This window comes from Patagioenas fasciata, chromosome 7 (assembly GCF_037038585.1).
Source record: "Patagioenas fasciata isolate bPatFas1 chromosome 7, bPatFas1.hap1, whole genome shotgun sequence".
In the NCBI taxonomy this organism is placed as follows: domain Eukaryota; kingdom Metazoa; phylum Chordata; class Aves; order Columbiformes; family Columbidae; genus Patagioenas; species Patagioenas fasciata.
The window spans coordinates 35,636,140-36,167,947 of record NC_092526.1 but is presented as its reverse complement, the minus strand read 5'-3'; the positions used below and the strand labels follow the sequence as shown (position 1 = coordinate 36,167,947).

The 531,808-nt window shown below is 45.3% G+C and overlaps 5 protein-coding genes, 2 long non-coding RNA genes and 1 pseudogene across 36 annotated transcripts; 5 read left to right on the top strand and 3 right to left on the bottom strand.

Annotated features, from left to right (window-relative positions):
* Nucleotides 1-2,047: 2,047 nt before the first annotated feature.
* Nucleotides 2,048-27,119, bottom strand: LOC136103010 (aryl hydrocarbon receptor-like). Of its 4 annotated transcripts, none has more exons than XM_065840714.2 (11): nt 26,990-27,119; nt 26,725-26,912; nt 14,838-14,944; nt 10,024-10,113; nt 8,962-9,085; nt 8,584-8,714; nt 8,015-8,217; nt 7,779-7,888; nt 6,779-6,920; nt 4,494-6,099; nt 2,048-3,900 (listed from the first exon to the last, which is right to left on the bottom strand). In XM_065840714.2, exons 1-11 carry the CDS (start codon nt 27,028-27,030, stop codon nt 3,745-3,747), a joined length of 2,898 nt encoding a protein of 965 aa, XP_065696786.1. In that variant the 5' UTR covers nt 27,031-27,119; the 3' UTR covers nt 2,048-3,744. The 4 variants fall into 4 exon arrangements, with proteins under 4 accessions (XP_065696786.1, XP_071667474.1, XP_071667475.1 ...); XM_071811373.1 differs by having other exon boundaries at nt 8,584-8,711; XM_071811374.1 differs by having other exon boundaries at nt 8,584-8,711; nt 8,980-9,085.
* A 984-nt stretch (nt 27,120-28,103) lies between these two features.
* On the bottom strand, nt 28,104-50,184 carry LOC136103337 (uncharacterized). The gene is given in 11 exon segments (XM_065841361.2): nt 28,104-30,199; nt 30,201-31,739; nt 32,140-32,281; nt 32,979-33,088; nt 33,488-33,678; nt 33,799-33,926; nt 34,441-34,555; nt 36,398-36,487; nt 39,283-39,401; nt 46,084-46,271; nt 50,031-50,184. Coding segments are annotated over 11 exon segments (2,925 nt in total). The 5' UTR covers nt 50,084-50,184; the 3' UTR covers nt 28,104-29,949.
* A 3,096-nt stretch (nt 50,185-53,280) lies between these two features.
* NDUFA10 (NADH:ubiquinone oxidoreductase subunit A10) lies at nt 53,281-94,358 on the top strand. The gene is made up of 10 exons (XM_065841479.2): nt 53,281-53,419; nt 54,702-54,870; nt 55,484-55,699; nt 56,518-56,604; nt 59,699-59,820; nt 62,381-62,460; nt 65,994-66,048; nt 71,512-71,597; nt 79,365-79,473; nt 93,915-94,358. Exons 1-10 carry the CDS (start codon nt 53,339-53,341, stop codon nt 93,981-93,983), a joined length of 1,074 nt encoding a protein of 357 aa, XP_065697551.1. The 5' UTR covers nt 53,281-53,338; the 3' UTR covers nt 93,984-94,358.
* A 9,940-nt stretch (nt 94,359-104,298) lies between these two features.
* On the top strand, nt 104,299-159,803 carry LOC139828459 (uncharacterized). 12 transcript variants are annotated; one of them, XR_011740069.1, is made up of 16 exons: nt 104,299-104,874; nt 107,730-111,220; nt 111,359-111,514; nt 111,827-111,932; nt 112,756-113,004; nt 119,711-119,804; nt 120,853-132,059; nt 132,707-132,953; nt 134,132-134,199; nt 135,233-135,380; nt 144,937-145,014; nt 146,432-146,621; nt 152,406-152,538; nt 153,654-153,833; nt 154,780-154,878; nt 155,330-159,803. It is a non-coding gene; the product is annotated as an uncharacterized lncRNA (long non-coding RNA). The 12 variants fall into 12 exon arrangements; XR_011740071.1 differs by having other exon boundaries at nt 104,299-107,860; nt 108,847-111,220; XR_011740072.1 differs by having other exon boundaries at nt 104,299-111,220; nt 111,382-111,514.
* An 18,164-nt stretch (nt 159,804-177,967) lies between these two features.
* Nucleotides 177,968-188,762, top strand: LOC139828375 (uncharacterized). Its single transcript, XR_011739892.1, has 3 exons — nt 177,968-178,053; nt 184,841-186,094; nt 188,609-188,762. It is a non-coding gene; the product is annotated as an uncharacterized lncRNA (long non-coding RNA).
* A 46,904-nt stretch (nt 188,763-235,666) lies between these two features.
* On the top strand, nt 235,667-465,785 carry HDAC4 (histone deacetylase 4). Of its 16 annotated transcripts, none has more exons than XM_065840566.2 (27): nt 235,667-235,803; nt 260,251-260,500; nt 320,591-320,662; nt 351,704-351,948; nt 366,049-366,199; nt 370,361-370,481; nt 376,963-377,084; nt 389,416-389,556; nt 392,547-392,659; nt 397,167-397,283; nt 398,166-398,364; nt 401,751-401,980; nt 409,873-410,130; nt 412,025-412,211; nt 418,686-418,819; nt 426,358-426,478; nt 430,695-430,741; nt 438,415-438,522; nt 439,076-439,131; nt 440,121-440,208; nt 441,534-441,653; nt 443,619-443,716; nt 451,990-452,108; nt 453,737-453,870; nt 458,820-458,904; nt 460,045-460,186; nt 460,698-465,785. In XM_065840566.2, the coding sequence occupies exons 2-27, from the start codon at nt 260,479-260,481 to the stop codon at nt 460,735-460,737; spliced, it is 3,270 nt and encodes a 1,089-aa protein (XP_065696638.1). In that variant the 5' UTR covers nt 235,667-235,803; nt 260,251-260,478; the 3' UTR covers nt 460,738-465,785. The 16 variants fall into 16 exon arrangements, with proteins under 16 accessions (XP_065696638.1, XP_065696639.1, XP_065696640.1 ...); XM_065840567.2 differs by lacking the exon at nt 235,667-235,803 and adding an exon at nt 236,292-236,409; XM_065840568.2 differs by lacking the exon at nt 235,667-235,803 and adding an exon at nt 236,838-236,991.
* Nucleotides 462,996-479,095, top strand: LOC136103239 (uncharacterized; annotated as a pseudogene).
* Nucleotides 479,096-495,830: 16,735 nt separating this feature from the next.
* On the bottom strand, nt 495,831-531,541 carry TWIST2 (twist family bHLH transcription factor 2). The gene is made up of 2 exons (XM_065841186.2): nt 530,735-531,541; nt 495,831-496,618 (listed from the first exon to the last, which is right to left on the bottom strand). The coding sequence occupies exon 1, from the start codon at nt 531,244-531,246 to the stop codon at nt 530,764-530,766; it is 483 nt and encodes a 160-aa protein (XP_065697258.1). The 5' UTR covers nt 531,247-531,541; the 3' UTR covers nt 495,831-496,618; nt 530,735-530,763.
* Nucleotides 531,542-531,808: the final 267 nt, after the last annotated feature.

Genomic DNA, 531,808 nt, shown 5'->3' with positions numbered 1-531,808 from the left:
GGATTGATTCAGTGGACCATTGGACGTCAGCGACCTGCAGCTGCAAGGATGCTCCAGTGCCTGTGCTGCAGCACTGAGAGTGGCCGTTCCTCCATCTCCATCAGTGTGCGTGGTGCTGTCCATAGCAAACTCCTTAGGAAGAAAAAGGGAGAAACAGCAGAGCAGAGCACAGAAACCATAAAAAATCTAATTCTTCCAGCATGTCTCCATCAAATTTGAGAAATATTACAACACTACCTTATTTTGTTTTAGAAAAGCAGGTGCCAAGTATGGGTGGGAATGGTCTAAAATTTGATACGGAGAAAAACAAACCTCTGTTTTTTTTCTAATTTCCCAATTGAAAAGACAATGCCAGGGAGCAGTATCAGCTAGATTGTCTTAAAAGACATGTTAAATAAACATTTTATGAATACATTTTATACTTCCATATATCTCTAAATAATTACATATATTTTTATATACACAATGCTGCACAACTTATCTCATAGAAAACTTTGCACTTTTACTGAAAACACCTGAGCAAAGGTCTCATTTCAAACTCCTGTGTGAAAGAGAGCTCCCCTGACACAGCTCAGAGGAGGCTTCTGGTTCTGCACATTGCAGATACCTTCTTAAATCAGGTCATGCAGGCTGAGCAAAAACCTCTCACAGAACTCTGTCGTAATCACATGCTCACACTTCTCCATCAAATTTCTCAGTTCATTTTAAACTTGATTCTGATGATTTTTTTTAATGGAAAAAAACAATAAAGCCCACCTGACCTTCTGATCTCTAGTTAACCCACCCAATTATTTCTAAATATTAACAGAATATTTGCTTTTCCCCCTATTCCTTTAACATCATCAGATACTCCAATCACCAGAGATTCAGCTGATTCTTTTAATACCCCTGAGTACCAGCTCTCCAAACCTTCTGAGATTTAAATATTAAATATATCAGCTGATTTTAACCTACTGGCTTGTTTCTTTTCAGAGCCTGGGGTTCACCATCCCACCCTATCACCTCTCTCCACATGTTGGATTCCCAAAGGACCGAATGGGCGCATGAAGCCTCCTTTCTCTAGAGAGAAGTCACAACCAACCTCCAGGCTGCTCCATGAGCCCTCCGAAATGCCACATCCCCAGTGTGTACAAATCCACAAACCACCTTGAAGACCAGGTGGTATCACCTAATGGAGCTGGCCAAAGGTGCTCCCACAATAAAGAGATGATGCTCATGAAGCAGATGGGCAGCAGATGTGCCCACCACACAGTCCAGCCCTGCCCAGCCCACCAACCTCCCCAGGACTTTGGCAAGTGCCCCAGGCATCTGTGAGGCTGCAAACTCATCCATGGCAGGAGCTGGAAGATGGGTGGGGTGCTCCTGGCATTCCAAAGCCTGTGAGTCCTTCTGGGGTTGGCTGGCTGCACACCACCCCAATGATGGCTTCATCTTCAGTTCTTCCAGGCTACATGTCCTGAAGGTGGCAGTCCCCAGCATCAGAGGGGACAACTATACAGAACCAAGAGCACCTATATGTAGAGGAAATTTTTTTCTCTGGGGCCTGACCATCACCCAGCAGCAGCTCGCATCTCCCTGAGCAGAGGACTTCTTGCAGGCAGGGGCAGCAGGAGAGTCAGAGCCTAATGTCCAAGCCAGGCAGCACGCCAAACTCATGGAAGCTCAGCTGCCCCTTCTCCAGCCCTGTAAGCCTCAGCTGTCACCAAAGGCAGTGACAAAGGTCGCCAGGCTGGGCTCTCAACCTGAATGTGCTCACAGGACCAAGGCAAAGCAGGTACAAGCTAAGAAAGCTCCTTTGTAGGAGCCTTTGAGGGGTTCTGCCTTCCTCTTGTGGAAGGAAATACACAGAAGAAGGTCTTCTAACCACCTCGACTGCACAGCTTGCAACAACCTCCATCACACAGGGGTGAACCCTGTCCTCCTACCTTGCATGGGATGCTGTCCTGGGTCATCCATGGCAGGACACCGGCTCCACCACTGAAACCAGCCAGGTCCAACATGCTTGAGATGGGAAGAGACACACAACCAGCATGGGAGATGTCAGGGCTGAGGTCCGAAACCATTTATTGAAACGAAAAGGATAGAAAGTTCACATGAAATCAAAGTTGGACATGCAGGAGGAGGGATGATGCTTTGACAGGTTTCTTAAAGGGTTGCTGTATTTCTCATCTTTTGAGCAGCCTTTTTGTCCCATTCCATAGGATGCTACTTTGGGAAGGTAAGAGGTTTTTTTCCTTCACTGGAATGGCATAAAAATACATCTGTCAACTTGTATTATATACATACATATGGGCTGTATTTATTTTCTGTGGGAAAATATCACTCTATCAGTATTTAAAGTTAAGTATCATTTAAATTATTTTATTTTCTTTATCTTAGTAAAAACTTTTTTTTTTTTTTTAATAGAGCAAATCTGAAATCTTCTCCTCAGGGTAGGCAGCCCCATTACTTATCAGCAATCTTTTTAGGCACAGATGCAAGCTATGGCTTATATGCCAGCCCGCTCCTGCTGCTTGAGGACGAGCCCTGCTGCCTGTTCAGATACTTCTGTCCCCATCACCCAGGAGAAAAACTGCTTATCAGCCAACCTGGGTACATCACATACCATACAGCAAAACCCAGAGGTCTGGATTTTGCTCATCTGGATCCTTACAAATGTGAACACCTCGGACACAGGGAAATTTGGCAGTGGGGAAGGACCAGTGCAACAGAAGATAACAAGTCAGGGTTCACTTTCTTTATAAAACAGGCAATATCTGTACAGTGTGGCCACAGGCACAGGTGCCTGTCTGGGATGGCAAGAAATTTAATACCAGCAGTGAAAAACTTTCCTTTTTTTTTTTTTCTGGACACGCAAGTCTTGCATCTGTGTTGGATCATGCATGTAAATGCAAAGCTTTGGTGAAGGTGGAAGACACAAGCCATCAGAAACCCACCCATCCTTTGGGACAAGGGCTGCCTTCCACAGACACTGTGGGGACTACCAAACTGTGGGAGAAGAGTGACAGCCATGGAAGCAGCCTGGCTTTCCAACAGCCTGGAAAAAAACATCAAAAATTGCACTCAGTTAACTGCAGAACTGCAAAGACCAGTGCAACGGAGAGCTCGCTCCCTGGCTTCTTGGCAACGTGTGGGATTCACCACATGAATATCACACCTTCAACACAGTGGCCTGGCTGCCCATGCAGAGCGATCCTTTCTTTCCAGAGCAACAGTTAGTCTCCAAATGCCATTTAAAAGACAGCAGCAACCATAAAAGGCCCAAACTTTTCACAGCTGATTCTCTGTAAGATACAGAGGCAGGATGGGCAGACACTCAACCCGCTGGAGAAACAGGAGCAAGGAGGTCGGGGTAGGACGAAACAGCAAGTGATAAACGTGCTCCGAGATCCTCCAGCTGACTGAAGCCTTGGATGCCATGAGATAAAGATGAGGTTGCATGTGCCAGCTGAGCCACATCACAGCCCAGCTCTCTCCCATGCCCTGGGGAAACCTGCCATCCCCAGGCCAGGGACACCTCCACAGGACCAGCACACGGAGCCTCGGCAGGGGTAGGATGGTGGTAAATTGATAAAAAAATAACATTAAAAAACCCCAAACAAACACAAAAATCCCACTGAGCCAAAGCAACTGACACCAAGAGCAATGGCAAGACATATGTGGCAAGGGAAAGGTTTGTTATCTGCAACTTGAAGGCAGCTCCTTCCCCAGGGAATCATCCTGCTCTGTCCAGTCCAGTCTCTCCTAGAGACAGAAGTCACTGCTGGAGGCGTGAGGATGCTCTGGTAGCACTTCTGCCCGGGGATGCGGCTGGCAGGGGGGGACCAGGCTCCCCTCCAGCACCGGGCGGGCACCTGGGAGTCCCATGGGAGCGTTGGGCAAACCACAGCTGCTCTCATGCTAGGAGAAGAGAGAGAAAACAAAGCCTTGAGTAATTTTGCAGCTTTTTACAAGTACTGATTGGGCTAGTGCCCAGAGGAGTCTGGCAGAAGGGGGAGCAAATGCCGACTTATCACTTCATTTCTAGAATGAAGTTCCTCACAGCTCCTCCTACAAGCTCCCAAACTCCTAAACAGGACCAGAGACAAGCTCTTTGGCCGAGCTATAATAGAAGGTGCCTGGTGTGTTAAGTGGAGGAGATAGAGAATGAGAGGACCTGAGCTGCAGAGTATGGCCTTCAGAAAGAAGCAGAAGATGATCTGACAGCATCTGATGGCTACAGAACTTAACACAGAGACTCCTGTGAGACAGCGGGGCACTGTTCCAATAGCAGATGATGTCTGGCACCAAGAAACAAGCTGCTCTTGGGACAGTAATCACCAGGGAAGGGCTGGACAACCAGGGATGCAGGACAGACCCATCCTAGACATCTCACCCTGCCAGGTGATGCTGCAGGATGGGGAAGCATCACTGCAGACATGGGCTCTTCCACACACCCCAGAAAACATCAGCACAGAAAAAAACTGAGCATGAGAGCAGAGCAAAGGCCTTACCCTGTGTCTGCTCTCCCGGCTCAGTGCAGAGGTGTATGTCCCATAGGAGTTCACGGGAGTCTCCAGCAGGCTGCTGATGCTCCTGAAACACTCTGCAGACGAGCTCGGAAAAGGGTGCTGGGGCATGGAGGCACTCAGCTGCTTCTCAGGAATAAGCTGGCATAAGGAGGGTGAAAAAAACCCCGAGCAGGGAGCCATCTCTGCCTGGGACCCCCTGCTGCCTGCAGTTTCCATGCTGCATAATCCATTCAGATTAAAATGTACTGCTGGCATGCCAGGTCCGGGACTCCAGCATCCCTGGTGCTGGGAGATGAAGTCTTGGCTGATGCCATAAAAACCAGGCTGAGTTGGGGACCCCAGGAGCAGGGGAACACGGTCCTGCAACAGGCTGGGGCTGCTGCTGGGGAGGGGGTGCAGAGTGGGGTCAGGGCTGCGGCCGCACAATCCATTCATCGGCGCGTAATGGTGTTTCGGCTGGCTGGGTGGTCCTCCCTGGCACTGGCTGTGCAGGGAGAAGGACTGACGAGCATCCTCTTGGCTGGGATGCATGGCCGGGAAGCTCTCCTCCAGCTGCCGAGCCCTGGGGGGATCCTGTGGGCAGGAGGTTCCTGGGGGTGAGCTGGGTGCCTTGTCCCATGGGTTGCCCTGTGCCAGCTGGAGGAAGAGGAGCAGACCATCCTCCCCAGCTGGCCTCCACTCTAAGCCTTCAGCCAGCTCTCCCTCTTCCTCAGCCAGCTCCCGCAGCAGCGGGGGTGGCTGCCCTGGCATGGTATGGAGGGGCTGTTCCCACAGCTGAGCAGGGGGCTGGCCAGGGCCGATGCTAGGCTGCACCACATGCTGGGGCACATACTGTGAGTCCTCATCCTCCACGTGGGCCTGGTACACAGTGGTGCCTCCACATGGGCTCAGGGATGTGCCTGGGAGGGGACAGACCTGTTGTCCTTCCTCGTGCTTGTTTGGCAGCATAGTGTGGATGTAGGAGAGAATCTCATTGCTGGTGAGGCAGTTGTTCTGGGATGGGGTGCGGTCAGGGTCCATATTGACCATCACCATTTTCTCATCCAGCAGCAGGAGCTCCAAGTCTTCGGCATTCAACCCCAGGCCCTCCAGTGCACTGAACAGCTCATTGTTGGAACAGCTCTCGTCGCTCTTAATTGACAGTGAGTCTAGAGTGGCCAAGAGAGGGTCCTCCTGCTGAAAATCTACCAGCTCCTCTTTGAGGCTGTCCCTGCTTGAAGAAGCTGGAGCAGTGCCCACACTCCAGCCATCTCCTCTTGCATCCAGCAAGGAGGTATCCCTGAGGTGGTCCACGCAACTGCTGCTGCAGGAGCAGTTAGTTGTGGGAGCTGGATGGGAGACATATGCCGCCTTGTCCTGTCGCATCACGGCGCCCAGCAGAGAACTGGGGTCAACACCGTCCTTCTGGGAGCGACCTCTGTGGCTGTGGGAGGTCTTCTTGGGCTTGCTGGTTTTCCCTTTGCTCTGAAAAGGGTCAGGGAAGCCCGGGAGAGGGTAAGCACTTTGGTATAAAAGTGCTTCTCCTGTAGCAAAGGTAAAGGGAAGATGCATGGACCGCTTTCGAAGGTGCTCGCCTCCTTCTTCGTCTCTGCAGGGCAGGAAGAGGAGATTAGGCTTGTATATGCAAAAACACATGCCGCAAAACACCTCTGCAATGGATAATTGTGATTTCTGTAAGCCAAAGCTCCTTTGCTACAAACAGCATGCATGTATCAAGCAGAACCACACACATGTACATTTACATACAAACACACACACACTTTTATATATACACACACGAAAACACACACCTGTAGCATAACCAAGAGGATACTTAAAATGCAAAGGATAATGTAGCTCTGATAGAAGTCACACCTTTGCCATGCTCATCTATGCTGCATCCTCTAGGACAGGGATGTTGGGCTGCTGCCATACAGCAGCCACATTTGAGGTCCTTGCTATTCCTGCACTCTCCTGTCCCTACAGCTGCTGGAGAGCATCCACCAGTCTCCCCAGGTTAAGTCTGGACTGGTACCCAGAACACTGGGGCAGGGATGGGAGGTGCAGGGCACTGCTCAGCACTATCCCAAACTCGTGGCGTAGCCTTGCAGAGGAGGACGTGGTTGAACAGCATCAAAATACAGAATTCTAAGGCTGCTCCTTCAAAAGGCTTAAGAAGCAATGACCAATAGAGCATCCTGCCCTGCCTGGGGCATCCCAGAACCCACAGTGATGCAAAAAGCCAGCCTGTCCCCATCTCTGCCTGGGCTGACCCAGATGGCACTTACACGAGAGGTCTCTGTGTGACAATGATGTACTCAGGCTTGCCGTTCTTGTAAACGAGTCGTGCGTTGGCCTGCACCCACTTCCAGCGCTTCTCCTTCGTCAGCAGGCGGAAGACCGTCAGACCACTCTCGCCCGTCTTCATCACTGCCAGGAGGAAGCACGCGTGCCCAGGGCTGTCAACATGTCACCGCAGGCAGGGCTGCCTCCAGCAATGCTGCTGCTTCCAGCCAGGATAAGCAGGTGGAGTCACAGCAGAGGCATGGCTGGCATGGGCAGGGGACACCATCCCAGCTAAATACCCAAATACCCATCACTACACGCCACCCCAAGCTCCCTGTGGTGACAAGAGCATCACAGCAAGGCATCAAGCAAAGCATCTTCTCTGCTCTGGATCAGCCATCACTACAGAAAAGACATGGACCTGTTGGAAAGGGTCCAGAGGAGGCCACAAAGACAATCAGAGGGCTGAAGTACCTCTCCTATGAGGACAGGCTGAGAGAGTTTGGCTTGTTTAGCCCAGGGAAGAGAACGCTCTGGGGAGATCTTGTTGCAGCCTTTTAGTAGTAAAAAGGGGCCCATAAGAATGATGGACAGACTTTTTAGTAGGACCTACTACAACAGGACAAGGGGTAATGGTTCTAAACTAAAGGAGGGGAAATTCAGGCTGGACATGAGGAAGAAATTTTTTGCAATGAGGGTGGTGAGACACTGGCCCAGGTTGCTCAGAGAGCTGGTAGATGCCACATCTCTTGAGACATTCAAGGCCAGGCTGGATGGGGCTCTGAGCAACCTGATCTGGGTGAAGATGTCCCTGCTCATTGCAGGGGGGACTGGACTAGATAAGCTTTGAAGGTCCCTTCTAACCCAAACTATTCTATGAGTCTATGATCCTATTGGGAGAGAGCTGGTGGGCTTAACACAGCAGCCACAGGAGCTGCTCCTAGCCCAGCCCACTGATCAGCCTCAGAGACGGGCACAAGGAACCAAGGAAGGGACTCTTACTCCTGACATGGTTCTCAGCACAGTACAGCATGTCGGCAGCGTGGACGAACTGGTAGCCGGTGCCGCACATTCGCAGCTCTGCCTCAGTGTATCCCAAAACTATCTTCCCCCTGTGGGAAAGTGAGAAGGCACCCAGCTCAGTGACAGAGCAAGGGTGAGACATCACCCAGTCAGGGGATGGACTGGCAATGATGGAAACCAGCAGCATCACCCCTCAGATCAGCTCTGCTGCTTACTTGGCATCACAGGCCAAGGGGGTAAAATCCAGCTTGTGCTTTGTCCTGAAGATCATGTTCTTGGTTCGGATCTGCAGGATGGACGGTGGCTGCAAGGGGGTGGAGATAGCGAAGAGAGCAAGCTGGGGTGGCAGCACAGATCCATCTTCAGACTTTTTGTTCTGCCCATGAAGGAATTTCAGCCTGCCTTGAAGGTTTAAAGCCTGGGAAGGGAAGAAAAAACTCAGTGTCACACAGAAAACCTGGTGGAGAGAGAAGAGAGGGAAGAGATCTGTGTGGAAAACAAGCCATCTTGCTGCAGAGTTAATGCAAACAATCTCTTGCAGCTTGTCCTTTGCAGTTCCAGTGCTGACTATTAAAACAAGATGCAGAGAAGTTTTAGGTACAGATCAAACGTATGAAAAACAGCAGAAATATCTCCTGTTTGAAACAGGCAGGACCTGCACGTGGCAGGAAGGTGCACTGGGTCTCTCAAGGCAAATTTTTATGCTCCAGCAGTGGCAGAGATCCCATGGGGTGAGCCTGCACCCCCTCCTGCTGTGGAGGTCATGGCACAGGTCTGTACTCACCAGGAAGCCAGAAGAATTATCCAGGAGGCAGCGAAATCGGCACACAAAGCTCCTTTCCAGAAAGGAGGAGTTTTCTGGGGGCAGCTGATCCGGTTTGTAGGCGACAGCAGAAGAGCTGAGACTCTTCCCTGCTGTGGGAGAGAAGGACTGAAAGAGGAGCAAGCAAGGGTCCCCCAGCAAGGGTTGGAGGTCCCCAGCATCAGGGACTCTGGCAGTGCAAAGCACAGCAACAGAAACCCACAGAAAGTTAAAGCATTTGGGATGAACCCATGGCCCACAAGGACACAAGCCCCACACAAGCGATGGCAGGGAACTGGGTACGTGGGCAGCTACACATCTTGTGCCACCCAGGACGCCTGGCTCCCAACCTGCCTTTACCTTCTGCAGAAGGCTCACCCTCGGGAGCGTGGGGTGGGTTGAGGGCCCAGTGGAGGTTGCGTCTGAACTCCTGCTGGTCCTCAGTGTGGATCAGCTCAAAGACGCTCTGGTGCATGACATCTGTCTAGAGGAATAAAGCAAAGTGTGAGCTCTGTGGGCTGCCCCTGGGCACCAGTTTTCATGTCCCACCTGGAAACAGCTTGCCATGGCCCCTAATCCTGTGCTGTTGGCCATATCCCACCCAACTCCCCCAGTGCTCAACTAGGTCGCTGGCTGAATGAGGTCTGACACCTTCCACAAGCGCTGATGCTGGTGGGAACAGGCAGCACATCTGGCTCTAAGGACCACTTCCCCACGTTGGGCCAGACATGCCCATACTAAAAAGCCACTAGCATGAGCAACACAGCTCCCCTCTGACAAAATGTGACAGCTCCTCTTCAAAATCCCAGTGCTGACTGACAGGATGAGATGAAAACATGGATTTGGGAACAAGGCAGCCGCAAAGCCACCCCAGCCCTACACTGTTACCGAGAGAACAAGGCACCTGCTCCGGGACTTTGCTCCCTCTGCCCAGGTGGACAATCCTCATCTACCCCAGGTGGTGGGAAAAGCCAGCTATGCAGGAACAACACCAAACCACAGTAACTAAAGGACTGTAGGCAAGTCCCACTTCCCTGTAAATCTGACCTAGTGCCTAGATAACCACAAAGCATTGGAGCCTTATGGGATCTACCAGGGGTCAACCAGAAGAGTGAGTACCCAAAGACAAACTGGGCAGGGAACCACAGACACCTCACCATGACATTGCACAATGGGGCCTGTCAGCATGGCTGGTGGAAAGCATCTGTGGGCTAGTGAAGTTGCTTTGACACCTCCTCACAACCACGTCTGGCAAGATAAGGTCCAAATCCACAAGACCAAGGAAAAGCCTGACAGACCCCACAAGACCTTGTGATCCCTGCAGAGCTTCCCCCTCACAGGGAACTTGTGGCTATTCTCCACCACTAAGGTAAAAATCCAATCTGCAACCCCACCACAGTGAGTCAAAGGTGTCCCACCAACCTGATGAAATCCCAGATAGTCCTGAATGGTATGCGAGGAGTAAAATATCAGTCCTTCCGATGTCACCACCAGTACAAAGCCATTGAGCGCCTGGGGAGAGAGGAGATAGGCAGGTACGTGCCACACTTGCATCACCCTTTTCCAGCTGGATGGAGAGTTTCGCTCTGCTCGGACACTGGCCACCTGTCCTGGGTGGTCCCAGCTAGCAGGCATTGCACCACTAAGAGAAGGGCGCAGGAGAGGAGACAAAGCATGGGAAGCCCTGGAAGGAAAGTAAGATCTTCCCAATGGCACCTTGCTGTTTTAACACTGGGTGCTGCCCTGGTTGTCACCAAATCCACTGTTTCAGTAGCCTTTTCGTTTTATGTCCTTCTTGCAGGATGGGAGTGTTACCAGAGACCTCCATCTTTGCAAGTCCCCTGTGTATGTTCCTTGCCACAGTGCCAGAGCACACACAGCCAAAACACAGGTTTTTGCAGACCTGATGAGCCTACCCTACCAAGCAGAGGTCAAGGCCTGCAGCTCATTCTCAGATTATCCTCCACTCTACCTCACTTGGGTAAGACAGATAAAAATGGGAATCAACTCTGGCAGAGCTGTGCTTGCCAAGAGAACAGACGGCACCTTCTGCTGAGTTTCTCTGAGGTAGCTCTCCCATGTGGCTGCCCAAGCGTACCCTAATCCAAACTGATGGAGAACTTTGGTTCCATCCCGAGAGCAGTCGCTCAGACTCAGATTCGGACATTTATACTCATCCTATGTGAAGAGCAAATAAAAGTCTCAGAACTGCTTGCAGAACAAAACCAGACACCATCAGGAACCGGTCTGTTCTTGTACTCTTGCGGAAACAAGCCTTTCTGACAATCCTGAATCAAAACAGCGTTTCATGTCGGCTGCATTTAATGTTGACCTGCATCTACCTGGGTTCTTCTGCTCATGTAGTTCCCATTCTCCCTGCAGCCCGGGAGAGTCCTGGCAGCCATGCGTGGCCTGGGACAGTGTGGGACTGGGGGATGTTCAGCGAAGAGCAAACCCACCCCTCCTCACCGCATGCTGCCAGTGTTGGTTGGTCATTCCCTCTTACTGCTTGGCCCACACTGATGGGGATACTCCTGCAGGTTCAGCAGCTCTTGGGAGAAATCCAGCCAGCTCTTGGCCTCACTTGCATCCCTCCTGTCCTCCTTGCATGGCAGAGGAGACCTGGAGAAGGACCATGGTGTCCACATGTGGGCTGCCCATGGGCAAGAAACAAGGCACCAGCCTAGAGGGGTTGCCTCCACTGCCTGCTCCTCCCTCCTGCTATTGCTCACCCTGCGATCAAGGTGGCCAACCCAATGCTGCACAGAGTTTTAACCACTGAAAATGGAAAAGGTGAAAGCTAAAGCATAACAGTTTGCTTTTTGAAGCTGTAGTGGAAAACTCTGATTTCTGAAAAGCCATCTTCTTCCAAAGCAGGAGGGAGGATTGGCTGAGTCCAGTCCCTGGCCTTGGGGGAAAACAACAGAATCACTGGCAGACTTCAGAGTACCTTTTCCTTTCAACAAACACATGATGCATCCCAAACTCATGCCTGGTGACAACCTGCTGCAAGACACTCATCCGGCTTGCACAGCACCGTCCTTCCAAAGCACCACATAGCAGCGAAAGGACCAAACATTGGTGTTTGCAGGAGAAAGTGGTGTCTGCAGCAACCCACACCTGGGATGCACACATTAGCCACAAGACATTCCCAGCCACGCTCCTCTTTCTCTGGAGCTTCCTCTCTCTGTGTGGTGTACAGATTTACACTACACAAACACGCCATCCTGGAGCATGTGCTCGCTCCTGCACGCCCTCCACCCAACCAGGCTGAACGCCATGCTCTGGTTTCACAAAATAAATACTCAAGCTCCGTTGCTTGTGCAGGCTCAAAGCACTAAGCCCTCCCCACAGAAAACAGCAAATGTAGCCATAAATTCAAAGTTTCTGATGCATTTTTAATGCTACGCAACTTACATATTTTATAGTTCACTGGCCCTACCATCCTCTCCTTGAGCTCCAGAAGTGCAAAGTCAACATCCAAGGGTGTGCTGTGTTCCCAGGCAGGAATGGGACTGAAGCGTCTGTCTTCCTCAAGAGGAACTCGTCAGCATAGCACATTTGGGAAGTTATTTGGGTGTTTTTTCCAAGCCAGCAGCCCCAGGGTTGGTAGGGCAGGACACAGGAGAAGGGACCAGGGTGCTGGCTGACAGTGTCCCTTGCACCTGGAGACCCATGAAGGTTAGAAGGTGCAGAGGAGCTCTCCTACTAATTTAAGCCTGCAGTTGCTGTCTCAGGAGCCCTGGCTTTTTATTCCTGATGAAAAGCTGATGTCTGTGAAAGCACTGCTAGCACAGGCACAGTCAGGTTCCAGGGCACCACTCCTAAGCACTGCAGGCACTGCACCAGCCTCTGCCAACCATGATGGGTGAGCCCTGGTAATGAAGAGCCCTGTGCTTTGAAGACCATGTCATCAATTTGCCAGGGCTGGGAGCAGGCCCACAGGAGTTTCCCCTTGACCCTGAGTGGTAGGTGTCGCTCTGTGACTCAGTTTCCCCAGCTCTGAAATGATCCCAATAGACTTCCAATAAACACCTTCAAGCCCACAGTGCTGTCTAAGAGCAAAGGCTATGAAAACACAAGAAAACCACCAGTTTAGCCCTCCAGAAGCTGAACAGCTTTCACAGCTGTGACACCACCACCCAGCCACCTCTCCCTAAGGGCAACAGGTCCCCGTGAGGACACTCCTGCCAGATCAAAGCAGGAGTCCTTTAGAAGGAGGGGTCCTCCTGCAACACTGACCTCAGAAGCCCTATGGCTGTCCAGACCCAAAACCATCCTATACCCCTAAACCTGGCTGCAGGCAGGGAAGCCACAGTAGCCAGCCCTGGCCTGCTTCCCCCACTTCATCATGTATAGACATCACGATTAATTAGGGTCTAGTGTGTAGCCTCAGCCAAGTCCAGCTATTGTTGCTGCCAACTCCTGTTTCATTGTCCAGGTCGATGTTTCTCCCCCCTCTCCTTCCCTTTATTCCAGGCACAAATGCTTTCTCTATTTACTGGGGTTGATCTCAGTGTGTGGGAATCTGCTGTAGAGGTTAATTAGTGCTGCTAAATGCACTTTAACCCTTTGAGCAGCTTTGGAGGCGTTGCTTTGCCATGGCAGCAGCAAGCAACATCTTGTAACACACTGTCCTTCCCCAACTGCACTGACCTGCAGGCTGATTTAATACTGTGTTGCCAGCGATGTGAACCTGCATCACTGCACACCTGGGCAGAGGTGGTCCACCTAGTCCTCAGTCTCACTAAGTAAGGCCTTGGCCCCTTTAGAGGGATTTTCATGCTTAACCCCAGTTTAAGATAACTCCGTTCTGCTGAGATTGCTGCCAGAGAGAGTCTTAGTGAAAAAAGACAGGACAAAAAAGTAAGGCTGGAAAATTAGATGAGGTGAAGGGAAGAATCAGGGCAGACCAAGAGATGAGACAAAATGAAGTTTGGACACCAAAGGTGACAGACCAGGTGGAAGTAATTTTTTAAACACGTAGGAGTGTTTCCTGGTGACACAGAGGTAGGTTCTGAGCCCCTGCTGTGTTCAGCATCACACAGATGGGCCCCTGGAAGAGCCAAACATAAACCCAGAGCTTTTAACACCCAGCTCAGTATCTCTATAAGGATGCTATCAAGCTGATGAGCAAGATATCAATCCCCAGCAAAACCTGCTGAGCACAGTTTTGTTATATCCACAGCAGAAAGCCCTCAGTTTTTTTGTTATTAACCTCATTGGCTTTAGCATTTCTCTCACTAAACATTGAGATCCTGGCTCCCCAGCTCTCAAGTAGGACAATCATTATATTTACTGCTAAGAGCCGAGCGAGCTTTTGGAAAGGAGCTGGGGCTGACCAGCACGCTCGCCCTGTTTGGACCCCGGCCAGGCAGGGATGGGGCTGCAGCCTGTGCCTGTGTGCCAGGCGGGGAGAGGAGGGGAGCCCCACGTCCTCGCAGGACCTCGCTCTGCCAGAGCCTGACCTCTTCTTATTCACCACACACGGTTTGGAGACAGGAGGTCGTCTCCTGGCGTCTCTGAATAAACTACAGAAGCAGCAGGCTCAGCCCAGCCATGCTGCAGTATCACCAGCACTGCCTCCAGCATCACCGAAGGAGCCAAATATGCAAGTCTCACAGAGCTCCCAGGATACATCCATGTTCCCTGTGTATACGGGCTAAACATATGGCCCATCAGCACCTGTCTATGTATGTGGTGTCATGCATTACGGCCTGAAAAAAAGGGAAGACTTCCCTGACATTTTCTTCCCTGTTTTCACCAGCGTTTGGACAACCATCCCTGAGTAGGGCCCAGTGTGCCCAGGCTGAAAACCACACTCAAAACATCTTGCTCTGTTTGGCTCCCAGGTCACACCTATGGCTCATTCACACAAGGGCAGAGAAGCAGAAGAGCTGAATCACTGTGGTCAGAAGTTTAGCACTGCTTCCACTGAGATGGAGGGGATTCTGACACCCAAATGATGTACAGGCAGCAATTTTCTCCAGGAACGACAGGGAGAGTAGAAGCAACACATTTTCTGCCCCAGGGACCTGCAGAGGTCTCAAACCTCTGCTCAGTTAGAAGCACTATGAGCAAAACCATGTAAAAATCCCTGTTTAACCAAAACATCCTGCAATCAGTAACAGAACAGCCTTCTCTTTGGGTAAAATTCAAAGGAGTTGGAAGTGGGACAAGAGGAAAATCCCTTGAAGGCATCTGCCAGGGAGAGGTGTCCAGCGAGGAGCACTAACCTGTAGGAGCAGTTCGCCCTCAGGTATCGCTGCCAAGCCCGGAGCTGGTCCGCAGCCACGGTCTCCATCCCCCTGTGCTTCTTTGGCATCGTGATTCTTCAGAGCAACTGCACAAAGTAAAGGGAAGGGACTTCAGTGCTGCAGTAACACACACACATCACCACCATGAACATCCAAAATGTGGACCTGGCTGCAAAGCTGGGCATGGCACTGCCAGGGGAAGCTGCGATTTACTGCCAGCCCTCGAAAGAGATGATTTTAACAGGACATTTTCCACCCACCCAATACTCTCAACTTCCCTTTTTTTTTTAATTTTCTTTTTCTTCTCACAGCCCATTAACAGCCAATATTTTCAAATTCCCACTTTCCCTCTCCCTAGACCTCTAAAAACCTACAAGCAGAAAGCAGATAAAGCCAGGCATCAGACAGGCATCAGCAGAATAACTACAAGTCCCTGCATTTATCAAGCATTTACCTGCAACCAGCAGCACAAAAGGACAAGTTTAGTGAACTCAGCAGCTGCAAATCTCTCTTACCATTTAACAGTAACAACCATGGAGGTCCCCAGTCCTGATGTGGACACAGGGCTGATACCTCACACCCCTTCTTGCAAACAGCAAGAGCTTGGTACCACACCATGCACAGCCCCCTGGCTCTGGAGCATGGCAGCAGCTTGGGGGGGGTCACTGCACCCACCATTTCTGTGCAATGCTGAACCAGAACACATCGGCTGCTGCATGCCATGACTCTACCAAAGACAGCCGACCAACATCTGTGAAAGCCTGCCCTACGCAAAAGGCATTGAAGCAAAACTCACTCTCTCCCAGCATAAGGAACATGCTGTTTTGAAGGATACAGTCTGGATAGCTCAGTCAATGATGTTTCATTACAGTTCAGCAACATAGCGGGTTTATTCAATCAAATTAAGGCAAGCCACAGCTCACAGTGGGAGAAAAACAACATGGAAAAAATGCACACATGCATACAAATGTAGACAACAGAGATTGCAATCACAGGCAACCTAATAGCAATCGATGCACGATAAATACGGATGAGGAAGCCAGTCACTCAGTTTAACTAAAAGATGTGCCTGTAAATTTTATACTGTGCTCCCCCAAAGAACAAATCCCAGAGATATTTTAGGGTGGATAATACTTAGAAAGTAAGATGACAACAAGCCTGTGCACAGCAGGCCTGTCCAGGAGACAGTGGAGAATGCAGCAAAGCCGAGAAGCTTCTTGCAAGGACCACGAGGACAGAAGGTGGCATTTGGCCACTGATAAACGAACTGCTCCCCCGGTTCCTGGGAGGAAAGGTGTGAAGCACAGTTAGCAGCCACCACTGCAGCCTGCCCTGGCTCCTGCTCAAGAGAGCAAAAGCTCTTTCGAATGTGCATTTCCTAGCTCCTGTGCTACACGTGCCAAGGAGCTGCCACATTCAGATGCAACAGGAGCATCAAGCAGACCCTGGAAGTAATTTATCACCCCATTAAGCTGTCCACGGGAGCAAAGCCATGAGCTGAGACAGAGCAGCAAGTTGGAAGACACCAGCCACCAGCATGTAGGTGAAACCAGGCTGTGTAAGTGTAACCAGCAGCTGCTGGAACTCAGCTCCCCCATCCACATGGAGCAGATCCTGAAGGATCTCAGCACCTGCGTGCAGAAGCTCGCAGGCGAGCAGCTTCCCAGCCGCTGCAAAAGGTGGATGCTCCAGAGGTCTGAAGCTGAACCCAGCAGTGCCCGTTTTCAGGGCAGCCACGAGCAAAGGGACTGATTCAGTCTCCAAAGTGAAGTCCCCCCATTTATCAGCATTTCTCTGCTGGCAAGGCAAGCACAAAGCAAAGGCACGCCGTCCCCTCTTCCATTGCCAGGGCTCACCTTCCATCCCAAAGTCCTCCACATCCTCAGTGGGCAATTGCAAAGCACTAGCTCATAGGTGGGTGGGAGCAAGGAAAGATGCTGTGGTCTGCAGAGCCCCACTGATATGCATGTGAGGCTTTGAGGCCAAAATGCACTTCCACCAGGCACAGGACTATCCCAAAGGTCAACTCTGTTCCATAAGCAAATGAAAAGCATGTCCCAGTTCTAATATTGCCTTTAATTAAAACAAACAAATCAAAACAAAACAAACCCTGATACAGAAGCAAAAGCCCTGCTTCTCTGAGGTCTGGGAAATTCCCCTTGGGCTCAGCCTGTACAGATTATTTCAGGAGGCATGTGAACACCAAGGGGCCAACAACCTGGGATTAAGGTTACAACACACGTCTGTAAAACAGCAGGTTGGTCCTGAACATGCTGGGGTGGACACACACATGCTGCCACATCCAACTGCTGCCCCAGGGACTGTTCAGGGTCCCCTGCCTGGGTCGGAGCCCAAAAACCCTGCACAAAGTCCCGGCCATGGACCGGCCATGGGGCAGAGCAGTGTGCAAGCACAGCAGCTGCATCACCCAGGCGAGGTCCCGTGGTGTGAACAGAGCAGATTTCTGGCAGCGCCCTTCCAGCAACTCGCTTTTCTGATCCCTGGGAGCAAAATGTAGGAGTTATGAATTATTAAGAGTCTTCAGTTCTCCTCTGCTAGCTCCCAGACTGCTGTGCTGAAGGTGCAAGATAAAAATAAAACTGGATGGTAGAAGAGCAGATAAAGGGTGCCGCACTCTACTCAGAGGTCTGGTTTAATGGTTTGAGATTCCTCTGCAAAAAGGAAAACTTGATCACAACCGCTGCCTAAAAATAGACTTTGCTGTCAGCATCTGGGCTGCTCCTAATCTGTGAGGCCAGAGGAAACACAAGTTAAAATCAGAAGATGGCCCACTGTCCTCCATGCAGATGCCTGCCATCAAACACAGCTTGCTCCTGCAAACAGAATCAAAGCACTGGGGCAAGACGCTGCTTTCATAAAAAACAGAACCTCCATGGGGGTTTTCCTTTGACCTTAACCAAATGTTTTCCATCCAAACCACCCAAGGAACCCCAAAGATGATCCGCTCTTGGTTGCAGACATCTCGGGCCAGCTTGCTGCCTGGTGTCCCCTGGCTTTGTCTCTCCATAAATAGCCCCGCGCAGCCCCTCGGGTCAGCAATTCAGCAGAACTGTCGCAGCGCATCAGCCTGACGGAGCGGAGACGAGCCAGAGAGCCGCTGCAGCATCCTCCTCCCCACCGCGGCATCCTCCCTGCTACCCTGGGGAAGGACAAGGCAAGAATGGGGTGAGCTCAGCACCAGAGGAAAGGTGGCCTTCCCAACACAGCACTTGCCTTCATGTTGGGCAGGGAGATAAGGTGCAGTCTTTACCCCCACTGTATAACTGGGGAAAGTTTGCAGGAAAAAAAACCCAACAAACAAACAAAAGGAAGAAGTGGCTTTTCCTGGGCTCCCTGACTCTGGCCACCAGCATCACCTGTGCTGCTGGGAGCTGTGGAAGGAGGAAGGTGAGGAGAGGGAAGCTGGTCAGCTGAAAGTAGCACAGCTTGCACATTTTTCATACTATTTCTTCAAAGAAAAAAAAAGAAAACAGCTTCTGCCAGGACCTGCAGGCTATTTTGCCACAAAAAGCCTTTTAGTGGAGAGGAAGAAAATCCCTGCCTGGCCCCATCTCCACGGAACGAGCTCCCTGCCTGCATCTGCCCCCGCCAGGAGAAGGACGCTTTCTGCACAGTGGTGGTCCACATTGCACAGGTGTCCACATTGCTCACCGGGTCTCTGCTGGCCCTTTGCTGTCACCTCCCGGGGGGAGGATTCCTCTCACCATGTCCAGGACAGCGCTCTCCTCAGCACCCAGCCTGGGAAGCTGTTTCACGTGATGCCAAAGGGACACCTCGCTGGCTACCAGGTTTGCCAGTGAACTCCTGAACCTGCCAGGGCTTTGCAGACCTGAGAAATCTCTGCACCAACAAGTGGGTATTAACATTTTTGAGAGGATATCTCCCAGTCCCCTCCCCTCCACAAAGAAAAACCTCTAAGTGGGAACAGGGTTTTGCATCAGCTGCTGACTATGAAGGAGGAAAATAAGACGACTTGGTCCCAAACCCACTCCAGGCATTAATACAGGAGAAGCAGCAGAAGGAAACCCAACCCCTTCATGGCTTTTCAAGAACAGTGAGGGGTCACATCACTTAAAGGAGGTGAGAAAACACTGAACCCAGCTGCAAGTGATGGCAGGGACATCTGCATGGCAATGATTAGCCTGAGCAGGTCTTGTGGGGGGAGAGAGAAGAGGTGTTTTGGTTGTGGTGCACCCTGCAAGTGTTCTGCTGTAGGGCTCAATGCCCCAGCATGTATCAGTCACTCTCCAGGGGAAGGAGAGATTGGTTGGTTTGTTTATTAATGGAATTGCCTTCTAACCACCTCTCTCTTTCTGTCATTTGTGCCAATTCTCTGAAAAGCAAGTCTTCCACTCACATGGTAGCAAAAATCTCACCATGAGGTATCTCCAGATCATCCTTTCCCACCCACCTCTCCAGCTCCAAGATGCTCATGGGCAGAGGGACCTGCAGCTCTGCTGCTCAGTACATGCACCCTCACATTAAATAACCCCTCAAAACTGTTTTCTTGCACTTTACTGCAAAAAAGAAACAAAATATTGGAAACTTAGGAAAAAAAAAAAAACAAACCTCTTGCTGTTTCTTTTCAAGAAACTGAGGTTGTTTCACTTTTAATCTAAATTTTCAATTTAGAAGAGTCACTTTAACCGAAAAGTGGTTTCCCCTGGTCAGAATGATATTAATGTTAAAATAAATAAATAAATAAATAAACGGATTTCCCTCATATCAGACCTCATGCATCCCCCCCCTCCCTTGCCTTGGTAGGGTCTCCCCCTTGCACTGCTGGGCAGATCCTCCAAGACCTCCCACATCCACCCATGACAGCACCTGTATCTACCCCAAAAAAGCCAAGGAAGAGCCCATCTTCCCTCCTTCTGTCACGACACACGAATTCTGCAACGCTCCAGTGAAACCAGCACAAGAGCTTTCATTTCCACTGGTGGGAACCTGACGGGTGACACAGCTGTGGCTCAGCAGGAACGTGCAATGCAGAGAACAGCAGCATGGTGCTAAAGGAGCAAAATTTGGCCCAAATGCCTTTCCGATTGACACACTGAAACCAGTGGAAAGCTAAATCGCTGTTGTGAAGGCAGGGGAAGCAACGAAACCCCCTCTCGGGCTTCTCCAATGGCATCTACCCTGTCAGCACACCAAATCTATTGCTCTGTCATTTAATCCACATGTTTTACAGCAAGCTTACATGCCTCCGACTATTTTGAGAAGCAAAGAACAGGAACATGCACTTAGTAAAGTAAATCCTATTCTGGAATATTTATATTGCTTCTTGAGCATGAACTGAGCCCTTCTTTAGCCAATACAAAATTGTTCCACCTTCACATACAAGGAAGACTCAGCAGATGTAGCCAGAAGCTCCTCTTACACAAAGTGTTTGAAACGCATTAGAAGGAAAGAGCATCATGGAAACTGTGAGAGAAGCAAGCAGAGATTTGCTGAAACCGGTCAGCAGAGCCACCTCCTATCCAGCTTGCTGAACCACCAGTTTGTTTCTCACTGCTGAGCTGTACAGAGCCCATTTTCTAGCAACTGGCAAATACTTCTTGAGTTTCCCTTTGCTTATTCATAATGGATGCTAAGGATTTACTTACCATTTCATAATACCTGCCACATCTCCCCATTGACACAAATTTCATTAAATAGATGAATTATTTATCCTCTGCCCGAACTGTGCAGATACACCACCTTCCATGAACATGCGCGGTGAATAATGGATGTCCTGTTAAAAGATCTAATTGCAGTTTTAAAAGCAAGGAGGCCTTGACTATGTGTAGCTTTCCGTTGTGTCACCAAAGGCACTTGGGTCTCAAAGGGAGAAGCACATGCAGAGGTTTAAACAAGGACAAAGAGGATAAGGACCTGCCAGGCTTTCCCTTCTTGCAGCATCAATAGCTGTTTGAAACCGCTCACTCCCACTACTTGTTAGGGGGGCATCACCCCAGCACAAAACCTTCACCTGGAGTTTTTTGCCAGCTCTGCTCCAATGCTGGCTCATTATCCAGGCAATTAAGAGAGCAGGGTGATCACAGGACTAGGCTTTATTTTCTTAAACCGTCCCTTAGGCTTTATTGCTACAGCTATCTGCAGTACGTGGCCAAACAGCTCAGGTGAGAGAGCAGATGAAGCAAATGAGCAACATTAGTCATCTCTAAACTGATAAGAGAAACAAAAATATTTTCGAAATCCCTAGGCATAGTGCAGCAAGACTAGGTATAACATAACAGAAACCTAATAGAGAAATGATAGCTCTATGGCGACTAGACATGAGGCAAAGTGCTATGTCCTTGTCTTGCAAGCTGGGAGAGTGGAATCATAGAATCATTTCAGTTGGAAAAGACCCTCAGGATCATCAAGTCCAACCATAACCTAACCCAACTCTAGCACCATGTCCCTAAGAACCTCGTCTGAACACCTTTTAAACATCTCCAGGGATGGTGACTCCAGTGTTTCACTAAATGAGGAAAGACCTACATGACTTTTGCTGAGTAGCAGCACAAAATAACAATATGCACACTCAGGAAATCAGGTCAGAAGCCAACACTGGGGAAGCACCAGGTTGTGAAGAAACCAGGGAGCACTAGAGACCCCTGATGAAGACTCTCAAATACCAAAGATGGACCTCTGGCAAAGGGCGCAGTTATGTAAATAATTCATGTTTAATGCATTAACTAAGCAGTAGAAACAAATGAATATGCAATAGGTGTATGTAATAAATACCAAGAAGTGCAAATCATGCACATGCTTGATTAGAGGAACAATCCTCCTAGCGTCTGGGGCACTGTAATAAAAGAGCCTGCTTTTTCACACTTCCAAAACAACATTAAGGAATCTTTAGCTGATTTTTTTGGTATCAAAAACACCACACATCAATAAATGCACCCTCACCCCTAAGCTGGGGTTCCAGAAGCACATATATAATATAATAACCTACATAATATAAAGCACTTCTCCAGCCTGATTCAATGGCCAGGGAGCAGCTTAGGCACTTTTTAGGCCATTACGCTCTAGCAATAATTGTCTGGATTTGTACCACAGTTTAAAGGGTTAGGCTCAGCCTAACTGGCTGCACATGGAGCGTGCAGGTGTCCTGTGCTACCCCCTCCCCAGTTTTGGTCTGGGGAACAGCTTGGAAAAGCCGTGATGCTTTGTAGCTCTCCCAAACAGCACAATCCCCGTGAAAGCCCAACTCAGTTCCCTTCAAGTCACTGTAGAGTCCTGGCAAAGCCCCTGTGTGTAGGCACCTGGCAATGAGCCACACGGGCACAGGTCTGTGACAGGAACAGGACCACCTGGGGACCCTGAGCTGGCCCCCAAGGGCGAGTGAGTGCTCAAGGGGCTAGCTCTCACTCCCCAGAAGGGCCAGGCTCGCTGCAGGATGAGAAGCACAGCCTGAACAACCTTCCCAGCATGCTGCTGGAACAAACTGTGAGAGATACTTCTCCGAACAGAACCCTTGCCCATTTTGAGGTCTGCCAATTGACTTCCCACCAGGCGTTTAAGAGGACTGAGCAACACAGTTGTTATCCAACAGCCACACATCAAGGCGCTTTTGAGGCATCTTCCTTTTTTGCTAACAAATCACCATGCCAGGTGAGACCCAGCGACAAACCTTCCCCTGGAGCATCTTCCCTTTTTCTCTCCCCCTTCCCAGAAGGCAGGGGAGAAAAAACAGGGATTCCCACCCCCGCCCCCCCACCAACATAAACCAGCAGCTTTTGCCAAGCTCTAGCATCAAGGGGAGGAACGGGGAGGGATTAGAGGGGAGCAGCCGCCAGGCACCGCCGGGCTAAGCTGCTGGTGCTCGGCTGGTACGAAGTGCCGTGCAGACACCAGCTTGGCAGCACCAGCTGCCCAACAGCAGGACACGGGGCACGAGAGAGGAAGGTGGCAGGGGAGAGGTTGCTCGGTGGCTTGGATTTACTGCACCATTCAAGGGCAGTCCTCAGCATCAGGGGGAGAGAGGAAAGGGTTCCCAAACTCAGGGGAGATGCAGATCGCTGCAGCTGGTTCTTCGGCTCTGGCAGCCCTGCAGCACGCTGCCACCTCTACCGAGCCACACGTGCTGAAAGAGCCTCCTGCAGAGCAGAGAGGAAGGTTAAGACACTGAATGAGAATTAAAACAATTTGTCTCACCAAGGGGGAATAAAATAAGACATTTGCAGGGACTTACAGAGGAAAAAGACCTGGATAGGAAGGGATCAGAAAGAAGCCCTTAAGTCAGCTTGCACTGAGATTTGGATAGGACCCTTGATTTGGAAGCCAACTTCAGCTCCTTCAAGTCCTCCTAGTCCAGGGCTGGGCTGGGCCACTAGCCTTATGAGTTCACCTCCCTGGTGGGATAACTCTCCCAATGTCTCCAGCCCTCCCATGGCCTTGCTCCCCCACCTAAGTTCACCTCTATTATGGTAAGCAGCGTTCTCGCTGGCAGAAAGCATTTGTATACACTTTGGGCTCAAAATCCAGCAACGAGGCAAAAGAAACGTGCCTGGACACCTCGCAGAGAACAGCGGTGCTGCTCCAGCACAAGAAAAGTCTCTTACACCCCACCACAGATCAGACCTGGCATGGTGGGCTGTGCTTGCCAACCATCCTCATCAGCCCTGCGCTGTGCCACGGGAAAATCTGCTGACCTGGGGTAATCCCAAGGCATCTTGCTGCTTTATGTCCTAGGGGCCAGAGGGTCCTTCAGATGGTCAAAATCTGAGAGAACCTTCTGTCTGACATCAGGACACCTAACTCAGCCAAACGCTCACCTAAACAGTGTTATTAGTACTGTGCAAGGCAAAAAGCAGTGCCTCCTTCCAGGAGGTGACCATGGCCAAGAACCCTCCTTCCCCAGAGATGTTGAACACACATGACAAACACCTGGCACTGAACTGCTGCCCACTTTGTTAGACTGGAAGGATTTGCCAGACCGCAAAAAAGGAACAGAATTAGTAGACAAACACACACACACCAGTGTCCTTTAGACTTCCAAAGACCTGCAGAAGACCACCACCCGGCATCAGGGGCTTCACAGCAGAGACACCCAACCCAGCCTGAAGAAATGTTTGTGTAGATAAATAACCCTGCTTAACAAAGACAACGCTTGATGATCTCTACGCCATTCCAAAGATTAAACAACAAAACATTGAACAGCCTTAAATCCTCTGATTTCTATCACCTAACTGCAGACCTTTAGGCGTGACCCCAGACAGGCAGAAAGGTAACAGGGATAGTTTCACTTTAGGCCATATAAAGTGTAAAAATCCTTATGCACAAATGGAAAATGTCTTCTTAGAAATCAAAGACCTCGTGGCAGTATCTCCCCAGACCAATGTTCAAAATTCCACTGTTGAGATAAAAGCACACGCAGATGCTTCTTGCACAGTATTTCAGCCACCTCGGTAGCTAAACAGCAGGTTTGCTTCCACCCCACAGCTCAGTCAACCCACCCCAACCTGGGCAGATCAGCCACTTCAACGCAAATGCAGCTACATGTTTAATAAGAGCTGTGAAGCCTTCTCTGCATTTTGAAGGATTTATCATATGCCCAGAAGGTGATCACGAACCCAAAACAAAACGTGAGAAGCTCCCAGAGCTTCTACCTGCTTTTTAATCATTTAAGCCCATACAAACTTCCCTATACATCAGCCATGCATAAATCAAGATGCTGAAATAAACTTAAAAACTAGTTCATTTTTAATCAGCCAGGAGAAGGAGATGTTTCTATCACCCAAGGAAATATTTAAGATGGGGGCTGGAGACAGAGCAGCTGGCATAAACCTTTTGGCTGAATTGCCGTCAGTGGTCATTGGCACCACCTGAGACCTGCTCCAGGAGGACACGCTGCAAAGATGTTTCCCCTCACTAAGCACAGCAGCACGGCCCAGTTTCTGCCCTTGCCTTTCCTTGGTCTTCTTTCAGGGGGTGCTTAAGCAGGGACACACTTGGGACAGCTCTGGGGCGGGCTGGCTGCCCCCAATAAACCAAAAAACGACCCCAAACCCCTGGTGTTTTCTGATCTCACACAGGACTTGTCAGTGTTCAGCAGCTAAAACAGCTTCCTCAGGATCATGTTTCACAAATCTGAGGATGCTGAGTGAGACAACATCTCTGCTCCAGCACAACTTGTCAAGAGAGCAACATCACTCCTGCATTCACACCAAACGGGACTGAATTAACTTAAAATAATTTCATTTTGTAGATGGCCTTGCCCAGGCCTCCTTTTAAATACATATATATATATATATATATACATAAGCCACAGAAGAGAATTGAGATGTTTTTTTAAAGCTGCAGAAGAGACTCAAGGAGGTCTACAATAAGTGCATCTAAAAGGATGATGCTTTCCTCCTTCCTTCCCACACCTGAACTACCATGACCTGCTTTAAACCAGAAAGCGGCAGGTACCATCCCACAGCTTCAGACACACTGATTTACTCAGTGGTTGGGAAGCTGACGCCATGATATCAAAACAGATAGAGTAACAGAAAACAAACAAACAAACACAATTGAGAGAGAATCTCAGAATGGGATTTCCCGGTTTCTTGCAATGCAAAAAAAAAGTAACCCACGGATCCAAGGATGCAGGAATGTCAAACCCCAGCATGCGCAGCCCTAGCAAGATGTTCATGGGGGAGGGGAAATGGTGTCGTGCCCACCCCCCCGAGTCATCCTGTGCTCACTGTTCCCCAGCCCAGCTTGCGTGACATCCCGGCACAATCACCCTGGAAAGCCCCAAAGCAACTCCTGGTGGGAGGCTTTACAATACCAGCGATTCCAAACCCCCCATTTTAAGGAATCGCCACCACCCCTTCATTTTATAAATTCTTCAAGCACCAAACTTTAAATTATTAATGTTTCAGAGGAAGAGAGAGGCCCGCGTTGTGCCATGGAATTCCACCCTGCGCAAGAACAAGTGTGTTTCAGAAATACCAGCACCGTGGTTGTCCTCCTCTGCTTCAGAGCATCATCGCATCGGGCAACACGTTCAGCGCTGCAAAGGTTGACGCAGCAGAGCTCCCCACCGGGGCAAAAACACCACAGAAAACACAGTCAATATAGTAGCAAAAATATTGACCTGATGCTGCAAGGCAAATAACTCCACTCTGAAGCCATTTATTTTCCATTTCACCCACTTGCCAATCCTACCAGCAGTGTTTAAGAGAGAATAGAAAGGGAAAATTTAATAAAAAAAAAAAAAAAAAGGCATTCAACACATTCCGTGATTTGGAGTTGAAAAGAGAAACTGTGGTTTCTGAGGTCATATGCAGTATTCTCAAGCCACTTCTATTTCACCACGAAAATCCAGGGCTGCCTAAATACCCTCCTCTGGGCTCCTATTAATTATAATTACAGCCCAGTAGAATGCAGATATGCCTTTAACACTATTTTAAAAGGTTCCCAGATACACTGCAACCGCATCACAGATAATTATTAGTCATTGTCAGCACACCGCGTATTTCTCCAGTCTATCACAACGAGGGAAAAAAAGTCACTTGCATCATGAAACTTTTCAACCGGGCTGCACAATACACCGCTGCCCTCACAAGCTGTGCCTGCCAAAGCCTGAGCCCGGGATCACGGAGAAACTCTCCAGCCTGAACCTCAATTTTCTACTCCAGCAGAACCCACAAACAAAATCAACTTCATCTGTTCAGATCCCTCTAACTACAAACAAGCGGGAGCTGCGCTGTCGCCCGAGCGCGATGCACCCTAAAGCGGTGTACCTTGAGATTGCAAAGCAAGAAAAAACAGGGGGAAAACAAAAGCACTTTTAAGTGTGTGTGTGTGGGGGGGGAAACAAACAAAAAACCCAAAACAAACAAACAAAAAAGGTGAGCCTTACCACTGAAGAAGCTCTTGGCGCGGAGGTAACCAGCACTGAGTCGTAGAACCGACAGCTTGTCCAGCCCGGCCACCACCTCCTCGGGGAAGGGCAGCAGCCCGGCCAGCCGCTCCAGCTCCCAGTTCAGCCGCTCCCGGTGCCGCTTGGAGGGGTTGGAGGTGCCACCTTCTGCCGGCCCCGGCCGCACCCTGCCGGGCAGAGCCGCGTTATCGGGCGGGCCACGTCCCCACCCCCTAGGAAACCGTCCCCTTGTCCCCCAACTCACGCCCGGGGCACCGGCTTCCTCCGCTTGCGACCCGCGTACATGGCCGGGCAGAGCCCAGCGCATCCCCGGGCAGCAGCCGCAGCCTCCCCGCGGGCAGACGAGCCGGAGCGGCCCCGCCCCGGGAGAGGAGGAGCTGGGGGGGGAGTGGGGGCTGATGAGTGGGATTGGGAGGTGAAGGGGGGAGTGGGGCTGATGACTGTTGGTAAGGGTGGGAGGGGATGTGGGGGAAAGACTGGGTGGACGGGCATGAGGGGCGCTGAAGGGGGACTGAGAGGTGAAGGGGAGGTGTTGGAGTGATGTGGAGTGGCTGAAGGGGAGTGGGCTGACAAGGGGAAGAAAAGGGGCGGTGAGCCCCACCGCCCACATGGGTGAGCGGGCTGAGCTCTTGTGTTACTGCAGTGGGGCTGGCATGCCAGAGTGACTGTCGGCGTGAGCGCACGTGTGTGTCTGCATCTGCACATCCGTGTGCGTAACAGTGAGTCGGTGTGCGTGTGCCCACACGTGCACGGCAGCAACACCCAGGACACTGTGTTTGCATCTCAGTGTCAAGTATGACTGCGCCTGTGAGCTCCACCGCTGCACAGGGCACTTAGGGGGTGCAATGTGGGGACCCTGTCACACCTCTGCTGCTGTGCATGCCTAGAGTGGCTGGGGATAGTGAAACCAAGTGTGTCACACACTTACCTGGGCTGGGCACACACAGCTGCGTGCTCACCCAGAGGCAGGCAGTGTGTGCACACACCAGCTGTGGTCCCCCCAGCTCTGTCCTTCCAAAATGTTCAGACTCACATGCAGCAACAGGGCCAGGCACCAAGCAAGGTCAGAGCACAAACACACGGCAGCAACCATCACCCATAACAGTCAATAGCATCCACACAGCTGCATTCCTCCCCCAAATTAACCTATACAAGGAAAAATACAGCCCTTCCCCACCTGTAATCCCAGCCCCATATCTCCCCAGGTGCAGGAGGAAGGGGTGAGTCAGGACTACCCTCCTCCTTCAGCCACAGCCCAGAGAAATTAGACTTGGGGCTAAGCCAAAAAGGGGGTTTTTTTTGAAAATTTGCTCAGTCAAGAGGGAAATGTTTCAGGTCAAAACAAACCATCACCACTATACAAAGCAAATTGCCTTTTAATATATAACCAAATGCAGGGGGTGAGTTTCAGGACATCTTTTTCTCCTCAGCATCATCTGTCTGCCAACAGCAATACAAAGAAATCACAAAGCGTAAAATGAGGCACTGCCACACAAATAGATGTTATATGCACATACGCAGTATATAAAGAGATAAGACACAAGTAACAGGGCACCAGGATCTGTCTCAGCCCCAACCAGCAAAACCTGGGGGGGTGCCCCCTGCTCAAGGCACACCTGTTGGCACACCCTGGCTGGAGCAGGGCAGTTTCATATCATGTTGCAAGTGCCAGGACAAGAAAGGCTGGTAAGCAGAGTGCATTCTGCTGCTTTTTGGAGCCACTGAGTTGTAAGGCTCTGTATCACAACCAGTCAGCTCCTTACCCCATCCTAGGTGCTCCTCCAGGCCACTTCAGAGGGGTCCAGCACATCTCCAACATTGCTCTGCTCCCAGCCTGGAGCCCCAGCACAGCAAGGCAAAGCAGGGCACGAAGGAGGAGACCCAGAGAGATGAGGCTGCCCCACACCGGGACACTTGCAGTCTTGCTGCTGGGCTAGCCCTGCACTAATTACCTGATTTTACTCACTTGGCAAGCAGTACATGCTTAATTCTGGTGTGAGAGGCAGATGCGGTGCTCAGGATGATGGATGCAAGGGGGGGAAGGCCCTCAACCACTCTGGCCTCTCTGATCAAGTTGGCTTGCCACATCTGGTCTCAAAACAAAGATCCATCCCCCATCATCGCTTTTTTTGTGGGTTTTCCCTGACGGATTTGCACTGCAGTGGGAAAAAAAGTAATTCACCTATTAGGTTAAAGATACAAAAGAACGGGAATTCAACAAAGTGGTGGTGCTGGCCTCCAGGACAACAGTTTGAAGGGCAGAAAATGCATCTGGAGCAGAGGGGCAGACAGCAGTCACTGCATCCCTTCCTGCCTTTCTTTCTTACTGCTTTTGCAAAACCACACAGTCCCATGGAACGGCAGGAGTGAGTGCCCTTCTTCCTCCATCTGATTACACTGTTGAGCACAGGAGAAGGTGGCAAGGACAAGACAATGACAAACCAAAGGGGAGTTTGGCTGGACCTTCCCCACCCTGCTGTAAAGGAAGGTCACAACCCAGTACCTGCTTCTCTCAAACTCCCTGAGGAGGCTGCTGAGGAGCCCAAAATCCCAAGGTGCCTATGCTCTCAGCAACTCCACCTCCCACAGAGACCCTTCAAATGCTGCTGAGCTTCTCAAAGCACTTGGTAACATCCTCTTATCTAAAGGAACTGGGTCACCAGGGACTCAGGAGGAGAGCACAAGAGGGAGGGAACAAGGAGCAGAGGGGCTTGGGCAGGTGAAGATGATGCAGGGGACCGAACAGTAACACAATGAGGGTGGTCCACACATACCAGGTGATGAGGAGACCATGCTGCACCAAGAAACAGCAATTTGCTGCTGTGGTGCCTGTAAGGCCAGCATCTCTGTCTGCAAGATATTGTCAGGAAAGCACAGACTGGCAAGATTCTGACAGACCGCCCCTCTGGCAGGGCTGCCTCTCCCTGAAAACCTTTCAATGGAAAAAAATACAACACAGTTCATCCTAGGCTGCTCGAAAACTCTGCTAGGGCACCTCATTTCAGGCACTGGAAGACAAAATCCTGAGTGACCACAAAGCATAGGGTACCACTCACAGCCAGAAGAGCTCATAACTGCTGGTGGCTTTTCAAAATGTGGCTCCTGGTTCACCGTGAGGCTTTAAAACAGGCTGCCCACAACTAATGCTGTGCCTGCATTCCCCAGCACTGTCCCTTGCTCCATCCACACAAGCTGGTACATCCCTCAGGTCCTGCAGCCCTCAGATCTCACCTTCAGCTGGACCTCACAGGCACAGAGCGGCTGCCCCACCATGAAGCATGCTGATGGGGAGCCAGTGTCCTGTTCAGAGAAGTGTACTCCTGTGCCCACCTTTGCAGGGACAGCTGCTGAGCACCTCAAAACCGAGCCTGGTGAGGAATGTGCTGCTCCGGGGTGGCTCTCACTGGCAAAAGGCAAAGCACCCAGCTCCTGGGGAAGGGATGTTCTAGAGACAGTCATGTCCAAAAAGGTTACTTCCGTACTGGCACTCAGGTAGCGACACAAGGTCCAGCTGCTGGGTGCTGAGATCCATGCTGGACCCCAACAGGAGTCCACTGTGCTGCACCAGGCCTGCCTCACTGCATCCCTGAGGTCCTGCCCCAGCCTGCAGGAACCACTCGCCCTGCTCTCCTTCCCAAGAAAAGCTGGGCTCCAGGGGGAGTATCGGGGGCTCTTTAGGGAAGCCACCATCCCCTGGCAGCTGGCTGACTCCTAGGGGTGCTGATGCTGGTGCAGGGAGAGCAGTGTCCTCATCGCAGAGGTCCCCAGCCCCAGAGAACAAGTACTCATGCGAGCCTTGTGCAGGGCAAGGAGCAGGCTGGGAGGGCAGTGACCACAGCCCAGGCCCTGAGGGGCTCTCGGAGCTGCCAGCCAGCAGATTTTGTGACTCCAGGTGTGTTCCTGCTGCTTCCAGCTGTTCTGGAGCTGTGGACATCCAAGCCTCTGATGGGCAGCTTCCAGGGGAAGTGCTCTGACCCAAAGCATTGGCTGGGTTTGCCTGAACTGGGACATCATGCCACCGAGTCACTAGTGCATTTGAGTGCAAGGGAAGTGGGCAGCTTGAGCCCATCAGCTCACACCCGGGCTGACTCTCATCATCAGGAATAACATTATCTACAGCAGCAGAGGTGGCAACTTTGGTTTGAGGCACTTGCCCAAGGTCTGCCAGCTGAAGTGCAATAGAGGGCTTGCTGCTGGAACCCAAGACATCCAGAACAGACCCCTGCACCAGCCCAGCTGGGTTAAACAGGACCTGCAGTTCTGGTTGAGCATAGCTGACCTCAGATATAACAGAGACTAGAGAGACCCCAGCATTTTGGTCTTGTGCACCAGGTGCCTGGGGCTGTGGTTGTTCTCTAAGTGCTGAATTAGTTGCCCAGCAGTGCTGGAAGGGAGCCACAGCACTGTTTTCCTCATGGCAGGGTGATGCACAGCAGTGCGGGAAGTCCACGCTCTTCCCAGCATCCTCCCCAAGAAGCATCCGCTCTACACAGGAGTTCACCTCAGTGCCTAGCCTCTCACCAACCGCCTGAGCTGCCAGCTCCTCCTCTGCACCCAAGATGAGCAGAACCTCCTCCCACCACTGCAGCTCTGCATTGTCCACATTGAGGCTCTGGGTGGTCTGGCAGATGTTTCCATCCATCTTGCTTTTCTCAAGGAGGGTTTCAATAACCAGGAGGGAGTCGCTGTCCTTAGCATCACTGATTTCCTCATTCTGGCTTGGTCCATCAGACTCAGTGGTGAGATCTGGCAAGGAGAACTGAGGCATATTATCACTGTGGGAGATGGATATGGATGCATCCTGCTTCATCATGGCCCCAAGAGGAGAACCGGGGTCTACCGAGCTCTGCGTCAAGTGAGAGTTTGCCTGTGTCTGCAACTCCTCATCCTGGAAGGGGTCCAGGTCATTCCCATACATGACTGCATCCCCCGTAGCAAAGACAAAAGGCAGCAACAGGTTCCTCTTCCGCAGATGTTCCTCCCCTTCTTCATTCCTTCAGGGCAGAGGGAGAAAGAGATGGAAACAACTTAAGCACCTCATCTGGGCCAGGAAAATCCATGCTCCCAACAGTGAGATGGGAGCCCACAGCCCTGCCCTTTGTAAAGAAAAGGGTGCTGGATTGGACTGGGTACAATACTGCTGGTGGAGGGCTGGGGCTCTGGGGAACCCATGGGGAGGTCTGCATGTCCAAGGCTCACCCCAGGCAGGAGTGAGAGTGTCCACAACCACCTTCTCAGACCTCTTTCACTCCTGCCTCCCTGCTACAGGAGAGCACGTGCTGCAAAGTGCCAACTGTGCAACCCAACCACCCTTTCCTCCACCTGCCCCAAGCAGCCCCATCACCACCCACACCAAGAGCCAGCAAACACAGCCGGAGACGCAGCGATACTCACGACAGGACTCGATGCTGGGCAATGATGCAGTCAGGCTTGCCTCCTTTGTACACCAGCCAGGCGCTGCCCTGAACCCATACCCAGTTGCCCTTCTTGGTCAGCAGCCGGAAAACCATGACCCCAGTCTCCCCTGTCTTTATTACTGCAGCAGGGAAAGAAGAGAGGTGGCATCGATATGGTCACATCATGAGGGCAGGCAAATGGCATGCGTAAGATGCCACAATGTTGAGCATCACCTCGTGCATGTGCTGCAGAGGCAGAAGAGGCAGGACACAGCCAGCACACGATGCTGCATGCTGTGCTGTCCCTGTCTGCTCCCCAAGGAAGCATCACCCAGCAGGGGAGAGACCTCATCGTGGTTATGGCTTCCTCACAAGGGGAGGAGGAAGGGTAAGCCCTGAACTCTTCTCTTTAGTGACCAATGATGGAACCCAAGGGAATGGCAGGAAGATGTGCCAGGGGAGGTTTAGGTTGGACATTAGGAAAAGGTTCTTCACCCAGAGAGTGCTGAAATACTGGAACAGGCTCCCCAGGGAGGTGTCACAGCCCCAAGCCAGACAGTGTTCAAGAAGAGACTGGACAATACCCTCAGACACAAGGTATTAACTGTGGGGTTGTCCTGTGCAGGGGCAGGAGTTGGACTAGATGGTCCTTGTGGGTCCCTTTCAACTCAGAATAGAATCATAGAATGTACTATGACTTTATCACAGCTGCTCCAGACCCAGGACATTTGGCCCAGCAAGGAGCAACAGTATAGGCACGGCCAGAGCTGCAACAGTGTCAGGGAGCTGCAAGGGTTCCCACAAATGCACCGACCCCCATAGCCACCCAGTACTCACTTCTCACATGGCTCTCCGCACAGTACATCAAGTCACCCACATGCAAAAACTGGTACCCGGACCCCCTGCTGCATAGCTCCGCTTCTGTGTACCCCAGGACAACCTGCCCCCTGGAAACAGGGCAGAAACCCAGTGACATCAGGGATGGATCTCCCAGTTGCATGCCACCAGCCACACACGATCCCTTGGCCAGCACCCAGCCAGAACCTCCCACTTTGGGTGGTGAAACTCGCCATCTGGGCTGGCTGAACTGCACCCTCTTCCACAAAACCCCATGCTGGGTTTGCTGGGCTAAAACATGGGAGCCAAGAAGTGCTGGCACCCAGCTAATCTGCCCTCCATGTTACTGGGCAGGGGGCTGCAGAAATGCCCAGCTGTGTACAGACAATAGCATCAGACACCTTGCCATGGGAGTTGCATCAGAACTGCACTGCTCCCAGGGGTTCTGGTTTTCTGTCCAGTGTCTGCAGCCATGGGTTTTCCCACAGGGAAGGCAGGAGATGCCCTACCAGAAATCATTGGCTGTGGGAGTGAAGTCCAGCTTGAACTTTGCCTGGAATCTCAGCGTCTTGATCTGAAGCTCCAGGATGGAAAGCGGCTGGATGGGAGTCGCGATGGCAAAAAGGGCAAGTGGGGACCTGTCCAATGCCTCCTTCCGCTGCCCAAGGAGGAATTTCAAGCGCCCACGAAAATGTAAAGCCTTAGAGGGGATTAGAAAATATGGGTGTGAAGCAAACAGGGTGATGGGAGCTGGCTGTTGCTCCCACCCCTGTGGGACATGCTGGGGGCAGAGGGGTGTCCCATTGCAGGGCTGCGTTACCAGAAATCCCGAGGATTTATCCAGCAGGCAGCAGAAGCGGCAGATGAAGCTCCTCTCCACAAAGGAGCGTTTTTTGGGGCTGGACATGGTGCTGCATCCAGCTGGCAGCAGCTGGTTGGTGGGAAGATCTAGGAAACCAAAGGGAAAAATAAAGTTTTCCAAGCTGCACACCTTGAACTCATGGCCTTGCAGATCTGCTCCTGGTGGAGACTTTGCTGCTGAAGTGAACCCGTGATCTTCACCAAGATGGATAAGACTTTGCCACAGGAAATTACCAGACCGTGATAGCTTCTGGTTCCCGCTTGTTTCCCAGACAAGAGCAAGGCAACAAGCTGCCCTCCACTGAAATTAAAAGTACTTCAAACACTGAAAAGCAAAAAGGCTTGGGAAGAAACATCCCCATCCCCCCAGCATCACAAAAGACAGGATGTCATTGCTGTTGGCTGCTTTCAGTGACAAGTGGCCATGCCAGCCCCTGAGACAGTTCCAAGTCCCACGGGGAGGCTATGGCATGCGCCTCAGCACAGGGCTGTGCTTGGTGGTTATAAATGCCACCAGGAGGGCTCTCCAGCACCAGATGGCCACACAGAGTTGGCTGGATAGTCCCTGGGGATCACCGTTTGGGGCAGCCCCAGCACTCACCATGGGCAGTGTGCGGGGTGCTGCTGGGCACCGGGGCACCGTGCAGCTGTTGGCGGAAGGTGGCTCTGTCATCTGCATGGATCAGCTCATACACACTCTGGTAGATGAGATCCGACTGGAATGACACAAGGGAAAAGGGGTGTCAACTCCTACCGAGCCTGGCAGAGGTGTCTGGGGAAGGACACGGCAGGAAGCTTTCCTTCGTGAGTACTAGAAAGTGCAGTGATTGAGTGCAAAGAAATAAGAAAACACAACCAGCTTTGTGTGCTCCATGGAGAACAGGGACTGGGAACCAGCTGCTTTTGGGGAGGGTGGCTCAGGAAGGAGGAAAAGGGAGCAGAGAGGGCATCTGCCTGGGGAAATTGTGGGAATGGCTCTGAGGCTTTTAGAAGCAATGGAAATGGCCATGTCTAAGTAACCCCGGCTGCTCAGGGCTGTCAACACCACCCACTTCCCCAGTGTCCCCTGGACACAGCTAAGCAGAGCTTTCCACCCCATTCCCCACACCAGCAAGGCTGAGGTTCTGATGTCACCCAGCCCTTCCACAGATGTTTCACACTGCTCTGGCTCCTCATCCTTAACCACAGTCCACTGGAAATGCTGAAGCTTCAGTTTCTTCCTCTGCCACAGGAGCCTCCACCCTTAAGGAAGCTTTGTTTCCCATCTGTGGGGTGAATGCTGCAGCAGCAGCACTTTCCTCACGTGTCTTAACTTCTATCTTAACTTCTAGTATCTTCTCAGGACCAAATTCAGACAAAGAGCCAGAAAGGCTGTGGGCTGTCAGAGGAGAATTTGTTTGTGGGGTACAAATTGCCGGTCTGCAACATCATGCAAGATCCCTCTTAACATTCCCATGCTTAGTCCTCTGCAAATAAATTGTGTTCTTCCACAGGATCAATGTAAAAAAACATTTCAGGTTGATGAAAACATTTTGAGCAAACCAAACTATTTTTCAAAACCTATGTGGGGGAAATTGCTGTTTTAAAAAAAGGTTTTGTAGGTATTTTTTTTACTCCAAACTCACAGGAATCTGTATCCCAATGCAAACCATCTTTCCTTCAGTGGGCCACCAGGAAACACAGACATGCTGATGCTGGGCTGTAAGGTTGGCCGTGCAGCAGAAACACCAGCAAGTCCTCACATCTCCTGCCTCCAAACACAGACCCCCCCTCCTACAGCTTTTCCCATCCCAGTCTTGCATGCTGCAGTGGTCAGCATGGCCCTGCCAAGCCCATGGGCAGCTCAGGCCACCGACTGCCATGTCCCTGCCCTCAGAAACATGGCAGAGCAGAGTCTCCTGCTTCACCAGACATCCAGGTACTTTGAGAAGCCCACTCGCTGCTTCTGACAGCTGTTGTGACTTGGGGCATCAGCCCATGAGGATCCCAGGGAGCTGGGAAAGGGTGCAAAGAGAGGTCAAAGAAGAAAATACAGCAGTCTCTGCAGGCACATCAGGAACCCATACAACCAAATAGATCTGGCAGCCTCATGGTCCTCCTGTTGACTCAGTCCTTTGGCCAAAGGAGCTGGATGTCAGGGTAACAGGAGGCAACACAGTGGATGTGGGGAGAGCACTGTTTTTCCTTGGCATTCCGTGTAACCCACACTACTTCAGGGCACTGACACTACTCACCATCACGATAACCTCAGCCCTCGGTAAGTGAGAGCATATGTGTCCAGCAGTGTGACAACAAAAATCTCACACCCCTCTCACCCACAAAGATAAGAAGACACATAGCCTGCCATTGCTCAGCTTGCATCTGTTCCTACTCAAGCCACAAGCATTCTCGCTGGCTTTCACAGTCCCCAAAGAACATGACTCATTGGAAAACGCACATCAAAAATGGCCCAAGGGAGCTGGGAAGGGAGAAGAAAATAAAGCCCTGGCTACCAGCACCTCCTTCCCAGGCCTGGACTGCACCCATCTGCTTACAGCCAGCAAAAAAGTGGTACCCACCTGATGAAAGCCCAGGTAGTCCTTCACAGTAGGAGAGATGTAGAAGATGTAGCCGTCTCCAGTCACAGCAATGACAAATCCATTGAGTGCCTGAAAGCATAAGTTGAGCCTAGAGTTACTCTAGTTACTCTAGAGTTCAATCCAACTGCTGAAAGATGAACTTGATGGGAAGGGACCCTCTTCATCAACACAGAATCCACACACACAAAAAATTAAAAAATCAAGGCACCTTGTGACCACATGAGGCTCTTAACCCTGGTTACCTGGGGAGGGATTTCTCACTAAGCATGAACAATGATCAAAGGTGGACTGACAACTTTTCTAGACACATTCTTGAAGTCTTCTCACTGCGGGGCATTGTCCCCGAAAACCTGCCTTTCAGTCCTTAGCACCTGAGGACTACAGGGACATTGCTGTCCCTCGGCCTCCTGCTCTCAGCTCCGAAGGTGCATTGGATAATTGCATCGCAATATACGTGAAGTAAGACCAAATTCACAGCTATTGCTATCAAGGATGAGAATGCAGCTAAAACCAACACCCATCTTGAAAGAAAAAGAGGTGGAAAAATCTGGAAACTCAGATTCCAGATTTGTGAAAGCCTTGACATTGCATCTGTGATGCCTGATGCAGCACTCCTTGATCCATATAAGCATGTGGACTGTTTGATACATCATCGATAAGGAGACAGCATCCTGTTCTCATCTGTCTCCCACACAGGACCACAACTTCTCCTCAACTGATTTTCTTCTTGTTCCTGATGAAGATCTCAAGAGGACACACTGCTCTCAAGATGCTTGTCAGGAACAAAACCCCTTGCTCCTCAAATACATCCTCGCATTGAACCACCACTATGAGACACCATACTGGGAAAATTACTCTCCTCTTGCTCATGTTCTAGATGACAGAAGCTAAGGCTTTAAACACAAAGACCCCAAACCTCAGCTGAAAAATATCTTTATGCTCACATCATCCAACAGCTTTAATTCACAAGGCTGGAGAGGAAGGTCCAGCTGCCCACACTGCTGCTTTGGCTCTGCTCACCCTCTCCCCCCATGCAGAAAGGGAGCAGGAGCAATCTGCTGACAGAGCTTGTGCATTTGCCCATTTACAGCAACACTCAGGCTTGCCTGAGTGAGAGGCTGCATGTTGTTTGATAACATACAGATCCAGCTCCCAGCAGGATTGGTCCTTTTCTTTTGTGTGCTGCATCCCCCCCTCAGGGGGCCCTGAGTCAGACTTTTCTGCAAATTGCAGTATCTGATTAAAATGCTCTTTGAGGGGGGAAAAACATGGGGGAGCTCAGCTGGGGGATTTCTGTCACATTAACACCTCACAAGCTCTCCAGATGCCTTCAATCACCCAAATCTGCAGATGTTCTGGTGGCTCAACAAATTGCCATCATACAGTCCATCTCAAACCCCCAGAGGGCACTCGGGAGCAGGTCCATTGTGACACTGGGGCAACCGCAGTCTCCCTCCTGGGTATCATATTATTCCAGCTGTTCCTCCATGACTATCACACTTGAAGACAGCCAAGACCACTCCTGGGAGTGAAGCCCACATGGGAGACTTCATGTGATCCAAGCTTCATCACCAAGAGTCATGCTGGACTCCCAGGAGTCACCGCCTCAGCAAAACCACTCATAGGGGCTCATGCTGGGGCTCTCCTCACAGCAGCGTTCACACCCGCCTGCCTGAACGAAACTGTGGGCATTCACGTAAAGCTGTGCAGGATGTATGGTGCATGTAAAGCACCAGTATCAGACTTTAAGGAGAGCTGAGTATCCATATGCTTTTGTTTGGAGAAATGGAAGAAGGGAAAAGAGGACTCAAGTCCCAGAAAGCGCAGACACATGCAATGTCAGGAGCACAGCCATAGAACAATTAAAGGTCTTGCACAGACTTGCCCTGCAGCCCCAAGGATTGGCACACTTTAAGCTGAGATGGCCAGATATTTATTCAGCAGCCAGCATTTCCATATGACTTTTCTATCTCATCTCCTTCAGCTTACACTTATAAATTACAGCCCAAGCAACAGCATCCTGACCAATTGATTCACCAGCTCCTTGTTCTCTGAAGTTCACTGACAGCTATTTCATTAGCCACATACTGGCCTTTCTACAAACCAAAGCTCCCACCACCCACTGATTTTGTCCACCTCTGTCTCCCAGATCCATCTTCCCTTCTTTTTCACCCACCCACAACCTTCAAATTGAACCCAAGCTTCTTCCATCCCAGGCAGTCTGTGAACTCAGCCTAGGGAGATCATGCAATGGCCCAAATAGGGCAAACAGTTCCTAACAGATGTTTTATCATGCAGCTATCACCATTCTCCTCTTGGCATCTACTAGAACACAAGGAACCAACCATCCCAAAGAATCAGTTCCCACACTGCTGTATGATACCCCTGCACCTCTTGGTTGGGATGGATGAGTTTGTGCACATTGGGTCCATGAGCTATAGTGGGTCCCAAGGAAAAACACCAGGTTTGGGCTCAGTGACAGCTACTGCCTGCAGCTACAGATGCAGACACCACCTGATGCCTTTGGGAGAAGGACACAACCCTCCACCTCAAGCCCTGCTCTGCTCACAGATGCAGTTTATGATACAGCCCATCCAGAGCCGCTGCAGTGTAACCAAAGGAGCAATAGACTACAGTGAGATGTGGGAACGAACAGTGGGAACGAGGACCTGTCTCAAGGTGCTCAGTGCCTGCAGCAACACAACAAAGCAGCTCCTAGCAAGGCAGGGTCTCCTCTTGCCCCACAGATGGGACCCGATGCTCCATAGGTGCTGTACAGTTCAGCACACAGGGACCAGCCGTCGTGTCCAGCGGATGGCAGGAGCCAAAGGAAGACCCCAAACAACCGAGCTATGGCACAATACCTGAAGCAGCAGTTCCCCCTCACGAAGCAGCTCCCTGTTAACCTGCAGGTCCATCCATCCGGTTCCTCCTGGGCCCCTGGGCTGATCCAGCATGCGGTCACCAATGTTCGTAGCTGTGGCTGTGAGTCAGAGGGCAAGAAATCAGCATGGAACGGGCAAGTTGGGAGCCTCTCCGTCTTCCTCCCCACCCCAGTGCTGCTCATGCACATGGACCCAGCTCAGAGGAAGACAAGACCAGTGGGAACTGGAGTAGAGCCCCTTTACACAGCAATGTCCAACTTGCTCAATGCTTCATCCAAGAGATTATTTCTGCTGCTTGGTCCCATTACTGGTACTCCTCACTTCTGTGAAGGTCTGAGGCAGAGATGCAAAGGACAGAGAGGAGGCGAGTGCTGCTGGGCTGCCCAAGCCAAAAAACACCACCCAACACAGTGAGAAGTTTTCAGGTTAGGGCCTCTTAGAGCTGGCATTGGCTTCAAGCCACCCCAGTGCCACAATGTCTGCTTTCCTGCTCTTCAGGGCTGAAAAAAAGACTGTGGCAAACCTTCCCAAACCATCTGAGATGTCATCAAAGCACCCATATTTTTTTCTCCCTTCTTTCCCAACTGCCAAGCACTTCCCAAGGAAAAACAGCCAAAGCCCATCTGGACCATGGGTATGGCTTTAATTTGCACATAATAGATCAGAACAGTTACAAAATGAAACATCAATTCTTAAAAAAAAAAAAATTAAGATCTTTTGAAGGGCTGACTCCTCTTTAATGCATTGAAATGAAGCAAGCTGGCAGGAAAATTCAAAAAGAAATCAAGTTCTTCCAAAACAAAGCTCCAAAAGGGCAGAGAACATTTTGAGAGAATGCATATCCCAAGAGCACATGGTCCCCAGCTCCCTCCCAGTGTCCACCAGTAGCATGTTCAGGGAGAGCTGCAATGAGCTGGGGAGAGCTGCTGTGGGCTTACAGAATCCAAGACAAAACACCTATTTGCTCATTTTGTGCTTTCTAGCAAAGTTATTTCCTGCAACTCTCTCAACAGTTTTAGCAAGGAGCTTTTAATCTCCCAGAGATGCTCACTTCCCCTACTCTCAAACACAGAGTGGTCCATTCTACACAGCTGACCTAGAAAATTGTGCAGAATCCATCTCCCATGGGACACACTGTGATGACCTGGCTTGGGGAGAAGGTCTGAAGCACAAAGAGAAGGTAAGAAACCCAAAGAGACGGTGTCTGCCAATTGCCTTGCCACCAAGCATCACTGCACCGGGGTTGCAAGGTCTGAACTGCAAAGCATGGGTTGTAACTGGTGCTCATGAGTATTGGTGGTAAAGAGCAGCTGGTGTTCACATCCAGTGCAGTCCTCAGAATCCAGAGGCCAAGGAAATGCTGAGGCCGGACAACAAGGCACAATGCATGGTGCTCTCCCACCTAAATAACCCAGGAATGTGTGACATAAGCTCCCTTTACTTTCCTCATCACTTCAACATCTGTGGCTCAGTCTTGTTCTTACAGAGGAGTTCTCTGCTTCAAAAGACAGACACCCTGCTGGGGATGGCCAGTGATGGAGTGAGCATCCAGTAGACAGGCAGGGCTGAGGCTGCCCTCACAAGCCACAGCCACTGCTCGGTGGTCTAGATGATCTAGACACCTCCAGTATCCACTTTGAGGTGGTGTCCCTCTTCATGTTCAAACATGTCATGACCGGGCATCCTTCTCAACCAACCAGTCAGGAGCAAAGTGTCCCTGTGGCTCTTCCCCTCCAAACAGGTGTCTGAACTCATCCTTGCTCAAATTGCCAAGAATCACAGGGCTAGGGAGCAATCCCAAGAGATGCCTGAGCACATCCAGACAGAGGACTCCAGGCCCACGTAATCACCTGGGATACAGAAGCTATTCCCAGTCACTTTTCGACTTGGAAAGGAATTCCAGGCATTTGCTGAAGCAACTTGGTGATCATTTGTATTTTCAAAGTACTGGGACAGAGGCTATTGGCATGCAATGTTTAAGAGAAGGGATGAAAATCCAGCTCTGTCACAAACCCCTACACCAGCCAGAAGAGGCTGCCTGCTGCCAGAGCGATGCCCAAAGACTGGAAGGCTTCCATTTAAAAAGCCAGGGGAGATGTCCTCCAGGGTCAGCACAGTAATGTTTTCAGCATTAATGCCTCAGAAGAAAAGCAGGGAAAGGAGTCCCTGGTTTTGGAGGACCAGGAGCAAGAGCATCGCTTTGGGTTGGCCAGGTTGTTTTTTTTGTTGTGTGTTGGGTTTGTTGTTGTTGGGGGTCTGTTTGTTTGTTTGTTTTCCCCTCTGCAAAGAGGTTTCTAAGCTCTGCACTGCAGAGAAAATACCTCAAACATGAGAAAGAAAGAAAGAAAGGAGCAATCTAATCTCTTCACTTTTTGCTCATCACATTCATGAAGACAAACACAGCAGCACAGCCATGGCAGCTAACATATCCCTTGCTTCTGGCATAGTTTTGTCACTGAAAAAAATAATTATTAGCAAAAAAAACCCTGGGATCAGTTCTGTTCTCATGGACAGAGTTATACCCACAAGAGATAACAGACTTCACCCATGGGAAGCATTTCTCTTTGAACAGGCTCCAGAGATGCCTTGCATCAAGAAACTGGGAGCTCCCAGCTCTTCCAGCAACACCACACCATGTGCAACTGTTTTCCTCTTGGATCAGATCCCAAACCCTGTCAAATTAGCACCAACCTCTGCCTCAGCTGTTTAACAAAGGCAGCATGCCAACCAGAGCAGGCTCACGCCATTCGAGTAAAAAGGCAAATGCCAAACTCACAGATTATAAATCTATCAGAAAAAGTCACCCAGGGTTTTCCCAGCCTCCTGCCGCAGTCACTCCTGAGTGTTCCTGCAGGATCTTGCCCAGGGAGGGATTTAAGCTTGACTCCTGTCACTGCATCAGTTAATTCAGGTCCAGACTCCTGCAGCTCCGGGCCATAATAACAGTAGAGAAGTAGATGAATAAAAAAGGCTAATTTAATGCTGACTGCAGTGAGATGACCTGGTGAAACCTGCTGCCAGCTGCCTCGCAGCAGGGCTTCACAGTGGCAGAGGTGGGAAGGGAGCTGGTGAGATGTCCTAGGCCAAGCCCCTGCTTCAGTAGGGTCAGCCAGAGCAGATTTCCCAGGACCACGAGCAGTCCCCAGCACAGATTGCAAGTGGGGATTCTGGAACTAACCTTCATAACTGCAGCAGTGCAGGGACATAGAATGACTGGGACTGCTGACAGGAAGCACAGGCCTGGGAGGATTCATCCTGCACTCCTCCATAGACAGGGGAATAGATTTTTTACTTTTAACCTGTGACACAGCCTGGGCAGGTGTACATCCACGGTCACTCACCAGCATGTGCCTCCCTGCCAGACTGGTTATAACCACATACTTCAGCTCCACGTATTAACCCTTTGCCTAGGAGAAAGGGTAAGTAACCAGACTCAGTAGAAATGCTGGAAAAGAAGAACTCTTCATCAATATGGCACCAATTAAAGCTGCCTGGAGACAAGGCAACAGGCTCAGGTTGCTAAAGAAAAGAGGCCAAGGCATCAGAGGACAGGGATGCTCACCAGGCGATGCCACGCTCTGCTGCTGCAAGAGAGAAGCCTGTACAAAGCAGAAAGCAGACAACAGCAAACTGGGAGGAAAAAAAAATAGCACAGCACAAGGGCTTTGGTCATTTCCCCCTGAAATGCCTGATGTGATACACCATGAGCAGACTGCTATGACTTGCAGATGATGTGGCTCTTCATCAGGCAGGGCTCAAAGTGAGGTTGACCTTGATGAATCAGTGGGATGATCTGAACTCAAACAAGATGAACTTCAGGGCAGACACAGGCAAAGCAAGGGGAGGGAGTGGGAAATCACAGGCGCAGTGGCCAAATGGGAGTAATTAGCCTGGCAGAATGGGTCTCCAAAGCGGGGACAAGGCTGCCACCGAACATCAACCCATTCAGTGATGACTGCTTTTCCAAAGCAGTTCTCATGCTGGCAAGCACATGGTGAGCACATCCAGCAGGAACCAGTTCTGCTCAGAGGCAGGGGTCCCAGCTAGAGAGCCTGGCATAGGGGTCTCCTCTTGGGGACCAGCATCCCCAGCTGGAGAGGGCCCCAGGAGAGTCCTGAGGGACTGGGCATGAGGCAAAAAGCTAAGAGAGACAAGTTTCTTCAGTCTAGGTAGGGAAAAATCATGATAGGAGCCTCTAAGTACAGAAAGATGCTGATGGCTTCCTGCCTTCCACATGCTCTGCCTTCACTGGGGTCCATCACCCATTCCCTCAAGCCCAAGGCACCCGAAATGACATATGTCCCTGCCCATATGTCCAGACCCCCCTCCATACTATACCATGCTCACACACCAGTCCTGCCTCCCCTAGCTGCAGGGATGATCCCAGCAACTGCCTTTGCAAGCAGGTTATAAAAGCAATCCCAGCAGCTTTTCAGGCTTTATTTGCATCACAGCCTGTAGTTCACATGCTGTCAGCAGGCAGGATAGCATGGTGACTACCCCCCAGCCAGGCTCTGCACCCCTGTTTTCCCTCTCAACCCAGACTTGCTGGGTGCTGCAGAGGCTGGCTCTATCAGTGAGGAGGGCTGGCTGCTGCCTTTCTTTGTACAGCGGCAATGCAGGTTGAGGTTGTGTGAGCACTGCCTTGGACAGAAGGACCTGCTGCATCCTCAAATCAACACATCTTGCCACTATGGCATCAGGCTGCCTACCTAGATACCCATCCTGCATCTCATCCTGTTTCCCAGGTTTGTCCCCCAAAAAGCAGACAATGGAAGAAAACACATTTTGCAAGTTTTGCTCTTAGTCCAATCTTGCCTTTGAGGAGCCCAACAGCATCCAAAGCACATCCAATGCTGTGCATGCAGCAATCATCCCTCTTGCACAAAGGCACCCAGCACAAGACATTCTCCCTTTACAGCAAGGTGCCTCTTCATGCCCCCACCATGTCCTTTGGGGTTCTGCTTCTGGGGCAATGCTTCTGAAGATGTGCCAGAGGTGCCTGAGGAACAACTAAGACCATGAAACAGGCCAGTGCCAGAGGCCGAGTAGCTGGCACCTCCAAGGTAAGAAGAAGGGCCCACCACGCTCACAGCCACACTGGGTGGTCTGCCAGCCAGCCTCAGGTCCTTTGTAGAGACAACACACTGTTGTGATGCTTCAACACTGCCCCATGGAAGGGAGTTGGAGGAACAGGAGGGAGCTGCTCTGGTTCCCACCTGGGAAACCAGCTCTGCAGGAGAAATCCCACCACCACAGCCCCTTGTGTGAGCTACAGCTTCAGGAAGAGGAGCTGAACCATCCATAAAGGATTGCAGAAAAACCCTGGAGCCCCCAGTGCAAATGTTTTCATCAGCAGTAGCTATCTCAGATACATCAACAACTCCTGGAAATCCAGCGGGCAATTGCTTCTGGGAACGGTGAGAAGCAGGAAGGGAGCTACACACCCATTGGGGAAAAACACAGCAGAAAGCCCCTGGTGCCAAGAGCAGAAGAAAACCAGCAGTGACACCCAGCCACAATTGTTCTGCTACAGCTGCTGCCCTGCACCAGGGTCTCCACAGCAGCAGGGCTGCAGAGAGGCAAATGCAAGGAGATTGGTTTTCCAGGCACATCAGCTCAACCCTCCATCCTGCAAAGACAATCTGGGGTCTCTGGGTGTGAGGCATCACCCTCAATCTCACAGAAATGCTCATTAGAGAAGTATAATAGACCCACCACAGCTGAGGCCAGCGGAGCCATGGTGGCAAGCACAGCAGTAAACCACCAATGTATGAGACCCCCCCACCAAGGAAGAAAGGGGAGAAAAACAAGCTAACGAGATGTCAAACCAAACACAGGCCTTAGGAGCAGCTTTGTTTAACCTGCCAACCTCAACAGAGCAGCCCCATGCAACACCTCCTACCCAGCAGAGACAGCAGCCCACAGATCCTGGCAATTTTCAAGTTAACTATAAACTGCAGTTCCAATTAAGTGAGGGAAATGTTGCTATTCAGGACAACACATTGTTTTACCTATTGCTCCCTTCTTCACCATGGGCTGCTGGGAGTAGGACACAGGAGGGTTTTTGGACGTAAAAGAGGGGCAGCATGGCAGCTAATGAGGAGCAGATGAAGGAGCTTTGCAGGAGGTCTCAGCTGCTGGGCAGGCACCCAAGATGCTCCCCTCCACCCACAGTGCCATTTCTGTCAGGCACCCCCTCTGAAAGTGATGGGAACATGGCCCTCTGCTCCATGTGCTGCTCCTGGCCTCCCCCCAGCCTCTCCCAACCCCCCCACCTGCTCTCCATCTCCATAACTGTTTTCTAGATCAAACAAGGTGGTCTCACTTTCCCAAGGATGTTGCTTTTCTGAGACATCAACCACCCATAACTGACTGAAAAGGATTAGATTTGAGTGTGCAGCATCCAAAAATGAAGGAGTTTCCTTCCAAAAGGGACACAGACAAAGCCTGTGGCATGGTGACAAAAGGCCTGAGGAATATTATTGATGTCCCTAGGCAGAGCACCTCCCAGCAACCATTGCCAACTTGTCTGCATTTCTGGAGATGTGGCAATTTCCTTCCTGGTTTTCCAGGGCATTTTCAGACCACTATCTCATATAAAGATCAACACTGATGCATTAACAAACAAGGGTCTGATACCACAATGCATTGTCATCCTATCTTCAGGAGAACCAGCTCTCCATCCCAAGACAAACATGGCTTGGGGTGGGATGTGAGCCATGCAGTGGGGATTGACCCCACAAGCTTTTTCACCACAACACCAACACAGACACTCACCCATCAAGTAGCTCTTCACCTTCAGGTACCCAACAGCTAGTCTGAGAACGGAGAGTTTATCAAGCTGGATGCGCACATCTTCAGGGAAGGGCAGCATGCCAGTCAGCTTGTTCAGCTCCTGGTTGAGTCTGTCTCTGTGCCGCTTGGAGGGGTTGGACTTCACACCTTCAAGGGGTGGCAGTTTGTGGCTGGAAGAGGCAAAGGAGTTTAATCAAACTGGGCCTGTCCAACAGGCTCTTTCCAAACCCATTGTTGACTTTACTGCAGCCACAACAGTAAAACATCAGGTGGCCAAGGTAAGGCCATGTGGCAGAAAGAACAAGCCCCAACATGCCCACAAGGTAATGGCTGGCAGAGACATGGCCATCCCAGCTGGCTACCTTGTGCAGCCTCAGGCATAATGTCCTCCAGCTGGGGTGACTGTCAGACAGACACCTTGAAGAGACAGCTCAGCTGGAGATCACAGTGTTGCTCCCAACTCCTAGCCTTGGCAGGGAATGGGACACCAAGGGCAGAGACCTACAAGCCATCAGAGCATTTCTTGGAGATCTGGTTAGCCTCTTCTACCCACACTGTTCTCTGTCCACCCTTGCTCCTTCTTCCCATCCTATACAGCAGGTCTCTCCACAGCCATGCTCCATGTGCTCACCGCAGGTGACTATGGCAAGCCCTACCTTGAGTTGCTCAGATGACTCATATCAGATGTTCTGCCTGCCCAGGACTAAGCAGCCCTCAGCCAGGCCTTAGCAATGTGCACACTAACAAACAGCAGAACGGAAAGTGAGAAGGTATAAAATCTTTTTTTTTTTTAAATTGAATTTACTTCAGTTAGCTTCTTCTAAGCTTCCCCTGACTGCTCAGAGCCTAAATCCATTGCTTTACTTCCTAATATTACAAAGAAGAGCACACATGGAAGTCAATGACAGCACTTGGACAAAGAGATACTACATAGGGTGATTTAGGGCACAGCATTTAGAAAACAGACTTTGTTAAAAAAAAAAAGTTGCTTTAAAAAAATTTTTTTTTCTTCCAAATTCCTGATGCTTTCAGATGGGTATTTCCAACCTAAAACAACATCTGATGCCAAAGTTAGGCTCTAGGACCAACCTCCAGTCTGCAGAACAAGCAGGGTCCATGAAAGCAGCTCTTGTTTATCTTAAGCTCGTATGAGGACCCAGCCCCATCATCTGCAGGTATTTTACAAGCTACAGCTGAAGTCCCAGCCACAGCAGTAAGAGGTTAATGACTCTAATGAGTCTGGGATGTCACTTTGTCTCCTTTGGTTTTGAACACAGATTTGAATTTCCTAGCTTGAAGAAAAACCCTTCAGACCCCCGCTCTGTATTTGGCTAGATTGCATCCTCTAACATGCAACTCATATTGTTTTGATGTAATTTGTTTAACCACAAACTCCCTCTCCGCAGGCATCCTTGCTTCATAAAGCAGCCTTGGGTAACAGGATCTGCCAGTATTTAGCAGCAATTCAAGCTCTCCCCTCTACTATCACTCTCAAATCTCATCTGGCAGGACTGCTCATGTGTGTGACAAGAGAGGAAATTAGTATTAAATGAAATGCAGTGAGGTGCCTGTTGAATTTTCATTGCAGAGAGCTACCACAGAGTCTTCTAAGCACACATGGAAAACTGTAGCATTTCTCCGAGAAAGCTGTTTTATAGCAAGCATCAGGAGGGATATATCCTGCTTCCCAGAGAGGCTAGGTACTCATCACCAAACTTGTCTGTAAAAGCTGGGCAAACCACACTAGCACTGGTGCTTTTATGTACTCCATTAGCCAGTGGCTTAAACACTTTTGAAATCACAGTCACTCATCAGGGAGGAAAAAATGAAATCGTTTTCCTTTGATTTAGTCTCCCACTGAAAAAAAAAGCGAAGAAAATAATTCTGAATTTCCTCAGCTTTTAAAGAAATGTCCTCTGTCCACTCACTATCCAAATCTAGCCCACAAACAGCCAGAAAGAAAAGAAAATGAGACTAGAGATGAGCAAGAAATGCTGGTCTGTATGGGAGTGAGTACAATGCAGAGGTAACAGGGTCTCTTGGATAGTCTGGCCAAACACTGACAGTGCTCTGGCTGAGACCTATGGGGTGACACAGACAGCAGTGGGACACCAGAAGGCTAAAGGAGGGCACCCCAACATCTGTTCCTGCGTGTCCTCAGCTGTAGCACACAGGGTACTTCACAGCCACCCTCAAGAGGAGGGATGACAAAGTAAAATGCAGGTGAGCATCACAGGAAGCTACATTTCTCCCACTCACTGAAGCAGTGAAGCTTGGTCTAGGTGTTTAAAATCTCCTTAAATTCCCTGCCCTTCAGACTGACTCCATCCATACTTCAGGGCAAAGCTCTGGGTCTCCGCAGGCACCATGCAAGGCTGTCCCAGGGAGCGCTGCTACCCAAGCACAACCCTGGAGTTCAATGAAGCAGCTCAAGACCTACGTAAGAGGCAAGGAAAAGGCATTTTAAAGAGGTCTAAGCCCCTGTTCCCTCTGCAGGAGCTCTAACATGGCACAGGCTTATGAAATGGATATGGTGCGAAGTACGGTGCGGCCATGCCACAAAGTTCATGATGAAGTTGCTCCAAAAAAACCTCTGAACCCCAGTGTAGACAGGCTGGAGCAAAGCCACAGGGCAAACTTAGCTCCCAGCAGGGCAAAGGCTGTGCCACTGCTGCAGTGTTTTCTCCAGCTGCCCTTTGAACAGGGAACCCAGCAAGAAGTTCACCACTTTTGCAAGCTGGCAGGTATCAAGGGATATTAACTATTAATGACAGCAGAGCTGACATATTGTCTCCTAATTCTTACACTTTTTTTTTTTTTTTTAATAAGTAAAAATCCCTGAGCAACCTGTAAAGGGATCAGAGAAATCCCTAACCCCATCCTCCCCACCGGGCTGGCCGTGCATCCCACAGTCCCCAGCCCTGCTCTGCCAGGCCTCTCCCAATATGACCCTGCGGCAAGAGCTGCCCAGGCACTAAAGAAAATGATCTCTTCTGATTCTCAAAGTTAGCCTTACAGCAACAGGTATCAAGGTCCCTTCTGCTCCAAAAACACACCTTCTCCTGCACCTTAAGCAATGCAAATCCAGCCCAAACCCTCAGCCTGGCCACAGCAGACCTACCACAGGGCTGGAATTGTTGCTTTGAGGCAAGGAGAAAGGTTTGAGGCAGAGCAACTACCCTTTATGCTTTCACACTTCTTTAAGACTCCCTAATGAGCACCCAGGGCATGGTCTGGTTCACCTTTCCACCATAAGTTTGTAACCCTCCTTCATCCCAGACCTGGGTTCTGCTCATCTACCTGCTCCCACTGTCCCCAGAAATACATATACACTTTTATTTTCAATATGCCTGATAACCTGAGATTAAACAGGCTGATGTGACTTCAGAGCTCGGATGGGGGAGGCATAGCAGTCCCAAAGCCAGGAAACTCCAACAACACATCGGGGGAGCATTATGCAACAGCTATTGAGCAGCATGCTCATTAATTATTAAGGAATAGTTATATTTTGGTAAATAGTAATTGTTGTACATTTGATTTACACAAGCAATGAAACGTAAGGCAGCCTGCAACTCAAATACCCCAACGAGCTTCCTCACAGGAGCACTGGGGATGCAATACAACTGTGTCCAGGATTTTTATATTTTCCCTCAGTATGTCAGAGCCTGTAAAGTATTACTTCCAATTAACCCTAATTAAAACAGAGCAGCCCAAGCATGCTGTCCCCCTACCTCATTTTCCTCTTCAGTGTTTGCATCAGAGCAGCTTAACACAGTTCCCTACACCCAGTTGAGCTCTCACAGACCCACTTTCTGCTGCCCTGCCTGCTCCTGCACACCTGCCCCAGCTTGCACCACGTCCCCGGCGGCTGCCAAACTATCGACCGGGGGAAAAAGAAGCCTCCCCGGAGCAAGCCCGACTACCCCCACCTCTTCGGCATTGGCTTCTTCCTCTTCCTCCTGGCGAACATCGCGGTGAACATCCCGCTGGCAGCACTGGGATGCGGAGAACAGGTAGCTGTGCCCGGGGCGGGGTTTAAGGAGGATGTCGGGGGGGCCGCCCCGGCCCCTTCCCCGCCCTCCCGGGACTTCGAACCGGCCCATCGACCCGGGTATGTTGGGTCCCCGGTGCATGGGTCACCTGTGTGCAGCAGCTGCTGTGCACACGGACCTCCGTGCCTATGGGTCACCGTCCCCAAGGGGCCACCAAATCCTGGGAAACGCCGTGCGCATGGGCCACCCTGCCGAGGAGCTGCTGTACCCATAGGCCACCATACCCGGAGGGTCATTGACCCAAAAGCCACGGTGCTTGCAGCTCGCTGTGCCTTTTAGCCACTGCACACAGAAGGGCACCAAGTCCTGGGAGCCACCGCGTCTACGGGCCACTTCACTGCAGAGGGGGGTGACAAAGCTGGTGAGGGTCCTGGAGCACAAGTGTGGTGAGGAGTGGCTGAGGTAACTGGGGCTGTGTAGCCTGGAAAAAAGGAAGCTGAGGGGAGACCTTATCGCTGTCTACAACTACTTGAAAGGAGGTTGTAGCATGGAGGGGGTTGGTCTCCCAAGTAGCAAGTGATAGGGCAAGAGGTAAATGGCCTCAAGTTGTGCCAGAGGAGGTTTAGTTTGGATATTAGGAAAAAATTCTTCATGGAAAAGGTTGTCAGGTGTTGGAACAGGCTGCCCAGGGAAGCAGTGGAGTCACCATCCCTGCAGGTGTTTAAAAGGCATTTAGACAAGGTTCTTAGGGATGTGGTTTAGTGCTAGAGTTAGGTTAGGTTATGGCTGGACCTGATCCTGAGGGTCTTTTCCAACTGAAATGATTCTATGATTCTATGAAAATACGACCATTTCTGGACCAGTTCCCTTGCTCCTGTCCTGCTGTGATGCCTGCAGGATAACGTTCAACAGCAGGCTCATGTTTGTGGTCTCCATGCATCATGCTTGGTGGCTGTGACTCTAGCATGGATTGGGCAGAGCTTGACCTCTTGGTGCTGTGGGCACAGCTCTCTTATTCCCATGCAGGTTCAGAGCAGCACGGAATGATGGTCCTCGAGAGTCAGCCCATCCCATTCCCTGGTCACCCCTTCAGCATCCTGGCAGCCCTACAGCCTCCATGGCAGATTTTTTCCTGCCCTCTCACTGCAAATATTCGCCTGACATGCCAGCATGTTGTAGACAGAGCTGTTAAGGATAAAAAGCCAGACTCAGACACATTTTTTTCTGTCTTGTTTTTGTTTTTTAAACCATTCGCCATTTCCAGGCATAAATTCTTGAAATGAAATGTGATCACTTCTTGCCAAGGGGCAAAGCAGGAGCAACTAATGGTATCAGAAATGTCCCAAGTCAGCAGAGCTGATGTCAATTTGATGAGAAGTGTGTTAACACATTTTGTTTATGGCCTTCTGAGACCATGCATAGAGACCCAGCAATTTAGCCGTACTTTTAATAAGGCAGGCAAAGATCCGGCTCAGCCCTGGAAATTGCACTCCAGTGTCTCCACCAAGTGGAGAAGGGAAGCTGTAGGAGGAAGGTGTCCCAGTGCCAGCACTGCAGGCCAAGTGCTGTGGGTCACCATGGGGCTATGTCAGGGTGACACAGAGCCAGGGCAGGGAAATGGCATCGGGTCTTGGAGCTGAGACACAGATGGGGAGTCATGAAGATGCCACAGAGGCTGGGGGGGGAGCAGGGTGGGAGGATCCCAAGAGCTGGAGGTAGTTATGGAGCTCACAGTCACAGGCAGGCAGGGTTTTGAGGAGCAAAGGGAGGCAAGATCCAGGGGAGACACAGAGGCAAGACCCTGCAGCACCTGAGGACCAGGGTTTGTGGTGGAGGCAACAAGATGATGAACTGGAAGCCAAGAGGGACTGCAGCACAGGCTGGACCCATGCTGATGGGACACAGCCCCACAGCCTTTGCTGGATGGGGGTCAGGACAGGGCTGGAAGCGCAGCGTGGTCCTAGGTGCATGGGAGACACTTGGTACGGGGCACAGCCACCCCTTTCCACCCTGACATCTCTTTGATCCTTCTTCCTTTCCATTGTTTCAATAAGGCATATCCAAGACCTCAGTCAAGAGCTGAGCATTAGGAAGTCAGAGTATCCGGTTCATTCAGAGGTCTCTCTGCAGTTTTTCTGGTCCCTGACCAACACGGGAGGTCAGGCTGGCTGGGCAGATGGATCTTTTCAGATGCAAAGCAAATTTGCTCCAAAAGTTTCTCAAAGCAGAGCGGTTACATATTCATCAATGGCCTGGATGAGGGAATAGAGTGCACTGTCAGCAAGTTTGCTGATGACACCAAGCTGGGAGGAGTGGCTGACACTCCAGAGGCTGTGCTGCCATCCAGAGACCTGGACAGGCTGGAGAGTTGGGCAGGGAAAAATTTAATGAAATATAACAAGGGAAAGTGTAGAGTTTTGCATCTGGGCAGGAACAACCCCAGGATCCTGTATAAGTTGGGGAATGACCTATTAGAGAGCAGTGTAGGGGAAAGGGCCCTGGGGGTCCTGGTGGACAGCAGGATGACCATGAGCCAGCACTGGGCTTTTTTGTCCAGGGAGGCCAGTGATACCTGGGGTGGGTTAGAAAGGGGTTGGTCAGTAGGTTGAGAGAGGTTCTCCTGCCCCTCTACTCTGCCCTGGTGAGACCACACCTGGAATATTGTGTCCAGTTCTGGGCCCCTCAGTTCCAGAAGGACAGGGAACTGCTGGAGAGAGTCCAGCGCAGCCACCAAGATGCTGAAGGGAGTGGAGCATCTCCTGTGTGAGGAAAGGCTGAGGGAGCTGGGGCTCTGGAGCTTGGAGGAGACTGAGGGGTGACCTCATTAATGTTTATAAACATGTAAAGGGTGAGTGTCAGGAGGATGGAGCCAGGCTCTTCTCGGTGACAACCAACAGTAGGACAAGGGGTAATGGGTTCAAACTGGAACACAGGAGGTTCCACTTAAATATGAGAAGAAACTTCTTAATGGTGAGGGTGCCAGAGCCTGGACCAGGCTGCCCAGGGAGGTTGTGGAGTCTCCTTCTCTGCAGACATTCAAACCCGCCTGGACACCTTCCTGAGTAAGCTCATCTGGGTGTTCCTGCTCTGGCAGGGGATTGCACTGGATGAGCTTTTGACGCACCTTGCAGTTCCCAATACTTCGTGATTCTGCGTGAGCCAGGAGGGCGGGGCGGGTGACGTCATCTTTCCGCGCCCACCCTCTTCCGTCGCGGCGGGGCCGGCGGCGTTTCCTCGGCGCTGCGATGTCCTTGTCGCTGGCCAAGCTCGGCCCGGCCGCGGCCGCCGCCGCTCGGGGCCGCCTGGGAAGCGCTGTCGTGCCGGCGGTGAGCGGGGCCGGGGAAGGGGGAGATCCCTGCGCTCCAGCTGCCGCTGCTCTGGCTGCGCAGCGCGGCCAGGCGGGCTCACCTTGGGGTGCCCGGGCCGCTCCGGCCTCCCCCGGAGCTGGCGGCGGGGGTGGCTGTGCCGGTGGCGCCCGCTCTCCGCTCCTTGGGAGCGCAGCTGGGCCCCCTAGCCGGCCTCTCCTCGCTCACAGCGACCTTGTGGTGCTCGGAGAGGCCGTGTCCCTGGGGAGCGCTGGGACGGGCACGGGGAGGCTGGGCTGGGCTGCTCCTTACAAGGGACCGTCCAGGGGTAATGAGTTCAAACTGGAACACAGGAGGTTACACTTAAATTTGAGAAGAAACCTCTCAGTGAGGGTAACAGACACTGGACCAGGCTGCCCAGGGGGGTTGTGAAGTCCTCTCTGCAGACATTCAAACCCGCCTGGACACCTTCCTGTGTAACCTCATCTGGGTGTTCCTGCTCTGGCAGGGGGACTGGAGTGGATGAGCTTTTGAGGTCCCTTCCAATCCCTGACGTTCTGTGATTCAGTGGGCGAGTGCAGGGGCTGCGGAGAGGCGAGGTTTAAAGTAGAGGTGCGAGTAAATACCTGAGACCAAAGTATGATGATGCAGTGATCTTCAGCACATGAATGTCACATTTGGTGGTGGAAGAAGAATAATAAATAAAAATAAAACTTCGTGTGTATAAGTGAGGTCATTGCATTGCTCAAAATAAGGCCTGTTCAGTTTTTACCAGCGTCTCTGGGCAGCTTTGCTGAGTAGGGTTCAGTAAGGTGTTGCCTTCAGCTTTACAGGCCAGGTGGATGTTTCTTTCCACCTTTGTCCACAAACTGTCTTGTGCAGAAATGAAGCTGTAACTCTCCTGAGAGACCAGGAGAGGGTTTAATGTTCGTATCTATACAACAACAACCAAACAAAAGCGTGCTGTAATGTCTTTCTTGGGAAGACAGGGCACATCATGCGTCTGTGCCCTCTAGGAAGTCTGGGACATTTCAGTCATTGTGTGGGCTCAGAGCAGAGTTCTGGCAGAGCAGTCCTGTTCTGATACTGAAAATAATTCATGGCTTCTGGCTTCTCAGCCTAAATGCTGATTCAGTTGCTGAGCTGCACTGACAGTGCTAACTGTACTGTATGAAAATTATTAGATGTGCGACTGTATATTCTCCTGCATGTGCAGAAGTTCTGAAAAAGCTGCATGTTGATCATGCCTAGTTTGGCTAAGAAAACTAAAATATGCTGCTTTTGTTGTTGTGTTTTCTTTCAGGCAAGAATTCATATCAGCTCCAAGCAGAATTTGCAATATGGTTGGCTGGCTTACATGTTGGGAGACAGAGCTACAAAAAGGTTCACTGAATACAGCAAAATCTTTACAGTGGAGGGAAACTTATCTTCTGGGAAGGGGAAGCTTGCAAAACAAATAGCAGAAAAACTAGGTACATATTTCCCTATTTCTACAATAGTTACTAGAATTTGACAGTACAATTGTGATTATTTTATAAAGATAGTTCACCAAACCAGCAATTCTTGACCAGCAAATTATTAGCCATGCTGCAGCTAATGTGCAGGTCTTATGGATACAGGGAGATTAAATTGTTGGTGAGGTTTGAAATGGTGATGGGATGCTTGTCAGATTTGTGGGATACTTGTGTAAGTATGATTTGTTGTGAATGAAATTTCACTTCTAATGAAGTCAGTTTGCTCACTGAGCCCCCAGCTCTGGTAGAGTCACTGAGCACCTTGAGGGGCAGGATTTTCTGCATGGCTGTACGCAGCACATCAAGGTGATTCGAGGGTTGGTGGCAAAAATATTCTGCTTAGAACAAAAGCTCATAGCTTACTGTGTAGGTAAAAGGTGGCAATACTTCAAATTAGATTTTGTCTACCCTCTGTGATGCGATTGACTAAAGGATTTCATATGCTGTTTTCAAGTGTTATTTAATGTAGAGCTATGTGGTTAAATGAGCTGAATAGATGTTTACTGTAATCAAACAAAACTTGCTATTATGACTGGTGTTCTGTTACGTGTTTTTTTTTTTTTTTTGTTAGGAATGAAATACTTCCCAGAAGCAGACATCCATTACCTAGATAGAATCACAGGAGATGGAACATTGCTGCCTGAGAAATTTAATGGCTTCTGTAACCTAGAGAGATTCTACAATGATCCAAAATGCTCTGACGGACACTCTTACCGAATGCAAGCTTGGCTGTTTGGTAACCGTGTTTTACAGTATGCTGATGCGTTGGAGCATCTGCTGGCCACAGGTTAGATTCCACAGTGAATAAATTCCATTTATAGATAAACTTATGAGTCTAAGTTTTAAGTAAGCTGTTCTGAAGTGCTTTGCTAGTATCTGCATTTTTAAATGAAAGGTTGTTATGTTGTTAAGCTTTTTAGCTTTTCCCCCTCAGTGTGTACAAGTGGATAGTCCATTTAGAAAAATACCCTGCATATTTTGTGAGAAATATATATATATATGTGGTATATAATATCTGCTCAAGGAAATATGCACCAGTTACCAATTTCGTTAGTTTTAATGTGGCAATCCTTGATTATTATTTTCAGAAAGACATTTGAAACATACTAAGCTGGGAGTGGTAGGAGCCTTCTTGAAACTCTCTTCACTCTTCCTGATGGTGTAGTTTGTTCAGTATTTTTGATTTAATGAAATACTGGTTTTGTGGTGGTATTGTCACAAGGCGAGTGTTTTCTAGTGATAAAAGATTTCCTCCACCAGCACTGATCTGCCTGTTGCTTGTGCTTTAATAAGTGTTTTCCAAAAAAGATGAAATATGTGAATGCCAGAAAGTAGCAGACACAAATGTAAATGTATTCTTTTAATACAGTGTTGCTTAGCTACTGTAGTGATAGGCATGGTAGGAGAATATATGGGTGAGACAAGTGTGTTCAGCATACATATCTAGTATGTTTGTGTAAGGCAAACTTGCTCTGTTGTTTTAAATAAAATTTCTAGAAAAGCGTTCAGAAAATTGACCGTAAGAGCAGTACTGTCTTTAATTTTACACATTGGTGCCAGCAGCCTCTTGGGGCCTTGCTAACCGGAACCTTCTTTCAATTGCAGGACAAGGTGTGGTGATGGAACGCTCTCCCTACAGTGACTTTGTATTTCTGGATGCAATGTTTAAACAAGGCTATATTCACAAGCGATGTAAGTTACTTGCATGCAAAAGGATGTTATTTTGTCATAATCTCAACCAGAAGTGTGGAAGGTTAGTTTCTAAAAAAAAAAAAAAAAAAAGCCTGCTGGGAAGATGGACTCCTTTAAATATTCAGAATTGTTCATAAGGTGCTTTGCACCTTACTATTCTATGCATCAAGGACCAACCTCAAGCCATGAGACCTGGAGTTTTAATTCAAGGCTTTGGTTCTGCTTGCGTGTTAAAGAACACGTATTCTGTGTGTTGCTTGTGTCCTGTCGGCTGGAGACTCCTGTAGTCCCCTGGAAGTGTGTGTGAGGTTGCTAATGGAGCCTTCAGGCAGCCCCTGATCTTGGACCATTGGGTGGGATGTAAATAATGGGTCAGCAGAGTTTGGCCTACTTGTCTTAAATGGCCACCCCTCTTTTGAATATCAAAGAATGCAGATGTTGCCCTTGCTGACAAGGGCAAGGAGGAAGGTCCAAGAAGCTACAGGCCAGTCAACCTCAGCTTGATCTGCAGGAAGCTGATGGAGCAAATCCTCCTGGGAGCTGTTTCCAAATATAGGGAGGATATGAAGGTGATGGAGAGGAGTTGTCATAGTTTTATGAAAAGGAAATCATACCTAAACACCTGATAGTCAGCTCCTCATGAAAGGCTAGCGCAGTGGATGAGCAGAGAACAATGGATATTGTTTAGCTTAACTTAAGCAAGGCTTTCCGTGCTGTCTCATAACCTCCTCATTGACAAACTGATGAAGTATGGATCAGATGTGTGGGTAGGAGATTAAAAAGTGGCAGAACTGCTGGGCTCAAAGGGTCATGATCCACAGTGCAAAGTCCAGCTAGAGGCCAATAACTAGTGGTGTATCCCAGGGGAGGATACTGGGGCCAAACCAGGTTTAAACTTTGTTTAAAACATGGATGACAGGACAGAGTGCAGCCTCAGCAGATTTGCAGGTGATGCAAAATTGGAAGGGGAATGGTTGACACACCATGTTTTTGGTGCTATTCAGAGAAACCTGGGCAGGCTGGAGAAATGGTTGGATGGTAACCTCATGAAGTTCAACAAAAGGGACTGCAAAGTCTCGCACCTGGGAAGGAATAATGGCAGGGATACACCAGGAGACAACTGTCTAGAGGGTTTTGTGCAGGAGGACCTGGGAGGTCCTGATGGACACCAAGCTGAACGTGAGCCAGCAATGTGCCCTTCTGGCAAAGGATGCCACCAGCATCCTGGGCGTTGCATGAAGGTTGTTGTCAGCAGGTCAAGGGAGGTGACAACTGAATTTGGAGTATTGTGCCCAGTTTTGGGCTACCAGTTGAGGAAAGATAAGAACTTACTGGAGTGAGTCTAGCAAAGTGCCATGAAGTCACTAAGAAATTAGAGCATCCAATGTATGAGAGGCTGATAGAGCTGGGATTTTTTTTGGCCTGGAGGAGAGGAGGCCCAGGAGGATGTGTACAAATACGTGGTGGTATTTATGTGTATAAATACCTGATGGGGAATAGTATTGGATGGAACCTCTCTTTTCTCAGTGGCACCTAGTGAGAGGACAAGAGGCAAAAGGGCAACATCTGAAATAAAAGAAGTTTCATTTTTAAGGAGAAAGAAGAAGAAAAAAACCCCCACAAAACAAACAAAACCAAAACAATCAACACCAACCCAAACATTTTCTGCTGTGAGGGCAGTAAAACCCTGGAGCAGATTGCCTGGGGAGGCTGTGGAATCTCTAACCTGGAGATACTTAGAACACTGTGGGACACAGTCCTGAGCTGCCTGCTCTAAGCAGTGTGGTTGAACCAGATGACCTGTGGTTGTTTCTTCCCACCTGAGTGATTCTGTGGCTTGGGGTTACTGGTACTGAGCTCCTAAACAGTGCAGTGTTACTGTGCTGATGCTTGTGAGCAGACGTGTGGAGTCTCCATCCCTTGGCTAGGAATGGGGCAGCGAGGTGACAGGAGACCAGCCGCAGCCAAAACACGCAAGCTTATAGCTGCACAAGAGTTTGGAAGTCTGGAGAAAATAGCTGTAAATCCCAGCCTGCAACTGACCCCTAAATAAATTACTGTTGGAATTCTTCTTTTTGCCTGTTCTCAGCAAATCTGGCATTTTGACTACTCTAGAGGTGAAGGTAATTGTTTCCCTGTCTGCCTCGTGTTTCTGCTGTCTTGTTTGATTTGACTTAAATTTAGGAGGTGGATGTTTGGTTTTTACGACCTGCTGTAAGTTGCAACTTCTGCTGAATGAATGTGAGGGCTGGTTATAATGAACTGTATCTTACTGCTCTCTGTTGGTGAGGCAAATGAGGCCCAGCAGCCCACAACTTATATTTAATATAAAATTCCAACAACAAGTAACAGATTGTACTGAAATCCTTTAACAAACATCTTGATTAGAGATACTGCTGCTTACTGTGGTGCCAAGCACAGTGAGCTTTTAATTTTTCATGACTGTTTGAATTTGAAAGCCTGACACTATCTTTCTAGCTACATTCATGAGCCTTGTTGAAGAAAGCTTGCACTTGAGCTAGGTTTAATGGAGTCTGTGCTATTCATGCCACTTAAATTTGAATAAATGTTTCCCCTGAACTTGTGTGGCTTCCTAATTACCAGATACTACCCCAAACATGCTTTAGGTTATTGATGTGGTAGAAGAACCCAGTTGCACAGACCCAACCAACTCCTCTTGCATACATTTTTCTGTATGGGAAGGTGAGGTTCACCAGTCCTGTCTTCCAAAGCAGAGTCTGGTTGTTATATCTCAGATTCTTATATCTCAGTGCATGTAGCTTCTTAGTTTGTGTTTTACTTTGTTTCTGAAAGGTTTTCTATTCTAAAATCTTCCTGAATCCTATTTGAGGAAATACCTACCTTAAACTTGCTGTATCAGTCAAGAAGAGGAGACTACAAATACACAGGTGGGGGGATGTGATTTATTTGCAAACAGAATGCAGTAAAAAACACTCAAGAAATTATTGCACATTGATTACCTGACAGGAACAGCATTAAAACTATAACCTGTTGCACCTGTCCTCATTTGCAATGTGTGTGTTCAGCTGGGCTGCCTTGAGCTCCACCCTGATTCATTTTGGTTTTTATACAGGTGTTGATCACTACAAGGAGATTAAAGAGATCAGCATTAGTGAGTTCCTGCCACCTCACTTGGTCATTTATATAGATGTACCTGTTCCAGAAGTGCAGAAGAGGATTCAAGAGAAAGGCGAGGTAACTTTATCTTTTGCCACTATTACTGCCTGTTAATGTGTGTATTTGTGCCCTTATGTGTGAGTACTGTGGGGTTTGCTGCAGAATTCTGCTTTTCAAAAGCCTCTCAGTCTCTTAAGTGTAAGAACTGTGTGTTGGTGATGATTGTGTGGGTATTCTGGTATGCTTGCCCTAAAAAAAAAAACCCAACTGAGCAAAAACAATTTAAAAAAAAAAAAAAAATCAAGTTTTTTGGACTGCATCAGTATGCTGTCAATTCGGTAATAAGGAGCTTTGTAAAAATCATCTGCCCTTAAAAACCAGCCTTTGTATTTATTGTTTCAGGAGTCATGTCCAGGTAACATGATTCTTGCAGTGCCATTTAAGATTACTTCTGCTTCCTGAGCGCCACAAGCCCCTGCTGGCTGTCCCCTTTTCCAGCTTACTGCTGTTTCAGACCTGTGCTGTTGTTAATGTGTGAGTGACTTGTGATCAACAAGTTCAGTTAACTTTCTGAACTTAAGAAAATGACTCATTGACGTTTATGTGTTAACACAGTGAAACTGCCAGTTTTAAACTTAAAACTAATTTTAAGTATTCCATGACACAAAAAATCCAGGGTGCTTTCTGGCTGGGACATTCTCACTTTTGGTCTCAAACCCCTTTAATGCTGGCACAGTTTCTCTCCAAGATGTCTCTTTTTAAGTCATGGCATTGGATGGAGACTACTGTTAAAAAGAAACAAAAATTAACTTAGTTCTGTACTATTGTCTTCAAATTACCTCTCCTTATATCAGCATATTTGATTACTGGGTTATTGAAATAGTCTTGGATCAGAAATGCTGTTGGGTACTTGTGTATAATGATTAATCTGAGTAAAACTTTTGTTTTGGGTTTTTTCTTCCCTATTCTGTGATATTTGGACATGTGCTTGTAACTGTTCTCAGATGCATTTTGAGAATTGATGTTTACCTTGTCCTTTGTTCAAAGACCAAGGGAAACTGTAAAGTGAAGCATTTAGCTGTGGAAAGCCTGAGAGGCTCAAAGGAAACTTTGATTTATTACTAAAATTTCTCAGATCTCTCGATGCTTGTCGATGCCTGCTTCTCCTGAAGCACGTGTGCGTATGTTAGCGTGCTGGGGTGAGCCAGTAGCGTTGTGTTCAGCAGTTTCCTGCTCATTTAAGAGGGAGGCTGATGATTGCCAAAGGGAGGTGACTTCAGAGCTGCAAATGGAAGGCTGCCCTTGCTGCTTGGTGACCTGCGTGGCCCAAGTTGCTTCGTCTGCTGGTTGAATAACTTTCCCCTTCTGGCCTCCAGCAGTTTAGACCATGACTCTATGTGCCTCTGTGCTTTAATGAACAAGATACTTTTGTGTAGGGAAACCATAGCTTTTTTGTTTTATCAATTTCAGTGACAAAATTAGAAGCTTCTTAATGTATCGTGGGAACCTGTGGGTTCTTTGCCCTTGTGAGCATAAAGGTCGGTGGCATTTTTGAGTCCTGGTAGAAATTGCTGATGTAACTTGTAACTTCCTTGGGGCAGTGACTCTACTGAACACTGGTTCTTGTTTGGGGATGGTATTTTTGGGAATTCTGCCTTCTCAACAAATGGAGTATTTTATTGGTATTCTGCACGCTGTTGTTGCAAAGTGCTGGAAAAAGAAAAGCCCTCCAGTGGGTCCAACGAGCAGAGACACAGATCCTGCCAACATAATGGGCATCCTAGATGAACATTTCAAGCAGGAAATGTCATTTTAATTTTAGGATTGAACCGAAGGAACACATGGTAGATTAGACAAATTCCTGGCATTTTGTAAATGTGGCATTAAAGTGAACTGTATGGAAGATGAACTGTTGAATAGCAAGTGTGATAGCTATGAAATTTTAAAGAAAGGTGTTTAGAGTTGGTGGTTGGAGTGGATGGTTGCCCATGCACTTACCTGAAACTGTGGAAACTGATGCACGCTTGCCCCTCTTGTTGAAAAGGAAGACTTGGACCATCTTCTCCTATTTTCTTGATGATTGTATATAACTTATTGAATGTGCAGGCAGCTAGGATTGTTCACTCCTTGGAAAGCTAATATTTTTGAGGCTGTTGATGTTCTCTTTGTTTATTTGAAGTTGGGGAAAATTAGGTGATTCCTGTAACAAACTGAAATAAATGAGAAGGGGGGTTTTTGTTTGTTTTTGTTTTGGTTTGGTGGGTTTTTTTGCTTTTTACAATCTTCTGATCAGCCTACTGTTTCTTCCTAGATTCACTAACATATAGGAAGAATCTTATTCATATGGCTGATCATTAAAACCATGGACATCATAGTACAGGGCAGAGCAGCAATTAATGCAGACTAACTTGTTGCTTAGGGTACTGTAGATATTTAATGCCACGTAAGAAATTCAGAACACTCTGAATGTCTTAATTCTTGAAACTTTCATTAATGTGTGTGTTCCCTTGGATGTTTGACTGCCAATACAAGAATGAGCTCTAGGCAGATGGTGTAGTAAGGGCCTTCTGCTTAGGCTGGAACTGCACTGATAGGAGAAGAAAGAAAACTCATAACACTGTTTTCTGTTTGGTTTTAGCCATATGAGAAAAAGGTGTCTGCTTCGTATCTGCAGAACATTGAGGATGCTTACAAGAAAACCTTCTTACCAGAGATCAGGTTAGCAAAACAAAATGTTTTGTCTGTTAAGTCATTAAGGATTCACAGAATTTTTTTAACTCAAATCTTTGTCAATATAAGCAAATAAAATCATGTTATGTGAAAAGCCTCCTTTTGCTATGTGGCACAATGTTGTCTCCTAATGATGGTGTGTTGCGTTCATGGTATGACAACTGTGTATACTTGTGTGTAGTTACCTCTGGCATTTGAGAAGCCTAATGCCAGTGTTAGAATATTGGAAGACTAGAAATTAAATATTTTTAGGTGTAAGCTTTATAAAGCAGTGTTTTTTGACTCTTAACAGATTCAGAGTGGGAAGTGTTGTATAATAGTAAATTGATTGGATTTCATTAACTGACCGACCTAATATGTTACAAAGCTAATGAGACCTGGTCTGCAGTATGTTTTTCTCATCCTGCTGTCTTGGGGCATTGCAACTTTGCTGTCATGGAGTCAGATAAACGGAAGCATAAACTTTTTTATAGTTACAAGAGCACTTCAGGAGCAAACCCAGGAATCTGCTCTGTTTGCTCTGCAGAAACAAGTTCTGTCTCCCTTTCTGGTAGTATTCTGTATGTGGTTGGTGTCAATATCCTTGCTTCTCTCTTAGCTTGTAACAGTGACTGGAGTACTTTCTTGAGTGAAGTCCAAAATGCCATAGCTATAGCTGTGTGTTTGCATAACCTGAGGAGAGTGTGATGCAATATAAGCTTTTCTCAGGCCTTTTTGGAGAGTTTTGAATTTTTCTCTCCTAAAAACTCCTTTTAGTTGTCTCATGAGGCATACACCTGGTAGCCTTCTGCATTTGGAAAGGATTTGATGGACTTGTTTGTGCTGGTAAACGAAGGCTGCACTACTACCTGCTCTTTTCTGGGCTCCCATTTCTCTAGCTGGGAAGCAAGAATGTGTGCACTGTAAACTGGAGATGAGACTACTCTAGTTTGTTAGCTGTCCCAGTTCTTACCAAAGAGCTCTATCAGAAGTCAAACTGTCCTAAAAATCTAGAAGTATGTATATGTAACCTGTCTTGGTCCCTTATAAACAAATAAAGAGCTTTCTGGAAGAGAAACTCTTAAAAGTCACAGAGCCAGGCCTGCTTCTCATCAAAATTATCTATAGTCATGCAAGTTCGGTGTGTGCATGAAGCTGATTGAGTTACATTTCAGTCAAAGTAGATGTTCAGGTATTCAGATCTTCCCTTTGCTTCCATGCTTCGTCTCCCAGGTTATATCAGTGTAATTGTGCTTTCAGCAACTGGACTGAATAACTTTGTATTGAGTTTGTCATTCAGACAGGGCAGAAGTTGTTGGTGTGATGTGTGGTCAGCTGCCTCCCAGCGTGTCCCTCACAGGTTAGCAGCGGCACATGGCTCTTGGAAGCAAAGAGGAGCTAAGGATGGAGAGGGAGGCTGGGAAGGCCTGGGACTGTCATCACCCTGGGGGCAGAACTGTATTGAATTTACTGGAGAGGAGAAAAATGCTGCTTGTTCTTTGGATCAGATAGAGTCCCAGAAATGTACTGTGGTGTTTAGTGAAGGCTAAATCCTAGACCTGGTCCTGCTGTGATTTCAACTCTTTCCCCTTTGTCTGTGCATGGTCAGTACGCTTGTTAAGCAAACACCCTCTGCTTGGCATCCTCATCAGTGATGGGCTTGTCAGATCAATCTTTGTGCTCAGATCTGAAGAAGGACATCTCTATCCCCTTGATGGGGAGGGGGGTTGCGAATGTGTGAAACTTCAGCCTTGTGCATCTCTGGACCTCACTGGTGACTTGTATGTTGGATAAATATGCACAAGCTTCAGTTGTCTTTAACTGCTTGTTTGCTGGATTGCAGAGAGATGCAGTGAAATAAATTAATGCCTGGCTGTCAGTCTCTAGGCAGACTGAGAAGCATTTGATTCCCTGACTCTTGAGGATCACCAAAATCTGGTTCAGACAGGATAAAGAGAGTTATTATAGGCTGCTGAACAGACTCCCGTGTACTGTCTGTGTTCAAACTTACGTTTTCTTGTTCTATTCCTTTTCTTGAAACACAGCAGGAAAAGAGTCTTGTTTCTTACTTAGCAAAATTCCTGTTATCTTGTTCCATTTAGTTGGAGCAATTTGATGCTGCTTAAAGTTGTGTGTTTTCTAGTGGGTATTTGGCTGTCTTAAAACTGGTGCTTGCTTTATAGTCTGACAAGTTCATGGCAGGTACTACCTTGTGATTTTGAACAGACAGCTTTTGGTTGTGTGTGGGTTTTTTTGTTTGTTTTGTTTTCTGGACCAAAGCCCCAAGATTGCTAATGTTCTCTTTCAAATCTGATACTGCTTCCACTGAGCAGCTGTTTTCTCTTAATGAAAGCCCTAATAATCTGCAGAGTATCAGGTGATTTGATCTTCATTGTTACGCAATTGCCGGTATAAGACCCCGGTGAAGACTGACCTCTCCTTTTAATTACCGACAGTTGATATTGAAGATTTGAACGTGGTGCTACACTGTCACAGCAGCTCCCTTTGAAAGGAGACCATTTATTTTATTTCTGGGACTGAAGAGTCATTCTGAAGCTTTCAGCTATGTTCTCCAGTTGAGAACAAACTCTTTAAGTAGTTCCCTTACTAGGAGCACCAGTTGAATGGCTGCCTGTAAGAGCTTGGGGGTTTGGAGGAATAAAATGTCTTTTATTTCTGGATTCTTTTTCCAAACCTGTTTTGACTGACCAGTGCTAACGCGGAGCAGGAAGTAGTTAAGACTGCTGCGGTTATAAGGTATTTTGATAATGTGACCTCTTAAGGCAACTTAGGTTGCCAACCTTAATCCTGCTTTAACTTGGAACTGGTTGTGCTAAATAAAATGTTTGCAAATCCTTCCCAGTGTTCTTCAGCATTGCTGTGTGTTTGTTATACTGTGTATTTTCTCTTAGGTTTTTGTTAGCTAAAGGAAAGATCTTCCAGGACAGCTGGATCAGGTTTGGGAACAACTCTTGCAGAGAGTGGCTGTGTGTGTGTAGTAATGAAACATGTTCATATAGGAACTCCTGTTGTGGCCCTGCTGTTATCTGTTTTAAATTACGGATGCTACTGCCTGTGTTGTATTGGTTCAGTTAACTGAACGAATGTATTCTTCTATTAAAAATTACCCACAGGTATTAATGTACTTGTAAAAAGGATGGTCTACTGAAGTTTTGGGTTAGACTGGTTGAAAATTTCACTTGCCTTCAAATAGATTGGGCAGTGGTAATTTGGGCAAGTATTTACATAAGTCAAATGGAAGAAAAATCATAGGTGGGATTGTGTTGTTTTGGATTTTTTTTGTACAAACTATGTAGGTACCACAGGCCATTTACCCTTTAAAAACAATTTCCCAGCAGGGAAGAAGCAACTTACAGGATTTCTATTGCAAGAACTCTGAGAGCATCTTGAAAAATTGTAGTGATTCTGGTTCTGTGTTTGTGCCTTTTAACTTCATTTCCGCTTCATTTTGGAGCAGGGGTGAAAGGATGGGGAGAGCAGTTGTATCAGGGAAACTAATATATTTTTCTTCTTCTTTGCAGTGAGACCAGTGAACTTCTGCAGTACACAGCAAACGAGGCAGAGGATGTGGAGAGGGTAAGAGTTTGCTCTGTATATATATATATATATATATTTCAACTTCCAACACTGCGATGTAAAGAGAATGCATTATCCTAGATGACAAACTTTGTTAACTAGTTAATCCATTTACTGTTTGTTGCTACGGCAAAGATCTGGATGGGTCTGTAGTAGAATATTGTAATGGGTGTCATTTTGTCAGGAGAGTGGAAATCTCAACCCCCAGCCCTTTGGCCAAGAGACCTGGCTGGCTGAGCAAGCAAAGACCCCTGCAGACCACATGATTATCACTTATGATTCTTTTAGTATCTTTTGTCTCATGTAACTTACGCTGGGTGTTTCCAAACTTGGTTTGTTTTCTAAAGCAAATCCTGTGAGGGGCGTGGAAACAGCATTTCCAGAGTCCCTGCCAGGCTGTGCGTGTTTGGCTATTTGGTCAGGATCTGTGTTTGAAGTGCCTGGTGGGATGGGCAAGGCTCAGTTTGGGAGCTAATGGCATTAACCCAAAGGTACGTCAGCTCCAGCATTCAGCTGAGACTTTGTGTACCAGTATAAGGTCTGTCCCCGTTGTCTTTTGCCATTGCTCAGCTTCCTGTGATCCAGTTTGGTGCACAGGTTTCTATGTGATAAAATAGCTGTTGTTTTCTAAGAGGTAGTCATTATTTGGTTATAGCAAAGAGCTGGATAACCAGAGCTGTTATAAGCTTTGTAGCCCTGGGTTATTCATCTGTATGAGCTAGCACATGGTATCCAAACTGCAGTTTTCTCTCCAAAGGGTTTTGCCAGACATATTAGCCCAGAACCGAGTCAGATAAGATACCTTCTCATTGCTAGAAATGAGCCATCTGTTATGTGGCAGGATTAACGTGAGATCACTGCATCCTCCTACTCGACTGTGTTATTTTTTTGGAGTAGGTGTAATAATCTGCCTTATTTCGGTAAACATTCTTGCTCATGAAAGGTTACTAGGATGGCAAGAGAAACCTTTTGCTTCCCCATGGAGCTTCTGTCCTGTTGGAAAGAACAACAAGGTTTTTGTGATTCTGGACTGTTCTGTACTGGGCCCGTTTCAGTTCTAGTGATGAAAGTTACACAGTGAATCCCTCAAAGCTTACTTGAATTCTGTAGTAACAAAAAGGATCTCAGCTGCACTACAAATATCTTTTTGGATATGTCTTGCTGATTTTAATATTTCTGTCCTCTGTGTTCCTTGTTTGAAAGCTCTGATAATCCTCCCAGAGTCCACTTAATGCTCTCCTTTCCTCTGTTGGAGGAGAGAAGAAATGTGAGGCTGGTTATGTTGCTTTTTGCTTCAGGAAATAGGTCCAGATCTTTGCACAGCAGTACGCAATTAATTCCTAAATCAGCTGGGAAGAGAGAAGTGGCAGGGTGATTACTCTGAGATGGAAAACTTGCTAGTTTGGTGAAGGGGAGAAGTTTGGGAAAGTATAACAAGCTCTAAAAAAACCCAGCATATTTGAACACCTAAGTGTCACGTGAGGCAGCTTATTGCTGCTGTGCTCACTCACTGATGGACTGGATTTGCCTGAAGTCTGATTAATTTTCTATAGTTTTCTTTTCATCTGACCAAAACAGTGTTCATAATGCACTGGTGTTCTAGCTGTTGCTGAGCAGTGCTCACACAGCATCAAGGCTGTTTGTTTCTCATTCTGCCCCTTGCAATTAGGCTGGTGATGTGCAAGGGACACAGCCAGGACCCCTGACTAGGACTGACCAAAGGGATATTCCACACCATGTAACATCGTGGTTGGCAATAAAACCGGGGCAGTTTTTTTTCCAAACTAGTTGTTGCTGAGAGCAATCCTGGGATCAAGGGGCTGGATAATCTCCTCTGTCTTTGAACTTGGTTCCTGCTGTTGGGAGTTGATGATGAATCTGTTTCAGCTGAAGTCCGCAATAAACTCTCCTCTCTTAAGCCTGACTTTGGAGAAATGAAGTGTGAATTTTAATTGGCATTGCACGTGACAGTAGCCTGCACTTAATATCCTGGTGTTCCCATGCAAAAGCTTCGTGAAGCAGAAAATATTGATAAGGACTTTCCCGGCCCTAAAAATTTAACCCCCATTAACTGCATTGTTATGTGTTTCTAGGCCTGTGATCTTTACCAGCCGACAATATAAGTGAATCATTTTGTATCATTTTCAGGAAGGGGAAAAAGTACTGAAGAGCGTAAACCTTCACATTTTACCCTAGTCCTGAAATTGCTGTTTCCAAATAGCTCTTGAATCTCTGAGGTTTTAGTTTTGTGAGTGCCCCTGTGAAAAATAGAGAGTGCAGCCTCGTTGTTCCCATGTGCATAAAAAACAAAGTATTGCTTTAGTGCTCACAGAGTAGGGGTGTCCTTGCTCCTTTGGTAGGTGAGGCACAGAGCATTCAGCATTCTTTGTCACAGGCCACACACCTGCAGCCCCAGGGAATATTCAGCTTTGCAGTGAGAAGCATCCTCTGTGGTAAGAAGGATCAGCATCCCAAGAATAGCATGTTCTCTGTCACGTTTTTAGATTTTAATCTTGTTTTTAAGGGACAAAAATAAGACGATGAAATGAAGAAGAAAACAGAGATCAGGATGGGTAGGAGAATACGGAGTAATTATAGTTAGTTTTTTTTCTGGATAACATAAAATAAAGGATAAGATGTGAGAGCCATGGTGTTTCAAGAAGGTAGCCACAGATGTTTGGCAGAAGAAATAAGATGAGAAGATGGGGAGTTATTTGCTTGTTTTCTCCCCTTCCTTCTCTGTATGTCTTGAAGTGGTCAGAATAAAGCAGTTTGTTTCCTCCCTAAATATTTTTGTAGTAAAACCCATTGCTGGACACTTTGTTAATCATCTAAGTCATGGTTTATTCTCAGACTAAAGCTCTTATTGCTCAAGTTAGAGAGTCTACCAAGCTCAGCAGTCTCAGGTCATTGCTGTACGTGGAGTCTCCAGAATGCACTGCTGGAGTTCTGAATTTGCTTGGACAAATCTGAATTAGAGGAAGGGTTATTATTTTGATGTCAAAGTACAAGATGGTATCATTGTCATTGTTAGATGGTATCTGTAGAGATTGGTACTCTTCCCACTTCAAAGAATAAAGTTGGTTTTGTTTCGTTTAATTTTGTTTTGTTTTTTTTTTTTTTTTCCCTTCTGTTCAGCCTCAGTTTACTATTGGAATGAAAGAGTTGAAATTTGGAAATAAGGTTTGGCAGGAGGGATTTGGCTTTGGTTGGTAGGGTGTTTGTTTACACAGGTGTATCCTGTTGATATATAGCAATACTTACCTGTTTGTGAGCTTCAATCTAGATTATTTGCTGTGATTTGGGAGCTTATTTTTCATGACCTTATAGTTTAATGGCTTTGAATTGCTTAGGGCAGACACAACTTAGAAATTACTTTTCTTCTGAAATGCGTTTTAAAAAGATCATTATTAAAAGTTGTGCTGCAATCAGGTTTCAGTCATTCATTTGCTGCTAATTCCTAGGGGGTGCCAAGGAATTCTTTATAAATTAAGAAGCTGTTCTTCTAGCCTATTCGGAGTCTGATACTACTGTTAATGAGCTGCTGGGCAAGATACCTTCTGATATGATAAAAAGAGTGTGCGAAACCAATTTGGATACAGATTTCTTTTTCTCTGCAACATATTCTGAGTCCTATTGTTGGCAACTCTATTATTAGTCCTGTTGTCAAGCATAGCGGCGAGTTTTCCAAAGCTTTGCTGTGGAGTAGAAAAGCAATTGCTTTTGCATAGCTGAGGGGAAGTATGGTTGAGGTTCGGCTTTTAAATTAAATAATTAAAATAAATAATGGATATTTGAACTGACTTACCATGCACCTCTCTTCCTCTTTCCATCATTGAATGCTTATCTTGGAGAGTTATGTTGCAGCAGTTTGATAGGAAGAAGTTTCTAAATACAAATTTGAAAACTCTTCTAAATGTCTGGTTGGGTTTTCTGTAGTGTTTTTTGAAGATGGAAACATTTTTCCATCAACAGGTAGATTTGTCATCAGCTTTTTGTCTTTATATGAAAAGTAGGTTTTCTGTGCTCTCAGCTACAGTATTTGGCTTGCCAACCTTGCCTCTTTGTAAGACATCAGAAATGGTTAAAGAGCACATAATTTGCTTAAAGTTTAAAATATGCCTTGGTATTCTCATGTCAACCATTTTTTTAAAGTCTTTATGAGCAAAATTAGTCTTTAAGAAATACAAATCCCTCACGGAAAATGAAAATGCAGTCATATCTTTAAGCCATTATTTCTTACCATAGAAACATAATACTGGTAATAGAGTGGACCTTTATAGTCAAAACTACTTTGTAATAGGACTTTGTTATTGCCTTTTAAGTGGTAATAGATGGGATTTAGTGTTTGCTGTGATTGCAGGGAATAATTATAGTGGATTTAATGTACAGTAACAAGTAGCATTTTTCATGTATTCTTGTATCACTTTGTTACTGGCATCTGCTTACTTGTTGTCAATGGATTGACAATGTGTCATTACATTTTTGGTCACGACCTCATAGCTTTTTATCCTTTCCTTCTGGAAAAGGCCTCTGAAAAGTGATGTTTGGAGCTGTTAACAATCCATTCCTTCCCAAGATTTGCAGTCCTGTCTCCCCTCGTCATGCACCTGAAGTGCATCCTCCTGACACTAGTTCAGGTTTCCTTCAGATCTAGTCAGTCGTGTGCGATAACCTCAGGCTCACGTTAAACAATTACCCAGTGGACCAGCAAAGATCTGTTGGAGCCAGGCTGTAAATGAAGCTCAAATACGGGATTGATAAGTTTGGGGATGCTGAAGGAATGATTTGCTGAGATGGCGTTACCTGTGTGGATGGTTCTGGGTGCTGAGCTGTGAGTTTTCCCTTCCCTTTCTGCTCGGGGTGCGTGCATGCCTGGGTAAGTCCTGATGACTGATGAAATTGTGAGCCTTTGGGCTTCCATCGATACTACTACTTGAACTGTGTTTGAGGTTTTTTGAAAAAACAAAACCAAACCAGACTTCCTACGTAGCTTGATGTTCTTTGTTTACAACAAAAGAAAGTTAAATTTAGACTTACTTCCATTTCTTCCTCGTTCTGCCTTAGGGTTGGGGTTGTACTTTCTTTGCTTCCTTTGAGCCCTAATGGCAGGTTGAGGAAGAATGTCTTGGATCAGGTAAAAATTTGGAAATAAGGCACCTCTCAGCGAATTTATTCCCTGCCATCCTCTGCTCGCTGAGGCCGAAAGCTGGAGCTGCCCCCCTTGTGTCTGCCCAGTGCTTATGGCACAGCCACCACCTCCAGAAATACAACTGCGAGATGATAGGTCAGCTCTACACATTTGCATTGCTGGTACAGCTTTAGCAATGAAGCCTTTTTGCTGGTTGACTTGTTTAATAATACATTTTGATTATTTCACTGATTTTTGGGGGTGCGTTCATTGATTTTTGGATGTTCTGATCAGACCACCTCTTACTGTGATTTTTTTCCTTCTGATCCCAGGTAATTGAAGACATTGAGTACCTGAAGTTTGACAAGGGGCCGTGGCTGGAGCAGGATGATGTTTCTTTCCATCATTTGAGACTTTAGTAAGTATGATGTCATCTAGTAGCTGAACATTATTTAGCATCAGATCTCAGGGGAAAATGGTTAAAGCCTTGAGTTTTTAGAGAAATGTTTGTATATTTGCCCTCTGACTTTTTCTTTTTGGTCAGAAATCAGCGGTGATATCAGGCTTTTGTAACATTGGTGCTTGGCACTGTAATATGGTGTGATGTTATTCTGTTGCTGCTAATTGATTAACGAGAGACTCCAGACAAATAGATCCTCTTCCATTAATGAGGCACAAGAACTCCCCAGGCATTTCCAGAGTGCTGTGGCCCATAGGGAACATATTTTTGTGAGCGCTTCTGTTTCTGGGAGATCGCAGAAAAGCATTTCATTTTGAAACAGAGCATTTATGCTGCTGGCATGGTGGTTTTGCTGCTGCGTTGCAAGCATGAAGTCTTTCAACAAAGCTTGTTGACAGAGCAGCCTTGTAGCAAGTTTTGTATGTGGTGCTGTTGAAATTAGCTGTGTTTATACTGTTTTTTTTCTAAAACTAGACTAATTTTTTGCTCTGTCTGCTTTTAAATATCTTTCCAGTCATCAAGAAGCCTGCTGAGCAGAGTATGGGGGGCGGGAAGGAACTAAGCAAACTTGGATGACGGCTCAATATTTTTTTCTCTTCCTTTCCCCTGACTCCCAGTGAATAATCCTAAATAGAAGATTTAATCGTAATTCACAGAATAAAGTATTGCAGTTCTGTTGTTCATTTTCCATAACAACAAGGGATTGTAAAGTGTAACAGTTGAAGGGTGGGGTTTTTTTGGCTTTTTTTTTTTTTTTGGTTACAGATCTTTGTCTGTCTAGTTGGATGTGAAGAGATCAAACTCAAATAGTGGAAAGTGCCTTGCTGGAATAGAATGAAATTTGATTAAATAATTCTTTGCAAGCACTCCATGATTATCTGTCCTACAATGCAGCTGTGGTGTGCTACTGGTTGGGCTGCAGAAGTCCCCAGAGCAATGCTGAAAAGAGAGCCCTCCAAAATACATTGAACCCAATTATTGACATGTGTGAAGGGAGATCAGACCTACACTCTCATCCATATGGTACAGATGAGGCATCAGGAGTCCCACTCTGAAATCGTGCTGATGAACAAAATGTTCTCTGAATAGCCTTATATAAAAAAATATATCTACATTTGTAAGGCTATTAATAGAGATGACCTTACACTGAAGTGGGACAGGCTTCCCATTTTGCTGGAATTGCAACTGCAGGATAGTTACTACTAAAAGAAAATTTAATTGTACTTTCATATTTCTGTTTATCTCAGCTTGTTAGAAACAGAGGGATTTTAAAAATGGAATATTTACCTCTGAATTGCAGTCATTATTGTGACAGGCATTGGAGTAGTAAGTTAAGCTTTTTTGCAGGCTTCTGATATTCTTTAGCTTTTGGGTTTTTTTTTTTTACTATTTTTTCAAATGCTTCCTAAAATTAGAGGTAATGTTCCTTTTCTATGGCCTTTCTATCAAGGGGTGAAGATCTCAGAAGAGCAGTGTCGAATGGTGTATAAGAGAAATCAGTCGTAATTCAGATGTCCTTTAAATAAGAAGAGGTGTATTTGTGTGATAATTAAAGGATAGCATTTGGTGTCTTAGACTCCGCTAAACTAGCAAAATCAGATCTAATTTGAAAGAGAAAATACAGTTAAGTTGCTTGTTTTCTTACAGTGTCATACTGGTACAGGTATTGAGAAAGGATTAGTAGTTGCAGAGTTAAGGAAGGAGTTAAAGGAAAGCATAAAATTGAAGAGCAGTGTATTAAGATGTTGTATGAAAATTCTACTTTTCAGCTGTAGAAGGGAATGAATTGCATTGTTCAGGACTCAATTTTTCATTGAACCATGAGGGAGCTTGAGAGGGTATCCTGTACAAGACTCTTGCCGTTGTAGATAATACAAAATCATTTATTTTATTGGCAGCGTGTGTCTGTTTTAAGTTCTTGCACTGCAACAAACTGCTAAGTTAAGTGTTGTTATGGTTTGGATTTTGCTGTTTTGCCTTGTGTTTGGAATAGCATTGCTGAGATAGCAGTGTATTTGGACATCTGATTAATGTGCTCGGTGTTTGCTTTGAATCTTCATTGGGTCCTGGGGTTTTAGGACATTGATCAAATGTGTAACAGCAGATCCTGCGCCAGTTTTGTGCTTGTTCCTTGCTCAACTGAATGAGGAGTTTGTGGGCAAAATGCTGGATAGCCTGGGAAAAGAACACCTTTAAAACTTTGAATAAAAAAAATGTGTTAAGTTTGAACATGGTCTTTTCTCATAGTAGCTGCAGAAGTGCAGGACGGATCTGAGTCTGTCGCAGCTTGTACAGGCTTCACTCATGAAAACATGTCAGGCCCAGTGCTGGAGGGAGGACAAAGGCGTAAGAACCGAACAAATGCTGCAGGGTGTCAGCTGCATTTTCTGCTGCGTCTCTCCGGGGTTGCATTTGCATCCTGGAGGGTCAAACACCAAACTCAGGTGCTGGTTCATGAACGTTAAAGCTGATGCTTTCCTCACTTTTTTCAGTGCCCAAGTAGAAAAGAGCTTGTGGTACCCAGCCTCCTGCAGATTCACAGGTGTTGCACGTCCACATAAATTCTAGCATTTAGCATTTTAGTGTGTTCCAGGTTCTGTATGCTGGTGCATGCTGCCCTCTCCTGGGCGTTTCTGGAAGGCTGTAGCAGGTATTTATCTGCTTTTTTCCATCTGCAATTGCATTTTGCAGATTCTGATGCTGTGGAAGGGGCAGCATGCTCTGACCTGGAACTGCAGCAGAAGCCAGGGTGTTGTGGTTGTAGTCCTGCCCTGGCTGTTGGCAGTTCTACCTCTTCCACCTTCATCTCATAGCAACATGTCTGAGGAAAGGGAATCGATGGGCAGGGGTGAGGGTAACTTTTTAATTGCATGTATATAGGGTCTAATGCACAGAAGCCCCAGCAGGGCCTCTGTAATGCACTGTTAGTGCAAAGAAGTTAATCAAAGCAGTGAGCCGCACCCATATATAATCAGACGCATAATGATACCTTTTATCTCCCTGTCTTGCCCTTGAGTACTCTTTCCCTTGCCCTAATAGTAGTGTGGTTGTGGGGCTGAGGCATGTCTTGGTAAAAGGTTAATGTGTATATTTGTGTATGTGAGCTGGAGGGATCTCCCAGAGAATGCTCTTCAGGTCTTTCCTTCCTCTCCATGTGCTGAATCCAACAGAAACCATTCTGCTGGCTTTTGAAATGTCTCGAGGAGTCCCTCTGTTGCCACTGCACCGTCTCGAGCGCGTTTCTATCTGTCCCCTTCCCAGTGAAGTTGTGTGTGTCTCTACATGTATTGCAAAATCATCTGTAGCTTGTGTAATGTTGCCTGTGTTGCTTTCCCAGCTGTTGGGGGAAGTTTACTGCTTTCGTCTTGTTTCATCAGATGAATCTGCAGCCAAATCTTTTATATCCTCACAGCTCCTTCAGAATTTGCTCGGGCAGAACATATTTTGTGTGGACAAATCTTTGGCTTTTTTTCAGCTGCCACTGATTTCATTTATAAAAAGATGGGTATTGGCATTTGTTTTATCTTGATGGAAAGGGGATCTGTGTCCATTTGGAAGCAATCTAGCCATGAAATAGTTTGCCACTTTCATCTGTTCAGTTTTGTTCGTTAATAACTATTAGTGTACCACAAACCCTGTGTAGTAAATCCTCCTGCATTGTATTTGGCAGGACACCAAACAAACCTTTTGAGGTTGTTACTGAAGGATCTTGTACATGCAGTAACTAGTAATTTCTGAGTTCTCTTAACGTTTGTTTAGCTTCTTGGAGCTATTGCTGACCCCAGAGCTTGGCTCCAATTTCCTTTCTGTACATTTTGCTCTGGTTAAATGAAAAGTTGCAAGAAGGAAGCCTGAGAGTGAATGAGGGAGAGTGACCCTTCAGCTCTGTTCCATGGAGTGTCCTTCGCAAGGGGAAGAAGTGTCTGTGTTTGAATGCCTGCCTTGTCTGATTTCGGATAGCGAGGTTAGAAGTGCAATAGGTGTACTGGACTTGTTTCTGAAGCTCTTTGTCATAGAGACTCCAAAAATCTCAAACCATTCGTTGTAAAACTCCTGGCACTATTAAAAACTACTTTCCTTTAACAACTCTTGATTCAACCGGAACAGTTCTTTGTAATTTCCTCTTTGCAGTGACTTTTTTTTTTATATTTGAAGAGCTGTTCTTGCATCTCCTCACCTTCTCTTGCAGACCTGTTTTTCTTGGAAAGCTCTTTTTTCTTTCTTGGCATTCATGGTGGGTGTTTGTTCACCAAGGGAGTGGCCAAGGTTCACCTTGGGCATGGCATTCTTGTCCTGCTTAACCAAACAGCGGAAGCCGAGTCCGTTGGGCAGAAGTAGGTCTGTACTAAGGAGGTAACAGGGTCTGTACTAAGGAGGTCTAAGCTCTGGAGAAAATGGGCCAGGGAGAAATGACAGGCAAGGAAAAACACATGGGGAACACACTGCCCATGGCTGTCCTGTGTGCCTGCTGAGTGAGCGCAGGAGCGGAGGTTGGTATGGAAAGAGCTGGTGCGGGAACCATCTCTCCCATCCAGCTCTGTGCACCTGTGCTGTGAGTCAGGAGCGTTTTTCCTTTCCCCTGCTCTCGCAAGTGTGGGCAAAATTACGAGCGTGTCACAGGCTCACTGGTTCACTCACAGGGGCAGGGAAACCAACCTCGGCAGGGGTTGAGGAGCCCTGGCCAGGGTTATAAGGGTGTGAATAGCAGAGGAATGAATGCCACCTACTTGCTCAGTTTCAAACCTGGAACACAATAACCAGCTGGTGAGAAGCTGGTTTCAAGGTGTGTGAGAAAACATTCTGTTTCCTAGTGGGACCCACCTGCTGTTTCTCAAGTTACTTTTGTGTTTAAGTGCAGAATTTAACCTGATATGCTTTTGTGCCTCTTACACCAGTGAATGCTTTTAGGTGGGAAGCGTGGTTTTCTAATTCTATGTATTGTCACTTCAGTTTTTGTGACTCTGACAACGTCAGTTGTTGAGAAATTGAGGCTCAGGCTATGCAAACTAGGTTTTTTGTTTGGTTGACTGCTTTATTTTTTTTCCAAACAGTCTACTTCCTTTACCTTGCCTTGCACCTTTAGCAAATACATTCATAAGACTTTGTAATGTTCATTGTTGTAGGCAATCTTGAGACTTTGTCTTAAACATAGGTGGGGAAAGAAAAAAGTGAAGTTACTTGTGTGTCATCAGGTTCCCTGAAAAACTTGTGCATCCTTGTTGTAAGCTGCCTGTAAGGGCAACAGGCCTTCCTCCTTGAAAAAGAAGCAGGAATGTGTTAGTCCCAATTCCTCAGTACCTGCTCATGCATGTCCTGCTGGACATAATGTGGAAGCGGGTGTGTAATAGGTACTTTTGGAAAAGAGATGAGCTACCAGTTGCTGTAGTATATTTACAAGTTCCTTTGTAGCAATGTGAAGTACGCTAGCTGATAGTATTATGGATGGTTGCAACGATAGTGAACTGAAAATCCAATGTTCCTACAGTATTAGGACCATGCAGTCACTTAGATGCTCTTGGTTAAGTCTGAAATGTCACATAATCTCATGGGTAGATAAAGCACATTCTGGGAAGCTGTGCATGATGAGAGCTGCTTCAACAAAATATGTTTAAATGCCAGAAAATAATAAATAGTGATAATTTTGTGCTGGGGGAGAGAAATAGGGGGGAAAAAAAAACCTAAGGAAACATAAAAGGTGCCTGTAAATGCTTCCTGCTGAGCAGTGAGTTAGTTCTGGCAAGCAAATGTGGTTTTGTGGTTACAGACTTTGTTGTGGCAGGTGTCTTTGGGTGGAGCTTTTAATTAGTATTGAAAGTTACTTCTTAAGGTACAGAGCAGAACTGAAGTTGGAGAAGCCATCATGGGTAGCATTAGGTTTGCATTTTTGTTGTTGTGCAGTGGTTTCTTTGGAGGCTGTGGTTGTGAAAGCAAAGAGTTTTTAAAAGCAGCAGGTTTTCCATGTTGGCCAGTAACTAAAATAAATCGTGCCTGAGAATTGTCCTCTAAAATTGACATTTGGCTAAGACTTGTGGAAGAATGGATTAGCTGCAGACTGCTTGACTACTGGACTCAGTTTGTATGTTTGTCAAGTTATACTTCACATATGCCTGCACAAATTTTATCTGCTTTCTCCCACAGACTTGTAAGGTCCAGAACATCTGCTGCTACTTGGCAGAGAGCTGACTCTCTCATTTCTGTAGGAAGAAGGGATGGAGATGTTTATTCACTGATAGATAAGTGGATCTTCCACAGCCTGTGCTGTCAAGTCTGAGCTCAGCAAGGTCTTTAAACATGTTCGGATGAAGACTCTTAGCTCGCTGTCTTGACCACTGCTCATCTCTGCACAGTGCAAATGCTGATTAAAGCTCATAGTGTCGCTGCTGATTACAAGTGCGGTTGCAGGACGGACAGCTTAAGGAATAAAGAGCTGGTATCTGAAGGGCTGTTTTCTGCTGGAGTCCATTTATTTTAGTTCCAGGTTAATTAACAGCGGGTGTTAAAGCTGATTCCTTCTTAGCAGAACTCCAAGAGAGGAGACTCACCAGGTGCAAAGGCGCTTTTCCTGAAGTATGCTGGGATTTACAAATAAACCCAGTTGTGCTATCAGATCGCTGTTTCATGTAACCTCTTCCATCACAACTCAGTTATTTCAAGCTGTCTCGCAGTGGCCCACAGGAGGGCCAGTGTTAGCATCTCATGGAAGGAGCTCTTGCTGTGTTGGTGATGAGGCAGAGGGCTGATTTTCCTGGCTTCTAGCATGTGTAATATACATTTAATACATGTGAAGATAGATAAAGTAGTTGTTTATAGGAAGGTCCTATTGTGGTGTTGTGAAATGGCATTTATCTCTACCCTCTCTCATCTCAATTTTTATTAGATCATTGTATTTCCTTACTAATTTGTCTATAGTGCAATAACTTACAGTGTGCATGTTGGAATATGTTAGCAGACTAGTTTACTTGTTGGAACTGTTCAGTGAGGGAAGGTCCCAAAATTTGTGATTTAGGGAGAAAAATAATTGCTTAAACAGGATTAACTTTGCTTTGTGCAGGGCATATGCTTTATACGTATGTAAATATTTGTAAAGAAATGCAATTTACTGACAGCAGCACAATTTACAGAGTTTCGAGTGTGGAATTTAGGATTTGGTCAGTGTCCACTGCAAATGGATGTATTTTTCCCCAAATGCATATAGATGGCACTGTTGCTCTACATATAATACCAGTATGCAGAAGGTGGCTTTCTAGCAGTTTCTCAGACGTTTTATTTAAAATTTGGGGTATTTGAAAGCGCTGGTGCTGTGCAGCATGGATTTTTGGTGGATGCAATTAAATGAAGTTGATATAGCAAGACAGTGCATGGGATTCAATAAAACCAGTGGTTTTGCCTTGCCTTATATAGGAATGCAAAAGCTAGAGGTGGTTTATGGAGAAGGCTGCCAGGAATGATGGAGCATCTTCAGGGAGGAAAAACCTGGAGGAGGGAATGGAGGAGCAGGGAGAAGTTGGAGCAAACTGCAGGCAAGGGGGTAAAAAAAACCCAAAATGCAGGAACTGTGTGAGGAAAACAACTATGTATTCATCTCATAACTGGAAAACAGCCAAAACGTGTGGAAGGATTTAACAGAAAAGTAGTTCGTCAAACTCAGAATTGATGTTGCTGTCTTTAGGGCAGCATGTGGACTAACTGCTCCTTTTCTTTCTTTTCCTTCTGTCTTCCCCCTAGTGTTCAGGATAAAGATGGAGTGCTGGATCCTGCAGCCATCCCTCGCTTCATTCCAGAGATCACAATTGGGGGAAATGAATATGATAAAATCTACTATGATTATCGATCGGTAAGTAATACTGGAAAGGGAGTAGTTGTATGACAGCCAGGCAGTTGTCCCTGCCAAGGTGTAAATGTGTTTACAACCGCCCTGTGCACATCCTGGATGTCAATCTTGTGCATGGGGATACACATTCTAGAAGTAAATTCTGGATTCTGCCCAGATCCCCACCTTTTTTGAAGTCTAGCTTCCCCACAAGAGGAATAATGAAGCAAATGGCTTGTTTCGTAAGCTGATTTTCTTTTTTGATCTTTAGATGTGGACTGAAGGATAAGCGCTTTTCATTTGTTTTTGTTTCTCCTGCCCTGATTAGTCTCTGACCTCTGAAATCTAAAATAATCCCTTGAGTCAAACAAGAAAATTGGAAACCCATGGCGACTTCTATAAAGAAGACCGCTTATAAAACGCGGAGGGAGGGGGTGTTTTTTTCTGGAGTAGGCTGAGGTACGGATGTTACATTGCTTCTCAAAACTGTTATTGCTTTAAATAGTGCGTTTCTGTACGCGGGCACACATCCAAAGCCTGTTGTGGCCCAGCGCTCTCTTACACCTCATGCAGGCTCCCACACAATGTTTTAATTAGCTGCTTGCCTTTCTGGTTCTGGAGACAACGGCTTCCAGTTGACTTAGCGCTTTGCCCTATCGCTTCTAGTTATTTACCTGGCATGGGGTCCTCTTGCACCATGCGGTGTTTTCCTAAGACCCAGGTATTGTAAACTCTCATTAGAGAAATTGTGGAGCTGATTACAATTAATACTGATTGGACAACCTGAAGTTGCAGGTGATGGTATGTTTTCAAGTTGGCTTGCAAAACTTCTCTGCCACTCTGAAAGACAAAGGAGAATCTATTTAAATTGTTGTAAAACATGATTTGCACAGTCCGAACACTATCATTTTTCTCTTTCTGTTAGTGTACAGTCTCTTACTGAAATTAAAATGTGAGGTGCAGGTTTGTGGACTTGTTTGGAAACTTTGAACCACTAGGGTTTTCTTCTGGAATAGTCAGTTCAGAAGTGCTTATGAGTACTGAACATAACTTGTTCCTCCTCACTTCACTATGCAGTGAAGAGGCTCCTGGGTTCAAACTCTTCTGCCCCATTTGAGGTGTAGCCTTTCCAGCTTGTAAAAGGGGCTGAAACTAAAGGCTGAAACAGCAGAAAGCATCTCAGTGCTCCTTGAGGTTGTCTAATGGGTTTGAAATCTCCCTGGTCCACCTGAGAAATTGCTATCAGAATTTTGTGCTTCTTGGTCTTACTTACTTTGTTAAGTCCAAAACTTCAAGCTCAAACTAAGGATTTTTGGAATCCTTCACTCTAAGAGACGTCTGTGTGTGTGCAGCCCATATTTCAGAAGGATCTGCTGTATGACTTGTCGCCAGCATGCAACATCCATCTGTACTGACGGTGCCTTTCTTCCCAAAGATGATAGGGGCTTTTTGGCCAAAATGTCACTTTGCAGTGAAGCTGGGAATTACTGAGGCTGCCTGACACACAGCTAGATGTGACCTCAGTGCTGTGTGCTCAGAACCAGGGGTAATACTTCTGAAAGCCTTTTTTTTTCTATAGCTGTAGAACAGCACATTCCTCTTTTTGCAGCCAAGAAACTGAGAATACCCTGGCTCATCAAATAGCTGGCTTCCAGGAAAAAATGTGGCTTGCCTTGCAGTGGTAGCAAAGGAATGCTTAGGAGTAGGAATATGAATACCTGGGAAGGAAAGCCGGGCTCTTGGATTGCTCTGCTTGGTGCTAGTTAGTTGACAGCAGAAGCTGAGCACTGTCAGTGCAGAAAAAAACACTGCCAAAATATGATCTCCCTTCTGCAGGCACGCTTTTAGACCCTGATTGAGGAAAGTACTGTGGAAAGTGATAATATCCTTTGGAATAAGGGGGAGTTGTGCATTTCATAGAGCGTTCTGTTACATTCAGCCAATACTAGCTACTCTTTTTCTCTCTTCTGAATGCTTAGACATTTGTAATCCTCCAGGAATGAGTGGGGTCTATAGAGATGGTGCACAATGGAGAAGGTGCTGAGTTTTCTTACTTCCCCATAGCTACTGGAAAGGGAAGCACAAAACCAGCCCCACCTGCTGTTTTATGTTCAAAAGAATTAAATTCTTTGTGTCGGAACTTTGAAGATGTGTGTTTTTCCCTCCAACTTTGTTTAGCAAATGAAGGTGTGAATTTCTTTGTAAGGCAAGGCAGAGCTAATGCAGCATGAGACCAGGCAGAAAAAGCAGATGAACTTATAGAAATACATATCTTGGCTACGAGGTTGCTGGGTCTAAGGAGAAGGAACTGCAAACCGTGTCTATGCAGGGATGGCTACAGCTGCGCTACCACTTTTGCATTTGAACACAGGTAAAGATTTTAGGCTCACATGACTTGTAAGTAGAGACTTAATTATGGTATAATTACAGAACTTTAACTTTTCCTTGTGGGAAACGTGGCTTTTAAAGTTAGCGTAATGATGTTTACCACATAAATACAATGATTTGCGTAGGGGATTTTTTTTTTCCTCGGCAATCCTATAACTAGTTATAAATCCTTGATCATACCAATAGGCAGCTAACTGCTGTGCTTTTCAGAGATGCATGCACACAATTCGTGCTGCCTAATAATGGTGGCTTTCAGGGATTCGCATATCCCAGGCAGAAACTGTTTATTGTTCAAAATACTCATTAGTCAGAAGCAACCAAGAAGGAGGAGGAAACACTCTTCAGAGTCCAAGATTTTAGTATGTGTGCCTTACTGCAAAATAATGAGGTAGCCACATAGAGCTCTGAATACTAGAAACTCGCCTTTTTTATGTATCTCCTCTAAATTTCTTCTGTAAGCGCTCTTTTCACATGTTGAGGAGGTGGCTTTCTGCCTTCTCTTACCATAGAGTCATCTGGCAGGGTTCAGCTGTTCTGTTCAGGCATTCATAAACTTCTAAAGATGCTTTTCTGGCAAGGGAAAAGTAACCTTTTGGTCAGGTTCTGTAGATCAGAGATAAGCGTGTTCATTTTGAAGTGAAGCAACATTATTTTAGGAACTGTCAGACTAGTAAAGACTTGACTACTCTTTTTTTTTTTTTTTCCTTAACAACTGCTATATCTCTCTGCTTTCTTCCAACTGCGCACAATCCCCACAGATAATGCTCCAAACTCCATGTGCGCCCTGCAAAGCTGGAGCACTTAGGCAGATGTGTTTGCAGAGAAAATGAAAACAAATGGTTCTGTTTAATGGAATCAGTGTACTTAAATAATGTACTTATGTACTTCACACTCCTGAATGCTGTTGGCAAGTCCTGCTCGATCTCCTAGGGGTGGTGAAGAAAGGCTTTTTTTACGTGCGTGTTCTTTTCTGTATACATAAAAGTGCAGCTGTCTAAAATTGATATTCAAGCAATCACCTGCATCTTTACCTGTGAAAACAAAGCTGGCTAACTTTAAAATAGTCTTTGCAACCTCTCCCTTTGCTGCAGATCATAGTGAAGGGATCAATATTTCATTATACAAACTCTCTCCTTAAAGATACAAAAAAATAGCAGGCTTGCTTATCACAAGGTATACCAGAGCCTGGAGTCCAGTGCTTACTGATTTATACTTAGGCACTGGAGTGGTGAATTCCTTCACTAGAGCAGGTGAAAGCAAAATGATTAAAACCCAGTTTCCTTTCTCATTAAAAAAGGTAAAGAGCGTTTGTGCCAGCTCACTTGCCCTGGTTCATGTAACCTGGCTCCTCTGTTTGTCCAGTGTTTGCCCCAATGTCTTTCAGCACGAGTCTAAGAAATCCTGAAGGAGAAAAGGGCTGTTTTCACTGGGATGCAAAAAAATGTGGCTCTAGGATTTGTTTTGTGTTCAGGTTTGTTTGTTTCTCCAGGGGTGTAAGATTCTGTAGTGGGAGGAGTATCTACCCTCTTTGTAGTTTGCTGGGATTCCTTAAGTATTTGTGCTGGTGTGTATATTAAAGAAAATGAGCAAGTGCTTGGGTGCACAGATACTTCTTCAGACAAGCCAGGCATGGACACCTACAAGTTCCCTTTGTACTAAGGCAAATCCCATGTCAAAATGTTAACCAAAGTTGTTAATGTAACTTACACAATTAGAAAAAGGAAGTCAGGGATGCATACTTTACCCTTGAAGTAGACAGTTTGTGATGAATTCTTTGAAGAGTTTATTCCATACTCTTGAACTTCAAAGACTCTTCCTATGCCACTTCCAGTTCTGCTGAGTGCATGTGCCTGTAAGACCAGTTTTAGTTGCCATCTTAAAATTTGAAGTATCCTTTTGCTCTTGCACTGCAATGGTGAGCCACATGCTTCCTTTCCTTTTGTTACCCTCTTACTGCTTTTCCCCACCAGGAACTGGCTATTTGCCGATCCTGGCTCCTTTCCTTGGTGATTCTTGTTCTTTGAACCATCTAATTGTGTGATGTCATTTTCTGTGGTGAGATAGACTTTGCACGTGTGCCATATTCACCATGTGAGGAAAGCAGAGGCTTATTTGGCAGTAGTATTGATTCTGCTTGGTCCAGCCTTGTCAGCACAGCTCTATATTAAGTGAAGACAAAATGAATCACTCAGATCTTTCTGCCCAATATTGAACTCATCAAGAAAGCAAGTAAATGTGGCACTGGAAGGTAAGAGAAGGCTCTCATTTTCCTTTTTCCCTTGGTGGAAGACTACTTTTGGAATACAGGGGTGCTGACCATGAGGTGAGGAAAACTTGGCACTTGTCAAAGACTTAGCTACTGCTGGGAGGTGCAGTCCAGCTCTCATAACTGTCTTGGGCAAGTCCCTTCAGCTTGCTAACCTAGCAGGGTTGGGTTTTTTTTAGTTCCTGGACTAGTCTTATACTACATTACCCGACTGACCAGTTTGCTGGGGTTAGGTGAATACCAGAGCCATGGAGGGGAAGGAGCAGCAGTGTTTGGCTGGGGTGGGGTGGCTGCCTTTCCACAGCAGCTGCACCAGCTCAGCTGCATCTTCATAGTCTGCTCCTTATCTTTCTCCCTTCTGCCCTGCCAATGGGAGCGTGTAACTGGTGGTCCCCTGGACTCTTCTGTAGCAGCAAGTGGAGAAGAGGCAACAAATTGGATGAGTGGGGAGTCCCACACTTTTCCCCCAGGCTGTTTCCCTCATTTTTACCAGGATGCAACCTTGCAAGGTGGGGTCCTCAAGTGTGGGGTGTCATGTCTGCCTTGCCTCCAGTTCATTTTTTGTAGGTAGTTGCAGGAAAACAACTGCAACACAGCGAGCTTTTGAGTGATGGGAAGCTGAGTCTGCAACATTAGTCAATGCAGCCTCACAACACAAAAAACCCCCAAGGGTTTTGTGAGAGCACATGTTTATAATGTTAAGATCATAAATAGCCCAAAAGGGAGAACATTAAGGGAAGGTTTTCTCCAGGTTTGATGTGGCCCAGGCTGTGTGTGAAGTGCAGCCCTCACTCGTGACAGCTGTGGTTGCAAGAGGCTGCTGGCAAATGGGGGTGTTAGGAAGTCCTTTAGCTTTGCCATCTTCTCTGAGAGTGCAGAACCCTCCTGGCTTACACACAAATCTTCATTTAAAATACTTTGAGCTACAAAAGAAATACTTGAGCTTTCAGGAAGATGGAGTCTGGATCAACAACATGGAGCTTTTGTGTCAAAAGGACACATTGAGGTTTAATGTGATGCTGTGTGGCAGGGTCCTCAACATCATGGCCTTTGGCTGCAGATTTTGGGTTACAAGAGATGTTACAGGCTTCTGAAAAAAAAACCCTTTGACCAATTCTACTTGCAGGAACAGAGGACATTACCCATGCATACATATAAAGTGCAACTGCTGCAATGAGCATCACCTAAGCCATGAATTGTCTTCCATGGTACTCTTGCCTTTGCAAAAGTAGGAATGTTAGGATATCTGTATTCTGTGTTTGTGATTGTTACCATAGTGGCTGTCTTTGGTCTTCTGTTTTTTCTCTCCTGCCACTTTTTCTTGGCTTACTGGAGGTTGTTTTGGTTTTTTTTTAAGGATTAAAGTCTCCCTTCCTAATTCTTATTTTAATGGAGGTGTTTGAAAGCTGTAATTCCCAGCCCTGTCTGTTCTTGAATCCAGGAAGGAATGAAAACAAGCAGACAATAAATTAGGCAAAGCTGAATTTAACATCTTTTTCTGCTTTATCTCTGCAAAAAATATTCTTAGCCCTTTCTAAACTAACCAGATGTTCCCTGGCTAAATGTTGGTAAGCCCGGAAGAATCTGAAGAATAACTAAAACATAGGAATGGAGTTCTTTCTGAAGGGTACCTGGAAAGAGGTGGGAACAGGCATGTGATCTCCTCTTCCCACCTTCCCACTCTTCCTCTGCTTTCACCAATTGTGAATGTACAGAGAGTGCATGAGAACAGCCCCTCTTCTGCTTTAGAAACACGTGGCTTCTCTTCCCTGCTTCCTTCGAAAGATATTGCGGACAGTTGGCAGGGATATCTATCCCAGATAGAGGGGGAAGGAATCTGAGAGACCTTAGGACTACCTTGGTCTCGGCAGTTGTGTCTCTTTTGTTTTAGATGATGGACCATGCTGTCCCAGGCTCTGGGTACTAATGTAAATCAAAGATGGTAAAATCCTACTGGCATTAAAAGAATCCTTTTCCAACTTGTCACTCTGCCACTGAGCTGTATGAAAGAAAACACTTTGTGTGAGCGCGTCCTCCCTCTCTCAGCCCCCTCTCAATCCCATACCTATGTAGAAATGTGATCCTATTAAATGAAGCAAATAAAAACCAAAGGAAAATAACTTGGGAAAAAAGTCTGTTTAGTGTTGAAGCAAACTGAAGAAAAGTTACAAGTCAACTGTTCCCGTTCCACTCTTCTGCATCTCCTAGGAAACTTTAATTAAAAAAAATCCAGAGGATAGTTTCATTGTGATATCTTATACTGAAAATCATGCTTTAGAACAAGAAAAGGTTTTGACAGATGTGTAAGCAGGTGATTTGGATCTCTTTGTGACTCTCCTTGCTTTGCTCCAGCTTCGTATGGGTACCATCTCCTTGAGTCTTACACTGAAATAAGTCAATCTGAGGTCTTTAACTGCATGTCTGCGGTGGTACCATTCTGGTTGGGATGGCATTAGTATGTTATTTTTCTAGTTTTCTGATAGCTTTTTTTCTGCTGAGAAGTGCTTTTGTACTTCTTCATGTAGAACTGGCATTCCTAAGACCTTGGGTAATGTAACGTAAGGCAAGCTATTGTAAGAAGCTTTTTGCATTTTACCTGTCCAATTAGAAAAGCAAGTCTACAGTTAGTATAACACTAACTGGCTTGGATATAGTTACTTGGCTTTTTCCTGTGGTAGATAACTGGCATTTCTAACTAATTCACTGAGAAAAAAACAGACTAGATATTATTCTGCCAATATGGAGAAGAGTTGCTAGGGCAAGTAGGCACGGTGGAAAACATTTAGCTGTATTGTGTTGCTTGCTTATTCTTGGCTGTCCTGCAAAAGTAAGGCTAGAGATATAAATTACCATTCTTTTTATGGTGTTTGTACTTGTTTGAGTTGCAAGTCACATTAATTTTTACAAAATCAGATTCCTACTTAAACTCAGTTTGGTTTGAAATAAAAAAACACTTCAGCTTTAAACAAATACGCTGTGTCTTCCCTGTGGATAATGTTCTTTCCAAAAGATTTCTGCTGTCTCATCTGTCTTTTTTTAATGAATGAAGGGTAGGACCACATCCATTGAACAACTTCAGCAAATTGGAATTGTTTTAACCTCAATTCAGTAAAGCTTTTGAGTACTCTTACTTGGGCTATAATGAATGCTAAAACAGCATTAAGAATTTTGAGTAAAGAGTGGCAGAAGTTGAGCTGTAAACAAACACCTATTTAATACCAATCATTTGGAAACCAAACCAGATACGCTTTGAATGTGTTTGGGGGCTGTTACGCCCCGACTCCCCTTTTTTTGTCTGTTGCTGTGGGACATGGGAACCAAACACTTCCAGAATACAGACAATATATGAAGCTACATGTTTTCTCAAATTTAACTGTGTCCCAACAGCAAACGCTGGCGATAAACTTCTGGAAGTCAGGATTTCTGCTGGAAAAAGCAGTAGTCCCTGCTAACAGCAGTGCTGGAAGGTGCTGTTATTATGCTTGTTATAAAGAGCCACTAAAAGAAGAGGTTTGGATATTGATGAATGAGCCCATGCTTGCAGAGTAATGGCTCTGTTTTCATGTGCTTTTGATCAGCGCTGCTCAAACTGTGCTATTTATAGATCTATTTTAGCTGTGAAGCCCAGACATTAGTGGAAAAGAGCACAGGAACAGAAGGAAAAATGGTAATTCTTTTTGCTCCTGAAATCTTGGAGAACAAGGCAGACTAAATGGATGTATGTAGACCTTTTCGGATTGCCAGAACTTGCCGGAGCTCTACCTGTACACGTGTGGTCGGGAACTGTTTTGAGGAGCTGTGAAATGCAGCCGCAGCGTATAGCAAACAGCTGGCTGAAGCTGTTTGCTACTCTGCAGCCTACACCACTTTATAGGGCTTTTCATCATGTTTATAGTTTTGACAGACACTTCTGTGGCACAGTTCTTAATTTAACTGATGAGACGATGTTGTTTTCATCTTTTTACTGATGCTCGTTTAAAGTTGAGCGGTTTCATTGTTTTGAGCTGGCTCTACCTTTGAGTACAGCTCATTCCATTAGTTTCATGCTCTGCGCGGTGGATTTTATCTTGTGCTTCTTGAAGTGATCCTAGCTGCCAACTTTAAGTTCTGCACAGTGTAATGCAGCAGACCAAGGCCTGATTCTGTGTCTCATCCCTTTCCACAGAGTGGAAAAATCTGTTACTTGGCAGTGACCTTGCAGGAGCTCACTCTTCTCCTGCCACAGGGATGTGTGAGAGCTCTTGGGCTTGTCTGGTGGAATCTCTGTTCCAGTTTGCTTGTTCAGTAAGCTCTTGAGGGCAGAGACTTAATTCTTGTGTTGCAAAGTGTGTGTCTAGATGATTACTGTGATAACGACATGACTTTTCTTACTCCTGGGAAAGAAGGTTCAGCTTTGGCGTGATGGTCAACTGCCTTCTCTGCTGCTTGGCACTGGATAAACCTGTTGGTGGCTCCATGGGTCTCTTTGGGCTGATGATGGTGAAGGACCTGAGAGGGTTTGAAGGGATTTATTTGACCCTGTATTCTGTTCCTTTTACTTGCCTGTGAAAATGTGTCATTAATAATTAATCTCGTATAATAGGATGTGCTACTATTATTTTTAATTTGGCCATCAAATCAAACCTTTTCTTTGGTCTTACTTAAATGTGATTTGAAGGTAACACATGTGGAGTGTTCTTGTGAATGTGCCAGCCACCTGCAAATGATGTGACCTTGCTGATTTTCATTATTCCAGCTGGGAAACTCACTGGTAATGCACAAGTCTCATGGAAAATGCAAGTCTCTTCCAAGCACTTGCCTGGTTTCCTGTTAAGACCCTCTAAATTTTGTGTTGGCAGTATCCTTCAGGAAGGAGTCCTTCAAGTCATTGGCTTCATTTGATGGCACCTGTATCTTGTACTGGGGCAGACAGTGAATATTCAGTCACTGTGTTCTCTCGGCTACTGGCACGTTCTGTAGAGCTTTGTCCTATCTCCCTGCCATCATGTCTCTTCTAGGCTGGGCAGTCTCCCTGTTCTGGCTGCAGTACTCGGTGCCTCAGGGCTGGCTGCTTGTTCCCATCCCTGCTGTTGTGCTGGTTAAGCAGCTGTGGGCAGAGCAGGCTGAGAACTGGACTTTGGGAGCACTAACTTAACCATTTGTTGTCACCAAAAGCAGCACATCCTACCACTTGCCCCATATCCCCAGATCTCTCCTCGTGCTGCTGCCGTTTTTCTTGGCAGTGGTCTGATATGTGTTTGACTGACCGAGCTTGCAGGATCACTGAAGACTAACCCAACCAGGAGGGACAAACAGCTTCTTGCTGAGCAAGGGGATTGACTGAGCTTGTGGAACGATCCAGCAAAGTTGCAGAGCTGGCTCGGACTGTGCAGCAGAGAAACGAGAGGCTGTGTACTGTAAGACATCTCTTTCTTCTTGTTGCCATTGTGCTGTTTGGTCCGTTCAGCCACACCGTGCAACGTCGCTGCAGCACTTTTCATTTGTCTGTTTTAATCCAGGCTCCTCGTGACATTGAGCAAACGCTTGTTCTGGCAGGAGCGGGTATGCGGGGAGCTGGAGGGCAGGCAGGGGACCACAAGAACAGGCATGGCTCCTGTTGCAGTATTTTTCCAAATGCTCAATAAGTGCTAAAAGATGACCAGCTTCCTCCCCTCTGGGATAGACCTGCATTGTCCTGAGTCGTGCAGCTTTTTTGCTATGGTCACAGCTGTAAAATGTGAGCTTTGAAGAGCCCGTTCCTGGGAAGTCATCTGCGTTACTTGTACCTGGAGCAGATAGTGTGCAGAACAGACATTCGCATCATTCTGCTTGTGCGGTAATTAGAGATTTGTTTACTGTGCCTTCCTCTTCCCATGTTTTTGTCTATTTTGAAAGCTTGGCTGTGACACATCCCAAAACTGGACTGCTTTTGCCAAGGCCCACTGCGAACGATGGAGTATGGATGAATACTTATTATAAAATTTGCTTTGATGTATTGCACATCTTTAACCAAAGACACATGGGGAATTTGTTTTGGACAATGAATTTGAATTCTGTTGGGATTGATATTGTATCTTTTAAAGAGGGCAGATTTACCCAGAAATGAAACTGTAAACTCTTGTATTTTCCCAGAGAGCTCCTGTTGCTTTAATAATCTAGTTATCTGGGAATCTCTTCAAGTATCAAAGGGCCAATTATGTGCTGCCTGGAGAGGACCGGGGAGAGCTGTTTTTATTCTAGAATTAATAGATACAGGCTGGTCACAGCAGGTCTGTTGTCCTCCCTAGCTCACCGCTGTAAATTTGCAGGGCAGAGATAGTAATCATTTATTTTCATCTCACATCTCCTCTTTGCTCAGCAGGAGTAACTCTTAACAGGACTGCATGCTTTCTTCTGATATTTAGACAAGACATTAAAGACAAATTTAAATGAAAAGCCATAGAAAAATGATCACAAGTGGCTTGTAATGGCTTGTGACAAGGCAGGGTAGGGAATATCTCACGAAGGAGGTAGTTGTCTTCCATTAGCTTGATATTTTAGGGAAAGAAGTGTCTTATTTTCTGACTTTTGAATAAAAAATAAAAACATTAAGAAAAAAGAACCCTCCCTCCTCAAAACAACAGGCTTCATCCTGCATTAAATAGCTGGTTTTGTGGTTTGAGTATAGATTTCATCAAGACTGGGTCTTCTCTCTGCAGGGGCAGCTCTCTCAAACAGGATACTCTTACAGTTTTTTGAAAGGAAAAACCATCAGGACAAGTCGGGATCTTCTGTAAAACCAGCGTTTGTGTGGGGATGAGCAGATGATCTGTGCTTAATTATTTGTAAAGGATACCAGCAGATAGCTGATTTTTAAAGGAAGAGTTTTATTATAGCATCTTTGCTTGCTTCAGACTTTCTCAAACACATTTGCTTTTTCGTGGTGGTTTGCTGCTTGATTCCAGTATTGTATCTCAGAGATGAATGCTGTGTTCTGTCTCTCTTTCATTCCTGGAGATGGGAAGAAAGGTACTGGAGATAGATTCTGCTTTTCATAAAATCATAGAATGGTTTGGGTGGGAAGGGACCTTCAAAGCTCGTCTGGTCCAACCCCCTGCAATGAGCAGGGACATCTTTACCCAGATCAGGTTGCTTGGAGCCTTGTCCAGCCTGGCCTGGGATGTCTCCAGAAATGGGGCATCTACCACCTCTCTGGGCAACTTCCTCCTCATGTCCAGCCTGAATCTCCCCTCTTCTAGTTTAAAACCATCACCTCTTGTCCTGTCCTAACAGGCCCTGCTAAAAAGTCTCCATGATTCTTACAGGCCTTTTAAGTACTGAAAGGCCACAATAAGGTTTCATTGGAGCCTTCTCTGCTCCAGGCTGAACACCCCCAACTCTCTTAGCCTGTCCTAACAGCAGAGCTGTTCCATCCCTCTCATCATCTTGAGGGTTTCTCTGGCCCCTCTCTAACAGGACCATGTGTTTCCTGTGCTGAGGGCTCCAGAGCTGGACAAAGGACTCTGGGTGGGGTCTCGAGCAGAGGGGCAGAGTCACCTCCTTCCTCCTGCTGGCCATGCTCCTTTTGATGCAGCCCAAAATACCACTGGCCTTCTGGGCTGCAAGCACACATTGCCGGCTCATGTCCAGCTTTCCATCCACCAGTACTCCCAAGTCCTTCTCCACAAGGCTGCTTTAATCTCTTTATCTCTCCACCTGTACTGTTACTGGGACTTGCACCTCAGCGCAAGTGGAGGACCTTGCACTTGGCCAATGTTCAACCTCATGAGGTTCGCATGGGCCAACTTCTTGAGCTTGTCCAGGTGCCTCTGGATGGCATCCTGTCCCTAAGGTGTGTCAACTGCACCACTCAGTGCAGTGTCATCCGCAACCTTGCTGAGGGTGCACTTGATCCCACTGTCCATGTTGTTGATGAAGATATGAAACAGGACTGGACCCAGTACAGACCTCTGAGGGACACCACTTGTCACCTTTGGGTCTGGGATGTCACTATCTCTAGCATTTCAGGTCATGGTCAGTACTTTCTAAAGGGAATTGCTTTAACACCTGAGAGGTTGAATGTATGTACATCTGTTTCCTCCATAGGATCACTCAGTAGCTACTTTATGCACTGAACCTGTCTCTACCAGGGTTTGTTCCCATGGCTTAGTTATCCTAGTGTGTACAGAGTCTGGTTTATGTTTATTCAGTCTGAAGCTGCACTAAAAATTTGTGTTGCATTTGCAAAGCAAGTTGTTAGGAGATGGGGTTGATGACAGTGTTGTTGGCACATTCGTGGTGAGCCTTTTGTCACATAAGCGTGCTTTTGCTGACCTGATGCAGCCTGCTTGGCCTGGAGAAGCGCTTTCCTCGCCTGCAGAGAGAGCACGTACGCTGTGTAAGGGGAGTCTGCTATTTTAACCATACCAGCAGGCTTCCTCTTGTAGTCCTGTGGCTGCAATCCCTTAAAATGGCTGCTACTTAAACAGCTTCTTTTCCCAAATCTTAAAAGCTGAAGGTAGAATGGCTTGGCTGCTGAATTTCTGTGTCTGTAATGCTGCCCGAGTGGTTTTGTGATGTGACTGCAGGCAACAGCAGGCTGAGAGGGCCAGGCTTGGCTTTTTTATCGTGGTGCATGGTCTGCACAGCTGTGTGCATCCTTTTCCTCCTGAACCCTCATGGAAGGCTTTGGCTGTGGGACATCTGGCTGGCTAGATGGGCTATCAGGAAGGGGGTTGTGTGCTTCAGTCTCCTGTGTCTTTTCACGGACTTGCAGGTAACAGATTATTGTCTCTAAGTATAGATGCAACTCCTTGAACTCCTAAATGCCAAGACACTGTTTAGGCTACTGCTATTCGCTTCCATTTGCTCTGTGTGATAATTTACTTCCCCGTTCTGGTGAGGGTGCAGCCCCTCTAGCTTTTCTAGTATGTCCCCCTCCCAGCACTCCAGTCCATCCAGCCTTTCCCTCTACGGTGCCTTTGTTGGTTTGCTAGACTCAAACCGCTCCTCGCATGATCCTCTTGTGACCTTATAAACCAGCCCAAGCTCTTGAGAAGCTGTCACAAGGAAAGGCTTCCTACTGGGGTCCCTGGTTCTCTGCCGTCTCATGTACAGTGATGTGTAATGAATTGTATGGACGAGTGACTTTGTGTGGCAGCACCGAGGTTCTGAGCCCTGGTTTGGGAGCCACGAGTGCAGAAGGAGCGGTCAGGCTAACCTGCTGTTGCTTAGGTCCCATGGGCTGGTGACATTTGGGTACGAGGTTTGAGAAACTTCAATTTTTTCGGCAAGTAGTGGTTTCTGGCTTTGATTATGAAGATAGGCAGATATTGCTTTTGCTTTAATAAAGTTAAGTTCAGCACTTGAAGGCTAAATATTAAATTTCATTTGGTTTAATTTAATGTAGTAATTAACTCAGTATTTCATGCATGAAATATTTCATGTATTTAACAATGTGTGCCTATTTTAGCGTGAGATTCTACTGACTGATTCAATTCCTGTACTGCATGTTATGATTAAAGGGATCATGTCTTACTAAACTGGACACAGGGGTGTGTAGGGGAGAAGAACTAGGTGAATCCAGGTGGAATGTGCTCTTGCACTGTTGACATATTGGCCTAGTTTTTATATGTACTATGGCATAGTGGTTTTTGTGGCCTTTCCCTCCAGCTGCACGGCTCAAATTTTTCAGAGGGACTGATTTTTCTACAAGTGCTAATCATTGTGTTGTAAAGAAAATATTTCATACTGCGCTTCTGCAGATACCACGGGGCATATTGTAAAGAATCTAAAAATTTCCATAAACAAAGAAAAGATAAATGTTTCTGACTGAACTTTCTGCTTTCTCCAGCTTCCTGGTCGCAACTTTAAGCAAGGCTACAATGCTGACGTTGGTGACAAGTGGATCTGGCTGAAGTGAAATCTGCCTCCCCTTGGAGCCCTAACTGTGATGGACCACAGGACTTGAGTGACACACAGGCTGAGTTCAGTGTTCCTGCTCCGCATCAATTGTGTAGCATGAAGAAATGCTGATTATATCATCTTCAAGCTACAACATAAAGAGAATAGACTCCTAGAAGGAAATCACTTTATTCTAGTTTGTTGTTCTCTGATGAATTCAGGGTACTTTGTCTTTGTGTGATAGCAAAGTGATCAGGTGTTACAGGGGCAGACTTAAGATCAATGCTGAACTTTCTCTTCACCAAGACTGTGGCATATTGTTATACGGGATTATTGTTGCTTTGCTGAATCAAGAGAAATTAAACCTGTATTCTCCTGGCTGTCACAAAGGTAATTTCTTGCTCTGTCATGGATGGTGTTTTATTAGTTTCATTAGAAGAGTGCACATGTTGAACAAAGTGCTTGCGTCATGTTCTGAAAGCCTTTTACTGGATGTCATCATCAAAGCAGGCAAACATAAAGTTCATTGAGAGAAGGAATTAAGTCTTCAATCTCAATTTAAACAGCAAAATATCTGTGCTTAAAAGTATTTTTAAAAATATTCAAAAAGTCCAAGTCGGAGTTCTTTTTAAAGAAATGATTCGTTTGGTATGAGTTAGTCACAGAAATTGAGGCACCTTGGCACTGGTTCAAGGAACGCTGTCCAGATTTAGTCTGCAGTAATTCTGCATTTCCAGCGAGGGGCTAACTGCTTCAATCGCTGGGTAAAAGTGCTGCCGGGCATTCCAGTGTTCAGGCAGCGCCTTTGAATGAAGCAGCCAAGTCTTACCCGTGCCCCTTCCTGTATCAAAACCAGTATTAACAGACTCCTTCAACAAGAGCCTTGGGGGCCTGGTGAGATGCTGAAACAAATGAGCAGTGGGGTAGAAATGTCACTCTTCTCACTGATCCACATTTTGTGGCTTTATAGAGTTTCACCTCCAGTCATGAAAGGACCGACTCTGCTTTGGTGCTGCTGGGCTGCCCCACACTAATGCAGCTGCTGGCTTCGGAGTGAGGAGCAAGTGCTGGGGTGCCAGGTCAGCACCGTGCGTTGGGCTGGGGTGAAATGCAGCAGCACTGCTGGTGTCAATCCTGTGAGGCAGTGCTTACTTGTTTGTTTTAACCATTGCAAGATCCTTGTGTATTTTCACCTTCCAGAGGCTGGCTTTTGAGATATTGAACCTACACATGTTGCAGCTCAGCCCTCAACTGTGTGCTGCTTTATCCCATGTCTCCCCTGTGAATGTGTATCTATCTCTCTGCTCTTGTGTCTGAGGACCTACTGGCACTGCTGTCTTCTGTGCAGTGAGAACCTGAGCAATTAGTGGTAGCTTTTCTTTACCTGTCCAGAGAACCATCTCACAGCAGTGAGTAATGAGCACAGAGATGAAAAGAACATCTGCTGTGGCTTTAGGTTCTCTTTGGAGTAGTCCAGATCTGTTTTTACAGGTGTCCTCCATCTCAGGAGAGCTGTATTCTCCAGGTGCTGTAATTCACTTGGCAATGTGTATACAACCTGATGGTGGATCTCCTGGAAAGGCATTTTGTGCTGTGTGTAGTGCTGGTGAAGCTGTTGTGTGTCACTTTGCCATAGTGGGGCACGGGGGGGTGCAGAGCATTCCAAAGAGCCCTCCCTGCCTGCTCCTGCCACAGGCTGAGAGATGAGCTGAGCTTTGGATGTAAAGGGGTTTAACTCTAGTCAGGAGTAGCAGCATTGGCTTGTATGGCAAAATGCATGTTGAGTATACTTTTTTATGCTGGCTTTAACTCTGCTTTAAAAGTGAAACTGTTTATAAACTTAATCTGTGAAGGAAATAACTTTCCCTCCCCTTACTGTAGGAAGGAGCGTTAGCTGTGTTTTTCTCTTCCCTGCTTCCCACTCCAACACCTCAAAAAAACATCTCCTAGCAAAGCAGCTGTAAAGATTTTGGCTTTTGAAGGGTGTGCTGTGCCAGTTGGATGAATCTGTCTCCAGTTCCTTATTAGATTGGAAAAGATAAAATGGCTCAAGTCCTCTCCATGCTTTTATGTAGGTGTGCGTGTGATCCAGTCTGTCCTCTTATCCTGAGCTCCAGTTGCCTATGTTAACACATGGGAAAGTTTGTCTTGCATGTCATGTTCTGTGCTTGATTCTGCCTGCTTTACAAAGGCAGATTCCCTGGGAATGGCGGCGTTTCACTTACAGCCATTGACCATGTTATATGGGCAGGACCACTGGTTTTCACTATGGCTACAGCTGGTCAGTCCAGTAGTCCAGAGACTAATGCCTCCTTGGGTTCACTTTCTGGTTGCACAAGAGGGGTGAAAAGAGGAGGTAGGAATGGGTCCTGCCACCAAAATGAAGGCTTGACATGCTGCAGCTTCTGATGAGGTTGTGAAGTTTACCTGTCAGCCTTAGGAACCTGTGATTTCATGCCAACACCTGTTCCACTCTAAAAACTTGGGTTACCGCGTTTCAAATTTGGTCTCTTAGCTGTCCTCCTCTGGCCTTTGCTGTGGTTGACTGGTGCATATTTGTACTTTCCCAATATTTCCATTAATAGCTTCCTTGTCAGCAGGGGGACAGCTGAAACTGGGCTGTGACAAGGTCAGTGTCTCTGCTGAAGATCCCTCCACATGTCTGAGCCTCCTCATGCTTTGCACTTAAGCTTGAGGTGTGGGCTTCTCACCTGTGCTTGCCCACCTTGTGCTCTTCACCAGGGACATTTGACCTAGGGCTACAATTAAGAGATCCTGTGAGTTTCTTATTCCCCTTCCTCCTTCAAGGTGTAGCCTTTGTGTTTTAATAGCAGTGAGGTTTGGGTATTAACCACGCTGCTTCAGTTCTATGAAAGGAAAGAACCTCTGCTGCTGCAGTGGAGGAGAGGATGTGCATTGCTGTGCCCCCACCACAGGCAAAGATTGAAATTAATCCCTTCTGTAGAAGAGCTTGCTGAGCAAGTGTAATTTAGGTGCACAATAAATTCCAGCTGGCTTTAAATGCTGTTTACAAAAGACTGGGCAAAATGAATCATTTGTGCAAAAGTTAATGGAAGGAACCAGAGCAGAGGGGAGGTGGGATGGCACACGGTAACCTGACAGGCTGCTCTCCAGAAGTGTGCTTGTTCAAGTTTAGTGTAAGCTGAGCATTTATGGAAAACCTCAAAAGCCTTCAAGGAGATCTTGTAGGAAAAGGAGGTCCAAAGATCAATGACAAGTATTGACTTTGCTTTCTGTGTCCATGGCCTTCTGTCAACTTGCATGTGATCTTGGGCAGGCTCCTTGGAGGTGCATGGCCCTGGGAACTCCCATCTGTGTCAGTCAAAACTGAACCCATCTGACAGTGTTGCTTCCCATGACCTTTCTTAGCTCATATGCAAAATGAGTGTTTTGTAAAACACCAGTTGAAAGATGAAATAAGCATTCAGAGTTGTGTTCTCTGATGCTTTCCTCAGGGCTGAAGGGAAGTATGCTCTAGGTTTCCCTGCTAGAAAGGTGCAGCTCTGAGTCCCAGCTTGTCTTTCTGTAGCACCAGTGAGAAGATGCCACGTCTCAGTCTTGCTGTAGTGGTGAGCAAAGCCTTGGCCACCCAGGACACAGCTTTTCTTTGTTTTTGGTATTGTGGGTTGGAAATATCTATCATGCTAGAGAAAGTAGCTCATGCTAGAGAGCTTTCTGAGAAAGGGAAACTGCTTCCCCTTGTAGTCACTTGGTGACAAGCACTTGATTTGCTCTGACCTTTTTAACCCTGGTGAGAGGGCAGCATTCTTTACATAGCTGCTGCTCAGACAGTGTCATCCTGTGAGCATCGCGGGTGGCAGGATGGTATGGAACTTGCAGGTTCTGCACTGGTTCCTAGCATTAAGCTTTTATTTGCCAAATACAAATTCACGGCAAGATCAAAACAAGCACATTGCCTGCCTGTGCTCTGTAATTCATTCCTCTGCAGGTGCTGCAGCCCAGCCTAGCTGTTTCTATCTGGTGGGACCACTCCTGACTGTTTGATTCCTGCTGGTGTTCTCCATCCTCCCAAACAAAAACTACAGGTACAAATGATACCTAGATTTTAAGTGCCTGAGAAAACTTCATCTCAATTATCTTCGTCTTCAAAGATAGCTGTGCGTTGAAATCCATGGCAGCCGCTGTGGTTCCCTTGGCGAAAAGCAGACACCACACCTCATTCCTCCACCTGCTGCTGGATCAGCAGTTCATGGAGCATGGCCTGGAGACACAATCCCAGACGATCGTGCTGTGTGCAGGCTGCTGTGCCTATGGGAGAGTGTTCCCAGCCCTCAGCTAGGGCTCTGCATGCAGGTGTGAGATGGAGAAACGTGAGTGTGTGGCCAGGGAAGGATCACCGGTGGATCTGGCTGGGTGTGGGATCACACGCATGCCAAATGGGAGCATGTTTCTCCCAGCTGTGTGCTCAAAGTTCTAGCAGAGCAAGAGTTTTGGTTTCTCTGGGTTCCTTATTGCTGCCACAGGTGTCCTTTTAGTGCTTGTGGGGTTCTGGCAGAAAGTGGAGAACCAAATCTTTGGGGAGACAGGGTTGTGCTGCATTATGATGCCAGAATAGCACAGCAGTGCCACTTTGTATTTCAAGAAATGGAATGTGTGATTTATTGAGCCACTGATGTAACAGGTTTGCTCCTTTCTGGTTCCTCCTCTTGCTTATCAGAAGGTTGGTCCAAACAGATGCTGGAAGCTTATTTCCTTTTTAGGAATCAGATTCTTACATACAGAATTCGATGTGGAGTTTCTGTTGTGAAAATGGAGTTGATGCATGCAAAAGATTGATCAAAACAGTGCTAAGATAAAGTAGGCATGGCCTGTCCAGGCCTGGCATGGCTCATGTACATCCCCAGGCTGTGCCCGTTTTCTGGTGCCTGCCATTGTCTCTGGGTGTTTTGGGAGACAAGGTTGATTTTTGTCACCTCAGAGGAGGTGATGGTGTTCAGAAACTGATGGGAGTCACTACTGAGCAGAGTGGGATTTGCCGTTATGACAGATTGCATTTTCTGTTTTGGGGTTCTGGTTTCTGCCTGCTTATGGGAGAGACCTGAACCTCTGAAGGAAGAAGGAACTTGACATAATCCATTGCTGCTTTTATCTTTGTTGGATGTAGATAAAAGTCAAGCTCCTGTTGTCCTCAGTGGCTGACACAGGAGTGTGGAGTGAGTCTGTCCTGGCTTTGCTTTCCTAGAAGCCCTGGCTGCTGCATAAGCTGTTTCCTATTCCCAGAATAAAGTACTGGTTGCAATGCTTAAGGCAGCAGCCATTCAGCTGGTCTGTTTTCTTTTGAGTATTAACATTGATACGTAGATATGGTTTTGATCTTCTGTTCTGAAAGAGCTGCCTACAGCCTATCCACAGCAGGATTGGGTTGGAAATGAGGTACAGGGTTTAGTGGGTTTTGAACTTCTGGCCCATTTTGTGCGTGGCAGACCACAGCCAAAACCATGGCACAGCTTTAATCTTTGCTCCAGCCCCAATTTGCTTTGCTGTTCCCTCTGCTGTGTGGTGCTCTCTGCGAGGTGAGGTGGGTGAGCCAGGCTTGTCTTGCCAGCTGAGATGGTCCTGGAAGTCAGGCTGGTGTGGGTAGGGGCTGTACCTACAATGAGAATGAGAAGCCGAAGCCACCACAGTCTCTGGAAGGTCTCTCAAATCCTTGCTGACTTCTCCCTCGGGTGCTCGCTCTGAGCCCAAGTGAGAAAGAGATACTGCAGTTTGCCAGAAGGGATGTGAGGGACCAAACTGGAGCGAGGCATCAAAGCTGATGCTCTTATTGCTGCTTCCTGATGGTGGTCTGAGTTGAACCAGGTTGTGAGTAATACAGACCAACCACCAGTCCCCATGCAGGACTAAGGGGAGGAGCAGACCCTTCTGACTGGGCATTCAGCTCAGGCATTGCTTTCAGGTGACTTTGTCCAGTGTATTAATTCAAGACATGGGATCCTTGCTGCTTGCAACAGCTCCCTGTGAAGGACCGTGAAAGGTCATTGCTATGTTGGGTGCCCTGTTGCTCTCGAAGTGGCGAAGAGCAGTGGGGTAGGAGGTGAGGGTTTTGGTGTTGTAGGTACCGTTTCCTTACATGTGCTGGTATGTCTGACATATCTCTGCTGACCTGCATGTACCACTGTCATCTCTGAGAAGAGCAGCTCCCAAATCCTGTCAGTGGCTTCAGACCCTGCCACCACTCCGTGGATCGCCCTGTGTTTTTCCTGTGCAAACCAAAGGCAGGTCGATGAGTCTTGGGGCTGCTCCGACGTAACCTTCTTGTTCCCTTTGGGCTGGTGAGGTGGAGTGAAGCACAGTGCTGCCATTTCCAGGGTAGGTCTCTAGTGGCAGGCAGGGGGGACAGGCTCTGATCCGGCAAGCTCCCTCTCACAAGGCCTTTCATGCGGTAAGGCTGTTGAAGGCAGGTGGTGCGGGCTGTTCCCAGAAAGTGTTTTGGCAGCTCTTTGCTTTGAGACACAGCTGGCTTGCTGCATCTGCCAGCGAGGAGCTCAGTGGGAGGGCTGCTTCCCAGCCTTCTGTGGGACTGGTTTTCTTGGTCATGGGGAGACAGAGGTGGATGAAGTGACTTCCCTGGAGCCATGTGGCAAATCTGGGACTGCAGCAGATGTACAGCATCAGTCTGCCTGACTGGTCCCGTGCCTTTGTGGCACAACTGCCCCTCATTCTCCTCCCAGCCATGCTGATAGCTACCCCATGGACTCAACAGTCATTGTTGGAGTCCCTGAGGCTCTGTTTTTCCCCTTGGTGCCTATCTGCATGCAGCATTTTGGCAAGGAGGCATGTTTAACTGGACAACGTATCCGCTCCCTCAAAGAGTTTAATATTAAGCATGCTCTGCTGGCAGGAGCTTTTACAAGCCGTGGAGGCAGTAAAGGGAAAATTACTTTGATACCAAATAAACCTTTTCCCTGTGTGCTCAGATCTGGGCTGTGATACTGCTGGGTCACAAGCAGTTCCCTCATGCTGGAGTTTCCTGGCACAATTCTGAGTACACAAACCTGCTTGCATCCTCCCCATCCTTCTCTTTGATTTGTGCCCCCTGCACAGTTTTATATTACAGCGCTGGGGACGTCGTGACCAGAAGTCTCGACTGACGTCGTGGAGTTGGGTAAGCATCTCCACCTCCTGCGAAGCCTCCAGCATACCTGTCTTGCTGGTTTCCAGTAGGGTGCGCAGGGCTTTCCCAGCGCATCCCATTAGGTGGCAATGCAGCCTGTTCCTTGATGGAGTGTTGAAGGGTGATGACAGCCAGCATGAGGCTTCAGCCTGCATGGGGGAAACTGAGGTACAGAGCAGGGCTGCAGGCTGCTGTGGGGTAGACTGAGGCAGCCAAGGCTCTGAACATGTAGGAAGGGCACTTGGACTAAAGGCTTTTAATTTGGCTTTGGCTACCAACAGAAAGAACAACCCTGGGATTTCCCATCCTCTTCGAGGTGCCCTGTGTCACCTGGTGGATGTGGTCATCCTTGGGCTGACCTTGTCCCTTGCGTGGGCTGCACAGGTTCTCTTCACAGGTGCTTTGGCCTCTGTGTCCACAAGCCTGGTGTTCCCTCTTGCCTTATTCCTTGTTGTCTCCAAGCACAGTAACAGGAGAAAGCACCCAAGTAGCATCAGAGGCACAGAGCATCTTCTCTGGGATGACCAGCCAGTGGGGCAACCCTTGTTCATCCAGCTGCCAGCCCACAGACACTTTCCTGCCTTACAGACTCTGCTTAGCTTCATGCAGGGGAAGGTTTCTGTTCTCCATCCTCAACAAACTTTCCCAGGCCTGCAGAGGATGGAGAGAGACACCTGCAGTGCCCTTGGCCAGGGCACTGAAGTTCTTACTCAAGCAACGGGTGAGTAAACAGCTCATCTGGCCAAGCGCTGACAGGCACGCTGGACCGCGGCCAGGGGACTTCCCAGGACAGCCACTGGGCCAGACAGCAGCGTTACTCATGGGCAACGTAGAACATCACCTGTGAGTGCCCTGCGCATTGGTGGCAAGGAGATGTTTGAATTTCAAACGGGAGCTGGGATCAAAGCATGGAGGTGGAGGCTGCCTGTGTCCCCCCAGGGAAAACACAAGGGACTGGCAGACCCGACACAGGTTGGGGATGTGCTGAACAGCCCAGCCACCACCCAGCTCACAGGCTGTGCATGGCAGGTGCTCCCAGATTCAACCCAGTGCTCTGTCACCCCTTCTTCTGGGCTCCAGTGGGTTTTGCATCCCACTACCTGCTTCTCCCTTGTTTAACTAGCACTTTATCTGGAGATCAGAAAGCACTTGGGTCTGGATCAACAGAGCAGCATTTCAGGGCAGCCCAGCCACGGGGAGTTAAGTGTTATTAAAGTGTGATATTTCATTGCTGTGTAATTAACTTGAGCTGCTTTCGAGCTGAAACAAATTACCTTTAAAGACGGTTTTTGTACCGGGGAGAACTTTGAACTGTATTACCAGCTCTTTTGTCTGGGAGGGGAACAGCCCAGCCGGAGCAGGGAGGCTGCTCCTTGTGTCTGTGGCTGCAGCTCTCTGTGTGGTTGTAGATGTGATAGCATGGCCCGAAACAGCCCACCAGCTTCCCACTGAAGCTGGGTGTGCTAGTGTGGGTGCCTGGCCTCCAGTGTAAACAAAGACAGAGGTTGTTAGCTGTGGCTGTAATTAACCCCTAAAAGGGAGAGCCCAAGGCATGGGAAACTACTGCAGCATCCAACAAGAGCCTTTGGTTCTGCCCTGGGTGTCTTCTCTGCTCAGACATATCCTGACGTGCCCCCTGGTTGGGCTCATGGGTTGGAGGGACTCGCTCCTCGGTCTGCCACAGCCAGTGGGGTGCGTGTCCCATGCTCTGTGTCACCTCTGGGCCCCTGTGACCACCTTTCAGGCTTCAGGTGCTGCTGTCCCCAGGTCTTCCTGAGTTGCTGTGTGCAAGTTATTCTAGGGCTATGAAACTTCATCCTGGCTTGCTGGGAGAGAAAATTCAGCTAAGCTGCCTTATCTAGCAGCTGTGTGTGTTAGAAGGTGGCTGGCTGGCTCAGCAAAGTCCTGATGATCTGGTCGTGTGCAGGAGCCACTGATGCCCTTTGAAGATGGGATAATGAATGGCTCAAAATACAGCTCTGCGTTTCCCAGCAGGATCTCTCCTGCTGCAGGTCCCTAAATACCTTGCAGAATCCACTTAGCCCTTGTTTGCATTTACTTTGCATTTGGATCTTTTTATCTCTTGCCAGCAGGGACCATGGCGATGGTACAGCCTGGGGTCCTGTGCAGCCCAGGCTGCGAAAGTGTGGCCCAGGCTCCTGTGACACACGATGGTTTGCAGCCGAGCTGCTGCCAGATTTCCAGGCAGAGGGTCTGCCTGGGCTCGTGGGGCTGAGCCCTGTGTAGAGGAGTTCTCCCCATCTTGGAGAAGCTGCTCTGGAAGAGCAGGAGGACTCCAGCAGCTGATCTGGGATGCCTCAACTAGGAGCGGCTTAATTGTCTTTGATAAATTCATGAGATCATAAAAACAAATGAAGATGGGAAGTGCTCATGCTAAGCCGATGGGATGCAAGGCAGACACGCTTGGAACTGGCCAGAGTGGATTAAGCTCAGCATCCAGAGGAACTGCAGAGGCAGGGCTGGCCCCCATTTAGCCAAAAAACATGTGCTCAAAAGAGATGGAGGGCAAGCCTCTCAGCTCTGGAGGGTTATCTGGGAGTGCATTGTATCCCTCTCCCCCCACCATGGGACCTGAGGGCTGGGGAGCTGTGAATATGGGTCCCCTACATTTGCCATGTGGCTCTGGCATGGTCCCGTGCCCGTCCCTGGGGGAACTGAGCCACACTTGTCTCTGATCAGAGGTTTGCAGTGTGCTCCCATGGCCTTGGGGAAGGCTGGCTGTCCTCTTGGGTGCCAAGAGGAGGATGGAGGAATTGTGTTTGTGGCTGCTCTGGACCTCTCTGTCCATTCATATGCACACCAAGGGGGTGTTCAGAGGAGTTTTAAGAGCTGCTGTTGCTGTAGATGAAGGTGGGGTATGCGAGTCCCTGTTCTGCACAAGAGACAGACCTTTGGTCCAAATTCTCAGAGAGGAAGCCACCGGCCCAGATCCGATTGTGGCGCTCTGATCTTGCCTCCTCTTTTTCCGCGCAGCAGCAAGTGCTCATCTTGCCTGGGATGCTGGGATGGGTCAGTCCCAGCCTGGGCCCCCAGCAGCCCAGTTTAGAGCTGTGGGTCCCAGCTGCAGTGGGGTTTCGATACCTGGATTTGGTATAGGAGGGGTCACAGGGAGCTTGATCTGTGGTTAAGAGTGATCTGCTTGATCTGGCTTGAAAAAAGGGGGAAGCACAGCCATGGTGAAGCTGCCCTTCCCGAGGAAGGCATTTGGTTTGCAGCTGGCTGGGGCAGCCTTACAAGGAACCAGCCTCGTAACCTTCGAATCGGCCAAGCGTAGTAAGTTAATGATTAGATTTATCATAAAGCAATTTAATGAGAAGCAATATAGCCAAGCGCTTTCCGTTCAGTGACGCACATCCAAATCTTAATAGAAGCTGACAGCCTGACCCTCTTACCGTGCTCTGGCCAAATAAAATCATCCTGATAGTTCCCTGGAGAAAGCAGCCACGGCTTTAATGTGTCTTCTCAAAACGTTTATCTGACCGGCTTTTTGAAAAAACAAAAGGCAACCTGCAGTGATTCAGAGCTGGTTGACACGACCTCCCCGCGCACTTGCTTCGCCAAGGTGATGCAGCTGGAAGATCCTCGGCTTGGGACCGCAGGACAGTGCTTGCTGCGGGACAGCTCGACCCAGCAGGGAAAGCACTGGCCAGCAGCATCTCTCAGCCCATCCAGACTGCGCTCTCGGGTACCCAGAGGCTGCTGTGCTGGCACCCAAGGGAGGTGTTAACGTGCCGTAAGTATTAATAGGGAAACTGCAATACCTGGAGGTATTTGGGGGGCTTTTATTGGCATATGATATTTTGCAGGTAACATTTTATTGCACTAGCTATTTCTGGGCCAAGCCCCTTCTCTAAAGCTTTCCCTTTGTTCTCCCCTCTGCCTCTGTCCCTCTCACTGGCTGTACTTTTATTTAAATATCTGGGCATGTCTTAGGATCTCAGAAGCCATTAGACCTCAAGCAAAAGATCAAACCCTTGATACAAAATGGCACTGGGAAGAAGGGTTGATCTTTCCAAGCCCAAGTTTTAACCTGACTGACTCTGTGTATTCATACCTCCGCATGTTTTCACACCTCCTCAGTGCTGTTTTTGATAATGAACCCCGCTACTGCTGTAAACCCATTTATTGCATCAAAGGGAAGGACCAAACCAGTCCGTGACCTTGGGCCACACCTGATGGTGCCATCTAGAAAGGTTGGGGCATGGGCTGGAGCTGCAGGTGCCCTTACACCTGAGCCTAGCACCTGTATTGAATCGCTGGCTGCAGCTCCATGCAGAGAAGGGGAGCCAAGATCTTCCCAGCAATGGTATGTGGATTTGGGGGGTTGGGCTGGGTGCAAGGAAAATCTTCCAGGAGCAACTGGAAGGATTGAGTCTTGATACCCATCCTTGCGGTGGGAGTGCTGGCTGCCACTGTCGCTAGCAAAGGATCTTTTTCTGATTCAGCCAGGGTGGCATCAGCTGGTACCAGGAACCTCAGGGAAAGCTGCACTAAGTCCTGCAACCCACATCTAGGCTGTTCCCAGAACCTTGTTGTTAGAAAAGATGGCTTGGGACGTCTTCTCCCACGTGGTGTTTCATGGGCAAAATATCCCCAGTGATGTATTTGGTGCTTGTGTGTGGTTCACTCCGCAGGCTTTTTCCATTTGTATGTAGTTTATTTTTTGGTATGAATAACAGAAATACCCAGCGTCAGCTCAGCAGTTGTTTGATCCCACAAGTCCCTGTCCTTGGCCTCATCATATGACACTGAGTTCCCCAAGGCAAATTGTGTGAAAAGATGCTTTTTTTTTTTTTTAATCAGTTCTGAATTTACTGTCTCTTCATTTCTGCTGAATGCCCTGTTGTTCGCAGAGCGTGAATACAAGCTCTGTCCCTGGGATTGGGATGGCCCCAACTGCTGGGCACCAGAGGACCTCAAAGACGCGTTTTCTTGAATGGGCTGATTTTCAGAAGAGCCCTTCAAGGCAAGGCAATTACTCTGGCTTTGTACAGCAACCTTGATCCAGGAGATGGCCCAAGAGGAAGATGGATATAAAGGCAGAGAGAAGACTCACTTGGAGGGGGGAGGGAAGCCAGCCGGATCAAGCAGGAAAAGCTCCGAACCCTTCTTTGTGTTGCTGGACTAATGTGAACATGACCCCATTTTTGCTCTACCTTCGTATGAGCGCAAGTGCTGCTAAAGTGCCTGAGAACCCGTGGCAGAGCAGCGGCTGGGGGTTGTGAGGCTGGTGTTACTCTTGCTCCATCTTCAGCCCTTTCACAGGCTTTTCTCTCCCCTTTGCTTTCCATCTCGCTGTTATCCGTTCATGCAGTTGGAAGGCTGAGCACTCCCTGGGTGCTTAGCAGGGGCTGTGGCAATTACCTGAGAGGTCAAGCATCCCTGGGATCTATGTCCCCCTGTGCTCTCATTTGTGGGATGGCTGCACAAGTTGGGATGTGCTGGGAAGGCAACAACTGCTCAGTAGAGGGTTTCCAGGAGGAAATCCCTCCCAGAGCCGTTGCTGACTCACCTGAGCAGAAAGGGAAACATGCCTTCTGGTAAAACAGGAGCTAAAGACTATCAATTAGAGGAGCAACATATGGCTGATGAATTTTCCATCCCTTGGACTTAGACACCTGGGCATCAGGAGAAATGCTCCAGCCCAGCTGTGAGGCACATGTTAGCAGCAGGAAGGCTGGGGGACAAACCAGGACACTGTGCTTGGGACACGCTTCCCCAACCAGGGCCTGGCAGTGCCACCCAAGAGCAGCAATGCCCCCAGCTCCTCAGCTGGGACTTGCTTCACAAGGACACCATCCTTCCTGGTAGTCTGTGGCCATGTCTGTGTCACCCACCCAGACACGGGGACTGAAAAGTGTCTGCTAAGTGACACCAGAGGTCACGGCTGCAGTGACTGGGTTACAGAGCCTGCTTCTCAACTGGAGCTGCAGCAAAGTTGGGTAGAAAGCCCTGAGGAGCTGGGGCCACGCTGGCAGCCTGGCTGTGGCTTTTGCAGGAGCAGATGCTGGTGAGAGATTTAGCTTGGGAGGTGAGGGGTGATGCTGCTGGACACCTTTGTTGGCTTTTGGCTGTGTCCCAGCCCCGCTCTCCTCTCCTTGGAGCTCCAGGACCCAAACCTGTTGAAACTCATGGCTTTGGGCAGAAAGAACACAGAGGGCATGGAGCAGGCAACGTGCTGTGCAGCTCCTGTACCAGCATCAGGAGCAAATACCGCAGTGACTGTGATGTAGCTGATCTCCCCTTCTTGCTGAAACAGCTGGGGCAAAGAAAACCCAGCCAAATGTCCTCTTAAAAGCGAGGGTTGGGTAGAAGACAGGCTCTAGTTCATCTTCCTGGGTAAACCCTGGCAAATAGTGTTGTGCTCGGAGTGCTGGGAGCCTATGTAGGTCTCAGTTTGCCCAGGAAGGTGGGTTTTTGTGTCTATGTAGTTACTTGCTTATGAGTTGTTTGTGGTTTGTTTGGTTTTGTGTTGTGTGGGTTTTTTTATTTTCCTCTCTCCTTAGAAGCATCCGTGTAAAACTCTTCAGTACTTTTGATCTTTGAGGATTTGTTTTGCTTGATTGATTTTTCTTTTTTATCTTGCAGCTCCCTAACACTTCAGTAATCACAGTAGGAATCACAGCTGTAGACGAAAGCTAAAAGCAACCTGTTCCTCCATAGATCGTGTCACAAGGATGCTGGCAAAATAGGTCTGACCAATGTAGGTCAGAGACCAGGTGTGTGTTGCAGTTGACCAGCATCTCCACAACCCTCCCCAGAGCAACCCCCTATGCCAACCCTGGGTGGGTGAGAGCAAGCACCCACTGGGGAGTATCTCAGTGGGAACTGGTCAGCCCTGAAATAACAAACATGTAGGGCAGGACCTCTCCGTGGCATGTGATCCACCCCACGTGCCAGGAGGAGAGCAGCTGGAGTGGTCACTCTTCCCTCCCTGCGCTCGAACCCCGTGCTCTGCTTGCTGTGAGCAAGTTGTCGAAAGGAACAGAAATGAATCACTGCCAGGTTTGGAGATGTTTCTTACCTCTGTGAAAAGAAAGAAGGCTGATTTGTTTCCTAATTGCTTGTCCACGGGAGCTGAGAGGCTTTGCCTGTGTGGGGTTGGAGCTGGGAGTTTTGCTCTGTTTGATTGCGTGCTCTGTTGCCCCAGCTTCAAAGATCTCTTTGGTTTTCCGCTCCCTTTTATGTCCCATCTCTTGAAGTCACACTCCTGCATGAAGACTCAAACCCAGGACAGCTGAAGGGATCCAAATGCAATTATTATGCAGAGTGTTTCAATAAATTAGCAGTTAGTTTCTTTGCCAGACAGCACTTACTTTTCAATTGGCCCGTGTCTATGTAGCCTGCAGTATGTGTTGGACCTTTAGCCTTTGGGATGTCAGCCTGGGAGGACAAAGCTGGGCATGCTTAGCTGTGACTCAGACCTGGATGGGGCTTTGCGTGGGTTTTTGTCCAGTAAAACAATGATCTGCAATTTCATCTCTGTTGGAGATTTCTGCAGTTCGGATTTCACGAGGTAAAGACGAGCAGTTCCTTCCAGTGAGCTGTCTCTGTGAAATGGGAATGCAAAGTACTGGCCCCCAGAGGTGCTGCTGGAGAAGAAAGATTGGCACAAATATATGTTTGTTTGTTTTTTTTTTTAATAGCCTTTTATTTATTAAGCCACTTTGGAGTCTGATTCATTGCTTTACTTGATATTTATTAGTACTTCACCTGCCTTGAACTGGGAGCGGCAAGCACTTTGATAAATGGATTGCCTTTCCTGGAAGGATGTCCCAACGCCAGCTGATCAGCATCCTCAGCCTGATTGCCAAAGTACCACTCTTGTAAATCAGGGATGGCAAGGAGAAAATCCCTGAGCGCCAGCACTGCGGGGCTTGCTTGGAGGCAGGATGGCAACCCAAGTATTGATGTCCCCATCCCCATGGGGTTCAGTGTTTGGATAAGGGATTGCTCCGCTTGTCTGAGCTCTCTGTTTAATTCAGGGCTGTCTCAGTTGTAATTGCACACACCACTCTACTTTATTCATACTGAGGAGTAGTGTCGCCCGATGGCCTGGCTTAGGGACCAGCTGGAGGAATCAGACTGTGCTTTGTGCGATGGAATACCAATACCTAGTTGCAGTTGTCCATCGCATACAGAAAAGACAACTCCTTGTCTTTAGTAACAGAAAAAGTGCTGTTGAGAAGCACTTGCTGCAGGATGTCCTGGGTGCTAATGGCTTTAATAAAAGAGTTCGTTGGATTGGTGGTAGGAAAAGCCCACAAGGGCTGCAAGAAACCAGAGCACAGACTCAAGTCTGAGAAGTCCCTGGTCTCCTGAATTCCTGGTGCTGGGAGCACAGGCTGGGCTCAGCTGCAGGGCAGGTTTCATGAGGAACACATTAGTGTTTCAGAGGTTTTCCACATGGTGCTGCCAACGAGGAGGTCTGGGCTTTCTACAAGAGGCTTTGCTGCAGTTGCAGCATCAATGCACTGCCCAGGTGTATATGTGGTGCCTTCAGCCTGCTCCAGCCTCCTCTGCTCGCTGCAGAAAGGTCCCTCATCACAGCCTGAAAGGGCCAAGGTGCACAAGGATCATGTAGTGATGTCTTTGTAGGACAGATCCTGGAAACCCCAGCTAAAGGTGACCCTGCTGTCATTGTGTGAACAGCCTCACTGGTCTAGGGTCAAGGAGGCTGGGGACACTTCTCCAGGTGCCTCACGGGTGTGATTGCAGGTTTTCCTGTAATGTCTCAGGTCTACCAGCAGTGTCTAATAAAGATTCTGCTCTTTCCTCAGTCGGGGAGTCAACCACGTCTCTCTTCTCGCCCCCGCTGTCTGCTTTTTGTGAAACTGGCAGGAATCAGGAGCTGCTGAACTTGCTGGAGATGCATCACTGGGGACGGCGTGGGAGGTCGCAAAGCAGGAGAGCAGAGCATGGCCATGTACTGTGCTTTCTCAGCAATGCTCAGGCTGGAGCAGAAAAGCTGAATGAAGAGCCCTGGTATTTTTCTGCAGAAGCCTCAGGATATGATAGGTGCTGTGGCAGTAGGGGGCTAACGCTGCACCCTCTTTTGCTCTGTTAGCATCCTGCCCAGCACAGTGGCTCCAGCCTGCATCTGTGGCTCTTAATTTTCAGGCCTCATATTTTCTCTGCTACCTGGCAATGAGAGCTGGGTGCCAGGCTGTCTTTGGCCCTCCTTGGTAGTCCCAGCAGTCTTCTCCTTGCAGGGTGTCTTTTCTCTTCCCTTTTCCAGAAGAAATAACTGATTAGCACTCCCTAGGAAGCTATTTGAGCAGCATCCTCCGTGCTGAGGTTTGCTGCAGCAGCCATTCTCATGCACCTTGTCCATCCTCTGAGGGCAGTGAGGTGGGTACCACTGCCTGCCCACACCCAGTTTTGGCAGCCCCCCATCTCCAGGGTTCCTGGCTCTCCCCAGCGCTGCATCCCTCCCTGGGCATGAGAAACTTCTGGTAGTGGAGCCTCTGGCACCTGACTGTCCTGGGGAGCAGGCATTGTCCTTCTGCATCTAAAGCCGTAGGTTAATCTCTTTCAGCAAGGAGAAAAAAATCATTTTTGCAGCTCATCAGCTAGCTAACAGCTGGGGATGCAGACGATGCAAGACCACTCCTAATTAGTTGCTTTCCCTTCCTCTTCATTCAGAGATGGGTAAGGGGGAAATGTGATATTCTGTGAAAATGCCAGTCTGGTAGGGAGAGGTAGTATTTTTGCCATGGTTGTTTGGGGCAGCATCTCTATTGAATGTCTAGATGTTGCTATAGAGAAGCTGGATGGAGGCCACCAGGAAACAGCACCTGGGTGAAAAGGGACTGTGGCCCCAAGGAGATGTTCCTGGGGGGCTTCCTGCTCACCCAACTGGCTTGTTCTGGACACTGCGCTGGGCTGGGCTGGCCCCCAGGGCAGGGCTGTTTACACAGGTGTGACACGGGTGGGTGTCACCTGCCCCACTGCCCCTCTGGAGAGGAGGGTTGCGGACAGGAAGATGGAGCAGAGAGGATGGGAAGGCAGGAGAGCTGCCAACGACCCGGAGATCAGCACTGACAAGGACGTGTACCCATGGCTGTCCCTGACACTTGGTGAGATTTTCTTTTTATTAAAAAAAGAATCTCTTTCACTTAGCAAAAATATTTCAGGCCTTTTGGGTTCTTCCCTGTGAGTAAGTATAATGTGAAGAGACAGCGGAGGATTTATTAGTATCTGCTTGCTGATTTCAGCTTTACCTCTGTTGTGACAGAAGATCGCAGCTCAATTCCTGAGCAAGGACTTCATGCAACGTGACCACAGCCCTGGCAGCAGAGCAGATCCTCACCCTTTCCCAGGTGCCTCGCGAGGCAGGCTGCGCCGGCATGGCCAACGAAGCACCGAATGAGGTAAAAATAAAGCAGCGGCAGAAATTGGGATGGAAGAAAACGTTATCTGAACCTTGACAGCATTGCCATGGTAACGGGGGACCTGCCAGCAAATGCTGCAGCGTGGCTCTGCGGGCAGCGTGGCACTCTGTGAGCTGGGCTGGTGGGACAGAGAGGCAGTGATTTTTTTCCCTGGGGAAGCTGGCAGGAGCCCTGGTAAGATGCTCTGGGAGGATGAGAGGCAGCTCTGGGAAACCACAGTCCCTTGAGCAGAGTCTGGTCTCTTCTACCTCCTTCTTGTTTTATTCTGCATTCATGCCGAGGTGCTTGCAGGGAGCTGAAGCCTTGGCCGCAGCCCTGGCACTGCTTCCAGACCAGCCTCGCAGTGCGGACACCTCTACCCAGCTGCTGCTTGACCGCAAAGGCCACAATTAGCGAGGTTAGTCATGCTGGTGGGAAGCAGTGATTCCCCTTTGGGAAAAAAAAGCACCAAGGCTTGGGCTATGTTTTAGTTCCCCTAAGGAGTGAAACCCAGACCTTCTCACATTGCTCATCCAAATCAAAACAATCCACTGGTCCACAGCCTGGCCAGTGCTCTTTGTGTCCCTGGCCAAAACATCTCCTGATCATCCCCTTCCTCAGCTGCCTGTCTGCCAGGCGTTGACTGAAGGCACAGACCCTGTCCCAGAGGGGCCACACAGAGCCCTGGTTCTTGCCTCACAGATGATTGTGGTTGGGCTTCAGCTCTGAAGGCAGCTCTGGGGGCTTTTGTCTTGCTCCAGCACCCTACTGCCTTCCTGGGGGCAAACTGCTCTGTGGCGTTGGAGGGAGACAGCATGAATCAGATCCCTTAGGGCAGCACCACTGAGACGGGAAGACATTTGGCTGGGAGATGTCTCCAGGGATGGGGCTGGTACAGGCAGCAGTGATGGCAAGGAGCAGCCTTGCTGCAGCCTGTGGGCCAGGGAGCAAGGCTGCATGCGGTAACTGATTTAACGATGCTGTGCTGTAATTAACAGCAGTCCATTTGCCCCCGGCCCTGCTGTGCTGTAGAGGGAGAAAAAGCCCTTCCTCTGCTGTCAGTCTCTCATATGCCTGTGGCGTGGGGGTGCTCTCTTTACAGCCATGTGAGAGGCAATGTAGGAAAAGACTAAGTAAAAATAAACCGGGGTAAAAATAGTCCCACGTGTGCCTGCTTTCTATAGGAAGTGAGGGGAGTTTTGACATTAAGCAAAAAATGAGAGTGAAATTTTTCTTCCCAGCTCACCCTGTGGAAGCTGTGGCTGGTCTGTGGGTGAAGGAGAAGCACTTGGGTCTGGTTCAGCCCCTGGAGGATGGACAGAAGTGGGAAAAGTCAGCTGAAGCCAGACATGTGGGGAGCTGCCCAGCTGCACCTACACCCCCTGGGAAGCACATCTGGTCTGATGTTGACGGCAGAGAGCTGGAGTCTGTGGGAGAAGCCCCCAGCTGGAGATGGGGCTGGCAGGTCCTGGCATCGGCTACACAACCAGGTAACCACGTCTGTGTAACGGGCAACAAGAGAAGCTCCAGCAAGAGCTGCACTGGGCACCCCTGCAGTGCTCCTGGTGCACCTGAGGGCACCCCCACTGCTGTGGCCACTGCAAAAGGCAGTTCACAGGCCCAGCTTTAGGTGCAGTTTTGCTCAGGTCCTTCTGTAGCTTCAGGCAGCTGCAGGCTGAACTTTGAAATCCAGCAAATGCTGCTCTGTCCTGAATACAGACAGAGTTATTGCTCACCCAAATAGGGCAAGGTGGAAAAAAGCCACTATTAAGCTAAAAATCTGGGGTGGTTTCTTGGGAGTTTCATATAGGAAGATGCCTAATCTGGATCAAAGATGTCACAGGGTAAGGACTCCATCTCAGCCTGTGCTAATTCATAAAATATGTAATGCACCTCTCCCTTCTGCGTTGCTTCTTCCCTCTTTTGCAATTTCTCTTAGCTGCTCTAACCTTCCTTTCTGCCCAGCTAAGCTGTCTTAAGCTTGAGCAATGCCTCTGGGCTGACCTAACTTTTTTGTGCGCAAAAGGAAACATAAGGATTCATCCTTAATTGCACCAAGGGGAAAAGAAAACGCTAATGGTGTTATAATGGAAACACAACCCCACCTAGATCTGTATGTGACGCTGCTGCATAGAGAGGCCTGGGCGTCAGAGGCCGGGGTTGTGACCCTGTGCGAGGCTCATGCCTGTGTACCGACAGCAGTAAGGCATTAAAAAATAATAATCTAGGCAGAGTTCCCAGGTAGCCAGAACTACCGGGTTGCGTTTTGGTTTTCTGTGTGGTGTTTCCTAGATGTTTTTCTTATGCAGCAATCCTCCTCAGCCCAGAGGGGCTGGGCGGTGAGTTGTGGGGATCCCCGGGTGTCCTCAGTCACAGGGTTTTCCCAATGCAAGCTGTGGAAGGGCTCTTCTTGCACACTGGGTATGATGCAAATACCTCCAACTTCTTCATGGATACTTGTGTCCCACCGCAAACCAGTTCAGTGGAAATCAGTCGCTTTGAAGCTGGGAGGTCAGTACTGGCCTCAGCGTGCCACATAGCATAAGATAAGGATGTGTGAAAAGCATAGAGAGCAAAGACTCGCTGGGGAAGCAGTGCTTCAACCTGGGGACTGTAACTTTAAGTGGTTAATTACAGCCCTCAGGCACTGGGATGGGGAAATGCCGTGGAAAAGTGTAAGGAAAAAGGAACCTGCCTGGGATTTGCCACAGACATTGGAGCTGATCAACAGCAGAAACCAAGGCATTGAAGCTCATCTGCACCCTGTAAGAGCAGAAAACAAGGCAGCAGTAGTAAGACCAAGAGACTAATAAGAAGTCAATTTATTACATGCCTTATCTTATCCTCCCAGATCCTCTTCATTTCCTGTGTCCAGAGAGATAGAAAAGCAAACCAAAAGGGAACACGTTAACAGTGCACAGCAGCAAAGCAGCCTTTTTCTCATGGCTTCCATGGGCCAAGTCTGAGCAAACAACTTCTCTAATTACGGTCCCTGTCTGGATCCCATTAAAGTTAGTAGATGTGAATGCCAAGAGAGTTCATTATTAGATCTGGTCCTTTTGGGTGCTGCATCCTGCAGTATCTCATCTTGTTTATGGGTCATCGTGAGCTGGCCTGTGCTGACACATCTGATAGAACTGTTTGAGTATGTGGACATCATAATGGGATCAGAGATACCCTGGGCTTCGCTACCCTTTTCTTTTCCTTCCAACTGGCAACCAGAATGGCCTGTAGAAAGCAGGGGAGAAGCATTACCTGGTTATACTAGTCAGGCTTGTCGTGCATAACAGGGAGAAGTGAAGAGATGCTGAAGTTGCAGTTACCTTTCATGTGGTCCATCTGTCTGAGACCTAATGAAAGTTTACTGGACCTTACTGGAGTCTGAATTCAAGTTTTTTCTCTCCAAACCTGTTCCTTTATGGGCTTGGTTGCATTTTAGAAGCTCGAAAAAAACAATCCTTTAAACCGAAACAGAAGAAAAATGGTCATTACAGCACATTCCTTTCCAGGCTGGCACATTAAGGTTTTAAATTAATAGCACAATAGGAAGAAAACCAAAAGGAAGCAAGATCAGGGACAGAGGTAGAGGAGGAGCCCCATGAAGGAATATGTCCACGAAGTCTCTCCTACCACACAGCTCCTAAATTGTTCCCAGGAGAGGACTGTGGAGCCCAGGCCTAGTTAAACCAGCCCCACACTTATCCAAGCTGTGGCAGGATGGGGCACTTCGGTGGTGCCAACAAGTGAATATAGGATGAGGAAAAGACGAGAGCAGACAGTCTTGATGTAGATGGAGAAGGTGTGTGGTTCTCCTGGTCAATCTGCCAGGCTTGCCTGCCTAACGTGAGGCATGCTTTAGTTTCCAACTAAAACTTTTGACTGGGTGGAATGGCGTTTTGCAAAAGCAGGAAAGACAAATTGCAGCATCCGAGAAGGCTCGGTACCTGCATGGCCAGCTGTTGTGAGGTCCCGAGGCTGTGCTTGCTAAAAGTGACTTTCTGGGTCATGCTGGACAGAGATGAAGTCTGTTTGAAGTCCAGATGACTTCAGCAAGAGCCGGTTAACACAGCATCGCTCAGCACACGGACCTCTCCCTGTTGCTATACAAGCCTTTTTGAGGTCTCCCAGGACAACCTGTGTTTTTAGGCTGGAAAGGCGTTCCCTGTCTCTGCCTTACCTTACTTCTGCAAATGAAAGAGGAGAGATGGGCAAAAGACCCTTGACGCCTTCTCATTCTTGAACTTTTATTAGGACAAAGTTCCTTCTCAACACAGAGCACAGTTTTTTACGTGTTGTCTTGTGTTTTGTTTGCTTGGAGAGAGCGCTGGCACACGGTCCAGGAAATTAGCTCTTAACTGAAAGCATTTATGTAATTGGGGAGGGAGGGGGAGGTGTGTGTGCACTGACTTTGGGGAAGTTCAGTCTACAAAAACAAACCTCACTAACTACACTTGGTTCTGATTAAGTAAGATAAATCTGTCAGTGAGAAACTAAATTTACCAAGAGGGTAACCTCCTGTCCCACCGGCAATGGTCAAGCTGTATTTGTTTCTATTGGGCAAGTTCCAGAATGCATTGGATGGTGAAAAACAATCCCCAGAAATGTGAAAAATGTGGAATGAAGTGGGGGCGGGAGGAGGAAGAGTGGGGAGAGAGAAGATCAAGCGACGAATAGCAACACAACGAGTACAATTTCAGCTCTTTTGCTGCTTCTGTGGCTCAAGTAAGAAAGCCCAACATGTGTGTGCTGGAAATGCAGTCAAGGGAATCCCAGCTCATGAAAATTGCTGCGTGTGGGATCCTTGCAATTGCAGAGCTGAAAAAGCCATGCTAAAGCTAAAATGCAAAGGTGTACATGTCACCAAAGCCATCTTAAGTGCTGGTCTGTATAGTCAAGGTGTAGCTAGCCCTCTGTGCCATGAGGCCAATGCTGGCCTTGGACACACAAGAGGCAGTGTCTATATTAGGCTCATCAGAGGATGTGAGGAGAATTGGAAGGACCAGGCAGCAGCAAATGTGACGACACAAGGTGGGTCTTGCAGTTGGTGGAGTCATGATGTACGTCCCTGGTTATGTTAAGGTGGGAGAGAGATGATTTTGCAGTTAGAGCTAGGACAGCTGCTTGCAAAGGGTATCTTCAGTACTGCTAACTCTCATCAGTGTCACCTGCAGGGCCCTTTCTTACAGGGACACAAGCTTTTGTCACATGCTGCTGGCCAGGGTGAGCTGCTTTTGGATGTGTTAGCCTGCCTGCTGCTGCCAGATGGTCCTAGCTGTGTGTGGCTTGAGACACATGCCAAGGATGCCCGATCTACTGCTGACCTAGCTGTTTCTTTTTGTTTTCTCAACAGTTTGCTCTCTTTAAAGCTTTATTTGCATGCTGTAAAGAGCTGCTTTTGGTCACTCTTGATGATTCCTTCTGCAGTCGAAGACAGGGACATGTTTGGCCCTGCCAGGGAAGAGTTTTGTGAGCAGAGATTCCCACTTGCAGCAGGACCGATGGACCACAGCATGGCAATGGCAGCTCACCCCCAAACTCCCAGCCATCCCCAGCTTACCTGGAGGGAAAGTTCCTGTAGCCACTTTCCAATGGGCTCATAAAGGTGCCTTGTCTATCTGTGGTACCATGACAGTTGCCCCTTTGGTTAGCTTGCCAGAATATAAGCTGGTTATCTCCTGGATGAAAGTAGCTAGAAACCAAGCTTTCTAACAGACCGGTCCGGGACAGGGTGGCATCTGTAGCACATGCTTCCCATCCATACCATAGCCACCATCTTGACTTCTTCAGCAGGGACAGACCTTCAGTGAGGATATTGTCTCTAGGACACCACCACTGATGGCTCATGGACTCCAGTCTGCTGTGGGAACTGGGGAGGACTCCATGCATCCAGAGCAATCTTTCTCTAGCATACAAGAGATGTATGCATGGTTGAGATTTGGCTAGCTACTCAAATATGTCATTGTTTTTGATTAATCGATAAGTCACTGACATCCATTGGCCGGGAATGAGAAGACAGGCCCGCTTGGTTCAGGTTTTTAGCCCTCCATAGCAATGCTTTTTGTGGAAGAAGTGCTGGGAGAGGGGTAAACTCATGTGGTCATTGGCAAGCAGAGAGCTCTCACTTCCAGGTTTGCTTTTGGGACTGTTTGAACTGCCTGATCCCTTCTGAGTCTTGGGGATATCATAGCTGAGAAAACCATACCAACAGCAGGAGGATGACTTGGCTCCTGAAGAGCCCATCATGACTTGCTGAACCACTATAGAACATGGCTGAGTTTAGCAATAACCGCATAGCACTGCGGCATCTAAAAAGCCACCATTTTGCAGATTAAGCATGAGAGGCCCAAAGGAGATGTCAGAAAAACAAGCAATGAACAGAACAAACGATGAATTGGGGCCGGATGCCTAGTTGGTGTAAAGTGGTGTAGCACTGTTGGATTAGCTGGAGCCAGGTGGACTTCCGCCAGGTGAGGATTCAGCTCTGCTGTGAGAGCATCCCTGTGCTGCCTTATTCTAGTAGCTTTGGGTCTCTCCAATGGCCTATGCAATCTATACAACAAGGATGTGTTTGTGTGGGGTGTGTGTTTGTTTTGGTTTGGTTTTTGTTGCCTTTTTATTTTTTTTAAACACACTTTTCAGCTGCCAAAATAAACCCTGAGATAAAGACAAAAAAGGCATTAACAATACTGACATGTACTCTGGCTGCATTTCCTCTGACTATCCCTAGCTGGACCTTGATAAGCTTGATTTCTTTGTCCTTTAACTCTACCTCCTCCTTAATGAGATTTCCACTGAAATGAGCTGGGCTGGGTTCCCAGCTGCAGGAGAGCAGGGCAGCTGCACAAATTGATGTCCTTTTAGAAACTGGTCCAGGGAGAGCTGCTCCCATCCATGACAGGAGGCAGGGACAGGCAGGTTCACACCCTGTCTGAACAGGGAAGTCTCCTGGAGCCCAGCAGCTTGCAGGAGCACAAGCTGCTCCGACTCACTTGGTGCACCCTGTGCCTGTTCCTTTGAGGTGCTTCAAGTGCAAGGAAGAGGAAAGATTCATCCCCAGCAGCAAACCCAAGGGGTGAGGTTTGTGTTGACCACCTTATGCAACACCATCACCCAAGAACTGAAATTGTCCCTTGGACTTGAGCCAAGTACAGCGTAGGTTGGTGTGACAGTCACCCATGCCCCTTGCCTAGCCCAAGTCAGAAGAGGAAGGGTGGTATGTTTCTGTCTCCAACGACTGTAATTTATCAGTGCTCTGTGTGCAATGGTAGACCTGTCACTGGTTTCCCTCTTAAATTTTCTCTTCCACAATTTCATCTACTCTTTTCCCATCCCCTGTCAGACTCTCAAAACATATAAGCTTTTACTATCAGTCTTCAAAAAAGCTGACTTGGATTTCTTGTTTTCGTTTCTCAAACAAAAAATACCTCTGTTTGGTTCCCCTGATTTTCTGCAGGAGTTTTTATATGGGTTTTGGATAGATGAAGTAAATTCAACCAGTGCTCCAAAAAATGTCTTGCATTAAATGACATAGCCAGTTTTCTCTTTCCCAATAGGGAGTCAGTAACAGATAAACAAGTAGGGACATTCATAGGCTCTATTCTGGAGGAATTTCATGTTTATTTTCTTTTTGGTGGGACAGCCTTTGCTGATACACAATAAATGTTTTAGATCTGGGCTGCTGTGAGGAGAGGAGCAATGGGTTGTAAGTTTTTCCTGTGGTTGTGTTTGTATGGGTCGGTAGTGAATGGACCTGGAGCTCAGAGATGTTTGTTTCTTTCCTTTGGGACATAGTTTCTGCAGCCTGATGAAACTCATAGGTGGTTTTGAAGAGGGTCACAGAGACCAGATTAGGACTAGAGTTTGCAGAAGGAATTTATGTTTTTTGGGAGGAAGGCCTCATTTAAAATGTCAGAAGGAGAATATCGGGTCCCAGCCATGGAATATTTTTGCAGACAGGATCTGATCTGGGGTTTAGGTCTTTTAGGTCAGGCTGGCTGAGACATGGAACAAGCCTGCACCCTTTGGCCTCTATGTGTTTTGAGGAGAGAGGGGAAAGGGTTTTTCTTTAAGTTAAAAAAGGGTGGGGGAACAACATACATGTACTTCTTATTTCCTCAGTCTCCCTGGCAAAAATAGTTGCATTAATGTGTGTGAAAATGATTTACAACCCAGCCTTTATGCTCGCATCTTTTCCAGGCAAGCCAAGATGGCATGAAGGGGGGGATGTAATTATCCCCCTCCACCCCAAAGAATCTCCATTTTACGGTGAAGGCTCACTGATTTATTGCAGGTAAGAGATACAGAGAGTATTTAAAGGATTATTTAGCAAAGCAACAGGAGGAAGGCGCTTTATGGGCTGTTGCCATGGGCTTGGTGCTGGGGGACGAGGGGCTGCGGTGGGGTCACCTCACCCTTACACAGCCATGTGAGGTAACCTCAACCCCACTGCTGTTGTCCCCAGAGTGGCAAGTCAGCCACAGCCCCACAAGTCCTCGTTGTGGCTGCCACCATCGCGATTAAAAAAAAATAATTAATTGTGAGGCTGTGAAAGTAAATCCCAAACCAAAACAACCCCCGCATGCAATTTATTGCAATTATCCAACAATTTTGTAGTTGTTGAAAATAATCTAAGGGCTTGCGAAGAACTGCAAGTCGTATTCAAGTCTTCTGAATGTGTGCAAATGGGTTTTATTAGAACTGGAGGTTTTAAAATATAATTACTGCTCTCTACTATAAGTTGAGGGACTTCCCAGAGCAGGGTGATGGCGGTGCTGCCGAGACATGCTCTTGTGTCCAATCCCCACAGTTTCCATGGGCATGAATGTGGGCTCTTTGGCTTGACAATCTGGCTGAGTCAAAGGCTTGGTTTAAATAGTTCAACTCCCTGTTGAAATGTTTTGGTTTTCCTTTCTTGGGATTGGCAGGGCTGGGTGTGTGGTAAAACAGGTAATCTCCATTAGTTAAAATAGTGCCTGGACACTTAATGGGGTTCAAGGGCTCTCTGGAGTCAGTCTGTGGTGCCCAAACCTTATGGAGCAGCCCAGTGCTCCATGCCTCTGAAGCCTGGACAAAGTCATCGTGGTCCCAGCTGGCTGTAGGAGAATCTGACAGGGAACAGCATCTCTTCTGGGGCAGGCAATGCCCTGGAATGGTTCTTTTGGGCAGGCCATGGGAGGGGAGGCTTTGCTTCCATCTCTTGTGTCAGGGTAGGAAGGAAGCTACCTTGCCTGACCTGTCACCTTCTGGAGCTTGTGGGGTGGCGTGTGTGGTTGTCTACCTCTCACTGCACTTGAGCTGGTACTGTTCTTCACCTAGGACATCCCTCTTATCTTTCACAGGAAGGAAACATTGACCTGAGTGAAAGATCTTCGGGCTTGTCTGCCTGGCTTGTGCTGGATGCAAGAGTGGATGGTCCCATGTAGCCTCTGTCCAGCCAAGCTGGTGTTGGGATGGTGTGTGTCAAGTCCCATCCAAGCAGCGGGCAGCTGGGAGCACAGCTGTGGTCCAGCTCTCCCACCACCTCAGCTTGCTGTCGTGTTTCCCTGATAAATGAACTGCTACATCGGGGAAAAGAGTGGGGAAGAGAAGCTATAGCCCAGACTCCACACACAACAGCTGCGTTCTTGATGCAGGCCCCCTCAAGGCTGAGACACTCTCTCTCTGTGGGGGAGAAGGTCTCGCTTGGTAGGGGATCTGCAGTCTCCTCCCCTAGACCTCAAATCCCCCAGTGTGCTGGAAGAGAAGGTGCTCTCCCACAGAGTTCGGCTCCATGATCAGCTGCGGGTCTCTACCCTGTGTTGGCTCGGAGACTTTCCCCTGGACTGCTCTGCTTTTGCTGCCATCTGAGTAGCTTTGCCCCTGGCAAAAGGGTGCAAAGGACAGCTTGCGTCCCCAAGACTAATTTGTTGACCTATCTGATGGCAGGCATCTGCTGAGAGTAGCGGGCAGGTAATTTTCCATGTCCATCTTGGACTGCATGTGGATAAAATTAAGGAAAAGGGAAGACTGGAAAAGAAACAGACTGTTTCTGCAGGAACAAATGAGTATATTGAAAGGGAAGGGGAGGGAGGAGAAACTCAGCCCTGTTCCCAGCTCCCTTGCAGATTGAATAAGATGTCCAGTGCCCCAAGTACCAAATGGTCTCAATTTGCTTCTGCGTCAAATAGAGCTGGTTCTCAGTTGGCCGGGACCTTGGCAGGACTATGAGGATGCATTTCATAACAGCAGCTCTTGTTAAGAAAAAGAACAACAACAGCATCAAAAACCTGTTGAAACTGTGCTATGCTCAGAACAGAAAACACATGCAAAGAGGAGAAACTCCCTCAATGAAAAAACCAATGCAATTAACCCTGACAAGCTCTGCAAACCAGAGGCAGCCAAGGGGTGGGAAAGGAGGGGAGAAATAACCCAATATCATTTTATAGGCAAATGTAAATGGCTCACTAGCTGTCTTCGAACAAAATGTTCCTTGGTGGGAAAAGCAAGGGGATGGGCCTGGCTGTAGGAAATATTGCAGAAAGCCTGGCAGAGCTTCCTGTGAAACAGCTTTCTTGACATGCTGGATGAAAAGATTGCTCTGCTTTCTCCTACTGCGAGGAGAGCTCCCAGGATTTTAGCCTTCGAGCTGGGGCTAGAGTGGCAAGGCACAGGTGCTTGGGGATCCTGCTTGCCTGGTTAGGCAAAGGGAACTGCTCTCTGAGGTGCCTAAAGTCAACTCTGAACCCCTCCACATCATCTTGTCCATCAGTAGAAATATCGATCTGCTCTAGCGCCTCCTGAATAAATATGACTAACTGCAAGCTGAAGGTCCTTCTGGGAAGGACTTTGCTCTACTAGGTGCTGCACAGTGGTCAGGGAAGACATACAGAGTCGTCTTCTTACTTTAGAGCTCAGCTGGACCAAAGGAGGAGTGAGTGCAGCTGGTGTAAAGCAAAAGCAATGTTAACAAGTGGATTGCATGCAAACCTAGTGTGTGCTTGTCTGGACTCTGAATCATAAAGCACCTAAGTCAATAATACTTGATCCTGTCCTGCTACTGCTGCTACCCACAGCTCTTCTCCTCTCCAGTGGTGGCTGGACAGGAGGGGTATAACATCCAGCTGCTGTTTCCACAGTCTAGCAGGGAAGAACCTTTGGGCTTTTTAGCTGAGACTAAACCAAATCCCTGCTGCTTATGGTCTTGACAGGGAGACTGATGTCCTTTCCACATTGTTAATAAGTATACCCTAGGAAGGGTGGCCTTGGTGAATCTTACTGGCTTATCTTGAGCTTCTCCCAGTATCTCTTAATAATAAAGACACATTTAGAAATGGTTTCAAAAGGGGGAACAAACTGAAGAGAAGGACTTTTTTGCTGCAAAAATAATCAGTCTGATACATAACTGCCCTGTGTAGCCGTATCAAGGTCACTCAAGCCAGCACCTGAAGCTCAGTGTACTAGGAGCAGAGACATACCTAAGGCTGCTGCATCCCTGAGCTCCCAGCTCATATTCCAGCATCAGGATTTTGGGGAATGTCCAGACCTGGAAGTTTCCATCAGATCCCAGTGTTTTTTAGGCATTGTTGGATCTATTTTCTTCAACTGAGTCTGATTCTTTTTCAGTTGTCTTATATTCTTGACTCCCACAAAGTCCTGTGGCAATGAGTTCCGCTGTTTAACTGTGTGCTGAGAGGAAAAGATGTTTCCTTTTGCAGTATCAAACCCATTGCCTGATCCTGCTGATACAGATCCCTTAGGCCTTGGATGGTACAGAATAATGACCGGCTTTTGTATCCTTTAATAATTTTTTTAATTTGGTTGTGACTGTCCTATACATTTTAGCTCTTTGAGCCCTTTCTGTTCATACCTTCTCCAGACTTTTCCTATGCATGTTGAAGAACAGCATCCTGGTAGTACTTGATCACTATTGAAAAAAATACATTAGTTTCACACTTTGTTTTCTACCATCTTCTCCCTTTTGTGAGGATCTTAATTTAGTTAATTTAAAAGCCTTTGAGGTATCTTGTCAAAAGTTTTTTTACAATATAGCACAATGTGTTGCACTTCTCCCAACATCTTCCACTCTGCTCTCTTGCTATTCCCAAGGTCTGGCTTGGCATAAAGTACTTGTAGCACCAAGGATTTCTCCCGAAGCTCTCTTCAGATGTTTCACTTCCCTCTTTATATATATACATATATATATATATATATATATTTTTTTTTTTTTTTTAATTCAACCTGAGAAGCACTTACAACTTTCATGTTTAAGCTCTATCAGAGCTTATAGGTGAATTACAGCCTGGTCCTGGTAGCTGATTTTTATTTTCCATACCTTGGCTTCAGACAGTTCAGGTCTCTCATGACCTCTTTGCAATGAATACAGATTGCGGTTAGTTTTTCTGTGCTGGTCCTATTTTCCTGGCTGTGTGTAACAGTGAAGTGTCTCATGTGCAAGTACGTGATGTGAGTGGAGTGTTGGAGCACAGCTGGCAAAAAGAAGTGTTTTTTGAAGTCTTCTCGTTTGTTTGGATTTTTTGTTTCTGGTCTCCCCATGGAAGATCTGAAAGTTTCAGTTTACTTGTCCTGCAAGAAGGGTGAAACAGCTGGACTCAGAAGATCAGTACCTCCTGCTCATTCTCTCTCAATACATTTTTAATTGACTCATAATACCCTATATCTTACTCTGCAGTATTGTCAACAGCCTGTTTCCAAACAGCTGGCTGCATCTCTTCCTCTGAGAGCACCCACAGAGTGGGAGGAGGGGAGACCTCCCCTTTGTCATTGTGCAGGAATGTTGATGGATGGTTTTATTATTATTATACATTTAAAATACTTCCACTTGCCCATTATAAACAACAGATTACTTGCAGATACCAAGCATGCATTTCTCAGTTTGGCAATGAAGACTCTACCAGTACAAACACCATTCTGAGTGCAACCTTGAGAACACAGAGCAGCTGAATTGAAAGTTTCCGGTGTACCTGCATTAGCATCGCTTTTGCTGTGGTCAGTGATGCACCTGGATGCTTCTGATGTTTATTTTTCCCACCATGTTGCATCGTCTCATAGCTCATTGGAGGAGTCTGTTGCTTCCTGGGCTACCAGTGAAATGCCAAACCATCTGTCTCCTTCCAGCCTATGCAGGATGAGGTGTGTTCCCCTTTTCTGGGTGGGAGGTTCAGTGAAATAGCTTTGGATGGGTGGGATGTATGCTGCTGCTACAATGTGGAATGGGTTTGGGGTGATGATTATCAGGGGCTAAAGAGACTGTTGGCCAGCTTCTGGATGCTTGCTTTTTTGACCCAACCTTTTTCCTCATCTAGAGTTGAGGGTTTGGGCAGGGTTTGTACGACATACACACTCTAGCTGCTTCACATTGACTGCACCTTGTTCTGAAGACCACTAGAAAAGTTCAAAAACACAGTGGCGATGTTTGGCTCCAAGTAAGAGCCTGCCCATTCTGGTCTGAGGATTAGTCTGTCGGTATTTTACTCTAGCAGGGGAGGTTTCCATAATGCTATCCAGTTGAGCCTGCTAATACTGAGATATTGGCATGTTGCTCTTTAGGGTTTGAACTTCCAGGAATTTGTAGGTGGAAATCTGACTCACTTGCATTGTCAGAGCCTGGTGATGGTGGTGGTGAATACAGAGTTTTCTGCTCAAGCTGCGCTCTGCTAGCACGGTAACCCCAAGTTTAATAACAGCTTTGGAATCAACTGGAGAGTAGCTATTGTTCTCGGGGCTTTTTCATGCATATATTACTTCAAGGTTTTCCCTTCCTTTCAGCTTAAGTACTTGGGGATAGAGGAATGAGGGAAGCAAGCTGCTAGTGCCTAATGCATATTTCTTGGAGCAAATGTATTGGTTTATTTTTTTTTTAAACAGTTTATTGCAAATGTGGAGCAGCTGTGGATTTTGAAATGACTCTTTTTTTTTTTAAACATGGGGTCATCCTATTATTTCTTAGCACTCTTGCTATAGAAAAAATTCTGATATTGAAGAATTTATAAGTAGTTAGATTCAACCATATTTTTCACTTCCTAATCTATTGAAGTCTATTCAGAAAGCAGCCTGATGAGAAGGAATCTTGGGGTTCCTTCAGGGCTCCCTCTTGCCCTTCCCTTCTGAGACTGAAATTAAGGCAGCCCACAGTTCTGCACATCAGATCTATAAAGTGATTTAGGTATCCAAGTCCCAGCTCTATCTCCAGGGACATCCAATTTTCCTATTGCCTTGTGTGCTGCACAGCAAGGCTCTTAGTTACAACCGAGTGCTCGCAGGATGCCTGATCTGGGCATCCCTGTGCGTCTTCTCTGAGGAACCTGGCCAGAGAGGATTTGGGGATTTATGCAGTAGTGCTGTGATTCAGGTTTATTCACTCTTCTCCTTAAGAGAAAATGGCAAGATTATTGTTCTTCAGACCATAACGCCCTCAGAGATTGTGCTGTACAGCTTTGGTATAAGGTCAGGGAGAAAACAGGATTCAAGGGGTCCAGGTGAAGTAGGGAGGGCTCCAGATCTTTGTAGGGTGGCTGGCAAGGAGGTTTTTCACTTGGTTTTACTGGAGGTATTTGTCAAGGTATTATTGCTGCTTGGGGTGGATGGCAGTGAGTATTAATTTTATAGCACACAGTGTGTGCAGTGGTTGCTAGTGCTCTGTGAGGCTGAAGATGGGCTGGCAATTCATTTATGAGAATTATCTCAATTAGTCCTGCAAAAAGTGGAAGTGCTGATTGCTTCTCTGTGTTGGGCAAACGCTGTGGTGGCCTACGGTAATTCCTGGAGGTGGGTGATGTGCTGACTGCCTAGTTATATATTCTCAACTGTTGTCCCTCATTGAGAGCTGAAACCCTTCAGCAGGGCTTTTTGTTCCTGAGAGAACAGCAGAGTTTCCTGTGTCTGTGTGTGCTGGTCTCCTCAAGACCTGGTTTTTAGCACAGCTCTGTTGCACAGTGGATGCAGATACCCTGTAAGAAAGAAGCAGACCCAGTGTATTTTGAGGGAGGAACATAATAAGCCAACCTGGCACAGCACTTCTGTGAGCCTGACAAGTCAACCCTGACAACATAAACAGCTCTTTGGGGTGAAATGTTGCTTTTCATCTTCAAAAACACACTGGCCAAGCTCTCTGCCAAAGCATGGCATGAATGAGGTGCCCTGTATTTTCTTGATCTTCTGTTCTGACCATCTTCTGCAAAAGAGAGAGAGCTGCTAGCTTTGCAGTGCCAGCCCATGGTCTGTAGACCTGGGAGCTTTGGTGGTCAGTATGTTCTGCATGCAGAGCTGCCCTGAGCACAGGAGATGTGAGAGCCCTCCCTTGGCCACACAGCGCATCCCAAAGCTATTTCAATGAGGAGACAGAATAGGAGCTGAAGCCATGGCTGCTGCAATAGCAGCAAAGCCACCACAGAGCCCTGGACTCATCTCCAGATGCCTCCTGCACGGATGCGCTGGGGACTTGCACAAGATCTCCTGGGAAGGAGGGGGAACGGGGCAGTTTGCTTTGCAGGGTTAATGTCAGCCTTCCTAAATCCTCTGCCATCCCCAGCTCTGCTGTGTGCACCCAGGCCCTCGGCTTGAAGTTTGGGAATGCTGGCCTCTAACTTTTGACCTCCCACACAACTCTAATTCCAAGAAACAATGCCCTAAATCTGCTTGCAATGACAGCTCACTGATTCCTACGGCATGGCTTGTTAAAAGATCTGAATATACTAATAGGAACTGGCCTGATAAAAGTGACTTTTTTTACCTCCCCACTTAGCAGCTATATGCAGCCTGGGGAATCTAGAAATTAAATTGGCTTTTTTTCAAGCCTCTTCTATGCAACAGAAATGGGACCCCTGCAGTGCAGTGCAGTGTTTCCAATTATATTTTGGGGCATGTTGCTAATTTTTGGCAGACAGAGAGAAACAGGCCAGGCAAATGGCAGGTGGCAGGCTGTTTTCATATTTTACCAGGAGCATGGGGGAAGGGAGAGGGGAGAAGGAGCTGAGCTCTCTCTGCCAAGAAATGTGACCTCGTGCTAGTGCGAGCAGAACAGTTTTGGCAGATGCCCGAGGATGGAGGGCTGGGCAGGGATGGCTGGGCCCGTTTACATCCCATCCTGCTGGGAACACGCATGCATGCATGCAGAACTCAAATAAACATGCTCGGGCAGCGGCAGCCTCCAGGTCTGGACTTGGGCACCTCTTGATCATGCGTAGCTCCACCAAGACTAATCGGCATCACAGGGCACTCTCAGGATGTTGGTGTCATTTGCTCCACCTCTCTCCTGTTACGTATCTTTCTCCTCTGTCTTTGCCACATAGTCAAAAAAAAAAAAAAGTTGGCTTTTGTTCACTGATTTATTCATAACACAGCTAATGTATTCAAGATGGCACTGTCTCCGGAGGGCCTGGATGATTTTTCAAAGCTATTGCACAATCTGCATCTATGTGCATGAATATGTGGAGTGAGGGTATTAATCACCAGAAGCTAGTACCCAGGATCTGCATATATTCCAGTGTGCCTTTCTCCTTCAGGATAGTGGCATGGTGACATGAATTTTTGAGTCAGAAACGTTGTTATGTTTGAAGAGAGCGGTCAGAGCTGGTTTGTGTTCACATGGACCAGGAGCAGAGCACCCGCCTCACCCCGGTGATGGACTCTGGAGGGAAAAGCACCAAGACTTGGTATGGAAGTTTCAGGATGCTTAATTTAGAAAACAAATCCAATTGTGAAAGAAGGTTATGAGATATCTTATGCCAGGTCAACTTGAAGCTTTTCTTAGGCTGGGTTTATACTGAAGCTTGAAGGTATTAATTTTGTTAGATAGCAGTTAGCACACTGGAGAAAAAGAAAGCCTTTCCTTCTGAAACACTGAAATGAGAGACTAGAGATGGGAAAAGATTTTTTTTCCTGTAGAGGAAAAACATTGGTGAGGTAGACATGATATTGCCAAGCGTTAGGTTTTGGTGGAATTGCATCTTTTGTAGCAGACTGGACATGCTGAAAGTTTATTTCAAGCCAGTTTTGCTGCTGCGTGCTTAGATGTATCATCAGAGGTCTGATGAAATGTCGTGGTGGCAAAGAATATAAGCTCTGGGTAGTAGAAAGCAAGATACTCACTAGAGTGGTTTGGGGTGAGTGTGACTGGCAATGTTTTCCTTTCTAAAGCAGGAAAACCACTTTGCAGGTCTCTCGTTGGACCTTTTTGAACTGTTGTTGCAGGTCTATGGGGACTTGCAATGGAGTGAGTTCCCAAGGGTGCGCGTGCCCGTGCTCTGCTGCTGAAGCGCATCCCCTCCCAGCTGGTGGCTGTTTTATTCTGCCTGGCAGTGGAGTTACCCCAATAAGCAAGATCTCAACATCTCAGCTCCACCCTTCACTCTGCCTATTCAGGCACTGACATTTTATCCTCAGCCTCCTTCTCCTGCTGCTGTTTTGCCGCAGGGACGAGCCCAGATATTTTTGGCACCATTGCTAATGTTCTTGAAATGTCTTTCAGCTGATAGCAAGCCAGCTAGTTAGGGACTTGCAGGATCCTCAGTGACCTTATTTCAGAAGCAGATTGTCAGGGTTTCAACCTGTTAATTTGCTTTCTTGTAACCTGCCTGAAGGGCCTGGAAATTGGGGCCCTGGTCAGCTTAAATCTTGGCAGTGTGCTTTCAGGAGGAGGTGCTGCCTGAGGATGGAGGGATATTAGTAATGGATTGTTCCACTGCTAATGGGAGTGTGGTTAATATATTGCAACCCTTATGTTAAACATTTTCTGATCACATGTCTGAAATTAGATGACAAGCAATTTGGCATTAGACCTTCTGTACAGTGATGAGCTAAATCTGGCTCTTGGTTCCACTGATGTAAGTTCAAAAATGCTCTATTGACACCACCTGAGGGAAGCTGGAGGAGAAGATTGGTTTGATGCTTTTTTTTTGTTTTTAACCTGTCTCTGTAATCCATTTGCTGTCAGTGCTGAGAAGGAGTTATAGGGCGTGCACTTGGTCCTCTGGAGGGAAGTCAGTCCCTTTTCACACTAGCATCTCCGCTTAAAGAGCTGAAAAACCTTGTGAAAATCCATGGCCTGACTGCTCTGACTTTGATCAGGCTGATCTAGCATTTCAAATCCACTCCATACTGTGGCAAATGATGCTGGTGACAGTGGCAAATCTTACTTTTCGTGGAACTTGTCACCTGTGGTTGTAGCACTGCACAAGAGGTGGACACGCTGCACTCAACACCATTGATGCAGTGACTGTCTTTGGTGTCCTGGGCAGACATCTGGTTCCTCCTTTTGTCCCTGGGCAGGACCAATTTTTGCATTAGTAATTCCCAACAGGTCTTTGTGGAGCCTCCATGCTCTTCCAAGGCATCATCTCCCAATGTGTTGTTGCCCTTCCCACTAAAGACTTTTTTTCTGAATGTTTAGCCTGAATTTTCTTTGCTGTTGTCATGCAAAGACATAGAATGTTTAATGATTACATCTGAATTAACCCTACAGTGATTTAATCTGAATTAGTCCCAAGACAAGGTGCCTTTTACCTGGAAATAGCAGTGCATGATGGAAGGGGGAAAATGCCAAATGGTCTAGAAAAGGATTTCCGGACCTCTTGAGTCTGGTGTGTGGAGCCAAGCGGTTCATTAGGTACCCCCTGCAACACACAGACCTTGAGGTGTTACGCTGAAGTTTGCGGCAGTTGTTACTTGATGTCAGAATGGCTCTGGTGGCCTTCAGAGCTGTTATTCTCTCTACCCTCCCCTGTGCAGTGATGGAGAGTTTAACGCTAGATTATCAATCTTTATTAGCATACTTGGAGTACTGATGAGCCTGATCCATCGCCTGCAGTACTTACCAACTTATGAGATCCATTTGTGTTTGAGACTTATCGCTAACCATGTATCGGCTTTGCTCTGATTCCAGAAATGGTAACCACTTATTTATAAAGTCTGTTTGATCCTCAGGCAGGGCTCACTGCCATATGCCACTGAAGGCTTTTCTGTATCTAACTTATCTGCACTGCTGCTGTTGGGAGGGCAGTCCTGTCCTGGCAATGGGGCCTGTTTTACATCTGGACAACATGGAGATCTCTGGACAGGACTAGGATGCCAGTCTGTCTGGTCCCAATTCCTATGCCTGACAGCAACCAGTGACTCTGTAAGACTATCCACCCCAAGAGACGCAGGTCCTTATTCCTATCGAAAGCTATTTTGAATCCTGAAGCAAAAATGAAAAAGGAAAGCTTAGCAAACAGTTAAATGCAAAGAGTGTTGTTAGCACTGTGAATGGCCAACACAGCTTCAAATGTGCCTTGGGCTGAGACATATCCTTTGTTTTCCTGCTTTACTTTGACTTGCAAAGATGAAGACCTAACACCTTGTTGTCTTCTACAAGCTGTCCTAGTATGATCTTTGCTCTTGAGGCCACTGAAATTCACTCCGGACCCTCAGGCACACTTAGATCTCCAAAAATGTCTGAATTCATTAGCTTGGATGCCAGAACCCATGATGCTGTGCAGAGTCTCTGCTTCCCAGCATCTTAATCCTCCCTTTGCTTATTTCTGGAGTCAACACACCCAAATAGTAACACACCCCAGTGCCTGTGACATGACCTGAAGCCTTGAGACACAGTGGAGATGGTGTTACATTTTTCTCAACTGCTTGTAGTGTCCATATAGTATAAAGGGAAGGTGCTTTGAAATTGTGTTGGGAGAAGCAGTATATACTCCCAATTTCTCTAATTAAGATCTTCGTAGGGTAGGATGTGTAGTATTTTTCCCCATGACTTGCAAATCTTTAGCCATCTTGCAAAATAAAATAGAAATTGGGTAAGTCATTATACGCAGCCTTTTTTCCTGTTTTGTTTTTCTTTTTGTTTTCCAAGCTGTGATTAAAAATACGAAAGCTTCAGCTCTGCTGTCTGTAAATTGTGTGCCTATGTTTACATTGGCATTTGAACTAGAATAGAGTTGTATTCATTATGAACCAAAACGAGATGGGGGGGTGAGGAGGGGAATATACCCCTGGAATGATAATAGCTAAGCACTTGCACGCTAATAAATTTAGGTGTTAATGTCTTGTTTTTGTGCTGTTTGGTTGCCATAGAGATGGGCTGCGTGAACTAATGGGTTTGTTGTGAGAAGTTCAATACACATTTGCCAAACGTTCTGTTTCTCTAGTTACCTCTCTGCTTTTTCCCATGCCATCGAGCAAATGGGTTTGGAACCGAAGCCATTCCGTGTGTTGAGAGTGAGGAGTGTCTGGGAGAGAGAATCCCAGAAAACGGGGCTTGCTGCAGGTTCTGCAGAGCTACTAAAATAGATGCAGGAAAAATCAGGGAGCAGCACTGTTTACAGTTTAACCCTGCGAGGCTATTTTGGAAACCAGCATATGTATTTATAGTGTAAATTCCACAAAAGGCTGCGAATCCATGTCAGTATGAACAGAACGAGCAAGGAGGTAGCACTTACCTCAGGAAGAGATCAAGATTTCCCCTCTCGCTCCATAGGGACCTGCAGCATAGACTTCCCCGGTGGATCCACCAGGAGAAAGCATACCAGGGGAGATCAGTCTCGCTTGCTGCATGAACTTGGTACGCCTCTGATTTGCACTGCTTACTTGTTCCTTCTGCCTGGGGCTCATCCAGGGCTAAAACCAGATCTCCGTGACTTGGGTCCTACCCCACTGGGATGCTTGTGGTGAGCTGATACTTCTGAGTTGGATGTTCCCATGTGATGACATCTGAGGTTTAGCAGCAGGCCATTTGGAGACCGCTTCTTGATTCTAGGAGTGAATTTATATAATACTCAGGACAGATCATAGCTTTATGAATTTTGCTTTTAAAGGCCCGAAGAGATTGTTATTCTGTTCAATACGTTGCAGACCAAAAAGAATACCAGGAGGACTGACTCCAAGATATGTGCAAGGGGTGTCCGGTTTCCCAGATCTTTATTTCTGCTGGAGGAGACACGTGCACCCATTTGTTCCTGCACAGAGTTTCCATTGCTTGGCTTAGCTGACGTACAGAACATCTCATTAGACAATCATGTTTGTGCACAGAATGTTCACCATGAGCATTTTTCTTCCGATAGACTGAAAAATAAAATAAATAGATGATTATTGTTTGGAACAACACCTCCCTTGTTCCTGCTTTGTGATAAATCTCATCTCAGTTTTGTTTGCAAAGCTGTATTTTTGCTTTTAAAGTTGGAGTCTCTCTCTCTCTGTCAAATCATCCAGCTGTGAGCAGTCAAAAGAGACCCTGACTCATTCATCTCTGCTGCAAAGGCAGCGGCGTTCCAAGGAGCTGTGGAGTGTTTCAGGAGAAGAGTGCACTGGGACCAGCACCGTGGCATGGGGAAGGTGATGGAAGAGGTGAAGGAGCTGCTGCCGAGCAAGTGGCCGTTCAGGGAAGAGGAAAACAATGAGATGTTGCTTTTGTGGGTTTCTAACACCCGTTTGAATGTCCTCTGATGCAAGATGGGAGGTATCTGTCACTAAGGGGGAAATGAACCCATCCAGCTATGGGTGGTGCCCCTGGGAATTTACACTTCGCCTTAGATTTATGTATCTTTTTACCTAGAAGTTCCTGAAAATGCACCAGTGGTGTTTATTTTTGTCACACCCTGCTCACTTACAGTGCCAATGTGTGCTTTCTTTCATTTAAAAAGGAAAAAAAAAGCAAAATCTAAAGCTCTGAACAAATTTTTATTTTTCAAAGTTAAAATATTTGGTGGCTGCCAAGCACTAAGCTGAAAAGTTTGTTGCCAAAATATTATTTTTCCAAAACTTCCTTTTCAAAGTTGGTGCTTGTTTCTTTGTTTGTTTGGGTGGGTTTTTTTTTTGTTTTGTTGTTTTTTAAAAAGGCTTTTTTTTGTCCCTTGCATTTTTATGCAGAAAATTATTTGTGTGATTTCTTACGCTGTGCTTATCATAGCATGTCTGGAAAACTTTATCCAAAATCAGAGTGTGTCTTGTTTTAAAAGCTATTTCCTTCTGTTTCAAAATATTTATGATTTTTGGCCGTATTCAAGGCATAATTTTTGTGGTGGGGAAGTTTTCCGTATCTACTGGCAAAGATCAGTGTGCTTTGACAATAGAACAAGTGATTCACTAATTGATGCCAGGGTGATGGGACAGAGTTTTGCCTGGTCCTGCCCTTTGGCTGTTTTTGGAGCATTTTGGTTTGTTATTTGGCTCTGTGGTTGCCTGGGAGCCCCATCTGCAGTCTCGCAGGGAAAGACACACCACCAAAGCAATGCCTGAGCCAGCAGCCGCTGCCGGTGTCCCCTGTGGGATGTCCACTCTGGTCACGACGTTTCTCCATGCCGGCAGAGGGAGTCACCAACCTGAACAGCCCCATCTAATAATCAGGTTGGCTTTAGCAATGAGCAGTCAACCAGGGAGCAGAGTAAAGATTTATAGAACAAGGACATGGGGCTGAAAACCTCCTTGGGGGAGGCAGATGCTGTGCCAGTGCCCTGTGCCCTGCTCTGAGGGTGCTGTGAGGAACTGGGATGGGGAGATGGGCTGTGCTGGGCTCGGTCAGTGTTCCCCCCGTGCGCTGGGCTGGCTCTCCTGGGAGTTTTGTCCAAGCAGTTTTAGAGCAACAGCTCTAAAATCAGTGGCTTTCCCAGGATAAAAGGCTGATCATTTTTGTTGAAGGTGGAAAGGGAGTGAACTGTATAAAACGACAATTACGGATGCCAACCAACAGGCTGTGCATCTTTGAGGTATGTACGCGCAGCTTACTTTCGCTTTCCCAGCTAATCTTACACAAATTAAAGCAAATGCTACTAACTGAGGATGGAACCAGGATCTTTTTTTAATGGCATCTTTCAGTTAATTTGCTAATTCGTCAGTGGCTTGTGAGATGTAGCACAACACACTTGTTCCAGGTGTCTTGTGGAACTTCTGATATGGTCTCCTTCAGTTCAGAAACTTGTGGCAGCGTATTCCCCAGGACGTGAGGCAGAGAGGAAAGGAAATGGGAAAATGACTGACATGTCAGGAAACTTGGCTTGAGTTGTTAGAGCGAAGTGTAACGCTGACTGGAAAACAACTGCCTATGCACAAAGCAGAGACTTCACTCTGCCCTGGTGAGGTGGAACTGAAGAAGAGTCTTTCCCTAATTTTTTAAAGAAGTAGAAATGCAACAAGACATGACTTGTAGCCTAGAAAGAGAAACCTGATGTACGTGAGGAACTCATGGGAGCATCGTAAAACACAAGTGACTCTCTTGAGGTCTACGTTACACCAAGAGTAACAACAAACCGAGAGGTGCCACTCCTCATAAATGAAACTGTAGACCAGGTACTTGCTGTGGCTTTAGGAAAGGTTATGATAAGTAGAACTGACCTACACTTTTAAAATACCTTTTATATAAACCTATAAATGAAATTATGTAGACCAAAACTGCCTAGTCATGCTAAAACCTTAGCCAACACTTTGCAAGGCCTATGACTTACTTTTGATATTTGATGGACATCTACTAAACTTAATTAAAGTTTAATTAATGTGAGTAGGCTAAATGTGGTAGGTCAGCAGGCACAGCATAAGCTAAAATATTGTTGGCAATAGCCAACCAAAAAAACCAAAACAAAAAAACCAAACAAAACCAAACCAAACCAAAACAACAACAACAACAAACACAAACCCAGGAAAATTTTCCTCTGAAAAATAAATACCTTTAAGGGACTAGTTTAGACTAGCTGCTTTGTCTTTCAATGCTGTTTAGTTTTTTGTTTGTTTTTTTTTCCCCTCCAGGCAATACTGACCAGTTAAGAGCAAATCCTGTTTCCTTGCATCAGTGAAAAAGAAAAAATCAGTTTTTGCCCTTCATGTTTCTACAGCACTGTGCTCTGGAATTTCTCCCAAAACAGTTTTCTTAAGTCTTGGCATATGACAGAGAGAGGTATGTCTCGCTGTTTTCTGCTATTCTTTTCTTTCCAATAAAGTGCTAGATAATGAGTGCTGTGGTTAGGTGGCCCAGCGGACTTTATTAAAGATCTTATAATTATTTATTAGAGGGCTTAAGTGGAATTTGGCAGCATGTCACCAGTCTTGCTGGCCACCATTGTTTAGGATGTCCTTCATAGCTAAGGATGATGTTTCCTTGACTATGAAATGAAATTTGGAATTGATTTGGGTATTTTGGCATGCAGACAACTGTGTTGACCTGTGGTGATCTCTCCTTTTTGTCCTAAAAGTAACTGTGCTGCTCACTGGGTGTACGACTGAGCCGTTCAAGATCTGTTGATGCACCCTTGGTCTGTTCAGCTGCTTGCACATGAAGGTGTGCTCTTGCTGTCCAAGAAAGCTTATGGACAGCTGGATAATGACAGGAGGCTTGCTCATGTCAAAGCTTTTTGTTCCAGTAGGTAGTATTGTGTCTTGTAGCATGAAAGTACTCAGAAAGCAAGATAGTAGGAAGAGGCTAATTTGATAGTGTGACCCGCAGGCTGCTGAGTTCAAGGTCCCACTCTGAATCAGGTCCACCAGGATCAGGAGTTCCACTCTGGCCCTGAGACCAAGCGCTGGTAAGCCACAGCATTCTGCAGTCAGCTCTAGCAAAGATTCCGCTTTTTTCTTATTTTATCTGTCTTGATTTGATCATCCCTAAAAATAATCTGCAATGCAAGATACTGCAGTGCTGAACTCCCCAGCTGAGCAAGTGGAACATGTTGAGAGGATTTCTTGGATCAAAGTCCTAAGGAGAGAAGCCAAAAGCAAAAGTCAGGCTAAAGTTCAGGAGTATCCTTCAAATACAGAAAGTAACTGCACACAAAAAGCTGTTGTTCTCATGAGACTCTGTTAGGTACTGTAAGAGGCAATACAAGTTTCAGACTCTACTGCAGTTAAGTTGGAGGGAATGTGAAATGCCCTCCGGGATCACTTAATGTCTGGGAAAACTGAGAGGAGTAGGAAGTATTTAGGGCGATGGTCTCAGACAAAACAAATCCTCTGCCCCCAAAAGCCATGTGTCAGACACAGGCTAAAAATTCCAGTGACCAAAGTCTGCTCTCATAACACGCTGAAGGTTCATGTTGAGTCATCACTGGACACAGGCTACAACCAGGAGGCCTGCAAAATACATGAGCAAGCTCCTAAAGGGGATAAATATGTTTTGGTTCTTATTAAGGCCAATTAGAGAAGTCTCAAATGAATGGAAATTTCAGTCTTCAGAAGAATATAAGGAAGTAGATATATGGTGGGCTATAAGCCCTTTATTATCCTTCAGTTTAAGAACAGTTTAAAACTCCTCATGTCAGCTGGAGCTACAGCTGGATGTATACAGTCATACAGCTATTTCTTAGTAATAATGGTGGTCAGTTAATGGTGAGAAAATGATGAGCTGATGTCTGGGATGCTGGAAGGGGCTGAAAGGAGAATGTAGTGTGGGAGATGAAGTAGATACACTAACACACAGGCTTCTCCAGGAAACCTCCTCTAGCAAGTGAAATCATAAGTGCTGGTGGACACCAGGCTGTTCCAGATCAAGCAGCTGCTGCTAAAGTCAAGCACTTGTCCTCTAGGATATTGTGGGAGTCTTTTCTTATTTACATCTGTGTCTCCTTGAATCTTGCCATCAGCAATCATTTGCTTTTACTTCTGCAAGCACCAAATGAAGAGAGCATTTATGCTTATGTCTCCCAGTGTCTGATAAATGCACCCACATCAGGAATGTCCCACATGCCTACCACTAGCCCTGTCCCTTGAGAAATGCCATTACTGCCCAGCAGTTTTATCAGAGAGGGACTCTGGTCTGTGGGTAATGGTGGTGATGCCAGCAAGATCACTGTGAGTTAGGTGCCATTTGCTGTTAATCAAGCCCAAAAAAATAGTCTTACCTCTACTCTGTGGGTCAGGACTGTTGTGATTGCATGGTTCCGTTCTCCTAGAGAGCATTGCTGTATTATAATTGCTTCTGCTGCTAAATGTTAGGTCTCTGAGTGCCTGGTAGGAACCACAGCCCAGCGGAGCACAGGCAATCACTTAATGGTGCAGCAAGAGATGGAAAATGACCTATTCACATCTAGAAAGCTGGAGGCACTTTCAGTTGTCTAGGCTGAGACACTTGCATCCATTTCCTACCCAGGCATCACCTACTCTTTCCATTTGGCCAAGGGAATATTTAATTTTGAGTACGTGTGAAATGGAGCAGTTTTTACAATGGTAACTAATGCATCCCTGTTGGCAGTGTGCCTGGAACATGGCCGAGATGAGACATTTTCTGTGAACGCAGACTGATGTTCGTTTATGACTGCTTCTTATTGTCACCTGCCTCAAACCCAGACGTGTGAGGGCTCTTGTTAAATGCGCTGTGCGGTCCCCTGATTTCCAAATGGCTTCTGCCAGCTCATCTTCTGCCCATCATGAAATGTGGTTTCCTAACAGGGCTGTCATCTGAAAATGGCCTCCCCAACAGCACAAGAAGTCACAAGGTCACTTATTCCTTCGTGATGTGCTCAAAGGAGAAGACAAGCCTGGTGCCAGCCTTGCAAATCCATCCTGGGACTTGGGTTGCCTTTGGAACGGGTTGAAAATTCAAAGGGGGCAGCTAAATGCAAGGGTACAGAAACTGCTGGAAGACCAGCTTAAAATCACCAAAGACTTTTTATCTAGAAAACAGCACAATGTTGTGACTCTTTTAATTTGTCCTAAGTGCTTTTCTTTCAAGTTAAATCAATTTGATATATATCTGCAAAGGACTTAGTTCTGTCCCGGCTCTTGTTTGTGTTTCACTCTGTTTACTCCCCAAACACATGAAAAAGTAGCCTGCTCTCTTCTTGTCCTTGTGTCCTGCAGCTCCCTGCTGTCTTCAGCATCTTGATGAAAATCAAAAAGCAGTTTCTCCTTGGAGTGAAGTCCCTGGAGTTCAAAGGGACTGGACTGAAGAAAAGCTAGGTGTGGAAGGAAAAGAAAATCAGCAATTTTTATTTCTGTGCACCACCATAGACAAGGGCACAGTTAGAGCTGGTGATGACAGGGTGATGCCGGTGCTTTCTGGGAGTTTCGGAGCAGTTAGCAAGAGAAAATCATCTCACATAGCAAATTTCCACTGCCAGCCTGGGAGAGCCCACGGAGGGGTGTGAAATGATGCATCCTACTTGGTCTCCTAATTGGGCTGAACCTCTAACTAGAAACATGTTTTTAGTCAGGCTGAGTGGATGCGAGTGAGGTTTTATGAGGTAGCAGATGCCCTGAGTGAAAAGCTTCTCTTTTGAGGTGCTTGGGTGGAACTGGTGTGTTGCTCAAAGGACATTGCAGGGGATGCACAGCCTCCACTTGCAGGTGGCTGGGTGTTACCCAGGGGGCTCTGGAATGTCCCACAAGCAGGTGAAACACGTGAGTATGGGTCTTGCCTGCACTTGTGCTTTGCATTTTGAGCTGCTATAGGTTCCAGACCTCCTTTTTACATCTTTAACTCCCCTGTTTTCAGTCTTGGCAGCTGGGACGCCATGTGACAGAGGGCAGAGCACCTCAGGGGGGTGCTTAGTTGGACGGAAAAATAAGAGGTTGGGTTGTTTTCTTTTCTGAATGGCACTGTGAAGTGTCCCTGGTCTGAATGCATCTCCTTGTATGTCTTGCTTTCTGGCGATTTCATCCTGGCTTTGTGTAGTGGCAAAAGCAAAGACACTTGCATGGTATAGTAGAGTTATTCAGGTTTATAAAGTACTCAGTGCCCTATGCAGAGTAGTTACTTTGCTTATGTACTCCATACCTATTTTTTACTGTATCAGTTAAAGGTTAGTAGTAGCCTTATACATTTTTATGAGGCCATAATTGATTTCCAAGTGGACAAACTGGGAAAACAAAGGAAGACAGAGTGCAACTGGTATTATTGTTCTTAAATGAGGTTAAAAGGAGTTGTTTTACAACTGAAGGGTACTCGGTATGATGGGAAATGGTTGTTTCTACCCTGGCAGATCTTAAAACTAAGAAACCTGTTCTCTTGTCAAAAACTGAGTAAACAGCCTGACCTGAGGTTTAAGTTGGGGGATGCAGCCAAAGGCAGGTTTCCCATCTTGCACTGTGGCATGGCCCTTCATCTCCCAGGTCTGGTCTTCTCACTACATAAGGTGACACGTACAGGGCCTGGACAGTGTCCTAGGGCTTTTGTTACCTAGACTCACTGTGCCAGGGAAAAAAAAACAAGGAAAGCAAATTACTGGACACTGTAAAAAAAAAAAAAAAAAAAAAAGAAAGAAAATCCCAGAAGTTAAACTATTGTTTGATTTTTAAATTGGCACATTTCCTTAAAGTATCCAAGAAAACAAAAGCAAAGCAAAATATTTAAATATTTTAGGTCAACTTAAACATTTCAGGTCAAACAGAGACTTTGCTTTTGAAATCTAGTTAAAGAAAATGAACTTTCATTTTAGGATTAGCCTAAACCAAATTTTTTTGTAGTTCTTTTTCTCTTCCTGTTTATAGAAGTGAAGGGAAAAAGATTAAAAGATGCCTTTTTTTTTTGTCTGACTCTGTAGGTGCGCATGCCAGGCCGCAGATTTCCAAGCTGGAGCTCAGCAGGCTCAGCCTGGGCAGAAGGGGTGAAATCCTTGCAGACATTTGAAGCCCCCCAAGACCACCCTGTCCCTGGAGTGGTGTGGGTTCCCCAGCCATGTTCCACCTGCAACATGTGTGGGGTGTTGGAGATGCACAACTAGGGGTGATCAAGCCACATTTGTGGGCAGAAAGGAGGCTCTGGGTGCCTTTGCTGGTCTCCTCATTTGCAGGGTGGATGCCGAGGGCTGCTGAGAAGCAGGAGCACTGATGCTGGCAGATGTCACACAATGGTGGCTCACTCACCTCCAGCTGTGGCCCAGCACATCTGCTGGATGAGCTGAGTTGGGCAGCAGTCAGGACCTTTTCCAAAAGATAATGTAGGTGGTCTCAAGTGTTGATGTAGCCTGCAGTGAGCTGTGTGCTGCCAAGCCCCTCTGAACCCCCGTTGATTGCAGGGGAGAGAGCAAGGGAGGGCTTGGTGCTATGGAAATCTCAGTTCTAGTTAAGAAATGATGGTTTTCAACAAGCCAAAGCCAGAATAGGAGTAGTATTGGTTAAAAGAAAAGGGAAACACAGACACACACACACACACACACACACACACACACACAAAGTCTGCTGTTTGTAAAAAGTCAAAGCTGCTTTGGGTGCTCTGGTTTGAGGATGGCTTCCCCTCCTCCCCACATGAAAGCTCTAAACTGTGCTTGCCGTATTTTAGTTTTGCTCCATTTTTACCCTGAGAAGTGTGTTAATAAGCATTTCTTTGTAGCTGGCAAGCCACTTCCAGATGTGTTTATCCCAAATGTGCTTATCTGTTCCTGTGTGCCACTTAGTCATAATGAGCTCAAGAGGGAGCTTGCTATGTGCCCAGTTCAGAGGATATTGCTGCAGGAGCCACTGCAGGATGGGTTTGAGACAGCTTTGAGCAAAGTGCAGAGAAGCGGCCAGGAACCATCCATTCCTGAAATGCGCACCCCATAAACACAGCCAAATCAGTGTGGGTACTTCATTTGTGTAGTGTGGAGAGAGCTGCTACGGGGATCTTGAGTGTTTGAATGTCTTTAGTGTTTTGCATTTAAGTTCTTAGCATTAAAGTATGTAAATAAAGGGCTTTGCGTTTAATAATTTATTATTCAGTCCAAGAAATACACTAATACCTTTATCAGAATTACGTATGTCGTTCAAAACACAAAAGCACAAATTGCTGAGGAACAGACAGACATTAATGGCTGTTGTTGTCTCTACCTTCTGAATGGCAGCCAATAATCACAAGAGAAACATTATTTTCTCCTAAACAAGTGTTTCACTTTTGTGTATGTGTGAATATATACATGTTTGGGTGGTTTTTTTTAGCAATCCAAGGAAAGAAAGTAGAAGACTAAGTGCCTGAGATGTGGTGAAGCATTTTGCTTGATCCCCTGACATTGCTAAGTGTCAGCTGTGTTTCCCCCCTGCCTCCCAGGGATGGGAGGATAAGTGCAGGTAGTGTGAAGATTTGGGTTTGGCAAGCCTGGATTGGGAGAGGAATTGCATCTTAGCTATTCCAGGTCATGGGAGACCTTTGGTCCTTTTGGAGGTCTGGTGGCAAGGCACTGAGATAAGGGTGCTCAGTCAGATAAACCAACCTCAGCCCAAGACATCACACTTGAGTGCTCCCCTAGTGTGTAAAGAGGTGGTGCAGAACCATCTGTGTGAGCAGCAGAGGAGAAGCGTGGGTGTCACCTGAAGAACTTAATTTAAAGCTTGCTTTGGTAAAACATTTTGGGGACCCTCTCATGGATCTTGCACAAAAGCAAGAAAAAAAAAATAAACAAAACACTTGTGAGAGCTCACACACCAGTCTTGCTGTAGCCAAAATATATTCTAGAAATCATGGCAAATGCTCATAATTCATTCGACACAGCCCCAGGCTAAGAAGAAAACGGGAACTGCCCTTCTGAAACTCACTAATAGGCCTTCTCATCCAGTCTACTGTGGCTGATAAAGCTCAACTTCATAAGCCACAGGGGAACTCATAAAACTAGTGTCAGGATCACAGTGCTTGAGCCGAGGGCAGTTGAAAGTCAATGGAGAGGCTCTCATTGACTCGAATGTGCTGTGAAGTTGGAGCTTGTGTCATTAAATGTCTATGGGGAAAGATGAAGGGAGGGAGTAGGACTGCTAGTTCTCACTAAAACTGTTTATTCCCTTAGTTTTCATTTCCAGCATCACTGGCCATGGTTCCTCTGGAGGTGCTGCCAGACCACTGAGTGCCTCCCTCCCTGCACACCAGGCACCCTCTTCTTGGAGCAAAGTGGGGAGTGTGGGTTTTATTCCATTTTTTTTATCCATGCAAAGGTCTATTTAATATCAGGTTTGCTGTGTTTTTTTGGTTTTGGTCCTACAAATGCTTCTGGAGCATGTCAGTACATCTCCCAAGTTACCACTTTGCTGTGCGTTTGGAGCTTGCGAAATCCAAGGAGACCTTCATCACTCAGTTTGAACATCACTTCCCAGTTGAGACTCAAATGGCAGGATTGTTAGAGGATATTATTGATAAACAATAGATGTCTGGTGGAGACACTGATTATTTTCCTGGTACAAAAGGCTGCTGCATCCTATGTGATAATCGCCTTTCTTTTCCTCCTTGTTGGCTTTGTGTTTTTGTGATTTATTTGCAGGCTGGCAAGCCTCCACAGCCCTGCAGGAAATGGATGTCTGCTATTGTGTTTGGGGGGGCTATATAAACGTGTAATTTTCCCACTACATTAATTATAGATGTTTCTCCCTCTCTGGAGCAGCTCCATGTTTTCTCTGCCCTTTCATTTTGGAGACAGCGTTCTCCCCACACTCCCAGCCCAAGCCACGGGTATTTATAGGGAGCCCCGGCTCTGACATCCTCAACTAAAATTAAAGAGCGGGTCATTCCTGCTTGCCAGCTTGGCCTGGTCACAAACACTGCAGAGATTTCCTCACTGTTTTTTTACCTGATGATAGTAGCTCCAGAATAGCAGCATAGCCAGGTTTTCTCTGGCTCTTCCTCCTGCTGACACTTTCCTCAAGAATAAAAGTGGTTTGCCCTAAGAAAACAACAGTCTTGTTATGGAAAAGCAATTGTAGAGCAATTTACTTAGCAATAGCTATGCTACTTAATTCCTGACTCCTGGAGACAGACCCAGATGAACTTGAAGCAAAGAAATGAAACCCAAGGCAAAATTCAGAGTATTTTTATCTAGTTTTGGTCAAGAGAAAGCTGGAGGGAGAGGTCACAGTGAGATACAGCATCCCAGGTTTGTGTTTGTTTGGCTCTACTCTGTTGACCGGGTCTGGTCATAGAGTTTTCAACCTGAATAGACTAGAAAACTGTCCCTTTTCATTTTTTCTCTAATGAAAACACAGCTAAAACCAGTGCATGGTTGCTGTTCATCTCCTGCAAAACATGTGCCCCTTTCGTGGGGTGAGCTGTGATCTGTTTGCTGGCTGCTCTGGAGGGGATTTGCTGTAGCTGGTTGTTGTTGTTTCAAGGGTTTATTGATCTCCTGCAGCACATGAAATTCTCTCACGCTACTTACATGCTGGACCTGTGCACTGAGATGCTTAGGAAGCCCCCAACATAGTGAGTGGTGTCTCTTGCTTGCTTCTGATTTGGGAAGTATTAATGATGTGTTTTGATGAAAAAACATCTTAGAAATACAAATGCGCATGGCGCAGATTGAGACAAGGTGTAGCAAATGTCTGCTTTTATTTCAGAGCAGGGGTGTCAAACTCATTTTCACCAAGGTTACCTTTAAAGGGCCTAATGTAACTACTCCTACATTTATACGGTCCTAAAATTACATTTGGCCCTTTGAAGGCAACCGTGAGGCTGATATGGTCCCTGGGTGAAAATGAGTTTGACACACCTGTTGTAGAGGGTGTGCCTGCCAATGAGAAGGCTTGATGATTAATAATGTTCTTTCTTTCCTGATCTTTGACTCCTGGAAATAAGAAACCTGGCCAAATTTGTACCAGAAGGTTCTGCCTCTGTGATTGGACCCTTCTTTAAGACGACAGCTCTACTGAGCATTCTGGGGATCTCTGCAGATACACTTGTCATTGTAGGGGTCAGATAATTTCCAGCAGGATGGATGTACCAGAGAGTCCTTTGTCTTGTAACGTGGGTTGCTTGTGGACTCCTAATGAAGCACAAGTCCTGCTGTGATTTTTCTCAGTTTTTGCCTGCCAGAAGAGGGCACATTTATCACACAGGGTATGCTGGCAAGTCCAGAGCAGGCTGGATGTGTTACAAGCACATAGGCTATGCTGCCTGTGACCATCCCTGGGTTTCCTACAGAGGCTTTGTAGAGCTGTTTCTGTAAACCAGAGCAAAAGTTTCTCTAAACTTAGAGCCGAAAGGAAGAGAATTGGGGAGGCCCAAAGTAATGGGAGATGGCTCTGATTTATAGTTGCTCTCCTCCTTTGACACCCACGCTGCACAGATCCCCAGGAGGACAGCAAAACTTTGCCTCTGGCCTATCCCGCTGCTGGAGGGGAGGTCTGCAAGGACAGCACACAAACCTGAGCCAGCTTGGTGGCACGAGATCACGAGGAAGGTGAGGATTTGTGATGCGTGGACATGCTAGGATGCAGCTTTCTGTGGTGAGCTGGGTCAACCTCCTGTCTGGAGGTATTGCCTGGATATGCTGGTGCTCTGGCCTTGCTGGGATGTGTCTCTTTGAGGCTGGGAGTGTGCTTCCAAAAGAGTTTCTTCTAAATGTCCTAGTTAAGCATATGAGGTAAATCTGGCCAGATTCACATCAAAATTAAGCAGCTTATTGTGTTTATTCTGCCTCATCCCTGTAAATTTTGGGCACTTTTCATGATCTCTCTTGTATTTGACTCTCAGAGCACAACTGCCACAGAGTCCAGCTTTATCCGTCTGTGTAGACGAAGCCTCATGGGCTTGTGCAGGATTGTTATTGCATACCTGTGGTTGATGTCAGCAGGTTGAGGCTGGGACAGTATCGTCAGAAGCTGCGTTTCCGTGAGAGAGCACGTACCTGACTGTGAGCATCGCTTGGGTGAGTCTGTACCTGCAGTGTCCAGAAGGTTGCTGTTACATATACATGTGGTCTGGCCTCCCTAAGTGACAGAAGTCTTCTTGGGGAGGGAAGGATGTCCTCATGAAATCTTTCATTATCTCCAGTTAATCTCTTTTGAGAAAGAAACCAGGAGAGAAAGGTCCCAGAAGGGGATGCTGCAGTGTCCAGCAACAGGGGAACCAGGGGCTGGGTTTTTTTCCTTTAACAGAAGTCAGCATAAGAAATTTCCTCTATTCCCAACATGAAAGCATGGTTCATCTATGCACTGGCCACTGATGAGGTGAGTCACTGAAGGGCTTTAAGCAACTGAGCTTTGTCCATGATACTTCTGCTGCTGCTGTCCTTAGGGTGCCATGTGTACCCAGTGCTGACAACTCGCTGTGGCCAGTTGTTTGGGTGGGCTGCTGGAGGAGGTCACTGGAGCAGGGATGAAGGGTTTTGAGCCAAGCTGCAGTCCCTTTAGGGGCTCTCATTTCCACCCATCTGGTCTCTCAGCACTGCCACTGCTTCCCCTTTCCCATAACGTCAGTGGGATTTGGGTGGGGAGAGTAGGCTGGGCTATTGCCTGCTTGTCCACACTTCCTGAGATGCCATAGCTCAACCTCCCTTTTGTTTTGAGCAGCTGAAAGGCAGGAGTGTGGGAGGCAAATTGCTTGCAGCAAGCACTTCAGGACATGCCCTGCACATCCAAACACAATGCAATTTTGCATCTAAGTACCAAAAACTAAACAGCAGGTGAGACTGGGTTAACAGCCTGGACATGGCAGTTGCTAAAGCAACACCTGGGGAGCTCTAAACACAAACACCATTAGCAATAACAGGATCTGTGCACTTAACTCCCTGCCCTGCTCTAAAAGCACCAGCCCCCAGAAGCAAGCATCCTCTACTTCATCCACTTGGTCCAGCTCAGTGCTGAGCAGCTGTGCCCAGCTCGAGGAGCTGGACCAGCTGCCATCACTCAGGCATTTAGTTTAAATCTCATCTGTGCCCTTTTCCATTTTGCCAGTTTTGGAGAATGTTCACCATTAGGGTTCTTTCACACATTATAAAAACATGGATTTACTCTTGCACTGTAGGTCCCACAAGTTTACTGCTGCTGTCAATAACAAGGTGGTGCTGCTGTGATGCTGGTGCAGCCATTGGCATGTGGTTTTCAGTAGCTGTAAGCTAAAGAAACACCATCACCCCTCTGAATATTGGTCACTTCAGGGAGGAAAGATGCAGGGCTGGGCATAAATGTGGGCCAAAACTGAGAGAAAATACATGAGGACAAGTGCATTCTGCTTCCAGAGATCTGGTGAGGCCACAGAAAGATCCTGAGCAGAAATTGTAATGGGGGCAGCACAGGTGGTGGAGGGATTCAAAGAAACATCCATTATTTACGTGCCCTCTGCAGTGAGCTCATGGCGAGTTGGGGTTGGCCAGGAACTGTGTCAGGATGAACCGGGATGAAGCAAACAAAACCTGAAGACCTTGCGCAAGTCCCCCACCAAGGCCATGCTGATGCTTTTGCGCTCTTTTTGGCTGCAGCACCCTCTAGCCAGGGCCAGCCTCTGCCAGCTGGATGTGACTGAAGCCCCTGCTTGGTAAGTACCTATGCAAAGAGTCATATTTATCGCACAGTAACATGCTCTGGACACTTATCAGTTTAATGACCCACATAAACATTTTCATCTTGTCTAGTTCCGGATAACAGAATGTGCTGATGCATTGGTTGTGTCATGCTGGTGTATTTAGCAAACACAAAGGCACAGGTGATGGAGGGGAGAGGTGTTCCCTCGCCACGAGCCAAAAGAGAGGCAATGTTAGTGTGTCCACCATGGGTGGGAGATGCAATGAATCAAGAGAACCTGAGCTCCTTTGCTGATATTCACCCCCTCGGTCTCCCTGCGTGCCCAGCAAGGAATGTGGATTCACATGTTTGGCAAGGTCTGGTGCTTAAGTGTGCCGAGAGGAGTTTAGTTCTGCATGATGAATTGGTGTGCAAAGCCCACAGAGAGAGGCTGTGGGCTTGGCATGGCGTTGGCAAGCTGTCCAACAAAGTGATGCTTCTGGTGAGTGTTCAGTCACACTGCATTTTCTCAGGGAAAGCAATGATCTTCAACTACAAGGACTGAAGGGTAGCCTCAGAAGGTTTGAGGCCCATTAGGATTGTCCTACTGGGTCTTAGCAAGGGTTAGCTGTCCCTGGGGTTCAGCTTCAGGTTTCATGTGTCCACGTGACGTGGTCCAGTCACTTAAACCCTGCATGGCAAGCTGCACTTGCAGAAACAATAGCCATATTTACACTTGTGAAAGTATGAGATTGGTAGATGCATGGCTCACTAGGCACCATGAGCTGCCTGGAATTATTTCAGCTAGCAGCTCAAGGTTTGGGCTATAGAATAACCCAGGTTTTAAACCACAGGACATCATCTTCAATGCCATTTCAACCTACAGTAAAATTAAGTATTGGTTTCAGAACACAGGAGTCCTCTGATCCGTGGACAGGCAAACTCGTCCTTGGAGATCACAAGGTACTTTAAGCCCACTTTTTCTATACAGATGCCTAAATGTGTCCTTTTCAAGATCCTGCTTTGAAAGGTACTGAGAAAACTCCAAATATTACAGTCAATGGGAAGAACCCAGGAAACACAAGAGTAGCAGAAAACTGAGGCAGAGTGCACATTAAGTGCTGGGGAAGTGCTGCAAACCACTGCAGCTAATCCCACAAATGCACAACTCAGGATTTCTTGGTTTCCTCCAAGGCTGCTGGTATCAGCCATGAAGTATGGAAAATATTCCACTGGATTGACTTAGGTTCGCATCAGGTCTGGCAATCTGTTTTTCTTAAGGGGGGAAAAAAATGAACACTCGCACACGCCGCTACAACAATGTGAAGTATTTTCCTCTTCAAGAGCCCTTCCTCTCTATCCAATGCCTTCCTTTAAAGAATGGTGCAGAAGTCAAGCAGAGCTGTGCATCATCCAGAAAGCATGCAGCACTCAACTGCGACACTCAAGGATTCCTAGAAGCCAGTGCTACACAGGGAGAGCTAAAACAGGGGACTCGACAGCGAGCGTGCAGCTGATCCTCCCATCCGGGGAAGCAGGGCTTGGAAACAACACTGGGGGTTTGCAATCTGGCAACGCGCGCCTTCCACTCAGAGCAAGAAATGTCAAGGAGAATTAGTGAGATGACTGGAGACTTAGACTGCAATGGGAAGCAACTGCTGTTCGTAAGCAGGCTGTGACTACTCAGCCTTGCTAATCAGATTTCAGGAGATGCTCAGCTGGCTCATGCTGTAGGGTGCTCGTTGCATGTTTTGCTAACAATGCTGTGCTGGGGGGGGGGTCTGTATTTCAGTGGGAAAGGAGAAGGCTCCCCTGAGGGAGCCTGATTTAATGCCCAGAGACCTGATTGTGTCAGTGGAGGGGGAAAAGGCTGTTTGGAAACCCATATATCTTGGGCATGGCTCTGATACCCGCTCTGTAGGTTGTTTAAAGCAAGCAAGGCAGGGCCAGATGCTCCTCTGAGCACCAGCTGTGAGCACTGAGGTTACCAAAACTCAGCCTTACCTGAACAGATCTGCTGGCTGAGGGTGACCTGACAACCTCCCCAAACTCCTGGGCAGCTGGAACCTGCCCTGATGCTCGAGCCATGGCGGTTTGGCCACACTGAGCCTTTGCTTATCAGTGTCAGGAGGAAAAGCCACCACATGCAGCGCTGGTGTGCCAGCTCCATCGCTGCTCAGCCGGTCCAGTTTGCTTCAGCCCCCGCCATCCTCTCTGGAGCACGCTTTTGAGCCGAGGCACTAGAGAGCATGGAGCAGTATTTGAGCTGAGAGAAATGGAGATCCTTTGCACTGGATCAAGGCTTTAATTAGTGAAGGGTTGTGTGATTTTGCATGATTTGCTTGATACCAGTTCCCGTGAAGAATGAAAGTTTACTTCCATTTCCCAGCTCTCTATTAAAGCAGCTTCCGTTAGCGCTGCCTGTGCTCAACTGTGCTGTATATGGCATTTCTATTTTTAGAAACCAGGGTTGCCATGACAACCCAGTGTATTTTTTGTTAAATATAGCAGCTGTTGCAGGGAACTCTTGTCCTTCTGGATGTAAAGGCTGTGTTTTTGCCCTCTGACAGAGCTCAGGGTATTAAATGCAAATGAGAAAGGATGATTAAATAAGTGGGAGCCCAGAAGAAACCATGGATCTGTAATTACACAAAGAGGTTTTGAACGAAGCCGTGCGTATCTGCTGCTGCAGAAGCAGCCTTTCTGCATTAGAAATGGTGGGGGGACAGGGATGTGAAGCTTTGCAGGGGGGTCTGTGGGCTCTGTGAGACCACCCAGCCCCTCTCTCTTGCCAGCTGGGATGCTTGCTTGCTGGCTGCCCAGTCTGCCCACCTTTTGGTCATTCTGGTCTCTGATCCTTCCAGGAGAGAGGCTGGTCTTGGCTGTGCTCTCCAGGACTTGTCCCATCTGGGAAAAGATATGGGGGTACCAGATAGGTGTTGCCGTGAGAGCATCCCTGCGGGAAAGAAGGAATGAGCCTGTTTTGGGAAAAACAAGTTTTACCTTCCACCCATGCTTATAGAGCTTGAAGAAGAGGCCCGTGTTGCAGGGTGCAGGTCTGGAGCTGCGTCTCCTGTTGGGTGGTGGAGAACTCACTGGAAGAAGTGCTGGCCCAGGCGTGCAGCATGAGAGTGCTACAGAACCATGCTGCACTCCAAAGCAGCAACATGCGCAGGCTTCGGTGTTTGATGGGTTATAAACTGATTCTGCTGCTTTGTTTCTGTCTTTTGTTTGTTTATTTGGTTTTGTTTGTTTGTTTGTTTGTTTGTTGTGTGTGGTTTTGTTTTTTGGGGTGTGTGTGTGTGTGTGGTTTTTGTTTTGTTTTTTGCTTTTTGTAATTTATCTGTTAGATCTGTGGGGAAGCAGCAGTGAAGGATTTCACCCCTGCTCTGCTTTGCCTCTGTCACTTCTGTAGTGGATCATATATGGTGCAAACACATCCCCTCAAAGGGCTGTTTTTCATCTGGGAGGAGGGAGGAGCGGGGAGTTCTCATTCTGCCGGGTTCATTTTGCAGTTGGCGCTTTGCTTTCCTGTTTCGGTGAGAGCTTCCAGATTCCGTGAGCTCGGAGGGGTGCTTAGGCGTTTCTGTCAGCACAGCCTCTGCTTTGCATTTCCATTTCAGTTTGTGTTGTGCCCAGGTGACTGCAGCAATAGCTTTGTGCACAGGGTGGGGAGCACTATCACTTGGGCCAAAGGCAATATGTTAGCTGGGAGATGGATATCTTATTTTTAATTAACTGGTCTTTGCCTCATTAAATGCAAAAGGAAACTTAGTGAACAGAAGATACACAGCAGAGTTTAGGGTCTTTGAAAGTTTCTTTAAAAAGCAGCCACAACAACAAACAAATAAAGAACCAGAGTTAAACCAGCTTGATTTTAAAATGTCCATGGAGGTCACTGTGACCAAGACTTTGAACTGGAATAACATATCTCTGGGGTTCTTATCTGTTCCCTGAGCTATCATGAGCAGCATCTATTGCTGGGGATATTATTGCTTTTCCGAATTTAATAGCGTAAACATTGCTTATGCAAGCAGAACACTGCAGGGGAAGGGATCTCCTCTCACACACTGCCAAGCTGCTTCTGTGGACACAGGGTCTTGGGTTTGCCCTGCTGCCTCCTCCCTGCACCCTCCGGGAGCTTAACCCTGTGTGTGGTCTGGTTCTTCAACCAACCCTGCAAGGGGATTTGGATGGGTGGGGGATTTTGAGGAGTCAGGGATTTAGGAGGCAGTAGGATGGAGTCAGATGCCGGCTATGCTACCAACTGCCTGCTGGAGTCCATCCTGATCCCTCTGCAGAGCTGGAGCCTGTTTCCACATGTGATAGGCCATCTTCCTCTAGCTGAGGGCATAAATGTGGGGGTCATCCCCAAGGAAGTGCTGCCTGTAATGAAGGAAGGACGGAAGGAAAGGCTGCCACATCGAATCTGGAGACTTGTTTGCATCCTTCAGGGAATGTGTTGTCAGACGTTTCTGGCCCAGAAAATGTAGCTTGCAGCCAGGTCGGAGATTTGAGGCAATCATTTTACATGCTGCTTTTGTTTTAATCCAGCATGAGGTGAAGGGAGGACAGTGGAGTGAGCACAGTTACTAAAAGAGGTGATTGCACATGGACCCAAAGCATGGCCTCTGCATCTTCAGGCTCCCCCAGCTGCAATACTCACCTTGCAGCCTCTCTGCCTTAGCAGCCGTGGCTGGCAGGACGTGGTACGTTTGATGTTCCCACGCCCCATTCTGGCTCTGCTTAGTTGCAGCCCTGAATGTGCACATCTTTAAAGGTGGTGGCAAGCCTCCAGTGAAGCTGGGCAGCTCTGGTGAACCCCTGTACCCAGCAGTCAGACCTGAAGGACTTCAAGCGAAAGTCATGTCCCTCGGAGTGCACTTTGGGGTGGCCTTGTCCGGCAGTCAGATCAAAGACCACCCAAGGGCTGAGGACAAAGCTGCTTTGTGGCCTTTCGCCACCCTTCTCCTCAAGGTCAGTGCCCCAGGACTTCATATAAAAGTGCATCTCCCCATTGCAGTTTTATAGGCTCTGTGTAGGGGGTGCCCTTGGCTTGTGACTAGTTCTGGAGCTGCTTCCCCATCACAGCACTTCTTGCAGGGTTAGATATTGTGCTGCGGGCCAGCAGCTAATCCTGTGGGGCTGCCCACAGCAGCCAGTGTCCTCCCTCAGCTGCGCCCACCTCCAGGCAGGGCTGCAGGGACGGGGTGAGTGTCGCAGGCGCCATCCTGTCTCCTCGGTGGGGGCACATGCAGAGTTTCCCCAGGAATGCATATTTATTAAAACTTCTGCCTCTGCTTATAAGTCCACTTCCCTGTGTATTCAGTGATCACATTGGTGTTTATGCTCCCTGCTTTCCCCTCACTGATTTATGGGCTTATTGTAATCTCCCCATTGTGTCACCCCGCTCCAGGCAGCATGGAGCAGGCAGCAGTCCTGGGTGTTTTTTCCTTTTGCTCTGTGTGTTGGTTGGTCCATCCTCAGCCATTTGCAGCATTTTGGGTGAGGAAGGGTGGTGTGACAGTGGTGTGTTTCAGCTGCAGACCATCGCCTACGGTAGCAAATATTGAGGAAGCTGTGCTTTTCCAAGTGAGGATGCTCTTAAAAGCAGCGAAGTTTCCCCAGCAGTGATGAGGATTGCTGTGAAGGATGAAGTGCTTCTCACCTGTTCAGAAGATTGGCAGGGCTCTCAGCTATGCCTCTCAAATATAAGTACCCCACATTCTTCTTGAGTCCAGGGATCTGTTTGCTGCCTTTTATCAGAACCACTTGCAAGCCTTTGTATGTTTAGTTTCTCAAATGCCTTTTTATACAGGAAGGAGTGAGTTATTGCATTTCTCATCCTTGAACTGTGGGGTCTGTGGTCCACGTGGACATCATGTCTGAAGCTCTAGTGAGAGGTTGCAGCTGCCAGGAGGATGTCTGTGATTCCCTACCAGGGAAGAGGGGTGAGTGGGCTATTCTGGCTGTGTGTGCTTTGGGTGTTTTCCACATCAGTTTGTGGTGGTTTTTGTTTTTGTTTTTTTTTTGTTTCCTGGGGAACACATGAATGTCAGATGAATTTTTGTTTGTTTGTTTTCCTCCTGGAAGCAGACAGTTCTGCTCTCTCCTTTCCAAGCACAGCACTCTATCAGTACTTGGTGTATTTGCCAGGCCAGCTTCAGCAGCCTCTCCAGCAGTAGCATATTTTTGTGCCATTTGGGGAAATTCTGAGAGGGGAGTCTCGATGGCAGCATAAATTTAAGGGGAAGTCCATTGCTTCTGTGTGAGAGTTTCTGCACACTGAGAAAATGGGGAGCAAATCTGCAGGATAAGGGCACAGAAAGGAGAAAATGGCTTACTCTCTGATTCTGTTTCTCAAAATGATTCCCAGCCTCCCTGTCTCCCACAAACATGCCCAGCACATAATTTCTTCCCCAGGCCTGCCCCATACTGATTTCTCCCATGGCTCTGTGTCTGCTGACTCTGGCTGAGAGTGGGAGACCAGGTGGTACCTCCTGACTTACTGGTGGTGAGCAAGAGCATTTTCACCTATTTCTGGCATGGGCAGGTGTCTGTAGCCTGTAATGGCCTCAGGTGAGCTCAGTTTAAGTTCCTCACTTGAACTACAGGAGTTCCAGTTAGTCCTTAGTAAGAGCAAGAAGCTTTCAAAGGAAGGGATTTGGAGAGGTAAGTCTCACAGCCTGGGAGTGAGACAAGAGTCTCTTGGCTGCTTTATGACCCCTGTTTGTCACTGGCTTCATTCCCCTTCCCAATTTGTGCAAACGCCCATGGAGAAGACCTCCCTGGAGAGCAGGATGAGGGACGAGTTACGACCAGGTTTGCCCACAAACTATAAAGCAGCCAAGGATTCTACTCACCCCACAGGAACGTGAGCTGCTTGAGTAGCACTTGTGTCTGAACCAAAGCTGTGGCAGGAGGTGAGGAAGCAGAAGGCTGAGTTTGCTGCAGGCTTGTAGTCCTACTTGCTTTTAACCTAGCCTAAAACCCCAAGCATGCATGGAGTAATCACTTGTGCTGGTGCCTCAAGCGTATTTAGATTTTATTTATTTTTTCCCCCCAGCTTTAGCCTCCCCAAAGCCTTAGTTCAGTCACTCCTAGAAGGAAATTTGGGAAAACGGCGTTTTGTCCTGTTGCTGGGATCTCCCCAGCCTCTCGCCTGCAGGCTGGGCTACACCCCTGGCAGCCACAGGGTCTCTGCCCCTCTTGCAAGAAATGGGAGGCCAGAACAGATGAAGTGAAGGTGAGGATCTTCTGGTAAGCCTGTGGCTGTGTCCAGGGTTGTGTGGAAATTGCTGCTGGAGCTTCGTTCTCTTTGATATATTCTTGGATGTGTAGCATGCGGATTTTCACCTTCTTGAATTTCGCCCTGAGCCTTGCATTTGTCCAAACAGGAAAGCCTGCCCTGAAATCCAGATGTGACCACACAGGACTGCCAGCGTTTGTCTTGCTTGTGTTACAGGTTTCCTCAGGAAAACAGCCCTGCCATCTCAGAAAGTGCAGGGGGCACTGGAGTGACAGATGCCAAAGCCTCTCCTCCTCCAATTCAGCAACTCTCAAAGGCAGCTGCATCTCTGGGGGAGAAGCAGGAACAGCTGGAGCAAAAGAAAGGCCAAATGAAATGATGCCATTACGATTATTTCATCTCCCTGTTGAACAGGAGCCCAGAACAGTCCCTTTGTCAGTGAAATCTCCTGTGTGGGGCTGTTACACCATCACAGGGCAGGGGCCACAAACACATTCAAGTCCTGGAGAGTTTTACACTCTGGGAAGGACAAGATGTCCCAGAGAAATGGCCACAGGGGGGTTTTCAGCTCTGGAGCTATCTGTCACGGGGAACACTGGAGGAAGCTGTGCCGAAATGGATGATAAACCCAGGGTGCGTTGGACACAAAAAGCAACAAAAAATTGGTAGAGGGTAGATGGTACCCCAAGGACAGCCTGTCAGGAAGTTTAGCTAAACAGCATCTTACGTGAATAACTGCATCTCCTTCCCTGCAGAAAAAACTTTCCGTGTTCAAACCAAAAATACCGTTGTTTCATTGTTTGGCTGGGTGTTTGTTTGTTGTGGGATTTTTTTGTTTGGTTGTCTTTTTTTTTTTTTTTTTTTTCCCCAAAATGAATGCCATGATGCAGGTGTGGCATGGATGTGGTGACAGGGTGTCTCTCCCTCTCTCTGTGTTTTTCAGAGGGCTCAGTTTTGCTGGATTCTACCCCTAGTGCTCTTTACATCTTTGTTGGCTCCATCTGCTTGTGAAGGGCTTGGAAGAGGAAGGCATTAGGCAGAGGTAATTATTAATGGTAATAATAACAACTGTGTGAAGGACCATACTTGGGCTACATTATAAAGACTGAAACTACCACCCCTGCAATGTAACCTCTTTGCTTGCTCTGCTTTGTCTTTCATCCTCCTGCGCACCAGTTGTTTAACTCATTTCACTTCAAATTTTTCCTTTCTTTTTCCTGGAATTTGCATCAAGTGTCCCTTTCTGTGGTCATTATACGCCTCCTCCATATCTTCCTTCTACCTTGTCATGTGTAAAGAGAAAGGTGGGGAATAATAGTTCTTTTAATCCTTTGTGAGCCCTCCGATGCCGCTCACTGTGTCCTCTGATCCAAAAGCCACACAAAGCAGTGGCACAGATGTGTAGCTCAGCTCTCACGCAGGAGACAGTTGTTAAAGGCTCTTGTTTGGGTGCATGCAGTGAGGAAACAGACCCCTCCTCTCTTCTCTCCTAGGGCCTGGGGAGCTTTCCAGCTTTCCTGACACCAAAGCCTCTTCTTTACAAGATTCCAGCATCTGATGCTGATAACTCCACTGATCCCAGGTGTCCCAGGCAGGACAGATGCTGAGTGCGGTTTCTCTGCTACCTGGTGCCAAACTGCCTTCAGGAGGTTCACCTTGACTACCAAAAAGCTGATCTCACATGTACGCTGCATTTTTCGGGTCCTTTGAAGCCAAGGAGCAGGGCAGCCGTTTAAAACCCTCTCCCACCATTGTCCCTACACGCCCGGTCCATAGGGTAGATGGGGAGTGCTCAGCAAACGCATTGCTTTCCAGCCTGTCCCTACACCCAGGCAGTCTGCAGCCGAGAAACCTCATCCTCATCTAGTGTGGGATCTAAACTAACACACGATCTGTTTCATTTCTGGCAGCAGCAGGAAAAAAAGAGACTCCAAAAATCTATAAATCCGTCGTCTTTCAAATTGTGTGGGATTAAGGAAAGGTGCAGAATAGAAATAATTTCCATGAGGGAAGGCACATCATTGCATTTGCCCAGGAAAATAATACACAGTCTTCATGTGTGTCTTCCAGAGACTTTAAAAAGAATTATGCAATTACAAGCGTGGTTTCTCTGGGTGCAAAGCAGGTAGAAGAAATTTCCCTCCTCCCCTGTGTCCCATAGGTTTATACTTGCCCTAGGACTGCAGTTTACTCCTTACCAACACCACCCCCCCACAAAATGAACATACAGAATGAAACACTGGAAGAGGCCAGACACCCAAATCTGGCAAGGAGCAGTTTTTTCTTAACTTTTAAAACCATGCAGTCCATGGGGGCAGAATACCTTAATCTTGCTTTGCTACCAAAAAATGTTTCTGCACCCCAAACGTGGTGTCAGCTGACAACTGGCAATGTTTGGCAGTGGGTCCACAGTGACAGTCCCAACGAGGGGCAGAAGCTGAACTCAGCATTCCCTGTGCTGAGGGCCAACTTTACCATCACTTTCCCCTTGTGTCCCAGGCACCCTGGGGAGCCTGATACTGGCTGGAGGTCACACTGTGCCCCGGCTCCAGCTGGCTGGTGGGATCTCCATCCAGCATGGTTGGTGGGACCTCCGTGCGACGTGGTCAGTACAACCTTCATCCAGCATGGTTGTGGGGCATGTGTAAAGCCCAGATCCACCTCCCCAGACCTCCGTGCTGGAAAAAGGGAGATGGGGAAGGCAGGACTCCCCGACAGTCTTTGATGTGCTCTCATTAGCAGGTGAGCCCAGACTGTGCAATATTGCTACAGCCTCTGATCTCACCCTGCTAATTTAAGACAGAAACGAAAACTTTTTATTCTCCCCCTGCTGAAAAATGAAGCAAAAATCAACAGCAGGCTTTCTTCTGTCAGTGGTGATCCCATCAGGGTTCATGGTGCAGGGGGGAAGGGGGACACCAGCAGGGCTGGGTGCTGGAGGAGATGGATGGGTGCCACTTCGCAGCCTGCACGCACCGAGGCAGCTAATAAAAGCGGCAGGCCTTGGCAGCCCTGGTTGTATTTTAAAGAGACCATCTGCTCCCACCAGCCAGCAAACCAGCCACTCTGGCAGAGCATGGCCAGCCATAAAATGGGAGCTGGCAGGGACTGCCCCAACGGGACCACCCGCATCCTCCGGGCAGATCCCAAAACCACCGTGTGGTAAGGGGGCTGCCACTCAAAGTCCCATCTCTTCGATATTTTAGTTATCAACCAGAGCCATTTGGTGTAAATTTCTGTGGTGCTTTCACTCAATTGCCACATGGAAAACAGGTCTATTAAGCAGCTTTGGGCTGCAGCCAGTGCACTATCCATTATGGCAAACTTTTGTCCAATTATTATTATTACTATACCTCCCGCTTCTGCTGTAAATAAGATCGGAGGCTTTTTCTGGATGTCATGTTGAAGCAGGGTGGGTGTGAATCGCTGCCCAGGTGAGCCTGGCACTGCCATGCTCTTCTTCTGCATTCTTGGAGGAGTCCAACAAACACCCTCCTGGGACAGCAAGAGATTGGAGTGATGATGGGTGGCTGCAGGTTCCCCCTGGGCAGGAGCAGAGACCGTGAGCAGCTGAGCAAGGAGAGATGCTGCTGCTCGAGCCAGGGGTTTGCAGGTTGATGTGTCAAAGCCTTGGCCAGCGCCATGGCTTGATGACAGGGGCTGGTTTGTTCTGGAGGATGGCTGAGCAGCAAGAAGCTCTGAGCCCTTCTCCACACCAGCCTGCATGCAAAGATCAACATTTCTGGTGCTCTGCTTGGCTGTTTCTCATATTGTTTTACATTGAAATAGGGAATGGATTGGTTTGAATTTTTTAGTTGAGTTGTCTGAAAATTGATAGCAAATTTCTGTGAGCTCTGAAATGAGTGTTAGTGAGTGTTCTGCCTCTCCGGAGATCCTCTCTCCATTTTGCTCATGAAAGAAGGTTCTCTGTGTGTTTGTGCTAGTGCCCTGAGGCCCTAAATCCCCCAAATCAAGCCCTGCTGCCTGAGAACCACAATGGTGCTCTGGTTATCTGCAGTCAGCTACACCACTGCTTCTGCAGGAGTTTTTTACCTTCTGTTTCCATTTGCATCCCTACCTTGTATGTGCTTCCTGTAGGTGGTGCAGAAAACAGCCCTCCCTTCAAACAGTAGCAGCAGTTCATTGGCACCACACAGCAGGTGTGGCCCCAGCCATCCTGAAGAACTTTGGCCAAATAGCAAGATGCACACCTCTAGCATTGGCCCTGCAGTGCCCTGATGCTTCCACGCACCCTGGAAATGACATGCCTACATGTGCCCTCTATTACCTGTACTTTCTCGACATACAACGCCTCCATCCCTGATCACACGCCTGCTCTGGCACTGACAGCTCCGATTATTTTTACTGTAAGATGCCAAAACTCTGTTGTTTTGTTTGAAGAGCAGGAGCGGGGCAAGTCCAGCCATCCAGTGGATGCTGCAATGAGATACTGGTAAATTCACAGCATCACAGAATGTTTGGGATTGGAAGGGACCTCGGAAGATTATCCAGTCCAATCCCCCTGCCGGAGCAGGAACACCTAGATGATGTTACACAGGAAATTGAGCTCTAATTGTTCATTTAAACTAATTAAATTACCAAACCCAAGGAATTCTGAAAGGGTCTTTAGAACTCCTGCCCTCCCTTCTCCCAGGCATATGTGTGGAAGGGGCAGATAGCCCCACAACTGCTGGCACCAGGCTTTCTTGCAGCCTCTTCTGGAGCTGTTGATGGTGTCTCATGTCAGGAGCAGAAGATGCGAGGTCAGTCTAATCTGCTCTGGCAATTCGCTTTTCTCTAAGCATCATTTCCTCCCATCTTCTAGAAAACAAGCATGTTTAGCGTTACGCGGTTTCGGCGTTTGAGTTGCCTGACGGCTTTAAAAGGGAGTAAACATTCATCCTGCTGACATGGCAATAAAACCGGTGCATCTGGAAGAGAGGAGTCAGCAGCATATGTGCCCCTGCAAACTGCTCTCCGTGATGAATGCTCTTCCCAGATACTGCTAACCCCTTTTCTCTTGCTCCTAGGCCTCCTTAATTGTACTCCCTGTGATTAAATAACTCTTTGAAGACATCACTAGAAGTTATTTCTTCCACACGGGAATGTCGCTTGCCTTTGGCTCTGGGCACATGGAGCTTGTTTTGCGAGGGAGCTGGGGAGAGCAGAGTCTGGGGTGCTCTGGTGACCACAAAGCACTCTGGGGAGAAGCCTCCACCAGGTCAGGACCAGCCAGCTGTCCAGGAGGGTTGGTGGGCTTGACAGAGATGCACCTGAATGTCCCACATGAACCTAGGATGTCAAATCCTCAGGGAGCTGCTGCTTCCCTGGTGGTGCTTACTCTCCTGGCCATCAGGGATGAGCAAAGTGCATAGGTTTGTGGAGGACAGGGGTGCCGTGGCTGGGGTGATGTGTTAAATCAGGCCCTCCTTCCACAGGCAGAACCCTAGATCACTCCCCCATGACAGCAGAGGGGAGGTGAGTGCTGGTTTCCAACCTCCATGGGTTTCCCTGCAAGCATGGTACCCAAAGCCTGTTTTTTCAAAGGATGCTGAAGCCTTGATCTGCAGGATGAGCACCAAATCCCAGCAGGGCTTCAGGAGTGTCTGGGGGGCTTTGCAAAAATGCAGATCAGGAGGGAACTTATTTTATGGGTGCCCACACCCAGGGCAAATACTAGGGCAGGATCCCAGCCCCATGCCAGCACAGCCTCCCCTTCACTGCCCACCATGGAGCTTGTTCCCCGAGGTGGAGGAGGCAGGTCCCTGGAGACAGACGCAAGGGATTGCCTGAATATTCATGTATCGGCAGGCAAGCTACAGCAGGCCCTTGTTACAAACTGCTACCCGAACTGCTTACATCTATAAATGAGGGAAATAAATAAACAGATGCTTGTTAATTGACTTAATTACCCACCAGCAAACAGGAGATCGGGAGCGCATCAATAAAAATTGTTTTTAAAAGCAACTTGTAGTAATTCTTCTCCATGTGCAAACCATGCTGCTCTCTTCTGTCTACAATAGACTCCCCAAAGACAAGAAATGGATTTTCATTATGCAGGGAGGACAGATCGAAGTCTGAAAATTAGGGTTGTGGCCCAAGATGAAGCCTAATTTTATGCCCTCTTCCCAAAACCTGGGCTCTTTGAAACCCAGGCTTGGGCCAGCATTTAGGATGTAGCCAGGCCAGGAGTTATTGCAAACAACGTTCCTTGAGCAAGAGAAATCCAGCAGCTGAGGTAATCCTTGTTTTCCAGCAAGGAGCAGGCACGAAGGAGGAGGAGGCAGGGCTGGGGAACTCTTAAAGATCGATCGATCTATCTATCTGTCTGTCTATCTATCTATCTATCTATCTATTTTTCCAGAAGATGCTTGAGCGAAAGGGAAATGGAAAAATTGAAGCCTCATTTCCCTTCACTGTGATGTGACTGCGTCCAGCTCAAGAGCGTGGGATAACTCTGATGTGCTCCTGACAGGGCTGATGCTTGGTGCTTACACCCACAGCAGAGTGCTGGGCTGGCAGACTGGGATGACTAAATAAGAATTACTGGCCAAGTCGGAGGCTTGTGGCCAGACTCCTGATCTTTTTTGTCCCAGGATGGATGCATGTGCAGAACCTGCAGCAGACCTGCTGAGCCTGGGAGTGGGGATCTGCCCCACCGCAGTGGATGGAGAGCCCTGTCCTCTCCCTCTGGCTTTATGCACGTCTCTTCCTAGAAGATTGTAACCTCTTGTGGGGAATTTCTGCCTGAGTCCATCCAAATGAAACCCAGACCACAATGCATCTGTTGACCAGAGCTGCAGAACCTGTCATCTCCTGTGACCTCACTTAATCATGACAACACCAAAAAAAACCTCCAACCCTGCAAAAATGGCCATGCCAAGCTCCAAAGTCTGCAACAACATTTTTTCGCTTTCTAGAATTGTTTCCCCCTGCATGGGTGCTGCCAGCTCAGCAGTGCGTGAAGAAATCACTGCTGCGAACTGCCTTGTGCACACACCCCAAGCCTCGCCAGCCAAGACAGGTATCTGCCCTTTTCCAGCCTCAGTTTTCAGCCTGTTTGTTCTGTTCCTGGCCTGGCAGGGAGGCTGTGTGGAAAAACGAGTGTGGGTTCCCTCGGGACAGCTTGCAATCAGTCTCTGGTGCCGTTACCTGCATATCACGCAGCCCCAACAATTAATGAGTGCCCCCAGGGCTGGCAGGTTATGAAAGAAGCCCCATGAGCGTGTCCCTCGCTGCCTCCCTGACGTCAATGTGACGCAGTGTAATCGGGGAGAATGCAGAGCAGGGTAAAAAACCCTGGGGAGCGCAGGCTTTTGGGTGCAACCGGAAAAAACGTAAAAAGAATGAAGGGGTGGAGCAAGCGGCAGTAAGAGATGGAGAGAGATTGTTTTATCACCCAGGGCTGGCAGCTGGAGCGAATTTCCCCTGAGTGCAGACTCTGCAGGGGTGTGTGGTGCTCTCCCATTGCTCAGGTCCTGCAGATCCTGCCCTTGCCATGGGCACCAGGGTGGCTGCGGCAGAGAGGGGGACAGGCAGGGGACAGTGGGCAGGTGCCACACCAGATCTTCGGGCTTGCCTTGCTCAGATCTGATGGCATGCAGATTTTAAATCATGCAGGGATTATGTTATGCCACGGTGCCCAAGCACTTTAATTTTGCACCTGGATTTTGAACAGGCTTTAACAATATCTGTCGGAGAACAACTTCAGTAAAAAAAAAAAACCAAACCAGAACATCTGCATCCACAGGAGGCTGCATCTGTCCTGTGAACTCAGAACAAAACTAGATCTGCACAGTCTCTCTGACAGCAACCCAGCAGCATCAACGCTGGAGATAATCCCACTTGAACTGTTTTGTGGCAGAATGCATTGTGCATGTTGTGCTCAGAAAACTGCATGTTCACCCCAAATGCTGCAATATCTGTTGAGCCACCTCCATCAGTTGTTCTGTGGGGTTTTTTTGTTTTGTGTTTTTTTGGTTGGTTGGTTGGTTTTGGTTTGGTTTTGTTTTGTTTTTTTCTCTGAAAGAAAGGAGCAAGTGAGAACACTTCTATTCCTCTGCTTGCAAGACAGACCATGCAGCTGGGACCCATGCAGACTGAAACAGCAGAAGGCACTAGCAAAATCCACATGAACTCAAATCTTACTTCTGAATCTTTCAAGTTTTCCTCTTGTACTTTTTTAGCACAGCCTCCTGATGTTTTTTGTTTGTTTGTTTGTTTGTTTTTTCTGTTTGTTTTTTCTGTTTGTTTTTGTTTTGTTTTCCTGTTGTTGTTGTTTTGTTTTGTTTGTTCGCTTTCCTTGGAGCTCACGGTAGTTGTTGAACACAGGTGGCACTGGGGACACGAGCCAGAAGCAATACTTTCACCATGCTGACCTACCTGGCTTTGGCTGGGCAACACCAGCACTCAGCAGGATGACTGTTGGGAAGTCCCCAGGGTCACAGCTGGAGGTTGTGGCCAAACACCCAGTGAGCATCAGGTGGTAGAGATGGAAAGAACAAGAGCCATTATGGGGAGGGGGAGAGGCAGTGTAAGGCAGCTGGATATAGGTAGAGCACTTAGGGTCTATTTATCCTTCAGTTTCCCACTGTGCCTGGTGTAATGGGATGCAAGAAATGGTCGCTCTAAAGCTAAGGGCATGCTGCAATCCCAGTCCTGGCATTGCTCTGCAGCATCAAGAGAAAGATGCAGTTTCAAACACAGGACCTGTGCATTTTCAATCGTTGAACCAGTGGAAGATAAGCAGCAGCTCCAGCAGCTCTCCACGCCCTGCCAGGTATGAGGCCACCCTGCCATCTGACACTGCTCCTGGGCCAGTGCCTGGGAAATTGATAAGAGGTTCAGCCACAGGTGCAGGACCATTGCACATCCCTCCCTTTTGGAAGGGCTGCAGGAACCCATCAAAGCATGGTGGGGAGGGGAGTGGAGCACACCAGGGTGGTCATGGCAGGACCAGGCTTGCAGTGCTTGGCTGGTCTGTCCTGCCTTGGGGGAAGGGAGCATGTTTGGGGCTCTCCAACAGAGCGGGGCATGGGGCAGGCTCCCTGGCAGCCTGCGAGCTGCCCTGCCAGCCTTGCACGACCAGTTTCCAAGCCCAGCGTGTCTTTCAGCAAGACGTGCAGTTTCACCACCTGCTCGTTCAGGCCTCTGGCTGCTACGTTACTGATCTGTCAGTGCGCTTGTTTGGCTTTCTGAAATGTGTCTGTCCGGCTCCTCTGGTGTCCAACATGCTGCTGCCTGCCGTGTGTACTCTCCAGATTTGGGTTCCTCCTTGGAAAGCATCCACAGCACCAGCTATTTGTGGAACAGAGGTGTCTATTTTCTTGTGCTGTTCCCTGCTGCGTTCAGCTCACAGCTCCCCAGGGCCCCTTCCTGCAGCACCCTCTCCCTTCTTATGGCAGGACTTCTACGTGGACCACATGGCAGAGCACTGAGCCCATGTCTGCCCCATAAGTTGTCAAGGGGGTCCAGGAGCGGGGTGGAGTGGGGTGTATGAGGTGTCCACCTCCAGTGATGGGTGCCCGCAGGCTGGCAGGGTCCTGCTGTGATGTTCTGCCAAGAAGAGAGCAAGCCAACCTGCAGCATGGGATATCTAGTGGAGGACTGGATCCCACATCTCTCCAGGCTGAAGCCAGATATGGACCTGAGTGGCAAGGGCTTCAGGCAGGATGGGTAGGAGCTGGACTTTGGGTTGAATGCCTACACTAGGCAGCACAGAGAGAGAGATTGCCAGACAGGCTGGGTGCTCCTGGCAGGTTATGTGTTGGACACAGAGTCCTTGGGCTGTCCTTCTCCCTTGCCACAGTCTTCATAGTTGGGCTGAGTTCTGCAGCCATTGTGGCCATACCAAGAAGTCTTGGCTGCTGCTCCCCCAGCTCAGGACCTCTGAGGCACCTTTCACAAAAAGTTACACCTCTTTGATTTCCTTGGTGACCTTGAGTTCCCTTTGCTGCCAATTTATTTGTACCTCTTTCAGAAAGCTAGTTGACAATTTTCAGCTGTGTTGCTTTGCAGAAGATAGAGGTGGGGGGGCAGGTGAGAAGGGGAGCTAGGAAGGAACTATTTTAGTCTAAGTCCATCTGCATTGATAATTCTCCATCCAGCCCCAATCATTACTAGCGTGGGTGGCCTGGCCAAGAAAATACCTTGATGCAAGAGCTTCAGTCTCTGCCTGCCCATGCATCTCTGCTTCCAGCGTGGTGGGCCAGCACGTGCTTCGGCAGAGCCACCAGCAGAGCTGCAGATGCAGATGCCGCTCCACAGCAAGAGGAGGAACAAACAGCACCAGCAGCTCCTTCCCACCACACGTTCCTCTCCTCATAGCTCCGCATCTCAGGAACAGGGATTTTGGCACTGATGGCCCCGCAGCATGTTAGAAAAGTTTCATGCAATCTGTTTATTTTTGGACATATGCTGTGTTCGTGCTGCCTGGAGTCTTGCTGCCTCTAATAACTTCGGGTGTAATTTTCTCCGGTTTGGTTCCTGGGGCACTGATTGACACCTGTGGAAATAGGCCTCCAAGGGGGTGGAAAATGCATTTGTTCCTCTGGTGTAACTCCTTTACTGCCGCTATGCAAAAATGGCATGTTGCTCCTGGAGCACAAATCTGCCATGGGAAATCAGAGGAGTGAGATGGAAGGAGACAGGACCATGCTGCACTTCACCACCTTAGGAAGCTTGAGGGAGCCTAAGGTATCTGTCTGTGTGCAGCTACATGCATGTATATATGTGTGCAGAGAGCTATGGTGATATATATATATATATATAGATAGATATGTATATATCTTGTAGAGGGTGACTAGTGCTGCCAAGGATGAAATCCATAACTTCAGTCTCAGGGATGCTGAGGTCATGGCATCAGCAGCTTTGGTGCACCTGGAAATCACCTGGGTGGACAGGAGCTGTGCATTTAATGCACAGCATCTCTTCTAGCAGAAAAAAAGCACAGCATCCTGGCTTGGTTTTCCAATTTCCCTCACTTTCTAAGAGCTCTTCCAGAAAAACACCCCATGGGGAATAATGCTCTGAGCCCCCAGCTCTGTGTCATGCCCAGCTATATGCCCAGCTCACCAGCTTTTCTGCTACATAGTTTGCACCCAAAGAGGTAATTAGAAAAAACAGTAATTCAAAAAGAGACCTATTTTAGGGCTAGGATGATATTTTTTTTTCCCCAGCAAGAGTGAAGCTGGTGGGACAGTGCTCTTACAGCACCATTTCTAATCTCAAGTGAGGAGTTTGGGCTGTGATGTACTCTGTGAGCCAGGTAAAGCTGCCTCCCACAGAACTGGCTTTTCAATGTACATATTAGAGTTTATTTGCCATGTGAATTAATAAGTGCCATCTGTTTACCTCTGATGTTATGAGAATGTTTTCTTGTGGCTGGCTACAAACAAGACAACATTGAAGAGGTAACACCTGCTGGTACATATTACTGTGATTTATTTTCAAACATTAGAGGATTATTTTGGATGGGAAAAAGAGGTATAATCTCCTCTCGCTATGTATTAAATGCTAACGAGAGGCACGTGCGCGGATTGCCACTCAACATCTTAGAGGAAGAAGCAGTAAGGTTGGAGTAAACTGTATCCAAGGGCAGAGGGACCTCAAAAAGGAGGCCGTACCTCTGCAGCTTCTCTGCAGCTCACCCCCCCAACTGATGAAGATTTAAGGGGATGTTTAGCTGGTGAAAAACTGCTGCTTGTCAAATGGAGAGCTTGCTGCAGGAGTATATTGATCTCAGGCAAACGAGCCCTAGAGGTAAAAAATAGGAAAGGTCTGTCAAAACATCCCACTTCAGCCTTTGGGGATGGGATGGTCTGAATTTTCATTTCAAAATCACAGCCTACTTTTGAAATGGAAATGATTCTAATGTTGAGACAGAGATTAAATCTTTCTGTTTTAGCAAAATAAAATGTTTCATTTGACCCTAGATACACTTCTTCCCAGTTTTTCTAGAATAGGAATAAAATCTAAAGAAACAGATAGTAGATAAAAAACTGGGATCCCTGCAGACTACCAGCTCTGGTTTCCACTCAGAGGTTCCTGAGCTGACATCCAGCTTCTCATCACTCCTCTTTATTTTTCTCATCTCTTTATTTTTCTCATCCCCTTATTTTTCTGCAGATTGGCAGGACCACAGGGCTGCGACTCGCAGGCCTGGGTTTTAATATCTGACGGCACGTGAGTTATGAATTCCAGTTTGGCTATAGAGGTATTTATGTAGATAATTGTTATGTTGGTGACTGGCTTTTATTTTATGCTGCCTGAAGCATCTTGCGGTGAACGGGCAGGAGCGTGGTGCCAGTGTGTCCGCTCGGCAAATGCTCTGTTGTGAAAGGCATGGCAGCTGAGCCGCTCTCACCAGGGAGTGAGCAATGCTGATGTTCCCAAATTTCTGCACACCTGCCTGGGTGTGCAGGACAGGGGTTTCCTCCAGTCTGGAGAAAGGATGCTGGGGTGGGGGCGCAGGGTAGACCTACTGCCCAAGCCTGCAGAGATAGAGGTAGCTCCTGATGAGCTTGAGAAGGAGAGGAGAAGCCAGGTGGGATTTTACAGAGGAGAGGGCTTTTCTAACGAAGGGGTGGGGTGAGAAAAGGAGAAACTGGTTGCAGAAGGGCAGGGGAATCACTGCTGGGCAAGTCCTAGGCTGCCAGAGCAAACTGGGGATGGGAAACATTCTGATGCTAGCCAAAGAAAGGAATGAATGAGTTTGGGGATGCTCCATGGAGCTGGGGTGCATGTCAGCTTCTGCAAAGAGGTCAAGGCAGGGATAAGTGTCCTGTTTTTAAGAAGAGCTTTTGATATGACCCTGGAGCAGTCTCTAGGCACATTTTTGGAGAGGATAGGGAAGCCTGACCAAGCAATCCATGAGCAACCTCATGGTTCTCCTGGGACATGTGTTGAGTCAATTTTCTAACAACAGTTATTTTTGAGAGGCTCATTATCAATGTTAATAAGCAAAACTGGCAGCTCCCCTTCCTCTGCCACACACCTGCACGGAGCAGGTTTAATGTGGTACACCCAGGGGTGCAATGCACAGCAAGGCTCTTCTTATCCTGGGTGCAGGGTGGGCTACAGCTGTCCTTGGCTCAGCAGCAGGGCAAAAGCAGAAGACTGAGGTATCAGCAGTGCAGGTAAGTTGTGTGGAAGCGTTTTCCATTTTCCTGCATTGTGTGTAACTGAGCTGCTGGAGTCCCAGTTGCGTGGCGGTGGTGGCTCAGAAGCAATAACTGGAGCAGACCTTTTATGGAGGACAATTGCACCAGTCATTTAAGCTGGAGCAGGCAGAAATGGCCTGAAGCACAGGCAGATCTACCTGGGAAAGCATCACTGTGTATTTGCCTAGTCCTCGTGGTCTTTCCCTAAGCAAACATCCCTGTTATAGACCATAGCTGGCAGAGATGCTGCTAGAGCCATTGTTGTTAGACAGGACCCTGGGCTAAGCAGATCCGAGTAACAAATTGCTTTCTGTTATGAGTAGGGAAGACATTTATGCTTATTCTTTATTTTTAAAAGGATTTTTACAATGAAAAGGCCACTGATGGGAATTTTTCTGCATCTGGCTGACTCCTGTGTCATTTTAAGCACAGGGGCAGCAGCAGGCTGGCAGGGTGATACCTTTTAGTGCAGGTGGCTACTGTTGCTTTCACCAGGTTTTTGGGGCAAAGCAGAGGAGATCAGGCTCTGGAGCATCACCAGGGTGCTCACGCTTGCTGTCTCGGCTGCGTTTGAAGCAACACTGTCTCCCAGACATCCCCCCCTGCTGCTTCATCTCACCCATGGCCCTTGCTGGAGGGGACAGGGGGCTGTCAGGGCCATATTTGTTAGATAAAGCCTTTCCTGCATCATGTGCCCCCATTGTCCTCTCTCCTCAGCTTAAACCTCCCACTCCTTTAAATTAACCTGGTGACGTTCAACTGCGTCTGTGCCCCTTGGCTGCTTTCCATCCCTTCGGCTTCTCTTCCCAAAATCCAGGGTGACACAGTCAAGCCTTAATGAAACATTACCGGTGACTCAGGCCTGCTGGTTGTTACGTGTGGCACCTGTCCCAGCACAGAAATGCCATTGCGGGTGTTGGGATTGGAAATCACAGGCTGGTGAGGGAGAAGGGTGTTGGTGACAGCTGCAGGGCACTGCTACCTCGCCACTGGCCCAACTCTGTGCCATGGGGCATTTTGCAATGCTGCTGGTGTTGGGGATGCTGGGGAACAGGGAGAGGTACCCGGACACGAGGTCAGCACAGTGTGTGGTGGTGGTGATGGAGTGGTGGGTTATCAGTGCGTCTCATCCCCGGGGCTGGGCAGCTGCCAGAAAGAGGCTGATCACAGCTGGATTTCCTGGTAAAAATAACCGTGGCATAAACTTCCATGAGAGGAAGGGCAGAGAGCAGCCAGGGTCTGATTCCCTCCACCACATCAGCAAACATCTTCGCAGGCCAGCATGAATCAGCAGAGGCTGGGGGCAAAGTGTGTTGGGGGAAATCTCTTAGTTTGGCAGTGGGAGAGCCCAGAGAAAGTTTTTGGGATTGAAAGGAAAATACATACTGGCTAAACTGATTCGGAGAGGACCTCTGGTCCTCTTGCTCACTGATCATTTGCATAAGAGCAGCAGCAATGGTGGAAGGGGAAAGCAAGGGAGGAGGTGAGGAGCATGCCTTTCCCAGAGAGGGCTATGCCCCGGGCAGTGATGCTGTTTGACTTTGTGGTATTTCTTTTGTTTTCCCTCTGTGTCCCAGCCACCCAGCAGGATGGGGCCAGGCTCCCTGTGTGCCGCTGGTGTGAGCCCGTTTGTTCTGCTGGAGTGCAGTGGGAGCTGCTTTCCCACACCAGACACCAGGCTGGTGGCTGCTGCAGCCCAGCACAAGGATGACAGCCAGCCATGGGATGGGAAAGGAGAACCCACACATCCCTGGTTGCCACTTCCACCTTCCCACCAAGACTTTTCCCTGGCCAACCTTGCTCTTCTCCTCCCTGTGATCTGCCAGGGGTTGCAGTCAGCAGCCAGACGGTGCAGCTGGTGGTTTGCAGGGGACACTCTTTGGCCATCACAGGGTGAGGTTGCAACCATGCAGCCACCTCGCTCACCCCACCAAGAAGAGGGCACTGTGAGCACACTGTGCTCACCAGCTCCTGCTCTGCAGCATGTGGGGGCAATGCTTTCTCCATTTGGTGTTTCCCAGGTCATGCCAGCGGTTGATTCCTTCACCCTGCCAAAGCTTGCTTGTGCGGTGGCACTGGGAGGAGAAGCCAGTAATTTTCCACTATCACTGGCATCGGGAGGCACAGAGCAAGCACTGAAAACCTGGCAAGGCTCCATGGCGGGTTCACACCTATTGGTTTCGTAAGACATGCGATGATAAAAACCCCGAAAGGCAAAGAAAGGCCATTGCTCTGATTCACTTAGCATGCTGCAAGCTGTCTTGTTTGGTTCCCTTTCTTCTATTTTTCTTTCTTCCTCTGTTTAGGGAGAGGAGAGGGGGGCATTTCATGTTCCCAGGCTATTTCAGGCAGTCGCAGTGTTAGTGTCTCAGGTAGCCTGACCCTGACACCCCACTCCTGTCCCAGCACTCACAGTGAGCCCAGGATCTGCATATTGGCTGTGACACTTCCTAATTGCTCAAGATGGATCGCTTAAGAAAAAGCCTTCCATATGGTCCACAGGATTTAATTTTTTTATATCCCCCCCCTTTGCTTCTACAACTGTTACAGGAAAAGATATTTTTCCCCCTGCTTGACATATATGTAGTCTTCTTCTGATACACAAATGCCAGATGGCACTGCAAAAAGATAATAAATGTGTCTGCAGCCTTCGACAGTTAAGTCTGGGAACCTTAAAAATGGCTACAGAGGAGCTGGGAGCAGCTGAGCTCAGGGGTTTTTTGGGGAGTGTTGAAGATGGAACATGTCATCACAGGTGGTTGGGGGAACCTGGAAATGCTCTACGTTTGCTCCATGCCCAAATGCTGCCAGGTGTCCCAGTCTGAGATTTGCACCACGCTGCTTTCCATGGTGAGGAAACCTGAACAGTGGAGGGATACTGTTCTTAAAACTATCCCTGGGAAGAGGCCCTGAGATGCAATGAGCAACAGGGAAAGCAAACTCCAGAAACCCAGTGGCAGAAGGCTCGTTGTAGTCAGTGGGCACCTTGTGGCCATCTTGGATGGGGTATTTAAATCCCCTGGGAACGGTGCTGTGAACACAGTCCCGCCTGCTGCAAGCTGGTGAGCGAGGCAGTCTTTAATTTGGTTAGGAGCACCATCCTCTAACCATATTATGGTATGTAAATCTCGCTTAACGTTAATCTGCTAACACGCTTTCTCTAATTACGGGGATGAAAAATGACTGTCATCTTGCTTTGTGCTCTGGGATAACCCTGGAAACGCAGTCTGTCACCGCAGCAAGGAATTTCCTCTCAAAACCTTTGTTTAATCAACAGATACGAGAGCAAACAGGTTGCAAAGCACTTTCCTGGAAAAGGGCAGATTAATTTTTTTCTCTGCTGAAGCAGTGGGGGGAAGGGAGGCTGCCTGTCTTCACGTCTTAAACTCCTTTTCACTCACTCCCAATGCAGAACAGCGGTTGTGCTTTCCTGCCGAGACAGCTCCTCTTTGCTCGGGCCGACCTCGCTGCCAGCTGCTTTGTCCTTTGTGCTGTAGCTGATGGCCTCCACAAACCCATTTTTTAGGAGAATGAATGATTTCCAACTTTGTCTCTGGACGTGCTGCTCACATCACCTCTTGCATGATGCTCACCTTGGTCAAACCACACCTGCAATGATCTCGGCTCAGCATCATGCTGCCTGCCTTGAGCATAGGTTGGACGAGGGATCTCCAGAGGTCTCTTCTGGCCAAAATATCACTGCTGGTGACAACAAATCTATTGCGGAGGGTGCCTGGGACATCAGCGGTGGGAAAGGCTGCTCCACTTTTTGACCAGACACCTTTGCTGCACAGCCATATCAGGAATTTTCCACGGCCTTTGTACAGGTAATCAGTCACGCCATCCCCAAGCAAGCCGATGGTCTGTGCATAAGGTTATGCAACTGGTTTTTAAAAGCTTTACTGTAAAATGCAAGGTATATGGGAGGCCAAAGGGCAGGCAAACCTGCTCGTGCATGAGGAAAATTAACTGGCATTGCTTTGATTATGCCTAGTCCAGAATAACTGCCCGTGCAGGCATGCTTTTTTTAGAGCAAGGGTTTAATCTGATACACCTGATGTGATCTCTCTGACGGGGAGGTGTCGAGCAGAGGTGTGGGATGTGTCTGAGCGCAGGGCTGCAGCCCTTCTGGGGTGGGAGAAGGTCTCCCCGTGCAGCTGCACATGCACACGAGAAGGTTTTGCCCTTTGGTCTCTGCTGTCACCTCAGACCACCTTGGAAACCACGCAGCTTTCCTGCAGAATGGAGCAGGTTTGGACGTTGCTCTAAGTTCACAGGTGCAAGTTTGCTGGACATCTGCATCTGGCAGATGGCGGCCATATCTCTCCAGCTTCCCACTAGCTGCTACCATCAGTTCTGCTTTGAGTTATGCATTTTTCTGCTGGGTTTTTTTGATAAGTGCACCTCTCCTGGTGCTCCACGGTTGAAGCCAGGGGTCCTCTACTCTGGGGTCACTAAACCCCGATGCTGGATATGAACCTTGAAGGCTCTCTACACCATCAAATGTGAGAGGAAACGGAAAAAAAGAGTGAAGCACCAGAATTACATTGCCTGCTTCTCTGTAAATACTTGGTGTCATCACTCCTCCCATCACTTGCCAGGAAGTCCTGAACTGCTTTCAAACTTTATTTTTAACAGAAAAGGTGAGAGATTGCCACAAATAGCATTCTTCCTGCCCGTGGGCATATAAGCCAGGGAGGAAATATTTGCTGGCTGACCCGCAGCCAGCAACATCTGGGCTTTTCCAGAGGCAGCTGACAAGGTTTGCCAAGGAGACCTTGGGCGGATGTTCTGCTGCTTCAGGAAGTGTTTTATGGGGAGTTGCAGAGCCTGAGCTATCACAGGGTTAAGCAACAGCTAAAAAACACTGGGAAAATGTTAGTGTCACTTATATCAGCTAAAGAGCTGTTGAGATGGCAAAGCGGTTATTAGATTTGTCCCTAACATTTATTAAGTTTGTGTGTGTTTCTGAGATGTTCTTGCTGCTTCTCTGTGCATCTTTGGACGTGTCAGCTATACCAAGGCATTTCCAATTATCCCGTCACCTACCAGATAAGGCAGTTTCAAATAGGGTTTTAAATTTCTTTCGGGAGGAGGGGGGGTGGAGGGGAGAGGCAGCTCAGCAATCTTGTATTTTAAATGGGCTTTGAATAGCAAATGCAAACTCTGGAAGCCAAAGGAGAGCGCATACACGTGCGTGTGCATGCCAACACCACCCTGGGCAGTCAACACTCCATCACACCTTCCTGCCCTACCTTTGACATTTCTTCTTGGGCTCTGCAGCAAGTTTTGCAGATGTGGGACCCTTTCAGGGCTGTGGTGTGGTGCTTTTTTGTATGGTGGCTCGGGTTTGGTTTTTTGTTTGTTTGGTTTGTTTTTCCCTGCAGTGCTTCTGACAGTCTGGAGAAGTTCCCCTCAAAATATGTGTGCAGTGGTGCAACAAGTGGGCAATAGCATTGGCTTCTTGTGCAGAATTTCACTAGGATTTCTCCTGTGTGTGCCCTCCTTACTTCCCCAGGCTTGTAGGCTTTGCAACATGCAGAAATGATGATGGGAAGGTGCATGCAGTTCTGTTTTGCTGACCTCTGTATTGGGTGATCTGGGGTTTCCAGCTTGCTTAAGGAGTTCAGAAGTGCCTGAGGCTCGATTTCAAAAGCCATTTAATTTCTAACAGGCAGGTGAACTTGATGCTTAACTTCCAGTGAGCTCTAACTAACCAGCCCAAGTGCCTTTACAGTTCTCACTGGGCGCTTATCTATACCTGTAGGTAGAGCAATACGGGGAGTGGGGGGAAGAAATGTGGCTTTTAATAGCTTGTGAGTCATGGCGAGGCATGCCTGTGCTGCAGGCAATGGCAGAGACAGACCCAGGCAACTTTTAAATGCTCCCACACCACCAGCCATCTGGCCAGTACCAGCCCAGGTGAACCTACCCTGCTCCCACGGCATCGGGGAGTGATGCACAGGAGCATCCCACAATCCAAAGGCTAGCAGACTGGCCTCAGGCTATTAAAAAAAATATATGTATATATATATACGTATATATACCTATAGTTTGCCCTCCTAGCGAATGTGGGAACGCCAGAGGCTGAACTCAATGGAGGTGCAAACCTGTGGGGATGGGGGAGCGTGGGGTTCGCTGGGACCTGCTGCAATCAGCAGCAAAAATATTCAGCTGACCAACTACAATAAGAATGAGCAAGTTTGAATTACAGCAGAAAGGATTTTAGTCAGGCATCAGGAAACACTTTCTACCAGTAGGATAAGTGAAGTGCCAGCTACAGGGAATAGCTCTGAAAGGGATGTGCCTGATGCGGTGGTGAGGTTAGTCATGGCATGAAGAGACTGGTGTGCAGCTGTGCCTGAGCTCAACCCTGCCAATGAGCTCTAAAGTATTTCTGTGTGTATCCTGAAACCAATGTTACTTGGCATGAAGAGCCTGGATGGGCTGCTGTGTCTCCTACAGAAAATAAGAAAGTTCCCTGGAGGGGGATGGGGTTGGGGATGGAGATAGGTTTGGATGGGACTGGGAAGTGGGATGGCAATGGGACACAAAAGTGCGACTGTAAGGCCTGGGGGAGCACAGTTCAGTTCCCAGCTTTGCTGCTCTTCCCACGTGAGCCAAGCAAACCCCTTGGCATCGCTGCGCATCCTTTGCCCATCTCTGCACTGGCGTTCTGAGTGCTGCCCTGCCTTGCACTGTCATTGTACATCAAATGAGCTGTTCAAAGCCTGTAGCAAACAAACCTTACAGAGATATTTGGTATTATTATTCCTGATGGTGTGGACTCCAGGGCGACCGATTATCATATTTCTCTGTGATCAAAACGTTGGCGGTTATCATAAAAGATGCTTTAGGGTTTAAGACAGATACAGACTCTTTTAACACCATTTATTTCTGAAGAACCTTCATCTTTACTCTCTCATGACAGCTGTTTTTTTGACTCATGAGCTGGTTGCAATTACTTTGCCTCTGTAATTCCATCTTCCTCACACTCTTCCTGGCTTCAGAGCCGCTGGAGGATGGTCACCTGTGCGGAGCTGTGCATGAATATTGGATCCCAGCTGCAGGCAAGGCTAGGAGGAAGTGAACATGGAATATTTCAATTTAAAGTGTGTTTATTGTGCATTCTGTCACTGATTTGATGTAAAAAAATTTGCATGCAAATGACAGCAGATTTGCATCTCTCCTTTCATTGACTGCAGATGTTGAAAAAAAGTATATTTGAAGGGTTGGTTGTTTTTTGGTTTGGTTTTTTATTTTCTAAGCTTTCAAAACAGCTTAGAGAAGATTTTTGGCGGCTGCCCTATTAATGCATCTATGTAAATATGCTGACCTCTTCTGAAAACAGCAGGCTGACACCAGGGCATTTACGCAGAGATGTTCGCTGCAGCACTCTGCGGTCTTTGCTTTGCTGAGATTTCCAGCATCATTTTGGAAAGATGTGGTGCTGACACCCTTGGACGCAGAACTGTGCCTCTTGTAAAAATGGATTTTCACATGGAAACACATGGAAGGATTTTTCTGAGTACTGTGAGGATGCTGGTTGTCTTTTATAGTGGCTATAACAGGCTGAAGAAAATTCTACGCAAGGCTCTAAACAACCAGGAGGCATCCAGAGAGTTTTGGAGGCATCTTCTTCAATTGACAGCAACAGGCACCATGACCAAGGCAGCCTTGGGCACTAGTGGACCAGTGAACCCCTCCTGATCTCCTGCGTGATGAGTTGAAAATTTAGCCTCTTGTTTGACTTGATTTATTTGTCACCTGGGCTTCAACCACTGTGAGGGAATCAAGGACTTTCTTTCTCCCCTGTCAAGGTATTTTTTGACCAGGGAAGTCAGAAAAATGACCAAAGGGGGAAAAAATGAACAAACAAACAAACAAACCCAAACAAAAAAACAACTAACCAAGAAAACAAAAAAACAACCAACCAACCAAACAAAAAAAACAACAACCAACCAAAAAAACCCACCACAGCCATCAAAAGTAAACAGGAACAAGGCAGATAATGAACCAAGCTTTGCTGAGGTTGCTGCGACTCTACAAAAAATTGGCAAAAAAGTTGCTCTACTAAAGCTGCCAGGTTTAAATAAGATGCTATCTGTGTAGAGATTTTTTTTTTTTATGTTAGCTCTGCATCTGTCTCCAGCTAAGAGATATAAATAGATTTATACCTTTCTCTCTATGTATACGGTTTTATATATAGGTGTGAGTGTGCATTAAGTGTATGCACGTGTCTGTGTATATAAAATATGCACACTAGCTTGATAGAGCCATCCATCAAGCTATTGGCCTATCTTGTGCTCATTTGAGAAAGAGTTTAAAAGGAATTGCCTAAATACATAATACATGTTGGGTTTTTTTTCTTTTTAAGAGATGAGTCAAGTCAAATGCTATGATATAAATTTTTAATACCCCTATGACCTGATTTTTTTTTTTTCCTCTTGTGCAAGGAAGTTAACAATATGAAATGTCTTTCTGTTGTCTCTAATCATGGGCTGATTTGATAAGCTGTAATTATTATTCATATTTGAGATCTGCAGCTAGGGAGATGCAGGAGGTGTGGGGACCATTGGGATGTTTAGGTTTATTATTATTTATTACAGCTATGAATAAAAGAATAATGATTTCAGAGATTCTGCCAAGTAGTTCAGGCTGCAAATTTAACCCATTTAAAAACTGTTGCAATCCATTTGCATCTGATGGATTCTAGGACTCTTTAATCACATTTTTTGGCTCCTTACTCCATTGGAGGGGTTGAGAGACTGGAGGAAATGGAAAGAATTATTTTTGTAGGCCCTACCAAAACACATTGTGTTTGTTCTTTGACCTTGGGCACTGTGTCTCCTTAGGAACACTGGAAGAAGGCTGTGTAAGGAGTAGTCAAGTCACAGTTGCTGTTGTGGTTATTTCTATTCATCATCTTACCAGATACAGCACTGAGGAGCGTGGTGAGCGGAGAGAGAGCTGTGACCCCCGTTATTATGGATATCCAGGGCTTTATAAGTGTCTTGGCAAAAGTGAAGCGGTTTGTCAGGTGAGAAACAGCAAACAGCATCTCAAAGTCAGGAGTGATATGTGTTGTGTTCATTTCAGCACTGGTCCTTGTGTACAAACCCATCAATCTTTGATCATCTGGGAAGTGTCGGTGTCCTTGAAAATGTCCTAGTGGTTGCACGGAGTTACATTGAACATCTTGAAGGCTGTTTTTTAAGCCTCTGAGATGTGTATGCAAAAATGATGATGGATGCTTACCAAGGCACTGGGGGTGGTGGAGAACAGGTCAGTTGGTCATGATTTAGAGAAAGGAGAAAGTGGAGAAGACAGATCCTGTCTTACTGAAGGGGCTTTGCTGTAGATACAGAGACACTTTCATTGATGCTGGACTGAGTCCCTCAGGCCTCTTCAGGGAGGGAGTGGTGGAGGTCACCTCATCCTGGGTCAGGTTTGGTGTGCACCACTGCAGAGCCCTTCATTGCACACTCTTTTGCACTAGAGAGATATCTTTCAGATCTGGCAACAGCGTGTCACCATCCAAGGAGCAAAACGAATGTGTTTGTAGGCTACTGATTCATCTCTCAAGTGATGTAAGTGCTTTGGGCTGCTCTACTTTGACATCTGTGGGTGTATGGGTGCAAATACATTGCTTATTTGTTCCTCTTACCCTCGTGGACTCAGTGCCAGAACTACCTTCAGTCATTACTCTCTCCTGTCTCTGTAAGTGTAGACTGTCCTTGAAAGAGAAACAAATGCATTTAAGTAACATCCCTTCTGAAAAATGTGGGTGTAGATTCCAGGAAAAGATGCTTTCACAAAACTCATGGTTGTAGGAGGCTTAGCCATGTGTTGGCCAGAAACACCATACGGAAGAGAGCTGTAGCCAGAGGCCATGGCTTGAAAAACACATGATTGATTGCAAGCCTGAAACATTACCCTGTGGAAGGAAGAAAACCAGCGGGATGCTGGCGGGGAACAGCGGAGATCAGCTCCTGAGCACCTGCCTTGGCAGGCGCTCATGTCTCTCACAGAAACTCGGGTACCCACTTTCTACCCAAAGGTCTGTTGGCTGGTGGAAGTTTTGAAGACAGTAATAAGAGGCTGGGAGGGCCAGTAAGACTTTAGGGAGTGATGCTTAAAGTTGGTAAGAAAAGCTATGGCATTTTGGTGCTGTTTTCCCTGTTCTCATTTTCCTGAAGTTGGATCTTTTCTGTAATGTACTTGCAGGCAAGGAATTCATCTCAGAACATAAAGTATGCAAATCCCTTCCAAACAACCACATTTTAAATGAAATCAGAGTCCCCTTATGTTGCATTTTTACATGTCTCCATCTTCAAGTGTTTTGCATGTTAAAGGAGAACTTGAATTTAAGATTGTCCACACTAATATGACCTCCAACAAATGATGGGTCCTGGATCCCTCTTTTCCACTGAAGGCTATACCAGACTTCATGCCTGCTAACTCTCTAGTCCTTGCATGTTTTCCCATCCACCTTTTTATGCTGCACTCTCAATATATTTTCCTTCCTTTCTTCTACCAGCACAGAAGTTTGAAGACATGAGCCACAACATATGCCATTGTCCCTTCCTAGAGATGAACAAAGTACATTGTTATGCTCCAAATGTAGTACGTTTTTTTCCCCTGTTGAATGTTTTCTGACTGCATAGACCAACCATCTGTTTCTCTTTCTCTCTTCCATCATTCAATTCTTTGCATGTTATTCAAATTAATTATCAATTAAGAGCTGGAAAGACTGGATAATCAAATTACAGAATGGTAAGAAAGATGGCCAAAGTAACACAGCACCTTATTAAAAGCCTCCAGATATTTAATAAGACAATAAATTCCTGATCTTTCATTCTAAAGATGAACCTTCAGCCCAATAATTGAAAACAGAGTGACATGTATCTCTTCTTGGTCATTTATTTATGAACATAGGAAATGACATTGACTAACCCCCTCTCCATTCCAGATTTCAGATTGCAATCTTCTCCTCTCGGATGTCAAACTAACCCAGATAATAAAACAGCTTGAGTCTCAAGACATTCCCCAGAGAGGTAAGAAGTTCTCTGTAGTGGTCTTTTTTTTTGGCTTTTTTTTTGGTGCTAAAGTGAATCTGGTTTATAAGGCATGAAATTAGCTATCGTTTAGCTCTGTGGTTACCCTGAGAAGAGGAGGAGGGTTTGTTTTTGGGGTGAAGGCGGAGCAGCAGCGGTGGCTGCTGTGCCCTTGGGCAGCCGTAGGAGCGTGCAGTTGGACCGTCTTCCAACTCCCCTCCATTGAGCTGTGCTCAGAGAGGGATATTTATGAGGCTTGGCAGCAGGGCTGGCACGCAGGGAGTGCCCAGGGAAGATGAGGATGGAGGAGAGCTGATTGTGCCCTGTGTGAAACCCAAGCGGTTCTGGCTCTGACCATCTGTGCAGTCTGATGTGCCTAAACCTTTCCTGCAGTAATTCCTCTGGCTGCTTGGCCTCCTCGTGGAGATATCGCCACATCACGTGGTTGCAAAGGTGGTGGCTCATCCTCAGCTGTGAAAGCAGAGACTACCCAAAATATAGATCTGGAAAGGGCTGGAAGAGATCACGTTGTCTGGTCACAAGCCCCAGGAGATCAAATCCACCTGCCTACTCCTGGTAACCAGGCTGCCACCTCTAATAATTTGGTAGCTTTCTTTTTCGATTGCGATTTTACCGATGGGACTTGAGGGCAGCTTTGCAACTGTACTGTATAGATGCCCTGTAAGTCTCCTTCACTCTGGGAAAGCATCCTTAAGGGGCTGCAGCTTCAGTTAGTTGAGACCCTCGGGGCTGCAGCAGCCAAGAGTAAAGTTGTGTAATTAACACAAACGGTCGTCGGCATTTCGTGCGGTTCGTGACAACAACTCATTTGCTTCAATATTATCCCCATCCTTTTTCTCTCCTTCCTCCATCACAACCCCCCTCACACCCCCAACCCAAATTTGTCAGAGCCTCGTAGCCATCACAGCCTGCAAAACATCCTCTTCACATTCTCCTAACACAATTGCACATAATTAAGCGGTACATTTACATGTCAGACTAAACCCACTGTCCAAGCTGCTCATTCTGCTTTGTGCAGCGCTGTGCCAGGCGTCCTCCAGAAAGGATGCAAATCACGGCACAGAAAACATATTAAGAGTGGCATGCAAGATCTGTGCCCACTTTGCCCATTGTGTCAAGAAAACAGAAATGCTTGTCAAAATAGCAGCTCGAGTAGGAGCTCATGGCTTCTGGAGGAATAAAAGAACCATGTTGGCAAGCACAGGACTAGACAGGCAGATGTCCTCCTCTCCACCCACTAGAATTTTATTGGCAATTGAGTTAACAACCTCTTTGCATATGAAAGTAATGGAGAGGCACTGCTGCGGCCTCCCTGGCAGGAGACTTGGCTGCAAAACCAGTGAGACATTTGACAAGGAAGCAATATGTTAGCAACATCCCTTCATCCGTGTTATCAGGGCCAAATTGCCACGGCACTTGCAGCCATGTGGAGGCATTAGATGCAAAGTGTTAGACGCCCTGCCATTCTTCCTCGTCATTTTCTCCTTTCTCTTATCCCTTTTTCAAAGCAGCCTGGTCCTAACACTTCTCTTCAAGTGGCTGTGGAGCCAATACTGCCTTGTGCTGCTGTATATCCTTAGAAAACATGCTGCCAGGTGCTGAACACCCACATTTTGAAATGATGGCTCATGGTAAGAAATGTATCTAGGATTTTTTTGTTTGTTTTTTGTTTGTGGGTGGTTACCCCCTGCATCCACCCCCCCTTTATTTTTTCTTTTTTTCCTTTAGAAACAATTACATTTTCAAGTTTTTCTTTAAGAGGTCACATTTCTGAGCTGATGAATGGGAAGAATAGAGACTGTCAGAGCCTCTCTCCCCATTGAATCCTTACAACAGAATTTGAACTCCACAGAGCATCTGCAATGGAAAAGCAGACTTCCCAGTAGCAGGCTGACAATAACTTTGCAGTGATGAGCTATGTTTTATGGGTCTCTGGAAACTGTGATGTATCCAGCGGATTCCCTGCCATAGAGAAATCCAGAGTGGTCTGAAAGAGCAGAGGATTGTAATCAAGTCAGCAGTCTCTGGTTGTCTGGGGGGACCCTTCGTGGCTGCAACCTGCAGCAGAAGCTCTGCCCTTGTGTTTACCAGGGAAAGAGGGAGGGATGGGGAGTATTGTAGGAGATCTGCTCAATCTCCCACCCAGCTGTTGAGCCCTCCCTCAAAAACTGAGCCAAACAATGCAGCAACAGAATTGTTTTCTCACCAGGTTCTTCCCACTCTCTTCTAAGGCTCATTGGGTTTAATAAGACATTGCAAACTGATGGGGTTACAGTCTGCTGTCTGTACAGCTTGGAAGTGAACAGCTCTCCCATTAAGCATCACAGGGTTATGGAAAATTCCTGTATGGAGCTGAAGAGTGAAATTGTGGCAGGAAAGTTGGAGGCATCCCGCTACCTCTGTAAAGGTGCTCCTGAACATAGCAGATGGACAACACAACTGCATGCAATCTGTCTGTGTGTGGGTAGGGAGGTATGTTGAGGCAACACATGGTGTGGCTCCTTGTGAAGTTTTTGGCATTTCTATACTGCTGGGTTTTGGTGGTCAGCTGGCTTCCCTGTGCATAGCCCCTCTAGCTGCTGCTGCATGCAAAGGACTGGTTCATCTCTAGGCTGGCACCGTATCTCATTGTGTTTTCCTTTTTCTGCTCCCTCATGCCTTCTTCCCAGGCATCGCTCTTTAAGACTTATTGTCAGTGCTACTGTGCTTTCTACCATACAGCATACAAGTAGACCCACTGCTGCTTCAGGCTGATAGTCAATGCACAACACATCCCAGGCTGTAACACATATAAGCTCCCCATCTTACTGTCTTCACTGTGGAGATGGCCACTGAAGCCATCCTGTTTTAATAGCTAGGGAAGGGTACAGCTATGCTGCATGCAATGTCTCTCACAACCCAGCTTGTCTTCCATCTGTTAGCATATTGAGCCTGAGGTCTGACTCTGCTAACCTTGTGTTTAAAGCCTCTTCTTCCCTCAGGGTCAGCAGCATGCTGGCATGCCACAGCAAGCCGAGCTCTTTGTGCCACTGCAGTGTGTAAGCTGAAGATGCACACCGGGGTTCCTCCAGGCTGCTCTCCTCACAGGTTTTCCCAGTTTGCCTGCCAGCCCTGGGGGGGACAGCACATCTTCCCTGCCTCTTTCCTGCTCCCCAGCCCCTCTTTGACTTGTTGAATCATTGCTCCAACCCTGAGAGACACCTAGGTCACAACGCTCATTTTGCAAGGATGAGAAAGCAAGCTTTGCTCTTCATGTCAGGTGCCCCGGGTGAGTCTAAGCATCACCCTTGCAGTGATGCTGGGGACAGGTTGGCTGGTGGAAGGGTTGTCTATCCAGAGTCCTCTCCATGACATCTTGTGGAATTAGCTTCACCATAATCGCAAAGGTACCGAATCTAGAAATCCTGCTGAAAAATCCTACCTGATAATTTGTTTCTGCCTTCTCCAGAAATGGTCACAGACTCGTCTCTTTTGCAAGGTTGCTGCTCTAGTCCAGTGTCAGAAGCCCCTTGATTTCTCCTTGGTTGGAGGAAAGAAGCACTGAAAGCCCTGTTAGGCTCTGTGTTGAGCAGGAAAACACAGACAGTGCTGCAGCAGGTCATGCCTAGGGCTGGAATCTGGAGATCATGAGATTGCAGGAATCAAACCAGCTGTGTTCTGGCAAAGTTTATGGCAGGTCCCACCTTTCTGCGGTTGCCAGTGAATGAATTCCCAAACACTTCTGCTTGCTCCAGCTCTGATGTGTGGCAGAAGAGCTTCCCCAGGTATCTGGCTGGTGTTCCTACATGAGCCTTTCCATGCCATCCACCTGGATGCTTTCTTCAGGGTTAATGGGAGAATGTTTCTTACTTCCCGTGTCACATATTGCTCTGTGTGGAAAAACACCTGCTGAATTTTAGGACCAGAGATGGTGCCCCTTGAGCTGCTGGTGAAGCTACCCCAGTGCATTGCATAGCCATGTATGTCTACCACTGCAACACACGCCCTGGGTACTTTTCCAGGGTAAAAAGTGTTACCGTAGTATCACATTTTCACTTTGTGTTTTCCTATTCTGTGCAGTACTCAATAGAGCACGTACGTGTTTGCTGCCGTGTTTCTTTTGTGTTGTCATGGATGTTTCCAGTCTGGCATCCAGGAGCATAGGACCAGACATGCAGAGCACAATTCTCCTTCTTTTTCTGATATATAAATTGCAGTCATGATCTGAAATACTCTGTCATCCCTCAGCAAGGGGACACAGAGTTGCTTACCTGTAGATGCTCTCAAAACAAGGCTGGAAAGGGGCCATCAGAGACATTCCCACTGCTGTGCATGTTAACACATTTCTGCCTCGGGCTGAAAAGGAAATAATCATTTACTTTAAACCTCCAGACAACTGTAGAGCACCAGGCCCAGACTTAGCTGCAGTAGCTATGACTTTCCCTGGTCTGTGGCAAACATATAGCTGGCTCCTACAGCTGCAACCTGGCTTTTGGGGTATGTTTAAGGAAAATGCCGCAGGAGGAGGAGACACTGAATGGGTGAGGAATAGCATCTCATCTGAGACTACAGCAGCTACCTGGGGGGAATTTGTGCTGGAGCCTAATGAGGGAGAACATGTGCTCCTTGTATTTTCCCCCGCAGATGAGATCCTTAGAGAGGACTGTGTGATTCTCTGCTTTCTGTCAATGGCTTTCCATCAGTGAAACATGTGCTAGTGTCTGGAGAGGCTTCCTCACGGTGGAGGTCTGTGGTAGAAGCTGAAGCGTGGGGCCATTTCACCAAAATTTGGCTCCTGTTACATTTCTGTGAGTCCACGCGGCTGTGTGGGTGACCTTGAACACAGGAATCAACAGACACACTGGTGGCTGCCCACACCTGCAAAGACCTGAAGCACTGGCACCAGGAGCTATGATGTGAAGATGAAGAGGTCCTCCTTTGTACAGGTACACCTTTCCCATGCAGGATCTGCCACAGGATCTGTAGGAGGACACACTGGTGAGCAGGGACCATTACATCTATTTAATCTCACCTAGATATTCCTAATGGCATCAATGGGAATACAATGAGTCCTCATCTCTGGAAGAACTGACCCACACTGCTGTGTCAACTGTCCCCAAATGCTGGTTGTTTAGAAAGTTTTCGGATGGCAGACTTTGGCTCCAAAGTCACTTCAGTGGTTTTTAAACTGACATCTTCTCTCTATGGTTTGGAGAGGTTGTTATCTAAACAGGGCACGCTGTCATTCTGCCAACATGCTTAAGCACCGAGCAGCCCAAGTAAGGCAACACAGAAAGGTCACTTGAGCACATCTGCTTTGGGATTCAGAGCACCCGCCTCCAGTCTCTCCCATTATTACCTTAGTTCTCTACAATGTTGCTTTTCACAGTACAGACCACATGACGCAACACAAGAGTGTTTGGGAGTTTGCTGTTGACTTCCCATGACCAGTCAACCCAAAAAACAAGCAAGGCAACCTAATTTTCCACTTCCTATCCTTCCATCACAAAGCTCTGCACCTCCTAATGGTCTGAAATCAACCAAAGCCTCCCATCAGCTCCTGAAAGTAGCAGCTCTTAGAGCACTCAGCAATGCTGTGTTCAATCATAACATCAGAAACATGCATAAAACGATGAAAGAAAACCCAAACTGCAAGGTCCTCACTGTTGTCTGAAAAAGAAAGGTTGCTGTCATACAAAGCCAGGCACTCCATGAGCATTTCTGTATTCAATTTTCTGCTTGACAATTTATTCCAAGTACCAAAGGCTCAGGTCTCTCCTGATAATTCCCGCTGGTCAAGGAATAAGCATCTTCTCTCACTGATTGCGGGTCACTTCTCTCATGCAAAGCTTGACTGAGACATGCATGTCAAGGTCAGAAATGAGACTGAGCTTGTATTGTTCATCTAAAAAAAACCACACCAAGCAGTAAAAACATAGAGATAATAACATCTTTAAAATGGACATGGGTAATATGCCTTTTGTCGTGAGTAATTATGAAGTAAGGAAGAGTCAACTGTAGCATTCTAATGCATAAATTGCTCATTAGTTGTTAGGTTTACATATTTTTGCTGGAAAGGGATGGGGATACTTAGATGGAAAGTGGCCTCTTTGAAAGGGTGGGAAGATTAAAGGTTTAGAAAGAGGAGGGTGAATACAGTGTGATTGGAGCATAAAAACAGAGCATTCCTACCAAAATAAAGCACACAATTATCAACAGGACCTAAGCAGATCGTTGGTCCAGAACAGCTTTGTGCTAACATCAGCTGCCTTCAAAATGCTCGGAGGTGTCGCGGCTGCAAAGTGTTTTGGCCTTTGGGGCTGTAAAAACCTGGGGTTTGCCAGTTCACTCATCTGCTGCTTGCAAGACTGTAAAAAGGGTCTTGAAGAATCATCACCTGCCTTGCAAATTATCCAGTACTGATGTATTTGCTAGGTGGAGTTTTTTGGTTTTTCGTTTTCCTGCTTTTGAGCTTTCACCTCTGCAAGCTGATCCACAGTCAATTCAATGACAAGCATCCCCCCTGCAAAAGCACATACCAGGCTTTCTGTGTCAAATCAGCGATAAAGCTCTCGGGGAAACAATTTCCTCTGTGACATTTGTAAAGGGAAATTCTGCCTGGAAGGAAGCACTGGCAGGGTGAGATCCTGCATGGCCCCAAATGCAATGAGCTGTTTAAATTGCTTGATGCAGTGGGCAGGCCCATCGCAACCATCCTAGAGGGGGGAAAATGGCATTTGTGAAATACTTATATTTTTGAAAATACACTTTTTTTTTTCTTGCACAGAATGATGTCTCTGATGGACTCCAAATAGAGCGTGGGCTGAACTCCATCCTCTTTCATCCCAGAGGTGTCCTCACTTGTGTTCCTTCCACCTCCACACCTGATGCCAAGAGCATTGGGAAGAAGTTCCATCCTGGAGCACACCAGCACACACCCTGAAACTGGCTAGCAAGCTGGACAGACTACTGATGAAGCTGCTTAAGTGCTTCCCTTCCGTTCCTGCTCAAGATTTGAGGTTCCATCTCCCTGTCCTAGCCAAGCGGAGATTCAAGAGGCAGAAGAGGACCTCCACTGGTCTCTCACATACTGATGACCCCCCTGAACCACGAGTGCCTGTGATGGCAGAGTGAGCAAGCCGCACTCTGCACATCTGAGGGAGGTGACAGAAATAACGTGGCCTGTGGGAATGAGCTGCCTCACCCCATGGACTGATAACACGTGTTCTGGTGTTACCCCAATGCCTGGTCCAGCTGCAAGCCCAGACTTGCTTCGGTTAACACGCTGTGAGCAGGCATGTCTGCCACCCGGGAGGGCCTGTTGGTATTAGATCATGCTTTGTGATCTTCAACAGTGAGAAACAAAGATCACGTGCTGCCTGTACCATCCAGTTTATGACCTAATGACGCAAGAGAGAAAGTACTGTGAAGGGAATTTAAAGCACATGAAGTCCTGAGGCTCTTCTGAGCTAAATCTACATAGCTCATCACTGGAACAACTACAGAAGGAAACTCGTGTTGAGCCATGAGATGCAGCAGATTGTATCCCTACCTGCCAGGGATAATTTACAGGGCATCAGCAGAGCACGGAACTGCTCTTGCCAAGCCATCGACCACCCCCATGGTATTTTTCATGAGTACTGCAATGCTACAGTTTCTGGTTGAATGAAACAACAGAAAATAAAGGAAGGTAAGATGTGTGTTTCTTGGAGAACTTTGTCTGCACTTTGTCAGCTGATGGTCAAGCTTTGCTCTCTCTTAAATATAAATACTCAGTTCATTGATGCTTTTAGTCCCCAAACTGTCTTAAAGGTGAAGCAAACAATGGCTTGTGAAAGTCGATTTTCCTTATGGAAAAGCAAGTCCTAGCCAGGAGGACAGTTAATTATCTTTCAAACAGGCTTCTCACACTAACCAGCAGTGATTTCTGAGACAATGACATGCTGGACACTCACCGACTGTGTACACCTTGGGCTGTGCTGATTGTCAGCGGGCACCATGTCCTGGATGCTGCAGCTTCTGCTGGTGGGATGCTACAAAGGTAAGAAAGCAGAAGACTCCTTGTCAGATTGTGTCATTCCAGCTGGAGGGCAGCAGCCAGCTGGAGAGGTGCGTAATGCCTTCACTCCAGTCAAACTGCCGCCATGGGTAAAACATTAAACACATGGCTGGGGCAGTGGACCTCAGCCACAGTTGATACCATGCATTTTCAACCCGAGAAACACGTGTTGCCATGCAGCGGGATGGTGCGTGCTGCTGGGGAGATGTTGCTCTGCATCCACAGCCCATTGCGGCCGTTGGGGTCATCCCGGGAAGCGGGGGGGACCCTGGAGCATTGCCAGGCTGCAGAGCTGCTGCCACAGCATGTCCCATGGGTCATATCTTCTGCCTCTTTGATCTCCCTCTGACCTTTGCTGTTACAGCGGGGAAAGCTGATCCTATTGATTTTATGCGGATTATGATTTTCTGTAGATTGCTCTGAAACCTGCTAATTGTGCACACAGCTATTTATAGTGTCTCAGAGTGGGAGTCAGAAATTTTTTGATGGTGCGAGAGGTTGTCTGCACACACAATCGTGGAGCTGACACTTCTGTATTTTCTCTTAAGTGATGGTAAGAGACATTTCAAAGTAGACATTTTCTGTCCGGTTGGAAAGGTGTCTGAAATTTTCTGCCTTCTTTCAAAAGAAAAGACCGGGATGCTCACTGCAGTCCTGATTAGTTGGCTTATACAGTGATGGCCACACCACCTCTACTGGCTCTTAGCAGCTTGGATGAAATGCAGGTACTAAACCAAGCAGCTAAAGCCACATCTTTTGCTAAAAAATGAATTTGTGCTTCTGCGTTTGTTCCTTGCATGTCCCATATGGGGTTTGTGTGTCTTCTTGCCTTCACTGAGAGAGGAAGTAAAAATAATATTAAGCACATTTAATAGTTGAAAACTTGGAAAAATAAAAATCAAGGTTTTCTTAGAGATATTGCTACAGGATTCTGTGTCCTGTACAGGACTCTGGTCCTGCACACCTCTGAGCTATTTATTCCTTTCCTGGCTCCTTTTTCTGCCTTTCCTTTTGGTGAAATTAAAAAGGAGCCTCACTTGACCAATTTAGTCTAGCCTTGAACTCTGCAGTGCCAGTAAATATTGCTCCAGCAGCATCAATCCATCATACTGAGCCCACTCGATAGTGAGCCTGAGCTGCTGCTCCAGTCGTAGTGCTTTGCAAAATAAGATACTGCCTCATCACAGATGCAGCCCACTGACTTCTTCACTGAAAAGAGAGATCTATATTTTTTTCCATGCATTGGGTTAAGTGTTTGCTTGCAACAGCCTGGAGCAGTCATTCAGAATATTTTAAGAGTGTCTTTCATACTGTCTGAAATACCTAGCAGTGCACAAAGGCTGAAAGTGGGAGTAATTGACTGCAGGATTATTCTATACTGCCTGAAATAAAAGTAAAATGACTGTGAATGTGACAGGGAGTCAGAGCCACACCGTAAAATTCGTTGAGTCCTTTGTTGTAATTAGCTGCTATTATCCAAGTACCACAAGGTGGTACTTCAGCAGAATCACGTTGACTTGGAAATCATGGGCTAGAAGATGATAATCAGGGTCTTGGGGACTGGGAGCTCTGGAGATTTTTGTAGGGGCATGGTATTGGTCCTCAGGCAGTGACTCTTGGAGATGAATCTTGACGGGGAAAACCTCCTGTAAGAAGATCAGAGGAGTCCTCATGAACTCCAATGGCTGCAATGGTTGTAGTCTGTATGTGTTTCATAAAATATGTCCTTTTGCATGGTATATAGCCCCATGGGATGTTTCTGATTCCTGAAGGATGGACTCCAGAGCTCCAGGGGTATGTTAGACCATGTCTGTATCTCCGGGGTATTCAGACCAGCTTCTGAAACACCTAGAATCCGTCTTACAGGACTTTTTCTTCTCTATTTCTCAGTCACCTCTGTGAATTGTGTTAAATCAGCCAAGGCTCATGAAGGATTACAAAACCTTGCTGAAAACCAGAACTCCTTGTAAAATGGAGAAGGTGTGTAGAAAGGAAAGGGGTGGGTACAGTGAGAAAATAAGAAGAGGAGTGTCTTGGCTGAGAGGAGAAAAACCAACACATTCTCGTCTGTAGAGGTGTATCTTTAACAAAGGAGACATCTATTCATGTGAGTGGATCAGGGAGAAGAAGGGACACCTGTTGACACTCTCGGAAGGTAAATCACAAACTAATCAGCTAAATGCTTTTTCAGCCAACTCAGTGCCAAACAACATCACTGAAGTGGAAAGTGATGCTGAAATCCAAAATGAGCTTCATGGAGTTTATGACAATGGGGAATCCCCATGTTTTGAAGGAAATGGCTACTAAAGACACGAGTTTTTGAGAGGGATTTGACTTCTGGTATAAGCGCAGATTAGCTAACAGCTGTCGTGGGCAGGACTTCCTTGGGACACATCTCTGAAGGTGGTGTTGCTCAGAATGACTCTGAGAGCAGATGCACTCACTCAGGCAGAGCACAGCACTAATTTAGATTGATAATATCTCTGCTTCTCCTAGCAAGGCTGCAAATGGGTGGTCATGGATGCAACCAAATGAGGACACGCTGCAGTATTGGAGGCTTTGTGGTGGCTCTTCATGTGCTTGGCTTGCACACGTGCTTTGCCTGCTTGACTCCCAGGACCATGCATTGCTAAGGAGACTCCTTTTACAGCAAAGGGTGAGTCTTTGAATAGTAAAGGGTCAGACCTCAAGCTGGTATAGATCAGAGTATCTCCCTGGACCTCCATGAGCTCTGCCATTTTATAGCCACCCTGTTACAGGTTTTAGGTTTTGCTTAATTTGAACAGCATGCTAGGCTGTAATTAGGTGAGTGTCCTCAGACATATTTTGAAAGGCATCTTTTCTGCTGGGAAGGAGGAGATGATAGGTTACAATTGGAAGTACTTTCGTTTTTTGTTTTATTAACCACACTGCTTTCGCTTGGCTCAGTAAAGCAGGGCTTTGTACTTGGAGGCAGGAGGAACTAGAGATTCAAAGGCAACCCATGTCCATATAGGTCTTCAGACACTGAACATGACAAGAAAGTCTGCCCCTGGCCACAGACACCAGGGTACACGTGTCTCCAGTCCTCAGCAGGAGCAAGTGGTACCCATGCGGCAGCCTGTCCCAGGGCTGGGAAGACGGGTGCTCAACTGTGCAGGCATGTTTGTGGTGAGCGATGCTACTCAGAGCAAACACCTGCATGCAGAAGCCCCAGCAAAGCCTGAGGATGCTGTAGAGAGGCACACTGGGAGAAGGGGCTCTGCTGAACAGGCTTGAGAGGAAAGATGGTTGTAGGAAAAGGCAGCCAGCCCTTGCCCTAAGATACATGCTGAAATTTCTGAGTGCATCATCACTTTCCAGTGAAGCCCAGCCTCTCACAGCCCATGGACAGAGGGAGGACCATGGGACGTGCCTGGCTGGTGCTGGCCATGCCATCCTGTCCTCCCACACCTCTCCTTACCTCCTCACTTCCCACCTGACCTGCTGGGTTAGTCTGCAATGTCTCAGCAGATACAAGGCCCCATGGGAATAATATCCACTGGCACTAATGCAATTAGGACAATTAAAGAATATAATGATGGTAATAATGATGGGCAATATGGAAGCGGGCATGCAAACCATCTATGGAGATGTTTCCCTTGAAGGACAGCTCCTTGAGAACAACCTTTCTATGAGGCACTCTGGTTTGCCAGGCTGTTAAAAGCATATTTGTCATGTAGAACTCCTTTCATCTTAAGATCTTTCTCTTCTTTTCAAGATAATGCTTTTATTATGTGACTTAAAGGGAGAAATTAAGTGTAAATAAACCAGACGTGACTTCTGTAGCTTGGAGGGAGCTATTATTTGACCCTGTAGCTTAATAAAAATGCTTCCACTGATTTTTATTTTTATTTTTTATAAAGGTAGGCACTGATCAGTGCTGCTAATAGAAATGTATATATCAGCTTTCAGATTTCCTCTGAGCTTCAAGCTCTCCTGAAAGCAGGACATGAATTATTAAGGTAGGAGATTACCTTAACTGGAATGTATGTGGCTGTTTGGCTGTTTCATCAGTGAAGTTGGGGATCACTCCGAGGGGCGGACGGGTTTCCCGTGGAGGGTTCGAAACCCGAAATGCTAAGGCTCTCTTTGCTTCGTCCCCCTCTTATGGGAAGTCAGTGGCAGCTTACAGAAACTCCTGCTCACTCTGTCCTGATCCAAAGTGGATCCGGATTATTCAGGTTGGATGTTTTAATTTTTGCATTTTCAAAACTTTCCCCTGAAGGCTTTTTTTTCTTTTTTTTTTTTCCTGGACATACATTTATTTTACATTTATTTTTTTATTAAGCTATATTAGGATCTGGGGTGCCTCCCTCTCCTTGGTGTGGAGTCCTCCTGGCCATGGCACTGATGTGCTTGGGCAGGAGAGCCCTAAGCATTGCTTTTCCTTGCTCTCCTTAGGTAATGAGTTGTTTCTTAGAGCAGGGCCATGATCCTTCTGGCCTCCCTGATGGAGACTCTCACCATAGGCTGCTGGAATTAAAGGGGGGAGCAAGAAGGATATAACATCCCCATGGCTTTCCTCATAGCTGGACAAAGTGGGAACTTGGTGCTCAAAACCCCAAAGGACACAGTCCAAAACTTGTCACCTGAGCAAACCTCTCTTCAGTGGGGCAGGCATCACTTCAGCCCATTTGCTGCTGTGGTAGGTCTCCATGAGCCTTTGGAGATGTGGTCTCCATGAGCCTTTGGGGATGTGGGCTTCAGACCTTGCTACTCACCCACCCCTTCCCAAAACCACTGCCCTCCCCGAGTCCACATGGGGTTTACAGGATTTGGGTACTGCTGTAGAAATGAGACACTGAGATCAAAGTTGGCAGTGTTGAGGCTCGTGCGCTGCTCCTCTTTAAGCACTTGCACATCTCACTTTGAACTCCCCAGATCACCTTCTGAATTCGTAACCGAGAGAGACATCTGACTCTGCATTAAGCCAAAGCTGTCCCTTGGGCCTCATCAGTGGTGATAGGAACATCTCAGCTCCCAAGTTTATATTCTCATAAATCTTGAAGAAGGTGATTTTTCCTTTTTTATTTTTTTTCGTTCCCTCTCTCTCCCTGCTTTAATCACCAGCCGCAGGCATCGCACTGATGAGCAGCCCAGCACAGGGCACACTCTCCTTACCATGGCCAGAGCACAAACCCTCACCAACAGCAGAGCCCAAGCAAAGCTGTGACAGTGGGTGTCCTTGCAGAATCGCCAAAATCCCACCCCCTGCAAAGCTTCGCAAGGACTCTAGGTACAATCTTCCAGGAATGTGCTGCTCCCTTGGAAGAGTCAAGGAGACGCTGAGCAAATCTGGGCGCAGAGCTGTGAATACAGCCTTTTTCCGCATGGCTTTCAGGGCTGTTCCTTTCCTGGTGATGGTGCTTAGCATGTTTGCTAACAAAAAGAGACGGGGGTGTAAGACTAGATGGCTGGCATTGGTGTAGTAACATGAGAGGCAGTGAGGATGAGGTTTCCACATGGCCAGGCAGGCTGTGGGCTCCATCCTGGTGTCTGTGATGGGACACCAGCAGCGGGTACAACACGCACCAAAGGGATTCTGGATGGCACACCACATTCTGCAGCTGAATAAAAGGGCTACGTGGGCCAAAGTCCCAGCTGTTTTGTAGGAAAGCCCCCTAACTGGCTCAGAATAGCAGCAAGGTAGGATTTGCTGGAAGTGGACAGTGCTTCCCACCATCTCCTGTCTGCTACATCCCTTCACCTCCTGTGACTTTCATTTTGGTGAGCAAATATTTCAGGCTGACAATTTTAATGGCATCTCATGCACAGTGTCAGCCAACCAAGGGCTCCAAAGCCTGCTGGTACCTGCTGTATCTCCCATGCAGCAAGTACCATCCTGGACCTCAGCCTCTCAATGCATCACTTCTAGAGATGCAGGCTGGTCCTCAAACTCAGGTGAGGATTCATCACGGCTAAAGGGCAATGATATATTGGGAAGCACTCTGTGCTGCTTTACTTTTCACCTTAAACAAATCAATTTAGAGGGAGATACATTTGATTGCAAGCCCATTTAGAATTTGTTTTCATGGTTTTACGTTCTTCCTTGGCATTAAAGTGCTATGACACTGCAGCCAACCACTAAAACCTAAAACCACCCATAAGAAAATATACATTAGATGAAACAAAACAATAAAACCTAAACCCATGAGCTGGACAAACTAGGTACTCCAGAGTGAAACACACTATAAAACAATAGAAGGTATTACAAATCACACCGAACCAACAGAATCAACATACCAGTATCTGGTTTGCTAGCACATACTTCTCAGATAAAAATAAACTGTTCTTGGAATGAACCCCTGCTTTGATTTATGTCTTGCAGTCCAAGTACACACAAGGAGGATGTAAAATCTGCTAATATAAATACCACTGGTCTCAGGCTTTTATCAGATACCTTCTACCGGGAAAGAAATGGCTCTTTTTTTTTTTTTTCTGCTCAGGTAATGATTGTTTTCCTTTGAGCCAAGCTCCCTGTGTTTCCTCCTTTTTCAAAGCCGTAATCCTGGGTGTGGGCCCCACACAAAATTACCCCAGTGCTCCTTGCCAGGGAACATCTCGGAGCCACAAGCCCAGCCAGGCTCAGAGAAGGGATGGTCATTTTGTGGGCAAGCATGGTGGTAACTAAAGGCACAAACCAGCTGCAGGGGCCAGGAGCCCCAGAATGGGATTAGACCCCTCTTGCACAGACTGAGCCTCTCCAGGGTTGTGCTGGGTAGGTTTTTTTGGGGAGGTGCTTGGGAAGCACATGGTGGTGGGCAAGAGAGCCCAGCTCTTTCTGCTTAGCTCTGACACAACATACAGTGTATGCAATACGCTGTATGTGAAGGAGGCATCGCACCACCCCAATTTCCACCCAGGGATCAAGGCTGCAGGGCGAGTGATGGGGAGAATATCCTTGAGCTGCAGGTACTTCTGCTTGCACCTCATCTGTTCGTAATGCAGTGAAAATGTTGTCAAGCTGCTGGCTTTTTGAATGCTCACTTCTTTCTTACTTGATACTGGGCAAACAATCTGTGATTAATAATTTATTCTGTGAATTTTGCCTCTACAGCTGAAATCTAATTATCCAAGCTGTAGGCTAGCCAGGCTTTGCAAACAGCACATGAAATGAGGTTTTTTTCCAGAGTTGCCATTTACCCTTTTTCAGTTGCATTCTCCTTGGAGAGGCAGATGGGATGATGGGGCTTTTACGTGCACTTTACATGGCTGTACTTGAACTTCATTCTTCTCATCATATCCACAGTTCAAAACTATTTGTGAAGGCACCTTGGGGAATAATTTGTGTCTGTTGCTCTTGAACATCCAGTTCAAAGCAGAAATTGAGGGTGCAGAAACTCTTAAGAGGAGAAGAGATGCTAAGATGCCCATATGTGAATCTCAGTCCATGTTTTTCTCCAACCTTCTCCAGACCCAGCAGCCTGGAGGCAGCACTGGCATCTGCCTGGGCATCAGTCTCCGGTGCCCTCCCAGGGACTCCTGCCTCATCCGTATGTCCCTTCATTTCTTGATGGGGACAGTCACAGCAGCACTGTGGTCGTGGCCCTTCCTAAACTTGTCCTGGCTCAGAGTTTGGCATGGTTACACAGATATGTCCTGGGCTGGATAATTCAATCTGCTGCACATCTTACAAAAGGCTACAATCAACATGCAGTTGTGTATCTGGGAAATAACGCACATGCAATGCTCTGGAGACCTTCCCAGTGCAGCTCCACAGCAATGAGGAAACGTCTGCACTGACCGCTCTGAAAAATACCACTTGTAGTTTATTTAAATAACAAAGGCATGTTGCATTGTTTTATAATGAAAAAATAACATTTCTGGATGCCCAGGCTTGAAAACTACAGTCCAAATGTTGTGGGTTCAGATAAAAAATATATTACTTTGACTTCCCCTGTCTGTTTTTCCCTTTGAAGGTTGCACTGCAAGGCCATTTGGCATTCCTGTGTCCCCTGCCCACTGAGCTTTCCTGATCCACCTAAACCCTTTCTAGAGATACAGCTTTCCTCGGAAAAAAAAAAAAAAAAATCTAAATTTTACTATCTCCAATTAACATACTTATTATTCTTTCTTTTATTTTTTAAATGGTGTGGGCAACTTCGAGTACACAGACAGGATTGGTTTCTCTTTCACCCCTTCCTACGTTGCTTACTTTTACTATTTTTTCCAGATAAGTATTCCCTGGATTTCTGACCACAAACCAGTTTTTACTCGGTGGAGTGTAGCCAGAGGAAGGGCTACATTAGCTCTGTGGCTCGGTATTTAGAGTCACAGGAGTGACTTTTAAGCACAGGCATTGGAGAGTACAGTGATTTTCTATGGCTTCATGGTGTTTGGAGCGGCAGGGCACGAACAGTCGCATCCAGCCCCGCCAGAAGAGGCTCTTTTCTGGGCACGGGGAGGGATCCTTCATTTGGGTCAGATTATACTGACATTACTGGGGCAGAACTTGCATTCTGCAGCTTCTCTGATTTGCTGCCAGCCAGCTCAGCTCAGCGATGCTGAGGATACACAGATCTCTCTATGTGAGATTTTAATCACCGGACAATGTGCAGGCGTGTGCATGGGTTCCGGCAGGGACTGTCCCAGGAGCAGGCAGTGGGACCCATTAATATTTTTTCAATGATTTTTTTGTGTGTGTGACTTCCCCTTTTTGGGTTTATTTTGGAGGCTTGTGTTTTTCTGTCAAAAGCAGAAGCCTGAAGGAAATTAAAGATGTATCTCCCGTGCTTGGGTTTGCCAGGATGGGGGAGGAGGGACACGCAGAAGCGTAAAACCCCGTGGATCTGTGTCAAAAATAGAGATCGGAGCATACAAATCCTAGCCTGAACCCAAACTTCCTGCCTCTGTAAAGCTATTAAGAGCCCCTTGACTGTTTTGAATCCTGTCCTGATTAGTAATGATGTTTTTAATTGAAATTTCAAGGTTCATTACTGAACACAGATTAATTAAATTGCAAGGAGAGATAATGAGAAACGTTCCCTTTGGACCCATAAAGGAACACACGTGTCCTAGCGGGACTCTGGCAGCACGACCTGCTACCGATCTCCCCAAAGAGCATCTTCCAGTGTGCAAACCTGACACGCAGTGGCAGGGGCTGCATCCCCCCGGAGCTGATCACAGCCCTGCTGAGCACCAGGCATGGGGTGAGCACCTTGCAAAATCAAGCCAGCATCATCTGTTAAGTCAGACTTGTCAGGTTTTGCTTGGTCCCTGCTCAGGGATAAGCCTGAAACCTGTAGGTTTCCGTGTGGGAAAGATTAATTGAAAACCAAGGCCTGGGACCTTGAGATTTCCTGAGCTTGGGAGATGCTGGTCTGGTGTCGGGGGACTCAGCTATGTGACTCATTTGCTGGTCTGATGGGGATGTCCCCAGGCTTCACTGCCCTGCGCTGGTGTCACGCTGCTGTGAGTGACACAGCTCTGCTCCCACCCTCCAAAGTCACGTCTGTAACCTCAGCAAGCTCCTGGCTAAAAGCAAGGCAGGTTGGGGTTGTTTTGGGGGTTTTTAACCAGCCCTTCTTGCAATGTGCACTCAGAGGCAAATGCCACTGGGAAGGAGTTGGTCACTAACACCTCCCAAACATCTGTCTTGGAAGAGGAGCCCTGCCTGGCTGGCTCATCCAGAGATCTCAAATGTGGTGGGATGGGAGGTGTTTCAGCAAAACCTGCGGGAAATTGGGACTGCGGTTCCTTGGAGTCCTCAAGTCACTGGGGAGGTGGCCCTGCCCTTGATTCCACAGATGGGGTTGTCTTTTGGGGTCCCTTCTGCCCCCTTGGTGAAAACATCTCATATAGTGTCAAACGTTGAATGACCCTTAGAGAACTGAGCACTCCTTGTGTGCTTGCTTTCTTAGTCACAAATTCCATCCAAATCAGGTCAATTCCACCATCTCTTTCCTTCAAACCTTGCCAGAAAGGTCTGTTGTCCCTGCCCAATAGCTGATGAATTTCTTGCAGAGATACAGTTGTTCAATGGCCGCCTCTGTGGTCCTGAGGACAATGTGCCATACTGTGTGGCACGGTACCTCACAGACAGACTTGTCATGGTCACAAGAGGAGGGTTTCAGAAACTGTGAAGAGCAACGTGGTCTCCACGAGGTCTTTGTGATCTTTGTTTGCGACATATTTTTCTGGAGAGGTCTGTGAAAATTAGAAAGCTTTAATTTGGCTCATATGGACCCTGGTAAAATCTCTTCTGACTGCGGTATGATGAAGCAGATAAAACAGCATTGAAGATATTATTTCCTGGAAGCTTTTCTATTTCTGTCAGCTCTTACTTGCTAGTTCTCCCCTCCCCGGAGGATGAGCTCTGCTTTCATACACCAGTGGGTTTTTATTTTGGCAAAAAAAAGTGTGGGTTTTGGCAGAAAAAAGAGACAGTACATCAATGAAGAGGGGAAACCAATTTTTTTCCAAATGCTTCAAAGCTACCAGTTAAGGGTTTCCAAAAAGCTTTGGAGTAGGGACCAAGTAGATGCTAAAAGAGATGAGAATTGGCTCATATCCTGAATGACTTCCATTATTGCTTGAAAAAGCAACTGAGTTTTGTTATTGTGTTTGTGTAGACCACTGTGCTGGAGGCTCCCCACTGAGGGATGGGATTATTTTATCCAGATACTGCACATAATACCGAGAAACACTGGCATGAATAAACCTCATTAGAGAGCAGGCACGCACTTCAAGCCTACAAATGCAGAAGAGATTGCCCAGCCCCTGCCCTACTTGAAAGGCTCTTTCATGGGCCCAACGGCCCCAAAAGCGTGAGCATGATTGTTGCAGATGGCCTTGCGCGTCCTGGCTTCCCGCTGTCCCCACAGGCCCCTCTGGGATGTAAGCCATGCAAGGAGGTGCAGAGCCATGCCATGGGACACCCGGAGCACCCCACTGGAGGAGCGGGTGAGATTGGCTCCAGCTCCTGCATCCTCGGGCAGCCTCAGCTGGGGCTCAAGAGGGGACAGGTCTGGACCTCAGTGGCTCTTTGGGACTCATCACTTCCTCCGTGAGCAGGTTTGCTGGGGCAATGCGCAAGTACGTGGGTGTTTCTGGGCAGGTGAGCAGCAAGGTGACCACATCAGGCTCAAAACAGCTTGGAGGACAGGAGCCAGGTGGTATCACCCTGTCACAGAAGGCCACGGAGGGATGGGATGGGGCACTGCTGGCTCAGTCACTCTGTGGGTGTGGGGGGCTAAAATAGAGTCCCTTCTGTGTTCACAGCCCACCATGACCTCTCTGCTGCCAGGGGAGCTGCAGCCCACACCTGGGTGGGTGGAAAACTCACCCATGGTGTTGTGGCATTTGGGATTTAAGACCAGAACAAGCTGCTAAGACTTGGCATGGAGGTTTTGGGAGGGGTCCATATCCAGTCAGCAGTCTGTAATGGATTATGCAGCCAAAAAGACTTCCCTCATTTTTATTATTTCTTTTCCAGCAGGCTGATGAAACCTGAGCTACCACGATGGTGGACTCACGCACCATGGCTGCACAAACCCTATGCCAGGCATGCCGCTGCACCTTCCATCTGTGGGACCACTGGGGTGACCCCATCAAGCGCAACTTCTATTTCTGTCCCTATCCAAAACCAAAACCCAAGTGCATTTCTGTCTCATTAAAACATTTCTCCAAGGGATAGGGGAACAGCTGTTTGTTTGTTTGTTTTTTCCTCAGCTCCCACCAGGCAGCATTTCTTATCTTGCAATGGTTTTGCAGCTCATTAGTAAATAGGCCAGTGAGAGGGGAACTGGGCAATGCTGGGGTTCACCAGGCCTGGGTGCTGCCTGCCCTGGGAAGCCTTGGCAGTAACCCTGATTTCCAGGAGAACATGAGCCGTCCTGTTATCAACCCATCAAAACGGTCATCCTGGGGTAGTGTTAAGGTGTTGTAAACTTCCATCTTCTCATCCAGAAGGAAACAACGGTCTGCCTGTGGCCAGACAAACCCCTACAACTATTGACTGGTGATAAATAATTGCAGAAGCATCATTATCCAAACCACTAGCCCACTGCCACTGGGGACAAAAGCGAAAATACCTGGAGAACAGGCGCCAAGAGATGTTTTTACTGCGTGTTGTCTGAAAAGCAGAAGAGCTTCCCTTGATACAGGGATGCTGTAGTCTGTGTATTTTGCAAATAGCCACTCTCATCCATAACACTTAAGCTGAATGAGAGACTAAATAAAGATTAAACGTTCCTATTTGCGTTGGGAGAGGTCTTGAATCTCTTTGAGCTGCCTTTTCCGAAACAAATCCTGGGTTAAGCCATTGCCCCGCCAAGCCCCATGCAGTGAGCGTTTTTATCCCCAAGTTTGCTTGTTTCCAGTAGGACTTTTAACTACAGCAAATTAAAAATTGAAAGAGGGGACGATGCGGGCTATGTGACCGAGTGCATCACTCTAGAGATTGTATTTACACTGAAATAAAGATGGAGATAAACTTGCAAGAGGGCAAAACCCCATCTAGCTCATTTGTCTAAAATTAGCCCCAAACTTTTTCAGAGAAGCAACTTCCCCTTGAAAGATGCTGTTAAGTCAAAGCAGAGCCTTTTCATGAAGAAGTATTAACAGGATGAAATCCTGTTTTGAGAATACCATTGGCAAACTGTGCTATTGCTAGCAAAGCAAAACACCGCACTCTTTCCTTTCAAAGGAACTTGTGTTTTGCTTTCTTTAGAAACCCCTGACCTAAATGGTAATTACAAAATATCGAGAATTGGCTGAAACAAAAAGGGAATGTTCTTGCTTGTCCCAGCACATTTTATTTTCTTCTTGAACGCAAAGAAAATTAACATGGAAATGCCAGGATCCTGAGCAAAATACAAATTTGGGTTTTGACTTCCCCTGTGCCGACATCTGGAATGAGATGTAAATGTACCTAAACAACTGATCTTTAAAAAACACAAAATCAAGCTAAATCCTTCTCAAATCAACCCAGAACTTCTCCAGGCTCTGAGAGGAGGGATTTGGGTTGAAGGGGAGACCCATCCATTTTTCTTGCTCCCCGTGGCTGGAGATCACCAGCGGGAGCAAACTGTGCTCCCCCTCTGCCCAGGGAAAAGCCACCTACCTTCGAGCAAATGCAGTGAGATGTAGGGCGAATAAATGGTAATAGCCAATTAAATGCTCTTTAAAATTTAATTTCAACATTAAACCTTACAGATACTTGCACTTACGGTATCTGCCTGCTGGGGCTGGCTCAAGCACATATTCCCCGAGCCCTGCGGGGTCTGCCAGAGCTGGGTGAGCTTCCTTTCTGCAGCACCCTTGGAGGTGCCACGGGAGACCACAAGTGCAGTGCTCATCTCCTCCAAGCCAAGGTGCCTGGGGGAGCCCCAAGCTGTCATACACCCCACACCCAGGGAGCATCCCTGGCTGGCTGTCCTGCTAAGCAGCCTGTCTTTCCTTCCCTGGGCATCTCCCGCAGCTGGATGTCCTGAGCTTTGGATCACTTGGGCACTTTAGGACATTATATCCCCCAACTCTGGCCGGTATCCCTGTTGTCTTGCTGTCCCGCTCCCAGGAACAAAGGACCCAAGGGAAGGGATCCTGTCCCTCGCTTGTATGGAGCACGACTTGCTGGGGAAAAGGGGTCCATGAACAGCTGCAACAAGGGGAGCTGGGCATGGGTGGACTCTTCTAGTGCTGGTGACCAAAGTGCAGCTACCAGAGACCATCCTTGCCCATCTCCCCTGAAGAAGGCCACTAGTCCACTGAGACCAGCACCCAGGGCATCACCTCCCGCCTTGCCCCCAGCCCAAAATACAAGGTACTAAGCACAGCCCCATGGTGGGGAGATGCCATAGAGCTCTGGGGACAACACAGCTAACTGCCAGGGCTTTATCACTGCACCGTCTGCTGAGCTTCCCGAGCTCTCACAGACCATGAGAAAAGCTTTTCTCAATGAAAAGTGCTTTATGATAATCAAAATACACTGCGACAGCAGTTTGAAGACTCAAGTTTTCAGGGAGCAGCGGTGGATATAAAAATAAAGAGAGATTGGAAGCAACAATGTTTCCTTTGCATGGACATTTGGGGCAGAAAAGTCTTGCCCCACAAACATTGACAAAACCTACAAGCTGGAAGGGCACAGGCAAGGCCACAGCAACAGCTCAGCCTGGAAATTTACGTTTTTCACCAAAGTTTCCATCCGTGCAATAACATGTTTTTAAGTTGCACCATTTGCAGTGTTGTTCCTCTGCCATTCGATGTCTCTGTGCTACACGGAGCTGGGACGGGAGGTCACTCCTGGTAAACAAAGGTTACCAAGCTGGAGCAATGCAGAAGCCTGTTTTTTTTTTGGTCTTTGCAGCTTTTGTCTGATTTCTTTAATGAATGCATTTTTCGTAGGAGAGCCTGTGACTCCACAAATACGAAGCTAGTTCAGTGATGAGTTTAGCTGATCATTCTGTATCCGTGTGGTTTCAGGGCTTGGAATGTGATCTCCAGGGCTGTCAGATGGAGCAGGCAGAGAAACGCTGGAGCCCATTGGGGTGTTTGGGTTATGAACTGCAGAATGTGACTGTTCAGTAACAGATTGCTGTGGTTCAATGCATCACACAACACGTCTGCATGTCCAGTACCTCCTCATCGTATCCTACCGACAGCCAGGAAGTGTGCAGATGCAAGAAAATATTATTTGTAAGCTACCTCTATTTTTTTCAAGCACATCATTTGCAATGTGCTTTGGTGAGCTGTTTTGGCAAAGCTCTGCTTTTGCTGGAAGGGGCTCATCCCCCTGTTTTTGCAACGTGTGGGGGGCCCCTGAGTGACAAATAAAGTCTGTAACTCTTAAACCCTTTTTTTGCAGAAACAATCTGTGCTGCATCCATTGCAGATACAGCCTCAGCCGTAGCAGCAAGTACGATGCCTATTATGAGCTGCACGTACTGCCAGCACTCAGAGAAAGGGCCGTGCTCTAACAGCTCTCCAGGGGACATTGGGAAAGAGCACACGCCTGTCTGTAGCTGTGCATGATTTTTTCCACATTTGTAATTGCAGCCTTTTTCCCCTTTTGGTGGTTATTAATGTTGTTCGTTTCCTCAAAAATTACATCTGTTTAGATGTTAATTGAGTTAATTGTTACCATTCAGCAGCTGGAGCAGCAATTTAGCACCTGCTAATAAAGATGCTCAGTTTGAAGTTGTGTGAAAATGACCATATTATAGGATTGCTGTTGCACTGTAGTGCCAAAAGTGAGAGCGGCAAAGTTAGCGTACAGTAATGGATGGAGAGATGGGCTGGAGTGTGGTTTCTTTGAGCATAGTGTCAGTTTTCAGAGTCAGCAATCACTAAATAAGCTGTGCAACCATGATGCAGAGCCATTGAAGCCAGGGGAAAAAAAACAACAACAACAATCAACCAAACAAACAAAAAAACCCACCAAAAACAACAACAGAGAAAATAGAGGTGGCAAGTATGGAGTCAGCAATAAATACTATCTCTTTTTTTGGAAGGAAAAATGCAGCTTGTCTGTGATGGGCTAATTGGGTAGAATCAAAAGAGGGAAGAAATATAAAAAAGGACTGATGGCACATGTGAGGAGACCTTTTCTTAAGTGTTTTTGTGCCCAGTTACATGAAGACTTTTATATAAAGAAAATGCAGGAGGTTCACAGGGAGTGAAGAGGATGGTTCTTGAGCACCGCCAGGCAGCACATCATCCTGTGCCGAGATGCTCTGTCCAGATGGGAAACTCTCAGTGTGATGGACACTCTCCTTCACCCCCCCAGCTACATGCTGCTGTCCTTCACCACCCAAAGCATGGAGTTTATTTCCCATAATTTCAGAATATTTTAGCTTTGCTGTGGCTGCCTGGCATCCTCTCAAGGATTATGTATGTCCTTATTGCACTCACTGTGACTCCTTGCAGAAGTCACATACTGGAGCCACCTCTGCCTATTCGGTATCAGGACTGGTAGACTGACTTCTGTAATTATCACTGACCAGCACAGATGCGTTTAGAGGGCATATGTGACTGTATCGAGTCCAGTGTTTAATTTGGCTGGGATGAGGTCGCTGGCAAGGATGCAAGACCTTACATTTTCATAATGTCATGTTAATTTTTCATTGCTCTTATTTCACAGAGAGGATTACATCCATGGGAGGAGAAGCAGAAATGCCCAAGGACACACCTAAGACCTATCCAGCTGCATCGCTGTGACCTCAGCCATGTCACTAGAGGCATTTGGAGAGAGGTGGTGTTTTGGGGAGAAAACCCCATACATTGCAAGAGCAGCCTCAGCTCAGCAGCCGAGCAGTGTGCTGGGGTGCCCCAATGCTTCTCCTTTCTTTTCACTATAAAATTGTGCCACACCATGGGACATATGGGCTCCTACCATCTGCAACACCACCAGCAGGACGCTGCAGGTTTGGGGTGGGGGGAGACCCCCTGAAAGCCCTCTTTAAAGTAAGTTGCAGAGGAAAAAGCTGATTCCTCCAGAGGAAAGGGTATTTCGGAGCAGTGGGTGAGTCAGAGCCAGCCTCCCTCCTACACAGCTTCGTTATTTTGGCTCCCAAGCACACACACACGCCCGCAGAGCTGCACCATCGCCCCTGCACATGGAGACAAGGGCACGCAGGGCACACAGTGTATTTTGGGGACTCATGCGTGGCCCTCACACCATTGCTGCCTTGGAGCTGCATCCCCAGAACCACGGCACTTGGAGCAATTTCTGTACACCAGGACACCGGCCTGCAGGGTGCTGGGTGGCATCCCCCTGTTTTGGGGAGCAGGGTGCTCCATGATGTCCTGCACCCCTGTCTCAGTGTGCTTGTCCCATCATGCATGGTGTCCTGGGAGCCACCCACAACTGCCAGGGCACCTTTCATGGAGGGCATCCCTCCATGATTAGGCTTCTGGTGTTGGCAGATTTAAAAGAGGGCAGAGAATACCCTCTCACCCCAAGCAGAAGGGTGAACACATCCCACTCTGTTACTGGCTGGAAAGGGTTAAAGAGGTGCCTCCTAACGTTAACCCACAATAGCAGCAGTGGAAGGACCCTTGGGATGCTCCCTACTTTGCTTCCAGGAGGTGGGCAGCGCTGGCTTGTGATGCCTGTGTTTTCCCACTCAGTGGAAGGTGTAGAGCTCCGTCTCAGGGCTGGAAGAGCAATCACTCCTCCAGTGCTCAGCATTGCTGCTCTATTTCTGTGCAGTAGGGTGTTAGGACTCAGCGTGCTAGAGATAAAATGGTGGAATTTAATACTCTCGAGTCCCTTCCTCTACAGAAGCCACTATAAAATCCCGGCTTATTTTTAAATAATCTGTAAGTTTGAGTAAAGGATTATGAGTTGGTGGAGGAAGGCAGCGCTTGCTTTGTTTCCTGCAGGGAAGCGCAGAAGGGAGTCCTTGGGAAAGCCAGCTTGCTGAAGAGCAGAAAGGGCAACCCAGGGATGCTTCCAGCAAGCTCCAATGCAAGCGAGAGCCAGGAGACAGCTGCTTGCAGAGGCAGGGAAAGTAATAACTAGTGAGAAATAACATTTAATTACTTCTCACTCCTACCAGTCTCAGAAAGAAGATCTCTGACACTTTCCTCTGATGTCTGGTGGAACCAGCCTGAGTAACAAGGATCAGAGCATCCCTGCTACAATCCCTGGTAAAGCGTTGGTGGGACTGCAGGGTGCCAGCCACCATGGAACTGCTCAGGTCTTGCTGCTGGAGTTGGATTTCAAATAGCAAAGATGCGGCAAGTGGAAGGTTGTGCCTGAGCTGGGCTGGCCGGCAGCAATTCTAGGGCTGTGGAGTGGGTGACCACACCAAAAGGGTCCCTTGGGTGGCCATACCAGCAGGTGTGACCCTGTCTCAGTTGGGCGTGAGTGAGTGGAGGGCAGGGAGGAGGAGGGGAGTGCCTGTAGGTGGAAGACTTATAAACTTCCCTTGCTTTTGATGGAAATAGAGTTGGTTGCTGCTGAGATTAAATGCTTTGACTCTCCCATTTGACACCTGGAAGTGCTTGCCAAAATCAGCAGGGCTTTTCTACACACCACCAACCTCCTTCATCTGTCAGCATACTCCTACCCTTCCTCTGCAGCTACAACGGGGAGAAAGCAGCAATGGGTGCCATTACACGGGGCCATTTCTCTGTAACTGGGAGCCTTTCTGGTGCCACCTCTGCTTTCACTTGTTTCCTAAATGGTAATTTGAGGCACACCAGGTAAACATCCTGTAATGGCTTGATAATTATGAGCTGTAGTAAATGACTGGGCTCACATGTGGTAGAGCCAGCAGGAGTCACCATGTGAAGTTACCATGTGGCCTGCAACATGGGCAGGAAGAGAGGAGTATTCATATCCCATGAAAAGGTACTTACCTTGTAATTACCTTGCTGCTCCATTGTAATTACTATGCAATTAAATGGTCAACAGGCACTGTCTAAACAAAGAGAACTTAAGTGACACCTCTGTCCTGAGGCTTAAAATATTACTTTGTGGTAAAGGGAGGGGTTGGAAAGCGTAAAGTATTGATGGAAATGTGGTGGATATAACACCTCCCTGACTTCTCTGAACTGAAGCTGACAAGCGGTGAGAAGACTTGTTGATGCTACCCTGGAGAACAAGGGACAGGTGTTTATTGCAAAAGCGGAGATTACAAATTCAGTGGCAAGACTGCACGTTAGATTGACACATTCCCTTGTCCATGCTCCCCTTTTTTCCTTGTTTACAGACGTCCACCCCAGCATGTGAGCCTGGGGATGCCCTCCCTTGGCTGCAGGAGAAAGGGGTACCCCATGTTTACCCCCCCCACCCCATACCATGAGCCCTAAGTGCCTGCTGGTGGTTTGAGGACCGGTCGATCCCTGTGATGCTGCACTGCCTGTCTCGTTCCTTAGAGGCTGCGGAGGAGACGTTTAAAATCCAGGCGCGGCTCCTTCTCCGTGTCGCTGCCATCGTGTTCCCAGCACTGCGACTTGTCCTCGCCTGACTCCTGTTACAACTAATTAGCACCTTGACATTTACACAGGGAGCGAGGCAGCCTTGATGTTTGCGAAAGAACAGAAGGCACATCTGTCTGCATGATCCATTTGAAGAGGAGGAACATGGCTCTGTGGTGTTTATAGCAGGCAGTTGGGGGAGGAATTAATTTACAAAATTTTTTGAATGAAAACAATTCCAGTAACTTAAGCGCCTTCTCCCTCCCACATCAGCTGTTTACAAACTGTTGAGTTGAATCTGTCCCACATGTCCTTTGAACCTACCAGTAACAGAGGAAAAAAATTGAAATAAATCATAAAAAACTAATTTTGAAAAAAAAAAAGAATCCTGCCCACGGGGTTCAAACAACTTGTCTTGCTTCAGCTTATACCAGTCTTCATGTACTCAGAAAAATGTCACCAGAACCAGACTTAATTGACTCCATTTTGTTCTTTATCCTCATTAAAGAGGAATGCAGTTTGTTCCTTGCTGTCTCTTCCCCCTCTACACCCACCCTGTGAAGGTGCTTTGTGATTATTATGTGACAGCAGACCTGGGAAGTTGGAGGGTACCCAGTTGTTGTGGTGATGGAGCTGGGATCTCTCCACTTTCCCAGCCTCATTGCAGCCTTGCCATGCTTGCCCCATCCTCTCTCCATAGGGAGGATATGCCTTGTGGTGTGGACCAGGGAGGATTTAAAGGCTCTTAAAAGTGCTTATCCAGCTTTACCTGGGGTGTGGAGGGAGGGAGAATGCTGGTGCTACCACGAATGAGTCCTGCACCTGAAACTCAGGCTACCATAGAACAGCTATTTTCTTAGGTTTGCCTTGAGTTCCTGACTTGTTCCTGCTTTTAAATTTAGGGGGGAAGCTAATTGAAGGGATTGGGTTGCAATTAAAAATGCTTTTCATAGGGTTTTTTTTAAGGAGATCTCTGGCTCATTACCATTGTATAAGTGTCTCCTGAACAATGTCCCTTGAAGCTTTCCAGAATCAAAGCTAAACTCTGCCCTCCGGTATTTAGTGATCTGCCATAGCCAAGCTAGGTGGTGAAATACAGAGGGAATATTGAATTCCCCACACTTTCTTGCAAGGAAGATAAAGGAAATGCAAACCACTATCCCTCACAAAATTGCTAGGGTACTGCTTTTGTTGGGAGCTGATGGCTGTGGCTTGGAGTTCCCTGCTTGCAGGTGGTAAGTACAACCCACTTGGTCATGGATGGGGTTATCTGGGATCAGGTGTCAGTAGGAATAAGCCCTCAGCTCAATATGATGCTTTCTTTGGAGGGAGCAATTTGTATTGATCTTCCCGCCTGAGCTTCTTTCAAAGTAAAGATGTGAAAGGGTCCTTGGTGAAACAAAGTCAGGGTATGACCCAGCTGAGTTTGGGATGGAGGGTATGTCTAAATGCCTGCCAGTGATCCCAGGTGGCTTCAAGCATTTTCTCAGCCAGAAGCTGCCTGTTTCAAGGGAAAGAAGATTTGAGATTTGCCTTGCTCTCCCCTGGGTTCATGCAACCTATAAGACAAACAGAAATGGCTCAAAAATGAGCCTGGGATGCTGTCCTTGGAGCCAGCTGCTTTTTGTGTATTGCAACAGTGAACCTGGTAATTTGTCATGGACTTCACGGTATTAGGATGTAGTCCCAAGTCAGGAGGATTAACATAACCTCTGCACAGTCTTGCAGCATCTGAAAAGGTTCTTCTGCAAGACATGGGTCCTCATCAAATCAAGTTATGGATTGCTCTGGCCAATCCCTGAGGCTTCTTTAGATTTAACTTGACATCAGCACTGCAGGGTAACCTGCTTTACAGGTCCATGCTGTGACATTTGGAGCTGTTTGGTACCTTTAGTGTTCTAGTTTAGGATGCTGTACAATGTTAAAAAGTCTTTGAAGGCTTTTGCATGTCTTTGAGGTGGAACCTGTGAAGTTCTTAGGACCGTGCTGTTCTGTGGACTGGACTCTACCCTACCTTCTGGGATTTATGCTGAGAAAGCCTCCTTGGAGGTGGGAACACCTGCTCTGCTCTTCTTCATTCATTGAAACCCTGAGGTGGAAAACACTGCACTCTTGTTCCACCCTCCCTGCACCGTTATGTTGGAAAGGCTTCTCGTAGTAGTGCTGTGTCAAGACCAGCGCCACCTGAAGAGCAAGTCTCCCTCTGAAAAGACAGGCGGGATGACAAAAACTACTCTTGTATCAGTGAGGCTGCAGTCCAGCGCTGCTCCTTCAGCTCCAGGTGATCACCACACAGCTGCAGAAACACAGCAGGGCTGAAGCATCTCCTCCCATACCTGAGGAGAGGAAGGCAGTGGCTTGGGCACACTCCTCCTTCGTGAGCATCAACAAATCATCAGCATGGCCCCTGGTTCTGCAGTAAATTGTGGTGGTTTTGCTCCCACCAGCAGCAGGTGTCAGGAGGGTAATACAGATTGACCTACTGCATCATGGGGAAAACACCCAGCTACGGGTCACCAGGGCTTCTCCCTGATGGACTCTGCAGTGTCTCCCCTGCTCACCCCATGGGGTGGCAGATACAGGGATGTACGCAGAGGGCTGGGCTGATGTGGAATTACTTGGAGTAATGATTCATATTGAGCTGCTGTACCCGCTCCCCCCACCCCTTGTTACACATGTTTAAATACATGAGTTAACACCTCTGCTGACAGTGCTTTGGTTAAGGATAAAACTTTATTCAATGGTGAAATGTAACTTGAAACTTGCAAAAGGAGGGAAGATGAGGGGAGAAATGTGCAGTATAATAAGAAGCTGAATTTTTGAAGGCTCTGGGATGGCTCCTCTCTATTCCCCCTCTTGTTGGCTGCTCCTAGGCAGCAGTGCCCATAGCAACACTGCCTGGTGCAAGCAAGGCTGCAGTGATCCCACGGGCATCCCTCCTGCCACAGGGACCTGAAATAAAGTGCTGTATGCTGTGGTTTTCCCCCCCAAACCTGGCTGAGCAGTACTCGTGCCAAGCATCCCTTTGGGAGCAGGTGAGGGATCTTTCATCCATCAGGGATACTGAATGAGAGCTACACCTCTCCCGGCTGTGAATGCGGCAGATCTACAAACATTTCTCTTTTTTATTAGCAACTTTCCCCATGTAACCACGTTCCTGTGGGTTGGGGTTGAATGAAGAGAAGCTCCTGTTTTAATTTTTGCTGTCAGGAGTAATGGGTAAGTGTAGGAGGAGGAATATTAATCATACCCAGCAGGCATTCTTCAAACTTAGAAACAGCATAAGGAAGGAGCCCAAATGGTTTAAACATTGCGGGGACCATTTGTATAGGAGTCTCATGCTCAAAAACGTGCAGGGTACTCTTTTTATTTTTTTCCACCTCTATTAAGTTTAAAGGGGAAGTCATTGATCTCCCATCTTCTGTCTGCAGAAGGGACCAGAGTCTGCAGCCCTAATGTGCTGGTCAGGTCTGCATTCCCTGGGGGGAGAGGTGCGTGGGGACATTGTTCCTCCCACTGAATGCATTCTCTTTCTAGATGCAAAAGAAAAGAGGAAGGAGTATCATAGTTTTGCTATTCAAGATTTTTGCACTGGCAGCAGGCGTGGCAGTGCACAGGAAAATTGAGCTTTTCACCTCTTTGGAGTGGTGTGAGGGAGCATCTGAGTTTCAAAAGGGACCAGAGTCACACAGTGGGCTTGTGGGTCCACCCTGTGAAGAGAGGGTCACTTTAATCCCTCTCTTGGGTGTTGAGAGGCCCCCAAACCTCATCCCCCTCACCCATGACCAAGCACATCAGTTCCCACTGTGCAAGGTGAACTTCAGCATCCTTATGCACCTCTTTCGCTTCCATTTTTCTTTACTTTTTTTTTTGTACTGTTTTGTAACAGAGATGGAAGGCTTTGCATCCTCCATCTGAAGAGTGTGGAGCTGGCTGACCACCTCCACTGGCCACGTGTGTCAGCGTTGACCTAGGGCTGGCAGCCACCAAGAACAAAACACTCTTATCCTGTGTGGGCCAGGGTATAGGGGCCCTTCACTATGGTAGGGCATGAGCATTGGGCCATTCTCTCACCTCCTCTGCTCTGTTTTGTTAATATATCACAGAAGCCTTCCTCAGATCAGCAGGCAGCTACAAGGAACATCACTGCACTGCTGTGCGAAATTGCTATTCTCTCGTGTCTTGCCACTGCTGAAATTGGTTAAGAGCATCTGACTGAGAACCAAATTTCCTCTCCATCATCTCCTTAAGCATACAGAAAATACTGCTTGGCAGATTTTACTGTGCCTCAAACATAGCGGGGGGAGATCAGAGTTGTTCACAGAGCTGAAATCCTGCAACGAATTTTCTCAAACAAAACACAGTGGTCTTGGTGCTGAGCCAGTTTGTCTCGCTGGGCTCCCCAGAAGGACAGACCTCAGATCCTCAGATAGGATGCTGGAGAGCTGGGCTTTCCCAGCAAGTGGGTTTCTGCTTTTTGTCAGGGGATCATGGAAACAGATGTGCAAGTGAATCGTTTTGGGTTTTGAGACAAAACTTCCTTCTCCCAGCTTAATTGGCTTGTAAAATTCCCAGCACCTTCTGGTAAGGCATCCCAAACACAAGCTTGTGGGAGGCTGCGGCACTCCATGCTCACAGAAGTTTGAGGTCTGATTCCACAATTAATTTTTTTCTTATGAATTGGTGCATGTTCTTTTTCAGCAACGCAGGGTTTGTCTGGGGAGCGGAATACACCCATTAGGGATGTTAGAGTCAAACTGTAGAGGAAGGCAAATGAAAAGACCTTGTGAAACTGGCCAGGTATGACCCTGCATCAAGAGCCAAAAGAATTGTGGTACCTGGAGTTTCCAAAACTTCTAAAACCTGTTGTTTTGCTCTGAATGCCTTTCTAAGGGGCTGTGGATTCCCCCCAACATGGCTCCAAGTTTCAGCCCCCCCAACAACAATGTTCAGCGTAGCAGCACAGAGAGCAGCAAGCTGTCATTTGCCTGCAGGGCTGTGTCCCTCAATGAAAGCTTCCTACATGTCTATTGGAAGATTATCCTATCAAATCCCATGCCGCTCTGAAAGTACGCATTTAAAACATGACTAACGCTGATAGATGCTATTATTCTATTTTATTCTCCAGCTTGTGAGTAATGTCTCATTATAAATGGGGATGCATTCAGAAAAACATCATCTGCCTGCCGGAGCGTGGGCTCCTCAGCACGGGTAGCACGTGGCTGCCTGTGGGTCAGCAGCATCCCATGAGTTCTGAGCTGGCTTTGGGCCCTGCTTGCTGTCCAGACTGGTATATAGCCCTGTCTTGGGGTGGGTTTGATGGCTGTCAGCATGTTGCAGGACCGGCAATCTGCAAGCCCAAGTTGTGGAGCTGGCACTGGTGGAAAGTGAGGGGTACCGGCAAAGTTTGTGCAGGTCATCGCTGCAGACTCTTGCTATGAAGGTATTTATGGCCTTCACGAGGGACGGGTAACCCTGCTGAACACTGTATCTTCTCAAAGCACTGGGGTTTCCTATAGCTGAATATAAGAAAACTCTGAGCTTTGGGAAAGTTCATTATAACAGGATCCATGGGCTTCTGCCTGCTTTCCTGGATCCCCAGCCAGGCACATGGGTGCCTCTAGGCTGCACTGCTCTTCTTAATGCCCCTTAGATGTAAAAATCTCTATACCTTCTTGTCTAGAAATAGTCCTTGATATCCTACTTGTGTACATGGCAGCCAGGTTCCTCTCCCCCATTGAAGATGTCTGCTGTCATCCGTCCTCTGTGTTTCTCCTCCTGTTGGGCTAAGCACTTGTGGTTTTGGGGTCTTCATCACAAGGTGAATGCCTGATCTCACTGTTGCCTTTTTGTGTGTGTGTGGGAAGGTCTCAGGTTTCGGAAGCCCCCTGGTCTGGGACGGCAGGGCCTCCCTGGCAGCTAGTACAGACATCACGCCCGTGGACTGTCGTGGATATGCTGAGGCTGCTTTGAATGACTGAGCAAACAAAATGCCTCCTCTCTAATAAAAGCCTAGAGATGTGTCTGCCTGATCAGCACGCCTGGGCTATTGTGTCAGCTCTCCCGGGGATAAAACTGTCAGAGAGAAAGCGTGCAGCACTCTGCAGACACGTGGTGGAAAATCTGCCTTTGGATGTGACTATGGGGGCTGGTGGCAGGACTCACTGGTGGTGGTCATCAGGGTAGGAGAGTTTGGTTTGCAAAGTCTGAGCCCATGAGAGCTGCTGGGAATGAAATTGCCCAGCTCTGGGTTTGGTCTGTCTCCATGGGTCCATCTTGAACCTTCAAACCTTCCTCCTAAAAAGAGCTCCTAAAATGTCCAGGTGCTCATGGAAATGGTTGGTGCTGGCCAAATGGTTTGTTTGCTTTAAGTGCCATTTGGCCCAGCTTTCTGGGATTTGGTGTGACCCCGACCAGAGAGGAGTAGCGCTGACCTTCCCTGGGGCTGCTGCAACTGGGCTGCCTTGTCCTATGCTGCTGCTCAGCATCCCTGGTCCAGGGTCCTTGCCACACGCCATCCAGCCTTGACATCTTCTCTCTTTTGCTTCATGCAAAAGAAAGTGAGATGTTTTTATTTTCCAGGTGTTGTGTGCATTGTTTTTTTTTTTCTTCTCTCCACCTCCTGCTGTGGAAGTTTTGGAGGACTTTTTTTTGTTCGCTTTTGATTTACATTGTAGGAACATTTATTTCCTCTCCTGTTTTTATTTTGAAAAGGGGAAGAGAGCCTGCATCCCCCTGAGGTGTTATTAAGCTGAAAGGCTGGTGATTTGACTGTGAGGCACACTTTCACCTCCCACACTCCTGGAGTCGGTGACGCACGCCGCAATCAATGGAGAGGGGATGAATAAACCCAACGTTTACTCCTCGCCTGCCATCCCCAGAAAGAAGGGGGTGGAGGAGAGAGGGAGGGAAAACTCTGCTCTGGGTGTGCAGTTTTAAGAACTGTTTTCTATAGAGCCAAGGGACACTTGCCAAAACATCTCCATCACATGATAGGTCCTCTTTGTCTCACGGGGTTAGGGTTGCACTGCTGTGAAGCTTAAGGGACTGCTGCAAGCCTGGCTTTGGTGTCCCTCATCTCATCAGGCTCTTTTTGAGTCAACGCACTTCAAGGCACATTGGACTGGTCCACATGCTCTGTGGATCTCTGCCTCTTGTTTCTTGCTGACTTTGGACTTGGAAATGATGGGACAGGGACCTCTGTTGTGTACAGCTCCTGGCATGCTGCTGTATGGCTCCCAGTGATGTGAGTTAAAGGCATTGGCTTCAATAACCTGTCGTCTTGCTGTAGTGGTCCATGTCGTGGTTCTCTGACAGCATATTCCAGACCAAGGGGATTCCTCCTTCCCCTGATGGCATGTCAGTCCCAGATGCCTTTGAGGAATGGAAATACATGGTCCTGCATGTGAAATGGGTGCATGTCTATGTTGACGGGGGTGGAAGTGATAACACGTTGCCCTGGAGGACAGGAGGTGGCAGAGCCTGAAGTGCAGGATTTGTGCATCTCCTGTCTGCACGAAAACAGTCCCCAAAACAAAACAGCAAACTGGTTCAGACCTTCCCTTTGAAGGACATCAGTCTTTTTTGCTTTTTGCATGCCCCCCTGCCCCCTTTTTTTTGCCTGCATGTGTCTTGTCTTTAGCTCATCTTGGAAAGCTCTACCTGTAACATGGGTCCTGGCAGCTTCTGGCAGCTTCTTGCTTTTAGAGAGGACACTTCCAGCACTGCCACTCCTCTGGCAACCCCCCATGCCTTAGTCAAGGGAAGGAGATGGCATTGCAGAGGCTGCTGTCACTTCTACGACCAGTCAGCAACCAGCCTTCAGAGCTGCCACGTTAGGGATGCAGCCTGGATGTAGCTGTGTCATAGCTGTGTGCCCATCACTCATGGGCAAGTGTTTTTATGCCCCATATTTCATGCTCCAGACTATTTTTAATAATTGATATTAACACTTTAGAGCAGAGGAAATGGACAGCAGGCCATCATTTACACACCATATCAATAATAAATGGAGCAATGCCAAAACACATCAGTAACAAGCTTGTTTGCTGTCTTATGTTCACAGTGATTCAGTTCTAAAGAGGCAGAGCATGGGCAGATATCAGGCTAGGGTACCAGCAGACAAATCTGCTGAGGAAACAGATTGAGGGTGATAGTGTAGGACAATGCTGCACTTCAAAAGGCTCCGAGTTGGTCGAAGTTCTGTGTACTACGCAAAAGCTGCGCATGTGCCATTTCCCTCAGGAAGCTTTTTTTTTTTTTCTGTTTAATGTCACTTTTCCTGGAAACAAGAAACTCACTTGAGCCAAATGGTTTCTGACCCAAATACAGACCCACACTCCCCGAGCCCCATGCTGTCCTCCTGATGCTGGCACCATCCCAGAGATGAGCACAGCAGATGCTAAAACATCTGTGCTAACTGCACATCTGGGGGCTCCTGTGCAGCATGGGCTCTGCATGGGGACACTGCTCACTTGGCTCCTGCTTGCACTGAAGACCACATTAACTACGAGTGCATTCAGAGAAACGTTTTGTTTCAGGTCAGGCATGTAATGCTTGACCTCTATTAATACGCATCCAGGTCACAGGATCAGACTTACAGCTATCCAAAATTAAACCCCAAAATATATATAGCATGGATGTAAAGCAATTGTTCCACTCTATGAACCTGCTGCTCTGGTATAGCACTACTGATCCAAATAGATATAGACTGTGTCTGTCTGAAGTCTCTCTGGTCAACTCATCAGCAGAGGAGAACTCGGTAGTTTGGAGCATAGAAAACGATCATCTTAGCTCAGGTATCTGTTAGATCTTGTAGTTCCTCATTTCTTGCGGTCTTTGAACTGGTTTCCAACTTGTTTGTGTGTGGTTGCTGTAAGGGAAGCTTGTGGGTCCATGTGCAATGCTCTGTTATTTTTTATTGCTCATGTAATTTATTTATTTTCTCTGTCCTGCATCAAACCGCAAGTGTTTTCTGGGCTTCTCTGCTTCTAGCGTTGGCCTCGATCAAATGTGCTGGCAGCATACTTGCTGCTGGTTTTCTTCTGCACTCTGAGCATCTTTAGGTCTGCCCAAGCTATGCTGCAGGCACCTTTTTCCAGAAGTCTCGGTACTGAAAACATGATGTTCACTTTAACCGGGTTGTCTCTTTCTCCTACATCGATCACTTTGTGCCTTGACCCTTCTGCCTCTGTGGTTGTTCTTTAACTTGTTCTCCTATTCTGGCTATTTCGAGGCACTCCTCCAGAGTTAGACCTCTAGATGTCCACGGCTTTCTTCATTTGCGGGAATCCTACCCCAATGCCAACATCTCAAAAGGAGTTGTTACAGATTCAAAACTAACTTGTGGGTGTTTTGGCTTTGTATTTTGTTAGTCCCATTCCTAACTCCTGGCCTAGTAAAGCCCAGTAACCCCCCCAGCTTGGCTCTGTCCCGGCTGCTACTCTAGCTGTTCTTACTACAGCTGGCTGCTTCAGGTGAAATCCTGGCAGTAGCATCCCTTCCCACCCTGTTCCCTTTGGCAGACCTAGAAAATATTTATTTTTCCATACCTCTACTGCTCAGTTCTGTATATATTTTGTACTCGGACCCTTCTGCAGCAGGGCGTTTTGTAGAAATCCTTAGTGCAGAGGAGTTGATATCTCTCTGCTGACTCTCTTGTTCTGCTTTCATACTCCACAAGCTTCACAGTCATTGGAAAAGTGGAGAAGAAACTTTCTGGAGAAGGTAGAGATAGCTACTCTTAGAGCTGATCTGTTTTAATACGTGCTTGTCCTTGCTGTCAGGCTCCCTAGAGTGACTGCTGACAGCAAGGTATAGCAGGAGATGGTTTCAGGCTTCTAAAATGCAGTAGAGTAGGTAAAGCTGCAGATGCTGCTGATGCTGCAATCAAGGGATCTCAGGCTGCCTTCCTGGCACTGTCTGAGTCCTTCTGAAATGTTCTGCTCGTTGCTTCAGGGTCTATGAAATTTCCACCCCAGGAGAAAGACAATTCTCCAAAGCTTCCTGCAAGCTGAGCCTGAGCAGAATGTCCACTCTTCCATGCAAGTGCCTTCTTGCTTCCAGTTTTGCTTGCCCCAAACTGCGTAACTTGCTCTTCCTAACGCAGTGTGTTTTTGCAGGAGCTGGAATTGTCACCTTGAAGGTCAGCATGTGACTGGGACCTACTGAAACACCCTCTGCTGTGTTACCTGCAACTCCTAACAACCTCTAGAAACTCTCCAGGCAACTGGTAATTCTGATGAGGGGAAAAATAAACCCAAACATTTCAACATCAGCACTAGAGGATTTCACAGGCTCGTCTAACTTCAAGGAAGCTGTAAGGGAACCCAAAAAGGTTTCCATTAGATGCCTACCTATTTTCCACTGCTTTTCTTCTGGTGGTGTGCTGGGGAGAAGACGGAACTGCTCCAGCATCTGTTTCCAAAGCCATCTGCTGCTGGGCAAAGCGCTTCTTCTCATCCAGCCGACCGGCAGCGCAGTCCTTGGCTCTCGGCTGCCTCCCCTTCCACAGAGGAGGTTAAAAAAAGAAAACCCAAACCTCAAACCAACCAAAAACAAAAAGAAAAGCAACCCTTTAAACTCTCTTTCCGATTCCGCTTTGAAAAGGAAGTACTTTACTCTCTGTGTCGCTCCAACAATGACCCTCTTTGCTGCCTGTAATGTTAAACTGCTCTCCTCTGTCTCGTTGAATCCCTGCGGATTTTAAGTAGTTTGATGTATATTTTAAGGCGCTCTCTGCCATTCCCTTGCCAAGGATATTTTTAGATAGCCATTATTTTGCTCGGACATACGAAAAGCTAAGTTATTTCTATTGCTGGCTGTGCAAATCCCATTCCTGAGGCCGTGCTGAAATGGCTGATGCCAGGATGCAGACAACAGTGGTTTTGGCACGACCGGGAGGCGAAATCGCTCTTGGCAAGAGCAGCCCAGTTGTTTATTTCATCTCTGCTCGGGGTGAGGGGCTGGGTGGGGAAGGGAGGGATTAATGTTTGCTACATGGCAGAGAACAAAAGGGGGAAAATTAAGTTTGGGTATTTTGGAAACACTATAAACAGTGGGGGGAGAAATAATTGACATTACTTTTTCAGCACTCAGGTTAGCTTAATCTTACTTTTGTCTTTTTAAGGATTTGTGCCTTCCTATCCTGTGAACCAGTGCAAAATTGCTTGCTAGCTGTGAAGCAGCCTGCTTTCCTCACTGTGGAATAGCAGGATTATTTAAAGTTGTTATTGGAAGTGGGAGAGACAACTCAGCTGGTCAGATGAAGAGACTTTAAATCAGGCTTATAGCGAATTGTACTTGGGTATGACAATTTCACTGGGGATACTGAAAGGAAGTTATGATTATAGCTCATATAACAAGCTGGGAAGTGACAGTAAGAAACTGTGAGCACATTAAAAACAAAAGCGTTGTGTGATCTGGGTGGTCATGAAGATACTGCAGTGTCTGTTTACAAAAATTATCATTACCTGTTGGACATTACTCCGGCTACCAGTGATACGATTAATTGAGCTTGTTTTAAGCTAGGATAGACGGTCTAACCATGAATGGTGTCCTAGATTACACCCTGAAGTGTCAGCATCATTGATGGCAGCTTCCATCTTCAGGATGTCTTCCTGGCAGCTTTCTGGATGTGCTGTTTTTCCAAGCGGTTTCAGATAATAACAGGGTGTGAAGTGTTCTGCTGTCAGTAAAACATCAACACAGGCAGCTCTCAGCAGGTACCTGGGAATAAAAGAATCTTGAAGTCATCTTAAGAATCTGCAGATTAGGTTTTACTGTTGCTTTGGCAGTCTAGAAAGAGTGAATATGAGAACCGATAGTGCCTGAAAATTTGAGGTGCAAAAGGACCTCACAGGATGGAGTCAGGAGTGTCTGTGTAAATGGTGGCGAGTACAATTAGTAAGAAGCAAGGACCGTGTAAGAGTTAACTGGTATGGGCACTGATCTTTTAAGATCACAAGCGTTTTTGGCCAGGGGCTCTGGAAAGAAATTGTAAAGGCTGGTGGCTACAGGCTTAGCAGCTCAGCTGAGCAGTCAGGACAGCATTCCCCTGTGCATCCCCTGATTTATCTCTCTTTTATTCTTATCAACTTCCAAAGCGAGATTGACTGTGTGTGGGACTCCTGTGGCCAAGCTTCTTGTGTAGGTTGCCTGAGGATGGAGTTAAGCAGGGAACAGCTTTCTCCTATAATTAACTTGCAAGGGAAAGGCTGTTCCTCAGCTGTGCCGGTTGGGACCAGTGAAGGAGACTGGCTTGCTGCTGAAAGTGCAGTACTATCAAGGAATAACTGATCACAAGAGAATCCATCTTAAAAGAAGCTCAAAATAAATTAACTGAAAGATGCAGCTCTGCACCTTTCAGCTTCTTAAAGAGGTTTCTCTGCCTTACATCTCAAGACCCGGCTCCTGTAACAACTGCAATTGCTGCAGCTCTGGATGATTTTCCAGAGACAGAATCAGAATTGGCGGGGTCAGCCAGGGGGGATCAGCACAGTCCCCACTTGCTGCAGGACAAGGAGCTCATGGTGGGACCAGGCTGGAGGCACAGTCCCAGACAGGCCTTGCTGATTCGTATGCGGGTATCAGCTGGAGCTGGTCTCTGCTGCAGGGCACCATTCAGGGAATGGTGTCAGGACCAGTTTTCAGTCCTTTGTCACCAAACTGTGCATTTCATCCAAGTCTTGCAGCTCCTTGCTTTTCATCTTGGTCCCAAATAAGACGTTTCCCTGTCCCTTAACACCCAAGCCCTTCTCCTCTCCAGCATAATTTCCTGAAGGGCCACAAGTGCACTGCAGCCACTCTTTTTGAGGTAATTTTGATTTGAATTAAATTTGATTTGCTATCTTGTTGAAAATGGAAAGCAGCATTTCTCCAAAGGGTGGATAGTCTCTTTTTTTGTTTGTTTTTGGTCATTTCTTGGATCCTGTGTTTTACGTAGCACTGTCATGTGCCACGGGCAGGGATCACAGGGCTCCTTGGTAACAGCAATCAGTCCATCAGAGGAAAACACTGAGTTAGTTTTGATTGTGGTTCAATGGTACTACCCCTCTATCACAAAGAAATATAGTCCTATGATGCTTAACAAAGATTTCTTTTTAGCAATAACTCACCTGAGTGTAAACAAATCTCCATAATGCTCCATAACACAAGTCAGCTATTTAAACACAGAACACAAAGGCATAGCAGTAGATCACCAAAATATATAGCAGGTATTATCATAATATCATGGAACGGCTTCTCACAGAATTAAAATTATCTTCTGAGGCATTTGGCTACCTTTAGTTCTTGAAGGAAGTATTCCCTTAACTGAAATAAATTCAACTATCTAGTAACTACAGATAAAAGAAGAAATTAGATTGTCTAGTAACACATGGAAAGAAAGTAATACAGCCGCTCTGGGAACCTTATATTGTTGAGCATGTGAAAATCTAAGGGTAGAAAATCAGACCTTGCTCCAGAAAGCAAGTATTGATGTGAGGTTCAAAAAGGATGCAGGTTTTTAAACAACAGGTTTCTTAGGGGGTTCCCTTTGGACCCAGCTTTTTGGCAAAATATCTCTTTATGGACTTAGAGACTTGTCTGGTGGCGGCTGGGGAGGACTGTGCTGCACAGCAGGGTTGTTTCAGTTACTCTTGTTGTTGGCACATGAACATTTCACTGCTAGTCCAGGGATTGTCCTACTGTGCTCATCCAGTGGGTTCCTGACTCTGCTTTTTCTAAATTCAGGAGACCTCTTCTGCTAGAAATCTTTCCTCCTGCTCTTCCAATATGGGTTGTCATGGGCTGGTCAGACCATATCTCCAGCCCAAAGAGGAGATGAGTTGTTTCAGCCTTGGACTTCAGGGCAGGTTTTCCAAACTTCAGCTGAGATCTTTGCCTCTTTCCTGAGGAGCTTCTTTCCAGATGTGCTTCCTGTGCTGTTCCAGCCATGATCTTGCCAAAGTGCTTTGCTTATTTTCTGCTGTGTATGTATCCAAGTACTGCCATGAGCTCTCCCTCTCTTCCTGCAGGTTCCTGTCCAGTTATTCACCAGGGACTCTCTGGTTTCAGTCCCTGATGAATGCAGTACCTTGTCCTCAAAATACAACCTGTGCCTTTGTTTCTACATGCAGCAACTCACATTCTGTTGTATTGAGAAATGCGTGTTGTTCTGTGGAGCCCAGCTTCCCGTGCTTTGCAGATTGTTCTGCATCGTTTCTGTCTGTCAGGCTTCTTACATTGCACCCAATCAATATGACATCTGAGCCTCACTTGCTGAGGAATGGAAATCATAGTAAATATTTTGTAGTCTGTGCAAAATGAGTTGGCGGTCTCAATTCAGTTACTTTTAGGCAGGTGTTTGCATATATTCCCAAAGACCACTCTTAAATTTGGCACCTGTTATTGTGCCTCCTGGCAGGCACCGCAGCAGGATTTGGAGCTGGATCGTCTACCTGCATCCCCCCTAGCAAGGCTCCCGGCTTCTTCAGCAAGATGATGCTCGTCCCTCAAAGAAACCCATAATCTGGTGGGCTGTGGGAGGGCAAGACACTTGAGAGCACTGCTGCTCATGTGCTGGCTATGTTGGGAATTATGCCAGGGACTTCAAGCACCTTCAATGACTCTCATGGTTAATTTTGCTATTAGATCTAAATGTATTTTATAGATTTACTTGAGGGCTGTGCCCATAGCTGTTAACATTAACAGGAATCTTTCCATTGATCTCAGTGAGCACTGAATATATTTCTGTACAGGTGTATCTTATCCCAGGTTTGTTTTCACAAGGAGGAGAACAATAGTAGAGTCAGTACTGTGTTCAGTGTAGTTAGGTACATTTTTCTGTAAATAAATGCAGCATCCTCTTCCTTGCGCTAGTTTTGGAGAGCTCGAGCATGCTTTTCCAGGCAGCCCTGTACCCAAAGACATACAACTTTTTCTTTCTGAGTTGTGCTCACAGCAGCAACTCTAGCTTTTCAGCCTCTGGGCAGGTTTAAGAACCCACCCCCACCCAAAACAAGCATCCCAGATTTTCTAAACAGTGCAATTAGACCAGGAGGGTGCATCCATCAGCCTCAGCATTGCCTCTGGATACCTCTGTATAACACAGGCTTGGTGGCAAACCCTAATGTCTCTCAGGATGCATCCACGTTTGGTGCTGATTGCAGACAATGATACAGTCAGAACTATTTCTCCATCAAATGGATGTTCTTAGAAATGTCTGGCAAATGGAAGTGTTTGAATAAAAAAAAGTGATGTTTGTGAAATGGTCTGGAAAGTAGCCTCCCTCATCCGTGATGCTGGCTAGCTGGCAAAAAAATATAGATAGATAGATAGATAGATAGATAGATAGATAGATAGATAGATAGATATAAGTTTGTGAACTTGATTTCTATCCTGCTTCAAAAGTACTTTTGCTGTCTGAAGATCTTTCACATAAAACTTACTGCCTGCACAGTAGATTGTTTAAATAAGGCTCTTGGAGATTTGGGGAACCTGCGCCATGCAACAGAGCAGCCACTGAGGTATTGCTAGTAACCACAGCTCAAACTGTATCAGAGAGAGCAAGTGAGCTGAAAGCCAGAGTAGATTCTTATTCCTTGACAAGAAAGGTGACCTGGGAGCTCAGTGACATCCAGGGGAGCCTCTGTGGCTGCTGCACAGCAAGAGGCTCCATGGCGGCAGCGGTGAGACGGCGGCTGTACTGCTCTGCACTGAGAAAGAGAAATTGAGCATGTACAGAAATATCATGGTTAATTCTGGATCACCAACCTCGGCTGGCATTAGCCTTGTACCTTCTGCTTTCCTGTTCTTTCTTGCCTTTTATTCTAATCTGTGCAAGGACCTTTGCTTGTATCCCATGGCATCTCGGGGTGCTCGGACGAGAGAATACTCAAAATATTTTTGGAAAACCAAGATTAGAGCAATTGTCTCCCTTACCTATATGCTTGCTGACTCCTTTACAGAACAATCATAGTTTGGGGAAGCAAAACCTCCCCTTACAGAAATCATGCTGATTTTTCCATGGCTATATCCTTATTCATGCATATGTCCTCCTTTTTTAAATGCAAAATTCCAGAACGGGATACTAAGGCAGCTTAGGATGACAGGTTACAGGCTTGGCTGGTAGTTCAATTGTTTATTTTCCTTTAGAAGTCACGGATGACTTTGCTGATGAGAAGTAATTGATTCCAGTGACTCGATTATTGAGATTATTTTGTCTAGTCTCTTCCTCAGATGCTTCACACACAAGGGTCCTGATTGTCCCCCATCAAGAAAGTGATTGTGGGAAAAAATTCCCCTTGCTCTACATACTCCTTTTTCCTATCCCAGTAGCATGTTTTAGAAGTTACATCCATGCCTAAATCCTATTGACTTCAGTGGTTTTTTTTGGAAACTATATTTAGAGGGACTGTTTTGAAAGCGCTGGCTCCATTAGGAACGCATGCTAGACATTCTCTCCCAGACTTCTTTCAATATTTTCCTTCTGTACCAATTATGTCCGGATCCAAAGTTAATCTGTGAAGTGCGGGAGCAGCTGTAGGAAGGCAGACCGAAGGCTCAGCTCGCTTTGTGCACTATCTCTGACGTTGGCTGGTGGAGGACGCTTAATGGAAGGAGCATATAAACAGGCGTTACGCTGGCTCCAGCAAACCCTCCTAACCAGCTGCAGCTGAACAGCTTTCTGAGCTAGAGGTTTTTCTCTAATTTTTATGTTTCCTGGATCTTTTTGTTCAGCTTATCTTCCATTATTTTGGCTCAATGCCTTCGGAGCACGCTCGCTTTTCTGGCTTCCACAACCGTCTAAGGTGGTGAAGTTCACGATCTGCATGAAAAAGTGCTTTGTTTTGGTTTTTAATCTGCAGTGTTTTAAGAATGGGCATTAAACAGTGCTCTTGTAACGTTAGGAGGAGTGACGATGTGTTCACCACCACCACACACCTCCTAACTTGTTAGAATAAGGGACAGAGATTCAGAAGTCGCTTCTTTTTCAGGCAGAGAAGTAACTGTCCAGATGTAAACTATAACTTAAGGGAAGGGATTTCTCAAGCTATTCTTGGCAATTCCTTACAGTCTGTTCATCTCTGTTCACTGCTTGGGAATGAAATGATGTTTTTGTTGATTTAGGTTGTCTTTTTCTCAGTGGTAATAACTAATGAAGGGACTATGGTGAGGTCAGTTTGATTTTGTGCTACTGCTTATTTATCAGTACCTGCTAATCTGTTTTATTGCCATGGCCTTCAGTTCTTCTGCAGCTCTTTGTAGATAGCACTAATTTCTGTGACTTAATGATTTTTTTTTCTTTATTCTCTGTAAATTGCTCCTATATCCCTTCCCCAGATCCTTCAGGCTCTGAGAACAACACATGTCACAGCCCAAATTACTGTGGGATTCCACTGTGATTCCTTCTGCTATGAAGACAACCATTGATTCCTACCCGTCCCTTCCTATTTTGTAATAGTTTTGAATTCACTTGAGAACCTTTCTTCTAATCCCAGCAGAGAGAAATTTCCTAGGAGCCCCTGGTGAGGGATCTTTTGAGAAGCCAGAGTATTCGGTATCAACTGAATTGCCCCTACTTACATATGCATTGATGCCCACAATAATTCCCCAGGAGGCGTGATGCCAGCTTCCAAAAGCATGGGTTTTCATCCTGGTTTTCTAATTATCTGCAACACTATTGCACAGCCTCTACCGCTTTGCTCAGTGTTAAACTCAGTTTAACAGATAGCTCAATGAATTCCCCTTCGGTTTGTTTTTGCTTATTTGTTTTGTTGTGGGTGATGAGAAAAGGTACCGCCTGGGTGTGAAACTATGCTTTCCACAACAGTGAGAGAGAATATTTGATGATGTACTAACATGCAAAGCACCACCTGCCATTTACATGCATCATGCAAAACAAGTGCTCAGGACGCTTCGTAGCTTTTATCTCATTTTGGAAAGAGATGCTGAGGGTTAACATCATGCTGCCAAAGAACTTTTGACTTCTTGGGCTACTCACTGGTTTTCTGGAACAAGGAAAGACAGACTTACAGCATTAGTCCTTTTCCTTTCCAGAAATGCAATCAAGCTTATTCCACCACAATCAAACCTGTCTTTGCATGTAGAGGTGGCCTCAGGAGCTCAAGTGCTGCAGAAAGTCATTGTCTCAGGATCCTTCTGGGTCCTGCAAACCAGGTACCTGTTACTTTCATATCAGAAATGGATTTACGTGAGTGTACTTCGTGCCCTTGCTTTGCAAGGAAAAAATAAGGGCTCTGTTTAAAACATGATTTGGTTTTTTTTCCAATGCAGTGTAGGAACACTGCGATTGACAAGCTAGCTCAGTTTCAGAGGAGCTGAGTTCCCCTTTAGTCTGCAAAGGGCAGGCTGGTAGACATTTTTCTTATAAATACTTTCAGCATTTCTTTGAAGCCACATATTTGGGGGGTGTTCCACCCCCTCTTTATCCCCATTGTCCTTTTTTATTTTTATTTTTTATATTTTTTTTCCTAGGGAGGACGTCTCTGGTTTCAGGAGAGATACCACCAAGCGCCAGCCCAGCATGGAATTTCTGCAATCCTGAACTGCTCTATTAGTGTTCCCAGGGCTGGATTCAATTGACATGAGGCTCTGCAGCCAACCCGCTTGGACGGCACATGTGTTTATTTAAATGTCAGTGGCCCACACAAGCTGAATACCTATTAGCTAGAGCATGCTTAAAATCCAAAGCACAGCTACAGTTCATATTTATTGTTCAAAGTACAGATCCCTTTATTGTTGTCATTTCAGTACCCTTGTATTTATGATATTATTCAGTCAGCTCTGAGAAGTTAACTAGCACTTTGCAGTGTTTCTTTACTGTGAGGGTATAATATATATCTGTAATAAATATATAGGTAAGGGATTTAAGAAACAAAACAAAACAGCAACAACATATTGTATGTGAAAACTTTACTAAGCCAATAAAGCATTCCCTGCCAGAGCTGCAGAAAAAACAAAAAAACAAACTAGCAAGCTGGTATAATCTGAAGTCAGTTAATGAGCAGTAGGTGTGTGCTTCCACTCTAATTTTTAACTTTGACTTGTGTCTTTCTCGAGCATTTCTGTACCCCACTCTCTTTAAAGCTCCCATGGAGGCTGAAAATATATTGATACGGGTTGTAGTGAGGTTTTTTTGGTTTTGGTAATGGCTGCTGGGAGCTGAGGGCTTCAAGGCATCTGACCTGGGTGTAAGTGCTGTTCTCCTGGTGTTTGGACTTTCTGTGCATGGAAATACTAGAAAGGCCACTGCCTGCAGAGCTGCGTTAGCAAACCTGCTCAGCAGTGACGGGACAGAATTGGGTTTGCCAGCAAAACTTGTGGCGGTCCTGAAAAAGTAGTGAGAAGCTGTGGCGAATGGATATGTTTTTTGGCATAATCACCCACCCCCAAAAAGCGTGAAGAGTTAAAACAAGTGTAGAGAAATGAGGATGCTGTATCTCTCCTGAAGGCAGGAGGAAAGCAGACAGAAAACACCTTTTGCGGTTGATAGTCTACAAACCTGCCGTATTTCAATTCTAACAGTTGGCTTGCTGAGAAAATACCCAGTAAAAAAAGATATTTTCTGCTAAAAGTAAAGCTATTCCAAGTTGATTTTAAATTTCACTGGCAACATTGACCTGTGATCTTTTAGTTTGGAGAGATGATAATGCTTGCATTTGGTTTGAGAGAATAACAGTTTAATTAAAGTGGGGGGGGGAAGGGAGGAAGAGCTTTATATTTGGCTGGTGGTGTGCTGCTAACATGAATGTGAGTTAATCCAAGTGAGATTTTGGGCTCGAGTCCAGAAAAGCAAAAATGCTTCTTTAAAACCAACTATAAGGCTGTTTTTCTGCAACTGGGGCCTACCCTGCTTGCCCATTAAAACATATGGAAGATGATGGGATGTATCAGGAGTAGGGATCATTTTTGCTTGAGGTTGCTGGTTTGAATCCTGTCCAGGCTGGTGGTGACAGAAAGCTGCAAACCTCCAGTGGTTATTCAGTAATCGGCATGAAATAAGTTGGTGGTCTCGTTCCAGTTCCTGGTGCATCACAGAAACCACCACTTCACTTGGCACCTGAGCTGAACGCCGGAGCAGACAGACCAGCGATTGAATCGACAGGGAAGGGCACTGAACAGCCCTACAATTTTAGGATTAAGTCTTCAAGGCTGCTGCTGAGAAGGGCTGGCAAGGCGGTCGGAGGGATCCTGCTTTGGCCTGCCGGGGGCTGCTGCTCATGCAGAAGGAAAAACAATACCAAAGCCTGTTTGCTGTGCATCTTACATGAGCGCTGCATTCGCTACTTGAAAAATTAACTTTGATGGGTAAGTCACCTTGCAAAAACACGTATGGCCTATGTATGAAAGTACATATTCTGCTGAAGGTGTGCTGCTGTACCTTGCACACTGTACGGTTGTGTATTAAAGGCTAAGGATGCCCATGTTTTTAAAGTGGTTTCCAAGTCTGACTGTATGATTTCTGTACGAGGACAAACCTCAGGCTATATTTTTGGACTGTGACTTCAAAGGAGGTTTTGTAGACAGTCAGGCCCTCAGTTAACAGAGCTGTCAGTAACTCAGGCACCCAAAACTGATGGATGCTCCTGGTAAGTCAGCTTTGAAATATGTAAGAGATCTTCAGAGAATTCTTTGATGATGGCACAGGAGTCCACCTTCCAAAATCCTCAGTCTTGTGGCAAATCCACATGGCCACGCATGGGAGAAATGAGTCTGCCAGTGATAGAGTCACATCCAAAGTGCATTTGTGTACCTGCGTAGGACACAGCTCTTTCCTCTGGTCTTCAGAGTTCTAATTCCTTTAGTTTTGCAACCTTAAAAATTCCTGCTTTGCTTTTGTCATGTTGAGGATATCCATTTCTGTTTCATTTTTGGCTGACTGTAGAGCACCAGTAGCTAGGCCAAAACTCAGCAGTAAATCTGTGACAATCTCTATCAGGAAAATGAGGATAATGATTATACCCAGGAGTTTTATCAGCCACAGCTGTTACACTGTTTGCTGGAGAAACTGTTATTTGAAATATATGACCAAAATAAACAGCCTAGCATCTGTAGCATTGTGGATAATTTAACAAGTAATCTCCCCTGAAACAGTTGTCTGGATTTACCCAAAGCAAGGTGACAAAAAACATTCTTGTGCTTTGGTGCTGGAGATTAGTGGTTTGCAGGGTTCAGAGGAATGTATGAAATCAAACAACATGCCTCTCCCACTCTTCAGCCAGTCCTCCACTGCCATACTCTAACAACTCTTCCATGCCTACTTGCCCTATCCAAAATGAGACTTAGTTCACAAGTGCTAGGTTTGCAATCGGGCAAATCACTGCTTGTCCTTTGTTCCTTTGACCAGATGACCAGGAAAAAAAATCAAACCCTTATCGCTTTATTCTCCTTGCTTGTCTAGAAGCACAGCCCAATATTGGTCCTCTATGCTTCCTACCACATGATCATGGCATTGTGCATCCTAGTTTCTATGTATGAGCCAGACGTGTCCTGCCCCTCATTCCAGTGCAAGGCAGAGGCTCTGTTTATCATACTAACATTTCTCAGCCAACCCAGTAGCTTTCCTAGAGGTTATTCATATTAACCTGCTAATGTGTGATATTTAAAAAGTCCCTATCAATGTTCATAACTGAGTTTTTAATATCCATCAGGCCACCTGTTAACATGACAGGAAGCTCCTGATAAGGTGAATCAAGATGTGTGTGCCTCACCTCTTCGGATGCCAGAGTACTGCAGTGTGAACAACCTACACCAGTTCGCCTGGAACAATGCAGATGTGTCCCATTGCAACAACATCTCTAGAGGTACCTATTGCACACTCTTTCTTTTGCAAAAGGAGAAAAACATACAGTACTTATTATGCAGTGTAGGTATTATTGATCTATATCTCAATTACATTCCATTTCTGGGTTGGTCTCCATTGCCTTGCAGCTTTTTGAAATAAGTCTTCAGTTTTAGTTTCTACCCCATTCAGTCCTTTCCTCGAATCTAGTCCGTGGCACCACGGGGTTTCTGCTACCTGCTCTTTTTCAGAATGTGAAGTCTGCCTTTATTCTTCTTTTTTTTTCTTTTTTTCTTTTTTCTTTTTTTCTTTTGTGTATGTGTAAGAAAGCCAGAGGGACCTCCTGTTCTTTTACAGGCCTGATCTTGCCCTCCTGATCCTGGAAGAGAGAAGTAACTCTCCTGTCTGCCCATCTTTTATAGACACATGCACAGACATTTCTAAGGCTGCAGAAGTTTTGACTTTGCTGATCTCTCATCACAATACATTCTAAATTTTACTTTTAACATTAATGACTGAATATTTGTCTTAGCTTTCTATTAAACAACATACCTGCAAATGAGAATGCCAGATTCAAAAGTCCCGCCCAATTTAATAGTGCCAAACTGGGTCTGAGTATAACTCCTCAGGCTTTTGAGACATTCCTTTCATGATTTTGATACCATTTTCCACAAGCCCATTTCACTGTTGCTATTCTGGACACTTGTACTTCTGTTGGCATGTCTTGATCTGCTGTGATGCTTTTTAAGAAGTCAGAGAAAGTTTCCATAACGAACACAAGTTTTTAAGATAAAATGGGCAAGGGACAAGCATTAGGAGAAAAAAAAATCTTAAAAAAGAGAGATAAAGATCTGAGGGTTTTTCTCTCTTTAGATGCCTCTGTGTCTCTGCATAAAAAGCTGAACCAGTGCTACAGGAATGATCTGTAGATGACACGTTTCAGCACAAGACCTATACATCCACAGACAACCCCCTGGGGTGAGCTCCAGACTTCAACTTTCAGAAATCTTCTGTGTTATTTATGTGAATACATTCAGGTATACTCATCAAGAACAGATCTTGCTCTTTGCTATATTCTATCCTGATGCTCTATGCTGGATTTTATTCTAATGCCCTATTTTGCTTTCTGAGTGCACCCAGTAAACACTTCTATTCATGTATTCCTCCTTTTTGTGCCAGTCTTTTTGCCCCTTCTTTATTGGACATGTAACTGGACGGTTTGATCTGAAAAGCTGATACACTGCAGTAATTGCTCCCCTGTAAGCAGACAGAGAAACTTCGAGGTCTTCTGGTACTTCCCAGAGGGTTCAAATCCAAAACTAGCTGTGGTTTTGGTTTTGTCATAGGAAAGGGAAAACAAGACGACTGAGGTTTTGCCAAGTGCAAAACACAGCTGCCCAAGCCTTTTAAGAGATATACATATTCAGGAAATGCATGAGCTCTAAATAAGAAAGCTGTAACCCATATGAAAACAAATGGCACTTAGAGAAATGAAACGTTGAAGGAAGAAATTGGGAATTTGAAAGGCCTGTGCATTTTTTCCCTTACACATAATCTATCAGTGATGCTTTTAGTCTCAACTGCTTAAAACTGAAAAGATCTTCTCTTCCAGATCTTGGTCAAAAAATGTGATGTCTAACAAAACATGATTTATTCCTGAGTAGCACTGAGCTCCTGACCCTGGGCACTGTTGATGCACTTTGTATCTGGATTGGTCTTGGCTTCCATGTGCATAAAATAAACCTCCTGCCTAATGGGGCTTTGATTGAAGTGTGCTCATCATCATCGATGTCAGGTGGCCATCTCCAACCAGTGGAGAGAACTAAGCAGTGATAATGTCAACAAGTACAGAAGACAACAGAGCATGTCTGTTTACTAATCTTGTACAGCTGTGACAGATATTGAGTTGCTGTTTGCTTTCAATGGAATAGAACTACATAGGCAGAAATTGCCAGCAACTTTATTAGTTTGCCACAGCCTAAAGTTTTCTTTCTTCTGTGCAACAACAAAAATGCCTGTTGAGAGTTGGGTTGGTTTTGTTGTGTGGGCTTTTTGTTTTTTTTTTTTTTTATGGTCTACCGTCTCATTTGTATCTGCAGGTCTCCCACTAATGGGTAAGAAATCCCAGTGCATTTATCCTCACTTTGTTCTTAGGAAGGGAAACAATATTCCTATTTTACAGACGCAGGACCAAGGCACTTAAAAGAAAAAAGCCAAGTGCAACAATATAGTTAGCTCTCATTTAGTAACCTAAGTTCAAAGATGCTCTTTCCCAAGCTGCAGTAGGTTGCTACCTTATTATGAGGGCAGCTATTAAGTGCTCCCCAGCCAGACTTTAGGTTCTGGAGTGCAAAGCCTCAAAACATCATGATGCTGTCTTGCTGTCCTCTCAACATCAGTCTAAACTTAGACAATGTTCTAGAACTTAAATGTTTCTCAGCCCTCCTCTATAGCCCAGCAGCTCAGGAACTTAACATCTTGCCTGTTGTGTCATCCCGTGCATCCTGCACATCCGCCTTCGCAGCAGGAGGGATGTTCTCCTGTGCCATCATGACCACAATCCTTTCGGGAGGAGGAACATGCCAGGCAGAAAAGAGAAGTGAACTTGGATCCCCCCCTTTCATGGATGTGTGCTCTGAACACTTAAAAATGCTGCAAGCCCTGGGCATCTCTAAAAAAAAAAAAAAGTGCCTCTAATCCAGTTTTTGAATGAGAGAGTTGTGGGTCCCAAGTGAACAGCAGAACCTCCCTGCAGGCCTTAGTGACAAGATGTATTTAAGACTTGCTCCTGTGCTCAGCATTCCCCATGGAGCAGCCACAGGCAGCTGCATGGAGAACACGCTGAATTCAGGCCACTCGCCAGGCTGCCCATTATGGATCCCATTCTGCCACATCCTTTGCCTGTGAATCTATTTGCGCACTCTCTCACAGGGCCCTGGGTCTGAGAGTCCTGAATTCCCTTCCTGGGGCTGTAACTGTTGTCTTGGCTTTTTATTCCAGCTTTGTCCCAAAGTAGACTGGATTTGTGAAAGGAAAAGCTGCAAGTACAAGCTCTGCCAGCTGCTGCTTGTCTGTAAAATGTGAAAGTTTCTCCTGCTTAAAGGTGGTTGCTGCTCCAAGAGCCAGACATTTTTATTTGCATGAGAAAGCTGCAACTGACTCTAAGACTGACTATGATCTTATTTTAAAAGGGTAAAAATAAGTTTAAACGCATTCTTGCTCTGCCTCAATTTAGCGGCTAGCCGTTCTCCTTTGTGCTCCCCACATTTTTGGAGAGCTGGTTGACACTTATTTAGGTTGGCACAAACTAAATATAACCAAATGTGTGTGAAAGAGCGAGCACTGGGTCACAGCTCCCGGAGCAGCAGAAAGCAGCATTCTGCCTTTCACTGCAGAGCAAGGGGGGTTATAGGCAAAATACAGCTATTCTGAGACAGCTCAATGAAACACACACAACCCGAACAAAAAATATTCCATTCAACTTGTGAATCTTTTTTTTTCTTTTGCCAGCTTTTACTGTCCACAGCCTTCTCATTCAGTCTTGAATAATAGCTCTGAACTGAGCTGTAAAAGCTTCCGAAGTTTGAAGTCTTTTGACAAGTTAATTTAGCTGTATGGTAAAAAGTTTTTCCCCCAGATAGAATAAAGCCATCATATCATGAATGTACTAGTCATCCAAGGGAAAGAAAACACCATTAGGATTAGAAATGATGGGCTTTATGGAGATAGTTTGTGGTTTAGTGTAATCTACTATCAATATTTCAGTAGAAAAATATTCTACTCATCATTCAGCTGGAAGTCAATATCTTCGCTTAAAACCAACACCCAGGGGGCAGACTGCATATACTTTTTTTTATTATTAAAGATGTAGCTTGTTGCTTTTTTGTCAACTTTTTTCCCTTTATTTATTTATATTTTAATTGTTTTTCACCCTGTATCATGATGCAGGAGGGTGGTGGTGGTGGTGGTGGTGGTGGTGTGGCTGAAAGAGACAGAGTAGAAAAAGGAATCAATATTTCCTCTAAGCTTCCCACTATAGAGATACGTGTTTTTCTCCCAGCAGCTGCCATGGATGATTATTTTTTAAAAATTAAGGACCAGAAAACCATCACAGGTAAATTAAGTGTATCTAACAATTATAGCCTCAACTTCACCCAGAATCCATACTAATTTTAGACTTATTTCTTGTTTATATATAAATTTAAGCTTTAATGTGCCACTAAAATTGACAACCAAAAAAACAGCTGAGGGGGAAAAGAGATTTATTTTGTACTCTTAACTCTTCATTTTAATCAAGAGGGATACTGACACTGTAAGAAGTTTGGGATGGGGGTTTGCAACAGTTCCGGAACATTTCTTCTCTATACAATACAGTTGAGAGCATGGCTGTTATTTCTAAATAAATATGGAGTTTATAATATCCAGCAAAAAAATGTTCAAAGCAAATCATGGCAAGAAAAATTACTTTAAAAGTGTATTGTACTTAGGGTTGTTACGGCAGTCATTTTATCCTATGTGTCTTTACTAGCAGTCTTCATACACAAACATTTTTGCTAAGTTTTCTTTTTCAGCTTACATCTTCCTGACAGTTTTCAAACAGCAGCAACATGACCTTTCTTGCTGCAGCTCAAAGAAGCTCCTCCAGGTTGGGGACAGGGACTTGAGTTTGTCCAAGACAACAGCAATAAGTTGTTTCTTAGAGACAGGATCGTAATGTGTCAGAATTTAAGCTTTTCAGTCTTTGAAGGATGAAGGCTTGATGAACTGTTTGGTCTGCACACAAGCTGGAAAATAGTTTCTTCAGCCAAATACAGGCTTCTTCAGCTTCAACAGGCACCCCCTGAAGTGGAAGAGAACTACCTTGTTCTCCTTTAGTGCTCACATTAAGCCAGACAGGACTGCTCTGCACAGAAGAGACATCTCACAGCACAGCAAAAAAGAGAAGTCTCTCTCTGCAGGAGTATTGTACAAAGGTACAAGGAGTCCCAGTTGAAGCAAAATTCACCGTGGGGGGAAAAGAAGGGTCTGTCAGAGGAAAACACGGGAGTGGGACATTAAATATACATTAAATATACATAAATATACATTGTTTAACATTCTCCATTCCATTACAGTCTGGTTGGTGGTGTGGTGCGGTTGCTGCTTTTAATTTTTTTTATGGCAGAAAGGAGTAAATAAGTATGATGCAGGAAGGATGCAGAACAGATGGGAGTGGGAGATTAAGCAACGAAGGGTGGCTGTCAGGAGAGAAATATCGAAGGAGAGCAAAGATGGCAACTAACTGATCAGGGAAAGAGGAGAAAGCGATCACCAGGTAGGAACTTGTGTCCAGGTTTGACCCTCCAAAGATGCAAGTGGCACTTGCAGCAGGTCTTCAATGGCCAGGCTCTGAAGGAAGTTTCTGCTGTTTTTCTTCCTAACTTAACATTCTTTCTTTTTTTTTGGACAAGGAGGTGGTGGGAGAGGCAGGATTAGAGCAGAAAGCTGAGGCCCCCTCTTTTACTTTCACCAGATCCATGTGACTAGAGAGGGAAATTAGCTGGAGTGTTGTGATGGCTGTTTCCTGCTCAGGAACATTAACAAATGGAACCATTTCTGACAAACAAGACACAGAGTTCAGCTAAAGATGAGATGGATGTAGGCGGGAAGTTCTGTAATTGCATTTTATTTAAGTCTTTATGAATTAGCTCTGTCAAGCTTTTTGGGTTTTTTTTGGTTGGTGTTGTTTTTTTTTTTTTTTACTTCAAATGGCTTTTGAGTAAACTTTTCACCTGCAATTACAGTAAAAACAGACTATGCTATATACAGTTGGATTTAACATATAGAAAGGATACTTTTTGTTGTTAATCTGAGCTCTAATTTACATGAACAATGATAAGGTTTAATTTTCTGTCATTATGCACAGGTTAGCCTAGACTGGATATTAATAGATACCCGTATTCACACCCACAACCACTAGTACTGCATCAATCAAGTGTTGAAGATAAAACTTACGCTCCATGGCAACTTTTAAGGCACAATTTTCTGCTCGTTTCCTCTTTTAAAACCACTTCAGCAATGCACAAAGCATTGGAGGCAACTGATAGAGCCAGGCAAGTGGCCTCTGCAGTTTGTAGCCAAGAGAATGGGTCCTCAGCGCAATGTTCAATCCTTAGTGTTGTGGGCAGGGTATCACTGGGCTCTGTCATGCTCAGAAGCTGCACTTAGGAGAAACATTATTTGTAACCCACGTTGGTGACCAAACCATCTCCCAGCTGTACCATAAAATGGGAGGTGTAGGAGAGGGGTCACAGGTGGGTCCAATGCTGATAATCCATCATTAGATCCACCAAGGAACTTGTAGACTGTGCAACTACCACCTTGTCAGCTACGCAGTTGGCATTAGTAAACTTCGAGTCCTAAAGCACTTACACCCATACGCCTCTTGACACTTAAACGTAATTTAGAAGCTTATTTATACACACATATATGCACACAAATTGGCCCTGAAGAAAGATAGCAGAGCAACCATACAAGGAAACTTAAAACCTCACTGACCAAAGAGCAACAAACGAACAAGCCCACAAGCCAATATAAGCTAAAAATGTAACAAAAAAGGGCTTCAGCTTTATGCAGAAGTGGTGCTCTTCATGCCAGTGGTGTTCTTAGCTGCATATTAAAGGGAGAATATTCCAAAACTTCAGGCCTTCTCCAAGGCAAGCCGTGCTGCCTCTGCTCAGGCTTAGAATAATCAAAATGGAATGTTTGTTGTAAGTTGATGGTAATAAATTAATCTCTTAAAAATAAAGAGTGGAAAGCTGAAGTTAATGGGCTGCTACTGCTGATGGAACTGCCAGAGTAATTCTGACCTCTGCCCAGACCTGAGCATGTTGTTCACAGCACGGGAAAAAAAGCAACTGTGGGGGTCAGATCAATATAGCAAAGATTTTTAGGTGGGTGGCCCTTTCAAATGGAAATGTCATGTCAAAAAGAGAAGGAAAAAAAAAAAAGGAGCAGTGTTTATATACTACCATGTATATGTAAATTTTGAGGGAGAGACAAAGTTGTTAACAATTCCCATCAGGTCCCAGAATTTATGTAAATCCAGATGGCTGAACTACAGGAGTTCATTTTTTTTCTTTTTTTTTTTAAAGGAAAATCTGGACGTTTAAAAACCATTTAGCAAGAGCCAATTAATCAAAGCCACAAGAAGAGTGCTGGGATGGCTGCCTACGAATAGAAATGTTATGTTTTGTACTGTCTTAGTCGATGATGTCAAGAAACTCCTTGAAAGCCAAGTGGGAAGTCTCCCTGTTTTTAATGGGCCATGAGTGCAGTGCAGGACCCTGAGCCCAGGCTGGTACCATCAATTCTGTGCAAGCCAAAGATTCCACTGGCGTACAGCCCAAGAACTACGTGGATGGGAGAGGTTTGGACGCTGTGCAGAGACCTTCACCTCAGACAGAATGGAAATTAACAGGAAACGGGTTTTCTTTCTAGGACTACAATGGTGGCTTACCTTCAAAAAAAGGCTAATAGCCATCAAAAGAAAGGGAGTAATATTGTATTTAGTGTTGTGGCACTTGAGCCTTAGACTCTTTTTGGGCATTGGGCATCTCTTCAGTGAAGCCTGAGATGGTTTTTGGTTCCTAATGCACATCAGATGCCTCACAGGTATCCCTCCACTGCTCTATCTTGCACCAACTAATACAGATGCTGAGATATTTTGCTTCCCGTAATACGCAATGTTTGCAGCGTTTCAGGCCTTGTGCTACTCAAAGGTAAACCAACAAAATGCAAGTGAAATGAGAATCGTACCAGCCCTGGGCTTGGCCAGTGGAGAAACTGCAGCTAGAGGAGACTTGACAGTTCAATGGGGTTATTCTTTAGAAAATAGTAAAATCAATTAGATGTTAAATGGCTGCTAGGAAAACACAAGTAGAGGTGAGTATGCTGAACAATTCCTTTTTTTTTTTTTTTTTTTTCTTGGTAATTCAAGCAAAGATTTGGAAATATTCTGAATTATGCTCTCCCATTTTCATTTTTTGTATCTTGACTCAACTGTGCTATTAAAATTAGTGCATTCAGCAGCCACTTTTTATAGGCAATACTTGATGGATAAAAGAAATTAACACTTCAGGAGTGGGGTCTTGGATGCAGAAAGCTGACCGAGTTTTATATTCTATTAAAATACCGTATCTACTACAGCTTGCATTTTCTATGGTATTTCTAGTCAATTCATCTCTATTATTAAAAATGAAAAAAACTATAGTTTGGGTCGAACTACCTAAGAAGACAAAAGAATGCACAAATTTGTGAGAAGTGAAAGAATTGACTTTAAAGGAATGCAGCACCACAGTCATCTCTCCGCTACATCTCATAGAAAATTGATCTATATTGGACGTTTTTCCTTCCGTCCCGTTTCCAACTCTAAGTAGCTAAAGATGGAGCTGTGGACGAAACTATTGGCACCCGGCGGTCGGAAGGGGAAAAGGATCTTGTCGCACTCGCACGACTTTCTAGACGCAGTAGCCCCTCAGACACACGGTGTTTGTTTGCGGCGCTGGGAGGGAACGGTGCTGAGCAAACGCTCCATCCCAGCCGTGGCTCCTTTGCAGCTGTCGGTGCGGGACTGAGCCCGCCCGTGTCCCCGGGGCTGCGGGGACGCCCCGAACCCCGCTCCAGGTCCCACCACGGGCGGCCGAGCCCAGCGCAGACATGGCGGACCCGGCCCGGACCCCTCGCGCCGTCGCCTGGGCGATGGGCCGCGCGCCGCGGGGCGGGGCCGGGGCGTGGCCTGAGTGGGCGGAGCCACGTGGCTGGAGCGGTGGGAGAGAAAAAAAGAAGGGAACTGCGGCTATAAATAACCCACGCTTCCTGATTGGCCGTGGGGAAAAATGGTCGCACCACGTGACTCGCCATCTAAAAATTCCAAGATGGCGGATCCCGTCACGGGCTGAGTCCGTTGGTGGCGCGCGCGCCGCGGTGTCCGCGCCGGGGCCATCGACGCGCAGCTTCCTCCGCCGCGCCCGCCGCCACCCAGGTCAGTACGCGGCGCCCCCCTCCCCACACCGCCTTCACCCGCCGGGCAGCGCTGCGCTGCTCCCGCCGCTGCGCACGGCTGGCCGCGGCGCGGCCCCTTTAAGGCCACGCGCTTTTCCGCCCGTCGGCTTTTAGTCGCGGCGGGGCCCCTCCCGGCCGCCGGGCTCTTTAAGGCATCGGCGGCGCCGGGCTGTTTTCCGCTGCGCTCAGACCGTGAAGCGCGGAGGGTTCCGGAGGGGGGAGGTGATGGGCAGCTCCCGGAGCCAATCCGCTTGGCTTGTGCCGCAGTGGCGGGTGGATTTGAGCAGCTCGGCGGCTCCTGTCTCACGCTGATAGGGCGACGCGCTCAGCGGGGCGGGGCCGCCGCGCGCCATCACTCGGTATGGGCGTAGCGGCGGGGTGGGCGGGGCGTGAATGGCAAGCGCTCCCGCCCGTTCCGCGCTCGCGTTTTTGTGAATGAGGAGGGTGGGGTCGGCGCTGCCGCACGCCCCGCCCCCTCCCTCGCCCCGCCCCTCCTCTCCCGGTCGGCCGCGGCTCCTCCCCCCCGGCGAGCAGCGCCGCCGCCTCGGTGCTGCGCGGGGCTCGGCGGGGAGCGATGCGGGCGGCGGTGAGTGCCGCGGGCGGCGGCCGGGCCGAGGGCGCGGGCTGTTGCGAGGGCGTGGGCCCGGCCCCGGGCGCGGCGGCGGGGCGCGGGCGCTGGCCGGGGCGGGCGGGGCGGCCCTGCGGCGGGGGCGACGCCCGCGGCGGGGCCCTGCGGCGCCGAGCGGGCCGCGGCTCGGGGTCGGTTCTTTCCTCCCCCCGCCACTCCCCGCCCCGGGAATAACGCGGGACTTGGGGAAAGTTTGTGTCGGGGCCGACTCCGCCCGCGGCCCCGCCGGAGCGAACCTCCCGGGGCTGCCTGGTGGGGCAGCGGCTGCCCGGCTGGGCCGGGGAGGTCGCCGCGACCCCCGGAGCACCAACCCCTTAAAAAAAAAAAAACAAACTTATAAAAGGCTTTATTTTTTTTTTTGCAAGTAGGAAAAAACAGGGGGGATTCTCCCCAGCATCCCTGCGCTGTTCGGAAGTCCTGGGGTGACGCTGCGGGGACACTGACAGGTCCGAGCCCCAGCTGTGCCCACCGCGCGACTGCGCCCCCAATATGTGCGATCTGGGGAGCTGGTGCTGGATGAAGTGCGTGTGTCGCTCCGAGGTGGGAAGTGTGGGTTTGTGCAGCGATAAATTAGCTTATACCGCGTTCGGAGCAGCGCCAAGGGAGGTGTAGCCGAGCAGTTGTGTGTGGGTTTTGCTGCAGGAATTTATCAGGAAGGATGCTGTGCAATCCCTCGGCTCCTTAAATGTTATCTTTTGAGTGTTTGTGGCGTGGGGAACGCAGCGTGACATCTTAAGCAAGCAAATGTATTTACATAACAATCATTTGACATTATAGCTCGGTGCTGCAAACCATTTAAAGGGAGGTAAGCCTGCCCTTTATTCAAAACATTTGCGTAACGTTTTGGTGCAGGCGTTTCATGATAGTGCAAGGTTTTTATTTTTGATGGTTGTTTGCTTGTCCATAGCCTGCTCTGGAAGATTTGCATAAATTAGGCTTGTCGCTGCAAATGCTTGTTATCTGGCCATGAGAGCAGATTTCATGTTACAGGCTTGCTTGATATTCCAGGCTGGGTTGCAGCTCTAAAAATGTTCCTAAGAAGTGGGATCTGTGTTGGAAAGGTGTGGGTGGATTCAGGATGTGAAAAATCGCTGTAAATCTGGGATGGGGCGTGCAGCTCAGGGTGCTGGAGCGGGCTATAGATGCTCTCCCGTGTTTTCTATTTCTTCTCTAAAGGAATATCCAGGCAGCTTTCATGCCTTTTTTTTTTCCCAACAGCTGTATTCTGTTGTCTTCATAATGCTAATTTGAGCCTGAAAAGATGGAGCAAGTATTATTTTGGCCCTCTGTGCTACAGCAAATTTCACCGTTGAGTGAATAATCCCCTTGCCAATGCATTTTGATTTACTGGTATTATGTACTGTCAATAAATGGGACTTGTGCTGTATTTGCTGCTGTCAAAGTGCTTTCGGTTGTTGCCAAAAGCTACCTGGAGTTAATTATCTGAATTGAACTCTTTTTTTTTTTTTTTTCTTTCAACGGCAACATTTTTAAAAGCTAAGGAGCTCTGAAGTTTATATAATAATCTGGTTCTTGGCAAGGTTTATTTTTTTTTTTAATGCAGTCTGTCGCGGCACTGAGTTTTAATCGTTTCTGATGTTTCCACCGCCGCTGTATGGAGTTTTCAGCCTAAAAGCTGCTGTTGTCGCTCTGCAGCCTCTCTGAAAGAGTTAAGAGGGCATTGAATTAAGAAAGCTCAGCTGCTGGTATACAAATATACAGCAATTACAAGGCAACAAAGTTATTGCAGAATCCTACTGTAACCATGGCAACATGTTCACTCAATTACATTTGGAAATGTAAAATGCCACCCAGTTAGAGTAAGTTTTAGCGACTGCAGATTTTCTGTATAAAGCGAAATGTGTAAGACGTGGCTTTCCAGGATTATATACTTTTATTCGTTTTTGGATGGCGTGTTTTAGCACGCGCATCTGACAGATTTTCCGTTGCTGATATTAAACTGTGCCCTTAGTTGTCTGAACTTAAGGGATAAAAGGAATCCAGAAATCCTGAAATCTTTAAAACTTAACTTCGCTATCGTATAGTTTCCTTGGTTTCACTTCAGGAGTTGGCTTTAGAAAGTTGAACAGATTAGAAAATGCATGAAACGCATTTTGAAAATTACCTCAGAATACCAGAGGAATTTGTCATTACCGAATGGGCAGGAGGCATGAGGGAACAGCAGAAGTATGGCACGAAAGCTTTTATTCCTTTGGGAGGAGATGTTTGTCGAGCAGTCTGTGTTCAGACAGTGCCATCTCCAATGGCCTGTCCTAAAGTAGAAGAAAACTGGCAGGTGTGAGCTACTGGACTTGTGGTTGGCACCAAATGATGAAGTAATTCTGGAGAAGGCCAGGGTGAGGAGAAACCAAGGTCCTGATGTGCGACACGGGTGAACTCCTTAGCAGAAATTTGTTTCATTTATTGCTTGCCTTTTGGTGGTGACTTACTAGCAAACAGAATGAAACTGAACAAGTGGTTTCTTGCATGTGTTAATCTTTGTATTGGTCAAGATGCAGCTTTCTGGTTTGCTGTGATGGTGTTTCACAGGCAGCATCCCATTAATGTAGAAAAGGGAAAAAACAACAACACACCTAAAATGAGTTTGTTTTTTATTATTATTTTTTTGACTAGGTGTGTTTATGTACACCTGCAGGTTGTTGAATGTCTGAAGGTGTTACCTAGTAACAGGAGCTGATAAGAAATATTTAGATTGCATGGGTTGTCTTGAAGAAATAAATGCATTTTGCCCAGATCTTCAGTGCCCTGAACTCCAGGCTGCTTCCCAAGCCCTTGGAGTGTCTGGATTGGGAAAGTTTGCAGGTCCCGTGGACCTGTGTTAGGTTCTGGATGGTTTTAGAAGGCTGCTTTCACCGTGAGCAGATAGCTTGCACATCCCTCAAAAGCAGCAGCTTGAGCAAGTGTGATGTTCTGCTCCTATGGTGAGCACTCATTCTTCTCATCTCATTCTACCATGGGCAGAGTTGGATGCCCAGGAGCTGGAAAGGTGGAGTTGATCTCAGTCTCCAACCCTAGTCACATGTTGACCTGCAAGGGTGAGGAGTACGGCTTGTTAAAAATAAAGGTTAAAATCAAGCAGGAGTCCCATGGTTTTAGATGAAATTGCCCTCTTAGTCTCTCTTTGAAATGGCTTTGTGCTTTCAGGGGAATAGAGTTTTTAAAGCCATCGTAAGGTGTATCTGGGATGCAGAAACTTGGTGCAGTGCCTGAAACTTGCCCTCTGGGATCATTCGTACATTTCAAATCTGAGGAAGCTATGGACTTCCTATATGTGAATGTGCCCAAACACATTTAAAACAAGGTGTTGAGAAAAAAACTTGCCACCAATACATAGTACGTGATAGGGACAGATATTCTGGGCCAAATTTCTTTCATCTTCCAGAGCTGAGAATAGGCAAGAGCTTTTGCAATGGATTGCTCACAAATGTGCTTATCAAATAACTTGTGCTAAAAGGAGTTGGTATATTGAGTGTCTCTTGAAACTTCTTGTGCAGCCTTACCTTAAGGAGGGCAGACTGGCCATTTAATGTGGGGTGTTTTATGTTCTCGATCAGCTAAATATTGGGCATGATCCACAGAAAGACCACGGTCTTCATTTTTGGCACTTTTGATTGCTTGAAGCTTTCCTCTAATGCTTGTGTGCCATGCTGTAGCTTTTAAGGTCACAATAACTGATTGTCCTCGTATTTTCTCCAGGGTACGTGTGGCTGTCGGAGTTCAGTGGCGTAAGCGTGCGTTAATGTGATGTTCTCTTCAGGGTTTTAAAATCAGAATGCATATGGCCCAGCTGTGCCAACGTCATCTTGGGGTTAAAACATTTCTTTGATGTCCTCTTCCAGTTAAAGAAGTGATTGTACTGTGCTCCTTGATGTTAGATGTATTTGTATTTACTGGAAATAAACACTCCTTGGCATTGTGTGTGTGTGTGTATATATATATATATATATATATATATATTTATGTATAATATAAGGCCCCAAACCCTTGGGGACCATATATTTCCTTTCTTTCATCTATGGTTGAGTGCACATACTAATATTACTAGAATAGTTTATTTGCTAGCCTTTTCTAAAAGGCAAAGCCTGTCACAAACCTCAAAGAAATATTAATTGGACATGTTATTTGGACACTGGTAATGACGTTCATTAAAAATTTACCATTCTTAACTCTTCTGGATTCCTTCTTTGATGGTGTCATCGTCTTCTTTATTGCTCTTCCAGCTTAACTTCAATTTATTTCCAGTTATCCCGTTGCTTTTCTGTAATCCTTTTCAATCCTGCTATCTAGTCTACAAGGCCAGCCATTTGGTTTAAATTTTATCAGACTCCTTCTGGAATCCTTTGAGTTTGTGCTTTTGTAAAAACTTGTACTGGACAGCAAAGCTGACCGGGATGTGTCTTGTCACTGAATGCCAAATTCCTTTCCAGTTTTGAGCCTACTTACCTCATGGATAGCTTTTGTTTTCCATTTACCTTTGCTTCCAGTTTCCCCAGGTCCAAGCAATGAAAGGAACCTGGTTCTCTTCAGCTTACTTGCTGATCTCAGAGGTCTGGGGAAGGGAGAAAAAAAAAACCCATGAAAATATGTGGTTTTACCTCAAATTGTTTAAGCTGAGAAACAGCAGAAACACTAAAGCCGTCTGCTTTAGTATTTAGAAATGTGGCGATATTGTTACCCAGTAAAAGGGGTAAATAGTCTCCTGAAAATTTAAAGTTGTGTGTGGTGGGGGAGGAAACATGTCTTAGCATTTTGATTTGATTTAGATTGTCTCATATGTTGTCTCTATATTTGAGTCCTTGGATGAGGGAACTTCACAGGCCATTCTGGTAATTAATACCACTTGCATTTTGATTGCGTTATGCAAAAAAAACCTGGAGTGGGCCAGGTTTACTTTATCCTGCAGTGGACCATGTTGATAAGGCAATATATAACAGATGATTCATGAAGTGATGCTTGTCATTGCCAGGGCTGCTTGAATAGCAAGCAGATTTTGGGCAACGCTGCTTCACCGGAAAGACTTGGGCAGTTTAAAGCAAGAGGAGGAGAAGAGGCAAATATGCGCTGTGTTTCTGGCTGTCTTACAGGAGCTGCCTCACAAAATTTAGAAGAAGTTGGGAGGGGAGGGAGAATGGGTAAAAGAAGGGGAGTAGCGAAGCAGGAAAACACACAGAGGTTGCATAATGATGTCGAAAAAAGGGAACAATTAGGAAAAAAACCTATAAAATCTCTTGGAAAGGTTCTGTGGTTTTTTTCTTTGCGAGGAATTGCAGCTTGGCCTTCCTCTATAAAAATCCAGGCCTTTTTTTTTTCATGGCATTCATTACTGGGCACATCTTGATCAACTTCATTTTTTTTTTTCCCTTCATGTTTTCCTATTGGCTGTTACCTCAGAAAAGTTTGATTAAAATCTGCGTCAAACTGCCGTGTACTAGTGCAGAGGAGTGTGTGTTGACTTGTGGTCGCGGGCACACTCAGCCGTTTGCCCTCATCAAATGGTGCAGCCTTTGTTCCTCACACAAGAACTGCCTAAAAACCAAAACGCTACCATTTAAAAATGGGATCTTAGTCTAGTAAGAAACCTCTTTCTGCTTTGGTCAAGATTACATTTAGTTATTTTTATTATTTTTTTTTACTCTGAGACAGCCGTTTAGTTTGGTTGAGGACCAGAAAGGGCCAGCGAGGTGTTGGGAGGAGCTGGAGGATGAAGAGTTGTATTGTAAGGGTTTTGGGTTTTTGCAATCATCGGATAAAATAATGTATAGGAGATTAGCATCTTGGATTGGGCACTAGCAGCATAACAATGTCTTGTTTTAAATGATCTCTTTAAGCATGTCACTCAATTTAGTGAACACTGACATCCAATTGAACTTAACTCCATTTCTCTTTTATGAATAGTGAAGAATTTTGATATTTCCCACGTAGGAAATAATTCATTTTATTAATTTTTCTGAAGAACTGGTGCTTTAATGAAGTGTCTGTCAGTAAGACTTAATTACTGTTAAATTCTGTGAACATTAGTATACTGTGACTTGTTCTATGTAAAATAAAATTCCATTTGTCGAACGCGCATGACAGCGTTAGTTTGCCGATACGATTTGTGTTCACTGAGACTTGAGGCATGGCGGTTATTCATAACCGACCTGTCACTAGTACTGGTGTGCATGGTTTTGTGGGGTGTCACACTTGCCCGATGTGCTGCTTTGTCCCCTCTACGATTGCACGGGAGGACGCTGGTAGGAAGATGCAGCGTCACACCTGCATCTGCACTAATGTCTTTGAGCGTTTCACGTCAAATAAGCGCTTACTCAAATTTACTCTTCAGGATTAAAGGTAGGTGAGCACATTACACAGTCCCCCTTTTCCCTCGTACTTTCCAGGTTGCCTTCCCATTTGAGTTTTCATTTTATTTCCATAAAAACCTGTAGCTTTCACAGCATTATCTCTAGTCAGTTAGCATGCTTCCACTCTATTGCGTTTTCCTAACACGCTGAAACAGCTTATGTTGCATTTGCTCGGTAGAAAAACGTTCAAGTTCTGGTGTTGTGTTGACAAAACTTTCCGTCTTGTGTGCGTCGCTTCAAGAAAAGGATCCAAAATGTCATCCTGAAACAATGAATTAATTCTGTTATATGCTGTTGCCAATAAGTATTCAGAAAGGGAATGTTGTTCGAAGTATTGGGAAAGTTACATTTTTCCCCATGGGAGCTGCAGTTATCTAGTTTTTGTCAGTGTTTGTTCCAGAATCTGTTAAAATCCTGAATACATGTGGTTTTTGCAGTGAGCAAAACACATGTCCTGCCTGCTTGCTGCAGGTTCATATGAAATGTAGAGCAGTGATATTTGCTTTTCTGCTCAAATAGTGTGTACAAAAGTGAAGTGTTAAGTGAAGAAAAGCTGCATTATTAACACTTTTAAAATGAGGAGGATTCTGAAAAATGGAATAGTCTGTGGGGTTTAACCTTGGAGAGCTTGGGAGCTCAGGGCAGTGAGAAGGGAAGAGTCTCCACTCTGGAAACACAGTGGCAGTGGGGCAGCTATTTGTGAATTTTGGCAAGTTGTGAAGAAGATGGGATGAGTTGAAAGATGGGCTCTTGGCCTTGGCTCTGCATGCAGTGGCTCAAACTGCAAACAAGTAAGGATGTAAAGATTATTTAATTCCCAAGGACCAGTGGAAAGGGAAGACCTGTGATGCAGACGGTCAGGCAAGAGGGGTCCTAGGAGGAGAATCTGTAGGTAAAACTGAGCTTTCCTGCAGGCTGGATTGTATTTTAAAGCACTGCATAGATGAAACTTGTTTCTTCAAACACAAAGAGTTGCTTCTCCATCCAGCATGGACTTCAAAACAACCCTAAAAATGACATACCCAGTGCTTTGGCTGAATCTGGAGGAGACTTCTCCAAGTTATGGTGTGAACGAGGTTGCAGGACCCTGACACAGGTTGGCCTCTTGCAGCACAGTGGGACATTCACCCTGTGGGGAAAGCCTGGCTTGTTTCTTCAGACCATTTGGGGAGAAAGGGAGCACAGGTATCTTTCTGGAATATCTCCAAAGATCATGTTTCGTGCAGGGGTCTTGTTGAATGAGATGGGTGATGGTACTTCTAATAAAACTGAAGAGGGCAGAAAAGCAGTGAAGTGCAGTTTTCCTGCTACCTCCAAGCAGACGATGCAGTTTCCAAGTTTGGTTTGTGCTGCTGTAGCGTCTTCAGGGACAGTGAAAGAAACGGCTCCGTACGATGTTGACAGCATCTTTACTGGGTTGGTGCCAAGCACAGCCCGTTCTTGCTCCATGTGCGAAGCAGAAAGCCTGGGCTGTTGCTGCTGTTTTCTGCTATTAGTCAACAAACCAACCCCTGGGTTTCTGTAAACCTCACCTCTGCTGTAGGGGATGATTACTGTCACTAATTAACTCAAGTTCTCCAAGTTTAGTTCTGTTGCTCCTGTTCTTATTCAGTGGCAGTGTGATGGAGCAAGGCCCAGATGCGTTTGGTAGTGGATATGCTCAAAACCTTGTGTCTTGGCTTTATTCTGTGATGAAGAGGGAAGGAAAGCAAGATGAAAGAGGCCACACGCAGTCAGGTATGTTTGAATCTGGCGTTAGATGTCCTGCTGAGTAACTGATCCTTCCAGTGCACTGCAACTGAAATTGGCTACAGCGATCTGCATTTGCATTTCAGTTTTTCTTCACCTACTTGATGTGCACAAGCCTCCTAAAATAAATTATTTTCTGTATGGATTTTTTTGTGCACTTCTATCCAAGATTGGTTTTCATGTTTGAATCTATTGGCAACACTTTGCTTGGGAGAAAATTGTGTTTACTTATGTATTTCCTTCAAACCTTACCTGTTGGAGGCTGAAGGAGGCATTTGAGTGAAGACGGCCTCTCATAGGATTTTTAGCCATGGTCAAGGGAGGAGGGAGAAGACGAGAAGTGAACAGCAGGATATTTATTCTGTATTGAATGCCTCATTGGGGTCTGTACTCACTTGTCTTTCTATTGACTTTTTGTCATCCCTGTGCAGAAGTTGGTGCTTTGCACTGAACTGGGGCCAGGCTGTGGCCTCATCTGCTCCCTGTGCTTTCAGTGGGGCGTTCGATGTTGGGCTTAATTGTAATCGTGAGTGAAATCTTAGCATTAGGAAAATAATTTCTTGCTTGAAGATCTGCAGAAACTAGGAACTTGTGACAGAGAATGGTGCTCTGAGTTTTTACAGGGTAAATTATCAAACCTGGCACAGTGCAGAAGAGTTGGATACTTCTAGATCAGTAGATGAAAGGGCTTATTTTGATGTACTTATTGTTGTGATTTCAGGGCAAACTGAACTCTGTTATTGTCTACAGTATACCTTGACGAAGATGACTGTTTAGGGGTCTTGTTCATGAGCACACTGTGAATTGTTGAAAATTGAAGAGACTTCTACTATGCAGTTTTTTGAGTAATCCGTGGTGGTTTTCAGTGGATTTACATGGGTAACATGGTCTTCTTCACCTCTGTGGCTGTATGTGGGTACCTTTTGCTGATGTTTCCTGTACTAGGTTTTGCTTTGTAAACAGAAATAGGTGGTGTTGGTACCCGATGAGTTTGATCCTTGTGTCTGGTTTGTGGCACTGCAAGTGTGAAGATACCTGGTGTTCTCTCTATGGGGGAAGACCAAACCGTTCTCAGTGCAGAACGCTTGCACATGCATGAAAAAACAGAGCGCAGTCCATTCTTTTGACGGAGAGGTGAACGGTATGAGTTACTTTTGGGCAATTGTCTGTGACCGTGAAACTAAAGCGTCCTTCATGTCAATTATTGACAGTATTAGAAATCTCAGCTGAATTCAGTTTGGTGCTGAAAGTGTGCGGTTTTCTGGTCTTTGCTATAAAAATGCTGGTCTAAAAATAAACTGCAGTGCAGGGATGCTGAAGGCAGGGGAGCAAATGAAGAACTCGTGCGCAGAACATAAGGCAGCGCGCTTGGCTGATCGCGGAGATGGTATCATGTAGTAATGCTAACTCTGGCGTGAGCGAGGTTGAGGCAGGAAAGTTTTGCACAAGGTAATAATTCCATTGTAAGAGGAGAAGGAAGTAAGAAAACTGAGACTCTGAGATAGACATCGACCTCTCCTGTAAGCGTACCGGCGGCTGGACTGCCACACTTCAAAGGGTACGTGCCATAAACTCACAAATAGCAATTGGGTGAGGAATTTTATGCTCCTGTAGTGTAATAGCTAAACTGGGCTGTCCTTGTGCAGGGACTGTTGGAAATTGGAGTTAGGACTGCATAGGCAGCATAAGGAAAATTGCATTCATGTTTAATTAGGTATTTACCTCATTTAAAACGGCAGAAAACCCACGCAACTTGAGACCCGACTGCCTGATGCTAGAAGTTAGAGCATCTTCTTTGCATGGGGCTTATCAGCCCTCCTCATGAGAAGGATATCCAGTTATTGTATACTTGCAATTCCTAGGTCTTCCCAAGTGCCAGTATGAATGACATTCCCCACATTCTTTCCTTTGCTGGAAGGAGCTGATCAAGCCAGGAGGTTGGGAGCTGTGAGATAGCCCAACAAACTGGAGCCTGAGCTTTCTCTTCCTTCTGCCAAGGGTTATTCCCAGCGTGGTACCCCCCAGTCCAAAGAGGTCTGTATGGACATCTCATCCTCCTTGCTGCCTTTTTGCCTTAGCAAGAAAAATCCCCAGTGTGTGCATTCGCTACAGCAACTTTAAAGAGCAAGTTAGGCTATATTTAAATAACAGAAATAAAAAACAAGCATCACATTCTTGGCAATAATTTAGACTTTTGCTGTGAACAATCTACATTCCCTGGGGGATGAGGTGTCCTTTTGTGAAAATCTGTTCCGGATTCAATATGTTTGACAATTCCTCTCTGCGACTACCTTCAGTTTTTCGTTCTGGTGGTGTAAATGAGCAGACTAATGTGTGTGCTTCTAAGTACTCAGATTGTTTGAAAAAATCAAATCAAAATAACCTCTTAAGTGTGCTGGGGACTGATGAGGCTTGCATTCCTAGTATTGCAACACAAGGTGTTCTCTGTTCTAGACTGTAAATATTTATCTCTTGTCAAAGCTGAACAGTTACTATTGGGAACTGATCTGGCATGTGAAAAGGTTTTCCTGTAGGAATTTGTTTCCTTTTATTTACAGTGTTATCGTATATTTAAATTCCAGGGCCTCAGTGTATGGCTCTGGGGCTTGTTCTTAACACCAGCAATGAAAATCTAAATTATCACAGCCTCTGAATACAGATAACTGAGCTCTGGGCACACGCTGCAGCCAACCAAGAGGCGTGGGTGTGAAATTCAAGCAAACATAGGGAAAGGTAGGACTGTTTTCATGCAGCTGCAGGACTAAGGAACGAGAAGGACCGCAGGGAATTGTCACCGGCTGCTTTCTGGGCAGCCGGGAACTGGTTCCCAATGCAGTGCCTGGGATGGAGAGAGCACGGATTGACTGTAGGTTTTTAACAGTCTGGCATTTTGCAATCGCTTTGTCTCAACCTTTCTTCAGGAGCTTCAGTGCTGCGAGTTTTGCTGGGTGATCTCTTGTTAAATTGCTATCTGTTATGTTTACCACAGGTGTGGGGAGATCTAGAGATGGTTTCCTGCAAGTGGTAATATCTGAATCCTCACTGCTGGCTGCAAGTCCTGCTTTTGGACAGTTGTAGGTTGCTTAAATCTCTGCAGTCGCTTGTATCTCTGAGTAAATTGTTTCTGTTATATTGTGCCATATGTAGGAAGCTTATTCATCCTGGAAAGTTCTGGGTTTTTTTTTTTTGTTTTTTTGTTTTTTTTTGTTTTTTACATCTTCCTAGCTTTTGTATGTACTTATTTTTTGATACTGGTAGTTACTGAACCTCTCTGTGCTTGTTAGGTTGCTGACTTTGCCATGTACTTCATCTCAGAAGAAAAGCCAAGGGCTGTAAGGCAGATATCCTAGATGGAGTACTTCTTTTTCTTCTTTTAGGAAACAGGCTTGTTGAATGAAATAAGTTACTGAAGCAGAGTTCAGTCCCTGCCATGGCAGGGAAGAGCTGCTTTTGCTCTTGCTTACAAAATGTGCAAAATGCACATTCCATGCTATATCCAGCAATGGCCTTTGAGCTGGTGTCTCTGATTCAGAGGCTCTGTTGTTTTTATATGTATGTATTTATTTCACATACATGTATTCCATATAAATATAAATAGTTTATGTATAGTTCATATTTTCATATATACACGTTTCTGCTTGGTGTGCCTCCCTCTCAAAACTTCAAGGACAACAGATGGGTGTCCAAGTATCGCCTTTTGAAACAGCTTTTAACAACTAAGATTATCATCTGCTATCAAATCATGGAAACTTCAGTTCTTGTTCTGCAATGTCTGTCTTCGGGGATGCATGGTTGATATAGCCTTTATTTTCTCCTCTCTCTGAAATCTTGGGTGAAACTTGCTGTTTGTGACTTCTGGGCAACAAACTCTCCTGTTTTGTGGAAGGGTTTGTGACTGATAACTGGTGCAGTGTTTTCAGAGTGGTTTACAGCTTTATGTAGAGTTTGTTGTTATAGTACTTCCAAATTAGACTGGTAAAAGGTAGATGTCCAAAGTTATTATAAATACTGTGCTATTCAAAGTTAAGCAATTTGTTTTGGATAGAAACCTTTGTTTGGTATTTCCTTGAATGAGAAGTAAAGGTGTCTTGGCCAAAAGAACTCTTCTGTATTGTTCCATGCTGGACTTGTCTGTCTTGCTTTAATGCAATATATTTTAGCAAAATGGCAGTGGATTCTTGCATTCTTGGTGGAAATGGCTGCGTATTTGCATATTCACTGGCTTCTGTGCATCTAGATATGTCAGCAGCCTCTGCTCCTTTTCACTTGATCTTATCTTCTCATTCCATTGCAGGAAAAAACCTTACCAATCTCCTTCCCCTGCCCCAGCCTTGGAGGACGCTTTGAGGTAACAGCGAGTCACGTTTGCTTTGCAAGCGGCCTCATACTGTTGCCAGAATTGAAAACTGGTGCCAAAATTAAATTTTCAGAGGTGACTGCAATGCAAAGAAGTTGTCTTTTGTAGTGCACTGTAGCTCTTTGCATTTTCACTGATGTCCTACAGAAAGGTGGTTACCAGTGTTGGCTATCAGGCCATTTTTTTCCCTCTGGCATAACGTAACTTGTGTTACCATGAACATAATGATAAAGAAGATTCGTGCAGATCAATATTTAAAAACAACAAACCCAAAGATTTTGGAAGCATCTTGAATTCCTTGCTGTTGATTGATTTTTGAAGCATTGGAAGTATCAGGGGATAAAGTGAAAGGAGATTCAACCTTGGTGGCTCATGGCAGCTCACCTTGGAAGCCGAGCAATTCCCCCTGACGTGGTAGCCGAAAATGTTAGCGGGAAGTTTTCAGGAGGATATTTGGGAGCATGCAAAGGTGCAAAATCTAGAAGAGTGAATAAAAAACCCTAAAGTTTTGTCTATGATGTTTTAATAATGGAGAGAATTCTGAAGATGGACAAAACCAGGTTTAAATTACTTCACTTGACTCCTACCCTGAAAGAGGAATACCTTACAGGGAAGAATATTTTGTCCATGCTTTTTAGTGTGCAAAGCCATAAATGGCTAAAAAAATTTAGATCTAGATTGTAGAAAGTTAACAGAATGGGAATTGTTGTGTGCTTAAGCTGGGGCTCTAAGGCTTCCTTGAGGATATGGAATTGAAGTCTGTCTTCAGCTGGTGCCTTACAGTGTTTTAAAATCTACCTAAAAAACCACTTATAGCAGATACTGTATCAGTCCTTGAAATATGTCCCAGTTCATGTGGCTTTACAATCCGCTTTTCGTATTTCAAGAAACAATTCCGGTTTGTCTTGCTGTGTTCACGTTGTGCAAAGAGACAAAATGGGCTATATAAAATGTGGTCTAAATCATAAAGTAAATGGGGCTCTTCCTTCACCCCAGGTTAAAAAACAGCCCTGGTGTTGGAAGCAACACCTGGTCAATGAACTCTCGAAAGTCTGATGGCTTCTGTCTCTAAAGGTGATCTGCAAGGGTTTTGTCCTTTTTTGTTTGATGGTGTTATCAAACAAATAAATAAAAACCAAGCCCAAAGCAATGAGTATTGTCATTTGTTCTTCCTTATTTTCTTGCTTGTCAGCTGCAATTTTGAAATATTTGACCAACTATTCTTGTTGCGTGATATTGGTCGTTGCAGATTTAACCCTACTTAGAGTGTTTCAACATAGGAATTTACGTTTTTCTGGCGATTGGGTTTATTTTCTATTCCAGCCGTGTTTGTGGCTTGGGAGCGTGACTTGTAATTTAAAAACGGAGTGGAAAACCTGAAACTCCTGTGGATGTAAAGGCATATATGTTTGTGTCAGCTTCCCACAGGGATTGTTGCCCGTTCGGTTACCAACAGATTTGTGCTCTAGCAGATAATCTGGGGACTGTGGTGATGCCCAGGGCTGCCCAGTGTCCCCAGGGCTGGGAAACCTCCATCCCAAGGCAGCCTGTGTTAGCAAAGGGGCTTCTCTGGATTTTTCTAAAAGGAAAAAAAAATAAAAAATGTTACTGCTAACATGTCACGTATCATTTAAAGAACAAAAATCTAGCTACCGTTTAAAATTCTTTACATGGCAAAAAATAAGCGTCGACTTAGCTTTTAGTATTCCATCAGTTACCTGGATTTCGGTGTTTGACTGCCAGCTCTGTCACGCTTTTATGGACGTATGTCAGCATCACTTTTCATACGCTGATGATGAGAGGAGATCAGGTTTTCCCAACAAATAATTAAAAAAAAAAAAAGTTATATTGCACTTTAAAGGCAAAGTTGTATTTCTTTTTTTCTTTTCAATGCAGTATTCTTTATGCTCGTTAATAAAACTTGGGTTTAAGTGATGCCTTGGTTAAGACCCTACGAATAAGAAGACATGCAAATACATAATGTGCTACAGTTATATGCTCTAACGTTTTTTGGCTGTAGGAAAACAGGTACATTAAAAGAAATGGAAGTGTGACACAAGTCCATGAGGACCAGGCTCTGAATTAACTGCATTGCTGTGAGAAGTGCAGTGTTTCGCGAGCAGTATTAGCATCCAGTGTATGAAAGAAGTAATAAGACACATTTGGATTTGTTTTATTCTTTTTCCCCATGCCAAAAAAATTTGGGTATCTGTGTTGCAGATTAAAAAAGCACAAACTGTTGTAATATCTCTCTCTGTGTTGCTATTTTGCAGCGAACAGTAGAGGGCTAAATGTCCCCTAGAAAATGATGCAACTTGTTTGTGGAGACCTTGAGGCATGTTTCTTTTCTGCCAAAGGTCAGAACTTAAAAAGCAGGGTGCTAGTAGGTGGGAATGGCAGTGAGGTTAACATCGAGTGTTTGAGAACGTGCATAATTAAGTTTCTGGTTAAACTTAATGCTGGTTAAAACTAGAATTGTAATGGCAGTTCCAAGAGAAACTTGAGGAAATGTTTTACTAGACAAAAGAATTGCAGGAGTTATGTGACAGGGTTGCTTTAGTGTTCAGACTAAATTATTTTCTTTTGGTAATCAGATAGCATTCAATTAAAAAAAAAAAACCCACTAGACTAACTTTAAACAATGTTTGTTCTTTAAAAAAAAGTCAATATTCTTTTTTCCAAGTTAATTAAGTAATTAACAGTGATTGATGACACATGTACTCAGCTATTTTGTGCTGGTAGACCAGATGGGTTAGGCAGAGCTAGTGACCAGTAATTTTGATTCTTTGTCAGAAAGAACAAGAAGTTCAGATGTGGGCTGTAACAGCTGAAGTACATAAATAGGAAAGGTAAATGTTTTTTCTCTCTGCCTTTCCTTACCTGTATATAAGGATTTGAAAAACAACCCCAGGTAAAGAATTGTGGGTTGTTCGTTTGTAGCAGTTGAGAAAGGGTGAAAATGTGGTTGTCAAGCTGAAGGTTTTCGGTTGCTTCCCATAGCTAATCACATAAAGGTGTCGGGATCCTTTTTTTGGCTATATCAAGTTGTTTTGAAAGAGAAAGGAACATTGTGTGTGTGCGCACAAGCAGGTGAAGAAAACAAGACTGTTTGAAAGCTTCACTATTGAGCAAAGTCTACAGAAAAATGGTGGCTGGATCCATGAACTTTCTATCATGACCTGATTTTTCCCCCTTGGTTCCCCTGAAGGGGAGAGGGTTTGGTGAATACCTTCGGTACAGCACAATGAGGACAGAGAGACCTCAGCGCTACTGAAATGCTATAACGGGACTTTAGTGGTACAATGGTAAGTTTTAAAGTGTTGGGATACATTACAAGTTTTCTGAACTTTAATTTGCGCTAATTGGGGGCGGGGGGGGGGATCTCCTTGTTGAAGGGTTGTGTTTAGATCAGACTCTTGTGGAGTTTGCATGGGGATGCTTCAGTCACTGCAGGGATCTTTATGTCTGCTGGTCACACAAACTCTTCCTGGCACTGAAAAGGCTGTTAAGGGGATTTCGGTTTATAAAAGAATAAACCATTTTTTTATAAGTTCTCAGTCAAGTTTTGATTTTTTTTTCTTCTTGGTGCTTCTGAATTATTGTAGCTCGGGTTATCTACAAGGAGGGAGCAGAGAAATGAGACAGATATTGTCCATAAACTCCCAATATTCCTTTACCTTCTGGCAAGCACTACTTGCAGCTACCTGATTTGAACTCTTTCAAAGGCTGTAATACTAGGATGGAGGAAAAACATGGGATGGGGGAAGAAGAGGGCTTCAGAAAAAGCCGAGACAGTAGATTTTTATAGGTAACTCTGCCCAATTTGTACCGAGTCCTCCAAGGCTTCGGTAGCAGCTGGAACAGGCTCCCGAGGCAGACTTTTATCCTTTCTCCCTCCCACGCGGATCCATCTGTGAGACTGCTTGTTCTTGCTGCTCTTGCTGAGAAACTGGATCGAGCTCAGAAGCATCCTGCTCTTTCAGACCCTCTGCCAAAGTCTTGCTAGTCAAGGAGGGCTCTGTAATCCTGCAAATCTACATATTCCCAGGTTTTACACGCAGTCAGTTGCCTTTCTGAATCTGCAGCTCTTCTACAAGCTGTGTTCCTGCTTGACTCTAAAAAATTTTCCCAAGCTGTTGACCAGTTTAAATTGGAGCTCCCACAGAGCGAAGATGAGGTGGTATTTCCAGATTTGCACAGGTTCCTGAAGATGATCTTTTGTTCAGAGTCTTGGATTACTCATGGGAGGGTTGAGGTCTGCTTGTCATCCGCTTGGTTGTTCCCAAAGCCTTGGTTTTGTTTTGCTGCTGTTGATATTTGAGATACCTGCAACACTGCCTCGACAGCAATACCTGTCGAGGTCTAATAATAGAGGAGATATCAGCAGATCCCCTTGTCAGCAATATTACATACTGCTATTGGTGTGAAATCTGTGGAAATAGAAATAATGTTAATGCTCTTGTGTAGCAGAAGGGCCACAAACTTCTGGGGTTTTGTGGTGTCAACAAGGAGCTCCGAGGTTTTTCATTTTAGGATGTGGAGGCACCTTCAGCTGTAACTGTTGATCGAGCTGGTGCTTGTCACTTCTACGGAAACAGCCTTGTACCCGTGTGTTTTTAGTTTGGGCGAGTGTCTCATAATTTGGGTTTACATGACCAAAGTGCAAGGGCTGCCACCAGGGATCAGTTTGAGCAACAGACTTTATTTTACATGACTGAAAAGGACCTGGGAAAGGCAACCTTACTTAAGGAATCGGCATGCTGTGGGCATTAGTAGTGGTCTGTTTCTTGACAATAAGAAACAAAAGGGTATGAAACCGTAGAAAGCAATTTTCCTTGATTGTTTTTTGTTGAGAATTTCTGCTACACGTAATTAGATTAACTATTTCTATATGAGTTTGCTACCCTTGAATAGCTGTGGGTTAGTTCCCCGTTAATAAAGTAGCTCACAGTTAGTTAATAGCATCTTGCTATTTGTGGCTGTTGTTAATTTTACTTTGTTTTTAATGATGTCTGATGGTGACTTCAGTGCATGTATAGCACTACTTATATTGTAGAGGCTTGCTTAGCAAGCCACTGCCTGAAATAATAGCAGGATTGCTCCAAAAGCAACTACCAGTGACTGTCTAGCAATGTATTATAGCCTTCCCTGAAGAAACTGGGTAAATACAGAGTAGGTATCGGTTATTCTTGAAGTCTTAATGTATATATACTGTAATTTAACACTTAGGACAAATGTGGTTAGAGATTGAATCTCTTTCCAAACGTTATACCATATAAAACCTGTCACAAAGTTAGAACGTGTAGTGTGAGCATACAAGCAATAAATCTTCACAGCATGTATTTGAAAGTGGAAGTTTAAGGGAGAGGCGGAAACACAATATTTGTTCTACTCTAGACTGCCATGTGAGAGTAGCACTTGTAATGGCTGGCATTGAAATGTCAGCATTTGCTAAACAAATGTACTGCGTTTTAATTCCTTGAAGTGCTGGGTAGTGCTTCTGTATTTCTTAGATGGTTAGCACATTTGAATCATCGTGTTGAGCTTCTGGTCTTAAAGGTAGGTACCTCTGGTTTTGCAAGATACGAGCAAGTATGGAAACAAGGATTTCAGTAAAGACGGTGTGCTCTGGTAATAAGGGCTACACTGCTCAGTCTGGATTGGTACTGACTGCGACGGGTACGCACCTAATACACTGTTGGTGAGAAACTATTTGTAACAGCTGGATTAGGTTGGGTTTTCTGTTTAATTTTTAGTTATACAGTTCTAGCTGCAAAGGCTTCAGATACTCAAACTGCTCTCTGTTCTTCTTCCCTGTGGATACCTGAGTGCTGTATAAATACTTCCACCTGCCTCTTCACCCAGGTGTTTTCTTCAGCTTAATGAATGCAGGTGTGCTCACCACTTGTGTGGTAAATAATTAAGAGTTTGGTATGGATTTCAGTGCAATACGGAAAATTAGAAGAAGTAAACTTTATATTTTGGAAGGTGGGACTGTCACATCAGCGTAGGGCAAAGAGCTGAGTTGGTTTGGTGACTGCAGGTGGTTGTGCGGATGGGCCGTGGTGACACTTCTCCGAGATGCTTTCTTGTGAGCCAGTGACTTGTCTCATGGGTTTCCTAGCCTTGTGCAGAAACACTTAAATATTTGTTCTATTTTCTAAGAAATTTGTCCAGTTGCTTTTGGAATTTGGGAAAGCGTTTGGTTTTTCCTGCACCCTGAGTCAGATGTTCTTAGTGCACCTAAGGATGAGCATGTAATGCTCTCTTCTTCAGCTTGCCTCTTGAAGTATATTGTATATTTGGAAATGGAGGGGCGGTGTCCAGATTTACACAAAGTATTAATGATTTTGGAGGAACCTGGGCTAATACAGCAGCACATTTGGTGTTCTGTTGTTATTTTCTCTTGTTGTCATCGTATTCCAGTTGCTCTTCTGTCCACAGCTGGGCATTAAGCCGATGGTGTATCTTGCAGTGCAGCCTGCTACTCCTGCAGTACGTGTTTAGAAACAGAAACACTGTCTACAGACGCTTAAAGCTCTTTGACAGGATGCCTGATTATGTTTAAGGCTTGCAAATATGTTTTCCGGGAGAGTCCTATTTTGAGTACCACTGGAACTGTAGGAAAACCAGCACTTGTGGAAGTGGACAACGCTTGTGAAAATTGGTCTCTTGGGACAGATTCAGCAAAGTTGTATTCTGCTTGAGAAGCAGGAGTGGAAGTTATGTGGAAGAATTGTGTGGTTCCTCGGGACTCCTGCTGCTGTTTCTGTCATCTTGCAAAGCGGTGACTCTGGAATCGTGGTCCCCAGAGAGAAAAATCAACCCAGGAGACTGTTTCACGCTGCCCCTGCTCTAAATAAAGATGCACCGAATCATTTTGTGGTCACAGTAAATTATTTTTTGTTTTCAGACTGCTATATGACTCTCCCTTGTCCCCTCCTCCTTTCATCTATAGATCTTAAATTGGCTGTATGTTATAAACAACCCCTGAAAAGCACAGACAGCTGCCTTTTTTTTTTTTCTGTTTTTCCCTGTGGGTAAAGTTTGGGATCTGTTGTCAAAGGAGAGATTTAATCAATACGCTCCAGCAGAGGCACTGCTGGAGGGCTGTGGGTCTGTGCAAAGCACGTCTGTGCTGCAGCATCGAGTCTTTCACAGGCTGCGTTGCAAGTAGGAATCCAAGCAAGCATCAAGGTGATGTGGTCACTGTCTTTTGTGGAGCACGTGGGATTAAATTTAATGCCGTTTGCCTGTTAATCTTTCCTTCTCCTGCTACAAGGCAGCGTCTTCTGCAAAGCATTTTAGCGGTTAGGGTATGAAAGACAGAGCAGCTTTCACTGGACCTGCAAATAAACTTAACAGCACAGCGCTGTGGGTTGTACGCCTATGACTTACACCATGTTTTGATAGAATGAGTCAGCAGGCAGCGAAGTTTTGTTTAACTGAGGTTTTCAAGTGATCTTGTCAGCTGGCTGGAGTGTTGCCGTCTGGGGATGTTGATGGTATGTGCCCGAGAGGGCCTGCAGATGAAGTGAGGTCATCGATAGCTGGGTATTCTGAAGCAACCAGACTGACTTGGCTGAAAACAATCTTGAAACTTCATCCTCAGGCCAAGATTTTTATCTTGGCTTATGCACCGTAGCAGTTTAAAGTCTGAGAAATAGAGCTTTGTAGATAAAGCTCTACTATAACTGTAATTACGGGTTACTGCACATCTGTACTTGTGACTCGTAGAGTGGCACATCTGGAATGGGCTGAGAAGAGGAAGGTGAGCATTCCTACTGTCAAAACGTTCATATGGCAAAACGTATGGAAATGGGAGCCTGTTGGATTACTTACATCTCTTGTGTATAGGTGGTTTGTTGGCACATATGTTGACCCAACCTGTTGATTAATTTGACACTTTTTTTTTTCTTTATAGCTTCTGGAAGAAGCAATTGAAGCATCACAAAAGTATTTTAAGTAAACTCATCCCTTCCTTGACATAAATGACGAAGGGTCTGCTTGCTGTATTGTTGAGGACCAAATGTGTTGTGTGATGAACTCACTGCTGATAGATGAATAAGAAAAGAGCTAAAATGACCAATAGCACCTTTACTCTAGGGAGGGTGTATAGTTAGAGATGATGGTTTGCTTAGGCACTGAAACAACTGAGAAACAAGGAGCTTTCACTGCAACTGCAGCTTCTTGGTCTATCTCATACTGTATGGTGACTGCAGATATGGAGGCTTGTTATCAGCTGGTGACAAGGAGGTGACAGCACACTCAGGCCGTAGCTGCCTTCTGAGCCTGGGATGTGACGAGGATACAGCTGCAGATGCACCAGCCTGCATGTTTTTAGGGAGCACATGCTCTTGGGCATACCCTGGTAGGAATTGGCTGAAATAAATAGGCACTAATTTGCTCTTCATGCTGGCATTCCAGAGTGTTTTAAAATTCTAGCAGGGACCAGACTCTAAACAATTATCTCGCAAAGCTCGATCACACCAGTGCAGGTGCTCTTGGGCCACCATTTGCGCGTAGGGAAGGACTCCATGTGAAGTGCCAAAGCTGGCATGGTCAGTATGACACCGCTGCTTGTCTGCCAGGAAAATTCACCAGCAGGCAATCATGTGGCTCGTTTGGAGACGGCAGGCAAAGCAAAATGCTCCTGTGGCAGCCGCCGTCTGTCTCTTGTTCTGCTCAGCGCTTCTGACCACGAGCGTGGGGCAGCGGAACCTACGATCCTACTCCCCCCGGAAAAGGGACGTGAGTGAGCTCCCTGTCTGGCCAAAATACTTGAAGTTACTCACGAGAGGATCATGAACAGGTGCTCATCCCCATTGTGTACGGCACGTGTCTGTGTTAGCAGGTGATGCCTGTGGTGGATTTGCTGTTCTTACAGCTGAGATGTGCAGGCCAGAGGTGATCGTCCTTGTCTGCGAAGGCAGTGGAGTAGAACTAAACCAAGCACTTATTATTATTATTAAAATGAGATAGTTTGCTTAGCAAACCCTGTAGACCTCCGAATACCCTAGGCCTTAGGGGTAGGCAGCATTTTGCTTCTCTTAATTTGGGAACAGCTGTTGTGCGATAGTGGCAAAATGACAAACTTGCACAAGAATCGATGCAAACGGGGTCTGAAAGCAACTCTTGACCACTTTGGAAATGTCTCGTTGGACTGCATTGAGATCCATGCAAGCGGTAACTGAAAATAAGATTTTGGTGGAGAAATAAGTTGAGAAATGATTGATGTCTATGTCCTGGGCAGGTCTGTCTTGTTTGTGCTTTATTCGGCTTTCTAAAAGAAATGTAGGAAGTTAATTATTTTTTTAAAGTGTAGGTGAACTGCATCTGTAGTTTGTTCAATGTGAGCATGGTTATTTTGTTGTCTCTCCTCTTCCCAGGCACTAGTGCTGCTAAAACATGCAGAATCTTAATGTTCTAAATTTATCTAAATTTAGATAGACCTTTGGGGGAAGAAGTGGGAATAGGTAAACTGGTGCTACTGTTAAATGGATTTGCTGCTAATGTTTCTGGCCTGTTTCTTTGGGAAATACACATGCATCTTCTCACTGTTCATGTTCTATACTTCATTCTTGCACTGTGAAAAGGAGACAGAAACCTGTTAACTCCATTCCAAATCCTTCTTGTCTACAGCTGAGATTGCTTATGCCATAACATTACCTGCTGCCTTTATTGGTGATAAGTGATAAAGTTTTGCTAATACCTGGTCTAAGCTGACCTGACTCTTCAACAGGATGTGTAATTTAATGGAACTGGAAGAACTTGAACGTTTGGGATGGCGGAGACCTGCAGGGATTAGAAATGACACTGAAGTAATTTCTTCTTGAATTTGCTGCATAACATGAAAGCGTGTGCCAGATCTCTGAAAATGCAAGATATGCAGAGGAACTTGGAGAGTAGTAATGCTGAAACACTTGGGATAGAGAGAAACAGCCTATTGAAGATATATATATATTAATTAGTGAAATACAGCAAGGAAGGCCTCTTTGTTCAACAGCATCTGCTTGGGCGTTATTCTGCAACCTGGGCAAGTGCCATTATAAAGCAGGGCCCATCACAGTTGTCAGTGGTGATATTTAAGTCTTAGACCTGGTTGTGCTGCTTTATTGGAAAGGAACGTGAATATCAGAGCATGATAAGAGTTCTTCCAAGAATAGATGGGACTGCTTGAAACGTGATGGCACAGATAAATTGTGGACAGATGCTCATTGTGCAAGCGGCAGTAGGAGTTACTACGATAATCATCCTCCTCCCAAGGAATATTACTGTCTCTTTGGTCACCACACCCTCAGATCTGATGATTTTTTGGGTGCAGAGAAGGGAAATAACCTGTGGCTGTGAAATATTTCATATAAAGGACACAATTTAAGGTGCCTCGGTAGCCCTAGCTGGTAGCGTGTATCAGCGGCAGGTCTTTCTGTCTATGTATGTTAAAACATAACTCTCCCTGAGGCACCCTACCCGTAAAACATGGCTATTTAAAAATACTGGATGCCACTTGGTATAGTGCCAAAAAAAACCCAGAACCCCCCAAGACTGACCTTCAGGACACCTTGCAGGAGGTTATTTTAGTTAAATGTTGCTCGTTGCATCAGAGTCACCGTCTCTGGGGGCCTCCGAGGTGGGAGTTCCTATAAGCTCTCTAGCGTATCTATTGCTTTGCTATTTTTATTTTTTGGGGGAGGGAGGGGTATACTAGGTTGTAACTCCATTTCCGCCCCCCCCCCCCCCCTTTTCTTCTTTCCTCTAATATACAGCTTAAAAATAATTGGGAACGGTGGATTTTTTTTTTCCCCTGGGGCAGTATGAAGTTGCTTCTTAATAATCTGTTGGAGGCTTGGGCAGAGTGGGAGTGGAATTGATTGTGTGGGGTTTTTTCCTTCCTGGTCCAAGAACCACTTCTTGGCACCATGGCGTTTTTCTTTGGACTTCTTTGGGGAACAGATGCGTGAAGTACAGTTACCACTCATACATATGGCTTTTAAAATATGGAAGCTGTTGGACTGAAGTGGCTTCATATGGTGCTGTTGGAGGATCAGAATTAACATGCAAGTTTGGGTTTTTAAGACTTGTGCAGTTGCAACGTTGTTTTTTTCTTTTTTAATTGTTTATTTATGCTGTTAAATATTAGTCTGCATTTTTAAGGTTATTAAGCAAAATTACATCTGTATCTCTGAAAATTACTCTTTTTGCAGCCTTTAATGCCTAAAATAGTATCCTAGTTTAATCTTTTCTTCAGGGGACAAATATGTTACATAATGTATAATTTAAGACTGTAAATCTTAATTCTCTAATGTAGATGTATTTTTTCTTAAATTGCAGGTTCCCACTTTGAAAGCCATTAGAAGATATTCTGCCACCCTATTGGATTACTTCCTATACAACTCAGCATGCCACTGTGCCCTGGATTTTACAAGGTGGCCATGATTTAATCCCCACTTCCAATTTCCATGTATTGGTGAAGCATTGGAGCTCCTTAGTGCTGCTGTTACTTGCGTGGAAACTCATCTGTCTCGAATCCTGTCTCCAAAGGACTAGACGTTACTAGCAATGAGCTCCCAAAGCCATCCAGGTAAGGGCAAAAGCACTTTAAATCTAGTAATGGCAGCAAAACACCTTGTCTTTGTTGCATGAACTGACTTTTTACTATGTTGACATGATATTTCAGTCCCTCTCGCTATACTACCACTTTGAAACCAGACTGAAGGTGGAGAATTATGTTGCTGTGACCAGAAATTGAGGGAAATATTGCCATTTTAGGTTTCTAATTGTCGCACTACGTATCGCTGAACATCGTAGGTATTTTTTAAGATGTTAAGCAGACGTTTAATTTGTTAAAACTATGCTGATAAGTCTTAATGGTATGTAGCATACTTGTAAGGAATGCTCATGGTTCTGCTGGGGTGTCTTTATTGATACTTAAGAAGACTCTTTTAAAGTACTTCTCAGTAGGAAAGAAAAGTTTTACTGGAAAAAGAGTCAATCGATCCATCTCAGTGTTGTCTGGGGGATTATCCCTAATGTGCCTGGTAATTTAAAACATACGATTCATCACTACAAAATCGCACATTTCTGACTGTCAAGAGGGTCTGTAGATACTCAATCTGCTTTGCAGCTCAAAGTTGTCTCATATATTTGTATTTAGTGGCTTTTGGGTGACTTTGTGTTAGGCAGAGCTGTGTAAGCCTTTGCTTTGGAAGAGAGATTTTAATAGTGCTCTGATCTGCCTGCTTTGACTGTTTGAGTTTATGGTGAAGAAAATGACAAGTAGTCCAACGACAGGGCACATTAAAGTACTTAGCTAACTGTGTCTTTGAGAGATTACTTTTGTGACTTCAGTTTAATCAGTATTGGGTTAACAGTCAAATAAGACTGAAGTGTTAAAAGCCAACTAACAACTCCTAAGACTTCAGGAGCTGCATATATGTGGGGTAAGAATTTTACATTTGCTTCAGAATTACTTCCAGCAGCCCGCTTGTGTTTCTGAGGCTGGGAGCAAAAAATGCTGCAGTAAATGGGGATGTTGCAGTTTACAAGCAGCAGTAGTGAAAACCTGACCCTCGCATAGGAACTGAAATGAGTTTGTAAGTCTGCGAAGTTACTGGTATTATCAAAAAGAAAAATTGTGGTTTCTACTTCCATCATGTAGCAGTCTCTGAGATTCTGAAACTTGCTCCTGGTACCATGGGCAGTTGGGAAGCTGAGCGTGTTTATGTGAGTTGAGTGCGTGTATTTACTCACCTGTGATGCATTTCTTGCAATGTGATGTTTTTCGAGAAATCTGTTCTTCAAATAAGTTGATAGTTTGTGTTGTTGTTTGTTTTTTTTTTTTTTTTTAATACTTTCCCATCTCAAATGTGAGACTGAAGAGCTAATGGCTGCTTGCTTTTTTCTCATTGTGATGGGATAGGTTAAATATGTGCCTGTATTCAAAAAACAACAAACAAACCTGACTTGGTATTGCTTTAGATCTTAAGGAGCAGCTCTCTAGATATGTGGGAAAAGGGGATGACCTCCATAGAATCGTACAATCATTTTGGTTGGAAGCGACCCTCAGGATCATAGAGTCCAACCATAACCCAACTCTAGCAATAAACCATGTCCCTAAGAACCTCATGTAAATGCCTTTTAAACCCCTCCAGGGATGGTGACTCCACCACTGCCCTGGGCAGCCTGTTCCAATGCCTGACAACCCTTTCCGTGAATACTTTTTTCCTGATACCCAATCTAAACCTCCCCATAGTTGGGCTGTCTGTTGATGCTGGAGTGTTGGAAGCCTGCTGCTGATTTGTCTTGTTTTCCTTTACTTCATCTGCTAGCTGCCCCCCCCTTTTTTGGTCTTTTTACTGATTCTGCTACTTTTGCTCGATTTCCATGCTGATGGTATAGCAGGGAGTCACAAAAATGCTAAGGAAAGAAAACAAAGCAGCTGCTTGTGAAAGAAATGTTTCTGTGATGCTAAAAATTGGTTTGCACTGACCTCTTCTACCAGCTGTGTGTGGAGTGGCTCTCACCAAAAAGTCTGATCTGAGCAAAACCTGGGGAAGGGGCAGCTCAGCTGGGTGGCTTTGGATGGGCTTGTGTGACCTGCTGCTGTTCCTACACCTGCTTCACCCTTCTCACCTAAGACCTTAGAGGTGAGGGGTCTGGGAGGGCTCAGAGCTGAAGTTGTGACTACTATAAGAGTGTTTGGTAAAAAATAAAACACTAATAGGGTAAAGTTTTGTCTACTCTTGTAGTCAGCCCTTTCAAACATAAATAAACTGTTGCAGTTTCATTATTTACAAACACAGCTTAGACTTCCTATTGACATTAACCCTTGAAGTGAAGGACAGGTCACAGAAACTCAAGGCCCATCATCACTGGAGATCATTTAAAGGGTGGAAAAAAATTCATAAAACTGAAAAAGTGAAGGAGATGATCTTGTGCTGTTTTCTACAAAATGGTGTTTTGCAGTTAGGCTTTGTATGAAAACATTTTTGAACAGTGTCAACATCTACAAACTCTTATTTCTTATGAAATGTCTATGAGAAATTCTCCCTGTGCCCTTTCTAGGCATTGGGTTCTTATTTTGGTTGTATTTTCAAGTGTTGGGTTGAAATTCTACAGTTTATCATGATGGCTTTTTACCCCAGCTTATGCTGTGATTTTCTTACTGCTTGTTTCTCTTTTAGAGTCAGTTTTATACTAATTGGTAGAAATATTTTCCAAAGCTTGCCAAAGATGACATCTAGACTTCTCATGTCAGTTATGATAGCTGTTTTGATTATATGGCTACAGGTAACTATGACTAATGATGTGCATTGTTTAAGGGAAGGCTCTGGCTTAACTCAAGAGCCTATTAAACCTCGCTTCAGTGGATACAAACTTTCTTCTCTAATCTTCTCCAAACCTATTGCTAATGGGATCTTGTAGAAACAGTGCCATAAAATTGTTGCAGCGTAGGTGAATGAAAGTGGTTTGGTGTTTTTCCTTTTCTTCCGCTCTCCAAAACTCTCGTGTGAGAAATGTTGGGTACTGAAGGCTTCTCACTGAACAAGGTGAAAATTTCGAGAAGATTAAGTTGTCTAAGAAAAGTATGACTTCTACCCCATCATTCTTCCCCCATTACTGCCACTTCTGTTGTTCTGTTTTGGAGTAAGCTTTCTCAGAGAATAAGAAATAACTTTTGGAGAAGTAAGAATACCCATGTGGGAGAAGTTAATCCTCAAGAACTGCAAATGTGTAAGTCAATCTGTCTTGAGCCCTAGACACAGGTTAAAGACCTTGACCCTTGTTTTCTGGGTCAAAGGCTCTCTCTGCAGTCTATCACTTGAGCTTTGGGTTAAGACCAGCAGGTTTTGTGAGCTTAATTTGCCACAGAATCTCATGTGGGTGCACAGCGTGCGTGAGGAGCAGGAGAAGCAGGTGGGCTGATGGTGCTTGTGGCAAGAGGGACAAGGTGTGCCCATCATGGCTTGGGACCCACCGCTTTGGAGGAACGACCGTCTCCCTAGAGGTGTCGGTAGGTTTTATGGATTCCCGGGCAGGAATGGGAGCCACTTTGGGTGGAAATGCAGGACAGGGAGGGTGGGGTGGCAGGAGGACAGGCTTTCCCTGCGGTGTGGGAGGATGAAGCTGCACAGACCTGATCAAGACAAAGCTCTGGGGCATCGTGTGCCCTTTGGCTTTGGGCAGAGGGGCCGCCGCTTCTTCCAGTGCTGAAACAAAGTTGGAAAAATAAAGCTGAAATGGTGCTATAAAAGAGCAAGTTGCTGCAAAGGATAATTAAGAAAATTAGGCTAATTAAGATAACATGTCGGATTAAGACAGTGCTTGGCGGGGGGGCAGGGGAAAGCATGTTTAGTTTCACTTCTTAACCTGTTACGTTGCCCACAGTTTAAAGCTACCGTATGTAACCTGTGGTGCTGATGCTGCTCGTCTTACCCAGACTGGCTGGGTTGTGAGTATGTCTGGGGTTTATTTTTTGCTTTTATTGATCTTAAAAGATTCCTTGCCGTCACCTTCTACCTTCCACCTTAATTTTCAGTGGCTTGAATTTTGCTATCACTTGGTTCTTTAATCAGTAAATATTGTTCTGCTGATACTAGTTACACATAAAGATCCATTTAAAAAACCAAAACACTTGAAGTTAATCACCCAACTGATTTGTATTTGTTTAAGGTTCACTTTCCTTTGTAAAAGCTGAAAATCTCCATGTTCAATGAAGCATTTTGTTTATGAAATGTTATCTTACAGGAATTAGCCAGTCTGATTGCGAATGCTATATTCTTTCTTCAGAGCTACTCTTGTGGAGATGCAAATTTTATTTACATTTTGAAATGCTGAATGTTGTGATAATTAGGAATATTGAAGTTTAAGAATGAGCTGGAAGAATCTGTAGCAGCATCATTAAGACTCAGAGGAGGTACCAGAAAAGGCAGAAAGCTTCTTGATCATATAGCGCTGGGAAAACGAGTTAGCAAGTCATGTGCTGCGATTTGCTAGATTGATAAGTGCTTTTGTACGATGTCTTATCTGCCGAGTGCAAGAAGCCGCTCTCCTTTCACGCTCTGTGGCCCAGTGAGGCATGGAAAGCCATTTCGAGCAGTATATGTAAGAGCTTTCCCTGTTAGTCTCTCAAACATTTTGCACCATCCAATAAATATTTGATGTGTTCTCTTTTTAAAGATTAAGAAGTTTCTGCGGAGACGCTTTAAATGACACTGACCTACTTTCTGGCAGTAATGAGTCTGTTTCTGTAAGTTATCCGGGGGGCAAGAGCATTCTATCAATAAATATAAGGACTAGAGGAGTAAATTCCAGTCCTCCTTCTGCGGGGCTGGGGTACAACTGATTCTGGAAGAACATGGTGTATCCCTCCTTCCTCCTGCCCATGGCTGAATCATTCTAGGCTGGGTATTCAGGCTCCTGTTTACACGTAAAATGCTACTAGCAGTTATCCTTTCCAGCAGTAGGGAAAGCATCGAGGTCATGGAATAGGAACTCGGTAGTAAGAGCTACCGCTGTGGCCTGGAGCCATCACCCTGAGCAGTCTGGTCTCCCAGGTTTGGGAAAGAGTTGGAGGTTGGTTGAGAAGTAAACTCAGCAACAAGACCTGGCAGTAAGAAGCTTTAGTTTGAAGAGCTGCAAACCCTTGCGGATGGGAACTGGGCACGTCTCCGTTTTCTTTCTTCAACCTATGACAGAATCCCCACTCCACCTCTGTTCTCATTCTTACACACATGTGAGCTGAGCCTGTCCTCGATTTCCTCTAAGAACAGTATCATTTTGAAGACTTTGAAAGTTTAAGGCTGCTACCGTGAAACCTGTGAAGTTTTCACTTTCTAGAGCATCAAATAGTTGAAGCTTTCTATACAGGGTTTTTATTGTACCCTTTAAAGAGGAGAATTGTTTTGTGCTTCAGCTTGGGGTTCAAGTTGAAGTTCCTTCTAGGTCAGTGTCCCTGCTAAGTACGTTCTTCTCATTTCTACTTTTTCTTTAAATGCAGTTCTTGCACTTTGGAATTCTTTAAAAGCCTGTTTCTGAAGTAAGTTTTTTAGCCTATGATATATCCTGCAGTGCAAAGATGAGAAGCAGGTACTTATAATGAGAGGCAGAGAACTCTGAATTATTTTGAGTGAGGCACAGGGTAGGAAAAGGGTACAAAAAGATTGTACTTTAAAGTCTTTAAAAGTTGGAGATAGTCCCTGAGACCTTGCATCTCACTTGGAAAGGAGAGAAACCTTTTTCTATATGGCTACTGCATTTGTGTTATTTGCTTTTGGTCAACCTCAGTTTGACCCATACCTTACCACATGTATACTTCCCTAAATTAAATTTGTTAGTGGACTGCAACGAGGAGTATATTCTCAGCTTTTATTCTGAATTATTCAGCTTGTCTTATTCGCTCCAGGCTCTCACTCTGTTGAGGCATGTTTGTGCACCTTTGATGTGGTCAGATCAATTAGGACAGAGCTGATGTTGAAGGAACGTTTCAGTCATCCCACTGATTTGAAAAGTGATTCAAGAGCAGGGACAGAAAATCCATTTATTCTCAGACGGATGTTAGCCATACGTGGCATTTTTCATCCTTTATGTCTAAGAATTTGGCCGTCTGGATACCTGTACTTTGACAGGTACTGCTTACTCACTGCAAAAGAAAAAGAATTGCCTTATTTTTTAGAGCTCTTGGGCAAAAGCTTTTGGACTTCTCTTTTTTAAGAAGTTTTCATATTGTTGGGTTGGGGATAAGAGTGGAGACACAACTGCAATCATGTTTCTTCTTTTAGGGTGTTCTTTAGTGTGGTGTTTTTTTTTTTTTTTCCATCTCTCAGCATCTGTAGAAACTGAGTTTAAAATCAGAAACTAGCCAGCAGTGACTGAACATGGACTACCTTCACAGGTCCCTTTCCCCACACAGGTTGCAATATACCATGAATTTCCCCTCACCCTTTTTTCTCTTCTATTTAGGCTGTTAAGCAAGAAGGGCCTGTGAAGTGCTCTGACACCTGCAAAGTTTGAGGTACCAAGTGTAGTGATCAAAAAGTCTGGATAAAGTGCAGAATACTTTCCTTAGCCAACCTTTTTTGTCATCAGTTACCGGGGAAAATTAGATGCTTTACCTGCAGTGCCCTTGTTTGCTTTGAAATATTCAACAGCTCTTAGTGTCCCTCCTGGGAACTACTGTCACACTTTGGCTAAATGATGTTTGATAGACTGATGTGCTGAAATGTTGAAGGAAATTTTCATCTTTTCGAAAGGATGAAGCTAATATTAAACTTTCCACCTATTGGAAGCTGAATTACATACAGAAAAATACTCGTGGGCTTTTTTGAGATCCTTCTGTCTCTGATCTTGTTCAAACTGAACTAAGTTGAGATTGCTTATTATCTTCTTTCAAACAAAACAAATACGTGCTGACTGACTGTAGCAATTTAGGAATTTATTTTTTTTTCTTGAAAAAAAGCATGATTCAAGCTTAATTTTTAAATGATTCAAGAACAGATAAGTGGTCTTTAAAAGCCCTGCAGGACTAGACCGTATCCAGCAAAACCCTGGAAAGTGTTTAACTTCCCTAAGGGTGGTACAATGCATCCATCTGACTGTGAAGGACTTTCCCTGTCCACCCACATCTCTGGAGAAACTCTACTTGAAGGTACCACGGGTGCCACCAGTTTTTCTGGATGTTATCACAAGCCTGTGAAATGGGGTGCAATGGAGCATTGTTAATCCTCCTTTGAACCCCAGCAGCACAGGCTTTGCCAGGGAATCCACAGACTAGACTTAACTTTTCCTGTGTTTGTATCTGGTCTGTCCAACTTTGTTGTAGCAACATCAGATTGGTTTTGAAGGTCTGAATTGCGGAGTCTGAGTGGATTCTGCAAGGCTGTGCAAGGTTTCCCAGCTATCTGGGAAAGAGGATAAGAACAAGTGAGATTGTGGCAACAGCCGTTAATATATCCTCTCAACCTCTAGTCACATGTGACTCAGAGTGTTCTGGGGGCTGAACACGGTCAATTTTACTTATTGGTCCTTTTTTTCTGTTCTGTCATCTGCCCAGTTGCTTTTTGAAGCTGCTGAAGCCTAGACATTTGCAGGGAATTGCGCAGTTGGACCTTACTGCATGAGGATCGTTGGGTTGTGTTCTTCTGCTTCAGAGCTTGTGCAGCTGAAATCGGTGTTTTTGAGGGTCTGCTGCCTTCCACACCACTGAGGAGTGCAGTGGTGGCATCTGAGCTCTTCACTGTAAGCACCAGAGCTGGGTTCTGGGATACTGGTGGAGATAACCTGTATGAAACTCTTCCATCAGTTCTGTTTTGCACTTTTTTGGTTGTACCAAAGACTGAATAATCCCAGCACTGAAAAAAAAAATAATAAAATCCTTGTGTGTTGATACTTGTTGACTTGAACATGAGCATGTAGGATTTTGCCAGTGGTACCTTCTCCTAAGGATGGGAAACTCTCCCTGTGCTGCAGCTGGGCTCTGTGGTGGGGCTGGGATCAGGATGTTGGAGAAATGACAGACGAATTGAAAGAAATCATTTAAAAAAAAATAAAATCCTTACCCTTTCACTATTCAAGATTCTATGTACTCACTTTGTTTGTAGCTGTTGTGTTGCCAAACCACATAAATAGCTTTACAGGGAAAACTGGAATAGGAGTGAGGTCCAGTTTGTGAGCTTTGAACTGTGGGCCTTGGCTTTGAGTACTCATTTTGTTCTAAAAGGTGGATGCTGTAGCTGTGTGACCCCATCAGCCGTCAGGTAATACCAAGGAACCTTGGGGTTTGCTGTCTTCTCTTGGCAGCGTATTCACTGCATTGTGTATTTTGAATTTTGTTTTGATAGATGTTGCTGTCCATGAACTCCTGTGTAATGACACTTTGCTGTCAGGTTTCACCTCCTGATCGATAGGCTGGGATCAATGCAGTTACTTGTACGTGCGGTCGCTTAGGTACGTAGCTGGTCAAGCTGGGAAATAGGTGATGCCCCTTGAGTTAGTTTATCTGTTGAGACACCAGAGGGCTTTTTTTTTTTTTAACTACTCTTATAAAGTTGATTCCAGTATTTTTGATCAATTGACACATTTTTAGGCAGAAAATTCTTAAAACCTGGTGATTTTAAGGTAATCCACGGAGAAGGATTTTTTGCTATTCTGTTTCAGTGTTTACAACTTGTACTTTGCAGTTAATTTTCCCTTTAATTGTGACACTTATTTTATGCTGGCTGTTTTACACGTCTTAGTTTAAAGGCTTTTTTTCACACTGGTGTGCTCCTGTTTTATACAATGCTGGAGCTGCCCTTGTGGGAAAACATAAAAGCCTGAACTAGTCCAAGCTAATACCCCTCTCTGGTGAAAAATAACCCAGAACAATAAGAAGACCAGAGCTCATATACCAAACTCCGATTGTCCATCCAAGTATTGAATCTTTGACATCTGTCACTTTAGGAAAAAATCTCTGAAACTTCCAAGTACTTGCTTTATTCTAAATAAGGTACCACTAGTCTCACACAACCTTTGCCAGAGAAGGCATGTGATCCTTTCAGCTTAACAAACCGAGAAGAAGGGCTTTGGCATCTGTTCCCTGCCAGCAGCAAGTATCTGATTGGCATTAGATTTTTTTTTCTTTTCTTTTTTTTCCCTCCTTTTTTCTCCTGTTTCCAGCAGGTGGAAGGGAAGGCCTGTTCTGCATGCTCGTAACTCTTGACAGGTTTATCGTGATGGCTTCTTGGCAGGTAGGGGTGATGCTGTTCGTTCAGTCTGCCTGGAAGATTCTTGGCTTTTTTCTTTAAGGTGTAGCTTCATGCAGTAGTTTGTTTTTTTTCAAATAGGTCATAGGACTTTTGCCTGTGGTTTACTTATTTGTATCCAGAATTGCAGTAGGTAAAGCCAGTGACCAACTCGCAGGGTCAATACACCTGAATCACCACGTCCACCTCCCCAAATGCATTTGAGACAGGGTGATCTGAACAAACGTACCATCAGTTTATGCTGACAGAGGTTTGGGAACACTCTGGATTGGTCTTCTCGTGCGTTTCTTTTTCACAAGGAAAGGTATGTATAATAGATCTGTTTGGGCACTGGATTCTTGTTCCAAAGCCTTTCTAAAGGAACTGCTATGTGAAAATTGCCCTTTTAATTTTTGTTCTTTTATTTAACATTTTGTTTTATTTTGGTTTGGATTCTTTTGATTGCATTTGTCCTGCAAGACTTCAACTTGTCGTTTTTAGCTGTTCACTGAAGCACTTTCTAACCGGGTGCTTAAAGAGAATTCCTCCTCCTCCACTGATTAATTTCTGGCATGGAGCATGAAACAGCTCTTGCGTCAATAAATCGTCACAACCTTTGCTTGTTTCTGTCAGCGAAATACAGTTGGACTCTAACATGCCCCAAAGTAGGCCAGAGGTTGCTAATTTTGCAGCTGCAAAGTGGTCAAGTCCAGGAGAGCACCGGTGATGTGTGTGCTTGAGGGGGTGTCAGAGCTGCTGCGTTTCGGGTTACAAGTTGCACATCTTTCCCCCCGCATTAATTTTATAGCTGTGGAATTGTATTTTATATAAAAAGATACTGTTTTACAACTTAGAGGATAATGTTTTTAGGTGCCTTTGTGTAATTTACTAGAATGAAAGTGTGCATTTTTAATACCTATGAGCAAATGCCTTTCTTGCCGTACCTCCGTTGCTTGGGTGATGTCTGTGCTAGTTGTGAAATGCCGATCGCCAGACTGTGTTACCTTGGTACGCCAGGCTTTGCTGATGTCTTCAGTGAACTCGAGTGCTCCTCACACCTATTTACCTCTTGCTGTCCTGGTACGTATCAACTGTTTCACAGCTCGGCTGCTGCAATCCCCTGCTACCTGCAGGTTGTCACATTGGGCATGCAGCCGAGCTCAGAAGAGCATCTCTGATGGTTCACGGCTGTTCCTGCTCCATGATCTTTGGAGGGGCTGCTGAGTGAGCCTGAGACCTCGTTGCACTTCATCTCTGGTCACTTGGGAAGGCTCGCTTTTGAACTGGTTGCTTTTTTTTTTATTCTTCTGGTAATCCTGCAAAGCAGAACTGGTGTTTGCTTTTGTAGGGAGAATACAGATAGTGTTGCACAAAAGAACGGGATGTTTTAGGGATAGTTGCATGAAGTAACTGGGCAACAGTTACTTGGTCTTTAGATGTTCTAGCAATCTGATGAAAGAAACTTTCTACAAAGCCATTTGCTTGAACAACTGTAGTTGTGCAAACCATGCACTGAATGCTTCAAGAAATGCAAGGTAAGAAACCTGGTAAATGACTTAGGAGATTTTAAAGATAGGGCAGAGCTTAATTTTTGGGAAATGTCTGTATTTATTGGGTAGGAGGAAGAAAACTTGGATTTAATTGCAAGGATGACAGCACATTTAAAGAGTGGCATTCTTGAATTCTTGAATGGCATTCTTGAAATGTGCTGTCATCCTTGCTACCTGTGTGCCTGTTGCAGGTAAGAGATCCAGTTGCAAGCCTCATTTTAGAAGAAGGAAAAAAAGAATTACAACAGGAGTAAAGCAAATACTCATCACCCATCTTCAAGTTGCTTTTCTGTTGCAAGAAGCGGTGTAAGGTGTTTCTGTTTTTCTCTGAGTGAAGTAAAATCCTTCTCTCCATAAGTTTACTATTGCTGGTATGGTAGAAATGACTCAGTACTGTGAAATGTTGTCCTGCTGATTAAGGCACACTAACAAAATGTGTATAAGTGATGGACATAGATTTAAAGTGTTTTTTACCCCATCACAAGAGCAGCTGCAGTCCGACTCTTCAGAGTCAGTCTTTCTGTGTTTTGATTCCTGTAGAGAAGCTTGAGGAAGCTGCTCAAGAGGCTGAAATGATCCATGTGCAGCTGCTCATCAGCACGAATCAGAGGTTGGGATGAAACCTGCCAGTTCTCCGACACTCCATCGGTTTCTGCTTGGAGAATGCCCTCGTGAAACAGCCTGTTGGGTCTTTCTGGAAGCATCTTCCTCCTCCCACTTGCATCACCGTACCAGTGCCCCCACAGCTCCCTACCTGTAAATTGAGTAGTTGAGCAAACATGAGGGACCAAATAGCAGAGAAATGTTAAGAATATTTCTGCAGTTTAGGTGTATGTTCTTTTTTCATTCTCATAATCTGTGTCTAAACAGAAACAAAAACTGCTGGGGCCGATGGGGGGGGAAATTCCTAGGCATCCCACTCCTGGATGAAAGCTTTTGAAGTTATTTTTGCCGATTTTGAGAAAGCAGCTGTAGCAGCTATCAAACAAACTGTTTGTTTCACAATAAACCTGCGTAAATATTATTTCTGTCCTTTGAAAAACAATCTGTTGATCCTAATGCCCGTGTCAGCCAACTGCGCGCAGGAGGAAGCCCGAAAGGGCAAGCCCTCCTGTGATTTGTATCTTTAATTACTTCCAGAGAAATAATACCTGTCTATTTGATGAGAAAAACTGTCCACTTAAAGTCAACTTTTGTTGCCTGAAAGTGTGGCCTGTTCTTAGCTCCAAGTAGGGATTTGACAAGCTCTGTCTTTTCTAGTACAAGAACATTGATCTTGTGCCAAGTGTTGGAGTTACAGCATCCATGTCTCCCCTTTTTCTTCCTCCTCCTCTCTTTTAGGTGTAAAGTAATATTCATAAAGAGATGTACATGTTTTGGTCAAGTTTAATGAGTATGTGCAGAAAATGTTTCCCCTCCCTCCCATTTTTTCCTATTAGAGCTTGAATCTTGAGAATGAATATATGTCTTTAAAAATATTTCACTATATAATTTGTGTAGTCCTAATCTGAGATGTGCCTGGTGGTGCCAGAGAAGGCACAAGTTGTTGAACATTGAAGGAAAAGGTGGTAGTATCACCGTATCTTTTTGACAGTCGCTTGTCCATACCTGTATTGGTGTGCAGACTGTGTGTGCTTTTCCTTCTTTTAATTCTAAAGTCAGCTGGCGGTAGTTATGCTTTTGTGCTGTTCCTGTAGTGAGAGTCTGTGTCTAGGCTGAATTGGAGGATCTTGGCAGAAAGTGGTTGCTCAGGAGTACATGATGCTGTCCGACTGTAACAAGGCGGTTTTGAGTTGGCTCAGGGATGTGGGGTTCTGTGTGTTCATGTGTGCATATATATATATATATGTCTGTCCTAACTCTGCTTTTGTTATTAAAGCTTGACTTTGTCAAGGATTCCTTTGTTGAAGTTGATTATGGGGTCACCTTTTGGTTCGGATACCACTTCTGCAGTGGATGCAGATCGGCTCCTGTTCACTAGTGCACGTGATGCTGCTGTGTGGCCACTTGTCTGTCTGTCCAGGTTCCTCCCGTCCAAACTGGCGAACGTTTATTCCTTAGGGCTGTGTTTGACTCGGGCTGTGATTTTCTGCAGCGTGATATTGGATCAGGGTGTTGTACTCTGCTCATCATCACACACACACTCATTTTCCCTGTTTCAGATGTCTGACATACCTTTAAATAAATGAGGCATCAGTGTGGCGTGGTATGGATGATAAGTGATGCTGGGCTAAATACAGACTTCCGAATTGTTGAGTAAAGCTGTGTGTTAAGTCAAGGTGTGCTTTTCTTTTCCTTTTCCCTGGGAACTGGTCACTAAGGAACTGGAGATTAAATACCCACACTAATCCGGGTGAGACATGTCGTGGTTGTTTCTCTCCGAGGAGGTGAGGGTTGGTTCTGGGAGCTTTCTGGGCTGCTGTTTGAGCAGGGATGGAGGGTCCCCATGTCTGGCTGTTACCCGTTGAGTTGTCTCTTTGAGTCCCTTCGTGCCTGAGGTCCCACGAGGTGACCTCTGAGGAGTTGCCACTGCAGCATCAGCTTCACCAGTGCTCATTGTTTGAGCATCCAGCGTGTTGGCAGAGCCCATCACAGCATGCACAGAGTGTGACAGGATGCATATAGCAACATCTTACATATTTTTGGGTTTGGCCAGCTAGACGCCATCTGTAGAAACACCAGCCTTGGTAAAATTTAGACTGGAGAAGCAAGTTAAAACTGGGCAAACACAGTGTCACCTTTGCCTAGTCATTGAGTTAGTAATGCTTTGGGAGCGCTGGTGTCAGAGTAAGATAGATGACACTGCTGCTGCATAGATGCTTTCATGCAAAACCAGTCCTTATTCTCCTGGTTGTTGTCCTGCTAAAGCTGCAATACCTGTCAGACCCTCAGCAGCTCCTCAATACTGAGCTGGAGGGAGGGCAGCCCCCAGCAACCCACCCATTGATTGGGACTTTTAGCAGGAGCAAGGGGCCTTTGTAGCCTAAAACCATATCAGTTTCCTTCCTCTGGGCGAACCCTCCCTCCTGGGGAAGGTGAGCTGGGAGCAGGGCTGGCACAAAGGAGTGCGATTGTCGTGTTTTGCTTCGCTTTTCGAGCTCCAGAAGCCCATGGAACTCTGCAGGAGGAGCTTGTTTTTGTATTCGAATTATGATGCTTGTAGTTGGTTTAGACACAGACGTACTTGTGGCTTTAGCAAGGGAAAGTATGAGACGTCGTTGTTGAAAGATTATTTTTGTTGTGCTAGAAACTCTGTTTTTGCTATGGTAAGAAACAAGTATGGGAGTATTTCTTTTGAACTGTAGTAGCTTCCTCCCCAGCCCCCCAGTATCTTAAATGGGAATTATTTTGCCCAAAGAAATAAGTAGTGTTTAGAAACTATTATCAGTGAGATTGTAACTGGCTCTTATTTTACAAGAGGCAGAATGCTTGGTATTCGCTCTCTTAATAGTTGGGGTTTTTTACTGTTTTCCTGCAAGACTGCATTTTCATCGTCTGTGGGCTTGACTGTATTTGTCACGTTTGCAAGTTGTTCATAACATCCTGGTTTGTCAATATATTAATCATATTGGGAAATTTTAAGTGATTTATCAGCTTAGATCCACTTTATTTACCACTCTGCCACTTCCAAGTTACTAATTTTGCTGACTAAGCTGTGCAGAGGGTACCTTTGTGCACAGGGAAGATGCAGGGAGGAAAACTCGGACCAGCGTGTTTTCTCCTCCCTCCTCCTCCCGCATTGAAACTAGTGGAGCCTGCTGGACACTTTCACTGCTTCCTTTAATTAGAAAGTTTCTGACTTGGAGCTTCCACAAAACGTGATTCATGTGTTAGATGCAGTCAGAGGTGTTTGAGTTGTGCGGCTCTTCAGCACGACCGAAGCAGAAAATAAATGCAACTCTTTTTTTTCCCTCACTGGTATTGGACTTGTGAAATGCTGCTGTGGACCTCTTTCCAGGATGATGAACACTGAAACATCTAATTGTGGATGAGTCTCTCGTTCCAAGCATCACATGCTTTCTGATACGTGGTGCGGATTCTTCAGACCGCTGACCTTTGCAGAGCGCCCTTGGCTGTGCCAGCAGAGAAGCACGCTGGCAGCTTGAAGATGTTTTGTCTGGCCTTTGAGCAGAAGCAAAAACTTATTGCTGGTGGAAACAGATGAGATGGCAGAAAATGCAGCGTGTGCCGAGGTTTTGGATGTCTGGCATTGTCTGATGGTGATCGGCCGTGGCAGTTTGTTCTGTGTTGAAAGGTGACGTTAATGTTGAAAGCTCGGGGGGGTTGAGCACAAATCGGGCAGTCGTTTTGAAAGCTGTGTTGTCAGCCGTGGTTTGCTGGCCACATGCAGCCCTTTATTAATTGGACTGTCCTATAAATAAGCAGCTGGATGCAGCCTTACACACGCAACTCCTTGCAACGCTGCTGCGCCGGGGTAGAGCAGCCAGATGTCACAACTCGCTCCTGATTGCGCTCAGCACGTAAAGCTACGGGAGGAGAACACCTACAGCTCTGGAAGACACAATAGCTGAGTGGAGGGAGCTGGGGGTGATGCGTGTGAAGGATGTGTGATTTGTGATACCGGAGGCTTAAAGGCAAAAATAGCATCATTTGTAATAGTAAAAGTGAAGGCTTCTGCACTACGCCCTTGCATTCTGCCAGCCTGTAATGAATGGAGGAGTAGTTTGCTTACAGATGACAAGCAGGAATGAATAAGCGCTTAAAATTTTGGTGCTGAAGAAACAGCTTTTTCATCTTGGCCTGCAAGGAAGTCAGAGCTGTGTAGCCCCTTTTCTCACACTGCTCTAAATAAAAATGTCAGGAAGCATAAAATTAAGACTCTCTCTGCATCCTTCATCCTCCCTGTGGAGTTCACTGTTCTGCTCTTGGTGCGCTGGAGGATTTGTTATGACTAGACCTGTGTGCTGATTTCTTTCTTCTTTTTTTGTAGAGGAACCTTTTCCTCCTTTTTTTTTTTTTTTGTGCCCTCCATCAGCAGGAGGAAGTATTCAAAGAACAATCCACTGCTTTGAACTTCTTCATCGGCTATAAACATCTCATCAGCATGGGCTAGGAGATGATGTAGACACGGTCTCATACTGAGAGTTGAGTTACGGTATGCAAACCAGATTTGAGCTGGAGGATAACCCAAGTTAGGGGCTGGTTTCTGCACACTGAAATGTGAAGCTGTTTCTCCTTTTGGTTAGAGGGTAGCTGCCCTCTTGCCAATGCAATGGTTTCCCCCGGGAGTGCATTGTGTGTTTGTCTCTAGTGTGAAATGTTTCACGCAAAGGATAGCTGGATCCATCATGGGTTTTGCAGTTGAAATAGCAGCTAGTGTAAATTATGCTTTCCTTGCTGACACAGGGTGCTGGGAACTGGTTGTTAACTTTTTCCTACTCCAATAACACATTTTTACCCTGATCACAAGTTTCGCCTTGCCTAACTACCAAAAAGCAGGCTACCTTTGAGTAATACACTCAACTGGTAGGATTTCTGAGATTTCTGTAAGAAAGCTCTTGCACTTAAACTGTTTTAGGCATGTAATTGTGACCCTGATGTGTTTTAGTAGATTGACATCTGAAGATCTTCTGAGGGTGAAAGAGAAGAGTAAACACTTTAGTTTTGATACTTCAAGAATGAAGTTGGGACGGGTGGCTTGGGTTAGGTATAGGCAAAGTGCCGGAATATGCCGTCCCTTGCTGTGTCCTCTGAAGGGCTGTTGGCTGGAGCAGCTCTGCTCCTTGCTGGTGTCCTCTGGGCTGATGCATCTGTGCTTTGTTTTCATGGGACCTCCTTAGGACACCTTAGATATCTTAGTGTTCGGTGTTTTGTAATGGGAGGTGGCATTGCCTTTATTTTTTCCCCCCTCTTTCCTAAGCTGCTGCTTCAAATACTTCTTCCTTGGCTCGTTAAGAACCTAGTGGGGAAATGTTCGAAGGGAAAAAGCACTGTGTGGTAAGATGCCGAATACAGCTAGGTACTGTCTTTTATGTTCCAAGATTAAGCACCAAGCAAGCAATTAATAGTATTAATGATGAACTTGTTAAGACACGGCCAAAAGTGATTCTTTTTCACTGGCAAAATATCCTTTTTGCCTTTGTGTTTGCCAGAGCTGGCAGTGGATACTTGTAGTACCTGAGGGATAGGCTTCTTGAAAACTATAGTATTTTGGAGTATTTTTCCACTTGTCTACCCAAGACTAATGCCTTCAACATGTTTGATATCATCTACACACCGCATAATGTAAATGTCTGTGGATTTATGTAAGAAGAAGGTGGGGAGAAAAGCCATAATTGGCCTTTGGAAATCAGAAAGCATTAAGGCGATATCCGTCAATGCTTTTGTTATTTTCGTATTTGGCTCCAACTTAAATGTCATTAACCTCCTACTTGGAGAGGTCCCATCCGCAGGAAGTCTTGGCAGGCTTTTCCCAAACAAATCCTGGGCATCTTGTACCCGCTCTTGTTGGTTTGGTTCAGATGTCTGAGCTACCTGTTGGCTCTTAGGGCTTTCAGACACTGCAAGCTGCTTTGGTAGGGTACAGAAACTCTTTTATTTTTAGGAAGTTGAAATGATTAAAGATGAGATTTATTCCATTTCTACTAACAGTAGTGTTAGATGCCTGCAAGCTTGACTATAGTTGTGTGAAGGAGTCAGTCACTGCATTTATTTGAATGCCTTTTATTAGGGTGAATGAAAGAGGAGTTGCTTGCAATGTGATTCACTGAAATCTTTAGGTATCAAAAGGATACACATCCTGCAAAATTTCCTGTGGGTGGCTTTCTGCAGAGAAAAATGATAATTAGTTCTTATAAGTGATAGTGCGTGATACAGAGTTAAAGGCTGCATGATAACAATATGTGTCTAGTTTTATGCAATCCCTGCTGCGCGTTAGGCCTCCTTTTCTCCATGTCAGGCCCTTTGTTCCCCTTAAGGGACAAAACTGACACCCTCAAATTGTAGTGGTTGTCACTCTACTTCTTTTATTCTTCTCGTGCAGGGTGAGTCCCATGTTTATTTCTTTTGAGGACAAAATGGGAGCGTCTCTGTTGGAAATGGTCTTTACAGAAGCTATAATCCCATTATTGAGTGTTGTTCTTGAGCAGGCTGAGGGCGTATCTAGTCTAGTGTCCTACCTGATAGTGAGCACCAGTTGTTTAGCACTGCTGAGAAAACGGAGAACCCAAGGTAAGTATAGAATAATATATTACATTAGATGAGGATGTAATTCTTGCCATTACATTGCCTGAGAACCTGGATACCTTTGTTGGCCTGAATCTTCTACCTCTGCTTTGCAGGACACGAACATATGCACGAGTGCAGGTAAATAAGGCCACGATGACAACTTAAATATGCAGAGGGAAGCCTGGGGGTGACTTGCAGTTTAGGGTCACTTGCTGCGTGTTCTAATCATGGAAACTGTTTTGTGGGTGCAGTTTGCTGTGCATATGAGGTCTGTGAATGATTTGGAATTGTTCCACATAAAACTTGAGCATCCTGTGGAGAAAAGCGGAGGACCGTCATGAGCTGTGGAATTTTGCAGCTCTTGGGGTATTGATTGCTATGTTGTGTTTTGGGGAGGCAGAGATTCAATTGAACTGGTAACAACAGGGTCGGGGGATAAAATTGCATGTTTGAGCACGTGGTTTAGAAGCTTTAGATATGGTACTGTATGTTACTGTAACTCCACAACTGCATTATTCTGACCTGTTTCTGAAATGCAGCATACTCAGATGCAACTATTCTGTTGCACCTTACAGTGCTGAGGAGAGAGGCACGTGCAGTGTGTTCTGCAAAGAAATCTGCAGTCTGTTCTCATAAGTTATGATGCACATTTTACGTAGGGAAGACAAGACCGAAACCTTGCCGGCATGTGAAGATCACCTGTATTGGGCTGAATCAGCTTTATAACAACTGCACGACTTCCTGAATCGCTGCTGAGGAAGGATGTGCTGTTGACTCAGAAGAAAGTTTATAACGTGTGTCTAGGGACAAGGTCAGCAAAGTAGGCGTCTGATTTTGAAAGTTACACATTTGCTATGTGGCCTTAAGACTGTGAATCACCACGATGGCAGAAATCATTTTACAGGCCTAAGTTAGAAGATGGAGGGGGGACACAAGTGATGTGGAATTTCATTTTGTTAGATAACGGGGCAGATTGGGATTTGTGTTTGCATCATTGAATTTGGCACTTCCTTACCTAACTGTTACAGCTGGGTGTAAACTCATGTGTTCCTGTGGCTTGTTCCTGTAAACTTTGTCTGCACAGCTGCTGTTATGTGCAGATTCAATTTCTGAACTGGATTCCAAAATCAAATATTTTCTATATCGATTTAAAGATCCCCCAAAAAAACCCATAAAAGACGAAAATGCAGTCTATCTTTTTCCTTTGAAGACTGCCCGTTTGTCTTTGTCAGCCTCAAACATGCCTGTGTGTGTGGCATAGCTTAAATTTTTATGAACAAGAATGTAAACACCAAATCCGCACAAGACTTGCAGAATAACTGTAGCTCCAGTGCATCATCTGTTTGTTATGTAATCTAATATAATGGAAGCGAAATAGAAACCAGATGTCAAGGCAGAGCAAGTACAAGTCTTCATCTGTGAGTATTGCAGTAAATGTACTTTGTATTCTTTCCCCCCTCCCTGGATTTGAAGTTGTATTTATTGGGGGCTGGGAAAGTGCTGCAGGGGACTTCAGAGCTCTCAGCATGGTTCTTGCTTAAAGACTTTGTTATTCTGTGCTTGTGTTCTTTCATGTAATTAAGGTCTGTGTGCTACTGCGGATCTTTGAGTTAGAATATTTCCCATTTAAAATGAACTGGACAAAACTATTTATTCCCAGGAGACCACCTCTGCATGTCAGGCTCTGTGGGTTATGCAGTCAAGCTGCAGACTTGCACTAAATTTGATGTTCAAAGTGAAGCTGCTTTACTTAGGATGTTTGATTAAGCTTTATAAGAAAATCTATCAAAGCAAGTTTGGTGCGGACTCTGCTGTGCATTCTTTAGCTGAAGAAATGTTGGAGGAGAGCAGATGGGAGCTGTGGTTAGTTCATTTTCTCCAATTCACTGTGTGACTAGGAGGATGAAAGGAGAAATGGGTAATCATTGATCCTTTCTGTTGGGGAAATGGATTCTTCCACTGCTAGTTTATCCAAGAGTTTTATCTCTGCTACCTTCCATTAAATATGGCAACCCCTTGGTTGAGAGAGAAATCAATGCACATCCACCTTCATATGCATCTTCACAAGTCGAGGCATATATATGATGTCAATGAGAAGCAGCTGATTTTAATTTTCCTCTTTCCTTCTCTCTTGTTTTTTAACCCCCTTGTTTTTCTGTTGTTGAAGAGATACATATATATATATATATTTTGCCCCCCCTTCTGTGTCCCCCTGTGTGGTTAAGCTCAGAAACCAGCAGTGCCTTGCTGGTGGGGTTTGCGTGTGGAGAAGCCCACGGGGGCTGGAAATGCAATTTTTTTTATGGGAGCAGGAGGGCGCTGGGAGCCGCGCTGGGTGTCCTGACTACATCCTGGCACCGCTGATTTATGGCTCCCCTCGACACGCTGTTTCACTGACGGCTGCGAGTATATTATGGATGAAGCTTTCATGTTCTGCTGAATAAAAATCTTTCTGTTCTGCACTGACAGCTTTTTACTGGGTGGCCGCTGTGTAACGTACCTTAGATGCTAAACAGGCTTTTACTTTCTGTGTGTCTGTGAGGAATAATAAGTCAGAAATCTTTCATGAAGCTGGTATCTTCATTCATCTGTTAAGTACAGATAACTTCAAGAAATCCTTAGATCAGTTGTATGTTTCAGCTGAAGCAAGCGCTGGCAGTGAATTAAAGCTTCTTGCTCCTTTTAAACAGCAAGTTTCTTCTTTTAAAACCCAGCAAAGAATGAGGATAAGAGATCAATGCGAACACTTGTTGCCAGCCATTACAAACAGCTTCCAATCCGTACCGCCTCTCCTTTCAAGGACAAACCAGTAGAAGGGGACTTGGGTCCATTATATGTGGTCACTGTGCAGTCTGCTAACACCAGGTAATGACTTTGGCAAGTTCCAGTGACCAAGGGCTGTAAGCTCACCTGTGAAGAAGTTCTTAATATTTGTGAACAAACCAGCCTTAGAAAACAAAATAGGGGATTCTTCCAGCCCTGGAAAACCAGCAGCAGGATGGGCTTTGTCTCAGGTAACAAGGCTTTTGTAGCTGGTGCTCTGCGAGTTGCTGGAGTGTGGGGGAGCAATCTTTTCAAAGTGAGACCGTGACCATGTGAAAGGATGATGAGCCTTGATAATGAGCACTGGATCTGGACTCCTAGAGAGAAAGACAGAGCATTCCAAGTACCCTATGGACATACATGCTCAAGCTTTATTCTCGGTTGAGTCTGTACTGAGCATGGCTTGAACGGGGCAAACGTGAAGGAGACTGGATGGGATGGTGTCCTGGTTTTGACTGCGATAGAGTTAAATTTCTTTATAGTAGCCGTGTTTTGGATTTAATAGAGAAATGTTGATGATACACTGATATTTTGGTTGTTGCCAGGTAGTCAAGGACTTTTGTGGCTTCCCATGCTCTACCAGGTGCACAAGAAACTGGAGGGAGCAACGTCAGGACAGCTGGACTAAGCTGCCCAAAGAGGGTGTTCCTTACCATATGACGTCATGCCCAGTATATAAACTGGAGTTGGCCAGGGGGCAGATACTGCTGTTTGGGAACAACCAAGCTATTGGTGCTGTGGGTGGTATGCATTGCATAGTGCATAACTTGTTTTGTATATTCCGTTATTATTATTTTCCATTTTCAATTCTCTTCCCCATCCCCCTTTTGGGGGGAGAGTGAGTGAGCAGCTGCGTGGTCCTGCTTGCTGGTGAGGCTGAGCTATGGCCAATGAAAATGTGAAAAATGGTCTGTATTCCTCGTATGCTCTTAAAAAAAAAAAGAAACACAAAATCCTCTAAAAAAGTTCTGATGGGAACAGGGATTTGGCTGTTAAAAGGTATTTGCTTGTTTCCTCCTGTAACTTGAATCTGATCTGAATATTTAGATCCAACCTCAAAATACTAATTTTGCTGTGTGGATTGTATTGTAACTTTTCATAGCCTGCCTCTCCTGTCCTTTGGCCAGTTGTTTCCTGCTGTTGTCTCCAGTAAAGATGAAACTTCATGACTGAGCCCATTCCCCTAAATTGGAGATTTCACTATTGAAGACACTTTCTTTCCCTCCACATGAAACATTTATAGACAACTTCACAACTGCAGGGGAGCAGCAAGGCTTCTTGCACCTATGGACTCCTTGAGATGGCAATGAAGCCAAAACGAAGGGCAGCATCAGGCATTCCTGGTGGAAATTGCTTCCTTTCTGAATGGACACTGCAGAGCCCGGCCTGAGTCCCCAGGGTGACCATGGAGAACATTCTCCTCCAGTTGGTTATGGTGAACATTTGACCAACTCACTCAGAAAGGCACCTTTCTGAAGGTTATAATGTTCTTCTCTCCAAGCTGATGCTCTGCAGGGCCAGAAGGTTGGGAAGCTCTGTGGCTTGGTCCCTGTAAACACTTCTCACACTGTGCCGATTCTCACGTTATTGAAACTGGACCCTCTGGTAATGGGGCTTAAAACCGTGGAATTGCGTAACGGGAATGTTGTCCAGAGAGTACTGGTAGAGAGAAATGACTTTTTACAATGCAAGTCAGCAGAGGGTTTGTTTTAAGAAGGGAAACAAGTCGATCAAGTAGGTGCTGGGCTTGATGTCTCTGCTGTGACACTGCCGTATTGGTTGTGACCAGCCTCCGTGACCTTAATTCTCAGCCAAGGGAACCTGGTTGTGCTGTGTGTTTTCTGGGGACAAAAATACCAGCAATAGCGAGTCACATGTCGCCAGGAGCTCTTACTATAAAAACAGCAGCTCTGCTGAAAGCGACCTTCAGCATGGCTGTGAACGTTCGCAGGGTTATTTTTAACCTGTCTGGGTAAATTTCCAATACAAACGCTAGTGCCAATCTGATGTGTGTGTGTGTGGTTTCCCAAATCCTTATCTTCTGCTTTCTAGTGCAGTGACGCATCGGATGGAGCAGCCAGTTTTGGCATTGGCTGTAGCTTCGCTTTTATGTGTGCTCTGTTTTACTGCTGTATACAATTTTTTATATTTTTAAATTTTTTTTAAAGATGAGCTTTAATGATATGTGTGGTTTGTTTTTTTTTTTTCCTAAAGAAAAATACATTAACTAGGGTTTAAAAATAGATCAAGATTGTACTTTGATTAGCTTGCTGTGGCACTGACGTCAGTGTGTGACATTTATCTATGTACAGATTTGTCATCCTGTTGACTAAGGTTGTATTTACCCAAACGGGGAGGGTTTCCACAGTGAGGGAAACGAGGAACATCTCTGCTCAAGTTGTCCTTGCCCTTAGTATTCTATAAAGTCTGGCTTTCTCTGCTGTTGCTTGATTTTTATACTGGGATTGCAGCAGGGTTTTGTGTGTGTGTTGGAGGATAGTTTCCACCCCACCCCATAATCACACAGTTCATCAAGTGACTGTGCAGCCCCCACATCAGTTCAGAGGAAACCTCTCTGTCTGATCACAGCTCCCCCACACCTTATTCTTTCTAACTGGAAGCGTTAAATCAATAGTGTCTTGATATTTGCTGGGGTGTTTTGGCATTACCTTTCTAGTATCTGTGGGTGGGGTAAAGGATTCAAAAAGCCTCCCGCTGTGAATCCATGCAGGGTGAGCTGCCAAAATGGTGCTGTTTCACAGAGTCATTTTTTTTTCCCCTCCCAAACCAGCCAAGATATGCCATGTGTTTTGTGCACAAGAACATACAACCTCCAGCGAAAACAGGCAAGAAAGTGCAATGTGAGGGGCTGCATTTGATCTGATAGACAGCTGGTTTCCTGTCCTTTTTGTTTATCTTATCACAATATCTATTATTATCATACAAGATCTTAAGGAGACTTAAAAAGCTGTAAGGGATTTGTTAAATATCAAGGAAATGCATAGAATTTTACTGCTTTAAAGTAACATCGAATCAGCTCCTCCAATAATGACGATGTATGTTTGTTATCTGCTTTTGTGAGTCTTGGCCTTCGAGGGAGAATTGTAGCTGGACTAAGAAGAAACGTGGAGGGGGAGCTGCTTTGTACATAGCTATTGAAGGGAGCTGTTAACTCAAACTGCTGATTCAAGTGAGGCAATTTTTTAAAGCCAGTGTCTCCGGCGGATGGTACTTAAGACCTGTCAGGTTCTGCCTACTCAGACTTTAAGGAGAGCGTTAATTTTTGCAGCAGTCAGTCTCCAGCTCTGGCTGTCTGTCTCTTTCCCTCTTCTGGACGACATCAGGAGAAAACTCGCGTCCACAGGCAACAGCTGAAATATCCCATGGGTGGGAGAAGCTTTCGTGTATGCGTTATTGAAAGGTGATTGCATTATTTGTACTTGGATGTGTGTCCTTTGCTTGTGTGTTTGTGAGCTGTGCTGCGGAAACAGAGATACCAGCGGTGGTGAATCTCAAAGATGCTCGTTGTTATGGGGATGCACTTGGCATCTTTGTTGTAACTTTTAATTTGTCCTTGACACTGAAAGAATAATAAAGGAAAACCACTAGAAACCGTCTTGATTAAAGGCTGATACAATTAACTTGCATACTTTGTCAGTTTATCATATTATTACAGCTCTGCAGCAGTCCATTTTAAAATGAAACAGGAGTTTAAGTCCGTGAACCTTTTCAGCTCTACTGAGGAAAGGGTAGCCGATGTCTGCTCAGACGTGGAATGTGTTTCTGTCTTCTAAAGCTGTGAAACGAACTGTTTCACTCCTTTGCGGTGGGCACTGAGTCACGCATTTAGCAGATTAATTGCCCTGACTTTTGCGTCGCTTTCACCTGGCCCTTATCCTTTGGCAGGAGAGAAAGGAATACTGACTAATGTCCTATAAACAGAGCCTGCTGGTAGAGGAGTAAATTTTGGTGCTAGTTTCAGACAGTGCATAATGTGCTTGTGGAATATTTCCCCTGAATTTCATAGTGGATGAAACCTGCTGAGTATAATGCCATTATCTCCATTGTTAACCCTTATACTTTTGGATTTATTATTTTTCAAATAGCAATTCTTAAGCCTGCACTCGCCTGCAGGGTTGCGGCTGCTGCGGAAGATGATGTTTTCTGTGAGTGGAAGCATGGCACGATCAAGCCGATCGTTGCACATCTTGCCCCAAGGCAGCTGCTGGTTTCTAAGGCTTTGTAATCTTCCCCTAAAAAGACAAGGGAGCTCAGAGGAACTCCTGTCCCATGGCATCCATGCTGCGGAGCAGGCTTGTTCTCATCCCTTCATCACCTTCCTCCCAAAACCCAGCATCTTCAGTATCTTGCTTGATAGGTGTCTGGATGAAAGCTGCGAGATAAGTCAATAACACACCATTGTGGGGGTGTTAGGCGGACTAGCATAGTGGTAAATTTTTATGATGCTGAAGAAGGGCTTGGGGCCACATAATCCAGACGACTCTTAAGGATACAGGGCTTCCCATACCAATGTCTTTTGCTTGAGGATCCTTGTGCTTGCACATGGTGGGGCTATAGTCTGTGCTTCGGATACCTGTCGCACACCTGGAATAGGATGATTTTGGACTGTGGTGTGTGCGGACAGAGTATATGGGGGAGATGTCATAGAGAGGGAGTAGCTAGGGATATTATCTTGTGAATGTTAGAAGATGAGGTAGTACTATCTTGGACCAGTGCTTGTTTAGGCTTTTGTGCTGGTTTGCATCTCATAGTTTTGTTTTGTTTTTGTTTTTTTTTTTTTTTTTTTTTTTTTTGTTTTGTTTTGTTTGTTTGTTTTTTTTCTTAGATGTATGATGTATTGCCCGTGTGCCCAATCCTTGTATTTATACATTTCTTATTCTGAGCATGCATGGAGTGCACATGTTCATAAACCAGACATTCACGTCTTGCAAACTCCGCTTGCCTGTGTTGAATGAAAAGCTTTCCCAGGTAAGCCAGCGCTTGCTGTAGTTGGTTCCTGAATAAATGAACCTTTCATCATTTACGGGAGGAGAGGGGGAAACACCACCTTGCTGTGATGGGTGCAAAGAGCACCTTCCAAGCAAATGCGGCTCTGTCTTCTCTGCCACCAAAATCAGGGGCTTGAGCATTTGGCAGCTCCCCGCAGCAGCTCCTCGGGGCAGGTACCAGGAAAAAGGTGTGGGATAGAACAGTTTGGTATCTGTGCAGTCTGTTTGGCAAATGCAAGGGTCTGTCTGAATTGAGGCAGTATCAGTGGCTAATAGGGTTTTCGTGATAAATGAGAATTACTACTGCTGTTAAATATGCTTGTATATTAAAAATATGTATTGAACATGCATATATACAAATGCATATACGCATCTCCGGTGCAGAAACAAGCATTTTGTCTCTGTACCCGTTTGCACAGAGGGAGACAGCAGCCGTTGGTGACAAACACAGGGACAGCCCTGGTTAAACAAAATAGCTCCTTTACACATAGGTGTTTCACCTTAAGTCAGCCGGGGCTGGCTTGAGCTTGTTCCTTTTAAAGGAAAAAAAGCCTCCTTGGCTCTTCTCATTCAGGTAAGTGCCGTGAAGAGGCGAATGACTTCTCACCTGCTGAGGCTGCAGCAAAACCTTTGTGGAGCCTGCGTCAGCTTGGAGGTCGAATGGTTTATGGCTCCTTGGGAAGGCAGCTTTCAGGCGCAGAGGGTGTAATAACAGATACTGAGGTATTTCTGTTCAAGTAGGCCTGCTGTTTTAGTGCTGGCTGGTCAGCTGGGATCCTCTAGGTTTTAAAGCAAATGCTCGGATGAGAACCTTGTGGGGAGCAAATGCATGTTCCTGAGTAATGTAATGCCCTTAGTTTAATTATTGTGTTTAAAATGGATGAAAAATAGCCTCCAGCTTTTATGGGCAATTTATGAATGTCCAAGTGATCACACGGTCCCTGTAGAATGTTGTTATTCCCGCATTCATTCAAAGGCACTTTGGTGTAACTCTGACATTACTGGCGGTGGGTTTGGGTACTGGACCTTTGACCCATCCTCTTCTCCATGGGGCACGATCTGGTAATTTGGCATCTTGGAATAAGCTTCTGTTGGAAGGTGTTTACATTTGGACTAATTGCAAGAGAGCCTCCAAATTTTTTTCCTCTGCTAAGCTAATGTAGCACACTGCTGCCTTGACTTGAAGAGGTGAGTCTTCTCTAGTAATAGCCAGTATTAACTTTTGCATTTGGTTGTTTGCAAGTCTTTTTGTATGAATCCCTCAGAAATTCTATGAAATAAATGTCTCAATCAGCTGTGTTGTTGCAGGGTAGAACCAGGACTTGATTTAGCCCTGTGGGCTGGTCGCCTGGTCTCAAGGCATAGCAAAGAAAAGATGTTCAGCTCGCTCTCTCTGCGACAATATTCCAGAGCAGTGATGTCTGTGGAGCTCTGCAAAGGCCGGTGCACTTGTTGCCAGGGTCAGGCGTGATGTGCGTGCTCATCCCAAAAGGAATATTCGCAGTTAAGATCTGCGAAGTGAATCCATAAAGGTAGAGAAACAGTGGCTAAAAGCAGAGCTGAACGCTGGTGTGCAAGGGTTTTGTGTTTATTGCATCTGGCCCTGCAGTCGGTGTATTCCTCGCTTCCCTTCTCTGGTCCAGGAGAGCAGAGTTGGGATATCGGAGCTGAACCAGAGGGAGCTTGTGAGGAGAGGGGGATTCCTGGGGGTGTCATCCCCTGTTCTCAGCTTTAGTTGCAACATTTATAGACCATATTGCTCAACAGGCAGGGAGCTCTTTAGGTAAGCATTGATTTTGCAACGCACAGCTAGCAAAATTAAACTGGGTAAATCACTGATGGGAAAACAAAGGTTTGGTGTTGGTTTTCCCCCTCTCTTCTAGTGGCTTCTAGCTGTGACGAGAGAGAGTTGCAGGGCCCCAAGCTCTGAATATATTCTCAGTTTGAGCCTTGGTTCTCTTCTCCATGTTGTCGTTAAATTTTAAAACTGAAAGATGATAAGGAATCTTTGTGTAGGGGACACTCCTCATACCACAGAATTAAACTGCAGCTTTTGGGTCCTGTCCTGATAGAGCTCTGAAAATCTGATTAACCTAAAAGAGAAGAGGTGTTCCCTGGCTGGTACTATATAAAACAAAGCACGCATATGTGCAGTGAACAGCTTGATTGTTTAATCTCTACCTGTTTATAGCATCTTCCCAACCTTCATTTACTCTGATGTTGTTGTTGGAGAGTGCAGAAGGGTCACAGCAGCAGGGGCAGGTGCTCTGCAGAGCTGTCCTTGCAGATGATGCATCTCCAGCTCCATGTCCTGCTCCTCCTGGCAGGATGGCCATAGTGAGTAAGGCAGCTGCCAGCTCTGTGTCAAGCTTGGTGTGATAAATAGGTGTAAGAAGACTTGTTTTTTTTTATTTCTGGAAGGGCTGGTGAGGGAAGAGAGATTGTCCAGAGTTCGTTTTGTTTGGGGGCTGGTGTTAATTGCTTAAAGCAGATTTAGCTCCAGTTTGTGCATATATATTCCAGCGCTAAACGTGAGCTGTTGCTGCAGTGAGCTGTGTTTATCACGTACCTTTGACCACCTCACCCATTGATCTCTGCCCGGTCGGTCACCAGCTATTTCTGGCTCTCCCAGCCTGAGCGGCAGCAGTTCCCAGAAGGACGCTCTCTCGCAGGCCGTGCTTCGTCTTCTTACTGCCACAGTGGATTTTCCACCGTCCTCAGAAGCAAAACGCTTCTCTCGACCTTCGAGAGTTGGTCCTGCGCAAGACTGTTCAAGGCGAGCTGGTTCGCAGCCCTGCAGAGCGATATGTTACAATCCTACAGCGCTGAAAAGAGAGAGCCGGTCGGCTTCAGACACACTGCTCTTGCTTCCAGGGCACGATATAGCTGTGTCTTATACGCAGAGACGCAGAAAGGTAAGCATAACTTTACAGAAAATAATAACCTACTGAAGTAGAAGTAACGGCATTAAAAGAAATTGGATTATCTTTTCCAAAAGCGGAATCTGGCAACCCAGTTTGCCATGAAAATATTCAAGAAGTCTAGTGCAGATATGCTTAAACAAGGATTTATAGTGAAACTGAGAAAATTGGCTTTGTGTTTTGTTTTTTTGTTTTGTTTTGTTTTAAACTGGAAAAGAATAGCATGGAAAGAGATTACTGCTCTCTTATGTGTCTGCATACAGCTGCACGCCGAGGCTTCACAGCTGTATTTTGTGAACATCTTTCCAAAACTCACCTAGAGTTCCTGGTTAGAGACCTCGCAGCTGCTCGCTGTTCTGCCGCTTGAGAGCAGCTGCCGTACCGCCGAGCGCGGGTTTATCGCGAGAGATGCCGGTGGAACGGAGAGGAGCAAAAGAAACAACTGTTTGTATAATCCGCGCCGCGTAGATCAGTTCCTGTGCGAACAAGCCCTTTGCTTGTCTGCACCTTGAACCCCGCTCACCAGAAATAGCTGCAAGGCCGAGCAGCAGCGTCTTCCCAGAAGCGCCGGCTCAAGAGCCTTTGTGTTCTCCCCATGTGAGCAAGGACGTGCTAAACTGCTCTTTTAAGTGGGAGTAGTTCCCACCGTGGTGAAAGCAGGTGCTGTGGGAGTCTCTCTACTCCTGTTCATTTTTCTGGAGGGGTTGAGAAGTTCCCCCTTCCCTACCTGTAACTCTGCTATACTGAACTTGATGCATATGCAACCCTTCCTCCTTCTTTCTTCCCCTAATTGCCAAACTGGTATTCAAGCAATATAAGCAATTTATCAGCCAAAACTCTTCTGGGACTCTTGTGGCAAGTCCTATTCGTAGTGTACCTAGAAAATTCTTTCCAGTTTGACATGAAATATTTGGAGTTGGTGATTCTTTAAGTCATGATTAAAACTGCACGTGTCAGGAGCATGCTTGAGATCACCTCTGGGGATACGTTTCTCCTTGGCGTGGGCAATATTTGCTTTATTTGAGTGGTTGATGTCTTTGTTTTCAGTCAGACAATTGTTGACAGGCACGCAAAAAAGAAACAAACCAGTACCAAGCGTTTCAGTTACACAAAGCTGAGAAGAGTGAAGGTATTGCAGCCTTGAGCCGCAGCGTTCATGGTGATCCCTGATTTTTAATTGCTTCATCCTGTTGCTTGGGTAATTTCCCTCCCCAACAGGACTCTGGCGATTTAGCAAAACCAAGTTTCCTTTCCATAATCACAATTTCTTATTCCTTTCTCTATTCTTTCTCCTTTCTGTTTGTAAAGCAGAGGTTCTCTAATGTCAGAGAAAAGGGTTCAAGCAAAATCTGTTGCAAGTTTTGCATTTTTTTTTTTTTTCCCTAAATCTCTAAAGGTTTTCAAACATCACTTCTTTGACTTTTTAAAACAGAACAAAGACAGTAACCCATACCTCTGCTTCAGATTTGATGATTTGAAATGATCCATGTGCGGCTCTTGCAGAGGTGTGAGCGCAGTTCCTTGTACCGGTGTCCCTTTCATCATGTTTGCTGTTCTGAGGTATCTCGTGTGGCAATAAATCATCTAGTGCTGCCCTTGCTGCTTAACCAGTTCTTGCCAACTAATGAAGGTATGTGGGGGGAACTCCCTAAAAAAGGTCTGCACTCTGAATATACTTTTCATATTTATGTAGCATGCATTTTATTGACTTTAGTTTTTAAATGTGTCCGTTATTCACAAGTGGTAAAGCTGTAAGAACCGTCCTGGTCATGCTAAACAAGTGTCAATAAAACCTCCAACCACATTACTCGCTAGATGCTGTAATTTTAACATTCAAAACTGTTAGAAAAAAGATACTTGGGAGAGAGGAAGGCAGGTTGTTACCGCACAGGATTTAAAAAGAAGAAAACCAATGCGAGAAGTGAGACCCTTTCTGAATAAACAGAGTTTTTTTTTCCTCCTAATTGTAGACTGAGCTTGTTGCCATAACCTCATTACTGGTACTGAGCTTTTTGAGTGGCCATGGTTGTGAACAGTGATTCTACAGCCTTTATTTTTGTTTAGTGTGCAAAGAAGCTCTCCTGGCAAGAGTACCATGATTTGTGTTGAGGGTACTGGGAAGCCTGGCCAAGCTCGGGAGAATTATGTTCCTCAACAGTGTTAAACTCCTGTGCTGTAAGCCTTCAAAAAAATGAAATTCAGGAGGAATCACCTCAGTTTGTACCATGTCTTTTCTCTGTTACATAGTAGCTATTGAAACAAAACCAAACAAAAAGTACAAGGTTTTAAAAAGTGAAATGGTGTTAGGCCACTCTGAACTAGTTTGTTTGATGCCCAATAATCCTTCCACATACTTTAAAGGGAACAGCTGCAACTAGGAAAGCTTTTTGCCTGCCAGGCATCCCTTAAGCTTTTCTTGTTTTTTAAAATGTCTCTGCAAACAATGTTCCCCAAACCATGCTTTGTGGGGGGCTGTTCAGTGGGTTCTCAACCATAGAGCTTTGGAGGCATCTGCGTATGGTTTAGATGATTCCACAGGAAGTTCCCAAGCTGGACAATGTTGTGGATCCTAGGTTGCCTCTGGCTTCTCAGAGGGAGTCTGGAGTAGTTCACAGTAGCACTAGAGCCCCTTGAAAAGCTGATAAAATGAGGTATTTGATGTAAGAGCAAATGAAATGTGCAATAATAATGCTCTTGAATGGGAGGGAATGGGAGACAAAGTTACTGGGTGGTACTGCACAAACTGTTTTAGGCTGAGGGTGGGCAGGACTTCGAAGTCTTGAAGCTTAAATCATGGTATTAGTGATATCTGGGGCTTCTGCCACTCCCTGTCCATAAGCATAAATTGTATGGTGTTTAGATGGCAAATAGGGGGAAAGGGGTTTAAATCACTTCCCATCCTATAAAAATCTTCAGTCTATTCAGATACTTCTAATGCTTGTAAGTGAATTGCATCAAATCCTAAAAACATTGAGCAAAGTCAGAATCATTATTGCCCAACGATATTCCTTTTGAGTGTGTTCTTGCTGGTTTTCTGAGTTAAAGTCATAATTCTATTTGTGATATAACAATACATACTGCCCTTTATGACAGTCATTTTTCACAGCAGTTGATCTTGATGATGCACAATCTGTGGTCCTGTGTGTACAAAGTGCAAAACTTCTGATGCAAAATACTAGGAAAAGCTGAAATACAAAAAGGTGATGGAATTGCTTTGAAATCATTTTTTCAGTCTCTTTTCATGAGGTGTCAGTGAATGCTTAAGCATTCTTTGCAGCTGGGAAAAATGTTTTGTTTTTAATTTTAGCCCTGCTAATAAAGTCTTGTCATGGATGTCAATGAAGCAGAAAGAAAATTACTACAGAACTAACTCTAGGTTGTCATTAAAGCTGATTTCCTGCATTAAGCCAAAAACAACGCAAGATTTCATTTCTGGACTTCCTAAATATGTTAGTCATGCTGATGGTTTCCTAAACCCCAAACCCTAAGAGCTATAGAAATTTACCATGGGGACTATATTTGGAAATATTTATTTGCTCTTGTCTGTCGCCTTGTCCTGATCTTCACATGTTGATCTCCTGCCTTCTCTATTTTTAAGATAATGTGCTTTGACTTCCAGCTGTTGATACTTCCAGACAGCTGCTTGGAGGGTCCTGCCTGAAAAATCCCATCCTCTGTTCCTTTCGCCAGCAAAATAAGAAGCGATCTGTTGTTTGGAGAGCACAGCTGAGGTTACATCCTGCCAGATTCTTGGGCAGCAATGTAACGGGGGAAAAATCCTGCCATGGCTGCATGGGCACTTACTAGTTTACTCACTGAGAACTCAACACTACTTGAAAAAAAGTCTTCCAACCAGATAATTTACTATAAACAGAGACAGAGGAGTATCCTGGGAGTTAACTATAAAAAATAGCGATTTGTAGGTTTTTGAAGCTCAGATTAAATACTTTTTTCTGGTGCTGTCCCTTTGATAGCACCTCATTGTCTGCAGTCTCACTTCCATTTTTACCTGCTCTAAAGTATGAGCTGCCAGAACATTTTTGGACATCGTTACTTTAGTGGCTTGTAGTACCTGGAGCTCTAGAATGTATTCAACTCTACTGGCTTGTATATTTGACACAGTACTTAAAAACAACATGGGACCTAATGTGTTTACACTAAAAAAGATCAGGTCAAATTAGCTTTTTAATTTCCTTCTCAGCAGCATGCTGTGGTGCTCCATCAACCAACTTCATGAGTGTTTTGTGCTTTGAGTTGCGTTTTTTTTCTAAATGATGACTAAACCAGAAAACATGGAGGGGTGACAACTGCGGTACTGCAGTATTAAACTTGCTAGAATTCACTCTTTCATGATAATGTGTTTCTGAGAAATCTTCTTTCCTTGTTTCCTGCTTCCTCTCTCTCTGTTTTCATCCTAGCGAGGTAGATCTGATATTCTCATGTTGGTGGAGTGACTTCTCCTTAGGCTCATCCTAACTGCAGTAATGCAGAGATGTCAAACTTGGATGCCTCCAGCCTTTTGCACTTGTTCCTTTGGAACCAGCTGGAAGGGGCATGTTATACTGAAAGCTCTTCTAGTCCATTAGGTGTGCTCCTGGAGTATCTCTCCTAGGTTAATTTTTCTGCAGAGAAATCTCGTTTGTGTGCTGAAATGTCTCCAAGATACAAACCAAAACATGGTTGAAGTGATGTGTCCCAGGAGATGCCTTTCTGAAGTGCACTGGCCTAAACTGAGATGTTGATGTGGAGGTACCCTGTGTCTGAGGTACTTGTTGGTTTGATTCCGTTTTCTCCCAGGATCCTGGATGCTGCTGCCAGCTTGGCTTAGTGTTTTTTTTTTTTTTCCCAGCTAAGGTTAAGAAAATGATGGGGGAAAGTGAGCCTTGTGGGCTTGTGGTGGTGGTCCCTTCCATTGCTTAGCCTGTTCTGTACCCACTCCTGAATGGAGCTGGTGGAGCCACTTTCCCTGGGTCATTGCACAGCAGCTGGGTCTGGGCTCCAGATGGAAGGAGAAACAAGGGGCTGGAAAATGCAGGCGTTGATGGAGGAGGCCTCGGAACACCAGGAGCTAGAGGGCTGTGGGATATGGATGGATCAGGAGGTCTCTTTTGGGAGCTCAGGTGCAAAATGTAGGCTTGTACCAACAAAGGATGAAGAGGGTTTGGGTTGGATTGCCATGCTCAGAGAACTGAAGGTTGGGGTGCATAGGTTTGGTGCCAGCTGTGGGCTAGATCTTGACACCTTTTTCCAGCCCCTCAGAAGGAAAGATGGTACCTCATTTAGGGAGACTGTTGGAGAAGAGGTCTGTGGTGTTCCTAGGTACCTTGGCAACCTCAATATCATCAAGATGCATCTTGGATTTAAGAGTTGCTTCAGAAGTCATCACAGAATGTTAGGGATTGGAAGGGACCTCAAAAGCTCATCCAGTCCAATCCCCCGCTGGAGCAGGAACACCCAGATGAGGTTACACAGGAAGGTGTCCAGGCGGGTTTGAATGTCTGCAGAGAAGGAGACTCCACAACCTCCCTGGGCAGCCTGGGCCAGGCTCTGGCACCCTCACTGGGAAGAAGTTTCTTCTCAGATTTAAGTGGAACCATATTTGTGTGTATCTTAGTACTTACAGTCACGTTTCACTTGAAATGGTTTATGAAAAGATTAGCGTCAAACAATATCTTGCTTTTGTGTTGTCAGCAGGAACTTTTTGTATTGTCTTTTGTTTCCTAATTGTTTGCAGCAATATACCGGTGTCATTTTCATGAGTTAACTGTGGCAGAAGTTTGTGTGCTGTCTCTGTGTGTGGTGGGGAGAGCTACAGCAACACAACCCTAACCTGCTGCTGGTGGCCGGGACTCGTGTTCCCCCAATTCTCACCCTCTTCCAGCTAGGAGGGGAACTGAGCTCTTTCTGATCTATGCAGTTTCTCCCAAATTTGCAAATCCAGGTTCTAGTATGAAGTTCTGACTTGGTTCAGTGCTTTTGTAAGCCCTGTGGGTGCAGGGGCAGGATACCCATCTTGATTTTTGGGGCAGATGTGGCCTTACTGAAGTAGGAAGCGTGCTTTTGACTCAACCCTCTTCCTCCAAAAGTGTGTCAGCTCCTTCACAAGAAGGTTGCAGCTGTCTCATGGCTCCAGACTGCAGACCTTCCAATTGAACCGCTCGGAGGATGAAGCCATGGGGTCAGATCATGTTTGCTTTTCATGGTGTCTCTTCTAGGTAAGTTAGACTGAGATGCGTGGAGAGCATAGAAGAATCCTAGTGTGATCTGTATCTGTGAATGCTCTATGCAGAGCCCACGTGAAGTGCAAGCAAAGTGGGTCCAGTTCAGGATCAGCAAGAAGAGCTGTAGCTTGGGGTTGGGTCAGATGCTGCTTTTGGCTCTTTTCTGATGACACTCTAATGAAATGGGGCAAAATGTTTCTGTCCCCAGTCACAGACCTGTCTGGTCCTGCCTTCATGTTCCTCTGAAGCTCACAGAAAAGAAAATGTACAATGTTTTTACTATGGAGGGAGAGGGATTAGATGTAGGTTGGGAATAGAAATGTCAGAATACATGGCTGGCAGTGGGGCAGCCCCGCTGTCAAACTGCAGGAGATCGGTGGGGTCTGGTTATCCCTTAACTCCACTGGGATTACACCTTTACTCTCTTTGGCATACTAATCTTTCCTGCCAAGCCGTGGGAAAGTACAGCAAGATGCCAGTTTATGCCTGAAGATTTATTACGACTCTGCTACCTAGGAAAATCCAAAATGTCTTTGGGGTTTGGGGGAGCGAGAGAATAAAAAAAGACCTTATCATGAGTGGTCTGCGTTTGACTCCAGTGCCTTTCATGACAGGGCTGAGCGTTTGAGTGCATCAGCACGTTTGTCCACATGCTGGTTTTTATGCAAGTGTTACGGTCTGACAACTATGAATCACCCGCTCAGCTCTTGATTTGCGTCAATCAAACCACATTTAAGAGAGGCTTTGTTTGCAGTTTGGAACACAAGACTGAGGCGGGTGTGCGGGTGACTGCTTTGAGCAGATCCTCTTGAAACTGGGTTCAGTGGTCCAGGCTCAAAACGCTGGGGAGAGAGCCTGTGGTTCCAGTGGGAGATGAGAAGCTGATGTCCTTTTCTTTCCACTCCCCCAGACCTCTCCCACTGGTATGCTGAGCTATAACTGAACTCTTGAATCTATAGGTTTGGGCTTGTGTTTGAGAGACTGATATATGCAGGTTCTTTTGTGTAAGCACAGGGTTTACCTCTAGGATTGCTGTGATGAATGTTTTTATGTAAAGAAATACAGGTTGGTCTCTCTTTTTTTTATTTTAATAAGAACTTAAACTAAACTCAGAATAATCTTTCAGTATCTCCAAACATGGTAGTGCTTTCTAGCAGAATTATCTATACTTTTACACAGTAAGTCTGTACTTTCTGAACTAAAAACTGGGACTGCAGCGGGATTGCAAGCCAGGTGATAACAGTGCTGAAATGGAGCTCCCACCTTGAAGCTGATGGCAAGCCCGCAAAAAAATCAGTTTGGCAAACTCAGCCTTGGGTTGGGACACAACTTGATGCTGCCGATGTGCAGAAAGTCTTTTGGAGAGATGATACAAAAAAAGCAGCAACCCCCAAACCCACAGGCATCTTCATTTAAGATCTTTGGTACCTAGCTAGAGAACTTTAAAATAGTTACAGAGCTGTTCCTGGAAATACACCAAGGTTTTATTTGTTCTGTTTTGGAGCCTGCTTGCTGAAGCTTTGCTGAGCAGTCAGGCAAACCGTAAGGTGCATGCTGTCTTGTATGCAAGGTCCACTGTGAATCCTTCTCCTTGTATTCCATCTCCTTTCACTTGTAGGTGGGAGCAACCATTTATCTCCCTTTCCAGCCTTCAGGACCTATATCTGAGGTCCTCCTGAGCTCTGTTCATGTGCAAGAATGCTCTGCTTTCCCTTGTCCTAAACCCACCCTTGACCTAGTTCATTCTTGAACCACTTCCCTGCCTCCTCCTCTCTCTGCACTTTCAGCTCATTGAAGTCTCTTCTCCTCCTCCCCGTCCCCCTCTGGCACCAGTCCTCGTGCTCATCAAAACATTGATCTCATGGGCGGTAGGCTTGCCAGCATAATAAGGCCACTGCTCTTCCAAACACTTCTTTTTTTCCCTCTCTTATAAACACAGAAACATTTTTTCTTTTCTTCATTGGACTTCCTCGCACTATTTTTCAGATTGAAATTAGAGGATTAATTCTTGCTATCCTGCTGACAGTCATGGAAACAAGCTAATTTCCAAGTGTCAGGATGCTGATCCTTATCTCCTTCAGCTCCCAAAGTAGGTAATAAAATAACCATGAGAATAAATTGCTGTAGCAGATGCAGTACATGGGCATATGGCAGTCTATTAATTTCTCGTGTTCTACCCAACTTTTAAAGTAAATCAATAAATGTTGTTAAAACACTAGAGACCATGCAGGGTCTTCTTTCTCATATTTTCCTCCTCTGGACTCTCCGACTGTAAATTTTGGCTGGTTTTAGCTATCCCGTTTTTGGACAACCTTAGCGTTTCCCTGTTGAAATGAACACTAACAGACCTGCTTACCTCTTGTTCCAGACTTGGGTATGTCGTTCCTAGCTGGTTTTAATCCTCCTAGCAAAGAGGAGGTAGCTGTTCTATCAGTCCATTACATCATTTGCAGTATGGTAATTCATAGCATCTGTGAAATTACTTGGAGGTACAAAGGAAGCAATCTTCCTGAATGTTGAAAAGAGCCCTCATCACTTTTTTCCTTCTGCAAATTTTTCGAGTTGTTACAACACCCACCCCCATGTCCGTCCACATCCTTATACTGGTCAATGTGATGGACTCTTCTTGCCCATGTGTGTGGCAGAGAAATGTTCCATGCATTTGCTATTACTTATTAATTATATGACTGAGAAAGCTGCTATTCTTTATATACTATTAATAAAACAGAAGTAGCTTGGTTAAAGAGCCTGGTCATACTGCTCTGTCTGTTGGTCCTCCAGGTCTAGTGATGGCAGAGCTTTGGTGTGGACAGTGTTGGTGCTTATTGTGGTATTGCTGTCCAGGTACTTTGTTCCGTCTGCAGCATTTCTGCTACTCAGACTCAATTAGTGCAGGTTTTCACTGGCTGAGCACTCGCTCACTGAGCAGTGGCTGCTTCATCTCTGGTGCTTCCATGACACCTAACTCTGCTCTTGCAGGGTAACAAAACCCCAAGGGTACAGCCTAAATATGAAGACTAGTTGGCGATAGGTCTAGACTGATGCTTCCGCTAGAAAGGTATTTGCCTGCTAAGAAGTTACTGAAATTGTAAAGATCATAAGTCGCCAACTGCAGCAACTAAATTGTTTTTAAGCACCTTTTGAACTTTGATTTATGAATGACTGCATTTCAAACTTAGGAAATGGCTGCACTAATGAGTGAGTCCAAGTACTATGTCACAAAAGAATTTGAGGGAACTCCTCTTGGACTTAGAAAAGGGAGTATAGACAAAACTAGCATAATACTGGGCTAGGTTTCTTTCAGACTGCATGTGTTTGGTTCATTGGTCTATCTCCAAATGCCTTTTACCCACACAAGCTTTCAAATGTTTAAGAATGCAGTTCTTAACCCGGCAGCTGCTTTATGATGATGTGTATTTCTGATTTGGCAAACGACAGGTGCAGTTGCACAGCGTCCATCCCCTCCTGAGTGTGTTTTGGTGTCTCTGCACCATGAGCTCAGCTTTACCGGGAGATGAGACTATCCAAAAGCAAAGGGAAAGCTGCAGTCAGTCAGACCATAGTTAACTGTGGCACTTTGTGCTTTGTCCCCTTTCCTAACTGTATCCTGAGCAAGCTGAAAAAGTGGGAGGGGAAAAATACTTTTTCCTTCCTAAACCAAAGGAAAGCTTTTGGTAGTAATTCAGTGGAAATTAAAGTCAGATCTTTCTATTAGCTTGACTTAAGTGGAAATTGTGAAGTACTCCGGGATGCTGTCATCCTGTAACCTAAGACTGCAGTTTGAAGTTTTTCAGGATGTTTTTGTGCTTCACCACCTTTCTGAGTGCTTGAGTTGCTCATCAACTTCTTGAAGATCTTTGCAATGAAAAGTCTTCATGTTGTGGTGATTGGTTGGTTGGTTGGGATTTTTAGCTTTTCGTAAGTAATATTTCTGCGCTGAACTGTCAATGTTAACACAAAATCTATAGGCCAGTGCGTCCTGTTTTGTGCTGTTTCAGTGAGTGACGTTCGGTTTTATTAGATAATTACAGAAGTTTCAAAACCCTTTTTATGCTTTGGCAGCATAGTAGCTGCAGTGCTTTCAGAGTGCAGTGTTGAGCCTGCCTCTTTAATCTCCTCGGGGATTATGCAGATAGAAACAGGTAGAAATTGTACACGTGTGTGTATGATACGAACTTCTCACTTGGATTTTGACTTTAGGTAAAAGTGTTTTATTCTTGAATGAAGCCTATAGAAGCTTGGCCCTTTGGAAATATAAACTTACCCTCAGCTGACTTATTATCAGTTAGCAGTACCTCAAAATATGGATCTTATTTCGTATTAGTGTATATTTTGTTTATTTAATCCACTTGCTGGTCTGGTTCATGGTGTGTCTGCAGGAACAGTTGTGCTTCAACCAACAAGGTAGCGCAGAGGCAGGAATGAGATGCGGGATCAAGACGGGTAAGGAAATGAGACCTGCTGAAGTGGGTGCTGATGACAGCGGAGATATTGATGCTAAAGCCAGTCAAGCAACCCATGAGCTTTCTGCTCTGGGGCCCTGAGCTCCACACATGCCTTAAGCGTGGCTTAAGGGTGGCTGTTCTGTAGGGGAGAGAAGGCTGTAGCTTGTCTTGTCTTGGTGGCTGTGGCGCTATGGTAGAAAGGGTTTGCAATGGGGCAGCTTTCATTCTGCCTGGGTATTAGTTAATGACAATAAAACCTTAACCCTGAATCTTACTAGGACCTCAAGTTTCCCCTCGTAGGCTGAAGTACTGTCAAACTTCAGGGTGAGCATCTTTTTATTCAGTCCATATCCACATGCTTCCCACCCTTTTCTTTTTGTGGCAATCATTGTCTGGTAAAACACTTGGTGACAGAAATGAAAGAAACTTCTTGTCTTCCATACCACTCATTGCTCTAAAAGCCCCAAGTGTTTAAAAATCTTCCTGCTGTGTTTTCCTCATTCTGCAGTGCTATTTTTCAAAGCAGGTCTTTGTCTCCGCAGAAAACATGAATGCATGGCTGTGAATTTGTCAGTTATGTTGTGCATTTTGCAGGGTTTTTTAGGATGAGCTTTACATAGTTGCATCCTAGGTTATGCACACGTGCATATGTATTTTTTTCTGCGCTATAGTCCTATATGGGAAGTGTGCGTTATCGTGTGCAGAGGAGCTGCTGCTCAGCGATGCCTGGTGGTACCTACATAAAAGCTCGGTAATATAATTCCTGCACCTGATTAGTGCAATGTCTCCTTAAGAGGGAAGATTCCTAAACTACGAGTAAACAAGAGCCCCATTGATCTGTGTGTTTCTAAACTGCAGGTTCAAAGTCCTTTTTGATGGCTTTTATATATATAGCATCTACTCTCGAGGACAGATAATAGTGTTACATGCATAATAAAAAACCACTGTGTTGCAAGAGATAGCTTACATTTCTGATGGTGTCCGTAAGGGTAAAAATAGCTTTGCCTTGCTTGGTCTTACGAATCATTTGAAGATCCCTGCTCATGCACCCTCCTTCTCCTGGTGTTTCTTTGCTTTGTCCTTTGTCCTGGAGAAGTACAAGGCTGCTCTTCTCCAGTGCTTTTGGTCATGGTGGTGCCCACATGATCACAACTGCCATTGACGCTTACAGAAAACGAACCCACAAGTTTGAATAGTCCTGCCTGAAGATCTTGTTTATCTAAGAGGATTCATCATTATCCATAAGCTGGTCATCCTTACCTAAGAGCCTGGTTCTGCACTACTGTGCAGCAGATATGGTCCTGTAGGGTGGGAGCACTGGTAAATTCAGTGGTTTTGGTGTATTACAGGGGGTTGGTGCTTTAGGAAGAATTGTACATGCTTCCCGCTTGGGGCTGAGGGAATTCACAGCCTGGGAATTCACTATAACCCTGTGTGGTATTGAGGCAGTATTGAGGTGGAAGGTGTCTACATAGATTCAATATGCCATGAAAATAAGTACGGCATGTGCAGCACAAAAGCAAGGAAGAAATGTGAGGCTGGATATGTGACGGGATGCTTATGGAAGTAAGTGCCTGGCTTTTCTTCACTGGGAAATACAATTGCTGGTCTGCATCTGATTTTATTTTTTTTCTGCTGCACCCTCCATTCGGAGCATTGTTTGTGCTCCCCTTGAACATCAACTGCTGAAGCCTCTTCACTTTGTGTGGGCAGCTGTGGAAGTCTGTTTTCCATCTTTTAGAAGATTCCAGCTGGTTAGGTTGCTTTTGTCGTTCAATTTTCTCTTGTTTACGATACAAGCAGAGCGTGTTTTGCCCTAGGAAACATCAGTAGTCTAGTCACCATTCCAGAAATTCCTCTTGGTTCATTTTTCTCTGTAACAGAGCTCACAAAGGCTCCGAATGCTGTAAAAGTAAATCTGAAAAGGTCAAACCTCCTGTATGGTAGAGACAGGAGCACAGGATGACAGTGATGCAGGGGCACGGATGAAATTTTAAGTGTGGATTGAGAACAATATGCTTGTGGAGAACTGTCAAAGTACATGGCTTGGGTATTGAGAAGTTCAAGGTAAAGCAATGAGGATTTGTCTTGCATTACTCTGACTTCTTAACATAGAACAAAGAGGGATAAAAACACAAGGTGTATGGCTAGGATAGGGTAGGAACTGCATAAACTGGGGTTGTTATTTGCTTCTGCTTGCTTTGCCTGCGGGATCCTGGTGGCAGAGCATATCCTGGGCAAGCAGCATGTCCAGGGGTTTTCCCGTTGACCAAAGTTGTGTTGAACATGCCCTTTTGAGTGTGGCTTGATGCAGAACTCGCAACTGAGACAGATTTCTGTTCTGTGGGGTCCACTCACGTGTGAGCTTGCTGGTTTTGTGCTGAAAGCCTGTCTGAAGTCTTCAGTTTGGATGAGATCTTTCTTGTGCAGCGCTTCATTAATGGTGGGACTGGCTTTGCCTTGATGCATTTCCACTTCGGGAAGCGAAAAACCATACACAGTGCGAGGGGAGTCTCATAAAGAGTAACAGAGTTGACAAATGTCAAGTGTTTTCAGCTGCTCCTTTGCATGTGGCGTACAAAGGATGAACAATATCTGCTAGCTGGGCATTCGGCATACGGAAATGTGGGCCAGAATTGATTTTTTCAGGGAGGCCGTTGATGTGCACTGTGGGTCTGATGGGGCCATCACTGCAGTGCTGCGTGCGAGTGCCGCTGTGCCAGCAAAAGGCAGCATGGCAGTGTGTGAGAGATGGACAGGGCTGGTTTCTCCATCACTGAATGGAGGAAAGGAAAACAGAAATAGCTGTCAGTATAAAACCCTGAACGATAGAGCCAAAGCTGATGGAGGCAGTTGTCATTTAGCAAAGCATGGAATCATATTTTTTTTTCATTTTAAATAACGTACATGTAGGATAATATGCTTAGGATAATAATGCATACTATAATAGTTCTAGGAAATGAGAAACTGAGAATATGAACATTTCCTTAGTGGGGAATGCCTTGGAGCCTGGGACACGCTGTCAGACTCCTCTTGCCCTTTTACAAGGAGAAAATATCATACTTAGAGGATTTAAGTCATTTTGGGGAATGACCTAAGCTGAAAATGAAGGGTGGAAGGTGCTGGGGGGGTGTGTCATGACTACCTGGAGCTGGCTGGTGCCTCTCTGGGCAGAGGGATGGGTGCACTCCCCAAATGTGATAGAAGATCACATCCCTGCACCCCTGTTCCCCTGCCTCAGCTTCTGTTTATACGTGGACTGTTTTAGGGCTGTTCGTCTGTATTCAGTGCCCACCTCGGGCTTTCCTTCCACAGGCTGTGCCGTGCACAGAATTAATGTGCCTATTACGTTAGGGAGAGGCAGCTCCTGTGGGTCACCAGTGAGGAGGGAAGGCAGTTTTATAGTGGTAAACCAGGAACCCATCCTCTAAGGAAACTGCCAGTTTACAGTCACTCCTTCCCACCCTAAAAAAGCAAAAGATGAAGCTTATGGGAAGGTATTTCCAGCTGAAACACTCCTCTTTATGCTATTTTTATTTTTCCTACTCTTTTTTGGTGTGCAGTGCATTTACTGAAAATGCCGTTGCTTGCTGTTCATGTAAACTAATGGAATATATTATTCTATTAGGACATTAATTGTATATATAGAATCATAGAATCATTTCAGTTGGAAAAGACCCTCAATGCCATCGGGTCCAATCATAACCTAAGCTAACTCTGACACTAAACCACATCCCTAAGAACCTCATCTAAACGCCTTTTAAACACCTCCAGGGGTGGAGGTACAATTAAATGCATGTAATAGATAGGTATACGTTGATATATATAAATGTGTTAATTGGTGTGATAACGTTGTCTTCTATATAATAATCCTTCTATTTTATGATCTTCAACATATGTAATATGAATTTGGAAAGGCATTATGAAGGAAAAGGCATTGCTTTTCAACTTATTTTAAGAGAGAGTAAGTTCAAGGGCCATTATGCATTAAACAAAAATGTTCTTTAAAGATATTAGCTCATAGCTCCAGGCAGCATCTGTCTCCTCTCCAGAGAGTCCTACTTGTGAAAGCAGCATCCCTTGTGAGGGAGAGAATCACTGACTTGAAAAGGACTGTTATTTTATCCAATCTGCTCTAGTTCAGAGCCTTTTCATCTTTGTGGCTATTTAGCAGAGCCAGAAGCATAACCCAGACACTCATTCCTGTGTTTTCTGCCGAAAAAAATAATCTCGGCAGCAGTACAGCAGAGGAGCGAGTGCTCGGCCTTGGCGTGGGTGCTTCTGGTTGCACCAGTATGGGGTGTCTCAATGCTTTTTCTAGCAACTCCCAATTATTATTAAATTATTATTATTTCAAGCTGCCATCTTCCTATGTGCTTTCCTGCTGCCCTGAGAAGCCATGAATCAGTTTTGTGGTTTTCCCAAATGTACGTCTGGCCATTTTAATGTCTCTAGGGCTTTGGCGCAGCTACCCAGCAAATCAGAGCAGTGGGGTGGCCCCTTCCACACGCTTTGCCTTGCTCTTTGAAAACTTATTTTGTAGTAATATGAGACATTAATTTTGATTTCCCCTCTCCCCCATTTGCTGTTAGTCTTTCAGTGTCTTTCCCCTTCCATGGGAAAGGGGGAGCCCTTGGCCAGGAGAAGCTCTGATGGACTTGTGATGGCTTTGCTTTCTGGGAGGTACCGCTTGGCTTTTGGTTGAGGCACATGGAAATCTGGGAGGCTTTAGGATGAGAAATGGGAGACAAATAACTTCAGATTTAAAAAGAAAAAAAAAACCACAGAGAAGCCTTAAGCAGAAAAACACGTATCTTAATTTACACTTTTCTACTTGCAGTCATCAAACAAAAAACAATAGAACAAACCAGGAATGGCTTAAAAACACCCCTTTTCATTTTTTTTTCAGATGTTTTTTGATTACTCAGAATGATGACACTTCTTGGCATCGCTGTTTTTACAAGTTGGCTCATTGCGTTGCTCGCAACTCTCAGTCTTTGTTTTATTTAGCTGTGGTTTTTAATTTCCTGCTTGTGGCAGGGGACGTGTTTGTCAGACGCGCTATAGCGGGTATTGTGTGGTTTCCCTTTCCACTCACAGTTCCTGGGTTTCGGTGATGTTTGCTTCACAGACGGTCGGCGTGCGAGTTGACAACACGTGGTCGCATTCAGCGTAACCTGCAGCATCTCCCGTCAACTCGTATGCAACTTAAAGCCTGATGTTTCCAGTGGTCATAAATCAGTGGTTAGTTTTGCTTGAACTCGGGAGTGAGCTTTTACATCAAAAATGTATTCTCACTAGTGCCTTCTCATCGTTGGGTCAACTTGGTTTTGCAACTAAGGTGTTAATTTCATTTTTAGAATTTCTTCTCCTTCTGCGACAAAAAGGAAAGAGAGTTGGGAAGACCCTTAGGGCAACATAAGGAGTCTTCTGGTGGTACATGGGCTGCTGGGCTGCTCTGCTCTTCCAGGCTTTCCTCACCTGGGAGTGGGGACTTCACTGTTGGTCCCACGCAGTTTTGGTTGCATGATGTTCAGGTGGTTCACAATATGTTGCTTGCAGTTCATCTGCACAGTTCTCCTGCTTATGAGGGTGAAACCTGACTGCTGAGTAGTGCCTTTGATTGGGAGGGGGATCAGATGATAAAGCGCACAGCAAACCTTCCGCCTGCTGTGGTACTTGGGCACCTCTACAGAATATTTTTTTAAACTATTTTTTTTCTTTTGTAATGCAGGAAAAATATTTCATCATGTGTGATGACTCTGATTCTGCATTCAGAGAAACCCTCATGGATTTCAGACCTCACCTAGGTGTTAAAACTCCTGAGATTTCTTATTGTGCATTAACGCTGTCTCTGGACTGACCTTGTGCGCCGTGCGCATCTGGGTGGCTGTGGCATTTACCCAAGTGCAGTCCATGGGGTTGTTAGGTGCTCTGTAGACCCTCGTGAGACTGCATGTTGTGGGTAAAAAGCCCACACGCTCAAAGGAATGGGCAAGAAATAAGCAGGTGTGCTTTTAGGCTCTGTGCAGTCGCTGAACAACGTTAACCTATAAGTAAAAGGGATGGAAGATGGTGGACAGTATCATTTTGCACTTCCCTGGCAGTGAGGGCCTGATGTTATTTTGAACATGTGCAATGTCCAGCTTTTTAGGTTGGCCCCGTGGTGAGACGAACTCACTTCTCCTTGGCTTAGAAACGGGAGTTGCTCCTCAAAATACCAGGGATTAGAAATTTCTGTTACAGAAGGTACTGTTCTCGTGTTACTGTGTTTAATGTAATTTAAAATGCTTTTAATATAGCAAATTATATCACTAATATTATTGACACAGAAAAGTGATCCATTGTGGTAAAGCAGTAAGAAAAATGTTGGGACCTTTCTCTAGGTGAGTCACGGCTTCTCTCCCTAAGGTGTAGCTGAAGCTGGTTTCTGTGAGCAGGCTCAGTTTCATACTTTTACTTTCCTCAACAATAAGGAGTACTGACAAAGTGTAAAAGAGCCTGGGTTTCTCCTAGACAAGAAAATATATCTAGAGTCATCTCAGGTTTATGAGAAATGCAGCGGTTTGGAGACCGAGGATAAAGATTTTGCACTGTTTGAAATGCACACAATTTTTCCAAACGGAAACTTGCGTCCCAGTGTCCTGGGTCCAACTGGCGCGAGTGGAAGAGATGTTCCTTGTGAAAAATGAGGAGAGCAGAAGGAATTGCTGCAGCCCGAGCTGGGCAGTTAGTCAGAGCTGGAAGCATGCAGGGTGAAGCCCTTGTATCCTTGTGGATGAGTATCACAGGTGCCTAGAGTATAAGGCGGAGGAACGCACCGCAGCACCCTGCTTGTGGCATCCAAAAAACATCTCTTTGTGCTTCTGGTGCCTTTGGTCTTGTGCTTTTTCAGTTGGCTATCGTCGTAGCTCTGCTTTCCTTCCCATGCAGATTTCTTTATTTGAGTACTTCCTAGGACCTTCTCCAACATCCAGCTCTACAGCCTGCAGTTAAAATAGTGCATCTTGTTAGGAGAACAAAATCTAGAAGCAAGCTGAGAGCCTCATTTGAGGGAGCTCCTGGACACATTCCTGTGTGATCTGCTCTAGGTGAAACTGCTTTAGAAGGTGGGTTGGACTAGATGATCTTCAGAGGTCCCTTCCAACCCCAACCATTCTGTGATTCTGTGAGGTTGTCTTTGGGGTTGGTTATCAAACCAGGGAGCAGCCTGGGCTTGCAGCACAACCCGTGTTCAACAAGAAGGTCAGGTACTCAGGAGCTTTCTTGGCCTTCAGTGATTGTGAGGCCATACAAGTTGCACTTTTCCTGTTGGTGAGTAAGGTTTTCAGAGTGATGATGCTTGTCCTCCTTATCTGCTGGAGGACCTTGCTTTGTTTTAATGGCACAAGGTTGGAAACAACTGCTTGATGCATATGCTGGTGATTAATGCAATAAAAGAAAACATTAAATGCTTTATTGGAACAGAAGTTCTGCGTATTGAAAACTGCTTAAAGCAAAAAAAAGACCCTCCGTAATCCTGGAAAGATCTGCAGCAGCTGTGGTGTGAGCTGGGAAGAGTTCCTTTATAAACTCCATTGTTGGACTGCTACCAAAATTCCACCACAAGCAGTTCAAAAAGTACATTGATGCCTTTGGGATTTCTGCCTTTCTGACAAGAAGCAAAAGGCATGTTTTTGCTGTCAGTGATGTCCTCACAGCGTAAGGAGTCCTTTGCCATCCTCCTCTCATGCAGCTGCAGACACGTACACCCTTACCTGTCTAATTGGCTTCCATGGTCTCCATCCAGTGCTCTCTGTACAAAGCGGGTCTTGAGCACCCTGAGTTAGTGTGCTGGGAGAGGATTTTGACCTCTGGATTCGGGTAATTTTTGGGTGCCACATGGCAACTTCACCCAGAGCAGCACCAAGAATCTGGTACTTAAAACCTGGGAGACTAACACTTGTGCCTTTCACGTGGATTTGTCCCTTCACACGCTGGTGATATTGCAGCTCTTCCTCACTGGACTATTTCTGGTGACAACTATTTTGTCTTGATGGTCAATTATATGACTGCACAGAAGTAACTGGTCCAAACTTTATACACCAATTTCTTAAATATTGATGTGCATCTGCTTGAAATACGAGCAAAACGAGGAAACAAAACTCTCTCCCTTTTTTGAGGGAGAGGATGGCATTTTTAACGCGACTGATGTCTTTGGTGGACTTAGGCTGATGTGCAGTTTGGGCTGTTAATAGGTATGGTCAGTTTGTCTCTAATCCTTAAAATGTTTGACCAAAAAGGTTTTTCACTGATGAGCAACAGATTTTTACGCTGTTAGCGTAACAGGCTTGGATGCAAAGAGCATACCACATGCGAAGATGAGTTTCTTGAGAAGTTAGAGGTACTGCCGGCTCTTACCCCAATACAGTGGTATGAGCTGAAATGAGTCCCTGCCTGCTGCAGTTCAAATATATATTTAAATCTAAGTTCCTAGGACAAAGTATTTGACCTAACGGATAAAACAGATAACAGGTAAAAGGAAGCAAGGCATTTGCTTTCACACCCAATCGAGGTAGCCCTGGCACTGGGTATAGGGAACAGGCTGATCTCAGGATGGGTTATAATTATCAATTCTGCCTGTTTGATGGATGTACGTGAAAACAGAGTGAGCTGGGTTTTAAACAAATAAGATTGTCCTACACGATCTGAGCCTGAAGGAGAGGGAAGCTGTGGCTGATGCAATGCATGGGTGATAAAGATGCGAGGCACCAGCACCTATGGAGCTGTTATTTTTTCTGAGTGTGGTGTCCTGATGCACATTGAAGAAGGTTGGTGTGACAGCAGGGAAATCGTAAGAGCCCTCTCTGAGGTCTCGCACAAGCTTCTGGAGTTACAGGTCTCTGACCAGCTGTGTGTGAAGCAGACATGTCCAGTCCAGCTTGCCTTTGATTGGAAGCTTTCTTATATCTGTGAAGGATATTTTCACTCGTGTGGGCTTTCCCCCAGTATTTTAGCTCTTGTTTTGTAGAAAAGTGGCTTGATGGAGCGCTCTGAAAGCTTCAAACTTGAAGCCTTGCACTCTGACAGCCACCCAGCAGCTCCGTCAAACCCAAGCCCTGCTCTGTTTGTTGCCCTTTCTGTTTCCATGTCTCCGTATTTATTTTCCTCAACAAAAAATTCTCCCTTTTTTCCTCTGCTCTTTCCAATTCTCTCATCCACTTGAGAAGCTGCAGCTTGTAAGGCAAGAAGGCATCTGGTTAGTAAGTGAAATGGTAGATGGTTCCCATTGCCAGCAGTGTCCAGGGAGGAATCTGAGCATCAGTTTCCTTTGCTTCTTTTCTCCCTGCCCACCACTTCATCCAGGAATTTTCCCTAGGTTAGCCTGCTTTCTGAAAGCTTTACTCTGATGGGTTGCTAAGTAATTATTAGCACTTCCCCTTTCTGCTGTGGAAAGGATCGGAGCCCTTGGACACAGCCTGTGTTGGAAATAGTTTCGTGGACAAGTCTGATTTAGCGTGTGCTAGCAAGATGCAAAGCTGAGGTAAGGAAGGAAACTCATGCCATTCGGTTCATGTAACAAACAGTTTGTTCTCTATCTAGCGAGGCTACTTTTTTTTCTGCTTGGTATCTTATTAGCTTGAACACAGTGTCCTGTGAGCGTGTGGGCAGGAGCTGGAATCTCGTTCGAAGCTGCAGAAGATGCAGACTATCTTTCAGTTTTTTCGACTGGAGAGAAGGGAAAATTAAGCAGGTTATTCAAACTTCTCTCCAGCCTTTAAAATGTGCTTCACAGGTCTCTTCCTGCTGACAACCGCAGATAATTTCAAGGTTCTTTGTCTTTCCTCGGTTCATTTTTGTATCGCCAATCAGTTTTTATAACCTGCTGAAATATTAGTTTTGATTAAAGAGGCATTATATCTGTGAATTTGTAGCTATCAAACGTGAATTCATGTGTTGTGAATAGTCGGTGATTGTGAGATGGCAAGGTGCCAGCAGCACCTCTTCTGCTGAATGCCAAGGGAGTCCTGGGCAGTTTGGGGTTGTGTATTTTTTAGTGTGCTGAAGTTCGTGGGGTCTGTCTCGGCGGATTAAGCACCTCACAGTGATAATGCTGATCTCCTGTAGATATACCTGTCTGTGATTGTGGAATATTGGCTTTACCCCGTTCACCTATCTAGAAGGATGGAAAGTTTCATTTGCTTTCTGTAAAAGCTTACATTAAAACTTAAAAAAAAAAAAAAAAAATACAACACAGCATGCTGTTAGCAGGGAACAGGAACGTTTTGCAGAATGGCTCTTGAAAGGCTCTGTTGGTTGAACATGATATTCCAGAGTTAAGTTTAATGCTCGGACTATGCTAATTTCTTGAGGACAGTCACCTTTTCAGATGGATCGCACCCTGCAGATGGTGGCAGATTGTACCCTCCTCCACTCTTGCCAGGAGCCTGTGCTCACTGACAGAATAAAAGCAGAAAGGATGAAGCTATCCGTAAGAGCTGATGAATCCCTTGCCTTTAAAATTGAAGTGCTTTGTTTCAGGGAAAGTATCTATGAATATATTTATAATAATAAACAGTGTAGTCTCGACTCCTTCATTGCGAGCAGGGAAATTGCTGTTCCACCAAGTCTGGGAAAGTGGAAGCTACTTTTAGATGCTTTGAAATGGTAGTTGTTTTTTCTTCAGGATACAAAAATATCTGAAGTCCACGTCTTAGAAATCTATACATTGATGGGAAGATGTTATATGCTGACTATCTAAAGCTGGTAGATGATGTCTGGTGTTACATCAGGAATAGGTAGACTGGGACAATTTTCCTTCGCCAGGTGTTGATGTTCTATCAGATAGGGCTGGGATAATGGGAAGCACTGTGCAGAGCACCAGGTGAGTTCCGCTTGCAACGTCTCACCTGAGACGGCTTTAACAACAGGACGTGGTGGGATCCTGCAGACCCCACTGGGAGGAGACAGGGCCATGGTGATGTGTTATTTTCCATGTGGTGGAAACCCCGAGTTCTCCTGTTGGGACTCAAGGCAGTGCTATGTGGGAGAAGGTGTTGGATGCCCGCCACCAAATAACTTCAGATGTTGGCTCCAGAAGAGACACTGCGGGAATGATTGGGTAAGCTGAGCCTAAAATAGAGCCAGGTCTCTGACATAGTATTGTCATGGTATGGCATGCTTACTGGTGTATGTAATACGATAGCAGCCTTTCCTGTCTGTAAGTGGAGAAGTAAAACCGTCAGGCACTCGGAATGACCAGCGGCTGCGTGCAGGAGGAGACGGTGCATGAAAAGTGTTGGGGCTCTCGAATGGAGGCTGAGCCAGCTCCTGTCATAGCAGTTGGAGTCCGTTTGGGGACGATTGGGACCCCGGTGTTCAATGCACCTTCGTGGTAGGCTGTGCTTGCTCGGTAGGTGTTTGGCGTTCCCTGGGAGCACGTGTATTTCTTGGTTTTCCATCTGGCCATGAGTAGGACTGAATGATCGCTCAGACTGCCAAGGTGTGTAACAAGTGATCGGGACATTGGATGCCTGTTTTGCTTTTATTGCAAGTGCTTGCTTGAGCTTGTCTGTAATTGAACTTTGTGCTTATTTTCTGGGTACCAAATAAGCTGATTTTGAAACTTGTTGCAGAAGAATGGGATGAAAAACACAATTGAATATGGATGTTTTTGGCTTAAAAAAAACGCAGAAAAACACAGATCAGAAGTGTACTATACATGCTGTTTCTTTTATGTGGTAATTCTTGCCCTTGTATTTTTTTTTTTCTTTACTTAATGCTTTGTCTATCCAGGTGATGGTGGAAAGGGTGAATGTTGGGGGTTCTGGCTTCCCTTGCCCAAAGTGGGGGGCAAATCCGCTGAAATGACCAGCTCCTCCTTTTTGCTGAAATTATGTCAGGCCATTTTCAGTAAGCTTTATCTCTTTGATCTAATGGATAGGTTACCACAGACCTTAGGTTACTTGCATTTACATGTAGAGGATTATTTTATTACTGTGGATTTCCAAAATGACATGTCTTTCAAATTTTGTGCAGATGAAGTTGAGTCTACTGAAGAGACTGAAGATTGTCATGTTTAGTAGGAGTTGCGTTATCCTCCCACTGCAAAGAATTAAGGAAAATAATGGCGTAGGAAGTAGAACGCAACACTTTTACGATTTGGCATTTGAAAAGTAGTGTATTGTCACTTGGATATCAATCTGTAAACACCTTGAGGACCACAGAGTTTCCTGTTTAAAGCATTTTAGGTGTTTGGCTTCTAGGATGACTTCTTAGTAGTATATTAATGATTGCTTTTCTTATTAGCTGTTGCTGAGTGTTAGTTTCACCTTGGTGGTAAGCAAAGTGGGATCTGTTGGATTTATCTTTGTTCTGGGTGGGAAGGCAGTGCGAAGCTCCTGTAGACATTACTTCTGAGTATCTTCTGACTCTTGTGAAATATTCATGTGGGTTATAACACAAAAGAAAGCTTTAAAACCCATCACAGTTCTTGCGAGGCTTCAGTGGAACACTGTGCAACCTCCGCCTGGCATCTGGACCCGCGAACGTCTCTGGAGGAATCACTGTTGTCAGAGGCATGAAGGAGGTTTGCGATTCCACATATGCCAACCTCTTCTTGCAACTGAGATGGACATCAGCCTGACCTAGTTTCTATTGCATCGAAAGAAAGAAGGCAGAATTATGGCATGCTGAATGTGTAACATTATGCATTACGGCACTCACTGATGGTGGAAGGTGGGTAACTTGGGTATTAAAAGTTGTAGTAATAATAGTAATAATGATAAGAAAAAAATTGGATTAGCTTTCATCTACATGAATGGTTTCGCTTGCAGGCCAAACACTATCATATTTAGAGCCCAACTTATATGTATATTTTCTTCTCTACTTCGGTCTCCCGTTCTGCCTGTGGATATCTGCAGCGTTTTATTTTTACCATCCTCCTTTAAAGTATGAGTAAATAGTGCCTACATACTACATTTGTTTTTGTTGAATTCTATAGGCTGTTGCGATGCACTAGCTTTTTTTTGTTTGTTTTTGTTTTTTTTTTTTTTTTTAATAGAAATCAGAGTTTATTCCAATTGAAACCATAATTGGTATTTCGACTTGATAGCTGCTGTAAATCTCAAGGAAGAGAAGAGAAGGATGCTCTCATTTTGTTAGGCTGCTTCTCTTTCGGATGCATAGTGCATCTTCCAGCTCTCTGGGCTAATTAAAATGCCATTACAGTACATGTGGTGCTACAATACAGTCTAGGGAGACTTCCAAAAATAGATTCTTGAGTGCAGACAAATTAGAGAGGAAATATGCACTGAGCATTTTCTCATAGGTTTAAAGAGAAATAATCCATTTGCAGCCTTAATTGCTTTCTTGTAAATGCTGAAGACTTTTTTTTGCCCTGTATATTTGAAATGAGTAGACAAATAAATAATATGTCCATGATAATAACTGTTCTCATTACTAATATTTTAACTTGTTGTTACACACCATAGCTGTTAATATGCAAATCAGGATGGTTTAGTGGACTGTGCTTAATGGTCAGAGACAGAGACTTTTATTCCTCAGCAATCCTGTTTTAGCTGCCTGGTATCCCAAGGCTACATGGTTAATGCCTGGTCTGTTTTTAGAAATGCAGCAATACAGTTGACCAGAACCACCCACTCACCCACCCCAAAACCTGCCAAGAAGTAACGCCGATAAATACTGTTTGCACATCGTTCTGCAAAACAACCCCCCAACTTGTGTATAAAATGCAAAACACTTTTTATAATGCGACTGCAGTATGTATATGCTGATAACAGGGGAAAAAACTAGATGTTCTTGGGCCTGGAAGAGATTCATGAAATTGCTGTGGGCTTACAGGTGGAAGGGAGACAATGCGTGACTCTGAGCAGTGCCAGCAGGAGGGAAGAGATCTCAGAGTATCTACGTCTATGCCTACTGTGAATATATGGTGGGCTCAAACGATAAAGCCTAGGAACCCAATAGATAGTATGGCTCACACTATACCCATGAGCTGCTGAGAGCAGCCTGATGACAAGGGATGGGGCTGGTGCTGGCTTGGAGACCTTCAGGCAGGGAAGGAGCTGCGGAAAGGTGAAGACACGAAGAAAAACAGCTCATGACTGTGATGGCAAGTACCATGCAGAGCATCAGCTCTGTGGAGTGCAGCAGGTGATGCCGATGAGCTATACGGACTGTGTGGGGTGGTTTTGAAGCTCACTTCAGGACTGAATTTGGTCCAGTCCCCAGACACGAGTCCCCGTTAGTGGCTGGAGGGTGTTAGGTGAACTAGAGGGTGTTTTGGGTTGGGTTTGAGGTTTATTTCCCCACCAAAAAAATTAGTCTGTGTAATCAGACTGCTCCATGATGCTACCAAAATACAGAATGTGGAAGAGTATGAGGGGGGATGGCCAGGGTCTTGCTCCAAGAGCATAAAGTAAAAGCTGATTCTGCCAACACTCCTCTGCATATGGGCTTTGAACATAGCCCTGGTCAATTGTGCACTAGTAACACAACAGAATCACAGAATACAAGGTTGGAAGGGACCTCAAGCATTACCTGGTCCAACCTTTCCTGGCAAAAGCACAATCTTAAACAAGATGGCCCAGCAACCCTGTCCAGCTGAATCTTAAATGTCCCGTGTTGGGGAATCAGTTTCCTGGGTGGTTGATTCCTCAGCCTCTCAGACTCATCTTTTGAGTGAAGATGACTGTGAAGCTGGCTCTGTCTTGGAGCTTTTCTCAATCAGTGTTGTTGTGTCTAAGTGTCTTTTGATTGTATCCTGAAGCAGATGCGGAAGGTGGAATGGTTGGAGAGAAGGGGGTTAGATCTCTCTTCTTTGTGAGACAAGTTCACAATTGTTCTACTAGCAAGCAGTGAGGGGAGTAAGGTAACTCAGGAATAATTGATCCAGAAACATCGTCTTCCTTTATGTCCTTAGCAAAAGCTGGATTTTATATGTGGATGCGTGCTCGTGGAAGGATGTGGTTGGGATGGTTTCATAGATGCCAACTGATCGCTATTTATCCTGGGCTTAGTGTCAGCTGCCTCATTTTGCCTGAAGCTTTTTATCGATTGGGTACTGAGAAATTGGAGCTTCTCTCTCTTTTGGCTTGGAAGGCATGGGGGCAAGCTTTTGAGCTGTATCCTTGTGGGAAAAAATAGCCAAAATAATCTGGTAACTGCCTTGCAAGTGGTTTGATGCAAAGGAACAGTTATCAAATTCATCACCAGTCACTTGGACCATTGCAGATGTCTCACTGGGGTGTCTTATTGCTCAACAGTTTTCTTCTTTGCTCCATTTTGTTATCTAGGAACTGGAAATATGTAAACAAGAGGCTCTAGTTCCTGCTGTATAACTGAGGTTTTGCAATTTGTGTGCCAAGCCCAACCTGAAACCAGCTGTGAATAGCAGTAGCTGCCTCACGTGTAGGACATGAGCATGGTAGTTCAATAGCAAGGTCTTAGCTTTTGGGACTTGTTGCCTACAGGAGGCATGATTTCTTGCCTTTTAAGAAATATCCAGTTATTGCTATGTAGTGCCATGTTGTCCAGAAGGCGTATGACTGAAGAAGACCAGAAATGTGTTTGGTTGAGGTCTCAAACTCCCTGTGTTAGCTGTAAATTGCTCATCCTGAAAAAGCCACGGAACCACTGTGTTGTCTTCTCTTAACAGAAAACCGGATCATGTCGGAAAAACTACCGAGTTCTGCAGACCATCTATCTCTCTTTTTTTTTTTTTTTTTTTTTAAAATCTTTTCTCAGAGGTTTCTCCTTTATTGCCTACAATTCATCTTCTGGTGTTGAATCGAAACCCAAGGGCAGCACTTTGGCCATGGAGGCTGTCATGTCCCTTTGCCAGATATTTCTCATCTTATACATTTGACTGTTATTATTATTATTATCATTATTAAGCTGATAGGGTTTTACTCATTTGTCATTGAACCTTGCATCCATCCGTTTTCCAGCTTGTTGAATTCTGCCTCTCATGCTCCAAAGGGGGGGTCTCTGGTGTGAGGACGCACCTGAGTTTTCAATAAGTCTTTACTGCTTTTACCAGTGAATGGTGAACTACCGCAATACACTGGATATAACAGATCCAGAGGCAGATGATTGAGTAGGCTTTTTAAACCAGGTGTCTGCTTGGTTTAGGGTGATTTATGCAGGCCGGATTTTCTTACTGATATGCCCTATGTAGCCCCTTAATATTATTTTTTTTTAAGTAAAGCTTAGGTAACATTAAAACTTTTTTTTGTGAGTTTGACGGCCAGATACACTGCCAAAGAAATAAATCAGTTGCCTGCCTTCAACTTCACCTTGATCCACTTGCCTTGCTTTTCCTGTTACCTGGTATTTGTGCTGCCTTTTGAAATTGTTCTATATTTGGAAAATTAAATCCTAGTCAGTAATGCCTATTTTCTGTACCTCTGGCTCTTGCCTTTCTCCCCTACCTCTCTCAAAGTTTTACTTCTGTGGCTCCGTGGGACTTTTGCTCTACGCTGGATGTCCTTTAAAGATACTTGTCGGTTCATCACTTTCCTCAAGGAGTTTGAGTAGGCCAGGGTGATTTGCATCAGGGTGAAAGATCTGAATACATGGAAAACTATTTAAATAACCTCTTCATTCCCAGTTCTGCCCTGCATTTTTAAGCTCATCACAGTTAATTATAGTAAGGCTGCTTACAGTTTTCTGCAAGAGCTCACTGAACGCATCCAACTTCTGGTTTTGTTCATTATTTGTCCGAACTTTCTTTCCTTGTCCTCAACTTTTTTGGTTTTGCCTTGGTGATGATGACATTTGTTTTGGTGCTTTATTTTTTCTGAGTGTTTCTGTGCATGTTTCTGTCTTATTCTGGGGTGTACTGTAGCCAGCTTGTCTCTGGTTTGCTGTTTTCAACATGCTTAAATCCTGCAAACCCAACTACTTCCAAACCTGTACTGGCTATATTTTTCAAGTAACTTAAACAACTCTTTGCAACAGACCATGCTTAAAAATTCAAGTTCTTATCAATGAATAATGGCTTCAACTTATTAATTAATGAGTAGAAATACCCAAATCTGTATATTAAGCTATTCTGAATGTTCTTTAACTTGGGGCATGAATCAGACGGGCTGGTGTCTGCCTCCTTCCAGGCTCGATGTTTGTAGGTAATCTGGTTTGTCTCAGTACTATTCAAAGCAGGTTTGTGGCTTGTAAATTAGATCGTGACTGCATGGTTTGACCTTTTTGCACTTTCTTTGCCTGTCCATGGCAGTGAGACAAGGGGCTTCCTGTCCCTGTCTGCTTTTTGGGGACTGCAGGAGCACCCCTGGGATCCCTTCTAGGCAGGAACAAAGATGAAACTAGAAAGCACGGATAATTTTAGTGTCTTCTGAGGTTTTTCTTAAATTTTGTAATTGCCAAAGCTTTCTCTGTAGATACATGGTGAAGTGTGGAGAGGATTGGAGCTGGGTACTTTGTGAAGGTAGGAGGAGTGGGCAAAACTGTTTTGTATTGGAAAGTGATTGTATTCCTTTCGGCATTTGCAGCACCAGGCCGCTCTTAACGCTTTGGAAGCGCTGGCAAAAACCATTGTGCTTTTCGCTTGTCACACAAAGGCCAATTATAATATACATTGATTGATTTAGGAGAGAGTCTCCAGTAATGTTTGTAAGAAGAAATCCCAGTGCCGCAGTAGCAGAAAACACGTTTTTCTTGAGGCTCAGATCCCCCAGGTGAGCAGTTTATCTTCAGTGTGATGGTGCAACAGGATCTGTGAAGCAATGTGGTTGAATATGCAAAACATAGGGGTTTTGTTTTTTAAGTTTTAAAGTTGTATAGAGCACATAATCACAGCCTAGGACTCCAAATCCCTCCAGCTTCCTGTGGTCAGTTCTCAGGGCTGTTTGTTTGTTTGTTTGAACGAATAATTCTTTAAAAGTTTGACATCAATTTAGCTCTTCTGTTTGAGAGGAGGAATCAATCAAAGCGAGCGCTTTTGTGGGCAGCAGTATTGCTGAGCAGTATCCTGGCGTATGGATTTTAGTACTTGATCAAAGTTTGATGTAGCACAGTTGTGATTGTAAAGCCTTCCTTCCAATGCTCTTTTGGAAGGTTTAAGGTTTTTGGTCGGTTTGTGGGTTTTTTGGTCAGGATTGTGTTGGCAGTAGATATGATGCTTCATTAAATGCAGTGTTATTTTAACTCCTAACACCTAGTCTTCTGAAATTAAAAGATTTCTTTGCCTCTTTTTCTAGCATTTTAAGCTTCTTGTAGGAAGCTGAGGAGACTACAGGAATGTTTAACTCCATTAAGAGGTGAACGTGTTTGTTTGCAGCTACTTTAACGTTTTTTTTAATCCATACTAGTAGCTTAGGAGAAGAGGTGCTGTATACAAAGGTACAAATATCTCCTTATGAAACCACCTCTCTTTTTTTTCTTTTTTGAATAAAGATTTTTTTAATCACTCAGTACAGCAAATATAGAATCTCAGTCTTACGTAGTTTGGTTTCACTTCCAGTGTTTAAGGTGTCAGTGCTTTAAAACATGTCCTTCTGTGATTAATCTGTTACTCATTTTGAAACAAAGATTGAAGAGTGTTGTTTGGTTTTAATTAGTTGAAAAATGTAGGTACTTTATTTCTTAGAATTAAAAAAATAATCCCCACTAACCGACAGTTTTGTTAGTGATCTCCGATGCACTGAAGGGACTGGAAATTCAAATCCACAGGCAAGAAAATAAAAAGCTTATATCTGTTTGTCTTCAAAGCAGGTGAGCCTGCCGAAATCGCTGGTGCTGCAAACTCGCGTTAGAAACCAGCGGGCTCTTGTGAGTAGTTCAGTGCCAGCAGCTTTGTACAGCTGGAGATGTGGGTTTGATCCGTCGGGTGGTCAAAACTGCTTGGTTTAGCACGCAAAAGGGCACCTTCGCTCCTAGAGCCTCGCTGCGAGTGGGTGTTTCCATCAAAACTGACCTGGATTTGTCTTGCAGAGCACCTGGGCTGCTGGTCACAGGTTACGGGGCTCTGTTTGGTTTCTTCTCTGCAGGCATAACTTCGTCTGAAATAGCTGAGCGGAGAAGCGGAGCAGGGGAGCTGCTGGCCTGTTGCTAGGAGAGCCCAGCAAAGTGACATATATACAGAGACATATATATGCTACTCTTTTTTTTTTAGGCTGCTGACAGGCTGAAGAGATGAGTTGGGAGCTTCTCGTGGTCCCTGGGTGATGCTGGTTTGTTCAGCACAGAAACACAGCGAAGGCTTCAGCAGCGAGTGAGGTTGCAGTTCACCAAATGAATTAAAATTTACTAACGAGGGCTGAGACAGCAAATGCCTGTCTTGTAGAAAAAACACCACTGTAAAACCTGACCATTTAGTAACCAGTGAGGATCGTATTTTTTTGCTATCCGTTTATGCTCTTTGATCTGCAGTGACCGCTGTCTTGTGAATCTGGAGAGGCTGATGGCTGAATGTTGTGTAAAATAGCAACGTTTTGCTCTACCTCTTTAAGCCCTTTGCCTCCTCATTTATTGCCATTTGCTGCTGCTTATGCAGGTGAAGCTCAGCTGGCCAAATGTCTTCCCACCGATGCTGTAGAGTGGCCGCTCTGGTACAGCAAGCCCAGCCGCTCTTTTGGCTCTAGAGGCTACAAACCGAACGCCAAGAAGGTTATATTATGAATAATCTATATTACTTGTTTGAGAAGGAGAATTCAGCATGGTTATAGTTTAATTTATTGCCATATTGTCTGAGGCTGGACTGATCCTTGGGTACGGTCACTGGAGCCAAACCCATGCGAGCAATGGAGAAGACCCAACTTTCTCTCCAGAAACCTGGAATGGAGAAAATAAGGAGAAGGACTGAAAGTGTGTTGGGTTTTTCTGAATTTTATTTTGTATGTTTTTTAACATTTCACTGGCATCTTAACATTTTTATAATACTGTCCTTTGCTTTGACTGAGATGGGGTGGCTTCTTTGATGTCTCCAGACAGGGTTTGGCTTGATCGTATCTGTGCTGCAGGGAAGCGTTAGAGGAGAACTGGCAAAGGTGGAGATCTTCATGGTGGAACAAATGAGTTTGAGATAGATTTTCTGTATTCAAGTATTCATAATCGAAGTACTGAAAACATAATTTAGCATTTTTTGCTTCAACTTTTATGGAGAGGGGAATGGGTGACTAGAAAAGCTGGTCTGGCAGTCTACAGCAGTAGGTATTGTGTTCTGTTTTAACTCTTCCTGAATGCAAGATACAATCTTTGAAAGATTTTAAATAGAGAACTGCTTCAGCAAGATGGGTTTCTGCATATCATTTACAAAGTATGTTTTTAATGCCTTTCTGAAATCCAAACTTATGCAAAATGGGGCTTGTTATGCATGTCTATGCATTTTAATCTCCTGCAGTGATTTGTCGGTTTTCCTTAACATCTCCCTGGCATATTACAGCCATTCTTCAACTTTGCTTCACAGGGCTGTGTTTCTGTCTTGACTCAGTTCTCCGAGCAAGGAGTGAATTGCAGTTTAGGTATTTTATGGTAAGGTTTATAAGCTGATGTGCCTATTTCCTTGGATTGGGATCACAACCAGTTTTGGATATTAAGACCTGGAGAGCCTGAGTGCGATTCGGGTTACAGTATCTTTTATTTTATGCTTTAGTGTAAGCAGTTGTTACGCAGCTGTCCTGTTATGTTCTTCTTTCTATTGGTTTGTGCTACTTGTGTGTTTCTGTTTTACATTGCTAATTGGTTAGATTTATTTTTTTTTCAAATTTCTGTTTGGAATGTGTAAAGTAGCTCAGCTAACCAAAGAATTGATGTGATATTTTTTTTCTCTTTCCAGATGGGCTTTCTGGCAGAGACCAGCCAGTAGAGCTGTTGAATCCACCTAGAGTGAACCACATGCCGAGCTCTGGTAAGAAGAAACTTCTATTCAATGTTATCCCTATTCTGGGAATGCAGTAAAATATTCTACAGTTCTGCCTTGCAAGTGGGAGAGCAAAATGCAAATGTAAAATGCTGGAACAAAGTGTGTTAGAACTTGCACACATTTACTTTCCCAGGCTGGGCGAGTGGGATTTGGGAGTGGAGGAAGGATGGAGCAGCCTCAGGAGTCTGAAACATCTCAGCCCTTACCCTTGTCAGGGGGCTAATGGGAGCCTGACCTGTTTTTCCTCATGCAGCTGAGAGAGAACTTACGGCTCACAATTGCAGGTCTGCTAGTGGTAGAAACCAAAGTTTTGGTCACAGTACATGAAATGCTATGGAAAGCGATCTGCTGCTGTCTTCTGTGTTTCCCCCTTCTCTCTTCCAAAAGTGGTTTGTTTCCAGGTGCAAACAGAGATATTTATACTAGGGATGATAGGATGTATGAAGCGTTATCTAATTTCCAGGTAGGAGCTCGAGTTTTCCAAAAACCCAACTTTCCCTTCTTTGCTGCTTTCCAAAATGCCTTCAGGTCCTTTTATATTAAGGAAGAGATCTTGCAGAAGATCTAAGTCCTTTTGGTACTGCAAGTTGGAAAAATGTAAATGAAGCTTATTCAAAACAACTTCAGTAGATTAGGGGGAGGGAAAGATGGGCTGTGACCCTACCTAGATTTTTGTGGACTTAAATGCATATCTGGGGAAGGAAACTTTCAAGGGAGTAAAGCTATTGTGCTGGAAAAAAAGGATGAGATCCTTGTTTACCGGCTACAAGCGTTTGCCTTTGGATTCTGAGAATTTTCTTCTCCCTCTGTGTGTTCCAAAACTTGTTTGTCAGGTAAGGGAGGTTGTATTTAACTAACCCTGAGAGAGATTCTTATTTTAAGACTACTGTGGTAACACAGGTCAACTTTAAGATTTTACTCCCCATTTTGTATCCCTGTACTAGATTGAGTTTTGTGGCTCTGCACAAGAGGGGTCTCAGTCCTCTTTACTGGCAGTAGCTCAATGGCCAGTATTGGGAATGTGATGGGTTTGGGTATTTTTCTGTTTCCTTTTAAGATGTTTCAGGACAAAGGCTGAAGCTGGTTAACAGCTTGAGTAACCTGATGGTAGAGTTCCGTGTGCTCTGCTTTTCCCCAGATGAAAAGAGACTTTTTTAAGGTGTTACAAACTCATGCTAGGCAGTGGTCACCCAGGTACTTTTCACTTGAGACCCTCCACTTATTCTGTTTCTGCAAAATTTTGGAGGAATCTTTTCAGCCCTGCAGTGCGTGCACAGGCTGGAAATGTCTATCTTATATTTTGATTTACAGGACAGTAATGGAAACCTAGAGAAGCACAGCGTTTGGCAAAAAGCAAAAGGTGTTTTGGCATGTTTGTAATTGCAAGGAAATCTCATTGATCTTGGAAGAGGCTCATCAGCTGTCTTCCAAATGCGGCGCTTGCTTATACCTATGTATCCTGCTGGGTTGTTAAAACTACTGTTAGAAGCTGCTGTCAGTTTGAGGGAGTTACCCACTCGGGCAAACCATTGTGTCTGGTTTTATCGTTATTACCTTCAGGACTTTGCTGCAGATCCTTCTGAGAGAAGAAAGGAGAAGCAGTACCAAGTATTACTCTGGAAAAACAAGTTATGTGTGGGTTTGTGGGGTGTTGTTCCAAGTCTCAGGCATGGCTGAAATAATGGTGTTGAAAAACAGCTTGAGGAAAAAATTGCTTAATCGTGTCCTGGGATATTCCATTTGAAACCTTATTCCATCCTGGTTATGGTAAAGCGACTCATTTGTAGCCCTCATGATGAATGAACTTAGGTGGACAATGAGCCTTTATCCCGGGAACTACATTTCTAGTTAAGATAAAATCATTGTGGTGTACTTGTAGGAAACCAAAATGTTTTCTCTTTGCCACAAACTGAGTGAAGAAGGGTTTTTTTTGATCGTTGTTGGTTGTTTTTTTCTGATGTAAAATTGTGAGAAAGGGATGTGCAGTACTCAGGTCCTGGACATGCTCTGTCCTGTGCGAGCATCTCTAGTATAAAATATAAATGTTGAGAGCATTGTCATGAAATGGTTTAAGGAGTGAATTGGATTAAGTAGAATGGAGTTCAGTCATTGGCAAGGTGTGTTTTTTGGGAAAATTATTCCTCTCTCATTTTTGCATAAATGAAGTATTAATTTGAGGAAGGGAAACATTTTCTCTTTTTAAAACTATCACCCATAATTGGTGCTTCTGAATGTCTTATTTGCTTGTGAAACAAGACCAAACCCTCACAACCCACATCTCGCACAGGAATATAATAATCTGTTTGATAATGCTGCTTTCTCTTTTTCTGGCTTCAGAATATTACTGCATCTTTGGCCTGGGGGCGGAAGAGGATAAATCGTTGAGTTTATTGCACAACGTTGCTTTTACTTGCTAGATTCAGAGATCTTCAGAGCAAGGACCACACAGATTATTTTTAATTAATGTTATATAGAAAATATCATTATGATGAAGGGGGCATGGTTAGCAGAAGAGAAAACTTCCCAGATTTGGGAGCACAGAGGTAGCCGCTGTCTGGTTTTGATGGGTGGCAGCAGATGGCTTGTGGAAGGGTCAAGGAGTTGTCCTGCAAGTTAGCATACTGGTTTTCAGTATTTTTTTGTGTTTTGCAGTATTTTTCTTCTTTTTAGCAGCAAACTTAGCTGCCGTACGCATAAAGAGACTGATTTATATGTAAGGAGGGAAGGACAGAGCTCTCTTGTCCCCATACTTTTCCTTCTTGTGCTTTTAAACTGAGATGCTACGCCTTTTTTCTACAGTGCAAAGCTGGAGGGCCAGTCTTAAAGACCTCTTAATAACATCACCCGTGTACTGTTGATGCTGTCCTTAAGATTTATGAAATAGGTCTTCATTAAACGTACTTTATAGAGTGAGTTTTCTTTCTTTATAAGACTATGTTAAGGGTACTTTAGATCAACAATCTCCTGTTGGTCTTTTCAGCTTCTCTTGTTAGTATCGAGCTGGTAATTGCTCATTTTGTTACAAAACAGTCTTAGGCAATTTCTTTAGTATTAGAAATGTGAAAACGGCATGATGTCTGTGATAGATAAGTAAACTTAGAAATAAGGTGGAAACTTGTCCTTTTTAAACTTAAAAGCTTTAAGTAATAAAAGTGCAAATTGGGAGGAACAGTCTCAGCTGACCAACCGTGTTCCCCAATATGGTGGTCGTGGCCCCATGTGAAGCTCTGGGGATATCTGTGTATAGTACAATTACTGAATTAGCATAGAAATTCCCCTTCCCATAACATTTCCGTTGACTTTTCGGGAATGCGTTCCCAAGTTGCGATAAAAATAACAACAAAATCATATAACTTATTGCTGTGGCTGAGGGCAGCTGAGAAATAGGTTGCATTGGGATGTATCCATTGCATGATGGATGTATAGAGAGGTGGAGGAAAAGATGTGGGGCTTCTTGCCCCTGAGGTGAAGACCTTGGGATGGCTCTGCCAGCAGCGTACTGGGCTCTTTGGGACCCGACACTGGCAAGAGCAGGGGCAGACAGAGGATTAATGTTGTTAGGACTAATATCATTACATGATTTTACAGGCTTTTGAAATCGGAGATTAATCCCCATCTCTAAGAGGGAGGAGTGTTAGTTCAGTTGGTCTTACAGAGCCGAGTACCGTGCCTTTGTTAATTTATCCCTTCAAAGGAAGGGGATGCCCTCTCACTTCACCATGTTTTCAGATAACTTGCCTGCTTTCTATAGTGTATCTGCTTCAAAAGCTTCTTCAAAAAGGTACCAAATCAGCGTGGCACAGTTGGGCTTTGAAGCGGGTTCAGATCGCCGGTCGGGTGGGATTCGGGGCTCCCGACAGGTTCGCACCTCCCCAGACAGGAGCCCCTTCGTCCTTGTTCGCACTGGGACGTGTTCATACGGGAGCAGTGTATGGTTTTATCATGCCCTAGAACTCTAGCTGGTGTGCAGAAAGGCTAAAACTTTACTGTTAACAATAATCCTGATGTATCCTCTGTGGAGTCTGGGGCAGGGGAATGCACAGAAAAAAAAAGTGAGTTATTGAGAAATCATTTTAATGTCACAATCACACACTAAGCAGATTAAATCGTTGTTTTGCTTATTGTCCTATTGTTAGCTTATTTAAAAGCTGCAGCTATTTTTGTCAGGCTTAGTGTATTGATTTTACCACCATTTAGATGCTCTGGCATTAGATAGCGGAGAAACTGCGGGTGAGTGTAGCTTAGAGCCTTCATAGTTAAACTCAGGTTAACCTTATATTTACTGCAGCAAGAATTATTTCCAACCCTAAGCTAAACATACAAAATGTAGCCCATGCAATGATGATAAAAGAAGTGTTTTACCAGCTAGAGGCACTACTAATGCTCACCTTTGTAACCCATTCCTCAGCAAGGACAGCCTTGTAGAACGATTCAGCCAGCTCCCCGATTTCCACAGATGATTTATGGTATTGTTGTGCTTCTATAAAAAGCCCTTTACAGCACACCCAGAATGTGATCAGCAAATTTGGGGTTATTTATGAAGGACAGGGGAGGGAATTGCCTCATCTAGAGACTCCTGCTCCCTGCAGAGTAGCGGGGAAGTTCAAGCTTCAGGACTTCTTTGCTGGGCTAATATTGCACCCAAAGTCAGGATTTGTCATTCACAGTCATAGGATAAGTTGATGACTCTCTAAATCTATGTAAGCACGTGCCTGTTGCAGGGTTGTGTGCGTGTGTAGGGATGTATGCAAGAGGGATGAGCTTTTTGGCCAGCCTGGTGAGGTACCATCTCTTGCCTGAACTTCAGCATCTGTGCCCTGCAAGGAATTAAACCGCTTCTCTTGCTGAGCTGGGTTCGCTGGAGCAGGGACCACTTTGGCATCTGTCCAGAACATGGTCTGTGCATGTCCTGGTGCTGTGTTGTTGTGTTTTGTCTCAAAAAATATTTAGCTGTCACCTCCTTTCTTACCCATGAGGAAATGGTTATTAAACGGAGGAGGTGGGATGAATTATTAATGATTTGTTCCTCTTTTAAAAGCTGCAAGCAGCACTTAAATCTTAAGCACTTGAATACAGAGCTGTTTTCTTAGATGAAAGGTAGCTGGCAGGAAAGTTTGCTTTACTGCAAGACCCAACTTGCTGGTTTTCTTTATTCTTCTCTTACCTTATTTAGTTTATTAATTCACACTGGTCAGCTATAGGTTTCACTGGACTTGCTTAGTCCTGACTGTTCACAAGGTGTTATTCTCCCCAATTCCCTGCCAAAGGAAAGGTTGTTTTGTGCTTTTGCTTTTATGTAAAAGCAGGTGATGGAGGGAAGGGCCTTTGAATGCACGACAGTATTTACATTCAACTTTCTGACTTCTTAGGGAGGGAGGAGATGGCACAATACGAGCAGACATTTAAAGGCTCCCTTGAATTGTTAATCAGTAAGCTGTTCCCATTGCCTCTGACTCTTCTAAAAATAACAGTACTGTGCGATGAATGAGAAGCCATAAATATTTCATGCGAAGCTGATCATGGATCGAGGGTGTTTCTCAGTAAAAATGTTCTGCGTGTCTCAGATGTGATGTTTCAGTGATTGTGCCGTGTCCTGTTTGCCATGTGTGTTTCCATTCTGGGTGTTTTGCCTAGATCTGCAACCCTAAGGAGGTAACTGAGATGAGATCTTTGTTGTTTTGTTTTTATTTTATTTTTAATTCCCAAGACAATGCTTGTCCTATGACTGGAACGGTCCAACACACCCTGTACTCGACTCCTCTTTTCCACCAGCTTCTCCTGATGCCTGGTAGATGGATGTGAGTGTTTGCTGCAGATGCCTGTTTCATCAGCAGCCTGTTTGCTTTGGTCCACGTTCCCTTTTTATTGGTGTGCTCTGTACTATAGAGCTCTCCAGAGTCCTTTATGCCAAAATTAACTTTAATTTATCACTGAAGGTGAAATAGATGCCGCAGGTCCGTGCTCAGCAGCCACCTACATTCCTAGGATTTTAGGAATTGCTCTTCTGACACAAAACCCGTTTCTCAAGATCCTAGAGCCTCTTCCCCAGCGTATATTGATTTTCAGGGCTATATTTGCCTCAGTGGAGGGAATATCAGGTGAATAGCTTGTGCAATGATGCCTAAAATATTATAGTAGTCTCTAGATGCTGACCTGGAGAATTGCTGTGAGTTGATTCCTCTCCCTTTTTGTCGCTTCCCCCCCTTCCCACTTCTTCTGCCCCTCAAAAACCTGCTCCAAACCCTAAAATAATTAGGGCTGAGACATAATTCACCTACTATACAAATAAAAATTGTAAGCAAGCTACTTCAAGCTGAAAAGCCATAGTAGCACTGACACGCCGAGTTAATGCAAGAGTGCTGCCAATGCGCAATGGTTTAACTTTGTTTTGACTTTGTAGTCGTTTAGGCCTTGACACATGGGACATTGCCTTCAGCAAATAGGGTCTTTTGAGAGCTGGATTGCAACGTGAGCATGTCAGCGTTACTGGTGTGGTTTTCTTCCGTGTACACATGCTTTTCAAAATCATGAACTCTCCAGGCTTCTGGGAGAGGGAATGTCCTCCTCCATCCTCAGCAAATTCCTCTCACCACCAAACAAAAGTGAAATGAGCATCTTCTGTGCCTCGGGTGCAGCAGTAAGTGCGTTCACACTACAGCCATCTCATTTACATTTATGGTTGGTTCTGGCTCGGTGGTTGAGCCACCATCTCTGGAGGTGTTTAAAAGGCATTCAGATGAGGTTCTTAGGGACATGGTTTAGTGCCAGAGTTAAGTTATGGTTGGACTTGATGATCTTGAGAGTCTTTCCAACCAAAATGATGCTATGATTTACCCTTTGAATGGCTTGATTTGAGGTCTACCTTAAACCAACCAGTGTCTAACTTGAACAAGTGGTTATGATTAAGTATCTACTCCTTTGACTTTAATCTTGTGATTTAAACCACTCAGTCGTTACTACTTTTCCATCTGTTTTTCATTCAAGAAATTATGTCATATCAGATGATTCATTCATATTTGATTAGAGATTTCATTACAAGCTGGTCTTAAGTTTTTATGATCTAATAAAAGGCTTTGGAGTCGTTGACTTGCAACTGTAATTGTAATATACTGAATAAATGTACTGTACATTTTAATGATACTTTGCTATGTATTCTTTAAGCTGTTGTAGTTCTTGCTAGTGAACTGTAAGGTGAATTTGTTTAAAAGTTCCTAATGAAATTCAATGACTGACCTTTTCCGTTGGAGAGAGGAACTCTTCACAAACTATTGTAGCGGTTCTCCAGGTTGCACAGAAGACCAAACTGTGGGTGAAATTTAAGTCAAAACCTGCCTTCCTTAACCTGTTTGTAGATCTACTCATAGCCAGTCGTGCTCTAGTGATATTAATGAAGGTCTTGAAGATCCTGAGTTGTCAGGGTATCGTGTCCATTGGTTAAGTGACATATGGAAAGCTTTTATTTTCACTGAGGAGAGTGATCTGCCACCTGTATGCAAATTGTTTCACAGATTAAATAAATGAATACATTTTTTTCTCATTTTCTTCTAAAAATAGATTCAACTGCTACAGTAAGGTAATTGGAAAAAAATATTGATGGAGAGACTACCTTTATTCTCTACTTTTTTCAATTCTAAAACTGCCTCAAGCTCTTAAATATTTTTTCAGTTGTATGTAATAAGAGCTTATTTTTGTGCTTAAAATATTTTGGGAAATTGTTTTATTAGAAAGAATACCAGGTTATTTTTTGCTGTACTTTTCTCAACATTTCCCTGCCTAATATATTAGAAGAGGAATATATAATACAAAACTAGTCAAAGCAAGCCTGTCTGTTTGATAATGTACCTGTGAAGGAAGCATAACCATGTTCTGATTGAATGATTTCCATTAAGTTTTGCTGGATAAACTGAATTCCTTCAGTCAGGGAAGGTAAAACCTGTCATGAATGAAATTAGCAGTTTTAGTTTGTTCATATGTTTTTGGGGGATGACAGGGACAGGGGAGGGATGGACAGACTTGAAATTGCACACCTCAAAACTTTTACAAGTTTATTTTGTATTGGAAAAATAATGTCACCTCATCAGTATCATTGTTAGTGAGCCAGATTCTGTCTTAAATGTTGCCAAAAGCTTTCATTGAAATCTTATTCAGTAGAATTGATTTAAATTGGCTCTTTCGACTGTATGAGGGTAATGAGAGAAGCACCTTGTTGAATGATGGTGCTTTTGTGTGACTGTTCTTGTTGCGAGTGGGCAAATAACATACAGAGGTCTTTCCTTGCACATCTGGATGGGGATCAGACCTGGCCCCCGGATGTACCAGTGGTCACAGGGATGGGGAGAGGTTTCCAGCTGCTGTGCAGATGGTTAAGAGGTAGGATGTGGTATGGTTTGCAGCAGTAAAGATGAATTTGGAGATGATGGAGCTGGAGTGTGGGAGGGTTCTCTCCAGCCATCTAGGATTTTGTGGTGCTTTGTGTTAAAAGGCCAGTTCAGAATCACAAACAAGCGTCACAGTTCCTCACCCGACTTAGAAGGCACCCCTGATTCATCCCAGCGGCTCATTGCTCAGGAATTGGGAGGCTCTGTGTCCGCTGCCAGCTTACTCTCTGATCTTTGGCAAATCACTTGGCTTTTCTTCTCTGCCTTCACTTAATATTGGGTAAAAACTGTACTTGCCCATCCTCAGAGTGGTGTTTTACAGTGGTCACCTACCTGCAGCAGGCAGTAGGAAATGAAAATGTATTTGGTAAAAATTAGGTCCTAGTCGTTGCCAGGTGATCGCCTGATCCCTGGTGACCCCAAGGTAGAGGTGATAGCACGTGTCAGTCTGCTTTCCATCCATGAAAACTCAGTATCTCGCTTAGAAATCCAAAGCTTAAATTGTTGGTTATCTGAGAAAATCAATTATTCCTTATTAAGCCTCATATTAGCATCAGAGTTTCTGTGCAGTAAATGTAAGGACATTTCCCTTTTTTTTTCTGCAGGCTTTTGCTGTAATATAATACAGATTCTAGTAAACTTAGATGTTGACTAATGCATTGCACAGTTGTATGAACCTACAGACTGAGTTCCTATTGAGCAAATAATGTATTGTGGGAGTGAATAAGTTGGATGGAGGAAAGAAGAATTTACAGGAAATAATCTGGCTTCTGAAATATTGAAGATACCAAAAGCAGGAGAATAACAAGAACTGCAAAGAACCCCTTGTACAGAGATGAAAGCCACGACAGCATTTGGATGACGTGTAGAATATCCTCAATGCAAAATCAGCACCACGGGAGTTTTAAATGGGGAAAAGTTGAAATGGTGGAGGTGAAGTGTCAGTGGTTTCCTGCATTTCAGTGTGATGGTGGATTTGTTTTCTTGTGTTTTTTGTTTTGTTTTGTTTTGTTTTGTTTTTCACTTTTGAAACAGGCTGCTCAAATTCTTTGTTCTTGCACTTTCTTTGAACTTGGAACATTTTGACCAGAGTTCTCCTGATAGTCACCATCCTTAATTGAAACAGCCGTAACCTTGCTGCCATTTACATTTAGGCCCTGGGAGACCCTAGCAAAGTATTGTGCTTATACATTATTTTGGCAACTCAATAAGAGACTAAAGCTTTGCATCTCACAAGTGATTAATCATAACTAAACGCAGTGGGTGCCATCCAAATTTTATTCTAGTGCCCTGGGTCAATCACTGTTAGCGAGCTTTTACTTTTTATTGAGTTTCCAATAAGCTGCCCTATTTATAGCTGGCTGCGAGGAGGAGACGGTGTTGCTTTGCTGCAGATGGGTGAACATCTGGATTGTACTTGTGCTAAGGGGTGCAGCAGCTTAGTGTTGAGCATCAGATATTGAAGAGCAGACATCCCTCGTGTGTGCTGCTCTTCAGCGCGGTTGAGGCTTTTCAAAGAAACACACATGAAAGTCAAATGTCAGAAGTCCTATCTGGCTGATTATCATTTGCTCTCTGTATTGATGATAAATATTTATAATACAGAGCTGCTTACTTTTTGTGTACAGTGGCAAAGAAAACATTGCTTAATCCTCATGGTCGTGAATGATGTTCTTGTTCACTTTTGACCTTGCTAATCCACGACACCTGAAAGTGAAGGCACTGGATTTTATTCTGTTTTGCATGCTACTGTCATAGTTTTTAAAGCTCTTAATTTTTAAACTGATGTTTTCTCGCATTCCCTAGGAATACAGAGAGGAATGACTGAATTGTAATAGAACCCTTCAAAAATTCAGTTGCAGAATCATTAGCATAGGTGTCATTATGGCCCTTTTTTAATTTGTAAGTTGTCTTTTACTGGTAGAAAAGGGGATGAGGGCGGAGCAGAACGCTTTCAAATGTCATGTTGATATTGTAGATCTTGCAGGATGGGGGAACGTGGAAGGAAAGTGCTGCTTTGGTCTTGTTCCGAGCAGGGATCTCCTTTTAGGAGGAGGCAGTACATTGTAATTACATAACACAAGTTTGTCTTGCTATGTCTTGTATCACAGCAAACCAATTAATACTTCTGACAGGCAGACAGAGTTGAAGGCATTTGCCTGGAGAATGTTTGGACTTCAGTGCCCGAGGTACAGATCTGGCCAGGTGGAGTTTTCTTCTTCCATTTCTGAAGTCCTTCTCTGATGAACAGTGGGTTTTTCTGTTTTCTGTTAGTAAAAGGTAGCCATTTCAGGTTTTGGGATCAGCAGTAGGTTTGAAAAGGTGTTTTTGAGGCACTGAGAGGGGAAAAACAGAAGCGAGCAAAAACTAATTCTTGTTTTCAACAGTAAGCTAGTGCTTTTCATTTAAATTGGAAGTTTCTTAAGATGGTATTAGACCTGCCCCATCTGTCTCAGCCCAGGTTAGATGATGAGGGATTTTGCTTAAATGAGCAGTAAAGTTCTGCTGATAAAACCCAGCTTCAAGAGTGACAGTAATTCCCTTCACATAACGTGGTGTAGCACTCAGACATGTTACCCTCTTAAAATGTGGCGAACCTTGGTCCTGGGGTCCAGGAACACCTTGATGTGATACCTGCAGATATTCAAAAGAGGGCATGATTAAACAAGTGGCAGATATCTTAAAGCATCAGTGAAACGTCCCCTTCTCGGTGGGATTGTGTGTGCTCGTGTACCCCCACTGAAACACAGCCCAGGCCGGAAGAGCTTCCTACCTCTGAATACACACAAACAAAACAGGAATCCTGCTCTCAATTATATGAATTTACTTAAAATATTCATTTGAGCAGACTTTGTTACTGTAGATGCTAAACGGGACCGACCACACTGTGTAGATAGATAGAACAAAAAAATCTTTCACTTTATGTGGAAATCCTTGTCTTGAAACAGTGCTAAACAAAATTTTGATCCCTGTCCTACATCCTTGGCTATGTTTTCAGGCTAAGGATTTAAAAGCCCGTAGGAGCTGGGGGTTGTAAGATAACACTGTGAAGAAGCCAGAAGGAAAGGCTGGAGGGGAACAGGACTGAGTCAGGGCTGGGTCAGACATATCTTGGTCCAAACACAAACTGAGAGAAGCCGGAGAATCATCTGTCTTGTATGAAGCGGACAATACGTGGTAAGGATGACTTTCCACCTTGGCCCAAGCTGCTGGAGTGGCAAAGCCCCAAAACTGCTTCCAGATGATATTACAGAAGGAAAATGGGCTGGATTTGATATGTCTAATGGAGTGTGAATTAACGTAAGTAACCCTTCATGGCAGGGCCTTTAGGTGCAGTCCTTTGGAGCAATCAGCACTGTATAAGAAAAAAAACACAGCACCTCATTGCTGGATACTTATTAAGTGCATGTTGCACTTCAGACCCGTAAGTGGGGTGAAAAAAGAACTTTGACTTGAAACTGCTCTGTTGTGACAGGGTAAGGAAGATGAGCAATTTCCACCTGCAGCTGATATGGAGAGGGCGTCCTGAGGATCAGAGCCAGAATTCTTTATTTGTCTTTAGGTACTTAAATGTATTGACATTTAAACTTAGAATTACCCACATTCTCACTAGTAATGTGTTTTTTCTTGAAGAGTGCTGTCATTAGTGGTGTTTCAGGTAGGGGAAAAGTTCGTTGCAAAGAGAGTTCAGTTCCCAAATTATTCCTTCCTTATATTTCTTGTGATGTCTGTGCTCCATGGCATTCTATGTGGGAAAATCAGGTCTCTGCAACTGGCTCATCTTCACGGGGTGGTGATAGCGTGTAGGCCACCTTGGTGGTAATAGTAATAAAAAAAAGTATGTATCACTAGTGCACTATAAATCATGTTAAACACACGGAAGGATATCTTAAACATTTGGGGAAAAACCTAAAAGGTGCGGGGTTTGTGGCTGCTCTGATCTACCACTATGTGCTATTTCAAATGAGTAAAGCTCCAGGTGATCATTGGTATTCAATGACCAAGTTGCGGACCCTCAGAGATGATTCGCCCAAAATTTCTTAGGCTGTATGGAGCACTTGGGACAACTGAACTTTACTTGGTGACTGGCTGGGGTCTGTCTTACCTAATGCTGTTAAAATTAAATAAAAAAATAGATGTGGGGACTTCGAGGAGTGTGGTGGCCATACCCCAGCTAGTGAGGCATCGTCATTGCCTGGTCCAGGCTGCAGATTTCTGCTGTGAGTGGGTGAGAAGCATAAGGATTTATCAGTTTGAGGCATTTTCTTTCTAGTTATATATTTGTTTGTTGTTTTGATTTAGGGAGTAAAGGATGCAGTTAAAATGGATAAATTAGTAGTGGAAAAGAATGAAGTAATCCTTGAAATTGCGGAGAGTGAAATTCTCTAGAATTTCCTTTCTAGAATGACAGCATAGGAAAAGGCTTAACTTCTGTTTAGACTGTTCCTTTGTATAAGCCTTGATACATGGTATGTCAATGTCCAGACGCAGATAAGAGATGGAAATAAAATAGCAGGAAAGACAGGCTATGTTGACACAAATATCAAGTATCCTGAATAAGCAGCCAAGAAACTTCATCTAGTTTGATGTGAAGCCAAATATGTATGGTATCTGTAATTGGATTTCTCTCATTCTGAGGCAAAGCGTGAGCCATGGGGTCATTTCATTTGTTTAGTGTAACAGGGAGTTGGGGAAACTACCATAAAAATTGCCAGTTTATCTTGATTTGGATATGGATTAATCCATTGTGTTTTTAATTATGGACTCCTGAAACAAGGTAGTGGGGACCCACCATTCAATATGAAAAATGAAATAATAGTAAAAGAAAACAGTCTGCAAAAAGGGTGATGTCCCTTTTGCATAGGACACAGATACATTCACAGTAATGACACAGAATATATATTTGGGGTTGTTTTCCAGAAAAAGGTTTGTATTTTGAGCAATAGCATTCAAGTTAGAGCTCAGGAAAAGGCTTCTGCTGTCAGACCGTGGATTTTAGGTCTGCAGATGCTGCTCTGCCTTCCCAGAGCATCTTGGTGGACATTGGCTTGGGAGATCCACAGCACAGCTCAGCCTTTAATTACAGCTTTGTGATTAGCACCTTCTACAATGCATAAAATTTGCCGGGGTTGGATGCCTGGTGGATTCCTGTTTCTGGCTTTTTTTTATTTTACTCCTTGTGCTGTATCCTTTTCTCATGCCATCTTTGCACTTCTTCTAACAGCAGCAGCACTTAGGGCTGCTTGGAAAGGGTACGAAGCGGTATGAGGGTGACTGCCTGACCCGCTTCCCAGCAAGTGCTGCTGCCACAGGTGGCAGCTCAGCAGCAAAGCTGTGAAGTGTTCTCCTGGAGCATCGTTCCCACCTGCCTTTTACCTAGTTCTTGCTCAAAGATGGTTTCACTTGACCACTGCAGCTGCAGCTCAACCTAAGTATGACATTTGGCAGCTATTGCAAGAGCATCCTGGAATTCAGTTCACCCTCCTGACATACTTTCTGCACCAGTTTTCAAAATCTTGTTTGTAAGACAACCCTCTTCACTGAAACCTCTTAACTTCTTTGCAGCTGTCTGGATATTGAATGTCTGCTGTACAAGTGTTGTGTGGCCTCTACGTGCCGTAGAGGTGCTACCAACAGCCTTGAAAGCCATTTCAGGTAGGCAGGGCAGACCAAGCTGTCCTCTGCTCTAATCTGAATGGGAGACTTCAGGACAATTTTGTTGAAGTTGCCATTTCCCTCCTTTCCCCAAGCATTCACTTACAGATACCAGCTGTAAAATTTCAAGGTCAAAAATGTGATTTGCTCATATTTAGGGAAAAAAACAATTGTTGGATGAGCTCTGGTTTTTTTCTTCACGAGAACCCAGTTTCACCACAAATCGTGTTCTTTTGTACAAATGGAAATTGCTGATGCTGGTCAGGATAGGGTGCAGGAACTGCATCGTAGTTCTATTGCACAAGAGAAAAATAAGTTTTGAGTGAAGTGCATGAGGTGACAGGTGAATAAGAATTACATGTGATGTAAAAATCACCGTAGTATTAAGAAAAGTTTTAGTCCTTTTTAAAGCAGCTTTAATTGGGTTTTTCAGATAGTCCTAGAGCATATTAGATATTAAGTTGTTGTGTAGCTTAAAATGCGCTTTACCCTTTATCCCAGAAAATAAGTTCTTGCATATGACAAAAATTTCATCTTCTAAGTAGCCATTATATAATGCACAGCATTATTTTACACCTTTGAATTATAATATTAACTGCTATTTTATACCTAAATACTACTTTACATCCAAAAGACTAAGCCGTGCTTCACTTAATGACTGTAGCTGTCTGCGAGTATTGAGGACATTTCTAACTGCAACATAGATGATGATGAAGATTAAACCCTTCTTAAATGTGCTACCTAGTTAATGGATTCAACACCATCAATATTATGATTACAGTTGTGGGTTTCTGCCTCATTACCTGCCACTGTCTATCCCGTTGGGTAAAGCAGAGCTGGAACATCACGAGTGCCCACGTTATCTGTGTGCCTCAGGTGACGAGCATCTGGAAGAGCTGTGGTCAGGAAACTGTTTACCTTCCACAAATGAGATAAACTGGGTTATTGTTAAAGCAAATCCAAGCAGCCGGGTGCTGCGTTAAGGCCCAAGTGCGGCACTCCCGGTTTTCAGCGCTTTCATTTTTTCCTTTAGCTACAAACAGATTTAGACTGCCTTGGTAAAACAGTCTTGGAGGAGCAAAGGATTTTAAATTAAACTGAACTTTTTTGTACTTCAAGATATTACAAGCCAGATCTTAACGAGTATGCTAATTTTAAGACATTAATTTACACAAGCAGCAGATATTTAGTTTTACACGCACCAGATGGGTTTCCTGCTGGCATTGCTTGTGAGATTATGGTAAAAAGAAGGACAAATTTGCTTAAAACTCCAAGACCTTACTGAACAACTTTGTGTTTTCCTTCCCAAGGACCAGCTAGTTGTCGTATTGTCTTATTTTTGTCACTGTCAGTAGGACTGGAAGAGCATCTTCAAGTGTCTGAGATGGGCTCACAACAAGAGGAGAAATCTTGCGGTGAAGGATCTCTCTGACTATGGGTTTAGTTTCGTATCGTGCGGTGGCGTGTGACTGCACAGGTATTCTGCTCTGACATGCATGTTCTGATTAAAAGCTGATTTACAGCAATAAACAGCACAGCTGCCTATAGAAAACTCACTTATGCTAATGCAAAGCTATCTCCAGTTATTGTCTTAAAGATGTGGGGGAAGCAGGCTAATGTAACTGGAAGCGAATAAGGGGAATAGATGCATATAGGGGGAATCACTTAGAATTCAATTAAAAAAAAAAAAAAAGCTTCATTTTCAAAAAAATCATTGCAGGGTATTGCTAAATTATTGTGTAGGCTTTGTCCAAGTTTACCTCCATACCCTTTCTGGAAGCAGAGGGTGGTACACGTCACTCCTCTTCTGCCTTGCTGCCTGTGTCCATATGCAGAAGCCTTGGGTTTAGGGGGAGCTGCATTGGTGTCTGGTTTTATTTGTAGGCCAGGACTAATATTTTCAGCACACCATGATAATGCTAAGCTTTTAAAAGCTGTACCTATTGAGGTTCTGAGCACCTCATACCCTCACCCAGTGAGGCAGGCACCACTAAATGCCTTTGTATACCTCTCGCACAAGCTTTCAATGGTACCTTTTTCCATTAACCACAAGTATTTACGTTGAGATGATACGAAATCAGAGCACTGCTGGTTATGACATCTTCACAGTCGTGTATGACACGAGGGGTTTCGGAAACAACGCTTTTCTTAAGAATAAATCAAGGCAGATGGTAAAACCAAGTGACCTACAAAATATAACAAGTTTGCTCACCAGGAATGTACAGCACAAACAAATGTACTGTCACCTAAAAATACCGAGATGGCATTTCTGACAAAGTGATGATTGTACGAGGAAGTCAAAGTTTGTTTAAGGCCAAGAATGAATTTTGCATCCTCTAAATACACACTGTTGATCAAGCGGACTGTAAGATGTTTCAGCCTAATGTTTCTTCCTCCCTGTAACATCATTTGATTTGGTTTATCTAGTTTTGTTTTATCTGTAAACCAAGTTATTACAGCAGATCTTCTAAAACTGCCAGGACATGCCTGGTGGAAGCTCCTCAACTCACCCAGCCATTGAAGACATGAGAGAACCTCATGCTCCTGCGCCTTCATCCCTCTCCTATTTACAAGCATTGCTTCTGCCCCCCTCAGTGCTTTATGCACAAACAATGAAGCCTTTAATTGATCTCTCAGGCTTTTTGCAGGGCTGGGGATCAGTAGAGAGGAGCGTGTTAGATATTAAGTTAGATATTAAGAGAGGAGCAGGTCCTGTCTCCGAGTACCCACCAAGGCAGAGCTCTGCAGTTCAAGCCCACTACCTTGAGCGAAGCAAACTTGAGGCAAATTGACTGTGAAGTGGAAACATGCAAATTAAAGCAGGCTAAATCACGGGAGGATTAGGCTGTAGTGATTTAAGACAGTTTTATTTCAGTATGGAAACATTGATGCAGGATTTAACATACTTTAAAGTTCTGCTCGTTGTCTTTGTAGTTAAGACGGGTGGTCTGACACTCAGGCAAACACAGTAATCAGTCTCTTTCTAGACCATTCTGCATATAAAAAAATATTGTAATGATGGCATTTTGGTGCTGTTTTTTGGGTAGGCTGTTTTGGCTGATCAGCTGGGCGAGCAGAGGGGCTTTCGTAAGCTTGAGGTCCTGTGGGGCACCAGAGCTTTGTGTGGCCTCCAGGCCTGCGTTTCTAGCACGTCAGGAGACGCGTGATCTGGGATTCATCTGGCGGCTGTGAATATACACAAGCAGTCTCTCACAAAATGCCATTGGATCACCTCGCCTGGCTTTCCACTGCCTTTTAAGCTAAATGCCACCCAGAAACATTTAGGTCAGGGCTTTGTGTTTTGCCAGAGATCGTCGTCTGGCAAGACAGAGTTGTGAAGCGAAAGGGGGCAGATCTGCCACTTCTCTCAGTGGTTATCGTGGCCCTTAATTATCTTGACAATTAGCTTGGCCTCGCTTAACTTCTCACAGCTGAACGAAGGGCCTTTTAGTGCAGCCCTTGAGTCCACAAGCACCTGATATTTCCTTGTGCTTACATGTTTTAGCCCAGTGGTTCTGGATTTTTGGTGTACTCATCCAGCTGACATAACTTTGCAGTGTTGTATTCCCTGCTGTCTTCCAGCCACTGTGGCCTCACTCTGCAGTTTTGCCAGTTTGTCAACACACATCTTAGAAACCAGTTTTTATCAGCGCTATTTAGAAGTAAAATTCACTTTATGCCCTCTATTTTTAGGATTTATGAGCACAAATTGCATTTTCAGAGGATGGTGCTCTAAAGAGAGCGAAGCGGTTTGTTTTCACACATGCTGTTGTGTTTGATGAGTATTTCAAATGGTCTGGCTTTCCTTGCAAGGATGACTTTTTTCTATAGTCTTTTGGGTGTACATTTTATTCCATAAATTCTGTGCTCGATAAGAAAAACAAAATAAACAAACAAACCCAAAAAGCAACAAACCACGCCATAGGTTGAGAATTTCATTAAATGACTTAGCACATTAAGATAACTACACATTAAAGAGAAGTAACTTTATAAAATATTTACCCCTAATGAAAGAAGACGTTCCTGCATAATGTTTCCCATAACTTGATGTGGTTTAGAAACAAAAACTATGGTGCTGGTAGCTTTAAACCAGAATGACACCACAAAGACAATAGGTACAATGACCCCAGAGCTAAGCGAGGTCTCATACAAGTTGCAGAGTTGCTGTTTGCCTCTTCAGCAGCATCAAGTGTTTTGCAAATTTGTGTTGCACAGAAGAAAAATTACGAAAAGTGATTGCGTGCAAATGGATTTCTAACATTTCTTTAAGATACCAGTTAAGAATGGGCTCACAGACTTGAGGGATGAAGTTGTAAAACACACGCTGCTCCACTGAAGTGCCCTAAAAATGAAATACTGTTTATGTAAGACATGATTTGCTTGATGGAGAAGGGATTAATTGTGTATTGGTATCAAACAAGAATTTTATCCAAAGAAGGTTTTGGTTTTTGTAGTGATTATCTGTTTAGCTTTGGGTACCTTATTTGAAACAATTTTCCGTATAGGAATGCTTGAAGTGAGTGCAAGAACTGAAAGTCCCATTTTTGTCATGTTTCAGTTTTTGTGGAGTGCTGTAAAAAGAGAAGAGAGGGTCTGAAGACAGACCTTCAGGAGCCACATCGTCACCCCTGTGGCCCTTTATGCATTCCTGAATGTGAGGAGAGGTGCCTTCCTTTAATTTCCAAGACATGTTGCTGCCCAAAGTGGTTACAGATAAAGATGCTAATTTTGAGAACTCACGTAGAAGGCTGCTGCCTTCTCCATTTCTTTAATCCAGAGGTCTGGATTTGGGTGCTGTCGTGACAACATCACACCCTGGCAAGGCACAACTCCAGCCACTGATGGTTTTGTTTAAAGAAGTGGGAGAAGTCATCCAGCTGGTAAGATTCCGGCTGGTGATCCAGGATTTTCTGAGTTGTGCGCAGTGCTGGTCGCACCATGGATTGAAATTGCTGGGAAAGACTTGCCATATCCATAAAGTCACTGTGTCGGGTTGATTTTACTCTACCAGTTTTGCTTACGTGCCCTTTGCCTCCTGCTTCAGGCTGGAACGTTCTGTGCTTGTACCCAGCTTTGCTCTTTCACCACCCTGGTTTCTCTGTTTTCAAATGGTTGCAAATGAGGAAGGGGGTGTTCATATTAATCTTTCTCCAAAGTTTTTAGGTAAAAGGGATGTGAAGGGAGACATCAGTGCAAATTTTGCCTCATGGTCAACCTCATCCTTGTCCTCCTCCTTGGAACCTCTTGTTGTCAGCTGAGAAGTGTTTCAGGGCTGTTGTTGGCTCCAAACAGTTTCGGTGTCTAGCACAACTGTGAGAGCTTCTGGAAGGAAACCTAATGCAAAAATGAGTGCCCCTTTGTAGCCTTGTTTCTTGATGATAACAATGGTGTGTACTATTTCAGGGAAGCAATAGGCAAATCATTTCTATCTCTACTTCTCTCTAGTTATTGTTAAACCGACTTTAACCTTCTTGAACTGGCTTTTAAAAGCCTTCCTCTTTGGCTTACCTCCTATAGTTGCTCCTCAGTTGATTTCCTGGATGTCTTTTTAATCTTTTTCTTCGAGTTTTCTGAATACCTTTTGTCCATATTTCCCCTTCATAACCAAATGTCTTCTTTAGCCTCAGCCAGCTGAATCTCTGAATCTTCTCCAGGTTCTTTCCAAAGTTCTTTTTTTCAATGCTCTGAACAGTCAGGCATTGTTATTTTAGATAAGGATATGTATAAGATCTCTATCCTTGTATATATTGTAAGTCTCTGACCTTCGGGCTTTTTACAGCATCCCATTTGTTTTTCTGGAAGAGTCCGGCTACACTCAGCCCCCAGCCAAAGAATTTTGTAGCTTGAAAGCCCTAGAAAACGTACATTTAATTTTTCCTTGATTTTGCACGATAGTGTTTGGTAGCCGTGCTCCTTATTCCAGCTGGAAGACAATCTTTGGGGAGGTGGGAATAGCCATCTTGTGCTCCATCTTATAATTAAATGTGGATCTTAACTGTTGCGTTGTTGTGGATCTGTTACCTTAAAACTCACGTGTTAAAACTCCTCCCTATGTCATTCTGGCTTTCCACATGTGTAGGAAGCGATGTCTGATACTAATAAAAGAAAACGAAGTTGTGGTCTTCACAGGCAGTGATATTTTCAGCAGAACGAGCGCCGAGTTTCCGTTCCGTGTTTAAAAGGCCGTGCTAATGTTAGGGGTTTGTGCGTAAACGCTAAGAAAAAGCTTTGTTTGAGTGAGAATCATCGCCGTGATGTTGGGAAACCTTATTGCGCGTGGAGTGTTGCTGGGATGGGGGATGCAGGGAAAATCTGCCATCAGCCTTTGGGGTTTCGGTACTAGTGGGGAAATGCCGATTCTACCTGTGAGCCCACACCTGCACCAATGGGCTTCCTTAAGAAAAGAGGTTTGTAGTTCTTCTTGGTCTTTACCAGCCTGCTATGTTTAAAAATGTTCACTTCATCTGATGCAGCTTTAAAAAAAGAAAAGGAAAAGTTTGAGGTTTTTTAATAGAAATCTTACGTGTGCGTCTCATATTGTGTGTGTTAAGGAACTGAAAGGCAACACCTGCATGTTTTGCAGAAATGAGAAAGTGCTTTAGTGTAATTTCACTGTGCTGTCAGGGAATCTGAATATTTTGAGGTTACCTGATTTTTTTCTAGAAAACTACTTGTGTTTAACGTTCTCTTAAAATAGCTTTTTTTTTTTCTTTTTATTTTTCCTGTGCATCTTAAACTTTTTGAATGGATAACAAGTAACATCCTGGGTCCTCATGCAGCCGAGGTACCTGTGTATATGTGTTATTTGAAAGCAAAAGCCCTGAGAGAGGGGGCTACAGAAAGCTGCTCCTCATCTTGGAACTGAGTCTCCATTTCTAATAAACTGCTGAGAATACTGCAGCCTTTGAGCAATCCATGAGGTTTTTTGAGAGGTGCCAAACACTTTCCTATTACATTTTGCTATTTAGCTGCTGGGTTTGCTGCTTTTACTTTTTTATTTTCGTGATGGAGGAGATTGCGTTGTCTCTTATGGGACATTTTGTACAGCTGGGAGTCCCTTGACTTGTGGCAGAAATGAGTTGATTAGCCTGTTATTGATAACCATCCATATATTTGCTGTTTAAAATTATAAGACTATGGTTTTTCAGTAAAACTGTGGGATGGGTGATTCCTAAGAATATTGTTTCACCTTCTCTTTTGATTTTGGAGAGTTACCATAGCATGGCTTAATTTCTCAGTAAATTGATGCGTTACATCTGGGGCTGTTTGTTAAAGCTCCTGCTTTCATGGAGCCGCTGAGCCCAGACCCTGCTGGCTGCGCAGTTTTCCTCGGTGATGCCCAGACCTGCCTGCAGCAACGTCCGTGCTGCCGCTTTCTCTCCCTTTAAGCAATAACCATTCCCTTCCCTTGCCTCGCGAGCCGGTGGGACACAGCAGGGACCGGCCGCGGGTTCTGCGCGTGGTTTTGGCAGAGGACCAGCCTTCCTTCCCAGCAGCAGATAGGTGGCTTTGATCTCTCAGCTCCTCTCGATGTCTTCAGGAAGCTGACGGCGTTTCCTCGCAGCCATAACTGCTTCTATCACACGACTCCTTTCTGAACGGCCTGGCTGTTCACCAGCTGGCACCATCTCTACTTGCAAGCGAACCTTCGCTTCGGTTCTCATCACATCATCTTGCCCACTCTGCCTCAGGATCTCCTCCATCTACGTGAATGGCACCGCTGTGATTTGACAGGAGTTATAATGGGAAAACAATTCTTCCTTGATGCATCCGAGCGAGGAAGAGATGTGATGCCTTCACTGTTTAACCCTTGGCACTCCTGCTCCGTCGCTGGTTCATTTATTCTTGCCAATGTAGAGGTCACTGTTTTGCCAGGCTCCCGAGAGAACAACCTAAGAAGGTCCAGGCATTTGTGGAACCCCAGGTTTGCGGTGTATCCCCCAAACTCACCCATGCATATCCTGCTGGATAGATTTTTTTTTTTTCCTCATGGGGAGTTTTTCATGTGATGAGACTTGCAGGCTCCTGCTCATTCTCCTCTATGTTTAATTCTCTTTTCTAAACTATTACTTTCCCTTGAAGGAAGTTCATGGTGAGATTAGAGAGAAGCATATGAGAAATCCGTGTGGGTTTGTCTCTTCAGAAGTATATCAGATCTTCCTTCAACGTGCCCTTTTGTCTTGGGTGTCTGGTAAGGTGAGGAGTTTCTTGTACCAACAGCAAGACAGATGGATCAAAGAGGTTCAATTACTGTGTAATGCTTGAAACAAGGAGGCAGGGGAAATTATGTTCCCAGGAATGCCTTTTAAGAAGGGATATGTATTTTTTGGTTTTGTTTCCTGGTTTTTGTTGTTATTTAGGTGCTTTTGCTTGTGGAAACTCAGCTGGATTTTGGTTAGCTACCCCACAGCATGCAAGGAAAGCCCAAGGAAAACATGAAAGGAGAGGCTTGCTGCAGCTGTACGAAGTCTAAAGTGCAAAATAGTCCAAGCTGGCTCTTGATTCCATTATCTTTAATTGCAGTAAAAGCACAGGCATCATCCAAGATGCTCATTTGTTAAAAAGTCTTTGATTAAAACAAGACAGAGCAGGATAATGATTGAAAAGGAGGCGGTGAAACCGGAGTGTCTCCCTTTGGAACTCCGGATCCTTCACAGGCTCATCAGCTGGAGACATCTGTGCAATCAAGGTTTTACTCCTGGCCTTCTCACAGGTGCTGTGACATGAACTCTTCCCATTCCTCTTGAGGACTTACAATATATTTCGTGTGTTTGGCAGCGCCCTGTTTTATTTGAGAAGTGTTTGGCTTCCCTGCCATAATGCTGAACGTGCTCAGGAGATGGGGCTGGTGCTCCAGCCCCTGGTCCAAAGTGTTGAAGTCTTTTCTAGTACTTCCGATGAGACCATTAGAAATGCAGCTGGCTTGTAAGATCTGGATATTTAGCCATGGAAGTTAATATTTTTCCAAACACTGTACTGCTCTGAGGCAGGAAAACACTATAAAATGTTACTTTCTGTGTATTGTTGATGGAGTTTAGTGACTTTTCTTTTTATTCAAGTAAAGAGACATTTTTTTTAATGTTTTAAATCTAAGATGGAGGAAGTAGGGTAGGTGGGCTGCTCCTCAAGTTTTGGTTTTCTAATAGTCCTGAGGAAAATTTGCGTGTAGGTCTCTCAACAAATGCTAATGAGATCTTCTCGGGGAAGGTATTAGAATCAAAAAAGCTGGTTACAGAAATCCAGAATCACCGCACCCTTATTATGTCTTCAGGTCTCAGTAGTAATCAGCAGAAACTTTCTCTGCAATGAATGAGTGAGTGGCATTTAAAGCTCCATCTGTTGCCTACGGTGCCGATGTGTTTCAATGGGCGATGGGATGATTAATTTTCACTCCCATTCATGCCGCATGAAATATCCTTGTAGCGGGGAATGACTCCAGCCCTGGCTGAACTGCAGCGTGTGCAGTGCTTGGAGGAAACCTCAGCTGCTGTTTAGTCGTAGTTTGCTCACCGAGAAGGGATCCGGGCTGCGTTTGCATTCAACCACGCAGCTCTGTAGCAGGCTATGCAAACATATTGGCGAATGCCCCACCATCCCAGCTCTGCACAGCCCTTTATTTTGCCCTGGTGCAGTACAAATTCACAGAGGCGATTGGCAGGGCTGTGCTGTGCCTTCATCCTGATGGGTGATGCTCAGATGCTGCAGAGGATGTTGGTGTCCTGGCTGCTGCCACATCGACACCTCCCACTCCCACCACCTTGTCCTGGACAAGTTTTGGTGCTTCTTTAGTACAGCCTGGCAAAATCTTTTCAAGAGAATAGGCTGAATATAGATGGTAATGAGTTTTTTTTTTCCCCTTTTACATGTTAATTTCTGCATATATTTGGGGCATGTAACATGCTGTAGATTAAAACCAACCAAATCTTCGGCACTCCAAGGGTGCTGTATCTGCCTCTGCTTCATGCCGCTTTACACACGAAGCGCACTTCTTTTATCCTGGCGCTGCAGTCAGATACTGCAGTAGCTCTTTTCTATTAATAACTCTGATCTCACCGTCTCGTAGTGTTTTGGTGAGTTTTGACATTTTCGGAAGTGGAAGCCTTTGCTGGAAAAAAGTGCCACGGCTGGCGGAGGGGACGCCGGCAGGAGGGGGCTTAATTCATAATAACCTAGTGCTAGTGAAATAACACAAGCCTCCCTTCCAGAATAAACCACCGCAAACACTCCCTCAGCTGCACCTGGAGTGAGCGGTCTCTCCTTTGCCTCCTTTCCAGGCTGATTTCAAGCAAAATGAAGGCGATGGGTTTTAGAAACAGCATTTTGTGGCTTTGAAGCCCGCCTGTGCCATACACCAAAGTCATCTCTGCCAGCAACAACCTGGTATTTGAAGGTGTCGCAAAATATAGGAAATCTTCTAAAAATCAAAAGGTACTGCCAGAAAGTGGGGGCAGCCCCTAAGAAATAGAGTTGATGGAATGGTTTTTGCCTCTGCCCAGGGCTGAAAGCAGCTGAAAATAACGCTTAGAGGGGGCGGTCCGTGCACACGCTTGCTCAGTGTCCTGTTCATCATAGAATCATTTTGGTTGGAGGAGATCCTCAAAATCGAGCCGTGCTGGGATGGTGCTGGTTCCACGGGGCAGGATGTTCTTGTCCCCCGATTTGGGGATGCTGATTGTATTTTGCTTTTGTATTTATTTTGTTGTGCGTGCTCAAAGGCCGACGTGCCACTATTGGCAGAATCTGTCCGGAGGGCAACGCCTGCACGCCGGTAATTAGAAAGCGAACTCATTAGTTAGAAAAACACCAGGGACTACAGAGTTACTGTAGGAGCTAAAATGCTCTTTTATTGGGGTTTTGCGCACTCTGGCTGTGTCACAGACACGTGGTGGTATGTCTGTCCTTTCTATACTATTTGGGCTGGTGGGGGGGTGCTGCTTTTCTTCCTACAGCCTTGACCAAATGCTCATCCCCAGCGTTATGCAGCAGATTTGAGGAGGTGGATGCGATTTCTCCCTTCGAGCCGATGAGAATTGCCAAGGAAAGAGGAAGAAGCCATGCAAATTCAGTGGGAATTTGCTCCGTTTCTCGGGGAAAACATTTTGTGCACTTTGCGTTTGAAGGTGATGTTCTGTTTCAAATGTGAGGGAGGCAGCTTTCTGTGCTGCTTAGATTTAAAAAAAAAGAAAAAGTCTTTCTGGCAACAGCTTTTGATTAAAAATATTCCTCAAACTTTTTTAAAGTTCAACTTAAGGTTATGTTGAAACAAGATTTGAATTTAAACCTTTGCTTCAAATATCCCATATCAGTCTCATACTGAAATTTTGGTTTAATGTACATTTCAATGTGTTTTCAGGACTGAGTCCTCTGTATTTTAGTCCTTTAAGGACTAAAATGAAAATGCTGCATCAGAGAAGAGGAAGAAAAGTACAGCTATTACTGTTAGTTTTATTTAAATAAGGTAATATTTAAGTAGCATCACCTTCCCCTAATCCCATCTAAAATACTCAGTACTTGTAGAGAAGTTATTTGCCATTTTGGAGCATGGAAAAAACTCAACGTGTAACTGATCCGATAATGTGTTTCTCTGCATCTTTTATGTGAAATGATTTTAATGTCAAACATTTTTTTGTAGGAAATGCACCCTTGATTTCAGGTTTGCACTTATAAGTTTATTTACAGCAAGTGTGTTTAACAACATAAATGTATTTAGGCTGACTTTAGTGGTGTTACGGGCAGGCTGCGAGATGTCGAGTTTACAGTCTCAACCACGAGACCGCTCTGTGCCAGCAATCGATGGGGATTAGAATGCTTTAGGTCTTAATTAACGTACAACACGCAGGCAGTGTTTGATGCATTGCCTTGAGGGCAAAAACCAGCAGAGTGTTTCTAACTTGGTATAAAAATAATGGTAACGTGACTGTGGAAAAGAAAAGTCGTACGTGCCTAGGTTTAAAAAAATATATATATATATATATATTTATATATATAAATTTCCTCCTGTTTCTCCTTCTGTTCCTACAGGGAAGGAAACTGCAGGCAGAACATGAGATAGTTTATTATTCATAATCACGATCTTGTCTTCTAATTCATGGGTTTGGCATTTCTCATTAAAACTCTGAATATAGTCTTTGTGCTTTTGCTAACGTCATGAATCTGATTGTATTAATATGTTCTCAAGGCAGAACCTATAAAAGCAATTTTCTAGTCTAGCATAAAATATTCATAAGAATACAGGCTTTTTTGTGTTGGTGATGTGTTCATTAAGCAGAGAAGGTTTTATTGTTTTCGGGAGGGCTCTGTAGGTCAGAAGCGCTCGCCGCTTCTGTCGGGAACTCATGGCATTTGAAATAGGGAGGGGTTTTTTTTGAGACTGAAATAGTAAAAGTCGGGGATGACGCAGCCTCTGCCGAGACTCTGAATGGGGATTGTGGTCGCGGTCTCTGCAGCTGGCGCCCTGTGTTGGGCGTTTTGGGGGGGACGAGTCCTTTTGGGTGGGAAATGGGATGTTTGTCAAGTTTTCTCGGGACCGTTATCCAACACGGTGCAAATTAAGGCTCTTAATAGGGAGTAGAGCAGGAGTTGTGTACCACAAGACACAATCACAAGTAGTAGCGATCGCAGATACCAGTGTACACCTTCTGGCTGAAACTGGATTTATTTTAACATGCTGGAAGCTTTTGCATTCTACTTTTAGGAAACGCAGTGTTTGGATCATAAAGGTGGATGTAGGAAAATGCACGCGGATTTCAAAGAAAATTGTGTTTAGCCTAAATACCGTTAACAAATTTGGCAAGCTGTATTGAAGATAAACAGATTTACGTGAAGACTGGGAGTGAGTGACTGCTGCCTCTGTGTTAGTAACGCTGACCTTTAGTCCACATGTATAAAAGATGGGAGATGTTATTTCCAGGTGCTCAGAAATCTTTGGCTGGACATAAAAATAGTCAATGCATTTAAAAGGCTTGTGATTCACGGAACCCGCCACACTGCTTGTTTTACTGACTCATTGGATTTGATCCTCTAGGATTAACTGTTTCAAGCTCTCCTGGAGCCTTGGGGGACTATAAAGTTGCATTAAATCGTACTTTAGATTATCTTTGGGGAGTTTTGGAGCTCTGGGCTATTTCTCCATAAATTTAGGAGGAGGAAGTAATAGGAGAGCTCATGTCCACTTGCCTGGACTTCATTTCCATGTGGATCCCATGCGTTGCTGATGATCAGGTGTGTCTGTGTCCATACGCTGGAGTAGGTTTGATTCAGTGGGGTAAGACCAAACCGAGTCGTGCAGTTCTGTTTTGGCTTCTTTTAAAGGTGGATCTAATCCACACTGGAAAGCTGCTGCCCCTGGTAAAATGGTTCAGCAGCCTGTAGAGTTCCCCTGGATTTGCCACCTGATAAAACTGCTGCTATTCCAGGAATAATCACTGTTCATCTTTTGTAATATACAGTAATTACATTAGTAATACTAAGGTTATAATATCAATATGCAGATGGCTGTGTTGGATTTTTGATAGCCATGGTGCATCACATTCTCGAAGGGGGATTGTTTCGGGGGGTTTCTTTTAGATTTTGACCATATAGCTGCAAACATCTAGATTGCATTAGCATGCTATTATTATTATTATTATTATTATTATTATTATTATTATTATTATTATTATTATTATTATTATTATTATTATTATTATTATTATTATTCCTCTTGCCAGTTTCTTTAAAGATCCAACATAGTATTGGGATTTTTGGTGGCATGGAAAATTTACTCTTGTAAATTTGCTCTCGTAAATTACTCTTTACCTTTTCTAGGGCACGTGACAGTTTTCCACAGTCGTTGGGACACACAGATCGCACTTCTTGCCCCATACACTGCACTGCTGGGGCAGGTACCGTATAGATATAGGGCCGTTATGGGATTGCCTGAGCTTAAGCAGTGCCAGAGGAATCCAAACCTTTCTGAAACACTGAAACCCTTGCAAAGCTGAATCTAATTTAAAGCGTGGCATCTGAGATGAGAAGTTTCTGAAGCGATAGTCCGTGAAACGAGATATCCTCTGCAGGGCTGGCTCTGAGCTGTCAGCTCCCACTCACATGCTGGGAAAAGGGACGAAGGGTTTTATTTCTGTGTGAGCAGTTGCCATAGGGTTGCTCCGTGGGCAGGAATGGGAAGGGGTGACCACGGGACCGGCCACACAGGAGAGCATCGACCATTCCCGAGGAGGGTTTGGGAAAAGGCGGAGATGAGTTTGAATGGTTATCTATAGGTGACAGCCAATAGGGCGAGGAATCCCAGCTCTGGTCCTGTGTGGGAGAGAGGGGAGCAGGGAAAAGACCACAGGAAGGAAAACAATAGGGAAGCAGAGGGAAGAGCTTGTGGGTTGAAAAAGAGCAATGCTTCCAGTAATGTGACCTTTCGCAGAAAATGTTTCCATCTTCTCCGGCACAAGCTCTCTTTTTTGCATCCTTATTTTCGAATAAAAGCAATGGTGTATATATATATTTTGTTTGTTTGTTTGTTTTACTGCGCTTTCTACTTCCTACACTAAGCTATAGTTCTCTGCTAAACTGTATTTCTCTACTTTTGAAGAAATGATGATGTTCTCTGAAATTGATCTTGTGCAGACCAGGTAAAATGTCTACATTCATCTCATGGTATGTGATTCTTGGGTTTTTTTGTTTGTTTGTTTTCTCCCTTCATCTCCAGCAGCACTGGCCTGGCTGTAGTTTTAAAACCCTGCAATTTTACTCAACAGCCCCATTTCCAAGGAACTGCTGTCTAGGATTGAGTTCCCTTTCCTGTGGTCCCTGTCCCTGCATTGTGACCTTGCCCTTGGCAATGCATTTTGGTTTAGATGAGGCCACCTTAGAAAACACCGAGATTTTTCTAAGTTACTCCACTCTTTATTTCTTTTTGCTCTGCCTCTGTGCTTCATTAGGCTTCAGATTTTACCAGCATCAACTTCTTATGCATCAGTTACTGGCAAAAATAAATAAATGGATAGCATTTGGGGAAAACCCTATTAAAACTCTTTCTCTGGGATTGATGATACTAATGTCCTGATGGAGTTTGTAACGTTACACGTGGTTTTTTGCCAGGGATCGCTGTGGCAGAGGCTTGTGTGACCAGGGCTGTGTGCCACGTTCAGCACAGGGTCCTCATTTATTTCTGCCGCTTTACAGTTGATTTCAGGTGACCTCTGAGGACAGCCTGCTTGGAAGAACACAACTGTGCTTCTGTCTTGCATCCTCGAGGAGGTGGCTGAAATCAGACCTATAGTTTAATGATCACGCTTGAAGTGAAATCCGAGTTGAATTTTGCGTAAGATGAAAGTTCCTCTTCAAGTAGTGTTTCCACGGGCAATGTGACAGGTGGTAGAAGCTAGCGGGCTGTCTTAGTTAAACTTTTCCTTAGGCCTTTTGCAGTTCCTAAATATTTTCTATGCTTTTTCCTTTTGAATTGGAGTTTGCTTCAGCAGCTGGTTCATTTGCAGATAGTGAGAGATTAGCTTTTGTGTAGTAAAACTTCCTCTACTTTTCCTTTGGAAGGTTGTCTGTCCTGCTGGGACTGGCTTCGTGGTGGCTTGTACCGATGGTTTTGTAGCAGGAGGGCATCTCTACCCCCTCGGATCTCATAGCCTCGTGGACTTCCCCAGCAAACCGAGGTCACCCTTTGACTTGGAGATGGTGTCCTTGCAAATGTGTGACTGATCCAACCTCAGTGATGCTGCTGATGATCCCTCCCAACCTTGCACAAACACATTTTAAATGTTGAAAAACACTACTTACAGTTAACACCCCAACCAAGGAAAACAAACTGACAAACAACTTTATTTTCCAACTTTGCTGAAGCTGTGTTTTTGAAGGGTTGGCCTCTTATTTTACAGATGACGTTCATTGAAAGATATCAGAAGAATTATTGACTGATTGCCTTGGAGAGTGAGGCGTTAAACGTGGCAAACATACAGAGTACACGTGAAACGCAGAACTGTTGTTCAGGTGGAATTTAGAAATTTTTAGTCATTCGTGGGGTGGCAGTATTTTTTTTAGCAGAAACAAGCCGAGTTCAGTTATTGCAAAGGTATTTTTTGTAGATGTCTCTTGCTGCCCTTTATTATGGCAAACGTGTTGTCCTCAGGGAGGTGCTTTTTGTGTGAGCAAAGAGTTGATCTTTACTACACAGATAATCAAGGTGATAGCTTTCCTTTATTTCTCCTCTTAGCATACATCTCTTGCAGTGAAGCTGAATTATGTGTCCTCTTGGTACACATTACTGTTCTCTACCTTCCGCTTGGCTGTGCTTTGGGTTTGTCACACTTGGAGTCCGAATGACAGCGGCAACTCTTGGCATGGTCACCATTTGGGCACCTGCTCCCTATGACTGCAGTGTCCCCACGACACCTGCGAGACACATTTGCACCTTTCTGGTGGTTGTAACGAGTAATTCTTGTCTATTATCAAAGCACTTAACAATTTTTCGTAGATACTTTGTTACCCATTTGCTTGTGGCTAAGCTCCTTGTAAAATATACAGCACACAGTGTTTTTCTGCATAAGGTTTTTAAAGTGGGAGCCTCATGTTCCCGTCCATAGGAGTCCAGCAGTTGATCCATTGTAATTCGAGACTGAGCCTTTCTGTGAAGTCTTAGATTAGTCTTTATCCTTCTCATTTCAAGTGATGCTAGAAGAGAGGAATGGAGGTTTATGTTTTGAATACCCAGTTGTGGAATGGGTATCAAGAAGGATCATGTGCAATGTGCCCAAGTCTTTGCTTTTAGAAAACACGTGTATTTGTAGAAGGTGATAGTGGGAGGAAAACTGCTTGAACTCTGAATTCCTGTAGTGCATTTTACAGTTAATAAATGCTGTGAGGTTAATGGTGCTGTTCCTGATTCAGTCCATGGATCATCAGGTCTTTGCTGGTGGACACTGTAAAAAAACTAGATCCCTGTGTGAACGAGGTACACATTAATCTCTACTGTTGTGTTTTCACCTTGCAGTTGATGTGACCACAGCACTGCCCTTGCAAGTTGCGCCAACTTCAGTCCCGATGGACCTGCGCTTGGACCACCAGTTTCCCATGCCCGTGACGGAGCCGACGCTACGGGAGCAGCAGCTGCAGCAGGAGCTCCTGGCGCTGAAGCAGAAGCAGCAGATCCAGAGACAGATCCTCATCGCCGAGTTCCAGCGGCAGCACGAGCAGCTTTCCCGGCAGCACGAGGCCCAGCTGCATGAGCACATCAAAGTAAGTGATGCGCTGGGTGGTGCACGAAAGCATCCCCTCGCCAGGAGCAGATCACAGAATCACAGAATGTCAGGGACTGGAAGGTACCTCAAAAGCTCATCCAGTCCAATCCCCCTGCCAGAGCAGGAACACCCAGATGAGGTTACATAGGAAGGTGTCCAGGTGGGTTTGAATGTCTGCAGAGAAGGAGACTCCACAACCCCCCTGGGCAGGCTGGTCCAGGCTCTGGCACCCTCACTGGGGAGAAGTTTCTTCTCATATTGAAGTGGAACCTCTTGTGTTCCAGTTTGAACCCATTACTCCTTGTCTTATCATTGGTTGTCACTGAGAAGAGCCTGGCTCCATCCTCCTGATGCTCATCCTTTATATATTTGTAAACATTAATTAGGTCACCCATCAGTCTCCTCTTCTCCAGACTGAAGAGCCCCAGCTCCCTCAGCCTTTCCTCATACACGAGAGATGCTCCACTCCATTCATCATCTTTGTTACCCTGCACTGGACCATCTCCAGCAGTTCCCTGTCCTTCTGGAACTGAGGGACCCAGAGCTGGACACAATATTCCAGATGCGGTCTCACCAGGGCAGAGTAGAGGGGCAGGGCAACCTCTCTCAACCTACTGACCACCCCCTTTCTAACCCACCCCAGGTACCATTGGCCTTCCTGGTCACAAGGGTCCAGTGCTGGCTCATGGTCATCCTGCTGTCCCCCAGGACTCCCAGGTCCCTTTCCCCTACACTGCTCTCTAATAGGTCATTCCCCAACTTATACTGGAACCTGGGGTTGTTCCTGCCCAGATGACAGACTCTACACTTCCCCTTGTTATATTTCATTATATTTTTCCCCACCCTGATGTGCCACATAGTTTATTTTGGGGGTGGAGATATGGTGCTGGATGTGGTAACCCCTGTTTAGAGAGTGATCTTTTGTAAAGGATGCGAGCACCAAAATTAAAAGGGGAATAACATGGAGGAGAGGAAACCGGGTAAGCTGGTGTCACACTGATCCTCATCCACCCATCTGTGTATATCGAGAAGTCCCATGCCCCACTGCCAACTGGTGGCTTGTAAGACCTACATCTGGATTTGGAAAACTTACCTAGCCTAATTTTAGTAGAATTTAACCCAACAGGAGGGCTTTTAGACCACCTTTTTCTAATATCGCATGTTTGGGAGTCAGATGGCATTTAAACTCCTCACTTGGACGTATGTTGGCAGCATAAGATGCCAACCAAACCTTTGGACCTCGTTGTCTCTGCATGAATAGGGAGCGTGGATGCAGCGGGTGCAGGTAGGTCGGCACATGGTGAGATCTTTCAGAATCGCACGGTGTAAGTTGAGCACCGACCGGGCACTTTGTTACACGGGAAGGAGAGGAAACGTAACGCACGGCGTAAGTAGGAGGTATAGTTTAGAAGATGGCTGTTGCATAGCGAAAACGTTAGACATTATATAAATATTTCACAGTGATAGACTATTGCTATGGTAACATAAGCTTTCAGAATTGCTAATATGCTCTCTTTTCAAAGGGGGATTAGCGCTGCACATGGTAAATAGCGTTAATGTAATATTAAAAAGCAACCTCAATTCAACCTTATATAACTTTCATTTTAATACAAAATACATGTCAGAGTGGGGAAGATGGGATTAAAAGTTAATGGTGTATTATTTACAGACTTTTCAAAACAGAGATATGAGCCTGGGTTTGTAGGAACAGGTGCTGGTTTTAGACTGACAGCATCTTTGTCCCTAGTGGGTCCTCCCATGTGCTCTCTTCAGGACAAAGGTGTGGGGAGCTGTATGTGTGCAAATACATTTATACATACACTCATGTAAGCATAATAAGTGCATATGTGTATATACGTAGTTATGTATTTATAAACATGTTTCTATATGTAATGAAGTTCTTCCTCTAATGTATAAGCTTGGCTAGGTGAAAAAATAGGGATTATATAATCCTATGTGAAAAAGGATGAACTGCAAGGTGATCTCCCATAGTAGTAAGTGTGTCATTGTGCCCAGAATTGCTTTAGAAGTAAACCAGCATATTATTGAAATAAACCCCGTGATATCTCGCAAAATAAACCCAAGCCCGTACGCTAATATGTCATTATGATGCACTGTTTTGGGGGGTGGGGGGAACATGCTACTTAAGTTTGTGGTCATAAGTCAACCCACGTTTAGGTGGCTCTTACATTAAACCAACTTTCAGAACCCGGCAGCTGTGTTAAGTGCAGTGACTGTAGATGCAGGGAAGCTATTGTTTGGTCCAGAGAGCTAAAATTTGTAACTTTTGTGGACTTTGAGCTGTTCAACTCCTTTATGGCTCCTGAAAAAAGCAGGGGGGATATTAAGGCAAATAAAAGAAGTTGCATCCTGTGTAAGTGAAGCATTAGGGTTTGAACTGTGAAATTTGGAATGGAGTAGTCCCTAAGTGAAGATGAGGAGCATTTCTTGAAGGAATTCAGGCGTTTTCTTAAAGACAGGCTGCTCGGGGTGCACAGTACTTGTCCCACGTGCACATTTAGACTGAGCCATGTAGTAGATTCTTCAGCTAAAGGTGTTTAATTGCCTGAGTGTACAGTATGGTAATGAAGGTGTCACTATTCCATGACTTTTACAAACTTTTATTCTCAAGTTTCTTCCTCAGGTAAAGTCTCACTTAGGGTGAGAGAAGGCTTGGGAACTTAAACCTACCTAGATTGTTGTAAATTAAGATTATATACGATGACTAGAGTGAGCATGCAGTGCACCTTACTGCCACGCCAGGTTGGGTTCTTGGGCACCTTCAGTGTCTTCCTTGACGCCAGGTTTTTTTAATTCAGAAAGCAAACTTTTAGCAGCTATTGCAAGGTGATTGTACATCTTGCAAACTTAGTTCCTTTCCAAAAACTTGGAGCTCCTGCAGTTTGGTTAGAAATTTCTGCATCAGCACAGCCTCAAAATGTAATGAAACAAACTGAAAATTAAAACTGCAGACATCAGAGCTCTAAACTTACTCTGATGTCAAACAAAATGGGAGTTCTTTGACTTTCTCCCTGGCACTGGTTGCCTTGAAGGTGATCAGAGCCTTCGTTAATCATAATATTAAATACTACAGTTGCTTTGTAGGCTATTGCTGCCAAGCAGGAAGAATTTCTACGTCTTAATGTGTCTTGCATATCTAGTACTATCTAGAATAAATCAGTTTGGCTTTTTTCATTACTGCCTAGCATCCACCATTTTAATCAACAAGTGCAAAGCATTTGTTTGTGTACCAGAGCAGCAATTTCTGCGCTTTACCTGGTCTTATGCCTATTGCTTACAATTCCTGGATTGTAAGCATATTTTGGATATAGCAGACCAACATCTTCATATAGTTACATATGCAGAGCAAACATTGCATTGGATCCCTCTTTGTCAAGACACTCAAGTTTAAGTACCTTTGCATTCTTATGCTTATGGATGTTGAATAGTTTTGTCGACAGGAATTCAGTGGTTGAGCATCTGCTGATAAAAGTTAAAAGTATTTTTGAGGCATTTCTTAAGCAGCTCTTCTGTATTTTGGGCAGACGTATGTATAGCAGCATTACTAAGTTAAAACAAGCAGTATTTTGAAGATTTTAAAGAGCTTACTCATTTTATATGTTAAATCCTTAGCCTGGTACAAGAGGAATCAGATTTTGTTTGTTTTCTTTCTTTTATTACTGTGGTGTCAGTGTGAACAGAGGAGCTGTTCTGACTCAATGTGAATTAAGGGGGGGAATATCTCTCCCTCCCATTCCCCAAACAAGGCACTTCTATAAGAAATTTCCTAAGTTCTTCTTAAGTAAATGAAATTTGGCTTGAAAAATGCTGGCACGTCATTCTTGTTTTTCTATTCAAGTAGATAACTCTTCCCTATTGAAATCTGAAGTTTGGGCATTTTCCAGAACTTGTTTTTATTCCAGCAACCCAGTTTTAATCATCTGATCTAGTGCGAGAGGAGAAGACAACAGGATGGTCGCGATACTTCTGCCTGCATGTGCAATTTCTTCACTTGTGTCCCCACCGAACAGTCCTTGCTTTCATAGATATTGTATTTTGGAAGAAGTGGCCCCCACATAAAGGTGGCAAATTTCAAGATTGTGCAATTTGGAGAACCAGACTACAAGTTAAATAGTATTTGTGGAAGTATAGTGCACTCTGAGCTCAGCGCATGGCGGGAGCGGTATCGTCACACGCGGGGAGTAATGAGAAAACCCTGACATGTTTAGGGAAAATAAGCCAAACCTTATGAAGACTTCACACCATATGGAAATAGAGAAAACTGTCTTTCACAACTACAGCGCAGCTTTGCAGATTGCCGAGGCTTGACATCTGAAAGCGGCACGGGAAAGGGAGCGGAGCTGGTTGGAGGCAGAGGTGGTGGCTCCTCTCTCCTGTAGCCTCTTACCTTCAGCGAGATGGATTTTCCACTCAGACGTGCCTCACCAGATGTGCAATCATATTTATAACCTTCAAATCTGCCTTTCTAAACAAAAACAAGGATGGAATAAGGAGCCTGGCACCCGGGCCGTTGCTGGTGAGATGGTAGAAAGCCTCTCCACAGGTCCCTTTGCTTGACCTTTGATTGCGAAGGAATCAGCAGCGAATATTTTCCTTTGTGAGTCACTCATTCCCAGCCAAGATCAGCTGGAAGTTACCAAAAGCTTTTCTGTTTGCCTTCTGGTCAAAGGCCGGAGCGAGATGATTGAGGAGAGGCAGGATCTGTGCTTTGGCAGGACCTGGTGGGTAACGCGGTTTAATCTCTTCCGTCCCCATGCTGCCTGAGCTTGGAGGAGGACTCTTCCCAGCTCTGGCTGTTTTATAGCTAAAGCCAGAAACTTATTCAGGATGCTGACGCACATCAGCGTTAGCACATTACAGCAGACACCGGGACAGTCGTGATGGCGATGGGAGGGCAGCTGAGTCTCACATCTCCTTGTGAACCCGAAATCCTAACCTGGAGGCACGCAAAGGTGTTAGTTCTGACGTGCAATGCTATTCCTGGTTTTCCAGTCATCTGAGAAAAGAGTATTTGTGTGCATCAGTAGTAGAGGGAGTGCCAGGCTGTGCATGCAGCATATCCAGGGTGGTCGAAGAACTCACGGGTTTGCACATAAGCGGCAAAGGGAGCTTTGTAGCGATGTTCACTGAGGAGTGATTCTGGATATTTTTGTTTTTATCCACACAGTGATTTCCTATGTTAACAGTATGCTATGCTGCTTAATGGCTTTATGCCAGTAAATAAAAATACGTGGAATGTTTTCAGATATTGGCTATATATATAGTAACGTTCAGATAAAGCCCGAAGAGATGGTTTTGTTTGTTTTTGATGGTTTCAGATGATGTTTTAGTCATCAGCGTAGCTTCTAAGCCCTGATTGAGAGGTGGTCACACATCCAGGCTGTTAGCCACTCATTTGGAGATATGGGATGAGACTCTGACCATTCCTAATTTAAGTTTTGGAGGACAGAAATATTTTGGGGAATCTTCTGGACAGATTTTGCAATGCTGTAAAGACAAAGTTATTTTTTCCCTAAAGATATCTACGTGTAAGGTATGTCATGTTGATGGCTGTAGCAGGAAACTTTGCTTTCATTTGGAGCCACCTGCCCTTGGAATGGCAGGTTTGCTTGCAGGATAGCTCACTGGGCACAAATGATATTGTCCTTCAGTGTAGCCCCTGATAGTGCCTAGAGCCTCTTTTTGGTAGTGTCAGTTTCTACATAACAGGAAAAAATGTGCTTGTTTCAAATCTGCTGATGGGGTTGGTGTCATCTGCTTCTCCTTTGCAGCCATGCTGACTGACACCTTCCTCATGTCCCTGGGCTGGGGACACTGGAGGTGACACCTTGGTTCCTGCAAACCATCCCCTTCCCCCTGTGTCCTGCTCCCCGCATTGGACCCTGGAAGGACAAACTTCCATTTTACACCCCTGTGGGGATGGAGGGACTCCCTCTGCTCAGATTTGTGCCTTCATTCCTCACCGCCAGCATTATTTTCAAGACAAACTTAAAAAGCCTGGAGATACCAGGCATCCTCCTCCGTCTGTATTCTGACATGATAGGATTATTCATCTTAGAAAACTGCAGCTGGGTACAGCCGGTGGTAAAAAACCAGACGGCACATTTTGTGCCTGTTTAGTACTTGAATGCATTGTACTGTGCTCTCTTGCTATTTCTAGACGGCTTCCTGTTCTTTTTCGGTGACCTTACTTCTTTTTTCTGGTACACAGAGCAGACTCCCAAAACCTAGACCTGGATCCTGAAAAAACTTTGCTTCCGATGGAAGTAACCCTGGGGAAAGCTTTTGCAAGATCAGAGCATTTGCTCTCTTTGAAGGGTGGGGGGTGACTTTCCTTATGCTCAAAGCCAAGATCTTTTTCTGAGAAGGATGAGGACAAATCTGCACACAGAGGAGTGGGTATGTCAACAAATTCCTATAGCAGCTTGGACACCTGTAAGCCTCATCTCTTGGTTGAACAATTCATGCAGCAGGCTGGGTTAGTTTGGGCATCTTCCCGCTGAACATTGCTGGTTTCTGGACTGAAGTTGGATTGCTCAGCCAGGAAAGTTGTCTGCACTGGTTCTTACGTTAAAACTGATAAAAGGATCATGTTTCCTCTTGGCTTATGAGATGGACCACAGTTTGTCATATGGAAGGAGGAGAATGAGAACTCCAGATTTTTCCAGCTTTGAGATGCATAAATCAGCATTTGAGATACAAAAACCTCAGTCAAAAGTGAAGTCACAGATCTGCTGGTGACAGCCAGCCTTGTCCTCCTTGCCCCACTACTCAGGCTCTTTGCATTGGGGTTCGCAGCAGAATAAGGAGATTTTCTGACCCATCACTGGTGGGACATGAAATGCCTGTTGCCCCCTGAGCTCGACTGCTCCACGTGGCTTTGGTGAAACCAAGGAAGAGATGTTCACCCAGTTCATTTTCTTGGTACTTTAGTCTCCTGAAGTTGAACTTAAATTTGCCTGGGTATTCCGAAGGCTGAATGTGTGATTGAAGTGACAGAGTTCACTGGCTGACAGATACAGGATCGTTTTTGGTGGAAGCACATGCTCACGTGTTCTGTAGAGTCCAGACAGCTTTTGAAGTGGCTAAATTTGTGTTCTGCCATCCTTTATAGCATGAGTTTGTCTCCCAGTAAAATGTGCGTGGGGCACAGTGAAATACATGTATATATACTTTAAAGCTAGAAGCTGTATGGTTTCTATTCCATTTGGAGTTTGAAAATAAACAGCAGGAGAAGGAATGTTTTGCATTTCCCACCCCTAACTTTTCATCTCCAACTTGTATCTTATTTTTGAAGTAGACAAAACAGAATGGAACTAGTCAAAGAAAACATGTAGAGAATCAGGGCAGGAGTAAAGAAGTACCCAGGTGAATCCTGCTGTTACACCAGGAATATTCACCCATTAATATACACCCTCGCTGATAAATTAACATTCATAATCTTGTAATTCCTGTTGCTGTCTGTGGTCTCTTAACAAACTTTAGCTGTTGAATGGGAAAATGAAGTTGCATTTAATTACTCTGCCAAGGACTGAAGTCTGATCGCTTATGGTATGATAACATGTAATTTAGCATTAAGCATCCAAGGCTTATTTTACTTGACAGTTTCTATGGTTCGTTGATGCACAGAGATCCCTGCTCATGGTGCAAGGTGAATGGATTTGTCCTCCCCTTCAATAATAACCATGTAAAGCACAGCAGAAGCGAGTGCTTTCTCCACCTTTCGAGGGGAAAATGGCAGAAGGAACTGAAGATGCTGGATACTACAGATGGAGCTCACTGTGTTCTATAAAGGCTCTCAGATACTCTGCTTCTGGAAACAGGGTAAAAACTAGACTGGAGTGACAGCCAGGGGGGAAAAGGCACATACAAATGCATCCCAGCCCTATACCTTTGTAGATATTCAAGGCTTAGGGGGCCAAAGCTGCTGTGCAAACTTTCAGTCTTTTGGGAGAGGTGAGCAGAAATGGGATGGTGAAGAAACTGCGATACAAAATTATATATCCATATATAAGCTGCCAAACTAATAACGTTGGGATCTTTTCACCTAGAGCTGGCCATGAGGGAATGTAACCATCATTCCCTTTCCTGGAGACATTTGAGCCTCATAAACTTGAACACCAGACGTTCTCAGCAGGACATGTCTAACCAAGGTCAGTCTCTTGCCCAGGAAGCTGTCGGCTGGGAAGGATCATTTCCCTGCGTAGCAAAGAGGTGTTGGCACGGGAGCTTCTGGCTCTCATATCCCGGTATAACTGATTAATTCAGACTAGCCTCCGGTGCTCCAGGAGATATCTGAAACGCACCGCGACAGAGCCAAGAGAGCGAGTCCTGAAACGAGAGCCACAGCCTGAGACTTCAGTAAACAGGATGGGGAGAACATGAAACGAGTCTGGCCAAAGGAATGGCCAGCTTTGAGATTGCTCTAAAATAACCCAATACAACAGTTATCCCAGAAATCTGTTGACGTCTGTGCTTTGCTTCCATCCCTAGCTAATGATTTTTCCAGGGGTGATTTGATGTGTACATGTTTTGGCAAGTTCTTTCATGATCATCACTTGTGATTTTCCTTTATTTTCACGTAATCTGAGCTCCAGATCCTTGTAAATACCTGATTTAACCCACTAAAAGTGTAGAATTTTGCCAAAGACAGTGGCAGATATTTGCCTTAAAAACACTATTTGCACCGAAACCCCAGCCTGGTTGCCTGCAATATGAGAGGAGGATTACATGAAACTTCTGAAAGTATTTACTGTGTCATGCCTTAACTTGGCCTTTAACCATTGTTCCCTTGTTCAGGGAGTGCTGAGAAGATCTGCTTTGGGTTGGTTTTGTAGGTTTTTTTTTTTAGTATTGTCTAGCATTACATAGTCACTTTTGAAGTTTATACCTTTTAATCTGTTTCTTAAACCTTGTGCTGGAAGTAGGAATCACCTGCAAACACGAAGAGCAGCACAAGTGCTCAAGCTGATGTCCCACCATGCTGGAGCACCTTCTGTAGATGATCTCAGGCATAGATTGAGACACAAGTTAGGAGCTGGACACAGGAATAAACTGCCTTGGATCCCAGGAAATGTTTATCGGAAATAAGTATGTTGGATGTTGTTCACCCAGACTTGCATGCGTGATTATCTGCATAAAGTAAGGGCGAGCTGTCTGAGTACAGATAGTTTTACGCTGTCTTCCACTAATTGCAGTGAGCTATTCAAAATATGTATGATAAAAACTTAGGAGCCATAGTCAAAGCTTCAAAACTTCTCCTCCTTTTCAGATTTTAATCAGTTTTACTGCAGCATGTGAAATAAATGGCAGAAGCGCCTTTAAAGTGATGGTTGTAGGGGAAGGAAGCAGCAGAGGAGCGTGGGCAGAGAGCAGTGCCTGGCTTCAGAGGAAGAATTAAGGCAGTGTCTGCAAGGAAGGGCCCGCGTTCTCGCTACTCATTTAGCAAATTGAGAAGGGGTTGTGGGAGTCTGAATGCAACGTGCGTCCATGAAGTACGTCCTCCTTCTCTCTGGTCAATGGGATCTCTGCTGTCAACACCACGCGCTTCCCGGGAGGGCACCGGCTGCTGGGCTGAGCCTGCTGGAGGATTTTGGAGCGCTACCTTTCTACTTCTCATGTATTATAACAACTAAAGGAAACCATTTTAGCTCCACTTCGCTTAAAAAGAGGTCTGTTTGTGCAGTGGAAGCTGACAGTGTGCTCAGTGATAGGGTGTCAGTCTCTGTTCTACATTGACCTGCTCGGGAGCTGAAGACAGTTGAGGAATGTGATGGCAAAATCCACTATACCACCAAGTCCTCGTGGCTAGCTGACAGTTGATAAATACCTGGAAATGCTCTACATTCTCCTTATTGCGTGTATTAATATTAATATATGCTAAAGGGCACCCAGCAACACTTAACTACAGGTACAGTTGAACATTTGTGCAGTTTTCGTAAATAGTGGAAGCAGTGACATTAAACATATGCAAGAATCCCCATAGTTACAAATATTTCCAAATATTTATTTTGGCAAGAGCACCTAATTCAGATGTTCCTAGCTGCACTCCCTAATACAGTGTGCTTTGCTGTCACACGGCATGCACCTCAAATTGATAGTTGAATTAGTCGGAATGCAAGGGATTTCCCTTGGCACATCCCTTTGTATTTCTCAAATATTTAAATATCGTTACATTTGGGGGAATAAATACACCGCTTCAGCTGCTTGTAGTCAACACACGGGCATTGCGGAGTCAGCGTTGATTCATTTCCCAGCAAGAGAGAGCTAATGTATTATGTGGTACGTGAACACGGTCTCGCTCGATAATTAATAATCCTTATCAGAGCCACCTAAGCGTCTCTTGGTACGCCGTGAATTGCCGTTCAAGAGACGCTTATGAATTCCTAACTCAGGCATTTTCCAGAAGTGGGAGATTGCGTCCCACTCAAATGTGGCACTGAAACCTTTTGCTTTTAGGTGTCAGTAGGTTTTTGGTAGTGCTTGGTTGGTTTGTTTGTTCATTTTCATACGGAGATAAGTCAAGGGTTTTACCTTGGCCAAAGTAGTGTAGTGCATGGCATGGGAGGGGTTAAGACCACATTGCAGTTGACCACACACGGGTCTGAATGCTCCTTACCTGTTAAAATTTGCCTTTATTGCTTCAACAGAAGCAGAAACTTATATTTTTGAAGTTTCAGTTTATTTTGTGCATGGGACAGCTGTTTTGCGTGTTACCGGGTTTCCTGCTTCTCCTGATAGTCGGTGGTGGGTTCTCTTGCTGCTGATGGGTCTTTTTTCACAAAGCATTGGCAGAAAAGCCATTTTAAAATAAGAAAATTAAATTGTAAACCCCCCAAAATATAAAATCAGGGCACAGTGTAGCATCGAGCAAACTTTGAAGCTTGCAGTTTTCAAGCTAAGAAGGGCCTTTTTGCACAGAAAAGCGTGATTTAATGTGTTACTTATCTTCCCTTTGGCTCTAATACAACAAGGTGGGTAGCGGTAGCAGCAAGGACGAGCAATGAAGCCTCACCTTGGCTCAACACCCCAAATTCTTGAAACCTGGGTGTGCAGCGGGATGGCCTGAGCTGGGAAAGGCACCACTCACTGCTGCCTTTTGCTGAGCCTGCCCTGTGTATTTTCTGTCTGTGCGGTTTGTTTTCAGCCCTAAGCATGGAAAAATACTCCTGCTGTAAGGAGACATCACGGTTCAGACAGAGGACTCAAATGGGTTTTCTTCAGTCATTTTCTGAGGCTACCGCAGATACCGACAAAGTAATTTATTGTGGCTTTTCATGGGTGCGATTGGAGAGGTTGCTTCGTTATTTATTTTTATTTTTTCTACTTTGAAAAGATTTGAAAACTATATTAAGAATAGGCTTTGTGGAAACGGGGGTCAAAATCAGCAGAAACAATGCATCTCTAATGAAACTTCTATAAGCCATCCAGATACAAATTGGTCTTTTCATTTACATTTCACTACAGATGTCAATGAAAGCACAGTTCCTTCTAAAGCATCCTAATGTATGTAAACCATTGCAGGAAGCGTAGCATGCAAACTTAGGAGACTGCAGATGGAGAGAAAAGGCTCCTGATTTCATAAAAAATAACAAAACCTGTTTTAACATATTGTGCATTAAATATTGTTCATTTGCATACTTTCTATGGCTAGGTTATAAAAGCCCACCATGTGGTGGACTTGTTGGAAGTCTGAAAAGATACTCTTTCTCCAAATGGAGATGTGTTAGTGGAAGCTGCTGCTTAATTATAAACCAAAAATAACTAGTTTTTCTGTAGGGTTTTTTAATTTTACTTTATAGGTTTTTAGAGTCTGGATTTTTTTGTTGTTGTTTACATAAAATTCAATAGGATTAGGAAGGGAAACATAGGTGCGATTACCACAAATTCTACTAACTGGGGTTTGGTGTTTTACAACAATCTGCCTGCTTGGAACAGGCAGCAGCAGGGACTCCTCCATCGAGAGTTTCCAGCAGATAGCCAGGCAGATTGTAAAGTACCTCTTAGATTATTTTTTTTACATCTTTATATAGAATGGTATAATTTTATGTGTATCGTCTATAATATATCCATGGCTGAAGCGTTGGGTAATACAAATATGCAGTACCACAAACTAAAGTAAGAGATTGCTATCAAAAGCATAAATAGGAAAACGTGCAAAAGGAGAAGGAAAGATGGGTGTACGTGGGGCGGGAGTCTTGCACACAGACACGCTGCCAGGGTTTGGAGAAGGATGGGGTGAGACGCGTTCTGGGAAGGAGCAGGTTCCCTGTTTTCAGGAGCCCTGATCCCCTTCCACAGACAGGATTTGTGACCCCGGAGCCGTGGGTGGTATCTGAGCACAGCCATCTATTAAACCCAGTCGCAGAGAAGCCTCATCTATCACCTAGAGCGGTAAGGGGTTTGGCGGTTAACGTTGCCAGCTTAAAAAAATCAATCTGCTGGTTTATAAGCTGCCAACGTAAAGAATGCGGCGTAAGGTGGTGGGGGCGGCGGGGAGCCGGTGTGCTCCTGCCTTCAGGAGGTTTTCAAGGGTAATCAGAGCAGCCCGAGTAGGTGGCTTTAGCACATATCTCACTGGAGAGGGTGCAGATGAAATTCGGAGGTGGTAAATCTTAGTTTGAGCATTTTTTTTTTTTTTTAAGACAAAGTGATTTTCAACAGAACTGAAGGGAGAAACCCTGTGCCAGGACAAGCGCCGTTTTGCAAGCCCTATGGAGATCCGTGCACACGCAGCCAAGCTGCTGAAACTTGTCGTTTGTCATCTGCGTTTCCGCAGCCCAGCTTGTTTCTGTCCAGCTGTCAAGACGTGAGGTGTTCTCTGAGCACCGGCAGGTACTGCCACACGACATGGCAGATTGAACCCCCTCTGCAGTCCCTGTGAGAATCACCCCTGGACCCAAAAAGGATGTTCTGGGCTGAGGAGACCCACCCCAAATATCCCAGGAGGTTGGTGTGTCCATGCACATCTTCCAGGTACCAGGATTTGGAGACCCAAGGAGGGACTTGCACAGTGGATGGGGGCAGGAGCCTTTGGTGCTTCAAGTCTTGAACATCCCATTTGATGGAAGCTTTGCAAATCCTGACCTTATTTAGGCAGCCTCTCAGTTCTTCCTGTGAACATGTACAAGTTGAGAGGTCCAGGGTAAGTCCTTCTTTGAGAGATAGTTGGGATCTTTTTTTATAATGCATCAATTCTTTTATAATTAGGCTCAGAAATGGGTGGTGATCATGCCTACAAGAAAGCCAGTGCTTTTGCATTTAGCTTAAGGTGTGATATTTGCACAGCAGACAGGAAGTGACCAGCGTTTGATGAAGTTAAAAAGATATAGTTGTCCTAGTCCATGGGAACTGTACTATCTAGACAGAGCAAGAGAAGGACTTTTGGAGAAACCAGAGTGCAAAGTCATATAATTAAAGGCTTATGCAAAAAAGCATAGGTGCAAGGGAACTGAACTGGTCTTGCAAAACCCATGTTGATGATTGTGTATTTTACTGTGAGTGCCTGGCTTGATGAGCTCAGTGATATCCCTTCAGCACAGGATTTGTACGAGGTAAACATACGAGTATTCATAATTAAGGTGTCCTACTGGGGTTGTACTTAAAACAGACGATGGAGAGAAAATCAAGGTCCAGCTGGAAAAGTGGTTTGCACTGGCTCGGCATGGGATCTGGACACTGGGCTCCGGCTGAGCAGTGGTGGCAGCAGACGGCTCGTGGAGCAGAAGTGGGGACCCAGCAGCACTGGTTCCTCCAAAGTGCTTGGGGAAGCTTGGGCGGGAGCTTTTTGTCCCTTTCTCAAATTAGATGCTTTCTGAACAGGATGCTTGTGCTTGTAAAGAGACCGTGCCCTGGAGCATATAGTGCCTGTGGTTCAGTGTAAGTGCTGTCCTGAACTAGAAACGGTGCTACACAAAGTACCTGTGAGTCTAGGAGCCTCTAGACAAGGATAATGCCACTTTTCCTTTTTCGATGAATTAAGCAATGTTTCTGTCACCTGATAGCAGCTTCTGGTTTAGCCCTGGAAAGTCTGACTGTATTAATTTACCCTTTTCCCCCCTCTGTCCCTTCTCCGCAGCAGCAGCAGGAGATGCTGGCGATGAAGCACCAGCAGGAGCTGTTGGAGCACCAGAGGAAGCTGGAGCAGCACCGACAGGAGCAGGAGCTGGAGAAGCAGCACCGAGAGCAGAAACTGCAGCAGCTAAAAAACAAAGAGAAAGGAAAAGAGAGTGAGTAGCAAAAGCTCACTTGTTTCAGTGATGACAGGTAGAGCAGATGAATGGAAGCCCTAAAGCAGCTTTATAAAGCTGGAGAAACCTTCATGATCACCTCTCTCCAGAGCTCGGCTGCAGAGGGAGCTTATTATGTAAACTGTTAGGAGGTATTGAGGGTAAGAGAGAAATGTATTTCTATGCTTTATCTTCATTTTTGTCTGACTCAATGCCATTTTAGTGTTTTTCAAAAGGAAGCGTATCGCCTTTTTACTTGATTTAACATTTTTTGAAGTATTTTTGGCAGCATTCCTAATGGAGGCAGAATATTAAGCCCATAAAATACACCAGATGCATGCTGCATTTCTTTCACTTTTCTTAATTTCACTCTTTTAAGATGTAGCCACGTTCTCAGTTCTTAGCTTTAGAGTGTTTTCATTCAGAAAGAACTTCTTTCATGAGGTTACAGATTGTGGTTGGCTTTCCCATGTGTCATTATGCACTTCACAAGATTCAGTGGAATGATTATGGCCTCACAATTTCCCTTATCAAAGACACTTTGGTTGCTTGTTCGGTTTTCTTTGGGAAGTGAATGGGAGGAAAAATACCTCTCCAATTTGTACCATCAACTCATTAGGCCTTCATTTCAAATGAAATAAAGAAGATTGTGATGGAAGAAGTGGGGAGAGCTGAAGGGTAGCAGGAGATGGGATACTGTCTGAGGACCAGGAACAAGATAAAGCCCCAAGAAGAATTTTTCGAGCAGGAAAGGACTGGGGTCTAGGAGACTAATAAAAAAATGCATCTGAAGGTTGAGTTCCCCACTCCCTGCATGTGCATCTTGCAGTGGCAGACTTTAAGCTGCAGCCAAAATGAGGGAACTCACAGACCTACCCCAATATCTTGGCAAAGCCATTCGTAGGAGGTCAAACGTGGCTGTGTGTGTTTGGTTTGGGTTTCGTTCATTTTAAATACTAGGAGAAGGACCGAAGGATCAGAATCTACTTAAAAGAAGAAGTTTGACGCTCAGGAGTGAGCAAAGGTGATGGTAAATGCAGGTTTGCTACTCTGGTGCCTGTCTGGCTACCACGTGCGATGCATTTCCCTTGTCCTGTGGCTGCTTTGTGCTATTTTTCGAAGTAAAGGCAGTCGGTTTGGGCTGCATGGGAGTTAATAAGCACTTCCACTTCACTCTGATGTTCTTGTCAACTGTTGATATTGTATCAGTGCCTTGCTGGGCCTCTCTGCAGGATTGGTATCTGGCTATTCTCATTAAAGTAATTTGCCAAGAAATAAAAATGCCTGAATCTCTGTAAAATGGCGAAAGCACCTTTTGGATGAAACACATAGGTGTAGAGGAAAGAACAGAATTTGGGGATGTTAAGTTGAAGATCCTGTTCCCATGGCTACAGTTTTATTTTTAAATTACTTTTTATTTGAGAGGTACTATGGTGTATAATCATTATAGCACCTCAGCTCTTAAGAATACTTAAGTTATTTTTCTCACATCAGAAAATTTTGCTAAGCACAACACAGCTAAAATTGTCCTGATCTGAAAAATGAAGAGTACATAATAGGTGTAGAGTATAGTTCATTCTCCTTCCTCTATAACTGTAAGCCAAAAATATATTGTTTTGTACCTTTTAGTAGGCAAATCACAAATTGGTTTAGATTAGTGTAATATCAGGTCCTTGTGTTCTCATCTCAGGAGCCTTAACTGTCCTTCACTAACTGGTATCTGCTGTCACAGAGCTTTTGATCGAAAGCATGACTTCCTACAAAAGGAAGGAAAGTGAAGGTGTTTTTTGTGCAGGATAAGGAGCAGCAGTCGGTCATCCTGTCTTTCCATGGTTAGGACTGAACCTAGAACCTTTGCATTGGTGTTTCCAGACAATTCTGGGCAGGGACCGTTCAATCCCTTGCTGCTCAGGCAGCCTGGGACCAAGGCTTGACTTGGACTTTCTCCGGCAAGTTGGCCAGATTTGACCAACCCACACTAGCATTAAGAGCTTCCTCCCGTTAACTTCCATTTGTTCTGCTCTCCTGCTCCTCCTTCCAGCAGGAGCTTGGTGCTGCTGCTTTGCTCCCTTATTCTCTTTCCTGTACCCCTGCTCTATCCTGTATTTTGATACTATTTGGTCCTGGGTCAATATGTCATTCGGTTTTGCCTCTGTGGTAGTAAACAGGCTCAGTGTTTTGGCTCTTCAGAGCCATCCTCTCTGCGGTACTTTGCTCATCGTGGCTCACTCCTGTTTGCAGTCTCTATCAGTTGATCTGCTCTTTGCTCCCTGCTCTTCTGAGGTGCTCAGGCCCTCTGAAACAAAGGATCCCCCACCGCACCCAGCTGCTCCCCCAGCCAGGGCTGCTGCTGCCTGAGCAGCTCTCTGCTTCCTTCTATCTCATCCTTCTTCTGCCCTTCTTCTGCCTTTTTTCTGCTCTTTGTCTTCATTGCTTATACCCCTTCCCTGAACCTGGCAAATGAATTCATATATTGCTTATACCCCTACCTCATGTACTATCACACATGTGACAGGTCATCCCTTTCTTCCTTTGGCACCCTCTTTAACATCTTTACTGGATATTGCACCATGCTTCTGCCTCTAACAATGTGACTGGGTCCAAAATAACCTAATATAGTGTAGTAAAAGTCAGACTTTTGCATTTTTTTTTTTTCTTTTGATCTTTCAACTCGAGGATCAAGAGCTGAGTAATGGTCAGAATGTCTTGCATGATGGCTTTCTCTAGCGTTGCCCAGGGAAGGGGAAGCCTACATGTTTTTATCTTATTAAGCATATATGGGGCCTTTTAGCTTCTAATTAAGGAGGAAGATGTGCCAGGGCAGCTTTTATAAACCTCCAGGTTAACTCCAGGCCTTCTAAGTAATGTTAGGTTTATCCAAAACTGAGGGAACATAGCCATGATTGATTGTTTTAAAGGCGTTAATAAAGATGAGACTACTTGGAGAGAGAAGGCGTTTACGCATGAATTTGTGACCTGTTCTTGTCTAGCTGTGTGTCTTGCTGCACTCATATGAATTTGTCTTGAGGTCCTCACTTGAGCTTCACATGAGGGTACGCACCAAACCTACGTTTGCAGAGCTAGTGAGAAAGGCAGGGCTCCCAAAAAAGGGATTTTCAAGCTTTTCAGCGCTCCTTCAGTGATCAAACAATATTACATCTTCAGGCAGTGCTTTATAGAAATATTGCAGTTTTCTTCTCTTGTGAAGATATAAAAAATTGTTTCCCTGGTCTGTCAAATGTCATTGTTGAGCAGGATCCAGGAGACAAAAGATCACTCTGTCGTATTTTAAGTTTTTATTCCCAGTAGAGCAGACAATTTTCCTGGCCTTTTCATTTTTTCGTAGCCTAGATATTTTCCTTTGGAATTCTTTGCTTTACACCGTGGTATAGATGAAGCATCATTTTCCACGTGTTCTGCTTGCCAAACTTTCTATGCGTTACTCCATCAGGAACTCTGCCTGCGAATCTGTTCTGTCAACCAAATGGTAATTTTAATCCATCATCGCAGTAAAACAGACTGGTCTCTATTGTGGAGGAAATAATGATTAGAAATTACATAGTTGACATTTTAACTCTACGCTACAAAATTACTGACTTTCTTCTTTAAATGTTAGATTTTCTATTTGAAGAAATAGATTACACACTTGTAAATGAATTGGAATATTATGTAGGTCTTATTGTACACAGATACTTTTGAACAAAGAGGTCCCTATTTACAAGAGTTTTCAAGACAAAATCTACATATGAGACATTTGTCTCATTCCCCTTCTGCTTGCAGATGTGACATTTAAAAACTTGAGTGTACACAAGACCCTTTTTCTTAAATACCTTTGATTAAAAGAAAGCTGGAATACCTTGTCCAAGTGCTTTATTCTAAATGTACTTTTATGCACGTGTAAAAATCCTCTTCAGAAATCTTTTATAGTGAAATGATAAATCTCTGATTAAATCTGTTTTTGAACATATGTTGTGATTATATGCAAAGCTAAAGACAAAAAAAAAAGCTCCTTACTGAAGGCGCTTTGTTCTTTTCTCTTTGAAAGAAAAGTTCTTCTTTTGGACTGGAAATCAAAGATTTAATTTGGAATCTTTTTAGAAATTTAAATTCTTTAAAGTATGTGAATTGATTAAATAACCTTTTTCTTTTTTGACATTTCAGGTGCGGTGGCAAGCACAGAAGTAAAGATGAAATTACAAGAATTTGTCTTAAATAAAAAGAAGGCATTGGCACACCGGAATCTCAACCACTGTATATCCAGTGACCCTCGCTTCTGGTATGGGTAAGTGGTACTGGGCTTATCTTTATGATTCAGCCGGTGCCACCTTTTTTCACAGTTGCTGGAGATGTGGGGGATAAACCTCATATGTTTACTGGATGAACCAGAACAGTTATAGAACCAGGGTTTGATTTTGTTGTACGTTACCAAAAAGTGATTGTCAGTGTGAATCATTTTCATATCTTCTGTGATGGTCACAATATTTTTGTGAGCAGAGACCTTTGCTGTCATCTTTAATCCACGATTATTCAAACTACCATCAAGATCAACCCTAACAAGTTCTCAAGCTTTTCACCCAGGATTTTGTTCTGCCAGGTGTTATAAAACTTGAACTTTTAGAACGTGAGGAAATTATTTTTCATGTTTAGTGAAGTACAACTCAGGATAGTTGAGCTATCATTGCATTTTTAAAGCCATTAATGCTCATCTTAATCTCTCACAGTTGGAAGTTTTGTTTACTCGTCTCTTCTCTGTAAACTGTGAGAAACATGAAGTGCATCCTCTCTGTGCTTCTAATCACTGTTGCCCCAACGCTTGTATTTCAGCTGAAAAATTTCAACAGTCGGCCTCCTAGAAAACCTAAATGTTGTAGAGAGTGAGACACAGGAACAAAGAGCAACTTTGGTTAGTTTGAATGCATCAAATAGCAAATATAAACAATGATACTATAATCAAGGTCTAAGTATCAGTTCCAGAAATTCACTTCTTCGTTGTACAAATGTAAATCAAAAGCTTCGAGATGATTTGAAGAATTTTCACTCCTATAACACTGTGAATATAGATTTTTTTTTTTTAAATCAAAAATGTTTTAGATGTCGTCTTTAGTTACCATAAAATTAATGAAATTTTGAATGACAGAAATCAAGGAAATTTTGCCATTAAATTTGTGTTCAACTTAAGTATCTGACAGCATTTTAAGTCTTAAGAAATAAACATGTATACTGGGACGATGAGGTCATAACCAGATGATGTTTCCAAATTCAAGATATTAAGCCGAAATTCAGTTTGAAAGATATTCCAGCTATGAGCCAGTACAGAAATGGTGAAGGGTAGTTAGCAGAAAAATTCAAACATTATTCCACTGGGGTGAGATTGAGCAGTTTTAATACGTCTCTGAATATCTAACCTGAGAGTTAAAAATTTTATAGTTATGGCAGGGGTCGAAATAGTGAAATGTTGTTAGTTTCGTCAAGGATAATATTTGAGGTTCACTAGGTCAGTATCCAGGATAGTAGAAGAAATAGGAGAAACTGAAGTTTAGCTGGTTCTCCACTGTTCGTATCTGAGACTCACCAAGAAATTGGGGTATTTTATTAAAAGCAGGTGAAGACTCTCTGAACCACTATGTTCTTCATATTTTCCCAGTTGGTTAAAATGCCAGTTAATGCAAAAGTGCTAAAGTCAATTAGGATTAAGGATAGTAAATAAGTGCTTTCTTCCAAAACCCTCGATTCTTTGGCCCTAGAGAAACCTGGCATAGAATTGCCATCACAGGTAGATTTTAGAAAAGTGGACAATAAATTTGAGAGTGGTCTGAATTCCTTATGTTTTGCACAGTTTTCAGTTAATTGCTTTTTCACCGAGAATCCAGCATTCAGAGAGGAATCAGAGAGCAGTTTCGGTGTGTTTCCTGCTTCTCAGCTAATGCTGAGAACTTTCTGAGCACAAAGAGGCTGGTTAGATTTATTATGGCGTATGTTGATCAAAACACCTCTTTCCTGCGATGTTGCAGGGATGCCAAGAGATAGAGGAAAAAATGTTGCACAAGGGGCCATCTCTTTTCTTATGGATTTCACAGGCCCCTCGTCTTCCCTGGTCTGGATAATCAGGTGGTGAGGTGGACTGTGAACTGGATGAAGGAAAGAAGGCAGAGAGTCGTGGTCAATGGGGCAGAGTCCAGTTGGAGGCCTGTATCTAGTGGAGTGCCTCAGGGGTCAGTACTGGGGCCGGTATTATTCAACATATTCATCAATGATTTGGATGAGGGAATAGAGTGTACTATCAGCAAGTTTGCTGATGACACCAAGCTGGGAGGAGTGGCTGGCACGCCAGAGGCTGTGCTGCCATCCAGAGACCTGGACAGGCTGGAGAGTTGGGTGGGGAAAAAATTAATGAAATATAACAAGGGAAAGTGTAGAGTCTTGCATCTAGGTAGGAACAACACTGTAAGATGGGGAATGACCTATTAGAAAGCAGCGTAGGGGAAAGGGACCTGGGGGTCCTGTTGGACAGCAGGATGACCATGAGCCAGCACTGGGCCCTTGTGGCCAGGAAGGCCAATGGTACCTGGGGTGGATTAGAAGGGGGGTGGTCAGTAGGTCAGAGAGGTTCTCCTGCCTCTCTACTCTGCCCTGGTGAGACCACATCTGGAATATTGTGTCCAGTTCTGGGCCCCTCGGTTCCAGAAGGACAGGGAACTGCTGGAGAGGGTCCAGCGCAGGGCAACAAAGATGATGAAGGAAGGATGTAAGGAAAGTGTAAGGAAAGGATGAGGGAGCTGGGGCTCTTTAGTTTGGAGAAGAGGAGACTGAGGGGTGACCTTATTAATGTTTACAAATATATAAAGGGTGAGTATCATGAGGATGGACCCAGACTCTTCTTGGTGGCGACCAATGGTAGGACAAGGGGCAATGGGTTCAAACTGGAACACAAGAGGTTCCACTTAAGTATGAGAAGAAACAACTTCTCAGTGAGGGTGCCAGAGCCTGGCCCAGGCTGCCCAGGGAGGTTGTGGAGTCTCCTTCTCTGCAGACATTCAAACCCGCCTGGACACCTTCCTGTGTAACCTCATCTGGGTGTTCCTGCTCCTCCAGGGGGATTGGACTGGATGAGCTTTCGAGGTCCCTTCCAATCCCTGACATTCTGTGATTCCCTCCATCTGTTTCATCGTGGGGGGAGGATCAGTGTTCTGGCTTCTAACGCAAGATGTGAAGAGGGATGGAAAAGCCTCCAAGACCTCGCAAATCTTTCTGAGGGTCTGTCTCCGTGCAAAGCTGCCGGTAGGAGCTCGCTCTGCTCCATTCTGAGGAGGGCAGATGGCACTAGGGCTCCGTCACTCTGGCGTCTTGTCTTGCGGTGGAGGATTTTTAAATTCACCCTTCAGTTGCTAGGGCAGAAATTGAAGAGTTTTTGCTCATGTTCTATCTTTTTTTTTTTTTAAGAGAAGACCTTTAAATTAATTGCATATTAGTATCTATTTATATGGCATCTCATAGGTTACCAATTCAGTTACAGAGATATTTATGTATGCACATACTTCTAATGTGGTTCAGTTGGGTAGCATTTGGATTTAACACACGGAAACAAGGCTTACAGAAGATAGACTAGATGCTCCTACTGCAAGCAGGCAAGCCAATTAAGTGGTAACAGATGCTGAAATAGTCTTTTAAATGACACGCCTGCTTTTAAGTACTTCCTTTGGCCTTATTAAGGTTTGTGAATTCCTTTTTAAATCTTTTTTTAAAAGCATTTATTGGAAAAAAGAACAGATCTCTTAAGAATATTGAACACCATAGCAGTTCTGTGTTAGCGACTCTGACATGAAATATATTCCACTGATATACCTAATAGCTGTTGTTGCCCTGGGCCTTTGGGCTAGGCTTTGGTTGTCCACTGAGATGTCCACATGCTTTTACCTTCAGTATCTTGTGTCTGTTTGAACTTCATTCAACACTGTTGGTTGCTGGTCCAATATGGAGTGTTTATAGTCAGTGAATATTTTCTAATTGATCACCAATGTTAAAGGGCATTGCCACAAGTGCAGATCAGCCCTTGAGAGGAAATGGGACCAGTTTTGGAGGCTTTGAGGAATATAGTCATGGTCCCAAGGATCTGCTAAAAGGAAGAAAGGAACTTGGTAATACTCAGTAATATTTCTTAGGGGCTTTCACAGAGGCCTTGCTTAGCTCTATGGTATCCAAGCCACTTTGTAAACTCTGTTTAATATATACAGCTCCAGTCTACATGTAATTGTTTAAAATAGCTTTGTGGACTATAATTTTCAGATTACGTTGATAGACAACAACAGAAGAGGTTCTTTTGAATTTCGCTGTCAGACTGTCCCTCCCGTGGATTCTGAACCTGCTGGACAACCCTGCTCCCAGGAGGTTTTGCTCTTGAAGATGCTTAAGTAAGAGTGGCTTAGCAGGAACACAGACAGAGCACCTCGGGCTTAGCTAACAGGGCTATTATTTCCCTAGGAAGTTGTCACAAATGCACTTGGGAAGTAGCCACTCAATACAGTAGCAATCATGAAAGGGAGCTTGAGTATTTGCCTGGTGAGGAGGTAGAGAGATATAATTATACATTATTCCAATGTACATAGGTGTCTGCAGTCTCTGTACACAAAACATTCTAGCACAAATACATATGTTTGAATGCATATTCGGTTTGTGCTGCATGAATATGTTTGAAGTATTGTGCGTGCTTTGCTGCGCACGTGGGTTTTCGAAGGACCTCAGAGCTCAAAAAACAGGGGACGTGTTATGCGAACGTATGTGCTTCCAGGAATGCCTGCTAACTTGATTTAGTATACAATTTCATTACTTCGAAGACCTCTGAAATTCTTGAATGGGCATGCAGACTAGTGCATTTTGCCCGAAGCAGCGCAGGGTGTCAGATCCCAGTCCTCGAGCAATATAATGTATTCCTGTTTGCAGAGTTAAATATCTGTCATTCAGCAACCCCGAAGCACATCTAAACAGGCCCTTTGAGTTCCTGAGCGTTCCCTGACAAAGTGGTGAAAATAGCTTCAATGTACATGATTGTGCAGCTTAGGTCACGATTTAAAAAAAAAAAAAAAAAGCCTATTGCCTCTATAGGCAAGAGCAAAAAATGTCATTGTGTGATGTGGTGGGTTTGAGGGCTCTTGACTTGCAGGGTCCTGACTGTGAAACATCTCTCTGTGCTGCCTTCCTATGGTGCGAGCAGATGCCGGCAGAGAAAGCTGCTTCTGTTTTCGGGAGGGCTTCAAATATTTTTCAGTTTGGTTCTGTTTTGATTTCAGGTGATGATTAAACTTTGCGTGCATGTGGGCATTTATTGGTGCGAATGTAAAAGAGTACACGGTGTGCGAGAATGCTAATGAAAAATACAACTGCGTAAGAACCTGAAAAATCATTCTGCCTGTTGTGTACGGAGAAGTTTGGAATATAAAGGGGGGAGGATTAGGAAACCACAGTGAATCATACTGCTTGATAAGAGCTGTGGGTATAGAAAATTTTGATGTTCAAATAAACTTTTCAGAGGTTTTTTGTAGCAAAATCATGCAGAAAATTTGATGCATTTTTCTGATGTTTCATTAGCCTCTTATTTTTTGAATGATGTATCTTGCAGTGGAATTGATGTTGTGTATCTCGCCAAACAGCCTACTTCTGATTTGAGCTTTCAAAATGTACTGCTCAAGGAATTGGATGAATTGGTGTAATTTTCAGCTGGGAATGGCTCATTTTGGTTCCTTTAAGAACCTTTTGTAGGAGAATATTTTTGAACCAAAGTCTCCAAGAATGCCTGGTTATTAGGCAATGTAAAATTTCAAATCTTCACTTCTTTTGACAAAGTGTTCAATTTCTGTTGTCCTGTAGATGTAATCCAGGGTTTAAATTATGTTCATTTAAACTGAGAAGGTAAGATTGTTTGTTAGCCTCACGGCTGTCACCTGTATGGCTAAATCAGTCATTCTGTTGATGTAGCTGCTCTGCAAATGTGCAGAGTCTGGAACCTTCCCCAAGTCTGTTCTCGTTGGGGTTGGGAGAGCTCCTGAGAAACAGCAAAGCTGGGCACAAGTCATTAAGTAGGAAAGATGCAGCCAGCAAACTGGTAGGAGGCTTAGAAAACTCATTCATTATTTAATATCCTTAGCAAACAGACTGTAATTTACTTCCAGCAGCCTGCTCAAACAAAGCTATAAATTATCGGCTTCGAGAAGTTAATTTGGAAAGGTGTTGAGGACTTTGGCCGTATCTCTGCTCTGTACTTGGGTCAGGAGGCAGCGAAGCAAAAGGCGGAAGACCACCTGTGCAGCATGGCTGCTGTTAGTCACTTTAAACGTGTGGCACCTAACGTGCTCATCCTTCAGTTTTATTTCATCCTTAGACTCTGTCTGCTATGTCTGGGTTTTATTCAGTGGAGGGAAATTGTTCATTTGTGCTATGGCTGCGGGAAGTAATGACACCCGTGCTTAGCTTCAGGGATGTGACTTACCGAATCCAGCCCACGTACGTGCTTAAAATTATGGTTAAATAACTTAATGAGTTGAGCTGTGCTCAACAGGCAATTCTTATACTGAAAGTTAAGTGTATGTTTAGTTTAGATTTCAGTGTCTTTTTTGCATGAGTGCCTAGAAGGAGAAAGCCAGTACCAAGACCTTTTCCATTGCACTGTTCCCCACTAACTAAGGTAACAGATGAGGTGAAGCTGCACTCGTTCCCTTTGTGTGTCACTAGTGTAAAGCTTCTCCCTTCTCTTTCTCTTTCCCTCTGTGCAGGAAAACACAGCACAGCTCTCTGGACCAGAGCTCCCCACCCCAAAGTGGCGTATCCGGCACCTACAATCACCCTGTACTGGGGATGTACGATTCCAAAGACGACTTCCCGCTCAGAAAAACAGGTGATGCTCACGTTCATTTTCTTTGTTACCAAAAAGCTGTATTTCACGAGGTGATTTATATAACAAGCATCCACTCCATCCTGCTCTCCGTTCATCTGTACACGCTGTGCTCAAGGGAAGCTGGAGTTGCTTTGGGTGTGCAGACTTGCAGAGCTGCAGGGCAGGAGACAGAGTTGTGTGTCAGAGTTTGTGAGATGTTTTCACAAAGTCAAAGCTAATACAGAGATCTGGGTGTCTGAAGTCAAAGTATGTTTTGCTGAATGAGAAAAGTACCAAGAAAAGTTCATTTCTTCTGGGATTTGCATTTTATATACAAGTTTATACTTAAACAAATATGTTTCTGCCAGTCAAAGCGTCAGGACTTCCTGCAAGGGTTTTACTTCACACCTAGACAGTTATTTCTCAGTTAGGTTTTTCCCTGCATGGTGGCTAAGCAGGTCAGTTATTTCTCAAGTATATATTATGTAAACCAGGTTGTTTGGGTTGGCTGTGGTCCTCAGCTCCATATCACATGCCTAAGCCAACACAGCCTCAGCTTCTAACCTGCCCAGCTCCTGATCCTCAGCTGCTTCATTCAGGGAGCAGCTGAACTTCAATGAGCTTGTCCTGATTTGGGGACCAGTGCTGCTCGTGTGGATGGTGCAGACAGTGCTGTGTGTTGGAAGTCGCTTTAGAATGGGAAAAAACTTCTCTGAAAAGATGGATTGGATGTAAGAGGGAAACCAGAAGTGTGATTGAACTTCATACCTTCTGCAGGTGCTGCCGAGCTAGTTTTTAGGTACGCTTTGTGGATCTTCAGATGTGAAGGGATGAGCATTGGTACTCAAAAAGTGTGACATCCCTGTGATAAGCTGTTTTAACCAAATCTCCCTGTGGGTTTACTACCATCTTTGCTTAGATGAGCTGCCCTAAATCAGTTTGGAAGAGCGGGCAGCCCCTCCTTTTCCTTCTGGGAGGGATGTAAGTGTTCTCATGGCAGTTCTTTTCCTGATAGAAGTAGAGCAGGCCTTGGATACAGCGAATGGTTTAACAAAGTTCTCATTACCTTTGTAAACTTATTGGTTTTTTTTCTCCTTTTACCATCTGATGAGAGAAAAACACACCTCCACACTCTGTTGCTGTGTGCTTCGTGCCTCTCAGTTCTGTTCACCGAAAGATAGTTTGGGGAACTTCTCTTTCTGGACCATAGCACCTGGGCAGATCTGTTGATGGATTCCTATCTGCTGAGTCTGTCTTCCCCCTCCCCAGGCACGGTGGGCTGGCTGGAAATTGCTGAACGCTTCAACTGCATAAGAAATCAAATTCCAGGATATGGGTTTTTTTCCTGGGTGCACCCTGTACCTTTGGTTGGTATAGTTTCAACAGCTTCCTTTCTGGAGGACTCCGAATGCAGAGCTTAGAAAACTGGATTTGCGAAGGGTGGGGCATCCTCTCATCTTCTGTCTCTAGATAATGAAAGACTGAATAGCCCATTAGGTGTGGTAGATGCTGCTGCACTGTCACTGCCCTGGGACAGCCGTGGTGATGCTGTCTGGGCTTCAGGACTTGACCTTTCATAGAAAAGGTGAGCGCTGGTGGAGGGCTGCCCTCAAAGCAGATTTCCTTCAGCTCTAAAGCTGGCAAAACGTGAAGGTGTGCTTGGTGTAGATGCCTGCATGGGAGGTGAAATGCAGGCTGGGCTGCTAGCAGCCTTTGCTGCAGTTTGCTTCTCCACTGCTGAAGACCTTCAGGCTTGTCTGGGTAATGACAGCGTTTCCAAGTCCCTTGGCATCGTACCTGTCACTCAGGGCCTGTGTGCAGTGTGATTCCAGAGATTTTTAGCACTTTCCTATACCTTTTGAAACCAGGTGATTCATTTCTGGTGTGTTAGTACCCTCCCGGCGTAAACGGGCTTTGACACACTCCAAAACCTCCCTTGCTCATCACTTCAGAGGACCCTACTCGTCAGATTGAGTTTGAGGATCGGTTGCCCTTCTTGCTCCCCGTGTTACAGAAGGGGGTTTCTGCAGGAGAAGGAAAGCGTCTGCACATCTCGCCCCTTGGCTGCTTCCCACACCGAGCTCTCAATAAGACTCTGGCTGAAGAAAGGCCCTGTCAGACAGGGCGAATTAAGGATGATAAATGTATCTAATCACATTATTAAAAATGGAGGCACCCAAAATCATTGTTGTTTTAAAACAGGAAGATGTTGAGCTGATTTTGTTTTTCCAGAACGCTGATGCTTGTTCTTGTTGGGCACCAGAGTTAATCTTTTGGGAACTCATCTGTGATACGTACGAGTTCACTTGCCAGGTTCAGGAAAGACTTTTTTTGCTGTTGTTTTATTTTCCTTTCAATGCAACAGGACGTCAGGCTCTGGCATAGCGATATCCTGCAGAAATCCTATTGCCAAGAATGTTAAGTTGCTTGGAGAAGAAAGGCTCCTGAACAGTCTGGTGTAAACAAAAGACGGGGAAGGTTGGAGCCCATCCTAAATAAAGTTCTTTATTACGAGTGAGCTTTTCAGATTTTTGGCACCAGGCGAAACCCTGGCTTTGTGTTTGTAATTTGAAACCGCCATATTGTGTAGTCCAGTTTTATTAAATTTGATTAAACATTTGCGGTTTAAATAACAGAGTCCATCACACTATAGTTCTGATTACCAGGGCTGGAATGTGACCAACATCATCATCACCAGGGGCAGGGTGACTTAGGGGGCCTCAGGAATGCAGTTTGAACGATCCTTTTTTGCTAGGGTGCATTTTAAGAGCTCGCAGCTTGTCCTGCATGTTGGGAAATTTTTAGGAAGAATGTCATTGGGCTGGATTTTAAAAATACTACCTTTCTTTACTCTTACTTAAAGCATCGTGATGTGGTAACAGGTTCTCCCTCCTCGCACACTTGGAGATAACTTGTTAGTCGAAAACTCAAGGGTGAATGTTACGAGAGAGACGTGGTGAACCGGCCACGCTCGCTTTGTTAGGAGGAGACATGTGCGTGAATAATGTTTGCAGAGTGCTTGAAAATGTTCAGCACGGGAAACAGTCGGCGCTTGCAACGCGCTCCTCGTGCATCCTGTCCCCTGAAATCCTACCCGGTTTGATTTGTTTTACTGAGTTATGTTCCAGTTTCTTGGCTGCTTGGTTTCTGCATGAAGTTGTTTTCCTGTCAGGCTGCGGGCTGGTGCAGTTACTAATCGCTTGAATCCTGTTTTTAGACTGGCTGGGAGATGTGTTTCACTTGGTTCCCTCTACCTAAACACTTCGGGGCTCTCCCTTTTTTTAACTGAATTGAGAACAATTCGGTTGGTGCTTCTCATGCTTTTGCTTTTAAATACCTGTAGTAACACAAAAATTTTTATTTCCCCTTTTTTATAGTTTCCTATATTATAAATATTTTTCCTTCAGTGTACACATTTTGTTGACAGCTGTTGAGAGAGGAAAATATAAGTGACCTTTTCTGCCCCTTACATCAAGATCAGCGTCTTCCAAATTTAATGAAGCTTCATAATGTTCTGTACTGGGACCCTCTAAGAAAATCTCTGGAGAACCATTTAAGAGTGATTTTAGAGGCCAGGCTGGGGAGGCCTTTTGTAACCTGTTTTGATAACCCCTAGAGTTGTTTGTCAACAGCTTTCTTGGAGCTGCTGAAGTTATTTTTAACATAACTCTTCAGTTTTGCCTTTCTAAGGAATATGATGTCCTCATTTTCTCCCCAGGAAAACGATTGTTCGTGGTGGTCTCTGCTTTGTGGAATTGGAGCAGTGGACATATTAAAACAGGGACGTAATTAGAAAGCTGGCACAACCACCATCATTGAGATTTGTAAAAAGAGAATATTTTAAACTTTTTAACACACTTTTCCTCTTGCTTTTGTAGGGTTTTTTGGGGGTTTGGGGTTTTTTTACATCCTGTGCAGGGCTGGACCATGTCCTGTCAGACAGTAGCTTTCCCACTTGCTCCTGCATAAGAGGTAGGGTAAGGATTCCTCATGTTCATTGGGACTTGACAGCTAATCAGGATTTCTAATGAAAGCCACAGCATTTCAGTTACTTGTCATTAAAATCAGGAGGTTCTGCCAAACTTGGCACCTGCTAAACTCACCCAGCCAACACACATTCAGCTCGCTGGGATGCATGAACTGGAAAAATTTTCCTGTATCTGTGTTTAAACCTGACCCCAAAGCGAGAAAAAACCAGCTCGTTTCTTTTGAAATACTTGTAAAAGGCGTTCTCCAAAGTCGTAAGTGTAAAAATGGCTGCGTCTGTAGGACCTGTGTGGGATGTGAAGCAGGCTCGGATCTCCTTGTGGTCTTACTCCTGTTCTTGAATAAAACAAACCTTTCCCCAGACGGCTGCTCTCCTTTGACCCTCCTTGTGCCCACGCAGGAGGATCTGTGTCTTTTCTGCTGCTTAGTTCCTCTGCCCTGGGCTGGCTGCTGGTCTTTAAACCTTTCTTCTCACAAAGGTGGGATTTTTGACAAAGCCACGTTACAAAAAACGCACTGTTGTTTCATTTTGTCCTTTTTTGTCTTGTGCTTCTCGACCCTCTGGCGTTTCCCAAACCGCTGTGGTTTGTTGCGCACAAGAAGGCCTCCTGCATCCATCAAGAGCAACGGACGTGTGTTTTTTGGTGTCTTTGGCTCGATTCCTGGGGCTCCTTGGCGAATTGTCACTGAGGCTCCGGGTCCTGCCTTTTCCTTTCCCTCCATTATCACAGCCGGCTGCACTGAGGAGGTGAAGATGAGAAGGACGTTGATGGGCACGAAGATTTTAAGGAGACGAAGGATTCCTGTGGTCCCAAATATGTTTTTGCTGCAGAGCTGTGGGATAGCATCTCAGGGTGTGAGTTTCCACTATTTCCAAAGCTAGACTGAGCTGAGTGCCAGACTGGGAGCTTACAAAGACATCTTTGGCAAGTATCTGTCTCCGAATTTCCTGCCTAGATAGTAAATGAGTGTGTGCGTGCGTGTGGTATGTACTTGGGGAGAAATGACAAGCAGAAGGTGTCACAGACCCCTCTTTCAGCTCCTTTTCTCTGGGGACCAGGGAAGAACAAGTATCCTACCCGATATCCCAGCAATATCTCTTACCTTCTGCACAAGTCATAACAGAAGGAGAACTGGTTATAGGTCAAGTGCTGTGTCTTAAGGCTTGTGGTAGTGGAAAAAAAAAAAGCCGTCCTCAACGTTCACAGCCCACATAGCTAAGAACTGGCAGGAGAGGTCCAAGGAGAAGGTTTTTGCTCAGCATCATTGGTCCATGGCTTGTGCACCTCTTTGCTGCAGTGACTTCCCTCAAGGAGTAAAGCAATGCAAGGGAAAGGAGAGGTCCCCTCCTACCTGCCCGTATGGGGTGCAGACAAGCAGAATCCAGCCCATCTGCCACTTGGAGGCCTGCTCTGACCAGTGGTTTTCCTAAATTTTGCCACCATTTTGGGACCTGCTGCAGAAGGAATCTGATAAATATGTCACTCATGCTGATAGTCCTGGCAACCATTTGAGCTTCCAGCCCACCAGCCTCCTAAAACAAACAGAAAAGGTCGATATCATTCTTCTGGCTGAATCAAGCACGAGCAGATTGGGAGTGATAACTTCTAAGCCCCAGCTTGCACTTAAATGGGTGACGGTGAGATACACCGAGGCTGCAGTAGCCATCTCCCGTTTGCTAATATTCTTCTTTTTCCATGCAAAAAGAGGAGCCCGAGGGAGGGAAGCATCTAGCATCGCATTATTTTGTTGGTTTCCTCGCCGTGTTGCAGAAGCAGAGGTTGTTGTTTTACTGTTATTTGCAGCTAAGCAGGTGAAATTGTTCAGAACTTGTTGTGTTTAAAATAAAGGGAAAATGAAAGGATTTGTCAATAATTAAAATGCTGCGTTTGTCAAGAAAGGCATAATACCTCTCGGAGCTGGCTCTGGTTATTGGAATGTTTTTAAGTGGTTTGTTTTGTGACAAAGGTTGTTTAGGGGAAAATAGAGGAGGCTGAAACCCCGGTGTAGTGTGGGAGTATAATCTAGAGAAAATCTTTGAACTTTGTACGACGTGGAGTGTCACTCAAATTCGAGAGCATCTTTGCTCTCCCACCCACGTTGTCCTTCCAGCTGATGTGGTTAGAGGTCCGGCTTCCCCGGGTGGCTGCTGAGGTGGGCCGCTGCCCCCACCGAGAAATCCTGATTGTTATAAGTACCCTTTTGTGCTCCGAGGGGAGGACGTCAGTCTCTCTAATCCAAAAATAACTTGTTAAAGATAAAAATTACTTTATTACTGTGGTGTTGTGGAATGGCTCTTCAGAGCAGCCCGTTGAAATTTCAGAGAGCAGCCACAAACCAAAGTGAAGCTGGAGGACTAGCAAATGCTTGCTTTAGTCCCTCCATTTCTTCTGACAACCAGGTCTGAATGCACACTAGGGGATTCTTTGCTCCCTCATTTTTCTTTGGCACAAGCAGTGGCTGTGAACACAGCCGGCATTGGTGAACCATGGTCTATGGGTGCTCCTCTCTGGCGCTGAGGAAGCAAAAAGAGGGCGTACCCCCTTTCCTTGCTCAGGGCTCTGATAAAGCTCATGCACTTCTGACAAGAGAGTGGGGATCCATGGGGGAAAAGCTGGCACTTCCCATCAAAGCGCTTCTCGAGAACTGCTGTCAATGGTGCATCGAAGGGGGAGCCTCTTCCAGTAGGAGACTAAGTGAAGTCTTCTGGTTTAGTGCCACCTTTGGGGAGCAAGGGCCTACCTCTCAATTGTTCAGTGAACCCGCCCTTCGCCGCCTTTGTCTTCTCAGCTCTGTTTCACAGAGACTGACAAGAGTGTGCATGGTTTCACATGTGTGTATATATACTGATCTATATATGTCTCTTTATCTACATGCTGAGGTTTGTTCTGGCAGAACTGAGACACCTGGCATTTGGGCCATTGCATCTAGCAGAAACTAGCATCAAGTGTGAGCTAGGAGAGCATGACAAGTGTGTGCCTGTCCTCTGCGGGACAGCCACGAGGACCACTTGAACATCATCCACGGTAGTAACTTGAAGTGATTTCTCCAAACTGAAATGCAACAGCTGAGCTCTAAGGAAACAGTGCATCAGTTGAGCTGTGTCCTGCTGCCTTCTCAATGCACTGTTTCCCTTCTTCCAGCTCTCAACAGTTTGCAGCTGTGTGTGACAGCATGAGGTTGATTTATTTGGTTTATTAACTCTGATACAGTTCCTTGGAAGAGCATCCAGGACAGGAGGAGGCTGGAGGGAATGATGGTCGCTTCTTCCCATAGGAGCAGCCCAAAGACAGGCAAGGGGACAGGAGATGCTTGTGGGACAGGGCAAGGAGGAGGAAAAAAGGGCAAACTGCCCCAGGCTGGCAGGGCAGGGCATGGACTCGGTCATCACGGCCATGGCAGGAAGATTTCTACGTACAGAAACAAGGGCTTGGTTGGTCCATGAGATTCTGACAAAGGATGAAAGGGACACCACCATGCGTGTTTTGGCCCACGTTCACCTTTTGTATATTAAGAAGTTATATTTCAATAGAAATCAGTGCAGTTCTTGAGTTTAAAATGCCTGTAGGGTTTTTTTTTTTGGGAAAAGCTCGTTCTAATGTCAGGAGATTGTCACCAAAAGTTGTGGCCACTGTGGGTGACTCGCTAGTCTCCCTGATTTTGTAGCTGCTCCTTGCCCTTGGGTTCAGGCAGCTGGTACTGCAGCTTTTTAGTTGCTGTATGGAAATTACATGTTTTTTCCTACCTTTTGCAGAGCTCAGTGCTCTTTTAAGCACTTCATTAGAGAGACTTGTTTGTAGGACCTCATTTTCTCTTTTCTATTCCTTATCCCCTTCCGCATGTCTCTTATCTTTCAGATAATACTTTGAACTGTGCAAAGCTGCTGTCTTTATTTAGGCTTTGGAAAGGGAAAGATGGAGGCGAGATGCGGCATTTCCACATGTTTGTTTTTCTGGTCCAGCTTTGGCTTTTCACAGCGGAAACCTTTGTGGTGCTCCGTCACGCTGTGATTTTGTGTGGTTTTATAGTCAGGCAAGCAAATGATAGTGAAGCTGTAAAAAGCATCGATATTGTGTGCCCAGTTTAATGGGTGCTAAGGCCCTCTTTCTACTGCTGAGATGCTGTGACTACTAAACTTCAGCATGAAAAGCACCAAATATTGGCCTTTATTAAGTTTTCATTTTGAGGGTACGGTCTTTCATAAATAGCACTTCTACAGAGCTCGTACACAGTGCTCATGCCAACACAGTTAGGAGAAAAGGAAGAAAATCCAGCAGATATCTTTATCTGTCCCTTTCTAGTCATGTACACATGTTCCTAGACATATTATTTCAGGTGATGCCATCCAACATGGTACCAAGATCATAAAAACCATTTTGTTTCTTCAGAAGAGCAGGATGTTCTGCTTTTATTCTTGTTTTGCTTTCTAGTTTGGGAATTTTCTGCTACCACTTTAGCCCTGTGGTACCTGTCTGAACTGGTTACATTTTTGGACCGCTGTTCTTCTTGTCCTCCTCTATGCTGATGCCTACAATATTGAAAATCAAGAACTTTGACTTGTTTAGGCTTCAGAGGGATAAATGTGAAACAATTTTCAATCTTTCTGTTTGACTGTAGGGGAACTTTGCCATGTCCAGCTTCACCAGGTCCTCCTGACTACATAGGTCACAATCTAGAAGCTGCAGTGTGGGGAGTAAATGCTCAATTGCAGAGCCTGCGGTGTCTCCAGCTTAAGCAAAATATAATTTATTAAAATTTTGAGTTGTGCAAAAGGCCGTTTTCAAACAGCTCTCGTTCCCTCTCCCATGTGTGCTCATGGGGTGACCTGGACGTCAGAAGAGAGACAAGATAGTTGTGTTGGCTTTGGCCTGCTGGGTGAGGCCTTAGTACGTAGCTTAAAAATAATAAAAAAGGAATAACAGCCTTTTTTTTTCAGTCCCCAGACTTTAAAATTAAGATGTACATGGATTGAGATTGGGGTTTTCATGGTGCATTGTTTGTGCTTTTTTTCGTAAATGTGGATGGGTAATGGGAATGGGGCAAACTCTGCCCAGGACTTTGTGTTTTTTGACTCGCATAGACTTAATGTCAGATTAGTTCAGCAGCTTAGTGGATGCAATTCTAGGAAGAAAACAATGAGAATGACATAAATGTTGAAGAATTGGATTACATGGATCCTGCTGTAATAAATGACGTACAAGAGGGGTAACTTGGGTTTGAGCCTGTGAAAACTAGGGAAGCTTTTGGCTTATGTTCTAGTTATTAATTTACTTGGAGGAAAACAAAATATTCTTTGTATAAATCCTTATTATAGGCCAAATAAAGTATGTCACAGCTCAAGAAATCCCACTGGCTTTGTGGAAGCTGACTCACACTTGGGCATGAGCTTCATTTGTTTGCTAAACAAGAATCAAACTGATTTGTCGATAGCTTCACAGCGTTTGTTTAAAATACTTCACCTTAAGATGTAGAAGACCAGTAAGTTTTGTAATTTAGTCTTTAGTTCTCTAGGGTTTATGCTCTCTTCAGTTTAACAATATTTTTTGTTATACAGTAGTTTTAAAACCGTCTGGATAAGCTTTAATTATTGTTTTGAGTTTTGGAAATGCTTCTGTTGACAGCTACATCTTTTATTATAAAATATGCTATATGTAATTTTTTTTGAGTTTGAGACTGTTCTGTGTTGCCTGTGCTGAAGTTTAATTCACCTGCTTTGGTCTATATAGCACCTAATTAAATGCATGTAGGTATTATGCTCTCTAGAAGACATGTTAGATTGGGGATTATATCTAAGGGATAAATAGAACAAAATCAGAGTGGACTAAATAAATGTAGTTCTTTAAACAGACTTTTGGTGTTTCAAACCTTGATCCTCCAACCACGGAAGTGAAGGAGAAATGCACAGAATAGTTTTACCTAAGAATAGTTTTATCTGAGAAATTATAATATGCTGCTTTCACCATAACTTATTGTCGAGGTGTTTTCTCTTTTAAGGCTGTACTTTTCGATGTTCTTTCCCTTCCCGTTACGTGGAAGGGTGTTTTTATTGTGGCTTTACAAATGAGATGTATCTTGTAGTGTTGGGTAATCTGTAACCCCAGATCTTTTGTTTCCCTGCTTATTTTTAAGGTGTTTCTAACCAATTTGTTCGCTGTATTTGAAAGCCATGCAATTACTTGTCTGCTCCCAGCAGAAAACATACTTCAGATGAACACCATGCAGGGTATAAATTGCGTATGAATAAAATTTGCGCTGAAGTACAGTTTTTATTGTCATGTTTTTCTTAGTCAGAAGACAGATCCTTTCAACAGCTGTGGCATAGGCTTATATTTTATTTGCTGGTTGGCAGTGCAAATGTATCTAAAATGGATGTATCGGCATCTAGCTGTGACATGTTCCCATTTGTTCTTTAAAGTCTTGACCGGAGCATCTAGACAGTTACTAATACTCGATATTTGGAACAAATTTAAGCTGTGAATCAAAGAATGTGGGATGAGGTACCGAATGTTCACATACCCAGAGACTACTTTTAAAATAGTTAAGTCAACTTCTGTTTTGAAGAGAACTTTATGAAGTAGCCAGTTGGATCTGCTTGTATTTTACTAGTCCACTCTTCTAATACTGCCCTTCGAGCAAATGACAGATTTGCATTCAGTCCCCTGATATTTTATATGCAAATGCCCTATAAGATGATTCCTCCTTTGCTAGTGCACTTCAGACTGCATTTTAAGCATCATCTTGAGGAGTCTGACACATTTTTTTTAGTGCTCCCTTTATCTCTTGCTGGCATTTTTCTGTCCAAAACATTCATGAAAAGATCTTTTTTTTTTTTTCCTGGCAAAAGTTTCATCAAAGAACTGTTTTGATGGCTTAACTCGAAGCATTTTATCTTGAATTCATCAGCCTTCTGATTTTTGAGCCCTGCAATTAACATTGTTGGGCTTGATCTTTTACATGACCCGGTGGTCAAAGCCAGCTGTAGGGAAATGTATCTGTAGCCAGACATAGTTAGTTCAAATCAGTTTGTAAACCCTATTTTAATGCTTCTAAAGAAATGCAGATTATTGGCCCTGGAGTGTAGGGAGCCGAGTGTATCGGTAGTTAATGGTAAGAGCCCAGGATTTGCTGGTTCAAAGGGATTAAGCTGCAGAGTTGTTAAGAGGTTGAAGAAGGGAAAATATTGGGCCAGTTCACAAATCTCATAACTGTCAGGAGCCCTCAAGCGCCAAAGCAGATATTTCATGTATACTCAAGAGATGAGAAAGTTTGCAGAGAAAATCATCTTGCAGGAGGAATCTTGACTTAAGGCTTCATTACCTGTATGAAAACTTGATAAGCTGTGCCGTGCAAACGTGTTCGGTGTTGCCAGCCATCATCAACCCAGAGGCATTAGGGGTTCGCAGGAGCTCTGCTTTCACTTCTGGAGGAATTAAGTCTCAATGTTTGGGTACAGCAGCAGTTTTAAAGAGAGTCTCTCAAAGGTGTGATGTATACAGAGCAAGGCAGACTGTGGTCTCAGGAAATAGATGTGCACCTCCCCTTGGCAGTGCTGAATTTTCAAAGTATTCGATGTGGTTTTAGATATGGTCTAACTTTGTGGCTGTGATGATGTGAGTAAGTTGCTCCCCAAATAAACAAACATTCTCCTCCCTGGCATTGGCTTTGACCTTGGCCACATTCTCGTGCCTTTTCTCTTGAGTTGACACTGGCTTCAGTTGACACAGGCTCATCTGACTCCAAGGTGAGTTGCTTCAGGGAGGTGAGCCAGCAGGAAAACATTTACCCTATGTTCACTGTGGGGTTTGATTTTCATAGTTTCTTTCCCCCTCCCCTGGGGTCGGATGACTCCAAGGGTGTGGAGCTGCCCGTTTGAACAACACATCGCAGATAGCGTCTCAACCCCATGGTGATGCTCCATGCTGACCAAGTGGCACCATCTCTGCTGTCTCACCAATTCCTGCATTGATTTTTTTCGATCCCATGAGATAAGTTTAACCACCGGTTTGGAAGCAAATTTGGGTGGAGGTGGGAAAGCAGGGGATGAGACTGGTGCTCTCTGCCCTAGTCCGAATACTTCACAGCAGATTGTAAGTCTGTGTCTTCACGTGAGAGAAAACATTGCAGGATGATTATTATTTTTCCATTAAAATGCTGTTGACTTTCATTGCCGGTGAATTCAGATATCACATAGGCCAGGACCCGTTCATTATATTAAGAAGTCTTTGTTCCAAATATATGCTATTAAATGACTCATTTTGTTTAGGCTTCTGCAAATGCTGAACTGCAACCCGGCCTTTCCGTTGACTGAAAAACTTTTGAAATAATATTAACCAAAACACTGTTTGCTTTTCCTTTTTCTGTTCAGCATCTGAACCCAACCTGAAGTTACGATCCAGACTAAAGCAAAAAGTTGCTGAAAGACGGAGCAGCCCCCTCCTGCGCAGAAAAGATGGTCCGGTGGCTACTGCTCTTAAGAAGCGCCCGCTGGATGTCACAGGTATGTCGGGTAAGCAACAAATCTGTGCTGGCGATGATGTACTCAATGAGATGTCCCTTTTCAAAATGAACTCCTTCATCCGGCTCATTGTGCAGTCTGGATCTCTCCTTTGCCCCCCCTCAGTGTTGCCAAAACCTGGGTGAAGTTGGCAGAGTTCAGCAGTGGGTGGTGCAGGTTGGCATCAGCGTTGGTCCCTTGGGTACCCATCTATTGAAACAGCATTACCAACTCAATGAGCTTTTTTGTGGTTTAAGACTTGCATAGACAGATGTAGATATGCCACCAGAGTGCTGGTTGTTTGCTTGTTTTTCCCGAGCATTTCTATGATCTTCGGCAACAGGTTGTTGAGAAATAAAGTTTCTCAAAGGTGATCCTATTAATATCCATGGGGAGGCCATAATTCATGGCTGTCGTCCTCCAGCAGTAAATGCTTTACAACCCCTGTTTGGTTTAGGCTTTGGACAGGCTGCCATAGTTCCTTGTTAAGTAATTATGGCAAAGTTTTAAAACATGTAAGGCATTGATATATATATATATATGTATATATATATATGTATACATATACATATATACATATATATATATATATGTATATATATATGTATGTAGCTGGTATTTCTGACTACTTATTTGACAGTTTCTTGTTGAAAAATAATATTCTTCTGGGAGTAGAGTTTCTAAGCATGGATCAGAATAAAGCAGATTGTATAGGTCCCCGTAAAGTTAATTCTTAGCACCATCTAGGGATGCCTCTGTGTAAGTACTGCTACATGACAGCTTTTCCAGACCTGTGTCACTTTTAAGGCATGTTATCATCATTCAAACAAACTCAAAATGAGCTCCCTTTAGAGAGCTGGGTGGTTTTGGGGCAGCTGTGCACCACTCTGTGTCAGAGCCTCTCTGTTTGCAGAGGGAGTAGATTAATTCAGCAGCTAAGCATAATTTATATCAGATCTGAAAATCAAATTGCCTTCACTCCTCACATGTTGCTTTATGACACGCAGCTTTTGGGATAAATCAAGCCCTAATGGGTGACCGTTTGGTCCCAGTAATGCCTTCAGAAATGTCAGTGAAAGCTCCGGCTTCTCACTGAGCATGAACCTGGTTCAAGAAGCCAACCTGGAGCCTGACTAGAAAAATATCTGACTTGTTACAGTAAGAGGAGGGTTTTGAATGGAAAATTTGAAAGAAGCCTTCCTTCAGGGAACACAAGTTGCATTTAATCCTAGAAGTATACATCTGCACAGAGTCACAGTTTGAATGTGCCAGGTACTTTTCCTCTGTCTAGGTAGTATGCATGAGATCTAGTATGTTGCGTTTAATGACATGATCCCAGAAAAAGCACATATTTTCCATGCAATCAGAATAGTTTTTCAAAACAACTAGGCTCTCCAAAGTTGTTTTCCATGGAGAAGTTAGTTGTTAGGTGCTCAGCTGGGTGTTATTCAGTGCTGAGTTTCTTGATAGCCTCCCCAAATGCACAGCCAACAAAAAGCAACAAAGCTTCCTTCTTAAAAAAAATTAAAATAATCTCTTTGCTGCTTTGGAGTATTTGCAAGGCTCAAAATAGCAGAGTAGTGTGTACAGAAAAATGCCACAAAAGAAATTATCTTTAAAAATCCCCCAAACTGTAACAATTGGCTTTTATTTCTACTGGGGCATCCTAGAGCAATTATGAGACTGCTGCAGCCTGAACCATTGCAGCCGCTGGGAGATTCTTCTGGCGTTGGGCAAATCCTGTGCTTGGGGAGGAGGAAAAGTTTTAATGTTATTTACCTTCCAAAATAAAAGGAGAAACACTGGAAGCTGTACCATACACCAGGTGAGAAATCTTCCAAGGAAAGTTTTCTGCCTGTTGCAACTTCATGCACTCTTTCTGTTTGTTGTTATTTCTGTATCATTAATGGAAGGGCTTTGATTTCAGGCTGGTCTCCTCGGTGGTTCTGGTTAGTGAGTTCATAGGGAACATCTTGATAAAATATACAAAGCTGAGAGGATTTTCTGAGCAGTCAGGTGATAACAGAATTATTTTGGGGGATTAACTCTGCCTTGGGTCTTTCCAATGAGAAAGTGATTTACTCCCTGAGTGGAGAAGACTTACAAAAAAAAACCGACAGTGATTTGAAACAGATTTACTGTTTTGGACCGTGTAGAGTTTTGCCTGATTTTTGTAAAATGTGCTCAGCTATGACCACGGCCAATTGTCTGTCCCATCCCACGTCACTCAGACAGCTTTTAAATGTCTTTAAATGATTTAATTTGCCATCCGGGCAAAATATCGTCCTCGTCAGTCAGTCCCCAGGTGCTTTTTGGGAGCTGTTGTGCTTTGTGAAGGGCAGATCAAGACAGGTCGTGTTTCTCGGAGGACCCAGCACAGTGTGGGCACTTCCCAAGTGATGGGGACAAGGACGTCACACGTGGCCGCTCGCCTGCACTGGAACATCTCGGTGCTTTTTTGGACAAAAGCAGAGGTCAGCTCTCGTAGACGATCAGCGTGAGGGCTCAGTGCTGGCGACGGATTTCCAGTAAATCCAGATGCACCAGAAACCTGCATGGGAAAATGTCAGCACTGAGATGGTTCTCTGGTTTTTCCAGCGTGGAGTCTGATGCAATACGTGGTGAGAGGGTGTTGTTAGGGTTATAGGCTAAAGAGGGTGAGAGAAGGACTTCTAGAAAAATGAAGCAGGACAATCTTCCAGTTTGGCCTCTTCAAGCCTTCCATGTCTTTTATTATCTTCCAATCATATTTAAAGCTATTAATAGACTATAAGAGAAATCCCCTTGAGGAGAAGACATAAATATGGTAAGTAGGTACTTGGACAGACCATTTGAAAGTGTTTGTTAGTTATTTAAGAGCCCTGGGAAGATTTAGGGGGGACAATGGGGAGGAGGAGGATTGCTTTCCTGCAAAACAAAATTCTCGAGGGGTTGTTATCTCTCTAAATACCATCGGAGAGATTGTTTGTAACGCTAAAAGTTGGTTTTGGATGTGTTTTTAGACTCTGCATGCAACAGTGCTCCTGGATCTGGTCCCAGCTCTCCAAACAACAGCTCCAATAACATAAGCGCCGAGAATGGAATTGCAGGATCAGTCACGAGTATTCAAGCAGAGGTACAGAGCCCTTCCTCACTCTGATTTTTAATGCTTGGGTTTCTAATCAGTTTTTGCAGAGTTTTAGGAATTTAGGCTCACAAACTGGCTCACAACACACTAAAAGAAAAAAGGCCGGATCGTGACTTGGAGAGGACTTTGGGAATTACCTCTCAATCTGGGCTGACAGGATGTGTTATCTGTTTATTAAATCTAGTTTGAGCCAGCTCACAAGCTGCTTGTGGTAACTTGTAGTGGTTTTGTTGTGAGGAGAGAGTAAAAATAAAGTGATTAACAAGGTAAAGCATGAGGATAGTTTCCTGGTCAAATGCACGTATTTTAAAATTCGGGTAATCTGTTCTTATATGTCGTATGTAGGATGAATTTGTTCTGCACAGTAGGTTAGTCTAAATATGACCAAACTAGAACTGGCTTAAAAGGGACCAGTTTAACCTTTTCCTCTCCACTTAGGGATTTGAAGGGTTGGTGCCTGATGCCATTTGCTAGTTTATAATCTTATGAGCTTTCACCATCACTTGAGGCATCTGCTATGGATGTCAAGGGCAGGGTGTTGCGCTGGGTAAAGTGGGCTTTGGCTCAGCACGGCAACTCCCATGTCCAGGGTTACTGACGCCCACCTTTTTCTAAGGGCAGATTTTGGGGTGTGGGCCGTGTTCACTGACTCCCACTGTAAACCTCGCATGTAGAAAACCAGTGTGGCTCTGTAATGTTCCTGGGGCGTTTCTTTTTATCCCGCTTACCATTAGCTGTTCTCCCCATGAATGTGGTGTCTGTCTTAACATCAGGACTGTTAAAACAGGCCTGGGCTTGTTCTCCCCAAATTGTCATTTAGAATTGAAAAGGGCTTCTGATGGTATAAATGTAAGCCCTTATTGCTTTCTAGTTTTGTAAAGATTTTCAGTTTATTTTTGTTTCTAATGTAGTGAAACAGCATTTAATATCGGGAATATGCCTCTACTCCACCCTCTCCCATGCCAAATTTTCCAACACACGTGTCCATCCACTCTAGTCTACTGCAGACCTTACAAGATTTAGACAATTATTGTAAAGATTAAGACGGTGTAAGGTGGACTCTTCACTTGGCACTGGCAGCTGAAGCTGCTGCAAAGGGACGTGGCTCTTGGAGCAGAGCTGGGCAAAGGTCTCTTATGTACAGGGTCATTTACTGGGTTTGCAGAACTGAAAACCGGCTGAGCCGAGGGCACATTTTGGGTCCATTTGTGTCAGCCCCAGGGGGATGAGCACTACGTTACCGGTTTTGCTGATCCACGAGCTGTCAGTCCTGTCTATACTTAGCAAACTGCAAATCCTCAGTTACTGCTCATGGAAAAACTAGAGGATTTGACAGTGTATTGTGATATAAGCAGAGCAGACAGCTTCCCACAAGTCAGTGTTAGCTCATGCAGGTGAATGAGAAGCTGTAGTACTCTCCTTAACAGTTTTATCTTTCAGCTAAATAATTTGAGCTAATCACCTGTGGCTAGACCACCAATACCTAATAAAATGGACACAGAATATAAGAAAAACTCTTTTCGTCAACTGCTTGTAATGCAGCGATTTTGTAACTTGGGCTGAGACAATTTGGAGAAAAATCCCTGTACTGTCAAAGCTTTTCCCTGGGAGTTGTCTCTGCCTCTTTTTCAACTGTGCTGCAGTGGGCAATTCACAGCAGTGCCGCAGGAAAGAAGCACGTTCATACAGAATTTTTAAAAGAGCAACATTAGATGCACCATCTCCAAACAACCTATGCGAAAGGGGGGAACAAAAACAATCTAGTTTGCATTTCCCTGAAAATAATGTCTAACCTTCTTTTCACCTGTTTATAATTTTTGGAAAATAGGAAAAGTACTACATACAAGTGATTGTGCAGTTCCAATTTTAAAACTGCCCAGGACTGTGTTAAGTATATTGGCTCATTGCCATCACAGAGCAGAATGAAACATAAATCACTGTGTGATGGCAAACAGAACATTGATAACCCATTGCACAAACTGTTCTCTTCCCAGCATTTCAGGCGTACTTGAATGGCTTAGCAAAATATCCTAGTCCTTTGCATTGGTTTTTGGGGAAAAATAACTCTGCACTTTGTTCCAGCATTTCATGCTGTGTAGTACTGACCGATCCATTTGTCTGTAGAGGTTCATTTGGTAAAAAATAACTGTTCAAGGTAGGGTTTTGTTTTCTTTAAAATCTTCTTCAGTAGAAGTCATATTACCTGATAGCCCGAGTGTTGGAGATTTCTTTAATACCAGTTTACCAGGCTTTATCATGTTCCCACTTCTAAATATTTAGAAATATTTAAACACTTGTGAACAAATAACGTTGCCGACTTTGTGTTTCATCCTACTGTCATATTTTACTTTAAATGAGAAATATGTCTCTTTGCTTCTTAGTTTGCTAGGTTACTTCTAGAACCATTTCAGATACATTGAAAGATGGTATCTGAATTCATTAAGTTTCAGTGCTTGCCTTCAGTGTGGAAAGACTGCAACTCTCTGCCGCTTTTTAAAATAGACAATATCTATTTTTAAATGCTGTTTTTTTTAAATCTAAAGGTTTTTCTGTCTCTGAAAAGTACAAGATATTTATTGCCGTTGCAGTTGATACAAGAGTATAAAAAGTACTTAACTGCAGATGAAAATTGTACATGCTGAAATTGTTCTCTTCTGTGCAATTCAAAAAATGCCTGTGTACCAGCCTGTAGATGGGATCTATATGTTTAAAGTGATTATAATGCTCTTAATACTATATGCTGATAGCGTCAAGCTGCCGCTTCTCTGTTTTTAAAACAAATCCCCAGGAGATAGTTTGAGGCACAACTATAGAGTATTGATTGTTCAAAGAGAAAATGGATGTAGTTTTGTTCCAGTTATGATATCAGTAAAATATTTCATTACTCTGCTGGCAATAACTATCTTATTCTCAATGCGGCGTGCTAACATTATGCAATTTAAATTAAAGCAAAATTGATAGTAGTACTCAAAATTACTTGGAAGAAGTTGTGTGTGGGTACATACAATCCTTACCAGGTACCGCTCAACAGCAAAACGCTCCCTACAAATTTCCTCCTTTGCGGCAGCAAATTGTAAACCAAGATCTTAAAAGCAGATTTACTCTTTCTGCGGGAGAACTCTTCTCTAATATATATTTTCAATAAGCTTGAATGACATTAATGAAAGCCCAGGAAGGCAAAAAGAAGATGAAATTTTGCTGAACGTCAGGAATTTAGACTAAGTTGGACACTGGGAAAATGATTCAAGAGTTATAGTGGCACATCGAAGAATCCTTTAGAAAAGGCAGCCCAGTGTCTGGTACTGGTGACATAGGATTGCTTCTGAAGATTGTTTATTAAAAATGTTTGGTTTTCAGTATTAGTTCTTCTTTTTTTAAGGTTCTCCTTAGAGGCTTTGAGGGAGAAAAATAGGATTTCATTATCCAGGGCTGTTCCAGCCCTGTAACCAAGGAAATAACCTGCAAAATCTCATTGACTTACAGGACTATGAGTTTAGGTCTAAAATGTATAAAGCCATTCTTCAGATCTCTGTTACATCAATATAAGTTGTTCCGTAGTGTAATATTAAGTTAATCATAATCCATTTTTTCACAATAGCACCCGAGTTAAACGGTAGAAATTCTATAAAATGTCTTTTTGAAAACTAAACTCTATTTAAGCTGTAAAACCACTGGCAGAGAATTCAAGGTGATCAGAACACTTGTTTCCTAACAGGAAAATCAGGCATTTTAAAATAATCCAATTTTTTATAATGGGTTTTCTAGCACGTATTTCAATTCAGCCTTGTTTTGAAATTAAAGGTATTTTTACTTAAGTGCTCCTGCTTTAAATGGCCATAAGATAATTCAGTAAATCTCGCGTTTCACCCTGAAAATGAGGAAATAGCTACATAAATGCAACTTTAAGGCTTTTTGATGAAATTTTGAAGTCTGATTTAAGCTAAAGCACACTAGCAAATAGCATAAATTGTCTGTGATTTGCTAAAGAGAACAACAACCATTGTAATGCCATTTTTTTTTTTTTAAGTAATCTGTTTTTTAGCTTTAAAAGGGCACGTACTCGAGATGGACAAGTAGGCTGTTAAATCTTGTTTGCAAAAGCTTTTTGCGGTGGTGCTGCATGGAGCGGAGTACCGGTGGGGACGCAGGGACCATCGCTGGTCTCCCAGGAAGATCAAATAATCTGGGAAAAGCCTCTCTGTGGGGCAGTAATGCTGGTGTCAGCTGCAGAGCGAGATCGTTCCTGCGTTGGTTATCCTGGTCTCATCACCCTTGTGCAGACACAGCCGCAGGGTTCAGGGCAAGCACCTGGCCTGTGCCTATTTAGACTGGATCTAAAGCACAGCTTAGCTCGCCCATTCAGTATTTCTAACAACAGCAGCGAAGTTACGCACTCTATACGTTTCTGGTGTGTCTTCACAGCAAGTGTGTTGTGTCTTCGGTTTGATCTGTGGCTGCTCTCTCACCAGGACAATGTCCTTGATTTTGTTTGCAGACCAGCCTGGCTCACAGACTTGTGAATCGTGAGGGCTCAGTAACGCAGCTTCCACTCTACACGTCTCCGTCTTTGCCCAACATCACGCTAGGACTACCTGCAACTGGCCCTTCCAGCGTAAGTGATGGGGGATGCAGCCTGTGCTGCCATCCAGTGAGACCTGGACAGGCTGGAGAGTTGGGCAGGGAAAAATTTAATGAAATGTAACAAGGGGAAGTGTAGAGTCTGTCATCTGGGCAGGAACAACCCCAGGATCCAGTATAAGTTGGGGAATGACCTATTAGAGAGCAGCATAGGGGAAAGGGACCTGGGGGTCCTGGGGGACAGCAGGATGACCATGAGCCAGCACTGGGCTCTTTTGTCCAGGGAGACCAGTGGTACCTGGGGTGGATTAGAAAGGGGGTTGAGAGAGGTTGTCCTGCCCCTCTACTCTGCCCTGGTGAGGTCACATCTGGAATATTGTGTCCAGTTCTGGGCCCCTCAGTTCCAGAAGGACAGGGAACTGCTGGAGAGAGTCCAGTGCAGCCACCAAGATGCTGAAGGGAGTGGAGCATCTCCTGTGTGAGGAAAGGCTGAGGGAGCTGGGGCTCTGGAGTTTGGAGGAGACTGAGGGGTGACCTCATTAATGTTTACAAATATATAAAGGGTGAGTGTCAGGAGGATGGAGCCAGGCTCTTCTCAATGACAACCAATGGAAAGACAAGGGATAATGGGTTCAAAATGGAACACAAGAGGTTCCACTTAAATAGGAGAAGAAACTTCTTCCCAGTGAGGGTGCCAGAGCCTGGCCCAGGCTGCCCAGGGGAGCTGTGGAGTCTCCTTCTCTGCAGACGTTCAAACCCGCCTGGACACCTTCCTGTGTGACTTCATCTGGACGTTCCTGCTCCGGTGGGGGGATTGGACTGGATGAGCTTTCGAGGTCCTTTCCAACCCCAACATTCTGTGAAATGTTGCTCCTGCTACTCATAACCCACCCTGCTGTCAATTGTGCATTTGCAGGGAGGATCAGCACAGCAGGATGCAGAGAGACTGACTATCCCAACCTTACAGCAGCGGATCTCTTTGTTTCCTGGCACTCACCTCACTCCTTACTTGAGCACTACAACGTTGGAAAGAGATGGGGGAACTGCACATAACCCTCTTCTGCAACACATGGTCTTACTGGAACAGCCAACTGCACAAACGCCCTTAGTCACAGGTGAGCGCTCTGTACATAATGTGCAAGACTCAGTCCCAGCTGTGGAAGGAGAGCAAGTGACATCTGTTATGGCTTTTTGTAAAATCTGTCTCTTGTGCAAAAGAGATACTGTATCCTCTCTACGTTCTATAGGTATAATATATAATCCTCAGGATGTGTTTGTCGATATGTTGGATAGTGGCAACATTTTCAAAATCAGAGGTTGCCCATCTCATCCAGAGGAAGCGGGGAGCTGCCTTGTCATTTCGGCAGAATCAAAAGAAGTAGTATTTACTTCGTAATAAAGCATAAGTTTGTAGAGTTCTAACCGCTTTAATCTAAAGTGGAGACAAAAATGTGTCTTGTGATTACCCTTCCTGTTTATCACGGATGATTTCTGTTCTGTAGATGAAAGGCATGCATTTACACGATCTCAGATTAAAATACTTGCTTTGCATCATTATTATAAATGGCAAAAACGTGGCAAAATCAACAGCATCCAAACAGATTGTATTTGTTTGTATATGTTACATTTGCAGTATGTTAATTGCTTTGAATCACTCCATGTGTCATATTTTCGGAATTAAATACCTGTGGGAAGGCGTATTTCTATAAATAGGGTTGATTCAAAGCAATAATCCCCAGTAGGATGCATTTCTGTTTCGCAGCATATAATGTTGGGACAAAAGATGTTCTGCATGAGTTGTAGACATGTTGATTTTTATTTCTTTCATTCCATTTCTAATGGAAACTCTTGAGAGTTGTCCATCACTGAAGCATTACAGCACTGCTCACTGGTTTGGCTCGTGTCTGATTTTACATTCAAATCCCAGGAATATACGTGGGGTTGTGGAAAGCTTATAAGCATGTACATGTGGGGAAGCTGAAGCACGGAAGTTCAGTGTTTAGCCAGCACTCTCGGATCCATGAAATGGTGTATGTGGGTTCCTTGAACCTTTTTGTAGTTTTCTGTTGTCTCCTTCTGCCATGGTTGCTGTGGCATGACAAGGTTACCTGGAGTCGTGACATGGCTCTGCACTGCTTGCCCTTTGCCCAAGGTCTGTTGATGAAGAGCCATTGGAGAAGACTTTTCCTCTTAGCCTATCACCAAAACTTTCTTCTCTGTTCATGATGGCTTTTAAAGCACACGTTGGAAGAAGTGCCGTTCTGTTTCCTATTCGACCTCTCTCAAAGCTTTCCTCTGTGTACAGCGTACCATATTTGCTTCCAAGTGTATTCCTTCTAGTCCACCTGCTGGTGCGGTGTTTGCAGAGTGAGTACAACATGTTATAAACCAACACTTAGGAGAAATATTCACAATGCAACAGAGCAACAAGAAGAAACACACGTTCCAGATGCAGCAACTGAAAGGGAGCAAGCTAACACGTGGTCTCAAAAGCCCTAAGTGGACTGGCTGCCAAACTACAGTTAGTACTTCTAACTTCCTTGGAAGCAAAGTGGAGTTTTGTTTATTCTGCTGGTAGCCTTCAGCTCTGGAGATACTCTCCTGACAGCTGCAAAATGATCTGGCACGATGGCGTGCTCTTTCTGTGCAGGAAGGTAGGTGTGGAGGTTTGAGGAAACTAGAGCAGAATTCCTTAGGTCTGCCGATCCTGTTGTGACAGGTTACTCTGGGTAACATCCTTCACATTGACACATATGTTCTGAGTAGGAACAAGACATTTCCCTGGAAAGCTTTCTCACAGGGGGACCTTGATGATTCACTTGGAGGAAGATAGTGTTCCAAGGTGTCCTATGCCAACTGTGTAGGATCCGTTCCTCTGCTGTTTAATTTGAACTTTTGGGAAGAGGAGCTTGTGCCATAACAGAGATGGACCACATATTTCCAAATTATTCATATATTCATACATGCAGAGACATGTGTGCATGTGTGTGTATATATATACACACACACACACACAGACATCTATAAAGTAAGATACCGTTTTACTTGTTTATTTACAGAAAAGCAAAGGGTGGAAGAAACTCAGACAATTTTTCCACAAAGAGAGAAGCTTTTAAATTAGTCAGATTCTTCCACGTAGGGCAGTTCTGTGAATCACTGGGAAAAAAGAGGTAAAGTCTTGGGACCGAAATGTCAAGGTGTTTCTAAACTGCTGTATTCAACGGGCTGTAGATTTCTGGGCAGTTTCTCCCTCTTCTCAACCAAAGACTGAAGAAAGAGAAGATACAACTTCTCTGACCCTTGGACTGCGCAGTATTTCTGAATGTTACTGACCACTTGCACAGTCTGTAGCTTTTTTTATACAATGAGGTAAAACAAAAGAGTGCTTTTTTCCTAAAAGTGTGTGCAACTGTATCTACATAAGGGAGACACCAGTGATGCCTTTCTATCCCCAGGTGTAACGAGCAAAAGTAAAGGTGTATCCTTGACTTTTAACTCTTGGGTTTGGCTTTGTGTTGAGCATGTCTGCATGTCCCAGCTGTCTATGAGGTATGTGTAGGTGTGTTTTCAGAGAGCAGAGCAAGAACTGGCTTACCCCAAGAACAGCTAAGAGACAGGCTCTTCCTAAAGACATGCCCTTACCGGAGCTCAGACGGGTATTTCACATGGTAGTCATCAGAGGCACCTAAATTGCCAAGGGCATGTGAGTAACACAAGTTATCCCAAAATAACCCTATGTTTTCATTGCATTACTAGCATGTATACACAGGACAGTGATGGAAACAATTCTAGGTATTTGTCATCGTGGCCTCGTACCTTTCTTTCTGTAGAAATAACGAAGACTGATGGCTCCCATATTCCTCAAATGCTTCAAGGGAGTGCCTTTTTCCAACATAAATGTAGTCAGGGGTTTATCACGTGGAAATTTTCATCCCTACTCATTTCTAGGGGACAAGGTGTAGCACAACCAAGGGCAGACATGCTTCCCTACATGATCTAGAGTGGGAAACATCTTCATCAGTGTCCATCATCCTTCAGCCCATCCAGTGAGCCCCCTGTAAGGTGTAATTGCTGAATGTTGCGGAGTGGAAACTTGGGTTGGTACTTTCCTAGAAATGAACGTGGGATTACTCCCATTACCAAGGCAAGCTGTAAGATCTGAACTTCTGCAAACTACTGCGGTGATCTTAATTTATGTCACCCACCAAGTGATGGGAAGGTCCATAAGGTATTGCTGATTTTAAGAAAGGAAACATTTCCCTAGGGTCTCTGACTAAACAGGTAAGTAATTCAAAAGAGAGCAAAGTGTTAGTCCATCCAATGGTAATTAATTGTTATCTGTTCTCTTTTAAGGATGCTTCAGCTGTAAATGGCGAGGTGGCTGGTTTTAACATTATATATCATTGTCACCATCAGCATTACTCAACAGCCATTTTCTCCCTTCCTTTTTTCTTCCTTTTTTTCTTCTCTGCTGTTTTTTTTTCCTCCATATTATCTTCAGACTGGTATCTTTCAGGACTGCCCCTCCATGCACAGTCTCTGGTTGGTGGAGAACGGGTCTCCCCTTCAATACACAAACTCCGGCAGCATCGCCCGCTGGGGCGCACGCAGTCTGCTCCCCTTCCCCAGAACGCCCAGGCCCTCCAGCAGTTAGTGATCCAGCAGCAGCACCAGCAGTTCTTGGAGAAACACAAACAGCAATTCCAGCAGCAGCAACTGCACATCAACAAGGTAGGCACGACGCTTTTAAAGTCCTTCTTCCCTGTGCAGCACCGATACCGACCTTAGCCAACACTATTACAGAGGTTTTTGGGCAGTAATGTATGTAGTCTCTGCCTCCATAACCAACTGGCCTTCATCCTTGAACCTCTTTTTCATTATTTTGAGAAATACATCACCAAGGTGAGGATCAATACTTCTGTTGCAGAAAGCGGCAAGACAGTAGAGTTCGAACTTCTGGCTTTCCAGTAATACTTTTTAAAGTTGTTATTTGCTGCCGTTCGTCCGCATCAGAATCTTCTGTCAGTTTTGTAGCAGAAGGTATAAAATGCTGTCAAGGAATGTGGGGAAAATATCTACTGTGTGTATATTCATTTTGAAAGGGAGAAGGAGCAGTAATATGGATTTGAGGGGAAAAAAGGCAAGGGATTTCAGGCATGACAACGCCAGAAAATAATTGAAAGTAGAGATATTCGCATTTACTGAAGCATTTTTCACTGGAATTACCTTTGGAAAGAGAAAAGCTGTTCCCATCTCCAGATTCTCTAAACCGTGGCCTGGTGTAAAGTGTTGCAGTGTCCTATCCATTTCTTCTGAAAATGAGGAAGGTACTGCTGTGCATCCTGCAGAGGTTGTTTTGAAGATTAATTAGATGTGATTCGAAAATTGCTTTGAGGAAAGCAAGCACTGTGTTTATTATCTCGCTTTCTGTAAATCTCTTGGAGAACATCAGGTTGAACGTTGCAAGGCACCATTCATCAGCACACAGATTTTGCCATTGCTGTGTAGCCAAAATCATCTGTCTGGGCATCCCAGTATTACAAAGAAGCTGAAACAAAGCTGCTTTGAGATGATTGCGTTGAGTATACATTAAAATAGACAAAAATCTATCCTGATCTTTTAGCCTATGGGAAGGTAAAAATTGCCTTTTAAATGCAACAGGTCTGATCACAAGTGGTTTGGATGGAGCTGTGATGTTTTATCCCATCTGAGGTTTTCTCCCAGGATTTCCAAAGGCACAGTCTGTTGCTAGACTTGCCACATCAAAAGATTGTTGGGGAGGGGGAAAGTCGATTGTAATCAGTGTGATATTTTTCTGACTCAGATTTGTAGTGTTTTGAAGCTTTCTAAAGATTTTCTCAAGGAGTTCCAGTGGTGGCTTTGTTTAAGAACCAGGCAAATCCAGCAGTAGGCTTCAAGTTTGGTGGCAGGCAAACCCTTCAGTTTAATTTATGGTGGAGATTTCTCCAAATATTTTCACCGTTCCAGTCCTATGAGAAAATACAACTACCAAAAGCTGGATTTAAAAAAGAAAAAAAAAAAACCCACCACACAACCCCCCTAAAACTTTGTTTATAGACCCGAGCTAAAGCAGGATGATTACACAAGTTACTGACGTCAATCATGTACTTCTGGATTGCTGCCACCACGCAGCGCCCGTGCCAGCCCTGGACCTCGTTCAGCCCCGCACACCAGGGTGGTGGGGACCTGCTGCTGCTGCCATGGAAATGTCCCTCACCCCCCGCTCCAAACACTCTTCGTGACCAAGATCGTCGGGGCACGGGGCGCTAGGTAGGGTTTCTTTGTTCAGAAATAAACGTCAGCTCGGCGGTTTGTTTGTTTGAGGTTTTTTCAGGCTTTCCCGTTGCCAGCGCTTGCGAGCATCCAAAGACCTCGCCGTGACGTACCCACTGAACTCATTCAGACTTTCGCTCGGACCTCCCAGGAGCTGGAGAGCGTCTGTGAGCGAGTCCTCCCGCAGCGCTCTGAATCTCAGCTTTGTTCGACCCGTGATCTATCGCATCCATAGCAGAAGCAAGCGGGGAGTTGGGGGGGGGCGGGGAGTGTAATTAAACTGATTTCCCTGTGTTTGATTTATATAAGTCATGAGTTAAAATGGTTTCGGTACTAGGCACTGTGTGCGTGTGGCAAATTTATCCCATGGGATAGCATCCAAGTGCTGACATGGAAAAAGACTTTTCCCAGACGCATAGATATTTTAAGACCCTTGTGTGTAGGAGAGTAAGGACACAACTAAAAATAATGTAATGGATTGCTGCCTTTTAATTATTAGCATTAAATTATTACTTAATTATTATGGATTTCCTGTAAATAATAGGAGGCTGTTTTCAATTGCTTGTGATTTTCCCAAACTGTAAGATTTTGGCCTTAAACTTTCCCTGTTAGGTGTCTACATCAGATGAAATTTTTGAGAAGATTACAGCCAAAACGCGTCTTGCTGTTTCCAAGAAGGCAACTTAGGAAAAATATGTTGTTTTGCTCCTGATTAAAAATAAGAATAATAATCATCTGGGGGGATTTAAGCTGTGGTACCCAGGGCTTTGGGGCAGTAGCTTGGATTCGGACAAGCGAGGACAGGGTGAGTGTCTGGGTAGGGAAGGAGAGAGCAGAGGGATGGGTTGGGTGGGACAGGGCTCCTTGGGGTGACCGGAGGGGAATGTGTTCCCCAGGGTGTGATCCCTACCAGCACAGGCTCTGAAGTCTGTGGTCTGCCACTGTCTGCAGCAAATTGGGGATTGCTTGAGTGTAGCAAAGCGCATGGTTCATCCTGCCCAGAGCCAGCTGGAAATGGGGGTCCCAGCCCTGCTTATCCAGTGTTCTTGTTATCACCTCGTGGTGACATTTGCATTCAGACCCCCAAAACTGGGGACAGAAGAGACATGCATGAAAGAAAAGTGCATTATCAAAGTGCCACACTGAGCACTTAAGCTAGGACGTGGGAAATGTCAAGTTACCCATGCAACTCTTGCTCACTTTTTATTTTCTTTCACATCTTTTTGGTCCAGTTTTTGATAACCAAGTGGTACCTCTTTTCCAAGAACTCACAGTGTAGTGTAGTACAGAGAAGGGTAAGAGCGAGGCTGCTCTCCGGTGGCGTGCTGCCTTGTTTGCTGCAGAAATCAGAAGACACGTAAGGAGCGGGTGGGAGAGGGAAAGAAGGGACCTTAGGGCTAAGACAGCTTGATGCCATGGCAAGGAATTGTCTTTCTCCTGTCTGTCGTGTCCCACGGGGCGGATGGGACAGTAGCAGCACGCTCCGCTTCTCCAGGCCATTTTCAGGACTGGGAAATGGGGCTGCAAGCTGCAGAGGTGTTGCTCGCATGTCTAAAACACATCATCTTAAAATCAGACGTATCATATTGAAACCCCCATCCAGTGGCGTTTCCTGATCTCTGTCTCGGCTGAGCGTTTGATGGCATTGAGCTGCTCCCTGCCTGCTGTCGAGTCATTGTGAACACAGACATACTAATGTTTGCAGAGCACTCGTGCTCTAGTGATCACACTGCAAAACCTCGTGTAGAAATCACCAGCTCTTAATCCTGAGAACCAGGGTTTGAGACATCAGATAAGATTCTGGATAAGATACCGGACCACTTCACGTTAATTGAGCTCTGTGCAACCTTTGATCTGAATGAGGTATGTACCCTAAAAGAGTAAATACTAAACAGTCCTGAAAACACAAGCTATACATTAACACAGGTGCACAGGAGAACGGACCAGGAGTTGTTTTTCAGAGGAGCTCTGCTGGGTGAAGGGGATTTTTTTTGCCATACAATAAATATATGCAGCAATCCCAACATTGTTTCATCTTCAGCAATTACAGTTTCTCTGCAGACTTCAGTCTCTTAAGATGCAAACTGTAGTCTTTTGTGTATGAGAGGAGTTGTGACATGCCCTGTGGCGTTTGGGGAGGTATTCTTGTGGTGACAACAAACAGGTAAAGTCAGACCGCGTTTCTCTGAGCCGGCTCCAGGAATTTTGAGTTACAGGTGATAGCTTTTCAGCATGATACATCTTGAAGCAGCAATTCTCTTTGTAAAGAGAAATATGCAAGCGAGATTTCTGTAAATTCTGTGCCAGAAAGCTCAACTTTTTACCTTTCTGTAGTGAAGATGAGTGTTTTGGCTTCAGTCCCCTGCATGTATAATTCACAAAACCTTCCTAGAACAGATAATCTCAATTTTATTCCTGAATTGTACTGTTAAGCAGATTAACACTCAGCTTCTGTGGTCTAATTATGGTTCTTATGAGTAAACTCCATTTTTAGCACACTCTGGAAAGTGAGGTGTTTCTCCTGCTGTGGCATATGTATGGCAACGTATATATACCAGCCTACAGTGCCTCAACTTCTCTGGTACGGCAGCATTGGGTGGATACATTTTTATTAACACCTAGAGTTTAACCTTGCTATTTCCTGATTTTTATTTTTTATTTTCTGGAAAGCATTAACTGTTTAGCCTCAAGTGACTCCTGGAGTAGCTTTTCATATGGAAAGTTTAATTTGTAATATTAAAAAGATACAGCGTATGAGGTTGTATTGCACAGCATTCGGGTAGGGCTGTTAACCCTTTGAACGGTTCAAAGGAAGTCTGTTTTAGAGACACCCAGACATAACTTTGGATATAACAAGTATTGAAAAAGATCTCCGGAAAACCTCGAGTGTCTCAGTCCGCTGAATGCGAAATGCTGTTCAGCAGGGCGTGAGACACTTGGCATTTGTGTCCTTGTGCATTGTGGCACCTTTTACTGTGTAGATGCCGTTTGATGGTTTTGGCAGGAGCTGTTGTTCCGCGGGGCATCTGTTGCTGCAGGTCTGGCGATATGTAGATGTGCACCTGATAAAGTCAAACCCGTAACTCCAATGATATGTGAGGCAGTGGAAAGGAAACAGCTCCTGCTGGTACCAGGGTGATCTCTTCTTGCTCCCCCTCCTTTTCCCCTCCAAGTGGTCCCTCTTTGATTCATGACAGCTGGGTCCAGTCTACAAAAGTTAAAAATTAGAAACCAAGGGATACCTCATGTGGGAAGAGTCGTATCGATAGCTAAAAGAGCAAGGCTTGTGTTATCATTTCTGAGTAATTAATGCAAGTTCCCAGCAATATGTGTTATTCTCTGAGCGCTTGTCCACATGTCCGCTCCCTGCAGATCCTCTCTTGCCTTACACCTCTCTGCTGGTGTTTTTCTGTCTCCTGAGCATCTCAACCAACGTACCCACTCCACACTGTCACCTCTCACTTCCCAACCACATCACTGACTCAAGACTGACACTTTTTTTGGCCATCCCAGGATGTTTTTGGGCTGAGTGATAGTTATTCTAGGAGTTTCTCAAGCATTTTTCTACTGGGGACTCTTAATTAGTCTGTGATGAGTAAGCAGACGTTTCTAGCTGGTTTCGCTATGTCTTCGGAGGTATCATGGAGCAGTAGATATGTCATATCTGGTAAATGTACCAGAGTCCACCTGACATGACATTTTATTAGCAAAGAAATAATGCAGCCTCTTTTCCTTATGAAGCATTCCACAGAAAAAATGATGGATTTTTTTCCCCTTGTATCGTGACCTGACGGTGCTATGATTATTTTTTCTTTCTGTTCTTTGTATTTCAGAGATGTAGATAAGAAATCTCTCCAGCTGTATCGAGTCTCCTAAAAGCGCTTGCGACTAGAGATCTATAGTTTCTTCTGTACTGAAATAGATGGCTGAAATGGTTGGAGAGGCAGCATCTTTAACAATGTTTTATGGTGGCAATCCATGATAGCCAAAGGCAATTGTGTTTGAAAATAGAGGAGTAACCTCCTTGCAAAGGATGCAAGAGAGCTAATTAAGGGAAGGACAAGTTATTTATGGTGGATTGTTTAATTGTTTATTATTTCAGATACATTTGTAGGACTTTTCAGTGCTATCTTAACTTTTTATTTATTCCCTTGCACTTCAATTACCTTAGACTTTCTTAAATTATGTGAGCACATGTTCATAAAATTAAAAAAAAATAAAGATTTTTAAGGAATTTTAGTGGGCCTGGGCTGCACATACTCATGTATTATATAGAATATGTTCATAACAAAGTGCTTTCTTTGCAAAATTCTCCTTTAGGAAAAATAGGGTTGCAGCAGCTAGAACAAATGACATACCAAGAGATTCACATTATATTAGGAGAGCAAACTGGATGTTTGAAATGTCCTTGTCATTGACCACTTGATCTTTCAACCTTCATTGTAGCGTTTTACACATGTGTTTTCCATTTAATTCTTACCTTTTTATGGAGTTTGAATAATTTAAAACTTCTAGGGAATTACACTGCTTCTCATTTCCATTAGATTTGACAATGACATTGTAAGTTATTTTCCCAGCAATTACCTTGTCTGGTTCGTAAGTTCAAAAGGTATTAAGTTCAAAGCTTGAGGCCTTCGATTCAAGCAGGGGGAAAAAAAAGTAGCAGAAGATGGTTTATGATGATTTAATTATCTTTAAAACAGATTATATTAATCAAGCCTAAGAGAGCTTAAAGAAAATATATGGGAGAGCTACCTTTAGCTTAACGTGATTTAGTTATCCAATGTGTATTACACGTAATGAAACTGAGGAGATCGCGGAGGGTGGAGAGGAACCTTACAAAAATCCTTGAGAAGTCTTGATAACTGAATCTTTTAGGTTAGCAGGAACCTCATGAAATCATTTAGTCCAATATCCCTGCTCAAGCATGGGCAGCCAAAGCGGGTTGCCCCGGACCTTATGCAGTTGGGTGTGAATATCTCCAAGGATGGACACTCCCTCACCTGTTGTTTCTAGTTTAAAGCTCTGACTACCAGCTTGGCCAGCCCATTGACAAAGGAACTGCTTGTTCCCTGTTTAGTAATCCACAAAGTCCTGGAAAGCTTTGGCCCTGTGTCCTGGTAGCACTCCATTTTTGAAAGCTTTGAGCCTGAGTTACTTGAGATCTTCTGCTATAGTTATGAGCAACCTCTTGCTGTCCCTGCTCTGATACTTGCAGGCAATTAATCCTCTATATTATCTTTGCCTAAATCTGCTTTGTATAGGTTTGCTTAAGTTACATGGCAGAGCCTCTCTTCCTACATTTAGGGAAAAAGGCTTAATTTCAGGTTGGAGCCACTGTTCTTCAAAGAGCAAGTTACTTACAAGTAGTCGCTCCTTTTGCATGTGTTCAATAACTGTGTTTTGATTTAGCTTTATTAGATTTAAAATCAATATTGCTTTTCATACCAATGACCTAATCCTTAATAAAGCTCTGCCATGACAACTTTCAAAGTTCAGCAGTTTCTTTATAAGCCTATGAAACGGGTACAGCCTGAGCTCTTTTAAGGAAAGGAAATAGATTTATTTACCTATGCTGGATAAGAAAACAGTTTGCATTTTTTTTTTTTGTTCCAAATAAAAATCATAAGCAGTCTGAAATGGAGAGCTGTGAATTTTATCTTGCCAATGAACTTTCAGAAAGTCTGAGCCTGTGTGAATTACAGTGAAAATTATATTGTTTCCTTCGTTTTAGCAGCCGCTTTCAGAGAAGTTCACTATCTCTAGTTAGAGTGGTCTCATCAGAAGGATGCTCTTCTTGCAGTTTGCTTCTGTATAGGTGCTGTAAGTTGAGTGTCCTCAGTTTCCTCTTAACTAACTTCATAAGAGTGCAAGTTTTGGAGAAATCTTTATCACAGCTTCTCACTTTACAGATAAAATTGAGAGGGTGATTCAAGAACAAGCTGGGTAAGCAAAGGGCTTGTGTCTCTCTTTTTATCAGAACGTAATTGCCAAATGTATTGATGGTTGTTGTGTTTCTCCTCTGCGGGCTTGTGAATGGAGGAACATCCGTAGGTGTGTAGGCACAAAAGGCTCTTACTTCTTCAGAGGGAAAATCAAGTGCAAAATGAAGAGTCAGTCATTACTTAGGACACAGGATTTCATGGTGCTTAATGCTAAGGTTGACTTGACCTTTCCCTTGAGTGGTTGTTTTGGACCTAGTTTATAAGATAAAAGCTATAATTCGTAATTGCACTGCTCATGAAGCTGGTTCTTTGGGGAGAACACAGTGAACTTTACTTGTGATGAGTTACATTTTATTTATCGGTTAACCTCTGCGTTGTTTTCAGATTATATCAAAACCCAACGAACCAGCTCGCCAGCATGAAAGCCACCCTGAGGAGACAGAAGAAGAGTTACGGGAACACCAAGCCCTTTTGGAGGAGCCATACAGCGACAGAGTTGCGAGCCAAAAGGAGGCCCCAGGGCTGGCCAACGTGGTGCAAGTGAAGCAAGAACCCATCGAGAGCGACGAGGAGGAAGCGGAGCCACAGCAGGAGCTGGAGGCTGGGCAGAGGCAGGCTGAGCAGGAGCTGCTCTTCCGTCAGGTGAGCTTGCAAAATACCGGTCTGGGGACTTAGTTCTTTGTAGAAAATCATGTGGTTCTTGGTAGTCACCTTATACTACTCTAAGGGGGAGAAACTAGGGGGAACCACGTCTTGAGGATTTGCATAAAGAAACCCGCAGGTAAGATCAGGTAAGATCAGTGCTGTCCTTCCCAGGAGTCACCGTGGGTGCTGGAGCACTGGAACAGGCTCCCCAGGGAGGTGTCACGGCCCCAAGCCTGACAGTGTTCAAGGAGAGACTGGACAACATCCTCAGACACACGGTGTGAACTGTGGGGTTGTCCTGTGCGGTGACAGGAGTTGGACTCGATTCTTGTGGGTCCTTCCAACTCAGGACATTCAGTGATTCAACTCAGAAGTCTCAGGGAGGAGAATCTGGATCACCTGCACAAAATGCAATCTATGTGTTTGCAGCCACTGAACCACTTTCTGTTTGTTTCTTTGAGAAGACAAAGTGTGTTTTAGCAGTTTTAAGTGCTAAATACTAGCGGAGGATTTTACATTTTAGAATAAATTGAGTGCCCCAGAGAAGGGCTGGATAAGGGAACAAAGGATGAGATTCATTGGAGGGGCTTTCTTCTTCAGAACTGGAGATCCCAGAGGTTGCAGCTGTGCTCACTTTCGAGGGTAAACATCAGAGGCTTGTGGATTGCAAGTAATAAATCCAAGAACAATGTAGTGTAGCATAATCTTCCCAATTCCATGGCAGTCTCCCAGAAGCTGCCTGTTGTGGTAACACTAGCGAAGGTGAGAAGGTTACAGTTCTCCTAAGGCATCAGCGCTCAGCTCATCCTTAACACTCAGGATCTGATGGTACCTACAGCCGTGCGTAATCCCCGCACAGGATCTGCAGCCAAGAGCAGACTGCTGTAGCCATGCCAAGGTATAACTCTGAGTAAATCCACAGCCCTTGGCTAGGGAAAGCGGGCTCGTGCCAGGTTTGCAGTTGCCGTGTCTGTGAATCAGGTGCAAGTTGGTTGCTCCCCGGAGTCATTTGCATCTTGCTGCCGTCTCCGCAGCCCTGCGGAGCTGACTTGCGCATCCCCTATGAATGTCGCTGGCTGTTGTTGCTCAGAGGCCACGTTTTCAGTTCCTTATTCAGCGGTGTTATCTTCATAACAACGCTGCCTTGAAAGATAACGCCAGTGCCAACCATGCTCGTACAAAGTCTTGTTTGATTTTATACAGTCACATCTGAGCCTCATTGCCTAAGTAAATAAATAATTAAATGTAACGTGATGCAAAGTGATGGACCATGGTGATACTGTTCCTCTGAAACTACAGCCCCACTCACCCTAGTCCTGGATGCGTGGATGCATCTGAGGAGTCTTAAATATATTATGTTCTTTGCAATTGTTTTGCCTTGAAGAGGAGAGGGAATAGATAGAGTAAATGGGAAGGTTGTTAGGCTGTGGTTGCAGTGTAGCAAGGTGGAACAGCCATTCCTTCTAAACAAGAGCCTTTCCAGCTGATTGTGTGGCTGCACAGAGAGCCGACGCGGCTGAAAACCCTTTCTCGTGCCTGGGGTCTGGTTGAGCTGGACTTGTTCCCTCGTCTGGTGCATCACACTGTTAAATACACCATTGCAGCGGTGGAGAGGCACAGGGGGAGGCAGATGTAGCCAGACCTGAGGCGAGGACCTTCTGCTAATGACCCTGCCAGCCTGCACCGGCTTCAGGGCTGTGGTTTGAACACACCACACTTGCCTGACTTTGCTCTAGAAATGTGCACATCTTCATTTGCTGCACATGCATGCGCTCTTATTTATCAGGGAAAAGAATCCAAGCCTGCAACCTTCCAAAACTCAAAAAAAAAAAACCCTCTTCTGAAGTCACCACACGCACTTTTAGCAACTACCCGCTTCTCTTCCTTTCAGCAAGCCCTTCTGTTGGAGCAGCAACGTATCCACCAGCTGAGAAACTACCAGGCGTCGCTGGAGGCAGCCGGCATGCCTGTCTCTTTCGGAGGACATCGGCCCCTGTCCCGTGCGCAGTCCTCGCCCGCCTCGGCCACCTTCCCGATGTCCGTACAGGAGCCACCCACTAAGCCAAGGTTCACAACAGGTGAGGTTTTGGGGCACTGGAGGCTGAAGCCGTGGAGCTGTTGTTACCGTTTTGTCTTATTTTGTGCTTTTCTGCCCTGTCCCTGCAAAGCCGCCTGTTTGGGAGCTGCGTTTGCAGACTCCGTAACATTCTGCTTTCATCAAGGATGAGATTCAGTCGTTTTGCAGCCTGTTGTCCTGCTTGTCCCTTCCGCAGAGGGACAGACAACCTACAGTCCAGACAGAAAATAACCTGGAAGAATCAATAGAAGCATAGCACTGTACTTTAATTACGTATCTCCAAAAAAAGAAAAAAAAATAGATGAGTCAAGTGCTGTGACAAAGCTGATTTAGATGCAGGGAGAGGCAATGTTATTGAAAAAGGACAGCATGCCAAATACAGTGTCTGCATTTGCTGCACCTTCTCCAGTCCCTGCACAATCTCATGCCATTAAGTTGTCCTCTCTGGGCTCTGTGCCTGCCTCCCCCTCCTTCTGTAACACCATCTCTGCCCAGGAGGCTGTGCCCCTCAGTTAGGAAAAATGAGTTAAATTGGTTATTTCAAGTTGTCCTCAACAGACAAACGGACTGAAGAGTGTTTCTTACCTGTTCAGCCTTCATCTCAAAGGAAAATTATGAGTACAGTTCTGCATTTGTCTAGTGAAAACCAGAAGTGCAAAAAAGATGTTAACCTCCCCACAAAGATTAAAGGCAAAACGTAATTTTTCTTCCTGAATCCTGAAAACCAACTTTTTTTTTCCACCAAAATCTTTTCTGTCTATACTCAGTAGCCTTAGTAACAAGTGAAAGTTAATTTATGTGCAACTTTTCAAGTTCTATTTTGGGTAATTAGGCGGACTTATTTTGAAGTCCGCCTTCTTCCCCAAATGTCAAGCTCTATTTTGTGAATGAACATTTTGCAATGTGATGTGTGCCTTGGGAAAAGGAAGGGGGGGAAAAAATCCAGAACGCCCAAATAAGAGCAGCTCATTATTTTGTTTCTCTTATACTTATCCATTTATTCTTATGTAACCCACACTTTTTGCATCATTAAACTCAGCACTGTGAATCGGGTTTATTTTCAGACACTGATAATATAAGAATAGTGATATGTTAAATATGACTTTGTTCTTCAGCTATTAGCTGCAAGGTGGGAAGCATGTGTGATCAGCTCTGTAGAAGCCCAAGCAGTTACCTCATTTTTGCAGATCAACCCTTTAAGTCTCTATTTGTTGTTAATATTGAAACCTTAAATTTCAGCAAAGCTGCATTTCTAAAGCAAGCGGTTATAGCAAGATTATTCTAGATTTTGGCTTTTGCCAAGGATGCAAAGAAGGGTAGTCCCCTGGCTCACGGTCAAAGCAGATGAAACTTGAGCCTCTAATACACTTAGACCCAAACCTTGGTGCTTTAAAAACAAGGAAGCCTGGCCCTACTTTGAGAGATTATTCATTCCTTCTCTTTCTTCCCTTCTCCTTCTCCTCCTCCTCCGGTATTTAAGTTGCCTTGTCAATCATGAGCAAGACATTGACCATGCAATAACATTTCCTACCAGAGGATATACATTTGACTCAGATATGTGCCTCTAAATTTCATTTAAAATTACAGGGGATGGTGAGAATGCAGATTTTGAGAACTGTGCTGCACTGAAAATACACTTTTGCGATGTTATGATTTATTTTCCTTGGAGGCAGGGTTTAAAAAAAAAAAATAAGTGGCTTAAAATAAGAGGCAGAATATTACATTGCTTTTATATGGCACTGCACTATCCAGTGCCATGATATGAAGAATGCTTAATGTATTTCACCTCTTAAATATCCTTTTCGCAACATTTTTCCATGTTAAGACTCCAAGGCCTTTTATCTCGTTCAGTTCTCTACATTTATGCTAGGTGAATGGAGGAGGAAAAACAAAATAGAATACTGTCAAGGGAGAAAGTGTTGTTGGACATCTACTGGCACTAATAAGGGGCAAAGCATTAAATGTGAGACCATTACACTAGTCCTTTAACTAGTCCTTCACTTTGCATAAAAGGTGAAGGACTAGTTTAATTGACTGTCATTGTCTGTTTGACAGTGGCAGGGGAGAAAGAGCCTACTACTCTATGGGCATGCAAGCAGAGAGAGGAAAGGCAGGGATTTCAGCTGTTGAGCACGTGTGTGTGAGTTAGATTGCTAATGTTTTCTTGAAGTTGTCCATGGTGTGTTGGAGATTGTGTTTTTGGAGGTGGATACTAAAGCTTAATCACTAGGATTGAACTGTTCTTTGAAAGGCAGGAAATGAAAGTCTTGGGTATTTTTCAAAGCAAGCAGTGCTGGAGTGTGTTGGGTTTCTTTTTCACTAGGAAAAAGCCATCTGTTTGGTAAGTGACTGCTTTGGAGACAGATTCTAGCATGATCATGCAGTTCGCATTTCAGATAAATCAAGATTTGAATTGTCGTGTTCATTTTGTGAGAGGGCTGGAAGAAGCAAACCTTGTTCAACAGACCTAATGGAGCCAACCATGATCACTATAGACAAGTTCATCACTTTCATGTTTGGAATATTATATAGAAAATGCTAATGCTTTCTCTGGACAGAGTTAGGACCAAACAGCTGGAAATTCTGGGTTTCATGTGTAATTTATTTTCCTGTCTCTCTCAGTGACCAGTACCTGAAACTTCAAAGGTAGAGGGAAAGAACAACATAATACACCTCTCAAACATGATGTGCATTACTCCACATGAAAATGAAAACAGTGCCCTTCCTGACTTTTTCAGGCAGTCAGTTTTATGTCCCAAAGCATGACATCTAATTTTCCTTCCTACTAGCACATAAAAGAAAGCTAGTCCTTGAACTTGCCCTCGCTAGCACAAGTAGCCCCGTGACTTCAATCAATATGGTTCTGCGTGCACTGTTCTACACACTTGAATAAGACTTCTCAGGTTAGGCCGTTAATTTGCATAGCTCCAATTATCCAGTCTCTGATCTCCTGTAAAAATGGTTCCACAAATTATTCTGATGTTCTGCATTAAAGTATTTTTCATTTCTGATGAAGGCATTTATTCTCTCCTGTGCAGAGCAATATAATTATCTGAACCTCAAATCATATGTTTGTTCTGCCAAGAAAAGCGCGTCGGTTATGCTTTAGTGCTGACCTTTAAAATGATTGTTCTCATGTCTTAAAGAGTATTGCTTCCAGCACCACTTAATTTAACTTGTAATGGCCAATGCAGTTTCGTATTTTAAGCTTGAACTGCCAAGCTTTCCTTTGTACGTGTGTGTGTGTGTGTCTTCATCTGAGTGTCCCCAACCACAGGAAGGAGTTTGGAACAGTTCCTTTCTTTTCAGTGGTTTAGTTTTTAAAAAAGAGAAAAGTTGAGTGATGTGTGATTACAGTACAGAATAACTTCATTGAGACACTACTGTGGTCATTGAATCTTTGTAGATCAGTGCAATTCTATAAACCTCACTGTAGTCTCTGCTAACAGCTAGACGAGTAGGCGTCCTACCACCCTCTTTTGGAAAACCTTTTCTTTAACCCCTTTGTTGAATAGGCTCAGTTACCAAACCTCATTTTAGATGCATGCATGTGTTTTAAACACGTGTGGCTTTCCAGCCCTTGTGGATGCAGATGGGGAGATGCTGGTTCCTGTGGCTGGGTATCTCACCCACAGCTGCCCGTGTTTGCCCTCATCAAGTAGGATAAGCTGATAAACACCCCTGCCTGCTGCTGAGCCGACACCAAACTTCCTCCAAAACACCTGGGAGATACCTGGCAGATCTGCTGCACTGTAGGAAGACCAAGGAAGAACAGAAGAATACAAGGCAAAAGCAAGAAGCTGGTTTTTCATGTGCATTTAGCTTTGGTTTGGTGTCTGTCAGCTTCTGCCCCACCATTTTTCTAGGGTGACCCAGGTACAGAATAGAGATGAAGGCAGAGACTTTTAGTCTGGCTAGGCATTGATTTACCTATGTACCTAGAGTTGCATCTTGATAGTTTTCAGAAGTTACTATTTAAAGTTAAAGACTTAGGGAAAACACCCTTTAAAAAGAAACTCGCAACACAGATTTACACACTCGCTGTTTAAGTGATCTGAGACCCCTTCAAGCTTTGCAGTGCAATCAGTGTAATCCACTCTCAGGTTATGTCCAGTTCCTAAATAATGGAAAGATTTGTTAGAGCAACAGCATTAAGCGTCATCTGGGAATCCAGGAGGTGAGCAAGAGAAGGCTGCTTAAAAAAACACTGCTTGAAAATGCTTGATTTTGGTTTTTTCCACAACATTACAAAGGTGTGGCCTGAACTAGTGTCAGATTTATCTCCAGGTTGGAGTGTCCTTTGTAAATGGGGTGTAGCTTCTCATTCATAGCTTTCCTATACTAGATTTTACTTCTCCTATTTCCATTAGTGAATTCTCTGATGCACTCTCCTGCTGACCTGGACAGTGATCTGATTAATGACTTGCTGCTTGTACTACTTTTTGTTTGAATTCAAGGCTAGCTGTTGGTGTGCGGATATATACATTGAATACCTGTGCACCTTTTGGCTTTAAATCTATGAAGCCAAGTTTTAGACCCCGTAGTTATGTCTGGATGTCCGAGAAGGCAGAACTGCTTTCTTTTTTTTTTTTTTTAATATTAATGGTTTAACCAAATCAAGTGCAGTCACGTATGGTCTAGGAGGACATCTATATGGGATTCTTTTGGGTAACAAACACATGGTCAAAATTAATAATGTCCCCTGAAGATGCATTTCCTTCAAAAATAAATGAACCTGCAACGAGGTTACCACAGACCTTGCACTGGTTTAAGTGAACTGGGGAGTTCTCATGAACAGCCTTACCACTGGGCTGCAGCATCTTTGCAGGTGGCATTTACAGTCCTTGCCTGTGCCCAGCGGCTAATGAAGTCAGATGCTGTGAATCAAACATGGGAGACCTCTAGAAAGCTTTGCAGCACGATCTTATTTAACTGAACTTTGGCTAACCCAAAGGCAGTCAATTAATCAGTGCTCTGTTCTCTTCCTAGAACTGAATGTGGTTTGGGTTTTGTTGTTGGTTGTATGTTTGCTTCTTTTTCCTTTGCACTCACCTGCAGCAAAGCGAGGAACTGCCAGATACCTCCCCTAAGGCTGAATACCTGAAAGTGTCAGTGCTGGGATTTGCCTCAGAGGAGAAAGCCAAATTTTTCGGTGATGGAACATGCCTGCACTCAGTCAAAAGGTGTGAGTGCAACTGGAGCCAAGCTTGGGTACACACAGCGCTCAGCTCCAGGCTACGTGTCCGTGTATGTTCTCAGAGTCTGGTTTCTTACAAGCCCCTTTGAACTCCATGCAGTTGCAAATTGTGCTGTTTATTGGTACTGGAAGTGGCAATGTGGAAGTTCCTTGAGCTGCGTTCACGCTGCCTGCCGCAACATAGGTGTGCTTGTCTGGGATTTCGGAGGAGAGATATCGATTGGAGTGCAGACACTTAACACTGGGATCTGGGAATAGCTCATGCCTTCACTGATAATTCAGAGGCTTTGGATTCTCATCAGACTTTTGATTTACAACTTTATACTGTGCTTTCAGACATATATTTCTTGCAAGAAAACTTATTCCTTGGGGTGGAGGGGCAGGTATCCAACCCCTTTTGTTCGGTTTTCTGGAGCTCCTGGCTGAAGGGAACAGTAGATTTAAACATTTGAGTATATCTCTCTTGTGTAAGTGAAAAAAGGTCTTTTGTCCCCAGGACTGCATAGCTGTGGAGGACCTGCTGTTTTCTTCCAGTGGAACATTGGCTATGAAATCGTAACTCCCCTTCCAAAAACGTACCCAGGCAACTCTGAAGCATGAATCAAAGTCTCCTATGCTGTTGTAGTGCCATAAATACTTCCTAATGCAAGGGGATTTAGCTGCCTGGCTCCCACGATCAAATGAAACAACTCTGCTAAATACCTACATATCGTGCTGAATAATTATGCCCAAGTGTGTGCTAATAGCCGTAATTAGCATGTTGTCAAATAATGTTGATGCAGAAGACTTCAGCACAAACTATTTTATGAAACATACTGCCTGCTAACGACATTCCTTCTGGTTTTAAATCCCAAGCCCCTAGAGTCATTTTAGTGGCAATTATAAAAGTACCCAGCTGAGAAGTTGCAAGTCAGTCCCCTCCTAGATCTTGTTCCTCCACTGGTGCCTCTGGACTCACCCGGATGCTTTCAGTTGTCACCTCCTTCTGTCACTCTCACAGCTTCAGCTCGCAGAGACCTTGGTGCCTAATTTCTTTTCCATATCCATTGAGGATTTCCAGAGGAAGGGATTGTTGCAGGTTTGGTACCGTCTTAAAGCAGCATCTTGAATTTTCATTTCATAGAGCTCTTGTGCTCCTTGTAAGACACACAGTATTTGTCTAGAAGTGTGCAGTTGAATATGAAGTAGTATAGTAAAAAAAAAAAGTTGTTTTTTCCATATAGTTGGCAAATTTTTTTTTTTTTTTAACTGAGAGCAATTTTATAACCTCTGCTGCAGGCCTTGTATATGACACCTTGATGCTGAAACACCAGTGTACCTGTGGAAACACAAACAGCCACCCAGAGCACGCAGGGAGGATCCAGAGCATCTGGTCCCGGCTCCAGGAGACGGGTCTCCGTGGCAAGTGTGAGGTAATAAAAATACCAGCGAAGGGGGAGATGAGGTGGTGGGCCTGGGACAAAGAGAGAATTTGGATTTGTCCAACTGATTCAACTGCTGGATTATGAGCATTTGGTGGGGGGGCTGATTTTTCGTCTGGACAATCACAGATGTACCAAACCTGCAGCTCAGGCTGTTGATTGCTACCTGGATGTGCAAACTTTATACTGCATTCTGGCTTGAGATTTTTTTATAGCTCCAGCTGTTGTCAGTGTTTTGCCATATGTGGCCTAAATTTAATCCGTTCCTAGATGACTGCTTATGCATGTGAGTGTGCTTCTGTCTGGAGTACTTTTCTAGCAATCTGATTTCACTGCATTGTGAGGTCCGTTTGGAATTTCGTGAAACGCTGGAGAACGCTCTTGCCCAATGTCGCAGTGAAGCTGCTTCTGTAACTTTTACTTGTATTCCCTGTAAATTGAAGTCCACACCACACATTGGATTTCAAAGCAGTCAAAGATAAGAACAAGATATAAAGTAACTCTTATTTGTTTTCACTCCAGTCATAACAACAGAAGCTGTGGAGCAATAAGTTTGTATTTCTGTGGTTTAAAAACTTTTTAAATACTCTTTGATAAGTAGCAGTCAACCTATAGTGAAGATACTGTGAAAGGAATGAGAGTAGGAGCATGTAACTAAGCACTACTCCATCACAAGAGGTTAAATTAATTGCATTGGAGCTACTTGTTGAAGAGCAAGGCAAACTAAGAAAAAAGCCTAGATACTGAAAAAAACTACTAATGCTTAATAATGGTGATTAATAATTATTATTAATAACTAATAGCACTGGTAATAAATTAATGGTAGCATGTGTTCATCAGTTCTTTGAGCACCTGAAGGAACTGAATCACACTGGGTGTTTAAACTACGTCAGCACCTAGAAATATTTTCTGAGCAACCAGAAGAGACATCCACATGGTGGCAGCATTGCCGTTGGCCAGAGTTCCCCATCCTACACTTACTTCTCCCCAAAGAAAGCAAGGAAGAATTTCGAACCTGTTTCTGTGTACAGAGGCCCATGTAATTTAATTTGGGGATTACTATTTGGGGGAAAAAAAAGGACAAAAACCAACAAAACAACAAAAAACACAAACCAACAGAAAAAAACCCCACCCACTGCTGTCTAACTCCTCTGCTTAGAAGCAGGAGTTAAATCATGCAGGGCTAATTGTCTTGCTTCCTAGATTTGTGTTACAGACGTTTTCCAATGTGTGAAGTTCTTCACTGTGTGATCCCAGGTTATTTTCCTTCAGTTGTTTTTTTCAGTTACTCTCGCAATTGGAGTTGCTCTTGATGTTCACCTGCTTTCCCATCTGACCATTGGTGACATACAACCTTATCTTGACCCTTCTTTTCCCAGGAAACGATAAATACACGGTGTTAGCTTTCTACCTTAATTTCAGTGTTTTCTTTTTTTATGGCTTCAAGGTTTGAGCTGCCGTTTCAGCAGCTCTAATTGCACTTGCTTTTCTCTCTACTTAGCTTTCCTTTACCCCCACCATCTCCTACTCCTGGGAAGTTTCCTTCTTCATCTTAACTTTCCTTATGGACTTGACAGGCACAACTTTTCCCTGTTTCTCCATCTGCTTCCTACCTCCACCCTTCACTCTTCTGTTCTTGATTGTATTGTTTTGTTTTGTTTTGTTTTTCTGGAGCCACTCATTTGTTTTCTGCTGTCCTTTACTCCCGTAATTCTTTTCCATGCTGCAAAGCCATTTGGCCACTTCCCTTCAGAGTCTTTCTGAAGCTCCTCGGTTGGCCCTGTCTATCAGCAGGCAGAGGGGAGAAGGAAAATGTAGGGTTTTCCTTCAGTGAAGATTATCTCCACATCAGGCATACTTGCGTGGCAAGGGGACATTTTCATAGACAGGAGTGATCGCTGCTGCTCGCTTGGGCATGAGCTGTTGGCATTGCCTTGGACGATGGACTTGTCTCCTTCCCGCAAGGAAAGGAATGCTGTAGACTTAACACAAAGGCAGCTTCATTCTGTGGCACATACTCCATCATATGATCAATTTAAAACGTATTCTGAAGTCTGGCCTAATAATTATTGTTACTTTTAATAATTATATTACTTTTTCAAATCCCTGTTGCTTATGCCAGAGCTCCATGCCAGTCCTCTACCCCCACCCAGAGTAGTGTGTGTGTGATGCGTGAACTTTAACGGAGCTCTTTACATGAGGATGGTGACACTACCACTGCAGCCTGCTAGGTATCTACCATTTTTTAATGGATTATAACTGCTCCATCTGCATAGCAGCCGTATTTTCAGAATTAATAGTAAGTCTGCAGTGAGTCAGCAGCAACACCTGGATTCTAGCACTCAGAAATCTGCCAGGCTGTACACTTAATTTTTTGCTGAGCTCTGGTTTCATTCTATATTTTTTCGTTAGCTGGTCTTGCTGACAGACACATTTGTACACGCTCATTTTTATCTTCGCTGTTGCAGGGTTGTTGTCCTGTGCCTCAGACATTATGAGCCAGCTAAGTAAGCCCAAGGGCCCGATGTGAAAATTGTTTGTGATTATGTAGTTCAATCCATTTCGTACAACTTATATTTGTAAAAGGACAGTTTGAACTTTGACATTGCCTTATCCTCACGCTTCCCCTTCCTTTCTTAACAGTCCTTTGCTGTGGTCTGGGTGTGAGTATAGTTTGATTCTGCTGGTTGCAAGTAGTTGCTCGACACAGATTAAAAACACGGCGCCCTGTGTAGTAAACAATCCCATCCGCGCTGTGTGGGATCAGATGAAGCTCCACTGGATCCCTGTCCTCTTCCAGGAGGAGTTTAACAGCTCTCATTCCCCCCATGACTGCACGCTGAAAATAAATCCCAGCTCTGCTTTCTCATGCAAGCTCAAACAATTCTCACTGTCTGTCTCTTGAAAATTTTCTTCTGGTGTTTCTGTTGCACACATGGCCCAGGACAGAAAAGGGCTCGCAGATAAATATTTTTATCATGCATGCAAACAAATATTTGCTTTGAAATTTCAGAAATGGACTAAGTGAAAACTTTTCATCAGGCAGCCCAGAGGCTCCTAGACAACCTGCCGAGTGCTGAGTTCCTACCATTTCTCTCAGAGGCAACAGAAGTGATCCAGAAGGGGCGAAAATATTTTTAGAACAGAAGAAAGCCACATTGCTTCCCCCACACACACCTCTCATTTTTCAGGAGTGAAACAGATACGTACATGCTAAAGTTGTTCAAAAGCCGTTTTACATCCAGCTGAGGGGAAAATGTGCACCAGATTTGTGGTGTGATAGGTGTCTGACAGAGTCACACAAGTTTGGAGATGACCCTTTGGAGAGAAAGCAGTTGTTCAAACTTAATGACAGCTGCAGTTTAGAATATTGCTTGTTTAATTAGGTTAGCTTTATGAAATACAGCAATTACTCTGGTGTACATTCAGAATTTAAAAGCAACAATTATACTGATTGAGGCAATCTCAATAAAAGACTCTGTCCCCAAAACGAATACCCACAGTCGCGGTATAGAGTTTTCCTCCCAGCCTTCATCAAGAGCCTGAGGAAATCAATAGGTTTTGCTGTGTTTTCAGAGGGAATAGAGTCCCCGAGCTGCTCAACCAGGGTGAGGAAGAATGAGTTCCTCAACCAGGGTCAGGCTCCAGGCACATCTTGGCAGCAATCCTGCGTTGTGTAAAAACCAGACCCAGGTCTGTAGAAGCAGAACTGTGTCCGTGGCTTTCCTGGCACAGCATCGGGCAGGAAAGCAGGATGGGTCCAGGCAGCGAAGCCTCCAGAGAGCTCAAGGTTTCCCATTGCAAAACACCGAGGGCATGCAGGAGGTGGTGGGGGTGGTACCTGGGAAGTTGGTCTCTGGAGAGAAGCCTTATGGCTGTTTTCATGGCTCGTTGTGGCTTTTTTGAGGCAGCAGTTGGGACAAGATTGGGCACCACAGGATAAAAAAGATATTAAGCTGCTAGAGAATGTCCAGAGGAGGCTACGAAGCTGGTGAAATGTTTGGAGAGGAAGCCGTATGAGGAGCGGCTAAAGTCACTTGGTTTATTCAGCTTGAAGGAGACTGAGACCTCATTGTGGTTACAGCTTCCTCACAAGCGGAGCAGGAGGGACAGGCGCCGAACTCTTCTCTTTAGCAACCGATGACAGAACCCATAATGGCAGGAAGGTGTTCCAGGGGAGGTTTAGGTTTGACATCAGGAAAAGGTTCTTCACTCAGAAGGTGCTGGACACTGGAACAGGCTCCCCAGGGAGGTGTCACAACCCCAAGCCTGACAGTGTTCAAGAAGAGACTGGACAACGTCCTCAACCACACAGTGTGAACTGTGGGGTTGTCCTGTGCAGGGACAGGAGTTGGACTCGATGATCCTTGTGCGTCCCTTCCAACTCAGGATATTCTATGATTCTATTATAAGATCTGGCTTGCGGCCTCTGAAAATTTGTACTGTCTCCTGTTGAAATATTATGGTGTGAAAGGGTGAATAAAGTGGAAACTAAGAGGCTCACAGGTGGGGTTTAAGAGCCAACTAGTTCATATGGGTTAAGAAGCCACCCCCTGAGGTGAAAAGCCAGTTTTAGACAAGAGGAGGGTGTAATATGGAGTGAGCAAGCTCAATAGGCGACATGGAGCCTCAAAGGTAAGAGTATCATGACTTAAGAACTCTTAGAAAGTGAAGAACTGTTTAAATGAGGAGTGTGGATGAGAGGCTGAGCTGCAGACTGAGGTACAAGTCATGATGTGTCTAGAAGCAGGAGTGAGGAGTATGTTTTGTTCTCCAGCTTTATTTTTGGGGGACTAAATTAGTTTTCTTGATGTCTGTGTTAGAGACAAGACCAAAGCTTGTGGTGCATGAGCTGGGAGATGAGAGGTGCAAAAGCATCTCAAGCATAATTCTTTCTAACCAGGCCATGCTTGCTGTGGTATTCGTGATATATGTTTCACTAAGTAGTAGCTTTTTCTGGTAATGTGTTTTATTTGCAGCACAGAAGGAAGTTACAGATCCACTCATAGTGTCCATTTAGTTATGGGTATCGTGTGGAGCAGAGGGTGGTGTTGGTACCCTCCTAAAGAGCTCGGAGCTTGGATGTCTAGATGGGGCCATCTACTTTAAACAGGAGCAGCCTTTCCCCATCCCAGAGAGCTGAAGCTGTTCTCCTCCATGGAGGAGCTGGCATGTTGCTGCGACGAGCTGTCGTTCTCCTGGTGTCTCCCCGTAATGCCAAGAAATACAAAATGCTATTTCTGTGTGTCCCCTAAACATAGCAGCTGAAAATGGGTCAGTACATCTTGTTCAAAGGAAAAGAGCTGGCATATGGGCTAGAGGGAAGCTGTAAAAGCCTGTAAGAGGGGACTGAGGCAAGCTTACCACGAACAAAAAAGGAAGACAGGATAAAAGTTCAAGGGGGATTTGCCAGATATTTCCATCCCTTCTGGGTCTAGCATTTTTGTGATTATTGCCTCTTTAATGGGATGCTGTATTTTTGCCTCATCATTAACCTCAGGAAATGCTAGGTGGTGGAGCAGAGCATGGAGAAAATGAAAGAGGAACTGGAGAGCAGAAATGCCAAAATTAAGAGAGACAGAGTGCACGATTCAATTTCTGCTTTGATTTCTGCTGCCTTACGCCTCAAATGCTTTTACGAAGTGATTTCCTGTGCTCTTTGCAGCACATGATGGAGGCTTATGCCGAAGGTTTAAGACCAAAAAAGATGAAGAAAATCCCTCACGTTTGTTCCGCGGACCATGTTGTTTCAGATGCGGGGGTCCCAGGCTGCAACCGAGACAGCAGCGTGGTGCGAAAACTGGCGCTGCTGGGCTGGAGGTGCTGATGCCTGTGGAGCATCTCGTCTTTAGCACCTCTCCTGCAAAGTCCGCGATGCATGGCCGTGCTCTCTGAGCAGCAGCAGCTCTCAGGAGTGAGGGGCACAGCTTGACCTTCTCTTCAGAACAACTTTTCCATTTGAAACTCTGTTCTTTTTAGGAGTGTGATTTCTTCTTTTCCCCCTCCCTATTTTTCCTTTAAGCTATCCATTTTTTTTGTTGTTGTTCTTCTCATTAGAAACTCTGTGTCTCCAGGAAGGTGGAAGTCTTAAAAAAGTAAGTGGCTTCAATGAAGCCAAGGTGAAGGTTGTGCAGGAGGTGCATGAAATCCTACATGAGCTTTGCAGCGGGATGGTCGTTCCTGAGGCTCGTGTCTCAGGTGACTCTGAGGCCTCTCCAAGACGCTTTCAGAGCCTTCCAACATCTGACTGTTAACTATTTATATTTTAGTATTACTATAGCAGAGAGAAATAGTCCTGTCGTTCCTTCAGTAGGAAACAACCCCCCAAAATGACGACTCCTTTTAAAGTGTTTTAGTCCAAATCATAACAAAAAGTCATGAAGTAATTCTAAGCTATGTAAAATGCTGCATTGTTTGTTTGTTTTGGAGGGGCATATGTGCATGTTTCTGAAGCAAAGCAATCCTCATTTCTAAATAACTCCTTCCCCTCTTTCATGGTCACCTCTCAACTTACCCCCAACCTCAGCACTTTCTCAACTCACTGCATATTTTCTCTGCCAACATTTCGGATGCAGTCACAAGCTCTCAGTTAAAAAGGTGAGGTGTTTTTCCTGCTGTCAGGACCTGGTACACCTGATATCCCCCCAGCACTGTCTACTTTCTGGGGAGAGCTCCCTCCTGCGTGAGAATCCACAGCATGGTCCTTGGAGGCCCAAGATTTAGCATCTCCAAGTAGCGCTTTGTTCTTACAAACATACTTTCCATCACAAATGGGTGATGGCAACAAAAGATAAACCCTAGAGGTATGCTGGACGCTTTGACAAAAGAGAGGAAAAGATTTCCAATTTGGAAAATGTGAAGTTGGGTCCTGCAGACATCAGTAATATTTTTGCCATGATCTTCAGCAAAGCCTGGGTTTTGACTTTGGTGTGGGCTTCTGCCCTTCTGGGTTTCAACTGCCAACAAAAACAGGGACGTGCATATTTGCTACAGTACTTCCAGCTCAACCTGCATCATCATCGTATAAGAAAACAATTTGCAACAGATTGAATCTACTGGGATTTCCAAGATGAGTTTTACAGCAGAAAGTTTGCAACTGACTCTTAATTGCTCAAAGGTTCCATTTGGAAAGCAGTGTATTTGGAGAAAATTTTAGGTTAGCTTAATAATTGTGATGATGATGTTGGAGGCCAGTTTGAAGGGACACATTCTCACCAGAGAATCACTTTTTAATGGCTCATAACTGAAACTCTGAGTATTCGGTAGTCGAGCAACACCTGTGTAATTTAGCAAATGCTCTGTGGTATTTTTAAAACAAACATAAATCTGAAAATGATTTTACATGTCAAGCTTGTATTTTGAGTAGGGGTTTAAACCAAATCTGTCTTGCAGTTAATGTTTCCACCTAAGAACCCATTCTGGTGTTTTGCTCAATGTCTTTATGATTTTCTAAGGAAAAATAAAAGTTCTTTATTGAGAGGTAAGCAGTTAATCAGTGATTTCATCATCCCTTTTCTTTCCTCTTTCAGTGCATTCGCGGAAGAAAAGCAACTCTAGAAGAGCTGCAGACAGTTCACTCAGAAGCCTATACGCTGCTGTACGGCACAAACCCTCTGAACAGACAGAAACTGGACAGCAAGAAACTTCTAGGTATCATTCCCTGGGGTGGGAGGGGTCCCCTTTTTGACCTCAAGCACTCCTGCTACTGTCCTCAGTCACTGAGCAGCAGCAGTATGATCGGTGGGACATATGGGGCTCCCTCCATCCTCAGCTTTGGGCAGTTCCTGAGAGAGTTCTTCCCACCTCTGTTCAGTGTCTGCTTGAGAGTGGTACAAGGCACGTCTCCCCTTCTTAAAGTAGATTCCTAAACCCTAGATAGCTAAAACATCCTTTCTTTGTCTTAAAAACCTAAAAGGAGGTTTCTCTGAGGTGAAAAGGTAATTTAGACATTTTCTCCTAGGACACTCTACTCTGCATGTTAGAAACTTATCCATCGCTGGGTAGGAACTGGAACACGCTACTAAAGACCTGAATCTGCAGCACCAACCAGCTGCCTAGATATCAACGAGTAACTGTCAGTTTTGTGTGGACAATCTCCAAGAGAGATGCAGGGGCCTCTTAGATAGTCTTACATTTGTTTAATTTGGAGTGAGATTGTTTATCCATTTCACTGGAGTCTGAATCTTCCTGAAACAGGGCTGAATCTTCCTTAAAATATAGACATTTTCCCTGCAAAAAATCTAGAGAAAAATCTAGAATCTAGACCAGCCCCCCATAGCAGCCAAACCACATTGATTTTAGCACCTTGCCTCCATGGAGATATCATCATCTCCCTTTATTTTGTGCTTTTTTGCAACAGTAGGTGATAGGCTGGAGGGACATTCTGGGAAGTTCTGATGTGGGGATCAGCAAACAGTTCTGGAACCTGGAAGCTGAGAAAGTTTATTTTGGGATTAGCTTGACTTTGGGTGATATAAAAAGAGGATTAACTTGATGGCCTGTATGATGTAGTAGTTGCAGCAAAAGAGCTGGAAAGATTTTGCAACACATCCAGTATGTGCATTAGATCCCCAAAGAGGAAAGCTATTAGCCAGTTGTTTAAACATGCAATTAGCGCTGTATTTATAGCTAACTTACCACCTTTTTAAAACCCAGAGAAACGAAAAGTAGACATCTCTGGCTGAATGATAGCGCAATTAGTATGTAAAGGTTAAAGAATTTATGATGCCAAATCCTTGGTAGCATAAAACTCTCGCCTTGCATAAGGCATATCCACCAGGCCAAAGAAATGGCTAAATCTGAGAAGGCTTCCTGTTTGCAGTTTCACGACCTTCACACTGACAGATTTCTCTGCAAATCCTTGAACCGTAGCAGTGAAGGAGTGTGAGGACGTGTGTCCTGATCATCTGCTGTGGTGAGACCCAGGCGGTGCTCCAGTATCTGACCCATTGGCTTCACCAGCCTGGAGCGGGCACAATTGTCATCTGCGTGGAGGGGCTGAGCAGGAAGTGGGTCACCCTAACCCCTCTCCTTTCGGGGTTACCCCTTGCAAAGATACGTTTTTAGTGCAGACTGTGGAAACACTGAGTGTTTCCTTCTCCTTCAAATGTCAAATCCTCTTGAGATACTTTTCCTCTCCCTCTTTGACTCTTGGTACAATCTGTAGCTATAGTTCCACAGATACGTTTGGAGATATAAACAGTTTGTTTGGTTAGTATTAGATTTGGGGATACCCACATTTTGCTGAACCATTCCTGATGGTTTGTTTAGAGAGCCTGAGGAGGGAGAAACTCTTGCTCTGCTCTGAGTGTTGCTGATACTTTTGTTGCATGTCCCTCATGTCTTTAATCACTCATTTCAAAATATGTGTAGAGATCAACTTTATTCCTGTAATGAAGAGAAATAATTCTAATACCTGAGGGTATTCCAGTACAAAATGTTGCCTATTTGGGTGTAGCTTGCAAAGAAGACCAAGTTGTCAAAGAGCTGCAGCCATAGGCAGAAGGTCAGGCCCTCAGGACCTCCAGTAGGAAGGGCTTTCTGGTAGCTCTTGGCTGAGCTTAAACCCTGTTTCCTAAACCCAGTTGGCATCATTTTAGCCTTGAGCTGCTAGCAGTGAGACTCGTTGACAGCCCATATGAATGTCTTTGCCCAGACAGCAATGTGTTGCCTCTTCCCATGGCCTGGTTGTCTTCCCATTGCATGCGGAGCTGTGCATGGGCTAGAGATGGCACTGACACTCGTGCTGAGCACCAAGGTTGGAGAAGGAACAAACAGCTTCACTGCTCAGCCTGACTGCCGGTCATCACACCAGCACGGCGAGCCAAGGTGACCGGAGGAGTGAGCCTGGAATTGCTGCACAGCACACAGGAAAACGTTCTCGCTTGGGAGCAGGGCAGGAAGGGCCATGCTGGCCATAAAACCAGTTTCATAGCTTGATGGCTTCACAGTGCTGGGCCTGAACATGAGCAACAGCCACTGATGTATTGGGAAAACCTCCCCGAAGAACCTCAGAGCGCGCGTTTGTGTGTAGAGGTGAACAAACCTATAAGCAGCCCCTTCTTCAGTTATCCTCTCCTGTTAAGAGTTTAAAAGGCTTTTAAATTTACGAAACAACTTTGTGGGGTTCTTCTAAATATGTTAAAGGGCAAGTTTGAAGTCTGAGACCAAAGCTTTGTGTGAGGCTTACATATGCAAATGTGAGTTTGTTAGACCTGAGTGTCTTGACATGTGTACGACTCCCATGGCTGACTCTGTGTAAACTCTTTGCCTTTGATATGTCTATGAGGAAGAAAAAGCATGAGAAACCTCAGCCTAAAAGGAAGAGCTTGTAAACCTGGGGGATGAAAACACGGCATGTTTCTTTTTAAGCTTCTGCAAATGATAAAGGGGATGTCCCTTCATCTGGCAGTTCTTTAAGAGAAAGAAGGAAGGGGGTAAATAGTTCAGGTTTTTCAGAATTGTAAGCAGGCAACATTGTGGCTCTGCTGATGACTTTGACTATAGTTGTCCTGTAGCTCTTCACTTCTGAGTCTTACTCCTTTCTCAAGGAGTGCCTTTTGTAGAAGAGACTTGCAAAGGAATCCCACCACTGATGTTGAAGTTATTTTCCCTAGAGGACCCTGAGCATGACAAAGATTTGCTTTGCTTTGTTTTATCAGGCAGGTTTGAAGGTGGTGGCCTTCAAGGCAGGTTACACAACTCTACCCCTGGAAGTGTTGCTAAAGCCCATGGTAGTCTGAGCATGAAAAATATGAATCCATCTCTCATTTGACAGCGTAAAGCTTTGGAACCTGTTGAACAAGCTTAAACTTAGGCAAATAACACTGCTTTTAATTTGTGCAGAGCAATCATAAATTGTTGTCAAGAAGACAAATATCAAAATAATGGGTGGATTAGCAGTGAAAGATGTGACAGGAGGTCCGAGGCAGGATGATCTAAGAACTTTCATGTGGATCTAATCAAAGAGTGAATCCGGCTGTGCACTCAGATTAATAATACAGATGCATTAATTCCACTTTCAGTCTGAGGGGTAACTTATGTGTCTGCGATGCATTTGACACCAGCGTGGTCCTTAGTAATGTCAGTCTGCCATCCTGCCTAATTCACGCTCTACAAAGCTGGCAGTTAGCATTGAAGGGAATTTATTCTTTCAGTGTAGACATGACCAGAAGAAGAACTCAACTCAGTCCAGTTTCTTTCACCATTAGTTTTCATTGACTTTAAATAGGTCTCAAACAAATTAATTTGCTCACCTGCAAGCCCAGAAAGTGATGTTACAGTTCTTACAGATGCACAATTAACCCTACAGATGGTTTTCTTTATTTTTCTCAAATTCTTAGAATGTTGAGTTTGCTCTTTCAGTCAAAACACACGCTCTGTTTGCTCGCCAACAGTTTGTTTTTTGTCTCCCACTTTTATGAAGCTCATGTGCTCCAAAGTCTTCTAGTAATTGTGCAGATGACTGATAATTAGGGTGTTTTTATGATTTCCTGTCCTCCTTCGATTAAGAGGGATTAAAATGCTCATCTGAGAAGATACACTGAGCAGTCATTGGTAGCATCTCAGTCATGTATAGTCAGCACGACTGCTTGAAATGTAGGATAGCACACAAATTTTGCATAAAAATAAGTGATTGACAGAGGGTTTTTAGATTTGAAAGGCTTTTCAACAAGCCCAAGTGTGCACATTGTGTATGTATCTATCATAAGGGAACAGGGTTGTCTGCGTGTTTTCTGAAAATTGCAAGAAAACCCCGTTCTGTTACTGTGTTTGGGAAGATTACGGCATTGCCATAGAATTGGACCAAAATCCAGTGCACTTTGACTTTTTGACTTACAGGGTCCGTGGTTTTTTTTTCCAACAGGTTCTCTAACGTCGATGTTTGTCAGGCTTCCTTGCGGTGGTGTCGGGGTGAGTACTCTCTTTAATGTGTAAATAATGTCCTGTTTGTTCTCCCAGTCCCATTGCTAACAAAAATTGTTGCTTTGCATTCCATCAAGTGGGTAATCACAACCAGATGTTACCCATAAACAGGGTCTGCCTGGGGTGCGGGGTTGCAGCGACAGCCTCACATGCCTTTCTTCAAAAGCAGCGTGAAGATTTTTAAACTATTTTGGAGAGCCAAAGTGTGTGTGACATTCATAGGCATGTTTCGTCTCTGGCTTTTAGGAGGAGAAACCTCATTTCCCAGGCAGTGATGTTTAATGGCTTAAAGGTTACTATGTTTGAAAGCAACCCTTGAATCCAAAAATGCTTTCTACATAGAAAGCAAGATGTGCTTTTCATGCTGTGTAGGTGTTTCATCTTCAGTATTTGTACTTCATAGCTGCCTACCTCTTGTTGCAGGTGGAAGACATATTAATAAAATAGTGATATTGAAGGGACAATATTTGGGAAGTTCCTGTAAATAGTATGTTGCAGTATTTGTGTCTGGGCTGCGTAGTTGTCCTCGAATGAAAAGTTACCCAGGTTAGGCGGCGCAAGGAAATTGCAGTCTTCAGTATTTGACATCTTTCATTTTTTGATCTCTGAGACAATTGTGTAAATTCTGAAGGAGGTAACTAAAATAACACTCCTTCCATCATGGAAACGCTAAACATTAGTTTTCATCTGTCAAGATTCCCTATAATAAAAAGACTCTTTGTTGTTGTTGTTTATTCCCATAAGGCTGAAAAAGAAAACGCTAATACCATTCAAATACCTTATGCTGAAGGTTTGCGCTGTTCTTTTCCTTTGAAGCCTGAAAACTTGAAAGTTTTGCTTTTAAGTCGGACTTTTTGTCCGAAAGTTTCTGTGGAGGGTTGACAGTACAGAAAATCTCGGAGAACAGGAAGGGAAAAGAATGAGAAGAGACAATAAAAGGCATTGTGTTTGAAAATTCACAGTGGTAGTTCTTATGCATAATTGTAGCTCGTGAGGTTGAATTTAGAGGTCTGGATTCTGTTATGGAAATGAAACAAAATTGTTTTCTTCCTGAGTCTTTGCAAAATCACTGCTTTGAAAATTATCCCGTAAAGAAAAAAAAAAAAGAAAGAAAGAAAAAAAAGAATAATCGGCGTTTATTCATCCCGCCACTGCTGAGCACTTGTAGAGATACTTTGTTTTGTATTGCAAATATGCTGCAGTCTCCTAATTCATGGCAAATTTTTGGCTGGAGTTTAAAAGGTTTGGATTTACTCTGCCCTGCGGTCAGGCATGCCATTCAAAGCAAAAATTATCATTTGCAAATGAAGACTGAATGGTAACAAGTAGAGACAGTGCCGGAGCGTAGCGTGGTCCCAGAAGTCTTGCATTAAATCCTAAATCAAGGCAGGAAACAACACAGCGCTGGTATTATTGATACGCTCGTAATAAAGACAGCGTTTGCAGTTAACTTACTGGTAGGATGTCTCCGCAGACCCTTAAATATTAAATAAAACGTTTACTGACTCTCGTACAGTGTTTTAGCAATCCCAACATGTATTTTCATATTTTGTAGGAAAAGCTTTTTAAAACCAGTAATTTACTAGTAATCAACTATGTGATAATCATATTTTTCGTAAAAATTGATTTTTGTTGTTTTGCTGGGTTTTCCTTTCCCAGTTACCTCGGGATACAGTGCTGACTATTTGTATACGTCGGCTGCTTTTGTGGCTGATGCAGGAAAACACAGTCTTGACTGCTTTGGGGATGCATTTCTGATCAGTATATACACCCCAGCTATTCATTTGTAGGGGAAATGAGCCCATGGTACAGAAAGACTGATTATAGCATATTAATTGCTTTGCGCTCATACGTGCTCTGGACGGGTTTAAGAGCATCTCCTTTGGCGTGGGAGAGACGTACGGTGATCTCATGAGGTCCTTCCAATCCCGCTTTCTGCTGTTGTTCCAAGTGTGAGTTTTGTCAAGAAAGCTGCTTTTAGCAGCGTGGTGTGTTTATTGAAGAAATATAAGGAAAACCGTAGTCTTTGTTAGTGTGCCAGTTCTGAGGGACTACTTGCTCTTGATTCGATTTGCTATGGGAAACTGTTGGCTGAAGCCCTGTAGTGGGTTCTCAGCTGGGGCCACCAAGTGCACCTTTCAGTAGCAGATGAAAACCAAACTATTTTCTACACCAAAGAGGATGACAAGACATTTTCGAGATGCATGTATTTTTTTTTTTCCTGAGGAAGTCAGAAGTTATTTAAGAAAATCAGACACTAGGGTAAAACATCAGTTCTGAAGAATTTTCGCGTGAGAGGAGGTGTAATGTAATTCTGAGTTTCAGCATGTGAATACTGCTGGGAGACTGAGTGCTTGTTATGGCATAATGAAACTATTTCATTGTGTTCTACCAAGAGAGCTTAAGGGGTGGTGTTCTGGTGTTGCTTTGCAGGCTGCAAGGTGGCCACAGAGCTCTTTTGAGTGATGGAGTTTTATTTAGACTCTCCCTTGTTTGAGATTGCCAGGTTGGCAGAACATTACTCGTCGCTGAGCAGTAATCAGTCACTGTTTTATCTTTTTCTTACAAGTTGAGAAGGCTGTGGAGAGGCAGCCCTGGTGCCATAAGAAGTTTGTGTGGGCTCTGGTCACTTCATACTGGTGAATTTTTTCCTGATGATGAAGGAGCATCAGGTGCGTGTCGCGATCAGAGCACCTGTAGGATGTCATCTTCACTCCCCTCTTTCCAGGGGGCAAACATGATGCCGTGGAGAAAAAAGGAACAAAGTTTTTAAAAACTAGTGGAATAAGGTGGGACTGGTCCTCTCTTGGATTTAGTGCTAGTTAGAAGGTAGGAAACAGTGGTCAGAATTATAATTCTGCAGAAATCTCTGTATTCACTGAAATGTTGCAATGGAGGGGATGGGTCAAAAGTGAGCATCCTTTGCTGATGGTGTTAAATTTATTTGGGGCCATCAAAGCAAAAGCTGCCTGCAAAGAAACACGAATGATGTCAGGTTAACAAGAAACTAAATAGTAAAGTAGCACATGAAATTCAGTGTTTGATGCAAAATAATGCCTGTGGGCAGGAGAGATCTGGCCCGGAGCAGGTGAAGGCTGCATGATTGCTGTTCCTTATAATTCAGGAGCTGAGGGTGTCAGATGAAATTATGGGCTGGAAAGCTTGAAACCAAGTCCTTTTTCTGCAAGCAATTAAATGCAATTCTCTTCTGTAAGGGATCTTATGTAGATTAAAAGAACAGATGGGTCTGAAAGGCGATGTGGAGAAATTTATGGGGGAGAAGCCCATGAAGTGCTGTTAAACATCAAGGAGAAGGGTGAATTCTGGAGCTTGGGCAGCCATGAGTTCTTCTTACCAGCAAGCAAGACGGAGTTAAGGAGTGAAGACGTCTGATCGTCCCAGGAAAGGAAGAAAGCACAGAAGCACTTATCTCAACAGATGTGAGCTCTGATTTAAACAACAGTAATTTATTCCTGCTGAACTTCAGCAGCATCTGCAAGTGCAGCATGAGATCTTTTTACTTACGACATTACCCTCACGTCTCAGCAGTGCACACTCTTCTCAATGTATGGCTTACATGCACCAGAACACTACATAATCCAGTATAATTAGAAGAAGATTTTGGAGACAGGAGTTTGAGCTTTGAAAACCTGCAAAATAGTTCCAGCATACTTGCATCTGAATTCTTTAAAAGTCAAAGACTTGATCTTATGTTAGCTAATAACTTTTTTTTTCTTTCGTGTACAGTGTTTTCTTTTTCTGTGCGCATTCTAAAAATATCTGAAGATCTAGGGATTTAAAAAATGTTCTTAATGTTTTTGACCCCTTCTAGAATATGAAATTCCATTTTCAGCGCTAAGGTCTTGATTAGAGTGTATAAAAATCTTTACCTGTGCAAGCAAAGTATGTTATTGCAGAGCAGAGGCAGCAAAAAGGACATCTGTGGAATGTAAATGAGAAGAAGCTAATTAGCAAGTCTCAGAAGAACAGAATGTGAGCACGGTTGTTTAATCAGTGCTTTAGAGCAGTGGGAGACATGGTTAGGTAAAGACAACTCGCTGACAGCACAGACGGTGTGTGCTGCTGTCGCCCAGGCACGATGAGGGAAGAGCTTTGCAGAGTCTGGAGCTGCTGTGCAACTTGTCTCTGCCCGTCCCTGTGTTTAATTTCTTTTCTGAATAGCTCTTCTGCTAAAGAAAAGATTAAAATAATGAAATGTTTTATTAGACCTTTCTCATTTCGTTTTTAAATAGCTGCGTGTTAGTATGTAGCATCGGATACATAATGAGTAGGAACCTCATTGTGTGTATTAATGAAGACTTCAAGCTTATAAGGAGGGAAAAATTCTTTGAGCTTTCACTCTGAAACATCTTAGACATCACTCATAGAGGAGAGCCTGCGTCGAGCTGTTGAGCCTTCCTCTTCTGCATTCCCTCGTCATTTTCTAATAACAATACATACTGTGAAGTTTAAGAGCCTGCAGCAGGTTCCAGGCGCTGAACTCCCTCTCCCCACCTCTAAAGGAGCCCTCTCTTATGGGCTCACCTGGCAGAAACAGCAGCTTCTTTATTGGAATGAGCAAAGCATTAATATTATTCTCAAGCAGACACGTGTGCTGAACAGGACAACCACTCCTCATCCAACAGCAGCAAATGTGGAAGGCTCAGTATCTTTGACACAGTTGTATCCTCCAGCTCGAGAGAAAAAAGAGAAATATATGCTGCTGGATCAACAAAAGGCAAGAAATATGCTTCCTCTCTCCGTAAGTCCTTCCAGATGGTGAGGCTTGATGTACTGTCCCAGCAACAACTCCTGTGATGGCAGCTACATCAAAGAGCTCACAGGCAGGGAAAGCCAAATAGCGTCTCCATGTAATGAAGTTCAGAATTCAGGAATGATGGAAGGGTCAACAGCAGCCCGTGCACCAAACAGCAGCAGCTTCAGAGCTGGAGAGCAGTCCAGCTCAGGGCCACATTAATAACATTTTCCACCATGGCAGAGCCTGCGCCCCCCTGCTGCAGAGCACTGATGGCTTCAGTGGGACTGTTCAAACACTTACAGTCACACAGATGATGAAGTGCTGCCTTGGAGTAGGGCCCGGTGGACTCCAGACATCCATTCCAGGGAAGGTGGCTGGGTGTTAAATCCTTATCTTGGAGATGTTTGCACGCAGCATGAGGCAGCAGATATCTCTGGATCCAGTCGTTCTCCTGCTGGGGTGCTGAGTGTAGGGGCATCGCTGAGTCCTTGAGATTGGCTTCCAAATCACGGGTGGCATAATCTTTTCAAAGTACTTAATTTCTTTCTGCAGAAATAATAGCTCTTTAAAACCACTCTGTCTAGCCCTCCTCATTCTTCTTGAAATGCTGCCAACATGAACCCAGTTCCTGGAGGCATCCGAGGGCCCGAACATGGCGGTGCTTGGCTCAGGCACCGGTGACTTCTGCATGCGTTATGGGGAATGCTGGCACCAACAGTCGTCTGAGGAGATCTGCGGGTCTGGTGGTCTGTTAGGTAAAGCTATGCTTTGGACATGTGAATTATTTTTTTTAATTTCCATTCCTCTGGTGTTCCCCACTTAGATATGCTCAAAGATGGGTTAGATATGCTCAACCTAGAGTGCAGGGTGCAGCTGTGTCTGCCTTGAGCAGTGAGACTGAGGGTGCTGAGGTGGTCAGCTCTTAACAAAAGGCAAGTAAATGTTCTCTGTTGCTTAAACCATGAATTTCTCACACCCACAGGTACTGGGGGGAGAGGGTCTGAGCATGAAGACTGCTGGGTCCCCTGGGCGAATGTAGCAGTGTCGCCCTGATTGCAAAGCAGCTTGACCATCCCATAATGTTTTTACAGGGCTGCTGATCAGGAGCCCAAAGACGAGCCCTCACAGAGCGCTGATGGGTCGGTGGGTAGGAGAAGTAACTTGGTCTTCTTCCCGCCTTGCTAAGGGGTTTTGGAAGGATGTGATCAGATCAGTCCCATCTTTTGTACGTGTGCAGTACTGATCCATGACACCCAGAGGTATCGTGCATCACTCAAACCCCATCATACTTCTGTTCCCATGTTACAGCCCAAACTTATGGGGGTGTGGGGGAGCTCTCGTACTACAAGTAGTCACTGTAGGGCATTTCCACTGATGCGGTGGCCTTCTGCAGAGTCCGAGACAGTTCGTGTATTGGCAACATTACTGCACAGAGATGTCTTTTTGGTATTCTCCACATGCTGTCTTAGCTTACTGTGACTTCAAAAGTAGCCTCCGGGCAGATGCTGCCAGAAGTCATCCCTGATAACAGGCCTGGGATGGTTTCCACTGGTTTTAGCACAGCCATGAAGGAGCTGGATCAGTCTCATGTGGGGTGACTTGCATCTCCCCACATCTCAGTGAGCAGACTGGATGCCAGACCAAACAATCTCTTTCTTTCCTTCTCCTTTGCCATTGTTTCCATAAATAAACTCCACACAGAGTAAAATGTGAAAAATAGCCAGTGATGCTTCACATGGAGAAACGTTACATTTATCCTACGATGTTCCTGGACAGCTGAGCTGTCCTGACATGAGACAAGTCCCAGCAGTCTGGCTTCTGCAAAGGCTGTGACTGAAGAAGCAAACAAGCTTGGCTTTCATCGCTGCCTGCAAGACAGCCGGGGGTGAAGCGGAGGAGATCCAGAGCTTCAGGCTGGACACAGCCCCCTGGGAACCAACCTTCCCCTCTGCTCTCTGCAGAGTCGCCAGCTGAATGGCAGGAAAAAAAATGAACAGGCATTTCATCGCGTGTCTGCAAGCGAATCCTGTCTCCGTGTGGTTGTTGGGGAGAATGTGGTAAAAGCCAACGCTTCTCACTTCTTGATTAAATTAGGACGTGATTAGACCTTGTGTAATAATGATATGGGGATGTCTACCTTGCTTTTTGGTCTATTTGTAAAATTTCCGGGGGAAATATAGAGGATGCTGGTCCTGTCAAATATTTAGCACTGAAGGAAATGTCTGTAGTTAGCAGCTAGAAGTTGAAGGTCTGTTCTTAGCTTTGATGAGACAGGGTTGATCTTGCAGTTCCCCAGGGAAGCTGCTGTCAGCATAACCTTACCCTGACAGTCCTGGGCGGGCGTCTTTTAAACATCCATTATTAAACATCTTCTTTATTGTGTTGGCTTTTGTGTTTGGTTTGGGGGTTTTTTGTTGTTTGGTTGGGTTTTTTTTCCTTTTATAAAATCATTGAATGATTTCATAAACCTTTTTTTATTTCATCTGGGATCAGTTCCCTTCAGCAATTGAAAGAGCAATACTGATACCGTGGTGTTGGTAAGAGAATTAGTAGGAGACACTTGCAAACTTACAGTGCTTGCGGTGCTGAATTCGCTCCTCTGTTACGGCACCTGAACCTTTAGCATTGCGGATCTATTGCAGGTGGACATCTCCTGAGCATCGTTTGGTTGGATGGACACTTGATAGCGGTGATATTACAGTCATCAGTGGGGTCTGAGCGGTCCCACCCCCAGTACTGCAAAGATCAGTTCTACAATTTAATGCATTTAGAATTAATGCATTTAAATGTAACGCATAAATATACATTTAATACATATGAAGACCTTATTTACAAAACGTGGGTCTCTGTTTCCTCGTTGTCCTCATTGCTCCTAAATGTGACTCCTGTGTGTCTCCGTTAGGTCGACAGTGACACAATTTGGAATGAAGTTCACTCGTCTGGTGCTGCTCGGCTGGCCGTGGGCTGTGTCATTGAGCTCGTTTTCAAAGTGGCCACAGGAGAACTGAAGGTTGGTATGAAACTAACACTTCGGCTTTGATATAGGGTCTGTACAGGACTCGTCTCAGGGCTGTGTTATGCAGGAGGTCCAGTTAGCTCCATTTTAATGGCACCGTCTGGCTTTAGTCATAAAAATCTTTGAGGATATCAGCAAGTGAACAACAGGCTCCTGGTGAATGTTCTCATGCACTGATTAAAAGGAGGAAAGAAACCAGAGCAGCAACTGAAATCACTATTCCAGTGTTATCTGAGGGTCTTGCTGTTGCGTTCAGCTGGGCCAGCCCATTTGCTGTTTCAATGACCTCATGCAGAATATTTTTTTTTCCCTGAATGGAAGGAAATTATGTACCAACCAGTTTCCATAAAATTCATGTCGACTTCTTCCCCCCGTCCAGAATGAGGGAGAGCATCATCTACTTCTATGGTCTTGCGAGAAGACCGTTGAGAACAACTATTTAGTTTCAAAGCAGAATTAACACTTCTGGCTGCTACTTCTGCATCCGTCTTTATGCAATAAACCTTTTTTGTCTCACTTCTCCATTTTCTTATTTTTTTGTGTGTAGAATGGATTTGCTGTTGTTCGGCCTCCAGGTCACCACGCAGAAGAGAGCACACCCATGTAAGTATGCATATGTGCTTTATCAACTTGCCTTGGTCTTTTTCTCTTGTGCGATCTGCAGCTGGAAACTAGAAAGGTGGTTTGTTAGGTTATTATTTCAGAATGTCTGCTTACTGATAATGCAAGACAGTATTCTGTTCAAAGCTCCCAGTAATTCTCTGGAAGATCCTGCTTAGCGGTTTCGAGTTGGTATTTTCTAGCAAGATTCAGTGTTACAAACAAACAAAAAAAGCACTGATGTTTTTATTTGCTTTACTTTTGTGAATTGTTTTAAATTAAATGTTGATGGCTCATGCAATGTGAGGAAAGCAAGGATATGCAACTAATAGTAGTAATAGCAAACATAACTGTGTCCTGGGGTAACAACACTAAATTAGGAGAGTGTCAGAGCGGGAAGTCTTTGCAAAGCAAAAGCTGAAATCGGGCATCTTGCGCATGTTTAATATAACAGGGATTTTGCCATTGGGCTGTTTTGAAATCAGGGTGCTGTGCATAAATCATGTTGGCGTTGTACATCTGGCATAACGTAACGTGTGCTGCAGTTCTGTCTTGGGTGCCTCAGTGCTCACTGGTGGCAGGTGAGCACTTGCTGGAGAGTTCCCCTTGACCCAGCGTTTTGAGGCCTCTCTGAGACATCCGCTCCCTCCCAGCTGATGCATCGGAATGCTCCAGCCCAGGGGCCTTTCCCTTCTGTTCCTCCTCACCACATCCTCCCCTTGTCCCTATTAGCGCTGACTGTGAGCGGCATCTCATTGTGGCACATTTGGGCAAGGTTGAAATGTTCCGCATTTCCAAAGAGATCATGAGACACCTGCTGCTATTTTGTGTCTCTGCTAAACACACGTGCATCTTCCAGGGAGCAAAGAAGAGTGAAAGCAGAAGAAATTTCTTCCTACTGTGTAATATCTAGATGATAGATGCATTGGGACCAAGAAACTCTATAATTTAAACACCTTTTTCTCTCTTCTCCCCCCTCTCATCATCTCCAGGGGTTTCTGCTATTTTAACTCTGTGGCAATCGCAGCCAAGCTGCTCCAGCAAAGACTGAATGTTAGCAAAATCCTTATAGTGGACTGGGTGAGTAAATGCTGGTTCTTACCCCTCAGGCAAGCAGGTAGAAATTTTTCTGGATTTTTTTTTTGTGTTTTCCTTCTAAGATCAGCACTGATTTTGTAAGTCAGTGCAAAAAATGTTGCCTGTGATCTTCAAGCCAAATTTGGGGTTTTTTTAAGTTTGTTGAGTTTTTTTATTAAAGTGTTTTAATGAAAGAAATATTTCTTAAAGGATCCATAGTTTTCAGAATAAAATTGTGATCAATAAGTATTTGCTGTCTAAAATGAGCACATAACACAGTCTCAAGGATGGATAGCTGCAAGTCATTCTCTTTTGGGTATTTTTTCTAAATTTTTTGACCTTAACTGTTAAGATCCATCCCAGCTTTGTTTTCGAGATGTGAGGAGTGGTTACTGAGGGACAGGCTGTCTGGCACGGCTTGACCATCAGCCTGGATGGTCTCAGTGTCCTGCCTCTGGGCCAGCGCAGCCTCTGTGCGAGTGGGCAGGCAGTCAAAAACCATCTCTAAATTGGAACAGGACAGTGAAATATTCTGCAGACAACACAGTGAAGTTGAGAAAGAGCTTGTTTGGGGTTTTGCCATGGTGATGTATAGATTTGAAAATGTGCCTGATTGATTTTTTTTTTTTTTTTTTCCCTAGATTTTAAGAATGTATTTATGTGTCTGTGAAGGCATTTGTGTTGCTGGGTATCAGCCAAGAGTTTTGATTATATTGCTGCAAATCTCCCATGGGCTAGACCCACAAGTTAAAATGGATAAATTCGTCTTTTTGACCTATTGGATGGAGAACCTTTTCCTCACTTCCCACCAACTGTTTTTATGTCAGGAAGGGGCATTTTGAATACTCGTCCTGACTGAATTTCTGCACCAAGTTAGCAATACAGTAGGGGATCCACTTCGTGGGTTTCTGTTCTTTAACCTTGTTGGGTCCAGCACAACTTTGCTGGGAGCTTATATAAGTGGTCACCCCACAGACCAATTAAAGATGCAGATTTGGGGTAACTAACACAGTCTCTCCACCCCCCAAGATTGGATATAAATCCAGCTCTCTCCATCCAAGCAAACTAATTCCATCCTCAGTTTTGATTTATGCTTGGGACTGTGTTTATCCCCTCTATCCTGTTTGTTAAAGGAGTGTAACCTGAGGCCAGTTGTGCAAAGCAGGTTGCTCTCATTTACGATAAACTGCTTCAGCTAGGTCAGAGAAGTGCAGAAAATGAAGCACTAGAGCGAAGAAAACCCTTCCAAATCACAAGTTGATGGCTTTGTTCTGCATTTTTATTATGCTACTAACCTCCCTCATATAATGCAATCTCTTTCCCCGAAGGATGTTCACCATGGGAATGGTACTCAGCAAGCTTTCTACAATGATCCTAATGTTCTTTATATTTCACTACATCGCTATGATGATGGGAACTTCTTTCCAGGCAGTGGTGCTCCCGATGAGGTAAGAGCGTGGATCAGCATGGCATCCACCCCTGTCTGATACGGTGATTCATGTGTCCCTAAAATCTCGGGGAGTCTCTGCAAGGCAAGGGTTGGAGAGAAGCTCCTACGCTCACGCTTGTTAGTGCCCCTTTGGGAATGCATCGCCTGAGGCTTTGCATTTGATGCCTTCTCATCCAAGTCCTAACAGCCATGGACATTGTGTCCTGTGCCCACGAGCTGGCAGGAAAACACACACCTTGGCTAAGGAGCAGAAAATGAGTCAGTGCAGTCAGGGAGAACCTGTTCCAGAGGAGCCTCTTGCCAGGTGTCCCAGCACTCTGTGTACTTCTGAGAATTTCCCCCTTATAGGCATAGGTTGTTACTTAGATGCAAGAGGAACAGGTTCCCCATGGCCGTGTCATTGGTGCTTGGGTTTCCAGTCACAGCCCTGGAGTCCATCTGTCCATCTGCCTTCTTCCTGGCCCTGCCGAGGCATCGCTGCCCGTTACTGCTGCGTTCGCATCACGCAGCCCGGGCACTGGGAGTCAAGCACCAGCCACTGATGCTGCTGGAGCAAATCCACCAGTTCGTGGTGGTGTCCTTAGAAGCTGCAGCAGAAGGGTGAGGACCATGAAAGTGGGAACTTTCACTCCAAACCTTGGGTGGATGCTCTGTCACATCCTTCCTTAGGGCACCGACACGTTCCCTGCTCCTCCACGGCCATGTGGGTGAGCTCTGCCTGGCTGGTGGGCTGGGCAATTAGAATGCAGGTTACAAACGATCACTGTTTGTATTATACAATCAATAAAACCTTCGCTGTCCTGTAAGGTCCATTTGAGCTGTAGCTTTGACTTAAATTTGAATTTAAAATGGGTTGTGCCTAACGAATATTTGGTCATCATCCCTCATATGTGATTTATCAAAGGGAAATTATATGGAATACTTAGTTTTGTGTACTCTGAAGCACTTCAGATTACATCTGAAAACTCCTGGAGTTCTTACTCTGTCATTTTTACATTTTCCCTTCATCAAACATTGAGGTTGCCATTTTGATTTCTACAGAAACATAAGGTGATACTGCTTCTTTGTCCTGTTTGTGCATTACTATTGTAGTGAATAAACAGCAGCCTTTTGCATCAGGCTTAGTTTCTGCTTCAGGATACACAAAGGTCACAGGTATACTTTTTTCTGACCTTTTAATAATCTGCTAGTCTGGTTTATCTGATATTTTAAGGAAACACCAGACTATACCATCCACTCCATGTTTACCATTTATAGTAACTTTCGAATATGTCATTCCAGACCAAATAAAACAAAGAATACAAACAAATTCAGTTAGAGCCACAGATGGGTAAATAACCCACTGTGGAGGCATGAACCCCCCCTGTTTTTCTACCAGTAGTATTTGCACCAATACAAGAAAAAATGTGAAAGAAAAGTCCCGCAGCTTTATCTAGCCTGAATTATCTGTCTGTGGATAGTATAACACATTAGTTTTCGATATTTTTTTTGCTTCTTGGAAACCCCTGGTTTATTTTTCATTTTTCCCCCTTCCCAGCTATTTGCAGTCAGTGCAAATGGGGATGTCTGCAGTACATGCAAGGATAGGGATGTACTTACATTTACCACCCACATGTCCCTCAAGCAGCTGAAATCTCTTCTCTGTGGATCATATTTTTCCCCAGCAGAGGGGGAGCTTGCTCTGATTAAAACTGTGGATCTTTTCCCCCAGTTGCAACTGTGATGAAGTATCAAATATGCTTCTGAATAAAGCTAAAAACAGATTAAATTAAGGAAAGGAGGAGCTTTATTTTCAGTCTTGTCTTGGGGACTGAATCCCTATAGAGAGTAATTAACCTAGCTACCAGCAAGGTATTGTAGCAAAATCCATGTTCAACTGGAAGAATAGCAAGACGGCAGAGATGTGTTGCCAGAGTTCATTGTTTCCATATGTGTAATTGAAAGTACCATCTCCCTTTTGCAGGTTGGCACAGGAGCAGGAGTTGGTTTCAATGTTAACATGGCCTTTACCGGTGGCCTTGATCCACCGATGGGAGACACAGAATATTTAACTGCTTTCAGGTAATATTGAAGTTTTCCTCTTTCAAACAAATTTTTCAGCTAAACTGAGTTTCTTTTTCCTCATACAGTCCTCCTTAATCTTGAGTTTCTCTCTTGCTAAGTTTAGAAATACGAGATTTACATGTAGTTGCAGTTACTTTTTGAGTACCATAATAAAAATAAAGCTGAATTAAGTAAAGAGGGTATTACTGGGCATAAGAAGTGTGCCTGGGACATTAGGAGATTGACATACTACTCAGCACGGATTGATGGATGAATGTGAAATGTCTGCTGATATTAACAAGCTCTTCTGGTTTTGGCTAAAAATCTTCTTGCCTCTTTGGGGTGAGTATTTCTATGAGTAAACCCACTTGGGTAGGGAGGAGAACCCAGAAAGACTTTTAAGAAGTCATCATGAGTTGAAATTTGGAAACGCAGCTGTCCCAAGGCTTGAGACGTCATTACTGTGCTGCAGGTGATGGTGCTTGACTTTTGAACAGGTTGGCTGTGCAGTCCCTCCCTTGCAAGAGCTCAGCTCACTCCCAGGTGTACCTAGCAAAGCGACGTGGGCTTGTTTTGATAAGCTTCAGATTTTATTGGTTTTCACCCAAGATATCAAATACTCCTGTTCCAAGCAACTGGAAATTGAACCAACTGTTCGTGCTTTTCTTACTGGGTTCTGGTTTCTCCCCAGAAGCAGCATGTTGTGTGTTATGAATAAAAATACAACCTTCTCTTAAATATGTGTTAGCCATCACTCACTGTCAGTGTGAATGAAGGCAAGCAGAGCTGTGGAGTTGAATGTGTTGCTGGAATAACCTCCTTGAGTAGCAGGAACAGTAAATATAAACCACTGTAACAGTAAATATAAACCACTGTGCTGGGTTATATAAGCATATTCAAGCATGCTCAAAAAATCTGATATCATTTGAGTCTCCAAATGGAGCAGGTAATGAAGCCGCTTGTCTGTGTCCTGCTTGTCTTATTGCCCTGCTCACAGAAGCATGACACCTGGAGATCGCAGGGAGGTATCTGGAAGGAATCATTGGTTTTACCTTCATTTTCCTCCTTGTATCAGCATTATCAGAAGAGGTGCATGAAGCTAAACACATGTTAGCTGATTTGCAATCATGCACACCCAGGTTGTGGTGTCTGCATGCAGTGTCACTGTGGGAGCCCTGCAACAGTGTGGGTTGAACATCGCACCCCTCCGAGCAGCTAATGGGCAAAATACCCCAAGAGGGTTATGGTACATCATTGGCATTTTGGGGACTTGCTGCAAGCCTGGAGTGATGCATTTGCCTCCCAGAGCTGCAGAAAACGGGAAAAAGAGGTATTAAAGTTAACTATGGAAGCAACAGAAGAGCAAGGTGAAAAGAAGGCAGACCTCTGTGTAGAGGAGGACTTTAAGTAATGCAGTAGTGAATAGAGACCAGTGGGAGACCACACTTTACTTTATGATATTCTTTCCAGGAGAACAAATGGAATTCTCTGACCTGCTGGACGTATAGGCTTCATTTTTCTTAAAAACTGTGCTGTTCCACCCCCTGCCTCCCCCATGCTGTGGGTCCATCCTCCCCAACTGGCACCTTTTTTAACAGTTCCTGGTTGAAGTGGTTTTTTGTCCTCAAACCAGATCCCGTGCACTTCTGGCGACCACCCCACATAAATTCAGGAAGACACACACTTGCTAAAACACAGGACATGAATTTCTGGCGACAGGCAGATGGAATATCACCTTCATGGAACAGCATTAAACCTGGGAGCATTATTTTCTGTTCTTCCCTGTGCACGTATTTGTATTCCGTTATACTGAGCAAAAAGAGCTTTTACTCTTCAGCCTGCCGTTAAAAAGCCTTCCAAGAATGTATACAATTTAAAATAACATCTAGTCAAATAACTGTCATTTGTCTTGATGTTTTATTCCTGTTACAGGAAAGCAGCACTTTCCTCCAAAGTGGAAGTCTGTTTATCCCAGCAGTCAACAAGACTGATCTCTTCATTATAAAGAGAACCTGTGGCTCGCGATTGAGTGACATACTTGCTATTAAATATTAATTGACTTTCAAGGCTCCTGGAAAATTGCTCAGTCTGCACAGTAGGGCCTTTGCCAGCCGTTGCTTAATAGGCGCTGGGGTCTTTTTGCCCAGAGACTGCAGCTATTTGGGGAAGATATTTTGGAGCAAGTCACAGCCATTATTTTGACGGAGTTTTGGGACATTGTGACTCATCCTCCTAGGTAGCACCTCCCGTAGCCTGCCCCATGTGCACACCTTCAGTCAATAAGTTAAATTGGAAGCCTTTTTTAATCTCGTGCCAAGTTTGGTCATGATAATACATTATCAAGTGACCTTTTTGAATCTTAACCAGCTTCTTTGAAAAACATTTTTTTTCCCCCTGAATCCTTCTATTGATTTTAATGTAAAATAATGCTTTGAAGTTTGCAATTTATAGTCCCCTGAGAGTTAGAAAGTGAAGGGAATGGGTCATATATCCTTTTTTTTTTTTTCCCTTCTTTTCTTGTGTTAGTCCCTTGAGACAATGCATGCCTTCAAGGCAGCACCTTGTTATTCCACCCCATCGAATGCCACGTTGCATTTGCTGGGGATCAAACCTAAGATGAAGAAAAGATAAGAAAATTGGCCATAATGAACTCCAGAAGCAGCAGGCATTTTCACCATGAACTTGGAAACTCACAGTGGAGAACGGAGCTTTAATTCAAACCAGTCCAAATGCCAAACTGTGAGGCTTTGAAGTCTGTAGAGGAATCAGTGGAAATCCTTTGAGCTAGGCAAAGATACTGATATACTTTTCCTTCTTTTTTTTTTTTTTCTTTTTTCCCTTTTTCAAGCCTTAACTCTTGACATGCTTGTCTCCTTTTAGGGAACAAAACCCTCTTTCCACATAAAATGAGCGGAAGAAAAATAAGCAACATTCTTTAGATTTTTTTTGTTTTATTTCAGGATGAGCGGGTGTATGGATTTGATAAAAGCATGTGCTCTAATGAAATAATAGCTGAGATAATTGTCCTCATAAATTAGCCTTCTGATGAGTGAATAAATAAATCCCAATGAAACCTGTCATCCCCGCACTGAAAACTTATTTCAGTGTCGTTTTACTCTTCCCGACGAAAGGTCGGTAACTCGCATCAATGAGTTTTCTACTGAGAATTTCTTCTCCGAACCTTTGGCTTCCCCTTATTTGCCGTAGAGCCATGACAGCCTGACCTCTTGGTGTTTGTTAATACCACCGAGCCCTTTCAAAAGTGAGAACAAGAGTTAAAAATGCAAAGCGGAGAGCAGCTCTTTGTCGCTTATTGTCTTCATAACCAAGGGCTGAAATCACCGGCTGCCCCGTCTCAAGGTTGGGGTGATATCATGATTGCTGTAAATTCTTTCTTTCTTGAGGGGGTGAGCAGGGTGGAGTCACCCTGGTCGCTAATAAGATGTGCAGAAGGGATTTGGGGAGGTTGCTGCGAGCTTTGGCATTCGTCCACCCCATCGTAGCGGCGGCTCTGCCTGCCCGAGACAGCCTGACATTGTAATTTAGCTGACCGATCGCTGGGCAAAGGTCCCACGCCTGAACTCACCGCCAAAGTATGTGGGCAACACAGATTTCACAGATTAGGCAGAAATGAGTTAAACTCGAACGTGAAAAATGCGGGGCATATGATTTTAAAAGGCCTTAACTCATCAAAACATTATTGGTATTTATCGCTGTTATTCCGTAGTTATAGAAACAAACGGTTGTAAAATTTGGGTTTGGTTGTTTGGTTTGCTTTGGGTTTTTGGGGGGATTTTTCGTTTTGTTTGGTTTTTTTTTTTTTTTTCCCCTCTGGTGGTGTGGGTTTTTTTCCTTGTTTTGTTTTGTTTGATTGGGGTTTTTTGTTTGTTATTTTCGTTGTTGTTTTTTTATTTGTCAGGGTCTGTTGTTCCCTAACTTGTTACACAAGCAGAGATCTTGTTTGGTTCTATAAATCATCATGATGTTTTCAAAACCATAGTGCACAAACCCAGCTAAGAGACCTGCATAAAAAGCCACTAAGACAGTGGCTAATTCCTTATTACACAGGAACAATTACTTAGTGAAATTAGAGTGTATTATCCACAGGAGTTTTCCCCTGAATTTACTGTAAGAAAGTTTCCCTGATGATTTTAGCAGTTGTGTTGTCTCGTGCAAGTTTTTTTCCCCTACCCTGAGGTCTCCTGCACAATTGTAATTCCATATAGAGCTTGATTCCATGTTAGTTTTATTTTCATTTAAAACACCTAACCCAGAAACAAAAGCCAGGGCTGTATTTGAACAATCCCTCCTGCATTTCTCGGAAAGCATTAAATGAGTTTAGGAGGCAATTTTAGGGGGGATTTTGTTTGTTCCTTCGATCTGTATCAGGAGTGAGTAAGAGGGAGGTGGGGGGAAGATGATGATGCTTCGCCTGAAACGGTTGTTTCTGTATTATAGATTTCATGCTCTCCCGACACTGATTTCGTCCCCAAACTCGTAATTCCTTTTGATGTAGTAAATGACCATGGAGATGGCTGCTTGGAGGAATAAAGACCCAAGTCTTCAGGAGACTGATTAGTCCTAGGAGCAGCAGATAACATTTTGGTTTATATATATATATATGTATATATAAGGCCGACAGTGGGAAAGAGTCTCTGAAAAAGGTCCTCAACCTTTTAAGTTTCACCAATTTCTTCACTTCAATTGAGTATTTAAAGAAAATTCTCTGTAGGATTATTTGATCTGCCTGTTATATATCAGCCATTTAATTGGTGCATTGGCTAGTAACACACTAAAAATTATTCAGTCTTCTGGAATATAGATATAAAATTGTATTTTTTTTTTCTCCCCCAAATGATTGCAGAACATGATCACTAATTTTTACTCTTTGCAGCCATCGGTGTTGACTAATGCATATCTCTTCAGCTTAGCTGTACTCTCATGGTGAAATGAAAGGATTTACTTTGTTTTAAGCAAGAAAAACAACCCTCTGAAATTTAGGAATATTGAAGGTAGCCCTTCTATTTTAAAAAATTCTGCATGACTTGCATGAATATTCAGTCATACAAAGCTTTTCATTCCCTGGTGAAAAACTCTACAGCCACTTTATCCATTAGTTAAAAGACCCAGTTCCAGACAAAACTACTCACCTTCTTGATAGTAATTTTAATTTATGGCTTTTTTTTCAGTGCTATCACCAGGGCAAAGCCATAGGATTGTCTGCAGTTTAATTGTTGCTTTCTCTTGGGGACTTAGCATTACTGTGATGGATATGAGTGAAGAAGCTGTTTTCATCTGTGCACAAGAAAAATCAAAAAATAAAAGATTGGGTTAGATGTGTCTGAAACGCTGCCCAGAGGTGAAGTCCAGAAACATAGTTTGAAAGTGTTTTGTTTGCTTGAGTCTGAAATATTCACATGCGTTGGGTTTTTATGGTGTTCTTTTGGTTTGGGGGGTTTTTTTACAATTAAAAAGGAAAAAATGAGGGAGTACCGAGAGGCAGGAGGGGTTTGGCCCTTCTTCATCAGGTTTTATGGCCAAAGATACAGCTGCTTACGTACGTGGTGAGCATCAAATAGAGCCGGGACGGCAGCGTTGGGGTGCTGGTGCAATACTGAGATTAAGAGAGGGAGGCAGAAGAAAGAGCAGCCCAGGAGTGTTTGCGTAGGAGTCCCAGGTGAAGGAACGGGTTCAAGTCTGGATTTGGGAGTGTTCCTGAGTTTGGATGGGTTCGTGGTGGTTGAGGTGCTAAATACACCATTAGCTTATTTCTTCCAACAAAAATTCACTGTGCAGACAGACCACCACTAGCGATTGCTCAGAAATGAAGATGCTTGCAGGGGTAACCAGTTGTGGCCATGTGGTCACCTTGTCCTGCACCAGAGAAAGCTCTGGACATCCTCAAAACAGCTTATTCTGACTATTGTCAAGTACTGATTGATTTACTTTTAAACAGCGACTGCTGCTTTTTCTCTTCTGGAATTTATACAGGCAGGGATCAAAGTTAACTCGATGTTGGCTCTGCTGCTGGAGGATGTCTTCAAACTGTTGTCACCACGCGGGGACCTTCAGCTGAGCATCACCAGCACCATCACCAACTGTCCCTGCCCCTCGGGTGTGTTTGTGCTTGGGCATCAGCTGGATGAGCCCAGCTGACAAAACGTCACCAGTTCAGGGTTGCTCGGTGCTGACAGACCGTGCACACAGCACGGGGGTGCAGGGTTGGGCTTGATCTGCGAACTGGCTTGTGGTGACCCCACGCATCAGTTTGAGGTTCTAGGAGCTCCCATGGTATCATGACTTTTGGAGGGGGTGGGGAAAAAGCAAACCTGATGACTTTAGCAGTTTTCCTTTGGTTAGAAATTGAAGAGCTCAGCAGGACTTCAAAGCTCAGGAAAAAAAAAACCACAACTCTACCACGTGCACTTGCTTCGAAACTGCTGCTTTAGTCCTTTGTGAAAAGAGTTGGTTTCTACTTAAAACGTCTGTGGGTTTCACCAAACAGATTTTGTCAACTGTAAAGTCATCAGCAGAAACGACGCTGTTTTGTCTTTCTTATGTAAACGTCTCCCTGAGGACAAAATGTGTGGAACAATCACGTCATTTGGGAAAAAAACTAAAATTCCTCCTTCAGATTTTGTAAGAATTAAGAGAAAATAAGGTCCTTTTTGCATAGGTTTCTGTGTCTGTGTGCACTGAGAGTGGCAGGCAGGAAGACTGCAGGAGAATGTTAGGCTACTGCAGCAATTAGCTGTCAAAAAATTAAAGCTAGGTGGCTTTTATTTTGGGCTGCATGTTGTTTGAGTTCCTTGACCAGACCTGCAATGTGCCCAGTGTCCCTGCCTGTCTGCTCGATGGTGGCGATGGAAACTACTTGATGAGTTTGACCAATACTGGAAGTATCTCATTGCGTGGTAGAGGTTAACGCTCCATTAAAAATAATCTGCAGAGGGCAAAATGGCGTGAGATCGGTGTCATGGCTAATACAGGTTGCTAATACAGGATGTCTTGTGGCTGTTTAGCATCGTTGTAGCTAGAGAAGTGGATTTTTATGAGTGTCTTGATAGCACTTGAGCAATCTCAGCACTAAACAGACCTTTCTGGGCTCTTTCTGTTTTTCAGAGCATCACATAACAACATTGCTCAACAAAAGTGAAGTTCTCACATATGCAGAGATATTCACAGATTCATGCTTTGGTATATGAACAACTTCAATTCATGCTTTAGAAAGTTAACCCTACCAGTAGCTGTTCTTAGGATGGGGAAATGGGGAATACTGTTGTCTTCAGTATCAGCAAGGGACAGCATTGGTCAGGCTGCCCTGGGGATACATCCAAGATTCAGTGTGTACGTTTATTATGGAAAAAAAAAAGAACATATTTTGGAAAATACTGCTTTAGATAAAAGCCGACCGTGTGTGCACATCCTTGCTTTTCCAGCATTTCCTGCAGTTATCAGAGCCCAATGGAAAACTTCAAAACAAGTTTCAAGCCCATGTCTGTGAGTACCCCAGGGTGAGCTGCAGGCATGAGAAGGTGTTCATAGTAGACCGAAGAGAGAAAACAGAGAGAAAATCATTTTGCTGAGAAACCACAGAGATTGACCTCTTATTTCATTTAAACACTAGCCTTAACAGACAGCAGTTCATGGATACTAAGCAGTCCAGTCCAATTTTTTAGCAAAAAAAGAGCCAGAGGGCGGGGAACCAGAGTTTGCAGGGGCATATTTGGGTGGGATATTTACATATTAAAGCTTTTTGCCCCATGTAATATCCCCAGCCTTTCATTGTGGTAAATGATAAGTGCAGCAGGGAAAAACTAAATGGCTTTGCAGATGCTACAAAGGCTAACAGAGATAGTTAGAAGGAGCAAAAGGAGACAAGTGCCACAAACCAAGGTCACCATCAGGTTTCCCATGTGGTTTTGCAGCCTGCGCCAGATGTTGCCCTCTTATTTTCTTATCCCCTCAGTGTCCTGTATGTAAAGCAAGACATGATCACAAATGGAAAACGCAGCTTATGGCAAGTTGTTTCCTTGATCAAAACTTGAGGCTGGTGATGGAGGAATTGATAAACGTTATTGGAAAAAATAACGTGAGATTGACTTTAAAACTGTGCTGCGTGGCGGTGCAGGGTGTTCTGCCAGACTTGTAAGAAAATAGGAGATGGGCTTCGCTACCGTGGAATAATAGTACAAGGTTTTATAACAGGTTTGTGCAAGATGGTTCAAACGTTCCTGCGTTTGTTCAAGAGCCAGAGTAACATGTCTGCCATTGTTAAATTTTCGTTGCAGAACGGTAGTAATGCCCATTGCCAACGAATTTGCCCCAGATGTTGTGCTGGTGTCATCTGGTTTTGATGCGGTGGAAGGCCATCCCACACCTCTCGGAGGATATAATCTATCAGCAAAATGTAAGTTGTGGATTTACAAGAGCAATGATCAGAAACCGATGTAAATTGCTGCTGTCCTAGGGACTAAAGTACAGGTTTTGCCTTTTGGTGTCTGTCTTCAAATCTTTCATTTCAATGGCAAACTTCTCAAACTTTTTGTGGGTGTTTTCATGTGTTTTGTCCTTGCACTTGTAAATATTTGGGTCTGGCTGAAGCCTTCATTGTCTTGAAGCATTGGAGATTTCATTTTCAAGTGCAAGAGTAAATTATTTAAGGAAATAAAGTCCTTTGTAGTCACTTCTCTGGGCAAGACAGCTGCTGTATTAGAGTGTTATGCATTTTTAATGCAAAATTGCAGAAAGAGACAATGTCAGCTGTAAACACTGTACCCTGCTATTAATACTAGAAGTTGTCCCGTTTTTCTTCCAGGATACCTTACTAAAAATTTGAGCTGAATATTTTTGTTCTCCATCTTTGAAGCAATTATAGAGGCCCACAAAAACATCCCTTTTGCTTTGGATCCATGATGTTTTGCATTGCGCTGGAGATACACTGAAGTTATTTCCCCTCCTTGGTTATGCTGGGTTTATCTGGCTGTGTTTCATTCAAGTCAGTTGAGAAGCCAGTTTTTCTTGCCGAAAGGACTTTTTTTCTTGTTTTATTTTTAAGAGTTTGCTTCAGCCAGGAAACTTATTCTCTACAGTGAACTTCAGTACCTCGTAAGGTAGCTAAACCTATAAACTTTATATAAGAATAAAGTGAAATAGATTTACAAGACACAAGTTATTTAAGATATCCAGAAACACTTTGTAGTGAGAAGGTCTTGTTTACCTGCTTGTTGAATTTCCTATGTTCTGCTAATCTCACAAAACAATTATGGAATCAGCCGTGAATCTTTTTATCTGACTGTTAATTTGCCAGTTTGCAAAGGCGCTCGTGAAAAACCAAGAGCAGGGAGCGTGGATGGAGGGTTGAAATGTTTTTTTCAGAGGGGGGAGGTTGCTTTGAGGACACGTTTTTTAAATCCTCGCAGCTTGGTTCTGTTTTGTTTAAAGGGTAGAAACGTATTGTGTGTCATATGATCAAAGTCCCGGGTGCCCCAGGAATTTTTATAGCATATTATATACGGGAAGAAACGTCTGTTAAGAACTAGATGTCAGATATCTCTGGGGCACTGAGATGCTGCTATCGCAACTGAAAGCACCGGCAGCAATTTTACTGATTTCCCCTCCTCCCTCCCCCGTGACTGCTCTGACTTTGCATCTCACAAAGCAGGGCAAAAGCCGCCTTCTTCCACCCCTTTTTTTCCTCCTTCCAAAGGAGATATTCACTGCTAGATTTAATTCGGGGTGCAGAGGGGCGGCTGGGAAGACGGTGGGGCCTCTCACCTGGAATAAACTCCAGCAAAGCGCTCCTGGGGAAAATCCGGCTCCGTCCCGCAGTGCACGGGGGGAACCGCGGCTGGGATTCTGCAGCGAGCGCATTAAAACCCAGCCTGGCTTATATTATGCGTTGAGTCCTTTCAGATCCCTTGTGGTTTTTTAATATGATGTAATTCCTCTCTATAATTCTTTGATCCTTTGCCAGGAGCCTGATTCCAGCCGCAACCTTTGCCCTTCTCCTGCATTTCCTCTTCTCCCTCGTTACAGGTTTCGGGTACCTGACGAAGCAGCTGATGGGCCTGGCCGGGGGTCGCGTTGTCCTGGCCCTGGAAGGAGGCCACGACCTGACAGCCATTTGTGATGCCTCGGAAGCGTGTGTTTCTGCTTTGTTGGGCAACGAGGTACAGAGACGGGCAGTACCGGGGGCCGCCACCTCCTTCCCCTCTTGAATTTGGGCATCTCATCCTCCGAAACAGTCAATTTGACAAATTTTTGTCATCGTTTTGGGTCTTTTTGACACACGTTGATTTAAAGAGTACATGTATAATTTGTTTAAAAACTACCCGTGTTGACAGTCCACATAGCGAAGAATTGAATTTGGATTTATTCTTTATGTGAATAGCTTGCTTTGTGCTCTTTGGAAAACAACCAATTAGTTTAGTTTTCTTTTCTGAAGCCTTCTCTTTGCAGACCCCTCTCCGGTACTACAACCTGTACCAGTTGTGCACTGGGCAGCTTGCTTGACATTTTCTTCAGTTGTATTTTTTTCCCTTGACATTATATTTTGTATGTTTTGCAAATCGCTGTGTTGGAAAAGCCTCAGATGTGTCACAGAAGTTGGCCAGAAAGGCCAGAGTATGTGATTGCAAGATAAGAGCAAGACAGACAACTACATGAAAGAAATCTAGTTTTTGGTTTCTGGGGAGGTCAGGGTACTTTCCTATAGAGGCAGATACTTCAGCTTTTCTGCCTGCTTTTTTTCCTTCTCACTTTTACTCTCAGAGAGATTAAGGAAGAAATTATTCCGATTCCCTGTGCCCATTCTCCTTGATGCGGCAACTGCTGTAGCTGGCACCGAGTGAGCAGCTCATGCCTACTTTTCTTCCAGTGTGGTTGATATTTGTAAGTTCAGTGGTGGCATTTGACATGTCTTTGGGCTCAGGGAGTTCAGGATCGTGTACTGCAGAAATATGGCATCAAGGAAATACAGAAATCAATCATTGGCAGCGAAATCCCAGACTGGGGCTCTTGTGCATCTGCTGTGTGTATACCTTTTCATACTCTTGTGTTCAAGAAGCATATTTCTGTATATTTTGTGGGCTTTTGAGGGTCAGCAACTGTACAGTTTGGGTCAACCCTCCCTCCTTCTGGTTCATTCCTCCTTTTTGGACACCTGTTCTCCACATGGATGATGACCACAGTCCAAGTGGTTGAGTCTTGGACGGGCACAGCAGACTGAAGTGCCTTGCATCCACTTTCCACCTCGCTCAGCTCACAGCCCTGGGCACAGTCCCTGCTCAGTATCCGCTGCAGGTGTCCTGGTATAGCAGGGGCTCTGGGGCTGTTCAAAAAAAAAACATTGAGGGCTGATAACACAAATCCATCAGCATTGAAGCAGTGGATTTTTTATTGCAGCACCCGTCTTTAAGCTGACAGCTGATGGCACTGTTGTCACCACAAACAACCTTTGGGTGCAGCCGGCTCTGATGGCAGGATGACTTTGAAGGGGAGACAGAAGAAATGATGGTGAAGGATGTCACTCTTCTGGCTTAACGCGCTCCTGCGATGCAGGCAGGTGGCCGCAATGCGGTGTGAGGATTTGCGTGCAGTAAATAAGCACCTGATCCAAGCCATGGGTGTGTTTATAAGTACAGGGCTTTAGGGAGATCCCAGCACTCGCAATAGCTTGGATGTTTTCAAATGACTGTTTTCGTTTAGCAGAGTGAATATTGTTCCTTAAAGGTAAAAAAATCTTTTTTTTTTTTTTAATGTCTGAGTCAGGACAGCTATAAAATACTTAAAGATGGCCCTATTCTCACTTTTCCTAGGTGGGCTATAAGACTGCGCAGAAATCATGATAATGTTCTCTGACTTGCACATCAAAAAGCAGGAAACGCTAGTTTTATCAAGGTCTTTCATAAAACCTTTTTAATGCAAGGAAGTCGGAGGGAACTGCTGTTGCTTTGTCCCGCGGCGCTTTGATGAGGTTTGATATACAGCGTGTCAGGCGATTTCGCATGCGTGCACATGGACGGGCAGCTGCGGCCGGCGACGGGCTGCGCAGAGGTTTGCTGGCTGGAGGGCGGTGGCGGAGTTATGCGGGGAAAACAGTAGGAAATGAGGGGAGCAGTGCCAGTCCCCAAAGCGTCTGCGTTCGCTGACAGAGATCAAAACTCCCGCTTTGCAAAAAAAGCGTTGCACGAAGGCAAGAGCCGCCTTGTTCCCAACTGTCCAGGAAATTAAAACGGAGCTTTAGCTTTGCAGCGGGTTATTTTAATGTGAAGTGAGTTAGCACCGGGCAAGGTTGCTTGAAATTGTACATACGTTGCTTTAGTTACGAATTTAGTTGTGCAGAGCTTCAGTTGGAAAATCAAAGTCGAGCATGATGCAGGGAAGGTCTGTTGATGGTTCAGACCAGTAAGAAGGTGATAATAAACCGTTGCTTTAAAACCTTTTCTTAGTCCCCAGGGGTATTTCCTTCCTTTTCCAGAAGATCAGTGGGTGACGCTGTTGTCTGTGAGTGTTATTTCGGGAGGAGGAGTGTGCAATAGAAACAGTTTGTCTGTGAAGTAGTACACGTGTGACCAGGCTGTCTGGTGTTTCGTGCTTTATATCAATATCAACTAAGAGGCATTAGAAAGCTCTTAAAAATTTGTCCAGGAGTTGCTTTCGCCTTTACTTAATGTCATAGAGAAGCCAGTTTGAGCCAGAATTCTTTTTCGAATGGGGAATTTGTGAAAAGTACAATCCATAATTATTGAATCTGGAATGCAGCAGTTTTGAGTCCTGATGAAGGACCTATCAAATGGCTGCCATGTGGTTGCAAGAGCAGATCTCTTGGCTGGAGCTTCTCTTGGCATTGAACAACAGAAGTTGCACTTAAACTTTGCCATAGATTTTTTTTTCTGTGAAACTGTGGCTGCTTCTTTGCTGGGGAATATCTCTGGATGAGCCTTGATTAGCATTTTCAGACACAGTTAACAGCTCTGGACATCTCTTGTTTTGGATACCTGACTATCTTAAGGTCTTCACTGGCTCTTCAAAAAAAAAAAACCACACAAACTAACAGTAACTGTGGATTCGTTTTGAGTCCAAGTTTCTTGCCCAGTGGGAATCAAATCAAGCATCATAGCTACCACAATAAAAGGTTTAATAACTTCATAAAGGGCAAGGGGACAGTTTTAGCTTTTAAGAGGACAGTCTTCTCAATGTGAGAGAAGTAACCCAATTGAAGAAGCTGTTCCCCTGTTCTTGGGAGGAAAACACCTCCTAGAAAATAAGAGGAAACACCATTAAGCAAGGAGAGGGCATTTGTCTTGCTCTCCCCATTTTTTCATTCAGCTTTTCCCCTGCCCTGGCTGCTGGAGCAGTTTTAAATCTCTAAAAATAAATGGGAAAAGCGATATCCTTCGTTGCTGAAGGGAGAGCTGGAGTTACTGTCTGTTGATCACCATAGGTGCATCTGTCCATGCCAGCGCAAAGGTGAACTGGATCCCCTGGTAGTTTTGCAAACCGAAGGGCAACTCTCTCCTGGGTGGTGGGAGAACTTGCATCTGAAAACAAGCCTTATGTGCACTTAGTTTGGGCGTTAGTTTTCTGTATAGCAAGCCTCAAGTCGGCAGAGGGCTGTGGAACAATTTTATTTCTTTATTTAAAGCAGCTGTGCTGATCAAAGCGTGGTCTCAGCGGTGTGTGCTACCGCTGATAGAGGAGTGTGCTCCTTGACTGATACCGCTGGATCTCCGGGAGCTTTAACGGAGACGTAGATCTGGTGGCAAAACCACCTTCTTGCTGACCCAAGGAATCACCTCCTTATTTCACACCCACGGGCTGGAGTAGCCTGTGCTGGCAGCAGTGTGGGTTTGACGGTGGGAACTGCGTCCAAACAAGCACTTGGCCATTACAGTCCTGCAAGGCAACTCCATCAGCATCACGCTGCTCATACCAGTTTCATAGGCAGGATTTTGCAGGTAGATCCACGCCACAGAGCTTTTTTCCAGTGTTACTGGAGATGGACTTAGAGGAATAACTGGAGAAGGACTTTCTAGCAAAACCAAGTCCCAAGTTCCTTGTTAACTGTTACTAGTTCTTTGGTATTTTATTGCTCTTAACAGCTGGTAACAAAGGCAGCGCTACCATTGTGAGGGTAGAATGTGTGTTAGAGCAAAACAGAAATCATCAATGTGCCATTTGCATTTACAGCATAAAAGCAGCCAAGCCGAGAAAGACACCTGCTTGTTATGTGCATTTATATTGAACATTTCTGGGGGAGGCTTTCTTGTGTCATTTTTCTCACTCAAAGGCTCAATTCCAGCAGCGTGCTCTTGCTGTCACCTTTTTGCATAAAGAGCAAAGGAAAGAAGCCAGCATCAAAAAGCCTAAATTTTAATACCCAATTATGAGCCTTACTGGTAACCTCCAGGCAATTTTTATTTTTTAAGATTAGCTGACAGATCAAATGCTGCTCTGCCCTGGCAAGACTAGCCCAGCAGCTGGTGACAAGCATGGATGGTGACTGAAGTTATAGTCATGCTGAGTGTGGCTTTACAGCAGTGTTTTGCTGTTTCTCTGTACCAGAATTAGGCTGCTTGCTCTTTGGGTACAGATTTTTTCAGTTAAGACTTAATAAATACACTGGATTAGGTATTTAGAAGAATTAAAAAGCTACGCCTTTCATTTCTTTAGAGCAAAACCAGAAGTGTGGCTGTTACCATATTTTTAAGTACTTTTTATTCACACGTTATTTTAATAGTGAAAACTTTGCAAAAACGTAGATCCAAGTGACAGTTCATAAAGACCCATTGTGAAAACAGCCTTATTTTTGTGGTCTGTGTAATAGTGTCTCTTCATAGTCTACATCAGTGGCTGCAGTGGGCTCTTTAGGAGCAGCCCCTGTGCTGAGCAGCCGCTGAGCCTGGTGGAGCTGCATCAGGCAGGAGGATGCTGCACTGAGTGTCACAGGAACACTTAGAAAGTCGGTCTGTTTTGGATATTTGACTAAAGATGGGTAATAGGAACCAAGGGAGTGGGGTGGAGGCTCGACACAGCAGACCCATTTGCTAAACCGTGCTTAATGCTTAGACCCTAACTTGAGACAACGTTTATTCAGTGTTTGTCTCTCTCTCTCCAGCTTGACCCTCTTCCAGAAAAGGTTTTCCAGCAGAGGGCAAACGCTAATGCGGTGCATTCAATGGAGAAAGTAATCGAGATACACAGTGAGTATAGCCCCATTCACCCAGCTGGTTCCCTCTTGGATTGCTCTGTGGGACACCCATTTGACTTCTCCATCATCCCAGCAACTCTGTGTTCCCTCATCCTGGCTTGTGGATGGTCACTGCACTGAGAACTGGATTAGTGCAGCCACAAGCTGGTCTTACTGGGCATCCAGCAGCAGATCAAGCGATGCGTGGGGAACAGGGAAACACTTGGGCACTTGAGGAGGAATTAGTATTGAACCCTCTAAAATCTCGGTAAAGGACAGGCTGTCCTGCACTTAGAGTGTGCCCTTATCTCTTCAAAAGCAATTCAAGTATCTGCAATTAACGTAAGTCTCATCAGGTGTTGTGACATCCATTAGGTAAGAATGGATAGGAGTGAAAGTTAAACAGAGTACTGCATAAAGTTGCTAATATTGTGGGTTTATTTAGCTGGGGAGGTTAAAGTCATTGTGGCTGAAGCTTTCCTGGAAACATTCTTGGGTGATGGAGTAAAGGACTGACTAACATGGGAATCCCACTGCCAGGTCCTGGCATCTATGTTTGGGGGCTGGAGCAGCATCCCTGTGAGGACAGGCTGAGCAGAGGAACGCTGAACACCTCTGTGCAGCTTGGATCCTCACCTCCAGCTCTCCTCGTACATTTGTCCTTTTAAAAAATCCAGTTTCCACCTCCTGCCTTTCTTCCCTAGCCAAAGAAGAGCATATTTCATTGCAAGACAGGGATTCAGCCCCAGTTTGACATCCTAGGTGTCCTTAAGGTGCCTGCTTATCAATGCCCTCAATACCTTTTGGTATTTAAAAATTCTGATTTAAAACCCAGCTCTTCAAGACAGCAGCATCTATTAATGCCATAGTGTGGCACGTAAGTCACCAGGGTCTGCGTGACCTTGCCTCACAAGCCAGGGCTCCCTTGGCACGTGTTCCCAGGATCCCGGTTCCACCGATAGTTCAATCCACAGCCCTGGGACCTCGAGATGGTCCTTCAAGTGAGAAGGGGGGTGGATCAAGGTTGCATGTTGCATAAGCACGGTGAGTCTTCCGCAGACAGGTCTTGGCCATCTACTGGGCCTGGGAGAGCAGGAACGCGGTGCTGGACCCGTCCCAGTGCGTGTGTCCTAATTGCCTCTTCTCTCCCCAGGCAAGTATTGGCATTCACTCCAGCGTTACTCCTCCACGGTGGGGTACTCCCTGGTTGAGGCGCAGAAGTGCGAGAATGAGGAGGCGGAGACGGTAACGGCCATGGCGTCTCTGTCAGTGGGCGTGAAGGCAGCTGAGAAGAGGTGAGTTGCTTTCCTTCCCATTTATCATCACATCTCAGAGTGTGCCTGGGCTGGAGGAGCTGCAGTGGGCAGCGTTTTGGGTTAATCCTCTCCTTGTAACCATTGCATGAACATTCCCCACATCTCCTGCCCTCTGTGGATTTTGCACTGACCTCTTGGAGAACAGCAGTGCCATGAACCTCACGTGTGACCTTAGCATGGTGCACACTGTGCCAGATCCCTCTGCTCCAACCGCAACTGAATGTGGTTTTGGACCGCGAGAAGAAATTGAGTTTTGCTGCAAAAAGTGTTAAATTTGCACAAGTGAAAGCAGGTTGTCTAAAAGCTTTGTTTGATGGCAAGTTTTAGTTGCAGGCGAGTCAGCTGAGCACAACTACCTGGGTGGGAAGGTGATGGAAGATGGGAACACACGGCTTGAGACTGAGCACCACAAATTGTCCAACTCTGTCGTGCTTAACAGCCTTTTCTCTCTTTCCACCTTCCCATCCTACCTGGCCATGAAATCGCTCAGACCCGATGATGAACCCATGGAAGAGGAACCTCCCCTGTAGCATTCACCTTCGAGCTGGAGTTCTGTTTGTTCGTCTTCGTCTTGAAGCTCTGCCAAGAAGCTTTCTCTTGTTACTCCTGTGTCCTGTCATGGTTTTTTCCAGAATACGGAAGGACAACCAGGTGTAAAACAAAGCAACCGAAAAATATCTCACTCATATCTATATGCGTCTACAGTATCTATTTGCTGAAAAAGAAAAATGCCGGTGAAGAGCAGTAAAGGACTGACAATGCTGGGCACTCTTCCTCTGATCCTCACTGGGAGCAGAAAGGGGAATGACGCCCGTGAAGTCTTTGGCAAAGTTGCCAAAAAAAAACCGAAATCATCAAAGATTCAACAACACATACGAAAATAAAACAAATAAACCTTAACATAGAACTGGTGCTTACAATTTGATTACCCACGATTCAGCAATCTCCGCTTGAACCACTCGACCCATCTTGTAGTTTCATTTCTTGGACTTTTTAAATGGCTCTTGCCTGCCTGTGAGTCAACGACATTCATGTCGAAACCAGAACAATGGGAGATGGTGCATTTTTAACGGGGAGGGACAGGGAAAGAGGGACTTGTCTTACATCTAAAGGAAAGGGAAAGAGAAGGGGGGAAATGGTAGCCCAGATGGAGTCGGCTTTATTGTCTCCAAAGCCATCTGAAGATGAGTTTGTGCCTTTTTTTTTAATTGATGGATTTGGTGCAGCTGGATTTTCTGAAGTTTGAGGAACAATGCCTTAAGTAAAACAAACAAACAAACAAAAAAGTAAAAAAAAAAATAAAATAAAATAACACAGCAGTTCGTGAATATTTTTCCTCTGATTGGGAAAGCCAAGAACTGCCATCAGGAAGGAAGACTTTTGGCTTGTGCTGGCATGATGGTGGGAAGCAGGCATGAGCTGAACAGAGCGTCTCCAAAAACTGTCTACAAGTTTGGATTTGTTTTGTTTTCTTTCATTGCTGTTTAAAAAAAAAAAAAAAAAAAAAAAGAAAAAAATGAAAAAAAAAATAAGGTAGTTGCCAAGAAAGTGGCAAATGCTGTTGGGTCTTTGAAATTCAACCATTTTTCAAATTTTCAAATGTTTTCTCACTTCTACATTATGTAGTAATTGAACTTATCAATTTGGTTGTTGAAGCATGTATTAGACACAAATGCAGGTTTAAGACTGGAATGCTTTTTATTAAAAGCAACTAGCATGAGATATTGCTTAAATTGTTAGGTATAAATATATATATGTGTATAATGTATATTCCAAATGTATTCCAAGCTTAGAAACCGGATTCCTATGAATTATTGATAAAAGTATTTATGATGCATTTATAGAAAAATATATGTAATAAATGCAGACTATAACAGTAGCCATTGGAAGCTCCCTAGGGACAGATTTGTGAATTGGAACGTAAAAGGTGCTTTCGGAAAAGGATCCAGGTTGAAACTTGAGGACTTTCAGACAACAGGTTGGGAAGTTTTTCAGAAAGCCAACATGTTAGCCACTGGGCAACTACCCTAAACATTTGTATTTTAATTTAAGGTTTTTAGTTTTGATCCTTTTCTAACAAAAAAAAGAAAAAAAAGAGTTTTTTATAGCGAAGACTATGAATTTGCTGTTAATTTTTATATTGATATTTCACAAAACCCTCAAGAAGCCTTGTTTGTGTGACTCTGATGTTTATTTTCTATTTGGCAGGTTTTGTTTCCAAACGGCAATAGCGTCTAAACCTTTTTTTCCTCCCACTTTTCTTGCTTGTACATTATTTTCCTTTTTTGTTGTTTTTTTCCTTTCCTTAAGTCTTTTGTACAGTGAGCAGCTTTCTGCAGACATAAGGAACTGTGGCAGGTTGTCAAGAGTTTTATTTTTCGGACAGGGTGCGTTTTTAACGAGGAGGAGGGAACGCAATGGGCTCTTTTGTATAATGATAACCGCCGACTGTATATTTCCTCCGTTCTGTTATAGTAGCTATGTAAAGAAAATAAGGAGTTTTCTTACCTTTGACACAGTAGTATCGCAATGGGCGATGTCTTTGTCCTCTGCGCGGATCGTAGCGAGGATTCCGGGCGGCCGCAGCAGCCGCCCACCCTTGGGAAAGCTCGTCGGACACTCGCTGGCGTTTTTCTCTCTGCCGGACAGACGGACACGTGCACACACCTCTCCGCATCCTCTTCCTCCCTCTCTTTCTCTCCTCTCCTCTCCTTCTTCCCGTCGTGGGCAGGGTTGGAGAACTTTGCCCAAAGGTGATTTTTTTACCCCTCCTGCCCCGAGGAGCCAGATGGGTGGGAGAACAGCAAAGTCCTGCCGGGAGGAGCCGGAGCAGCTCGGAGGAGACCGGATTGACACGGGTGCCTTCTTACCGCAGCGTAGGATAGCGCACACTTCCTCCAACAACAACCAAGGGTAGCTTATTTTTTATTTTTTTAAATTCTTATTTTATTCTGTTACGGTGACGACTGACGGGGTCGCTTGCGGTAACTTATTTTTTTCCAGTTCTCGAAGCGGCCGTTTTCATTCCATGCAGGACTCGCTCGCAGGAGGAATTTGAAGCGTAATCGTTGGCGTGAGCAAATGCAAGAGGTTTTTGTTTTTATTCCTTGGTTTATAATGCAATTTAAAAACCAGACACTACTGTATTTGAGTTTTGCAAACCCAAGTACGCATTAAAATTAAGAATAGCTTCGGTCACATAGGACCATCCTCAGCATATTCTAAAAATAATCTTCCCGTGTGAAAATATGATGTACCTGGAGATGTTGTGGTCTGTTTTTTGTTTTGTTTTGGGTTTTTTTTACACCAACCACTTTGCTGCTGTGATCTACAATTAATTTGGCTGCCGAATCTGGTGACTGACTTTCAGTTTTCCTTTTGCCGTGTACACGCTGTGGGCGGTAACCGCGTTTCCACGATCGCTTCCGTTGTCAGGTCCTCCCTGGCGGGTTTTTGCATTTCTCCTCTCAATTGTGGCAAAGCTTTTTACTTCATTTTTGTGTTCCTGAGAGCTGCTGGCTGGCCGTGCTCAGCCGGTTTCTTTGCTAAAAATCAGAGGAGCTTGTCAGGACGCTGCCTTCGTTTTTAACAGCGTTTCGCTCAGCTTTCCGCCAGGGACGGGAAGATTTGTCCCAAGGCATTGGAGCTCGTCTCCTCTAAACTCCCGGTGACGTGGATTCATTTTGCAGCAGCTCCCGCTCCCCGGGCGAGGCGGGAATGCTCTTTGGGGGAGAAAGAGCCCTCGTTTTGAGGCTCGCTGGGTTTTTTTACACATATTGAGCTGTTAGCTTCTTCATTTCAGATGTCTCTGCCATAGGGCGGGAGCCCGGGATGGTCCTGCATCCCAGCGCGGTGCTGCCCAGGGCATCCTTCACACCTGCTTGGAAAGAAAGGAGCATCTTTAAATCCTCTTTACAGAGAAGCGAGGCCCAGTTTGCAGTACACAAGTAACCATTGGGTTTTTTGTTTTTTGGTTTTTTTTCTTTTTAAGTTGTTTTGGTTTGGTTTTCGATACAAAACATTCCTTTTTTTATTAGTCGCAGTCATGTATTCATTCCATTCTTCCTTTTTGTAAACTTTTTTGGGCCCACATCTTTTATGGGCATTGATATATATAAATATATATATAAATATATATGAATATATTTTTTTAAGTTTCCTACACCTTGAGGTTGCATGGTCTGTAAGGTTGGCATGTCTTTATATTGTATACAGATTTTGCACGCCAAACTTGGCAGCTTTGAAAATGAAAAAAAAAAAATGTGGTTTGGGGTTTTTTTTTGGGTTGATTCTTTTTGTTTCGTTTCGGTTTTTTTTTGTTGTGTTCCATTTTCCTCTCGTGGCATTTGCGGAGACTAAAGGTTGGGACGTTGTTGTCACACACATGCACGCACCCACAAGAGCTGCACACAAAGGAAGGAGAGTGGGAACATTTTTCACGTCTTACTGAACTTCATAAGAAATTGTGCTTTTTATTGTTAAAAAAAAAAGAGTAAATAAAAAGGACTACTTAAACATTTCTCATTTTAAGAAGACGTTTATCTAGCACTTGTGACTTACCAATAATAGAGTTTATTGTATTTATGTGGAAACAGTGTTTTTAGGGAAACTACGCAGAACACACAAAGTAAACTGCCTGTGTCATCATTAATTTTTCTTGTTTTCCTTTTAATTTGGGTTGGTATTCTGTTTCGATTTCTCGGCTGGGTGGGGAGGTTGGATGCAACCCTTTGTCAACACATGTAGTTGTTAATTCTAAGGAGATGAATGACGAGGACTTTAAAGAGTTAACTCTTCAGCACAGCTGCGTTAACTTTTTTAAAATTACTTTTACATGATGTATTATTGCTTGGTTTCACTTTAAACAGTCGTGTACTGTGCAACACTGTGGTTTAAAACGAGACTTTACATCAAAAGGAAAACATGTTTCTTCATTGTCATGAAGTTGAGCTCGTTCTCAGCTCATCTTCACTTTGTCTTTGATATTGATGAAAAAGTATCCTATTGAAAGAAAATAAATTAACACTTTTCTGTGCTCCATAGTGGAGGCGCTATTTTCCAATTTATGAGGATGACAAACTTATATATATAATATATATATAAAAGTGGGGGGGAGGGGTTGAAACATTATTCACCCAAGAGCTTATTACAGATATGTAGTATCAAAAAGTTGTAACTATATTATATTCTACTTTATACCTATACATGCTCAGTATGACGTCACCATTGGTAGCAGCTACCGGTTTACGCTGTAATTTAGACACAATTTCACTCTTATTGTATGGACCCTACTTTAAGTGATGGTAGCATTCTTTGTGCTAAATTTTCTGATGGTCCTTTCTTTTACTTGGTGGAGTTGGAATATTTTTTTTCTTATTCTTGTTTTTGTTTGGGGCTTTTTGTTTTTGTTTTCTCTTTTATCTTTTTTTTTTTTATTTCATTTTTACTGGCCAATGGTGTCTTTCTCTGACAGTACCAACTTCAATTTCAACTTTATTAGGAGTCCAGTATTTTGTACCACATTATGACAACTTGTTATTCTTGTGGTGTAAATAAAAAGAAGAAGTTAATTATAGTACCACCTTGGTTTCTGTTGCTGATCTTCTTTTCATCTGGTACCTTTGGTGTGATGTTGTATTTCATCCACTTTAAACAAAACAGTTTCTGGTTTCTCGGTGTTGTGGAAGGGGGGTCTCGGTGCCCTCAGTGTTGCCCTCAAGTTCTGATGGTTTAAGCAAATCCACCCTTTTTCCATGGTTTCATTCAGATGTGGTTTCCCTCTGTTTAGCCTCTGTGTTGTCTCTGGAGCCCACTGAGCCATCTACAATCAACCTTCTCCATGTTTGTCAGCTGGAAGCATCCTCTGATTACAAGGCAACCAGCTACACTTCAGTTCTGATATCCTTTCGCTGAGTCCTTCCTGGATGGAGAGGACAAGTCCTCTGCAGAGTGGACTTAATCATACGAGAACTGCTGCAGAGCAACCCTGGCATGAAAGTGAACAAGCCTGATGCCATCTGCTCTGCAGAGCAGCCTTCAGCTTAGTGTCCCAGCCTGTGAGTAGTGTATAAAGCAGCGAGGAGGTGTCAAAGATAGTCTAGGGACCCACCAATGTCTTCACTGGCAAACCTAAGCACTTAGCCAAGGAGAAAAGCACTTCTACAAAGTTGGTTGCTTGCTTCTTGCTCACGTTGAATGAGCCATCTGTGCTCAGGGACCATTTCCACGGACATTGCATTAGCTCATCTGCTCGACAGGGCAGTGGGAGGAGCTGGGGACTCTGCTGGGCTGGATGGACTGAAGGTAGAAAGAGCAGGTGGATGTTTATGGTCTCTGGAGGGCACCTCATGGAAGGTGTATTGGGAGAGCACACACGAAAAGCTTGTGGTCTTGGGAGCATGGTGATTCCCTTGTGAGCAAAGCATCGCTGCCACCCCACGTGCTGGCTGCCATCCTTTGCATGCGTGGGGAGCGTCACCCACCGAGGTGCTCTCAGAAGCTCGGACCCCGGGGCAGGACGGCCAGGATGAAGGTGCAAACCCACAATGGGTCTGTGGTGCACAGCGACAAAGCTGTCCAGATGCATGTGCCTCTCCTCTTGGGGAAACGGGCAGAGATAATCATGGCCAAAGCCTGCCCAAGCAATTGCGCTTAAAGCCCTCGTCCCTGTCCATGGCAGCAACGGTGGCGCCACCCCAGGGGACAGAGAGCATCGATTGTTGCTCCAGCTGTAGCCTGCGAAGGTCTGAACAGGCAGAGCCCATATTTGCAGGCCAGGTGACAGTGCTGGGATGGGGCTTGCTTTGGGGACCCCGGGACACATGGGGCTGGCAGCTGAACATAATGTGTGCCAGCACAGCTGGGAGGGTGGGTGCAGCTTCTTCAGGAAAAGGCAGGAGGGCTCTTCTGGGCAGAAGGTTGGGAAAGATCTTCCAGGAGCTGCGAGAGTTCATCCACTGGCGCAAAATCCCACTGCTGGGTGATCCAGCCCTGCTCTTAGAGCGTCGAGAAGAGGGCTTGTTTTGGGGCGGAGAGGGGTGTTCAAATACAATTCCAGTTTCTGCTCAGTGCATTTGTCAGAGGCTGCTAATCCTTTAAGAAACCCCAGGTTTCGCTCTGCGAAGCCAAATGTGCACTTTGGGCTCTGATAAATATTCATTGCTGAGTGGTGGTTTTGAGACCTTAAACAGCCTCCCTCTATCATCCTAATGTGTAAAAGTGCTGGGCTGGATGTCTTGGAGGGCAGCCTTTGACAGGACTTCCTTTGGCGCCCCCAGGACCTGCAGTATCTGATTATCTGTGTCTGCAACAATACCTTTTCCTTCTCCAGATCCACCAGTTAAAACCTGCTGGTTCAGCCCCTTACTGGGGGAGCAGGACCTGGTCCATGAGCGTTGACATGTCAGGCCTGCAAATGCATCTGTGGTCCAGAGCTGCCTTAATCTTGCCTGAAATGCTCTGGGCTCGTGCCTCGCCGCAAGCAAGCGGACATAAACCTGACGCAATGCAGCAGGGAGGGTTAAACTCAATGGCGTGACACCTGCGCTGGGGTTTCAGCATGAAATAATGTATTTCAATAACTGCTGCTTTAGCCATGGAAATTTTTATAGCCAGAAATCTGTTAATCCTAAAGAAAATAATGTTGTGCAGCGATGAACATGTCCCAGCCCCTTTGAAGGTGGTTGCCTCCGATGGGTGCCCATGGCTGGGTGTGCATCCTCTCTGCACACCCAGCCAGGCACTGGGGTGGGTGCTGCTCAACACCCCTCCCGAGGCTCTTCCAAGGTTATAGTGTTTTTTTTCCTTTTTTTCTTTTTTTTTTTTTTTGGATTTTATTTTTTTAAAGGAGAAAGAGTCTGTTTCTCACTCTGGGCAACAAGTCAAGTCTTTGTGCTTTAAACAAATGTCTCTGCAGCACTGGGAGCGCTGCAGGGGAAAGAGTGGGGTCTGGTATTAAATATACAGCCTGAGCATACAGGGGGCAGGAGTTCAGCCTGTGCCAGCAAAACATGCTGCTTTTATGATGGGATTTGGACCTATGCTGAGTGGAAACTCTCTCCTAAGGCTGGTGCATGGTTGATCTCTTACGGGCTGCTCTGAAGATCACTGAGGGAGTTGGGAATTTGCTCCTCCTGCCTGGGTCTTACATGGAGAAATGTTGGTGTGATATGCAAAGCTGCCCTGGAGAGAGATCCCTGTGGGCGAGCTGCAGGGCTCCCGAGGGGCTGCACCATGGGGCTGGTTCCAAAAGCCATTTTCTCTCTTGTGGTCCTTTGCCAAGAGTCTTGGATGCTTTTCTCCAGGTAAAGTTCAGCTTAGGGCTTTCTGCTGCAAGACCAACTGTTGCTAAGTGAAGAAGAATTATTAGTGAAACTCAGTAAGTGGGAACTGAAATGCACTTGGCATTAAGTAGTAATGGCTTTGGGGAAAACACAGATTTGGTGATAAAGATTGCTGGAGAAAACAGCATATGTGCTAAAAGCCTCAGAGATGCTGGTTCTTTCGCAGCAAGGAGACTGGACTGGGCGCTGTGGGATGTTGCAAGGAGGGGACTGGGATGTGAGCTGAAGGTCCTGGTGAGGAGAGGCTGGAAGATGTTTCACACCATTTCCCCCAGAGCAAAATGCTGTGATACTTGATGGAAGGGTGCAATAGCACGATCATGTTTGGGAATTTAAGAGCTTTCTGCTTGAGTGTGGCTGAAACAGATGGTAGTGACCCAGATAAGATCTGTCAACAGCAAATCCAACTCCAAAGAAACATCACATATGAAAAGAATTTAAAACAAGAAATAATCAATATATTGATTGGCATTGATCAGTCTGCTCTCAAACTGGCAGATTCAGCTGTGATCCTAAAAGCTAAAAGAAAGGGCAGTAGGAACAGAAGTGTTGAAGGAGAACACCCAGAGATCCCACAGTAACTATATCAAGAGACAAAGACTTTTAAATGTCATCAAGTGTTTGCTCCCAGGTGGAATAAATGCAGACAGTGTGCAGAAAGTCAGTTTAGAGACTCTGGAAAAACTGGTGCTGGCCAGATGAGTATGTGGTGTGGACACAGAGCAATGGGATGGAGCCATTTTGTGTATAAATGAAACAGCAATTGACCTCAAAGTTTGCCGTGGGGTTTGGCTGTAAAAATGAATGTGTTTCAGTGAAAATGCCTGATGCTGGGAGAACAGAGGTATGATCAAAGTGAAAATAAATGCCTTACAGACCATGGCTGCAAACAAGCGTCGGTCGATTTGTTCAGCGATGGGCAATAGATATATAAAGATAGTCAATAACACTGGGAATTCTCCAAGGGAGCCCCAAAGATTGAAAGTGCTGCTGAAACTGCACTCTGGGATGTACTGGTGTCTGCAGGTCTCAATGAAAATGAGAAGAACCTGATGTGAGTCCTAGATGTGCCTGGTGAGGGCAGGTTAGGCAGGCAGTACAGCCAGTCCCCCATCCAGGGACCTTCAGATGTTAAAATGTATTGCGATGGGTTGACTTTTCCTGGCAGCAAAGCCCATACCCAGCCGCTCGCTTGCTCCCCAGCAGCAGGATGGGAGAGAAGTGGAAGGGCAAAAGTGAGAAAACTCATGGCTGGAGATAAAGGCAAGTTAATAAGTGAAAGGGCTGGGAGCGGTCAAGCTGCAAAGGCTTGGCTAAAGGGCATTGCAAAGCAGGAGGAGGAAGGAAAAGCTGAAGAAAGCGATGGCGAGCTACCCCTGAACAGAAAGCTGCTCTGGAGGTGCATGAAAACCAGGGCTGTTCAGCCCAGCTGTGCAGTGCTGTTTGCAGAATAACAGAGAATATATTTTAATAATTGTGAAAGTGATAAAAAAATCCCCAACAACTCTATAGGTTGTAGGGAAGTCACAGTCTGACTTTTTTATGTCAGCATAAATTAGCAAAAACAGTTCCTGCTGAGGATTGTGAGTATATTTATATTTCAGAGCTATGCAAGTAGTGTCTCACAGGCTGTGCTAATGAAAGGCTTCAGTGGGGACAAAGCAAATCTAGGAGAACTAATTACAGGCTCTGAGAAAAAGGGATCATCTCTCTGTTTACTGGGGGTCGCTCATCGGGTTGGACCATGGGATTTCTGTGTGATTATAAGGACGTGGAAATCTGGGAAGCCACCTGGGAGGTGATTGCACAGGGCTTGGATTTGATTCTTGAACTTTGTGTCCATCCTCTTGCACTATCCAAACCTGAGAGTGCTCAGAAAACCTGGGGCTACCGTAGAAGCAACCGGTGCTTGGCCAGGAGACCCTCAAACTCTCCACAGCTGCAGACCTGAGAGCAGCTTCCCCTCTGGGACCAGCTTGAGGGTGGCACAGGAGCCACAGCAGCAGCGGTCCAGGAGCGGGACTGCCACGTGGTGGGCAGGTATTATCCCTGGGGGTCACCTAACACCAGGCTGCAGCATACTGCCATCACGTGCTTTACTTTCTGAGCTCAGAAAGGGACTATGAACCTCTCTGGGAGAGACGTAGGGTTTTGTTCAGGGTGATGGGAATGGCAGGGGTCTACTCTCCGTCATGGCCACCTGCGTGGGGAGCCTGTCCTGGAGCATCCTGTGCATCCCCAGCCCAATGTGACAGGGCAACAGCTGCAGCCACCCAGTGCTCCGCTGGAAGCAGATGGGGCTGCAGATGAAACAGGGAGAGGAGGCTGAGTATGGGGAGGAGCAGGGCTGCCCACAGAGAGATCCTGGTCTTGGCTGAGGGCACCTGTTCATAGAATCACAGAATGTCAGGGATTGGAAGGGACCTGGAAAGCTCATCCAGTGCAATCCCCCTGCCGGAGCAGGAACACCCAGATGAGGTTCCACAGGAAGGTGTCCAGGCGGGTTTGAATGTCTGCAGAGAAGGAGACTCCACAACCCCCATGGGCAGCCTGTTCCAGGATCTGGCACCCTCACTGGGAAGAAGTTTCTTCTCAAATTTAAGTGGAATCTCTTGTGTTCCAGTTTGAACTCATTACCCCTTGTCTTTCCATTAATTTTCACCAAGAAGAGCCTGGCTTCATCCTCCTGACACTCATCCTTTATATATCTGTAAACATGAATAAGGTCACCCCTCAGTCTCCTCCAAACTCCAGAGCCCCAGCTCCCTCAGCCTTTCCTCACACAGGAGATGCTCCACTCCATCATCTCCATTGCTCTGCACTGGACTCTCTCCAGCAGTTCCCTGTCCTTCTGGAACTGAGGGGCCCAGAGCTGGACACAATATTCCAGGTGTGGCCTCACCAGGGCAGAGTAGAGGGGCAGGAGAACCTCTCTGACCTACCAACCACCCCCCTTCTAACCCATTCCAGGTACCATTGGCCTTCCTGGCCACAAGGGCCCAGTGCAGGCTCATGGTCATCCTGCTGTCCACCAGGTTTGGAATCTGCAATTTCAATGCGTTTAACAAAAACACAAACAGAAAAGAGTTTTTACTGTATTTGGAAGGAGCTGGGGATGCATCTACAGACAGCATCGTGCATTCGTGTTTGTGCTCCATCAAGGCAAAATTATCAAGCGATCAACAGTTTCAGAGGGCCTGTTTCCCATTAAATTAGAAAGGGAATGGGGAGCAATTCCTGTGCTTTAAAGGAGATTAAACACCCGGAGTCGTTGAGAAAGCTTTCAGAATTTCACTCTTCAATTACGTGTGTTAGTTTGAAGGAGAAGAAAAGAGCAAAAAAAAAATCCCTCCTTCCCCACTGCATAGAGCAATTTCTGAAATCCTCCCCAATCCCCATGAATAATACAGCCAGCACAAGCTTAGCAACCGCCTTTTAGCCGGCTGGGTTCATTCAGTGGTGAGCGACAGGAATTTCTGGAGCCTATTTATCCAGGAGGTGGGTCTCGGCTCTGATGAGGGTCTCCGCCTGGCCCCCAAGCCAAGCCCAACCTTGGTAGGGCTGCATTAGTCTGGTCTCAGATTGTTTTCTGCGGCGCTCTGGGAGAAGGAAGATTGCAACTAAAGGGGATAAAATATGTCTTTAGGAAAAGATGGAGAGAACTTTTTCTGTGAAAGGGAGGAAAGTTGAAGCTGAGACAGTGGAAAAGCTCTGCCGGGAGCCCCAGGCGGTCCCAAGCCCATCAATAACCCTGCCAAGTCTGGGGAGCACTGGGCGAACGCTGGTGCAGCCAAGAGGAGAGGACCTGCAGAGCCTCCCTCCAGCTCATTTTTGGTCTGGGTGCCTTGGGGATGTCTGCAGGCTGGGGCAGCCAGGTCGTCAACCCCAGCTCCAAGGGATGCAGCTTGGGAGGAGGATGAGGAGGTGCGCACAGGGGCTGCCGAATATCTTCAAACTCCAACCACGGAGTGGCTTCCCATAGCTCGGGCTGGAACCTGAGCAGGGCTGTTTGGTTTCCTCTGGGCTGATTGATGATGGCTTCTAATACGTTGATATACTTTTTGCGTTTTAGGGGACGCTTGATGCGTAGCATGTGGTTGGTGAAATGACTCTGTGTTCGGTGCTGTAACAAATTGTCTTGGCCAGGTTTATCTGTTGGGCTGCATTAGGGACCTCTGTTGCGCCAGATTCTGGGGGTGCTGAAAATGAGACTTGAATTGAGTTATTCCTTGTGGGTTGCAGGCTAATTCTTCTTTCATCTAAAGCCTTTTCATATTTGACCTCTCTCCCCCTTATCTGCGACGGGTAATTTGATTTGCACTGTTATTTCAAAACAATTCCTTTTGGTTCCCTTTGTGAGTCGAGAAAGGCAGGACTTAAGGACTTAAGTATCACAGGCTGCTCCCAAGCTCTGTTTTGAAGAGGTTTGGATGTGGGGGGGGGCAGGAAGGAAGAGCAGTCCAACCAGAGCAGTAAAGTATCTGCAGATTCCATTAGGGCTTCTCTGAATCGCATCTCGGATTTGCTCAGCGAGAGAGCTGGCGCGGCGGCGTGACGGATCACGCCACGGGCTGTCAGAGCCCTTGCTCCTCAGGATCTCGGCTCAAGGCGACGGTGCTGCTGGTCTGTTTAGCAATTTATTCCTGGTGCAGCGCCACAAAGCTCCCCTAGTTAAACCATGCTGGCATTTGTTTCTGGAGGGAGGAAAGTAACATTGCAAACACGCAACTCCGCAGCTCCCAACCTCCCCGTAGTCAAAAAACACGGCGGCTTGATTTTTGTCTTGGGGTTGGATGTAACTTTTTCCCTGGGTTCATTGGCAGGGCAGCTTGCACAGCCCTCACCCAGCGCTGCCAGTTGGGTTGTCAAAGCACTGTTGGCATATGCTGAGTAGTCTGGGGGGAAGTTGAGCAAAGCCCACGCTAAAACCCCAAGGGCCACCCCACCGGCATGGAGATATGGGAAAGACATGCCTGGGAGCAAATGACTTCCCAATAACAGGCCTCCTGCCTAAAGTCTCAGATTTAGAGTAATGGCGAAAAAAAATAAGGCAAGCTGCGAGTCACCTGCAGCTTGCAGGAACAGTGAAGATCAATATTATTGCTGCAGCGGTGAGCCTCATGCTCTGGAGCAGGGACTTGTGCCAGGGGAAGTTTAGATTGGATATTAGGAAAAACTTCTTCATGGAAAGGGTTCTCAAGAACTGGAACAGGCTGCCCAGGGAAGTGGTGGAGTCACCATCCCTGGAGGTGTCTAAAAGGTGCATAGACGAGGTTCTTAAGCACATGGTTTAGTGCCAGAGTTAGGTTATGGTTGGACTGGTGATCTTAAGGGTCTGTTAAAATCAAAATGATTCTATGGGCAACCTGCAGAAGCTGGGGAGAGGGATGGTGTGGAAGGCAGTAGGACATCTCTGGAAAAGTCCACTTGAGAGAGTTTTTGTGCTTCCCCCTTCTCCCTTGTCCCACCACTGGACAGGTTTCTTCTTTTCCCTTGCCCTGTCTGAAAGAATTTTTGCCTGTCTCATCCTCAGCTTTGGGACCTTGTGGAATGGAGTTTCATGGCAGAGCAGCTCAAACAAACGCCAGAGGAAATTAAACATCACTGCAAAAATACTGAGAAAAATGCATTGCTGACAGTGCTTAACGGCTGCTCCCAACGCAAGAAAATCTTTCTTGCGAAACTTAAAAATAATATACCTAGTTTGGGTTGTTTGGTTTGTTTTGGGGTTTTTTGTTGATTGGTTGGTTGTTTTTTTGGTTGCTGCTGTTTGGTTTGGTTTTTGTTGTTTGGGGTTTTTTTGTGTGTGTTTTGTTTTGTCTTTTTCCTTGGGCAAAATTAAAGACGTCAGCTGAAACGAACATTTTATATCTTGGCCGCTTGCTGGAAAAGTCAAGTGGAATGGGAAAAGGCACATTGCCTGCCACCAAAACCATCTGTTGGCTTGAGCAGCCTCACACTTGCCCTGCCGGGTGGTTGGTGAGAGCCAGCGGGCAGTTCACATCATTTTTGAATTTTTTTGGTTGAATTTTCTTCCTTTCCAGACAACTTGGATTTCACTTGGAACCTGTCTGGCAGGATTTGGCTTCCAGCCTTCTTGGATCTGGGGCCTGTGTAGACTAATGACATGGAAAACGAGGAATGCTGACCGTAAAACTCTGAAATTGTGGGAAAAGGGCAGCTTGGAGCCCGCCTCTTGTGAGGAGGACTGTGACTTGTTCTTGGATGGTGTTTGGAGAGGCAAAGGCTCTGGCAGCTCTTTCAGGGTAACAGCCTTGTATTTAACATGTGCGTCTTTAAAGTCTGACGGCCCCTCTCATGAGGGATCTGGAGTGCCTCGAGTACAGCAAGTCCTCTCCCTCCCCTCCTAAAGGGTGTGATCCATGTTTCCGCAGTGGAGAACATGTTCACGAATATATGGGACAGCACGGCCTGTGTCAGGGGATCAGCCAGGAACGCTGAGCTCTGGTTACCCCTCCTGATGCTGAGAGGACACGTCCCTGTCCCGTGCCTCAGCTTTCCTGCCTGTCCCCTACGTTGTGAGAGCCATGACAGGCAACTTTCATCACCTCCTGAGGGTTTTCCAGGGACACCAAAGCCCAGGACTGGGGATGTGCTGCTTCTCCATGAGATGCTGAAAATCTCCAGTGTGGTGTGGCTTGGTCATGCAATCAAGGTTGAACTGGTGATGGGATGAGGTTTTTCCTCCCAGTTTGGACTGGCAGGGGGAGTCATGCTGTTTGGGGTATCTCAAGGAGCAGGACACAGGCATCATCCAGCCACGTTGTCTCAGCTGGGGAACAGGGATTCTGGTGGTGGTTATATGTCTTGGGTGAGGGTGTCCCTCCAGAGTGGCTCCATCAGGTCTCCCAGCTGCAAGCAAGAAAAGCAAGTCATCTCCCTGGCACAGGAAACGACACAAAGATTCATCTCAAAATCACCTCTTCTTTAACACTGATAGGAAAGAGTTAGCAGACAGGATTGGAAAATACCAGCAAGAAAGGGTTCCTCTAACACTAGTAATGAGAAATCAGTGCCTTATGAAACCACTGCCATGTGGCAGTGATGCCAGCCTTGCTTTTCTTGGAGAGCTAAAGGGGGAAAACTGCCAAAATTCAGGTTCAAAAGCCTATTTGTGTCCAGTCGAATGGACAAACGAGCTATCCAATGCTAATGTCCTGTGGGTAAATTGTGCATCCCTCTGGTAGACAGGTAGGGATAATTCCAAGCAGGGAGAGAGGAAATTCATGAGTATTATATCTGAAATTTTCTGTGAGCCACTGGGTCATATGAAACAGAAATATGTGGGGCCATCTAGACCCCCCTTCACCCTGGAGTAGGGTGGGAGCCTGGGATGCCCAGGTTACATGTTTCTGCCTGTGTTCACATGGGGTTCACTTTCTCTAATGATTTGACTGCCTTGCTCACAGAACAGCAATTTGTGGCTGTAAAATAGGATGATCTACACAAAAGACCCAGCAAACCCTTAACTGGGGGGGAGAAGGTGCGATATGTCCCTCTACAGGCTGTGATCAGAATTAGCATTCTACAAAAGCCTTTAGGCAGCAGGAGCAGTGCCTGTGCCACTGGGCTCCTGCCAGACCTCTTGGTTAAATGTGAAAAGAGAGCCCTTCAGAAGTGACAGTGCTAGGATCCTTTATTCATTACAAAATTCAGCTAGAAACTCATTTTAGGGCTTCTTGTTCCAGAAGAATGGGCTTGGTCACCTCTTACTGCAGCAGGACAGCTTGGTCATAGCCACACTCTGAGCCGGAGGGATGGGAACAACGAAGCTGAGACCATCCCTAGACACCTGGTGCTGGGCTTAGCAGCCTGGTGCCTTCTCAATAAAGCAGCTCCATTGTTCAGGTGAATTTTAATCCATGGAACGTGGTTATCTTCTGAACTCCTAGCCTGAAGAGTGTTTCTCCAAAAAGAATTGCAGCTCCACAGGAATGTGCTTGCAAAGGGTGGAAGGTTTGAGGTGGATGCAGCGGAGCTGAGAGGGATGCACGGTGCAGATGTGGGTTGAAGGGAAGAAATGATTTCCACCTGTTTGGGTTTGCCTTTCTCCTATGACATGGATGAAATCGGGATGCAAAGCTATGTGTCTGAGCCCAAGATGAAGGAGCACCGTTGCAACAACTCAGGTTGTGCACCACCACACAGCTCCCCGAAGGCATTTGGTCACTTTGTACCCAGGGATACTTGTGCTTGTTGCCTGCCCAGGGCAGCTGTATCCTTCAGGACCTCCCTCTCCCTGTGTTCCCACCTCATAATCCCAGTGGAGAGAGAAAAACTCATTTGTCCCACTCTCCTCCTAGAAGAAGCACGCACAGCTCTGAGCACAGGTGGTGGGGAGCAAGCCCAGAGCTGGTGCAGAGCAAATGACTTTTTGTTTTTCTGCTGCAGTTTCATTTCTCCAAGGTCCCTGTTGCTGCCAGCCCCTGGCATGGAGGCTGTTGGCCGTCCCTTCTGCGGTACCAATGCTGACCCATCCCTGGGCATGGAGACAGGTATACAGGTATGTGGTGATGGGCACCCCTGTAAATCTCCCATCTGTGTTTCTCAGCATCCTGCCTTGAGCTAGGATGTGGGACATAGACATGGGATAAATCAGCACGCCAGAAACTTGGAGGCCAGTGATTTAGGATGCTGGCACACATCTCCTTCTGATCATGACCCTGTGACGACTGGCCATGGCTGTGGTGGGGGAGGAGGGACAAGACCGTTTGAAGTCCAAACCACCCGCCTCTCCTTTTCAGCCTGTTAAACTGGGGCTGAGCTTGATTGAATTAGTGTTCCCTGGCTGGAAGCGGGGTGAGGGGAGGCTGCCACCAGGGCCAGCGGTCCCATGGCATGTCTGCCATAGCCCTCATGGAAAGCAGCACTGCAGAGCATCCCACCCTGGAAGGGATGGGAGTGGGGTTTGGCCCTTTGGTTATTTTCCTTAACTCAATCCAGGCAAACAGTCAAAAACCTGAGGAGTAGGGAAGATGAGGATGAATTGGTCTTTAGATGGGGAAAGGTGGAAATCACCTGGAAAGAAGAAAAATATATACATGTATTTATATATATATATAAAATATACATAAATACATATAAAAGTCTGACCCAGCTCTGAACTTTTCTGGCAGGGAAGCGAAATTCGTGAGGAAATATAGCACAGCCTGCAATTCCTCATTATATCAGTGGGAGCAATGTAACTGGGGCCAGTAAATCTGCCAGATGGCAATGAGGGGATTAGGTGGGAAGGTGGGACCTGCAGGAGGGTGTTGCATCTCCCCTCCCCCAGCTCCTGTTCCACCTCCACCTAATTCGTTAAGGAATGTTAATTGTTCCAGCTCCCAAAGTCCTCTCAGAGGTTTGTTTGTAATAAAATCTTTATGGTGCTTAGAGGTTTGATTTTTTTTTTCTTAATTTTTTTCGTCTTTCTCTTCCAAGATGGTTGCATGCAAGGCTTGGGAGGGACAGCAGCTCAAAACAACTGTCCTGTAGGTAACCCTGGGATCTCTCCAGCGACAGGAGACTTGAGCTGAGTAATGTCCCAGTGCTGCTACATGCTCCTGGTGTGTCATGTGGACCAACATTTGCGCTGGCATCAGGCCACAGTTCCCCGATATGCATGCATGGTGTGACATTCATGGTGTGGCATCACACAGCAGCATCAGTGCGACTGGGATGAGTAGAGCAGGGGGTACCACTGCCACGTTGTCCCAAGCATCCCACAAGCCCTTGGTGGGCCCCAGTTTGCTCATCAGGTGGCTTTTGCCATGGTGGGGTAAGCTGGGTTGGGCTCAGCTCCTCGTGCCCAAAGGCTGCTGCCCATTCGTCTGCCATTTTCAAGTAACTTTCAGGAATTTAATCTTTCTGACGTTACTGCTCTCATTTAGGTTAGTCTGCATACAAGGAATGGGCTCAGAAGTTATCTGGAGGGCAGGGGAAAGGAAATAACCAGACAGATACATGCCTCATAATCCCAGAAGCTTCATTTGCTTAAGAAACCTGACCAAGGCTGCCAGGTTAGGGTCGGTCCCAGCTGGGTGTTGGCTGCCCCATGCTTTGTGGTACTTCTGACACATCAAGGAAAAGCCTTTTCAACACATGCGTCAAAAACCAGAGCAAAATAAAAGATTAAAAAAAAACCCAAGTGGCTGGCAGAGGACTCAGCTGGCTCCTTCTTCCCCGGGGTTGTTTATTTTCCATAGTTATCAAGGTCGTCCTCTCCGCTCCATCGTTCCAGGAAAAACCGTGGCACAGTCCCCTATCCCCAACCTTCCTCCTGCTTTTTCAGCCTCAGCTTCTTCCTCTCCCTCCCCGGCATCCCGTGCAAACCATGAAGGATGGGCCGTTTCTCGGGAGGGGAGGAGGAAAAGAAAATGCTCTCCCCAGGGCCTGCTGTGATTTCTTGCGAATGTTTACAGGATTCATCCTGGCAAAAAGCAAACAGGCAGAGGCTGTGCCAAGGTATGATATCACGGGGCTGACGGACTCCAGAGCTGCTTGGACAGATCGGGGAGAGATAAAAGGGGGAAGCTCTGATTAGACCAGAGCCCCAGACGATCACCTTGAGAAGATCTGTGGAGTAATTTTTTTGGGGGGGTGGGAGGAGGGGTGTGGGGGAGTAATAAATACAGCAATCCATGGAGGTGATGCTTTGAGCTACCATAACCAAGCTGGACCTCTTCAGAGCCTGCTGAATTGCGCTATAGGGTGTATGCTTCCATGACCTGGGGAGGATGCATCCACATGAGCAAAATATTGACCCCTTTGCTAGTGACAAAGCCAAGCAACCCGCTGCAGAGCTCTCTGCTTCCTGACACAGCTGTTGATAAAAGCTTTCCTCTGTAGGGGGCTTGTAAAGCAGAGGAGCATGGCAGGGCTTGTGTGTAAAAGCCAAGCATGAAATCCTGCTTTTTTTGTGGCTGCCTTTCCAGGGGGGGCTGCCAGCGGTTCCTCACAGGCTGTGTTAGCAAGGAGAGCATGCTGAGGGAGAGCATCAGGGACAGGGACATACAAGCACAGCGCTTGCTGGGAAGCAGCATCCTGAAGCAAAAGCTCTTTTCGTGCAAAAATATAGTGAAAATGAGTCTCACCACATTGCCCCTTCCTCCAAATAGTGCATATTTTGCTGTGGCTGTGGTGTAGGGGCAGCTCCTGGGAGACCTCCTGACATTTCCTGATGCCATAGAAATACCATGTTAATTGGACAACTCTCCCTCCCCACCACATTTCTGTATTTGAATATTTTTTATCTTAATATCACAGTTTATTAATAGTTGCTTCATTGTAAGCTGGGGACTCAAGTCAGTGAAATGCAGGATGGTTATAGGATGGTGGTGTTTATAGGATGATATTGCTTATAGGGCCCAGGCAGCAGAGGCTCTAGGAACTCTACATGATAAACAGCAAAGCGTTGTCAGCTTCAGGTGGTTTTGATCTTTCGTCAGCTCTGTGACAACTGATACAATGCAGTATGTGCATGCCTGCCTGTATCACTGCGGGCAGTATATGCTGGGTTATGCATAGATAAAGCATCCCAATAGGCAATGAGATTGTTAGCAGGGACTTGGGCCACCCGCTCCTTGGTGCCCTGCATCTCCTGTGGCGTGAGTCAGAAAGCAAGGAGGAGGTGGGGAACTCAGAATCACAACTCCTGTGACATGTCCCAGTGGAAAACTCTGCCAAATGGATGTTATCTAACTCCTGTTTTGATAAAACTCCATTTTTTTTCCAACAGAAAAATGGTTTATTTCACAGGTAGCCAGGCAAAATCGCTGGTATTTTCTTCACTTAGGGGGAGTATGGGTGGAGGGAACCCAGAGAAGACCTGCAGTTTCATCCTCTCCTGGGGCTGTGGTGGGTTCCTCTTGCCCAAAGCAGTGTTTCCTCCCATCCAGAGGTTGCTCCACCTCCGTGGCCTTCCAGAAAACACAAATCTTGCAGAGCAGCTTGATTCTTACCTCCATGAGATGACTGCCCTGGGCTTGCTGTGCAGGATCACCTGCTTGCAGGCTGTTGTAGCCTCTCTGGAAGGGGACCGAGGCTTGCGTGATCACATACATTTTGAATTAGGTTGCCTTTAACGCCTTCTCACGCTGTCTGCACTGTTCCATCTTTGCATTTCATAGCTGTTTCTGTGGCTGTCCAGCCTGTGGTTTGGTTAATTTTCCCTCCTCAACAGGAGAACCCCAAGGTGCTGGAGAAAAAGTTTGACATCCCATGCGGTTCCTCCATTTTGAAGGCTGCTTCAGCAGCGTGCTAGTGCTGTGGATGAGGGGCAAAAACCTCCTCAGGTGGGTGCTGTGTACTTGGAGCACAGTGGGTGTCCATACCCTGCCCAGAACTTTAGAGGTCCTCAACCCACCCATGTCCATGTTTTCCGGGAGGACACAACAGGAGCAAATAATCTTCTCAACTAGTTACCTTCCACCCCCCTCTAGTGGTTATGGAGCCAGTTGGGTCTGTGGTGGAGTCAGAGAGGCAGAGAAGAGCACAGCATTGCAGACTAATGTCTTGTTAATGCCTTGTTTCATCGATAATACTGTCGGAAGGCCACAAGATGGGTTCCTGCTCAGGTCCAGAGATATGCACACCCATGTGAACATCCCTGGCATTACCAAGCTGCAGTCTGGGCCAGGGTGGTGGAGGTGTGGGTCATGCCTTGCTGTTTCATTTCTTGCTTTCTTTAAAAAAACTCTCTAAATATTTTTTTTAAGTAATTATATTTTCTCCTTATAGAAAAAAGCTAAAGAAATTAAACTACAATTGGCTAGAAGGCACTAAATTTCTTGTCCCTGTGCCCCTCCTCCCCCAGCTCCCCACCTCTGTCCCAAGCCTGTAAGATTATGGGGTTTTGGTTTTATTCATGAGCTGAACTAAGTCAAACATGTGGCCGAAAGCCTAGAGAAGAAAGATGTTGTTAATCTGATGCTCTGGCTTTGGTTTCTGATGCTGTCAGCTTCTTGGAGAGTTAAAAATGAGTAGATGAGAATGGAGCTGGGATGGGATAATAAATATCAGGCAAGGACCCCCCTTAGTTTCTCCCCTGTTGCCCTGAGAGATGTTTCAGAGCTGGCGGTAATCATTGCTAAGCAAACATCTGTGTGTGTGTGCATCCATTTCTTGCTAAACCTTGAACGAATGGAGAAGAGGGAGCTCCTCACCATGCAGGAGCCAAGAGGGACGCCTGAGGCTTGACATGGGGTCTGTGACTTTGTTTTTCCCTCTGTGACCTGTCAGGCCTGGCCTTCATCCAACCCAGAGCTGGTGGGCTTCATCTGTGTATCTGCAAGACCTTGGCTCCAGTACTTCAGCTGGGGTTGGCTCTGAAAGCCAAGCAGCACCCTGGCTTGGTGACAGGGTGGTGGTAGATGTAGGGGCATGTAGCAATCCCCCAGCTCCTGCCTGCTTGTGTTTCACCACCTGGCAGAAGGATTTTTGGGTGTCAAGGAGAAGAAATACCCTACCCAGGGCAGACCTCACTGATATCTTCCTGTGGGCATCTCTGCTGGGACAGCAGCATCCCTGCCTCCGTGACACTGGGTGATGGTTTTAGCACTGGGGGAAACAGCTGCACAGCTGGGGAGATGCTAGGGCAAACCCAGCCCCAGAGAGGCACCCCACATCCTGGTACCCATCTCTCCCTATGTCCCCATCCTCCTGCCAGCCTTCCTTGGGAACAGACTGACCGACGTCCTTCCCTTCCCCGCAGCCACGTCTGCCCCGACCTTTCTCCCAGCACGGGTCTGGGGACCGTCGTGGTTGCCTGTGCACTGAGATTTGTCTTTTTTTTTTTTTTCCCCTTTTGGAAGTTGGGCAGTTTCCAACATGAGTCACTGTCCGCCTCTTCTTCATAATTAGTGCGCTGGGAGTTACAAGTATGACTTTGGTGTAGTCTACTAGAATTAATCAAAGTATATCTTACACATTTAAATGCAGTAAAACCATCATCCGGCCAAATCCCTCCTGACTGGCACAGCCCTAGCCCTGGTCTTCTCTCCCTCTGCTCTTTTCTCCCTTTTTTTTTTTGTCTCTTTTATCATTCCCTTTTAGCACTGTTTCCCACAAATGCTTGTAACCTCTTTTCCCCTTAACTTGGCAGAGTCCTTCTCAGAGAGGTTTATTTTTTTGTGTGAGATTTGAAGTCCATTTGTTTGTGTCCATTAATGTTTCACTGTGGTTGGGTTTTGGGAAGTTGGCGCTTTGGTCTTTGTTTGTTTGCTTCACAGGCTTTTGACACCTAAAATAGGAGACCAATTTTACCATTTGACAATAGGAATAAAAACAAGTGAGCCACCCTACTGCTTCTTTCAACTCCCTATTAAAGTCTCTCAGTTTTTAATTGATTTCAGGAGTGACCAAACTTTTTAAGGACAAGGAATATTTGGGCATTTTTTCCCCTCTCTCTTGGCCATCTTATTGTATAATAGCCATATGGGTGGAAAAGCTCCCGGTGCTTTGTTGATGTAAGCTCTGTGCATGGTGAAGACCATCTCCAAAGCGCTGCCTGGGGATGCACATTGGAGCAGCAGCTCCCTCTCCCACCTGCTCAGGGGTGGGATGCTCAGTGGTCGTGGTGTCGGCGTCTTTTAGAGCAGTCTTGAAGCTGCATGCTCAGACTGGTCTTGGGAGGCAGGGAACCAGATCTGACGGTGGGGCTCACCAAATTAATATGCTCAATCTCTCTCTTGCTGAGATAAAAACATTTGGTTTAATTCACACGTAGTCCAGCATCATCTTTACTCCACCGTTTGCATCCAAGGGTAATGCTTGTCTGGGGAGATGAAGTCGGAGCTGCAAACACTACAGGGCGTCTCTCATTGTCTGGTATCTTGGACTGGAGACCTCACCTTGAAAAGGCAAGGGCTGCTTGCGAGAGGGAAGCTCCAGTCTTCCACTCTCCATCTCAGATATCTCCTGTGAGAACCACGCTCTGTGGCTTAACGGCATAACTATGTTAGAAATGTGTTGAAACAGAATGTAGGTTTTCTTTCATGCAGAGAGTCGTGCTGCTGAGATAAAAGGCGTGCTGTGGAAGAGGCGTGATGTGAGGATTTTGTGGTGCAGGTAGGAATGCTGAAAGCTTGGGGGAGCTGGTCTGATCCCGTATTGTTCCTTGTAATGATTAAATGTTTCTTTCCTGGAAGCAGAGTACAGATTCTCTTGTCTTTCGATACCCATGGTATCTGCCATAGCTTGCATTCCTCCTGGATGACTGCTAAGTTCTTAAAGACAAACTTTGGAGTTCGACTTCTGCATTCCCTCTTTATTTACCCAGCTCTGTTTTTCAGTCCTCAGGATTTATGTAGATATATGAGCACTGACTTTTCTAGCAGCAAAATTTCATACAGTTGAAATACTGATTTGGGATAAACTGAAAAATGAAATGTTGGAAACTTCTGGCAAACCAAACCTGGAAAAAAAAAAAAAAACAAGAGACGTAGTCTTTGTCAGGCAAGAAATTTGAGTCAGCCTGAAATGAAATACTTTACTTAGACATTGACCATTTTATATTGTAAAATGTAAAATATATACATATATATATATATATAATCAAAGTCCTCTCAGAGTTCTCATTTAGAAACATTTAAAATATGCTGTCCTGTTTTTTTTGCCAGATTTTGTTGTAGTTAAAACCAAAAGCTCTGTGAAATTTCTGCAAATTGATCTATTTTTTAAAACATCAATCCAAAAAAATATCACCTACCTCTACTTAATCTGGCTTTATACCCCTTCCCAAAGCCCCAGCCTGCAACCCTCAAATGATTATCTGCTCTCTGCAATCTAGGAGCTGAACATCTGCAAGCCAAATTTCACCTGTAGGTGATTGTCAATAGAGCCGAGGACAGAATCTGAGAGTCTAGGAGTTAATGAAGAGGAAGATGTTTTTTGGCACCAATTTGGGAAAGCATCTTAGTCCAGCACAGGCCTGTAGCATGTGCTTAGATGCAAGTGTGCGCATAAGTCCTCTTTGGCACATGTTTGAAGCACTTTCCTGAGTCAAGGCCTTCAGTTTCAACCTCCTAAAAAGTTCTGGCAAACCATGAAATGTGCTTAAAGACGAGAAATGAAAACACATCGTAGTTGGCAATAATCTTTCAGTTTTGAGGGATGCTCATTTTATAGGTCAAAGACATATGGGAAAAATTCATACATTTCCCAAATAACAATGCATAGCATTGGGAACAATTTAATCTGAAACAGCAACATGGAGTTGGGTCATTAAGGAATCTTGGATGCAGTCATGGACGTGCTGCAAAACTCAGCTGGAACAGGGCGCCAGCTAGCTAAAGATGGATGCGCTGTGATGGATCACCAGATGAGATCCCACCTGCACCCGCAGGCTGGTGGTCCGACCAACGGGTTGTCCAGGCGCTCAGAGTTGAGTGACGGCCACCTGCGTGTCCCTCACACCTTGTCCAAGGAGCTCCCCAAGGACCAGCTCTTCCACAGTCAAGATCCAGAGCTCCACCAGAGCCATCCTGGCAGACACAACATGCCTGAGGGTGGGAAGTCACTCTGCTCCAGTGCTACGAGTGCTCTGCAAAGACCTTGGCAGCATGAACTTGAGAGGAGCCAAAAACATGACAAGGGTGGACAGGCACAGGGCATGTGTGGGAGGTGCAGAGGTCAGTACGGAGACACAACTGCCTCCCCCAAAGAGACGGAGGCTGAGCAGTGCCTGGACAGGGTCTTCACAGACTTCCTCTCCTTGTAGGAACCCAGCTTGTCCCCCAGTCCTCGCCCCAGAAGGAGTGAAGCGTTGAGTCGGGACAGGTTGCTCTCCATCAGAGCGGATGGGGTTTTGGAAGGAACCCATCAGATTTCAGCGCTTTATTCTGCAAGATAACAGGAACATCCCAGCCAGCAGGACTTGGCTTGGGATTTTGACTGTACAAAGGAAGCTCCAGCCTCACGATTCGTTATCCCCCCTGCTCGTCATTTGGCTCTGTTTCAGATCCAGCCTGTAAAAGGCGGTGGAAAAATTACATGAAGGAGCTTGGTTGCACGTCCACTGCATCAGTTGACCCGAGAGTGACAGGGCCCCATGGACCCTTTATTTTTATCCTGGGCTGGGATTGCTTTTCAATTTTGCAAGAGACTTGGAGGCTGGGGACTGTGTGACTTCCAGGACAGGATACGAGCCCAGAGCAAGGAACCCACCCTCTGACATTAGCCAAAATCCACAGCCTGATTTTCCTTCAGGTTCAACAGTATGTTTGTGTTGGTAGATCAGACAGTCCTGGAGATCCTGGAGGGGATGATACATGCGTGAGTGTGTTCCAGCCCCACTTCCAAACGTAAAAGCCTGAATAAGGTAGACTGAGTATCACTTGCAGCACTGTTTCAGCTTCTCAGCCTTTCGAGCATAGCAGAGATCTTAATCTCAACTGCTGCTGCTTTCATTAGGGCATCATCTGGGAAAACTCCGTCTGAAGATCTGCTGTCGGCACCTGGAGATGTTCTAGGGTAGATAAGGTGCAGGTGACACGTGTTTTTGTTGTTATTATATTCATCCAACCTGCTGGAGGAAGCAGCATGATCCCACTTAAGCCCATTGGTATCACTAGGAAGGAACTAGGCTTAGACCCTGACTTGGACAATGCCAGATTTGTCCTTTTCCCATCATTCTTCCTCCCACCTCATCTCCTCCTCTTCATTGCAGCTGTATCCACACGATGGCACCAACCCACAGGCACCGTCCTTCATGCTGAGTTAGGCTGGGGATGTGAAGATGATCTAGTCAAGGGAAACTTTCCTTAACAGCTCTGGCAGAGTGGGCTGGAAAAGCAGCGATGGCTGAGCTGGGTATAATCCAACTTGAACCAGGTAGGAACTGCACACATTTACTTCTTGTTGGGGGGTGGATTTGTATGTAATGTCATTAGCAAGTTCATCATTGGCTGTGATGGGCAGTTGTTCACATGGATTATGTCTCACCAGGGCACGAATAAAAACATCGGGCTATGCTGGGATTGCAGCAACTGCTGAGCAATCGTGCACAACAGTTTGGTTCCTGGCCAGGTTGATGCAGGAAGATATGCATCCCTAGCCTAAAGCTGTCATGAGATTTCAGAGGTGTCTGACCCCACAGCTCAGAAATCGCTCACTGGTTTCAATCTGTCCTGTTTCAAGTGTGGTTGATGGTAGCTGAGACCCAGCTGAAACCACCAAACATGTTCTTAACCATGACCCTCTGTGTGGGATGTGAACCTATAGCTCTGGGACAGAAAGTTCATTCAGCTCCAGGCAGGGTCATGTTGTCCCAATGGGCTTTTCAGAAGCAGCTTTGATTTAAGCACCAAAATCCCTTAACCTCTTTTGAAATTAGCTGTCTAAACCACCTCCTCCTTGTAGGGTAGGAGCCAAGTTATTTTCCCACATCAGATGAGCTCTGAAACTTTCCTCAAAGCAGGATGGTCCTGCTAGATGATCAAGGACCAAGAACCACCACCGAAAAAGTGCAATAAGAGAGCGCAGGATTAGTAAAGCAAGAGAAAGGCTGAACCTTTTGAGAGACTCTGAGCTGTCCATGGCAGCGGAGGGGAGAGGGGTTTTGCAGCAAGCGCCACTCCTCTACAGGACACGCGGTTTCCCAAGGAGAAACACAGATGCTTTGTACTTTGGCTCGTGCAGTTTGGTTTGCTCTTTGACACTGAGCTATAGCTGGTCTCTAGGACATGAATGAGTGCAAGCAGCAACCTGAAAGCCAGCTGCATTTTCTGCTTTTTTTCCTTGTTTTCTCTTCAAAGCAAATTGAGCATGTGCATTCTGACAACGGGGTTTGGTTTTGCACTTTCCAGCCCCTCAGCATGTCAAATGGGGCACTGATTCTGTGGGAACATGAGTGACAGAGTCATTAAAACCAGGCAGCAGAACTACTGATCCTAGAGAGAGACAGCCACAAGGTTTCACATCTCTGCCACCTTTATTTTTCTAGCAGTCCTGACTGGCACTTCATAAATTGAAGCAAAGAGCAGGATACCAGCCAAAGCTTCCAAAATACCTTGGGACTCAGGGTAATAAGTGACTACCCTCTGTTTTGGGGCAATGAAATATCCTTCTTGTTAAAGAGAATGTAGGGGGAGAAAAAAAAATCAGCTTGGTAGTACTAAATGAAAATTTATGAGCCAAGCTCTTTGAGGAGGAAGGTAGAAAGAGGCAATGGTTTTGTTTAGAAGTGAAATCATCGGCTCGGAGCCTGACCCCTGGCCTCTCCTGACCCCAATACTAACGAAGGGGAAAGGGTCTGGTCGCATAAACATGTCACAGCGTGAGGTGCAGCGGGGTAAGATCTGATTACAGCCCAGCAGATCTGTACCAGAGGTAGCTGTTCCCAGTCCGCGCTCCACTGTTGCGCTGGGGCCAGATTCACCACATCCCACCTCGAGTGGCTGCTCCATCAGGGCTGAGGACTTGTGTGCTGCAGCCTCCTTTCAGAGAGCTTTTGCCTCTACGTGTCCTGACCTTTCTTGCTTAATACCCCAATATCATCCATCGTGGGGAAGGGGGGATGTTGATAGAGGAGTCCCTCTGCACCATGGTGCACGGGACAGGAGCTGGAGCATAGGGCAGGGACACATCCACTGAGGGCTTCGGTCTCACTCATCCCACCCAGGTGGGCGCAGGGATGTGTGGCGTGAGAGCTCTGCAGATCTGATGGACATTTTGAAGAATTTCTTGCAAAGGACTAGCAGGAAAGAGCAATTTTTAATAACATAAAATATCTTCTTGCTCCTTTTAGTAGGAACAGATCACTCCAGCAGCATTTGCAACAAGTGTTGGCATTGTTGATTTAATTCTATTTTAATGCAGCATTAACAAGCATGGGCTTATAATGGCAGTGCTGAAGTCCCAGTGCAGAGAAGCAGAGTTTAGTATGAATGAAACTATAACCCGAGAATAACACTTGATAAATTGAAAATGGGTCTAAGGCAAAGCCTGAATGAGCCATCCACCTCCAGACTGAGGTATTTACATGTAGTCCATAAAAGCAGGCAGGTCTTTGCTTACCTTCCTTTCTGCGCTGCATGTTAATCCTCTTCTTCCTCTGCACCTCTCTCTCCCTTTGCACTTGTGGTTCCTTTTCTGTAGCTGCCGAAGGCAGCAATCAGTGTTGTTTCTCCAGAAGGGACAAATCTCACCCCAGCCCACTGCCACACTCTGTGAAGGTTAGGACTCAAGATTTGATGGATATTTATTTTTCTGCTGGCTTTTAGGTGATATAAGCTCCTGCAGTAGCTCAGATTGTCCTTGCATCCTGAGGAGACAAGGATGCTCTATGATGGCAACTGGTGACTGAAGAACAAGCCTGAACCCCAGTGCAAGCGGGCCATGGACCATCAGATATCCCTGGCTGTGGCAATGTGCCCAGAGACGCATGGCAGTGGCACCGTTCACAATGCCTGGATGTAGCTGATGGCAATGATGTAGCCCTATTGCTGCTGAGCAAGGGGTCACAAGGAGACCTCCCTGCGGGAAGAGCTAGCCAGGTAATAACTCACATGAACATCTCTCCAGCCAGCTCCTCTCACTTCATGTATTCTGGGAGGGAGATGGAGGGGGAAATCAATTGGAAGGAAATTATCTTCCCTTCATGGCAGAGCTGTTAAAAAACGAGTGCAGCCAGAACCACATCCACACGTCTCTGAGCTGGAACAGCAATGAGCATCCCTGTGTTCTCCTGTCCCCTCTCCTGGCAGCTTCTCTCCTGGCATCCCACCTGGGGTGCTTGGCATGCTATGAGGCCACCAGGAGACCACAACTCCTTAGCTCTCATTGCTCCCACCAAACTGCAAGGAGCTGGCTGAGGTTAGATGTCCCTGTGCTCTCCAGGAGCAACAGAACCCACCAGATCCTATGGCCTGGTGACGTGTGCCTGTTGAAGATAAGGTGGCACTGGTGAGGCTGGGTGGGGGCCATGGGGCTGAATGGGTGCTGGCTGTGATTGTCACAGCTGCATAGAGAAAGCTCTGATGAAGGGTGGTCTGGTGGAGACCAGTGGGGCAGAATAGAGATGTCCTGGGGAAAGCGATGGAGGAAAAGAAAAGCAAATATGGAGGCCAGAGCCCTCATACTGGATGGATGTTGTGGCTAAAGAGAAGCCAAGGCTGGCCATGGACAAGGCTCACGCCTGGGTGTGACAGACGTGTGGCTGGCCCGGTGGATGGGATCTGCCAGCTTTGGCAGGAGCCACACAAGCATGGTGAGTGGGGTTGTGCCTGTGGAGCTCCTTGCCCTGTGTTTTGGGTCCTTCACCCTGCCAGGACTTGCCCTGCCTGCTGCTTGGATGGAGATTCCCCAAACAACCCCCAGCCTCTGCTGAGCGCCCAGAGGGGCAAGGGGGAGCAAGATGCTCAGCCAGCTCCTCATGCCATGCACGACAAAGCAAAGGGCCATTGGGAGGAGAAAAGTCAGGGTCAAAAAACAGCAGTGCAGGTGCCTGGGCCAAGCCCTGGCACCAGACCCAGGCAGACCAGGGGATCGTGGCGCGAGTCCCCACCTCCCACGGTGCTCCACGAGCCGCTGTCTCGCACGTTGCCACGACCAGGCCAGCTGGTCCCTCGCCCAGTTCCTGCTGAGTTTCCACCAGATCACTAATTTGGGAAAGCAAGCTGCAGTCTGGCAGGCCACTCTTGAAAGAAGTTTCTGAAATAAGGGATGTTAGGAAATTTCATTATGTATCTTGCAGCCATGTGCGAAGCAGGAGTGTTTTTTTTCAAGTAACTACCCAGACAACTCAAAGACGTGATGAACTGCGAATGACCCACGGAACCCATTGTTTGTAGTAGCTGGTGAAAAAGCCACAGGGACAGAGGCAGGGATGTCAGACCCGAGCTGAAAACAATGCTGCTTGAAGTGGTGGCATGAAGCTGAGTGGGAGAGAAGAGTCCCCTTCAGCAGCGTGACTTGGTGCAGGGAGGACACACAACACTTACAATAAGAAAAAAACCACCCAGAGGAAACCGTGCAGGTCCCCAGCCTCAAACTACCTTTGCACGAGAGCTAATCTAGGCTGGCGTGTCATGCCGTCGAGCACGCTGCGAGCACGCCAGCGTCGCAAACGCTCAGCTGGAAGCACATGCTCTGTTCGTAGCCATCATCCAGGCTGGAGTACGAGTGAGGGAGGCTAACCCTTTTGTAAGTGTTGGCTGGAGGAAATATGACTTATCTTAAAGCAATGAATCATGTTTCAGCAAATGCTTCCTGCAGAAATATTTTTCTCACAGCCTTTGTTTGGGGTTTTGGCAGATCTGGAGTTGCTGGCGTTAGCAAAAGCTGTCCCTCCCGCCCACTGTTCCTGTGGCTTGAATAGGAAATAAGAAATAAAGGCAGAGGGTACGTGGAAGGCTAAATCCATCACCACTTCTGCTCCACTGCAGCAGGATATGAAGCTTGAAGGCGAATTCCAAAGGAGATCCCCAGATAAAGTCAAGAAGAGCTGTGTGCTTGGCTGCTCTTGCACAGGTACCTGTGCTGGGCAGTCAGCTTGCAAATCTGCCTTTATGGTCCTATACAAATCCCTGTCAGGTGCTGAGGTTTGCTGGAAACCAGCCCGTAGTTCCTTCTTTATTTCCTGAAAGTTAGCATTTTGGGAAGTGTGATGGGGGCTATCTCCTGTTTGCATTTCAGAAAAGATGTGGTTCACAAGCAACTATGTTTTGACTTGCAAATTGATCAAATTGGTCTTTAGTTCCTTATTTCCTTCTGCAAGGTCTTTGACAATGGTCCTGGCCTGCCTGCAGAGAGAGAACAGCACTTGGAAACGTTGTTCAGGAAAGGAGAGAGGAAACAGTCCATCTTGATTCTGAAGAACTTTTTTTTCTTCCCAATGGTAGGGAATTTTTCATGAGAAGGCAATTTCATGTCTCTGCCTGGTAGGCGCACCAATCATTTTAAAATAGACCCCCCTGGGGGAATAAGGCCTTTAAAAGCTCCATTTGCTCCCAGTCACTTTACACAGTAACCCAAGATGAAGTGAAAGATCTTTATTTAAATATGAATTAAGCTCCAACCTCACTCTTTACTGCATTATTTCCCTTTGAGGTTTACTTTGATATTATTTCAAAGTCTTGAAGCTAACAAAATGCTGGCCAATATTTAAAGTGACAGGAGAGTTCTGGAAAAAGATTTAGGAGGCAACTAAAGTCTTTCAGTGCAGGGCCCTGAAACAAGGCAGGAAATCATAAAAGGGCTGAGTGCACTTTACCATGCTCAAAACAAATTCTGAGACTACAAAGGTAACTGGAATGGCATCAAAACCACAAAAAGCATCAAGATACAGCTGAAAAATGTAAATAAGCTTGAATTATTCCATTAAAACATGGGTGAAATGCTGGTAATGTATGGCATTTTCTTCTTATTGGGGTTTAGGTGACCAGTTTATGGCTACTGACTTAGTGCTAGAAGTGGGAAAAAGGGTTCAAGATAAGACATAAACTCATGTTTTTCAACGTATTGTGAAGAGAGCACGCAGGGATGATAAAGTAATAGGTTGTGGAAGAAGTTATTCTGCCAGGTTTGACCTCTCCTTTTGCCTTTTGTGGCTTCCAGCAGTCTATCAGCTAGGAAGCAGCTGCTGGAAGAGGTTTTGTCTGCCTGAAAAAGATGAAGGAAAGGATCTGTTCCTCCCAAACTATTTCATGTGTCAGCCGGTCAGGTGAGGCTCACCGCGGACTCCCAGGGAAACACTGGTGAAGCTTTCTTGGGTGGTGGGCATGGCTTCTTGGCATCTGTAACTGTAATCTCTCTTCTCAGTGAGTACTTTGAAGGGGATCTCCAAAGTCCAAGCACACAGAAGTCATGTGTGGTTTTTGAGATCCAGCTTTGGTTGAACCCAGCCAGGATTCATTCAAAATACCTGAGGGCATTTCTGGCCAGTGCTGCAATGACCACCTGCAATGCTTTCCTCCTCAAACCTGACCAAGTGATGTGAAAGATTAGTTTCAGCAAAAATCTTGGGCAACAACACTTTCACATCGCTTGTGATTTCTGGGTACAATTTTTATCTTTATTCAACCCTGATAAAGGCCCATTCGTCACTATACTTCAAATCAGCAGTAAATAGAAGATGTTTCCTTATCCTGATCATACAGCTGAGTGCATATGGGTGCTCCCAAAGGCTCATGGGCTCCATCCTGTCCCAAACTTGGGTGGGATGCACACTCCCCTAGCTGAAATCTCAGAGCCAAGACGATGCTAACCCACACAGACCTCTCTTTGCAGTCACCCTTTGAGGGGGGATGAATTCACCACCCCAGAAACGGTGCCTGGGTGGTCCCAGCCAAGTGAGGGCTCCAAGTTTACAAGCACCCCTGGGAAGAACTGTCAGCGCACGCCCCATTCCCTGGTCCCTCCTTGCTGTCAGTGTTCCTCAACTGCGTGAAAATGGGGTGGCCCTGGGGGCAGGCCAGCGAGAAAAGAGATCCCAAGGGGTGGAACCTGGGGTTTGGATTTATTTATTGGGTTTTTTGTGGGTGTGTGTGTGGGGATTATTATTTATTTATTTGGTCTATATCAGTGACTCTAGTGGAAAATGAGAGTGGCAGCTGAAGGCTTTTTTCTCCCTTTTGAAAATGGGGGCTGAAGGTGGGGGGCTTAGCAGCGCTAAGTTGAGTTGGGGGTAAAAAAAAACCAAAACAATCAGTATGCTTTACATCAGTGCTTGGCTTCTTTCCAGTTAACATTTTGCTTTGTTGTTAGCCAGACTCCTGCACAAAATAGCATGTTGTGTAGCCCTCCATTTACGCAGAGACCAAAGGGTTCAGAGCCAATATTTAGCCAGGCTCTGCGTGTGGGTGCGTGCTGCCTCAGTGGAGAAACCCTGTTGTCAGGAGCTATTGCCCACTGCTGAGCCTGATGCATTTAGGTATTTTTCAGTTTTACCCTCTTTTGGCCGAGAGTCTGTCCTGTCCTTGGGCACATCTCTTAATCTCTCACAGGGAGTTGGGGTTTCATGCAGGGGTTGGGATTGGAAGGGACAAATTTAATCACATTGGGAATTAGGGTGAAAGATGTGGTAAACACTATGGAAAAAAACTCATACAAATGAAAAAGTAAATTGACCTATGCCATGTCCTGAGCATGGCAACACAGCTTCAGTTTTAGGTTCCGGGTTTCACCTTTACTTTGCCTTCTTCCTAACTGACCCACAGTGCTGGCTACGGGCAGCAGCTCACGCAAGATGAATTTGACATGATGAAAAGCCTTTTCAGCTGCTGATTGAAATGCATGTCTCTCTATTCATCAATTCAACTGTGTTTTCTGTTAAAAAACTGTTATCGGGAGAGTTTACAGCTAAGCTCTCAAATTGTCAGGACTTTTGGAGCATTTGATAGTCTCGGTTCTCCCCTGGGGAACCGAAACCACTCATCCCAGCCCCATCCCATGGCTGTTTTCTGGCTGGCCTCGCCAGCTTTGACGCTTATGATTTTTTTCTGGCTGAAAAAAAAAAATGTTGTATCAAATCTCCAGGTTCCAAATATACCTCTCCAAGGCCATTCACCCACAGGAGCCTTGGGTAACCCTCAGAATTCATAGAAGCGGTACCAACAGGTGATTGTGAGCATTTACTTTCAATAATAGTTGCTAGTGCACTTTGCAGAGAGAGAGATCAAATGCTTTGATCTACCATGACAGATCCTTAGATACATGGTATTGGAGCGGGGGGTTCAGCAGCCCTGACCTTTTGTAGCATTGAGGAAGGCACTTGGCAATGATGATGGCACCGCTACATCTGCACACATCTGACCTACGGCTTGAGTAGGTCTGACCATCTCCTGGTCCTGGTCATATCCTGGGAGGCTCTTCTGACAAGTCATTGATAAGGCTGAAGTTGGATTTGGGTGCTCATGCTTGGAAAACATTACTCTTTGTGATGAAATCAGTTTGGTGCAATCTGAAGCATTGTTAAAGATTCACAAAGTTGCAGAAACTAATCCACAAATATACATAACCTAGGAAAAAAAAAATTCTGTTTGCTGTGTTGGCATGCTGCATTGCATGACATCTGTCAAATTCACCTTCTTAAATGGCATTTTTGGCTCTGCTGGTACCAAAAGCCCAGACTGAGATACCATTTACTTTTAAGAAAGGGCTTTTAGTGGATGTGATGTATTTTACTCTATGCAACTGCACTTGTTTTAAAATAAACATCTGACGTTCAAGCGCCGAAACCTTTCAGACAATTAATGCATCAGATACACACATGAATGTTCTTGATTTGGTATGTTAAAATGTTTTCCTCTGAAGCTGGTTTAGATGGAATGACATGATTTATTCTTTAATGGCTCTAGACACCACAGTGTTGCTTTTTTTTTTCCTAGAGTCGATTATCCCTCACCATTTTTTCCTCCCCCTGCCCCCAACAATACATCACTCCCTTCCAATTTTTGAGCAGATCTTTCTTACAAAGATCTGTTTCGCCTTCTGTTTTGAAAAATTGGGATGATAATCCCAACAATGTATGCTAAGGCTCCCAAACTGCCCTTTAATCAATCCCTCTCTGTCACTTCAGTGTTGCAGCCCACGTGCTCTGAAGTGAACCTGCATTGTTGTTAATCCAGCAAGGAAAGAGTGTGAGAACAAAAGGTCGTTTGGGATAATTTAGCCCCATGTTTCCAGATCCACCATGGTTGTTCTTCAAATGATTTTTTTAATTATTATTATTGTTTTTTCCAGAATTGATTATTTCTTAAACATAGTATTTATGACCTAGAAAGTGAAACCTGGCTTCAGCTTGTATATGACCAAGGGTCTGACGGGGCTCTGCAAGGCAGTGGAGGAAGGTTAGTGAGCATTAGATCAGTCTATTTACAGCAATTTTTTAAAGCAGTGTTTTTTCTTTGAAGAAAACAGTATAAGACAAATGCCCTCAGCATTTCCACCAGCAGGCATGATGGAGATCAGCTTATTTTCACTCCAGCTGCAGGCAAGCGTGCAGCCTGGTACGTACCAAGATATGTTGCATTTTACTTAATAAAGGGCTGGGCTGAGAGCAGAAGCCGCTCGAGCGCTGTGCTGGAGACCACGGTGCTGCAGAGATGCGTGCCTGAGCAAACCTCCTTAGCCAGGCTGCAAGTAAATAACCTACTACTCCTGGTATATGCAGGCAGACATCAGCCCAGACAAGCGACTCCCATACCTTCTGCACCCCATCACCGGCTACCTGGGAAACGGCTTTTAGCCAAATCAGTGAGTATCAAAACATTGCGGGGTGTGAGGAAGCGGCTCAGTTTCTGCTCGGCGCTGTGCAGTCAAGAATGTAAATCCCATACCCCTAGTAGCTGCATGACATCTTTATTTTTATTGGCAAGAGAAGCAGTATACACAGCGACATTGCAGTCTCTTAGCTCGTTAAAAATATCTCAATAAATAAAACAAATAAGCAACATATACACTGGAACAGAAAATGAGAAAAAAAAAAAGGGGGGGGGGGGGGGGCGAGCGGTAGCAAATCATGGAGCAATAAGGAGGAGGCCGTAGAGTGTGGAGGGCAGTCTGTAATCCAGGCTGTACTTGAAACAAATCATGCAGGGAGCTGGGGACATAGTGGGCTTTTTTCTTTTTTTTTTTTTTTTCATTTTTTTCTTTTTCTCAGAGCCTTGGTCCAGTTTTGACACCACTGTACAAGAAATCAGGGTTTGAATTTTTAAAAAACAGACAAAATAAAAGCCCCCAAAAGAATACAGCTATAAGGGGAAATAAAATCTGAACCCAAAGATTTCTCATAAATGTGTTCCTGAATGATCATCTTTTGGAAAAAAAAAAAAAAATTAGAAATAAAACCAAACGCACAGACAGACAGACACAAAACCCAACGATAACGAACAATCAGGAATGTCGCTTCTCTTTTCTCTTTGGTCAGTCGGTTGGGGAGAGATGTTGCAAAGTTTCAGACCATTAGCTTTGGTGCTGTTTTCTGCTCAGTTTAAGGGCTCCACAAGAGTTCAGAGCGAGGGAGGTCAAGAGGGGTATTTTGGACCAGTTTACTTGAGGTTGTTAAGGTTTCAGAAGCTACAGACTTGGATATATCCCAGTTCCACTTCAGTCTCAGACACTGGACAATCTAGAGAGAAAGGGAAAAAAAGAAAATAAAAATAAATACACCAAATACAGGACATCTTTCTGAGATATGTTCCCTTGTACAGTTCTAAGTCAAGGGTATGGTTCATGAACACCCAGTCAGCCAGGACGGGCTTTAGAAACCCCACCCACAGTGGCTCTCAGCTCCTCCTGCAAAATCAGACAAACCCTGCTGGAAATGAATACGTGTTCTTTCCATCCTGGGGTAATACATTTATGCAATATCTAAGCACATCCAAAACCAACAACAACAAGAAGTCAACCTAACCTTAACAATTCTTTTGACTTCTGGATGTATAGCCTAAGTTTTGAGTCTGGTGATATACAGCCTTTTTTTGCATCGTAGTGTGAAATGGAAAATCCAAAGGCAGGAACAAGGCATTCATCAAAAAGTTCATATGCTGACAGCAGCTTCTCCAGTCCTGACAAATGTTGTGCTAAGCCCCTGTTTTCCACACGGTTCCTGGTGACCCAATTGTGCATATTATCTCTTTTCTGCCCCATTTATTGGAATGAGACAAGATGCAGCAACATGTCAAGGAGTCCCGTTAACTCGCAGGGTTTGCTCTGACCTGGAGCAACCTGCTGCTACTCATTTGTGGGCTGGTGGGACAAACTCTGTGACCCAGCAGTGCCCATGGGAGATCCTGTCTAATTTGGGGGAGGGATGGTTTTGTAGGCGAGATGCTGTTTCTGCCTTCAGAAAGCCACCTCAGCTCATATATCAAAAAGTAGATATAATTATTTCCTCCCACTAAGGAAAGCTTCCATTTAGCTTATTTCCTTTCCTTTCCTTCTCGAAGTTATTAATTATCTAATTACAACCACATTCTGCAGATGAGCTTGGGACTTGACAGGCTGCCCAGGACTACTTAAGAAAGCTTAACTGCTTGGTGTGTGCAAGTGGCGGTGGTTTGTGTACATGTACATCTGACAAATGACAGGCTGGTCCTTTCCTAATGCTGACATTGCTGCAGCCTTAGCCAGGGAAGGACCCAGGAAAGAAAAATAAAATACAGAGAGGAGGATGATACTGTGAAGAAATTTTCTGCTTAAGCCTGGGGCAAACTTTAAGCTTATTTTATTTTATTTTTATTATTTAAAAAATTTTCTCCAGCAAGTGAGAAAGGATGCTCCCTGCCAACTATACAACAAATCAGCATGTCCTGCTCTTCTCTGAACCCATCTGCCCTGTAAAACAAGGTGAAACCAAGTCGAAGGCAACACTTAGCTGAGCCGTTTCCACTGATTTTTCAAATCCCACCCAAGATGGGAGAGGTCAGCACAAAGCTGCTCTTAGAGCAAAGCCGGTGATTTGCAAAACCAACGCCTTTAACCCTGGCTGAAACACTCTGATCTGGCTGCTGCTGAACTGCGGGATCTCGTTTCCACTGGTCCTTTCTGGTTTCCAGCAGCTCTTTTGGCTCCAGCCAACTGGAAAAAATGGGAATTTCACAGCATCTCAGTGCTAACAGGGTGTTCTGGCTTCCCCATTAAGGCGAGATGAATGAGCACAGTGGATGGTGGCGCTACCATGTCCCAGGGCTCTGGCATGGCTCTGCCAGGTTCCCTCTCCTGTTCCTAGGGTTTTAGCCATGTTTTCCCAGCCCACACAGGGCACCAGGACCAGGGTCACGGTGGGCAGACGTTTGTTCCTGCTGTTCAGCCATCACCTGCCTAATGCCTGGTTACCACCCCTGGCAGAAGCAGATAACCTGGTAGTCTATTTCCACTGCTATTTTCTGTGATTATGCACTGCACATCAAAGCAGTCAACCTCAGCTGATGGAGCAACGTTATGACCCCATACAGAGGTCACTCAAAGGAAGCTGAAAGACCTGGCTATGAAAGGGTTATTCTCCCTATCTTGACATGCACTTGTGTAACATTTTGCTAGTTGTTCTACATAGTCTATGTAAGACCCACAACAAAGGGTAAAACCCTTTCACAGACCCAATCTGTCAGCATGAGAGAAGGAAAGAAGTGCTCAAAGATGAGAAACACCCCTCCGGGACCTACTCCCTGCATTTCTTCTTCTCTGGCCTTTGGGACCTTGGACACTGACTGCTTTTGAAAATCTGACTCCAAATAGCAACTTTGGAAACAGATGAATGGTAACAGGAGGAGGAGGGCATGTTGTATGGGGGACACAGTTTGGTGGTGAGATGTGTGGAAACATTCCATTGCAGGCAGAGAAGTAATGAGATGTCTGGACCAAACCTCTTCCTTCTCAGTTCCCCCCTCCAGGTCACTCAAATAGAGGAGTACTGTGCTAAAAACCTGATAGTATCCCATGTGGAGCTTAATAAGGTAAGAAGACCTCAGTGGCTTAGTTTCCTTAAAAAGGAGCTAGGTATATTGGAGAAATTGTACCCCGAATCTGGCTTGTGATCCTCACGTCACAAACCTAGTCCTTGCTCACTGCGCTTTGGGTATCGCAGTGGGAGGGAGGATCAGCTCCTGGCTGAATAAGGTGGAAAATACCCCCAAAATCTGCAAGCTGGTCTTTTCTCCTCTCCTCCCCAGTGCTGCCACACCACTGCAGCCAGGCCCTTCGTGGTGGCTGCCTCCTCCTGCCCCTTGTTTCTGGACAGCCCATCTGGAAGCGTCCCAGTTAAACCCAGTGCCATGTGCCTGGGCACCCAGCAGGGTTGGCTCTGATCTCCCGACTCCTCATACGCCGAAAGGGGAAGTGCAGCCCCCCTTGCCTTCAGGAGCTACAACATGAGTCACCAGAGCCCTCCTGGCTCCGTCTCCCTGCTAAATTATAGAGAACTTTTCCGCAATGATTTTGTGCTTTAATGGACACTCCAAAGGTCAAGCTTGATGTTTATGATCCTTTAATCCCGGCGAGGCGTTTATCACAGCCTGCCAAGGCACGCAGCTGGCGGCAGCTCCCGCGGCATTTCCAGCTCCGGTCCCGCAAGCTGGACCCACAGAGGCTTCCGAACGCAATCCCGCAGGTTCCCTGTGGCAGCTGGATGATGAGGTATGGATCTGTGGGACTTACTCTGAAAAGAAGCAGCAAAGCCCATAGCGAATGTCACGGGGAGGGGACAGAGTTGGTTCCTGGCACTAAGCTGGTGTGGTAGTACAGTGGGACCTTGTAGAGCTCAGTTTTAATCCCAGCTCACACACAGGTTTGCTATGTATTTGCTGTCTGTGTGTATGCCTCGGTCTCCCTGGTTGGGAAACTGCAGTACATCTGTTCCTCTCTTACAGGTTATGTGGGATTTAACCAACTAGTTCCATAAGGCACTTTGTTATTCTCTGAGGTATAGCTGAAAGGCATAATACTATATTATAATAATGCATGATTGTAGTATCTGGACTGAGAGATGATATACTGTGAAGCTCTCTGCTGACTATAGTTTCCAAATATTTCTCTCACTCTTGGAGTTTGTAACACAGTGTATAGTCACTATGCAGTTCTTTATCACAGACCCAATGCAGTTTCCACTGTACAGTGAATTGAGGACTTGCTGTTCTATTCTTTCTTCGCTTTAGGAACATTTCCCAGCCCCATAAGGAGCATTATCCAGCCCAAGAGCACAGCATGGAAACCACAAGAGCCGAGAGCTGCTGGCTTGATGTGAGGTGGCAGCAAGAACACAGCCCTGTTTGCAGGACATTTTGAAACAGGTCCCCAAAGTCCTTGTTTATATAGGATTAGGGTGGGTTTGGTTACAAAGGGATTGAAAACATTTCCATAATGTGACCAAGAGCGCAAATTAAATAGGAAATGCACCAAAACAATTTGAAGTTGGTTTCGGTTTGGTTTGGGTGTTGTTGTTGTTGTTTGTTTGTTGGTTGGGGTTTTTCTGTTCTTGTGGGGGTTTGTTTGGTTGGTTGGTTTTTTGTTTGTGTTTTTTTTAAGGATGCTTTTTCAACTTCTTTAAAAGTTTGGAATGTAAAAAAAAAATGCTTCTGTGCTCAGTGCCCAGCTCTCCCTTCATGTAGGCTCCAGCCAGCCAAAATCCCTGCTGGGAAGGTGCCAGCCCACCTTCTTGCCTTCTGTTTGGGGCTGTGGTCAGGCAGTGAGCAGGCGGATAAGGGGTGCAAGTGGCAGCACACACCAGCTGCTTGCCCCACACAACCTGGTACGGATTTTGGAAGGCACTGAGAAGTTTATAAACTGTTTCTTCCCCGCTTCGTCTTTAATTTGTGGAAGTAAAAAGCTGCACGGGTGAAAGCCAAGACCCCAACCCAGCCCACGGGCTGACGACATTGCCTTTGGGAGCCCCTGGAGTGGATGTGCTTTCTGATTGAGCATCGTTGCAGAAAGGAGTTTCAACTGAAATAACAAATTTCTTGTAAGTGACACCAGTGGGCACACTCCTCACCCACCCTGTGTGCAGCTGCGCCCGTGGTCCTGGCCAGCTTCCCCATGGGTCAGCATTGTCCCAGCATCTCTGCTGCCTTTGGCACTGTCCCCACCACTGTGTTTTGTCACCTTTGAAGTCTGCCTCCTCAGACTGTGCCTGCTCTTTAAGCATCCCCACAGAATTCGTTTAAATGGGATGTTTACTTCAAAGGCTGCTTTTTTGCAGGCTGTGGAGGTTCGGAGCGGAGAGCAGCGCTGCTGCAAGGCAGGCTGGAGAGCAGTGGGGCTGCGTGGGGTGAAGAGGTAGGATGCAAGCAGAGCAGGCAGCATCACTGGGCATGAGTGACAAAAGAGCTCTGCAACCTTCCTCCCTGGGAAACAAACCTCCACCAAGGAAACAAATGTTAAATGAGCCCATTTCCCCACTGCCACCCTCTTGAAACTCATCCTTCCAAAGTAAGAATAACCAGAAAGGATTAATATAGGGAAACATAAAACAAAAGCCTACTCTGGCTGTCACTGGTCCTTGTCTAAGCTGTTAATTAATGGTTTCTTATTTAGGTGCTGCACAATAGCTGGTAAGAAGTTACAGCCATCTTACAGGGTGAACGGGGAAGGAGAAGTCCCCTGTCAAGTTGTATCTGCTTGGAGATAGCACCTAAGCAAGACAGAGCAGACCAAGCATACCAGGCAGTGACCTCTGTGGTTGTTACCCAGGTGTGTACGTTCTGGAGACCCTCTATATATTTATGGAGATGAGGAAAATGCGATGTAGATGAGTTATTCTGGAATAGTCCAACCACCCAGTTCAAGTAATTCTGGGTTACAACACAAAAGGGGACGCTCCTGATTTAGAAAATCCATTAAATGTTTCAGTCGTCAGTAAGTCGCAGCTGCCCTTAATATTTTTTCAAAATAAATAAATGCGGCGAGTTTGGTTATTGCATTATGTCATACCCCTGGTACGCCTGCCCGCCGCATCAGCGCTGCGTGTGTCCTGCCCTGTAGGCACAGGGATGGGGAAAAACAACAGCGAACAATGCAAAATGTGACTTGGGGGTGCACATGTCAGCCCCCGTGCCTTGGAGAGAAAAGGTCAGCATGGGCTGGCGTGAATATCGAAATGCCAAAGCAAGCAGCACCAGAAATCGGGTTGTTCTTTTTTAGATTAGGAACTGCCAAGCTGGAGGGGAGGACAAGTCGCAGTGCCTTGACTCTCAAGCCAGAAAGTCTGAATTTGAATTATTTCTGGCCACAAGAAGCCTGTCTCACCTGGCTACCAGGACAGTGAGCTGGATGTGGCCCATGGCAGGTGACCTGGGCTCCTAAGAGCATCCGTTATCCTCTCTCTCAACACCTATGGCCCAACTCAGTCTCAGATTTTACTGCCATTAAGACCGATATGGCAGCTTGAAGTCTGAGATACTCAGGAGGATCTTACTGGGGGCACAGAAATCACCCAGCCTGGCAGGGTTTGTCATCACCATGGGCAGGTTTCCTTGACGAGATATTTTGAGCTTATGTGCTCACCAATTCACCCCTTAGCCTTGCTTATTCCTGGGCACGGTCAACAGGGGACCATCGCTCCCAGCTGCCCTCGGAATGACTGCTTTAAAAACGAAGCATATGGCAAGTATCAATCTTAATATCCACGGTCAGGTTTATAAGCTTTGCCTTCCAGCATCCCATGTTTTTTAATCTGCTCATAACTTTCTGAAATGTATGCTGCTTGAGCTGAAAATTTTCCATGCCCAACAGTGATTCCTCTTTCTCGTCGTTGTTTTTGTTTGCCGGAGCCTAGGCAAAAAAGGGTCCAGCTGTTTCGAAGCACAAGGAGAGTGGAAAACAGACACATGCCAAAATGCTGAAGGCTTCCCTGTGACTGTGTGTTGGAGGCTGGGACAGCGGCGGGTGGAAAGCTGAAAGGCAGCACACAAATCACCTGGCTTGCAAAGCAGTGTCACACCTGGACCTGAAGGTGTTTTCAGGAGCCTCCAAAAACCACCTTCCAGCTACACACGGGCTGAGCGTTCCTGTGAGCTGCGTGAAGCAGAACTAAGGCAGGAAGCACGGGGAGTTAATACTTTGGCTCGGATTTGTCACAGTGCGGTTAAACTTTCAGCCGCCACGAAGCAGCTGAGATGTGCTTGGAGCTGGACTCACAACCAGCACATTGGGATGTACATAGGCAAACCAAGTATTTGCTACCTGGATGAGATGAGATGTGTTCCCAGCCTGGCCAAACTTTAACAAACCAGCACAGCTCCTCGACCTTGCGGCATGGGATGCCTCTTGCATGAAGAAGCACCCAGTGTCACGTAGCCAGCTGAAGTGAAGTTATGCCCAAGCACAGGCTGTGTGTGCAGCCTTGCCTCCCTCCTACCATGCTCACAAACACCCTTAGCCCTCCTGAGAAGGATCCTCTTCGCCCAATGCTGTCCTCCCTCTGCCTGCTTCACCACGAAACAACTGCAATTACTCCATAGCTGAAGGCAGCCCTAAGTGTTTCTAGAGTTTCTAGATAAGCATTTGCTTTGTCAGTCAAAACGGGGTGTCAGAAAGTTACGCCAGAGTGGCACCAGAGGAATTTTCATAGGTTTTTCTATTTTGGAATTCCTGTGCTGAAATTTGTGCAGATAACTTTTATCAAGAAGGCTAAAACCTAAATCAAAACACATGGAAAATTTCAGCTGAATTTGTCAAATCTTTAGGTGGGCTTATGAGAACACAAGTTTCTGTTCTGTTTAAGGATGGGAAAACTCCAACTGCGCAGGTTGCGTTTGTGTTTATGTGTTGTTGAATATACGATCAAATATTTTTATAACAAAGTCAAAAGAAGAAGAGATATGCTGTTATGCATACAGAATACATAAAGCTACACTGGCTGCAGGCATTGGCAGCAATATTCTCAAATTATGTTATGGAAATTGTCAGCTGTCCCAGAGCCAAAATGGACAGTAGCACGTATTTGAAGTTTAAAACATTTTTGTGATTTGGACGATGCAAAAAAATGCAACTGTTAAGAAAAAATACCATATTGCTTATCAGCAGGAGAACCTTTGTGAGCAGGTGTGCCACGGTCCCTGGGGATCCCCAGGTGCAACACAAGGGGCTTTCTGAATGCAATCAGGGGCGAGCAGCAGAGGTGAGGCACGAAGGGCAAACCGAGGCACAAAGGAACAGTGCTGGTGACTGGTTAGAATAGCAGAAATCCCCTGATTTTTAGGGTGTTTCCCACCACAGAAGGCTGAAAAGATGGGGATGGGGAATAAATTTCCATCCCTGGGGTTGCTTTCTGCCATTTGGAGCGTGCCAGTCCTTGTGGCTGCAGCACAGACCCCTCTGCGGACCGGGAAAGGAGAGAGCCCAAATGTGCGGCTGTACTTCAAGTAATGGAAAAGGCAGCAAGGCCAGTCTGCAAGGCTTCAGGAGGGAGGAAGCAGCAGAGAAAGGAATTCAGATAATTGTGTACATGCAGCGGGGGGAGAGAGGGCCAAAATCAGATCTAATGCTGCGGGTACGGACAGACTGAAACCAGATACCCTGGCTTGTGTTTTTCTGCCTTTGCTGGTATGAACCCTTATCAACCATCCGCTCTTGAAGTCTCCCAGATGAAGGAAAGCCACAATTATGTGCATCTTACAGCTGGGAAACCTTTTAAAAACACATCCCTCACAGTTGTTCATTCCTGAGCCGCAGGCCCTCCCTCTCTATCACCAAATGTACCCGTTGCCATCTAGAGGAAAGCCTCTAATCTAATTTACCCCAGGCTTTTCAGAACTTGGAGGATTTATCTACCCGTGGCCAGTTCGAGGGAAAATATATTCCCTGCATCCGGCAGCTCCCCAGTTTGTTATCGGGAGCATAACTAGATGCTTGATGGGGACGTGGTGTAAGAAAAAGATTTAAGCCTTTTCTCCTCCCTCCAAGCCTGTTTCTGTCTCCCCAGCACCACCAAGAAAGGTTGATGGCTTGTTTACATCACACCGTCTGGGAAAAACTGTGGTGATGAAAGATCCTAAAAAGACAAGGCCAAAAAAAGAAACAAATGGCAGAGCCCATGGCCCTGGACCCTCTTGCTCGTGTCTCGTCCTGGCCAGCTGAGCTGGACCCACCACCAAAAACTGTTCCTCACCCACAGCTGAAATAAATCTGGGGCCCTTGTCGGTGCTCATCTCATAAATAACTACCCACAGAAGAGAGATGCAGACTGGTTCAATTTTTTTTTTCAAAATAAATCCAATGTTGGCAAGCAGCCAGTATTGATTGAAATGACTGAATAATCTTGGTTTAAATCCTTTTTTTTTCCTCTGTTGCAGAAAGGCTTATTTGTGTTCATGGCCACCCATCTAAATAGATATTATCTATATAGTGCGTGTTAAGGTCTGCTGTCCTGGAAGAGCTGCCAGACCTGTGATGTGCTTGAGTCTCGTTTAACACTGCTGCAACGTATTTGTCACTGTTTATTTATTCCTTTTCAGAAGATGTCTTTTTAATACAAAATTTAGAAAAGTGACATTTTAGAATTGCATGAGATAACATTTCCTTGTGTGCATCCAGTGCAGGTGACACTGCTGTGTTTACCAGAATGGCCTGTGTTTAAAACTGTTTTATTAGTATGTAAGCTATGGGATCTGTTAATATAATTATCAGCAGTTAGTTTAATGCTTTTGACTGCCACACGCTTGTCTAATCTGATATCTATCATGTAGCTGACCTTCTTGCACCCAGCTCATACTTAAAAGTGGAAAATGAGCTTTGGGAAAGAATGAGATTCTTCCAGCTTCAGGTGTCCCTCTGCAAGGCCAAACTACCTGGAGCAAAAGAGGTGCCTCTGGTACCAGAGGAGGCTGTGACCCTCACAAAAATGTCTGACATTTCTACATGCTCTCATTTGGATTTTTCATTCATTCCTGATAACCAAGCTGTGGGGCTTTCAATGGGGCTTCAATTCCTTTCCATTTGAGAAGAGTGAGATGCTCACCAAAGAGTGATGTCTGGTGTATCCCCATCCTGGACCTGTAAGATGCTTGCAAGCTCAGAGCTCCTCTGGGAAGCCAGCTTTGCCTCAGCACAAATTGGCACAGCCCACTCGTGCCCATCAACAAGAGAAAGCTAAGGTGGCCTCCCTCATACCCAGAAACCTGTGGGCTCAACCACTTCCCATGGAAAAACGTGCTCCAAAACACCAGGAGAAAGCCACTTCTTTGGCATTTGGGCTTGCGGCTGATTGCTCTAGCCCAGATAAAATCAGTCACCTGGGGCTGGCCTCACCATAGGGAGGAGAAGCGAGAGCTCTGCAAAGGATGCGTTTTGCTGCTGGAACGCTCAGGGTTTCTGTGTCACGTCCTGCCTCTCTGCAGCAACCTCCAGGCAGTTAGTCATGTCTGCTCCAAGGTGCTGTGTCCCTCCCTCACCAGAAAATTAAAGCAAAAAAAGAAAGAAAGAAAAAAAAAAGCTTTAAACAGGAAGAAGCCCCCCCCAAAGCAACATTTCCCCCAGCCCTGTACTCCTCCACAGCCCGAGCATCGGCCTCTGCGGGGCAGTGGGGTTCGTCGCAGCTGGAGGAAGAGGTGGGTTTGTGGGAGCCCCTTGTTAAAAACTTGGCAGCACATCACTGAACGCGCGGCGAGAAATTGCCGAGAGGCGGAAGCTGCTAATGAGCAGTTGGAGCCGGAAAAAGCAGAGCTGCTTCGAGGTTTGAAAGGGCCGTCTAAGCTCCGTCCTTGGCTCTGCCCAGCTGCCTCGTGGGTGGCTCAGAAGAACAAGCTCTGGGGGACACCACCAGGATCTTCTGACTCACAGAAGGGCAAGTGGCCAGAGAAAGGTAGCAGCGGGGTGCAAAGAAGGACAGGAGGGAGGCAGCCACCCTCCCAGCTAATGTAGCAGCTGAGAAAGCCCATTGCTGTCCCTTGGTCTCATCTCCTCTCCCCAGAGACAATCAGACAGGAGCCTGGCTTTGCACAAGAGAAGTATGGAATGAAGGAGCAGGGAGGGGGGAAAAAGGCAGGGAATGAGATGTTCTTGGACAGCTCAAGTGATCTCTATGGGGCTGGGGAGGAGAGGTAGCACAGACGCACATGTGTCCTGGGAGAGTCGCTCTGAAGCTGATGAGGCTTATGCCAAGGATGAGGGGCAGTCATTTCACATCTTCCTCTGCCTCATGAGTCCCCCATCCTCTGGCCTCCGGACTTCTCAGAGATCAATACAAGCTCCAGCTGAAAGACCACAAGCAATTCTGGGCAGGCACTTGGTTCTCCCTGCCTGAAATGCACACCCACTGTGCACTCGGGCCAGCCAAAGCAATACGTTACGTAGAAATCAGGTAAGGAGGGCAAAGTTGTTATGGGTGGGCTGTACACTTCTACTGAGATGCTCACAGCAAAAGCCATGTGCATATTTTACCCTGCACAAACACAGCTTGCAAGCTAAGGCTTAATTTATTTCAGGAGAGAGTTGTATGACCTGTTGATATGGCTTATTGACTTATGCCATCAGCTGGGCTACAATGACTGACTGTATATCTGCACTAAGCTGTTAGCAAAGTAAAATCTATTGGTGTATGTTCCTGTAGGCTGATTGAGACTATCTGGAAGGAAAATATCAGTAGGAATGTGGTTGTCTTCCTCTTGGAAATATATGAAGACGGTGGCTTCGGGCAGCTGAGGGCTGCATGCAGCACGGTGTGCGGCGTGCTCTGACAATGCTAGCAGTCAGTGTGAAATGTGTCTCTGGTCCCTGTCCATCTCTACAGGGATAAACACAACTGAGATATGAAATGGGCTGTAAAAACACCCTCCTGCCTCCACTCCATTTGAGAACAGTGAAGAGTATTGGAACAGCAAAGAGTATTGGATGAAGGGAAATCTTTTCTCCTCCCAGCTGCACTCCTGCCAAAATAATACAAATTATAGGAAAAACACCTTCTCTAAAAATAAATACATACATCTGCAGCTTTATTCTTTTTCCAAGGGAACTCTTTTGGTCTGGCCTGCTCAGCCAGCAGTTTCCCTGCTCTCCTTATTTTTCTTGTGTGCAGCAAGTATTCAGCTGCAGTTCGCAAATCTCAGGAGTGGCAGCATCTCTGCGGGAAGCATCATTCTCTGGCTCCAGGACTGGGACTGAGCACTGGTAGGTCCTAACCCATGGATGAGACTTTTCTCACCCATTTCCCCACTTCACCTGTCCCTGCCCTGTTCAGATTATGTACTTTTGGAGCAAGTCTTGCTGTGTCCATACAGAGCTGAGCACAAGGAGGAAGAGCCTCCACTTTTTCTCATCAGCACAGCACAAAGACTCCATAATTACGTTGACTCGCAAGAGTAAATCAGAAAGTGGATGATAGCAGCCATCTGTTATGACTGACTCAACTGGCATGGATTAATGCCAGTGGAATTCATAACAACAACAAAACACTAGCTTTAAAAGCATATATGGTTTAAACTCTTTACTTAAAAAACAAAACAAAAACCAACCAAACAAAAACCAACCAAACAAACCCCAACAACGTGGGGCCACCCACTGAAAATCAGAGACAGTTTGCAGAAAACCAATGGCATTTCAGGGGCTTCTGTGAACAATCCACAGGACAGGCATGATTGCCTTACAACTCAAGGTTCTTTTTAATGTTCGATACAGTCACTGACAAATAGCAGCAGAAACACCTATAGGCCAGATGTGCACAGCTGTACGTGTGCTGCTGATGATCAATCTTCAGATTACATCACGCTCCAGATGCCTGACTTCAGAAACACTTGGAAGGCAGAGCTGAAGTGAGCAAACAGCAAGCTTAGGGGTTTCTTTCTTTCTGACAGCGATATTGTGCCTCCTCTGCACGCAACTCCAAGCCCTTTTGTTGTCACCTTGACATGCGCAATGCAACTCAAAGCAGAAGAGGGGAAACTTCAGCCATCTGGGGAGAGACATTGGCATCCTACAGCCAGGAATAATGCCTCTGCACAAATAATGTTGGGGAGGTGGGCTACATACCATCCATCCTGCATTTCTGCTGCCTGAGACCAAAAAACCATCATCACCTGCATTTGAATTGGTTTATTCTGGCATTGCTGCACACTGCAACAAAAGGGGACAGCTTTACCATCTCTCTACAGGCACACGTGTGTCTGTGCATATGTAAAGCAATTTCTGTGAAAGTCAAGAGATTTTAATTTGTGGTGGATTTGTTCCCTGCTAGAAGTAGGGCCCTTGTGCCTATAACATTGGGAAGCAAAACTTTGCCTGCTGTTACAGAGACTTGGAGGTGACTGCTGAAAAAGAGACCGTGATTTCTTTTTTTGCGTTTGGAGTGGGGAAGATTTCCTTTTGCTGTATGAAGCTGTGTTCGCCCTTCAAAATTGGCAAACAGATGCTGGGGCAGATTCCCCAAAGCTCTGGGGATATAATCCTCAGTTTTTACACTTACAGATCTTTACAGAACATCACAAAAAGCCCTGAATGAGAAGAAGCAGGATTCCCTTGTTTCCTTGCCCAGATTGCTGAATGTCACCGTGCTTGGGTTTTGGCAGAGCTGGGATTCACATCCCGGTAACATTCCCAGACGCTTGCAGAAGAAAGGGTGCTACTTTGTCATCTCCCCTGAGCATGAGGCAGCGTTTGAAAAATGTGCCCTCGCCCACCGCACCCCGGGTCCCTTAAGTCAGCGATTGCAATTTCTCAGTCCCAGCCTGGCAGTGTTTCCCAAGGTGGCAGGTGAAGGTTTTTGATAACCACCCAAGCTCTGAGTTAAGGCCGTGATTCAGTCTATGTGTTACTAATCTCCCAGGACTTTCCAAGGGGATTGTACCAGGCCAGGTCTCCATCTGGGATTAATCAACACAGCTTCATTGAAGTCAAGGGGCCAAATTCGCACTTGGAATAAACCGGCTTAACTCCACTGCAGTCAATAAAGCTACTCTGATCTTTTTTTTTTATGGCAAGAATAGTCCAACTCTTTAAAATATGCTGGGTTACAGAGTGCTGCCCTCATGAAGAGCAAGTTTACACGCCAAACAATCCTGTGGGGGTAAGAAGTACTTGGCATCAAGAAAGGCTGTCTGGCGTGTACCCGTGCTGTAAACCACGCTGCGCTTTAGAGAAAGCCACCGGCTGATGTGCAAGGCTGGGGAGGGCACATCTCAGGACAGGAGTCCTGCCACACACCACATCAGCTGCGTTCACCTTTCGGGCACCCTGTACAGGGCCAATGCCAACATTGTGCTTCTGGGACTGGTGACTTTATATAGGTGTGCTGGTAAACCACAGTTCGCTTTGCATTAGGTGTTAGATAGTGCCCTGAGGCTCTTTCTCTCTGTTTTCCGTGGTCTGACAGCTACATTAACATGGACACGAACCCCTCCTGTGTCTTGCATCACTCCCAGGCCTTTTCTTCCAAACTGTGTTGCAAGTATCACACCATACAACCCTTTACATAAACTTCATAGCTTCTGCCTTCAATGCAGGTGGCATTGCCCGTGCTTAAAGCCAGCCCTCCAGATTTCAGCCTGAGCTCTTTCATTCAGCTGCCGCTCTTCCTCCCCCGCCTCGGTGTTTATAAGCAGCTCCTGCTTCTCTCTTATCTCCTTGCCAGATTCTTCTCTAGGCTGCCTCTGCTGCTGAGGGGTGCCCAGCACAACTTTACATCAGAGGACCTTTGCAGGACAAGTGGTAGGAGGTAAGGTTTTGGAGTCTGCAGAGTGTTGTTTTTTTGTTTGTTTGAATACGCCATGTTTCAACATGGCCTTGTTTGCATTGCTTCGAACCTCTCAGCTGGCTGATGGAACAAATCCTTGAATGTCTGTGTTGTTTTTCAGCGCTGCTTGTGCACCTCGGGCTGTGGTAGCTGCTGGAGGGGCTTATAGTGAAGGCAAAGGCTGGGCAATATCATAGCAGCTGTGGGTCTCCCTAGAGACTGGTCATAGGTGACCTATTTTATCTCTATTTTTGTGGTTTCTGATGTTGCTATCCTCCTTGGGAAGTGCAGTCTCCTGAGGAGATAACACTAACCCACTGGTCCCTGTCTGAGCAACTGTGAATCACTTTTTTTCTTTCTTTTTCAAGACTCATAAGGCTAGCACCATCACTTGCAGCTGGGCTGGAGCCTGGCAGGCTGTGTTACAGGCGTTCCTGAAACTGTTGCATGGTGATGCCGGGTGAGCAAGTACTGGGAAGCGGGAGAGGGACAGATGCTGCTCACGACCTCTGTAGCAACACATTTGGAGTGGGGATGCTACCCTGAGCTGCCCAACCCCCTGCTCTGCTCCAGGAGTCTGCACACACATAAACTAATGCCCTCAGGCTTTCAGTTTCCTCTGCAATCAGTGACAATTATTTAGCTATATATATTTAATGTGTATCTTCTGATAGTGGACACCAAAGGTGGTGTGAATTGCTTGCTGTCTACCTGCTTTCTATGTTGTTGCTTTATGCTTTCTGTGTTGCTGTTTTCTGCCTGTTCCCTGTAAATAAGCTATCCAGAGCTGTCATGTCAGTTTTTCATCAGGCTTCTGCAGTTTATGGCTTCACAAGTGGTAAAACAAAGTAGCTTGCTCCCTTCCTGCTGTTTTTCAAAGGGGAACAATGAGTCTCGCTCCAGCAAGCTCAAACTCCAGGAGGAAGAAACGTGCAAAGATGAAATCTCTCTGCTAAAAGAGGAGAAAAAGTCAGTGTGTCCTTAGCTTGCCTCGTCTCTATTTAGTGAAGTATTTAATCACATGCCTAATGTCTAAATGTGTGCCGTTAGCCATGCTGACTTAAGTGTGATTTAGCACCTGCACTGAGGATGTGCCATGTGCTCTGCTGAATCAGAACAGACTAGCAGATGACTACCAGGAACTTGAACTGCATACAACATGCACACAGAAGCCCAGAAAAAGCTCTGGAAAATTGGTTTGCATGGTCTTTTCCAGTCTGTTGTTCTGTAAAAGGCAGATGTGCATTTTCTTGTCTCCAGTTTTCAGGGGCTTTTTTGGATTTGGTGATTAAATGAATGGCTTAAGTCAACACTTTCAGCCAAATTACTGTGTGGATGACTCAGCTCAAGGCCAGCTGGCTGGTCTTGTTTAGGTTTGCCAGCTGCAAGCTGGACTTGCTTGAACCTTTGAGTCTGAACTCTGCTGGGTTCCCACTGAGCTAATAACCTGTATTATTGCAATACCGACGCAATCTCCTTTTGGGGAGGGTGGGGGGAGGAAGAGGAGCACTCTGCATCTGTTCAAAACAAAGACTTTGTGTTTTGTCTTTGGCAATGCTGTTCCTCTCTGAATTTTGCAAGCTGTCCTAAGATGTGCAGACCTGTGCTAAGCCTGTGCTGCTGTGAATCAGGGACTTGCTCTGCTGCTGGTGGGCTTCTCATCTGACTGCTCAGGTTTGCGACTGGCACCAAACAGCTTTTTCTGCTCTATACAACAGAGTTTTGCATAAGGCTTATGTTTGCAGTACAGCAAAATGTGTCCTTAAACTTCTTTTTCCCCAGGTTAAAATTGCACATGTATGTTTGAAGAATGAGAAAGGCTGGGTGTCATGTCTGGTAATTGAAGTGAAAGATTTAAAAGCTCGTTAAGCAATCACATTGAATGTAGGTAGAGTATGTGGAAGTATTGATCTATCGCTGTCTAGAGAAGTGTGTGTGCATGCTTCTACATGCAGTACACAGGTCACCTCATACTGTGTTTAGACTTCAAAATACTGTAGGTATGGTGTAGCATAGGATGTCTGTAATGACTTAATTTAAGGATGTAATACTGCAAAGCTGGTGTTCAGCTGTTAGGAAGCACAACCATAAGGATACTACTGACAACCAAAGCGATTCTGGTTTTAGACATCTATCCCTGTGGATAGAGCCTTGTGTTCCACGTGATCCTTGGTTCTTAGGAAATGTGATTAGCTGTATTTCTTACCGAATCCTCACCTGAAAGATGAACAGCTATCTAAAGATTATCAGTTCCTTAACTTAAAGGCTTCCTGAGGCCAGCGGTTATTTAAGTCAACGTCAATAAATGAGTGAATGAAATGAAGTTTTAAGGGATGGGCTCAGGGAGACTGGCTGGTTCTTGTGGCACCCATTTTTTCCTTGAAGGTGGTGGAAAAAAGAAATGGAAAGGAACTTACAAGTGTCTCCTACCCAAATATGAGTCCTGTAGCTAGGAAGGATAAAGACCCTTACACAGAGCAGCGTGCCTGGCTGGGAACTTGTCTCTGCAATGTATCTGATGCTGCAGCTGCAAACCTTGCAGCAACGCAATGTGCTTCTGTCCCTTCTGGCAGGAAGGATTTGGAAATCAGCACTCCCCAAATGAAAATAACTTGTTTTCTTGCGCTATGCCTGCTGGCTGGGGAGGTATCGTCAGGCTGGGGGAGCTGTTTGGCCACACTGGTGTCCTGGATGTGCACGGATGCACCCTACAGGAAACTTAACCTGACATCCCACACGATTTGGCCAAATAAAGTTCTCTCTACCCTTTCCATAGTTATTTATATTTTTAGTTGACTGCATGATCTGACCCTCTAGAAAGCCCCTTCAGGAGGTCACACAGCTGAAATAATAGCTAATGAATTTTTAAAAATGATTTGGGAGTTATTAAATACTTTCTTCTTCCTTCCCTTTCCCTCCCCTCAGTCACTCTTTGGCAAGCACTGCAGGGTTATTCCATTGCAGCAGAGCAGGGCATGCTGCAAAAGCATCCTGATGTGCATGGAGGAAGGGCCTGCACTCATCTCCAAGTGTTTGTGTGCTGCCTCCACACTAGCTAATGCTGGGATAAGAAAGCTGGCTAAAGTGTGCAATATCACAGCAGCTTCAGGGACTAAGGAGAGCTGTTGGCATTGCTTTTCCTTCCAGAGGTGTCCGTGGTCTGTTTCCATCACCTCACTTGGCTGTTTCATCTCTGGTTGTGGGATGCACTGAAATCCAGGCTGTTAGCTTTCTCCAGTATAAACCATCCAAACTATTTCCATCTATGCACTATTAATAAAAGGAGCAGAGTTTATTCCTTTTAGCTGTGCTTGGTTTCACAAGCTAGGCTCTGGCTGCAGAGATTGGCAGTTTGTTCTGGGGGAATCTGTTCCCTTTTTCCATGTCTGCAAAGATCTTTCTTTGCTCCCGTGTACATGGGCTATGGATGAAATGCTTAGCTTTTGGATAATCACTACCCAGCCAGGGGATCACCTCTGATGAGACCCAGCCAAGTAATTTTGTTGGCTGAGGATTGCTCCTAGGCACAAGAGAGCTAAGGAGATGCTTGTGGACTGCCTTTCTAGGAAAAGGAGGTGGAATCTAGCCCAGGGACCAGAAATGTCTATGGAGATGGCATGGACTACTGCAGTAGCAGAATGCGTTGGGGCTGCTCTGAACCAGATTGTCTTTTCCTGGACTTCCAGCTGTATGCTTCAAACCTGGAAATGTTGCTTTATGCTTACTCATGTTGGTATTGTATGTCATGCATTAAAGTTTTTCTAAGAGATTGAAAGAGTAATTAAATGATAAAGACTAAGCCATGAACGTAGGTTGGTATTTTCAAAAGAATCATGGAAATTAATGTAAGTTTGAAAAGGATGAGCTTGGCCCTATCCCTGAGGTCCTTTCTGCCTCCAGCCTATCTCTTTTTCTTGAACCCGATGCTCATGGCAGGTCTGGTTGCTCCCACTTCATCTCGGTCATCATGCCTGTAACATCCATGGGATGCAGTGTTCTGTGGGGAACCCTGAGCTACTGTGAGTTCAGCCTCCCTTTGTGATAAATTCCAGCCCAAGCTGCTCATTTTGCATGTTGCCTCTTCCCTGGTCTCCTCTGTTGTTGGTCTCCTGGGCTCCTTCTCCTGGTCTGCTCCACTTTTCTCCCTCTCGGCTCCCTTTGCTCCCTCTGTGCTTTGCTCTATCACTTGTCTCCACTGAGATAAGAGCACAGGAGATGATCCCAGCTCTTGGTTCATATTCCCTGAGTTTTGTGTTGTGCCTTCTCCCAGTTTTGGGCTCCTCACTGTTTGTCAGGCTCAACTCAATCCCAGCAAAGTACAGGGAGGTGTTTGTGAGCACATTTGCTCCTGGCAGCTCTCTATAATGCCACTAACCTCACTTCTTAGGGTTTCAAAAACAGCATGAAATTCTCCTCCCATGTAATCAGTGGGGGTTTGTCCCGCCTCCAAAGAAACTGATGCTTACATCTCCTCTGCTTCCCAGGGGCTCCCTCCCAACACTGGGCATCATCTGTTACAGTTAAAAAGGAGCATCTTCCCCCAGATCCCCTCCTGCTCCTTCAGGAGAGGCTGCAGCATGGCAGAGAATCCTGCAGTTTCAAGTCTGTCTATAGCAAGTGAATGCTGCTGTGTTAGGATATTCAGCAAAAGAGGAAAAAGAAAAAGATGAAGGGACAGAAACACATCTGAAAATGTCCACAATTTGGCAACACTGCTAGCTCAACATTTGTAATGCAAAAATATTGATGTTTTCTGTTTTCCTTTATGCACCAGGAACCTTTTTTGCTGCTGTGTTGCCTAGACTTAGCCCTACTTTATTTTGTTAAAATCCCATGTAATTTTTAAAGTTACGTTATTAATAAAGCATGTCATGTCTTACTGTGGTATTTCTAATAGGGTATGGTTTTAGTCTTCAGACTTCAGGTGGAAAAGCTTGAACACATGATCTTTGAAGAGTTCAAAACTAGCAAAAAGAGTTGAAGTATGGTCTCTGAAATCCTGTCCAAGTTCACGTCTGATATGGGGGGCTGGCAACTGCCTGGGAACCGGGGTGAACCAGGGGCAGAGGCTGTTCAAAGCTGCGGAAACACGAAAGGGTTTTCACAGCAAGGTGGGGAGAAATGCTTGAAATGCTCCAGGTGTCAGTGGGATTTTTAACAAAGAAACTCAGTCTCACATTCAACAGCAGGGTTGTCATTGTTGTACAAATGGAAGTGGGGAGGGTTGCATCCCTGGTCTAAGAACTCATGGGAGAACACTAGTCCAAGATGTATTTGGGTCTGGATTATTATCCATCAGTACTATGCAGGCAGTCATGTCTCTGCCCTGAGTTTTGCACCTCTGTGCTGACCTTAGTGGCGTGGGTTTTTTGTTTTGTTTTGTTTTTTTTTTAATGCATCCCCATCTCTGCAAAATCTCTGGTGGTTTGTGCACCGCAGAATTGCTGATCTAAAGCATGCCTAGATATTTAAGGAAAGTCTGATATATGCTATAAATGCTTATTCATCAGCTTTCCTTTTAATCATTGCAACTGTTGGGACTCTAAAGCCCCTTTGGCTCCCCTGGTCACTTTGCATGACTTTTTAGCAATTCTGCTTTAACTGGAGACCTCGGGATGGCTCTGGCCCAAGTGAACTCCTCAAGATCCTTGTGCAGTATTCTCCTGGTGGTACCCTGAGATCAGCAGATGCTGGCCTTTCTCTCAACTCCCACTCAGTGCCTCAAATCCCAGGGAAAGCTCTCCTTCCACTGCTACACCCTGTGTTTTGAAGACAGAAGTGATTCGACAAGATCTTGGGGAGTTTGTATGGTTCAGCTGCCTTCAGAAATTCGCAGGGGTTTCTGAAAAGCAGAGATAAGGGGACCTCCATGCACAGCCTGGTCTGTGTCTTCAGTGCAGAAGCTTCTTGATGCTGATGCACACACAGGACTTGCCTGTCTGCCTGCAGCAAAATTAATGCTCCTGTGAATGCTCCTGTGATGCCTTTTTGAAATTACACACAGAGTTCTTTCTGAGTTGAGGTGTGGCTGAGGTGTGTTTTACCTTCAGCCTGCTGCTTCTAGCACCAAAAAAAGCAGCAACCAAATGGCCTGTGGGTAAACAATTTGGGATTATAATGGACATTATGAGTCTTGCAGCTCCAGGGAGAGTCTGGGTCCAAACCGCTCTCCTGCACAAAGTGGCTGCTGGTTCCTCTTGAACCAGAGTCTCACTGTTGACTTCAGCAGGAGCAGGTTTTGGGCTCTAGCTTCTTTTTCTTATTCGGAAAGTTGTTGCTCATGTTTTTCTGCCTGGAGCAGTTCCCAGAGAGCAGCACAGCCTGCTCTGTGCTCTCTTCTTCATTATCTGCTTGCTAATGTGTGTTCCTGCCTCTTTGCCTTTCATGTCTGCTTTCTTTTTTTTTTTTTTGGTACTAACTCCACTGCAGAGTTTTCCAGATTTGTTGCTTTTCTGACTCTGGAGGAGTGTTTTGTTCTCATTTATTTGTTTTGCTGGACAGAATACAAAAGGTTAAACAGTTTAGAGAACTTTATTCTGTATTTACTGCTGAGGTAAGTTTCTAAATCAACAGTAGGTCGTGTATTGGAGTGGCTCACAGAGCTGCTTAACCTTTTTCCTTCCATTTTGTCTCTTTCCAAATCTGAAGTGCACATCTGCAATTTACATTGCTGAAATGAGAAGCTGTGAAATGCGTATAAATTGCTGTAGATAGGCTGCTCAGCCTGGCCCCAGTGCAGAGCCCGTGTCCATTTGGCAGCAGTCGGATCCTAGTGGGATGCAAAAAGCACCTAAAAATACAGGGTACCAAGAGGGTGTTTTCTGCGCTGTGGGGGTACAGCCAGCAAGGAGGATGGGCTGGCTGGGGGGCACAGGGCTGGGTAGAGGAAAAAACCAGTCTGGTTGCATATGGATCCCTTCTCTACATGCACTGTTTGTAAGAAGGTCCTTTTTCTGGCTGGTTACATGGGAGACGGACAATAGGCACTCAAAATACTAGCATTTGTTTTTCGGAGGGGAAACTGAGGCACCAATCAACCAAAACTGTGTGGGTTTGAACCAGGAGTAGGTTCAGCCTGGCCTCTTCATTCAGGGTATGGTGGAGATGAGTGTCCTCAGGATGGGTTAAGGGTGCAAGGAGAGCAGAGCCTGCTGTGCCTGCTGGCTCCAGCACATCAAATGGCACATGGTAACCAAAGAGCTGTTGTCCCTACAGTTAGCCCAGCGGCTCTGGTGTAAACTGCCCAAGCAAAGGACCTCTGGTGAGAGCAAAACCAGTCCAAACATCCCATGGCATGTGTGGCAGAGACACACAGAGCCCCAGCCAAAAGCAGCAATGCGAAACAGGCTGGAGATTAACAGAGAGCGGGTGGGATCAAGTGTGGGGGACCCTTCCTCGACCGCCATCTCTGCAGGGGCTACTAATTCACTGCCCTGGAAAACATCCCATTTCCCAGCAGCCAAGTATATGATTGCAGACACCCTCTTTTCTTTCCTGAGCAGCAAAGCAGGAGCGAGACATCTCCACTCCTAAATTGCAACCAAAACCTCCAATTTTTTTCTTTTCACAGCTCTCGATGATTTTCTGCTAAGAAATCTATGAAACAGCAATATTTTGGGGTTTTTTGTCCCATTCATCTCCCTAGCCCAATATTTTGATTATGGTCCTGAAAGCTCTTGTGTGCTGTTTCTAGGTGGCTCAGCTTAAAATGCAGGTTTTGAGCACCCCAACCTTTACATTTTTAAAGGAGTTCAGTCCCTTAGTGAAGGGCAGATGCTTTTTGGCAGACCTGTGGGTACCAGCCGCTGGGAGTGATGCCCATCACACCCGATTCCTGCACCACATTTGCTGAGCTGCCAGTAGGAACAGGCTGCATCCTGGAAGGGGTTTGCCATTGCACAATCTAATCTTTGTAGTTGCTATCATGTATTACAAGTTGTGATGTCAGAAAAAAACCCACCACTTATGCAGGGTGCAACCTGCTGCTCCTGGCAGTCAGCCCACAGTATTTTCTGCAGTCGGGCACAGGGTATCTGCCTCCAGTGTGCTGCTAAGTGGGATTAGGCCCTCCCTGCAAAGAGATCTGGGAGGCTTGAGAGAGGTTTTTCCTGTGTTTAGACCACAAATTACCTTCCTCTTGAAGCCTGCCAATTCTATGAGGTTTTTCACTAATGAAAGGCCTGTGCTGCATGACCTGCTTGGAGCAAACTTTGAAAAGTTTGGTTGTTTATTGAAATGGCTGTCAATAAGGGAATGGAATAAACTTGTACTTGTTTTGTCTGGAATCAGTCTAAAATATCCTATTAAGATGAGGACAGTAGAGCTTTAATCATATACATAGAAAGTAATGAGATTATATTTTAAAAAATCCTGACAGTTTTTCTACATAGAAAGAGTATATTGACAACTGGCTGAGCACCAAGCCAGTTTTTCCAAGAATCTGAGCTGCAGCACTTGCAGTGTAGCTTGTCTGTGCCTGCTGCACGAATTTGCCAAATGCTTTTCAGCAGAAAGTGCTGCATAGTGTCGATGAATATGGCTCGGAGCATCCCTCTTGCAAGGCAAAACATTTTACCTTGAATTACTTGGCTGGCAGAGCAACAGGCAGCTGTGACTGCACTGTGGTGGAAGTGCCCCTGGTGCCATTTGGTATTCTGACCCTAAATTAAATAACCTGGGAAATGATCGTCCTGATGATCACCACTCTGGGATGTGCTCGGTGCAAAATTCAGGTTCTCCTTGCTTTGCACAGTGAGGCAGCTCCTGGCTGCTCCCAGTTATCCTGCATGCTCCCCTGTTAGACATAAATGAGATGTGCCCCTTGGATGGAACCTCAAACCCACCTTAGTCTTTAATATAGTGTACCCTGCCCTCTAGTGCCTGCAGATGCTGAGTCAGCAAGAGCTCAGGAGCAAGCTGTGCTGGGAACCTGTGACTTTCTGCCTTTTTCCATCAAACAGATTACTTTGACCCTGGGGAACTACTAGTTATGGGTTTGCTAGGTTATGGAGAACAGCTAAGTATGTTTGTGCAACAGTTTGGTGACAGCGTACCTCAGTATGGCTTTGGAGCAAGCACAACTCCTTGGTGGTATATTTTGGAGTTGTTTTCAAGGGAAATGAGCTTTATAATGGAAACAAGAAGATAAGTGGCAGGTTATGTGAAAGAAAGCTTTGGAGGTCTGAAGGTTGTTTCACTGATGAGCTTAAAAATAAATCTTGAAGCCTGTTGAGTGCCTGGCTGTCATGTAGGGGACAGAGCAGATATAACACCTGGGAATAGGTCTCTTGCTTTTTTTCCTGAAGAAAAGGAAGAATAATTTTCTGTTTAAAAAGAAATGAGTGCCTTTCGTTTTGTCACCAGCTCTTCTGGGAAGGGAGTGGAGGTTTCCCCCAGCTGTTGCCTGGGACTCACAGGAATTCTCCCAGCAGGTATCTGCTGCCAGCTGGGCACAGCCCATCAGTGCTTCTCGAACCTCCTCCGTGCTCATCATGTCTCACTCCCTCCTCCTGATGCGCCCCTTTCCTTCTGCTGTTTTTAAGACCCCACCAGGCAGAAGCGTCAAGATTTGCATCGCAATGGCACAGGCTGGGGTGGGTTATTTTGGAGGCAGAGCTGTGCTTGCCTCCAGGCAGCATTGGACCTGCCGGGGCTTTTGCACAGTTTCCTGGGTTATTTCAAGGCATTGGGAAGGTCCAGCCATGGGGAGCGCTGCTGAGGCCATGAACGGGAGGGGTGGGTGGCCTCTGTGCGTGAACGATGCTGCAGAAAACGGAAGAACATTTTTTGTATAAACTGCTCTCCTCCTTTCCTGTCCCCTTGTCTTGGATCAGAAATGCTGGAGATTGAGGGGGGAAAAACCCGACGCAACACACAAACCCTGAGAGGTCACCCATAGTTTTCCTCTGATGCACGGTGGAGTGTGAGTGCTGGCGTAGCTGTTAGGGTGGGTTTGTTTCTTTAAGGTGTCTCCCAGAGGGAGGATCAGCAAAATGCAATGTGGCAGCTATGGTAACTCCTCTTGGCTTTCAGCACAGCCCTGGCTGATCACACAACTTGCTAGGGAAGAAGGTACAGCTGTCCAGGCCTTGGCAGGGATCCCTACCCTCTGCCTGCTGCCAAATCCTGTTTTCCTTTTTCTTTAAAAAAAAAAAAAAAATTAAAAAAAAAATCTTAGTTCCTTAAGAAAATGATAATGGGAGGAACAGCCTCCTCTGGCTCTCAGCCATATCTGATGTCCCTGGATCTGCTGGAGTAAAGCCTGATGGTGCTGCATCCCTGTGCTGTGCTGAGGTGTTGGCAGCCAGGGAGACAGAGAGCCCAAATTTGAGAGGGCTCCTGTCCTGCTGGGAGATGCTGGGGCTGGGAGGGACCAGAATTAAAGGCTGAGGTCCCCGCACTGCCTGAAAAGGGCTGAGCGCTTGGGCTGTGCTCACGGCTGCTTTCCCTTCCCTGGGGCAGACATCCCCATGCCACTGCCAGCTCACATGCAAGAAGGGAACCAGCTGCAAATGCTGAGCTTGCCACATCCGCGGAGCCGCAGGTGCCTCACCGGCTGCCTTTGTGACGGAGCAACTCGAAATTCAGCCGTGCCCTGAGGAGTCCCGGTAACCAAATCCCCTGCAAAGCTTTAGGCATTGAGTCTGCTGGCGTGGCATAGGAGAAATGATTGAAAGGCCCCTCGTTTTGAAATATTTTGGCTGCCTGTGCAATTTTAAGGATGTGCCTAAAATAAATTAGAGCTGAAGAGCAGACTGATCAGAAGAGTAATTCAAGGGGGGAGCCTATGGATTTCCTATCTAGAAAGAGGTTTTGTAATTTCAAATGTTGCTGAAGCTGTGTGATAACTCGTGTAGTAGCGTTTAAATAGAAGATTAAGAAAAAGCGGCACTGGGGAACAAAAGCACAGCGCAAGTGACTTGCGTGGTTGGTGAAATTATGGCATTAGGAAATAGCACAGAATGTGCTATAAACAGGAGGTTTCTGTAGGAGCAGGGATGAATGGGTATTGATAATAAACATTCTCAGGACTTGTGTATATACCTGCTCAGGCGTTATGAGGTACTTATAAAAACCTTTCAAACTGCAGCAGAAAATGGGCCAATAATGATATATTCAAGAACAATAAACCAGTATCAAAAAGGGAAATATATTTGAAGACTCTCACTTTTTAAGCGAGGTATTTCTCTTTCATTCTGACTTAATTCACAGCTAAGACATAACTACAATTTTCAAAGCCACGTCTGTTTCCCTTCGACTGTTCAACCACTTTAAAATATTTACCTTTTGCCACCCACTGAGAGTGAAAGTATTGCCTGGTTTACAAAATAGCAGTGCTTAGAAATTAAATTTCCGCATTAACTCAGTGTTATTGAAAATTGGTGTGTTTTGAGCTCCAAATTTATGGCTGAAAATGCTACCCTGTATCCTCGTCCCCCTGGGCACGTAGCATTCATTGGCTGGGGGTACCCATAATTATATTTTGAGATGATGGGGTCTTTCTGTGGCACGTAAAACAGTGGTGAGTTTTTCCTTCACACATGCTAAGTTATCACAAGAAATATTGAACGCTACATTGTGTGTTTTTAAAATTTCCGAAGGAATCACTGGAAAGGGATGTCCTGATCTCCATTGCTCTTGAGGTACAAACTGAGCAAAATCCAGTGCTTTGAACCACCTCTCTGCACCAAAATCCAAGTTCAAGCTCTCCACTTCTCTACAGGGAAGCTGGTGAGAAACCAGACGCTCAACCGTGCTTCAGCTCCCCTCCAACAAGGAACATTTTAGACCCATATGGTATAAAAAAAAAAAAATTATTTATTGCTGGTAATAACAGCAAGCTATTAAACAACCCTTCTCATGGCAAAGGATGAAAAACCTTTTACAAAATACCTGGTTGCTCAGTGCATAGAACCCCACTGAGCTGGAAGAGAGTTTTGAATGCGGAGATTGCAGGGCCGTGCCTGAAGCATTGTACGTGCAATTAGAGGCAGCAAAAAGAGCTTGGCTATGTCAGAAGTTTCCTGAGCTCATCAGGCAAAATAATAAACTTTCTTAACAGATGCAGAATAGCCATCTCATCTAATGTGTAAAAATACATATTAATGTTGGACACATAGATTTTTTTTTTTAAGAAAATATTTAATCTAGCCTGCTTTTATCATGTAACTTTATGCGCTACTATCTTGTTGGGAAGTTTTCATGGTGATGTTTCCCTGGTATTCCCAAAAATGCTGCCATAGCTGAAAACTCTCTGGTTCCATGCAGATTTTCGTGCACAGGCTGAATTCCTGTCACCCACCCCGTGCTGTAGCACCCTCTGATGTCTGGGTTGCCACAGCCCACAGGACAAGCCAGCCTGGGCATTTTGCAGGAAGAAAGACTTAAAAGCTCATGAGAATTGGCAAAAGGTACCTATGGCATGCAATTTGGTGTGTATGTGCCATGGAGGTGGTGCTGGGTATCCCGGTGGGAAGTGTGCGAGAGGGACAAGGAGACAGGCGCTCAGTTTCGACACGCTGAGAAGCTATTTTCTCTCTCCTGACTCCTTTGATTAACAGTCTGATCGTGCCCCAGATGCTTTTCTCATGGGCAATCCGCTGTGCCCATCGTGATGCTGGTATGAGGGTGTGCTCTTGGGGAGGACAACACCCTGTGGGTTTCCCCCCGTGTTTGGGGTGGGTGGCATCGCTGAGCACCTGCAGATGCTGGGGCTCCTCCTGGGCCGTACTGCGTGTACAACCCAGCCTGCAGCACTGCTTTTGCCGGGGTCTTTGCTCTGAACATCCAAATGGGAGCTTAGAGCTTTTCCTTAAACGAGCAGCGCTTATATAGAAGTGCCATGTATGTTTACATCCCCCTTTGCAGAAGTGCACAGTGGGCTGGGGCTGTTTGGATGTAACAAAACAGCGTTTCGGCGCCGGTCCTCTGCGCTTCACCCTTTCCTTTCAACAATGAAATGCTGCTTCTTTGCTCCTCTGTCCCGAGCGCAGTGAGGGTGAGTCATTTGTGCTGTGGGGTGAGTGCGATCCCGACAGCGTCCATGGGGTGATGGTACTGGGGTGCTTTCCGCAGAGGGATTAAAGTCCTTTCTTGTTCTTAACTAGAGATAAACCACCATATTACCAACAGCAAATCATATGCTGGGAAGCCTGTTTGCCATTTTTTTCTCTTAACATCCCTGTGGTTTTCTGAGCCTCACCTCCCAGCCAGGAATTTCTTCTAACAAGCCATATTACGCAGCAGGATTTCATCACGGTGTGCATGAAATATGCCATAAGGGTCAGTCTTAAATGTGCGTGTTTGTGGCGGTGCGGGATCCCTCCGGCAGCTTAATTTTATTACGGAGCTTGGTGTCGTGGACGCTGGATTCAAATGAAGCGGGGAATCCCCCGACCACGCAAAATGCAACTTTCTGCATTAAAGCCTCTCTCTGGCTTCATCCTACCTTCCCAAATTTTCCAAGCTGGATCAGCTGATTATTTTAACAGGAGCGTCAGTGCAGCCGTGATCCCTCCATGTCTTCTAGCTAAGCATTAGGTTTATTTACATTTAAGCACAAACGTATGATTTTTTTTTAAAGGAGCCCCAAACAGCTTAAACTAAAGGCATAATCGCTTAAGTTACTGCATGAGGGTTTTTGGTGGCTAAATTAATCTGAAACCTAATTCATGCATTTTAAAGTGTGTGTTTGGCTGATCTAATATCTCTTAAGGAAACAGTAAAGCTTCTTCTTGGGGATGCAGTTAACAAGGCAAAATTATCTTATTAGGAATTCAATTAAAGCTAGTACAGGCTTACTGGACATCTTCCAGTAATTATACATCAAGCTGAACCAGCAGACATCTGCCTCTTTCCCCATTCTCTCTTTTTCTGTTTTCCGAGCTGTAGTTAAAAGATGGAGAGGAGAACACAGGAGGAAGATGAGGGACTGTAGCTTACTTTCAGTTCATGGTACAGCACAGGGCACAAGGGTTATTTTCTTTTTGATGTCTGATCGCTTTTGCACACTGTGCGAGACCGAATCTGCCTAACTCCTATCCCCAAAAAATCATCCTGAATCGGATAAAGGCTCACAAATGAAGCTGCTGGGGGAGGTCTTGAGGTGCCCGGCTGCCACCTTCCCATTGAGATACAGGCAGGATGAAAGTCCATGCAGGGACAAACACCCGCTGGCTGCTGGTGTGGGAGAGCATTCATGCTGCCTGTCTGGGGTTCAGAGAATTAGGTCGAAATACTGTTTTACCCCCTGTAAAAGGCTCAGACCCCAAGGAAGACCTTCCAGACAGATCAGGGGTCTAATGGCCCCTTTGAAACCCTCTGTTAGCGATAGGGCTTAACAGTTGTTGTTGCTTATTTAACATTTGTGCAGAAGTGGTGCCAATAGCCTCGCTGTCCTGTTTTCACCCTCCTCCAGCAAGGTGCTCACGTCTCCAGGTTCCTGATGCTGCTTCCTGTGAAATGATGGCTTATTTTTCAGAGGAAAAAGACTTTTCTTCCGTTCTTTTTTTACCCCATCTAAGGGAAAACCCTCTTTACTGCTAAATGCCAAAAACCTCAAACTCTAAGGGTCACAGATAACAGAAAAAATTCAAAAGCAGGTCCTTTATTTTACCAGTCAGCCCTCTGAAGAAAGCCCTATGGTAATACAGGTGGAGAAGCACATCCCAAAGAGCTATCAGAGTCCTGATCCTCACCTTGTACACCCATGAACATGTATAAAGAGCCTCTTTGATGTTTAACTGTCTCCTCTTGCCAGGAGAGAGACAAGGGAATTGCAAAAGCTGGCTGTGGTGGCACAGTTGCTGTGTCTTGACATGGGCTGGGTGGACCAGCTCCTGGTGGCCAGGTCTGGCTACGGGGCCAGAGTACACTGGTATGGAAGTGATTAAAGAGATGGGTATGAGGGTAAGGGCTGCCTTGCTTTGATTTATTGGCTGGTTGAGTTAATTTGTTATTTGTGTATTATTAGTTGTTGTCGCTGAGTGGTCATCTTCTATAACTACAAATCTAATTAAATACTGGGGTGCCTAGAATTTTTTTGGTTTTCTTGTTTTTTCCGTGGCTAACATTTCTACTGTTTTAATTCTTGAGAACTAATCATTAATTAGCGTGAGGCTGCTAGTATCCAGCTGCAGGACTTTTGTTTTTTCTTGCTTCCAGAGTTGTCAAAGAACTAAATCGTAAGTGATGGTGTGTAGTACTCTCCAAGTCACTTAGAGCAACACACTGAGATGTCTGATGGGATTGTCAGCTAGCAAGGAGCAGCAAGGTTGCTCGGAGCCAGCTGAGGAAGTTTTTAATGGCACAGCGCTTTATTTTAATCAGCTTTCCCCCCACACTTATCTTCTGCAGAGCCTGGAGACAGGGGGAAGGAAAAATACTCTCCCAAATGTGTGCTTTCCCCGACCAGCAGCTGTAATTCCCTGATTACACGTCGAGGTTTGTTTGCGCTCGGGGTTGTGGTGGCGTTCCCTTAAACGTTCATGGCCTCGTCAGACTTATTCCTACGGTTCGGCAGCAAGATATAAATTCTGCAGATTTCAGGCTTGGAGATTTCAAAGTTGTGCTAAACCACATGGAAATGATTCTCAGAGCTACAGCTATAAAAATAATTATATTGCTAGAGGGAAAGAGTGACAAGAAATGTCCCCAAAAGAGATTTCAGCAGTGGTTACAGGATCTGTCCCAGCTCTGTAAGAGGCTGCTGTGATCTCCAAGGCTAATTCATCACTGCTACCTATAACTCTACGAAATATGTCCCGAAAAGTACTGAAGGGAGGTTGTGAAGGAACAGCATTGCCATCTTCCCCTTTGTTTTAATGAGGGTGCTTTGTATGATCTTTAAAATTAGAGCTGCTCTTGCACAGATGACTGGTGTGAGGATGACTAATTTAGAGACAAATTAGTCTGCTTTGCTGAAATGTATGTCTTGACTGCTCCCTTAATGACCCTTCAATGCACATCTCTCGATAGGACTTTTGCCGCAGCCCAGGCTCTGATGGATTAAGTAATAACATGCTTTTGCTGCTCTTCTAAGTGGCCTTTCGGTTTTGATCCAACATTTATCCTCCACCATGCCTGTCTCCAACTCTTTACAATCAGTAATTACTTTATGTATGTCTGGTCCATGGCAGATTTGTCTTTTGCATGTCTCCTTCTCTGGACCCTTTCCCTTGCACCCTCTCTTTCAAAGGTCTCTGCGCCTGAGCGTTTTCTGGCTGATTGCAATGTATTTGGTGTCCGCTGTGTAACAGATTTATTCTTTCCCAAGAAAAGACACAAACATAAACAGAAGATCCAAAATGCTTTTTGCTGGGCTTTTAAATGTACTAAGATGAAACCCCCCCTCCACAAGCCTATTAATGTAAATACCAAACTTTACAATCCTTCCTGTCAAGGAAACATATTTACATTTTTCTAAGGATGCGTATAAAAAAAATAGGGCTTTTGGGACAAAAAGGGCTTAGTTCCAGTGTCACAACACCCCCGGTTAACTGTACTGCTCTCATAAACTATAGAATTAGGTTGTTCCCAGGGCCAACAGAGATAACATCTGTTTGCTTCTTTAAGGACAAAATGAAATAGGATGCTAGCTTTTTACACTGGAAACAGCCCTTAGAAGTCTGAAGGGGCAATGATGAGATGGTTGTGTATCACACGCACACGTTGCATGTGGCTTCTCCAGCACAAAAAGATGAGAAAGGTGTTATTAGTGTCAGTGCCAGCCCAGGGGAGGCAAAGGGTCCATCCCAAACCCTGCTGTGGTGAGCGGGAAGAAGGGGGTTGCTGGCAGACTGGTCTTACTGGGTTAGAGCTGTATTGGCCTTTACGCTTTGCTGATGCTCCTGATATCCTGGTTGGACAGTATTTTTCCTACAAAATGGAATAGCAAGAATCATTTTTTCTGCCTTTTTTTTTTTAGTTTAGAGCATCTTGAACATGTTGAAGGGAAAAGAGAGAGGTGGCTGCAAGGGAAGGGACACAGGTGCTGGGGATGAGGATGGGGACATTTGGGGTAGGAAGGCTCAACTTTACATCTCTTTTGAAACATCCTCTTACACTATCGAAGCGCGACGCTGCGCCTGCTTCTCTCGAAACTACCGGAGTGAGTTGTCTGTAATTACACAGAACAGAACAGGAAAACTTCTCGTGGCCAGAGGAGCGAGCAGCAGTGACCTGCTGGCATTCACAAAGACCAGGTGGCATTTTACCAGTTCCCAAGGCTCTGTTTTTTCTAATCAGAAAGCTCCTCTGATTTTTTTTTTTTTTTGCAGCTGAGTGGGAACAATTGGTCTTTTAAGGAGAAAACCTTTCCTTGCCTATCTCTCCCCAAAACCCAGGGAAAAGAGAGGATGGCTGCGGCAATCCAGCCCAAGCAGAGCTCACCCCTTTGTGTTCACCCAATGTTTGCAGGGCTTGCTATTCCCTAGGAAAGGCATAAGCTGATCCTGCATTCAGATAACTACTTCTTAATGCTTTTGGGTTTTTTTTTTTTGCCATTGAGACTGCACAGGCTGCTCCCCTGATATACATAAAAACTACTCTGGCCATGACAGACCCACGCAGAAGTCCGTGACGCACCACCCAGCTCAGTTTGCCCATTTTAGAGGGTTTCTTGAGAATCTTGTTGTATGTAGAGATATATATATTATTTTTTTAATGCTGGCAGATGTAAATTTTGTTGCCATAAACGATAGAATTTGACACTGCACCACACCAGGCCATTTGTCAACAACATTTTCAACAGTTCAACCGCACGCACGTGTGTGTGCAGACACAGGCACAGAACGGAGGGGTGAGAGGGAAGGTCCGAGGGCTCAGGGGAAAGGCCACCTTCCTACTTAGGGCATGCAAACACCGAGGAAAAAGCCACCTCTAACCATGGAGCTGTGGCAAAGACGCCGAATACCAATCCGTTCCGAAACAAACTGAAAACACATCGAGGTTTGGCTCTATGCATGGTTTTTCACGCAGTCCGAATTGTCACTCTCATTTTCTTTTAGGGACGTTTTCTTTTAGGGGGAATCTGGGCATCCACAAATAAAATTCACCTAATTGGGGAAATTCTAATAATAATTCAAGCAGTGATTTTCAAATATGGTTAAAAAAAAGAAGCAGGTTTTGCTGCTAAAGTACTGTGTGATAGCGAGGAATGGTTGTGTATTAGATAACAGTTTTTAAAACATCATTGGCTAATGGCAGCACATCATTTGGGAGACAACAGAATAAATGCATTGTTCCATCCCAGCACTTTACTATTCAGCCAATCTAAACCGCTGAAGAAATATGTGTTTGAGACATTCTACATCTGTTTTTGACAAGAAGCCTGGCTTTTTGCGTGTGTATTAGTTTAATCTATTTGCTGCAGCTTTTTTAGTCAGATTATCATGGGAAAAAGGCACTCTATTTTATAAACTGAGGGTTTATCCTTTTAAAAAGCGACTTGACTTGGGCTTTTTGTGTTGAAATTAGGGCACAGCATGCAAAAAATAGTAATGCCAGCAATAGCCATAAAACCCACCACAGCAGCACTACCTATTTAAACAAAACTAAAACAACAGGCAGCTTATGCAATGGATGGAGTAACCAATTTTTGAACAGCTTAACATTTTTGGAGCTCCCTAGAAGAGCGCGCGGAAACCCTAATTGCAGCACCAAAATGCAAACCGTTTCAAGACACAAGTAAAACATTTACTTGAAGTGGTTTCTAAAATGGTTTTTACTCAGCATTTTACAGCACTAATAAGTCGTGGTTGAACACTTTTTGTTAGAAAAAAGCCAAAACACTGTAGTTGCATGAAGCTTTTTTTAAAGTGAGACATTTATTGCTATTAAAGCGAAGATAGATTTGTCTTTAAAAAAGCTTGGCCAATGGGCTGGGATAAACTTTCTTTTCCTCTTTAAGGAGCCCATTTGCTGCATGATGAAATTATTTCATTTTGCATCACGCACGGTGTTACGAGGGGGTGGGGGGGAATTTCCCGTCTGAGTGTTTGCTGGGTGAAACGGGTTCATGAGCTCTGCTTTATGTACCGAGCCCCAGAGAGTGACTGGCCCTTTGCAAACTCTCGCTGACACAACACAGAGCTGCTCTGCTTAATTAGCTGGAGATGAGGGTGTTACTAAGGGCTTTTTTCCCCCTTTCTTACTGTTTATTCCTCCCTCCCCAAATATTAGAAAGACAACATGAGAGGAAGTAGATTTCTGCTAATGGAAAACGATACGGGAAGGATTTAGTGCTGAGAATAAATAAGAAACTAAGTCCCAGTCTACGAAAGTCTAACACCAGCCTTTGCTTTACCAGCATTTTGAGGAAAGGAAACTGAACAAATACAAAAAACTGGCAAAGTTTCTTCTATCTTTGTTTGTTTTTTATTGTGTGAGGAGGAAGGGGCACAGCCCGGGGTTGCAGCCGACATCTGCTGCTTGTTTCTTTTAAGACAGAAGCAACCTGGGACAAACTCATGGCTGAACCCCGCTTGGGTCCCACAGACCCGCTGGTACCCCCGCCTGGGAGAGGCTGCAGCTGCCCTGGGACCGCTGGTTCAGCACCGGGTTTTTTGGGCACAGCTGCCCATGAAGTGGGGCGGCAGCTGTTTCAGATCCTCTTGTCAGTCTGTTTTACAGATTGCCTTTTCCTCCCTTAAAACCCTTTCCTGAAGCAGCGCTTTCTGGCAAATCTCATGCAACGATGGTTTCCCCTGCCGCCTTGTCCCTCATCAGCCAAATCTTAATACTGGTCATCTCTCAGCTCCCCCATCTATGCAAAGCAGAAACATATTGATTTTATTTTTTTAAATAGGGTATATCTGACTTTTGCCTGCCTGGAAGTTTTTTTTTTAATCTTAAGTTTCTGCAGGCCCTGGGGAGCGGGAGAGGCAGCAGGACACATCCACGCTACCCATCTCACCTCCAGGTCACTGGCCCCAAACCCCTTGCCCGGCAGCATCCCCGCACCCTACCAAGCTATGCCGCATCTCCCCAGCCCCGCGGCGAAGCCGGGCTGGTGCAGGGAACTGCGGGTACCCCATCCCGTAACCAGGCAGACACAGAGCATCATCCAGGAGAAGAGAAATTGGTACCTACCAGCTGGGCTCGCCTGGCCCGGGCGGTGGCTAGTGGGAGGCTGACATGGACCACGCTCCCTCCATCCTCCATACGGAGAAGGCATAACTCAGCCTCTCGTGAGCCACGTAACTGCAGCTCGTCATCTTACTGTCCATCTCGTCGCTCTGTAGCACCTGGTAGAGGAAGTCTATATACCGCGCCGCCAGCTTGAGGGTCTGGATTTTACTGAGTTTGTCAGAGGGCAAAGTGGGGATGATTTTCCTCAAGGCGGCAAAAGCTTCATTGAGCGACTGAGTCCTCTGCCTCTCTCTGACGTTGGCCAGGATCCTTTGGCTCTGTAGTTCTTCATAAGATTGGGAGCTGGGACTGGACTTTTTCCCCCTCTTTCCTGGGTTGGGGCTGCCATCTTCGCTGGACTTCTTACTGTATCTTCTCTTCCTGCCAAATCTCTTTGGCTGCCGTTCCAGCTCCTCTTCACTGGTCCCCAAGCTATCCACAGGGGAAACAGGAGAACTGGAGCTTTCTTCCATGCTTTCTGCAAGAAGGGGAGGGGAAGAGACTTTCCCCCCCTCCTTATGTTATGTGAGTGTGTGTGTGTCTTAAATGTGCTTTAAATTCCTGAGACAGATCCTTTGGAAAAACAGGAGGGCTTTTTTTTTTTTTTGCCTTTTTTTTTTCTTTTTTTTTTTTTTTTGCTGACCAAACGTTTTCCAGGTTGCTTGAAGGGCTCTTATTTCAAGGATCGGGGTTGTGCAAAAAATTGAGGTCTTGGAGAGAGGAAGTTATTCTAACTTTTTGGAAACTTTAGCTGAGCTCAGTTGCTAAATAGTTGTCACAAGTGAGGGAGGTGCGGGGCTCCCTTCTGATTGGCCGGCCAGGTCAGTGGGAGGAAAGCTTTTCCCCTGCTAAACTTTCACAGTTTTATGTTACACTTAACTAAAATCTTGGGAATGCACCTCGAATAAAAGATAGCTGGTGACCACCCCCTGCCACCCCAGCCCCCATCCCTATAGATGCTGAATTTGCAGCACCACTCTGGGCTGATCCCCCCCCCACATCCCCACCAGGGTTTTTTGGGGTGCTGGACTGCTT

What these genes read in the sequence shown, in the direction of transcription:
- NDUFA10 (XM_065841479.2), top strand. Translation starts at nt 53,339, where the DNA reads ATGTCCTTGTCGCTGGCCAAGCTCGGCCCGGCCGCGGCCGCCGCCGCT. An exon ending in GAAGCGCTGTCGTGCCGGCG is followed by an intron (nt 53,420 to 54,701) that starts GTGAGCGGGGCC and finishes GTTTTCTTTCAG; the next exon opens with GCAAGAATTCATATCAGCTC. An exon ending in ACCTTCTTACCAGAGATCAG is followed by an intron (nt 62,461 to 65,993) that starts GTTAGCAAAACA and finishes TCTTCTTTGCAG; the next exon opens with TGAGACCAGTGAACTTCTGC.
- TWIST2 (XM_065841186.2), bottom strand. Translation starts at nt 531,246, where the DNA reads ATGGAAGAAAGCTCCAGTTCTCCTGTTTCCCCTGTGGATAGCTTGGGG.
- HDAC4 (XM_071811369.1), top strand. Translation starts at nt 289,016, where the DNA reads ATGTTACAATCCTACAGCGCTGAAAAGAGAGAGCCGGTCGGCTTCAGA. An exon ending in CAAAGAGAAAGGAAAAGAGA is followed by an intron (nt 366,200 to 370,360) that starts GTGAGTAGCAAA and finishes TTGACATTTCAG; the next exon opens with GTGCGGTGGCAAGCACAGAA. An exon ending in GAAAGTAATCGAGATACACA is followed by an intron (nt 458,905 to 460,044) that starts GTGAGTATAGCC and finishes TTCTCTCCCCAG; the next exon opens with GCAAGTATTGGCATTCACTC.
- LOC136103010 (XM_065840714.2), bottom strand. Translation starts at nt 27,030, where the DNA reads ATGTACGCGGGTCGCAAGCGGAGGAAGCCGGTGCCCCGGGC. An exon ending in CGCCAAGAGCTTCTTCAGTG is followed by an intron (nt 14,945 to 26,724) that starts GTAAGGCTCACC and finishes TACTTTGTGCAG; the next exon opens with TTGCTCTGAAGAATCACGAT. An exon ending in CCCTTGGCCTGTGATGCCAA is followed by an intron (nt 7,889 to 8,014) that starts GTAAGCAGCAGA and finishes ACTTTCCCACAG; the next exon opens with GGGGAAGATAGTTTTGGGAT.